The sequence below is a fragment of the Erythrolamprus reginae genome, chromosome 1, assembly GCF_031021105.1.
Source record: "Erythrolamprus reginae isolate rEryReg1 chromosome 1, rEryReg1.hap1, whole genome shotgun sequence".
Classification (NCBI taxonomy): domain Eukaryota; kingdom Metazoa; phylum Chordata; class Lepidosauria; order Squamata; family Dipsadidae; genus Erythrolamprus; species Erythrolamprus reginae.
Genome location: NC_091950.1, coordinates 375771346 through 376348061, shown reverse-complemented (window position 1 = coordinate 376348061; position 576716 = coordinate 375771346). Strand labels below are relative to the sequence as shown.

The following is a 576716-nucleotide window of genomic DNA, read 5'->3' as shown; positions in this document are numbered from 1 at the left end:
GGCCCCAGGGGAAGAGCCTTCTCTGTGGCGGCCCCGGCCCTCTGGAACCAACTCCCCCCGGAGATTAGAACTGCCCCTACTCTTCCTGCCTTCCGTAAACTCCTTAAAACCCACCTTTGCCGTCAGGCATGGGGGAACTGAAACATCTCCCCCTGGGCACGTTTAATTTATGCATGGTATGTCTGTGTGTGTGACTGTTAGCATATAGGGTTTTTTAAATATTTAAATATTTTAAATTTGTCTGATTGCTTATGATTTGTTTTTACATGTTGTGAGCCGCCCCGAGTCTTCGGAGAGGGGCGGCATACAAATCTAAGTAATAAATAAATAAATAAACAGTGTCCTAATATATAAAATGAAATGAAGCTCCCAAAAAATGCAATGTTACGTCATTGCAAAAAATAAAATAATATAAAAACAATAATACAATAAATACAATAAGTGATTCTGCATTGTTACATCAATGCAGAATCACTTATTGTATTTATTGTATTGTTTTTATAAGAAAGACTGAAAATTAATAAATTCTATTTAAAAAAAATTAGGTTCACCAATTTGTGCCGTTAACATTTTCCTTGGGGGGATGGGGACAATTTTCCTTAGTTTTGAAATATATGCTTTGAAAAATATGTTTAATCTTGTTCTCCTAAGCTATCTGGAAACTGCCTAATACCATGAACTGTAGTAATGTAAAATTGTTAATAGTTTCCTCAGCCTCTGTAACCCAATTTTTTAAAAAATGTATACAGTGTATAAGGAAACTGACCATTCTTGACTGGCCCAGCCAGAGCCCTGCCCTCAACCCAATTGAGCATATGACCTGAAAATGGCTGTCCACCTATGTTTATCATCCAACCTGATGGAACTGGAAAGGATCTGCAGGGAAGAATGGCAGAGGATCCCCAAATCCAGATGTGAGAGACTTGTGGCATTACTCCCAAGAAGACTCATGGCTGTACTGAGCAAAGGGTCTGAATACTTATGACCATGTGATATTTCAGTTTTTCTTTTTCAATAAACTTGCAAAAATATCTATATTTCTCGGGGGTTTTCTGTCAAGATGGGGTGCTGAGTTTACATTAATGAGAAATAAAATGAACTTTTTTGCTTTTACCAAATGGCTGCAATGAAACAGAGCGAAAAATTTTAAGGGGTCTGAATACTTTCCCGATCCACTGTAGGAAGGAAAGTCCTGGATGAGCCTCTAAAGCAGCGGTCCCCAAACTACGGCCCGCGGGCCACATGCGGCCCACTGAGGCCATTTATCCGGCCCGCCGGTGAGTGACAAGAGCACAGGGAAAAGAGAGAGAGAAAGAAAGAAAAGGGAAAGAGAGGGAGGGAAGGAGGAGAGGAAGGAAGGAGGGAAGGAAGGAAGGAAGGAAGGAGAAATGGAGGGAACAAGGAAGGAAGGAAGGAAGAATGAAATGGAGGGACAGGAAGGAAGGACTGTTTTGGGTAGGTAATTTTTTAAAATTTTTCTCTCAACATACATTCAAACAACACAGTGTACCATCTAATTTTCCATGAATAAAATGCAGTATTTTGTTAGTAACTAATATCAATCATCAAAAAAGTTGCAAAAGTTTTTTTTTCTAATTTTGTCATCCAGTTACATTCATTTTCTTTTAAATTTCCTCCTTAATGTTCCTTCAAAAAGTGTGCAACACCAATTATATTTCTAACTTATTAACCATTATGCCAAAGTGCTTCCTTCTTTCTTTATACATTTTTCATAAGCCAAGAAAACCTTGTATAGCCAATCAGATGTCAACAAAAGAAAATGTAAAACAAAACATAAACATATATGAATTTCAAACCTTCCCCCTCTAAATAGTACGTTCCCATTTTGTTTTTTACTTTAAAAAGTGTGCATAGGAGTTTGTTCATGGTATTTTTTATAGTCCGGCCCTCCAACAGTCCGAGGGACAGTGAACTGACCCCTGTGTAAAAAGTTTGGGGACCCCTGCTCTAAAGGATATCTCCTAAAACTCTGTCCATTCACCTGTTTGAAATTCCAGAAGAATGTCATAAACAAAAGGGTCAGGCTGCATTCCAGGACTTAGAATAGAATATAATTCTTTATTGGCCAAGTGTGATTGCACACACAAGGAATTTGTCTTTGGTGCATATGCTCTCAGTGTACATAAAAGAAAGATACATTTTTTAAAACTAACGGGAGACATCTTTATCCTGTCTTTGTTCCCATGCAAGAAATGTTTGGCGATAACGTTGAGTCTTCAAGGGTAGCAACCAGGGGTGAAATTCAGCAGATTCTAGAGAACTGGTAGTGGAAATTTTGAATAGTTCGGAGAACTGGCAAATACAAATGCAGCTACTTGAGCTGTTGCGGGTGCACTTAGGTACACCCACACTAACACAAATTCTCCTCGGACTGCACTGGCTCCCAATTGGTCTCTGGGTGCAATACAAGGTATTGGTCATTACCTTTAAGGCTCTGCATGGTCTAGGGCCAAACTATCTTTGCAACCACCTTCTACCACATAGCTCCCAACGACTGATAAGGGCCCACAGAGTTGATCTTTTCTAGGTCTCATCAGCTAAAAAATGCCAGCTGGCGAGCCCACGGGAGAGGCCTTCTCAGTGGCTGCTCCGACTCTTTGGAACAGCTACCTCCTGAGATCTGGACTACCCCCATCCTACTGGCCTTCCAAAAAGCTATAAAGACCTGGCTTTTCCGGCAGGCCTGTGGCCGTTGATCTGATGGTACGCCATTGGGATCCAGCCATTAATGACATGGATGGTTTTAACTGTTTTGTTTTTAATTGTTTTAGATCATTTTTAAGGGGGTTTAATGTTACATCTATGGTTTATTCTTTGGTTGTGAGCCACCCGGAGTTCTAGGGAGTTGGGCAGCACGCAAATCCAAATAAATAAATACCACCTCTGGCTGGGGATTTTTCAGTATCCTTCCCCTGACGCATCCACCTAGCCATGTCCACAGAACTGGTAGGGGAAATAGTTGAATTTCACCCCTGCTAGCAACCAATAGCAATAGCACCTATTGTTTCACAGCCCTTTCCAAGCAGTTTAGTGTCAGCCTCCAACAATCTGGGTCCTCATTTTACTGACTTCCTCCATAAATTTCTCATTCCAAGGTAGATATTCTTCAAAGTATCTCGTGGCTATTCCATGGTTTATGTGCTAAAGTTCTAATTAGTGTATTTGAATGCCTTCTAGTATTTTGAGGATGGGAAAAAAATTACAGAGAATGGCAGAATAGCTGTTTTGCAGATGACCTGAGATCAGGAATATTCAGCATTCGCCCAGTTTAGAGAGATCTTTGGGGAATTCATTTTCACTTTCTACCACCTTAATGTAGAGTAGGTGTAGACTTAGTAAGCTTAGTGTTTATTTCTAAATTGTGACAATTTGTAAGCAAATGTCAGGAAAAAGAAATCATATGACCTCTGGACAAAGCAACAGTCATAAATACGATCAGTTGCCAAGCATCTGAATTTTGGCCGCTTGACTTACGACCAAAATTGAGCCCAACATTTACATGAGAAATTTGAGTTTTGTCCCATTTTTTGACCTTTCCTGCCACACTTAAGTGAGTCACTGCAGTTGATAAGTTAGTAATATGGTTGGTCAAGAGGCCATTAAACAAATGATTGTAAGTCAATAGCTATCTGTAGTTATGTTGCTGTAGATTTTAACTGTAGTTGAAACCAGTTTGGTGTAGTAATTACAGCACCAGGCTAGAAAACTGGAAGACCATGAGTGCTAGTCTTGCCTTAGGCACAAAGGTAGTGGTGACCTTGGGTCAGTCACTCACTCTCAGTCCTAGGAAGGAGGAAGTGGCAAACTACTTTTGAAATCTTGACAAGAAAACTGCAGGGTTGTTCAGGTAATCAGCAGGCATCAACACTAACATGAAAGAACCAATAAAAATATAGTAATATGTATAATTTACTGAGCCATTCTGGCTGTTTTGCTATTCTGTAAGTGGATAACAGTCTGAGATTTGATAGGAAATAAAAGTTTTCTCATATAGTGCAGCTAGTCAATAATGACTACTTTGGCTTTTCAATGACTTCTCAACAGGTATGTCTGCAGCATGCTTTTAGAATGTTCATTATAACAATATCTCATACTATTACAACACATGTACAAAAAGTGGAGTTTGCACTGTAAAATTATGACACACATTATATAGAAACATAGAAGACTGACGGCAGAAAAAGACCTCATGGTCCATCTAGTCTGCCCTTATACTATTTCCTGTATTTTATCTTACAATGGATATATGTTTATCCCAGGCATGTTTAAATTCAGTTACTGTGGATTTACCAACCACGTCTGCTGGAAGTTTGTTCCAAGGATCTACAGTACTACTCTTTCAGTGAAATAATATTTTCTCATGTTGCTTTTGATCTTTCCCCCAACTAACTTCAGATTGTGTCCCCTTGTTCTTGTGTTCACTTTCCTATTAAAAACACTTCCCTCCTGAACCTTATTTAACCCTTTAACATATTTAAATGTTTTGATCATGTCCCCCCTTTTCCTTCTGTCCTCCAGATTGAGTTCATTAAGTCTTTCCTGATACGTTTTATGCTTAAGACCTTCCACCATTCTTGTAGCCTGTCTTTGGACCCGTTCAATTTTGTCAATATCTTTTTGTACATCATTTCTCCTTGTCACCTGGTGGATGTCCATGTATACAAGTATTGCTATATGTGTCTCTGAGCTGAAGAACTTTAAAAAGAATGTTCATTTAAAAAGAAAAGAAGAAAGTTTCAGTTCAAATAGAGGGGAATGTGCTCTGTGGCTCGAAAGCAAATAAGTACGAAAGGTTGGACTAGAAAAATAAAATACACTGTTAAACCAGTGGCCTGTGGGCTGGATATGGCCTGTGTAGGCCACAACCATCCAGGCTCCACAAATGCAAGAAATCTCACAATGTCATGACCCATCCCGTGACCGAATTTGACACCTGTGGACTAGATAATCTTTAGGTTCACTTCCGTCCCCACCATTCTTTGATCCTATGAATTGCAAGCACAGTGCAAGCCTTGGTGCTACTCCCACCACCATCACGGCAATGGAGCAAAATACAGGGGGGTGAAATCAAAAGCCAAAGGACTCTTTAAGAGTAAGAGGACTTCTTTAGATGCTAATAATATTATAAGACGTACTTATGCTGCAATAGTAACTTTGTATTATGCAGTGTAATTTAAAGGAAATCTATTTATTAGGCGGTCTGAAATTTTCTGTAATCAAAGCTGATTTTGGTAAAAATATTTTTCCTCAAATGGCAAGTGCTTAATTTCATTGGAAAATTACTGCAGATGCTAATCCATATGAACAACAAACATGTTAAAAACTTTATTTTACATTATATACACAAGGAAATATTCATAACCAACAACAATACAGACCATAAATCAGTTTTAATGTACTTTGTTCTTATTTATATCACAGTATAAAGAACATATACAAAAAAGTATGTATTTTCCCTAAAACATGGCATATCGCACTGAAATGAATCAGAATAGTTTTGCTCAAAACTAAAATTCCTGTGATGTGTTATAACCATTTAATTTTGTGAGGTAGTAACTAAATAATTCTGGCTAGGTGTTAAGACATTAAGAGAAAAAATGTGACAACAGTAGTAAGGCAAAATATTTTTTAAGCAAAAGCAAAATTCCTTAATACAGTTGCCCCGCCTATTATCACTTTTTCTCCAGAACAGGTAGTCAATAAATGGTATCCTTGATGGCAGTGGGTTGAAAGCATCCTTCTCTTCAAAATAACATATGTGCATGTTGCATGTTGCATGTTATATATTAGTGCCAAGAAGCTGTTATCCTCTACTAATATACTCAAGTTTCCCTCACAACTGGCCTTTAGAAGTTGTAGCTCAGCATCACAAGGAACGTCATAATTTCACTACTCCTGTTATGATGCATAAAGCTGCTGGCTTTCCTTCTTCCTAAACAGAGAAGCTAGTCTACATTTATTGTGAGGTTGGGAAAGCCAGCTGCAATAAGCATTTCCTTTTTTAAAGAAATACTTTCCTCTGTTACTGATTTTTTGTTTGAAAACTTTGTTGCTATGTCTGAGGAAGAGCAAAGATCCTTGAATGTAATTTTAAAACCAATGATTCATATTATTCGCTAAAAGAAAAACTGTCTACACATGGAATCCAGCAGGAGCCCTCTGGCTCTGTCATCCTATAAGAATCAGAGAGGTGCTCTACAGGTCCAATAGGGTACAATGGCAATTCATCAGTGATCAGTCAATCTCTTCTTAATGAAGGAAAATGTATATGTTGTTTTAATGCAAGTGCTAATGAATATTTGCAAAGTACTGCATACAGTACTAAGGCTTTTTGCACATGGCTATCTGGATCTAACTCCAAATAATTAGACACTTCCAGAGTGTGGAGTGCTGTAAATTTTTGCATGATATAGTAGCTAGTAAGACTCATCATAATAAAGCTTATATTATCATTGTACACATTTATAATTACACCAAGGTACCACTATTGGATTTATTCCCATTTCAAAATAGGTATTTCTTCCTCCAAGCATAGAAAATAATTAAGAGAATTTTCCTTAAATATAAAAATATAGGTGTTCAATTAGCTGGTCTCACAAAGAGATCTACCTAAATAAGCTAAAATTATAACGCCTAAATTATTTCCACAAACGTACTTTTGTGACTGAATACATTATATATTAACACTTTGTGCAACCAAAACACCAGTGTACTTGCATAGAACTAAAAACAAGATTGTAATAGGATTACCGCCTTGATTACAATGTCTAAAAGATAAGATTTATTTATATTAGTAAATTACATAATAAAATACAATAGTGTTATTTAAATGCACTGTGTTTATCAATAGCATCCCATTAGTCCTTAAAATAGTACCCAAACACAGTTTTCTATCCTCAGCAAACTTTACATATCTGTACAAGTAAAACATTTTCTTCATTATCTACAGAAAAATCAAGAGAGGCCCTCCAGTAATACACTTCAACAAAAAATACTGCATATATGTACAAACATTACATAATAGTGAATCAAGAGTTCTGTAGAATGTGCTAATCATATGCATATCATCCGGGCAAGCATTCTTGTTCTCACTCATACGCATACACTAAAATAAATTACAAAATAACTGCAGTTGGGATCCTTTTGCTTTTGTGCAATTGTTGTCAGATGGATTGAAGCAGTAGTGTTTCCTTAACTTGTTGCTTCTCAGTAACTGTTCTCATGACCTGCTAAGATGTACAAGTTGCTATTGGCAGTAGGGTTATCTGTTGGTCTACTCTCCAGTACCACAACTCTGGGGGGAAAAAGAATGTCCAAAAACCAATAATTTTAGCAAATATATAAAACCTTTATAAAAGCCCTTAATTGGGTCTTGCTTTCAGATCTGGGCAGGATGGGGCATGTGACACAACATAAGCCAACTCAGAGGGTTTTTTTTCTTGAACTAATCAAGTATGCTTGTTCACCTTTATCCAATCACATCTTAAATGAGAGAGCAGCTGCCAAGGATCAGTCATTTGTCCAGTGAGGTGACTGAATGGCAATAATGCACTGGCCATGTTCCTTCCCTATAAATGATGGTAGGATTTGAGTCCAATACTTAAAGCTGTCCAGAAGAGAAAGACAAGCAAGAGAATTGTACATAGTAGGTCTAGTGATTCCTGCTTCTCCTTAGCAAAAAAAAAAAGAGTTTGGCAGCTACTAATGTAATGAGTCCCAAGCCTAATAATAGATAATTTATTTCAAAACTAGTCCTTCCTTATATATTGTGATTGATCATACCTGTCGGATCCAAGGAGTCTAAATATTCTTGTACTGTCAGAAATTTCCTGGGTGATCTATTTGAAAAATCAAATATTCAACAGAGTGATGAAAGCGCATATAACAAGTGCTCAATGAATCAAACATTATTATTATTATTTATTAGACTTGTATGCCGCCCCTCTCCAGAGACCCGGGGCGGCTCACAAAATACAGTACAAAACAATATGTATACAAATCTAATAGTTAAAACTGTAAGCTAAAATCCCATAATCTTAAAAAGCAGTCAATTTACTCAATCACATCCACATATAACTTTTCATGGTCAGAGAAGGAGGGAGCATGATCTAGCTGCCCCATGCCTGGCGACATAGATGGGTCTTAAGGCTCTTGCGAAAGGCGAGGAGGGGGCAGTGCGAATTTCTGGAGGGAGCTGATTGCAGAGGGCCGGGGCCACCATAGAGAAAGCTGTTTCCCTAGGCCCCGCCAGACGACATTGTCTGGTCGACGGGACTTGGAGAAGGCCAACTCTGTGGGACCTTATCGACCGCTGGCATTTGTGCGGCAGGGGAACTGAAATTAATTCTATAATACACAAAGTGCAAAGTGACTCAAACTGTACAGTTAAATTTATGATATATGTTATCATTATTCACCTCTTTTTTATATAGGGTGACTAAGACTAAGGGAGTATTTTAGGGTATTGAGCTCACAGAAAAGCCAATACTTCTACTGAGATGTTTTGCTTAATATCTTAGATTGCTATGATTCTCAGCCATTTCTATGAGGGGAAATGTATTTACAGCTACCATAGTTTGCAAAATAATCTGACGTTTCGGCTAATAAGAATACTAAAAACTCTCATTTTGTTTTCAGATTATTTTTTAAGAATTATTTTTTTTCACCTCTCAATATTTACCTCATTTGAACGAAAGCTCCTCCCTTGCATTCCATGCTTCCAAAAAGCCAAAACACTATCTTGTAAGCAAACTGGCATGAAAAAGAACCACAAATTAGATTTTTTTGTGACTGGGTCCTAAAAAAAAAACCTTTCCTACTTAAACTGTATTGATTCCATACATTATTTAATGAATTAAGGACTGAAGTTTAGGGTGCAAGAAGTTTTCATCTTTTTCTTATATGTGCAAATGCTGTTTTGGGATTACAGTATATTATCAGAAACACTGAATAATATCCACGGACAGTAATTATCTCACTACATTCTACCTTGATCAAGGCCTCACTTGAAATACTGTGTCCCCGAAGCCAGCACAGAGGAGAACTACCAAAATGGTCTGGGGACATTAAACCAAGTTCTCTGAGGAATACAGTGATCCCCCGATTATCGCGAGGGTTCCGTTCCAAGACCCCTCGCGATAATCGTAAACTTGCGATGTAGCGGCACGGAAGTAAAAACACCATCTGCGCATGCGCGTCCTGTTTTCCATGGCCGCACATGCGCAGATGGTGGAGTTTGCGTGTGGGTGGCGGGGAAGACCCCCTTCGGCCGCCCAACAGCTGATCTGCTCCGCAGCGCGGCAGCAGCGAGGAGCCGAAGATGGGGTTTCCCCGTTGCCCAGGCAACGGGGAAACCCCAAGATCGCTTGCCGCTTGCCCGTTCGCCCGCCCGCCCGGCTCCTCGCTGCTGCGGCGCTGCAAGCGAGCAGCCGGGCAGGCGGGTGAACGGGCAAGCGGCAAGCGATCTTGGGGTTTCCCCGTTGCCCAGGCAAAGGGGAAACCCCAAGATCGCTTGCCACTTGCCCGTTCGCCCGCCCGCCCGGCTGCTCGCTTGCAGCGCCGCAGCAGCGAGAAGCCGAAGATGGGGTTTCCCCATCGCTGGAGAGCAAGAGGGGGAGAGATAGAGAAAGAGAGAGAAGGAAAGAAAGAGATGAGAGAGGGAGGAAGAGAGTGTGAGAGAGGAAGAAGCAAGATAGAGAAAGAGAGAGAGAAAGAAAGATGAGAAAGGAAGGGAGTGACGTCATCGGGTGGAAAAATCGCGATATAGCGATTCGCAATGATCGGGATCGCGAAACTCGGGGGATCACTGTAGTTAAAGGAACTAATTAATTTTAAGTGGCAAAAGAGAAGAGTGAGAGGAAATGCAATAGTAGTTTTCAGATATCATATGGTGGAGAGAGTGAATTTATTTTCTGTCACCCAGGAGGGCAGGACCAAAACCAATGAATGAATTTGAAATTCATTCAAATTATATGGAAATAAGATATTAACAATAGCAATTAGACTTCTTTACTGTTTCATAGTGCTTTGCAGCACTCTCTGAACAATGTTAGCATATTGCCTCAACATTGTGGATCCTCATTTTACCAATCTTGGAAAGATGGAAGGCTGAGTTAACCTTGATCCCATTGGAATTAAACTCTGTGGACAAAGTCAGCCTGCAATACTACACTCTAACCACTGTAAGGCATGTGGAATGCCTTAAGGCGCATGGAAGGCCTTATCTATCTTTTACCCTGTTTCCCCGAAAATAAGTCACCCCCAAAAGTAAGACACAGGAGAGATTTTGTAGAATTGCCTAATATAAGGCATTCCCCCAAAAGTAAGACGTAGGAGTCGTTTCATTTCATAGCATTCCCAAACCGAACATATATAACATATATTTGAAAAAAGTATAATTGGAATGGAAATAATGGTAGGGTAGTAGTAAGAAATTCTTGATAGGATTCAGTTTGTCTGGTTATGTTGGTTTGTGATGACAACTACTGCACAGTGTATAATAAATGTTCATTTTTTTTGTTTAGCAATAAATCTGAATTCTTCTTCATTGAAAAAAATTAAGACATCCCCTGAAAATAAGACGTAGCACATCTTTGGCAGCAAAAACTAATATAAGACGCTGTCTTATTTTCGGGATTTCTAGGGATATTAAAACTTTAACGCTTCATAAAGAATAATCCAAGTTTATAGTCAACCATTTTTGGTTTTTCCCTTAACTATGATTTGGAAGCATATGATTGTCCTAATTTTGTATCTATTTTTAACAGTATATGAAATGACTTAGCTTGCTGTTAGAAACATTAAAATTGTGCATACTGAGCATCTTTCTACCTTCATATTTTCATCTATATAATGCAAATTTTCATTAAATAATATAGTGAAGTATTAAAATACTTAGTTGACTAAATTCTAGGTTCATTTTTACTCACCTATTGATTCAATTTGAAAATCAAAGGTGAGTTCAGATGACAGTTTTCGACTAGATTTTAATCTGCCTTGTAAATTTACAATTTTTATACAGCCTGAAAAAGTAAAAACATTTTTTTACTCAGCAACATTTCACAGTGCATCTTATCCAAACATTTATATATGATCCATATCACTTACAATCCAAACAGACTAAAATGGTATCTCTCTCCAGTTGTGTTACATGTACAACAGTTGTCTGTGTAGTATCTATAACAAAAAATTTGAGTTAACATTTTTAATATAAATATAAAGAAAAGTATGAACTTAAGCTGTATCAACATCCTAATTTTGGGTGCGTGTGTGTGTATATATACCCTCCCCACACATCAGCGTTGGGTTGGTTCCGATTCGGACCAGTCCTTAGAACCAGTAGCGCCAGCAGTGGGAGGCCCTCCCCAGGACGCAAAATATTTTATAACCCACCACTGATACACACACATATACATACATGTATGTATGTATGTATGTATGTATGTATGTATGTTAAAGGATAATTTTTCTTCTTAAATAACATACTCAAGCTACCTTATTAGTTTGTAAATAAGATAGTACAGTATTTTTTTTTAAAGGTGATGAGATGCAATCTATCTTGCTGGAGGAAAGTATGATTCTTGAGCAGAAGAACAGAAAATAGTTCAAGAATCATACTTTCCTCCAGCAAGCCTACATAACAGAAGGACATGGGGTTCCAATTAGAAAGCCCATGCTTTGCCTAAAATGGCTGAAATGGAGCTTTTTCTATTCCCTATTTTCTTTTGCTGATGGAACAAGATGGTTCATCCCTCCCACCAATTATGAAGGAGAAAGCAAGAAGCGATATCCTTGATACGAAGATAATGCTAAACAACAAAGAAGACAGAATTAAAGACAATGAGAGGGGAAGCCTGATAAATTCCCTTCGACCCTTGGATTAGAAATTCTCCATATCTCTTCTAAACACCCAATGTCTTCTACAAAGGCAAAGAACAGATAAGAACAAAGTTTAAATTCCCTCTCAGGGTACAACTCTGATCAGATCCATTCTTTCACAATATTCAATGGCTGGAGAAAAAGAACAGCCAAATAATATTTATCCAGTGATAAGACATTGAGTGAGCCAGACAGAGGGTCAAGCCAAAGAGCAATAATGATTCAAAAATATATGTTGTTTCACTATTAAACCATCTTGGAATGGAAGTATTATAAACTTGGAATCTGAATGTACAGAAATCAAAAAATCAAAGCAGAGAAATCCAGAAAACAGTATAGAATCCATTACCATGCAAGTTATGGAATCATCATAGGAAATAACAAACCTGTTTCTGTAAACCACGAAGAGGTAGAATTTGGATTGATAGTTTCAAATTTCACTACTTGGTTGAAATCTCTCCCTTTAGTTACACCAACGCAAACCAAAGGGAATTCCTGTTCAGGCACTACAAGCATTTCAAACAACCTCAGTGGACATGGTACAGGAAAGTCTATGTGCTAAATCAAGAAATATGTTATTCACAAATCAATTATTGAAGTAGATTATCATTAATTTATTTCAACAATATATTACAATAAAATCTTAAAGGAGATTGTGGTTTTGATGTTAAAACAAAATGTCAATTATGATCCTGTGAGGTATCTGAGGAGTAACTTTGAATTTTTTACTATACCTAAAGTCTATGGACAGTGTAAATGTGGAAGCAGGGTTGAATCCATGCTAAAAAATCCATGCTTCCTAAATGTAATAGATTCCTTCCAACCAGGGAAAGGGTGGAAGAGCAACAGTCTTCTCTACATGCCACTTTGGGGACTGTCATGTGCCAGTGACAATACGGAAGAATATTTTTTTCTTTTGGACAACATATTGGAAAAAAATTAGATTTATTTATTCAACTTCTTTGCCGCCCAATCCCGAAGGACGAAAGGTATCTGTTGTGGTTGGCTCTGGCCCAGCTCCTGCCCCAAGGAATGTGGAGGTGGATGTGGGGGAAACATCCACATGCCACAGGCCTGTTTTGCTCCCGATAGAATCTCCCGACGAAGTCTCCTCTGGCCAAGGAAGCGTGAGTAGCAGGGAAGAGAGGAGTTTGGCGGACAGCCCAGGAGATCAATTATCCTTTTCATCCCTGGATTCTGAACAAGAACGTATGACAGAACCACGCATGCGTAGAGTGATAGGAGAGAACAACTGAAGGATTATTACAGGAGATAGGTAAGGCCACCTATGGTTGGGTGGGGCTGCTGTAATTAGTGTTACAGATAAAAAGAGTAGCGTGCTGATTTAGCCTCGTGGAAGTTTATCTGATTCATAGTTTCGTCAAGATCGTGGTTTTGCTGTTTCCCTGTTCAAGATTGTGTGTGGACTTTCTGGACTTTGGAAGTGGACTCAATTTCCCAGTTACTGGGTGAGAAATTGGATTGCATTTAACCTGTGCCTTGTGTGTACCAGAAAATCCCTTTGACATTTAAAAAGAGAGTTTTTTCTGCTTTTCTGTTGATAAAGACTTTTGGTTTTTCTTCTATTGTGTGGTGTGTGTCTTTGTGGACCAATTACCCTGTAATTACGGGCGGTTGGGACACACCAGCAAAACAGTATCCAAGGTAATTTTGAACATTCCCCAGAAAATTATCTCTCCACTTTACTAGCCATCAACCCCCTCACTCTTCAACACTGATATAGATCTTTAATGAGACTGAATTACTGTGAAAATGTTTTAATCTCATCTTTGTTAATAACATTGCAATAACTGCTGTAGCTGCTGCTACTAATTTATTCCTCACCCACCTCTCTCTCTTATTCTTAAAATTAAGTTGCTTTTAAAGGAACCTACCTTGATTAACATGAATTTCTGCATTGGTTCAACCCATTCTAGTAGAATAATGCTAGACTGTAGTGCCCCAGAAAGATATTTGTGTCCTGTATAAGGATTCCTCACTGGAAAAAAAAAAGAGCAGTCTCCTAAGAACAGGCCTTCTTAAATCTTTTGCTATCCCTTTACTCTAATCTTAATCTACACAACTCTAAAAATCCAAACACCAAAATGAACAGAAATGATCAATGAAAAGGTATAATTAATGTTTGAGGAAGGTGGATTCATAGTAACAGTGTACAACTAAAGAGATCTTCACATCTTCCTTGAACTCTGTCTTCAGCTCCCCAAGGGATGTAAACTTCAGTTTAGGAAATCCCGATTTAAGAGTATAAATTATATATTATGCAAAACTAGAAAACTGCGTATTTGCATAAAAAGCTAACATGAAAATGTTGTTATTCTCTAGCTGTAGTCTTATTGGAAATGAAAGTATCATAAAAGGGTCATAAAACTATCACAATTTATTTTCTATTTCTACTATGCAAATCATATTTCCAGGGGAAAAATAATTAATTTAATAATAATAATAATAATTTATTAGATTTGTATGCCGCCCCTCTCCGATAACTGAGAAAATCCTAGGATAGGAATGAATATTTTCCTTGCTTGTCTGCTAAGATAATTACCTGTATGGAACCGTTATCTGAAGCTTATGTATGCTTATTGTAAGATATTCTATATGAAATATATAGAAAAATATACAGAAAGATCCACACATGTGTCATAAAAGTGTATGTTAAGAATAGGGGGTAAAGCCCTTTTGCACAATTCTAAATTTCCCAGGGAAACTCAGAACCAAAAGATCCCATTCCTACAAATTGTTACAGCTTCAGAAAATATTTTATTTTGCACCCTGTCCTGCAAAATGTTTCTTCTCAGCATGGTGCAGGTATATCTGCAAATTGCAGATTGAGTCATTAAAATGGTTATAAAATGTAAAATCCAAGCCAATCATTACAGGTGTATATTATAAAAAAACACACACACACACACTGAAATGAAAAGGTATCCTTACTTACCCACACAACATTTTTGACACCATTTGGTATCTGGGATTTTTGTAGACACTGCAAACTTCCTACAATGCATAAAGAACAATGGAAATTAATATTGTATATTCTTCTAGATATGATCCTACTACCTGAGCCTTGATTTTGCTCCAAATCAATTGCTGGAAATAGAGTGGTAGGATGGTATAGTTAAATTGATCGGCCTCTTTCCTGTGTAATTCTTAATACAGGGGTGTCAAACTTGTGTTATCATGGTGGCTTCATATGATATACAGTGGTCCCTTGACTTTCGCAGGAGATACGTTCCAAGACTGCCCGCGAAAGTCAAATTTCCACGAAGTAGAGACGCTCACTTCCTTCCTCTCCCTCCTTCCTCCATTCCTGGTTTTACTTACCCCCAGAACCCAATGGGGTGGCAAGCTGGGGGCTTTGCTGCGCTCACTGCCGGTGTCTCCCATGGCAGCGGTGGCAGCACCGGTGCTCAGGGTCAGGGCAGGGGAAGCGCAAGGCAAGAGGGATCCAGGCCAGGACTCGAAGCCCAGATTCCAGGCCGCTCTGCTGGGAGGTCAGATGCTACCACCAAAGGAGATGGCTTAGGTGAGTGGGGGAAGAAGACGTGGTGGCAGTGGGCGGCAGTAAGGCTCGGCTTCAAGTGGAGCGTACCAATGCTCCAAGAATTAAAGGGGAGGGATCGGGAGGCTGGGGCGGAAGCGGAGCTTTTATTTAAAGAAGCAGGACAGCTGGGGTGGGGGAGGAGGAGAGTTAAAACACACAGTATTGTACATTGGGCAGCTGCAGGAAAAGGTTCAAATGTTAAAAAAAACCCATGGTGTATTTTTTAATTAATATTTTTTGAAAACCTGTGGTATAGCCTTTCTGTGAAAGTTGGACCCATGAAAGTCAAGGGACCACTGTATTGTGATTCTCCCCCCCCCCCTTTGCTAAACCAGGTGCAGGCATGGGCAGGGACTGACGCATCCAGCCCACAGACCGCAAGTTTAACAGCCCTGCCTTAATAGTTGTGATTTCCAAATTATATTAGATTAGATTAGATTTATTGGATTTATATGCCGCCCCTCTCCGAAAACTAGTAGCTGGGGAACTCTGGGTGTTGAAGTTTACATATCTGAAACTTGATGAGGAAACAGGCCTTAAGAAAACAATATTCCCTCAACTTTTAAAAAAAATTAAAGCCTTTTAACACATTCCTTTTCAAACTCAGAGTTCCATGTCAATGGAAGATAAATTCTGCTATTTTTCCTGTTAGAGCATTGGTGGCACAGTGGTTAGAATGCAGTACTGCAGTCTTACCCACTGCTTACTCCATTCTGAATGGCTCAAGTTTGACTCAGCTTTCCTCCTCCCAAGGTTGGTAAAATGAAGATACAGATTGTTGGGGGCAATATGCTGACTCTGTAAACCTCTTAGAGAGCTGTAAAGCACTGGGAAGCAGTATATAAGTCTAAGTGCTCTTGCTATTATTCCTTAAAACACTCTGCTGCTTAAGTCACAGTCCAATCCATTCAGGAAATTATCTTAAACTTTGGAATACTTTTAGAAGATAAGGAAGAGGAAATTCCAACTTTTTTTGGTCTGCTTTCACTGACTGCTCAAGTGAAGTTTAAAAAATAAATACAATAAATTGTTCTCATCTACAGTGAGACATTTTAAGGATTCCATTAAAACTCCCCCAACAAGATACAATCCCAATACAAACAATATATTTACCTGGGAAGTATTCTGTCAGGAAGTTTATGTGCTGGTATAGCCATTGGTAACTTCTGCATTTGCCGTGCATAGTCAAATAATCCTGGCAAATTATGAGAATAAAGCTGAGAAGCTTTACCTATAAATAAAAGGGTAAACAATTTACTTTACAGACCGATGTACTAATATTTACAAGGTAACTTTTTTTTTAATGAAATAACTTACCAGATATTGACAGCAAGCACTTGTTCATTACATATAGCCATGTGCATCGTCGGGGAAATAGCTAATAAAAAGACAAATAATTTTGAATAAGATAGATAATATACTTGGTATAATAAATTGTTATTAAATAACCCATCTTAGTGCAGATATTTTCCACTTTTTAATATATGGTTCCAATAAAAAATAAATGTAAAAAGTGTAAAGTTAAATAGTTGTGGTTGATTGGTTGCTAGATAGCCTATAAGACCTGAAGAAAACTATTTGCATAAGGCATAAATTATGTTTAAAATTAAGCACTGCTTGATGTAATTGTACCCTATTTATTTTAACAAAGCTGAGAGTAGTCCAGACCAAGGACGTATTTTCTTCATCACAGTTCATGCCAAGGAGAGTCCCATCAATTTGCACAAGATAAGAACCTCTGGAAGGAATGGTCAGCTGGCATTCAACTGTTATTCAGCAATCATACTCTCAGTATGATGTAGCTCTTAATTTTGCTGCTATTGGTGGGTCACTCAGTGTCTTTACTTCAAGTCATCCATTTGGGTTTTGCATTATGTTTTACCTTCAATCATACTTGCTGTATCATTGTCCCATAACCAGGGGATATAGAGTCTCTGATGAAACCACAAATTCTGAGTAGGGAGATGGGTGGCATTTTAGCACTTTCTCTTTAAAACAATTCCCTTAACCATTATGCGAAACTGTACTCTACTTTCTGGATACCTGTATTCATTTTTCCACATTGTTTTATATTTTCTATTAATTTGAAGCGGATACACAGTAATTAATATATGAAAGTAAATTTAACAATTAATATATACTCAAGTATATTAATTGGTTTGGAATTAATCATATTTTGATATAGATATACTGTTAAGTTATTTGAAATTTCATTATCTATTATTAGGTAGCATCTTATATGATCATATGTAAAAATACAGGCATTTAATAAGATATAGCTAATCTATCAAGTGGGGGGGGGGTTATATCTGAAAAGTCTGAGTAATTAAATTCTTTAAAAATGTTTTGGAGGTCAGTGTACTTCATTTAATGATAAATTGTAGCTGTCAAATATCTACCCTCAAACTTGACAATTTTCAGCCTTAAAAATGAAGATCTGATCTCCTGGTAATTAACAGAAAAAAGTTTTAGGCTGTATTGAGAAAATTATTCATTACAAATTTGAAAACAAAAATCTGAATACAAACCTGCTCCATTGATGTTTCATGAAGCTCATTAAGATTTAAAGTATAAATACCTTCCTCAGCACCAAATATTAGGTACTGATCTATAAAGAAATGCAGAAAACTTTAACAAAAGTTCTCATTTTATCATACAAAAATCTCAAAGCAATGCCCATATATTTAAAACAACATAGATTAAAATATAATACTTAAACATAGGGTAATTATATGGATGAATCCCTTTTACACAAACAATTCAAAATATCTTGAGTTACATAGTAAGGAGTTAGAGATTACACCATGCATGGTTGGAAAATCTATGCTGAAGCAAGAAGATTTGGTTAGTGCCTGAAAGCCATTTTCTTTCATTGATTTGCATTACTTAATGGAACTGTTATATATAAATCATCTTTATTAATTTTTGGATGTACATTAAGAGCCAACTATTTGGAAGTCTGAAGCAACACACACACACACACACACACACACACACAGATGTAAGGGAAATGGATGATTTAAAAATGTGATAAATAAATAAAAATAAAATATTTCTAATTTTTAAATATTAATTGGCAAAAGTTTATATTTTGTCTATTCAGTTAGTTGCAAGTTTATGCAGAGGTTACATTTTTTTTCCGGGTCAATGCTAAGTTGGTATTTCTAAGACTTTATCAGTGGCAAATTTAAGATCTTTGTAAACTTTCATCTCAATGCCATTCAGCATTTAAAGAGAATATGTATAAGTTTGTAAGGAGAAGCTTTCCTTTCTTTTTGATGGCTCCATTATCAAGTTCTCTCTGCATAAAAAAAGAAAGTTCAAGTTTTTCTAATTCGTAAAATTGGTCCATGCTTCATTCTTTATCATATGATAGCTCCATGGTTGATTTTCAACATCTAAACCAAAATAATTCTCTATTGAGAACTGATATATAAAAAACAGTGAGAACAGAACATTGGATACTCAAATTTAGCTACGTATTTTGTTGCATTATCTGTGTAAGATTAGGTCTTATCTGTATAATCAAGATTAAGTAGAAAGGTGAAAGGTTCACAGAGGATCATTAGTGTAGACAATAAAATCTCAAATCATATGAAAAGCCTCAAATAAATATCTAGTGTGCTATTAGGTTTAAAGAAAAACATATAACTTGGTGGACGACTTTCATTCTGTAAAAATATTTAACAGGATTATAATTATCCCAGGTATCCATACTAGTTCAATAAATCAAATTCATGTTCCATTGGGATTATTTAATAAATTTGCAGATAATTGAAAGAGACCAAAGTCCATTGGGTGAGATGAGGGTATAAAAATGTGATGAATGAATGAATAAAATATTGACTAATAAAAACCTTAGAAGAGAATCTTGCTAAAGCTTCAAAAGAGATTAGAGAACTATCCATCTCTTAGGGGAAACTGCCTGCCTCAGTGTATGAGTATTAGCCAGAACTCAATTCCATAATAAATTGCTTTTTATTAAATATTATTTTTAAAATATTATTCACACCTGGTTCAGAGCAAATACATAATTTTAGGAGTTTGATAAGACTAGTACCTCTTGTTTCAGGATTTATCCACGAAGTTGCACAGTGAATTTTCAAGGGGCATCCATTGAAAACCTTTGAAAAACAAGCACCCATCTGTGTAAAATAAAATCACGCATAATTTAGAACAATGAATTTACAAGCGCCTCAATTTTAATCTCCAACTAAAAGTGAGCACTTTCAGTGAAGTGAGCTGTACTCACAAACATAATTCCCTCTAAGCTGAGCAGTGAGCAATCGCTCACTTAAAAATCATCATCAACTCAGAGTTTTCCAAACCTGCCCAGAAGCCGAGAGGGAAAGAGTGAGAGGGAAGGAGAGAGAGAGGAAGAGAGAGAAACAGATATAAAAAAGAGAGGAAGGAAAAGAGAAAGAAAAAGAATGGGAGTAAGGAAGAGAGAAAGAAAATAAAAATTTAGTTTGAAACTAGCTCAACTATTTAAGTGGCATTTTGATATTGATAGAGTTGCCCTATTATGAGCTCACTGTTATATACACACAGTACAGTATTTTATTTTGAAATTTTCTAAGGCAAAACAGGGTGGGTTTTTTATTTGTTTGTTTGTTTATTTATTTATTATTTCTGTGCCGCCCAGTCCCGAAGGGCCTGCCGCTCAGACACTACACTTTTCCGCCCCCTCCCCCCCAAAAAAAAATTAGAGGGAACACTGCTCACAAAAGCTTACATCATTTAATAAAATATTTTTCTCGGAAAAGGTGCTCCTACACTCCTCCTGGTTTGTGAAATGTAACTGCAGCAGCTTAATAAGAAAAAAGTTTATTCTGGACCAATAACAGTAATTATGCTCTATTATAGCTATGATTTAGTTATTATTTCAAAACCAAAAGTATCCTTTTATTTCTTTGGCTATAGTTAAAGGTTGTATAGTTTTCATGCCCTTCTTTCTTTCTGATTTAATTTCCTACTTGATTAGCTACGGAAGCCAACACTATTTTGTTGAAAAACAATGACTGCACCTTTCTTATTTCCAATTTTATTTCAAACATAATTCATCTGGATCCTCAGAATTACAGGTACTCTGTAATTATTTGTTGTTGTAATTATTTGTTGTAACAGGCATATTGTTAATGCAGTAAAATGTAATTTCTAAATAAAAATTGTATTGGACAATGCTGTTGGAGGGTATTTCAATTTTATTAAAAGGAGTTTGTCAGGTTCAGAATGGAATACTTACATGTACTTTTGGTGTAGGAGGAAGACCGTTACTAATTGGCTTCTGGGAAAGAAAAGAAACATACATTTAAATACTGGCCTTGAATCTGAGCTAAAATAGCTGGGGAAAATCATTGAAGTGGAAAGGTATGTGCTCATGGCATCAAAAGGGTACTTGTATGATGTATGATGGGGAGACCAGCTTTCATTTCAAGATTTGCAAAAGGGGACTATTAATTAGATTTCTATACTTCCGCAAAACAATGAAGGCAATGTTCTTTGCTAGGTTCAAGTTGGAGAAGAACCAGAAACTTAAGACAGTCCAGAAGGATAGGTTGTTTTACGAATGAAGGCAGATATAACTATCCCAAGATAATGCTGCAGGATTCAATCTGGCTAAGTCACTGGGACCAGAAATTTACTCTTCTGAGCTTTTTGGACTTGTGCTGTGTCCATCCTCAGGGAACTTCTCTCTACAGAGTGCGTACTTTGGGCTATTATCTGTGTGCTATTTGAACAGGTTGTTCCCTTGTAATTATGATTCACAAAGAGGAGAGGCGCTGTCAGAATCCCAAAGAGTGACTCTGCCATTCAGTCGAGATAAGAGGTGTCTTGATTTATTAGCATTGCCTGTACCAATGGATGTTTTACAACATATATCCTGGCACCAAGCATCTTGATATCTCTTCACCTTGGGGGAATGATTTATGGGTGGGGGGCAAGGTAGGATGTGTCACTTGAATGGAGAATGGAGGATACTTAGGGAAACGTATGTTCTTCTGGTTCCCAGGGTTGTGGATTAAAGGGAATGTTTCACACTTGTGTATTGCCAGCCTCTGCATTCTGGGTAGAGGGGAGGGGTCTCTACTCCTTTAAATCTACTTGTTTTGTTTCTGTAATATACTTGTTTCAAAGACATTCTGTAATTTACTTTTGTAATCTACTTGTTTCAAAGACATCGCTTTGAATGGAATGCTTTCACATCTGCTTAATAAAAGATTCTTTTAAACTACCTGGCTCAGAAGTTCTCGCTTTCTTAAGTTAGATGGAGAAGCAATCCTTTCAGGCACATAAGTTTGAAGTAGCTAAAAGATAGGAGGTTATTTAGGTGAGGTATGTATTTTTGACTATCTAGTCTAGTACTACCAACACTGATTTAAAAGCTTAGGTTTTCTTTCTGGTATATTTTAATAAAAATATCCATTGTACTGGGTTTACACAATAAATGAAAGTAATTAGAGGGTGTTTTGCATCTGTAGCCTTTAATATGAATCATCATTGCATATCTGCAGCTAAACCATGATTAGAAGCATTGCCATTGGATTTGGAGGACAAATAATTTCTTTATCTTCCTATTGCAGTCTAAAGTGATCTTGAATGTGCAATAGCAAGAGATCAATTATATTCTTGTGTAAACAGAACACTTTATCACTGGTAATTGAGTATGATAATCATGATCAAATACCTTTTGTTTAGAAAAATATGTTCAAGTAAGAGATATTGGTCCCAGCACATAAATATCTCCCCCACACGTCATTGTCTTATTTTGCAGCTTTTGGAATATGATCTGACTGGTAGAAATTTTGCTTTCATATTTGAGTGCCTTCTTTTTACATTCTTACAAAAGGCACTCACAATATCTGTTAAGACTGCCAACCTTACAATTCCCTCCAACCTGATAGCTCCTAAAAAGCTTATTTCTGGTACATGGAAAGTTCATTTCAGACATTCAGTGTGATCTACATTCCAAGTCTGTACAATAACATTAACAATGTATTTGTTATTTTGCTTTTCTTTGAAATACAAATGCTTCAATTCATTAGCATAAAAATAGTTCAAAATACAAGCAAATCATATGATCCAATAACCTAAAGGAATTTGCATAGAGCTTTTCCAGCAATCTGAAAGAACAAAGCAGAAACATTACCTACCAGTATTTCCTTTTTTTCTTTTCTTGGATTAGTGTGCCGATTCTCACTTGGTTCTTGATGAGGAGAACTTTCCTTGTCACCATTTAATTGCACAGAATTAAATCCATTACCTTCAGAGAAAATATTAAAGGCAATTAAAGAATGTATCACAAAAACACTTCAATTCATGTGCATCATTGAACTCTCCAAGGTCTACTGAAAGCATGTTCAGATTTCCAAAAAGCTACAAAGAATTGTTGACATGAACTCTCTACAGAATTTAATTCCATTCTCCAAGCTGCAGAATATTTCAGATTCATAAGGGATGGTTGTCTATGCTGGCCTATGAGCTAAAGTTTGAAAATAGTGAGACATCCCAACAAAGTGATAAAAATACTTGTTCCTATTGAAAGCTGTTTTGGTTACCTGCCCTGAACTTTCAAAATAGACTAGGCTTGCAAAATAAATTTGCAAATTTTCTGAAACAAAACTCCTTAAATGGCATACATATCAACTTGGCATATTTGAAATATGAACCCAGTCTTGACAACTGGAATTTATTTGTACTTTGAGCTACAAAAAAGTCATGATAAAAAACATCAAATTGAGACCATATACTAATTATTTTCGTTCCATTTGTTCAATCTAGAATATGCTGGAACCTCCAAGACTGAAGTATAATACAGCATTACAAATAAGAAGGATTAAAAAAACCCAAAGACAACAGGATAATATATTACAATTAGTGGTGAGTAGCAATGGGCAGCCAAAAACTCCCTAATTTTGCAGACACTATTCGGTACAAAATTTAGTACATTCAGTGCACTGAACCAATAATAACAATTGCGCATAAAAAAGATTGATGTTTCCTGGTTATTTTATCAGGTGTTGTGTTATAAGATGTGTCCGTTAGTCCTTGGAGAAGGAACAATATAGCAGGATATAAGCTGTAGTTTAGCTAGCCCTTGTCCACAGAGGCACTGTCTCAGCTCATATGGAAGCAATTTTTCTCAATATGACCCATTACCTAAAATGTTTGATTTCTGTGAGGGTAACCGAGGGGGTGGTGGTCTAGGAGGGACTTGAGTGTTTGATTTTGCAGGACTCTCTGTAATAGGACATCTTTTAATAGTTCCTTGATTATCATCCTCAGAAGTATGATTTTCCTGTGGAATGTAGATGGATTTAGGCTAAAAAAAGAACAAACCATTATTCTAAGATAGCTATGCAGTTATTTATCTAGAAAATCTATCATAATACTTTCATCTTAAGCTCTTACACCCTTACACTTTAAACCTAAATCTGTAAAGACCAGCTGCACTTACTGGTAATGAAAGAAAGAAACTCAGTACTTTAAAGCACATTTTCTTTATATCTGTAATGAGAACAGTACCTTTTGTTCTTTTACTTGTTAATGATATAATTTAGTACAATTACTGAGTTGATAGAGAGTAAAAATATTTTGTTTTATCCTTATATCTAATTCTATGTTGAATTCAAATATGACAAATCCTTATTATAGGAATTTACATCTCTCCTGCCCTCAATGAAGCTATCTTAGTTCCTTAAATCAATCAAACTCCCACTCTGGAAATCAATCAAAACTTATAAATAATGTGGGTGGAAAGAAAAGAAAGCAAGTAATTTCTTACTGGTCCAGCAATCCACAGCTTTAAAAAAAATCAGCGTTATTACAATTGGCTTAGCCAATATATTCAGCTGGTAGAGTCCAGGATATAAGCCTTTTCTGCTGTAGCTCTCAACCTCTGAAATATTGTGTTCCCCAAGATAACATCTGCCCCCACCCCTCATGCCTTCCAAAAAGGCCTGAAAACCTGGCTTGTTGATTGGCTTGAAACCCCAATAGGGGCATCCCACTCCTGAGGTGGTTAGTATATTAAGAAGAAACCATCTCCACCTCATTTATGATATAGTTCCTTTCTTATCTAGTTTCTTTTCTAACTTTTAATGTTTTTTTAAAATATTTCAACATTCTAATTATTATTTTTGTATAATTATAATTTTATTTATATATATTTATATTTATAATTTTATTTATATATATATTTATAATTATAATTTTATGTTGGTGTTTTATAAAGTCAGCCAGAGTCACTCCACAATGAAATGAGTGTTATATAAATTTAATAAATAAGAATAATATTCCCTTCTAATAGGAAGTGAGAATTCTTCTTACCTTTGGTGGCAAAGGAGGTGGCACCTTTGCTTTCATGGTTGAACTGTGAGAAGAAAACTAAGTATTAATTATAAAAAGCAAGAATTCAGTATTTTAAAATAACCTAAATAGTGCCATGTATTCCAAAAGTGTGGTTCACTTTATTATAGCTTGCAAATCTCCTAAGATTTGAGAATAATTTAAGCATCCATTTGTTTGTGTAGAATTCTAAAAACTCATGTATGCTACATATAAATAAAAATAATAATCTCCATCATCCCCATCCACAATTGAAAACACAATGGCAATGATAAATAAGGTTCAGAAGCAAGGAGAAATTATTTGAATGGCACAACTCATATGCTACATGCTTCCAAATCTTTAAAATCAAAGGGACAAATAGTTATATATTATTTATTTATTTATTATTTATTTATTATTTAGATTTGTATGCCGCCCCTCTCCACGGACTCGGGGCGGCTCACAACAAGGCATAAACAAATCGTAACAAATCCAAATAAATTTAGATATTTAAAAAAGTTTAAAAAGAACCCCAATATACTAACAAGCACACACACAAACAAACATACCATACATAAATTGTACATGCCCGGGGGAGATGTTTCAGTTCCCCCATGCCTGACGACAGAGGTGGGTTTTAAGAACTTTACGGAAGGCAGGGAGAGTAGGGGCAGTTCTAATCTCCGGGGGGGAGTTGGTTCCAGAGAGTCGGGGCCGCCACAGAGAAGGCTCTTCCCCTGGGGCCCGCCAACCGACATTGTTTAGTTGACGGGACCCGGAGAAGGCCCACTCTGTGGGACCTAATCGGTCGCTGGGATTCGTACGGCAGGAGGCGGTCTCGGAGGTATTCTGGTCCAATGCCATGAAGGGCTTTAACTAAAATCGACTGTTTCAAAATAGTAATAATAGCAATAGCACTTAGATTTATATCCCTCTTCATAGTGCTTTTACAGCCCTCTCTAAGCAGTTTACAGAGTCAGCATATTGCCCCCAACAATCTGGGTCCTCATTTCTACCCACTTTGGAAGAATGGAAGGCTGAGTCAACCTTGACCTGGTAAGAATTGAACTACCGAACTGCAACTAGAAATCAACTGAAGTAGCCTACAGTACTACACTGTAACCACTGCACCACCTCAGCTCTTACGTGCTAAATAATTTTGAACATATTATTTAAAAGATTCCTAGTTTCTGATTTCATCTTCTAAAATATATAACATTTATCTGCCTTAGGTGTATACATACAAGCATATACCTAGAGGGATACTTCGAAACAGGCTCATGTCTTTATTCAAAAAAAACCCTGGAATTAGAGCATCAGAAAATAAAAAAACCCCACCTTTATTTATTAAAGATTTGGATTTAAAGTAAAAATTCACTCTCTACATATAGTCAAGGAATCATATTTTGCCGACTTGACTTTTTATTCTAATTTGCCCTTAAAACGTGGTTAGAACATTTGGGAACAAAACAAAATCTGACACTATGGTAGTGTCAGATATATAAAACTGAGATTTGTTTTATTGATATCACACTGCTCAAGGCAACATAGTTCACAACAGCGTCTGATTCAGTATTGAACATGAGATCAACTAATAAATAGCTGTGAGATCTTCAAGGTTTTTTAATGAGAATACTTATGCTGATTTTTGACCATAAAACAATGAGAATTTAAGTTGTTTATTGAATTGGCCCTTCACATTCTGGCAAAACTGTGATCAGGAACATACAAACTTTGTACAGTGAGAACAGAAGTCATTACCATTCAGTAATTCAACTGATTCTATTTTAACGAGGTGGCAAGCGTTCTATATTGGTATCAGAGTGGCCTTTGGTGTGAAATATTATTATTTTTCTTCACCGTCGCCCCAGGGAATATGCAATCATAACAATTTTGGGGAGATTTATCTACATGTTCTAAATAAAAGCTTGTGAAAGCCTTTCACAGCTTGAGCTCTTGAAGAATGGCAGGAACTGTAGCTCAAAATACATTTTGAAGATGCTAATTTAATCTTTAGCATCAATTTCTAAATCCTGGGAAATGAGCAAAAGGACACGAGGCAGTACACTTCTTGATTAGCTTTGCCTGCTTTCTAGAATCTTCTAGAAGAAGAAAGACACTGACATAATTTACTGTTGTGAGCCGCCCCGAGTCTTTTGAGGAGTAAGGAACAATAAGGAGAGTAGTATTTTTCCAAATACTGAATATTTGAAATTAGTGTAACTTACTGTTTGGAATCATCACTGTCCTCTTCATCTTCTAGATGTGCTACATGTCCCCTAAAGAATTAAACAGAGAGTATAGCTAAACAGAGTAGTCAATTATCAATGCGTTCTCTGTAACCCTGCTGCAGGATTGTAGTAATATAGCTGCAACTCAGACAAGCAAAGGACTTCTACAAGCATTTGGCAAGAATATAGCTCATTAAGCACTTGACAAAGATAGGAGACGCATGCATACCTTTTTGCATAAGAGAAAGGGCTTTGCAATCAAGAAGAAAAGAAATTTACTTTCCGAATTTTACGAGTTTTTGGAGAGGGGCGGCATACAAATCTAATAAATTATTATTATTATTAAATTTAACAATTACCGCTGATGTAGTTCTTCTTCAACTGATTTTAGAAGGCTCCTTTAAAAATAGAAGTAAAATTCAAGGACAAGACACATTTAGCGAAGCACATAAAATCAGACATATTTGTAAATGATTTCACATATTAAAGCCATGCAATAAGTTATATCAAGTATTAGAGATAATTCATGAAAACTGAATTGCAATCTGAGGCAAATGATTTTTCAGCTCATTACAGATTTATATTCAAGTGTATGTTTATGAGTTAATTATTGCACCTGATAATCAACGCTATGTCGGACAGGAGGAGTACAGCTTATTTTTATATGTAGTTAAAATAATAATAATAATTTTTAAAGCAGAGGAAAAGCCATCCTCAAAAAATATAATGCAATGCCATAAGAAAAATGTTTGACGATATCTTGGATGATCAAGAAAGGATAATCAAGAAAGAAATTTAGGTGCATTAAAGTACATGTGTAGAAAATAATATGTTACAATGGCTCCTTTTTTATTCTGGAAGCAATAAATATTCAATTAAAATAGTTTTACAAGTTGATTAACATATAGTATTGCACATATATAACAGACAGATACATTTTATGACACATTTGCATACAAGGAAGCTACATTTCTTTATGGAACAGGAAAAAAATTCCTTAGCTACATATATAAGCACAACAAATAGTGTCCTCTAGATGTATTAGACAATAAGACCCATTGGACATGCAAACTGTAGATTATAGTGGTTGTAGTTCCAATCATGCTGGAAGACCAAGTTTGGAAGAAAAGCTAATAGTTTTAAAATATCTACTGAATTCACTTAAATTTCACTGGTGTCATTACATAAATGTTACGTTCTTAAAGAAGTAAAAGAATTAATATTAGCATTATTTTTTAATGACTTTTTAATTTTATTTTATCTTTATTCAATTTATTTTGTTTTGGCATTTTTGTTTTTATAACCACCTTCAGTGTTGGAATACATAAATAGTACTAAATAAAAATAAAGCACTATATTAACATCATTTCTAAAGTGTACTCACTTATTTGCACCCAAGAAGTAACTGCCTTGAGGACCATGACCATATTCTAGCTGCAAATCCTATCGAGAGAAAGCAATAATTACAAAAAAGAACAATAGAGTCATATTATTTTGCGGCCTTCCCTTTTTCTGAATTACAACATGGGCTTTGCTACTGTTGTTCTTATATTCAAAAATTCAAACAATTACAACAGGAAAGGGTTGCATTATCATGTGAAATGTTTGCAACAACAAGTTATGTAATTCCAGGATAGCCTGGTGCCCTATTTTGGTTTGATGATTTCTTCTTTCTTTTGTAATCTTTACACCATATTCCATTATTACTTAGACCAAGGTTTCTCAACTTCAGATTGAGAAACACCAGTTTGGAGGGATTTCCAATTACTAGAAACAAACATTATAGAAGCGCAGAAGTTAAAGCAAGGATTATATGTCATCAAGTTGACTTATAGCAACTACATAGATATTCCCCATGAAGTAATTTTTGAAAAATATGAGGATACTATGATCAGCAAACATTGCTTATATCTTTTCTGTTTTGAATAATTCCATAGAAACACTCAAGACTTTTTTATAGGAACCATGAACAACTTTGTCATAGAAAGCAATAGCTTTATCATATGCCTGCATATTTCTGAAATGAAATAGTATGTACTTTGGGAAGCATTCCCAAGCAAATGAAGACAATTAGCCGTAAGAGAAATAGGATATATAAAATTGTAATATTTGAATACTACATAATTATGTACATTACTGAGTATGGGATTTTTTTTCTTTCCTTTTTCCTTCCACTTATATTTAAACGCATGCCTTGGGTAGTGCAAAATATAATGATTTTGATTTTTTCTTTTTTTGCAATTTTTGAATGTTAGTCGTCATAGACCATAATATACATTGATTGATTGAATGATTATTAGTATGCTCAGCCCAAATATAATTTGTGACATATTCTGTTCCATTTTTTATTTTACCAGCTAACAAAAATAAGAAATGGCCAGTCTCCACCAAATGATAGATATGTAGGCTATATTAGAAAAATTTGAAGATCAGGAGAGAAAACCTCTTATGTACCTGCCCTTTCTTATGTACCAGCAGTCTCCAAGCTTTCTGTCTTGGCAGACCGGCAGAAGAAGTGACGGAAAGGGGTAATAAAGGGATGGTTTTGTGTGCATCATAGCTTTAAGAAATGCAGCTGTGTGTGCACTTAAACACCACTTTTTTCAGGCCAGTTTTAAATGGGCTGTGGACTGGGGGTTGAGGACCCGTTATATTACTGTATGTCCAATCCAGATTCATACCCCAAAGACTATATCAAAATATTCAGACACAGTTTCTCTGTTCAGAAAACACCTGCTGAGTAAATCTCACTAAATCAGATTTAATTGATGAATTTTTTGGTCTGTTCCAGCTTTATGAGTCTTAACTACTCTGCAATTTAAAGGAAAGCATTTGAACTTCTGACTTATAAAATGAGGAGTTGGAATAGGCCCATTCAACCATTGGGTTCATTTGCTACCAAGCAACAATTGCTCTTATGCCAAGCCAGAATGAATAAGTTATTGATGTTCTCAAATAATTTTAAGCAATAATTAAGCACTTCATATCTAGGTGAATACAATATTATGTTCTGATAGTTCTGAAAAAATATGTTGCAAATCTTTATATTAAGATATTTACAATAAAAGCTTGCACACACTAAGGAATTTAGGTGTTTTATATTTTTATCATAGAATGTAAGGGTTGGAAAAGATCTTAAAATTAATCCAACTGTTTACTCTTAAATTAAAGATGATGAAGAAAGACACAATATAGTTTTAAGGATATTCTAGCATATCACGAATTACTGGTACTTTGAAGTACTGAATATCATTGATAGAGAATCAAAATGAATTGTGGAAAGCTGGAATCGTTGGGTAACTCAACTTCTAGCACTAGAAATGAATGAATGACTTAATTAATTAATTAGATTTGTATGCTGCCCTTCTCCAAAACCTCGGGGAGGTTAGATCAGCCTTCTAATCATTACTAGGTTGTAAAACTTCAGGAACTGATGAAATATTCAGAGAAATATAGCAAGCATCAGTAAAGGATCTACCTAAATTATGCCAGAAAATGTGAAACACAGCACAGGGGCCAACAGACTAAAAGAGATCAATCTATGTTCCAATAGCAAAAGAACCAAACTTTAAAATGTGTGCAAATATTCTTAATTTTACATGCTAGCAAAATAATGCTTAACACCATCCAATGCAGCTCTCTCTATAAAAAAACAGAATGGCAGATATTAAATCTTAGAAAAAGATGAGGAACAAAAGACATTATTGCTGATGCATGCTGGATAATTTAGAAAACCGAAGAATACCAAGAGGAAGTCACTATGTGGTTCATTGAGGAAAGAAAGGCTTTTGACTCTGTTGATCATGTCAAACTGTGGAATTTGCTCAGAAAAATGGCAATCTCAGAATATCTCATTGTGTTTATGATAAAGTTATAGAAAACCACATTATAGGCAGAACATGGCAAAACAGATTGGCAAGGAGTATGACAAAGCTTTGTACTCTCCCCTTACTTATTCAATTTATATGCTGAATTAAGGAAAGCCAGATTGGAAGATGAGAGCGGTTTTAAAATTGAAGGAAGAAACACCAAGAACCTGTTCTACGCTGGTGACAACTACAATATCTGAAATAGCATTGACAAGCTCTAGTAATAAAAGCTAAGGAGGATAATTAAAAAATGAGTCAAAGATTACATATAAAAAAGACCTCATTGATGACAATAGGTGGAAAACTGCCCTTAGATCAATGAATATATCAAAGTGGTGGATACTTATTTATTTAATGTATAGTTTATCAAACATGGATTAGCAATATAAATATTGCCTTTTAAGATCAACTATCATCAGTAAAGGAAAAACTGAAAAAATTTAACACTTGATAAAACAACCATGAAGACCCAGAAAAAAAATGTCATGAGGTCTCTACATTGACATTATCAAAATAATGTAAGCAATGTTATTTCCTTGTGATGCTCAATGGAAGCAAAAGTTGGAATTGGAAGGAGCAGGATAGAAAGAGTATTGAGGCATTTGAATTTTGATGTTGGAAAAATGAGAGAAGTTATATAATTTCTCATACTAATTTTTTTTAAACTTGAATTTTCTGCACATGTAATGAAGCTGAAATGATATATACATATGTTTTTATATTCTAGAATTCCTTCTTTTTATCTATTTAATTTGTAATTTATTTATTGACCATCTTGTGTCTTACAATATAAAAATATTAAAACCATCAATTATAAAATAACACAGATGATAAATTCATTAACACAAAATGGCAAAGAAGGAAACCGGACACATGGGGAGGGGAAATTAGATTTTAATTAGTCAACCACCTCCAATGTGAAGCTCCCTATTGAGTCCCCAATCCATCCGTCAGAGCCAAGTTTTAAGGCTCTTATGAAACATCAGGAGGTTGGGAGTCAATTTTACCTCATGGATCCCTCCAACTAAAATTCTTTGACTGGCTGGATCTTTTCAAACCATTTATCGCTTAGTTATTTAAATGTTTGTTTTCTTCTGTTCAATCATATCTGATTCTCAGACTGGCTCCTTCCTAGGGCTGATAGAAAGGGACTATTCCAAAGTAACGCATCAGGCTTTGTGCCTAAGGCAGAATTAGAAGTCATGTTCTCCAGGTTTCTAGTCTGATGTCTTAATAACTACACCAAACTGACTCTCATTTATATAATATATAGTAATTTCTGATTATTTCAAATTGCTTTATCTTAATATGTGAGATGATGTAGCCCATTATAGAAAAATCAATATTATTACACATCAAATGTATAATTTTATGGTTGAACTGCTCAATGAATTTGACTACAAATAGTGAAAGCAACACAAGAGCTGGACAAAGTACTTCATTTTTAAAAACAACACACACATACACTGACAAAGACAAAGCAATAGATGAAAATACCAGATAAGATCTTGCAGTGTAGTATATTTCTTCTGAACTGTCCAAAAAATCGTTACTGTCAGGCTGTTTATCAAATAAAACCAGAAACTCAAGTTAATTACTTCTAGACTAAAAGAAATCCAAGTATAAAGGGATATTTTGCATAGTAGTGGACTTACTATTTAGTAGAATTTTTAGAAGTCTACACAAGTAACAGTTGGGTAAGTGTAATATCAAAACTGTAGTTATGGCTTAAGACAAATGTAACAGCAGATGAAAAGGGTGTCATTTCATTTTTATCTCTTCCTTCCCTCTGTTCCTCCTTTCTTTACCTCCCTTCCCTAAATTTAAACATAGAAGTTCACTGAATAAAGCAGATATGATTCTCACACTTAATTATCCAAATATGTATGACTTCAAAAAGTTATAGAATGAAAATAAGAAAACTCTCTAAGACTAACCCTGAAGCTAGAGTTTACTTGTTTTAGGGTTTAAAATAAGTAAAATAAAAAATATTAAATTGGCAAAAGGTCAATTATTGAATTATTAATCTAGTTGAATTCCATAACTGTAAAATGTGTCCTTTATTGGAAGCTGATGTCATACACTCTACTTGAAGTTAAGTCCTTCCCCAAATAACTTCCATTTAAATTGAAGGGGTATCATAAGTTTGTTAATAACTTGGTAGATTGTTAACATCTAATCTTCCTTTTAAAAGGAGAATGAATTATGTGAAAATCATATCTATGAAGTGTTCTCTTTTTTAAAAAAAACCCTATGCCTTTAATTACAGGAACAGAAAAGAGTGACTTGTTTTTCCTTAAACCTTGTTTCCCCCTAATACACAGAAAAACTATCAAAAACTATAAATAGTTATAGAAAGTGAAATAGTTTCCATGTAGGTTCAATATTACTTCTGACTATCTTAGGCTATCTTCAGACCCCAAAATTGTTTAACGCATCCAATTTTATTTATAAATTTATTGTCATAACTGGGCTGTATACTAAAAAGATGAACAGAAGAACTATTTTATGAGAGTTTTAACTTAAACATTGATGAAAGTTGAGATTGTAGATAACTCAGAATATCTTCATGCCACTCTCAGAATAACTGCAAAATCTATGCAGAGTTCAGTGTTTGCTGTTTTTGGATAGCTCCAAAAGATATTGTAGCTTTCCACATTCCTCAAGAAAACAAAAATTACTAGAGATTTCAAATCAGAAAAAACTATTTGAAATTAATTGCTTGCAAAATAATAACAAAATTCTGAAATGTAAAAGTGATGCCGATTTATGCAAATCAAATGAAGGTTGCAGAAAGGAAAGGAAATTAATTGATAAACTGAGCTAAGAATTGCTAATACAATTAAGGCTATTGTTTGTATAATATGAAATGTATTCTGTATATAGTGATTGCCCTGTAAATTCTTTCAAAATTAGGTATATTTTGGCTTCTTGCTGGATACGAGTATATACCAAGTGTACAATCTAGTTTAAAAACCATCTGTATATTTATACTCATAGTAACAATTATCTGTACAGGATCACTGCATTATAAAATAGGACTCTTGACTGATATTGCTTATCAGAGACTGCAACAAAATATCAGCAGAAGCAATGTGAGAGATGAAGAGGTATATCTAAGGTAGATTAGAATTATTTCTCAATAAATTTTAATTTAAAATCAGTAAAGCTGCATGAAATAAGATATCTAGGATGAATATAAACAGTTCCAGTATTGGCAGATGAATTTCAACTGTTTACTTCAGTCCTCACCTCCTTTGTCCTGAAGGGATGAAGAAGTCGAGAATGAGATAAAGCTCTGAACTATGACGAGTTGCACAGCAAGAACAGAAAGAACCTTGCATGAATTAAAATTCACTGATATGACAACATGGAATAAATTGCTTAACTTAACATGCCAACCTGCTATTACTACTTAAAATTTGTCACTTATTTTAGGATATCCTATTCCCCTTTTTGTCACAGCTCTATGCCTGGGTGTTATCAAATAAGGAGCCTCATACAATAATTTTTCCACCATCTTTATTGTCCATTATCTATCCACTATTCATTGATTCTAAATTCTAAAAATCTCTGGGTGGGAGATGGGAAATATTTTTCACTGAAATTTTGAGCAGTCATGCTATTTAAAAGCCAAATGTAGTGCTCATGAATCTTTGGCTCTGGATACCCAGCTTTACCTCTCATTTCTCCCTAAAATTATCTTATCCTACCCATGTGCATCTAGCAGCGTTTTGCAATTTAAATGGGAAAGAATATGTGCTAAGATCTCTTTCCATATGCTAGTATTATTCTCCTTGCAATCATGTACCAGGAAGGTACATGATTTGAAAGGTTGCAGGAATGCTTGATCGCATATGATACATGTGGTACTAAATCATGTGGACCAACTGGCAGTTCAGGCAACATTCTATCACTATAAGACTAAGAACAAAAACACACACAAAAATTCAAATTAGATATAACTGTTAAAAGAATGAAGGCATTGCTATCTTTATCACCTCTCTCTGTTTGTATAACATTCAATTAGCAAATTTTTATTAAATTAAATATGATAGCAATTGACTAGCTTTTCTTTTAGTACATAATATTTAACAGTATCTATATAAAGATCCTGATAATTTGAGGGAAGATGAAAGACTTGTTGAATATAGTGCTTCAGAAAAAGCTGTTTTAGCAAGCAGGTTTTTCCTAAGCCTGAGTCAGTCTCATTTTAGCAATACATCAAGCTAAAATGTGCTCCAAAGGAAATAAAAAATAAATGGACCCAAGCAAAAATAAGAGATATATATCTTCTGATACAAGAAATCTTTTGTCCTGAGAGATAATTACAAAGAGTAATTTTCAAAGAGATAAATTGATGGATGGATGGATGGATGGATAGTAGATAGATAAAGAGAGATCCTGAATATGATGAAATGCTGATTTTAGTTATTGTAGCAACTCCTCATAGCTGATTCTTTCCTTCTTTCTTTCCTTCCTTCCTTCCTTCCACCCACCCGCCACAATGAAATGACTCTAGATAGTTTAGATTAGAAGATATACAGTAGTTTACAATACAAAAAGCTTGTATGCTTTTCCCAGATTTATTTCAATCTTTCTAGAAGTTTGCATTTTCCAATTGTTACAGGGCTGCAGCTGCCATACATCAAATCTCATCTTCCATCCACATTGATTTCCTACTTCCTGTATAAAATAAAGCTTCAACTTTACAGATGGCAAAGGAGAATAGGTGTTGTAACCTTACCTGAACACCTCTTCTCATCCAGTGGAAGCATCCTTCACATTGAGAGTTCCTCAACTAATCATCTTGACAATAGAATCAGTCAATTTGAATACTTGCTTGGATCCACCTTGAGACCCCAGATCTAACAAATCCGAAGACTTGGACTCAAACGTGGCTTATTAGTGAATGGTATTTGAACTGAACAAAGTCTCCTTCCTGTGGTTCCATGTTGGACTAAAAGTGAGAGATGAGATGCAGGAAGAAGAGAAAGGGTGGGAACTGAAGGCTGGCTCTATTGTGAGAAGAGGCATTCAGGTAAGGTTACAATGCCTATTCTCCATCTTGTCGTGGAAGCAGCCTTCACAATGGGACTTACCAAAGCAGAGGTCCCAAGGGATGGTGAAAGATTGCTCTGTCTGATTTAATGAGTGTCCACCACCTGTGGCAGGACTCTCCTTCCGAAGGAAGCATCCGTCAATGCATAATAGTCAATTTTGCGTGATGAATCAACTGGAAAAGTAGCCGCCCAGCAGACCTCTTTGAGTGACACCTGAGATCTTATTGCGCTCTCACATTGGTGGAGGGAATATGATCCTGTATCTGTTCTCGACACAGAAAAGCTGTGGGTGTGCGAAGAAGGAGAAGGTAGTGGAAGCCCTAATCGGATTGGTGAGTTTTGATCAAGGATTGTTTGATGTGTTTGTCCTCTGCTTTCAAGATCTCCTCTACTTCATCTGGAATTGTTGAGGAAGAATGTAGACCTCTAATTCAAATATCTACTGCTGGTACTGAAAGCAAATAAGAAAGATTAGATGCCACGCTAAAGAACCTTTTGTCCTGTGAAGTTGTGGAGGGACCCGATGATAGAAGTGAGCCTTGACCTTCCACTGCATCTACAAAGAGTTGGGGACTGGGTATAAACTCCATCTCTGGTCTTACCTCCAAAAAGAGTGGGTTGGTTTGTTCATTGGAAGATTTTGCTGAATAGGGATTTAAACAATAAGGGAGGAAATAAGCTGGTCATGAGTGGCTGATCTGTGGATAGGCCTTCGTCTTCTGATAGATTCCATCAGGAATAATTTTCATCCAGATTGTCCCCTTTTTGATAACTAAGAACGGACTCATCTGAAGAGTCCTTTGAGCTATCTCTGCTGGCTGTGTTTAGAAAGAACCCGTTTGCTCTTTAGAGGAGGTTTAAGAAGAAGCGGATGTCAGGGATTGCTCCCCCGAAAAGGACTGTAGGCTATAAGGGATCGAAGATTAGCTGGGTCCATAACTAGCTGGGGGTTTGTTTGAGAGGACATGTGGGTAAGCATTGGCAGTTCCTGCTGTGGGATATCCTGCAATGTTGGTCCCATCTGTGGCCCAGGAGCCCCCTTTGGATCTGATCCTCCCCACAGATTCCCTCAGGGTCTTGGGATACTGGTGGCGCCAGTGACAGGGGGTCTCCCTCTGTCTTTGCTGGCTCCAGTCTCAGGTCCTCCCTGGGTGCTTGTGTTGCTTTTGCAGCAGCTCTGGCCCTCTCACTAATTATTTGTAGTGTTCTGTGATGTCTCTCATCTGCCTTCTCAGTGGCTGTTGAGGTTTCCTTGTGGGATCCGTGTGTCTGGGAGGAGGACGGCTCTGAGCGGGTCAGGGGACTGATCAGTGGAGGAGTCCAATTTCCATTCTGAAGAATCCCTACTCTTCTTGCGCCTCTTCCCCCATACTTTAGTGTTGAGGCCTTCAGATGCCATTTCTCCCTTTAATAGTTGGCTGCGATGGGGTATGGTCTTTGCCCTCTGAGACGCCTCCCCCAATATGGCTGCGCCCCATGGGTCCACATGGTAGCTCTAAGATGGCCGCCTCCTGTGAATTCACATGTTCCAATCGTTGGGTGCTTTGACCCCATCTAGGCCCCTTTATGGTACTCAGTCTCTCCCTGCTCCCCGTATCGGCCTACTGATCGGCTCCGTGATCTGCAAAGAATCTGCCAGAGCTTATTTTGCCAGGGGGAACTGGTGTTGCTGGGGCTGGGCCAGATCCCAAACTCCTTCAATTGGTTAACACTAAAAGTTACTGGGCACCACTAGAAGCTCCAGCAGCACCCGCTGCTGAGGAGCAACCCCAGGAGAGGGGATTGTGAATTTGCCGGCTGGGATGTGAGTGGTTGCTGCAAACAGACCCCAGCAGTGACCGAGATTCCGCGGATGTGAATGCTGGGCTCTGGGGGCTATTAAAGGGAGGACCAGCTGCTCCGGCCAACCACACAGCCGCTGTGCAGGCTAGAGGGCTGGCAATTTCATCACATGACCTGGAAAATTGACTCATGTGGCACTCTATGGTTCTTTAAGTGGCCTGGTGAGCTGGTGAATTGGCTTAAATGGCGCCCATGGCTTGTTAATTGGCCTAGGTTGTACCGCGGTGCCTGTAAAGTCGGTTGAGTTCGCTGATTTCTCCCCCTCTGAAATCTTGATCTGATGGTTTAATCGGGGGCTACAAGACCCTAGCCCTAATGCGAGCTGGTGAAGTGACCCTTATAAGGGCTGTTGAAGCAGGAAATGTTGAACTAATTTAAATCTAATTTAGGATAGGATAGAATTAAACTGATTAGGAACTAAAGCAAAGCAAGGAAAGGTTAGGACAGATTAGAAGGTAATTCAGAAAGGGACAAAGGAAAAACAGAAATCTATAATCCCAGGAAGGAGTTCACCCTCATCTATCCTCTTGAAGGATCAAGTGAGATCTGGGGTCTAAGCAAGTATTCTAATTGACTGACTCCATCCTCAAGATAATTGCTGGAGGAACTCCCTTTGTGAAGACTGGTTCCACCACAGAATGGTGAAATTTTCAATAATGGAAAAACAAGACACAAGTTAACACCGCTTTACTAACTCAAAACTCTATAAAGTGAACAGAATATATTGTGTTCTAGCAATCTTGGTAGATGCTATTAAATAATTTAAGACACAATAATTATGATAATGACACCTCCTGTTTTTACTGTATTCTATGCTAAAGCAATTGAAAAAAGTGGAGACAAGAATGGGAAAGCTGAGAAATTTCCCTATACTTATAACCATTGCTGCAATACTTATAGCCATTGCAGATTAAAATTCATAATTCTCAGACTATACATAAATTCCTCAGATAATTCCTTTATAATTTTGAGGTCTTATACAAATATATCCTATAGTGAACAAAGTACATAGTTCAGAGATCTCTACAGATTTCACCATTCACATATTTCAGAGAAGAAATCTAATATGGTTGCATTACTTACGAACTCATGATGTGGCTCTGTCTCCTTTCTTAAAGGAGGATCGAATTTTACTTGACCAACTATGAAAAAGAATAAGTGATAAGAAATGGTTATATATTCTCCAATTGATTTGCCAAATTATTGCATTATTATTCCTGGGCACACTAAGAAACACAGGAAAAAAACAACACAAGAACAAACAAAAAAATAGAAGTCCAGATGAGCTATCTTGGCTATAAAAAACAACAAGAACAACTCAAAGCTATAAAGATGAAACCTGGTTGAAAAAAACCCTATGAGACTTCACATCCTTTCTTCCCCATCAGCATATAAACAAATAAAGTATTTGTTGCCTTTTCTCCTAAGAAGGTGATTGGTGAAAATAACCCATGCCCATAACTCACAAGAAGGAAGCAAGGTTTAATATACTTGCTTAGGGAATAAATCACACAAGTCAGCAATTCTTACTTCAGAATAATAAACATACATTTGATTGTGTTGTAAAGGTAGTTAGTCCAAATAGATCTCTGAAATAAAACTAAACTTATTTTTTGCCCCTCCCCTCCTTTCTTGTTCTGTGTAAATGTAAATGTGGAAATGACCTTGGAGACAAGTGGAAGAGCTTCAGACTAGGTAACATTCAGACAAGCAGCACCTGAGTCTACAAACGGAATGTAGGTGTGGCAAACCTCTCACAAGGCTTCTTAGACTATAAAGGTGAGTGGGGATATACTTTCAGACATGGACGATTCTGTTACTGTAGTATTAGAATAAAGTAATAACTTGTACTTCTGAGAGTGCTTCTTTTGTGGACTACCTTCAAAAGGCTGGCACTCACTGTTTGCATTTCAATATTAAACTAATATGCAATGATGCTAGGATGCCTAATCAAAAAGAGATGGAAAATATCCAATATGAACTTGGCATGCAGATACGAGTAGTTTATTCAGGTTAGTTTACAATGAGTGACTCTACTTACAGTTTATTTCAGAGCGTGTTTTTTCTTCTCTCACATTTCTACTTGTTGAGTGAATTCTATGAGGTACGAGAGGCTGGGAAAAATATTGCATTAAATATTCATTAAAAATGAATAAAATGTTCCCCACTTTAAAAATCACACTACAAGATATTTTTGTGATCCACTGAGACTCGAATTTAAAATCAGTTTCAAAGAATGACATTTCCTGGGATGGAAGAAATAATTTTGATTTTCATATTAAGACAACTGCTCCAAAATTTACATTAATTCCCAGCGGAAAGTCACATTTGATATAACAAATATTATCCACTGGGATTTATTTGACAAAGTCATAATTCTTATACCTCCATCCACTTCAAGGCAAGACTTTTCAAGAGGAAAGGGGGAAGGTGTTATATTTGGATTTTGAAAGAACCATCCTTTATTAGGAAAGCATCTCTTCCATTGTTGTTTCTAATCTGCCATCAGAACTCCCTGGACAAGTTAATTAAATTAATTTCATGAAAAAATGAAAACAAGCCGGTGGGCAGCAAGAGAGGAAGTTCTCTTTCTCTCTTCACAACCATTTGTTCATTCTTTTCTAGTTCCTATTTATTTATTTATTTATTCATTCATTCATTCATTCATTCATTCATTCATTCATTCATTCAATTTTTATGCCGCCCTTCTCCTTAGACTCAGGGTGGCTTACAACATGTTAGCAATAGCACTTTTTAACAGAGCCAGCATATTGCCCCCACAATTCGGGTCCTCATTAAATAGGTTCATTATAAATTAGTGAAAAATTACAAGCTATTTTGGATATTAAATTATAGAATCAAAGATAATAAAAGTAATAATTAGTATCGCCTTTAATTGATACTTCCCAAATTTGAAAATTGAAGATACCTAATAAAAGTTAATTCACTTTGGAAACTGCTCCCTGCATACATATTGCACAAGTTGTAGTGATTTTAATTATTCTAAGAGCGATTGATGCACACTTGCATTACCTCAATACATTCATAGCTATTTTAAGGGATTGAATTTTTGTGGTTATCCTGTGGAGCTTTGTCCTAGATTATTTTTTTTATTTTTTTAAAATCTATAAAGAACATAAATTTACACTGCAGATATATCAGGAATTTTAACCAGGATGTTTTAATTCAACACTTGCCAAAAACCTAGACAAGAATTAAAATTTAAAAATTATCTATACTTTGTCAAGCAAAACAAAAATTTTATATATACAGGACATGCATCCTGAAAAAAACTATATACACTGTGGTTGCTATACTGAATTAGAACACTTCTGGTATTCCCATGGCTACTGTACATCTGGGCACTTCCACAGAACCTACTGGATCTTTGTGTTAAGGACAAAAGAGACTATTCTAATTATTAGGTTTTTAAAAAAAGTTTTTATTCTTGAATTCAGTATTATAAAACGCAGATTAAGGAAGCATAGTCTTCTTTCAAACAAAATCTTAACATTCCTAACAGGAATTCAGTTTCATTATTAATTCTGCATTTATGAACAGATTCTCCAGAAAAGGAGGATGCATAGCATCAAACAGAAATATGCACATAGTTTTAAAATGGCCCTTTTGGCTGAGGGTGATGGGACTGTGGTCCAATCTACATAGACTGGGCTAACTTAAAACTTTTGTTTGTTCATTCATTCATTCATTCAGGCTTACAACATGTTAGCAATAGCACTTTTTAACAGAGCCAGCATATTGCCCCCACAATCCGGGTCCTCATTTTACCCACCTCGGAAGGATGGAAGGCTGAGTCAACCTTGAGCCGGTGATGAGATTTGAACCGCTGACCTTCAGATCTACCATCAGTTTCAGTGGCCTGCAGTACAGCGCTCTACCTGCTGCGCCACCCCGGCTCTAAGTTATACATCACATGGATGTAGGTATGAGGACAGGAAATCTGGTGCCCTTCAGACATGTTATTTTATAATTCCCATTACTGTCAATTCAAGTTGAGGCGCATGGGTTTATAGCCAAAAGCATTAGGAATAAAAATAACAAATTATGCTTTGTAATGGGGTGTGGTGGAGCGGGGGATTATTATTTTAAATTGTTATTTTTATTTCTTTTATATTGTGTTTTTATTTCCTGTAAACCGCCTTGAGTCGCCATGAATAGGCAGCAATATAAATTTTCCAAATTGAATGAAATATGCTAGGTAATTTAAATGTACCGAAGACTAGCCTATTTGTGTGCCTGCTGTAAAATAGTATGCTTTAAGTACTTATACCAGATTGGTTATGTAGCCAAATCTTTAACTATCGAAGCTGTGTTTAAATGATATTCTTACCTCAGGATCATCATCATCAAAATCATGATAGGTGGAATGATCAGGATTATTCATTTTATCCAATAGTTCAATAGCAAGAGTCCGGCTTAAAGGCTGGGTAATAAAAGGGTGCTTAAAATACAAAATGCAATAGGTAAGTATATGAAAGATACCTGCATGATAATTTGAATGTTGTAATTTTATTTTATTAAAATTATATGCTGCCCCTTGAGTTGCTCATCATAAAATCATTAAAAGCATTAAACAAAAATTAACTTTAAACCTTAATATGAGTTGACTTCTCAAAACATTATTGATGAATTCTAAATAGCCAACAGAGATATTTCAAAACTTTCCATGATTTACCAGAAAAACCAGCAATGCTATCTCACTTTTCCATGTTTTTAACTATGCGGAGGATAAGACTAAGGTACTTGACCATATGGTAGTACCAGGAAAACTATTAAAATTATTAATGGCAGGAGAGAGTTTATAACACTGTAAGAAAAGGGGCAGCAGGTTAATACCATCCAAGCTGAGGAGTGGTTGTAGTCAAAGTTCAAATAATAGCACATATGGCTCCCTAGCTTATAGATCCTGGGTTTTTTAATGCCTGGTTGACTGCTGGTTGACTGCTGGTTAAACACCTATCATCCAGCACCTGGAATGTATCACAGAGAGCTGATTATGGACAAAGGTATTCTGCTGGTATATCACCTATTGTACTGCCTAGCAGTATCTGCACTGACCTAAAACCGAACAAGGAAAATCCATCCAATTAACAAGGAAAATAAGCAGCCCCAAATCTAAATTAGATGGTGATTTTTTTCCAGCACTTCTATTGAAAGCTTTCTCCACACAACAAAAGTAGATATAAAGAATTTTAAAACAATTTGGAAAAAGAAAAGTCATTCATACCTGTAATAATTTTTCAGCTGTAGGCCTTTTTTTAGGATTCTTTGTAAGGGCCATTTTGACAAAATGATGAAAACTATTTGACCTGTAACACAACATTATAGTTTTTAGAAATACAGTGATCCCTCGATTAGCACGGTCTCGATTAGCGCGAAACGCTGCAACGCGGTTTTTCAAAAAATATTAATTAAAAAATAAGTCCGCGCTAGTTCTCTCTCTCTTTCTCTCCCTGTTGCCGGCGTGGTATATGAGAGAGAAAGAGAGAGGCAGAGGTCGGGCGCATTACCGGGAGGTGGAGGCGGCGTGGGGACGCTGGGTGCCGGGGACACCGAGGAGGGGGTGGACGTGGCCTCTCAGCTGCAGAGCCGAACAAGGACGGAGGCAACGGCGGAGTCCGCTGGGGCCATGCGGGGCCGCTCATCCAGGGGGGCGTGGACTGGCAAGTCGCCCTCCTTTCTCTTTCTTTCTCTCTCTTATACCACACCGGTAACAGGGAGAGAAAGAGAGAGAGCGGAGGGCACCTTGCCGGTCCACGCCCCCCTAGATGAGCGGCTCCGCATGGCCCCAGCGCCGCCCAGGCAAAGGGGAAACCCCAAGATCGCTTGCCGCTTGCCGTATTGCAGCGAAGGAGGCGAAGCAAGGCTCCAAGCTGCAATACGGCAAGCGGCAAGCGGCAAGCGATCTTGGGGTTTCCCCTTTGCCTGGGCGGCGGGAAGACCAAGGGAAGGTTCCTTCAGCCGCCCAACACCTGATCCGCTCCACAGCGCGGCAGCAGCGAGGAGCCGAAGATGGGGTTTCCCCTTTGCCTTTACCCCATCTTCGGCTCCTCGCTGCTTCCGCACTGCGGAGCAGATCAGCTGTTGGGCGGCTGAAGGAACCTTCCCTTGGTCTTCCCCGCCGCCCACATGCAAACTCCACCATCTGCGTATGTGCGGCCATGAAAAAAATGGTGCGCATGCGTAGATGGTGTTTTTTACTTCCGCACCACTATAACGCGGAAATCGATTAGCGCGGGAGGTCTTGGAACGTAACCCCCGCGCTAATCGAGAGATCACTGTATACCTAATGTTCACAGTAATTAATACAATGCAACTATATTGCTGTAATATTTACCATTTCATTTTGTCCTTTAATTTGGGAGGCTGAAAGTTGCTTTTTGACATTAAAAACAGTGCTCTAAAAAAGAAGAAAAGTGGTTACTTTTACAAAATTCCTGTCATAAGGAAGCATGAGGAGAAGCAACATCATGTTTACTCTTTAGCAAGAAAAAGATAATTCTCAATGGACTATTGTATCTTCGGGAGATTTACAGATGACTAGAGTTGGAAAGGACCTTGTAGGTTATCTAACCCCACGCAAGCAGGAGTCCCTACACCACTTCAGACAGATCCAGTCCAATTTCCTCTTGAAGGTCTTCAGTGATGAAGCTCCCACAACTTCTGAAGGTAAGCTGTTCCATTGGTTGATCGCTCTCACTGTCAGAAAGTTTCTCCTTATTTCCAGGTTGAATCTCTCCTTGGTCAGTTTCTATCCATTGTTCCTTGTCTGGCCTTCTGATGACTTGGAAAACAGCCTAACCCCTCCTCCTCTCTGTGATAGCCTCTCAAGTATTGGAGCACTGATATAATGTCTCCCCTGGTCCTTCTCTTCTCTAGACTGTCCATGCCCAGTTCTTGCAACTGCTTTTCGTATGTTATAGTTTCTAGTCCCCTAATCATCCTGGTTGCTCTCCTCTACACTTTCTCTAGAGTTTCAATGTCTTTTTTGTATTGTGGTGACCAAAACTGGATGCAGTACTGTAAGTGTGGTCTAACTAAGGCTTTATAGAGTGTTATTAGTACCTTCCTAGCCCCAGATTGTATCCCTCTATTAATGCAGATTAGGATTGCATAGGCTTTTTTGGTTGCTGCTGCACACGGTTGGCTGTTTAGCTGGTTGTCTACTAGGACTCCAAGATACCTCTTGCAGTCACTGCTATTGAGTGTGGTTTCATCCAGTTTATATGTATACAGTGGTCCCCCGATCATTGCGAGGGTTCCGTTCCAGGACCCCTCGCAATGATCGGTTTTTCGCGAAGTAGCGCTGCGGAAGTAAAAACACCATCTGCGCATGCGCAGATGGTGTTTTTACTTCCGCCGCAGCAGCGAGGAGCCGAAGATTGGGGTTTCCCCACCGCCCACGCAAACTCCTCGCTGCCGCTCGCCCGCCCTTCGCCCGCCCACGCCGTTCGCTCGCGCCGCTTCCCAGCTGAGTCCTGAAGCGAATTGGCTTCAGGACTCAGCTGGGAAGCGGCGCGAGCGAACGGCGTGGGCGGGCGAAGGGCGGGCGAGCGGCAGCGAGGAGTTTGCGTGGGCGGTGGGGAAACTCCTCGCTGATGCCCGCCGCTCGCCCTCCCGCCAACAAGAGGGGGAAGACCCAGGGAAGCCGCCCAGCAGCTGATCTGCCCGGCGCCATCTACGCATGCGTGGCCATAGAAAAAAAGGGCGCGCATGCGCAGATGGTGTTTTGACTTCCGGGTTGAAAAATCGCGATTTAGCCCGTTCGCAATGATCGGGATCACGATACCCGGGGGACCACTGTACTGTATTTTTTGTTTTTCTTACCTAAGTGTAGGACTTTACTTTTTACAGGCTTCAGGAAGCTTCCCTGAAGATTTCGGAGTGCGAAAAACAGCACAACAGGCAAACTGGAAGTCCGTTTTTCTGAACATCTGGTTTGTCCGTTTTTTCATTACCCCCATCCTCAGTGAGGCCTGTGCGCATGTATGGGGACGAGGGAGGGGTTGTGCACATGTGCAGGGGGAAGCTCGGGGGTGTGCACGCATGAGAGGGGAGGGAATGGGTGTTGGCATGTGCGCATGTGCTAACACACGCGCACACACCCGTTGGCATGTGAACCAAAAAAGGTTTGCCATCACTGTTATGCATTTTCAGCTTTATTGGACTCCCAAATACCTAATATCATACCATTAATTTTGATGCAAGAAACATACATACATACATACCTAGATGCATACATACATACAAACATACATAATCATTTCTCATTTTTATAAAATAAAAATAGCCAGAAATCGCACAACTTAAATTTGTGGATTTCATTTTAAATTTTAGCACTTAGGTTAAAAAGTTGTCCTTAATATATTCCACCTTCTAATATTACGCAGTCAAATACTTTATTACAACAAATACAGTCAAAGATAAATTATATTTTTAAATTGTCTCTTTTTCTTATAGTAAGTACAGTATCTGAATTTATATCCCTCTGCCTTTTCTGAAACCTATTTGATGTTTCTTTCTTATTTGTAAGATCTTGAGCAAAATCTGGCTGTATGAGAAATAAATATAATCCACAGTAGCACTATTTTCAACTTCTAGAACACACCCTCTAGCCACAGAGTTATTAGAGATTACTTACTCACCTCATGGGATGCAAATCAAACATTGGAGGCTGCAGTTCTGCTAATTCTATAGCAGTAATCCCAACAGCCCAAAGGTCACAAAGTTGATTATATCCACCTTTCCTTTCAACCGCAGCAACCTCAGGGGCCATCCTTAAACACAGAAAAATGGTTTGTAAAATGCATTTTTATTCCTAGATTTCAAGACATCATTCCATCTAAACATTTTTCAATCTATTTGTGTAGTAGTTAAAAAAGTAATGACTGACAAAGAGGCTAAGATATATTTCAACCGCTCTTCTATCTCCATGAATTCCAAATCTAGCTGTCAATGTTCCTCTCCATCTTATAAAAAAACTTTTCCTTCGTTGTATCATTCCTGTTAAAGGTGTAAGAATAGACCAGACTAATATTTGATATTGACGTTATGACTGCACTTTACAATTACTGTAAATGGTATAAATCCATTTTGATTCTGAACAACAGGCCTCCCCTAATATACTGTAGGCTTCCATATAACTATAGGCATCCATGCAAGGATATTATCACATAGAAGTCAATTAACAACATAGGAAAAAGACTTTCTGAATTCTACCACGCAAATGGAAAATGGACTTGAGTTTAGTATTAGATTCCAGGATATCCATGGAAACCTCTCTTTGTAACCTGAATGCTTCTAGTACTTAGACTTGAAAAATGTTTTAAATATTACTGTAACTATAAACAAAATTTTAAAGGAAGCTGGTCAGTTGCAAAGCAGTGGACTAGGTCTCAAGAATTACATTTCTTTCCAATAATGTTCTAGGGCCCTCCTTCATCTCTCTCTATGTATAACATGGGCAATTCTTAAAATAATAATAATAATATAGAATGAAAATGAAATGTAAAATAAAAACGAAGTACTTATATTTTGGCAAATCTGCTATCCACAACCCCCCCCCCCGACGATAACGAATAACCTGGGACGATACAGATATTGACGAGAAGTAACCCCCCAAGTTTGTTTCTAGAAAATTGGTGTTTTGCAACTGCCCAATTTTTAATAATGTAACATTTGTAATTGGCAATTATTTTACTAATTATAAGCCTTGCTTACTCCTCCTCGGAGAGGGGCGGCATACAAATCTAATAAATTATTTTCCTTAATAGGCTCTCAAAATATTAAATGTCTTTCATTCAAAAATGGCAGTGGATCCTTGGAATAAAAGTAAATTACCAGTATGGAGTTCCGATGAAAGATTTCCTTTTTGCAATTGTAGCTGTTATTTGTGCTGCTACTCCAAAATCGGCTATAAAAGAATACGGAAGATAATAAGTACACATATTTATAATAAATAGAATATTTAAAAACTGAAAGTCTTATACAGTTAAGATTTTTATTAAAACTTTTGAAAATTTTTGTAATGGTCTTTTCATGTTTCTGTTTCAGCATCATTATCTTCTACAAGGTACAAGTATTTATTAAAGGTCGGTTATCCTAGTCTCACATCATTGCATATTGTAATGATAGAAGTCCCTCTTTCATTAATCTTTGGTACAATAGTTATATTAGGTCATTTTTTTTGGTCATTTTTAGGTAAGTGCATAACTGAAGAATGTAATCCAATCTGAAATACACAGCTAGGACTCAAAATTGAAGTTCTTACAATATATCTTGGCAGGAGTCTTAAGGTATATTAAATGTTAGCCTGCATTAAACTGAACATATAGAAGTACTTACCCAACTTCACATGGCCATTATCGGTTAAAAGAATATTTGCTCCCTTAGGGAAAAATGGTAAAACACCTCTTTTTAGATTTTTTAAAAAAAAATTATATTAGTACAGGTATCAATAGAAACTTATACTACATGTTATAAACTCTGTAAATCTTCAAAATATCAATGTTAGAAATGGTTTTCATTAAAATGTTAACTTATGTAGACAATAGGCAAGACATCTCAAGATGATGCTGTACCAACTAATCTGCCTATCACTATAGCAGACAAACAAGAACAAATATTGAAAAATAACAATAATTTATTTTATTAACAGAGATTCAAGGCTCATTCAAGTCAAGGACATTGAACTATATATTAAAGGCAAATTCGAATGAAATCTAAATATTACCCGTGGAAACAATTCATGGAAAAAGTAAGCAGTTTCTGCATGAAAGTTATTAGATTGCCTTATTCAAAAGTAAACTGTGAAGGTAGACACCTAAAAGAGGTATCTTCTACTTTAGAAGATAAAATTGGAACAAATAGTATACCCATAAAATAGGCTTGAAGCTATGGTCAGGCCTATGCAATGCAGTGGCAGTAAATCCCCTTCATTCAGATTTCAGACCTGGACATGTGAAACAGCATTGGTCACTGTGGATGACCTTTAAGCCTTTGTCCAGTTTAAGCTGGTGTACTAACTGCAGATCTACTTAAATCGTGAAGCTCTGATGATACTGACTCACACAACCTCTTTATCATGTAGCTCAACTGCAATGTGTTCTATGTGGGGTATCTTTAAAGATAAAAAGTCCCTTCAGGCATATGAAACAACATTAGATATGTAAGCTTACGTAGTAACAAAGTCAAAAGCAAAACACTGTACTAGAAAACTCATTCAAGAACATTTATTAAATTCAACTGAAATCTAAATAATATCTTTGGAAACAATTCATGGGAAGGGGAAGCAATTTATGCATGAAAGTTATTAGATTGCCTTATTCAAAAGTAAACTGCGGAAAACTAAGGTAGACAATTAACAAAAACCCTGCAGAAGGGACAGAACAGAGATCAAAATATGGTAGTAGGGGATTGGACTAGAAGACCTCCAAGGTCCCTTCCAACTCTGTTGTTGTCATAGTTCCCTCTAAGCTGAGCAGTGAGCAATCGCTCACTTAAAAATCATCATCAACTCAGAGTTTTCCAAACCTGCCCAGAAGCCGAGAGGGAAAGAGTGAGAGGGAAGGAGAGAGAGAGGAAGAGAGAGAAACAGATAGAAAAAAGAGAGGAAGGAAAAGAGAAAGAAAAAGAATGGGAGTAAGGAAGAGAGAAAGAAAATTAAAATCTAGTTTGAAACTAGCTCAACTATTTAAGTGGCATTTTGATATTGATAGAGTTGCCCTATTATGAGCTCACTGTTATAGACACATAGTACAGTATTTTATTTTGAAATTCTCTGAGGCAAAACAGGGTGGGTTTTTTATTTGTTTGTTTGTTTATTTATTTATTATTTCTGTGCCGCCCAGTCCCAAAGGGACTGCCGCTCAGACACTATACTTTTCCGCCCCCCCCCCAAAAAAAAATTAGAGGGAACACTGGTTGTTGTTATTGTTATTATTATTGTTGTTGCTGCTGTTGTTATTATTATTATTATTATTGTTGTTGTTGTTGTTGTTGTTACTACTTCATACTATTGCAATAATAACCTCATGGTCGCAGTCTTATTTTATTTTATAAAGCTCAGAACTAGGAGTTTAATGCATTTTAAAAATGATTTCAACAATAATCCTACCTTTATATCTCTGTGCATTTTTCCTTTACTGTGCAGGTAATACAGTCCCTGTAATTAAAAGAAAAGGAATAAAATTCTTAGAGAAAGACAGGTTTTCTGTTCTATATGCATTCAAAAATCAACTATGGTAGATTTCTAAAAATTACAAAGATGTAGCTCTCTTATATTTGAAATAAATATCACTGCATGACCAATCCATGCTTGAAGAAATGACAGAAGGAAAGAGAATTGTTACAAAACAGCTGACTGTCATCTAAAAAATGTAATCCTTCGCAAATGGTTAATATATTTTTTATTATTGAAAGGCAAGCATAAGCAATAAGCACACAGCTTCACTGAAGCCTGTCATTTGAAATATATTGGTGTCAAAAAGAAGCACTACTGTAATCAATTACTGGTCCCTTCTTCTGATAGAAGAACTATACTTCTTCTGTTCAGGATCCGGGTGCCAAGCATTTCTTCTTATGAAACCTGCCATATGAGTGAGAAGTCAAACAGAAATCTTTGTAATCATCATAGCCACTCACTTTGTACCTAAATTTCAAAGGCAAATTCTCTGCACTATTTCAAAGGGCTTTCAAAGGGCTAAGCTCTCTGCAGTACTGTAAGCCAATGCATACATATACACAAACCCATACCTAAGGGCAAATGCAGAGGCAGCATTTTGTTTTGGTGGTTAAAGCTCAGCCAAGCAGCATTATTTTACAGAAATGCATATTTTAAAATTGTGGAATTCTACATTCCCCCTCTCCCATTATTCAACACAAACGTCTGGTATCATTTTTCTATCCTAAAAGCCTAAAAGTGTAAAAATTTGTTTACCTGCAGTGTCTCTCTGCTTACATAAGCAATCTGCTGTTCTGAAAGTGGTCCAGTCACTAAAAGAGAACCCATCCAAATTAAGTACAACATCTACTATATTTTCATTGCTAGCTTCGAAAAACTCAAAATATTCTTGCTTGCTTTTATGTACACATACTGTATCCACTGTTCATATACTGAACTTGAAATAGACATCACAGAAGAAAACTTTTATATTTGAGTTTTGACAGAAACCCAAGAAAAATAGAGAAATAAAAAATTTCAGCTGGAATTCATATTAATGTGACAAGGACTGAATCCCCTTCTATTGTGCTATTATAAATTAAACTAAGCCTGCTACAAAGTGTGATTAGCAGAGGTAGTTTAACTTTAAAAAATGATATTTGTAAGATAAATCATGTGCAATGTTTGAACTGCCATCAATTTTCTATGTTCTATGCCTGGACTACTGCAATGTACTTTCTATGGGGCTTTCCTTGAAGAGTATCTGGATTCTGGAAGGTTCAGCTGGTCAGAATGCAGCTGGGCAGGGCAGTTCTTAGGACTCCAAAGTTGGCTCATGTTGCAATGCTGTTCTGTGAGCTGCAATGGCTACCAGTCAGCTTCCAGGTCCATTCAAGATGTTAACACCCCACCTCCTCCCTGTACACACTTTTCTCCTTCCCACTCTATTCTAATCAATTTTCTTTTAACTGAATTTTAAATTTAAGATCCCTTGCATCCTTATGTAATTTTGCATTTGTCCTTGTTGAAATTTACCTTGTTATTTTTTTGTCTAATGTTTTTAAGATATTCATAAATTTAACTGTGTACAGTTTTTAACCCTTCATCCAAGTGTTTTATAAATATGCTGAACAGTATGGAGCCTAGCATAGATCTGTGTTACACATTCCACTCTTCCTCCACACTTCATACCTTCAATGAGGATGATTATTGTTGATTATCTTTTTTACTAGACTTCATAGCAGATTTTATTAAACACTCTGCGGAAGCCAAGCTATGCCAATCTCTTGCTCAACTAAATTGATTACTTTATCAAAATAATAACAACAAAACAACTGGTTGGTTTAGCATGATTTATCTTTGTTCCAGGTCAGCTTCTGATAAATGATGCACTCTTCTATAAATCCTACAAACGTAATCTGGCTCAGGTTTTTGATTAGTATTAACATCCAGCTGATTAGTTTGTAACTATCCAAATCTCGTCTGTTTGAAGAATGGATCACTATTTGCCCTCTTCCAGTTCTCTTTTCACTTCCCAGATTGCTGAAAGATTATAAAAAGGGGATCTGAAATGATGTGGTTCTGATTAAAGGGGGGGGGAGGGATACATAACACAGCTAATTGCTATCTGGAAATACCCCCATACTTACCTCTCTTACCTGCTAGCCTGTTTTATACAATTAGTTTCTAAATTCTCAATTAACAAGAGAATAACACGATAATATAGTTTTCAAAATAATAATTATGACAGAATGACTTGAATCTCCAGCAATTAAAGCTAATGAAATTTCACATTATTTTACATGTTTAGCTTATTATTTTGTGGTATACCCATGGACAATCATTATTGTATTGTTTTATGTATGTATTCAAGTTCAAATTAATGAAAGAACAGAACTATTATATTTGAACTATATATTTCCAAATTAACCCTACATTTGCTAACTTACCATGATAAATGTCCTGTAATGAACCACCTCCACAGAACTCCATGCAAATCCATAATTTATCACGTCTAAAAATCAAGATTTGATCAGTTTTGCATACATACAAACACTTATTGCAATCTTAACTGTGAAACATCATGATTTTACAATATATTTGGAAGAAAACTAAGCTTTGAATATTTTCATCTTTCCAAAACAAAAGGCTATTCCTCTTTCCTTTCACTTCATGAAATTCCAGTACCAACAAATCATAATCTGACTACTGGAAGCAGTACTTACATAAATTCTAAATTACTATTGAATTCTATATTTAGAAGACTTGTTGAAAAGTGTGATAATAATGAATTAAAATCTAATCTGTTTTGCTTTGTTTAATTTGATGTCTGTCTAAATGTTAGAGTTTGTCAATATTTATACTTTAAAATAATATAAATTAAATGGAAAATTATATGATTCAACATTCAGTCGTACCTCTACTTAAGAACGCCTCTACTTAAGAACTTTTCTAGATAAGAATCGGGTGTTCAAGATTTTTTTGCCTCTTCTTAAGAACCCGAGCCCGGAAAAATTTCCCAGGAAATTTGAGAGTGGCACAAAGGTCCAGCCAGTTTTCTGCCATTCCCGCTTTAATCCCAGACATCTCGGGCTTTTCTGGGCTGCCAGAGGAACCTTTCGGTGGTGTTTGAGGACGCTTTTGTAGTCCAGAGCGAACAAAGCATTTCCCTTTTTCTGGGCGCTTGGACAGGAAATAAACCTCTGCCAGCACCCAGAGAAATGCTCCCTTCGCTCTGGGCAGCTGAGGAGTCACCACAGTGAAGGAAAGGTGCCAGCTACAAAGCGAGCGAGAGGAGAGCCCTTCAGCATGGGAAGGAAGAAGCAGTAGGTAGCAGTAGGTAGCAGCAGCAGCAGCCAGTGTATGGGAGACAACCTCACACCGGGTATATTGGAGGCGCGTGCTCCTCCTCACTGCCTCAGAGTCCCTCTTTGTTTTTAAGCCTCAAAGTTTTGGATTCCTTTTAATTCACCTCCCCTCACCTTCTTCCTTCGGCAGCGACTCTCCTCCTCTTTTTCCTCCTCCTCCCCCCAACCAAATTCCGAGCTTTTATTTCTTTCCTAATGCATTTGCACGCATTATTTGCATTTACATTGATTCCTATGGGAAAAATTGCTTCTTCTTAAGTTACTGCTTAAGAACCTGGTCACAGAACGAATTAAGTTCTTAAGTAGAGGTACCACTGTACTTCAAAAATACAAAAGTTGCCATCATAGTAATTTTTTAAATAATGGGTATAAATAAAAAGATGCAAATCACTCTTCAAAAATGTCAATAATCTTTTAAAAAGTTTTGGGCTAACTATTCTAGTCTTTTTTCATTCAAAATGATAAAATAAGTACTCAAGATTTCTTTCATTTTAGGAAAATGCTTCTAAATCATATACAGAAAAGATTATATTTTCTACCTCATAATTAATCATATGATACAATAATCATATATTGTTCAAGATGATACAATAAACATCTTGTATCCAGTTGGTAATGTTAAGTATCAAGTATGAAATTAAAATCTTAGCACTATATAAATGCATTTTCAATTCTACATTTTCTGAGGTTGAGTGTGAGACAACATAGATAACATTTGTTTTCCAATTGAACATTTTCAATTAGAAATTTAATAACTGAAACTAAATGGAGCAACAATTTGAAATAAACCTAAACTAAGCTTGGTCTCACATATCATCAAATTCATCTTTTTTCTTCCCTGGGGGCAGGAGTTAAAAATGGCACACTATCTACCGGCAATAACATTTCATTTATTCAATTTAAAGAAAACATATATCTAGTTGTAAAATGCAACTGGGAAGCTATTACACTAAAAAGTTGTGACATCATTCATTATTTAGTAATAATAAAGTCACAATTTTAGGTGATAAAATCTACATTTTACATCAAGTAAGACATCTTCCATTTTCATACACATACAATATTCCCCTATGTCTCATAGCAGAGGACATTCAAACAGAAGAAATTATCCCATAACTGTAATAAGAAATCTGCCTGGTAACTTTCTGCTTTCCAGGCCAAGAGGCCTTACCAGGAAACACAAACAAACAAAAACCAAACCAGCAAACACCAACTATATTTATTTTATTTTTTAAATTTTGTATGCTTCCCATTTCATTGATACAACATCTACGGGCAGCTTACGATCAAATTTAAAAAAAACCCTACAGGTTTTTACAGGAATACTAAGTGAATATTGAGCAGGGCAATAATAAGATTTATTTAATTGAGGAATTTCCGTATTAACTGATTACAGGAAATTCTCGACCTACCACTATTTGATCAACAATGCTCCAGTTAGGATGCTGCTGAACAAATGCTTGTTATGATTAGCCCTTAAGAGTTCTGGCTGTCCCAGCATCCCTGCAGTCATGGGTGCTGGCAACCCATTCACACATACGATCAGTCACCAAAGGTCCCATGAAAACCAGCCGTAATCACTAAAAAGTCAATGGAGAAGCCAGCAGGAAAGATCCCAAGTAGCTGGGATAAGTCTTCCTTACATGCATACTTCCCCCAAGACCCCTCCCATAACCTGTCCACCCTTCCTAATCTGTGCAGTCTCAACTCCTCATGATAGGGAGGGGCGGCATACAAATCCAATAAATAAAATAAAAATAAATAAATAAATACCTCTCATGCACCCTCTTATTCACTCCCCTATTCAGCAGCAGCTAATAACCTGCTTGCAGGCCTGGAACTTGCTACTTCCTGCTAATGGTCTCCATAGACTTTGGCTGTGGAAAGCTGGAAGTTACCGATTTAACAGTTACAGGATTCAGTTAACAATGGCATCCATGATTGCAGGAATTGTTGTCGCTAAGCAATATGGTTGTTCTTTACAAGCGTAAATTCCAGTCCCAATTGCTATTCTAAGTCAAGGACCACAATACAATAAACAATTTAATCTGTGAGCAAAAATAGTATGAAGTTTTTGGAAAAGGAAAAGACAAGAGAGTTTGCAAAGTTGGGAATAAGAGCTTGCTCAGCCATTTTCTGGAACAAACATTAAAATGTCTCACACAGACCCAGGACAAGCAAGAAGTCTGAAGTGATGTGTTAACTAAAATTAGGCAGTAGGCAATATAAACTCCCTAGGGAATATAGAATGCCACAGATAATTAGAAATCCAGGGTCATACTAGGTTTTATTTTTGCAAGCAGTGAACAATTTTTACATTCTTATTTTATGTACATCATAAAAAATATACCTGAGATAGCTGCCAAAATAAGCAACTATGTTTGGATGTTTACAATCTTTCATCATAATGATTTCCTGCTGCACAACAGCAAAATCTTCACCTATGAAAAAATAGCATGTTTAGCTTAGGCTTATAGAAAGAATGCCCCATTGCCAACTTACATAAAAAGCACTTCAATTCCTTAAATTTAATAAATCATTATTTCCCCATTATATTTAATTACATATGTCACCATTTTTGAAATTCACAATATCACATAATAAAAAATTAACGTTACTAGAAAACAGTAAAGAAGTATGATATGCCAGTATTCGAGTTATCAATATTTTGCTAAGAAAACAGACTAATCAGGAACAAATAGATTAACTGTTGATATTATTTTTAAAAAAGAAAACAATATAATCTTACAAATAGGATTTGGTGATTTAAATTTATGTTGCCACAGTTGGAAATGGTTGATCTGTGTTAAATTCTCCCACCACCAAATTTAAAACATGGAATATAATCCTTCAGATCTCTAGATGTTACTGCTAAGGGAATACCATAGGAAACTATTGAATAAACTTCCAGTAATAGAAAGAACATTTTTTATTTTTATTTTTTGCAATGTTATACAGGAAAACCAGATATACCTATCATTAAGGATTAAGTACTATACATGTCTATTTTGCTATAGATTGGAAAGTGACACCAAAGCTATCCAAAACAGATTGTGATGACATTGTTCATCTTACATGTAAGGATATACAGTGAACCCTCGATCATCGCGAGGGTTCCGTTCCAGGACCACACGCGATGATCGATTTTTAGCGAAGTAGCGGTGCGGAAGTAAAAACACCATCTGCGCGTGCGCAGATGGTGTTTTTGCTTCCACTGCCGCCTGCCCTTCGCCCGCCCACCCCGTTGCTCGCGCCTGGGGTGCGCGCGCGCTTGGGGACTCCCTAGCTCCGCTTCCCAGCTGGGGAGCGGAGCTGGGATGTCCCCAAGCGCGCACGCTTTCCCCAGCAACGCGCGCGCGGTGGGGACTCCCTAGCTCCGCTTCCCAGCTGGGGAGCGGAGCTGGGATGTCCCCAAGCGCGCGCGCTTTCCCCAGCAATGCGCGCGCGGTGGGGACTCCCTAGATCCGCCTCCCAGCTGGGGAGCGGAGCTGGGATGTCCCCAAGCGCGCGCGCTTTCCCCAGCAACGCGCGCGCGGTGGGGACTCCCTAGATCCGCTTTCCAGCTGGGGAGCGGAGCTGGGATGTCCCCAAGCGCGCGCGCTTTCCCCAGCAACGCGCGCGCGGTGGGGACTCCCTAGATCCGCCTCCCAGCTGGGGAGCGGAGCTGGGATGTCCCCAAGCGCGCGCGCTTTCCCCAGCAACGCGCACGCGGTGGGGACTCCCTAGATCCGCCTCCCAGCTGGGGAGCGGAGCTGGGATGTCCCCAAGCGCGCGCGCTTTCCCCAGCAACGCGCGCGCGGTGGGGACTCCCTAGATCCGCCTCCCAGCTGGGGAGCGGAGCTGGGATGTCCCCAAGCGCGCGCGCTTTCCCCAGCAACGCGCGCGTGGTGGGGACTCCCTAGATCCGCTTCCCAGCTGGGGAGCGGAGCTGGGGTGTCCCAGGGAAGCCTCTGGGGGAAGGGGGAAGACCCAGGGAAGCCTCTGCCCGGCGGGGAAACTCCACCATCTACGCATGCATGGAAGGGCATGCATGCGCAGATGGTGGAGTTTACTTCCGGGTTGAAAACTCGCGAAATAGCCCTTTCGCGATACTTGAGGACGCGAAACTCGAGGGTTCACTGTATTATTAGTTATTCTAATAGGCAATAAAGCATTCCTGTTCACTTTCTTTACGTCACATAAATTCCACATCATTTTTCATTTCACCTTTCCCCAGCTGCCTTTTAAAAGGTAAATACTTTCAAACATTCTTCATGGGGCGTGTATCTAGATAAATAGAAAACTAAATTCCTCAAAGTGTTTCCATTTTTATTTAGATGTAATCCTGCTTTGCTACCAACAGCACTCAAAGTATCTGACAAAACATATTAAAAATAAAAGTAAAATATGTTTGAATCTCAGATTAAATACTGTGAATAACATATGCAAAGGAAAACTGTAGTAATAGGAATACACACACACACTAAAATTAATCTTTACAATAGCAACTTTTTACAATAAGCAAATTCAGGTGGAATTAACAACTTTAATTCTAGTTTTTAAGGGGGCCATTTATGCATCTACCTTATTTTGCTTTCCTAAGCATTACCCTTTCATGCTATGGAAGCTAGTTGTATATTAAATATTCTGATAGAAAGACAATTTTTGATTATTTAGGAAAATGTACATCTAAAATTACCTATATTCTACTGGATCATTGCATTATTTAAAAAGAAAGAAAACATAAGATGGTGATAAAAAAAATTACAGGAAATAGAAATCTTGATATTAAAAACTGCTTTACCTGGTTCTAATTTTATTACTTTAATTGCAGCCAGTTCACTTGTGTTAACATTCCGAGCCTATATAAAAAAAAGAAAGAAAAGAAATTGGGTAAATCAAACGGTGTTTTAGGAACATTCTAAAAGCGCAAATCCAGAGACCAATTTTCAAAACTCCAATAGGAAGACGTTAGAAATAAGTATATAAATTTCTTGGTCATATGCAATTCTATTTAAAAGATAAAAACATCTTCAAACTGAGCTCAACTTGTAGTGATGAGGACTTTGGAGAGAAAGAGAGAGATCCCCAAGCATATGCAATGGGGACTTCCAGAGACAGATGGAATATAAATTACCAAAACATCAATTAATTGTATCCTAATAGTGGTATAGCACTGTACAAATTATAAAATATAGGAGTCCTTCAGGTAAATCTCACTTCTTGATTTTCTTTGGCAACAAGAAAGAATTTACTATTTTATCTATATTTTTTAAATCTATAACTATAGTTTGATGAAATAACGTCCCATTTGCCACCAAACATTTCTGCCTTTGAATAAAACTGCCAACAGCAGAATTAAGGATTCATACAGTACAGTTTAAAAGCCAAAACACAGAAAAAGTACAATTCAATTTTGCTTCAAAAATAATTAATTCTATATTGCAGTAGTTTCGTGCAATGATATTTTTCTTAACGGCTTTAGGCAGACTGGTGGGAAATTAAGTTATAAACTTAACAAATATGGTAAAAGAGAACAAATCTTGTTAATTTCATCAATCTATTGCTGTGCTGTTCAATTGGATGGTATAGGCCAGAGGTGGCAAACCTTTTAGAGACTGCACCCACACATTTATCACAAAGTGCCAACATAGCAATTTAATCTGAATAATGAGCTTTAATGATAAACAGAGTTCAATTTTGTTCTAAGAAAAGTGTGTTCTAATTGTTCTAAGAAAAATGTGATAAACACACTTTTATGCCCCCTTTGAAATATTACATTTAGCAACAAAGACTTAATGAACTCAATCTGTATAGTCTGGAGGACAGAAGGAAAAGGGGGGACATGATCGAAACATTTAAATATATTAAAGGGTTAAATAAGGTCCAGGAGGGAAGTGTTTTTAATAGGAAAGTGAACACAAGAACAAGGGGACACAATCTGAAGTTAGTTGGGGGAAAGATCAAAAGCAACATGAGAAAATATTATTTTACTGAAAGAGTAGTAGATCCTTGGAACAAACTTTCAGCAGATGTGGTAGATAAATCCACAGTAACTGAATTTAAACATGCCTGGGATAAACATATATCCATCCTAAGATAAAATACAGAAAATAGTATAAGGGCAGACTAGATGGACCATGAGGTCTTTTTCTGCCGTCAGACTTGTATGTTTCTATGTTTCTATGTTTCTATGTAACAATAAAAATGAAAACTTTTGTAATATCATTTCTCGTTCCCTCCTCTCTCTTTCCCTCCCTCTCTCTTTCTTTTTCTTCCCACCTCCCTCTCAAACTCCAACAAAGCCAGTGAACTCTTCTTAGAAGGATCTATTCAGGCAATTGAGGGACAGATTGAACTTCTGAGAGCAACTGCAAACTTCTGAGAAGGGAAGGAAGCTGAGTCCCCCCCCCCCCCCACACACACAACAAGCACTTGTCACACTGCAACAGCTCCGCCATCCTCGTCCTCGCACCGGGTCAGCCAAGTCCTTCTGATAAGGGAAGGTCTCAGGATCTGCAGGGTGCCCATCGCCAGGGCAGATCTTTTCCAGGCAACCTACCAAAGTCCTAGGGCAGCCCACCTGCCTTTACCTGCTGCTGCCACCTTTTGTGGGGAATGGGGGGGGGGAGAAGGTTAAGAGGAGGCAGCAGAGCCCGGCTAGTCTTAGAAGGGAGATCAGGCGGGTTCCCGAAAGAAGACGGGGGAGCGGTCCTTGTGGGAATGCGCCAAGGAAATGTGGTGAGTGTGAAGGGTTGTCGTGGTACAGGAGGGTGGGAGGGAGCCGGGACGAAGAAGGATGAAGCTAAAGAGTCCTTCTCTCCTTTCTATTGCTTTGGTGAGGGCTGAAAATCTGCATGGATTAATTTGAAAGGCACTCTGCACATGGTCCAAGACAATCCTGTCACAGGAAAAGAACATACCAAAGGGACCAAGGACGGAGTGACGAGATGGGCAGCGAGGAATCCATTATTGCTGCAGACGCAGAAAGCGGTGTGCAAGATCTCTCTAGTCTAGTCTTATACACACACACTCATTCTTTGCAATTAGTCTCATCAATGTGCAGGTTATTTGCTAGTGTATCTGTGTAATTTTTGAAAGAAGGTAAACAACTGACAACTGATGAAAGCATTCCGCCCTCCCCCGGTGTGTCGCCCTCTAGGGAAGGCACAGCATGCCATAATTGTCACATCAGAATGAAATGACAGAGAGAATGCTTTCTCGATGGGAGGACGACCTTGAATGGATCCAGGTCTCTCCTATTTATTGTGTATTCACAGTTCTGACATGTGGTACAGAATAACCAATTCGCGAGCGCCACATACATTCAAACCATTCTCCAGCAATTCATTCCTATACCATATAAGGCTTCCCTTGATTGTGTGATTGCAAAGGAATGTCAGTAATGCATACCATATATTTCCTTATATGGAAGTTCTATAGGTTTTATACCAAGTCCATACATGGTCTGCAGCTTGCTTACTGAGCCTAGACTTTGTTGCCTTTCCATAGAGGAAGAATTAAGATTTTATTCAGCACATAATTTAGGCTTAAAACATCACTCTCCAGCAATATTTTATTTCCAAATTTCAGTGCTTAAAATCTATGATTACAACAAACTACCAGAGGGAATCGGGAGTGGAAAAAGAGAAAGACCGGGGAGGGTTTTTCGAAACAGAAGGAAAGGAGTGGGGACCATTCACAAACAGGCCCCTGTCTGTCAACTTAAATGGGAGGCATGAAACGGAACCACAGAGTTCCTGTTCTGCCCATCACTTGTTTCGGTGCGTGTCCAGCAGTGTTTCGTCTATGCTGGGGCAACGGCGCATGCGCCCACAAAGTATAGGCAATGTAATAACTACATAATTCCATATACACCTAGTCAGATATAGCAGTTTTACTCCCAGCATTTGCTCCCAGTAAATTTTCATCAATCAAACTTGGGAGAGCATTTGATAAAATAGGTAAGAACTACATATATATCAAAGAAAGCAAAATAATTCTTAATGAAGATTTAATAAAACCCATGACCATGATGCCGAACCTATGGCACGCGTGCCAAAGTGGCACTCAAAAGCCCTTCCTGCAGGCACCTGAGCTGTCGCCCCAGCTCAGTTCTGGTGTGCATGTGTGCACGCCTCCTGCTGGCTAGCATGTTTCTGGGTCTCTGCCACGAATGCGTGGGGGTGTGCGGCACATGTGGGAGATGCACACACATGCGTGGAACTGGGGTGCACACGCAGGAGTCACAAGCACATATACGGAAGGCATGAGTGTAGGGTCACATGCACATTGCATTATGGGTCTGTGTGCATACAAGCACATCCAGCACTTGGTGCTGAAAAGGTTAACCATCACTGCCCTATGTCATACAAAAAGGAATAAGACAGGGATGCCCACTGTTCCGTCTCTTGTTTATTTTAGTTCTGGAAATACTAAGACATAAGGCAAAATGAGAGGATTGTGCAAGTAAATATTTTAAAAATGTATAAATTAAGGGCTTTTGCGGGTGACTTGGTGTTGGTTCTTAAAGAACTTTTAAAGCAATTTGAAATATTATTATGTATTATTTACTTATTTAATAAGTAAATAAGGAATTTGGTGCCTTAGCAGGTTTTAAGGATAAAGAGAAAATGAAGATGTTAACAGAAATATGAAAATAGAAGATCAGGCTAGAACTTAGAATGATGTTTTTGTTTCAGATAATACCTGTTCTGACAACTGATACACCATTTAAAGAGTGGCAGCAGGATATATCTAAATTTGGCAGGGGAAAAAAATGTTAAATATATGGTGCTACAAGATGCAGAGGAAAGAGGACTGGGTTTACCTGATCTGTAACTATATTTGGCAGCTTGCTGTTTGGATCGGATGAAAGAATGGGAAAAAGAAGGCTTTTGAAGTTAGAAGGAAATGGCCTGAGATTGGATGGCATGGATATTTGTGATATGAGAAAGGTCAACAAGGATTTTAAAGACCATTATGTAAGACATGCCATGTTTTGAATACGGAATAGATACAAACTCAAATTGTGCTCAGAAATACCTGTCTGACTCTCAGCACAAGCAACATAATATAGACAAGAAATATTAAACAAACACAAAAACTTCTATGTAAAATAAAACCAGGATAGGAACTGAGGGCAAAAGGATACTAATCTTAATGGTTTGCTTAATTACAGTTATTAGAAATATTTAAAGTACACAAAACTATTTTTGAGCATTCTATGACTGAATATGAAACAAAATTGTGTACAAATGATGAACACGTAGTTGCTGAAATGTATAAACATTTATTGAATATGAAACAGAAGAACAAGTGAAAGATGGTATGATAAAGCAGCTAAATATTATAATACAGATGAAACAATAGGAAAATGTGTGGCTGAAAAGATTTAAATTCGCATTGTTATTATCTTGAAATATTTTTAAATAAGATGATATATCATTCATTCTGAATTTTGAATTAATCTGAATCGTCAAATTTATGGCTAACCAGACAAAAATCTAGTGTTTTAAATCTTTATGTTGAAAGACACTTTGGATCTGGCAGGTGGCTATGTGCAGATTTTCTAAAATAAATTAAGGATAGTATCATGCTTTTGTTTTGTTTTTAACATGAGATTATTTTTGACATTGATGTACACCTCCAAATCTTAATCTGCCACCCTTCTAATAAAGGAATCCTAAACTAAACTATCACCCAAAATTGTTGTGGTTTGTCACCTTGCCGCCATCATGAAAAATTGATTTATTTTAATTGTCATATTTCTGACAGTGTTTATATGCTGCGAGCTGCCATGAATCCCTGGAGAGGGGAAGCATTCCAAACAAACAAACAAACAAACATTTTTTTAAAAAACCACTGGAATAATATATCAACAAAAAACCTCTTCTATAATTTTCTCTAAGTTTAACATTCACAGTAAACTTGCTTAGTTGCAGCATCACATGCAATTATATAAATAGTAACCATAAATCAAATTGCAGGGGTAAGAATCTGATGCATTTGAATTTCATTATTTAAACTAATGCCCCTTGCTTTTAAATATTTAAGCTTTAGAACAGTGGTCCCCAACCTTTCCGGCTTTGTGGACCGGGTGAGTAGGTGGGGTGGAGAGGGGATGGTTCTGTGCCAAGGGCAGGGAAGCCAAGCGAGCTGTGGATGGAGGACCCCTGCTTTAGAACATGAAGTGAAAAACTGTTTTCTTCCAGATAATCCTGGACTACATATTTCATCAATTTTTGACTGTGTGCCATTCTAAGAAAGATTGATGGGGATTGGGATACAACAATTTTAAAAGGACCTCATATTTTTTCACATATTTTACACAAGAATAAAACCTAGCATTTTACTATTTTTTTCCAAAGGTTTATTTCTTTAAAGGTAACATCTTCAGGCTGGTGTTTCTGTCCTTGTCCTTGTTCGCCTTAGAACAAGGCTATCTGTCCTTTGCATAGACAAATATATGCACAGTTATAGTTAAGACGAACATGCTGAACAAAATAAAATTGAATGGGTCCAAAGACGGGGTACAAAAATGGTGGAAGGTCTTAAGCATAAAACTTATCAGGAAAGACTTAATGAACTCAATCTATATAATCTGGAGGACAGAAGGGAAACGGGGGACATGATCGAAACATTTAAATATGTTAAAGGGTTAAATAAGGTTCAGGAGGGAAGTGTTTTTAATAGGAAAGTGAACACAAGAACAAGGGGACACAATCTGAAGTTAGTTGGGGGAAAGATCAAAAGCAACGTGAGAAAATATTATTTTACTGAGAGTAGTAGATGCTTGGAACAAGCTTCCAGCAGACATGGTTGGCACAGTAACTGAATTTAAACATGCCTGGGATAAACATATATCTATCCTAAGCTAAAATACAGGAAATAGTATAAGGGCAGACCAAATGGACCATGAGGTCTTTTTCTGCTGTCAATCTTCTATGTTTCTAAAATGTAATTCTTAAAATTCTTCCACCTAAATGCCTGACTGAGATGTATCCCTGATGCTACCAATTTAAGTTCATTGTGAGACCGTTTATAGTTAATTATTATCAGCTTAATTTAGGGTACTACTATGTAGTCCTTGGGCTATGACCATTCATTCAGCACCTGTTCAAAATTGCAGTAGTGCTGAACGAAAGGTAATTACAATTGGTCTTCAAAGTTACAGCTCTTGCAACCCTCCTGAGGTCACGTAATCCAAATCTGATGCTTGGCAACTAGCCCGCACTTATGACTGGCCAGAGTTTCCCGTGGTTACATCCTCCTGCCCTGTGCAAACTGACTTCTGCTTGAACCCTCCCCAACTGCCCATCCCCCTCCATCATAGCCCTTTTCGGCTGCTCTGCACTCCACTGTCTATTCCTGACGTGGCCCCTTGCTGTTCTTTGCCATTTTCTTCCATTGCTGGTCCCCAATCCGAGCATGATCGTAGCCTAACAAGTGCTATTTGGACTCTGCCACCAAGTGACATGGTCGTATGCTGCTTTGCTTAATGACTGCTTTGCTTAGCGACAGAAATTCCAGTCCCAATTCTGGTCATAACCTCAGGAATACCTGTTTATATTGTGTACGTTTTGTTGTTACAAAATGTGCTAAGGGTGTTTTAGTGTTTATATTGCTGATCCTGGATGCTTTATTGTTTCAAGCTGTATTATACTGTAATAATTTTACAGAGTAGATTATTTTTAAAAAATTGTAAGCAACCATGAGGCAAAACAGTCTCAGCAATGCAGAAGCACAATAAATATGGAATGAAAAGAATGTCTATTCTCAGACAAAGACTTTAGAAAAAAACCAATAACAGTATATCTTAAGTATAAAACGTATCAGGAAAGACTTAATGAACTCAATCTGTATAGTCTGGAGGACAGAAGGAAAAGGGGGGACATGATCGAAACATTTAAATATATTAAAGGGTTAAATAAGGTCCAGGAGGGAAGTGTTTTTAATAGGAAAGTGAACACAAGAACAAGGGGACACAATCTGAGGTTAGTTGGGGGAAAGATCAAAAGCAACATGAGAAAATATTATTTTACTGAAAGAGTAGTAGATCCTTGGAACAAACTTCCAGCAGACGTGGTAGATAAATCCACAGTAACTGAATTTAAACATGCCTGGGATAAACATATATCCATCCTAAGATAAAATACAGAAAATAGTATAAGGGCAGACTAGATGGACCATGGGGTCTTTTTCTGCCGTCAGACTTCTATGTTTCTATGTTTCTATGTTTCTAACACATTTTTTAGAAACCTAGCGTTCAACCAGTCCTACTAATGCAACACTAATAATAGCAGTAACATCCAGGAATAAATTCTCATTCTGAAGTGACCCATCACACCACATATATTAAAATCATGCTAAAAATGAAAAAAATATTACCTCAAACGTACATGTTTTTTAAACAGCAACAATTGGTTAAATCCTAACTGGAAAGTATTTGGGCCATATAGCCCAAATAAACATTTTGATTGATTTGAAGCATTTATATCAGTTTATTGCCTAATTAACAAAATTGATTATATTTAATAACTAAACATTGATTACAGAAACCAGTAAAACTCTGCTTTCATAGCTCTTGCTTCATAGTATGTATGTATTTATGTGTATACACACACATGTGTGTGTGTTGTGACATATTTTTGCTGATAATGAAAAGGGAAAACTAGAAAATAACTAGTTTTCATTATCAGCAAAGATATGTTAAACATATGTTTATATGTTTGTCGGCTATAAAAATTTATCTGCCTTGTATATGGCCCCTGGAGGGGCCGATAGGCAAAAAGGAAGCTGGGTGGACTAGGGTGATTCGATGGAAGAATATATATATATTCTTCTGTCGAATCACCCTGGTATACCAAAATATGGGAGGGAACACACAGCTTCCTTTTTGCCTATTGGCCCCTGCAGGGACCATATGCAGTGGGGGGGGGGAGTATTTAGTCAGACACTAATTGTGCAAGTTCTCCCACTTAAAAAGATGAGAGAGGCCTGTAATTGACATCATAGGTAGACCTCAACCATGAGAGTCAACATGACAAAATACATCCAAAAAATCACATTGTCTGATTTTTAACAAATTTATTTGCAAATTATGGTGGAAAATAAGTATTTGGTCAATAACAAAAGTTCATCTCAATACTTTATTATATATCTTTGTTGGCAATGACAGAGGTCAAAACATTTTCTGTAAGTCCTCACAAGGTTGGCACACACTGTTGCTGATATGTTGGCCCATTCCTCCATGCAGATCTCCTCAAGAGCAGTGATGTTTTAGGACTGTCGCTGGGCAACACGGACTTTCAACTCCCTCCAAAGGTTTTTTATAAGGTTGAGATCTAGAGACTGGCTTGGTCACTCCAGGACCTTAAAATGCTTCTTACAAAGCCACTCCTTCATTGCCCTGGTGGTGTATTTGGGATCATTGTCATGCTGAAAGATCCAGCCACGTTTCATCTTCAGTGCCCTTGCTGATGGAAGATGGTTTGCACTCAAAATCTCACAATACACGGCCCCATTTATTCTTTCATGTACACGGATCAGTCGTCCTGGTCCCTTTGCAGAGAAACCACCCCAAAACATGATGTTGCCACCCCAATACTTCACAGTAAGTATAGTGTTCTTTGGATGCAACTCAGCATTCTTCCTCCTCCAAACCCGACGACTAGTGTTTCTACCAAACAGTTCAACTTTGGTTTCATCTGACCATATGACATTCTCCCAATACTCTTCTGGATCATCCAAATGCTCTCTAGCAAACTTCAGATGGGCCCGGACATGTACTGGCTTAAGCAGGGGGACACGTCTGGCACTGCAGAATCTTGAGTCCCTGGTGGCATAGTGTGTTACTGATGGTAGTCTTTGTTACGTTGGTCCCAGCTCTCTGCAGGTCATTCACTAGGTTCCCCCGTGTGGGTCTGGGATTTTTGCTCACCGTTCATGTGATCATTTTGGCCCCACAGGATGAAAGCTGCGAGAGCAATCATGGGCTTCCCTAGGTATGCCCATGTTACACCAACACTCCGCAGTTTTCATTGGTTGCCGATCAGTTTCCGGTCACAATTCAAAGTGTTGGTCATGATTCATGACCTATAAAGCCCTTCATGGCTTCGGACCAGAATATTTCCAGGACTGCCTTCTGAAGCACAAGTCCCAGTGACCAGTTAGGCCCCACAGAATTGGCCTTCTCCAGGTCCCGTCGACGAAACAATGTCGTCTGGCGGGACCCAGGGGAAGAGCCTTCTCTGTGGCGGCCCCGACCCTCTGGAATCAACTCCCCCCGGATATTAGGATTGCCCCCACCCTCCTTGCCTTTCGTAAACTCTTAAAACCCATCTCTGTCGTCAGGCATGGGGAAATTGATTCCCCTGGGCCGTTTCCGTTTTATGTATGGTTTGTATGAGACATATGATTGTTTTTACATTAAGGGGTTTTAAACTGTTTTAATTATTGGATTTGTACTGTTTTTTATTGTTGTGAGCCGCCCCAAGTCTTCGGAGAGGGGTGGCATACAAATCTAAATAATAATAATAATGATAATAATAATAATAATAATAATAATGAGATCTTGTACGTAGTCCCAGATCAAGGGAGATTATCAGTGGTCTTGTATGTCTTCCATTTTCTAATTATTGCTCCCAGAGTTGATTTCTTCACACCAACCTGCTTGTCTACTGCAGATTCAATCTTCCCAGCCTGGGGTGCAGGGCTACAATTTTGGTTCTTGTGTCCTTTTACAGCTCTTTGATCTTCACCATAGTGGAGTTTGGAGTGTGACCTTTGAGGTTCTGGACAGGTGTCTTTTATACTGATAGCAAATTCAAACAGGTGCCATTACTACAGGTAATGAGTGGAGGATAGAGGAACCTCTTAAAGAAGAAGTTACAGGTCTGTGAGAGCCAGAAATCTTGCTTGTTTGTAGGTGACCAAATACTTATTTTCCACCATAATTTGCAAAGAAATTCGTTAAAAATCAGTGTGAGTTTCTGAATGTGTTTTCTCATGTTGTCTCTCATGGTTGAGGTCTACCTATGATGTCAATTACAGGTCTCTCTCATCTTTTTAAGTGCAAGAACTTGCACAATTGGTGTTCTGACTAAATACTGCCCCCCACTGTATGGAGGTGGGGTTTCCCAGCGAGGGGAGCCTCAGTGGAATCCCCACGTTTCGTCTGAAAATGGAAGTCTGGAGGCGGGGCATCCCAGTGGCGACAGCTCGGGTTCGTAAGGTGAAAATAGTTTGGAAGAAGAGGCAAAAAAATCTTAAGCACCGGGTTCTTATCACGAAAAGTTCGTATGAAGAGTGGTTCGTAATACGAGGTATCACTGTATATATACAGTGGTACCTCTACTTAAGAACTGAATTCATTCCATGACCAGGTTCCTAAGTAGAAAAGTTTGTAAGTAGAAGCATTTTTCCCATAGGAATCAATGTAAAAGCAAATAATACGTGCAAACCCATTAGAAAAGAAATAAAAGCTCGGAATTTGGGTGGAAGGAGGCGGAAGAAGAAGAGGAGGAGGACAGTCGCTGCCAAAGGAAGAAGGTGAGGGGAGGAAAAATGAAAAAATCCAAAACTTTAAGGCTTAAAAAAAACAAGAGGGTCTCTGAGGCGGCGAGGAGGAGCACGTGCCTCCCATACATCCAACACGAGGCTGCCTCCCATTCACTGCGCCCGAGAGAGTAACCCAGGGGGAATGGCAGGAAACTTTCAACACCATAAACCTTTATGGTGTTTGTCAGTTTGCTTTGTCACAAGGACTAAAGCACCAGCCTGAAGATGACGAGTGGGACCTCATTGAAACGTCGGCAGAAATCTCTGAAACTTACACAGGAAGAAACCCAAATATGCCAAGACCTTCATACCCGTACCCGTGAAAATCTACGAAAACACATATATATATACAGTGATCCCCCGATCATTGCGAGGGTTCCGTTCCAGGACCCCCCGCAATAATCGGTTTTTCGCGAAGTAGCGCTGCGGAAGTAAAAACACCATCTGTGCATGCGCAGATGGTGTTTTTACTTCCGGAGCGCTAGCGAGGAGCCGAAGATTGGGGTTCCTGGGAAGGGGACTCAGCTGGGAAGCGGCGCTGGGGTTTCCCCACCGCCTACGCAAACTCCTCGCTGCCGCTCGCCCGCCCTTCGCCCGCCCACGCCGCTCGCTCGCGCCGCTTCCCAGCTGAGTCCTGAAGCCAATTCGCTTCAGGACTCAGCTGGGAAGCGGCGAGAATGAACGGCGTGGGCGGGCGAGCGGCAGCGAGGAGTTTGCGTGGGCGGTGGGGAAACTCCTCGCTGATGCCCGCCGCTCGCCCTCCCGCCAGCAAGAGGGGGAAGACCCAGGGAAGCCGCCCAGCAGCTGATCTGCCCGGCGCCATCTACGCATGCGTGCCCATAGAAAAAAGGGCGCGCATGCGCAGATGGTGTTTTTACTTCCGGGTTGAAAAATCGCCATATAGCCGTTTCGCAATGATCGGGATCGCAATACCCGGGGGATCACTGTACACACATACACACACACACAAACATACACACACAGACACTTGAAGCCTAGGCAAAGATTTTTCTTTTAATGCAGTAACAGTATTGAGTAAGTGTTTGTATGCAAATATGCATGCAAACAATTACTCATGTGGCTGCCCTTTCCTTGCATTTATGATATCTCAGTGTAGGATATAATATGGACATTTTTAAAGCAGCAGTCAGTATTTTCTACTATTTTCTTCCCTGTGTTGCTTTTAAAAGTGACTGTGATTTTAATATTGGAATTTATTGAACTGGTCTTTGCTAGTTGCCAAAATTATTTTTTTCTTAATCACTGGCAAGCATTTGGTGGCACCTGCTGAGCATTAATGTTTTATTAATTTACCATAGACTGTTGATTAAAGAAAGTCTAATCAACTATAGAAACTCTTTTGATTAACTCCAATTGCATAATCTTGTTTCCTTTCTGTTACAACATGTAAAAGAAAACAAATATTAAAATAATCTCAATGTGAATTACCTGAGCATGCAGTTCTGATTTATTGTTTTATCTATGTCAATATTTTATATGAGCATTTGTGTGACTTTCAACACTTCAAAAACAATTTATTTACAGAAGATGCAAATATTTTTTTCAATAAAGGTTGAACATCAAGGCCTTAATTGAAATAAAACAGAAATAAATTAATAAATCATAGCTAGCTGGAAATTAAGCTAGTAATACTTTACCCATTTTTAATAGCTTGAAATTGTTTTTTAGGATAATGGAAAGTTAGGTGCAGGAAAATTTAAACAATTGTTTCATATTTACTTTTCTTTCAGCTTTAAAATTATAGTTAAAATCTCTTTGTCAGTTTAACAAACCTGAGAACGCACAATCTTAAAAATCATGGACGTATTTAAAAGTTTAATTAAAAATGATGAGATACCTCCCAAGTGCTTTATGTTATGTTTTAAATTCAGCCTTAAAACCAGCTTAATAAGCTGTGATAATTCTGTAAGTTTATTACTGTTTTTATTCTCTTTAAAATGCCAAACAAAGACTGTAACTTTCCCTGGCTACTATTTCTGACTCATACTTTAAATTCATGTTTTAGTCTCTTATTTAATGTCACGGGCTCCATTCATGATTTTTTTTTAAAAAAAGTCTGAGCATCTGTCCTCCTCCTGCCACACTGTAAGCAAAGATTTAAACTATATCTGTACTTGGAAGCCTTAAAATATATTTAGTAATCTCTCTGTTACTATTCTTTCTCATAATAGTTTTTTTCATTACTTGGAAAGATCAGGTAAAAAAAATCAGGTAAAAAGAAAAGATCAGACTAAACAGATGCTCAAAAAGAATGATGCAGTACACACACTCTAGAGCAGGCATATCCAACCATGGCAACTTTATGGGAGTTGGTCCACAAGTCTTAAAGTTGCCACGGTTGGAGACCCGTGCAAAAATATTATCTCTACAATTTGGATAACAAGCATGCTTTAATATTGTTCTATCAAATTGAGACACTGAAGAGTGACAGGATTGTTTTCTCTTCCATCGTTTTACATTAAACAAAGAAAAAATATAGTTTACTTATTTACATGGTGATATAAATAACTCTTAAGTTGTCCTTTCCATTTCTCACTATGTTGCTGTTTTAAGAACTGTCCTACTTTGGTAGAAGACTGTTAACAGCATTTTTTAAATTGAGATTACCAGTAGGCCTCTTTGGGAATCCAAAACATCCGGATATTCCTTTCTGGAAATGGAAGTCAAAGTGAAGGGGAAAATACAAATAAATAACCAAGGACTGTGATGGCGAACCTATGGCACATGTGCCACAGGTGACACACAGAGCCATATCTGCTAGCACGAGAGCAGTTGCTCTAACTCAGTTCCAGTGTGCATGTGTGTGCTAGTCAGCTGATTTTTGGCTTCTGTAGAGGATCTGGGAGGGCGTTTTTGCCCTCCCCAGGCTCCTAGAAAGCCTTTGGAGCCTGGGGAGGGCAAACAACGGACCTACTGGGCCCACCAGAAGTTAGGAAGTGGGGGGGGGGGTTTACATAGCACGGAGGTCATCTAGTCCAACTTCTTGCTCATGCAGGAGAACTATACTAGGGATTCGAAAAGCGTATTATTCAAAATACGCTATTCGAATGATCAGGCAATACATTTCTTGTGGAAAAAAACCCAAACTTTGCGACGTTGATTATAGAAGAAGAGAGAATGAAAGAAAAATGACTAGGGAGAAAATTAATACTGTACCATCCTAGATCTCAGGAAGAATCTGAGGGGCCCTGATGTACAAGAGGAAGGCCTACAAGCTGGTTCAGCTGGGGAAGCAGATTAGGGGCCAAGACTCACACTGACTACTTGGTCCTTACTATCTGTGTGTTTACAAGCCCATCTCCCACTATCATCACCTTGCCTGACCTCACATGCCAGAGTTTAACTTAAAGATTTAACTTATTTTGCCCGGTAAATCATACGGAAAAGCTTTTTCAGGGCTTCTTCTGCTGGTAGTGTCATAATGGCAACTCAGATGGGAGAAATATGTATGGAAGGGAACACCATAGAGCAGGGGTCTCCAACCTTGGCAACTTTCAGCCCAGTGCACTTCAACTCCCAGAATTCCCCAGCCAGCAAAGCTTTTGGCCCATTGGACTTCAACACCCAGAATTTCCCAGCCATCAAATCTTTCAGCCGGGCGGACTTCAACTCCCAGAATTCCTCAGCCATCAAATCTTTCATCAGGGTAGACTTCAATTCTCAGAATTCCCCAAGCCAGCAAAGCTTTTGCCTGGTGGACTTCAACTCCCAGAATTCCAGCAAAGCTTTTAGCTGGCGGACTTCAACTCCAAGAATTCCTCAGCCAGTGAAGCTTTCGGCCCGGTGGACTTCAACTCCCAGAATTCTCCAGCCAGCAAATCTTTCAGCCGGGTGGACTTCAACTACCAGAATTCCCCAACAAGCAAAGCTTTCACCCTGGCGGACTTCAACTCCCAGAATTCCAGCAAAGCTTTCAGCCTGGTGGACTTCAACTCCCAGGATTCTGGGAGTTGAAGTCCCTCAGGCTGAAAATTGCCAAGGTTGGAAACCCCTAGAATAGAGAATGACAGCTCAGATGCATTCATAACAGATAAAGAGAGACCCATTTGAAGACCGGTGTCAAACCCCATCGCATAACAAGGCCGGGACAGAGAAAGAGGACACGCTGTTGAAATAAGTTACCCAGGCAGAGGGGAGGAAGGGTCACCCCAAAGCACCTTTCCAAAGAAGGAAGGGCGGCGGCGGGGGAGATGAGGAAGAGTCGGCGAGGTTGCCCGACGCCGGAGCGGAGGACCCGTGCAGGGAGGAAGGCAAGCAGCCCCTGCCCCGGCCCGCCATCCCCCACTTCCGCGCTCACCTTGTAGACATCGCCGTAGGTGCCGCTGCCGATGCGCTGGATGAGCTCGAAGTCTTCCTGGGGATTCCTGCGGGACAGGTCGCACACCCGCCCCCCGCCGACGCTCATGCTGCGCCGCCTCCCGGAGCACGCAGCTGCCCCCCACCCCTCTTCAGCCTTCCCCGGGAGGGCGAGGTGGGGGAAGGGAAGGAAGGAAAGAGGGCGAGCAGGTGGGTGAGGGGGGGAAAAGGGGGGAAGGAGGAGGGAGAAGACACCTCGGAGCGATCACCACAGACGCCACCTCCCCCCGTTCTGCTCAAACAACATGGCGGCCGCAGTCCCCCGCAGCGCGCATGCGCGCAGGATCTTCAGCAGCCCGGCGGCCGTCTCGCAAGATTTAGGAAGCAGCGGGCGGGCGGGGGACAGAGGTGGCGGAAGGGAAAGGTGAGGCTAGTAAGGCATCTGGGCATGCTCGAGGGAGGCCGGCCGGCCGGCCTGGAACCCCCTTGAGGCCAAATATTCGGACCCAAAGAGCGGGAGCAGCTGCGCTCAGCCGACCGTGAATCCGGGACCACGAGAAGCCTTCTCGGCTCTGAGGACGGGCAGGCCCTTCGCAGTTGTGACGGGGTGGTAGCAGGATGTGCAGAGAGCCTCAAATCCGATTGCTATGAAATCTTTTCATTTCATTTGTAACGCCGTGTACTGACTCTGTGTAGATTTTCAAGGCGGTAGTTGGATAAAGTTGTTTACAGTAAGGCACGTTGTGCTTTCTGTCGAATTTAGGCTCATCGGTCTGACTTTCACGTAAGTGTATATATCAAGTCATTTTTGCACCAGGCGCGTCCGGAGGAATTGGGGGTGCAATTCAGTAGCGATATTGATTGTTTCCTCATTGACCCCTATGACAATAATTAAATATTGGACCCCATGATTCTTGACAAATGTATGTTTTCTATTATGTACACTGAGAACATATGCACCAAGACAAATTCCTTGTGTGTCCAATCAATAAAGAATTCTCTTCTCTATTCTATGCTGACCCTTTGCTCTTAGGACGGATGTTCACTTGGTTAAGTGCCCTGAAGCGCTGCCTTTTAATTTAATTTATTTATTTCATGCATTTATTTTGTCAGGCATTATTTCGATAGCAGATATAAAAACATAATTATGAACTGTACATGAAATGGGTACGAATGAAAGGGAACATTAGGACAGAGATGGTAGGCACGCTGGTGCACTTAGGCACGCATAATGTAAGGTGGTGTGCTTGTTTAGAAGGCAGGTGTGTGGAGGAGGAAATGCTCCAATTCTGAAATTGGGCTGCACACACAACCCTTGTTGACACAGATGTGTCTTCTTAACCTGACCAAAAGCAGAAAGCGAATTCATCTTAGGAAGGCATCAAAATCCTATTGGCGCAAATGATAATGTTTGAGTAAAGAAGTCAAGACTGCCCTATTTTTGGCACATTGGTCCTAGGTAATCTGTTTTCCCCTTTTTAAATAGTTCGTGATATAATCTGGAGGAGAAATGTTTCTATTAATATTTGGATTCTGTTGTAAATCTGAGGCTTAGCTATAAAGAAGGCATAAAATAGTACATGTATTTATTATATGCGTATTTTATTTTTAAATAGGTAGGGATAGGAATAGGTAGGGAATCACAAAAGTTGGTGCCCTCCTTTTTAGAAAGGCAGGAAATCTGATTCTGGCAGTAAAATGTGGTGAGTCATTTCTGTGTATATAATAGCAATAGCACTTAAATTTATAGACTTTACATAGTGATTTACAGCCCTCTCTAAGCGGTTTACAGAGTCAGCATATTGCCTCCAACAATGAGTCCTCATTTTGATGTTCGTCCATTGTGTTCAAAGAGAACCTAGACATCTAATGGGTTGTGGGCTTTATGTGATGTGTCATCAGGAGGCTGGTCAGGCCTATAAGGGCACGAAATGTTCTGCCACATATTGGGCAGACAGACATCTGAGGCCAGAAGAACATTCATAGCAGAAGAGAATTGAGCTGCAAATGCTGTAAGAATGGTGCCTCATTTTACTGACCTCGGAAGGATGGAAGGCGGAGTTAACCTTGAACCTGGTGAGATTCGAACTGTCAAAAGGCAGGCAGCTGGCAGGCAGCAGAAGTAGCCTGCAGTACTGCATTCTAACCACTGTGCCCCCACGGCTCTTACAAGCTTGTGAAGAGGAATAAATCCTATTATGGATAAATAATATACATTGTAATTGGTGTTGCTTAATTAGTTTTGGAATACAGTGAACCCTCGATCATCGCGAGGGTTCCGTTCCAGGACCCCACGCGATGATCGATTTTTAGCGAAGTAGCGGTGCGGAAGTAAAAACACCATCTGCGCGTGCGCAGATGGTGTTTTTGCTTCCACTGCCGCCCGCCCTTCGCCCGCCCATCCCGTTGCTCGCGCCTGGGGTGCGCGCGCGCTTGGGGACTCCCTAGCTCCGCTTCCCAGCTGGGGAGCGGAGCTGGGATGTCCCCAAGCGCGCGCGCTTTCCCCAGCAACGCGCGCGCGGTGGGGACTCCCTAGATCCGCTTCCCAGCTGGGGAGCGGAGCTGGGATGTCCCCAAGCGCGCGCGCTTTCCCCAGCAACGCGCGCGCGGTGGGGACTCCCTAGATCCGCTTCCCAGCTGGGGAGCGGAGCTGGGATGTCCCCAAGCGCGCGGGCACCGCCCGCCCGCCCACGCTGTTGCTGGGGCCGCTTCCCAGCTGGGGAGCGGAGCTGGGGTGTCCCAGGGAAGCCTCTGGGGGAAGGGGGAAGACCCAGGGAAGCCTCTGCCCGGCGGGGAAACTCCACCATCTACGCATGCATGGAAGGGCACGCATGCGCAGATGGTGGAGTTTACTTCCGGGTTGAAAACTCGCGAAATAGCCCTTTCGCGATACTTGAGGACGCGAAACTCGAGGGTTCACTTGTATTCCATGTGGCCCATTTAATTCTGAAAAGAAGAGTACCAAGTTTTTTCAAAATGTATGTATACATAGGGAATGTATTAATATGTTCTATGGTAACTAGTTATCCCAACAATAAATCACAATATATATCTCAAAAGAATTGATAAAATACACACACACTTACGTACACACACACACACACACACACACACATAGACACACACAGTTCTTTGATATATATATATATAAACTATGTATTGCATAAACAGGCTTATTTAGATTTTATTCTTATTTACTCAGTAAAATAGTATATACTCAGAGTGTTTGCCACACATACTAGTTATTCCATGCATTACAATTGGAAATACACCGAATATTTTTGGCAAATAAAAGTTTCAATATTTATATTCACTGTCAACATCTTTGATTGCTTTTAGATGCTAGTTATGCCTGCAGTCAAATGTTGACACTCTGTTGCAAAATTGCAAATGGATGATCAGTCTTGTTTCTAGAAAAGGGTGCTCTGCCACTGAACAAAGGCTCTTCCAGAAGGAAAACATCTCAATATATGCTGTGTAACGGGTTTAGGCAAGTTAGAGCCTATGGACAGAGCTTTTCCAAAGCCAGCTAAGCTTAAAAATTGTGTAAAGCCAATTGAATTTATCCCAATTGTGCACAATGACATACATTTATCCTGTGTAAAGGGAGAGATGGCTCTTTAAATCAATATTTCAATAACAATGCAGGATGTTCTGCAACTGATTGAACCTGTTTCTTATTTAATCTTTTGTATGTGCTTTCTTTTTTTACAAAAAGTTTAAATATGTGCTTTATGTTTTTTGTTTTATATTTTTTTGCTATACTGTACACCAACAGTCTCCAACCTTTGCGTGCATGTGCATGTATGCACACTTCAACTTGCACAAGTTGAGCTATGCATGTGTCCACACGTTCTAGGCTGCTGCTTGCCCAAATCGAGCTGCACTCTTGCACAACAGCCTACTCTTCATGTGGCCCAGTTCCAAATAGGCTACGGCCCAGTAATGGGCTGCCACGTTTGGGTTGGGGACCTCTGCTATATGCCATTTGAGTCATTTCTGCTGAAATGTGGAACATATAAAGTTGATAAATTGTATAAACTGATTTGTAGATCTTTTTACTGTGAACCCAATATACTGCATTATGTATTTGTTTTATTTATTAGATTTTTTTTAATCCCACCTTTATTACTTTATAAATAACTCAAGGTGGTGAACATACCTAATACTTCCATTTTCCTCCTATTTTCCCCACAACTACCATACTGTGATGTGAGCTAGGCTGAGAAAGGGTTACTCCCCACTACCTAGCTGGCTTTCATGCCTAAGGTAGGACTAGAGCTCACCGTCTCCTGGTTTCTAGGCTAGCACCTAAATTAATTGGCTCTTTATCTTGTGTTGAAGGGAAATATTGTATTGTTTTGTTACTGTAAACCAGAAATTCTAGAATGATTCAGTGGCATACAATGGGGATGATGTAGGTGTCTATTGAAATTTGGCCAGATTCTAGCCTTAATGAAGGGTTTACACAGCATCCAGTATGCCAATCAGCCTTAAAAGGGCTACATTTTGCTATTTTTAAAATGTGTATCATAGATCAAACATCTCATGGCCCTATATGGTAACTTAATAGTTGGCAGAATATGCTTATTAATATTCTGATTCTGAAATAGCATTGTAAGACTATGGGGCCACAGAGAATGGTCCTTATATACACTGCTCAAAAAAATAAAGGGAACACTTAAACAACACAATATAACGCCAAGTAAATCAAACTTCTGTGAAATCAAACTGTCCACTTAGAAACACTGATTGACAATCAATTTCACATGCTATTGTGCAAATTCAACTTTGTATAGAATGAAGTATTCAATGAAAATATTTCATTCATTCAGATCTAGGATGTGTTCTTTGAGTGTTCCCTTTATTTTTTTGAGCAGTGTATTTATTTCAGATCAGCGACTGAAATGGTGATGGTGCTGAATGAGTGCTACTTATAACTGGTTCTTGAAACTCAGGCCATTTGCAACCTTCTCTGCTGGCTTCTCACAAGCAAAGCCAGAAGAGAATGTCACAAGTTGCTCTGGTAAGTGTTTCCCACATACCATGACCTTCTTCCTTGGGTCTCTCTGCATTTGTACGTATGAACCACACCTCCCAACTTATGTATATCTTGTGTTGAGCCTCCCAGGATCGCTCTGACCCCCTGCAATATCCCTGTAATTCCTTATTGGAGATTCCTGCTGAGTCACACTTAATAACTTATGTGCATTGTGGTTATAATGGTAACTGGTACTGCCTGAATTGCCATCATTTAGCAATAAAGCCATGTAATTTTGTAGTTGGTGATCACATTGCTTAGTGATGGCAATCCCAGGCCCAACTGTGCACCATAGTAAAACATTTCCACTGGCCAACCTAGGGAAATGGAAATCTAATCTATCCCAAAGAATTGATGAAAAACATTTTAAAAATAGGATAGCATTGGACCAGAATATCTCCGGGACTGCCTTCTGCCGCTCGAATCCCAGCGACTGGTTAGGTCCTACAGAGTTGGCCTTCTCTGGGTCCTGTTGACGAAACAATGTCGTCTGGCAGGACCCAGGGGAAGAGCCTTCTCTGTGGCAGCCCCACCCCATGTAATCAACTCCCCCCGGAGATTAGGATTGCCCCCACCCTCCTTGCCTTTCGTAAACTCCTTAAAACCCACCTCTGTCGTCAGGCATGGGGAAATTGATTTCCCTGGGCCGTTTCTGTTTTATGTATGGTTTATATGAGATGTATGATTGCTTTTTATATTAAGGGTTTTTAAATTATTTTAATCAATTGGATTTGTACTGTTTTATTGTTGTGAGCCGCTCCAAGTCTTCCGAGAGGGGCGGCATACAAATCTAATAAATAAGTAGTAAGTAAGTTGCTCTGGCAAGTCTTTCCCACATACCATGGCCAACCTAGGGCCACTAGCCAACCTATGTTACAACCTATGTAACATACATAAACAAACAAACAAACAAACGTTTCACTTTCTGTGCCCAGGGAATGGGAAACATCTTTTGCATTAAAATGTAGAGACACTTTCAGTAAATTCCACTTCTCTTCAGATGATATGCAATTTTTGCATTTGGATAAATGGACTTGTGAATAATCCCTCATTGGCAGTCATGTGATAGCCTCCAGCAAAAACCTCTCAATATTGAAAGGTCAGAACCCAAGTGGGTGCCTAACATCTACCATGCAAGATGTTTCAGTGGATATTTTTCACCTAGTGAGCTGAAATCTACCCTATAATTGAGGTTTTTAGAATTGATCCCTTTCTCCTGCCTACAAGACAACTAGACACAAGAATGCCCCCCCCCCCAACGCCATCACTCTACTAAACAAATAATTCTCTCAACACTGTCAAACGTTTTACTAAGTCTGCACTTCCATTTCTACTAGTTTTTTCTCATAATTCCTATCACCCATTTTCTCCCACTCAGGACTGTATGACTGTAACTTGTTGCTTGTATCCTAAGATTTTTATTAATATTGTTTCTTCATTGCTTATTTGACCCCTATGACAATCATTAAGTGTTGTACCAGGTTTCCTGATAAATCTATATTTTCTTTTATGTACACTAAGAGCATATGTACCAAGACAAATTTCTTGTGTATCCAATCACACTTGGTCAATAAAGAATTATATTCTATAAAGAATTCTGCAACAGCATGAGGCAATGCTAATTAAACAATGAAATCGTTTGGCATTTTCACATGCTGTAATAAGCTCTATTCTCCCACAAGAGATCCGGAGATGCATTCCATTTCAGGTTCTCCATTTTTAAATAATGAAAAGACTGCAATACAATATGCTCCAGTTGGACTAACTAAAATAAACGGGAACGCGCATAGCATTTATTCGATGAGACAAAGGATCCGCGCAGCCTTCCTCAGCCCTCTCCCGGTGGACCGAGTTGGCTTCGCGCGCTTTTTTGCCTCTTGGCCGTCGCGGCCGATCAGTTGGGAGCTAGGGCGGCCATCTTGCTCCCCCTGGCGTCTCCCCAGTGGTACTGCAAGACTCCTTGGGTTGCCTTTTGTGTGGCGCGACCCACCCGTGGAGAAGCGAACAATGAACGCGGGACGGGCGCCGCCGTCGTCTACCTCATGCGACCTGGTGGAAGCCGGAGGCTCCTTCTTCTGAACGCCCTCGTGGCACCATGCGCGGAAAGCCCTGAAAGCAGGACGGGCATCCGTTGAAAGGCGTTGCGTGCGCCAGGCGAAGGGGCGCCCGTGGGGGCGAGTCATGGGCGGCGCGCGAGCGCGGGCGCTCAGCTTGTGCCTCAGCCTCTGCTCCTTGTCGCTGCTCGTCACGGCCATTTTCACCGACCACTGGTACGAGACTGACCCCCGGCGCCACCGGGAGAGCTGCGAGGAGGACCGCGCCGGCGGCGCCCACTCCCCCGACCCACGCCGACGACTCCTGCCGCTGCCGCACCTGCCCCTGCGGGATGCCAAGCCACGTTTCCCCCGCGGAGACAGCGCGGAGGCAGTTCCCGTCACGGGGAACCTGCTACTGCAGCTAGAGACCTGGAAAAGGCTGCTTGGGCTCCGGTGGCTGCAGTCTCGGTGCGGCCGCCCCCTCTTCGCCACTTACGCCGGTCTCTGGAGGAAATGCTACTTCTTGGGGGTCGACCAAGACCTGGATAACCTGCTGCACAGAGGTGAGGGGGGACGGGACCTCGGGCGGGGTTTGCCGCTTGCATCCTCCTTTCCCTCCGTTACCACTCCGAAGTTCATCTGCTTCCCAGTTCCCACCCCCGACTGTCAAATAGAGCAGGCCCCACCGTTCATTTCTTCACTATATCATACATGGGGGGGGGGGGGGGTTTCACATGATATATGCATGTTTTTATTTTTATTTATTTTATTTTATTTTGTCAAGTACACAGTGAAGGACTGCAACAATTTTTTTACTACCACGCTGTGGGCGTGGCTTATTTTGTGGGTGTGGCTTGCCAGGCATGTGACCAGGTGGGAGTGGCTTGACAATCATGTGACCAGGGGGAGGCTTAAAGGTCATGTGACTGGCTTAAAGGTGGCCAACTTGATGTCACTCACATCAAGGGTTAGGGTTAGGGTGCCTGGCCTCTCCTCGCCTCAAAGAGATACAAGATATTTACTATTACTGAACATCTAAAATATACTATTTAATCCTATATGTATATATGTACATACTTATTATACACAGGCACTCAAAAATATACATTATCCACTATATGTAAGCTCCATTTTTGCTACCCCCACTGCGCTCCCCCCCCCCCCGTGGGCAGCAGCCCATGACTGTATGCCGCCCAATCCCATGGGACTCAGGGTGGCTTACAACAATAAAACAACGCAATAAAAAGTCAAATATTAAGCAACAAAACCCCATTTAAACTAGTCAATCACTTATAACAAGTATAAAAATCTTTAGACTAACAATGCAATCATCCACTCACACATACAATCAAACCATAATTCGGCCAGAACTAAAATGTTGACTCTCATGGCCCCCAAGCCTGCCAACAAAGCCAGGTCTTCAAGGCTTTTTGAAAGGCCAGTAGCGTGGGAGCAGTACGGACATCGGGGTGGGGTGGGGTGGGGGTGTAGTTGGTTCCCCCCATTTCTGTACAGAGAATGTACAGATGTGCAGAATGTGAGAGAATGAATCATCTCTCACATCTGTTACTATAATGCACTTGTCATCTCCAGGTCACAACTCCTGAGAATACACAGAAATACGCCTCTTGCCAGCAGATCTGGTGGCATCATCACATACAATCATTAATCATGGCATTTTCTTTTTGTTCTTTCACTTCTTTCCTTTATATTGTTACAATCACTATGCTAGTCATTGTCCTCATTGTCCTCTTCTGCCTTGCAATGCTGCCCATAACTTTCTTAAATTCTATTTGGGCTTTTCACCTTTCTATTTTTCTCCCAAGTTTTCTGGAAATATAATACTGTACTAGAAAAAAACCCACATCCTGATAACTATGTGGAAATAGAAGCTCATTCTCCTATGTAGCATTTATGCTGCATATCACTAATAAAGTACATTTTATTAGTGACCAAAGAGCAGGAGAATGCATACTAATTTCCTAAGCATTGTGTCCATCTGTTAATTTGCAACGATCACACAAAGTACACAATGGATCCATAGTCATCTTCAACCTCTCAGTGACTGAACCCCATTAGCCTGCTGCATTCTTTTGGTCTTGGTCGCCACGATGCAAAAAGGATATTGAGACTCTAGAAAAAGTGCATAGAAAAGCAACAAAGATAATTAGGGGGCTGGAGGCTAAAACATATGAAGAATGATTGCATGGCTAGTTTAATGAAAAGAAGGACCAGGGGGGACATGATAGCAGTGTTCCAATATCTCAGGGGTTGCCACAAAGAAGAAGGAGTCAGCCTATTCTCCAAAGCACCTGAGGGTAGGGCAAGAAGCAATGGGTGGAAACTAAACAAGGAGAGAAGTAACCTAGAACTAAGGAGAAATTAGTCAGAACAGTTAATCAGTGGAACAGCTTGCTTCCAGAAGTTGTGAATGCCCCAGCACTGGAAGTTTTTAAGCAGATGTTGGATAACCATCTGTCTGAAGTAGTGTAGGGTTTCTTGCCTAAGCAGGGGATTGGACTAGATGACCTCCAAGGTCTCTTCCAACTCTCTGTTGTTATATTATTATAATATTATTATTATAATATGTATCTCTTTCTTTCCCATGCATTATGTATCTTCATAATCTGTATATAAGTTAACTAAGCAATTATTCAGCATGCCACAGCATCTAGTTTGGGTAGCTACCAATCTGCTTCAAAACTCCCAATACAGAATGATATATAAGACAGCCGTTATAATAGTGAATATTTTCTTTTCCATATGCAAGGACCACCCCATTGGTTTCCATTTTTTAAATTTCATTGCACGTCTTTTAAACTATGCTTCAAGAGTATCCTTTGATCCTGAAAGTGGCTGTGGATCCATTACACCTAATAAAGCAAAGGCAAGATGACCTTCTCTTTTTGATGCATAATAGTCTGTCTTGCAGAGAAGACATTTTTTCCTTCAGCTATAAAAATTACTAATCATACAGTATTTTTGAAATAACGGAACACATGCCTTCTCCAGTCCAGAACTAACATTTTGATTTTTTGCTTTTCTGTTTATATTTCCAGGAGAAAAACTGTCATGTCTTCTATATTATATATAAACGTTTTACATGAGGCATCCTCCCAAGTCTTCATACTAGCTTCATATCAATGTCTCCAGATAGGGTAAATAGGAATTTCAAAATGGCAAAAGCAATTTACCATAATTTTTTTTACACTCTAAACTTTCAGTCATTTAATATGAAAAGGATGATTACTTTATAGCAGATAGCCTCAGCTAGGTGTTCACTCAGAATGCAATTGTTGTTGAATTTAAATATTCCAAATAATCCATAATCCCAAATGGATTATTGGGAAGGGAAACATGGTTAACTATGAAACAAAATATTTTTTTGAATGGGAGTGTCATGGCTCTATGGTTAAAGACACTGAGCATGTCAGCTGGAGGGCTGACAGCTCAGATTCAAGATCAGAGCTCCATGCAATGGGGTGCCCACCTAGCAGTTCAAAAGCATGCAAATGCAAGTAAATAAGTAGGTACCACTTTGGAGGGATTTAGCCATGCTGGCCACACAGAAATTGTCTTCAGACAATGTTGGTTCCCTCGGCTAAGAAACAGAAGTGAGCACTGTGCCCTACAGTCAGAGATAACTGACCAGGAAACCTTTACTGTTTTACTTATGTGGACCTCCTCTTTTTACAATTGGCGTTAGATAAGTAGCTAAGGTATTTTATTGTGGCAAGCCTTTTAGTACTCTTTAAAATTGGGTTTTGTCTTTATCTTTTATCATTTACTTGAAGATATCCTGCACTCAGGTTTTACATGTTCTGGATTGTAAATTAGCTTGAGAGTCAAATATAATATGCATATACATTTCCAATGTCATATTTGAGGATTAAAAAAACAGCATAAAAAAGATCTGGAAATCATCACACTAACCTACTGTATATATGAAGTTCCTCTTCAGTCATTATCCATTAAATATTCAACCAATATTGCTATGGTCCATTGAAAATAGGCCACAAGCAGATAAGGGGAAAAAAAAATCTATTATACAGCACTTATTACAGTGATGTTACAAAGTGGAGAATTACAGCTGCCCAAAGTTGTGATAGCGCAGTGGTTAGAATGCAGTGCTGCAGGCTACTTCTGCTGACTGCAATTTGCCAGTTCGAATGTCATCAGGCTCCAGGTTGACTCACCCTTCCATCCTTCTGAGGCCAGTAAAATGAGGACCCAGATTGTTGGGGGCAATATGCTGACTCTGTAAACAGCTTAGAGAGGCTATAAAGCAATGTGAAGCAGTGTATAAATCTAAGCGCTATTGTTATCTAGATGGAAACATTCAATTGACTGCATGATGGTCTATCACCTCCTCGCCAGTCAGATTTTGCTTCAGAGTAATAATAGATTATGTGTGTGGACAATACGCTGCCTCCCAGCTGCTATCCCAACAGATACATCCCTATTCACTGGGAGTTAGTGATTTAAGATCCCAGTCAAGTGGTCATCTTTGCTTCTCAAATACTGTTTTTTTAATCTATTTGAGGAAAAAGTAAATACCAAACCTGTGAAGTTTCTATCAACACCCCAGGCCAGTCTTTTCTGCCCCCCCTTTTTAAACATCTCTCCCTCTATAGTAGGTTGGAGGAAAAGTTAAAAAATAAAATGGAGATGGCATTCCTAGGATAGGCTGATTTATGACTAGACAACCTGGTTTAGCCTGGAAATTACAGGCTTGTATTTAGCACTTTCCAGCCCAATGCTGGCTTACTACTGTGTATGTCCCATTAAACTAGTTGCATAAGTTTTATGAATACAATCATAAATTATTATTTGTATTCTGGGAGTAAGTACTGGCTGGTTGATTTAATTTGCTTACGTACAGAATTTATAACTTGCCCCAGTAAAATTTGGGCAGTGTACAAGTTCTAATATGAAAAAATATAATAATAAATATCCAGTTGTGGGTTGCTACCAGTTCGCACCAGTTCGGCGAACCGGTAGCGGTGGGAGGTTCCGCCCACCCACCCTTCATCAAAGGGCTTTGCGCATGCGCAGAAGCATTGAGCATGTGCAAAGCGCTCCTGTGTGCTCTCGTTCCTGAACCGGTAGCAAGGGTATGTAGAACCCACTATTGAAAATACCTAAATTTCAAACAATAGCAAAATTAAAAATTAATAACGAAAAAGCAAAGATAATTGCAGGAGGACTATAATTAAAAAGATGATGGTAGTCCCTACCCCTTCATATAAGTTATTTGAAGAAGGCGATTACTTTATAAACATTTCAATTTCACAATAAAAGTCTCATTTGGAAGCATCTCATTTACTGGATTTCTCTATGTTAAAAAGTCATCACACAGATCCTCTTCAGAATTATTCATTAAATATTTGTTTTCTATAGGTATTGCTCAGAGATGTACAGGAATCAAGTATCACTTTGCTACACCAATACGACGCTTATGGAACATCCCTATCAATTTAACAAAGATTATCCAGCAGGATGAATGGCACTTATTACGTAAGTCCTTGTGCATTTAGGTTGAACGTGTGTGGTCTAATATAATATGCTCCATTGATATAGGGCAGGTTACAAATGTGAAAATAAATATTACTACACTGTTACTCATTGTAAGATTATTGCATTCGAACAAAAAGTATTTTGTTCGAATGCAACAAAATGTAAAACACCAGTTTTAGCAATGTTATACAGTGTTCCCTCGATTTTCGCGGGTTCGAACTTCGCGGAATGTCTATACCACGGTTTTTCAAAAATATTAATTAAAAAATACTTTACGGTTTCCCCCCCTATACCACGGTTTTTCCTGCCCGATGATGTCATATGTCATTGCCAAACTTTCATCTGCCTTTAAATTTTTTTAAAAAATAAACTTTAATAAATAAACATGGTGAGTAATAATCTAAGTGGTTGCTAAGGGAATGGGAAATTGTAAATTTAGGGGTTTACAGTGTTAAGGGAAGGCTTGGGATACTGTTCATAGCCAAAAATAATGTATTTACTTCCGCATCTCTACTTCGCGGAAATTCGACTTTCGCGGGTGGTCTCGGAACGCATCCCCCGCGAAAATCGAGGGAACACTGTATTTTATAAACAATCCACCATCCTGTCAGTTTATTAAATAAAATTTAACAACTATAGATGTAGAAAAATTTCCTTTAGAGCCTTGGTTCCCAGTGTGGGGCCCATGGCCCACAGGGGGGCAATTTCATTTTTAATGGGGGCAATTGGAACCTTGTTTAAACCTAGTTAATTGCCTTTTAGGCTTCCTCTGCGTGAGTTCACTTTTTGAATAATAATTATATGTCATGGGGGGGGGGGGTGTCAGGATTTTAGAGATGCTTAGGTGGGGCATGGCCAAAAAAGGTGGGAACCACTGCTTTAGAGTAAAGTGCAGTAACTTTTTGATGGAAGAAGGATACCTATTTAATAGTACATTTTTTAGTAATTGAGGTGCAAAAGTGAGTTAGAACTGGTCATAGAAATGGCCAGTGTTAATTTTTTTTAGAATGACGCTTTTAAAAACCTTTTAAAAACAAACTTTTATTAAAATTGGCAAGAAATACAGTAATAACTCCATGACCTGGCAATTATTTATTATATTAACTTTTAACATGTGGGTAGTCCTCAATTTTACTACTATTCATTTAACAACTGTTTGAACTTACGATGGTGCTGAAGAAAGTGACTTGTGACTAGTCCTCATACTGTATTGGTGACTTTCACAGCATTCTGATCACCATTTGTGACCTGGGGTCTCCCAGCAATCAGTCAATGGAGGGAACAATAACATTATTTGCTTAATGACTGTGATTTGCTTAATGATCAGGATAAAAAAGATTGCAGTTGGGCACAGCTCACTTAAATGACCCCATCATGTAACAATGGATGCTCTGTTCCCTATTGTCATTGAATAACCTACCTGTACTTTATTTCTATGAATGTGCATGCATAAGAATAGGTTTAATGTAATTTTAATCAATGCTGATAATTGATCATTTCCTTCACTTATGATAATAGATCTAAGAAGAATTACAGCAGGTTTTCTTGGGATGGCAGCAGCTGTTCTTCTCTGCGGGTGCATTGTAATTGCAGTTAGTTTCTTTTGGGAGAAAAGCCTCACACAGCATGTTGCTGGTCTTCTTTTTCTCATGTCAGGTACACCTTGTTTTTTGTCTGCTAGTTTTTTAAATGTAGTTACAGTATTCTATTTTACTGCTAGAACTGGGAAGAGTAATTTGGGGGGATTTTGACTTCAGATGCCAAAATAATTTGACTACCCACTTGAAAATGACAACGCAAGAGGTATATTTATGGATAGTCCATGAAAGACTATGAAAAGCCATTGCAATTGTATATTTATTCTATTTATTTTGTTATTGTCTCCTTTGTGAAGTAGATTCCTTCTCTTGCAGTCAATTCTGCAAAAGTTGGGAGAAGAATACTCTTATTTATTTTTTATAATTTGCACTGTATTTAAAAATCTTAAAAGGCTGATTTGAGATTGCCAGGTCACTTAAGGCTGTGTAATAGTTCAGAGCTGACATTAATTTCTGGAGACTAGTAGTACCAGAAAATAACTTCCAGGAATAAATGTCTACATTCTACACTAAGCAAAACCTTAGTCAAACACACTACTATTACTAGGCTAGATAAGACAGCAAATGTTGACGTATTGAAATGGTGCTTTAAATATTATCAGGAAAGTCTGAATTTGAACTATACCTCAGCAACTTAGAAATGAGACATAAATTATTTGTAGATATAAATTATATTAGGATATGCAGGATTGGAATAGTCACAGATCCTTGCCTGCCGAGAACACACAGGAAATCCTCAGGCAAGCAATTTCTACACATCTTTCTGAATCAAAATACATTATACGTACATACCAACAAATCTGTTTTTATATTCAATATCTATCTATCTGTATTCAATATTTATCTAAGATGACAGCAACAAAAGGACCTTAATTTAAAATATGAGAAACTAATATATAAAAATATTGATTAAAAATTGGGCACAAGAAGCACCAGTTCTTTTTGCAAACTGGGGAAGATCGTGGGATTGAATCCCAGTTCTTGGATTCCTGGGACTGAAACTTCTTTTTGGAGTCATTTAAAAGTTTAATTCTACTCATTTGACCAGAGTATTTTTTATAAAACTCAGAAATAAAAATTTGGATCACAACTGTTTTAAAGTAGTAAAAATGTTTATTATTACATACATCTTGTAATTCTGTTGTTTCGTTTTATAGGCATCTTTTGCACTATTTCTCTCTGTACTTATGCCACAAGTATATCCTTTGACCTAAACCGCCTTCCCAAAGTCATCTATGGTCTGCCTGATGATGTTGAACATGGATACAGCTGGTCTATATTCTGTGCTTGGTGCAGCTTAGGACTTATAGTAGCAACAGGATGCCTTTGTACCACTTACCCGTTTATTAGCAGGACAAAGACTAGCCACCTAAAATCTACCAGAGACTCTTCTGTATGACTTATTATAGGAATACTTTTTTGTTTATAAGGTGTAACAGGAAGCTAAAGAAGGAGGCTTAATTCAGAATCCAAGCACAAACAAAACCCAAATCCTTTAAATATTGAACATTGATTTAGTAGCCAGGAAACCCAAAGGACATTTGTTTCCATGGGGGTGAATATATCAAGTTTTGACAGCAAAACTATTATGGGACTGATGGTAATTTAGCACAATATATATGCACCTCACAGGTGAAATGGAACTATTTCTACTTGAACAAGAAAACTCTGTTGATGTTTCAATTGCTATATGCTGCCTAGTGCAACGAGATTCAGCTTAATGGCAATATAACTTGAAAATAAATAAAATGGCTTAAAAAATAGGTTAAAACAACAAAAGCACTGCCATATTATCCAGTTGGTAAGAATGTTTCCTTATTTTTTTAATATTATTTTTGTCTTGTTAGGTGGTACTTAGTCTTCTGTATTAATTATTTTTAGTAGCTACTAGAATGACATGGGAGGTTTCAAAAATTTCTTGTAAGAAATGAATGAATCATTTGTTTTTAGAAGAAACAGAAATGTGTTAAGAGTAGAATGACTTCCAGAAGGGGATGGGCCACTTTACGTAGGAAAAATTATGCCTATATTTCTTGGAAACATTTTTATGTTTCATATACAATCCAATGCCATATATAAAAAGATGAAATGTATAAAATGAATTACAGCATTTGCATTATTAGAAATAATGCATACTATGTATTTGGTTTTTTTTGTCTAAAAATAATGACATATTATCTTCTGTTAATAAAATTCCTGAATAAATGACTTGGATATGGCTCTTTTTATAAACAATACAGCCACAAATTACAAAGGATATTCTTTATCTGATTATACCCGTTTCAATTTAATAAATGCAAAACAATCTATGTGAAGTAGATCCTACCTTAGCCTTTGCCTACCTTTTCGCCAATTCCATGGTGCCAAAGCAAAAGAAAATAAGTATCTGTACATATCAGATTCATTCTCACCTATTTCCATTACTGCAAGGCTAAGAGACAAACTTAGGCATGCCAGCTATTTATTTTTTTGTAACTGTCAATGGCACTGGCCATCTTCAAAATGGACATACACTGCCAGCAAAATACTTTTCTTCGAAACTGATAGAATATTATTGCTCCAAATATACCTGATATTGCCACTACAACGATAGGTCATGACCATTACAGAAACAATAGAATTTATAGATGAACAGGATCGATAACACAATCAATTTTCTACATTACCATTCTTACACATGCTTTAAATTAGGAAATGCAAATGTTTAGATTTAAAAAGTTCCCTAATTTTGAACCAATTTACATAATCCAAATGGTTATACTTTTCATTGATAAATTAATATATAATATTGGAAGCATAACATATCTATTGCATCTGAATCAGAATTGCTAAAACAGCTGATAGGCACTTATGTAATTTCTAATCCACCAAGCAGTTAATTGCTTGAATTGGATGAAATACAGTATCTTGCTTTTATTAGGAATGTTTGCATATATTCTTTTTGATTCTATCTTCCTTCTGAATAAATGGATTTGTGTAAAAAGACCTGTTCCCCCCAAATGTTCTCTGTGTGCAAAAATACATGTTGCAAAATTAGTCTTCTTAGGTTCTGATAGTTTCTTTAAAGTTTTGTATTTTCAGAGACTTCCCATACAATTCTAGGAAAAATACTAAAAACACTGTTTGAATTTTCTTGCTACAAAGCATTGATTTGTGAAACAGGATTCATTATGATTTTCAGGCACAAATCTGCTTATAGTGCAATCTAATAATTATTGTGGTTAATATAAAAAGGACTTCTATTAATTGGGAATCTTCATCTCCCATATTCATAACCCCAAATTATGAAAAGCAGTTGCTAATGGACTGAATCATGCTCAGCAATGGACTAGCATCCAGGAAATTATTTCAGAAGTTTCTTCTGAATACCTTCCTAAAGACCAATTAGATCCTGCACAATGATTCTCATGAAAGCAGAATATAATACAATAAAGTACCATGCGCTATGACACATCAAGCATAATCCTTGCCTAATATTGAAAAATGATGATGTGTAAATGCCAAGAATTGATGCAAGACTGTTATCAACCACTTCAGAAAGTGCATCGCGTTGGTTATCTTGACTGCTTGAGAAATAACATCTCTTAAAGCTATCTCACTATTAATGCCTATTTCTATCAGGACTAGCAACCATGCCTCTTTCACCTGAAACGTCTAAATTTAGCCCAGTGTTTTCAGTTACAGGATCCTAATGTAATCCCTTAGGATCTTTTGCAGTGATTGCTATGCAGTTCTCATTGTCAAGTCCATCAATGTGTTTTGTACATATGTGCCGTTGTTACCTTCAAGTTATTTTCTTGTACTTGCATATGAATGCATTTGTTTTGCCAAGACTAACTTCAAAGGATTCTATGAACACCAGAGAACCAAGATCTGCCTTTTTGTAACTGAGGGGTTCTTCCTTTGTATCTTGAGATGAGGGGGAAACAGTACCACAACTAATACTTTCTTGTTTTATATCTTGTTCAACTGATATCAAATTACTTTGTCTGCAATCTGTAGAAGATTCCGAGCAGATGGATTTCTTAGTCCGAGAGCCAAGGGCAATATCATTAGAAATACATTTATAAAGTTCTTGATTAAGTAAAAGTACAACAGTCCCTCCAAAACAAAGCACCCTGAAAAACAATAGAGAGTAGTTAATATTCTTGCTTGGTTTCAATAACTTATTATTTTATAAGAAACTTCCAAAGTATCTAGTAGTTCACAATCTCTCTTTTATCTTTACCTTTCTATATGATACACCAAGAGAAAGCCTTTCAATGAACATCTTGGTAAATTAATTTTAACATTGGGCTCATATAAATTCTAGTTTTTTCCATATATGCCAGTATTTCATTATACTTAATTGCTGTATCCATTATTATCCAGCTGAAATAAATGGCAATGAGCAAGGTCTTGACCGTCAACTGTCAAGCAACCCAATTGAAGAATACAACATTTTTTGATGGATCTGGGCATGCAAAAACCTAAAGGGATATTTACATAAGTCTTTGCTTACTGACCACATATTCAGTAACTGATGTTAAATGATGATCTTAAAAATAATAACTTTATGGCCAATTTACAATAATTTACAACATATATCTGCCTGTACCAATTCTCCCCCTTGCCACACGCGCGTGGGTGAGAGCAATCGAGAGGTGGCTATGTGCACACTCCACAGGATTGGATTGGCTGCTCCTGCGCTCCTGCCTGCACAGAGGCAGGGATTGATGCTCTCCCCCTCTTCCTTGCGAGCAGAAGCATGTTTAAATTGCCATAGGAAGAGCCCAGAGGAGCTGAGCTAGTCCTGTGGGGTGTGCGCACCCACAGCTTGCTATCGCTCTCGCAGCTGTGAGCCACTCTTTCTGCAGGGGGCGAGTGAGCGAGAGAGGAAGGTGGCAGTGACAGGCACAGCCGAAGAGGCTTGCTCTCATGGCCGGGAGCCATTCTTTCTTTGGTGGGCAAGCGAGCGGCGGAGGTGACAGTAGTGGGAAGCAGAGCCGAAGGGGCAGCAGCAGAGCTGAAGGGGCGGTGGGAGGCGAGCGAGGGATGTGGCAGCAGTGGGAGGCTCTTTCTGTGGTGGGCGATTGAGTGACGAAGGTGGAAGTGGTGGGAAGCAGAGCTGAAGGTGCAGCAGCAGAGCTAAAGGGGTGGTGGGAGGTGAGCGAGTGAGGGAGTTGAAGGTGGCAGGAAGTAGAGCTGAAGGGGCTTTCTGTGTCAGGCACTCTTCCGGCCGGAAGAGAGAGAGAGAGAGGGAGGTGGCTATGCGCAGCCCCTGTGGGACTGGCTTGGCTCTTCTAAGCTGCCTCTGGTAGCATTTTGAAACTTGCTCTGGTTGGCGGGGATCGATGCTCGTCTCATGTGTTTCAAATTACTGTAGACAGAGCCCAGAGGAGCCAAACTTTTCCCATGGGAAAAGTTCCCATTTATGTACATACACCCACCTCTCTCTTGCTCTCTCTCTCTCTCGGCCAAAAGAGTGGCCACCCCAAAAAGAATGGCTCCCAGCATGTTCCCCCCTTCCCCGGAAAGTTATTGGGAAGGGCCTAATTTTTTTGGGTGGTGGGTGGGCTTATTTCAATGCATATCCCGAAAAGCTCTGTTGGGCTTATTATCAGGACATGTCTTATTATAGGGGAAACATGGTATTTATGATAGATCGTTGGTGGTCTCTGCACTTGGTTGTTTTCTTGCAAATGTTTAACTATAATGAAACAAACTAGGTAACATCACCAGTGCTGCAATCACTGATTAGGAATTAGTGAAATACTGTATCTGTAAGTAAATAATCAACCTCAGAGAGCACCCAGGACTCGTCATTGGATTCTCAGCTACAAATATTCTCTCTTACCAATATTATTACCCATATTAGAAGATAGGTAATTATCATCAAGCAAAATTGTTTCTAACTAGTGATTATCTGTATTTGTCTATATATCATATACTAAATATCATTCTAATATTAATTCTTGAATTCCAGATAATTTGACTCATGTACCTTTCAAGTTCTTGAAAAACTCTGGGAAGATACTTAATGTCTTCTGTTATTTTGTACTTTTTTCCAAATGGAATGTCTGTCAAAATGACATCAATACTTTCTGACAGAAAAGGTAATCCTGCAGAGATAAAGAACATAAAAAAGGACTAGAACTAAGACTATATTATAATTATAATTTAACAATCCCTTTGGAATGAAATGTTATTTTGTTCTGCATTCAGAAGGAACTAAAAAAAAAATCAAATCCACGTGGATTTTTATTATTCTAGAACTTCCATTTATACATGGGGCAGAGACAGTATCCTGAATGGGACTCAATTTTTTGCCAATTCTTTCTTGCATTGACTTTCATCGGGTCCCCCATATCTCTACAGGGCTGCAGTGGGAATCAACAAACATGGTATTTCTTCATTTTGCTACTGAAAGTATCATATAGGCAGCAATGTTCCCTCTAATTTCTTTTCGGTGTGGGCGGAAAAGTATAATGTCTGAGTGGCACATTTCCATGCCTGGGCGTGGATCAGTTAAAAACAAAAGGGGGTCATGTGACCTCAGAACACACAACAACGGTCATAAATATGAAATGGCAGCCAAGTTTTGATCCTGCGAACATTGGGCTGCTACGAAGGTCTTAAGTGTGAAAAAGGGGCGTAAGTCACTTTTTTCAGGGCCGTTGCAACTTTGAACGGTCAGTAAATGAACCGTTGTAAATTGAGGACAACCTGCCTTCCCCCCTAGATGCTTTCTGTGAAGCTTCAAAATGGACTCCTGGTCTGCTTCTAAAAAAGTGCACTGGTCAGACAGATAATCCTCGACTTCTGTTCTGACCCCAATGGAGGCCAACGTTTCTATCTCCTGAATAAGACGGTTATTAAGTGAGTTCTCACTTTACCACTTTTCTTGCCACAGTCGTTAAGTGAATCCCTGCACTTGCTTGTCAGAAGTAATCCCAAAAGATGTTCACATAACCCTGGGACATTGCTACCATCATAACTATATTGGCAAGTGTCCAAAGTTTGATCCAATAACCCCTTTATTTTTCTAACAAAGTCCTTCCTTTCTAGAAGGAAGAATAGAAAGAATAAAATGGAAAAGGGGATTAAAAGGGGATACAAAAAAATAAAAAAGAAAAGGGTTTGGTTCAAAGTTCTGCTCAGATTAAAGAAATTGGAGTTTGAGAAAGGTTGATTAAGCTTGGAGTATTGTTTTGCTTGCTCTTTTTAAAACTTTAATTTTTTTTTCTATTTAGATATATGAATTTAGGAATTGCTGATCTGTTTTAATAAAGTTAGAAGTATTGATTATAATAAGATATGTATAATAAGATATGATTATATTGATTATAATAAGATACTGATTTGGATTAATGCATAAATGGAATTGAATTTAGAATTGTTGGGGAGATTAATGATGTTAATGGTTTTTAATTGATTGAAAATAGAGAATATTTAGAATTTTTTCCTTTTTTCTTTTCTCAAATTGACTGAAATTGAAGATTAATAATTAAGTAAGAAATGTAGATAAGTATTAATTGGCTAAATGTTAGATGGGCTGAAATAATTTTTAAATTTTGGATTAGGTAAATGTATTACAGTATTTGGGGGGGAGAAAAAGTCTCAAATTCATATGTTTATGTTTTGTTTTTAATTTTCTTTTGTTAACATCTCATTGGCTATACAGGTTTTTTTGCATACTGGTTTTGCCTTCAGAAAGGCAAACAAATTCCACATATTTTCTCTTTTCAGTTGATTTGTAAGAAATAATCCTACATTGTTGTATGCAAATTGCTATTACAGTGTTCCCTCAATTTTCGCGGGGGGATGCGTTCCGAGACCGCCCGCGATAGTCGAATTTCCGCGAAGTAGAGATGCGGAAGTAAATACACTATTTTTGGCTATCAACAGTATCACAAGCCTTCCCTTAACACTTTAAACCCCTAAATTGCAATTTCCCATTCCCTTAGCAACCATTTAGATTATTACTCACCATGTTTATTTATTAAAGTTTATTAAAAAAATATTTATTAATGGCGGACAAAAGTTTGGTGATGACATATGACATCATTGGACGGGGAAAAAAACGTGATATAGGGTAAAAAACCATGAAGTATTTTTAATTAATATTTTTGAAAAACCGTGGTACAGTATAGACTTTTCGCGAAGTTCAAACCCGCGAAAATCAAGGGAACACTGTATACCTAAGATATCATAATGCAAAATTTTGCAGAGATCTATTAAATACATTTGGAATTCTTCCACTGCCTGGATGTTTTAGACCACAAATTCAATAGTTTTAATGTGGTTAATAGACAAAAATTCACACCTCCCCCAAAAGTCCTTCTTTCCTCTGTCCCTTCATTCATTTCATTCTTCCTCATTCCTTCCTTGTTCCCTCTATTTCTCCTCTCTCCCTCCCTTTCTTTTTCTTTTCCTTCCTCTATTTTTTCTTTCTCTCTCTTCCTCCCTCCCCCCTCCCCCCTCTCTTTCTCTCTCTCTATTTTCTCTCTCTCTTCCTTCCTTCCTCTCTCTTGCCCAGGTTCCCGCCCGGCTGTGCTCACTCTCGACGATGATCAGGACGGTGTGGCTTTGCGCCACTTCAAAAGTTAGTGTGCGGGGGGTTGCTGAGGGCTGTGCGGGCGCGCGCTTGCGCTACTTAGAGGAAACATTGATAGGCAGAACAATCAGGATTGTTAAAAGTTCCCCAGAACAGAACAACAGGAAACATTTCTGGAACCAAACTATCTTTTCAAATTAACATCTTCACAATTAGCACTACTAACTGCTAGGCAAAATGGAGACAGAAAACAATTCATATTAGTTTTCAATTCAAATCAACAATTCAATTGCCATGAATTTGGGCACACCTCGCTTTCCATGTACTGTATACTATTTCATTAATGCCCCTAGTTAAAGAGTTGTTAACATAAAAAATAACATTGCCTTTGATCTTGTTATCAGAGGCAAATATAGGACATGTTCAAATCTTGATCACCATTTGTACATCACAACTCTCTTTAATTATCCGAACAAACACCAGTATCAATTTCCAACCTGAATTCCAAAGACACATACTACATCATCATCATCATCATCATCATCATTATTAATTAGATTTGTATGCCGCCCCTCTCCGGAGACTCGGATATATTAAATCAAGTGCTTAAACTGCACAGAACAATTTTGGGATAAAGAGTTTGTTACTTACATTCTAGTCCTATGAAGAAGACATTTGCAAGCCAATAAAAATAAAGCAATAAATATATCAAATTTTATACACTGTATATTTTAATGTAATTTACACACATTACTCTTGTTAATATTTACCTGTCACAGATGATTTAAATAGTTCAATTTTATCCATCAGGCTTGCATCTCTAATATTTGAGAAAGCTCCTTGTAACTGTGAATCACTTATATCCGACCCAAAATAATGCACATTCTGTAAAGGAAACAAACAATTACATTAAGAACAAATTTTACACATTATTAATTTATTTACACTCATAAAATACAATGCTTCCTTAAAGGCAATATATCACTGATAGGTAGAAAATCTAAGCTGGAAAAGACCCAGCAATTTAGTATCTCTGCCTAATATTTCTTCTAGCTATGAAAGCTATATTTCTTGCTTTCTCATGGTCATTTAAAATATATTTTACTCACACCAAAGGCTAAAAAATGTATATAAATCTTGCCATCAGCTGTCCCAGAAACAAGCTTGGTATTGTTTTTAACCAAATAAAACAGAGACTTCTTCCCAAGCAGCTGCTTTTTGCATCTTTAGAGAAAGGAACACAAGGAGATTTTCACAACAAAATATCTCAAATTTCCAAATACAGTGGTACCTCGGTACTCGAACGCTTCCTTTCTTGTACATTTCGGATAACGAACAAAATTTTCGGCAAAAATTTGCTTCGGTATCTGAACAAAAATTCAGATACCGAACAGCCAGATAAAATTTTGTTCATTATCCGAAATGTAATCCCGGCAGCTTCAGGGGGCTGAGGAGCTCTCTAAGAGCTCCAAGCTGCAGGAAAGGTGGGGGCTGCTGCAATCTTGGCAGCTTCTGGGGGCTCCTTTCCTCATTGCTTCCTTTTATTACCTGTAAGCAGCTTCAAAAACTTTTTCCCTGTGGCTGCAACAGCGGCGGCTTCCCTTCCAGTAGCAACAGCGCCGGGAACGTCACGTGATGAAGGGAAGCCGGCGGAGCCATCTCAGCAGTTGCTGCTGCTCCAGCAGCTTCCCTTCATTACGTGACTTCCCAGCGCTCTTGCTACTGGAAAGGAAGCCGCCGCTGTTGCAGCCACAGGGAAAAAGTTTTTGAAGCTGCTTACAGGTAATAAAAGGAAGCAATGAGGAAAGGAGCCCCCAGAAGCTGCCAAGATTGCAGCAGCCCCCACCTTTCCTGCAGCTTGGAGTAGCGAATTTATTTATCCCATTGGAAATAAAGAAAATAGATTTAATTGGTTCCCAGCGAGTTAACAGGGGCTGGGAACCAATTAAATCCATTTCCATTATTTCCTATGGGATAAATAAATTCGGTACTCGACCAAATCGGTTCTCGACCACACTTCTGGAACGAATTATGGTCGAGTACCGAGGTACCACTGTAAATAAAATCCGATCACATGGACTACATGAAATAAAAGCTTTCTTCTAGCTTTTAATAAAAGCTTTTAACTTTTGTTTGCTTTTCATAGCATCAGTGAAATCAGCGATGAGGACCATAAATTGGAAAGGATCAGTTATGAATCCATTGTATATCTGCGATAGACCTCAAAAACTGAGAAAATGTTTAGTCTGGCTCAAATGATTATATACTGATAAAAAAATGACACAGATTATGTTATACTTCAGAAAATAATGTTAACTCAGTTATCCATTCATATTTATCTGTAGATAATAATATAAATATAACAGGGAATTGAAATATGAACTATTTTAATTATTTTGGAAGAAAAGCTGATTCTTTTTTGTCTGTTATTTCCAGTAAGCAATTTTTATAGCCCACACGCAGAAATCTGTTAATTTATGACTGTAATCTTTAGATATTATTTCAGCCTGTTTTAACTTGTAATATATTTGTTTTTGAACAACAAAAAAACTCCCAGAAAAAGACTCTGACTCAAGAAATAAAGATGTGTCTAAGATTTCAGAAGATGTAAGTTCAGATGAAATTTGAAACTCTTACTTCAAAAATTCTAAATTTGTCTACTGGTAACTAGTAAGCTAATAATTAAGATAAACTAGAAGTTTTAAAGGAAATGTATGAACAAACAGCAATAGTTGATAGAATATTTGTTTTCTTATAACATAGTTATACAGTAGTTATACAAATGAATATTAAGCTAAATCCCATAAAATTTCTAAGAACCATTTAGGAGATTGATTTTAATTGTGAGGACACTAGGACTTGCAACGCAAAGTAACAAAAAAAGGTATTTCTTAAAAGAATAAAACTTACAGGCCATTCAGTTGCAGCTTCCAGAAGTATTGTACCTAGACCACACATAGGATCCAATACAAATGCTCCAGCCTGAAAAGAGAGGGAAAAACAAATTTAATATACTGTAATGTGTAAGTTATAGGTACCGTAATTGCTCCTTAGTTTGAAAAAATGTACAGTATATACTATAAATAAAGCAAGCAAAAATTAGATTTCATAGTTAATACTTTTCTCCATCTTCACAGCACATTTGAATATTTGTCTTCCTTTTCATACATCTCAATAATCCTGATATTAATTTTATAGTAATTATCCCTGTAGACACCATGGAGATTAAAACCAAGAGAAATTAGACAACTTAATTTGACGTGAACTGCTTGCACATTTTTGCATATTTATTGAGAAATTAAGCCCAAATGAATTTAAGGAAATTGCAAACTATGCAGTTCTCACCTACTTCAAATGCTTCAAATGCTGCTAGAAAATTCGCATAATAGTTGCTAGTAATCAGAATGGTTATTTTGTTCATTACCTTGATTTCAGCAAGCGATGTCATAGCCCAAGCAATGGTAGATCGCAATCCAGCAGTTTTAATATATGCTCGACTTGCCAAAGGAAGTCTGCAAATAATAGACATACTTAGTTAAATACAAATAAGAACATTAATGCATATCTAGAATTCTAACATAATGTATCAATAATGACATGCTTCTATTCAGGATCTTTTCCTTTCATTCATATCACTTTCCCAATATATCACATTCTATATTTCTAATTTCCAACATTGTCACTTAACAGTATATGGAAACTGAGCACAATCTATATTTGCAGTGTTTTGAACACTTCTTTGCAGGGAAGGGTTTCTCCTTTAAAAAAAATTATTTCTGCAAATTTTTGATATTCTCCTAAGGCTCTTTTTATCCTCTATTTTAGCTTCACAAGTACTTTTGTCATAGCCTAAACTCTGGAATTATGTAGGAACTGTCTCACGGTCCAAATAATTAGAATTTGATCGACCAAAATAGATATTGTGCATACATGGGGGCGGAACGGACTTTATAAACAAATGGATAAAAGAGGCAAATAAAGAATAGCCACTGCTCACATATAAGCCAGCTGGCCTCATAATTTCATATTTTTCATGTTGACAATTGTCCTCATCTTTGCCAGTCTATATGTTTAAATGTCATGTACCCTAGGGGAATATAAATGTACAAATGTTTCCAGTACCATGTTCCAAGTTATTTGTGCTTTTATATGACGCAGAATGCTGTTGTTTTACCATTTTAAACAATTAATTATTGCGATAAAATATTTCTCATCAATTTATTGTTAGGACAATATAATAATAATAATAATAATAATAATAATAATAATAATTTATTAGATTTGTATGCTGTCCCTCTCCGAAGACTCGGGGCGGTTCACAACAATAATAATAAGTGTTACAATGTAAACAAATCTAATATTAAAAAAAACATCTAAAAAACTCCATCATTTAAAAACCATGCAACACACGCATACCATACATAAAACTATAAAAGCTTGGGGGAGATGTCTCAATTCCCCCATGCCTGGCCATACAGGTGGGTCTTAAGTAATTTTCGAAAGACAAGGAGGGTGGGGGCAGTTCTAATCTCTGGGGGGAGTTGATTCCAGAAGGCTGGGGCCGCCACAGAGAAGGCTCTTCCCCTGGGGCCCGCTAAACGACATTGTTTAGTTGACGGGACCTGGAGAAGGCCAACTCTGTGGGACCTTATTGGCCGCTGGGATTTGTGCGGCAGAAGATGGTTCCGGAGGTATTCTGGTCCGATGCCATGTAGGGCTTTAAAGGTCATCAGCAACACTTTGAATTGCGACTGGAAACTGATCGGCAGCCAGTGCAAGCCATGGAGTGTTGGAGAGATGTGGGCGAATCTGGGAAGCCCCACGATAGCTCTCGCGGCCGCATTCTGCACGATCTGAAGTTTCCGAACACTTTTCAAAGGTAGCCCCATGTAGAGAGCGTTGCAGTAGTCGAACCTCGAGGGGATGAGGGCATGGACTGTGAGAACAAAAACCATTTCAATCCATTTTTGGGGGAAGAGCATGTTTCCTATTAAAAAGTCAGTATTTATAGAGAAGTTCGGAATAATAATTTATAATGTCATTACCTGAAAAGAGGGATACCAATCACCGAATAAATATCATTTAGATGCACAAATATCTGTAAGGGAATGAAAATTTACAATAATTACTTGCAAATATGAAGTCACCTTTTCAAGGATGTATTTATTTATTCTAAAAAGCAATCTCATCCTTAAATGCATGCAGGTATTACAGCTGTATGAAATATAATATAGGAGTACTGTATAAGTTAGAGTATAAAACTGAGATCACTAATTCTTTTTCAACAGTGAAAACACAAAGATGGAGATATCCAAGAAGAGAAAAATCTACAAAACCCCAACTTAATATTGGCCAAATATTTTAATGTAAAGAATAGTTAACTGGAAGAAACTTTCTACTAGTGATAGCTACAAAACATTTGCAAATCTTGCTGTAGGATATCTTCCACCAGAATTCAGGAGAGTGAAAATAAGTTTTAAGTAAGAATTAAATGGTAGATCCTGCAGGAAATGTGGAAGGCACTGCCAAGATTTTATCTTTAAGGTTTGCCACTTTTCAAATTCTATCTATATCCTTTATTTTTAGAACACAGTTTGCTTTGTGTCTTTTATCTGATTTTAGATTTCTGTATTTTTTTCCAGATTTCAGTCATTATTAGATTCAAAGATTATGGCAGACAACTTGCTCCACTATTACTGTTGTCTTTTAATAAGTTCATAATAAAACAAGACAATAATACCCCAGTCTCTTAAGCCAGTTGGAACTCATCCCCACTACAGATAGGCTATTGATTATTTTCACAGGAACTTATAGATGTCAGAATATATGGAAGGTAAATTGTGCAAGAATACACATAAAAAATAACTCCCAGTCATATTTCAGAGACCATTTGCTATTTGTTTATTAATTAATTAATTAATTAATTAAATTTATATGTCACCCAACTCCCAAGGGACATTCTTCTATCTGAAAAAGGCAAAGCCCAAAGCTTCCAACATTTCAACTTAAGTCGGATTATTACCTCTAAATCAGGATTTCTAAGATTTGCTTTCCATCCAAAATTTTTCATCAGAGCTATTCCGATAATTTTCCCCAGTTCCTGAAAAAACAATCACAAATCAGACATGAGAATTATTTGGGGGATATATTATGTAGATTCTTAGAATAGAAAACAGCAAACAAAATACTGTACCTAGGCTAAATATTATAGAAGTCATAAGTCATATTTTATACGTTATGCAGTTTTACTGATATCAAGCCATCCAAGATCAATTTATTTCAGTGTGTCTTATTATGAAAAGACTTTAAAAAAAGAAACTCTAAGAACAGAGCAAAACATCTAGCAAGTTATTTATACATTTTATGTATGTATATGTACCACACACAGAGGATAAGGAAATGACAGTACAGAAATTAAATTTATCCTCCATTTCCTTTTGACAATTAAGAGGAATTCCAAAAGACGGCTTAGAAGAGTAAAGTTACAACTACTTAAACGCTTGAACAAAATGTCCACATTTGTTTCCATCTTCAGGCAGTGCTATTTTTTTCTATGTTGATGTCATTCACTAAATATAATTATGGAATTATGCATAAAGGGCAAATTAAATATCCTGAGAGTTCCAGACAGACAGTACAATTATAGCTAGGCAGACAGTACAATTATTAAGAAAATTTACTGTTTTGCTAGCCATTTTCAAATGGATCTACAGGCAGTCCTTGTTTACCGGTCTCTTGTTCAGCTACTTTTGAAGTTACCACAGCCATAAAAAGAAATTTAAACTAATCCTCAAAATTGTGGCCATTGCAGCATTCCCATGTCATATGTTCCTGATTCGGGTGTTTGACAACCGTCTTACATTTACAACTATTGTGGTATTCTATGATAATGATTATTATTTGCATACTTCACAGTTGGCTTCAAGACATGTAGTCAATGGGAAAGCCAGAAGGAAGTTACAATATGACTGTGCCACTTGGTGACAGAATTGCTGGTCCTAATTGTGGTGAATAAAGTGTTTGTTTGTTTTTAATGTTATTTTGAATGAAATAATGTATTTTTCCATGCAATAGAATATGAAGAAAAATCCCTGTAAAGTAAACTGTTTGTATTTTGAGTTGGCAGCCATTTCTATTGTGCAGTTGAATATTCTCCTAAACAGAACAGTAGCTGAAACATTTGCCACAGATATAATTGCAGAGAGAAAATTAACATGTTTAAAAAGAATGAAATCTGGAAAATACAGCATATCACGGATACTTTTTGGCCAAGAACTGTAATAGATTTATTTAGATTTTTAATACATCAACTTGTTCCCTGTATATTACCCTTCAGTTTTCATGAAGCTTGGTAGCTCCTGAGCTTTCAAATGAATAATATTTTACATACCTGTGCAGTAAATAATTTTGCAAGTATTCCACTACAGCGACATGATACTCTGAAACTAAAATAACTATTGCAAACAATAGTTTTGTCTTGAATAAGTTCAGGAGTGTTTTCTAGAAAAAGTCTGCCCTGAGGCGATAAAATATCTTTACAAACATCACAAGTATCACATTTTTGCTGATCTTCAATTGGATTTCTAATAGTATCTGTCTCTAATATTATTTCCATTTTTTGCTTTTCATTTCTAATATGGTTTTCTTCTAATTTCTGTTTTTTGGAATCTGGGTATTCTTGGCACAAGTTTAGTTGCTTTGCCGACTGATCATAAAGACTTCTCCAGACAGCAGTTGTATGCAGCCAACATCTGGGATTCTCATTTACAAGTTTTTGAACATCCTGGATTATTCTTCCTGAAATAATAGTGAATACATTTTATACTTATATAAAAACAAAATACAAGATTTCCTATTAGATTCCATATTTTTAATGCTTCAGTTATGTAAAAAGCCAACTTCTTCCTTTGTAGATTTAGTAAATTCACTGGCATGCGTGTATGCTTCCTAATTAAAATAATAATAACAACAAAAATAATCTTTTATGGAGCAAAGGTTTTCAAACCAGTTTAAACTAAAATCCAGAGCAAACTGACTGAGAATATGTCTCCCATGAATTAGAATGGTCACTTAATCTATTCTATTGGATACTACAGTTGAAGGAAATTGTTATTAATCGGTTCAAGATATAATGTCTTCATTCTGTTCTTCCAAAACTTCAGATAACTGCTTTTCAAAATCTTCAGAAAGCAACAGAGAGCAACAGAAACTGAGTCTACGGAGAGGGCCGGCATACAAATCTAATTAATAATAATAATAACAACAACAACAACAACAACAACAACAACTACTACTACTTTCTCAAGATGTGGATTTTGTACTGGAGCTCACAAATCCAAGAGAGTACTACTGTGTTTTCCTTCCAAGGAATCCCAAGCAACATTTTAATTTTATAACTATCTACATAGTAAATGAAGCCTAGCCATTGTTATTTTGCCTGCAAAGCACTGAACAAGCATTATATCTGAGTAGTAGTTGGAAATGAAGCACCTAACTGAAAATTAATGCATTCTTTTAACAAAGAGAGGAACAGAAGAATATAGAAGATGTTACCTTTATTCCCATGGAAGGAAAGTGGAGGACATTTCTTTAGTAGCAAAAATAATCTTTCAGCTGACTTTAGTGTCTTCAATATACTCAGCTCAAGATTGGTATTGAAGAAAACTTTTCCGGATACATATTCTACCTTGAAAGAGAATGCATACAAATAATAAAACTGAATATGTATTTGAAAGTTGATTTCTAAAAAATAATATCATCTTTATTAATGGATTAATTCAAGCAACTGATCTTGTTTGTAAACTGCACTGGATAGTATGAAAAAAGGCAAAGGGGGATGCCTGTGTTTGCCTGATTCCATGTATCAGTTGAGAAGGATATTGAAGTCCTAGTGGACAATTACCATACTACTTAAATGTGAGCCAGAAATGTGCAGCAGCTGCCAAAAAAGCCAACACAGTTCTAGGCTGCTTTAAAAGAGAAATATAATCAGGATCACACGAAGTGTTAATACCAGTTTATAATGCCTTGGTAAGACCACACTTGGAATATTGCATCCAGTTTTGGTCACCACAATGTAAAAAATATGTTGAGACTCTAGAAAGAGTGCAGAGAAAAGCAAAAAAAAATGATTAGGGGGCTGGAGGTTAAAATATATAAAGAACTGCTGCAAGAATTGTGAAAAAAAGTGAAAAAAAGGACTAGGGGGTGATATGAAAGCAATGTTCCAATATATGTAAGGAGATTCACAGTCATTTAGATCATGATTGTCCCAAAAGTGCTTTTTCAAGAGGCAACTGGACTTTCTAATTTTTAAAAGACATTTTGCTTCTCATTCAAGAAGCTTTTTCAGTTCTGTTGAATTATCCGACACTGAGTACTGGCACAATGCAAAACAACAGACTTGCTGTGAGATTAGGGCTCACATTATGGAATGTTCTGGATGAAGAAATCTCTACAGTTTTTGAAATTCTGTATAATATTCCCTATCCAGTAAAACTGTTGTTACACAGCAGAACTGAGTCCTCAATTTACTCTACGTGCACAGCAGAACTGAACATTCACAAAGCTCTAAGTCATGCCTTCAGCAAATCACTGAATTTAATAAAAACATTTTTTATAACCACTCACTACAGACTGACTTATTTTCTAAGCATTCTGTGATAAATCCCAAAATATGGGAAATTAAAAGGTAGATAGTTCTTCCTACCGACAATTATGCTAAAGTCAATGTAAGACTTAGACAAAATAACAAGGAATGCTGATCAGTAATGTAGATGAAATTATAATAAAAAATAATAATCAGCATTTAAAATTATCATATGCACAATTACATGGACAAGAGAAACACCTTCATCTCTGAAAGTAACAATACTTCTCACCAAACTGATCAAAAACTTGCACACAAACTTCACCCACACAAACACCACAGACCACTCTGTTTTATTGTCATTTATTCCAGCAAAACCTCTTGCCCTTTCAAAAACTGCAATAGATCCAGATAGTCCAGATTGCCTATTATAAAGGAATATCTAAATTCCTTTCCCTGACACCTGCCATTTACAGTAATTATTAAAAGCTCAAGAACTCATTATTTTAGAATCCAGATTTTGCACATGTGGATTGGTAATGCAAGTGATTACAAACACGATCAAAATGTCACAAACAGTTAAACATGGGCTTTCTAATAATAACAATAACAACAACAACAACAATAATAATAATAATAATAATAATTATTTCTTGGATTTGTATGCCGCCCCTCTCCGGAGACTCAGGGGCGGCTTTCTAACACCAGACTGAAGTGAGCTGTAGTAAGATGCAACAGAAACAGGTGCAGTGGGTTGCTGCTACCACCGCTACTGTTGCGATACCTGTGCAACTTCACTTCTCCTGCGTGTGCCTGCACGCATCCCAGCGAGATTTTGCTTCTGCACATGTGCCGAAAGCAAAATTTTGCGAGGGGACGTGCTCCTGGGTGAGATTTTGGTGATTGTTTTGCTTATGCGCAGAAGCAACAAATTGTTGAAATCTCATTCGTGCGCCTGTCTTCTTGCGATATTTTGGTTTTTGCAGATGTACAGAAGCAAAATCTTGCTGGAATGCATGCACACGCACACACGGGAGAAGTGAAGCTGCATGCGCAGCTCAACTTTCGCTACCGGTGTGGCGTCCTTATCTGTACTGGTAGCAACCCGCTACTGGACACAAAGTATGAGAGATACATACGAGTTTAAACATACATACAGGTAGTCCTTGACTTACAACAATTTTGCTTAGTGACCATTCAAAAGTTACAATGGCACTTAAAAAGTAACTTGAAACCATTTTTCAGAGTTATGACCATTGCAGCATCTTCATGATCACGTGACTTACATTCGGATACTTGACAATGGACTCACCTTTATTAAAGTTGCAGTGCCCGCAATGGTGGGCTACTAGCTGGAACGCTAAATTGTGCTCACCGCCGGGGCTCGTAAGTGCTAGCCGGAGCCAGTGCGATTTCGCTTCTGCACCTGTAGAGGTAGTAAGATTGCGCATGGAGCCGCAGGTGTGCCTGTGTTTCGGCATTTTTTTTTCTTCAGCGCATGATGAGACACAGGCGCACCTGTGGATCCGTGCATGATTTTGCTACCTCCACAGGTGCAGCACTGGCCCCGCAAGCACTTACGAGCCCCATCGGCGAGCGCAATTTGGCGTTATGGCTAGTAGCCACCGCTGAGTGTCCGTTGCAGTCACACGATCCCCTTTTGCGACCTTCTGACAAGCAAAGTCAGTGGGGGAAGCCAGATTCACTGAACAACCCTGTTACCAATGTAACCACTGCAACGATTCACTTAACAAACGTGGCAAGAAAAGTCGCAAAACAGGGCAAAACTCACCTATTTTTTTTACCTAGCAACAGAAACGTTGGGCTCCAGCGTGGTCGTAAGTTGAGGACTACCTGTAGTCATTCAAACCTCGTCGCGGCACTAGAAACGTATATAGAATGGCGGGGGGAGGCCAAAACCGCGCGGTGGGACTTTCGAAAAAACACATCTAACTGGAGGAACTGATTTCCCGAAGCAGCGCGAGTACAAACGAGTAATTGGCCCGGTCTTCACCTCAACCCAAGACCGCTATCGCCGCCTCTCTCCCCGTTTGCAGCCAGCAAAGCGAGCTTCTAAGCCGTTTTTTAAAATTGACCGACCGAGCCGGGCGCGGCCTAGGGTTTCCCGAGCCGCTCACCTGAGTGGCGCCCAAACGAGCCCGCACTTCTTCGATGAGGAAGGGCTCCATCCCGCGTCCCGCCGTGCAAAAATAGCGACTGCAGCGGCGAGTGTCGTCCGGCCTCTCCCGTTTTCCTCTCTCAGCCATTGCGAACGTGTAGCGGGAAACAGCCGGTGTCGAGCTCCCCCCACCCCCCGCCTCCCCGGACGTCGACGCTGCCTCCGCTTCCCTCTCTGCTCACAGAGGGCAGGGCCGCTGAGAAGTTTGCCTCCTGCAGGCCAGGGCGCTGCTTCCCAAGTTCCCCTTGGTGCTTTTGGCGCCGGCCCATCCTCCCTTTTCCGATGGAGGGCGGCAAACGGCATTTGAAGGTCCTGTTCTGCCTCTCGCACTTTTATCCTGCGAAACCCAATTCCCTTTTCAAAAATAAAGGGTAAGTCCTCCTCACTCCAATAGCATGGCAGCCCCACTTAAAGGGGAACTGCGACTTTTTTCCGTGAGGGAAAAATCAGAAGGAGGCTGGTGGAATAGAGTAGAGTAGAGTGGAGTGGAATGGAATAACACAGTTGGAAGGGACCTTGGAGGTCTTCTAGTCCACCCCCTGCTTAGGCAGGATACCCTACATCACTTCAGACAAATGGTTAATAATAATAACAGAGTTGGAAGGGACCTTGGAGGTCTTCTAGCCCACCCCTTGCTTAGGCAGGATACCCTACATCACTTCAGATAAATGGTTAATAATAATAACAGAGTTGGAAGCAGGGGTGGGCTGCTGCCCGGAGCGGGGGGGGGGGGGGATGCAGTGGGATAGCGAAAATGGAGTTCCACCCCAGAGCACCCAATTTGCACTGAAAGATGTTGAAAGAAAATGCCACACTCACAGTGTGGTAGTAAAATTTTTGGTAGCCCTTCTCTGGTTGGAAGGGACCTTGGAAGTCTTAGTCCAACCCCCTGCTTAGGCAGGAAGCGTATATAGAATGACGTTCATTACTACTTCAGAGAGATATTTATCCAACATCTGCTTAAAAACTTCCAGTGTTTGGGGCATTCACAACTTTTGGAGGCAAGGTGTTCCTTTGATTAACTGTTCTGACTGTCAGGAAATTTCTCCTTAGTTCTAAGTTACTTCTCTCCTTGTTTAGTTTAAGATGTTATCCAACATCTTCTTAAAAACTTCCAGCATTGGAGCATTTACAACTTCTCGAGGCAAGTTGTCCCACTAATTAATTGTTCCAACTGTCAGGAAATTTCTCCTTAGTTCTAAGTTGCTTCTCTTTTTGATTAGTTTCCACCCATTGCTTCTTGTCCTGCCCTCAGGTGCTTTGGAGAATAGATTGCCTCCCTCTTCTTTGTGGCAACTCCTGAGATATTGGAACACTGCTATAATGTTATTCTAGTCCTTCTTTTTGTCAGAGTAGACATACCCAATTCCAGCAACTGTTCTTTATATGTTTTAGCCTCCAGGCCCCTAATCATCTTTGTTGCTCTTCTCTGCAATCTTTCTAGTTTACATCTTTTTTACATCATGACAACCAAAACTGGATGCAGTATTGGATGCACACTTACCAAGTGTGAGTTTTAGACTGATCTTTTTTTGCACTAGGGAAAACGTTTTTGGAAAAAATCAGAACATTTTTGAAAAATCATTCTGCCTACAATTTATATCTGGTGAGAAGCATTTTGCAAACCATATAGTATCAAATACATCCCAAGGAAATAAAAATGCATGTCCACCATGTAGGGGTGCCTCAATGGTCTGTCTTAAGCCCAGTGCTCTTCAACATCTTCAAAAATGATTCAGATGAGGGGATAGAAGGGTAATCTATCAAAGTTGCTGATGACACTTAGCTGGGGGGAATTGTGAACGCTTTGGCAATAGATTGTCTAGAATGGAATAGGCAGTGATGGCAAATGTTCTTTTTCCTTGGATGGGCGTGGGCCACAGGATTTGAGTTTCAGAAGAAGTTTGTCATGTACACTGAATCAAAGGCTTTACAGAAGTCTATGTAAATTGTTTTACATAAAATCACATATTGATTTCCCCTGATTGAGATGTGCAGTCCTTATGTTTTTGCAGTACAGGAGTTGCAGGTTACAGGATAATTTTTTTCGAAATCAAATTGTTAATTAGAGAGTAAGTTGTAAGTTTCTCGATGGAAGGTAATGGATTGGTTTATGATTGATTCCATGACTTTGCAGGTGCTGCAATATAGAGAGATGGGTCTGTCATTTTCAACCTTACTTGGATCTCCTTTTTTAAAGATAGGGATGACTGTAGCTAGTGACCATAAGTTGGGTAAGAAGCTAGTCCTGAAGGATTTTTCAAAAATTATGCTTAGATGTTCAGTCTAATTAACAATTGGATAAGTTCCAAAAGATGATCACATGACCTCAGGACACTGCAGCTCTCATAAATATGAACCAGTTGTCAAGCATCTGAATGTAAATCATATGACCATGGGGATGATGTAATGGTCATAAATGTCAAAAATGATCATGTTACTGTAGTTTTCAGACTATAAGATGCTCCGTATTTTGGGGAGGAAAACAAGGAAAAAAATCTGCCTCTGCCTCCAAGCATCCTGGTCACTTTAATGTGGCCCGTTTGGCATGACCCATTCGATGCAGCCTGTTCAGCACCAGCGCCCATTCACAGTGGCTCATTTGGCGTGGTCCATTTGCCGTTGTCCATTTGCTGCTGTCTGTTTCCTGCCACATCCCATTCACCACCGTGCCCCATTTGCTGCCATGCCCCATTTGCCACTGTCTGTTTGCCACCTTCGCCACAGCCTGTTTGCTGCCACAGCCCATTTGCCACTGCCACAGCCCTTTCACCACACCACTGTAGCCCATTCTAGATGCTGCACCAACCCCTCCTCCCCAGCCACAATATTCACTGTTTAAGATGCACTGACATTTCCACCCACTACATCTTATTCTCCAAAAAATATGGTAATTTTTTTAATGCCATTGTAACTTTGAGTGGTCACTAAATGAACTGTTGTATGTCAAGAACTGCTTGTACTTGCTTTGTATTGATGGACTTGAGTCTCTATACACTCATCATGAATTTCTTTATTTATGTCCTATTTTATACAGACCTATTCATACAAGTCAAGGAATGAAGGCAACTATTGGCTATCCGTTTGAAACGAATGAGGAAGCCTTTCTAAGATGCAGCTGTGTAGACACACGACTAGCAGACTAAGATTTTAAAATGAAAAACTAGCAATAGCAATATACCATTTCAAAATGCTTTAAGCTCAAAGCATCTTACAGAGAGGTAAGCATATTGCCCCCAACAATCTGGGTCCTCAGCATATGTATTATAGTGCTAGCATATATGTTAAACCGCTAGAGGGCACTATTGCCATTTGAGTTTCATGTTCACTGTTGCTGATAATGAGCAAAAATGCTCAATATTTCTTTATCGGAATTTTGGCTTCTGTTTAGAATAATCTCACATTATTGGCTAGAAGGATTGTTTTGCAACTAATGTACAAAAATTATCAGATGGGATGAAATTTGTTAAAAAAAGGAACACTTCAGATCCAGACTAAATTATATAGGCTGACTGGATTTGTTTGCCTTTTTTGAATTTACTTCCTGACTAATTATGACTAATTATAAAAGTGCAGAGGGGAAATTTGAATCTGGCGCCTCTGCCTAGTACCTATGGATCAGAGTATTTAATAAACATGAACACATATATTAAAAAATAGTGATTGTTTTGGTTAGTTTACTCTGATGAAACTAGATATTGTTTTATCTAAGTTAATGTATATTTCTGAGTGTATATTTTCTGCAAATACCAGGCATGGACAAATATGGAAAAAAAACCCTGGGTAGTACTAAGGGAGTTGGGGGGGGGGGATGAAATTAAGAGTTTTTCACTTGAATGATCTTTTCTTTCATTTTTTTCAGTTTGAAAGATTGGGATAGTAGATTAAGTTGTCGAATGTGGTGTATGGGATGTAACATTTCTGGTGGAGGGGCCAGCGACACACTTTTCAGTACTATTTGTTCCCATTTGTTCCCCACTTAGCACTCATGTGCTCCAAGTAGATGTAATATGTGCAGCGACCACATTAATAGGCAAGACCAGGTGAGGATAGATGATGGTTCTTCAATTTTCTGTGAGATACTATATTTATGCATTCAATTGTGTGAATACTGACCCTAGCAAATTGAGCAGTGAAGATTTATCAATCGTTGGTCAAGCAGATAGACCAGTAGTAGGCTCTACTTACCTTTGCTTTTGGTTCAGGAGCATGCAGAGTGTTTTTGATGACGTCCAGGCGGGTGGATGGAGCCTCCCACCGCTACCGGTTCACCAAATGGGTACAAACTGGTAGCAACGCACCAGTGAGATAGACTCAGCAGGTGTTGTGGAGAACTAAGAGCCTAAAAAGATACTGACATCTTGGCCATCTACTGTAGCAGGAGAGGTCTCCAGCCATAATGTTTCTCCAGCCACTGGATCAAGATATCATTTGCAACGGCTGTTTCCTATAAAACTCCACCATGCTCAGGTTTCTGTTGTGCAATTCATCTACAAGTCATCTGCAAATTCTATCAGTTCTAATTTAATTCCTTTGAATCTTGCAGCTTGATGAATGACAAAACAACAGGTGGACATGGGCACTGGCAATTATAATCACAAACCTGCACATGGACGATTCTCAGACCACTGGTTGTTTGTATTCGAGGCATCAGAAATATTCAGCAGCATCTAGGATGATTGGGCAGACCTTCAAAAATAGCCCTGCCCACCCTTGTAGGAGGAAGGCAGTTAGAAAAAAATAGCCTGCTTCACAACAATTGGCTAATTAACCGCAACTAGCAGATCATCTCCCCTTAGTAGTTGAGAATCTGGAAAACATCAAAACTCATTTGGAATGCCTCATAAAGTTCTCCTTTCTACTTTCCTCTCAATTGTTATGCCTACACACCAACTCTCCCAAGTCCAGGCAAAAACAAGGAAGCTTTCTATGAGGACTCAGACCACACTACAGTATTTGAAACAACTGCTACCAGTGCAAACTAGTTATTCTGGATGGCTTCAGTGCTAGGATGGAAACAGATGGCAATATTAGGATGGAGTCCCTGGGAGACATGGGCCAGGAAAACAAAATTACAGTGGGCTGCTGCTTCTGGCAGACGTGCCAAGCATAATCTGTGCATCAATAACACTATGTTCAGAGTTGCAAATAAGTAGACATCAAGCTGGATACATCCCAGATCCACCACATTAACACCTATTTGACCATGTCATAGTTTTCAGTGTGATCTTAAAGATGTCACTATCACCTGTGTCATGCCAGGTGATAGTGGGCTGGACAGATACTCATAGCTGTGATACACGGCCAATACACAACTATATTTGAACTCTCCTCTGAGAAGGGCGGCATACAAATCTAATAAATTATTATGAATCATTATTAAAAACATATTCCTAACCCTTTTACACCATAAGCAACCAAGGAAAATCATTCAACAGCAGACTACAAGATCCAGACCATGTCTCCAGCAATTTACCACTCAGAAACCTGTTAAAAGAGACAATAGTGGCACAGTGGTTAGAATGCAGTATTGCAGTCTAATTCAGCTGACTATTCGAATGTCACCAGCTCAGCCTTCCATCTTTCCGATGGACCCAGATTGTTGGGGTCTGTAAACTGCTTAGAGTATATAGTATGAAGCAATATATAAGGACTATTCTGAAAAGCAGACACAGTTTAAAAAATGTGCAGACTACTACTACTATTATTATTATTATTATTATTATTATTATTATTATTATTATTATTTATTGGATTTATATGCCGCCCCTCTCCGCAGACTCAGGGCGGCTCACAACAGCAGTAAAACAGTACAACAAAATCCAATACTAAAAAAGCAGTTAAAAACCCATTATATAAAGACCAATCATACATACAAACATACCATACATAAAATTGTGAAGGCCTAGGGGGAAAGTGTATCTTAGTTCCCCCATGCCTCGCGGCAGAGGTGGGTTTTAAGCAGCTTACGAAAGGCAAGGAGGGTAGGGGCAATTCTAATCTCTGGGGGGATAACTTTATTTAGACTGAAAACCTGTATGCGTTAAGACTAGTTTGATGAACACCACAATCTCATTTCAGAAGCCCTCCAGGCAAAGAAAGACTGGCAGAATGATCCATCATTTGTCCCAAAGAAAGACAAGTTTAAACATCTCAATTCAAAGTACCGATGGAACTGTGAAAAATGTAGGATGGATGGTGGCAAGAGAAGGTGGAGCAAGTGGAATGCTATGTAGACAAGGATGCCACCAGAGAGTTTTAAAGCACCATAAAGTTTATGGTCTTTCTAAATTGGGATGTTCCCCCATGCTGTCATCAAATGTGGTGAGCCTAATCAAAGACCAGAAAAGACTGAAAAACTGCTGGGCTGAACACTTTTCCAACTTATTCAGTAGGCTGTCCACAGTTGATCATGATATCTTACAACAGATTCCTCAGCTGTCAGCCTTGGATGTCCTAAACCTGCCTCCCACTAATGATAAGATAAAGAAAGTGATTTCGCAGATAAACTCAAATAAAGAAAAGGGCAGGATGGCATTCCTGATGAGATCTAAAAGCACTAAACCCAAACATTTTCCAGGCAATCAAAGATAACTTAGAAGACATTTGGTCCACAGAGGAGATGGGCGATAACTTCCATTATGCCTTCATTTTGGCTTTCTATAAAAATAAAGGAAGCAAATTTAATTGCAGAAACAACAAAGGTATGTCATTGCTATCCATTGCAAGCAAGATATTTGCACACATTTTTCTGAACAGACTGATCACTGTTTTGGAAGGGAACCTCTCAGAGGTACAGTATGGCTCTTGGCCAGAACAGAGTACAATAAATGTAATATTTACCGTGAAGCGAGTCCAGAAGAAATGCACTGAGCCAAAGGAGCCTTTTTACTCTGTCTTCATTGATCTGACAAAAGCATTTAACATTGCAGATAGGGAGACTCTCTGGATCATTAGGGGAGGAAATTTGTGAAGTTGATTCAACTACTCCATGGAATGACAGGACAGGTTTTTTTATAATGGCAGTATTTTTTTTTTATTTTGTCCAATACACAATGAGGGTTTTAGTGGGTATATACAGTATCTATATACACATAGTAAAATACATGATGAAGGTTATAGAGGAGATACTCATAGTAAAATATATCTAAGAAATAATAGAAAAGAAGGTATAGTAATAGAACATATCAATGAAAGAATAGAAGAAGAGATATAGGAATAGAAGAAAGGTATAGTAGATATAGGAGAGCAATAGGACAGGGGATGGAAGGCACTCTAGTGCACTTGTACATCAGCTGCATTTGCCACCTTCAATAGGGTAAAAGAATCTGTATGCTAGCTCTAATCTATTTTTCGCTTGCATGTTATCACATGGTTTTCATCAATCTGTTTATCACAGATCAAGGCTAGTTTCATTGAACTAGTCTTGATCTGAAGGAAGAAGGGTACTGATGGGACAGCTCTATCTTTGACCTTTGGTGCTTAAATGCATGGACAAAGGCTCTCAACGCAATCATTCACGACCCCCCATTGCTGATGACAGTGTGTGCCACATAGTGATCTACAATTTATGCTGAACGAATTCTCAGAAACCGCTATGCTCTTTGGCCTGATTATCAGTCTGAACAAAATTTTATTCTGTTACTGTCTTGAATATAGTCCATTAAAGCAATGTTTCTCAACTTCAGCAATGTTAAGGTGTGTGGACTTCAACTTCCAGAATTTCCCAGCCAGACAGCAAGTTTTCACTTCTTTAGAGCGTGTTGAAGAAAAGTTCTAAACCATTTCAGGCTGACAAAGCTCCTGGATAGCTGCTTCCAAACTCCTTGCATTCCTTACTTGCTCTTGACAGGTTATTTTCCCTCAAGTCACTCTGCTTTCTGCAAAGTCAGCCTTGTGTGATTCTGTGAGATCTTTGACAATAGGTATGACAGTTTTATCTTTATACTGTAGAACAGAGAGTGTAAGACATTCACACCCCAGGAAGGACAAAATATAAACCAATTGTTCGAAAAATACTGAAACCTTTTAAAGCTTTGTCAGTCTCCTTTTATTTCTCTGTACACATATAACAGAATAACAGAGTTGGAAGGGGCCATGAAGGTCTTCTAGTCAATCCCCCTGTCCAAATAGAAAACCCTATAACATTTCAGATAAGCAACTGTCCAATCTCTTCTTAAAATCTCTGGTAATGGAGCACCCACAACAACATATGTATACACATATATTGTTGTGGGTGCTACACAACAACATGTGTATACTTATGTTTATACAATACGGGTTGTACAACATGGGTTTATACAACACGGGTTTATATAGTCCTCTTCCCACTCTGAATAAAAATCAATAAATATACCGGGCTCTTTAATATACCTATAGCCAAGTAGACTTGGACACCAACCAAATAAGGCTGGGGGTATTGCTATTATTTCCATACATTTATGCTTTGTTAACCTTGTGCCTTAAATGTCGATTCCCTTTTGTACGTAGTCTATTCTATTTAACCTTCCTGTCTTCAGCCCCTGACACCTTGACTAGATTTGGATTACTTTAAATTTAATCTTCTGCCCAGATTAATTCTTCTATATTTTTTAGTCATATGAGTAACTCTTTTTGAAATTAGACCTTTGACGGCATAACCATACTTTAGTTAGTCCAAAGGAATTCTTAAGAATAGTAGATACTGTTGGAGGGTCAACATAGTTATCATTGCATTTTATTTCCGTGTATGTCCCCACTTTCAATAAATGTCAATATTTTGCTGTCAATTTTCGGCAATAGTTTTTACAATGAGGCCTTCTAGAGCTAAAAAAGAAAGGATGGAGAGACTGCAATGCATGCCTACTTATGGTTTTATATTTATTTTTATGCACACTTTAACCTAAATCTTGGTTAAAAAGTTTAAAAGGCTCAAATCTAAACAGATTTTAATACAATAGCGGGAGTCTGGAGGTTTCTGCAAGCCTCACCCAATTTCTCTTGCAGAATGAGAGCATGAGGGAGCAGTATTTGCACAGAGGAAGGACATCTAACTCCACTAGCACAGAAGTCACAAAAGTTCTCAGCACTGCAATATGCTCTGTGATTATTATTTGGCCTTGCTCTGTTGTTGTCAGGACTCTGCCAGTGAATTCTGTTTCCTTGGTTTTTGGGGTGAGGGTGGTAGTATTATCTATCTTGAATTAGTTTTCTTGAAGGATTTATTATAAACAGGATTGGTTCAGAATGTTCCATTTTTGAGTGCAAAGTGAACTTTGTAGAAGATAGCTGATCAGGAGACAGTATCAATTAAAAGGTTGCTCCTGTCCACCACTATGAATAGGCTTGTTGTGTTACTGCACTATTGAATGGGATTGTCATAGCATGCATGAGGGCTTACTTTAGCATTATGTGCTATAGCTGGTTAGTCAATTAACTTATTATTGAGGTTCAGATAATAAGCAAACCAAATGGGTCCAAACTCGTGAGACCAAAACATTATCCCAGATTTGCTAAGCTTCACTTATGGCACACATGGCACACATTCCTAAGATTTTACTTGATTTGGTAAGCATGTTCAGACATGTAAGAGCAGTGAGTGTGTGTGTATCAGAGTTTGTTGCAAAAAAATCAATTCCAGAAGCACACACAGATGACTGATTCACCTGGATTCATTAACTTATTTATAAACATAGTAATATACTGTATATACAATGCCACAAGTAGATTATTTCTTCAAGTAAACACAGGCAGGAGAGTTAGTTTCACTTCAGCAGCAGAGCAGACAAGCACAGAGAGGGCTGCGAGTATAGAGAGGACAAGAATACAGTAGACTGAGCCAAGCCCAGCCTTAACTTAAATTTTCAGTTTCGATTCTCTGCACAGACTCAGAAGTGTTCAAGCTCCCATTGGCTGTCTTAGTTGCTATGCGTATTAATTGGCTGACCTTGTTACCATTGGCTCTACCAATCATGAATATTCTAAGTGTATGTGTGTGTGTGTGTGTGTGTATGAGAGAGAGAGAGGGGGGAGGGGAAAATATTTTTGTGTGAATACTTGCATGGGTGGAGTTTGCCAACTATATAACTGGAAGCCATACAGTGCTGATGAATGATCAATGATGTTTTTGATCTACAACAATGCTGAATGACTTTACTAATTTGGTCTAAATCATAATAAAGTTTTGATTTGAGAGTGTTTCTATAACTACCGTATCTCACTAAAATCCTTACACATAACCCTTTTTAAAATGAGAATTTCCTACATCCGGAATGGATCTATAAAGGGGGAGTTTCATTCAGTTAACTATACATATCATTGCTTGAGGAAGTTACTTTTCAGTGTAACAGTTTCCATGGTTACAATAAAATGTCACCGTTTTTATCCCACCGAGTCAGTAGAGTGGCAGTCATTAAAATAATAGGGGAAAACCGATGAAGGCATATATTTCGACATCTATGATAAGAGGGCTATTTTGTTGCGGAAACATTTATGCTGTGTGTATTGTAGCATGGGGATGAAGTTAATAACCCTCAGTTTGTATAATAGGACAGTAAATCTGTAATAATATGTGACCATCTGCAGATGAAATGCCCCTCATAATATTCCCCTTTGTTGTAGAGCCCTTCCAAACGATTGTATATCATGGCTTGCAATTGATTTGGTCAAGTGGTAGCCCCATAGGTTAATGGTTTTACTCTGATGACAGGGAAATAGTAGCCATGATTGCCAAAGCAGCTGGCAATCTTAGTGAGTATAAACCTAGTTCATGCTCACTTTTTCTTATGTGCTGTTTCCAAACATAGCAATATTTATGAACCAGCCTCTTCCAACCTTTGTGATTGGTACTTCCTATGCTTGGGAAATTCTGACTTTAGAAAGTCCCTAAGGTGAGCTTCCAGGAGGTTGGTAGGAGATTCTTCAGCTTTTAAGAAGATCTGAAGAAACCTTAAATACGTGATTAATTTTTGTGGTCTTGGCACACTTATACTCCAGACTGGGCTGATCTAAATTATGGTCCTCCCACTATTTTCAGTAGAAGGAAGAGAGAGAAAGAGAGGGCAAAAGAGATCATGACAGTGTTCTGACCTGGACATTTTCCAAATCATGAATCATATTTGTCGTCCTGATAAAACCTCTTTTATTTAATGTACAGTGAATGTCCTCTCCCACAATCTTTCAAGATAGTTCACAATTACTGAACTTTATCAGGCTTGGAGAGTGGCCAGGTTGATATCTTTCAGATGCCGCAATACTTGGCAAGAATGCAGAAATGAACTAATTGTCTCCTGCGAACTTCCCTCCCCCTTCACTCTTTTATTCCCCACCTGTGACCTTACTCCCAAGTCAACCCTTGCTCCTCAGTTGTTCCCTTTGTCTGGCAATTCTGTGCATGCGCGCACTGGGAACAAGCTCTAGCTGTTCATCTGTTTCAGTTATATCTGATTCGAAAGGCAACTGATAGCTGTCAGATTGCTCTGCTCCCACCTCTGCCTCTGATGTAGAGCATTCGTAAGAGCCTTCCCCAGACTCCAGGACTGGCCCATCTTCCTCCCCAACCATCTCACTATCTGAATCTGTTGCCAGCTTTGCTGGCTGCTGGTGGGCCACAACAGAAAGACACTAATATTTCTCTTTTTTAAATAGCAATTTTATTAAAAAGTACAATGGGAAAAAATTAAAAATAGAAGAAAAAGAAAAAAGAGTGCACAGGAAAGAAAAATAGAAGGAAGAAAAATAAGATTATAGTAAATAAACAGAGAAGAAAAATATAAAGAAATTACTTTCCCCTTCCTTCATCACAGGTGTGAGCAATTTTAGTGATTTATCACCTTTTCTTAAATTCCAAGAAATGATTTCTTTTTCCATATATTTATAAACAAATCCTTAAAGCCTTCTCATTTTGTCCTGATCAGCAAAGGTCTATCAAAGTTTACTAGAGATAATAACATACTGTACTTGTTTTAACCTTGATCTAATAAACCAATTGTATATTTCTTCCCTGAACTTTTAATGCTCTAGATCTTTAGTCTCTTCAATTAAAAAAAAATGAAGTTATGATGATATGGAAAAATAATTACCTACATCCTTTCACTTATGACCATTAGTTATGTGATCAAAATTCAGGTGCTTGGCAATTGACATGTATTTATGATGGTTTTAGTGTCCTAGAGTCACATGATCATGATTTGTGTTCTTCCCAGGGATCTTCCATCAATCAAAATCAATGGGCAAAGCTGGATTCTCTTAAGGCCACATAGCCTTAAATTTGATAATAAATTATAAGTAAAATTGGGCATGACTCACTTAACAATCTCATTGCTTGCCAATAGAAATTCCAGTTCCAATTGTCGTCATGCATTGAGGACTACCTATATTAAGACATCAGCCAGTTTCATTTGTATGTCCAGTGTAGCATCTTTTTCCATATCATTCTTTTACCCTGTCTTTTGAAAACCCACTTTTAGATCTGTCTTGGTCTTATTTTTAAAACACGTTCCTCTTCCATAGCATCTTTTAAACACTGTTTATCTATAAAGGCAGACACTATAGACACTGTAGTAGGAGACAGATTAAAATTAACCCCTGGGTCCATTATTCAAAAATATCCTTCAATATGTACCATTCTGTATTAGTAAGCCAAATTTAAGACTAATCCTATTATATTATTTTTTTTAAAAAAGAATTCAAAACAAAAGCATTTTCCCATGGGAATTATTCTTATAATTAATTCCAAACTCATATTTCATGTCCATTTGGACACTTAGTCTGTTTATAACTTTGCAGAATCTAAGTTCTGGAATGTTGGCTATTTATTTCAAAATAATTGGTTTTAAGCCCTTAAACTTGTATTTAAAATTTATTTCACTAAGGATCAAAGGAAACTCACCCGGTGCTGTAAACTTGTCAATCCAGAGGTTTCTAATAGCTGAAACGCTGTTAACAGACAATTTCCAAAATAATTTAAAAAAGGAGGCAGGTGAGCAAGTATCCTTTTTGAAAGTATTGACTACAGTTTTGGCAAGATGTTTGTTTCCTTGTCTCCAAAAACTCTAAATCTGCCAGAGACCACTGTTCTGGAGTAACTGTCTGGAGTATTTGTGAGCAATCTCAAATGTTCTCCTTGTCCAGAAATGAATTACTTACTTGCTATCTCTTCATTTCACCAGTCACCATGGTCATCGGCTTCACTTTCAGCTGAATCATCTTCAGTTCACCATTTCTTCCCTGGAAGCTAGTGACATACATTTCTCTGTCTTTATTTCCTCCCTATCAGGCCACCAGCTATCAAGGTCTTTGGCTTCAAAGTCACCATGATATTTCTAGGTTAATGTGTTCTTCTGTTACTTTTTAAACAGATGTCTGTTGAATTTACCACCTAGGAGACAAAGCAATGTGCCTTATCACAGGTATAATGCAGCAGCTTGCCAAGAAGAGGTTTGGTTTGCTTATTAGTGCTGTTATGTGGCAGATATAAACAAATGTCTTGGTCTTGCGTCATCAGCATATTCAATTAAGAATGCTGAATCTGCATCTGGGTTGGTAGCCATTAACATGTTTTCATGCACTGTAGTTATGATTTAAAACTCCATGGGAAACATAGAGGGGTCACATGGAAGCCAGCGTTTACCGAACTATCCTGCATATTATTCCCAGGTGAAACCTATGTTTTGCCTTTTCTGTCTGGAAGTAAAATAGATGGAGTTATAGTCTGGAAATATTGGCAAGCTTTTCTGATGAATGATGCCAGACTAGACAATTTTGTATTATCCTTTAATAATTGTTTAGTTCCTTAATAAGCTTATGGTGATAAATGAGAGAAGCTGGGAATGAGATGAGATATTGATATGAAACAGAAACAGGTTAACTCTAGCAGCATACCAAATATTTTTATAATTTTGAGCACGTTTTGTGAATGGGAATCAGGCTGATACATTGTGAAGACACAACGTTTCAGAATTTCATTGAATGCACTAGAAGTTTGTCCATTTCTCTTTTGTATAAATGTCTGTTTTTGAAACATATAAGAAGAGACAGAATGAATGAAGAATTTACAGATATCTGTATTTTGGTGTTGAGAAAGGTGTTAAGATTAAGAAACAAGTTGAAAACAATGAATTATACAGCTCTGTCTGTTTCAAGCAATGAGAGGTTTACACAATACAGATTAACAAGATAAAAGGTGCCGGACAACATACAGAAATGATAAACAAATAGTCTGAAACTTGACATAACACAGCATCAAATACACATGTAATGGGATGAAACAATGTCCAAGCATTTCTGGGGTATGGTAATATACAACTTTTTGTTTGTCTGTTTGTTTTGCAAAAGGCAATTCAGAATCACAACATACTTCAGGCAAGCATGCAGGAAAAAGTCATTTATTTTTGCACATTGGTATGACACACCTTGCAACATATTTCATTATAATGTATTAGACAAAGATGATATAAACCATCTAAATAATATACATATTGATTTGTTTCTGTTTAAATCAGCAATTGCATTTACACTAGAATAAAGATTATCAGTTTTGGTAAAAATAAAATTATTTGAATCCACTTGTTAACAAAATGCACAGTGATTATAAACCCATTTTGTCTTTTTCTTTAAGCCAACTTTCCTTTTTTTCACTGATCTGTCACACTTCAGTTGGGTTCTGGTGGACACATAGAGATGATTGTACATAGTACTAGGAATTCATCTTCATGTAGTTCCCATGGCTACAAAAATTGCTAACTATTTTAAAATCACATGATATAACAACAGTGCTATGCAAACATCAGATTCATTTAAATCCAGTTTCTTGACATATACAGTATTATTATGATAGATTTACCTTTTTTTTAAAGACTAACCAGATTGGGCATTTTTAGTCACAAAACACAAACATTAAAACTTAGAAAATACACTTTATATATTATAGTATTTAGTAGTCCCTTAATCCAGTTTAAAATAAAGCACAATATAATGCTTTGATGGATTAGGTACTCTAACACCATTACTACAATGAATTCTTATAAAGTTCCTTTGTTATATTTTAAATAAGAAATTATGGCTCTGCTCAGAAATAAAATACCTGAGCCCAAAATGTTGCACATTCCCATTTTGGACAGATTACATCAGAGTTTACTTTACTGAAGGAAAGAAGTCTTAAAAAATAAATTCCACAATGTATTAGAAAATAAAATTAATACTCTGAACAAATTCTCTATCTTTCCCTGACTATACAAAGCTAATAAGTTATAGTTCAAATCCAAACTGTGATTTTTCCTGCTTTGAAACCATTCCAAAGTTACTTTCCCCCCCAAAAGGCAACTGGAGTTTCTTGGGTTTTTCTTTGAAAATGTTTCTCTTACGAAAGAAGTGAAACTTTTCAAAGAAAAAAAAACAACAACCAAGAAAGTCCAGTTTCCTTTTGTAAATAACACCCGTGGGACATCCATAACCTGACTGAGAATCTCCATAAACATCTACTTTGAAGCTGTAATAAAGTAATATATGCATATCTTTGCTTAGTCTTTTACCTAGTAGTTCCACTCACTTTACTATCCTTGAGCATTAGCTTATCTTCATCATGTCTCCAATATAATGAAGGGCATTCCAATTTAGTATGAGAGAAACTACTGATATTCAGATGGAAAAAAGTGGTGCTGAAGGACTTCATGGCTGCCATAAAGATAAATTCCAACTATCTATGGAGGTTCTTAGTCCAAATAATTACTGCTGAAGTGGGGCATAATAATTCTTTGAAAGTGATTTCCTTTGCGTCGTTCTTTTAGTCCTGAGTTTCTCAACAGTGGCGACTTGAAGATGCATTGACTTCAACTCCCAGAATTCCCCAACCAAACAGCAAGCTCACACTTCTTAAAGTTGTTGATATTGAGAAACCCTGCTCTAGTTTAAATCCTCTTTAATCAGTATTCAACATTTTTATTTTCTAAACTGATGCTTTGCTTACAATTTCTTAAAATCTATTGAATGGCTATAAGTTGCTCACCTAGGACAGTCCTTAGAAGACAAGCAACTACCATATTCAGTACCCAGATTTTTATTGCTAGTGAATTCCCAGATTATACTATTGAAATTTCCTAGCACAAATAGATCTGGAGTGTGAGTTTTAGATGGATTGCTACAAAGAGGATCTTTTTTTTAAAAAAAAGCCCTTGCATGATGTCATGTACTGTACTTATTTTGAACTATTAAGCACCCTTCTATCCTTCAAAAATAAGGTATAATGTTTCAGGCTCTACACCAGAAGAGAAACCTAGTTTCTCCTCTGTCAAGCTAGAAAGCTATCTGAGTTACTTTGGGCAATCATTGTCTACCACTCCTTGGAACGGCCTATCCATGAAATTGCCAAGAGTCAAGATTGACTCAAAAGCATTCAAAATAAAATTGAAGCTGCCTGCTTGACCATTTAATATGTTAATAGATAAGCTTGTGGATTGAGTATTAAACTGAAAAATAAACTGGCTGAAGTGAAAGAAATCAGGTTAGCACATTTGAGAACCTTGCACATTGTTAGTCATTCCTATTTAGGTGTTTTAATAGTTAAAGGAAGTGCATATCATTTCTTAAATAGGGCAACTGCCTTATTCAGCCAAGGGAGCTGCAGCAGCAAAAATGTATAGTAAACTCCTGATTTGGATTACAGCCAAGGCCCCCAATACCTCAGTGTAAGACTGTAGTAGCATTTACAAATTTCCAGGTACCTCTGCATCACTTAAGAGGAAAGGTTATTTGGATTTTGTTTTTATTTCCTCCATGGGAAAAATCAGAACTAGGCTCAATTCCACATAGCATTGGGCATGGAATGAGCCTTTGTGCTTGTTGGTCACTTAATCAGGATTATAAAATGAAAACTGGGTTGCTGAATTGGATAAATTGGCTGAATTGGGTGGACCAACTTTACATTTGCTGCTTCAGAACTAGAGATCTAATTGTGCAACTTTAGCTTATTTCTTCCTCTTGATTGGTGCAGGGCAAGCCATCTATACACTGAATTGTTATGGTTTCCTTCATCCTTCTTGTCAGTAATGACGATGAAACTTACATTATCAATCCTTGTTAATCATAGGAAAGCCACTCAAGGGCATGAAACTAAATGCCTGATCTTTGACCCTCCCTCTCATATAGGAATGATCCTCCTTCTTCAAAATATCAAAATAATGCATTTCCAATAAGGTGGTAACTGATAGGAAAGCTGCCATTCTTCCACAATGCTGTTCGTAACTAAAAAGAGAACATGCATATTAGAAAAACCTAGATACTGATCTTTGGCAGACAATTTTCAATCGGACGTCAGGACTGTTGATATTAAAATGTATTGTTCCTAGCTTCACATGGACTATCAACACCATATTCTTCTGAGTCAGCTACATGGATAGATATTTACTTGTATATTATAAGTACACGTCACAAATATAAAAATATATGAGTTTACTTTTGAGAATAGAATTTGTGCAGTGTTTTTAATTTGCAGATTAACACTACATACACAGAAATCAATTGTTTTAAACAGCTGGAACACTTGTGACGATTGTAGGAATTGCTTTTAAAATAACCCTTCAGAATTTGCCTGCATTCAAACAGTGGGCATCTGCAAGGCAGTCGGACAATAAAGATGATAACTATGGCTGCCCCATTAAAGCCCATTCTCTTTATGCAGTTTTCATGTAAAAAGAGATGTGGCTTTGCCTGGTGTTGGCTGCCATGTTGACCTTTTATGACTTCCCCTGCAGACACTCCTGCTTCACCCCACTTACTCTTGAGTAGTAGTTTCAGCATAAAAATGCTTAAACTCAGTAAGTGTGACCACACAATTGGGAGCTGCCATTTGCTACCTACTGTGTTGGCAGTGTGGACAGCATTAAAGTAGTTTTACTACTGAAGAATTATCTCTCTTGAGTTCAGGAATGTCTGAATGTGCCCATAGTTTGGGATTAGCACTGAAAAAGGCAGCATGAGCAAGATAGTTACAATGGCTTATTGCGGTTGTAAATTCTATTTTGAGGCTACAATAAATAGCCTTTTTAAAAATTGATTCTCGTGTTTCCAAGATGGTGGCAGGTAATAGGGCTAAGAATTTTCATCAGGGATAAGGAAAAACTGAAAATTTTGGTTGTTTGCAACTTCTGTCTTTGCCAAGAGACCTCTTTTATGAATTGACACTAGAATATACAGCTGTTTTATACCATTTATGGCCACCCAGAAACAAACTCTTTCCTGAAGAGAAACAAACTCTTTCCTTTCATGAAGTTGGCCAAGCTCTATCGTGTTAAAAAATGACAAATTGTTGGGCAGTTAACAGTGATTGTTCCCAGATCCCAGGAAATGTTTTACTTTCAAAATAATTTTCCTTTTCAAGTAGTGAAGTACAAATCTATAGTTTGGGGAAACGTGAATGTATACATGTTGTGTATTTTATATATATTGTATCTATATTGTGTATATATCATGTTCAATATATATATATTGTTCACAGCAAAGTTACCTCCCATTATTTTCTATTCAGCATACACCAATGATTACATCGAACGTGGAGAACTTTATACATGATTGTACAGTTTATACAGCATGACATTGTTATTTACCAGTACATGAAATATGTGACCTTTTAATCAACATATACTTATAATAGATAGGTGGGAATATTCCCATTCATTCTCTGAATAATATTTCCCAACAAATAATATGGCTTTCTTAATAGTATAGTTGCATTATGACTTTGAATTTAAGATAATCACCACCAAAGACATTGGCAAAGTTGAATAACTGGAAAGTGAAAAGAACGGTAATCATAAAAAATACAGGTTTTTCCTATAAAAAAGAGTTGCCTTTTCCTCCTCTTGCTTTATTTTGCCTCATGGCAACCTATAAGAACACATTTAAAAGCAAACAGATGGGAAAATATGGTTCTTACAGCATTTCAGAATTCCATAAATCCTCCGATACTTGGCCCTTTCTTTTCTGTGGCTGCATCTTTTCTTTTAATTGGGGAAATCTATGAATTGAATGTCCCTTGTTTGTACCAATTGATTATAAGTTTACTGGAACAGTGTAACAGAACAGAGGAACTGTATATAAGATATCTCACAAAAACATATACACACATGCAAAAATGAAAATAGTAGCAAATGGGTGATGGTTGGTTGATATATTAAAGAACTCAGTATATGAAATCTTTGATTGTTTCATTTTTATTAGCCATCCAAAAATTGTTTTAACTATCAGTGCTTGTGATGACATTTTATAAGAACTATTTAAAATATGGATGGAATGAAAAGATATGGAAGAAACAGATAAAGGCATTTTTGTACTTTATGCAGAAATGGGAGTTCTTTTACAAATTATTACTTATATTAGATATTTTGTGAGATGTATGATATTCTGAGTTGGATAGCAAAAGGACATGAATTTCTCATTGAAGGGATTTTTAGACTAGATCTTGCAACAATGGAAGTGCCACAAATACTTTATGATGATTTGATGAGTACATTTAAGAATTAGTGATCCAAATGTGCTTACTCTACCCCAGGGCTGTGAAACTCAATGTCAGGGTGGCATCACATGATGTATTGGAACTTTCCCTCTCTTTGCTAAATCAGACATGAGCATGGCCAATACGTGACGCATCTGGGAGTTTGACAGCCTTGTTCTACTCCATTCCAAGAATTATGAGCAAAATAAATTTGGGTGTGCATATAGGATTGTGAAAGATACTTGTTACATGAGAATAGTGTAGGAGAACAGCCTCAACAGCTGGATTTGAAGGAACATTACTGATTCCATGTTTCCAGTTATTTTAGTCGTAATGGATAATACATTCTTGCAATTAGCAGCCTAAGCTATAGTCGAAAATTATTTTCTGCACAAGTCAAAAAAAGTGCAGTGAAAATATTTACTGACCCCTTGCATCCTGGATATAAACTGTTTCAACTTCTACCCTCAAAACATCGCTACAGAGCACTGCACACCAAGACAACTAGACACAAGAACAGTTTTTTCCTGAATGCCATCACTCTGCTAAACAAATAATTCCCTCAACACCGTCAAACTATTTACTAACTCTGCACTATTATTACTACTACTTTTTCCCATCATTCCTATCACCCATTTCCTCCCACTTATGACTGTATGACTGTAACTTGTTGCTTGTATCCTTAATTTTTTTTAATTAATATTGATTATTTCCTCATTGCTTATTTGACCCCTTCCTAAGACCCCTTTCTAAGAGGTCTGTAAGGGGCGTGCATAAGCGCACCATTGTGCCTACTGTCCTTATTTATTTATTTATTTATTTATTTATTGATTTGATTTGATTTGATTTGATTTGTATGCCGCCCCTCTCCATAGACTCCGTAGTCCTTGTCCTGTTGTCTTCCTTTGTTACTTTTTATCATTACTTATCTAATGTTTTATTTGTACAAATTACCACCTTATAGTTGTTTGACAAAATAAATAAATAAATAAAATAAATAAATCATTAAGTATTGTACTTCATGATTCTTGACAAATGTATCTTTTTCTTTTATGTACACTGAGAGTCTATGCACGAAGGACAAATTCCTTGTGTGTGCAATCATACTTGGCCAATAAAGAATTAGATTTCTATTTCCCTGCACCTGCAGGAACCATTAGAATGATGAAAAAGAGGCTGAGGCTAATAATTTGGAAAGGCTTCACAGAACAGGGGATTGTTAAGGGACAAGGGAGAGATAGACAGTTTTCATGCATCATCTGGTCAGAATCCTCCTTTTAGTAACAAAAATCATGCCAAGAATTTAGCAGCTAAGTGAAACATTTGGTTGCTTCTTAGATACATAAAAAGAGGAACAGAATTGTTATTGTGATCAGTTCTCTTACATGTGGGATTCCCAGAAGTATCCGGTTAATTTCTGTAGAGAACAAAATGCAGGCTCAAATCTGTTGTTTGATCCAGCAGATTTCTTTTTTACTCTTATGCTTTTATAGCAATTGATAGCATTGGGTCTAAACCACTGATTGGTACAACAGTATTGTATCCTGTTATAAGTTCCTTTGTTGTCTTTTTTTTTTTGCAAACCAAGGCTGCAAGTTAAGCGTCTTTTCTACAGAGTTAGAATTGCTTCTTTCAAGGTTCACCCAGTAGAATGTGCTGTTTTCCAAAACTTTTAAAATACTTCTTCTTGAAATTGTTTGATTCATATATAGTTTTGGCTCATTTTTAATGATTACATTATTTATTATTTATTTCATTTATTTGCCGCCCATCTCATTTCAAATGACGCTGGATGGTGTCTTACAGCACACCAACCTTAAAAAAATGCCAACCTTGCAAATAAAAGTTATAACTTTTATCTTGCATTGGGATATTGCAAAAGCATCAGGGAAGTGCATGGTGGGTGATTTTAAGAAGAATATAAATCTTATGCAGTAAAATTAAAAGACATTTCCCTTCCATAGATGATATTTCTTCTGGAAGTATAACAAGAAATATTGCAATACCCCCTTCCACCTTGCTGAATGCATGAAGTTGTCAGACACTTCTACAAATAACATGGTTCGGAATTATCCTCTGTTTTAGAGATACTATCAAAAGAGATTAGAAAGAAAACTTCATTTTAACTGGGTAGGAAAGTAGTAATTGAGAATAGGGTTTTTAAAAAGTTTTTAAAAATTATTATTTGTTACTTTAGAAATTTAGGTGCTCTCAACGACAACTGAGAGTGATTCTCAAAATGGCTGAGAACTATTTTTGATTCCTGAAAAACTCCAATTTTTCTCTGTAAAAATGTATATCTAAAACACACTGAAGTACATTCTGCAAGAACTTTGGGGTGACCTTGCTAGTTGCTTTGGACTTGTCGTTTTGTGTTGGTTTGTTGCAGAGAAAAAACTACCATTAATCTTGTCTCGATGTCTTATAATTAACCTCAGTTGTTTGCTAGTATTTCAGGTTTGGGAATGGAAACAAAGCCATTTTGGGATAAGCTCTGGGGAAGAACGTGCTGTTACTGTCTCCTTCTGAACTTACTATTTTTGCTCTGATAGCACCCACCTTCAGAAACAGCTCTGTTTTATTCTTCACATTTAAAATGGGGCTTTACAGAGGCAAATCTCTGCCACACGGAATTAAACTAGCTGTATATTAATTGATTCTAATTCTGGGTTTAATTGTTGGATTCTCACAAAAAAGAAGATCAGAGGTGGCTCATGTTAGAATTTCCTATTGCCTTTATGTATGACTTAGGATAGATAAGTCCCTATCTCATCTCTCCCTCATTTTAATCAAATTCATGCTAAGTCCTCTTCGAAAGTGATGGACAAACATCAATGTATGTCTAGAAGCAATAATGATGGGGCACTATCAGATGGCATTATTGGAAGCAGAGAAGTTGGTTGATTTAATGTGTCATTTCTCAGACAGCTCCCTCCCCTCTTGATATATTGTCACTGAACTTTCAATCAGATAATATGGTGGAGTGGGGCAGGAACAGTAGTGGATTCTAAATCCTGTTGTTACTGGTTTGTTCATGAGCATGCATGTGCATGCGTGTGATGCTTCTGTGCATGCAGAGAAACGTCCCAGATGGGTGGGTGGAGCCTCCCACCCCCACTGCTACCAGTTCACAGAACCAGGCTGAACTGGGTGTAACCCATCATTGAATTTATAATATTTGCAGATCTATAAAGCAAAGGAAAACCAAACTAAGATGATAAGCACAACCATGGTTTTTCTTAGTCAACAACTGAGTTGCTGGTCCCAATTGCGTTCATTAAACAAGGACTATCTGTAAAGTATTTGATAAAGTATCTCATGATTGGATGCAAAAGTTAGTTAAATATAGGTTAAATATAGACCGGATGGCTTGACAGTTAAATTGAAATGTATATGAGTCTAAAACTGAATTCAGAAATTGTTTATTAGTGATTATTCATTAAACTGGAGATAAATGTTAAATAGGCTTCTACAAGTTTCAGTGTTGGACTCACTATATTTTTATTAATAATTTGGATGAAGAGGTGTGAAATACAATCTTCAGGTAGCAGTGGCACAATATTGTTGGATAATTAATTGTCAAGAATGCACAAATAAAATTCAAAAAGATTTTGGTGGGTTAATTTAACAGTCTTAACAAACAACAAAGAAGAAATCTTATCTACAGTATATAGATTAAAAATTAAACCTACAGATACAGGATGGGGATAATTGTATTTATAAAAAAAAATGAAGAGAGGTTGAGAGTGCTTTGAAAAGAAAAGATTCAAGGGAGAAATGACAGAAATGTCACACTGAAGATACATTCTGTTCTCTGTCAACCAAAAGGTAAGGGCAGAGAATTTTAGATTTATATTGAATCCTTGTACTGTGAATAGTGCATCAAGGAAACCATTTATAGAGGTGGTGGGCTACCCTTTATTGGGTAAAATTCAAGCACAATTTGGACCACCAGCCATTATTATATATTTTAATTTGGTTGCACTGAACAAAGTGTTAGATTTGATTGCTCATTTGATTAAATAGCTTATCTCAATTCTTTGAATCTAATTTAGGAATTCATAGCAATTAAGTAAAAGGTAAACACACTGGAGAATCCTATGATTTCTGAATAGGTGAAATGATATAAAGAATCATTGAACAAGGACTGAGCATTCTTATATATAGGACTGCTTATGGCTACCAAAGCATTTCATTTTGTTGTAATGTTAAACTAATCAGACCTAAGTTTAAAAACTAAAAATAAAGCAAACATTTGCAGATTTAATGAGGAGTCTTTATATATAGTTATACTTACTAGGCTTTAAATAGTGGCATGTAATTTAATAAAAGACTGGCATTCCATGGTCATTAAACTCATACAAGGCAGGATAATTTTCCCTCTAAAGGGCTGCTCACTTCTGCATTTCATGATTTTAAATGAAATTGGAGTTACTTGATCAGAAATACAATGGGGTTCAGCTGCCTTGACCTGTTACATCCACAGTGCATAATTTACTTATTTCAATGCACCTCTATGCAAAAGCAAAACTGATAAAACCTTTTGGAAAAATTCCTACAAATGGGTCTGGATTATTTTTAACGCAATAATCCTTGCACTAGGCAGTATTGCTATTTTTAAATAAATCAGATGATTATTAACAAAGAAGCAATCTTATCTATACTACATAGATTTAAAAAAAATCTATACAGGTGGTACATCCTGAACATGAATCCTATCAGTTTGTGATTGGATGTTCTTAAAATTACTTCACTTCTTGAACCCTATAAAATGGCCTTTTCCAATTTAAGAGTTTTGCAGATATGTTAAACATCTGCCATGATGACTGGTTGTAGTGGTACAACACATTTGAAAGAGAACATTTTGGCTGTTTTCCTGGTGTCCATTTGCGGAGAGGGGTGGCATACAAATCTAAATAATAAATAAAATAAATAAATAAATAAATAAATAAATAAATAATGTTCTTCTGAATTTACTTCTGCTTTAGAAACCAGTTATGAAGTGATACGCTTCCTCTTTCATTGAACAATGAGAAATCCCTGGGACAATGAAACATGAGGTTTCCTTCCTTCCTTCCTTCCTTCCTTCCTTCCTTCCTTCCTTCCTTCCTTCCTTCCTTCCTTCCTTCCTTCCCTCCCTCCCTCCCTCCCTCCCTCCCTCCCTCCTTCTTTCCTTCCTCTCTCCCTGCTTTCTTTCTTACAAGTACATTAGAAGCAAATAAACATTTGTAAATGGCATATAGCATACTATTCTGTAAACTTGAGTTGTCCTAGTGAAGAGAATACAGTACTTATTTATTTATTTATTTATTTATTCGATTTTTATGCCGCCCTTCTCCTTAGACTCAGGGCGGCTCACAACATGTTAGCAATAGCACTTCGTAACAGAGCTAGGCTATTGCCCCCACTTGACTGTGGAACTTGGAGTCAGCTTTCTGAGAGAACACAGAGACAAAGCCTACCATATCAGCTACGGAAGGGGAACAGAATCTGCCATACCACAGTGGAAAAACACAAACACCACTCTGTGCTTCAAATCAACCAGCACTACTTAGTCTTATCTTTGTGAAGTTGTTTGTTAAGTGGCCAGTCTATTAAGAAATGACACGTGAAAGTTTTATAAGCCTAGAATAAAGCAAAGATAGCTTTTAAAAAGTATTTTCCATCTACGCTCAGACCGACAAATAGGATGATCTAAGAAGAATCCAGGAACAACTAGTTGGAACAGCCAACTAAATATGAGCCAGCAATGTGCAGCGGCGGCCCCAAAAGCCAATGCAATCCTAAGTTGCATTAACAGAAGGATACATTCTAGGACTAGGGAGGTACCAATACCACTTTATAAAGCTCTAGTTAGACCACGCCTAGAGTACGGCCTTCAGTTTTGGTCACCACACTAAAAAGAAGACATGAAATTCTAGAGAAAGTGCAGAAGAGAGCAAACAGGATGATAAGAGGACTGGAAACTAAAATATATGATCAGAGGTTGCAGGAACTGGGCATGGACAATCTAACAAAGAGAAGGACCTGGGGAGACATGATAGCAGTCTTCTAGAGAGGAGAGGGTCAGGCTGTTTTCCAAAGCATCAGAAAACCAGACAAGGAACAATGGATGGAATCTGACCAAAGAGATTTAACCTGGAAAGAAGAAGAAACTTTCTAATGGTGAGAGTGATCAACCAGTGGAATAGCTTGCCTGCAGAGGTTGTGAATGGTCCAATACTTGAGACTTTTAAGAGGAGATTAGGCTGCCATGTGTCCAGAAGAAAAAAAAATCAGAAAACAATATGGCGCCCTCCACGGACTGACTGTGGATGAACCGACCTCTGAACAGTTGTGAGGATGGGTCCAAAAGTCCTCTCTAAGTTTGCACTTAAACCTTATGTTGATAAAACTATAGATTCCCAAGAAAAGTCACCAATGAGAGGAAAAGCTCAGCATGCTTTTATTAAGATTTACTCCAAGATCAGCCCTAGATGCTGAATCTGTTGAGGCATAAAGGTATGCTATGAATATGAGAGATCAAATATTGAGACAAGATAAAGAAGAAAAAAATAGCTTCTTGATAGCAAAAAAAGGAATAAAGTGGTAATTACTCCTGAACTCATCCTGATATCAAGAACATCAAACAATATAGAAAAAAGAAAATCAACAGAAAAAACATCATATATTAGACATTATCCTTCTAGAGGGAATTTACTGAAAACTGAGTGCCATTCATACCTGCATCATTTCAGTAAGGGTCAGATTTAATGCAGTTTAATAGCCAAGAGCAGGGGAGGGGCTAGGGTAAAGAATGCCTGAAAATTGAACAGCTCAGAATAAATGGCGGTGTCCCTCCAAAAGGAAGGAATTTGGGAAGCCTTGGGGAGGTCATGTGTTGGAAGTTACTGAGAAATCTGGCTCGGCTCCAATATTAATTCCTTTTAACCAAAATTCCCTTTGATATTTGAATAATATTTAAATAACTCAGATGCCTATCTAATTAGCCAATGGTTTTTACTCAATTGTCTCTGAATGTATTGTAGAGCGTATCTATATTTCCAAAGGGAAAAAAGACTGTTAGGTCAGGTTTACATTTATGATATATTGTGGATCTGCTTTATATAGTTTTCTGCATTGTATAATGGAGTGCTTATAAACGAAATCTTCCTTTTCTTTTTAAATGGCAGGAGGTTAATAATACCAGATCTGTAGCGATTATATCTGGACAAGCAAAATGCGAAAGGGCAGTTTCTGTTAAAAAAAAAATCAATGTGTCTCTTTTGAAACCAAATACAATTTCTTGTGCTACTTTATATAACTGTGGCTATAATAACAAAACACTTTAAATCTTCAGTGGAAAGAGAACTTATCAAGTGTGAACAAGTAAACAGGAAAATATATCTCTTTATGTTACCTGAAATAGTCTTGACTAACAGACACATACCACACCACGCTAACCTCACAAATGTACTGCCTTGTTTAGCTAAAAACATCCCATGGAAAAAGCAATTCATTGTCAAAGGGAGAATAACATTTCTCGATAATGTTTTAAGGATATATAAGCATCAAATAATTTTACAACAGTTTTGCTTTCTTAACTGGGGAAAACAGAAAACAGAGAGCTCCAATACTCTACATTTTGATTTTTTTTTTCAAATTGTGAACGTCAGAAATTCCAAGGATAAGTTAGCTGTATGTTTCATGAAGCGAGATAAAAATGTTTTATTTGGAAATCTTCTCAATCTAGCATCTTTTTCTTTTCTCCAAAATTGAGCTTTGAAAGAAATTTTTTTTTTTAGGACAGTGGGGGAGACCAGTTGGAAGCAATCAACTGGCAAACTACAAATTATGTTTAAAATACAGTAATACTCTTGAACATTTTTCTGAGTTTATTTTAAAGAAAGCTGCACATCTAAATGCACACATTTCTTTTTTTACTTTTAGTCCTTTTAATGCTACATAGATTGCTTAAAGAAGTAAGTGTGGGGAGAAAGAATGATGACTCATCCAGTGTTTAATTTTCTAATAGTCCACTTATAACCTATCAAGAAAATTGTAAAGCTGGGGAAGGTTGCAGACTGACTTTTCTTAAAATATCCTGTTGTTTACTTTCTAAAAGAAACTATACTAAAGAGAAGTGTTTTGTACAAGCATTATGGAACTTTATCTAGGCTAGACAGTCGCTGGCAATAATTTAAATAGGAATTATATAGTTATCCTGGAAAGTAGAAAGAATATTCTATAGTACCATTTTGTTTTACATGACTGGGCAAATGTTTAAATTGTTAGTTAGTAGGTTTAGACTTCTTGCCTGAGTTTCAGAATTTGAACTAAATAAGGAAGAGAAGTCTGCTCGCTCCATGGGTATGAGAGGAGTGCAGAGATTTTCACATCCTCACTATAGTTCAGAGGTGTCAAATTTAAGGCTGCCCTGAAAACAGTGAAAGACCAGCCCACGATGCCTCTGACAACAAAAAACAGAGCTTTGGAGGACTGTGTGAACTGTGTGACTCTGTTTTCATTCCCAAAGGATTGCAGGAGGCCATCATAGCCGAAAACAGAGCTCGCGAGGCTCCTGACCTCCATTTTTGCTAGCAGAAATTTCTGAACAGCGTCGAGATTTTCTGTTGGTTGCTTGTATGAATGAAAAAGGTTGTGGGAATGGGCATTTCCTACCTTGAACGCCTAAGGAATTTGCTCAACTGTTTCAACTGTTTCAGATTCAGCACACTTGAATTACTTATCCATTAATCATTTTCTTTATGTTTCTGCTGATTGCAGTGCTATATATTGAATTTCCCAATAATGAAGCTGCAAGTAATGCATCATTACTCTGAAATCCTTTGAAAGAGTTTTTTTTCTGGGTCAGTTTTGAGTGAGAATGGATAGGAACCCAGTGAAAAAATTAGTCATCCCTAGTGTTTTATTTATATATTATAAATTACCATCTGATTCAGATCTTTGTGCTTCTCAAGTTTCCTTTTGTAAAACAGCAACAGCAGTGATTTCATGATGTTAAAATTAGTTGTATTAAGCAAGGGTGATGTGATTTCAGCATCAAGATTTTGAGAGTATTGTTATACTGCCAACTATTTATTAATTTTTTACTGATGAATGCTGCCTAACCTTTTCTTGGCTCTGGTTTTAGCTGTGTTGAGGCAGCCGTGTGCAATGAACATTGCAAAATTGAACAAATGAGGACTGCAAAGCGTTTTTCAAATTAAAGTGCTTCATGAATGATAAAATATGAGAAGCATATTGTTTCCAAATCATTGCTAGATTTTTTGCTGACACTGAATTAAAAGTTAGCTATTTTTCATGCTGGCACTGATTGAAAAAACCCCCATAGATTCTAAAGCAATAATTGCTTTTTTTTTCTTTTTGGCAACCGAATCATGACCTTAGAGAGAGCAAGACTAACATGGTTGACTGTCCCTTTATGTGATTTACTTCTAACTACCTAGCTCAGTGATAGTGAATCTTTGACAAAGGTGTCAAAGGTAATATGCCATGACATTTTGAGTGATACGCCAGTATTCACCAAAACCTGATGATGAATGCCATTGTTCAGGATAGCCTAGAGTGGGGGGGTGGGGTGATGACTGATTATTTCTCTTTTTTTGTTGGTAATGTGTGTTGAGATATAACAGCAGAATTAAGTTAGGCATTCCCCAAATTTTGCAGCAGCTCTAAAGGTTTACCATCAGTGACCTAGCTGAAGAAAAGATCATAGTGAACCATGGGAATTGCCTGAAACTCTGCATATCATGGAACTGGATCACTGAATATTCATTCACAGGTGAGGTCTTTTCTACTAGAACATCTGTGCTGAAGATTGCAATCTTCTGGACCCATAATTTTGGGTGATGATACTAAACCTCTCCTCATTTTAACAGGCAAAGATACCTCTAATTCTTCAAGCAGTGTTTCTCAACCTTGGCAACTTTAAGATGTGTGGCCTTCAATTCCCAGAATTGGAGCTCAAAACAGCCAGTTTGCAAGGTTGAGGGCACTGCCTTAGGAAATGTGACTGCTTCTAGTAAACCTTTCTTAGCAGAAGATGTACTAATGGAATAGTTGATAAGGTATGAATGTTCTTTCCATGGAAAATCTCTTTTACATGATTTGTAAGGCTATCATACAGATAAATTATAGTACTTTATTAACCTGAGAAATACAACTACTTTATGAGGACAAATATGTCTCTGTGTACTTGCATGAGGGAAAGAAGCAATTATCATAACACATATTTTTAAACATTAGCAACAATTCTAGAGTTCTAGAGCCACAATCTCCATAATTTTATATATGCTCTTATATTTTATGAGAGTTAACAAAAATAAGATTGCCATATTGAATAGTAAAAATTAGGAAGACCACTAAATAGTACGGTAGAAAAGAAACGATATAACTTTGGCTGCCACAGTGTTTGTCCAGATTTTTGGAGCCCAATGCTTAACAAAATAATAGTCAATTTTTGATTCCCTCTATTCCACAAACCTGTACTAGAAAACATGGTTCAAGGTAAGATTTTCAATGTATTACTTGTACGTACTAGAGCTCTATAGATTTCTAGCTGGGCATTACTAGTTTTGTATGTTAACCAGGGATCTCAAAATGAGATAATTTGAATGGGACTTAAGCTGGCATCATAAATGAAGATGGAATAAGACTGATGATGATCCATATAGGTCAGCGGCTCAGGGGCGGCATAAAAAAATTGAATAAACAAACAAACAAACAAATAAATAAATAAATAAATATACTAGCATGTAACTTCCTCAACTTACCTCTTCTGCATTTTTGTTCTTTGATACCTAGCAAATTCAACTGAGAACAATCTTAGTGGCAGCCATCTCTCAAGGGCCAATCTTGGTCTTCCATCTGTGTAAAACCTTATGTATCTTCAGGTCATGATCCTTAATCTCAACAAGTTGGTATAAGAATGTTACCCTAATATCTGTTCCTTTTTACTTGATGACTACTTTGGAGATTTAATCTTTCTGGCTTCTCCCTCTTTGGTACTCTACAATTGACACAAGACTTAATCTTTATTTACCAAAAAGCTTCTCATTTTCTAATTCAGAAAATGAAATGATGGGTAGCTATAGCTAATTCATTTGTTTGCAGTGTGCAGATCTACCTGGAGGAAAAGATAAAGGAAATTGTAGTAGCAGACAACACTTTGTTAGCTGTTATTCCCTATGGCAGTCTTTTGTGACAATTCCCACAACACTTTCAAAATTCAAGGTCTTGGTCCAAAATGGCTATCTTTTCTAGCTCTTGATATTGGTTACTAATTGAGCTACATACTGCCTCAAGTCTATTTGTTTAATTGAGATTTTGGTATTCAATTGTAGGTCAGTGACATTGAAGATGAGGGAATATATAAAATGGAAAATTTTAAAATAGCTTAATGTTCAATACTGTAAAAAAACAACAAATGTGAATATATAAAATGAGTGAGGTTGTTAATTTAAGAATTTGCTTATTGAAATATTATGACGTGTATAATTATGTGAATTTGGAGATAAATTCCTTGATATGATTATTTGTTAATGAAAAAGAAGTCAGACTTTCAAATTTTACAACCCAAGCTTTTATATGAAATCATATTTTAAAGGATGAAAGACTATTGTGTGATAATTTTAAATGTAAAATTATGTATGCTGAATTAATGTGATTTTGTAGTAGCACAGTCTTTTAAACAGAATAAATTGAGGACATGATGCATTGTGAGGAATTAATAAATAATATGTTGTTTATCTGACTGTATTTTCTAGAGGGAGTTAAACCATCAGATTGGTAAATACAATTCCCATATTTTGTAGAATCCATTATATTTCTCATCTGAGGAAATAATATATCATTTAATAATACAACAACAACAACAACAAAATGAACTGGATGAGATGAAATAATGGAGAAAAGAAATGAGACATATAGAGGGAAAATGCAGCAATGCTGATCTTTAAATCAAAACTAATTATACATTTTATTATCTGTGTCTCAGTGTACCGTTGATCACAATTAGTGTACACACTTTTTTTCTGTGCATTACACACATCAATAAAATGAAAGAAAACAGATGAAATGAAATTTTACACAAACACAATAATCGTATTATTAATAATAATCCCTGAACAACCCAAATGTTATCCCACCTCCCCCCCCCCGAGTCCATAACAGACAAATCAGATGAAATTAAACATAAAACAAAAAGCCTTCAAAAGTGAAAAATAATTTACAGGGGGGAAAAAAATAAAAGAAAAACTCAGAATTCAAGCATTCCACAGATTGTTCAAAATGATTGAAAGCCTAGTCTAACTTCCATCTTTTTAACCAGGTGACGTGAGAACAAATTATTTTTTTTAATTTTATAGCTAGATTAAAAGAGGCTACTAAGGATCTGAGATAGCTACAGTTAATGTGTACATTCACTGGTGATGTAGACTAGGACTTTTAAAGCTTTCTGTGTGTGCATGTTATGCAAAAATGAAACTGCATCGGAACAGGTAGCCTTTGCATTGAAATTAATGGAAAACTTGTAGCCATTGTATTGATTGGAATCCCTAAACACCCGAGGCATCCAATTAATTACTCTGGCCAAATTACCATTATTTTCAATGAGTCTGGGCTGCATATACAGATAGAAATTTAGTATGAAATTTTACGTGCATAATTCCCTCTCCCCCCTATCCCTTATTTTGCATTATTCACTCAGTCATTATAAGGTAATACAATTAGTTTCTCCATAGCATATGTTTTATCAAGTGATTTTTTTTTCTACAGCATTGGTATTGTGGCCCTTCCATTTAATTAATGCATTAAGCAGGTCATTTCCAAACCTGTGATTGTATGAGTTAAGTAGGATTTTAAGAATGTGAACTCATACAGCCACTTCGCTTACTGTAACATACCAGATGTGTATGTTACTGAGAAAATGGGTCATGGCGATAGAAGAATTGTCATTATTAGTCATGTACACTCCCCCCCTCCAACCTGGTGAATAAAGGAGGAATTACAAAATCCCAAAAGAATATCATTTTATATTTGGGAGAAATACTTGGAAATATGCCTACATTTTTTTCAACCAACATCCAGCAGCACTGCTAAAGTGACAATGAGAAATATATTTTACATATATATCTGTTCATTTTTCAATTGGAAGTGGATGAACCGGAGACTCTTCAAATATTATTGAATATTGCTCCCATGATTCTGAACTACTGGCCATACTGCTGGGAACTGGTGTCCAATAATATCCAAAGGGCCATAGATTCTCCATTGATACTTAGAGAACAGCTTCTTAATCATTGTAAGCATGGCTATATTTTTATGATATGGAAACATCAAAGGCTTTGGTCTTCCCCTAATTTCTTGTCAGTTTTCTTTTTCAGAAACAGGCCTATTGTGCGGTTAGGACTGCAATAACAGTGTTTATATGACCATTTTAAAGTATAAATCCTGTACTGCGCATGGCTACCCATCCTGCTTCCATGTGACCAGGGAAGCAGCAAAATCATGCACATTTTTGCTTCTCTGGCACGCATAAATAGAATCAAAGAAACAGAAAGAAAGAAACATGAATTGTTTCAATAAGTTTCATTCTCTCTAATAGATATTTTAGATGAAGTAGTGAGAGAATTCTGATATATATATAGATCTATCCTAGTCTCCCTTAATTTTCAAATTCAGCAAAAAACCCATGTGACATATATATACATCACATGTTTTTTGCTGAAACATATATATATGTTTTTTCTGTTGGATCACTCTGCTATATTGAAGGAATGTCACAGTTCCTTTTTGCCTATAGGCCCAACCCAGGGCCATTTCAAGGCTGTTAATTTGTTCATAGCCAACAAACTATGTTCTGTATATATCATTTACAAATTCAGCAAAAACATGTGATACATACAGAACACAGTTTGTTGGCTATGAACAAATTAACTGCCTTGAAATGGCCCTGGGTTGGGCCTATAGGCAAAAAGGAACTGTGACATTCCTTCAATATACCAGGGTGATCCAACATAAAAAACATATAGCCCCTCCCTGGTACATAGCTGAAGGGATCAGATCTGGTGGCCTAGAGGTTAATTCTCTGCCTTACAAGGCAGAGGCCCCAGGATCAAATCCCAGTAAGGGTATGGCTAGCTGATGAGGCCAGAATAAGGCCGAAATAGCGCTATCCTAGTCTCCCTTAATTTTAAAAATTCAGCAAAAACAGAGAGAGAGAGAAAGCGAGAGAAAGAAAGTCAGAGCATGGAGAAATCAATAGACAAACTAGCTACAAAATAAATATCACTGGACTGTTCAGTTGCACTGTCCCTGAATGATAGTTCCCAAGTTCCTTTTTGGTACATTAATCTACTCTGAACATTGATAAGTACATTGTTTACATGTACTCATCAATGTCTACAACAATACTGATACCTTTTAAGTCATGGAGATAAATGCCAATTCACTGCCAGACAATGCAGATAGTGCCACTTTTCTTGCTAGGACCCATTGTTGTATGGGTCAATGGGTGGTAGAACATTTTAATTCCAGCATGGAAGAATAAATTTGAATTAAAGTATTCTGACGGTGGGTTGCCCTTTACAAATAGCGATGTCCACAGAGCAAGAGCAGGATCAGAGAAAATAAGCAATGCAAGAGACCAAAGCATTGGCATCTGGAGCACATGCAGCATAAATACTCTGGGTAAAATGGGTGATTGAAAAAAAGGTCAAGGATGTTCTGGTGATTTAGGGTTCAACACAGCTATCCATACTTAAAATGAACAATGAAGTCCCAGTTAATTCCAACAGTTTGGTAATAAACAGGCTAAATTCATCCACAACTCAGTGGTAAAGCACATGCTAGCATGTCAACTATCAAGCAGTTCAATTCATGGAATCACCAGTTAAAATAGTTACAGGGCTGGATAAGCTTCTCCCTGAGATCTCAGAGAATCACTCTAAGTGAGAATCCTGGGCTAGATAGGTCACCTGCTTGACTCAGTAGAAATCGTTTTCTGAGTCCTGCACTTGACTGGTAAACAGATCCCTTTCTACGTGACGAAACTTGCACAGCTTTTTCCCTTTAAAACCTAAGACTTTCTCCAGCTCTTGGTTATTGCTTCTTAGGAACCTTATATAGAACAACAGAATGAATACCAGCCATTTCTGGACTCTCACTCTGTTCATTGAAAAGTAAAGATATGGAAACACGCTTGCATTTTCAATGGTCGGTCAGCTTCATTATCACTATTCAATGCTATATTACAGATTATGGTTTTGCTTCATTCATGCAAAGTATTACAACAAGTACAATGAAAGCATTCCCAATTTGGAGTATGAGAAGGAGCATAGCAGCAAATATTGGTAGATGGAAAGGGCAGAGGAGGGAACTGAAATTCATCTGACAAAATATGTCAGAAATACAAGGGAAAATGCTAGGGCTTTGGGCACGAGTCTATAATCCACAGTCTGGAGCAAACAGAGAATTGATTACATATTGTTTAGGTGGCTATTTTTTCTTTTAAGAGAGTGCTGGTCATAAATAGAGTTCTGAAAGAAATGGGAAAGGGTTATCATCTGTGGTTTAACAACATCTGAACAACCAGGCAGTTAAGTAGGGGGTCAAAACAAAAACATAAACAAACAAAACAAAACCTCAAACAAAATTATCCTCCCCATAAACAGCATAGGGTTGGAACCCCCTTGGATTGTGTTGGTCACTCTAGACTCACATGTGTCATTGAGGGTGGTGATTCAGCTTGTTCTTGAGTTAATGAAGAAGGCAACAAAGATATTGGTCAGAAAGTCAAGAACTCCCACTCCTTCACCCAAGATGATATAACGTAAGGTTGGTTGTTGGTCTTTCCAAACAACCCCCTTTCACATCCAACTGCTCCTTAGAATGGGAGGGGAGAGGGAAATACAAAGTAACTCCATCATGACCTTAGTAGGCTGAGTTGCAAAGACGGCCCTGCACCCACGGCTCCATTGCAATGCTGCTGCTCCCGGTGAAGATTCCTGCAGATTTCAAACTCCTACCACAAAGCTACATTCCATCAATAGGTAAGTGAAGATGGCAAATGTCTTTTCTTCTCTGTTCAATAATATTAGATCTATATCTATATATCTCTCTTTCTATATATAGATATATATATAGATGCTATCTTCAATTGTTTCTTTAGAAGCCCTTTATGTGGCAGTAGGCTTCCAGAGATGAGAACAATATGTACAAAAGCCAGAGCAGCACAAAGAGGCTTGAGGTCAGAAGCTTGGCAGTCCGTGGTCCACCGAGCTCACCTCCAATCTCTGGTTTTCGCCGGTAGAGGAGCACGCCAACACTGATAAAAGCAAATATAGTGAAGAGGGTGACAGAGAAAGCCAGGGTGCCTGGTTGCACTTTAAATGACTCCCCATTGGCTGCATGGTAGATTGCAGCAATGGACCAGGCTACGCCGATTCCCAGGAAAACATTCACAGCGTTGCTACCAGTGACGTTACCTATGGAAGCATCTGCATATTGATCTTGTGTTGCTGCTACTTTGCTGGCAAATGTATCTGCAAAATGGAAAAAAAAAATCCAGAGTTATTGAAACTTGTGCTGTTGTTCCTTACTCCTAAGGTGAGTTTTAGGCAAATGGTTTTTTAGCAATAGCAGGACGGTACATTGAGAAATAATTTTTTTGTTTATTTATTTATTTATTTTTATGTATTTTATTTTATTTTATTGGATTTGTATGCCGCCCCTCTCTGTAGACTCGGGGCGGCTAACAACAGTAGTAAAACAGCATATGACAATCCAATATTAAAACAGTTAAAAACCCTTATTGTAAAACCAAACATACATGTATGTATGTATGTATGTATGTATGTATGTAGCCAAAAGCAAAAAGTTGCACAGTTTTAGAACTGATGTTTTACGAATCTTGGCCAGTGGCTTTTTCCCCTGTGCTTCTGGCTCTACTAGTTAATTAGACTGTTTTAAATCCATGTTAAAAAGAGCTACTAGCAAACTGCAATCTTCAGGTCTCTTTTTACAAAGCCCCTTCCCTTTCCCATATTGATATATGCCAGTATGTTGTATTTTACATAGCTGAGATTTTAAAGTTAATCTAAGATTAGACTTTAATCTTGTGGTCTGTGGATCCCCCCCCCCCCCAATGGGTATGTGCTATCATCCAATCCTTTCTCCTTTTTGGCTCTGAACTGTTTCCAGATCTTCCCCTTTGTGGGTTGGGTGCACTCCTCCCTGCATTCTTTGGGGGGTATTTTAAGGATAGCCCTCTAGATCAGGACATATGCCAAATGGGGATGGCTCTAGAATCCCCAAGCCACATGCTCTTCTTTTGCTCTTTCTACAGGGAATCTCATATCCTATTCTGAAGAAATAGCTGGCAGAGAATATGAAGCTTATTTTGTGGCTTCTTCTGTTTGACCAGGATTTTGATGTATCCACATTGCTCGATTAAGTGCCTCTTTTTGTTCTCACTCATCTTACTCACTCAACCACAGAATAGGATTCATTTTAGTATCATCGCTATTGTGCTATCTTACTCTATTTTTGTATAGTCTTGATTTATGTCTATAATTTCTAGATACCTGTATTTTAGTGTTTGAAGTAAAGTGGTTTTTCTGCCTGTGAGGTAATAGTAAATATCAACTGAAACCAACTAAGCCCAGTGGTTCAGACATTAAAGGAATTGAAGTAGCAATAACTAAAAGGGTATCACAGCATATGCCTGCATTTCAAACCATTTTTTGCACCTGCAATCATTGGAGGAGAACTTGCAACTTCAGCTTGCATTTTTTATTTATTTTATTTATTTATTCATTAGATTTGTATGCCGCCCCTCTCCGAAGACTCGGGGCGTCTCACAACAGCAATAAAAAACAGTATAACAATGGAACAAATCTAATAATAAAATATATAAAAACTCCAACAATTAAAAACCATACAGCACATATACACCAAACGTGAAATATAATAAGCCTGGGGGAGATGTCTTAGTTCCCCCATGCCTGGCGATATAGGTGGGTCTTAAGTAAGTTGCAAAAGACAAGGAGGGTGGGGGCCGTTCTAATCTCCGGGGGGAGTTGATTCCAGAGGGCCGGGGCCACCACAGAGAAGGCTCTTCCCCTGGGGCCCGCCAAATGACATTGTTTCGTCGAAGGGACCCGGAGAAGGCCAACTCTGGGACCTTATCAGCCGCTGGTATTCGTGCGGTAGAAGGAGGTTCCGGAGGTATTTTTCTGCCCAGGATCTTCTGTATCCACTCTGATGGTTCAAAATAATCTGCTTTGCAAATATCTCTTTTCTCTCCTCATCCTCCCTTCTCTGGAATGAAACATCTATTCCCCAGTATGAACTGTTCAACTGTCCACTAACAAACACCATGATTAAGGCAATGTAGTTTTATTTACAACTATTTTTTGAAATATAAATTTGGATTGTGGTTCCTTGCTCTGGCTCATAATTACATTAATGACAATGTGATATTAATGTAATAATATTAAAACAATATGTAGTATGTACTATCTAGTTGTAATATCAACACGAACTCTGTAAAAGAAATTTAGGGGACTGAGATTTAGTCTGGCTTCACACATATTTTGTACTTAACTGCTTTTCTGATTTGAGAAACCATTTATTTTCCATAGTGGGTGGAGCTAACATCCAGGCATGGGTTGACCTCCTCCTTCAACCTATAGGACTGAGTCTTTCAAAGATTTGAAGCTTCACCTCAGTTGCCAGGACTCCCAGGTTTGACTCAGTCCTCAGATTGAAAGGACGTGTAGTTGCTAGCTCCCCTTCTTTTGGATTTGGAAAACCTGATCTAACTACATCTTCATTCAAAACATTCTAATTGTGAGTTATCCAGCAACTCCAACTCTATCAGGTCGAGTTGCTGGGTTTAAAATGGCACCGAGCTTCAGCTCTAGCCATCGTAGCCATTTGCCTCAAGCCTGATTGATTTGATGGTCTGAGGATGCCCCAATGGGTGCTCAGCACAATGGTAAGCCATTATTCACAGGATCACACTTCCTTAAGCCAAAGCACATTATGCCTTAGTAGAAAGTGTGAATCGGCTCAGAAAGTGGCTTGTGAAAAGCAGACGTCTATTCTAGTCAGTTTATGATAATGGTAACTTCTGAATCAGGTCTGAGGGCAGATAGTTTGAACAGGTTCACTACACATAGCCCTCGACTGACAACATTTTATTTAGTGACTGTTCAAAGCTACAACGACACTGAAGAAAGAGACTTATGACTTTCTCAAACTTATGACTGTTGCAGCATCCCCATGGCTATGTGATCAAAATGCAGATGCTTGACAATTGATTCATATTTATGATGGTTGCAATATCCTGGGGTCATTTGATCACCTTTTATAACCTCCTGACAAGCAAAGTCAATGGGGAAGCCTGGTTCATTTAATAACTGTTTTACTAAGTTAACAAAGGCAGTGATTCACTTAACAAATGTGTCAAGAAACTCACTTAATAAATGTATAACAGAAATTTTGGCTTCAGTTGTGGTCATAAGTCAAGGACTACCTATAATAACTTAAATGTAAGCTAAAGTACTAAATAAAGTACATTGCTATGAAATTATCAATTTGGCTCCAATTCTACAAAACCAGATTAGAAGGAAATCCAAGTTGCACATTAATTGCTTGTCTTTCTTTTTGCATTTCAAAGCATTGTTGGATATCTACCTCTTTCATCCATTAACTCCTCCCCTGCATTATTTAATTTTCCTGAAGCAGGTGCTAATCCTATAGTGCTCCAGTCACAAACATTTCACTAGTAAATGAAAATTTACTGTTATTTTAAACTCCATCCCAAGTATGCAACTAGCTATTTTAACGGAATGTTTCCCAGTATAGCAGCCTCAGGTCACCTTGAATAAAAAGAGAGAAAAGACAGCTCAGCCTACAAAGTGCTTCTTTAAAATGTCATTCTTGGCAGGAGTTTAGAAGCTGTTTTTTCCTACAGTATGTTGGATGCAAAATTATGAGATCTCAGCTGGTGGCTAACTCTTCACCCTCATACAAAGGCAAAGCCAAATAGGTAGGGCAAGAATGTTAATTTATATTAAAATTCAAAAGTTGCTTTAACTCATAAAAATAGCACCGCGGACATTTCTATAAGCGATGTTTTTTTAAAAAAAGGCAATTTCTCCCGAACTCTGCCTCTGCTGCTCCACAGCAACTTAATAATTAGACTGCAGAAGTGGTGTCAAAATAAGAAAGTTCACACTAGGTCCTTCTGCAACAGCCAGCAGAGTTCCTGGCAAGCTGTGGGTGGCAAGGTTGCTTGCAAAACACTCTTCATTCACAGGATAGTTTTTACAAAATATTGCTTATTTATTAATTAATAAGTTTAATTTACGGAGGAGCCCATGTCACGTTCTGGACTCTGGGTGGCTAACAATACTAAAAAACATAAAAACATCAGAAATAGAAATGCAACATACATTAAAAAAAAAAACCCAGATTCATCAACATAGTAACAAACCATCACAACCAATATATTTCCTATTGTCCAGACAACCTGCCTACTAGGCGATCATCGACTAACTGGGAGTTGAACACTAGTTCCTTTATTAGTAAAGGCATGAGGAAAGTAGTAAATTGCAGGTTAGACTTCGACTTACAATAGTTTGTTTAGTGACTGTTCAAAGTTACAACGGCACTGAAAAAAGTGACGTGGGACCATTTTTACCCTTATGATCATTGCAGCATCTCTATGGTCACGTGATTTACATTAGGACCCAGGGGCAAGTTCCTCGTGTTGCCGCTACTGGTGGGCTGCGCGTGCAGCTTTGGGTATCTTCCGTGCCACCTGCACATCCCAGCAATATTTGTTTTCTGTGCATGCGCAGGAAGCAAAAATCTTGTGAGGGGATGTGCACGTGCGTGGATTTTTTTTTTGTTTCCGCGCATTTGCAGAAGCAAAAAACCCCTGTCAAAATCACTCTCGCGCGCATCCCCTCATGAGAATTTTCTTCATGCACATGTCCTCGGAGAGGGGCGGCATACAAATCTAATAAATAAATAAATATTAATTAATTAATTAGATTTGTGTGCCGCCCCTCTCCGTAGACTCGGGGCGGCTCACAACAATAATAAAACAACACTCGGTTTCATTTCTGACTGACAAGTGACTTGTCTCGGTGCCTAAATGTAAGGGGCCAACCCCCTATTTATTTTTTTCTTCTTTTCTGCTTAAGATAATCCTTGTTTTATAGGTGGCACATCACCCCGATAAAATTAGCCAAATTAAATAACCAATTATCGCCCTACTGCTGGAAATGCCATCAGGTGGCAATGTAAAAAATCACAATTTACTGGAATATAATTAGATTCTGGATAGAGAAAATACTAAATTTGAAAATAGAAAATACTCCGGAATGCTTCCTTTTGGGTATTCTCGGACAACATCTTCCCAAAACTCAAATAGACCTAATTATTCATCTAACCACTGGAGCCAGACTAACATTCGCACAGAGGTGGAAAAATGAAGATATACCCCCAAAAGATGCAATAGTAAAGAAAACTGAGTCTTCATTCAACAATTGTTGGGATCCCTTCAACAGGTGGTTAAAAAAAAGAGAACAATCTGCTTAAACAATGGAATGATCTATATATATTAGATCAGACACAAATCTGGTATAAAATCTTTCCTTTTCTTTTCTAATAGTTGCAAGAGATATTAGATGTATAAATATGAAATTTTACTTCTAGTTTCAAAATCTCTATACTGTGATTAATTCAACGCTTGCTTCTACCTATCTATATGACTAATCTTGATCTAAGGTAATGAGCTAATAAATTTAAAATTAGTTCACATGTTTAACACAGCTCAACTGTACACTCACCCACCCTTCTCTCTTTTTCTTTTTCTTTTCTCTTCCTTGCTTCTCCTCTTTTTCTTTTTCTTCCCTCCTCTCTCTATACTCTCTCTCTATTCCTTTTTTGTAAGTCTATATGTTTATTAATTGTTATATTTTTACACCCAGACATATTGTAATGTATTAGGTTTCAATTGTCAACTGTTATGATTGTCTTTTATGTTCTGTATACTTGTAAATAAAAACTTTTATTTAAAAAAACAATAATAAAACAACATATAACAAACCTAATATTTAAAATAACTAACTAACTAAATAAATAAATAAAATCTCGCTGAAACACACATGCACACACGGAAGATACCCGAAGCTGCATGTGAAGCTGAATTTTACCATTCCAGTAGCTACCCAATTGATTTGGATGCTTGACAACTAGTTCATATTTATGACGGTTCATATTTATGACAACTACTTCAAATTTATGACACATATGTCTCGGGATTATACAGCCTTTTGACAAGCAAAGACAATAGGGAAGCCAAATTCACTTAACAACCACATTAGTAATTTAACAACTTCAGCGATTCACTTAACAAATGTGACAAGAAAAGTCGTAAAACAGGGCAGAACTCACTTAACAGTATAAATTTTTGGTTCAATTGTTGTCAGACGTTGAGGACTACCTAGGCTAGAGAATAGTGAGATCTGCTTATATTTGTAAAAGTTCATGTTATATCTACAACTGACTTCTATTTTCGCAGCCCTTAGGGCTAGAAACATTATCTATTCGCTCCCCTCCCTCCAACTTAGAAAAGTGTTTTGTGATGCAAATTATGTGAACTGTCAGTGCGAACATTAGCATCCTGCATAGAATTGTAAACCCCAGGGTTCTCTGTGAAGAGGGAATTTAATTTTAGTTTCAATTTATTTTATGGCATATGCAGTAGATATGATAATGAAGCTATGGTCCAAAAGGACATGCTGTCTTCAATCTGGATCCTTTAGCTGAGTAAATGTTGGCCATGCTTTTTGGAAATTTTAGGAATGACAGAGCCAGAGAGGTTGCCTTAGGGCTTAGGCAATCAAATTTTCATAAGCAGCTTTCAATTTTTGACTGATCATTGCATTGCATGATTTTAAACGTTAGTAGGGTTTTAAAGTTTTTAGTGAAATTAATTGGATTTTTTTAGATTTGTATATTGTATATTGCTTGTTATGTTGTGAGCCGCCCCAAGTCCTCAGAAAGGGGCAGCATACAAATCAATCAATCAATCAAATAAATAAATAAATAATAAATATTACAGATATTGTTCTGGCATCGTTGTGTGATCTATAGCTATGAGAGTTTTTTTGGGGTCTTTATGCCTTTTTTCCTCCTTTGATAATTGATAATTGGTTTTATTTATTTATTAATCAAATTTATATGTCCACTTATCTCAGGAAAAATAATTTCAGAGACCATATAATAGTTCACTGTTATTTTGATTAAACAATGAGTTTTTTAAACAAATAAATAATTTTGATTGACAATTTGACTTGCAGATGAATAGTTCAGTAGAACTATTGAATTGGGACACAGGTGAATTTAATTATAAACTCTACTATTTAGGTTAAATATTTAATCTCTTTATTTTAAAAATCTGTGTATTCTTAGGCCTTCCATAGTGACAATGCAAAAATTTGAATGATTAATATATGGTGGTATAGAAATAAAGAAATAAGGAACACTCTATTACTTTATTGGTTCGTTGAGGTTTTGCCATGCAAATATGGTACGTTTGCCCTTATTTAAAAAATTCCCTCTTTATTTAATTTTGATCTTTTTGATCATCTTTTGGAAGGGTTCTGCTTGCTATATCCAAGACTTGACTACTATAAGGATATTAGTGCCCAAACCAGGAACAAAGATAAACAGTAACATGATAAACATTATGTTAATAAACATAATTTAAGTATCACCACAGTGACACCAATGAGACTGAACTATGTGCATGAACATTCCTACATTCCAGGAAGGAATTTCATTTCTTTAAAAGGAAAGTTAGTAGCATCTAAGTTCCAAATAGATGTCTCATTTGGGTAATTTAGTTACCTCATCTAGCAATGATTTCATTCAAATAATCCTACCCCTAGGATTCATACTACTGACAAGATGATTCTAATTTATGTTGAAACTGCAACCCTATTACACATTTATTCTTTGCTTAAAACTGAACATGACTCACAATATAATTCTGTAAATATTACTCAGAAGTAAATTCTTGATGCTGGGAATTAGGCAATGAGGTTGGTAAGAAACTGTCTTGTTCAAAAGATGTTTAATGCAGAGTTAAGTCAATAGGCAGTTCCTCACTAGCTTACCACTAAATTTTCGAATATTGATTTTTGACTTGTGCCTCTAGCTTTTTTGTTTTTTATCTTGCTCTTTAATCTCAACTTTTCTTTCTTCTGGCTTATGAACTTGGGTTTGAGTCCTGCACTGCAGAATTCTCAGCTTTTTAAAGAAAAACAACTATTTTTCCTGATTTGTATCCTACAATTTCAGTTTGACATATAGACATTTGTAATGATCACTTTATTTCCAGATCATAAAAAGCTGCTGATTCCTGCATCCCAAATAACTGTTGCATAACTTAAAAGATGATTCTGCTCCGGTTTTTGGCAGCCTAAAGCAAACTGTTGCCAGTGATTTGGGGAATATGCACAATCTGATTGGGTTGACCATTGGATTCTTCTTTCACACTGACAATGTGACTGCTTGGGAATGTTCCCAGGATCACCTACATCCATCCATCCTGTATGGCTTTATCACTGAGTTGCAATCTATCATGGCGTGGAGTTATATGAGATTCAATGCTAGCAGAGAGTGACTGCTTGAAAAGTAACTTAGGGGGTGTTTGAAGGATTGCATGAAGCATAATTTTGTCTTCCAATTTGTTGCTGCTACCTCCCAGCATTGGTCATCTGAGATAATGGCTTCACAATGCTAAATAATAGAACTGTCCCTTTAGCTGTGACTACCCACTTGCTCGCTTCCTCTGCCTTGGTTGTCTTCTCTGCCACTGGACATGGACATTTCAAAATCCTAATCATTAATTGGTGCCATTGAGCTATATAGAAAGCATTTTATTATGCTTTCTGTTGATCATCTTGATATAGACTTGGGAACAAACGTGATTTCAAAACCCAATAAGTATAGTATTAATAGTACTACATTTATTTGGATCATTAAAATCATGAGTATTTTTTAAATTCACATCTTATTTAATTCTCCCTAAAAGTAAAACTAGTAAAAGGAAAAAAATGCCTAAATAAATCCAGGGATGGGAAAGAAAAAGTACTGATTACATGTGATTAAAGTGATATGTTCAGAAAGAAATGCTACTAATATAAAACAAGGGAGAATTGGACATAATCACTGCAATTATCTTGTGCCAGCCTTTTCACTGTAATCATTCTGGAGAAACTAGGGAAGTTACCGGTAATTGAAGTTATTTAATTCTCTTAATTTTAATTGCTTTGTATTATCTTTTAAAAATCTTTTTATCACATAGCAAACCACCCATAGTGAGATAGGCAACATATAAATTTAATAAATACATAAATAAATATTAAGACCTCTATTGTACTCAGAATCATTATTCTACTTTATCTCTTTAGGCCAAAACATTTGTGTAACCTTAGAGTTAATATACTAGAAGGAATCTGAAAAGCTTCTGCAAATGCCAATATGTTCTTAACAGATATGATGCAAATGTGTACGTGACATGTTTATATGGAAAAATATATAAACAGAGTGTCAGCAAGCAAACTTCCTTGACATTCCCATGGTGCAGAAGGCCATTGCTGAATGACAGTACAGCTGTATGGATCAGGAAATTCTATGATTAATATTTTCAGATATGTAGATAGTACAGTTTTCATTACATTTTAATCTGTGCAGTTTTAATATTTAATTATTTTTGCTTGTTTTATGACTTCTTAAGCAGCTAGAGTCACCTTTTAGGGGAATGGGTTGCAACAAAGGTCACAAGTAATAAATACTAATACAGTACTAATACTAATAAATAAAATAAATAAAGTATATATATTCCCTAGTTAATGTGCAGAGAAATATAATCTATAATTCCACTGCTGGGAGACAACTTAAAAATTAATCAGGTGTCCTGTTCTTAGAACCACTTTTATTGGTTTTGTCCCAATGAGTTTTCTTTTGCCTTTAAGTAAAATTAACTATGCCTTGTCTGAATTATTTCCCCCCTCCACTTCTCCATCTCTCTCTCTCTCTCTCTCTCTATTGGATTTGTATGCCGTCCCTCTCTGTAGACTTGGGGCGACTAACAACAGTAATAAAAACAGCATGTAACAATCCAATACTAAAACAACTAAAAAACCCTTATTGTAAAACCAAACATACATACAAACATACCATGCATAAATTGTAAGGGCCTAGGGGGAAAGAATATCTCAGTTCCTCCATGCCTGACGGCAGAGGTGGGTTTTAAGGAGCTTACGAAAGGCTAGGAGGGTGGGGGAAATTCTAATCTCCGGGGGGAGTTGGTTCCAGAGGGCCGGAGCCACGACCGAGAAGACTCTTCCCCTGGGCCCCGCCAAATGACACTGTTTAGTTGACGGGACCCGCAGAAAGCCCACTCTGTGGGACCTAACTGGTTGCTGGGATTCGTGCAGCAGAAGGCGGTCCCTGAGATAATCTGGTCCGGTGCCATGAAGGGCTTTATAGGTCATAACTAACACTTTGAATTGTGACCGGAAACTGATCGGCAACCAATGCAGACTGCGGAGTGTTGGTGTTACATGGGCATATTTGGGAAAGCCCGTGATTGCTCTCGCAGCTGCATTCTGCACGATCTGAAGTTTCCGAACACTTTTCAAAGGTAGCCCCATGTAGAGAGCATTACAGTAGTCGAGCCTCGAAGTGATGAGGGCATGAGTGAATGTGAGTAGTGAGTCCCGATCCAGATAGGGCCCCAACTGGTGCACCAGGTGAACAGATATACAGATAAAGCATACATGGCACTAAAAATTTATCTTCCACAGAGTTAGGGTTCATAGGAGACAAATTACTATTGTTCTATCAGTTTCCAAAGTAATCTTTAGAATGATAGAAAAGCAACTATTGCCTTGATGCATCATTGGGACCATGAAAAGAAAGAAAATTTAAACCCCCTTTCCGTACCTTGTATGGACTCTACTGTAAGTGGATTTCATAATCATGATTATTTGCTTTCTAAAGCAATACACAACTGATATTGTACCTCTCTGTATCACTTTTAGATAGGAAAACCTATTTAACATCTTGCTTATTTTGACTCTATAATTGTCTTTTTATGGTTACTTAAAATTTGGCAAGCTTTAAGTGAATGTATCACTTCCAAATAAGTAATGTAGTAAGAAATAGCATTTTAGTTCCCAGAGTCAAGATGTAATAATCTGTAATGTAGCGTAATAATCTTTTCAGACATAGATGGTTTAAAAAAACGTATAGGAAGTAACAAAAACAGATAGGGAAACATAATCAGTTATTTGTTCTGAAATAATCTGTGGGATTTGTTTGAAATAATTGTGGCCAAATTCTGGATTGTTCCAGGCTTATTGGAAATCCTCATTTTACGGCGAAGGGAGACAACATGAAAATTAACAGCAGGAACTTAAAATTTGGTGTCTTTTATTTATTTTTTCCTTACCTGGTACTGAAGTTCCCAATGCAACAAATACGACTGCAGTTACAGAATCCTTCAAGCCAATTGTGCAGCCAAAATGGGATGCCAAATCCCCAATGAAAGCTGTGAGAAGGCCAATCATGAGGATGGACACTACAAAACAAGCCCAACCATTCCAGTAGTCTGTCGGGGGCACAAAGGCAAAAAAAACTTTCCAGAAGACGGTCAGAAAGTGCATCACATAATCAAAGCAGGATGGTAGCTTCTCTTCGCCACATTCATCGTCATCGTCATCTTCTCCTGAAAGAGGAAAAAGAGAGGTGATGGGGTGGGGGGGAAGAGAATGGTGCAAGAAGGATGGTTCCCAACTATGAAACTGAGAAAAAGACCACTGAAACTAATGGGAGGCAAGTGTAATTGACTCTCATAGGCTACATAAGAAATGATTACTGTAAATCTGTAAATACAGTGATACCTTGTCTTAAAAACTTAATTGGTTCCGGGATGAGGGTCTTAAGGTGAAAAGTTTGTAAGACGAAACAATGTTTCCCATAGAATCAATGGAAAAGCGATTAATGTGTGCAAGCCCAAAATTCACCCCTTTTGCCAGCCGAAGCGCCCGTTTTTGCGCTGCTGGGATTCCCCTGAGGTTCCCCTCCATAGGAAACCCCACCTCCGGACTTCTGTGTTTTTGCGATGCTGCAGGGGAATCCCAGCAGGGGAATCCCAGCATCGCAAAAACAAGTATTATTTGAGAATTCTGGTAGGTGGAGCCCCCTCCTAAAGCCTGTTATTTCCTTTGGTAGTTTTCCTCTAGCTGAGCTTATTTTGGGACTAAAGCCTAGACAGTGTTATCTGTTTTGCTTTATCCTGAAAGCTTCTAGATATATGACTCATCAGAATAGGCCATATTTTCATCCATATATTACCATTTCTCAAATCACCGTGAATTTATCTACACATTTTCTGATTACTTCTCCATTAGCAATACAATTATGTAACTAGATGTTTGTTGCAGAACATTTTGATTCTTTTAGTTTGCACCACCTGATGTGCTACTTAATCTGGGTGTACACTGTATAATATTCTCACAAAAGGTGTGGAGTAGAAGAACCCAAACAGCTGCTGAAGACTGAAGCTTTTAGGCATTCTAGCTGTGAGATTGTTACATTTTCTCAACAAGAAAAAAGATCTTTTTACTGAGGAGCACAGAAGAATGGCAGGGAGTGCTATCTTAAATGCAAGAAAGTTTGCATTATGCAAATATTTTCATTTTGTTTCCTATTAACGAACATCAGCAAATGGCTTTCTTGACACCATCACAAGAATAAATAAATAAAAACATTATCACCAAGGTTGGAATACACAGAAATATTGTGGATGCCTCACTACACATTAGAGTATGGATGCAAGAGAAATTAATCAAAGGTTCATAGCGCTTTATCAAAATGGACACCACACATCAAGACATTCCTTTTGAAACTTAAGAAGCAGGTGGGAACTGCTGTGGGGCTGATCATGGCCTACATGGACACAGCTGGTCTGGATGCAAACTGTAGGTTTAATAAGAACCTATTGTCTTTTCTTGGTGGATGCATACACAAACCTCAAAATAATTTTGCTAATTCACTTTTGTTTTCTTCTTAACCCCCAATTTGCTTATTGCTAAAGTGACAAATTGGTACGAGATCTTCACTGTCTTTCCTTCCACTGAAGACAGGTACAAAGAGAAGCATCTAATGGTGGAAGCTAGCCAGTGTGGCAACATATGGTAATCAGTCTAAGACTTTGCCACTGAGAAACTGAAAATGCCATGGATTCTCACTACTCTTACAATCTTTCCTCTACCCAGTGGTCCTCAACCTTTCTAATGCCGCGGCCCCCTAATACGGTTCCTCATGTGGTGACCCCCAACCATAAGTCTAGCACCAATTCCCCAACAGAGCTTTAAGCTGATTGGCAGGCAGGTCAGAGGGACACCCCCACTGTAAATGCCTGATTGGTTGGATTGTAAAAATATGTTCTAAGGCGCCAGAATAGAAGCTTTAGTTCCTAAAACCATGGGAATTTTTTCTTTTCCCAGGGTCTTAGGCGACCCCTGTGAAATGGTCATTTGACCCCCAAAGGGTTCCCGACTCCCAGGTTGAGAACCACAACCACAATGGTTGCCAATCCCATTTTCAGAAGATAATTCTGACTTGCCTTGTTCTTATGTAGGAAAACCAAGATACAGTAAGTATTTAGTTCATTTGTTTGATTTAAATGTTTAAATGGAAGTGTAACTATTTTGTGATCCTAAGGTTTTCATCCTGTCTGACCGTTGGAATTGCCAATTGTGTACTCTAGCTGCAGTTTTAATGGAATGGGTTAGAGCCAATTTAAATTCTTGAGTTATTTTGTACTGTCAAATTGATTTAAATTGTCCTAATATCAGACAGCACTCTACAGGTATAACTAGAAAGGGATTACCATATTCAAAATGCTTTAAATAGTTTTAAATTACTGATCACGAAGATTTCATGTATTTTTTAAAAAGAACATTGCATGAACAAAGCTTTTTGATCTTTAATTCTCTCAGAGCACTTTATGGGAGGAGATGCAGAACAATAAAATGTCCATTAGGAGAATCAAACACTATGCTTTTATGAGTAATTTAGTGCATTGGTAAATATTAAAAGGCCTTAGTATGATGGCTCCCTGGATATTTAGAAACAAACGTTTGGAATAAATGATTTTGATCTATAATCTAGCTCAGTGTTCTTCAACCACATGAACAAGATCTGCCAATTTTATATGGCCAGCATGTCCTCTGCTCCTTGGAAAAATGCCAGGCATTGTAACAAAATGTTTATTGGAGGCCCATTGCTACTGCATTATTTGTCATGTTGTTATAAACAGTCTTTTTGGTTAGTGCTAAGCTTCTTATGTTAACTCTGATTAGTTATTTTATGACTTGGGGTGTTAAACTATGAGTTAAATAAGAATCTCACATCAAAAATGAATAGTTGATCAAACACAGCTGCTGAACTCACTAGCATAATATACTCTTAGGGAGTAAATATGTTAGCAAAATTGGTGTTATAAATATCTCCCTACTTCCTTTTGCTTAACTCTTTTACTTTTTAAAAACAATATTTTAATTTTTTTCAGTGCTTTTCTCCGTTTAACTGTTTGAGTAATAGCTGCTGCTGCAGGTTTTCACTGATGACTAAAGTGGAAAAACCAAAATGTGTTAATAAAAAACAGCTTTCTGGTCAGGTGGACAAATGGACACATGCCATTTCTGAACCTCTTTTAGAGGATTTAATGTGGATCTCATGGAATAAAACATCTATTCTCCTTTGGATAGAACAGTTTTATTCAATTTACCATCCTTCAGATGCTATTCCCAGAATCTCCAGCCAGTGTCTATCTTAAGTCACTGTTTTTCTTGGAGCAAAGTGGAAGATTTTATTTGAAAAACTGGGACTAAGGAATAGAAAGCCAGGTTTTTATAAGCATTATCCAAATCATTGCAAGTATGTTTAACAAAAGAACAGATAAACAGCAAACTAAATCATTGTCTTTCTGACACATACTGCTTGGGGGAAAAAGAAATACTGTTGGGACAAAAATTTCTACTATAATTCTGGTACAAAGAAAATGAAATATAGTCATTTCTCCAGGCTCAAGTCAGGGATGAGAAATGACCCAGTAGCTAACTTCTGCCTAAGATTAGAAAATCCCATTTCTTTTTCAAAAGATTCTTTTTCACTGAATCCTAGTGACACATGGCTTAATCTTTCACGAGCTATCTATGTGGCTTGGTGACATCTAGCAACAATGACTAATAAGCACTGTAGTAAGATAATGGGTTGAATTCTTCACTTTAGATTGATAAAGGTCAATATTAACATAGGCATCTACTTTAACCTGGCTTCAAATAATGTTTTAAAACATAAACTAGCTTTACATAAGCTAAAAACACGACACATTTTATTGGATCAGACCTAAAGTCTATCAGAGCCAGCATCCTGTTCCCTAGAATAGCCATCAAAATGCCCTTGGGAACTCAAGAAGCAAATTCTGAAGATATTTAATAGCACATTGCTGATATTGGGTAACCAAGAATCAATGACACGCTTCTTCTAAACCTGACTTTGTAATTAGTTTTATAAAAAAAATAAAATCTGATTACCAGATCATTGTGACTAAAAGGACCAATTATCTATATCTTAATCTAATTGCCAGAGTAAGTTTGAAATGGAGCATGACTGACATCAAAGATGTAGAGAACAAGAAACAGGAGGATGGTTTAAATTCACACCCTTCTCTGCCTGTTTTCATCCCACCTATGGGTGGAGAATAAAGGTAGATATGTAAAAACACAACCGAAATCATTAAAAAAAAAACCCCAAATTTCATCATGGTTTTAAAAATGTGTGTGGTTTTACTGGTCTAGCAGCCCTGGGCAAAATTAGGCACATATCAGGTGACAGGAGGGGAGGAATTGCTACAGCAATAGTAGTCAACTGAAATGGAAGAGGATGACACCCAAGGGGCAAAACAAACAGTGTCACTAGTGCCATTGCAAATTGGAAAACACTATTCTGACATATTGTAGCAAAAGTGGGGTAGAGGATGCATGAACCGTTGACCTGTGGATGAGTAGAGAAGAATATTGTGTGTTTCCTACGCTTAAAAATAGCTAGCAATTATTATTTGCATTGAAGCAACCGGTTAGTTACATCAGTCCTGTGTGTAGCTGCATTCCTGCCTTGCCAACTGCTCTGCTTGAGAGCTCAAAAGGCTGTGAACCAAATGCATCTTTTGAAGCTCATGCCATTGTTTCTTTTTTTTAAAAAAAAAAATACTGTTTATTGGTTATATACAAATATATACAAAGAAACAATACAAAACAGTGTTGACAAGACAAGGTGTTCATATCATAAGCATCTGATCATTGTTTCCAATAGGGTCGAACGAACCACATTTAACGATAACATTGAACATAAGACAACCCCTTCCCTCCCCCACCCCGCTGCCAGTCTGCAGCTATATTTATTTTTTATTTTCCCGGCTATTCAGTCAGCGGAATCATATTTCTTAAAGTTTGCTTAATCGTTGGTCTAAAGCTTCCTTTTCTAAATAATGTGTTTAGTATTATGATTGTTATAGTTCTAATTTATTTCTATCCTAAAAAGAAGAAGAAGAAAAAAAAAAGTAAAAGGGTGTCAGGGAGCAAGCAAATAGATCGTCATATTTTGTTCTTCTCCTTCTCTCCCCCGTTCTTGATTGTTTCTTTGCTTCCAGCTTCTGAATCTTGTTTCGCATTACAGACATTGTGGATTCTGACTCTTGGCTACCAATGCTGATTAGACCCTCTGACTGGCTGTTTTCTGACTTCAGGCCCCGATCCCTCTTTACACTGTGCTGATTTCATGCAAGTGGATGGTGTGCTATTTTATGCGTGCGTATACTCTGCTTCTTTTTTTACTATTGCAAATTTACTCTGCAAATTTTTACTTTTACCTTTTTAGAAAGGGATTTAGGGGAGGCAGAGTTAATGCTTCAGGGTGGAGTCTGCCTTAAAGACTGTCTACTGCTGCTCAATCAATAAGGTTACATGTAGCATAGATTTTAAGCATTATGGGTGGAAGGGTTATTGGGTAGCAATGGTTAGACAGGCGCATAGTAATATCCATGAAAAAAGTGAATGTTTTCTTTCAACTGCACTATAGTACAGGTAGTCCTCAACCTATGACCATAATTGAGTCTAAGGTTTCTGTGTTAAGTGAGACATTTTTAAAGTGAATTTTGCCCCATTTCCCCCCCACTGTCGTTAAGTGAATCACTTAACATAAGTTTGGAACACAGTTGTTAAGTGAATTTGGCTTCCCCACTGATTTTGTTTGTCAGAAGGTCACAAAAGGGGATCATATGACCCAGGTACAAAGCAACAGTCATAAGTATGAACCAGTTGCCAAGCATCTGAATTTTGATCACATGGCTGCTACAAAGGTCGTAGCCTAGGTGTAAAAAACGATCACAAGTCATATTTTTCAGTGCCATTGTAACTTTGAATGGTCACTAAATGAACTGTTATAAGTTGAGGACTAACTATAGTTGCCCTCTGAGATTTCTTCTTGATCAAAAAAGATATGAGGTCCTTGATGCTCTCTGAACCTGGTAGTTTTAAGCAGACATTTCATTCCCCAAGCCAGTAACATCATCAGTGCTTGTGCTTGCTCTGTTACCTAGTTAATAAATGTCTGTATTAAAAAAAAAAACCAAGCTCAGAGAGCACCAAGGACCCCTAATTTCAACCCTGAACTGCAAATATTGTCCTTTATTGGTGACCTGGTTCTTGTTGGATACATTTGCATCTTATAGTAAAGTATGAAATAAAGATCAGGCAGACTTATAAAAAAATATTCTACAAAGGAACAATGTTTACAGGTTGTTAAACTGTGTTTTCTCCACCATTAACAATTAGGTTCACTGAAAACATGTGTTTCTAAGGGTGCAATTCTACAGCTTAACAGAAGGAAGCCACCTGGGAATAAAGAGAAATTTGATACTAGCAGACAAAGCTTCTAGCTCTGCAGACTTGAATGCTGTGGACTGCCTGTTATGAATGCAAAAGTCTCCTGTGGATATGTGCAGACCACAATACCATGCAGTGCCTGAGAAATACCTAATACAGTAGTACCTCTACCTACAAACGCCTCTACTTACGAACTTTTATAGATAAGAACAGGGTGTTCAAGATTTTTCTGCCTCTTCTCAAGAACCATTTTCCACTTACAAAGCCGAGCCTCTGAAACTGTAACCGGAAAAGGCTGGGAGAAGCCTCAGTGGGGCCTCTCTAGGAATCTCCTGGGAGGAAACACCTGGAAAAGGCGGGGAGAAGCTTCCACAGGACCTCTCTAGGAATCTCCTGGGAGGAAACAGGGCCGGAAAAGGCAGAGAGAAGCCTCCGTGGGGCCTCTCTAGGAATCTCCTGGGAGGAAACAAGGCCTCCACCCTCCCTGTGGTTTCCCCAATTGCACGCATTATTTGCTTTTACATTGATTCCTATGGGAAAAATTGCTTCTTACAAATTTTTCTACTTAAGAACCTGGTCACGGAACGAATTAAGTTTGTAAGTAGAGGTACCATGTTAGGTCATTGATTTAGATATCTGAACAGAAATGAAATGACTATGGTGGGCAAAAAAGCAAAACCCCCACCCCCTCCCTCTTCTAATTCCTGCTGGCTTGCCCATTTACTTTACATTGCTTGTGGGAATCCTGCAGGGAGGAATAGAGAGAGAGGGAAGCCAGCAGGAAATTGCAAGTCCAAGGCCAGTAGACGGTTAAATGCTTGTTGCCAGGTGGGGAAGGGAGAAAGGGATTACAAGAATGACTGAGAAATGGTCATAGTATGTTCAAAATAGGCATGACATGACTGTGGCAGCTGCCTGGTAAGGCTGAAGCAAAGGAGTTTGGCAGCCCTGAAGCAACCACAAGTTCTCCAAATTTCATTCCTTTGGTGGTTCTGGATTTTGGATACATTCTGTAAGTTAGAATTTGAGGTACCTTGGTTCAAATATTGTTCCCCTATAATGTACTATGATGTACTGTTGTACCTAGTTAAAGATGATGGGAATGAGACTTTAAAGTACAGTGGTACCTCATCATACGAACTTAATTGGTTCCAGGAGGAGGTTCGTAAGGTGAAAAGTTCGTAAGATGAAACAATGTTTCCCATAGGAATCAATGTAAAAGCAAATAATGCGTGCAAATCCTTCAGGAAAATCCCAAACTTTAGAAGGGAGGCGAACAGAGGGCAGGGAGGAGCAGAAGAAGAAGCAAGGCTAGGCTAAAGGGTGAGTGGGAAGGAAGAAAGGCAAGGGGAGCGCCCCTCCCTCTTCTTTCTTCAAAAGACACCGTTTCAGTGCCTTTGCAAGCACATTGTTCCCTGCAAAAAAATTTCTCCCCCAAGCTGCCCCTCCCTCCTCCCTTTTCTTTCTTAAAAATACACCCTTTCAGTTCCTTTGCAAGCACGTTGTTCTCTGCAAAATTTTTCCTCCCCCAAGCTGCCCCTCCCTCCTCCCTTTTCTTTCTTAAAAAGACACCCTTTCAGTTCCTTTGCAAACATGTTGTTCTCTGCAAAATGTTTCCTACTCCAAGCAGCCCCTCCCTTTTCTTTCTTCAAAAAAGGGGGAAAAAAAGAAACCCCTTCATCCCAGCAGCAGCTGCTTGGGTTCCTAAGGTGAAAATAGTTCTGAAGAAGAGGCAAAAAAATCTTAAACACCGGGTTCATATCTTGAGAAGTTCGTTAGAAGAGGCGTTCATAAGATGAGGTACCACTGTAGTACGTACTTTTGTTCTTTACTTGACTCAGATCGTATAATACATTCTTTCAATTAAAATAAATGAACTTGTTTCACTTTCACTCATTTGCCAATTGCAATTTAGGCAAGGGAAAACTATCACAGCCTTAAACATACAAGGTAGATACTGCTAACAAAATGGGGATTGTTATCTTCCTTTAGATACTTGCCTAGGAAAGATTCTGGTACACACTTTGTCTTTGCGCTTGGCTGATTTAGGAATGAACACAGGGAAGTGTCAGAAGATAAAATCTGTCATATGGTTTATCACTTTCTTATCTTTTATGATTAAGTGAGTCATTCTTTTCTAGCCTGGCACTTCTGAAATGTCAGGAGCCCTGCCAGCAAGAGCAAGGCAAATTACACATAGCGAATTCTACAATAGAGCTTATGTAATCTGGGGGAAAAGACATTTTTCTGTCCGCAAAAGCTGATGGACACAGAATTTTGTATCTTTGGTACTCAACCTTAGGTACCTAAATGAGGCTGGACCAGTCACCCTTGACCACTGATCACACAAACAAAAGATCATGGAAAAATAGCTGGTAATGCAAGTTGGGAAATACTTCCTTAAAACAATTCATTTTGTAATTTTTTGTATAATTAAAAAAAATTAAAGGCATTGAATAAGAAAAATCAACTGATTTTTTTATTTCAAATTAAACATTTCTTGAGGGTCAGAAGTACCTATGGTGCTTGAATTATTATATGATTAATTACTCCAGTCTGACCTCCTTTTAATTATCTTTTCAATTAGTGGGATAGCAGATAATCATGCTGAGGTGCTAGTAATAAGATAGTTATTTCTGATGCATAGAAGCAACAGCACAATTATCTACCCTTGGAGAAGATATGATGTGTTGCAAACAGTAATTCATGTAGGTGAAGCAGTATCTCTCACACACACACCCTCTTTAAATATCATGATCAATTCTGCAATTTGCCTGAATTATAAATCTATAATTTGTCTTTATATAGTTGAAGTGAAAGAAATATAGTCAATGATTCATACTTCATATTAAGCCACAATTCTTTTAACTAAGGTTCATTATAATACCTAGCTGGATTTGCATCATATTCTAAGCCAGTGATGGCTAACCTTTTGTGGTTCGCATGCCACAAATATGAATCTAGTTCCTCTGTATTCATGCCAATGATGTCTGTCAGGAAGCTCAAAATCTGTGAGATGGTGGGACCATGAATGAAATGGTATGTGTGTATGCATTGGGTCATATCTACGTACGAAGGGTCTTTGATCTGATTCTGCAGTAACAATCTTAAAGATGTTGACCCTTCCCAGTGCCCATCTTTTTTTATATAAAATAAGATAGTCTTGTTCTTTCTTTTGTTTCAATTCTTCTATAATGAAGTAAGTCTTACCTACAAAAATAAGTCTTATGTTCTTAATTCAGTTTATTGAAGTTGGACTAATATAGTTACTGCAGTCAGATGCCTAGACAGCACTTGTTAAATACATATTGCATTTAACATATTTTCCATTGAATTTTTTTAACAAATAAGTTTCTAATATGCACAGACAGTCTAATTATTCTGGCAAGACTAGATGTAGTAGTACAAAAGGAAATTTATTTCAGTGGTATTAAGGGATCTTAAAATAGTTAAGAGAGAAAGCAAATAGGAAATCTATTTCTAAATTGGAAGATAACATCTTGCAATGAGTATGTATCTACAGTGAGATAATTTTTTTAAATTTGTGAAATTAGAAAATCAAATCAAGTTTGTATGCTTTAGATTATATAATACTCACAGATATTATTACTATTACTATTATTATTATTATTTATTCTATCTTCCTTCCTCCCTTTCTTTTTTTGAAGGAATGTAAGATGACCTGCATGAACTTCCCAAGAGCCAGTATCCAGATTAAATTCTACTCAATGTTAACACATTTACAATACTAACTTAGATCTAGAGTAAATTGAATTCAGAGGTACAGAGAACACATGGCTATGTTCTGTTATTGCTTTACTTCCAACAGCCTTATTGCACCCCATTAAAATAAATAGAAATAGACGGCTGAAGTTCTTAACTGCTACACCCCATGTCTCCCCATAAAAGGGGCAACAGGATTTACAAATACGTAGTAAAATTGCATTTACCCAGAACCCGTGAAGATCATAGAGAAGGTCTAGTTTAGGAGAGGAAAGCTAGAGCTATCATAGCAAGGAAATGATGTGGACTAGGCAGAGTTGTACTATAGTTGCCTGGGCTGGAAGTTGCCAAAGGGGTGGTCTGGGAGCTTGGGAATTTATTTTATTTTTTTCTATGCTTTTATAAACTGTTAAGCCTATTTCACAGCTCACAAAACACAAAGCACAAATTGCTTTGTGCTTAAAACAAAACGAAGCTGCAATACTGATATTTGGAAGCTAGATTGCCAAACTGCCATGGGCACCACAGAAAGAGGCTTTGGGGACACAAACTATCCATCCATGACCTAAAATAAAAGAATTCCTCCACCAGACAGATGTATGCAATGCAGATTTAAAGACTAATACAATGAAATTACAATGCTAAAGCTATCTAATTTTAAGAATAGCGAGAGTGCTTCTTCCTTTGTCATGGCTACTGAAAAAGTGCAAGTTACCAATGTTGGAGTCAAATTAACTTGATAATTTCAGGCTAGGAAAATGACTAATTGTAATTTAAGGTATTTATAGAAATAGAAACTTACCAGCACTAACAGTGATAGCCTCAATGAACTGCTCTCTCCAGCTGTTTGTTCCAACCACAAGAGCTAGATTTGTCTTCTTAATAAGTTTGTCCACAGTGTTCTGCAGATAGACAGACACATGGTAAATGTAAAGAATGCTGGTTAGCATAAGAACATGGATATAGCAAAAGGAATAGCACCTATATACTGCTTCACAGCCCTCTCTGAGCTGCTTACAGTGTCAACATATTGCCTCCAACAATTTGGGTCTTCATTTTACCGACTTTGGAGGGCTGGAAGGCTGAGTCAATGTTGAGCTGGTGAGACTCGAACTGTTGAACTGCTAGCAGTCTGCAGAATTAGCTTGCAAATACTACAATTTAACTCTGTGCCACAATGACTCTTCAACATCAAGTGAATGAAATGAAATGAAGATGCAAAAGAATCTTGCTTTAAAACGGCTTGTGCAAAGTATTTCTTAATGGTGCTTTGTAATTAGACCTTCAAAAAGATGACTTGCACATTTTCATAAAATATTAATCCATCCATATTTGATGCAGTAAAAAGGAAATCCTATTTTCTTTGTAATAGTTGTTACTACAATTGTAAGATTTTGGCAAACAAAGACTGCTGCTGGGGTCAAGGCAGAATGAACTATTCACCTTCTGCCAATCTTCTACATCTGCCGCACTGGTTCTTAGCAAAGACTGATTCGTGATGGCTACTATGCAAAGAAAAAGGTAGCAAAGAAAGGCAGTGATATGCCTTAGAAGACATACAAACTGAGGCAGACATGTTTGAAAAGCAAGCAAGTTTATTTAGCTCAAGGTAAATGCTAACAGTGAAAGCTCTAGCCTGTCTGCTTAGCTTGGCACGCTCAGGCTAACAGAGCAGCAACGTTAGTACCCTTGACAGCTCCTTATATAGCCGCAGCAGAATGGCTGTGACCAATCAGATTCCAGCGGCAGCCAGGCGTCAAATGAGGACTTGGGGGAAGCCTGGACACAGCCAGCTGAATGATCCATTTCTACATATCCCACAGATTTCCCTACACAAGATTCCATGAATCTACCATTATAGAGTCCCTGGATTTTTATGATAACTGGATTAGATACAAATTAATGCTACTACAGATAGTGCTTGGTTTATGACCATTGGGACCAGAATTTTTACTGCTAAGCAAGGCAGTTAAATGAGCTATGCTCAATTTTATGACACTTTTTGCCACAAATGTTAAGCAGATCACTGCAATTGTTAAGTGAATCACAAAGTACTCACTTCATTTAAGTGAATCCAGCTTTCCCCATTGACTTTGCTTGTTAAAAACTAGCTGGGAAGGTCGCAAAATGCAAATGGCAACCAGATTATCTCTGGAATTCTGCAACCATCATAACTATAGGCTGGTTGCCAAATGCCTGGGAACCATGGGAATGCCAGTATATAAGACCTTTCCTAGTTTATTTTATAAGCTTCTTTTGCATTGAAACACCTGAAACTCATTTTGACCAATCTACTATGCATGAGGAGGAAAGGTAATTTTACAGGAAGCCAGTACATTGGTTCACCTATTTATTCTCCGAATTGGTAAAGCCAGTGATTGAACTTGGGATTTAAAAAAAGGCAACTTATAAAAATAGTTAAAAAGATGACATGTAGAAACTTCTGACACATTGTATCTCTCAAAGTATATTAGTACTTCAGAAAACTGCATACAATGTAACTTTTTTGAAGCTTTCCCCCCAGCTCTAACGATCTTCCCGGCTTGCAGGATTTTTTCATTCTTACTCCCTTCGTAAAAGTTTTTTTCAGTGCTAAGTCTTTGCAGGCTTGTTTTCATTGCTAGTCCCTCTGAAAAAGGTTTTTTCAGACCTAACCAGAGGATAAAATAATGTTGTGAAGCTGACCAGACTCAGGATGCTAGCGAGATGAATACCTGGTTGGTAGATTTTTCTCCCTATTTTCCTCCGCCCAAACTAAGATGTGTCTTATACTCCGGAAAATATGGTAACTGATGTACAGTATTTGCTTCACTACGGCTAAACTGGACATCTTCAGTTTTTACTGATCCTCTGTACATTGAGATAGGCTCATAGAGCAGAGTTGTAAAAACTTTGCTTTCAACCTAATGCACTTCATATTATAAAATTGAATATGAAATATATAATCATGCATAGTTCATTTTCTTTACAAATGATTGTTTTGAGCTGCACCAGGATTTAAGTTCAGTGAGTTTGCCTGAAGCGATTCAAAATTACTTTCTAAGGGAATTGATGAGAGAATATTTTGGCTATGCTGCTTGAAAAAACAAGAACTAAAAAGTCTATGTCAGTGATTCCTGTGTAATGAAATTCTACTTATTTAATACAGAATGGTGTAAAATTTTAATATCCAATTAAAGGTCAAAGGACACAAATGAAAGAAAATCAAGGTTAAATTTAAATATATGATAATTGTTAATGATGTAAATAATATAGTGCTTATGTTTTAAATAGTGAATATGGCATTGTACTTAATGAACTAGATTAGATAGGCATTCATATTCTTAAGTTGAAAAGTTGATTGAGTGAGAAGTTAGGTATTATCTCAAACTTAACCACTTTATCCGTAGGATAAAAGGAAGGGACAAAGCACCTTTGCTTTATTGTTCAGGGTTTTTTAAACATTTAAAGTGTGTGTAATGTTCTTTGAAGAAGTAGGAAATAACCAGGTCGAGTCTGAGGGCACGATCAGACACATCATCAGTTTGGAGTCACTACAGCCCTGTAAGAGACCTAAGTCTGGGGCCACCCCAAGTCCATTTGCCCTGACCGCAAGTAGATCAGATTCTTATGTTGGAACAAATTTATAATACACATTCCGATTACTGATTTTTGCATCTATCAGAAGTCATTTAGTAATCTGAGAATTTTGTGTAATTTTCTTATTTGAACTCATTTCTACAATGAGTGGTAAGATGTTTTCACAATGTCCTTGAAATATCTAAGGAGATTTAATAATAAAAGAGAGAGAGAGAGAGAGAGAAAGAAAGAAAGAAAGAAAGAAAGAAAGAAAGAAAGAAAGAAAGAAAGAAAGAGTGTTTGTGTGTGAGAGAGAATGTAGCTGTAGCTGCAGTTTATCTTCCTAAGAATATTTGATGGCTTTCAAATAATAATAATTATTAAAACTATAATTTTAAAAAGTGAGCTGGCAAAGTTTAATGAAATAAAATTTCCTACAGGATAAATCTTTACCCTTTTTAAAAAACAGATGCTGCAATGTAAGAAATAAATACATAATAAATAAAAACATTAGAAAAATTAGCCAAATTATTTCAATCCTATAATTTGTATGAATTGCACAATTTCCCTTTTCTTAGAACAAAATTCTAATTGCATAGGCACATTTTGGGGGTGCACATTGAGAATGCTCTACCAAAATATAATCCTAGGTTACTCCAGGACTGATATGGAATAGACCTAGAGTAAGTTAATAGTTGTTTGTTGTCAGATGGTGCCTGAATTAAATACATTAAATCACTGGTAATAATGACATTAGATGTCTACATACTACACCTTGAACTCGTAGGACTCTTCAATAATCACTTCTAGCTTTGTATGTTCCCCCAGGATGGGGCGCCCCATTTCAGCAATGCGGCGTTCTTCCTCCTCTTTACTTGTCAGAGGCTGCTTCTCTTCATTCTCTTCTGGAGATGGAGAAGACAAAAACAAAACGAAACAATTGAGGAATGGTTGAGTCTGTTCCCTCTTCTATAGCCAGCTTCTCTTTATCCTCCAACATACTCCATTGGCAAAAGCAAGCAAACAACCATTACAAGAATACACCATCCGGGCAGCTTCCTGCATTGTAAGTATAGGAGTTTGCTCCTCCAGATAGTTTACCTGTGAACAGGCATTATGTTTCATTGAAAGCTAAAATAGCATAATACAATCTAAGTGAAAGGTAATGGGGACTCAGGCTCATTGTTGTTCTAACAAACACCTGGCCCGACTCCCAGGCAGCGCGAGAGGGTGAAGCAAACCTTGTCTGTGTTTAAACTGGGAAACAAGCTTGTAGTTTCTAGGGAAGCATTTTGAAAAGGAGCAGGCAAAAGTCTGGGTAGCTAAAAGCCATTTCAAAATATTTAATTATTTGGGAAAAGGCTTGAATGAAGATTGTAGTAGATGAGGTGATGCAACAGAACAGGACCAGGATTGTAATCTATGGAATTCAGTTGCCTATATGTTCTATATATTTGTCCAGCTGAACGTCAGCATCTTATTGACTTAATACAAAGTTAAATTGAAATTTGTGGCATTTTTAATCAGCAAGAGCTTGATAACTGATAACTGGCAGTCTGTTTTCACTATTTGGTTAATTGCACTGTTAATCACCTATTTACTATACAAAATACATAACACATGTTGAGGGCTCCTGTATTTCAGGAAAGTCTCTTATTGTCACATCTGAGTATCAACAGGAAGGAATTTTAATTACTTCTTTGGCTGGATAATAATACTACTTTAAGGCTCTAAGGGGCTTCTATTATATTTGTAGCTCTAGAATGATTTGATATAAATGTCTAATGAAGGAGCTCCTTCCTTTCAACTCTTGGAAAGGGACATCTGGCAATATATTTGAATGTAGAGTCCCTCTTGCTGGGAAGGGATTTAATTATTTGCTTAAAACCAAACTCTTGATTCTTATTTTTCTCTCCTTTTGTTTTGTGATAAAAGTGAATTTGGAAGATGCTAGTACTTCTTTATTGGTGCTTAAAAACAATGCGATTTGTTAATTTGAATGTATTCAGGACAATACCAATGGAGGGGAAGATAGGTAGGTGGAAAAAGTGCACCAGATGTTCTAGTGAGAGACAATAAGAGACAGGTTTCATGAGATTGAATGGTCAAGACTGATTTTTTGCACAGGACAAAGCTTGGCAGATTGATCCAGCATAGATGTAGCAAAGATTTTATCTCTATCATCAGCTATAATATGTTACTGAAGCATTCCCAACTCATCACAATCTTTAATTTTAAACATAGATAAGGAATAATTTAAAACTGGACAATAAACTCTGGTCCACGAGAAAGCTGATATGGAAGGATAATCCCTGACTTTATTGTTCTCTTATTGTTATGGAAGATTTGAATGACGGACATCTGTTCACTTGGCTAGATAGCTTCAAGCAATAGCATCTATGGGTGAGCAGAGGATGGAGAAAACTAACAAAGGTAGCAAAATCCTTTTGACAAGGCTGGTCCAAGGCCTGATGATAACTACTATAAGAAAAAGGTATTTTATGTTTCACATCTTCTATCCATGTTGAAAGATCACCTAGGATATAAAAATGTGCAAAGAAATTCTGAAAGAAAGAGACACTATTTTGTTCTCTGAAATAGGTTATAATTAATGGGGAAGATTGAGTATTTTTTTTGCCAAAGACATCATAAAATAAATCAAATCCCACCCATGAGCCAGGGTGGTGCAGTGGTTAGAGTGCAGCACTGCAGGCTACTTCCGCTGAGTGCTGGCTAACTGCAATCTGGCAGTTCATATCTCACCTTCTGAGATGGGTAAATGATGACCCAAATTGTTGGGCGTAATATGCTGACACTGTAAGTGGTATATAAGTGGTAAGTCTAAGTGCTATTTCCTTTCCCACATTAAATACATCTTCCCTGTACCCCACACCAATGCATGTGAGTCATTGATTTCACATTATCTGTTGGACGGGAGCCTACCACACTAGAATACCTTGCATGTTGATTACAGTAGAAGGAAGGGGATGGTCTCTAGCATGAACTTTCCTGAAGACAGGCTTGCCTGATAAAACGGCAAAAATAATGAATGTTAATGGGTTGAACTGGGTTTCAATAGTGGTTTTAATACTTTGTGGAGTTAGAATCTGTTTTAAGTGAGAAATCTACAAGATAGTGAACTGTAATTTCTACTTCACTCAGGGTTATGACAAGTATAAATGTTCACTACAGACCTTCTGGAAAATCTGTGAAATAACTCATGCTATGGAACTCAAGCTTCCATCTGAGACAACCAGCATGGCCACTCCCAGGATAGTGGGAATTGGAATCATTTACCATACAGAAGACTGCAAGTTACACATTTTTTGCCTTTTAAAATTTTCAGAAAAAAAGAATGAGGCACTGTTTTTTTTTCAATCCTTCAATGGTCACCTTCTAATTAATAATCTCCCAATGAGTTCACAACTATAATTGGTTATGAAATCTATGACATTTGAACATGGCATTTTGACATATTCTTTTTATATGAAGGAATCAAAAAACAGTCTTGATCTGATTTTACTTTACTAAATACTTTGTTCTTCAGATGGATAAAACCTGATTCCTGTTTTTACACAGGACTCTTTCATTATGCCCACTCATGAATGAATGCTGATGTTGTTAAATCAAAACTTTTAGTGCTTGGTGTGACATGGGAAGAAGACTTGCTATCTCTTAAGTGTTTCAGCAGTCCTTGTAAAAATGAGGAGGATGCAAAAAGTACATGTACTGCCCAACACAGCAGAAGTACAGTGATGGGAAAGAAAGCCTCCTTCAATAAGAATAAAGCTGATTTGTTAAGATTTATTGATAAGGATCAATAGAAAAAAAAAATCCACTTTTCAGTCTGCTGATTGCAAGAGAGTTGCGAGAGTTAAAATTCTGCAAGAGAGAGTGCTGAGAGTTAAAATTCTAGAAAAGATGGTGACGGAAACACAAGAAGTCAAACTGGTTTAAAGAGTTGCAGCAGAGTTGGACGGAATATATGTTCAACATACATTAGATTTGATATTTCCAAACCAACGTATGTGTGCCTTAATATTTCTGCACATATAACTTGTTTTCAATTATCATTTAATAAAAATATTTTTCATAACAGTATGTGTTTCATATCAATGATTATACCAATGATATATTTTGTACAAATAACAACTGTTACTGGCTATTGTAAACTTTCCCCCTCTTGGTCTCAAGAGAAGGATTTTCAAAGACAAAGCAGATATTTGATGATTTCTCCCTCCCCCTGCTATATTTGCATATTTTTTCCGCATCACAATTAGTTGCATCAGCAACATTTTTACAGAAAACTTATCATTAATTCAGAGCTCAGCCTAGCTGAGTGTGGAGTCCCTGAGCATCCATGCAAATGATTCCTTATAGAACTCAACAGCAATTTATCATTTATCCCAATTAGAATTAAGTGCTTTGTCAATGGTGTATAAGATATAAGATGAATGAAAATTTATTCCAGGCGCTAGCTGGACAGCTCATATTGCTATTTAAGTATCTATTCATATTTTCATCCCATCCTTTTAAAAGGTATATCCAGGTTTTTTTTCTCTGCTTCATCTCCATAACAACTTATAGGGAAGCAAAGCATTTATTTTTTCCCCCCTGCCTTTATTATTTTTGTAAATAACTCAAGGTGGTGAACATATCTAGTCCCCTCTTCCTTTTTCTCTACAACAGCAACAACCCTGTGAACTGGGTGGGGTTGACAGATAGCAATTAGCCCAAAGTCAAGCTAGGAGTCACTCAATTTGGGTCTGTATGTGTTTTCTGTCTACTGGAACACAGGAAGTTTCAGATGGTTTATTTCTGTGTCTTGCATTTAAATTTTCTTACAGCTGTGATGAGTACGTTTCAACAGAATACGTAGTGGGATTTTTATTTTATTTACTTAAAACATTAGCAAAAGCAATCTGGATGATTAAATGTTTTAACTTTGCATAGATTTTTTTGAAAAATAAAATGTAATGAAAAATACAGTTGAAGATAATTTTGTACCAAGCATTTTGAAGAAACCTTAGAAATTTCAGTCACCATATTTTGCTGATTGTAATATTTGAAGCCTTGTTGTCAACAGAGTGGGAGTATCTTAAAACACATTATCATCTAGTTTATTAAGTTAAGCCTTCAAGTAATTTTTAGAAAATAATTATGCTTTTAAAAAATATAAGCTTATTAGTATGAAACATGTGATGTTAGGTTTGTGAGAATGAACTCATAATCAAAAAGTGATAGCTACTTAGAATGTGGATATGAAAGAAATCAAGATGTCTTACCATTCAAAGATTTCCCTTAATTATAAAAGCAATGACAAGAACAAGCCAAGATGTTAACAAATATAATGTAGAATGACAACTTCCAATAAATCTGTTGGTTGAATTTACATTCACTACAGCTTTAATATGATGGCTGTACTGTATATTTCTGATCTATAAAAGCTTTTTTCTTCCAGAGTTTGAGAAAGGATCTTTGATGCTTCTAAAGCCAGGTAAGCAATATGCATTCTAACCCTACAATCAGTTATATACTCTTCCATTTGTCCAAAATAAAAGCTCATAATATTTTAAATCTAATTAGATTGAAATGCAGAGTATTATAGCATTTTGTCCAAAACACAAAAAAAGAATAAGGAAACTGTTTTATGCAACCTCCAAGGGAATGAAGACATTCTCATACATTTTAATAGGACTCTCACAACAGTAGTCCTTGGTGGGCTAGCTCAGCTTTCTTCCTGGGTTTGTCTGATGTTATCAAATACATCTTTTAATTTGTTGTGAAGGGTGATAGTCAGTGAAGGGCTAACAAAATTTTTACTACCACACTGTGGGCATGGCGTATGCAGATGCCCTGCATTTTCTTTCAACACTTTCAGTGCAAATTGGGTGCTCTGGGGTGGAGCTCCATTTTCGCTACCCCGCTGTGTATCCCCATCTCACTCCCGGTCTGGGCAGTAGCCTACCCCTGGTGATAGAGTAATAGTAGAGTTGATTAACTAATCTGAAATTTTGCACTTGGGCTCCCTAGGAGAAGGTCTGCAACAGTTTTGAAAATCTTGCTATATACATTATTAATCTTTGAAAGGTCAGAGATTAAACTGGTATTCTTAATACCAAAACAGAGTTCCAGCTGTTTCTGTTGCTCCCATCTGGCAGGAGATTTCAAAGTATTTCTAGCAGGACTACCAGATTCTGTAACAGCTTTGTTCCCTATGCCAGTGTTTCCCAACCTTGACAACTTGAAAATATCTGGACTTCAACTCTCAGAATTCCCCAGCCAGCATTCGCTGGCTGAGGAATTCTGGGAGTTGAAGTCCAAATGTCTTCCAGTTGCCAAGGTTGGGAAACACTGCCCTATGCCATCTCTCCAGTAAACTTGCAAGATTCATTTTTGTTGGCATGTACATGCATATATCCAGACTAGACTGTGTTGTTTCTCTGTGTCATATAATATATGTGGATATATGAATAATTTTGTATTTATTTTGTCATGTTTATGTAGTGTATATTGGAGAGGATGACCTTTTGAGAGCTTATGCAATGGAATTTCATTTTAATTTATGCTGATTAGTGTACATTCAAAGTAACAATAAAGTTATTCTATTCTGTTCTGTTCCCTTCCATTTTGTTTATTCTGTGTTTTATAAACAGTGGCCAACCAGAGGTCCATCCAAAGCCTACAGATAAGGCAATGGGGGCAACAATTCTCTTAACTCTAATTGCTAGCCACTTTTTGTATTTTATATTTGTTTGATGTATTCCACAAAGGGGACAAAGTAAAATACTGTACAGGTAGTCTTTGCTTTGTGAGATCAGCAACTTGTATGCTGAGCTGAAAAATAACTTGACAACAATGGTAGATCAATATAATAACAATAAATCAATAGATCAACAGATGATGCTGTTAACATGGCTCTGCACTACATCCTACAACATCTTGAATCTCCAAAGACCTACGCGAGGGTCCTCTTTGTAGACTTCAGTTCAGCATTCAATACCATCATACCAGACATTCTTCTAACAAAACTAAATCAGCTAGCGGTACCTGAACACACTTGTAAGTGGATCACAAGCTTCCTAACAGACAGGAAGCAGCAGCTGAAGCTAGGAAAAATCACATCAGATACCTGTAGAATTAGCACAAGGACCCCACGAGTCTGTGTACTCTCAACACTTTTTATTTTATTTTATTTTATTTATCAAAATGTGTATAAAATAATAGTAATGGTATAAACTTAAGCAAAAGCAAGTAGGTATAGGCAAGTTTGGACAATAGGACAGTAGGCAGGGACGGTAGGCACAATGGCGCACAATGGGGTGAGGTTGACTGTAGACTTAAGGTTTTGGGGGTTTGGGAAAGAAACCAGGTAGTGCATTAGTCTACAAGGTTGTGTCCTCCAAGTTTGTATTTTGTGTTCTGATTCTTTTTGCCAATGTGTTAGACAGAGCATGTATTGGTTGAGATTTGAAGTTGCCAGTTATCAGACCATTGTGATACATGGTCTAGGTCTTTTTGAAGGGTAGAAGTATTGTCGGTGGTATTGAAATAGTTTAACATCATTAGCAAAGAGAACGCGGTTACTTATAGCATGATCACTAAGGTCGTTTATGTAAGGAATGAATAGTGTTGGTCCTAGAATGCTGCCTTAAGGGACACCACTGTTGACAGGTGTAGGATTTGATAGGGCACTCTCTTCTCTTTTCTCTCTATACCATCTCAAACCATCCATCTGTTAAACTACTAAAGTTTGCAGATGAGGTTCCACTACTGTAATGCTCTCTACATGGGGCTACCTTTGAAAAGTGTACGGAAACTTCAGATTGTGCAAAATGCAGTTGCGAGAGCAATCACATGCTTCCCTAGGTATGCCCACACTCCGCAGTCTGCATTGGTTGCCGATAGTTTCCGGTCACAATTCAAAGTGTTGGTTATGACCTATAAAGCCCTTCATGTCATCGGACCAGAATATCTCCGAGACTGCCTTCTGCTGCACGAATCCCAGCGACCAGTTAGGTCCCACAGAGTTGGCCTTCTCCGGGTCCCGTCGACTAAACAATGTCGTCCGGCGGGATCCAGGGGAAGAGCCTTCTCTGTGGTGGCCCCGACCCTCTGGAACCAGATCCCCCCGGAGATTAGGATTGCCCCCACCCTCCTTGCCTTTTGTAAACTCCTTAAAACCCACCTCTGCCATCAGGCATGGGGGAATTGAGTCATCTCCCCCAGGCCTATATAGTTTATGCATGGTATGTTTGTGTGTATGTCTTGTTTTTTTTAAAAATAAGGGTTTTTTAGTTACTTTTAAATATTAGATTTGCTGTACATTGTTTTATTATTGCTGTGAGCCACCCGGAGTCTACGAAGAGGGGCGGCATACAAAAATAAATAAATAAATAAATAAATAAATAAATAAATAAATAAATAAATAAATAAATAAATAAATATAATAATGATACAACAGTGATTGATCTCATTTGAGACAAGGATAAATCCGCATACAGACAGGAGGTTAAAACCAGTAGAAATGGTGGTAGAATTCCCATTCTACCATCTCTTACAATACTAAACAATACAGTATAAACAGTAGAGACTTTCAAATTTCTAAGTTCTATCATATCTCAAGACCTAAAATGGTCACCTAACATCAAAAATGTCATCAAAAAAGCACAACAAAGAATGTTCTTTCTGCACCATTTTAGGAAGCTCAAACTGCCCAAGGAGCTGCTGATACAGTTCTACAGAGGAATTATGGAGACTGTCATCTGGTTCAGCAACTTGTCTGGTTCAGTTCTTCAAACCAACAAGACTGAGACAGACTTCATAGGATAATCAGAACTGCAGAAAAAACAATTACTGCCAACCTGCTTTCCATTGAGGACCTGTATACTGCACGAGTCAAAACAGGGTGGTGAAAATATTTACTGACCCCTCACATCCTGGACATAAATTGTTTAACCCCTACCCTCAAAGCGATGCTATAGAGCACTGTACACCAAGACAAGAACAGTTTTTTCCTGAACGCCATCACTCTGCTAAACAAATAATTCCCTCACCACTATCAAACTATTCACTAAGGCTGCATTACTATTACTATTAATATTCTCATCGTTCCTATCACCCATCTCCTCCCACTTGTGACTGTATGACTGTAACTTGTTGCTTGTATCTTACAATTTGTATTAATATTGATTGTTTCCTGATTGCTTATTTGTACCCTATGACAATCATTAAGTGTTCGACCTCATGATTCTTTACAAATGTATCTTTCTTATGTACACTGAGAGCATATGCACCAAAGACAAATTTCTTGTGTGTCCAATCACACTTGGCCAATTCTATTCTATTCTGTTCTATTCTATTCTATTTCTATTTATCCAAAGATACTTCACCAGAAGAGCCATTCACTTCTCCACTCGAAAGAGAATACCCTACGAAAGCAGACTATCAATCCTTGGTCTTGAAAGCTTAGAACTACGACGCCTAAAACACGATCTAAGTATTGCCCACAAGATCATATGCTGCAACGTTCTACCTGTCAATGACTACTTCAGCTTCAACCACAACAACACAAGAGCACGCAACAGATTCAAACTTAATATTAACTGCTCCAAACTTGACTGTAAAAAATATGACTTCAGCAACCGAGTTGTCAAAGCATGGAACTCATTACCTGACTCAGTTCTTTCCCTCCCAACATTTTTCCCTTAGACTATCCACGATTGACCTCTCCAGGTTCCTTAGAGGTCAGTAAGGGGCATGCATAAGTGCACCAGTGTGCCTTCCATCCCCTGTCCAATTGTCTCTCCTTATCTGATTTACCTTTTCTTCTTTTCAAATTTGTTGACCTATACTTTTATATCTTTTCTTCTATTCGTTTCTTTAGTTATATTACTACATATCTATTCTCTTCAATGTGTATTATGTATTGGACTAAATAAATAAATAAAAATAAATAAATAAATATTTCTATTTCTATTTCTATTATTTCTATTTCTATGGGGGTCACTACCTTACTTTTCCTTCAGTTGCTAAGAGAAGCAATGTGATTGCTAAGTGAAAAAAAAAACATGTGACTGGAAATTATGATTTTATTTTTGCCTTCTATATTAACTTTGCTTGTTACAAGCGGAAGTGCACACCAGTTGTGAAGCATGTGACTGGTGATCATATGATTATGGTATGCTGCAAATGTTACAAATACGAGGATAGGTCACAACATTTTTAAGCATTGTTATAACTTCAAATGTCTACTGCATGAGACAGTCAATAAGTGGGAACTAACTGTATTCCCTCAATTCTTTCCCTCCAACTAGCCCAAAGTCACTCATTGAGCTTTGATAGCTGAAAGTAGGCCTACATTTAAGTCTCTTTGGTTGAAGCCCAACATTTTGATCATCACACAACACTAGTTTGTGGGGGAAACTTTGCATTGCTAGCAAATAAAAGATAATTAGATAGATATAATAGTAAACAAAATCAGCTATATAACACTGGAATTATAACTTTAAGCAGGAAGATAATTGAAAATCCATACCTGTAATTGTGAAGTCACCTAAAGGAATGCCAAAACAGAGAGAAAAGAAAGGAAATTAATATATTGTTGAATCATGCGTTACTTAGATCATTGAAGTTTTGCTCTTAATATGAATTACATCTTTCCTAATAGGAATATGATCAGAGTGTATGTTTATCTGTATGTCTTGACAATTAAAAGATTATCTAATTTCTCAAATATGAACATCAAAAATGATGTTCAAATATGAACATCAAAAATAGGAAACCATACCTTGTCAATCATAATTGGTTGAAACATATAGTTAAAGGCAACATTAGATATTAAGAGAATAATCTTCTCTAACTTGTTATTCTTCAAATGTGTTGTGACTATAATCACCAATTTGAAACAAAAATATATTGCATTTGAAAAATATTTCCTTGGTTGTTTAAAATGTTCACGGAGAAGCATTTTATTAGCAGGAAATACATATTCTTTATGCAAAAGATCCCAGACCCAATTCCAAGATCCCTCTGATACCGTCCAAATGTGCTAGATATCAGTTCACACCCCCTGCAGCCAGCGTCCTAGTTGAAGGTGATGAGTCTAGTAGTACAACTATAGGATGTTGGGGGCAAAAGCCTGTTTTAAAATCTCAAAAATGATCTCAGACAGTGGGGATAAAATATGGAATACTGTATGTTTAAAAGCCTCCATCTGATCTGATGTTAACATTTAATAATATACAATCTGTTACATATTTCATTTGTCCTAAAGCATTATATACAAACTTTCTTGATTCCTTCACATTCAGTTGTCATAATGTCCACTCAACTGTATGAAGCAGCTCCTTCTGTGATGGCTATGCATGTCTGAGACCTACTTTTGTTGTGCTCTCTTAAGAGAATGCATACATGATCTGAATCCAGTACAGTAAAAGAACAGGCCGTGATACATAAACTCAGGAACATATCCTGTCCGTGCTAGGATTGTAAGATTGCCTTTCTGAACTGTACCTATCCATTTTGTGTTGGACTTAGCTCTTGTAATCGCCAGACATAATAGATTTATGGCTATTGATTTTATATATACAGTAACTGAAGGCTGGCAGTTTAAAGAAGGCTGGTATAAGCCATGGTTATACCAGCCATGGTTAAACAAGGAGATCTAGTTAAAAAGCATGGAAGTTGTAGTCTAAAATAGGACACTAAGCTGGTGAAAGCAATTTTAAAGGGAATGATTAAAAAAGAACCTATTATGTCATGTTGCAAACCATAAGACATTTGCTGTTCATTAATGCATTGTTTCCCAACCTTGGCAACTTGAAGATATCTGGACTTCAACTCCCAGAATTCCCCAGCCAGCATTCCAAATATCTTCAAGTTGCCAAGGTTGGGAAACACTGCACCAAATGTACCAAAAGAAAGACTGACTACAATGTGAATCTTGACCTGATTAATTTAAGGTCTGGTAACAAGCTTTGGGGTAAGAACTTATGGTCAAATATCATGTAGTATCTTCTATTTTTTTCTTAGTTCTTTCCTACCTTGATTCCGGTCAAAGGCACACTGAATCTGAAGGATTATTTTCAAACCATTATATGTGGAGAATGAATTTAAACACAAATTGACATGCAATAACTGACATAAATTGTTTTAAATAATCTTTACGGGGACAGCTTCCTTGAATCTTGAAAAAAATAAAGCATGAAATAAATTGAAAAAAATAATTTACACAAAAGACATTGATTGATTCCCCCATATGGAAAAGAAATGCAAGAAATGTAGTGCTTACCAAGCTCATTCAACAACAGGGCTGTGGAGAAGACACAGAAGGACAAATACAGAAGAAAAAAAATGAGCAATGAAAGTAAAGAAGACATCCACAGAGAAGCCTCAGACCCAGGAGGCCAGAAAGCGCAGATCTGCAAAGCTGCAGGATACAATTACTACAAAGAAAAATAGCATGAGAAATAATGGAAAAGACACGTTTCATGGGGATAAGTTGTGAAATTGTGGGAAAATATTAAATGCACTGTTATGATTTGTGTAACAGACAAATCTTGAATTCAATCAAGGTTCCCAACTTTTAGGTCATATTCTTGAATATATATAAAGATCTTAATTTTGCTTCATTGACAGCTCCACCAGAGATTGAGGAAATAATATGTCGCAATGGTTATGTGTGAGCATTTGCCTTTTTATTTTCTTTTTAAAAAGGGGAAATTAAGTCATTCCTATGCTTTATATGCTTTATATGTGCCTTGATACTTTCCTGGCACAAGGGTGCATTTTGCATTAACGAGGGGAAGACTTTGGTTGTAATGAACAGGGCTACTATATGTGGTTTGAAAAATCCAAATTAAGTAGAATTAGCTAGGCTCTTCCATAGTGATTTGCTTCCATTTAACGGTCTGGATTTTTGAAGCCTAGATCTGGTAGCTTTAGTACAGAATGTAGAGGCTTCTGCCTAAGGATACAGCTACAGTTGGAGGGTTGCACTAGGAATGTAATGAGAATATGAAATAATGTAAATATTTTGACTGATAAATGTTTGCTCTTGTCTTGTGCTTTGGTTAGAGAAAAAGGCTGAGAATATATTCTCTAATATGCTTGGAAACATCCCTGGATGACAAGCAAAAATTTCAAATTAAACTGCACTACTGTATAAGTGCACTAAGCACTTATAATCATTCCAGTTTTTTTCAAATATAGTCACTTGTGTATGAAAGTGTGGTGTACTTCTACACCTGCAGACAAATTGGAGGTTTAAGGCAATTTAAACTAAGTTAACAGAGAATTTATTTCCCATGGTTGCACCAGCTTCAGTGTACTGCCCTCCAGATATCATGTGCAGCTACCATCTGTAGCCATTACCTGGAAGGCTGGGTTTGGGAGTTTCACAGGCCAATATATCTGGAAAAGCTTGGAAAAGACCACAAGTAACCCTTTCTTTTATTTTAGTGTTGCCTCTGGTCAATCGATATGGCAAAGATTTGAACTAATATATATAACCTATTTGAGCAGAGACAAAAGTTCCTCTCTTAAAATGATTTCAGTTATTTGAAAGAAAATTAATTATCTGACCATGTTTGACATCAACGATTCAGTATTTGCAGTTGGAAGAAATGGATTTCTAGATGGAACATGTTTTTATGAATATCCTCACTTTATAAAAAATAGATATTTTCTTAATCAAGTGTGACTCTGTTTGGCATTGTAATGTAAAGAAGCCTTTCAAAAATAAGGATGGATTAAATCTTCTAGCCATCAAGCCTTTCAAATATCATACTGCCTTGTGAGTAAGACAAAGCTGACTCCTGCTCAAGAGAGCTTGCAGATTTCCTGGAAGCTTTTCAAACTATTTGAGGGAGATCTATTCCATAATTTAAGATGCATTTTGTACAGAGAGCCTATTGAATTTTCAGCATCAATGCTTCCATTTAATCTGGAAATTGCAAGCCCAATTCTTTAGGATATATTGTGAATAGTACATGTAGATAGCTATTTTACTTAGCCAAAACAAGATAACTTCTGTTTTTATTCTTTTAAAATATGATTTTTAAAAGAAGATATTGATTTCTTGCAAAGTATGAAATATGGGGAGCAGTTAGCACTTTTTTCTTTTGTTCTTAGCATTAAATGTTTGGTTGGCTACCAATCTCAACATTTTTTTAATCTGCATTTTGCTCACTGTATTTACCACTATAGCTTATTATGCTGCGGAATATTTTTATTTAAAAAAATTATGTGAATAGATCCAGTTACAGTTACATAGGTTTCTTTAAATGAACTTCACTTGATGAGAAATCTATATTGCACATTAATATATACACTGAGGCATACTAGTGACATATTCTTCCTTGTAATACTACAGATAGAATGGACATACCTATTTTACTATTTTTACCTACACACAAATTAAGGAATCGGGCAACTTAGTTGGCTTCTGTCCTTAGCTAAGTGAGCAAAGAGTGAAAATAAATTTATACATCTGCCTTATACACTCACATTAAATGTGAAGTGTTTTATCTGCATGAAATGTATAGTGAGTTGCAGTCCTCAAGGAATGGACAATGGAGAAAGAAAATATTTAAACCACAATATCCAATGATATAAGTTAAATACATCTGTTGGGATATCAGTCATTACTTTTCTTTCCATCATGGCCTGTTCTGAAAGGACCATCATGCAACTTCTGTTAAACTACACAATGTATCTAGGTTCCATATCAAAATTAGTTTTGAGCTGGGTTCTATATTTCATCTGTTAACATTGAGCTGCAATCAAAAATTGAGTAAGAATTCATTCACCTCAAGGACAAGGAGAAATTTTCTTTGGGGGGAGGAAGAGCCTTGGAATCAGTTAAATATATTCAATATGAAACCAGCTGGTTTGATTGATCTGTAAAGTCTTCTGGGAGACTTTGTAATTGAAATGTAGACTAGGAGTGCTTCAGATAAATAAATAAAACCAACACCTTAATAATATTAAATTGTTTATTTATTTATTTGTATTATTTTTAATTGCCTTATATTCTCTTTATTTCCAGAATATTGGGATAAATTTATATTTTTAGGAAAAAAAACCCTAAATATTTAATGAGGAAATATCCTTTAGAAGGGACTAGGACAGACTTACAGATCTATAGGTGTGCACATACCTGAAGAAAAGGTACACGTCTACTGACTATAGCATCCGTTACAACTATTTCATTATGCACGGATATTTTAGCCTATTGTTTGCAAGTGAGATATAATTTGGGGGAATAATTAAAAGGATGCTAAAGAATCTGTCCTTTGAGAAACAAAACTGCAGTGGTCACAATATTTGGATTTTATTGCATCCATATCACAGGATGTATAATATAAATAATTAACATGGTACATTGAAGTGGATTATAATAATTATCAAGAATTAATTTTTTTTAATAAAAGAGAAAGAGATAGATGCAAAATTAAAACTGCTAAGCTTGACAGAGGTCATGACACATTAAGTGGAAGCTGAGTAAGAAAGTTGTGAGAGGAGGGAGACACACATAGGGAGCGGTCCCAGTTTCTTGTAAGGTGCCTGGGCTTACTCTCACACCTTTCATTCGTCTTCGTATCCATATTGGTTCCTCAAGCACAAGGAAGAAACTGCACTCTTTTTCATATTCCTCACGGTCAAGTATTCTAAGGGTAATGTATTTCCTGTGGGAACACAAGACAAAGGCAAAACAAATGGTTGGTGTTACACACACGCACACACATGCTTTACGTTTGACCCAGCTGAGATGGTGACTGACGGTGATGATAATGGGGAGAACTCTGACCCACACATCCCTATTTTTATGTATGTAAGAGAGCAGAAAGCCTCTGTTCTGGAAACTTTCTTGGTGATGATTATAGTTCAGTACATCCTAAAGAATTTAATATCGGAACTGTATTGCTATGGGCGTGAAAAGCAACTTTGCATTGTTAAATTGCTTTGAAAGACAATGGATTTGCTTTTGACTATTCATGTTCTTCAGTGCTATTCACTGTATCTCAATAGCTAATGAACATATTTTATTACAATTATCTTATGAAATAACTTCACATGAGACGCACCCTTTTTCAGGCAGGCATTTTATGAACCACAAATACACGATCATTGTGTCCATCAAACTGAAAGGCAGACTTTGCCTGTAGTATATTTGAAGGCATTACAGCCCCTGAAAGCATGCCTATCTCCCCCATACTCAATGTATGTGTGGTCTCCTTTGAATGAAGACCAACAGAAGGATCTAACCTTACTTGCTAAAGATATTAGAAGAGCGATTTCAATGTCTCACATAGTTTTCTTTCCACTACATGGCACTGAGTTGAAAGCAAACAAGTTTTGTTCAAATTGTACTTGAAGCAATGTAAAAGGTAGATTAGATAATGATAGCCTTATATGACAGAGAGTATGACAATTTAATTAGATTCCTCTCTGGCTAAAACGATGCTTAAATTTGACAGCTAATGGAATTTAGGATACCCTAACAATGACACTTCTGGTCAGTGACTCAGCTCTCTGCCCCTTTACATAGATAATGGGAATGTGTGTCTTGACAATCTATGAACAGGGATGTGCCAGGCATCCATGAGTGATCAAGGTGCATACAGGTAGGGCTCAGCCCCTTATAGCCGATCCCCCACCTTTCTTTTCACTCATCTCCACCAGACGGGGCTCCCAAATTTCAACGTAGAAGGTCTTGTTTTTCTCATACTCCTCATCATCAATTACTTTGATAGATATCGTTTTGCTGCAACAGAGAAGAATAGAGATTCGAGAATAAGGGAGGAAGGAGAAAATGGGAAGACAGCAAATGTAGAGAAAGGATAAAGCTGTAAGAGGAAAGGAAAAGAAATTAAAGAATATTTTACAGTGCTGTGAAGAGAAAATGCTTTTTATGATAATATTTACAAAATTGCCTAAGATCATAACTGTCTTTATGAAGGCAACATTTACATGAAAAGTGTACCGTATTTTTCAGAGGATAAGGCATACCAGAGTATAAGACGCACCGAGATTTTAGAGATGAAAAAAAAGGAAAAAAGTATTCTGAAACAAATGGTGTAGTAATATATTATTTAATAAAATACCAGTGTAACAGAATACATTTTACAAACATGTAGACTATTTACAATCATGTACATTTTTTACAAACTTCAAACTTGACAGCTTTAAGATTTGCGGACTTCAACTCCCAGAATTCTTCCTCCAGTCATGCTAGCTCAGGAATGAGAGTTGAAGTCCACAAATTTTAAACTTGCTAAGTTTGAAGATTCTTGCAACTCTAATCCCTAACCCAGGGGTCTTCAAACTTGACAACTTTTAAGACTAGTGGACTTCAACTCCCAGAATTCCTCTTCCAGTCATGCTAGATGGGGTAATTAGAAGGCAAAAAGAGCCCCATCTTTGCAAAAAATGGACCATTTTTGTCTGTTTTTTGCACAAATTGGGTGGGGAAAGGGTCTGGGAAGCCTGGAAATTTAAGTCCACAAGTCTTAAAGTTGCCAAGGTTGGAGACCCCTGCCTTAGAGGATACCATCTTTACTAAAAGCCCTATCTGGCCAACATCCATTTTGTCCCATTCCTTTTCCAACAGCTTTTCTAATTAGAATTACTTCTTGCAGCTATGAAATATCTTTCGCGTTTATTTTCTCTGAATTATATACTGTATATATATTTATTTTTGGGTCCATATGCAAATTCGATATCAAATTTATTGACATCTGCTTTTATTTACTGATTGAAATGCTATTAGTCTTGGATTCTACATGTGAAAATGTGATTCTTTTAGTCTAAACCAATCAGTTCTGACACTTCACTTCAAAAATTGTACACAAGGATGCAGAGGACACGTTATCATGTGCCCCAAAACTAAGACTGCTACCGCTTACAGATTTAATATCTGTTCTTTATATTTAACATCCATTTGAAAAGTTTAGAGCAGGGTTTCCCAAACTTGGCAACTTTGTGGACTTCAACTCCCAGAATTCTCCAGCAAGCTATGCTGGCTGGAGAATTCTGGGTCTTGAAGTCCACAAGTCTTAAAGTTGCTAAGTTTGAAAGACCTCTGGTTCAGAGAAACAGAAAAGTTTGTATTGGTTTTAGCAATTACTACCTTGGATTATATGTAGATCTCTAAGAAAATTTATATATAATGAGTAGTGCTGAATAAAAATGATAGTGAATGGCTCTTTAATACATTAAAATACATTAAAATACAATTTTAATACATTTGCTAAGACTGGGAAAAGTAAAATCCGTAAACACGCCATAGCTGAAAAGTTATCTTACTGAAGAAAACTAGGCTTATTTGCTAGATTTGTACATCATGTTGAAATTGCAAAGGTTTAACACGTTAAGTCATTAAATTTATTTTACGGAAAAATAAGGAACCCAACCCCACCCCACCCCACCAAAAGGCATGTCATTAATAAGTTAGAAAACCAAATATGTTTTTAATAAAACAAAAATGGAAAACAAGACATTCATTTCAAAAACCACCCACCCACACGGTAAGTATTTCAATGCTCAAATCAATCAGTTTGTTCATTCATCAACTGCTCTGTCATTTACACAGGTCTTAGGATTCTATATATAGCAGAGTTTCCCCCCTCGCCCCGATCTCATTTGCCAGTTTATTGTTGCAAGTTACCTTGCAACATTCCAGAGTATGTATATTACTAATTTCTTTCAGAGCAACATTTCATCATTCGGATTTTAGCCTATGCTATTAATTTCTAAATTGCATAAATATGAATATGCTTACATATGTGGGTGAAGCCAGATGAAAGCTTACGAATACATTGTGAAAATGGGATTCGTATCTTTTGATATGAAACAATCCCAGGTAAATTTTGTGATTATGTCCAAAACAGTGTGCTAGAGGAGAAGAGGATTGCTGATATATGCAATCTGATTCCTGACCGATGGATGAATGTGTCGAATTTTGGGTTTTTACTGACTGTACATTGTTTTAAATGTTGTACTCTCTGAGTCCATTTTGGAGAAGGGTGGCGTAAAAATCTAATAAATTAAATTAAATTAATTATCTAATAAATTAAATTAAATTTATTAATTAAAAATTAATGGAGAAGGCCAACTATGTGGAACCTAACTGATCGCTGGGATTCATGCGGCAGAAGGCGGTCCCGGAGATAATCTGGTTTGGTGCCATGAAGGGCTTTATAGGTCATAACCAACACTTTGAATTGTGACCAGAAACTGATTGGCAACCAATGCAATGTTGGTGTGACATGGGCATATTTGGGGAAGCCCATGATTGCTCTAGCAGCTGCATTCTGCATGATCTGAAGTTTCCGAACACTTTTCAAAGGTAGCCCCATGTAGAGAGCATTACAGTAGTCGAGCCTCGAGGTGATGAGGGCATGAATGACTGTGAGCAGTGACTCCCTGTCCAGATAGGGCCGCAACTGGTGCACCAGGCGAACCTGGGCAAAGCCCCCCTTACCACAGCTTAAAGATGTTTCTCTAATGTCAGCTGTGGATCGAGGAGGATGCCCAAGTTGCGGACCCTCTCTGAGGGGGTTAGTGATTCCCCTCCCAGGGTAATGGATGGACAGATGGAATTGTCCTTGGGAGGCAAAACCCACAGCCACTCCGTCTTATGAGGGTTGAGTTTGAGTCTGTTGACAGCCTCCAGGCACTGGCACATCACTTCCACTGCTTCACTGACTGGACAAGGGGTGGAGATGTAAAGCTGGGTATCATCTGCATATTGATGATACCTCACCCCATGCCCTTGGATGATCGCACCCAGCAGTTTCATGTAGATATTAAATAGTAGAGGGGAGAGGACCGACCCCTCAGGTACCCCACAAGGGAGCAACCTAGAGGTCGACCTCTGACCCCCCACTAACACCGACTGCGACCGACCAGAGAGGTAGGAGGAGAACCACTGGAGAACAGTGCCTCCAACTCCCAACCCCTCCAGCCGGCGCAGAAGGATACCATGGTCGATGGTATCGAAAGCCGCTGAGAGGTCAAGAAGCACCAGGACAGAGAATAAACCCTTGTCCCGGGCCCGCCAGAGATCATCCATCAGAGCGACGAAAGCAGTTTCCGTGCTGTAGCCGGGCCTGAATCCTGACTGTTGAGGGCCTAGATAATCGGCTTCTTCGAAGGACCACTGGAGCTGGAGCACCACCACCTTCTCAACAACCTTCCCCATGAAGGGAAGGTTGGAGACCGGGCGATAGTTGTTAAGAATGGCTGGGTCCAGAGAAGGCTTCTTGAGGAGGGGGCGCACAAGTGCCTCTTTGTAGGGATCCGGGAAGGATCCCCTCCCCAGAGAAGCATTGACAATCTCCTGGACCCAGCTCCGTGTCACCTCCCTGCTGGCCGAAACCAGCCAGGAGGGACACGGATCTAGCAAACAGGTGGCGGAACTCACAGCTCCAATGGTCTTGTCCACTTCATCAGGTGATATATATAACGTCACCAGAAATCACTGAGTCCTACACGGGAAGAAACCCGAATATGCCAAGACCTTCATATACCCCTCCACCAAAATGAGGGTGTACCTTATTTATAGCACATTACAATATTTACAAATTATAGAGTGATTTAGAATCACTTTGGAATCGTTCGTGTTTGAAAATCCTTTGAACCAGGAATGCTAGTTTTCAGCTTTGTTGTGTTTTGTTTTCTTTTTTTATGAATACACTTTGCACTGATTTCTATTTTGTGGTAACAGACAGCAGTGGAACAGCTTAGCCCAGCCTGAGGGTCGTTGGAAATGATAGATGCTAGTGACCTTGTTTAATAAATTCATCAACTACAAAATACATCTGGAAGCTGAAGTAAATAAAGGCTGCTGTTTCTAAACTCCTGAAGTTAGGCTAGGATGTGTTTAACTAGGGGGAGCCACAATATTAAGTAAAACAGCACAAAAGAACAGATGGATAATATCACATTTATCTATGAAATTTGGGCATTAAGTATTCTCTATAAAAAGTATCCTCTATAAAAAGATAATGCTTTTCAACAAGCATCCATAGAATGCTGTGTATTCTCAGTCAGACGTTTCACACTTGGAAAGGCCATTTTTCTTTTCCTGGCAACAGGAAAATGGCAAAAAAGAAAATTTGCAGAAAAACATTTTTTTCTCTTTTGTAAACAATGATTAATTTGATCCCTTTTCATCCAGCGAAGATTTCAGTCATCATTAAATCATTAGAGATGCTTGATCTGATTTCTGAACTAGAGGCTGTTTATGGAATAAGAAGTAGAAATAGGGAAGTAGATTTTGAAGAGATGGCAGGGATATATGTGGATTATATATATATATGGTATGCTTGTGTGTGTGTATGTTAGTATAGGGGTTTTTCTTAATTTATAATATTTTAATTAATTGGATTATGTATTGGATTGTCTTTTCACTTGTTGTGAGCCGCCCCGAGTTTTCGGAGAGGGGCGGCATACAAATCCAAATAATAAATAATAAATAAATAAATTATTAAAGACTGATAAGAATCTGTAGACTGCCTCTCTTACTTGTCTCTCTTAATCAGATATGCAATATGATATTTGTGTCTCCAGTAGAATTCTTCAAAGAATTACTGACAGCTAGTCAGAACTGAATGATAAATATTGGTTACAACTAGACTTTCAATCCTGGGCCTAGAAAGTTTAGAACTAAGACGCCTTAAACAAGATCTAAGTATTGCCCACAAGATCATATGCTGCAACGTCCTGCCTGTCGGCGACTACTTCAGCTTCAACCACAACAACACAAGAGCACACAACAGATTTAAACTTAATATTAACCGCTCCGAACTTGACTGTAAAAAATATGACTTCAGTAACCGAGTTGTCGAAGCGTGGAACTCATTACCGGACTCCCTAGTATCATCCCCAAACCCCCAACACTTTACCCTTAGATTATCTACGGTTGACCTATCCAGATTCCTAAGAGGTCAGTAAGGGGCGAGTACAAGTGCACTTCCGTCCCCTGTCCTATTGCTCTCCTATATCTCCTATACCTTTCCTCTATTCCTATATCTCTTCTTCTATTCTTTCATTGATATATTCTATTCCTATATCTTCTTTTCTATTATTTCTTAGATATATTTTACTATGAGTATCTCCTCTATAACCTTCATGTATTTTACTATGTGTATATTGATATATACCCACTAAAACCCTCATTGTGTATTGGACAAAATAAATAAATAAAAATAAATAAATAAAATAAAATACAACACTATTTTGCCTAAATCACAAATACTATCCTTTTCTCCAAAGGGATTTTGGCAGAAACAAATTTACATGATGTTTGATGACAAATCTATAACTTATTTTTTCAGTGGTTCTTCTGGTATGTGCTTATGGAAAAGACTGTAGATCAGTGATAGATTAGATGCTAGAGAATTCACATTTCATGCATTGAAAGATGAATTCACAAAAACATGGAATAGCAAGAACCATGATGAAAGAATCTCCCTTTTTTGGGCTTTTTATCTATTTTTGACTTATGGATAGACAATATTTTATTATTTTCCAAACCAAATTGCAAAAATTGGCATGCTAAAAAATCAAATGGGTAAGTCAATGTAAATTTCCAAAACAACTACCGATATTAAAGGAATTATTTTACACTCTCTTCCCCCACCCTGCACCGCCAGGAGTGGAGTATCCCCTCAAGTAGAGGCAATCTGATCAATATATCCAGATGTGGAAGAGGTTGTCAGTATATTTATCCAGTGTCTAAGTTTAACAAGCTGTTAGGCATCTGTTAGATCTAATAATTGGAAGCTGAACCAGATGAGATGAAGTGGATGTGAAAGGAAGCAGTTAATGCTGGAGAGCTTATTTCACTTAGACTTTTTTTCAAAGCCAGAAAACAAGGTGTGCCCTTACTCTACTATTGAAGTTATCATTTCTACATATACAGAATTATGATGAGCCTCTATAGGACAAGTGAGCAGAAGCATAGCCAATCAGCCATACACAGATTATGCCATTAAATTATAATGTAATTAAGCTTTTAAGTAATGTGGCAATGGATTCATTATTTAACACTTGACCAGTACATCTCAATCTTAGAAACATAGAAGACTGACAGCAGAAAAAGATCTCATGATCCATCTAATCTTCCCTTATACTATTTTTTGTATTTTATCTTAGGATGGATCTATGTTTATCCCAGGCATGTTTAAATTCAGTTACTGTGGATTTACCAACCATGTCTGCTGGAAGTTTGTTCCAAAGATCTACTACTCTTTTAGTAAAATAATATTTTCTCATGTTGCTTTTGATCTTTCCCCCAACTAACTTCAGACTGTGTCCCCTTGTTCTTGTGTTCACTTTCCTATTAAAAACACTTCCCTCCTTAACCTTATTTAATCCTTTGACATATTTAAATGTTTCGATCATGTCCCCCCTTTTCCTTCTGTCCTCCAGACTATACAGATTGAGTTCATTAAGTCTTTCCTGATACGTTTTATGCTTAAGACCTTACACCATTCTTGTAGCCCGTCTTTGGACCCGTTCAATTTTGACAATATCTTTTTGTAGGTGAGGTCTCCAGAACTGAACGCAGTATTCCAAATGTGGTCGCACTCTATATAGCGGGATCACAATCTCCCTCTTCCCGCTTGTTATACCTCTAGCTATGCAGCCAAGCATCCTACTTGCTTTTCCTACCGCCCGACCACACTGCTCACCCATTTTGAGACTGTCAGAAATCACTACCCCTAATCTTTATTTCTGCACTTTGGTGACATGGTGATGACCTAGTGCTAGCATATGCAACTTACCCTTCCTGCCTCTATTTCAGAAATATTTGTGATATTGTAGCAGCCCAGTCATATATGTTTAAATGTTTCATCATTAGCTTTCACTGCATTGTTCACATTTTAGGAATAGTTCCTCTTCCCCCATCCTGCTTTTTAACAAGTGATAACATCTGATAGTCCTGAGGGCAGTAAAGGACTTTGGACTATTATAGGTAGGATAGTCCTGAGGGCAGTAAAGGACTTTGGACTATTATAGGTAGGAGATTATAGGTAGAAGAGACATTTGGTACCTGAATATAAATATGCAATGCCGTCTATGCTTTTGTTTCCACCAGGTTGTTCAGAAGATAACACATGGCATTAATCTATGTTTTACAAAAACAACACGGTATCAGGGGGTCTTTTTGACTGGCTTTTCAGAGATAACACAGATATAGAACTATATTTCCAATCAAAATGCTTCCACTTGAAATGGTAACTGGATGCCTATTTTAATTTTAGCTCTATAGATGTTCCCCCCAATGAAATGAACCAGATGGAAACGGGTTCTGGAAGAGCAACAAATTCAGCCTCTAAGGAAGATGTGGACAATTTTCGTTTATATATTTCCCTGAATAAATGGCATTTCACTTACAGCTCTAGTTTACATTCAATTTCACCTAATTTATAATAGCAGGAAAATCATTTGACAGAACTCTTATTGCAACATGTAGAGGAAATCCTTACAAAGGGATTTAAAAAGTACAGACTATTTATGATATGATAATACAGTGTTCCCTCAATTTTCGCGGGGGATGCGTTCCAAGACCGCCCACGAAAATCGAATTTCCGCGAAGTAGAGATGCAGAAGTAAATACACTATTTTTGGCTATGAACAGTATCACAAGCTTTCCCTTAACACTTTAAACCCCTAAATTACAATTTCCCATTCCCTTAGCAACCATTTATATTATTACTCACCATGTTTATTTATTAAAGTTTATTTAAAAAATATTTATTAAAGGTGGACGAAAGTTTGGCAATGACATATGACATCATTGGGCAGGAAAAACCGTGGTATAGGGGAAAAATCGCGAAGTATTTTTAAATTAATATTAGTATAGACTTTTCGCGAAGTTCGAACCCATGAAAATCGAGGGAACACTGTATACTGTCTGGAGATTAACAGAACACCGATATGGAAAAGGATGATTAAGCAAATATTTTGCAACCCATAAGTTGAATGTAAATATCACTATCACCCACTTTATTTCTATCAGTGCCTATTTTTCCATGCACCTATCCTGTACATGAGGAAAAAAACCCACCTTTCTCCTTTTAGCTCCTTTTCTACATTTAAGAAACTCAAATAACTAATGTAAATTTTATCTCAGCTTACATTTTAGTCAATAAATTTTACTTATGCCCAAAGGGCCCAAAAGCAAATTACAAATATAATCTAAACTTGCATTAGATAAAAGTTTAACAAATAAAATGTTTAATAAATATTACATAATATATTTAAGACTTATATCACTATACTATATATTCCACAAAAGGAACAGTCTCCTTTAAAACAGAAATGGAAAACAAAAGACCGAGAATAATTGATTATTCATGCATAATTCACAGAACATATTTGATGAATTGTTTTTGCTACCCAAAAAGGCATTCTATATTCACCAGGGAAGAGTCTTCCATCTGTTCAAATTGCATTGGAATCTCTCTCAGGCATGTTTAGCTCTCTTTAGTTATAAGAAATTATTTTAAATGTTACCAATTTGCATGAATGGAGTTTATAATTTGATTAGGTTAATTTAAACTAAAAATGGGAAGGCTACATGTCACATGGCTGCCATGTTCTAATAAATACTTTCATACCGCAGAGCAAATTTGAGGGAGAGGGAATGAGAAGGTAATAAAGATAATATAGTAAATCCCATTGCCCCATTTTCTCAAAGTCCCTTTCCTCTCATTCCTCCTCACCGTGAATTTGAGTTTCTATTTGCAATGGTCTTGAGCACTTCAAGGAGTTGAAATTGAGTTTTTAATAAGGAAATATTTTTTCCCCTCTCACATATTTCAGTCAGTCTGGAATTCTGAGTATTGCCCAAAGTATTAACCAGGGCAGACTATCAGTAACAGTAACACTACAACAGAGCTGGGAGAGACCTTGGAGGTTTTCTACTGAAACCCATTGCTCAAGTAGGAGATCCTACACCATTTCAGACCAATAGTTGGCCAATCTCATCTTAAAAAAACCTCCAGTGATGGAGTTCCCACAGGTTTTGGAGGCAAGCAGTTCCACTGGCTAATTATTATTATTTTATTATTTATTATTTATTTATTGGATTTGTATGCCACCCCTTTCCGTAGACTCGTGGCGGCTAACAATGATAAAAACAGCATGTGACAATCCAATAATACAACAGCTAAAAACCCTTATTTATAAAAACCAAACATACACACAAACATACCACTTGTAATGGCCTAGGGGGAAGGAATATCTCAACTCTCCCATGCCTGGCGGTATAAATGAGTCTTGAGTAGTTTACGAAAGACAGGGAGGGTGGGGGCAATTCTAATCTCCGGGGGGAGTTGGTTCCAGAGGGCCGGGGCCGCTACAGAGAAGGCTCTTCCCCTGGGGCCTGCCAAATGACATTGTTTAGTCGACGGGACCCGGAGAAGGCCAACTCTGTGGGACCTTATCGGTCGCTGGGATTCGTGTGGTAGCAGGCGGTTCTGGAGGTAATCTGGTCCAATGCCATGTAGGGCTTTAAAGGTCATGACCAACACTTTGAATTGTGACCGGAAACTGATCGGCAGCCAATGCAAGCCAATGCAATTGTTCTCACTTTCAAGAAAATTCTCCTTAGTTGTAGGTTGGATCTCTCTTTAATAAGTTTCCATTACTTCTTGTCTTGCCGTTCCTTAGCGTCAGGTAGTAGAGAGAATTTGCTAGCTTCCCTGAACTCAAGTATGTTAATGATATCTGTTTTATTTTTCAATTAATGCTAAAAAGAATCTGGAAGTCCTGAATTATTATTTGTTCACAGGAGATGATTGGTTGCATAGAAATTGTCTTAATCAGCCATAATAATTGCATTTTTTTCTTATTTATATAAGGCATTTTAAATGAATTCCACCATATTCTTTTTGTAATGCAGTGATTAGTACATAATACTGTATTTTTATAGTGTGACTGTGTAATCGTCAGGAACTACTTGGCTTAGCTTTGAAAATACGGTATAAGTATTCAAAGATACAGAGAGTAGCATGGAGAGAAAGAGAAGGGGAAAGGGTGGTATATGTTTGCTGGGAAGCTGATTGTTAAAATTTGTATAATACTTACAGCTATTGTTTAATAAAATTAGTAATAATAATAATAATAATAATAATAATAATAATAATTAGATTTGTATGCTGCCCTTCTCCGTAGACTCGGAGAGACACTTAATACTAGTGTTATGCTATGGTTATAAATATTGAATAAAATAAATTGAACAATAAATTGAAATACAGTTATATTGATCGATGGTGAGCAATCTGTTTTCATTGCTGAAATTGGTCTTATTAAAAGGTTACTTGCAATGGGATAATTTCAAGCTAAAACATGTACATTGCCCATTGCCAGTAAAGTGTTCCCTCAATTTTCGCGGGGGATGCGTTCCAAGACCGCCCGCGAAAGGTTCTTTCCCCAGGTCCCGCCAAGCAACATTATCTAGTTGACGGGACCTGGAGAAGGCTGACTCTGTGGAACCTAACTGGTTGCTGGGACTCATACAACAGAAGGCGGTCCCGCAAGTAATTAACACTAGACAAACCATCAAGCTGCAAACAATACCTAATCAAGAAAGATCAAGGAGTAAACCATACTCTCAGGGCTATTGAAAGCTATTGCATTTAAATAAAGAGCAAATCCACACTCCTTTGGACTAAAGTTGTCACCTAAGTGGGTAATGAAATATCTGTAGTCTGCATTCAAGTAACCAAGCTTAGAGGCCATCAAGGACTCCACATTAATTCATTCTCAGAAATACTTCTTCATAAATAAATTGCAATTTTGGACATATCAGAAAAAATCCAAAAGGACAGACCTTCCTTTCCTATTGCCATTGGTGGTAGACATTTTGGGTTAGGCTTTTCATTCTCTTCAATTGGGTTTCTGCAACCATGCAAAACCCACAGGTAATTTTGATCTGGTTATTGATCTCTGAATATTTTACAAAGCAGCTGCTTGGGGAAAAACTGGAGGAGGTAAATATATATTTCCAGAAATAGAAGAACTGACCAATGGAGGTTTACAGTCTTGGAAATATATTGGCCTGGGAAAAGTTTTGCTTTCAGCTGAAACAAAGTGCTGTGGTGTTGGAGAAACAACTCCCAACCAGACGTGGAAGTAACATCATTGTTGTAAATGAGGTTGCATAAGGCTGCTCATACAATGTGGGAACCACCACCCTTATTGGAGCAGCTAGCTGTGATTATAGCTAGAAGTCGCTTCAAAGCAAAGATCTGTGGAGGAGTTGACGCTTGAATGAGGATTTCTGCTGAGCCTTTGCAACTATATTTAAACATGTTCTGTAAAAAGGAGAAGGATAATTTTGTCATTAGGACTGTGTTTTTATTGTCTCAGTAAAAGTGGAGGAAATCAAAAATAATTTTGTTCTCCTGGGCCAGGGGAAAATAAGGGTGGAACATAGGGCAGACCACATGATTAGCCTGGGTAATTCTTGGAGAAATAGTGACAAACACTGCCTTATATTTGCAGGGACACCTTGTAAAGAGGGACCTTATTGTCAGGCTGGTGTGCTAGTACTTGATAGGTGGTAGTCTCAGGGGTTTAATGTTAGAATGCCCAAAGCCACTATAGGTTTGGCTGCAATTTGCTGCATTTCCAAGTACAGTGGTACCTCTACCTAAGAACGCCTCTGCTAAAGAACTTTTCTAGATAAGAACCGGGTGTTCAAGATTTTTTTGTCTCTACTTAAGAACCTTTTTCTACTTAAGAACCTGAGCATGGAAAAATTACCCAGGAAATTTGAGAGCAGCACAAAGGCCCAGACAGTTTCCTGCCATTCCCCCTTTAATCCCGGCCATCTCGGGCTTTCCTGGGCTTCCAGAGGAGACTTTCGGTGGTGCTTAAGGAGCCTTTGGCAGTCTAGAGCAAACAAAGCATTTTCCTTTATCTGGGCACTGCCTCAGAATCCCTCTATTTTTTTTTAAGCCTTAAAGTTTTGGATTTTTTAGATTCCCCTCATCTCACCTTCTTCCTTCAGCAGCGACTGTCCTCCTCATCTTCTTTCTCCACCTCCCACCCAAATTCTGAGCTTTTACTTCTTTCCTAATGGGTTTGCATGCATTATTTGCTTTTACATTGATTCCTATGGGAAAAATTGCTTCTACTTAAGAACCTGATCACGGAACAAATTAAGTTCTTAAGTAGAGGTACCACTGTAGTTCCATTTTCACTACCATGTTTGCAAGGAGCTATTATTTATGTATGCCAATTGAAGTATTAGGTAACAGCAGGTTCTTTTAATCTGAGATAAAGTGACTGGGAAGTTCTGATATCAAAAATGATTGACTAGGTAACCTAGTTACTAGGTAACAACATCAGTGCTAGTAAGGAAGGGGGTTTGCTGCTCTCGGTTTATATTCTAGTGCAGTGGTTCTCAACCTTTCTAATGCCGTAACCCCTTAATACAGTTCCTGAGTCCTTCGGCATTGGGCAGCATAGAAGTTGAAGTAAGTAAGTAAGTAAGTAAGTAAGTAAGTAAGTAAGTAAGTAAGTAAGTAAGTAAGTAAATGTTGTGGTGACCCCCAACCATAAGTCTAATGCCAGTTCTCCCAACAGAGCTTTAAGCTGATTGGCAGGAAGGTCAGAGGGACTCCCCCACTGTAAATGCCTGATAGGTTGGATTGTAAAATATGACCTGTCAGGCATGTATGTTCCAAGGCGCCAGAATAGAAGCTTTAGTTCCTAAGACCATGGGAAATTTGTCTTTTCCCGTGGTCCTAGGTGACCCCTGTGAAACAGACATTTGACCCCCAAAGGGGTCCTGATTCCCAGGTTGAGAGCCACTGTTCTAGTATCTTGCCCTCTCAGTGTTGGTGGGGGTCTTAGAAATTCTTTGATTGAGCTGTTTACTGTTAATCTTTTTGGGACTTTCTGGATTGGGATATTGTTTATTTGATTTTTGGTCTGATCTTAATCTTGGAACAAATCTATGCTGATTACAGGTAGATTGGTGGTTAGATCTTTTTTGTTCTCTTTTTAGGCTAATTGATCATCTTTTTGTATAGTCTAGATATTGTTAATGTCTATTTGTTTATTGATGACTAATTTGTTGGAGTGCCAGGCTTCTAGAAATATCGTAGTACTTTTGGGCTTAGTCTAGGATGGTCACATTTTTCCAATTGAAACTATGGTTAAGTCTGTCTATATGTTGTGAAATTTAAAAGGTTGTCATGTCTCATATACTGTACATTATGCTGATAGATAATAACAAGTACAGTTTGATTACGAAAAAGCCTGATATCAGGCAGTTTTGGAAGCAAAGTCATTTTTTCTACCCTAGCAAAGTTAATATTCTGGCATTTTTTTCCGGAAAAAGACTTCAAAACATTTGCTGAGATATGAAAATATCTTGTAAAGAAAATACAAATAAGCAAAGGCATTTTATTTTTGTTCCATTCTCTTTTAATCTTGAATTCTGTGCTTTTTGGGTTAAATCTTGACAGCCTTATTTATTGCTCAGGATATCTGTCAGCAGTTCATTTATACTGAGATCCAAATTACTCTGCACAAGCATTTTTGTGTTGAAATGGTGCTACTATTCAATTTTCCACTGACTTTCGACTGCAATGAGTCTTTGGCTCGCATCCAATAATTTCAAAAGTGGGAGGGCAGTGGGTGGCATCAGGAAACAATGTTTTTTGCATCAAGTTTTAAATATATTTTGTAAATAGGAATCTCCTCTTGTATGTAATTTTGAACAGCACCTTTTCTCCTTGCACAAATATTACCATACAGTTAAGCACAAATGTGTCCTCAGTGAGCCCAAATATAGAAAATTAAGTCCTTTGTCCAAATTGAAATCTTGCTTTCAGTTTTATAGTCAGATAAACAAAATATTCCATTAGTTGATAAAAGAGGAAACAATTCAGATCCAAAATAGTTGGTACAGTGTTCCCTCGATTTTCGCGCGTTTGAACTCCATGAATAGCCTATACCACAGTTTTTCAAAAAAAATTAATTAAAAAATACTTCACGGGTTTTTTTCTATACCACGGTTTTTCCCACCCGATGACATCATACGTCATCGCCAAACTAATAATTTTTGCAAATAAATAACAAAAAATAATTATTGTTAATAAATAATTATGTTTATAAATATCAGAATACCTAAATGCCTTATTCAATGATGAGTACCAGTAATAATGGCGAGTAAATGGTTATTAAGGGAATGGGAAATGGTAATTTAGGAGTTTAAAGTGTTAAGGGAAGGCTGGTGATACTGTTCATAGCCAAAAATGGTGTATTTACTTCCGCATCTCTACTTCGCGGAAATTCAACTTGTCTGTGGGGCCCCCAGCTTATTCCAGTAACTTCAGGAAGAAAGATAAATCTAATTTGCCTTGAATCATCTTTCACTTCTGCTAATTACCAGAACACAAGTTGGTGATTATACTGTGCCAACATGGACATTATTTGTTGATGCTGATGTTGACAATGATTTTACTAGCCTATAAACTTAAGATTTCATCTTACCTAACCTTTCCTCCAGTGGTGGGCTGTTCCCAGTTCAGACCAGTTCTTAGAACTGGTAGCAGCAGCAGGAGGCTCTGCCCACCCACCTGGGATGCTTCTGCGCATGCGTGAACTGGTAGCAAACTAATTCAGAACCCACTCATGTTTCCCCCCTCCAACTAAGTCATAAATAGGTGCAGCTGTAAACCGATAAATGTGTAACAGTCAACTCTGCTGACTCCATGTCCTGATGCTAGCCATCAAACAACTAATCCAGCTTGCTAGGCATTGCGGTTTAGCTCAGATTGCAATATTTCAGAAAATGTAACAATTGGCACTCAGAAGTTGAGCTCTTTGAAAAGAGCATGAGGTGAATCACACAAGTGGGTAAGAAATTGCAGGTTTAGAAAATAGGTTTTGGAAGCTGGTGTGCTGTCGTTTTTTTGTATATATCATTTTGCATAAACTGCCTAAAATCCAATATTTATTATCCCCCCACCTTCCTTACTGCACATTCCTGGATAATCTGGGATCACTCATACGGGTAATTTGAGAAAAATATTTATGAGATGTAGTAAGGAAAACAATGTAATCAAAACTTTAGAAAAAGCCTATGCACCTACAAGAGCAATTGGTATTTGTAGTTTGAAACTGGAAAATAGACAGTGTTCAATAATAATAATAATAATAATAATAATAATAATAATAATAATAACAACAACAACAACAACAATAATAATCTGCTGCAAAAAGATCGCACAGACTGACTACAAGCATAGACATGATGCTGTGGCACAGATGATCCACTGGAACTTGTGCCGGAACTACCATTTACCAGTGGCAAAGAACTGGTGGGATCATAAGCCAGAAAAAGTGGTCGAAAATGAGCAAGTAAAACTACTGTGGGACTTCCGACTTCAGACTGACCGAATTCTGAAGCACAACACACCAGACATTGTGATCGTGGAGAAAAAGAAAGTATGGACCATCGACATCGCAATCCCAGGAGACAGCAGAATTGAGGAGAAGCAGCTAGAGAAATTAGTGAAATACGAAGATCTGAAAATTGAGCTGCAACGACTCTGGCATAAACCAGTGAAAATGGTCCCAGTGGTACTTGGCACGCTCGGCACAGTACCAAAGGATCTCAGCGGACATTTGAAAACCATAGGAATTGAGAAAATCTCCATCTGTCAATTGCAAAAGGCCGCTTTACTGGGATCGGCAAACATAATTCGCCGCTACATCACGCAGTCCTAGGTGCTTGGGAAGCGCCCGACTGGTGATGAAATACGAAATCCAGCATAGTGATCTCGTTTGCTGTGTTTTACTGACATAATAATAATAATAATAATAATAATAATAATAATAATTTATTAGATTTGTATACCGCCCCTGTCCGAAGACTCCAAATGCATTCTCAATAGGCTCCCTTCCTATTTATTACAGATCTATGGCCAAGCTTGTTGGTCTTTGCAAACACAAGCCTCCAGTGATGATGGCTGATATGTTTTCCTGGCGTGCTTGACTTTCAAATCCTGTCATTTCTGAGTAATATAAGCAACTGTGACAATTTATCTTCCACAGCTCATTGGTTCAAAAAAGTCTTTCTAAGACATTTAGTTTATTGTACCGTCATAATTGAAAATTATTTGACATCTGCAAATTTGGGAAATGAAGGCATAAAAATACGACAACTGCAGTATTTAATTTGCCAATCAGACAGTTTTTATTCAGCACTAAACCTATATTTTACTACCTTGACTCAACATTAAGTTTAATCTTGAACAGCAACTAGTCCTTCTGAAAATGAATCGCTCTGCCGGATGATTACAGTAGCAAAATTCAGTCAAGAAAGAAGCAGATGGGCAGAAGAGAAGTCAGTAATTACTCTAAATTTTCCCTTTCTTGTATAACTCACTGAAAGAAAGGAGTAATGAAATTTTGAAGCTGTTTGTCATGTATAAAAATAAGATTGGACTATAAAATGATACAATTTCTGGGCCAAGGCTATTATGTTCAGAAATAAAATAACATGAAGGATAACATGAGGCTGTGGGCAGTTTAAAATAAATTTATTCTTGGAGGCAAAATGATGTAAACTCCACTTTTTTTGCAAGTGCATGCAAATATTCTATTGTTGTAGCCTATCTCAATAAAATATACTCCTAGTCTTCCCATGGAGTTTACTGGTTTGATCTATTGGGGCTGTTAGCTGTTTTGCATGCCTGATTAAGCTCTCCCCCCCCCTCTTTTACTCCAGTAAATTGGGGTGACTACCTGGATCATTTCCAAATATAATATATAATATTATATATAATATTATATTATCTTTTTGGATCACTTAATTTCTTTATTATATACATTTTTAACTATAAGCTACAAATGTTTTTAATGTTGATTGGATTTTCTACACTTCTAGCAGATTTTGAATTTCTATTTACAATAAAATCCACCATCTCTCTTCTACATAAAAAATCTCTCATAATGGTTCTGTGGGGTGGGAGTGGGAATAGAGCCGTCAGTTTTTAAATTGCCCAATAATGATACTGTTCTCAGGAGGACATCTAAGACCATTTTCTTTCTGGGGTATAATTAAAGGTGACGAAATTACATATTGAAAAGGTCAGTATTTCCATACATCAGAAAAAAAATGTTAATATAATTGAGAGAGCCTTATAAAAATAAATCATACATAGAAAATGAAAAGAAAATGAAATAGGGAGAAAATTTCCCAAAAGCAAAACGAAACAACCAACCAACAACTTTACAGGGGATTTCTGAATGAGACGTAGTTAAAACACAAAACAAGAGATCCCTTTGTGCATCCTGATGTGAACTGGGGGGGGAAGGTAAATAGAACCCACCTCAAATCAAGCCATGGTTTAACATGATACACAAAATTGGTCAACACCACCAAACAACCCAAATTAGAAAGAAAAGTAGAAGAAATATTGTGCTAGGATGAATTGGACAAGTCTTAGGTCTTCTGATAAGATAGTGAGAACAGATGTTGAAGAAATACCACAAGACAGTCCTGCAAAAGCTAGGTTAGCTGAACTCATTCCTAAATCAGGGAAAATACGTCTTCTGAGAAAATAACAAAAAGTGACACAAGAGAAACCCAACTTAATATGAGTGGTTGTACATATAATACTACAAAAATACAATACATTTATATCATTGGACTCTGAACACCCATTAATTAACTTGGCTAATTAAGAGTGACAGACTTGTAATGTCAACACTAATATTATTTGCTGGGGATTAAATTAGATCTCTGTGTTGAGGTACTTCAGGAGGTGTAGCTAATAGGATTAGCCATCAAATGTGTGTGTGTGTGTGTGAGTGAGTGAGAGAGAGAGAGAGAGAGAGAGAGAGAGGGAGGGAGGGATGGAGGGAGGGATGGAGGGAGAGCTTCTATTTTCAGTCTACAAAGTTACTCTTTAAACAGATACTATAAAGCTCACCTATTTTCTTCCCTCCAGGTTTAAAAATACTGCTTAAACACTTAATTAAAAAAGAGGAAAAGTAAACTCTTATCAGATGGAAGGCAAATCCAATCAAGGATACTATCATAAATTCCCTTTTACAAAACTCTCCAGGAAAACAACCAAATCATAGATGTGATAAACTGGTCAAATAAAACCCTAAAGGATTAGGTACTAGAAAACTGGGAAAGGATACGCTATGTGTTGCCTCATAATGGAACTTTTCTATATCTCAAATACAAACTAAGGACATTGAACATACATTTAAAAAAATTATTTTCAAAAATTCAGAACAATCTTCCTACCATGAGTTTATTATTGTTGTTTTATTTACATATAAATGAGAGCCTATAACTGAAAGCAACCCAGAGCCCAAATTGTACCTTACATCTAATTACTTTCTCTGTTGTAATTACCATTTTAATATTCTATTAATTGAATTGTGTGTCATGGGAAGTTTTGTGTCTCTTAAACGGTTTGAAACTATTCATTTGGCAATACATCCTCCTGTCGGAGGAAACAAATCTGCAATGCTTCATGGTTTGACACACTACCTCCATTTATCATCCACGTGAAACTGGTGGGCGAGGTTATCTGCCAGTTTGGAGTCAGGTATAATCAGTATGTGGATGATAATCAATTGTACATCATGACCCCTGGCTGAGTGATGGGATGGATGAGGATGTGTGGGCCTGGTTGGGGAGGAATAGGCTCAGGTTTAATCCTGGAGAGACTGAAATGACTTTGCCTGTTTGAGCCTCCTGAATCTGGAGGCAATTTGTTGGCTGCACTTCCTTATTCAAGGCTTGTGCACACTTTGGGCTCTCAGTTCCTGTAGATAGAAATATAGAAGATTGACAGCAGAAAAAGACCTCATGGTCCATCTAGTCTGCCCTTATACTATTTTCTGTATTTTATCTTAGGATGGATATATGTTTATGCCAGGCATGTTTAAATTCAGTTACTGTGGATTTATCTACCACGTCTGCTGGAAGTTTGTTCCAAGGATCTACTACTCTTTCAGTAAAATAACATTTTCTCATGTTGCTTTTGATCTTTCCCCCAACTAACTTCAGATTGTGTCCTCTTCTTCTTCTGTTCACTTTCCTATTAAAAACACTTCCCTCCTGGACCTTATTTAACCCTTTAACATATTTAAATGTTTCGATCATGTCCCCCCTTTTCCTTCTGTCCTCCAGACTGTGCAGATTGAGTTCATTAAGTCTTTCCTGATACGTTTTATGCTTAAGACCTTCCACCATTCTTGTAGCCCCTCTTTGGACCCGTTCAATTTTGTCAATATCTTTTTGTACGTGAGGTCTCCAGAACTGAACACAGTATTCCAAATGTGGTCTCACCAGCGCTCTAAATTGCGGGATCATAATCTCCCTCTTCCTGTATACCTCTAGCTATGCAGCCAAGCATCCTACTTGCTTTCCCTACCGCCTGACTGCACTGTTCACCCATTTTGGGACTGTCAGAAATCACTACCCCTAAATCCTTTTCTTCTGAAATTTTGCTAACAAAGAGCAGGTGGAAACCATGGCCAAGGAATTACCAGTTATGCCATTTCCTAGGCTTGGAAGTCCTTCTAAGAATCATCTATGAAATCTGAAAGTGGTGCTGGATCTTGAATGTTTTTGTGTGTGTGAAAGAACAGACTAGACAGGGTTTTAAGCTTAGGATGCCTACTGCAAATCATTTTGAAGAATATGGACTAGACATCAATTATGTAGACAATAATTATTTCCAAGTTAGATATTTGTAATGATTTTAAAAAGTAATTCAGGGACCTCACATAATGCAATATTCAGCAGCCAGAATGTTCGAGAGGCCTAGGGTTTATATCACATCAGATTTGATTAATTTTTAGGGTAACTATCTGTCTATATCTTGAATGAGTTGAGATTATGTCAAAGATTGCTTGGTTCTGAATCTGATACTGAACAGTTACTTTTTTGATTAGGAACATTTCTGCCATCATTTATTTTAAGGTTTTGTAAGATGGGTGGCTATATAAAAATGCTAAATAAATAATTGAAATTTAAAAATCTTGAACATATACAGGGTTGATTAGAGATGACAAAATCCACGCAACCACTAGATGTCAGCAAAGAAATACTGAAAAACTTTGCTGCCTATGGAGATTCCCAGTCATTCAGGTAGTGGTTGTCCCACAGTTGCTTTTTCAAGAGTCCCCTGGATTTTCTGGATTTTCTTTGAAGATGTTTAGCTTCTCATCTAAGAAGCTTCTTCAGCTTTGGCTGGAGTGCTGGTATTCTTCCATTCCCCACCATCCAGTCAAAGCTGAAGAAGTTTCTTGAATGAGAAGTGAAACGTCTTCAAAGAAAAACCAGAAATTTTGCTACCACATAATTGTTAGGAGCTAGCAGTGAGATTTGGTAACCAAAGGTTTGATTAAATAATAAAGAACACTACAGTATACATGGCCCCTATGTTTTATAGAGAAACTTTAAATTGTTTTTTCTAATTTTTGATATCAAAAGATACTGATTTACTAAACCATGTAGTTGCTTCTATCACACTTTATTGGTCCAGGAATCCATATTTAAACTGGGGCACTCTTGTTTATGAAATGTAGGGAATAAAACACTGTGCAATAACATTTTTATAAGGGATTTGAATAACACTTCTTAATAGCTGAAGTATTCTTTTTCTGATATTCCTTGAAAAAGGTCCAGGGGGCAAAGTAAATTGTGGTTATGCTATTATGATACTCAGTTATACATCTCCACCCCATGTCCAGTCAACGAAGCAGTGGAAGTGATGTGCCGGTGCCTGGAGGCTGTTGGAGCCTGGATGGGTGTCAACAAACTCAAACTCAACCCAGACAAGACGGAGTGGCTGTGGGTCCTGCCTCCCAAGGACAATTCCATCTGTCCGTCCATTACCCTGGGGGGAGAATCACTGACCCCCTCAGAGAGGGTTCGCAACTTGGGCGTCCTCCTCGATCCACAGCTCACATTAGAGAAACACCTTTCAGCTGTGGCGAGGGGGGCGTTCGCCCAGGTTCGCCTGGTGCACCAGTTACGGCCCTATTTGGACCGGGAGTCACTACTCACAGTCACTCATGCCCTCATCACCTCGAGGCTCGACTACTGTAACGCTCTCTACATGGGGCTACCTTTGAAAAGTGTTCGGAAACTTTAGATCCTGCAGAATGCAGCCGCGAGAGCAATCATGGGCTTTCCCAAATATATGTCCATGTTACACCAACACTCCACAGTCTGCATTGGTTGCTGATCAGTTTCCGGTCACAATTCAAAGTGTTGGTTATGACCTATAAAGCCCTTCATGGCACCGGACCAGATTACCTCAGGGACCGCATTCTGCTGCACGAATCCCAGTGACCAGTTAGGTCCCACAGAGTGGGTCTTCTCCGGGTCCTGTCAACCAAACAATGTCGGTTGGCGGGACCCAGAGGAAGAGCCTTCTCTGTGGCGGCCCCGACCCTCTGGAACCAACTCCCCCCAGAGATTAGAATTGCCCCCACCCTCCTTGCCTTTCGTAAGCTGCTTAAAACCCACCTCTGCTGCCAGGCATGGGGGAACTGAGATACACTTTCCCCCTAGGCCTTTACAATTTTATGCATGGTATGTTTGTATGTATGTTTGGTTTTTATATAATGGGTTTTTAACTGTTTTTAGTATTGGATTTTGTTATACAGTGATCCCCCGATCATTGCGAGGGTTCCGTTCCAGGACCCCTAGCAATGATCGGATTTTCGCGAAGTAGCGCTGCGGAAGTAAAAACACCATCTGCGCATGCGCAGATGGTGTTTTTACTTCCGCAGCGCTAGCGAGGAGCCGAAGATTGGGGTTCCTGGGAAGGGGACTCAGCTTGTCCGCCGCCCGCTCGCGCATCGCCCGCCCACGCCGTTCATTCTCGCTGCTTCCCAGCTGAGTCCTGAATCGAATTCGCTTCAGGACTCAGCTGGGAAGCGGCGAGAATGAATGGCGTGGGCGGGCGAAGGGCGGGCGGGCGGCAGCGAGGAGTTTGCGTGGACGGTGGGGAAACTCCTCGCTGATGCCCGCCGCTCGCCCTCCCGCCAGCAAGAGGGGGAAGACCTAGGGAAGCCGCCCAGCAGCTGATCTGCCCGGCGCCATCTACGCATGCGTGCCCATAGAAAAAAAGGGCACGCATGCGCAGATGGTGTTTTTACTTTCGGGTTGCAAAATCGCTATACAGTGATCCCCCGGTTATTGCGTCCCCAACCATTGCGAACAGGGTAATTTGCGATTTTTGAACCCGGAAGTCAAAACACCATCTACGCATGCGTGCCCTTTTTTTCTATGGGCACGCATGCGTAGATGGGGCCCGGCAGATCAGCTGCTGGGCGGCTTCCCTGGGTCTTGCTGGTGGGAGGGCGAGCAGCGGGCATCAGCAAGGAGTTTCCCCACCGCCCACGCAAACTCCTCGCTGCCGCCCGCCTTTCGCCCGCCCACGCCGTTCATTCTCGCCGCTTTCGAGCTGAGTCCTGAAGCGAATTCGCTTCAGGACTCAGCTCGAAAGCGCCGAGAGCCAGCGGGGACAAGCCGTTCGCTGGCGCTGGCTGTCGGCGCTTTTGAGCTGAGTCCTGAAGCGAATTCGCTCCAGGACTCAGCTCAAAAGCGCCGAGAGCCAGCGGGGACAAGCCGTTCGCTGGCGTTGGCTCTCGGCGCTTTTGAGCTGAGTCCTGAAGCGAATTCGCTCCAGGACTCAGCTCGAAAGCGCCGAGAGCCAGCGGGGACAAGCCGTTCGCTGGCGCTGGCTCTCGGCGCTTTTGAGCTGAGTCCTGAAGCGAATTCGCTCCAGGACTCAGCTCGAAAGCGCCGACAGCCAGCGCCAGCGAACGGCTTGTCCGCCGCCTGCCTGCCAGCGAGGAGCCAAAGATTGGGGGCGGCGCGGCTGTTTTAAAATGTCGCCGCCGGCATGGGGGGCTTGCCAGCACCCCCCGGACTCCCAACCCGGGTTTGGGGGGCTGCTAGGAAGCCCCCCATGCCGGCGGCGACGTTTTAAAACAGCCGCCCCGCCCCCAATCTTCGGCTCCTCGCTAGCGCTGCGGGAGTAAAAACACCATCTGCACATGCGCAGATGGTGTTTTTACTTCCGCAGCGCTACTTCGCGAAAACCCGCTCGTTGCGGGGGGTCCTGGAACGGAACCCTCGCAACGAGCGGGGGATCACTGTATAGCCATTTCGCAATGATCGGAGTCGCAATACCCGGGGGATCACTGTATACTGTTTTACTGCTGTTGTTAGCCGCCCCGAGTCTGCGGAGAGCGGCGGCATACAAATCCAATAAATAAATAAATTAATTAATTAATAAATTGCAGTAATGTATCAATGTTATGCATAATGGAAAAATATTTTGGAATTAATAATTCAGCATAAAAAATAAGATTTTAAAAGATAAATATACCTAAGGCATATGCAATTTATACATCACTCTGTAAAAATGTAAAAGAAAGCAAACTGCAGCAAATGTAACAATTTCACTCAAATAGCCTTGAAATGAGAGCAACCAGATGCAAAGAATGAAGTCTCATTACTTTCCTATGCCACAAGCTTGAAACTCTAAAATGAAAATAAAACCTGCAGGCTCTACAAGTGATTGAATGAGAGAATTAAACCAGTTTGCACCTCCCTGACAAGAACTTAGGGAACAATTTGAAACCAATATTTTGCTAATACCCTGTAACAATTTCACTTTATGATCTTCAACTAGCACACAACATGCAAATATAATATCTCTATTCTTCTGGCAGGAATCATCAGAGAAGGAATACTGTATGCAGCCATAGTATAGTAGCCCAGCAAAAGACTGGGTTTTTTCCCTAATTAACATATGTATAATGAATTTATTCTTCAATTTATGTTGACTACGGCAGTTTTCTAGAAGGAGAAAAGATGAATATCTAAGTTTGAAGAATATTAAGAGAAACCTAAGAGGAAATGTCTCTCTCATTCCAAACAGATAGAATAGAATTTTATTGGCCAAGTGTGATTGGACACACAAGGAATTTGTCTTGGTGCATATGCTCTCAGCGTACATAAAATAAAGTATACATTTGTCAAGAATCCTGTGGTACGATACTTAATGATTGTCATAGGGGTCAAATAAGCAATGAAGAAGCAATATTAATAAAAATCTTAGGATATAAGCAACAAGTTACAGTCATACAGTCAATATGGGAGGAAATGGGTGATAGGAATGATGAGAAGAACTAGTAGAATAGAAGTGCAGATTTAGTAGAAAGTCTGACAGTGTTGAGGGAATTATTTGTTTAGTAGAGTGATGGCGTTCGGGAAAAAACTGTTCTTGTGTCTAGTTGTCTTGGTGTGCAGTGCAGTGCAGATGAATGAATATTAGCATAAATTAGCTATTGCGAGGGGGGGCGGAAAGCAAGAAGGGATAGGAAACACAATAAGGTATCATGAAAGAGTGTAAATGGCTGGATAGGAATCCACTAGTTTGCACCATATTATGGCTGGTTTCATTTGACTGCCTTACCGCAACTTCCCAAATCAATATTAAAAAAAGACTTGAATGACCACAAATCTGCATACGTCTGGCAGCTTGAGGCAATAATAGACTTATTCACAAGAGGATCTATTTGTCTTGTTGTTTGTTATGTATATTATTTAAAGGAGTTCTTTTGAAGATCAATTTTATGTCTAAATCTTTGTCTGTAATTAGTCTTCTCATATAGTGTCTTGGGTTTAGGCTAATGTACTTGGGGTGAACCTGACTCCATATTTTTAGCTGCGGTTCTTTGGTGTTTACACATCAAGCCCTGGGAAATATTATACTTCTCTGCCAATTCTTTAGATAGAGGTCAAATCACCATTCCACAGCAATTCCATAAGGCTTTAACTTATAAACAGGAGATTGGTGATCGGGTGGGGGGGAACCCCAAGGGACATTTATATTCATATCACAAGTTCAAGAAACGTTCTTCTGATATATAATTCGAAAAGAACAATAAAAAACAGTGGAAGGCATTCATTTCCATGCTATGTGAACATAACCAAAGACAGCTCAGAAAATCTCTTGTGAAAGCTCTAAGGAATCAGATGAGAGAGACAAAAGTTGGGTATGTGGAAAGGCAAAATTGGGCTTCTTAAACAAAAAACGATTGCAATCTGCACAGTCAGAAAAGAGACTCTAACAGTGCCCTACAAAGCCAATAAATAAAGGATCATTAGTATACACCAGAAATTCAGCTTCAAGTCTTCCAGAATTGATTTCTGAGCTCATTCTTCAATTTATTTCATGGCTGCTACTGATGTTATTCATCCAGGAATGTAACAATAAACAATTGTATTTAGCTCTTGGGATTGTCTCTATCCCCTTATGGCAATTTCTTGTACATCATTTTTAATTTGTTTAGGATTGCCAGGTTACAAGCCAAAGATCTGTTTTAAACCTTTCCATTGATTATAAAGAGATGGCACATTTACTCACGGTAGTAATCATAGTTTCTTTAATTAGAAATTTCTAACAAAGGCATCTTTTAGAGAAGTTGCCTCACTCAGATCTCCTTTCTATTGTTTTAATAGTTGCAGAGATTCTTATAATTTGTGATACTGGATTTCAAAATGGACAGCGATGGCCTTTCCACCAACATTCCCAGTAAGCTGCGCTGTGCGCTATAGCGCAGGAGATTTGAGACCTCAGCACAAGAGTTTCCAATTCCAGCGCAGAGGTCCAACCTCTGCACTGGAATTGGCTGTTGCTGCTCTGCAATCATAGGACAGCAACAGTTCCTCTCCAGTAAAGACGGGAAAGAAAGAGGCCAATTGCAGGCCTGGTTTCCTCCCCACCCCTTTAACCCTGGGTTTTCTCCTTCTGCTGGCAGCCAAATGGTCTTGTTCAGCTGCCGGCTAAGATAAGTAAGCCCCTTACCGTGGTCCCCACCACCGGCCCGATAACCGTCCGTTGGGGGGGGGGCGAATCCTGGGAGTGCGTGCTGCTGCTGGCCTGCCACCGACCCAATAACCATCCATTTGGGGGGAGGTTTGCGGATCCTGGCGGTGCGTGCCGCCATCGGCCCAATAACCATCCATTGGGGGGTTGTGGATCGTGGTGGCACAAGCTGCTGCCAGTCTGATAATCATCTTTTGAGGGGGGGGGGTCACGGATCCCGGTGGTGCATGCTGCCGCTGACCGGCCACCAGCCTGATAACTGTCTGTTGTGGGGGAGGTCATTGATCCTTGTGGCACGTGATGCCATCGGCCCACCGCCGGTCCCTGGGGGGGGGCAGGCAGCTCCAGGAGAGAAAGAAAGGAAAGAAAAAGAGGGAAAGAGAGATAGAAAGGAAAGAGAGAGAAAGAAGGAGGGAGAGAAAGAGAGGAGAGAGAAATAGAGGATAGAAAGAGAGGGATAGAAAGAGAGGGAGAGAGAGAAAAAAGAGAGGGGGAGAGATAGAAAGGAAAGAAAGAGGGAGGGAGAGAAAGAGAAATGGAGAGAGAGAGAAAAAAGAGCGGGAGAGATAGAAAGTAAAGAAAGAGAAAGAGGGAGAGAGAGAAAGAGAGAGAAAGAAAGAGGGAGAGAGAGAAAGAGAGGGAGAGAGAAAAAGATAGGAGGAGAGGTAGAAAGGAAAGAGAAAGAGGGAGGGAGGGAGTTCTCAGTGTACATAAAAGAAAAGATACATTTTGTTAGTACTCTGTACAAGACAGTTGGGTTTGCAATATATATATATAAGCTAACAATGAATGCTTGTATGTACTGAAGTACTATAGCTTTAAGAGGTAGTGTTGCAAATTGCCATAAGAGAGAGTCAGAAAGCATGATTCTCACTGTGTGTGCTCTGTTTTTTCTGCTGACACTGTGACTGATGTAGTAAACTCTGTGTGTTCGATGGTAGTTTGATGTATTTGTAAGCTGTTAATGTATGTCTGATATGTAAGACAAAAACAGGCTTGTAATATTATTGTATTGAGAGATATTGACTGATTTGAATGTGAAAGATCCAGACTGTTTAACTTGACTGTGCTATTTCTAAAGCAAACACTATTTTATAAACTATAATATATCTGTTTTGTATGACTGAATATCTCCTGGACATCTGCTGGAATCCTACATTTTACTCTGTGCATGACCTTGATAACTCAAGCGTTCTTCACACGCCTTAACACATTTGTGAGCCGCTCCGAGTCTTCAGAGAGGGGCGGCATACAAATCTAATAAATTGAATTGAGTTGAATTGTCAAGAATCATGAAGTACAACACTTAATGATTGTCATAGGGTACAATGTGATACAATGTGGGCAATTGTGATACATAATTTTTTATTGAATTTGTCTAAGCAAATTCTGGTCTGCTATTTTGAGTATTTGTGCAGCTGCAATTAAGATGGCAATTATGAGTTCTATTTTACTTTAGAAGAGAAGCCAACTCAACAGGCTACAATTCTCCACAAAGTGACCACTGGGGGGGGGGGGGAGGATGCAGCCCATATGGTTCTGTGGAATCAGATGGACATAAACATAAAACTTGGATTTTGAACATATGAATTCATTGCTTTTTTTGGAGGAGAACGTGACATGCTAAACTTTTAACAATGGAGAGCACTTACAGGAACTATATCAGATCAAGGCTGTCTTTGTTATAAAAACAAATGTTCTAAAAAAAGCAGTCTTGAACTGAAATAACACGTAATAATCACACTAAATTACATTTTAGAACTTTACAATGTATTCATTTCCCTATCTCTTTCTAATCTGGAAATAATCACCTCTCCTTTTCTTTCATGCTTGCTTCTACTCCCAGAAGTTCATTATACAGTTAAAGTCAATCTTTTAATTAATAAATGCTGAATTGTTAATCTATGCGTCTGTGCGTGGGTAACTTCAAGGAATTGAGCTGGACATAGAATTACAAAGGAATTGATTTCAAGCATTCTGAAGCAGGAGGCACGACTGATAGCATCAGTGTGTGTGTAAGTGTGTATACACACATATACACATACATATACACAGATGGATGTGTTTAAAATGGAATTGTTATTGAGAAGAAGATACAAACGTGGATTCAGGAGTCAACGATGTGAGATTTAGTCCAGGTGTCTCCAACTTTGGCAACTTTAAGCCTGATGGATTTCAACTCCCAGAATTCCCCATCCAGCAACTGCCTGGGGAATTCTGGGATATGAAGTCCGCCAAGCTTAAAGTTGCCAAGTTTGAAACCCCGATAGTTTATACTAGCTTTGCAAACATTCTTGAAACTTCTTACATCTTAAGAAGGCAGATGGTTGATACCTTGGATGCTGGCAACAACCTATATCAACCATTAGAAAAAGTCAATGGCATTTGTGATGCATTTTTGAATGTTAAATTGACTGAGTTTCATGTTTAATGAATAAAGTATACGTATAATAATAATCCATAAAAATGAAAGTATTCACTTGCCAGCAACACATAGAAAATAACTGCTGCAGTTTTGGGACCTATCTACTTTACTAATAATGTTGGGTCTTTATGTTTTAGTGATGCACTGATATTTGGTTTCAGAATAATCAAAACAAGCCTGGCTTAAGTAGTTTCTCACATTGACATCATAAACCAGCCTTTTTCCAATTTGGTACCCTCTAGCGGTTTGGGTGCCATTTCCACACACCTTCTAATTTATTGTGGCTATACCTATAACTTGGAAGGCAGCTGCTTGATTCAGGCCCAGTGTGTTCATGTATGTCACTTTGGATATCTTGAAACACGAAAATTTCTGCATCACAGAAAATGCTTTTAATTCTTTCTTCGTCTCAGCATTCTTATTTGCAGGAATCTTATCAAATGGCCAATGGGTCAGCAGCGTATTTGGTTCTCCTCTAGGATGTGCTAATGTCTTCTTTCAGAATTCATCATGCAGTTTTACATGTAGCAAATGAATGATTATGGAACCATCATACTAGAGAGGAAGCACATAAGCACCTGGTTTTGATAGGGAAGGCAGGAACTGAGAGGTAGGGGGCAGATTTTGGAATCATTATTTAAGCTCATTTATTAAACACTGCAAGGCAGCTATTCCATTTGAGAAAGGATAAAAAGGGGCTTTGGATGCTCTTCAGGATGGCATTAATTTGCCTCTCTGTAGTTTTCATTAGTACAAACTGATTTGCCTCCTGGTTTAAGCAGGATTCTGTCTCATTTAAGGGGGCTTTAGATGGGAGTTGAGTCCACTCCACCAAGCAGATTAAAGCACTGGAACCCTTGGCAGATGACTGGAGATTTGGAGTCATCCTGCGGTGACAGATGTGAAGGGCAACTGTTCTGCTTAAGAGGATCTTAGAAGAGAGAAAAGGCACTGATATTCTGTGAAAATAAATCTTTTCTTCTTTAAAAAGTGACCTGCAGGGAAATTATGTGCTGAAAGTCTGAGTGATGGTAATACTGACAACGGGGCTGCTTTTGCGAAGTTGCTTTGAACTTCAGCAAGGCGGTTACCCAAGGTGATAGGAGGGATGATCACTCAGTGGGAAAGCTCATGCTTTGCATGCAAAAGGCCTAGAGATAGAACTACAAGTGACTCCTGCCTGAAACCCAGCAGGATTTCTTCTGGCGGGTATAAATAATGACCTAGGAAGGCTAGGAATGTGATATTAACATGAGGCGATTTTTAACCTTATCCGTTGCAGGAAATGGTGAGCTCCTCTCCCTCCATCCAACTAAACAAACTGTTGGGACAAAACATTTCCTTAAGCAGCAGGTAGAAAGGACGTTGAGATCTAGGCCTTGGTAGGCTTACAATCTGCTGACTGAAATGTGTAGAGCTCAATACAGGGAGGCAAATAAGGGACAATGTTCTTTGGTGTCAGTGTTGTCAAGGATTGCATAATGCACCCTGCATAGTCAATATATTAATTATTACAAGCACTGTACAGTGTTCCCTCAATTTTCGCGGGGGATGTGTTCCGAGACCATCCGTGAAAGTCGAATTTCTGCGAAGTAGAGATGCGGAAGTAAATACACTATTTTTGGCTATGAACAGTATCACAAGCCATCCCTTAACACTTTAAACCCTTAAGTTACAATTTCCCATTCCCTTAGCAACAATTTAGATTATTACTCACCATATTTATTTAGTAAAGTTTATTAAAAAAATATTTATTAAAGGTGGATGAAAGTGTGGCGATGACATATGACATCATTGGGTGGGAAAAACCATGGTGTTGGGGAAAAAAACTGTGAAGTATTTTTTAATTAATATTTTTGAAAAACCGTGGTATAGACTTTTCGCGAAGTTCAAACCCGCGAAAATCGAGGGAACACTGTACTTGCTAGTCTTGGCAATGTTCAGGGCACAAAGCTCCTTATATGTGTAATAGATAAGATTTTATAATGTATTTTTCAATTAGTTTTTTCAATTTTTTAACACTAGATTTCTATCTATATTGCTATTGTATTGTGAGCCGCCCTGAGTCTTTGGAGAAGGGTGGCATACAAATCTAATAAATCACTGGAAGTATTTTGTCCAAGGATTCCCCACTAATATTATAAATCAGTACTAATTGAATGCTCCTTTTTGCAATACATAAGCAATTCACTGCTGTGTTTAATGAATGTTACATAAACTTAACAGGAAGAACATATAAAGGTGCAATCACACAAAGACTCAATATTCTCTGCTAAGAAATATCCCCTTAACTTGGATGACTGTGTATCCTTTCCCACTCATCTTTACATGTCAAGTTATGCACAAGTATATATAAAAAACAATCCTGCCTAAAATAATACATAAAATCTGTACCACTTCCAGCTATTTGCTATTTTGGGGTTTTTATGCATTGTCTTTATTCAACCTTACATAATGTAGACTTGGAATTTAAGGAGGGCAACAATTTGGTCAGAAACTCAAGTGGCTGGAATAGCAGTTGAAAAATATCAAATGCTTTTTCTAAAACCTTGTTTCCTCTTTCTAAACAGCAACCATTCATTTGAAATTTTCTTGGTCCCCTCCAGATAATAATAATAATAATAATAATAATTTATTAGATTTGTATGCCGCCCCTCCCAGCTCTCATGGAACTACCGGTAGTTATAACCTAAAGTATGTCCTAATGTACTAATTTGGAACAGGTAAGCACAATGAAAAGTGTAATAGATCTTCTTGATGTCAATGATTTTAAGCACTATGAATGCAGCACTGTTATTAACAAACTATTCCAAAAAAGTTTAGATTTACCATTTAATTTAATAAAAATGTTAAATTTCACTTAATTCCATTCACACTAATTCAAATTTGACAAAAATATTTCTGGATTTTTGAAGCTGTGAATAAATAACATTAAAAATGAATATGCATCGTTACATAAAGAAATTTATTTTCATATGCATACTCTGCTTACGATAAAATGTAGTTCAGCACATAGTACATTTCCCTGGAAGAGGTACCCACATTTACTAAGAGGTATCTGCAATTTTTATAAAGCCAGACATGTGACTGCTGCATTGCGGAATAAGCCATCACCCTAGCATGCTGCAAACATTTTTGGAAATAGATGCATGCATACATAATTGAAACCAGTAAGTACTTCCTAGATAAGATCCACTGACCTAACATATCTAAATCTCTTTAAAAACACAGTGAAGTATACAAATATACTATACAAATGCCATGGCAATGGCACGTACAATGAGCCTATGTCTCATTTTTAAATCCATGTAATTACAGATCTCTCATGATATTAAGCATTTTATTATAGAGAATGCCAAAGCAGGGATAAGCTGCTAAGGTTATACTACAAGTTACCCTGGGCAAACATTTTTTTCCAGATGATGGTAACATAAGGCATTTCCTGTGTTAGTAACTGAGGCATGCTTAACCTTTCTCTGGGCAGGATTTCTGCAGAACCTTTTCTTCAAGTTGCATTTATTTCCAGTTTCAAATAGCTGAGCGGTGGGGGACAGTCTTGCTATTCATTTTACTGCCAGTTCTCCCCTGCAAATCTCAAGATTGTACTAGCATTAAAAAATAAATGTGAGGCTTAGGAATACTCTATATACTGCATAATCTGTGCCTTCAGAATGTCTATATATGGTCCTGCTATTCAATCTCATTGCAGAGAGGATACCATTAAAAAACATATGCTACCCTTGGGCTGAACGAAGGGAAGTACATACACTCATCCATTCAATTTGGGATTCTAAGGGAAATGATGTGCATAATTGTTGCATATAGTTGCACATTTCAGATGGTTTTATTGCACGGTGGTTTTTTTTATAATAAAAGAAATAAAATTACATGCTGAGAACAAACGTGTGAAATGTAAATGTTGCACCATCTGTCATTATCTACATAATTAAAGTTGTAAAAACTCATATAGCATTGCTGCTTGCCATGAATTTTCTTTCATGTTTTCTATTTCTCATCACCAAAATGTATGGACAAGGTCCAAATATTCTGAAAGAATGCATCTTTTGATTAAAAAAGACGTGGAAACATAACTTGATCCTCTTGGATCAGAACCAAGGATTTAATTTTTTTTTTTTTTGCAGAAGTTGTCTTGACAACCGCATTACAAGCCAGCTTATTTACAGATGATGCCACCTATTTAGTGTTTACCAAGCTTTTCTACTCAGTGAGTATTGAATGAAATAACCATCAATTTACCACCAGTTCTCTATGGGGCAGCCACTTCAGAAATCAATAAACAATTCTGAAATAGGTCTACTGAATTACATTAGGCAATCACCATCTTCTCAGTGTAAATATAGTCCAATCCATACACTACACAGCCTTACCGGCTTCTCTTTGTGATAGCTGGAATTCCACCAGAATATACTACCAAAGTTTATCATTAAAACATTGAAATTCAGCAGCACTCTCACTTTTATAATTAATTGTTTTTTCACCCCATCCTAATCCATAGATTCTGGTCGGTATACAGCAGAGTAATAATGAAGCTAAAAACAAAACGAACACAAACTGAAATCATCATTAGAAAAGAATCACCTTCCTTACAAAACAACAGACTGAAAACCAACTGGGGAAAAAAATTGTTTGGATTTTTTTCCCACAGTGCCGGAAGTAAAGGGAACATATCATTTGTGCATTAACATATGTTCGATTTAATTCAACTATTTTACTGTAACTCCCACAAAATCCCAAAATGGAAAAAGGATAAAATATTACAGCCTCGCCATCTTCACTGGGTCACTGTTACATCCCTTTAATAAAATTATTTGTCTGCATAATGGTAGACTACTTTTGCTCTGGGAATTTCAGGTAGTTTAGGAATTTAGAGTTTGGGAATTCTCACATGAATTGATATAACATCCATTTTATTCATGTATTCCTGGAATGAATTGGAACCTACAGTACACTTACTAACCAGATATTCTGAACCAAGTTCTCAGCTCTAAAATACTGTAAGTGAAATGCACATCCTGATGAATTTAGAAACCTGTTTAGAAATGCTTATTTAGATAGAATAAACATTAGCTCCACTAGTTCCAAATAAGTGTTTCACAATGCAAATGCTACAATCGCTGAAAAAACTTGACTTCATCCAAATAGCACAGGAGATAGTCGACAGACTAAAAAATAATATCCAACATACTAGTTATAGTATGTAATAATTACGTTCCACATCAATGCTAATACCATGGAGCAATAGATTTATGGATACAGGAAGGCTACTTTTTCGACATTACAGTATAATGCAATCCTAGAATATTGATTAGCTAAATTGATTTAGCCCTATACTTGTTAAAAATACAATAAACACTAGAAATAATATTTTATAGGAAGCACCATATAAGCACCTGCTCCTTGGAGTGGAGAGTTGGTTTCTGACAGAAAGCCACTTGAAAAATTAGAAGCCTTCGAAATGTGGATTTACAGGCGGCTGTTACATATAAGTTGTGTCAGAAATAAGTTCATTTCTGAAGGTAATATCACAATGCAAGTAAATGGTTTGTAGCCAAGAGAGAGGCTGATGTAAGCCATAATCAGCATGTAATCATGGGTTTGCTAATTGTGCTGCAACCTGGTTAGCTGTATACTGTTCTGTCTGGGTGCCCCCAGACTTCAACACCAACTGAAAAAAGCAGCCAGACACGCTGGTAAAAAGCAAAGTCACTTTATATCTTTGAAAACAAACACAGAGAACAAAAACTGTTCTTACAAACTGGAATGCTATGAGGCTTCACAGAAGAGTCACGACGGTCAGACAATACAACAGGCTTCTTGATGGCACACACACCACTGTAGATAATAAAACCCACGCCTCCCCCAAGTTTTCAGCCTTCGAGGCCACAAACCAGAATCAGAGACGCCAAGGATCGAAGCAAGGTCACAGCTCACAAAAGATAACTCTCCACAATACAGGAAGGGCGGGCCTGCCTTTTCAACCTTTCTGAGGAGAACCACACCCAAACCCAGCTGTTGCCTATTAGGGATGGAAATACCTGGCTAATTGTCCCCTTCGTTGGGAGGCCCTTCTCTGCCTCATATCGATGATGGCTTGTGCGTTCTCATCTAAGGATTCCAGGCTACTCGCTGGGGAGAGTTCCCCCCCCGGGGGTCTCAGGCTGTTCTCCCTCCTCTTTGTCCTGGCATTCCTCTTCCCCGTCTGCCTGGTCCTCCTCCTCCTCCTGTTCCTCGTCCTCCCCCTCTGAGCATGGAGCCGGCAGATTTCCAGCCATTCCCTGAGGAGCCTCAGACTGAATCACAACATATACTATATAAGGAGGAACATCCTTGCATGGGTGTGGTTTGTTTCAGAGTGTTTTTTTTACAGAGTGTGGTTTGGTACAGTGGGTGGTTCATTATAGAATAAAGTGGTTTGTAGTTTAGTGGCTAGTGCTTAGTGGTTGCAGTGGTGTATTTAATAAGAGTTATATAATAGTATTGTATCATACTATATTTAGAGAAGCAGTTTGATAAAAGAGAAGTAAATATATTTTTATAAGAAAGCCTGCTGCTGTGTTTCATTTCATGGGGAAGAAACTACAGAGTCAGGTAATGTGTTCCAGGCGTTGATCACTCTATTGCTGAAGTCGTATTTTATGCAATCTAGTTTGGAGCAGTTTATATTAAGTTTGAATCTATTACGTGCTCATGCGTTGTTGCGGTTGAAGGTGAAGTAGTCGCTAACAGGAAGGACATTTTGGTATATGATTTTATGAACTACTATTAGATCAGATCAGAGGCAACATAGTTGTAAATTGTCTAATCGCAGTATTTCAAGTCTGATGGAGTAAGGTGTTTTATTGCAAGAGGAGGAATAAAGGACTCTTCTTGTGAAATATTTCTGGACTCTCTCAATTGTATTTATGTCTAATATGCAATGCAGGTTCCATACAGATGAAATGTATTCTAGAACTGGTCTGACAAAAGTTTTGTAAGCTCTGGTTAGCAGTTCAATGTTTTTGGAGAAGAAACTATGTAACATTAGATTAACAACTCTTAATGCTTTTTTTGGCAATGTTGTTACAGTGTTGTTATAGCCCTTAGGTCATTGGATATGAATACTCCAAGGTCTTTGACATAGTGAGAGTTGTCTACAAGTTCATTTCCACCAAGTTTGCATTAAAGCTTGGAACAATCCAAAAATTATAGAAAAACTAATGCTCTAAGAGTGACACAGATAGCCAATTTCCACACGGTCATAGAGAATATTTAATAAGAAGAAAGGTTAATTACCTGGTAGATCACAAAGTATTTCAGTGGATGGGATTATTTAAAAACTGGCTTGGGAATTACAACGTACTACACAAAATGAAATGTGAAGAAAAAGGAAGAACATACAAGCAGAGGACTAGGACATGTGTCCAACACTAAAGATAGGCTACTACAATACAAAATACTGCAAAGGACTCTTCCAAAACACCCCTAAGGATTTGATTAAAATTTTAATGGTGTAAATTGCTTATAATAAAATTGTGAGCAGCTGCAGCAAATAGTGGACATATGATGGCATAAAAGTTTGGTTAAATTGGAGAATGATAACGAGGATGATGATAATGTATGAATGCTTTTATCTGCTCAATAAAGCAGACAATAAAACTGTCCGCTAATTATGACCACACCTATGTGGAATCAGAAAAGCAGGATAGGAACATAAAAAGCATCTTGCTAATTTATTAAAATTAGATTCCAAAACATGGAGATATGCACAGCTTGTTAAAGAAACAACACCAACATTGCTATAGCACAAAGCCACACTTTGCTATGTAAAATTGTTCAGTGAAAAATTTAAAAGTAAGCATTGCCAACTATAAAACTTTCCTTGATGTTCTGTACTGTACTTCAAATATACATGCTGAAAAAGCATTATTTTTTTCCATAGGTATTGCATGGAGTGTGGAATAAAAATACCCAAGTGCCAGATGTTCTTTCAGAGGGAATAGTTTGTGTAAGGAGAGCTTTTATTTTGGATTATATTTATGCAGATGGAAATGTATCTTCAGTTTATCTGCAAATATGTTTGATTCAGTGGTGCTCAGCTGGTTACAGATGAATTAAAAAATCAACATCTTTCAATTTTGTGCGGCTATTTTTACAATAAATATGTATTAGCAGTTCTTATTTAATTGTTCTAATGTAATATAATTTTTAAGTTAAATACAGTTTTCTGTATAATTATTACATTGTATTATTATTATTACTATCATTATTGATCATTGCATAGTCATCCAGATATTCAGACTGGGTTTGGCATATTTGGCATTTTGGCATTTTTGTCTACCTGTCCAAGACAAATTCCTTGTGTGTCCAATCACACTTGGCCAATAAAATTCTATTCTATTCTATTCTATTCTATTCTACTCTGTCCTTACCAGGGACTTGAGATAGGCAGATCTGGATGTTTGGTGGTGTTACAGATATACAGACTGGGTTTGGCATATTTGGCATTTTGGCATTTTTGTCTACTTGTCCAAGACAAATTCCTTGTGTGTCCTATTCTATTCTATTCTATTCTATTCTGTCCTTACCAAGGACTTGAGATAGGCAGATCTGAATGTTTGGTGGTGTTACAGCTGGATGGAGGCTGTTTTTAAAGTTATTATTATTATTTTATATTATTATTATTGTTTTATTTATTTATTTATTCAATTTTTTTTAATGCTGCCCTTCTTAGACTCAGGGCGGCTTACAACATGTTAGCAATAACACTTTTTAACAGAGCCAGCATATTGTCCCCACAATCTGGATCCTCATTTTACCCACCTCGGAAGGATGGAAGGCTGAGTCAACCTTGAGCTGGTGCTGAGATTTGAACCGCTGACCTGCAGATCTAGCAGTCAGCTTTAGTGGCCTGCAGGACTGCACTCTACCCACTGCGCCACCTCAGCTCCTTTTATTATTATTATTATGCCATTATACAAGCATCAGGTTTAAAGAAAGAACACTTTATAAGAAGCAACTTGAAATTTCAAGTAGTTTCAGCCATTTCCTCCCTCTCTGCAAATATTTCGCATAGCTTGTGTTGTCAGAACTGAATTTACTGGGCTTGTGGGATAAATTTGATATGAACACTTTCTTCAGGTGGCAGGTGTGTATTGATGGAGATGGAGGTAAACAAAGACTGCCCACTTAGAAAATCTCTAGGAAAATAAAATGGTTCTTTATTTCTTTATCAAAGCTAACTGATAGTTGCTTTGAACATTACCTAGAGCAAAGTACGCCTATGATGGAGAGCCTTTTTGCACGATCTAGCTGTCAAAAGCCCACTAAAATGCATTTGAAAAATGCTGCTTTGTTCTCGATCCTTTGAGAGCTATGTTTTCAAAAGTATACTTATTACGGTAGATTAGATTAGATTTATTGGATTTATATGCCGCCCATCTCCGCAGACTCGGGGTGCCTCACAACAATGGCAAAGAACAGTACATAGTAACAAATCTAATATTTAAAAATCTAGATTACAGTTTTAGATTAAAAAGTCCAAAAAAGAAACCCCAATATATAAAAAACAGCACACAATCGTATCATACACAAAAACTACATGGGCAAGGAGGAGATGTTTCAATTCCCCCATGCTTGACGGCAGAGGTGGGTTTTAAGAAATCTATGAAAGGCAAAGAGGGTGGGGGCAATCCTAATCTCTGGGGTGAGCTGGTTCCAGAAGGTCGGAGCCACCACAGAAAAGGCTCTTCCCCTGGGTACCGCCAGACGACATTGTTTAGTCGACGGGACCCGGAGAAGGTCAACTCTGTGGGACCTAACCGGACGCTGGGATTCGTGCGACAGAAGGCAGTCTCGCAGATATCCTGGTCCGATGCCATGAAGGGCTTTGTAGGTCATAACCAACACTTTATAGGTCATAACCAACACTTATCTTAGGTATATGCCTAAAATGATTAAAAATGTATCAGTTTTTATCTTAAAATGGTTTGTAATATAAAATAATCTCTCTGTTTTATTAGACTCCTATTCACATTTAATGTAAAAGTTTTAATTAATACGTCTGGGTAGGTGCCCAATTGAGAATTACTGTAATGTACAATATGTATGACCTTTGTACATTAGCACTGGAGATGAATGGTGATTTATGGATTCAACAAACTATTTGTACATTTTGGCTTTAGTCCTGAGGACCAAACTAATGTAGCTTTGATCATTTACAGATATACAGATGGAATTTGCCAGTGCTCGTTCTACTGAATCTTTCCACGGCATTAGCATCTCACAATGCTAATGCTCACAATGGTGGGTTGCTAATGATTTTGCTACTGGTTTGTGTGAACACTTGTGATACACAACACTTGTAATGTCCAACCACTTTAAAACATATAGTAAAAAATAAACCTTGGTTCATACCTAAACTTAAGCAGCTACGTCGTACCAAAGAGGAAGCCTACAGAAAAGGCGATTGAATACTGTACAATCAGGCCAGAAACATATTAACAAGAGAGATCAGAGCAGCAAAAAGAAGATATTCTGAAAATCTAAGGGATCAGTTCTTAACAAGTGAACCAGCAAACCTGTGGAAAACTCTTAAAAATATCACCGGTTACAGCAAACCTCCTTCCCATGCTGAAGGAAATCAACAACAGGAAGATGATGTGGATGTGTTTTACTGTAGGTTTGAGAGAAAAGTACTGCCATCTATCTCCACAATCGCCATCTCACCCCCCCCCAACAACAGCCAAGCTTCCTACAACTGACCCCAACCCATTTGGTTCACCAGAAAATGACAGAAAATGGGGTGCAAGGTCTATTTCACAGACAAAAGCCAGGAAAAGCTCCAGGCCCAGATAAGATAACTCCTTCTTGCTTAAAAACTTGTGCCGACCAACTGGTCCCCATCTTCACTGCATTTTTAATAAATCACTGGATATGTGCTATGCTCCTTCTTGCTTCAAATCCTCTGCTTTCATCCCAATGGTGAAGAAACCCTCCATCAAGGAACTGAATGACTTCAGACCGGTTGCTCTAACCTCTGTAGTTATGAAAATCCTTGAATGGTTAGTGCTGGCCCACCTTAAAACCATCACGGATCCACTGTTAGACCCTTTGCAATTTGTCTACCAAGCAAATAGATTGACAGATGATGCTGTTAATATGACTCTGCACTTCCTACAACATCTTGAATCTCTAAAGATCTATGCAAGGGTCCTCTTTGTAGACTTCAGCTCAGCATTCAACACCATCATTCCAGATATTCTTCTAACTAAACTAAATAAATTAGCTGTAGCTGACCAAACATGGGTCATAAGCTTCCTAATAGACAGGGAGCAGCAGGTGAACCTAGGCAAAATCACACCAGATACCTGTACAGTTAGCACAGGAGCCCCCCTCAGGGCTGTGTGCTCTCTCCACTTCAGTTCTCTCTAGGTACTAATGACTGCACCTCAAAATATCCCTCTGTTAAAGTACTGAAGTTTGCAGATGGTGCAACAGTGATTGGTCTCATTTGAGACAATGATAAATCTGCATATAGACGGAAGGTTGAACGACTAGCCTTGTGGTGCAACCAAAACAATCTTGAACTAAATGCATTCAAAACCATAGAAATGGGAGTAGATTTTAGGATAAACGCTCCTATACTACCACTTCTTACAATACTAGACAACATAGTATCAACAGTAGAGACCTTCAAGTTTCTAGGTTCTATCATATCTCAAGACCTAAAATGGACACTTGACATCAAAAACATCATCAAAAAAGCACAACAAAGAATGTATTGTGCCAACTTTCTGCACCAACTCAGGAAGCTCAAACTGCCCAAGGAGCTGCTGATACAATTCCACAGAGGAATTATTGAGTCTATCATCTGTATCGGTCTAACTGTGTGGTTTAGCTCCCAGGGTCACATGATCATTGTTTGCAAGTTTCTTATCTGGCTTCAAACAAGCAAAATCAATAGGGGAAAGCCAAATACACTGGTACCTCTACCTACAAACGCCTCTACTTACGCACTTTTCTAGATAAGAACCGGGTGTTCAAGATTTTTTGCCTCTTTTCAAGAACCATTTTCCACTTACAAAACCGACCCTCTGAAACTGTAACCAGAAAAGGCAGGGAGAAGCCTCTGTGGGGCCTCTCTAGGAATCTTCTTGGAGGAAACGGGGCCTCCACTCTCCCTGTGGTTTCCCCAATCGCATGCATTATTTGCTTTTACATTGATTCCTATGGGAAAAGAATGCTTCTTCTTACAAACTTTTCCACTTAAGAACCTGGTCATGGAACAAATTAAGTTCATAAGTAGAGGTACCACTGTATGCTTAAAAACTTTGCGGTTCAGTTAATAATTATGGCAATTCATTTATCTATCAGCAACATAGGTAATTACTCACAATTAAGCATATGGGCAGAACAAAAATAATAATCCTAAATGTTTCATTTCTTGATCTGCAGAAGACAGTGATTTAGACATTTGGATATTAAAAGGGAAATTCAAATTTAGCAATCTGCAGAAGCTACTCCAAAGAAGCAGGACGAGAAAGTATATATGGTGGCTATACATCAGGACAGGAGCCAGTTTAGTGTAATGGTTAAAGCATCAGGCTAGAAATTGGGACTCTGAGTATTAGTCCTATCTTAGGCACAAGGCCAGTTGGATGACCTTGGGCCAGTCTCCCTCTTTCAGGAAGCAGGCAATGGCAAACTACTTCTAAAATATTGCCAATAAAACTGCAAGCACAAGTCCCGGTAGTAGCCAGGAATCAACACTGACTTGAAGGCAACCCTCCATCCTGGCAATAATGAAAAGTTCAATTTCCTGCCAAATGTTCACTATGAGATTCTTATTATTTTTATTTGCATATTTATGTCACATAAAGATCCTGTGAAATCAAATGAACAAAATGCCAACAGAGAATAAGGCTTTAATTTTTTAAAGAAAATCCCAGTTACTGGACCTGTAGCAATCTCCAGATGTACCATTTCTGTGGGCAATTATATTCTCTCCAACTATTTCACTTCAATAACCACGAAGCCGTCTTTCATGAAGGCCAGATGCTACAGTCCATTGAGAACACCACCAAGGTGTGGACTTAATCCTTAGAAACAACAACTGGGTCCAAATCTGTACTTAGAATTCTACCACTTCAAAAAGCAGATGTCTCTTTGCTTTGGTATATAACACGCTCTGTATTTCTCTCTCTCTCTCTCTGAGTGTGTGTGTGTGAGAGCGGTGGGTTGCTTCTGGTTCAGCCCAGTTCAGCGAACAGGTAGTGGCGGTGGCAGGAAGCTTTGTCCACCTGCCAATGATACTTCTGCACATGTGCAGAAGTGCGTGCATGACCCAGTAGCAACAGGATTTAGAACCAACTACTGGTGTGTATGTGTGTGTGTTTGTGTTAAATTAATAAAAGCAATAACTTCCTAACAAGTTGGTTGGCTGCCGATCAGTTTCCGGTCACAATTCAAAGTGTTGGTCATGACCTTTAAAGCCCTACATGGCATTGGACCAGAGTACCTCCGGAACTGCCTGCTACCGCACGAATCCCAGCGGCCAATAAGGTCCCACAGAGTTGGCCTTCTTCGGGTCCCGTCGACTAAACAATGTCGTCTGGCGGGCCCCAGGGGAAGAGCCTTCTCTGTGGCGGCCCTGGCCCTCTGGAATCAATTCCCTCCGGAGATTAGAACTGCTCCCACCCTCCTTGTCTTCCGTAAACTACTTAAGACCCACCTATACCACCAGGCATGGGGGATTTGAGACACCTTTCCCCCAGGCGTATTATAATTTATGTTTGGTATGTATGTGCTGTTTGGTTTTTAATTATGATAGGGTTTTTAGTTTTTTAAAAATATTAGATTTGTGCCAGTATAATATTGTTTTTATCGTTGTTGTGAGCCGCCCCGAGTCTTTGGAGAGGGACGGCATACAAATCTAATAAATAATAATAATAATAATAATAATAATTATTATTATTATTATTATTTTCATTATTAATTATTAATTATTAATTATTAATTATTAATTATTAATTATTAATTATTAATTATTAATTATTAATTATTAATTATTAATTATTAATTATTAATTATTAATTATTAATTATTAATTATTAATTATTAATTAATTATTATTAATTAATTATTATTAATTAATTATTATTAATTAATTAATATTATTAATTAATTATTATTAATTAATTATTATTAATTAATTATTATTATTATTATTATTATAAAAAGCCATGAGCTATAAGTATACGTTTTCCCCTCAACAGTAGCAAATATTGATAAAGATTCTCAACAGTAACAGTAAAAGGTAAAGGTTCCCCTCTCACATATGTGCCAGTCATTCCCAGCTCTGGGGGGCTGTGCTTATTTCCATTTCTAAGCTGACGAGCCAACGCTATCGGATGACAGTTCCGTGGCATGACTAACTGCCCAAGGTGCATGGAACACTGTTACCTTCTTCCCACCAAGGTGGCCCCTATTTTTCTCCTTGCATTTTTACATGCTTTCAAACTGTTAGGTTGGCAGAAGCTGGGACAAGTAACTGGAGCTCCCTGCATCATTACGCAGTGCTAGGAATTCGAACTGCTGAACTGCCGACCTTTTTGATCGACAAGCTCAGTGTCTTAGCCACGGAGCCATTCTTACCAGTAAACATCCTTCTTATTTAAAGTAACTTGAATTCTCACAATTTTCTATAGCCACGTGAAAAATTGCCAATATTTATGCTCCTTATTGCAGACACCTATAGGCAGCCAGAGTTGTGGCATTGGGTAAAGTATAGGACAGATCACCGTGGTCCTTCTGTAATTTATTCTTTTGCCATTTTCCTATTTCTTTGCTAATGTTATTTTAGTCTTGCTAATTACAGCTTGCTGACTATACATATGATAGTTCCTCTTGTTCAGTATGGCATAGATTTTCAAGTGAAGTGCAAACATTTGAAAACAAATGTTTTATAATTCTAAAAATCCCTGAAAAGTGTGTGTGTGGGGGTGTTGGTTGGTCATAATCTCTAGTTTTATAAGTTTATTTTCTGATATGGATGATGCCATCTGTGTTTTTTATTTTGTTGTTGCTCCATTTTAAACTTTAATTTACATTATTAATTTCATGTTTATTACTGTTTACTGTGGAATTTTTAATTAACGTATGTATGTAATTATGTTATTATTGAAAAATGCCAACAGTTCTTGTTGATTATTCAGACAGAAGGAGGAAAATGGTTTTTTAAATTCCTTACTTTCAGGATCTTAACCATACTTATGCTTAATATATTTCAGGCAGACCAAATGGCATTTTGGTTCTCAAGCAAAATGGAAAAAGTGCTTTGGATTAGAAATTTGCTGTGTCAGAAATGTATTATCAATTCCTTCCCTTTTAACTTTTCAAGTTAGACAAGCGAACAGAAAGTGTGCAAATTAGGAACTTAGGAACCCGTCTTAAAAGTTTTTGTGAGACAGAACTCATGGGAAACTGAAAAGTTTTTTTTAAAAAAAATTCAAAATAAAAATACACATTTTTTCCTTCTCAGCATTTTTTTTAAAGTGCAGGGTTTGCTTTTTGAGATCAATCAAGTGTTGACCCATTGATTGCAACATCCCCTATCTTTCATGTCTAAGGCGGAACTGAAACTTACAAACTCCTGGTTTCTATACGGATGCCTTAACCCCTAGACCAAAATGGCTCTTTTTAGTATAATTAAAACAATGTCAATTTATATATTTTAAAATATAAAACTTCATTGTCTGAATCTGGATAACTTAATTATTAAATTAACAATCAAAAAGCCGGGAATGAATGTCAGAAGGACACACAAGTGATTTATATCTTCTATCTAATTCTAGGATATTATTTATTTATTTATTATTTATTAATCAGATTTGTATGCCGCCCCTCTCCGCAGACTCGGGGCGGCTCACAGCAATAATAGTACAATGTAAACAAATCTAATATTTAAGTTTAAGTTAATTTAAAACCCAAATTTAAAAACCAGTCATACATACTAGCATACCATGCATAAATTTTATAAGCCTAGGGGGAGGGAAAGTATCAATTCCCCCATGCCTGACGACAGAGGTGGGTTTTAAGGAGCTTACGAAAGGCTAGGAGGGTGGGGGCAACTCTGATATCCGGGGGGAGTTGGTTCCAAAGGGTCAGGGCCACCACAGAGAAGGCTCTTCCCCTGGGTCCCGCCAAACGACATTGTTTAGTTGACGGGACCCGGAGAAGGCCAACTCTGTGGGACCTAACTGGTCGCTGGGATTCGTGCGGCAGAAGGCGGTCCCGGAGATATTCTGGTCCGGTGCCATGAAGGGCTTTATAGGTCATAACCAACACTTTGAATTGTGACCGGAAACTGATTGGCAACCAATGCAGACTGTGGAGTGTTGGTGTGACATGGGCATATTTAGGAAAGCCCATGATAGCTCTCGCAGCTGCATTCTGCACGATCTGAAGTTTCAGAACACTTTTCAAAGGTAGCCCCATGTAGAGAGCGTTACAGTAGTCGAGCCTCGAGGTGATGAGGGCATGAGTGACTGTGAGCAGTGACTCCCGGTCCAAATAGGATAATAAGATGTAATGAGATTTCTGGAAAGGGGGAGAGGAATGCTTGTCCCTGATATCAAATACATATCAATATAGGTTATGAAAGAAAAGGGAGATCATCTAAAGTGCACATTTCTCCAACTTTTGCTACTAAAATTACAATTCTATAATTGGTAATTAATCAATGGATTCGTAGCACCTACTTATCCTAGTTCCAATCTAATGATTTGTGTAACAGCTACAACACTCAGCCCATACAATTATATGTACTGCTTTAGTTCCTCTGGTTGAAGCATATCTTGTGATTGACAGGTACAATCAATGTATACTATTGTCCCATTATTCTGATTCTAATCCTAACAATGGAATCTCTCAAGCAAATGTACAGTATAGCATGATGAAGAAGGAACGAAATGAGAATTGTTTACCTAGGTATATAATATATACTTTCCTATTTGGATATATTATATAGAAGTATTTTAAAGACTTGGACATTAATATAACAAACTGCATAACATTGAAAATAGCTCCTCCTGCAGGTGTAACTCCAAACAAAAATAACAGCTGTGAGAAGTGATTATTAGATATTCTGTTTCTCAGTGTACTTTCTATATTTAAAGATTGACCCAAGAAAAAACTCTTGTCTTTAAGAAAGAACTTCCCTTTTCCAAAGTGAAGCACTGTAATTACACCATCTTAATTTGTGTTGACTCAAAAATTCTACTTCTAAATATAGATTATGATGAGCTTCTCTTATCAAGGCCATTTTCTCTCTACCAGCAACTTTCTGAATCTTTCCCAACTTGAGTGGAAAATTTGTATAATGTACAAATTCTAGTCATCGTATAAGGACTAGAAATCCATGGGTATGCTAAAATCTAAAATTCATAACCAAAGTGATTCCCCCCCCCCTTCCATTCAATTGTGTGCAATTCTTGGAGACTGTCTGAACCTTCTTGGCTAAGTTTTGGAAGTGGTTTTCATTTCACCTGACTAATATATAAAAAAGCCTAGAATAGATCCATACAGTTTAATATTCTCTTTTCTATTGAACTACTGTATTGCCATTCATTTTACATGGGCTGCCCTTACAGAATAACTGGAAGCTTCAGGTGGTTCAAAATGCTGCATGAAAGAACAATATGTCCATGTTGCATTGCTAATTTGTTTATTTATTTATTTATTAGATTTGTATGCTGCCCCTCTCCGAAGACTCGGAGCGGCTCACAACAACAAAACAGTACAAATCCAATAGTTAAAAACAATTTAAAACCCTTAATGTGTTCAGTTGGGCTATCTGGTAGACTTCTCCCAAAAATTCACAGGTACAAATTTCACACACACACGTTTGAAAATTCAAAACAATGTTCTTTATAATGAAAATTCACTTAAACTAAGCCCTCTTTTGGTATAGCAAAGAGCACTTGTCTCCAAACAAACTGGTAATTTGTACAAGTCCCTTATCAGTTCTGTGATACTTAGCTTGCAGCTGTGAGGCAATTCACAGTCCTTCTTCTTTCACAAAGTGAAACACACTTTGCTCTGGTTTAGTTTCAAAGCGGGGAAAAATCAGCACACAAAAGGTCAAAGTCAGTAAAGCAGTCACGAAACACAACGATCAGATAATCCTCCACAATGGCCAAACCCACAGGCTGCTATTTATAGCAGCCTCACTAATTACCACAGCCCCACCCAACCACAGGTGGCCTCATTTTCTTTGATAATAATCTCTCAGTTGTTGTTGCCTATGCATCGCTCTCCGCATGCGTGGCTGTATCATTAACTCTTGTTCTGAATCCAAGGAGGAGCTAGATAATTGATCCCCTTCTGAGCTGTCTGCCGCACTCTCCTCTTCCCTGTCACTCATGTCTTCTTGGTCAAAGGAGCCTTCATCATCAGATTCCACCGGGGGGGGGGAAAACAGGCCTGCAGCATGTGGATGTCTCCCCCACTTCCACAGTCCTTGGGGCAGGAGCTGGGCCAGAGCTAACCACAACATAATGTAAAAAACAATCATACATCTCATACAAACCATACGTAAAGCGGAAACTGTCCGGGGGAATCAATTTCCCCATGCCTGATGGCAGAGGTGGGTTTTAAGGAGTTTACGAAGGCAAGGAGGGTGGGGGCAATCCTAATCTCTGGGGGGAGTCGTGGCTCCCAGAGAGTTTATAAGTATAAAGTATAAAGTATAAGCATAATTCAAAGAGCTGCTAGTCATCTACATGGGACCAGATTACTTGCCAGACCTTCGATCCCTAAAGGCTTCTGCAGGTCAGGTAGGTCAATGAATCAGTGCCACAGCCAGCTGCTGTGTCCTAGAGGTGGAGCTCCTGCCTTGCAATCAGGAGGTTGTGAGTTCGATCTTAGGTAGAAGCAGATGTAGGGTCTCCTGCCTGGGCGGTTGGACTAGATGACCTGCAAGGTCCCTTCCAACTCTGTTAATCTGTTTATCTGTTTACCTGGTAGGCCCCAAGAAGGAGGCCTTCTCTGCTATGACACCTGTCTCCTAGAACAACTTCCCCCAGAAATATGGACAGCCTGGTTCTTTTAGCCTTGAGAAGACTACAAAGGAATGGCCCCCTTTCCTCTCCTACTGCAGCCATAATGTTGATGGAGCCCTGAGGTATATGTGGTTTGTGATAACTGAAGACTGGACAGAACCTGGAGGAGCAATTCACCTAGAATCTACAGTCAGGCATAAGTGGATAATCTCTGCACAGAAATGTGTTTGCAATGGGAGTGCCCATTAATGGTTGCTCCTCTCTATTAGAGCCACCAGTTTACGCAAATCCTAATGGAATGAATATGTGCCAAGGAAGTAGTCTAGGAGTGCAGTTTAGGGGAGAAGAAGCAACCCAGCCTAGATGTGGGAGCCTTGGTAAGCAAGTCTTTCAAAGAGACTCAGACTGAATTAATTCACTATAGGTCTGGCTGAGAATTTACAGTCTTCAAGACTGTGTTTTTAGTTAATTCTGTTCATTAAATTTAGTTTAACTTTGCATTAAGAGAGACACATCTGGTGGTTCTTGCTCTTTTAGATGGGACTTTATGTTAGAGTGTGGCCACTTACATGGAAAAACCTACCAGTGCTGGGCTGCAAACCACCATATGTCAACGACTACTTCAGCTTCAACCACAACAACACACGAGCACACAACAGATACAAACTTAAAGTAAACTGCTCCAAACTCAACTGCAGGAAATATGACTTTAGTAACCGAGTAGTTAATGCATGGAACTCACTACCTCACTCTGTAGTATCACCACCTAACCCCCAAAACTTTACCCTTAGACTATCCACTGTTGACCTCTCCCGATTCCTAAGAGGTCAGTAAGGGGCATACAGAGTGCCTTCTGTCCCCTATCCTAATGTTTCTCTTTTACTAGTATCATGTATCTAAACATTGTTATATCTTTGTATACCACCAATACATACTTGACAAAATAAATAAATAAAAATAAATAAAATAAATGTGTCTATGTTTCCTGCCATGTAGTAATTGTCTGATTACTGCAGTCCAGATATTAGTTAGCCCTAGAAATTACGTCTTTTTTCCCCCAAGATGTAACCATTTATAGAATGGTTTATTGATTGTTTGAAAAAACGGAGAAGGCCCAGCTGTATGCATTTACTTTTGGGATTAAGAAAAAACAGGAGGATTTTTATTCACCTGATAGGATGATAAAAATTTATTCATCTGAAATGACAGGCAGGATGGTTCAAAGAAATTAATATAATTGTTGTCATTAATATAATTGTTGAGAATGACAGAAGACAAACTGTATGCCAGCTGCTTAAAGGCTGTGAAGAGAAACATCTTTTCCATGTTACCTCTCACTGTAAAGTTCAGAATCTCACAGCTTTTGTTTTTTTATTAGCATGAGTCACAATTACTGCAGTAAAGTATCACATTAACATTTCAAGTAGCAAAAGAGACAAACCAAGTTGCAAACCTTCTTCCAGATCTCATTGTGTTATCTTCATGCATAGGGCACTTTTGAGAAATAAAAACAAATAAGCTTACACACATCTTGATTTTAGCAAGACATGATTATGGACCCTGGTAACATTCTGTTTAGTGAGTTAATTAATTGTGGCTGGATGGCACAACTATTAAGTGAATATATAGCTGGCCTGAAAATCATAGTTCCACGGTGTTCATCTATGGTTTCTTTTAAAAATAAAGGGAACCGACGTGGTAAGAACCATGTGGTTCATTTCTCTATTCTTCAGTATTTGTATTAATTTATAAAAGTGGAAGCAATGGTTATGAAATTGCAGATGATTCAAAATTAGGTAGGGCAGCTAATAGTCTGGAAGACAGAAACAGAATTAGAAAATTATCTTGATAGATTGACTGGTTAGAAAATGGGTTTTCAAAACGTACTAAAACTAGATGAATGTTCTTCTTGTACACTGTTAATTCTGAAGCCAAAACAAGATGCCAAACCAAGTAATCAAATTTAGTAGTTATCCCGTGTCAAAAATAAATTGCCTACTAGATCAATTGAGTGGGGTTACATACTCATGTTGCCTTCTTTGTCTTTATGTTTAAACTTTAATCCAAATGGTGTCTCAGGCAAAAGATAATTTTTCACAGCTCTTACAAAAGAGGCCTGTATATGGTAACAAACAGCTTTAATTTTTCTATCTGGAAAAGAGAAGCTATCTTTTTACTTATTTTTACAGAAACATTTTGCTTCCAGAAATCACAATAATGTCTCAGGAGATAATCAGTGTTTTAAAAAGGTAATTAATCAACCAACCTAACCAACCCACAAGAAATTTTCTTAATTAAGAAAAGGCTGTTTCATTAGTAAAGGAAATGAATATTTATAAAATCTTTAGCATTATTATGGAAAAGGAAAATGTATCTTAATTCAGAAATATGGACATATAAGTTAAAATCAGCAATAGAATTAGAAACGCAAGGCATAAATTAGATGGGTTTATGAACATATAGCTACAAGCAAGATATGAAAAAGATATTAAAGCAGAAGGAATTAATTTTGAGAAAACAAAACTAGATGAAATTTTATTTGGGCCAGATGAAAAGTTGATAAAGAACATTTATAATTATTTATTGTCCACTCAGTTAGAATTTGAACAAGTGAAAGAGACTATGATAAAATGGATGAGGTATATAGGCCATACAATAGATATGAATGAGTGGCAGCAGTTATGGGAAAGGAACTATAAAACGACAATGTCAACAGCATTTACAGAGAATACGTATAAGATGTTTTATAGATGGCATATGTCACCAGAGAGATTAGCAAAAATGTTTAAGAATAAATAGATGAAATGCTAGAAATGTAATCATAACACCTGGTTCCTTTTATCGTATGTGGTGGACATGTATGGAAGCTAAAAAATATTGGATAAGAATTCAAATATGGATTGAGAAAATTTTGAAACAGAACATTGAGTTTAAACCTGAAATATTTTTGTTAGGTATTTTGCCAGATAAATTTAATAAAGAAGAAACAAATTTAATTGTTCATATAGTGACTGCTGCTAGGATTGTATATGCACAGAACTGGAAATTGAACAGAGTACTAACAGATAGAGAAGTTAAAAGGAAGATTATGGATTGTGCTGATTGTGCTATTTATTTGATTTTTATGCCGCCCTTCTCCTTAGACTCATGGCGGCTTGCAACATGTTAGCAATAGCACTTTTTAACAGAGCCAGCCTATTGCCCCCATAATCCGGGTCCTCATTTTACCCACCTCAGAAGGATGGAAGGCTGAGTCAACCTTGATTATTATTGTTAATTGTGTATTAAAGAATAGCCTACTTTCTTTGATAACGAATAATGTAGATGTCATTTCTCCCTGTATTAAGTGCAGCTTGAAATAAATAAATATTTCTTGTGATAGAGTTTAATAACTAGACGTACATATTTTGTGCTGTTTTCATGAAAACCATAGGTGTGTCCATTTAGTTACCATAAGCTGGGGCATAGTTAAGGGAGATGTTGTCACACAATATTTTGGGTTTCTGATCCCAAGAAGCTACCGATATGTAAAGTCAGATGTCAAATGGGAAACCACCATGATATCCCAAACTCCTAGACTGAGCTAGACTGGGAAGTTTATTTATTTATTAGGTTATTTGTTTGTCCATCTTGTATTCAATGACTCAGGGCAGCCAAACTTAAGTTTCAGAAAAATACCATATAATAAGGCAATGACAAACCATGATATTGTTAAGAAAATAACAAGGTGATCTAATCTCCAAACAGGAGCTGAATCTGATGCAAAGGAACTTTCAATAAAAGTCTAGAAAATCTGTCAATTTATTATTTGCATTTTCTTATGCTGTGCGGGATTTGTAATTAATTTACTGTAACTCTCTATGTACATAGATATTTTTGGAAGTCAATAACCTGTAGAGTAACAACATAGTAGAATAGGCATCTATATTTTATTCATTTTATTTTCTTTTAGAACCTCAACTGCTACTTTTTGTCCTATTTTAAAAGCCAGATGGCTTTCAGCTTTTAGCCTATTATCTCTTTTTAGAATTTGCCACAATATATTCTGATTTTGCTGATGTCCATGTTTTTCCTCTCAGTGCTGATGCCTCATCCTTATAAAACACTGCCTCTTGTCAACTATCCTGTGGTCATGAATTCAGCATAATTTTTCTTTTTCATTGCACTGACCTAGGTCCTGAGACATCTGATCAGATAATATGATGAACTAATTAAGGGGGTCTCTCTTTTTGATGGTATCTTTCTGTTGTGGTTAGCTCTGGCCCTGGTCCTGCCCCAAGGACTGTGGATGTGGTGGAGACATCCACATGCTGCAGGCCTGTTTTGCCCCCGGTGGAATCTGATGATGAAGGCTCCTCTGACCAAGAAGACATGAGTGACAGGGAGGAGGAGAGTGTGGCAGACAGCTCAGAAAGAGATCAATTATCTAGCTCCTCCTTGGATTCAGAACAAGAGTTAATGATATAGCCACGAATGAGGAGAGCGATGCATAGGCAACAACAACTGAGAGATTATTATCAAAGAAAATGAGGCCACCTGTGGTTGGGTGGGGCTGTGGTAATTAGTGAGGCTGCTATAAAGAGCAGCCTGTGGGTTTGGCCATTGTGGAGAATTTGTTGTGTTTCATGACTGCTTTACTGACTTTCACTTTTTGTGTGCTGATTTTTCCCTGCTTTGAAACTAAACCAGAGCAAAGTGTGTTTCACTTTGTGAAAGAAGGACTTTGAATTGCCTCACAGCTGCAAGCTAAGTATCACAGGACTGATAAGGGACTTGTATAAATTACCATTTTGTTTGGAGACAAGTGCTCTTTGCTATACCAAAAGAGGGCTTAGTTTAAGTGAATTTTCATTATAAAGAACATTGTTTTGAATTTTCAAACGTGTGTGTGTCTGAAATTTGTACCTGTGAATTTTTGGGAGGATTCTACCAGAAAGCCCGACAGAACACTTTCCAACTATGGATTCCCCCCTCCCCCAATACGCTGCTACTACTTTATGGCTTTTCGGTACATGGGAAGGACTTCTGAATCCCCAATCCAGTGATTATTTCTACCATGGAAAATAACTTGCTTTCAAGAAACTTGTTTGTTGTTTGTTTTAATCAATTTGTATATTTACCCAAGTGTCAACAACTCTGAGAAAAATGTAAGATTTATAAAATAATAAAAGCAAATTAATAAAATAATAAAAACCAATGGGGCAATAATAAATCAAGAAACATGTTGATTGGGTAGCTATATAAAGTGATTTAATAAAGTAAACACACACACACACAAATACCCAGTTCTTTGTTGGTTATTAGAAGACTTATATACCTTTTGATATACAGTAATCCCTCGCTACTTCACGGTTCACCTTTCGTGGATTCGCTACTTCATGGGTTTTTAAAGGGGGCTTAAATCCATTAAAATTTTTAAAACCATTAAAAATTCATAAAATTATTCTACAGTACTACTGTACTCTATTAAAGAAACTAGTAGGATATCACATGTAGTTCCAGTTGAGAAACATTATAGAATGACTGTTTAATGCAAAGGGTGAGTTTTAAAAGTCCAAATACTCGTTAAATACATTAAAAATATCTTTCCTCTACTTCACAGAAATTCGTTTTTCATGGGTGGTCTTGGAACGCATCCCCCGCAAAAAAGGAGGGGTCACTGTACGTGCATTTGGATAAACTGTAGAGATTCTCAATCATTCAGGTGATGATTGTTGCAAAGGTATTTTTTTTTCAGAAGGTAAGTTGGCTTTCTCTCCCCCCCCTTTTTTTCCTACAGGAACCAGGATCACAGGTGACTCTGAGGACACAAAAAACCCTCCAAGTGCTTTAACGACCCTCTAAAAGTAGATTCGTTGAAACATTCTAAATACAAATCCTTCCATTCCCCACTATCCTGTCAGAGCTAAAGAAGCTTCTTGGATGAGAAGTAAAATGTCTTCAAGGAATCTAAGTGCCAAAGCTTACTGCAACAATATCGCCAAAAAGGCTTCTAGAATTGTTAACCTGATCCTATGCAGCTTCTGCTCTGGCAATCTCGCACTACTCACCAGAGCCTACAAAACTTTTGCCAGACCCATCCTTGAATACAGCTCATCTGTCTGGAACCCATACCACATCTCGGACATCAACACCCTTGAAAATGTCCAAAGATACTTCACCAGAAGAGCCCTTCACTCCTCCACTCGAAACAGAATACCCTACGAAAGCAGACTTATCAATCCTAGGTCTTCAAAGCTTAGAACTACGACGCCTAAAACATGATCTAAGTATTGCCCACAAGATCACATGCTGCAATGTTCTACCTGTCAATGACTACTTCAGCTTCAATTGCAACAACACGAGAGCACGCAGCAGATTCAAACTTAATATTAACCGCCTCCTAACTTGACTGTAAAAAATATGACTTCAGCAACTGAGTTGTCGAAGCCACTCATTACCTGACTCAGTAGTGTCAACCCCTAACCCCCAACATTTTTCCCTTAGACTATCCACGATTGACCTCTCCAGGTTCCTTAGAGGTCAGTAAGGGGCGTGCATAAGTGCACCAGTGTGCCTTCCGTCCCCTGTCCAATTGCCTCTCCTTATCTCATTTATCTTTTCTTCCTTTTAAATATGTTCACCTATACTTTTATATCTTTTCTTCTATTCTTTTCTTTATTTATATTACTACATATCTATTCTCTTCAATGTGTATTATGTATTGGACTAAATAAATAAAATAAAATAAAGTAAAATAAAAAAGCAACAAAGTCCATCTGTCTCCTTAAAAAAAGCACCTTTGGAACAGACCTGCATTTGGATATTTTATAATGCTGTACTTTAACCATTCTTTTATTGATTGCTACATTTTCTTATGTTGCGTTCCTTATTTTATACTTCTTTGCCAACAAGCTCACATTTTAGTTGTAGGAGTACAGGGAAAGAAGAGTTAAAACTCATTAAATGACTAAGATTGTGGAAAGTGACTGGGATGTTGATACTGCTTACAAGAAAAAGTTGGATCCCTCAGATATCAGCCCCGAGTCTGCGGAGAGGGGCGGCATACAAATCTAAATAATAAATAAATAAAATAAATAAAATGGAAATTAGTGCATCATAATACTAGAGGGATGGTATCATTTATGAATGGAAATGCCTATAATAATCTCTGGCATTTTAACCTCTCCATCAAGGACAGCGCACTCCTCTATGTATCCTACACTCACAGCAGCTGACTAAAAGTAAACAAGTGAAATTTGTGGTTAATTGAGATTTTGAATTTTGAATTCAGGCTTCCCCAACCTGAATATGTGTAAGAGGCCCATAATTAGCATTGTGCAGAGAAGGCTATTGGTTCCTGATTACAGAAAAGGGAGGACTCAACCTTATGAACTTAATTCATTCTGTGACCAGGTTCTTAAGTAGAAAAGTTTGTAAGAAGAAGCATTTTTTCCCAAATTATGTGTGCGATTGGGGAAACCACAGGGAGGGTGGAGGCTCTGTTTCCTCCCGGGAAATTCCTAGAGGGGCCCCACAGATGCTTCTCCCTGTCTTTCCCGGCCCTGTTTCCTCCTAGAAGATTCCTAGAGGGGCCCCACGGAGGCTTCTCCCTGCCTTTTCTGGTTACAGTTTCAGAGGGTCAGGTTTGTAAGTGGAAAATGGTTCTTGAGAAGAGGCAAAAAAAAATCTTGAACACCCGGTTCTTATCTAGAAAAGTTTGTAAGTAGAGGCGTTTGTAGGTAGAGCTACCACTGCATTTCTTAGACATGTTATGTTGGCTCTCATGAAAATATACTTAGTCAAATATATTCAGTCAGTTCAAAATGGGTAAAAAAGAATAATAAACCATACATCCTTTGTCTGCCTCATTAGAAATTTATTATAGCAAGTACATTTACGCTTGCCCACATTTCCAGCATGATGTGAGCTCTCAGCCTTGTTGACTTAACAGGTTTAATTTGTGATGTTTCCCTGACTCCCTCCTTCAAAGGCATATCAGCGCAGAAAGGTAGGCTAGCAACAGATGCTGCAGTCCTGTTCCATGTGTGCATTAGTGTGTGTGTGTGTATGTGTGTGCGCTCACGCACAGCATAATAATATGCACTGATCTAATTGCCATGTAGACAATTTAGCAAGCTGCCTTTTATTAGGAATACTGTTTATTATTTCCCTGAAGGAGTAGATTTTAAATCTTGAATGAAAACAAAAGAAAGTTAGCTCACAGGTTAGCACGGATCCCAGCGACTGGTTAGGTCCCACAGAGTTGGCCTTCTCCGGGTCCCATTGACTAAGCAATGTCGTTTGGTGGGACCCAGGAGAAGAGCCTTCTCTGTGGTGGCCCTGGCCTTCTGGAACCAGCTTCCCCCAGATATCAGAGTTGCCCCCACCTTCCTTGCCTTTTGCAAACTCCTTAAAACCCACCTCTATCGTCAGGCATGGGGGAATTGAAATTTCACTTCCCCCTAGGCTTACAGAATGTATACATGGTATGCTTGTATGTATGAGTGGTTCTTTAAATTGGGGTTTTTAAGATTATTTTTAATATTAGATTTGTTTTTATTGTCTTTTCATTGTTGTTAGCCGCCCCGAGTCTTCGGAGAGGGGCGGCATACAAATCTAATAAATAAATGAATGAATGAATGAATGAATCAATCAATCAATCAGTAAATAAGTAAGTAAATAAGTAAATAAGTAAGTAAGTAGGTAAGTAAGTAAGTAGGTAAGTAAGTAGGTAAGTAAGTAGGTAAGTAAGTAAGTAAGTAAGTAAGTAAGTAAGTAAGTAAGTAAGTAAATAAGTAAATAAATAAATAAATAAATAAAAGTGTTTGAAAGTAAAAATGACTTCCAGCACACTTGGACTTTATCTGAAACACTAAACAGAACAATTCTCACTTGTGAGGCACAAATTTTCTTTTACTACATCTTACAGAAAGGAAGAGAAATGAGTCTTTCCATGAGCATGTCTTTCAATGTAGAAAGGTTTCTGATTAGCACAGAGAAAGGATGGTCTTCTTCCTTTATTTCCAGAGTCCTACTATTGTCACATCCAGTTGCACCCTAAAATCTTGTTCTGCCCAAGAACAGAAAGGCAGGAAACAATAAATACCACCACCACCACCATTTATAATTGCAGCCAAAGTCATTGATAGTCGAGTTCCAGATGGCTGCTGCTCAAGTCTGAAATTTAGTTTCCATGGACATTCGTCATATATCTGAGCATCTTACTGATGTAGGGGGAAAAAAGTCTCCTACACGTTCTGTCACAGTGTGAAGGTTAAATCATTGGGTTCATTTACCCAAATTATTTCTCAAGGCAGTAGTAATTAATACCTTGCTGAGACATTTTCCAGCGTTGCTTTGAATAGAGGAGGGTTACACCTGGATTCTGTGCAATTTCTGGCATGTGTTTATATTGCATCAAGAAATGGAAAAAAAATACTAGAAAGTTTCTTGAAACAAAAACATTTGTCTCTCAGATGTATCATGGAATAAACTCTGGGCAAGGAACCAAGATAAGTAATTACATTGGCTGTATTCCATGTTTAAGAAATTTGTTCTAGGTCAAGAATACTGGTCTTCTCTATTGGAAAGAAGGTCGCAGCCTCCTAAAATTTGTACCTAATTTAGAGATAAAACTGGAAATGCTCATCTTGTTCTGATTTATTTTAACAATTGTGAAATATTAGATGTATTCCTTTGTTCATGAACTTAGTGTCTTGGCTTCCATTTAATGATATTCATGATGGTTCTAAGACTGATGAGAAACATCCAGGCTAGGTTGTCAGAAGGTATGTGACATGTTTGGATCTGAGTCATATTATTCTGTTAGATTTGTCATTTTATATGTGTTCTGTCTGGGTCACTCCAGAAGCCAATACCAACCCAAAAAGAGAAGCCAGACACTCTGGTAAAAGGCAAAGGCAGTTTTATAAAATTCAAGAAAAAAACAGGTAACAGAAAATGTCCTTACAAACAGGAAAATGCTGTATCTTCAGATATATCCACGAAGGCAAAAGTCCATGCAGCAATACAGAATTCTTGCTGCCAAGCCGAGGCTGTAGATAGCAGACCTACACCTCCCACGGGTCTTCCAAAGCTGCTGGGCCACAAGCCAGGAACAGAGATGCCGAGAAACAAGACAGGATAACGCAACTCCAAACTGATAACACTCCACATGGCTTCAAGGGCTTGCCTGCCTTTTAAACCCTGCTAAGGAGGACCACACCCAAACCCAGCTGTTCCTAATTCAGTGCTGATAATACTTCTTTAATTGCTCCTTTCTTTGATCTGACCATCTCTGTCGCATGTCAACGACGGCTTGAGCTTCATCACCTAATGACTCCAAACTACTGGCTGGGGAGAGCCCCCCCCCCCCCCGGGGCTCTCATGCTGTTCTCCTTCATCCCATTCCTGATTTTCCTCTCCCCGTCCGACTGTTCAACCCCTTCCTCTTCGCTGTCATCCTCCTCCGGGCATGGAGCCAGCAGAGACACAGCCGGTCCCTGAGCAGCCTCAGGCTGAACCACAACATATATGAAATCTTATTCTTTAATCAAAAGTCCAGTATCAGCACCCAGATTTTAGAGGAGATGTTCTGGCCAGCTAGCTAGAATTCATTTCCTTGGGTTCTTAGTTTTATATTGTCCATTTTTCTCAAATTGAAAATAAATAATTAAATATTAAATAAACATTTAAATGTTAAATTTAAATAAAAATAATTCCTGATTGAAACCTGAAAGTCATTGTCCTGAAAAATCGATTTTTATGGTATCTTAAATGGGGAACTATTCCTTTCATTTTGAGGAAAAAGAAATAAAAGCAACAGGACTGTGTCCCTTCATTTGTGTTAAGGAATAAATCTAAATGTGCTTTTCTCTTTGACACTATAAGACACATGCTGAGTTAACCTGCTTCAAACCACCAATGTGTTTATCTTAACCCTGCTGTTCTGTTCGCATTTACTATACACTTGTACTGTTTCAGGTGTAATGAAATGTAACAATCAGCGTGTAGCAAAAAGAAAACAAAACGAAAAAAAACCCCACACTCATAGTAAGACCCCTTCAAATGAGGAAAAGCCAATTAATCACAAGTTTGGGATCTGCATGACAAATAATCTACAGGTCTCAAATTTCATTTCGGCTCATATTGACCTGAGCAGGACAGCAAGGTTAATCAACAATACTTATATGAGAGTTATAGAAGTAGTACAGTGATCCCCCGAGTTTCGCGATCCCGATCATTGCGAAACGCTATATCGCGATTTTTCCACCCGATGACGTCACTCCCTTCCTTTCTCATCTTTCTTTCTCTATCTCTTACACTATCTTGCTTCTTCCTCTCTCACACTCTCTTCCTCCCTCTCTCATCTCTTTCTTTCCTTCTCTCTCTTTCTCTATCTCTCCCCCTCTTGCTCTCGAGCGGCGGGCGGCACCCAGGGAAGGTTCCTTCGGCCGCCCACCAGCTGATCTGTTCGGCAGCGCGGCAGCAGCGAGGAGCCGAAGATGGGGTTTCCCCATTGCCTGGGCAACGGGGAAACCCCATCTTCGGCTCCTCGCTGCTGCCGCGCTACAAGCGAGCGGCAAGCGAGCGGCAAGCGAGCAGCCGGGCGGGCGGGCGAACGGGCAAGCGGCAAGCAATCTTGGGGTTTCCCCTTTGCCTGGGCAACGGGGAAACCCCATCTTCGGCTCCTCGCTGTTGCTGCGCTGCAAGCGAGCGGCAAGCGAGCAGCCGGGCGGGCGGGTGAACAGGCAAGCGGCAAGCGATCTTGGGGTTTCCCCTTTGCCTGGGCGGCGGGAAGACCCAGGGAAGGTTCCTTCGGCCGCCCAACAGCTGATCTGCTCCGCAGCGCGGCAGCAGCGAGGAGCCGAAGATGGGTCTTCCCCGGGTCTTCCCCGCTGCCCACACGCAAAGTCCACCATCTGCGCATGTGCGGCCATGGAAAAAGGGGCGCGCATGCGCAGATGGTGTTTTTACTTCCGCACCACTACATCCCGAAATATCGATTATCGCGAGGGGTCTTGGAACGGAACCCTCGCGATAATCGGGGGATCACTGTATTGTATTTGTGTGCATATGTGTGCGTATGCATATATTTAAAGATTATACTTCTTAGATATTTTAGATTTATACCGTGTTTCCCTGAAAATAAGACACTGTCTTATATTAATTGCTGCTCCAAAAGTTGTGCTACGTATTATTATTATTATTATTATTATTATTATTATTATTATTATTATTATTAATTAGATTTGTATGCCACCTCTCTCCATAGACACGGGGCAGCTCACAACAATAACAAAGACAATGTAAGAACAAATCTAATAATTTAAGAAACACTAAAACCCCCATTATTAAAAGCAAGCATACACACAAACATACCATGTATAAACTGTATAGGCCCGGGGGGGATGTCTCAGTTCCCCCATGCCTGACAGCAGAGATGGGTCTTAAGAACTTTACGAAAGGCAAGGAGGGTGGGGGCAGTTCTGATCTCCGGGGGGAGCTTATTTACAGGGGGTGCCTTATATTTCTCAAATAAGACAAATTCATAGGCAGAAAAGCTGACACCCCCAAAGAAAGTGTACCATATGGTACACTGATTACAGCACGGTACCTGTCAGTATGGCACCCACACAACAAACGACGGCATTTATATGGTACAACAGTATACTCCCGCTATTGCAGCTTCTGGCCACCAGAGAAACTACAGTCTATGCACTGTAGTGGAGACTGTAATGGCTGTGAGACAGCAGCAGACTGTCTGCTGTACTGGACAGTACAAAGTGATGGAAGGGGCCAGCAGGGGACGCCACATTATTACGGTACCGCTATGAACAGCTTTGAATGGTACCATATGTTTTTCCACCGTACCGTATGTAAACTTGAGTACGCCTTATTTTAGGGGGGTGCCTTATATTAGCAAATTCTGCAAAACCTCTGACATGCCTTAATTTCGGGGTACGTCTTATTTTCGGGGAAACAGGGTAGATAATAACTGGGCACAATTGATTGATTTCAGTCTATTTCTTTTCTCTCTAATGCTGCTGGTATGTTATATTGTCACAGAATTCAGGGGGTTTGAAACAAACATTGTATGACTTTAATGTTCTGCACTAATTAATCATTTTCTGAAGAGATGAAGATTTGAAAAATACTGATATTTGCCAAGTACTCTGAAGCCTGTATCTGGAAGATGAATGTGTGTGAACTAGATCAGGACAAAGTGTTCAAAGTGTTCAAAATTTCATGCTGTGGGTAGCTAGCTGGAAGGCACACTGTCTATAGTGTGCATTGTACAGCACTTAGAACACTGTGAACATTCATTTCTGGCTACGCAAGCTTTTTATTTCTCTAAAGACCCTCTATATGTACTGTGGCAGTTAAATTATTTATTGGCAAAACTCAAATGCTGCTGCTTATTGGAGCTCAGATAAATCCTCTTAAATAAGGCTGCAGTTTGGGGGTCTTTTAAAAATAGATATGATGACACATTTTATATACATGACTCCAAAGTCATGTTTGTGAGTTGGGTGGCTATATATTATGTCAGTACAACACAGCAAACGAGATCACTATGCTGGATTTCGTATTTCATCACCAGTTGGGCGCTTCCCAAGCACCTAGGACTGCGTGATGTAGCGGCGAATTATGTTTGCCGATCCCAGTACAGCGGCCTTTTGCAATTGACAGATGGAGATTTTGTCAATTCCGATGGTTTTCAAATGTCCGCTGAGATCCTTTGGTACTGCGCCCAGCGTGCCAAGTACCACTGGGACCACTTTCACTGGCTTATGCCAGAGTCGTTGCAGCTCGATTTTTAGATCTTCGTATTTTACTAATTTCTCTAGCTGCTTCTCCTCAATTCTGCTGTCCCCTGGGATTGCGATGTTGATGATCCATATTTTCTTTTTCTCCATGATCACAATGTCTAGTGTGTTATGCTTCAGAATTCGGTCAGTCTGAAGTTGGCTCATTTTCGACCATAATTATTATTATTATTATTATTATTATTATTATTATTATTATTATTATTATTATTAATTAGATTTGTATGCCGCCCTTCTCCGAAGACTCGTGGCGGCTCACAACAGTAATAAAAACAAGGAGGGTGGGGGCAGTTCTAATCTCCGGAGGGAGTTGGTTCCAGAGGGACGGGGCCGCCACAGAGAAGGCTCTTGCCCTGGGGCCCGCCAAACGACATTGTTTAGTCGACGGGACCCGGAGAAGGCCAACTCTGTGGGATCTTCTCGGTCCCTGGGATTCGTGCGGTAGCAGGCAGTTCTGGAGGTACTCTGGTCCAATGCCATGTAGGGCTTTAAAGGTCATGACCAACACTTTGAATTGTGACCGGAAACCGATCGGCAGCCAATGCAAGCCATGGAGTACTGAAAAAACGTGGGCGAATCTGGGAAGCCCCACGATGGCTCTCATGGCTGTGTTTGTAAGTGTAACAAACAAACAAACAAACGCATACTGCCGGGGTCCCTGCCTAGATGGGAAAGCCAGGTTTTTAACACATTGTGAAAAATAAGCAGTTTTAGGACAAGTCTTAATGGAAGGAGGGTTTTGTTTAGAGGGGAGTATCACTACCAAAAAGACCCCAGATTCCTAGATTTCACCACATGGATTTCACCCACTTGATGTCACCTGGTCATGCCTCTGATATTAAAGTTTTTGAAAAAGATATTTCAAGTATCTTGTAAGGTCTTAAATGTGGTTCTGTGTTGAGAATCAGCCATAATTAGAATATAAACTATGATGTGGATCAACATCTTACATTTCTGCTTAAAATTATGCTTTTTCCAAACAAGTTTCCTTTTAGTAATAATAATTCTATTTCTAGTTCTATGACTCCCCCCACTCCAACGTTTGTCCATCAGCCCCCTAAAGAAAGACCTCTGGTCTCAATCTTTACAACTGTCTAACTCAATGTATACATCAAATTTTATATGCAAAATTTGAATCTAAAAAAAACAACACATAGAAAATAAAGGACAAATGTTGCTTCAGAAATGAAACTTTAAAAAAGTTTTTTAAAGAGTTACCTAATATAAAACCAACAACCAACCAGCCAAACAACCAATCAACCAAACAAACATTAATCTGGTACAAAGATTAATTTAAAAGACTACACAAATCTGAAGTTAAACTAGATTTGCTTTTTCCCACAACAATAGAGAAAATGTTTTTCGGAAAAGGAAGATTTCAACAGTTTGGTGAAATGTATTTGGAATAATAGAGTAATATTGACTATACTAACTTTTCCCAATTTGCACTACGATTCTCCTCACCCAACACATCTGAGTAACACAATGAGGGAAAAGAGGTGCTCTGGAACTTCAAGGAATGCTAACACTTTAGGAATGCCTTTGTACATGAAAAACATTCCTAAAATTGTTGCAAAAGAGAAAATAAGGACAAAAAAAGAGACAACAATTAACTAGGATCAGTCAGTTGCCTCACATGTCAGTCATTTAATAAAGTACAGTGATCCAGCAAGCATGAATCTGAGTTGCTGATTAAGAAGAAGAAAAGTGTGTTGCATATAGCAAACAGAACCCACAATCAAGGAGCTAAAAATAACCCAATGTGCCAAGTCAGCTTGATGTATCAGAGGATTCATTATGGTTCACTAGAAAGGCATCTTCTCCCTCTTCAAAGGCACAAAAAGTCAATCAGCATCTTTCAATCAACTATTTACTGCTGATAGGAAGCAAGAACAAAAGATCAAAAGAATTTTTGTAGAATGTAAAGTTTTTACATCTCCTTGGCAAATCTTGATTCAAAGGATATGAACAAGGGATCTTTGCTGGCCTTGTAGTGCATGTGGATTTGTAAAGAAGAGATAAAGACATGAAGACATTCCACTCTGCTATTATCATTGGAATCTCAAAAAGAACCGTAAAAACGGTCTGGAGCAAATGTACTGAGGCTAAACAAACATAAATCTTAAGAACTGAACTGAAGAAGCTTCTTAAATGAGAAGCGAAACGTCTTTAAGGAAAAATGAAGTCCAGTTGCCTTTTGAAAAAGCACCTTTGGGACAAGGATAAATCTGGTGTGCTGTCTATACGGAAGTCCATAAGTGCATTTAAATAACATGCCATCTTGCAAAACACACAGATTGAGAGATGCTGTTGTCTATCTAGCTAGAGAAAAGACCAACAACATGTGAAAAGTAAGTGTTGTATTGCCTCTGTACAAATCGATGGTGAGTACACTTGGAGTACTGTGTACAGTTCTGGTCACCGCACCTCAAGAAGGATGTAATGGAACTGGAAAAGGTGCAAAAAAGGGCAACAAGTATGGTCAAGGAAATGGAGCACCACCCTTATAAAACCAGGTTGCAATGCCTTGATCTCTTGAATGACGGCGTTTAAGAGGTGACTTGATCAAAGTGTATAAAATCATGCATGGGTTAGAAAAATTATTTTCTCTATCACACAATACTAGGACGAGGGGGCACTCCCTAAAGCTCATAGGTAAGAAAGTGAGGACAAATCAAGGGAAATATTTCTTCTCCCAGTGGGTTGTTGGTTTATGGAATTCACTTCCAGAAGAGGTTGTGACAGCTGTCCGCCTTGATAGCTTCAAGGCAGGATTAGACAGATTCATGAATGCCAAGTGTATCGGTGGTTATTGAAACGGATGTCCATGTGCCACTTCTTTGCTGGTTGAGGTACCCAGGATTCCCTTGGGTACCATTTGTTGGGGGTCAAGGGAAAGGGAGGGTTTTCCCTTCTCTTTCTGCTCACGATCCCCATGGACAATTGGTGGACCACTGTGTGACACAGAACGCTGGACTTGATGGGCTTTGGCCTGATTCAGCATGGCTCTTCTTATGTTCTTATGAAATGAGAGTGGTGGAGCTACCTAAGAAGAAATGTTTTTTAAAAGATGACTAGATACTTTCTCAGATGAAAGTCAGAATACAGTGGTCCCCCGATTATTGCGAGGGTTCCGTTCCAGGACCCCTCGCAATGATCGGTTTTTCGCGAAGTAGCGGTGCGGAAGTAAAAACACCATCTGCGCATGCGCAGATGGTGTTTTTACTTCCGCCGCAGCAGCGAGGAGCCGAAGATTGGGGTTTCCCCGCTGCCCACGCAAACTCCTCGCTGCTGCCGCGCCCGCCGCTTGTCTTGTCTGCCCGCCGCTTGTCCGCCGCCTGCCTGCCTGCGCGCCCGCTGCTCGCCCGCCCTTCGCCCGCCCACGCCGTTTGCTCGCGCCGCTTCCCAGCTGAGTCCTGAAGCCAGAAGGCAAAGGCGAACTTCCGCGTTTGGCTTCGGGACTCAGCTGGGAAGCGGCGCTGGGGTCTCCCCACCGCCCACGCAAACTCCTCGCTGCCGCTCGCCCGCCCTTCGCCCGCCCACGCCGTTCGCTCGCGCCGCTTCCCAGCTGAGTCCTGAAGCCAAACGCGGAAGTTTGCTTCAGGACTCAGCTGGGAAGCGGCGCGAGCGAACGGCGTGGGCGGGCGAAGGGCAGGCGAGCGGCAGCGAGGAGTTTGCGTGGGCGGTGGGGAAACCCCAGCGCCGCTTCCCAGCTGAGTCCCGAAGCCAAACGCGGAAGTTTGCCTTTGCCTTCTGGCTTCAGGACTCAGCTGGGAAACAGCGCGAGCGAACGGCGTGGCCGGGCGAAGGGCGGGCGAGTGGCGGGCGCGCGGGCAGGCAGGCAGCGGACAAGCGGCGGGCGGACAAGACAAGCGGCGGGCCCAGCAGCAGCGAGGAGTTTGCGTGGGAGGTGGGGAAACTCCTCGCTGATGCCCGCCGCTCGCCCTCCCGCCAGCAAGAGGGGGAAGACCCAGGGAAGCCGCCCAGCAGCTGATCTGCCCGGTGCCATCTACGCATGCGTGGCCATAGAAAAAAGGGCGCGCATGCGCAGATGGTGTTTTTACTTCCGGGTTGAAAAATCGCAATATAGCCGTTCGCAATGATCGGGATCGCGATACCCGGGGGATCACTGTATCTACAATTGCAATCCTACAAAACCATACCAGGAGTCAATCCTTTTGAATTCAATGGAATATGTTTTTCAATGGAATATGCTTACAGTAAATTTGTATAGATAATCTTCTCCTAGTGTATTAATCTTCATTGGATGAGGAAGGGAAGCAGAACAAGGATTCAGAAATATATTTATATCATGGTGTGAGGGTTCTTCCGAGGACTGGATACACCACAGCATAGCAGATAACTGTACACAATAGGCCAGTGATGGGGAACCTTTTTTGGTTCATGTGCCAAAATTGTTTGTTGGGAGGGGTTTTTTTGCACTCTGTGGCTTCAGGGAAGACTCCGGAGGGCAAAACAGCCTTTCCCAAGTACAAAAATCAGCTGGCTGGAGCCGACATAGGGCAACGTCTTGCGTGCCCTCCGATATGGCTCCGCATGCCACCTGTGGCACGTGTGCCATAGGTTTGCCATTACGGCAATAGGCTGTTGCTTTGAATTATCTCTATCATTTTAGGCCTTGCAATTTGATGTAGATACATAATTACAGTACAGTAGTACCCCTACTTAAGAACACCTCTACTTAAGAGCCTTTCTAAATAAGAACTGGGTGCTCAAGACTTTTTGCCTCTACTTAAGAACCATTTTCTACTTAAGAACCTGATCCTGGAAAAATTTGAGAGCTGCACGAAGGCCCGGCCAGTTTCCTGGCTTTTCTGGGCTGCCAGAGGAGCCTTTTGGTGGCACTTAAGGAGGATTTGACAGCCCAGAGTGAACGGAGTGTTTTCCTTTCTCTGGGCACTTGGAGAGGGAATAAATCACTTCGCTGTGGTGACTCCCTCGCGCTGCCTCCTATAGACCCGGTGCAAGGTTGCCTCCTGGAGCATCTGGATATGGAAAGGAAAAAGGGGGCGCTTACCTCACCTTCTTCCTTTGGCAGAGACTGTCCTCCTCCTCTTCTTCCTCCTCCTCCCTCCCAAATTCCGAGCTTTTATTTCTTTCCTAATGGGTTTGCATGCATTATTTGCTTTTACATTGATTCCTATGGGAAAAATTGTTTCTACTTAAGAACTTGGTCACGGAACAAATTAAGTTCTTAAGTAGAGGTACCACTGTACATCTTAAATACCCAGTCTTTAAAATGAGAAATAGTCTCCAAGGCATTTGGAGTGGCATACAGCCTTTGCTAAAGGTTCTGCAACATGCTGAAATTAGGTGTTGCCTCGGTATAGTTGCTTCTTTCTTTTCTGCTTGCTGCCAAGCTTCAGGCCAAGTTCCAAGCATTTGAACACTCTACTCAGTCCAAGCCAAACCCCTGGCAGGAATTCCACCAGGATATGCTGCTTACCATAGTTTGTGGTCCTGGCAGCTGACTGACAGAGGTCTTGCCTGCCTTTAATAGTTGTAAATTTCCAGGTGTTGCCTCCCACTTCCAGTCTGCTTGTTGTTTTGTTATCTCTTTTCCTACACCTCCTACACACTCTGATTTAGCATTTGCTTTTGTAAGCAAAGGGTGGAGTTGATTTAGGCTGCTTGTCTATATTGTTCTGGAAATTGCCAGGGTTTAGCTCCATTAACCAGGCAACCAAGGGGCGTGCCTAAGTGCACCAGTGTGCCTTCCGTCCCCTGTCGAATTGTCTTTCCTTATCCCATTTATCTTTTCTTCCTTTCAAATATGTTCACCTATACTTTTATATCTTTTCTTCTATTCTTTTTTTATTTATATTATTACATATCTATTCTCTTCAATGTGTATTATGTATTGGACAAAATAAATAAATAAAAATAAAAATAAATAAAAAACTGGAAGGCCAGGGATGAATAATTATGAATGAGGAGTGAGTGAACTGATGAATGAGCCCCTCTCTCAAGTTTCTAGGGCTGTAAACTTTTAACGTCCATGAACTGAATTTTAGGAAAGTGCGGGGTAGGAAGTGTTTCTACCTGGCTGCAGCTGTTTCCCAAATGCAGATAGCAATCCCAAATTCACTTTCCCACACCTGAACTACTGTAGACTGATTCCTGATCTGAAATCCCAACCACACCACTGTGCCTACCGTCCCTGTCCTATTGTCTTCTTTTGTTACTTTTTATCATTACTTATCTAATGTTTTATTTGTACAAATTACCACTCTATAATTGTTTGGCAAAATAAAACAAGCAAACAAACAAACAAATAAATAAACAAACACACTATGAAACAACACACATTGGGTTCTTCTGTGTCTCCGCTCTAAGCCAGTGGTTCTCAATCTGAGGCTTGGGACCCCTTTGGGGGTCGAATAACCATTTCACAGGGGTCGCCTATAACTACGGGAAAAGACAAATTTCCCATGGTGTTAGGAACTAAAGCTTCTATTTGTTGCCTTGGAATATATTTTTACAATCTGATCAATCAGGCGTTTACACTGGGGGTGTCTCTCTGACCTTCCTATCAATCAGCTTAAAGCTCTGTTGGGATAATTGGCGCTAGACTTATGGTTGGGGGTCACCACAACATGAGGAACTGTATTAAGGGATCATGGCATTAGAAAGGCTGAGAACCACTGCTCTAAGCCATATTTGTTTTAACCCTTTTCTGAATCTGATATTTTATACTTTTTCACTGAAACTCAGAACTTTACTCATCTTGAACCTCAGATGGATTGGGACTAAGGCATTGTTCATTAGTTTAATTGAAAAGGTCACTATTATTACCTATGGCCACTACTATTGGTTTTGATCTCAAATAATTAATGACTTTGGTACATTATGTGGGGCCAGGAGAACAAAAGAATAGTTAAAAAAGGGGATGGTTTTACAGAAAGAAGTACAGTATACAGTAATAGGGTTTCAGGCAAATTAGGATTTTCAGACAAGTAGGTTTTTTTTAGAAAGATAATTCTCAGTATCCAATTCATGTGAAGCAGTAGTTTATGGAAACTTATATTTGCATTTACTAGAATTTGATTAATAATAGAATGATTCATTAAATAGATCCAAATACTGCATAGCCTGGCAAGGGACATTTGTACTTAAATTTTACTTCATTCATTTAAAAAAATAAAGAGGGGGGGGGAGGAGGAAAGTTAAGCATTCTGGAGCTTATTAAAATAATGCCTGGCAATCACATCCCACTTCTGGCTAACTTTCCTCCCAACTTAAAATTATAAAATTATGAAAAGTATGATTTTTTTTAACCTTGTGTTTTTAATTACATAATTAAAAACACAAGGTAAAAAAAAAATCATACTTTCTGTGAAATGACATTTCCAGTTCTCTTCCTCACTCACCCACATTAATATATAGTATTCAGTAACCAAAAAATTGCAAGTGTTAAATCTTAAATCTTGCAAGTGTTACAAATGGTCTCAGTTACAAAAATAAAAAAATGTACGGGGGGGGGGGGAGTGAGGAGAGAGCCAAATGTTACTTACATAACCATATAGGAACTAAAATAAAAGCTAAATGTCACTTCTACAACTTTATAGGAACTAAAAATAGTGTAATCCTGTCACTTCGCATAGGCTTTTTTTTTAAAAAAAATCACCACATTTTAGGAGAACATTTCTAAAATTTCCAACTGCTGAGACAAACAAATGCAAATAGAAGATAAACATCTTACATCCGAACATACAGTACTATATTTTAGATTATGTAATATTTATCTTCAAGAAGCCCAACTCATACAGATAGCTAGAACATCGTTTTTGCTTTAGTTAATTATGGTCATGTTGTCCTAGGACTAGGAGTAAGCCAACATAGGGCACTTTTTATTGGTGCAGGATCTCATTTGCTCTGTTGAATAGCAGGAAGATTGTAGGATACATTTTGAATATGTGGGGGATATCCCTGGAAGACTAGGGCCATTTCAGGGGGATTTGAAGTGAAGGAAAGACAATGGAATCCTTCGAGGAAGCATGTTACTATTTCCTGTCTTCTCACTGCTTGAAATCATGCTGCTGAAGTTGGGTCTAGTTCTCAATGTGTCATAAGAACAGAGCAGGTGCATAGCTGCAGAAATGTTCCCACAAAAGGATTCTCTAAGTGACACCAAGAAGCAAGTCATACATTGTATAAGAACATTTTTAAAACTCTCAAGTCATTGAAACTCAGAGGAAAATCCTTTTGCAACTGCAAATCCTGGAATTAATCAGATGCTGAGAAACAGCCAAATCTATTCCCCAAACTAATTCTTTCCAGAACTAACCTGTGCAGTTCTGTAATTCATATAATAATAGCTGACTAAAGAACAAAATTTCCATGTTTAGAAGTATGACCTGCAGGCAGTTTAGGAATGGGGCAAAAATCATTATGTACATAATGAGTGTTTGACAGATGCCTGGGTTTAGTTGTCATCGAGGAACTAAATATGTATCTAGCTGTAATCATCATAGATGAAAATAAAACTAGAATCCTTAAACATGAACATGAAAGGAATTTTAATCCTGCATTCTTCATAATATATTAAGCTCCATGTTATTTTGTACATAATAGCAATTAATCACATTTTTCTGATGCCCATCAGAAGGAAGAGTGTAGCTCAAACAGACGTGTATAGCTGCTCTAGGATAACTAAATAAATGAAAGAGGATGTCACAACTCCTGCTTCTTCCAGCGTTTCTGATTTCACTTAAATGCATTTACCTTTTGCTATAATTATATCTGAATAGTTATCCTAGAGAAGCCAGAACAGATATATGTTCCTTGACGGTAAATTTCGGTCCGCTGAGTCATGCAGTCAATTTTGATGAACTCAAAATTCCCTAAGAGTCAGTGCTTATCAGAAAACCTACGGAATACAACCAGGTTACACACCAATGTGGTGTTAAAAATCTGGGGTGAGTGGTTCACTTTCTGTTTGGGGCTGTGGCCAGCTGGTCATCGCTGTGGGGCCAGCAAGGGGGAAGGGAAATTCCTGCTACAGCTTCTTTAGAACCTGTCCAAACTGGCAGGAACCCACCTCCGGGAGAAATAATAAATTTCACAGCTATAAATTATGAGTCAATTGAAATGGGTGCCAGCTCTATAAGGAACACCCAAGAGAAATTTATCTATCTATTTATCTAAAATTTTTAATTGAGTTTAAATTTTAATGTTAGATTTGTATTGTATTGTATTACTGTCTTGTTGTGAGCCGCCTCGAGTCTTTGGAGAGGGGCGGCATACAAATCTAATAAATTCAATTCAATTCAATTCCATTCAAATCTATCCATCCATCCATCCATCCGTCCATCCATCCATCCATCCATCCATCCATCCATCCATCCATCCATCTATTTGGGGTGGCTCACACCATATATAAAGAGACAATAGTAAAATCAATCCAATTAATACATAAAAACAATCCATAAAAATCTACTTTAAAAACTTCATACTAAAAACATTCATTGGTCAGGGGGAAGATCTAGTAACCCCAGGCCTGGTGACAAAGATGAGTTTTTAGGCTTTTTCGGAAGGCAAGGAGGATGGGGGCAGTGTGAATCTCCAGGGGGAATTGATTCCAGAGGGCCGGGGGGCCCCACAGAGAAGGCTCTTCCCCTAGGTCCTGTCAGCCGGCATTGTTTGGTCGACAGGACTCTGAGGAGACCCACTCTTTGGGATCTCACCGGTCGCTTGGATTCGTGCAGCAGAAGGCGGTCTCGGAGATAGTCTGGTCCTATGCCATGTAGGGCTTTGTAGGTCATAACCAACACTTTGAATTGTGTCCAGAAACAGATCGGCAGCCAATGCAGTCCGCAGAGTGATGACGAGATAGAAATAGACTGTACTATTTTCATTCATGCCTTAGACAACATGTTCTTGTATCAAATCTGGCACTTGAACTTCCTCACACAGAGTTCTTACAACCAGTTCAACTAAATTCCTCCGTGTATTATTTCAAGAATTATCTTTATGATAGGGCTGATGATGCAGATTCAGAAGAAGGGCAGCTTTTCGGGGATTTTGATTTCTCAAAATCAACATTTTCTCTCTGTGTTTGTGAATTTGTGTGTGTTCATATATGAGTATTCCAGTTATGTCTGTGTATATATGTGTGTTCCACAAAACTCTGCATTCAGATTTGACTTCCCTGTTCTGCAGTGCTCCCTAGTTGAGGAAGGTAGGCATCAGGCCAGAATATCATGGCATTGGGCCAGAATATCATGGCATTGGGCCAGAATATCTCCGAGACTGCCTTCTGCTGTACAAATCCCAGCGACCGGTTAGGTCCCACAGAGTGGGCCTTCTCTGGGTCCCTTCGACTAAACAATGTCATCTGGCGGGACCCAGGGGAAGAATCTTCTCTGTGGCGGCCCTGACCCTCTGGAACCAGCTCCTCCTGGAGATTAGAATTGCCCCCACTCTCCTTGCCTTTCGTAAATTTCTTAAAACCCACCTCTGCCGTCAGGCATGGGGGAATTGAGACATCTCCCCCGGGCCTATACAATTTATGCATGGTATGTTTGTGTGTATGTTTTTGTTTTTTAATAAGGAGTTTTTAGTGATTTTAAATTATTAGATTTGTTGCATTTTGTTTCATTGTTATTGTGAGCTGCCCTGACCCTGAGTCTATGGAGACAGGCGGCATACAAATCAAATCAAATCAAATCAATCAATCAATCAATCAATCAATCAGGTAATCTTTTGGAGATGATATTGATCACTCATTCCCCTTAACTTAAGAAAGAGAATTAAGACACATTTCTTCAGTCACGCCTTCAAATTTGGCGGTGATTTGAATAGCGTTTAGCATGAACTTAAAATATGTGCAGATTTTAAATAGATTTATGTGGCTTCTGCTGTATTTTTGGTTTTTAATATTGTTAAAAGGATATCTTTTTAAAATATTTCCTTTTTTAATCCTGCCTTTATATAACTCAAGTTGATGAACATACATAATATTCATTCATAATCTGTTCAAAATAGATTTTAAAATCTATTAAAAATAAAAATAAAAACTATGTTGGAAATGTAGTGGAAGAACAGACTAGACATAATCTTTTTGCTACCCTTCTGCCACCTGGAAAGGAATCTATCATTTGACATTTTGCTGCTGATTTACATTATTACGTATGAAATTCCAGGGAACTTAATCTTCAATGTGCGCAATATAGATTAAACATGAGAAACATCAGCTTGTGATAGAATAAATTTTACAAATCAATATTGAGATGACTTTTTATGATATATTTTTTTGCTATGTCAGGACCTGCATGCTTAACCCCAAGGGATAATGTTAACTATGCAGAAAGCAGTGTTCTTTTTCCATAAGATTATCTTTGTCATCTACATATCATCATAATAATAAATTGCTGCAATGAATAAACCCAAACATTGGTAGAGCATCTTCTATACAATGAATACATGCAACTAATGATTAACCTGCAGGCATTAAATAATTGATAGATAAGATAGCATCTGTCAAAAAAAATATTTTCCTAAGCCAATCAAGCAGGGTAATAATTCAAGGATAAATGCTGATTGCACAAACTATTCTACAATCATAAATCATAATAAAATAATCAGCATTCCATATGCTCTATAAAGTCATATAAGATAAATGAGTTCAATTAAGGATAATCTATTTCAGCACACTGATTGGTAATATTGAGTGTTTTCCAGTTTATAAGGGGAAACAAAGCTATTGCGAATGCTTTATGATTCAACTTCACCTTTGCACTAACCCCTGAAGCCTCCAGACTTCCACAGCTGATTTGGAGGTCACATAGATTTCCTCTCCACTGTTACAACAGGCAGCCCTTGGAACAGCTTGGAATTCTTACTACGGTCATTACCTTCTGGCAAATTCTTTTTATATCAGTCCTCTGCATTGCCAAGTAATATGCAAAGCTTGCTTGTAGTAAGGTTATATTACTATATTATCACAGACAATCTATGCATGAAAATATATCCCTAAGGGTTTCTGCTATCTCTTGGCAGAAGATTTTATTCATCACATACCACACTGTCAACATTTCATTGTGCTGGCATCATGTTTCCCAACTTAACTGGGCTAAAATATCACTTTTGTAGAACCCTGTGCTATATTGATTTTTTTCCTTACCGCGATGAAACTAGCGTATTTAATCTAATTCACAGAATATCTTTTATCTATTAATTCCGCACTCCTGTCTAATTCACTAAGTCTTTCTAAATTAATAAAACATGGACTTAAAAATTGGGGATTTCAAATTCAACCAAGTTTTCCAGAGGTGGCTAAGCACCTTTGTACTTTGCATGGTCTTTCCCACTATTATTAAAAAGTGTACTTATAACAAGATAGCATTTTTCAAAAGAAAAATAACCTTGAATTTAATACAATTCTCTTCCAAAGGAAAATCAGACTTTCAAACTCACCTGCCTGTATTACTACATTCTAAGCAAATATAGGATAAATATAAGGTAAGAGTAGAATTGGGGTTTGTTGTTGCCACCTGTCTGATTTTAAAAAAGACAAAAACCATCCCAAACTAGTCTACAACTGTGAGAATCCCTGAAGGTATCCCAGATAATAACAAAATCCAACCGTACTTAATTTCCGAACCCAGACAAGTTTGGCCAAGTGCTATATGTCTATTTTAAAATGATTTGAAAAAAACAAAAAGAAAACCTCATGTTTTCTTTTTACATAAAGCATGTACTGAAACCTGGAAATATTACTTTCTTAATAAATGTTATAAATTGTCCTCAACTTACAAATATTTGTTTAGAAAGAGTTCAAAGTTATAAGGCACTGAATAAAGTGATTTACAATAGCTCTTCACAATTTCCAAAGCCGCAGCATCTCCATGTTCACAATATTAAAATATGGGCACTTGGTAACCAGAATGTATTTACAATAGTTGCAGCATCATAGTATCATGCGATTGGCATCTGCCACGTTCCCAGCTGGCTTCTAACAAACAAAGTCAATGGAAAAAGCCAGATTCACTTAATGATAATGTGATTCACTTAATTGCAATAATTCACTTAACAACACTGTCAAAAAAGTTAATAAAATCAGGCATGTCTCAGTTAACAACTGCCTTACTTTGCAATGGAAATTCTGTCCCAATTTTGAACTTTCTTTCCTTCTCTTGAACCAATCATAAAAAGAGTTCCAGATTTTATAGTACGACAATAACAATTCATTTGCTTATTTTTTATTGGTATAATAATACTGGTATGGTATAGATGTAATAGGTATATGGAAATAAAGATCTTTAGGAAATTAAATACTTAACAAAGAGTGTATAGAAGGCGGCTACAAAATAAACTATTATTAATAGAATATGGATAACCAAAATGATTAATATTGGATATATACATTTTTACCAGAATAGGAAATATTTAATTACATTTTCTCTCCTCACATGATGATGTAAAGTATACATTCATTGTTATTTGTTATGGTGATGTTGTTGTTGTTTTTGTTTCATTTTGTTTCATTTTTTTCTTTTTCTTTTCGTATTCTGTAAATGTATGTTTGTTTATTTTTTGTTAGATTTTTAAAGAATTTAAATAGAAACATAGAAACATAGAAGACTGACGGCAGAAAAAGACCCCATGGTCCATCTAGTCTGCCCTTTTACTATTTCCTGTATTTTATCTTACAATGGATATATGTTTATCCCAGGCATGTTTAAATTCGGTTACTGTGGATTTACCAACCACGTCTGCTGGAAGTTTGTTCCAAGGATCTACTACTCTTTCAGTAAAATAATACTTTCTCATGTTGCCTTTGATCTTTCCCCCAACTAACTTCAGATTGTGTCCCCTTGTTCTTGTGTTCACTTTCCTGTTAAAAACACTTCCCTCCTGAACCCTATTTAACCCTTTAACATATTTAAATGTTTCGATCATGTCCCCCCTTTTCCTTCTGTCTTCCAGACTATACAGATTGAGTTCATTAAGTCTTTCCTGATACGTTTTATACTTCAGACCTTCCACCATTCTTGTAGCCCGTCTTTGGACCCGTTCAATTTTGTCAATATCTTTTTGTAGGTGAGGTCTCCAGAACTGAACACAGTACTCCAAATGTGGTCTCACCAGCGCTCTATATAAGGGGATCACAATCTCCCTCTTCCTGCTTGTTATACCTCTAGCTATGCAGCCAAGCATCCTACTTGCCTTTCCTACTGCCCGACCACACTGCTCACCCATTTTGAGACTGTCAGAAATCACTACCCCTAAATCCTTCTCTTCTGAAGTTTTTGCTAACACAGAACTGCCAATGCAATACTCAGATTTAGGATTCCTTTTCCCCAAGTGCATTATTTTACATTTGGAAACATTAAACTGCAGTTTCCATTGCTTTGACCATTTATCTAGTAACGCTAAATCATTTACCATATTACAGACCCCTCCAGGAATATCAACCCTATTGCACACTTTAGAGTCATCGGCAAATAGGCAAACCTTCCCTACCAAACCTTCCCCTATGTCACTCACAAACATATTAAAAAGAATAGGACCCAGAACAGACCCTTGTGGCACACCGCTTGTAACCTGTCTCTGCTCAGAATACTCGCCATTAACAATAACTCTCTGATGTCTATGCTTCAGCCAGCTTGAAATCCACTGAACTATCCAGGGATTAAGTCCAATCTTCACTAATTTATCTATCAGCTCTTTATGTGGAACCGTATCAAAGGCTTTGCTGAAGTCCAGATAGGCAATATCCACGGCACCACCTTGATCCAACACCTTTGTGACATAGTCAAAGAACTCAATGAGATTAGTCTGACACGATTTGCCTTCAGTAAAGCCATGCTGATTTGGGTCCAATAAGTTATTGTTTTTTAGATGCTGATTTATCCTCTTTTTGAGTAGAGTCTCCATCATTTTAACTACAACTGATGTCAAGCTAACTGGCCTGTAGTTTCTAGCTTCTTCTCTACTGCCCTTCTTGTGGATAGGCACAACACTGGCCATTCTCCAATCCTCAGGAACATCTCCTGTTAACAGGGATTGGTTAAACAAATCAGTCAGGGGGGTAGCAATGACAGATCTGAGTTCTTTAAGAACTCTGGGATGGATGCCATCTGGACCCATTGCCTTATTTATCTTTAATCTTTCAAGTTCTTCTAAGACATCGGCTTCTAAGATCACTGGAGCTGAATCCGTACAGCTGGAAGCAATGCTATATCCCTCTATAGTATTATTTTGTAAGGTGTCCTTTGAGAAAACTGAACAGAAGTAGCTATTGAAATGGTCAGCGATCTCCTTATTCCCATTAATGCATGTATTATTCCCGGTACTAAGCTTTGTGATGCTGCAGTTTTTCTTCTTCCTATCACTAATATATCTGAAGAAGGTTTTATCCCCCTTCTTTACAGATTTTGCTATTTCTTCCTCTTTTGAGGCTTTAGCAGCATATATTATCTGTTTCGCCTCCTTCTGTCTCATTTTATACACCTCTCTATCAGCTATACTTCCAGACTCTTTATACCTCCTATAGGCAGCCTTTTTTTCATTGACTATAGCCCTTACATCATTGCTAAACCATAGCGGTTTCTTCTTCCTTTTACCTTTAGTTACTTGCTTTACATAAAGTCTTGTGGCTTTTAAGATGGCCTTTTTTAATACAGTCCACTGGGTGCTCGCTCCTGCCATTTTATCCCTCCCCTTTAATTCATTATTTAAATATTCCCCCATTGCATTAAAATTTGTTTTTCTGAAATCCAATACTTTGGTTGCAGTATAGGATTGCTCACAATCAGTTTTTACATCAAACCACAAACATAGATGGTCGCTGCAACCTAAATTTTCTCCCACCTTGACCTCTGAAACCCGATTCCCATTTGTAAAAACTAAATCTAGAATATTCTCCCCTCTAGTTGGTGTCTTAACTAGCTGTGCCATAGCTGCTCCTGTCCCAATTATGGTTGTCAATTGAGAACTACCTGTATAGCAATATTTTTCCTATTTTTGCAAATTCCCTAAACTTTAAATTCTGCAAAAAAAGGTTTACTTTTTACTATGTCGTACTTCAACTCAATTTAATTTTTAGCCTTATCATTTAAAATTATACCTGAGAATGCTTTTAAACAATATTTTTAGGTACCATCAACCTTTCTCAAGCATGAAATCCTTTAGCAGGCAGTGTAAAAAGCACCATTGCCCAACTGCAATTCTTCAATATTTTTTCATGGATTCTTCTATTATTTATTATACTTTAGAAAAATCTAATAACAATGGAAAGATGAAAGAGCTACACAGTATATTCTTACTGTCTTACGCTAACCTGTAAGTTTTAAAAGCAGGCACTCTTTCTGTCTACAAAACAAAACTAAGGTACATGTAGTGGTATATGGCAATTTCCCTATTCTTGAATATGATCTGAAAAAACCTCTTCAATGCTATATATTAAATACCTAAGACAATTCATTCCTTCAATATAGTTTAATGTCAATTGTATTAACCACTATTTGCCTGTCATTTATCTCTCAAAACTCTTTGTTCCTTATAATTGCTTATGTAAAGGAAAGGAAAGAAAAAAAGAAAATTTCCAGCAAGAAATTTATCTTTAATTACAGTACTGCACTTTTATATAGAAATTAGCTCAATGTTTAAAGTCTGGTTATATTTAAATAAAACATCCTTTCCCACACAAGCTATACACAAAGGAAATCCAACTAGGTTCTCTTCAATGTCCCAAAGGTATCAGATATATTTTCAGTTTGGAATATGGAAGCATCCTTTGTTATGTCCATGAAAAGTCTAAGGACATTCTCCCCCTCAAATGTCTGCCTGTTCATTTCTGTTTAGTCCTCTATGGCCCAATTCAGTATCTACTGAATTTGTCAGTATGTTCTTGTTGTGCTTGAATGCTGATTAATCGTCCCTCAAAATTAGTGTATTATCACTATATTTAACTGTAGAGTGGTGCAGTGATTTGAATTTAAAGGGGAAGAGTTAAGCTGGAGTGCATCTTGGCAGGAACATTGTCACTTTTGAAACTCTCTGAAGTCAAAACTCACTCTATGAGGGAGATGGGCAGATCCTACATAAAATGATAGCTAGCTAGACCACTCTCTAAGACAGTGATGGCAAACCTTTTTTGGTTTGCATGCCAAAAAGGTGTGTGTTCATGCGCTAGCGTGCATGCATGTGCCCACACCCTTTTATTTCCCCCATGCATGTGCATCCTCATACTGCCGCTGTGCATGTGCACACACACCCTGCCCCTGCACAGGCCTCACTGAAGCCTGGGACAGTGAAAAAAATGGCCAAATGGGAAAAACAGAAGTTTGGAAAAACGGACTTTCGGTTTGCCCATTGTGCTGTTTTTCACACTCTGGAGGCTTCAGATTAGCTTCCCTGGAGCTTCCAGAGGGTGAACAGCCTTCCCCAAGGCTAAAAACCAAGTGGCTAGAGCACACTTCCGTGCTGAAGCTGACATAGAGCAGCACTTCGCATGCCCAAGGGTGGACAGCAGGCATGATGGGGTGGAACACAGTTCCACCAGCGTAAATTTATTTATTTATTTATTGGATTTGTATGCCGCCCTTTTCTGAGGACTCGGGGCAGCTCACAACAGAAATTAAACTGTGTGCCCAGCTCCAGCTGACCATCCCCCCATCCTCTCCTCCTCGGAAAGTGGCAGGGAGACCAGCACCGGCAGGAGTTGCAGGTGGCCCATTTCCTCCCCCATCTTTTCTCAACAGCTGATTGGTACCCATTCGCCTACCTACCCAGCCTGAGGCAGGGAGTGACCCAGGAAGGAGAGCGCGGAAAACGCGAAGCAAATTGTCACCCCAGCGAGTGACAGTGGGGAGGTTGTAAGTAGAGGAATTATTATTATTATTATTATTATTATTATTATTATTATTATTATTATTATTTAGATTTGTATGCCGCCCCTCTCCGTAGACTCGGGGCGGCTCACAACAATAACAAAGACAATGTAAGAACAAATCTAATAATTTAAAAAAACACTAAAAACCCCATTATTAAAAGCAAGCATACACACAAACATAACAACTCACTTGAACGATAATGATCGTTCAAGCCACTCCCACCTGGTCACATGGCCAGCAAGCCACTCCTAGTCAGTCACATGGCTGACAAGCCACACCCATAAAATAAGCCACACCCACAGTATGGCAGTAAAACTTTTGGCTGCCCATTACTGCGCGTGCCCTACGATATGATTACACATGCCACCTGTGGCACGTGTGCCATAGGTTCGCCATCGCTGCTCTAAAATATTGCCTATAGAATGCAATAAGTCCACTCCCATGAGCTGAAAACCATCTTTTTCTGTTTGAATTTGCATCTCTACACAGTCTTACTGAGTTGTATATACATTATATTACTTTCTATTATGTCAAAAGCCTTTGAACGTTTTTAAAAGGAAGATATGAGTGAAAGGAGGTATTAAGTAACTTTATGGGTAAGCTTTTATCAGGGTTTTCCCTCTTCATAACTTTTTTTAATTGCTTCATAAGAATAACCCTAGCTTCTTTTGATGTATTCCTGAATTTATTTTTAAATTTCCAACTTAAAATGTTATAATAAAATTGTATAATAATTTCTCTCATTCCCTGAGTTATTGCTCAAACAATAACTCTTGGAAGCTGTTGGAATAGCAATAGCTCCCAATAGCTCTTGGAAGTTTTGGGTTTTTTTGGTATTGCCCTTTATTAAAATAGATCAGTTTAAGTTAATATGAACATCTCTGCTGTGCAAAAATTTCCCCCTGCCAAATAAAATCATCTGTGTCCTATCTCTTATTCATTTAAACTTTAAATCTGACCACAATATTTTCTTAAAAGTTTAAAATCTGCCCACATCCCCAAAACAGGAGACTACCATTGGCCTTATCATAAGAAATATAACATAATTTAAACCTCTGTTGTTGCTTTTATTGGCTTCCTTTTTGCAGTTATTTTTAAACACAGCTTAGTATCATGTTCAACCGAGGGATCCTAGCTTTTCCATGGCACACTTCGGCACTCTCTCCTAACTCTTCATCAAGAGACGAAGGCAGGAGATGAGAAGAAACAGACACCATTTCCAGAGAGAAATAGCCGTTCCTTGTGCTTTTCCTAAAGTAGGCTTCTCATTTTGTCTGTCCTCGGGTTCTTTTCTGTTGTCACAAACTCTTCATTGCTTGCTTAGCTTTGCTGCCACTTTGCAAAAGAAAAAAAATAAACAGGATTGCTGCCATTTACCAATACTGACTGCAGGATTTTGTGTACATCAAAGCAAAAAAGCTCACAAGCACAATTTAATGCTTAAACTGGCTATTATGCTAAGAGTAAAACAAATCCATCTTAAAGAGAATATTATTACATGATAAATCTTTCAAACTTAATAGTGTAGATTCTAGAACTAATTCTATTTCTTGCTAGAAATATTGATAATTGCAAGATAGTTATGATCTTACTGAACCAAACTAATCAACACCATTAAAACATTTCACTTGGGTTTAATTATGGGTGATTGTTGATCAAGGTAATAGGTATTACATACTATTTCAGAATTATCCATTATTGCAAGCTGCAATAGCTCTAGAGCAGTGTTTCCCAACCTTGGCAACTTGAAGATATCTTGACTTCAAGTCCCAGAATCCTGGGAGTTGAAGTCCAGATATCTTCAAGTTGCCAAGGTTGGGAAACACTGCTCTAGACTCTAGAACAGAACCTTTCTTCCCTCGGGTGCCAAAAGCACATGCATTTATGGGTATGAGTGCCCACACTCATAATTCAATACTTGGGGAGAGTGAAAATAGCCTCCCCTTCCCCCTGGAGGCTGGAAATGGCCCATTTTCCAACTTCTGGTTGACCTGATAGCGCCCCACCCCCCCGGCTCCAGAGGCTTCCTGGGAGCCTGGGGAGGGGGAAAATTCCTTCTGGGAGCTGAAAATGCTCAATGCAAGCCAAAAATCAGCTGGCCAGTATACACATGCTGAGCTGAACTAGGGCAATGGCTCATGTGCCAGCAGATGGCATGTTCGCCATCACTGCTCTAGAGAATCCCAGACTCTAAAATGCTGATTTTTTTAAAAAAAAGCTCTGGAAAAATGCTGGCAAACCACTTTCCTACGTCTGCAAAGAAAACTACTTGAATGTATCCCTGAGATTACAAATCTCCTAAAGGAGAATCAATAGATTTCTTGCAATGCCCACTGGGCTGCAAGAAAGCTTACACACAAAAAAAATATTTCCTTGGGTGAGTAGAAAAGAATCATCAGATGCAGTTCCTCTGGGATGGTACAAAATACTTTTATGGTAGCCAAAGAAAATAAACATTTGGCATATCAACCAAACTCTGGCATAGAATACAGGAGGATGAGACAAATCAGATTTTATAGTTCTTTTACTGCAAAAATTCATCCTAAACTTTCCAACATATCACATTTTAAATGAAGAATAATTTAATATTTTATTCTAATAAGATCAGAAGCTTTCTTATTATGAGTTAGGAGCCAGGTTACATGATAAACTACCTGTGTAACCATAGTTATACTGGTTGTGAATACTCCTAAATTCCAACCTGTAATTTACAAATCTAGCTGGAATTCTATTAAGACAAACCATTCAGCTTCAGCACAGTTGCTATTAGAGACTCATTTTATTCAAAAATTTGCATTCTCTCAAGCAGCATATACTAGCAATAGTAGATCTTATTGTCATGGCAATACCTGAATAAAGCACGCCATTTGAGAAAGCTAATAACAAAGTCTCTTTTTATAACGTATTAAGAATAAACTGGTCTTTTACTTATGTATTTTCTTAGGAATAGATGCATATACAGATTGCTAACAGCTGATTCCAGAGGGCAGGAAAAGTGAGTAGTAATGTCCACCTTAAGAAAGGACAAGTATAAAAAGTTGAAAGAATGGGAAATAACTAAGGCAGAATACCAGCAAATAGCTCCAGCCTGTAAAGATGAAGTAAGGAAAGCTAAGGTTCACAATGAATGAAGGCTTGTGACAAAAGTAAAAAGTAACAAAAAAAGCTTCTTCCAACATATCAAAAACAAGAAAAGGGTCAAGGAAACAACTGGTCTATTTCAGGGAGAAAGTGGCAAGAAGGGGACAAGCAACAAGAGCTATTTAACTCATTTTTTGCATCTGTCTTTACACAAAGGAAAAAAAAAACCAGTCCAACCTATCAAAAACAAAATCACAAAAAACATATTGAGAACACAAGTTAAAATAGGGAAGAAAATGGCAAGGGAACACCTGTCTACCCTAGACAAGTTCAATTCACCAGGACCAGATGGATTTCACCCCAAAGTTCTGAAGGAACTGGCAGACAAAATTTTGGAACCATTGAACTATATCTTTCAATGAACCTGGGGCACTGGGGACCTGCCTGAGGACTGGAAAAGAGCTGAAGTAGTTCCCATCTTCAAAAAAGGGAAAAAATACATCCAGAAAACTACAGATCTATAAGCTTGACCTCAATACCGGGGAAGATTCTGGTAAAGATAATCAAGCAATGAATCAGCGGACACCCAGAAGCAAACAAAATAATAACCAAAAGCCAACATGAGTTTGTCAAAAACAGATCAAGCTAGACTAATCTTATTGCAATCTTTGACAAAGTGATAAAATTAGTGGACCAGAGGAATGCTGTCAATTTAATTTACCTGGACTTCAGTAAGGCCAACTATAACCTACTACTAGATAAAGTAGAAAAATGTGGGTTAGACAGCAACATCACCGGATGGATTCAAAACTGGCTAAGCAACCGCACTCAACGCGTAATGGTCAATGGAACTGCATCTACATGGAGGAAGTATGCAGTGGAGTACCCCATGACTCTGTTTTAGGCCCAGTACTTTTCAACATCTTCATCAATGACTTGGACGAAGGGATATCAAATTTGCAGATGACACCAAACTGGCAGGAATAGCCAACTCTCCAGAAGATAGGCTCAAGATACAGAAGGATCTTGACAGACTTGAACACTGAACATTGGGCACTATCAAACAAAATGAAATTGAATAATGAAAAAGTAAGGTTCTACATTTAGGCAATAAAAACAAAATGCACAGGTACAGTATATGTGTAACTGTGACAGGGATATTGTAGTCCTAGTGGACAACCATTTAAATATCAGCCAGCAGTGTGCAGCAGCTGCCAAAAAAGCCAACACAGTTCTAGGCTGCATTAACAGAAGGATAGAATCAAGATTGTGTGAAGTGTTAATGCCACTATATATTGCCTTGGTAAGGCCACACTTGGAATACACTTTTGGTCACCACGATGTAAAAAGGATATTGAGACTCTAGAATGAGTGCAAAGAAGAGCAACAAAGATGATTAGGGGACTGGAGGCTAAAACATATGAAGAATGGTTGCAGGAACTGGGTATGTCTAGTTTAATGAAAACAAGGACTAGGGGAGACATTTATTATTTATTTATTTGTTTTATTAATTCGACTTCTACGCCGCCGAATCCCGAAAGACTCAGGTGACATGATAGCAGTGTTCCAGTATCTCAGGGGTTGCCACAAAGAAGAGAGATCAGGCTATTCTCCAAAGCACTGGAGGGTAGGACAAGAAGCAATGGAAACTAATCAAGGAGAGAAGCAACTAATAACTAAGGAGAAAATTCCTGACAGTTAGAACAAATGATCAGTGGAGCAGCTTGCCTCCAGAAGTTGTGAATGCTCTAACACTGGAAGTTTTAGAGAAGATGTTGGATAACCATTTGTCTGGAGTAATGTAGGGTCTCCTGCCCAAGCAGGGGGTTGGACCTCCAAGTTCCCTTCCAGCTCTATTATTATTATTATTATTATTATTATTATTATTATTATTATTAAAAAAGTACTGTACATACAAAAGTACACACACACAAAGTCTTATAATAGACAGTAGAGTTCCTTAAGAATTTGTCCAAGGCCTTTTCTTTATACTTAATGTGAAAGGATTTTGACATGTAATGTACAAAGTAGTCATTGCTAACAGTCTTGCTGATTTTTTATTTTTTTTATTTTTTTGCTATTTTGAACTAGCAACAGAGTCTTTACTTCAACACAACAGGGTTTTTGCTATTTTGGCTTTTTCTTTCTTTCTTTCCTTCTTTCCTTCTTTCTTTCTTTCTTTCCTTCTTTCCTTCCTTCCTTTCTCTCTCTCTGTCTCTCTCTGTCTCTCTTATCCAGCATTATAAATAGTCTTTAACTTATGACCATAATTGAGCCTGCTATTTTGGCTGTAAATTGTGACAGTTGTGCATCTGATTTTAAGGTATTTTTTACACTGATCATTAAGTAAACATCACAGTTGTAAGAGCAGTGGCTATAAAGTGAAGATGGATCCATTGTTTGCTGTGAGACATTTTTCACCAGAAACTGGAAGCAAATGTTGGTGTTGGGCAAAACCAAGTTAAAACATGGTCATCTGACTGCAGACCGAATGACAAGGCCTCAAATGGTGTGTCAGGGTGAGGGCTTCATTGGAATTTTGAATCAGGATTGTAAGTTGCTTGTTCAGGGTCCATTGTAACTTTGAATGGTTGGTAAGAAACTGGTTGTAAGTCAAGGATTACTTAATTATAATGCATTTTACCTGGGGAAAGTGAAGAATGTACCTAGAAGAACCCTGAAAATAGTAATAATGCCAAATCATAAGGTTCTAAGTCAATGTTGAGACTGAAAACAGAACCCCCAGACAACACAGAAACAAAAATTGAATTCAATTTTTAATATTATTTTTATCTTTGCCAGTGTTTTAGATTATGAAATGAAATGGGAGTTATCATTACACCTATGACATAGAAAGTATCCTTTGAATACATATGGTTGCTATACTTTCTGACTTAATCAAACCAATCCTAACAGACTTTTAAAAAATAAAATAAAAAAACCAAAAGAGAAATTGAGTTTAAAATTCTCTCCTAAAATATTTTAAACTTGTTTCTTTAGTAGTAAAAGTCACAAAGAACTGATACAAGATTAGCATTATATTCCCATAATGAATTTTTTAATGAAAGCATCTATTATAATCTCTCTCTCTCTCTCTCTTTTCTCTTCACTCCCTCTATGATGGGAGAGAAATCACCATGCAAATATCATCAAAGATTTATAAACAAATTTTCTCAAGAATGTAAATACTGAATTGCCCTATTGCATGTGCTGAAAATTATCCACAGCTGTAATTTGCAGACAAAGGCTTTTGTTTGAAAAGTTTAGAATAAATGCATATTTAATACTTACTGTGGCTATGAACTTCTGGTTTAGTTAAACTTCAACATTTGTTTGGGATTTAATTCACAAGACAAAGTGACAAAAAAGGAAAGAAAGAATTTTCCCTCATGAAGTTTATTACTAGAGTTACCCTAAAATGCACTAGAAAATCAACAACCAGGATGATACTCTGAACAAGACAGTCCTACAGAAAAAGAAAGCAATACAATGTTCCCTCGATTTTCGTGGGGGATGCATTCCTAGGCCGCCCGCGAAAGTCGAATTTCCGCGAAGTAGAGATGAGGAAGTAAATATACCATTTTTGGCTATGGACAGTATCACAAGCCTTCCCTTAACACTTTAAACCCCTAAATTACCATTTCCCATTCCCTTAACAGCCATTTACTCACCATTATTACTGGTACTCACCATTGAATAAGACACTTAGTGATCCTTATATTTATAAACATAATTATTTATTAACAATTTTTTTTTGTTATTTATTTGCAAAAATTATTACCGGTATGTATTTTTTTTATTTATTTATTAGATTTGTATGCCGCCCCTCTCCGTAGACTCAGGGCGGCTCACAACAGCAATAAAACAATTCATGACAAATATAATAATTGAAAAGCATTTATTAGTTTGGCGATGACATATGACATCATAGAAAAAAACCTGCAAAGTATTTTTTAATTAATATTTTTTGAAAAACCATGGTTTTTCAAAATTTAGAAATTTTGATGCGAAATTGAGGGAACACTGCGATAGATTTAAAGCTACATCGTACGTAAGTAAGTTAAGGTTGAAACAAACATTTATGACCTAGTTGTGCATTTATTTGCAAAACTGATTGGTCGTACGTAAGGACTTTGTGGTCAAGAAGATATGTGACTTTTAAAAGCTTGTTTTGTATTGGAAGCAGAACTACACTCCCTCTGATGGAATGATAATAAAAAAAGGTGTTTGATTGCATGGAAATGGACAAGTTAACTAAAAGACAGAAAAGAAATGAAATATTTTATTTAACAAATTATTTAAGAGCTATTTTAAAGGGAAAAGGTATTAGATGTATCTGAATAATATCTAGATAATATATAGAATAGTGATGTATATAAAATTGGAAAGAAAGAAAACTGAAAGGCTCATTATGTAATTAGGAATGATACCAATATTGGAATGCTGTGAAGAGTAGAAATGTGGAGTGAATGTTGAAATATGTTCAATAAATATATATATATTTTAAAAAGCTTGTTTTGTAAAAGCAAACAAAATACTAACAGATTCCAGTTACTTACAGTGGACTATAATCCATAAAACAAAATATATATATAGAGGCAATATTATTTCCAGAGTAGTTTCCAGCGTGAATTTTCATTGACGTATCTTTTGCTATATGTGTCTTAATATGGGGTTCCTTAGACCTTCCCCCCTGACTGATGAATGCTTAGTTTGACTGCTGAATGAATGATATTGATAGTTTTTAATTAGAATTTTAATTGTTTTTTAAGGTATAATTGGATTGTTATTATTGTTTTCTGTTTTTCTGTACATGCTGTGAGCCGCCCCGAGTCCTTGGAGAGGGGCGGCATATAAATCCAATTAATTAATTAAATAAATATAATAAATGTAAATAAATAAATAAAAGCCCCCTGTGATTGTGCTGGTTAGGGATTATGTCACATCATGACAGTGACTCCTAATGATTGCCTTACAGCCTATTTTTTCAAAGGAAGCAACTAACTAAAAGGAGCACATGTTCAGCAACATTGTCACACTCTAAAACTACAAGAGTTGAAATACCGTATTTTTCGGAGTATAAGACGCACCTTTTTCCTCCCTAAATGAGGCTGAAAATTTGGGTGCACCTTATATTCTGAATGTAGCTTTTTTTGAAGCTTTTTTTCAGCCCTAACTAGGTGCTAACAATTTTCCCAGCTCTTACCTTGCATGCGCTTTCATTGTTACTTTCTCCAATTTTTAAAGCCCATTTAAGCCCTAACCAGATGAATTTCTGGTAGGCAGATTTCCCCCCTATTTTTCTCCCCCAAAACTAAGGTGCATCTTATACAGTGCTCCCTTGACATTCGCGGGGGATACGTTCCAAGACCGCCCGCAAAAGTCAAATTTCCGTGAAGTGGAGATGCTCCCTTCCTTCCTTTCTCCCCCTCCCTCCTCCATTCCTGGTTTTACACAGGGGCAAGGGGGAGGCAAGCTGGGGGCTTTGCTGCCGGCGTCTACAATGATCGCAACATATCTGTTTTTATGCCCTAATTGTAGTGTTTCTGGACTCAGGTTGGGGTATCCCTTACATTCACTGGGATATGCTCTTATGATTGTGCTATGAATAAAATAAAGCAAAAAATCAGCAAAATTGTTTTTTTTTTCTTATTCACAAATGCTCCAATTCTGGATTCCAACCAGCTTTGAATGGAAGCCTTTGGAATGTAAATCCTTGGCTTTTTCGAGGAAATGTCCTTAAAGTAATAATACATTTAATAAGAGTGGCTTCAAAGAAAAATAGAGTTTGGAATTTATTACATCTTCTGCTGAGCTTTACAAGAGAGGGATGAAAATTATGAAATATCATTATATTTGAAAGGGAAATGGGTTTCTTCTTCATTTAGACTGTAATTCTATACTCAGATACTTGTCAATGAAGCGATTCCTTTAAAATTGTGTTCTTTAGTAGAGATATACCTCGGCGGTATTGCAGCTTTTGTTCCAGACCATTGCAATGAACCAAATATTGCAATAAAAGTCATCACACAAATTGTTGGGTTTTCCAGGAACATTAAAGTTATGTTTACACTATACTGTAGTTTACTAAGTAGGCAGTAGTAATATGTGAAAACAAAAACAAAGAAGGAAGCTGAATGAAAATACAGTGATACCTAGTCTTACAAACCCCTCGTCATAGAAACTTTTTGAGATACAAACCCGGGGTTTAAGATTTTTTTGCCTCTTCTTCCAAACTATTTTCACCTTACAAACCCAAGCCGCCGCCACTGGGATGCCCCACCTCCGGACTTCTGTTGCCAGTGAAGTGCCTGTTTTTGCACTGCTGGGATTCCCCTGAGGCTCCCCTCCATGGGAAACACCACCTCTGGACTTCCGTGTTTTTGCGATGCTGCAGGGGAATCCCAGAGTAGAGTATTCGGAAACTTCAGATTGGGCAGAATGCAGCTGCGAGAGCAATCATGGGCTTTCCCAGATATGCCCATGTCACACCAACACTCCGCAGTCTGCATTGGTTGCCGATCAGTTTCCGGTCACAATTAAAAGTTTTGGTTATAACCTACAAAGCCCTTCATGGCATCGGACCAGAATATCTCTGGGACTGCCTTCTGCTGCACGAATCCCAGCGACCGGTTAGGTCCCACAGAGTTGGACTTCTCCGGGTCCCGTTGATGAAACAATGTTGTCTGGCAGGACCCAGGGGAAGAGCCTTCCCTGTGGTGGCCCCGACTCTCTAGAATCAACACACCCGGAGATTAGGACTTCCCCCACCCTCCTTGCCTTTTGCAAACTCCTTAAAACCCACAACCCAACCCTGTCAGGCATGGGGAAATTGATTCCACTGGGCCATTCCCGCTTTACATATGGTTTGTATGAGATGTATGACTGTTTTTATATTAAGGGTTTTAAATGGTTTTTTAATCATTGGATTTGTACTGTGTTTTGTTGTTGTGAGCCACTCCGAGCCTTCGGAGAGAGAAGGCATACAAATCTAAATAATAATAATAATAATAATAATAATAATAATAATAATAATAATAATAATGTTGTAAGCCGCCCTGAGTCTAAGGAGAAGGGCGGCATAAAAATCAAATGAATGAATGAATGAATGAATGAATGGGCCAAAAAAAGCACCCCAAAACCAGCTGGCCAGCACAAGCATGCCCCGCGTGCCCTCAGATATGACTCCATGCCATAGCATGCCATAGGTTCACCACCACTGCATTAAAATCTTTATACTAATTTTAAAACTAATTCTAGTTTTAGACAGGCTATTCGTCATCTGGCTACATTTCCTTTCTATTAGGTAACATTCTTCTACACAAGCTTCACTCATGTGGATGATGAGAGCAATATCTTCTACTGCTTTGAATTGTACAACTGCAACATTATACCAGTTTCAATTTATAAACCAAACAATGGTGATGGATGCCTTTGCTTTCCTCGCCCAGGATACATTTCCTATTCAATCAGCCACTCCAAGAGTAGAGATCGAATCAGTGGGATAAGAAAAGGAGCTAACTGATTGTTCCAAGTGAAAATGGTTGAGGCTGATAGAGTGAACTGCAATAGCATGGTTGAACTCTTGTGAATATAAATCTCTTTCCACAGTCTATTCCTGGCCTGTAGCCAGCAGGTCTCTAGGAACTCTAGTTCGGCAACAGTAATAAATATCAATTTTCCTGATTTGCAAATATAGGTTAGCAAATCATATTGTAAATTGCAAGCCCAAATATAGCTTTACTTTTCCCTATCTGTTCTTTGAGCCTGGAACTTTAAGCTACAAACTGCGAGGGATATATCCTGGCCTCCTTTTAGCAGAGAAATCTTTCATACTCCAGTAAAAATGCAGCTAACAGGACCTAATCACAGCTGAGAAGAAGGTTGTATGCTTTGGAAAGCTGCTTAGTTGTAAGTTGGAGGTTGACTTCCAAGTGGTTTTAAAAAGATAAATATATAAATACATAAAAAAAACTACAAGGGAGCGGAGAAGAAACCTACAGATAGTATTCACTACAACACAAGAGCACACAACAGATTTAAACTTAATATTAACGCTCCAAACTTGACTGTAAAAAATATGACTTCAGTAACCGAGTTGTTGAAGCGTGGAACTCATTACCGGACTCCATAGTGTCATCCCCAAACCCTCAACACTTTACCCTTAGATTATCTACGGTTGACCTATCCAGATTCCTAAGAGGTCAGTAAGGGGCGAGTACAAGTGCACTAGAGTGCCTTCCGTCCCCTGTCCTATTGCTCTCCTATATCTCCTATACCTTTCTTCTATTCCTATATCTCTTCTTCTATTATTTCATTGATATGTTCTGTTCTATTATTTCTTAGATATATTTTACTATTTTACTATGAGTAAAATATAAAAACCTCTATAACCTTCATCATGCATTTAACTATGTGTATATAGATATATACCCACTTAAACCCTCATTGTGTATTGGACAAAATAAATGAATGAATAAATAAAAAAATAAATAAAAATCAGAATTTGATTCAGTCTGATAGTTCTTTGGTTCATTTGTCTCCCAGTTTAAACCATGGCAAGGATCACAAACATGGCAACCAAGCTAACATTACCGGCCCTGCACCCTTGAACATGTTGATACAGTTTCTCCATTGCTCCTTCATCAATTGGTATCAGAGATGTTTATTCCTTTTTCTGTCTCTCGTAAATTCCACCCTCCCCCCCCCAGGGTTACATGCTTGTATCATGTATCACTTTGTAACTAGGCTTATTTATTATTCCAACTTTGGCCCCTATTCTCATTAGGCTAATACTGCTCCACTAGCATCTTTCAACACTATTTTTCAAAACTAGTAAATGAGTAGATCTTATTAATTTTTCAGCAGTATAATAACAAAGTTAGGGTTGCACATGTATCATTCAGTAGCCAAGGTGAATAGCCTTTGACTGATGTTCCACATTAAACCCAGCAATTCTGCAGGTCAGCACCCATTTTGCCTTTCAATTGGCCTGTTGCACTTGGAAATATGAGGACAGATCACTTGGGTAGCACACTGTGGTGAGATAAAACAGCCAAAGCTTTTCAAACTAATCGTGACTCGTGGAATTTCAAGATTGTTTTAAATCTGCAAAGATATGGATGTTTTCTACTACTCAACAAGAAACAAGGGAAACCAGCATTTCCCTGAGGGCATATTGCACGCCCAGTCCTCTTAACATGTTATTCTTAGACTAAGCAATCAAAACATAAACTGATTAGAATGCTAATGCAATGAACAATACTAGACATGTTACAGCATACAAATCATAACATTGCAGCAAATATATGGATGAATTTATCTTCTTCAACTAGCAGGATGGCAAAAGAAATTTACACGCATACATTACAATGTTACTATAACATGCTGCATTGTAAATATTGGAGAACAAGATTAAATAACTTTTTGCTGGTGTCTTTAGCTTGAAGAAAGTGGCAGGGATCCTCAGCAATATTCTTTAACCCTTAAGGGTTTAACCCCCTTAAGAATTAAGGAGGCATCACTTGTCAAATATTTCCACTCTACGGGTTACAATGGGAGAAAAAAACCATTGAGATTATTTGTATCATTAAGTCTAATGACAATTGTGAGGAGAAAGAGTTCTGCTTCTCACTCTTATTTTGTTGTGTTCTGTGATAAAACTTATGTCTTGCTTAGAAGAACCTTCCTTTATGAAGAAGCCATATTAGTGTATTGCAGCAAAAGCAACAGAATCTTGTGGCATTTTAAAGGGTTAGGCATTCATTCTGAAATATGCTTTTGAGGAGTACCACCCACTTCCTAAGATATTTATTTATTTATTAGATTGGTATGCCGCCCCTCTCCGGAGACTCGGGGTGGCTCCCAACAATAGTCAAAAACAATATTAAGGCGGAACAAATCTAATATTAAAAAGAAGCATATAAAAACCCTATCATATTTAAAAAACCAAACAACACATACATACCAAACATAAATATAAAAAGCCTGGGGGAAGGTGTCTCAACTCCCCCATGCCTGGGGGTAAAGGTGGGTCTTGAGTAATTTACGAAAGACAAGGAGGGTGGGGGCCATAGTTCCCTCTAAGCTGAGCAGTGAGCAATCGCTCACTTAAAAATCATCATCAACTCAGAGTTTTCCAAACCTGCCCAGAAGCCGAGAGGGAAAGAGTGAGAGGGAAGGAGAGAGAGAGGAAGAGAGAGAAACAGATAGAAAAAGGAGAGGAAGGAAAAGAGAAAGAAAAAGAATGGGAGTAAGGAAGAGAGAAAGAAAATCAAAATCTAGTTTGAAACTAGCTCAACTATTTAAGTGGCATTTTGATATTGATAGAGTTGCCCTATTATGAGCTCACTGTTATAGACACACAGTACAGTATTTTATTTTGAAATTCTCTGAGGCAAAACAGGGTGGGTTTTTTATTTGTTTGTTTGTTTGTTTGTTTGTTTATTTATTTATTATTTCTGTGCCGCCCAGTCCTGAAGGGACTGCCGCTCAGACACTATACTTTTCCGCCCCCCCCCCAAAAAAAATTAGAGGAAACACTGGTGGGGGCAGTTCTAATCTCCAGTGGGAGTTGATTCCAGAGGGCCGGGGCCACCACAGAGAAGGCTCTTCCCCTGGGGCCCACCAAATGACATTGTTTAGTCGACGGGACCCGGAGAAGGCCAACTCTGTGGGACCTTATCAGTCGCTGGGGTTTGTGTGGTAGCAGGCGGTTCCGGAGGTACTCTGGTCCAATGCCATGAAGGGCTTTAAATGTCATAACCAACATATATTTATGTTTGGAAACTATCCACACATTTTTGTACTACAAGAAAACACTTAATCATTGCCCAATAGACATTATTTTTCTACTTTAATTTTTCAAAATTGTTATTTTCTTAATGTTTGAATTCTTTTATTTCCCTAGATCTTCTCCATTCTGCTGCTTAACCCTCACATTGGCCAGTTAATCCCTATGCCAATTGCAGGTAAAAAGCCTGTGACATTTGTCTCTGAAAACTCAGTCTGACATTATATCTGTCATCAAAAGAATGTAATCCTGTAAATAACACTGAGCAGTAAGAACTAAAATTCAGGACTGGTTCATTGAATTTAGGAAGCTTAGTTATAACCAAACTGAATGATTAATATTTTAAATTAGCATCTTTGACCTTCAGTTCTAACAGTAATAACAATGGGTATAATAAAACAGAGCCGATTGACTATAGATCTGAATCTAGTGGAAGATCTCTAAGTGATTTGACATTAGATCAGGAAGAATTTGTTGTAATTTTTTAACAACAGTAGTAACTAAATGAAACATTTTATAGATGAGAAAACACTGTATAGTATAGTATAGTATAGTATAGTATAGTATAGTATAGTATAGTATAGTATAGTATAGTATAGTATAGTATAGTATAGTATAGTATAGTATAGTATATAGTATAGTACCTAATAGATAATGCATGTAATCAGTGTGGTAGTAAACATTTTGGTAGCCCTTCACTGGACACCATCCACTAATAAAGGAATGGTTGGTAAAGATGATCAAACTTGCAGAGGTACCTGGAAATTTCTTATAGATTTTTTGCATGAAATAAAAAAAATGGCATACTATGGTTTTGATGATTAGGGGAAAAAAGATAAGGGAAAAAAATGAGCCTCTTTTATAACCATAGTAAGAGATAACTTTATAATCATTATTTGCTGCACAGGAAATTGAAAGCTTCTTTCTATTTCTTTTTATCTCTTCCTTCTGTACTTTTTTCTTTTCTCTATTTCTTTATTCTCTATTAATTTATTCTATATGAGAAATATTCAGATGTCAGTAGCTATAATAATACAAAGACAATCATCACAGAAAAAGAGGAAAGGCAGAGCATCGCAAGTAAAATACAAATATCTAATGGCTGAGATTTTGTTCTTCTGTGGAGCCCAGATTCTATTCCAATTTTGCTCAGAGCATTTCACTGGATGACTTTGGGTGATTCAATGCAAACCTCAGCATAATTTACTCTAATAAAAATTTTGTATATAAATTTAAAGTCTACGGAGAGGGGCGGCATATAAATCTAATAAATTATTATTATTATTATTATTATTATTATTATTATTATTATTATTATTATTAATTGAACAAGTGAATCATACCATCAAAATAAGATACATAAAAGTTAGGTAAATATATATATCATATATGTGCACATGTGTATAAACGGATTTTTAAAATCTTACTTTTTTAACCCAATCAGTGATTAGCAGGTTATACAATACATGTAATTCTCGATTTACAACCATTTGTTTAGTGACTGTTTAAAGTTACAATGGCCGTGAAAAAACTGACTTACAATTAGTCCTCATATTTATGACCATCATAGCATTCCCATGGTCATGGGATTAAAATTCATGTGGCTGAAAACCAGCATGTATTTATGGGAGTTGCATCATTCATTTGTGGCTTTCCCAGCCAGCTTGCGACAAGCAAAATAAATGGGTAAAACTTAACAATCATGTGATTCACTGAGCAACTGCAGTAATTCACTTAACAGCCATGACAAGAATCAATCAATCAGAATAGAGCTGGAGGGGACCTTTGAGGTCTTCTGGTCCAACCATCTGCTCAAGCATGAGACCCAGACAAATGACTGTCCAGTCTCCTCTTTAAAAACTCCAGTGATGAAGCACCCACAACTTCGGACAGGAATCTGTTGCACTGGTTAATTGTTCTCACTGTAAGGAAGTTTCTATTCAAACCCAAATCCTACAACAGTTCTTCATATGTTTTTGTTTCCAGATCTTTAATCATCTTAGTTGCTATTCTTTGCCGTATTTCCAAAACCTCAATGTATTTTTTGTAATGTGGTGACCAAAACTGAATGCAGTAACCCAGGTAAGGCATTATAAAGCGGTATTAATACTTCAAGTGATTTTGATTCTATGCCTCGGTTTATACAACCAAGGATTGTATTAGCTTTTTTGGGTGCTGCTGCACACTGCTGGCTCATATTTAAGTGATAGTCGAGGGCTCCAAAGTCCCTCTCACAATCAGTTTTTGAGCTCGGTTTTGCCTAATCTGTACTTGTAACCTTTGGTTTTTCTGCCTAAGTGTAAAACCTTGCTTTTCTCCACATTAAATTTCATTTTATTGGATAGGGCCCATTGTTCAAGCCTGTCAAGATCTTTTTGGATCTTGAGCTTGTCTTGTGGGCTGTTGACCATTCCTGCCAGCTTCATGACATCTGCAATTTTGTTGAGTTCTCCTTCTATTCTGTCATCTAAGTTATTTATGAAGATATTGAAGAGTATTGGGCCTAAGATGGAACCCTGTGGTACCCCACTGCTTATAGATGATTAATTAAGTACAGTTTGTCAGGCAGTTACAAATGTATCTGGTGGTGATGCTGTCTATCCTACATTTTTCTAGCTTACCAAGAAGTAATTTGTGATCTACATTTGCATTAAAAAAATTCAAATCCCTGAATTCAAAATTCAGTTCAAATTCCACCAGGCTCAAGATTCTGAGGTGGGTAAAATGAGTTCATTATGCTGATTGTTGAGGGTACTATGCTGACTCTGTAAACTGCTTAGAGAGGGGTCTAAAGCATTATAAAGTGTTTACGTCTAAGTGCTATTGCTACTTTGTCAAATGTCTTGAAAAATTGTAAAAGTCACAGAATTGGGCATGTCTCACTTAACAACCACACTGCATAGCAATACAAGTTCCAAACCCAATTGTGGCCATAACTTGGAGACTACTGGTACAAAGGCTTTACATTGATTGGAATTAATTTGGTCCTTCATCCTTTTGGGGGGAGGTGTTGGGGGGGGGGGGGAGAATAGCTTTGTTTTCCATATTAACCTTATTGCCAAATTATATTTCTATGTGCTGTGTATATTTTGTACAACCTTTGCAATATTTAGCTGTTTAGAAAGACTCTTAATAAACTAACATAATTATTTTTTATTATATCCATCTGTGTGCTAGGTATGGAACTCAAAAGATTTATATGGCATTCACCACCTTACTAGGATAAATTATTGACTCTACTTGTCATTCTATTTCAGCTCCAGTTTGACCCACTTACTATATAATTACATCACTGCACTAAAAAAGTATAAGTCACTGGATCATTTGGAAATGCAATTATTCTCAAACTGCACAAAGGGTAAGTTTGCAGTTTCTGAATAAATCCCAAAAGGTCATGTATATTCAGTTTCCTATGGGAAACCTGCTTAGAAATTTGTAGCAGTCTCTCAGGATGCAAACCCAGTAACATATTTTCTGGTCTGCTCTCCAATCAGGTCAGTAATCCTAGAAAAAGTATTTTAGAGGGAATGAGCTAAAAATGTATTTTTATACTTCCCCCTTTAACTTGGAAACATAGCTCAAAATCGAGGAGAAATACATTTGGGAACCGACGGTCTTTTAAAAAGCAGAACTGTTTTTTGATCTTTACTATTTTGACGTTTAGTATATTGAGAACAAATTAAGATCTTGCAATCCTTTTCCTTGACCACATGCTTTCTTTCTCTCTAGTATTAAAATTGCACAAATTTGTTTTTTGTGACCAAGTTTAAAATTTGTTAAAAAGGGAATGAAATATAGGACAAAGATCTGCCTTTAATAGGAGTGAAAAATGCACAGTCTGCAACAGAAAATAAAATTAGAGGAGCTACTCGAAGGCTTAAGACCCACCTATATCGCCAGTCATGGGGGAATTGAGACATCTCCCCCAGGCTTATAGAGTTTATGTATGGTATGCTTGTGTTGTATGTTTTTAAATGACGGGTTTTTAGATACTTTCTTTTAATATTAGATTTGTTACACTGTATATTGTTTTTATTACTGTTGTAAGCCGCCCCGAGTCTGCGGAGAGGGGCGGCATACAAATCTAATAAATTATTATTATTATTATTATTATTATTATTATTATTATTATTATTATTAATAGTCAATCCCTAGTTTAATCTAATTTTTCTTATGAAAAAAAATCCAATTCAAAGCAAATATTTGACATGTAGTTCTTGAAGGAAGCCATTAAGGCTGAATTCCATCACTTGTAACCCAGCAACTATTATATAGATGCCCCACTGCTACCTAAAGGCATAATGGACTCCAGTCAAAGGCTTCCAAAATTAAATGGATCTGAAACTATAACTATGAATCCACATGATTATTCTTCCCACTACCTCTTGGAGATATTATAAATTGGGGTCCAGTATCCTTTTCCAAGACCACTAAACCAGGGGTGAAATCCAGCAGGTTCTGACAGTTTCTGGAGAACTGGTAGCAGAAATTTTGAGTAGTTCAGAGAACTGGTAGCAGAAATTTTTAGTAGTTTGGAGAACTGGCAAATCCATCTCTGGCTGGCCCCAGTGTTGGGTGAGAATGGAGATTTTGCAATATCCTTCCCCCAGGACTGGAGAGGGGATGGGGAATTTGCAGTATTCTTCCCCTGCCATGCCTACGCAAAACCACATCCCGCCCACAGATCCGGTAGTAAAAAAAATTGGATTTTACCACTGTGCTAAACTTATTCTATGCCGCCCAATCCTTTGGGATTGGGCGGCATAGAAGTTGAATGAATGAATGGATGAATGAATGGATGGATGGATGAATGAATAAAGTGTTTCACTGCCCTGAAACACTGGGTCAAGCGTGTGATCCCCCTTATGAGTCAGACCCTTAACTACTTGGGTCAGGGTGTGTAATGGAAGCCATAAACTCCTGAGCTGCGTTCAGAGGATTAACCGAGCGATTGCAAATTAATGTCTCTCAGCTCCATGAGCCTGGGGAATTCCACCGCCGGTCCAGCTACCACCTCTAGCAGTGCAGGCAGGACTATTGTAACATAGCTGGGAGGCAGGTACATCAACAATTGACCCAACTGAACCCCTGAGTCCAACTTCAGGAGGAGAGATTCACACCCAAGAAACTCCAGGGCAGGGATCTTGCGAGGAAGAAGACTCTTTCATACTATAATTGCCACTCCTCCACCTCTTCCCTGGGGTCGCAGCTGATGCCATACTTGAAGCCCATCTGGGCACATCTCTGAGAGGGGGATAGCCCCATCCTGGCCCAGCCAGGTCTCAGTTATACATACCAAGTTGGCTCCCTCCTCCATGATTAAATCATGAATGAGGGGAGCTTTGTTGACAATAGACCTGGCATTAAACAGCAGCAGCTTGAGACCAAGGTCCTAACATCCCAAGTCACAGGTGTACGAGCTGAGTCAAAGGGGCCAGAAGATGTAATCGCTTTGAAACAGTGAGTCCTAGTTCCCCTTGGTTCCCGCTATATCTACCTCTCCCAGTTACGACTGTAATACTCTGGCTCCCCCCCCAGAGATGCCCTCCCACATCCCATCGGCCCACTTCTTCTCCAGCATGCTCATGCCAAGCCACCAATGTCCTATTTAAAAATAAAACTTTTTCTCAAACTACTATTCCCTATAAAGAAGCATGTCTGACACTCTAATAGGAAATTGGTGTATTGCAAGACAATATTTTTAATGCAGGAATGACAACTTTAGGAACAATAGGACAACTCTATTCCATTACATATGGCTGAAAAATATAACCTTGCTTTCATAAATCTGAAGGCAACAATTGATTTAATTCTAAGAAATAGACTTTGGATGAAATAGACTGGAATCTTCTCATTTTAATTAACTGGAGTGGATGGCTATATTAAAAATAACAACGACAACGACAACAACAACAACATTATTATGTTATAACAACAACAACAATAACAACAACCTGTATCAACCATTAGCACCAGTCATTGGTATTTGTGACACTTTTTAAAATGTTCAGTTGACTGCGTTTCATGTTTAATGAATGAAAGAGATAATACTACTCATCTTTCATGAGAACAATACATTGCAAGTCTGATGTGGCTGTCACTTTTCTATGTCTTTTCTGAAAATAGTGAAATAGGAATCACTAATTTCTATATAAACTTTCCAGTGCAAGTCTTGTCAAGATCAGAGTTCCTGTGCAGAATATATTGTATGTAAATGACATAGCTATCCTCTTTACATCTCTAGCCTTAGTTCTTCTCTGAAAACAGAATAGCCTTGTCATCAATCATGTTAACGTCAAAGCAATTCTTTCTCCAAAAACCCTGTCATATATTGTAATGCCTGGAAACTGACAGCATTAACATTAATCAAAAGATGTGTGAGAATTTATTTCTATGCTTTGACATTAGGAGTGAGAAAATAAGCAAAGTTTCTATATGGGGCTATAATGTTATAAGTATTATTTTTGGTTTGATTACCCAGTGTTGTGAGTACTCCTTGTCCACCTCTGGTAATGATAGATTTTGAGGAGGATGAGCCAAGCCCATCTTGATACCCTGGGCCAGTTAGTTTGCCAGCTGATGCAGAGTGAGAGTGGAGGAGAAATAGACCTGGATGAACCCGATGAACCACCAGAGGTGGCATTTATGCCAATGACAGTACAGTCTGACTTGGAGGAGGAGGAGGAAACTCTGGAACCTTTGCTAGATGCCTGCTTTAGAAGATTAAGAAAGAGACAATAATGGTTGTATGGAAGTAGTCTGTGGTTTGTTAACTCTAGAGAATTGTGACTACTTCCAATAGGTATCTAAGAGTGGAGTATGGGTAATTTGGAGTGGAGTTACAACATTTTACAATGTAGTCAAATGATGATTTGAGGTTTCGGCCAGGTTACACTAGCCACCTGTTAATTCCCTGCTAAAAATCCTTGAAAAAAAAGTGTCTGCTGAAATGCTGGGATGCTGTAATTTGTAAGTCTACGAAACCGGAGAATTCTTATCTCATGAAGGAATGCCAGCAACTTTGATCTTTGGCAGCAGCCTAGACACAGAACTGTTATATCTTAATTTACCTCCCTGAAAAACTGCCAGAATTTATCACATGCATGACTTTAGCTTGTAAATATGACACTTTATGTATAAAGAGTCTGATTTGAAATATCACTGTGTGGATTCCTCCTTCATTTTCAAGCTGCGTAGGCTGGGATAGAATACCCCCAAAGACAGTAAGCAGATATGGGCAGTCATTACAATCTTTAGTGTGAAGGACTTGAGCTCTTTTGGGTTTTTCTATGAGTACCCCTCTGTTTATCTAACTCCTTATTAAGCCTAGAATCTTGTCTGGTTTTAATGAAGATCCATATGTAATGCTCTGGCTTTTCTGACCCTAATTTCACACCTGCAATTATGAAGAAAACTCCTTTCCATTTGGTCTCTGAGTGTGACTGGATTTGAAAGAATATTGACAGAGCTGAAACAGTAGATTTTTGACCTAGATTTACAGAAGTATCTAAATGCTAGCCCAATATTTTACAGTCTCAGTTTATTTGGAAAAACTTTTCCAACAGCCTCCTACCTTGCCAATATGCTTTGTCCAACACACAGGAGAGTTTTCTCTTTTTAAAATATGCTGGCTTCAATATTTTTAGAAGGGACATTTAATGATATCCTTTTTGTAAAAATGCTTCTCCCCTTCTCCATTGGGAAAAGTGGAATGAATTGTTCTTGTTTTGCTTCATTGACCTAATTATGCTTTTATTAACCAATAATAAGAATTCAAAAGAAGATATTTTTTCTTTTAGCTACTAAATGTTAGATTAATAGGAAAACGAAATGTTTTCCCCAACCCCTGCTAGAGTTTGATATGTGAGTGTATTATTTTGTTGAATATGAATATTAATATATAGTTTAAATTTCATTATTTTAAGATTTAAAGCTGAAGAATGACTTGTGATCATAAATAAATAAATATCTTCCTGCAAAATATTAAGAACCCGAAATCTATATTTGATGGCATACTGTTGAGTCAATCCAATATATGTATGTGCAAAAGCAATCAAAGTATTTATTAAAATAAAACATATGTTGAAATATAACATTTTACAAATATGCACACACATTAATGATAGTGATTTTATTTATTTATTAGATTTGTATGCCGCTCCTCTCCGTAGACAATTATTATTATGCAATTATTATTATGCAATTATTAAAAAGATGCAGGGAATTAAAGTAATATACTAGAAGAAAATATATGACAAATATATGACAAATGCATTTTAACTACAGAGAGAAGGCAATATGGAAGGCAGTAAAATGGAGGAAAAACAGCAAAAACAAATGAATATATTTTGGGGACAGAATTGCTTGGATTCTCTGAAACAACTTTTTCGCTCCATAAGATGCAGTTTTTTTCCTCCCAAAGTAGGATGAAAAATCAGCCCCGTCTTATGGAGCGAAGATGCAGGCAGGGAGGCAAACTTCCGCGCTTCAGGAGTCAGCTGGGAAGCGGCGCGGCTGTTTTAAAAGATCGCAGCCGGCCTGGGGGGCTTCCCAGCACCCCCCCGAACCCCCAACCCGGGTTCGGGGGGTGCTGGGAAGCCCCCCAGGCCGGCTGCGATCTTTTAAAACAGCCGCGCCGCGTCCCAGCTGACTCCTGAAGCCAAAAGCCAAAGGCGAATCCCCATCGTACCCTAATTCCTATAGCAAACACGAAATAAATGAAAATCCATTTCGGTCTGTTCAAGTGACAGGATGACAGCCTGTTGTAATCCTCCAAAAGATTGAAAAGCTGGGTTCAGGCCATCTTTCTCTCTTGTAGCATGACTGAAAAAGCTAACACACCTTCAGATGTATATTGGCCTTTGCAATATTTTCTTGTGGGTTTCAGTTTATTAGAGAAAGAATAGTAGAAAGGAAAGGGTCAGTTCCAATACACTCATTGGCAGGGCAAGGTAAAGAAAACGCTTACTAGATATTTACATTTTCCTCCTCTAAAATCTAGGTGCGTCTTATCAGCAGGTGCGTCTTATAGAGCGAAAAATACGGTAAATCAGCTTAATGTTATTCAGAAAAAAACACACTGTATGGAACACAATGTCCACAGAATTCTAGTTTCACCAGAATGATGAATGAAGTATTATGAATGTGATATTAAAATGCATGTACAAAAGGCCCAGAGTTGTGTTTTAACGACATGAAGATTGTTTCATCATTACTCCCCACCCTTCAAGGTGTAAACATTTGTGATGATATTTTCTTTGAAATTCTAATCGGACAGTAAGTGTACAATATATGTAGTATGAGCTGCAAAATTAACAGAATATATTTATCAAGTTTGCAGTTTGACATAACTAATTTTGTTTTCAGTGATTGGTGAAAATGAATGTATAAGTACATGCAACCATGCTTAACTGGCTTCTTACACAACAAAGAATATTTCAGTTATAAATCATATTAACATCTCAAGAATTTAGGCAGGATACTTTTCAATGCTCTAGGCCTGTATGAATCATGGAAACATTCCTTCAGTGACATAACTAAATGTTGGAGAAAGTGAAAAGTATTAATAATGATAGCAATATTTCAGCCAAGGACACACATGCAGAGTAACAGTTCGAAAGCTAGACCAATTTCCCACCCAGCTATCAAAATTTTATTTCTTATTTTTCAAATAAGAGAAATAACATTAAGCAAATTTTAAAAAATGTTATGATTTTAAAAACTTAGTGCAAATCCTGCAGGCATTTGTCAATTATTACTTTTATACAGAATGACTTTAATCGATAAGTGAAACATTCCCTTGTTCTGAATTCAGAGGTCACTATCATTTTTTTAAAAAATACATATGGTCATGAAAAACTTTAAACTGCTATACCATCTCAATTGAAAGATTCTCCCTTTATCTTAAAGTTCTTTAAAATGTATATATTTCAGACTAAGGGAAATAACGTTCTTCAAAAACAGTCAGATCACCTATGAATTGACCCATCTTTACAAAAAGAAAACTGAGAAAGAAGGGCAACAATGTGATGGCTCGCTAGGTTCGTGTGAGCTCAACTATTCCGAGCTGCTTCCAGGATGCTTTTTATAGGCCGTGTTTAAAAGACAATTTAGGGAGTTGGAATGGGAGCTAGCCGGAAACTTGAATCTAATTCTGGATTGCAGCCAGTATTCAGCCATGGCCTCCAATGATCATCACACCATGCAACACAGATACTTTAGCTACTGAAATATTAAATGCAGCAATAATAAATAAATAATTTAATACTTTGTATTCGTTTGAGGAATTATTTGCAGAGACCTATATATTTCTTGTAGTTGCGGTAGTCCTTGCTCCTGAGCAAGGAGAGGTGTTATCCTGCACAAACAAAATGATCGAGAGAGCAATCTATGTACAAAATCACCTTAAAGTTGCCTTAAAGCAGCGTTTCTCAATTATTTTCTGTTACGTCGTCGTCCCCCAGGAAGAAGTAAACCTCCAACTTTCCAATCTGGGCCTCAATGGAATTTTAGTGTTAATATTTATTATTTTACTTATAAGCTGGTTGCTCTACCCAGTTACCTGGGAGTAAATCACACTGAACTCAGTGGAGCCTGTTTCCAGTTAGGCAGGCATAGGTTACCATGGTTAGGCCCCTCTTTTGACATGGGGCCAGGCCAGCTTAATCAAGCCAATGTTTTGGGTTTGCTGGCCTGACACATAAGCGCCACCTCTGCTGGGCACTCACAGCGAATGGTGTGGAAGGAGGCTTTAGGGCGCTGTTCCAAGCTTTTGCCCAGCTGCAAAGGATGCTTCTCCTTATTCAGCAGCAGGTTGGCCAAGCCGTTCATGGTTACTGTAGTGCCTGCTGAGAAAAAAAAGAATCCACACAGCCACCCCGCCCTGCCTGGCTGCCTTCTCGTCTAGGCTCGGAGTAGTGGGAAACTGGGAAAACACTTCCCGCCTGGGGGAATCTATCAAGAAGAACCATGCATGTTGCCCCGGGCCATATGTGCACCCTTGGTATCGCTCCATGCCCCCCCCCCCGGGGCCTGCCCCACTATTTGAGAAGCACTGGCTTAAAATACATTTTTCTTTTATACAGAAAGGAATCAGAATGAATCAAAATGGACTCTTTTTGTGCATAACTTGCTGCACGTCTGTGGTGCAATAATGCTTTTATTCCATGGTGCCTAAATAATATCTCATATGCTATGCATTATAATTTTTACGTATACAAATGTCTCATCAAATAAAAACAGATGCACTTTATATTTATAGTCTTTTTGAAGCATGGAAACTTAATGAGTTCATTTTCTTTTGTTTTCCATGAAAGCAAATAATAGTTCTATTGTGATCAGAAAAAAAGCTAGTATCACCATTTCAGCAGAGGTATCAGTGTACAAAAGCAGTTATTCTAAGTTTCCACTGCAGATCTGAAGAAATACCATCACATGCATTGTGGCCATATAATTAAATTCTTCTTTAAAGGTAAAATGCAAATGTTTAGAACCATGTGATAAATAAATTATAATTTGCCAATTAAGTGCAGGCCACTGTTCAATAGGAGGCCTGTTTTATGTACTGTTTGAGGTGATACAGCCACTATCAGACTAATTGCTCACAATTATGGGACAATTCAGGAAGGGTATTTGTGAAAAATGAAATGCATGCTACAGAATTGAAGAATACTTTGAAATAAATGCAAACACTATTTTTTTCCCCTTTGACGAAAGGGTCCCTCAACTGGGACCCAATAAGAGTAGGCAGAGTTGGAACCCCAAACAGTAGGAATCTTAAGACTGCAGTTCATTGTTTCGCTATGGTAACTCATACATTTTCTATTTCTTGAATATGGATACCCTCATAAACAAATGAAACAGAAGCTGCAATCCCGGGATGAAGAATACGATAACAGTACAGTTCCCTCGATGTTCGCGGGTTCGAACTTCACGAAAAGTCTATACCACGGTTTTTCAAAAATATTAATAAAAAAATACTTTGCGGGTTTTTTCCCTATACCACGGTTTTTCCCACCCAATGATGTCATATGTCATCGCCAAACTTTCATCTGCTTTTAATAAATATTTTTTTAATAAACTTTAATAAATAAACGTGGTGAGTAATAATCTAAATGGTTGCTAAGGGAATGGAAAATTGCAGTTTAGGGGTTTAAAGTGTTAAGGGAAGGTTTGTGATACTGATCACAAAAATAGTGTATTTACTTCTGCATCTCTACGCGGAAATTCGACTTTCGTGGACGGTCTCAGAACGCATCCCCTGCGAAAAGCGAGGGAACACTGTATCTTGTAAGGTAAATTATAACAAGCATTACATGAACTTTCCTGCTGATTTATAGGTTCCCAAAACCTACATTAAAAGTTTAATGTTAAGAAATGCACATAAAAAATCCACTGTGCTTGCTCAATTTCCAGCATTTTTCTCTACGTTGCTAGAATTATATACCTCCCCTCAAACGTCTCACAATAGTCACTGATGATAAATGCAACTATCAGCTAAAATATGAGTCAGCCTAGGAATTAGTAAAAAGAAAATTAAGCCACATAAGGATTAGCAATTTATTTACCAATTAAGGCAGGACATAATAATCTTGTTGAAAAGACAAACACTTGCTGTGTTGAGTATTGCTTGACCTTTCACTTATTTACCTGGAACTACTGAATAACAGGTTTATTAAGATTGTTTATTGAATCTAGTGATGGGGGAAAATATTACATCATCTTCACACATGAGTGCAGAATTGATTCCCCGTGGTTTTAAAAGCAAAGGTTATAAATTACTCCATTGTTGGGGTTTCCACCATTCCCTAGTGAGTTTAATCCATAGCTGAAAGAATTGTGTTGACTAGATATATAAAACATTTCAGTAAATACTGTGTTTTTCCCAAAATAAAACCCTATCTTATATTTTTTTTGAACCCTGAAATAAGTGCTGGGCCTTATTGCCATGTATTCAAAAGCTCAATTGAGCTTATTATCAGTAATGTCTTATTTTGGGGGAAATGAACATTGGCTTACCTGAATGTTTGTTCTATGTGCACTGTAGGAGAGTCCATGCATGGGATATACCTGGGCTAAATGTTGGGTGGGAAACAAATTGATCCAGAGTCCCCTCAGCTTGTAGAACCCATGGCAACGCTCATCTCCCAAACACTGCCTCCACCGAGGCAAACATGTGAAGCTTGTAATATTCTCAATGGCGAAGCCCATGTGGCTGCTCTGCAATCTCAAGGATAGAGGCCTACATGGTCTACGCCATCATGGTGGCAATACTCCTGGTTGAGTGCACTGTTATTGGTGAAGAACTGGTCTGTCCTGATGCTCACAGGCCAACGTGATGCAGGCCTTCAGCAAACGACTGATGGTAGATGGTGACACTTTCTTGGCCATTGTTCTAGGTTGAAATGACACAAAAAGTGCCTCCGAGAGCCCGAACTGCTCCCTCTGCTTAATATATTTGTGCAACTCACTGCAGGCATCCAAAGTATGCCAATGCCTCTCACTCAGATGTCTAGGATTTAGACAAAATCCAACAGGATAATTTTCTGAATTCTGTGGAACAAAGTATTGACCTTTGGCACAAACATAAAAGAAGGATCACTCTGTCGGCATGAAAAATATAGTACTGTACACAAGTCCTGACATATCGACAGGGCAGCAAGTTCTGAAATTCTGCAAGCTAAAGTGATTGCAACTAGAAATGCAACCTTGAAAGTCAACAATCTGATAGTAGTAGAGCGGAGTGCTTGCAGTACAACTGAACAGATCCCAGGTAGGTACCTGTGGACACTTGGAGGCAACAAATTGGATACACCTTTAAAAAAAACACCAGTTCTGACAACTGCTCTGAAAACAGGCTGGCAGAAAGATCTTGAGGAGCCATAGGCCGAACTCCTGTGGGGAATGAGCCACTTAAGTTAGCAATAATTTGGCCTTAAAAAGCAATGTGCTAAACTTGGCTGGATTAAACAGGACAGAATATGAGGGTTTACCTGGAGGTTCCATCATCCTCAGAAAAAGAAAATTTCTCCACATTTTTCTCCTTCTCCCCCTGAGAGGCTACACTACACCATGATGGAGTTAGGGACTGAGATTCTATCATATAATCTCTGTATTGAGAATAACTGAGGAGGAACTCTGGACACCTGGCCTAGTAACCCTCTTTGGGCCACAGCTGCATCAAAACCCATAGCAATGGCAGTGAAAACAGCATTATTTAGTTTTATAAGCGAAAGGAACTGACAGTCTGTAGCCCAGCCTATGACACAGAAGCTGAGAAATGGCTCAAGGATCAGGCAGTACATTAGAAGTCCATGCCAGTTGGTTTTCCACTTGCAGCTGAGAGGAAATTTTCATAGTCAAGGGAATGCAAGCTGCAGAAGCACCTTCCAAGCCCGTGCAAGCTGATCCAGCTTTTGCGCCTTTGCAAACTGCTTCTCCAAAGCCCTTTGTCTTTTAAAGGTATCCTTATCAAAAGCAGATGCTTTGGGCTTGGAATGGAAAGATTTGGACCTGGCAGAAGGGGCATCTAGATCTTTCAGGCTGGGAATTCTGTGAGAGGTAGAAGACTCAACAGAGCTGCTGCTGATAGAATCCCTTCGTTCAGCCACAATAGCTGCAGCAGCAAAAATGATGAATCACACTTGCATCTCCCAAGCACAAGCAGAGGATTTTATTCCTGGTAGGAATCAGTAGTACTCATTGCGTTTCACAACAATTAGAGATGGTGCCAGGTCTCTGACCTGGAATTTCAGAGATGGGCAAAGGCAATCATCATCATCATCATCAGCAGCAGCAGCAGAAGAAGAAGCAGGAGAAGCAGTTTTTGGCACAAAACTGGCAATACAGTTACTTACTCCTGCAAGTACTCACTGCCTCATGTCTGCAAGCTGTCAATATGGCTGTTGCATGGAATCAAGGCTGGAAGATCTCCGACAGAAACCTCTGCCTTTAGAAGGGCAGAGCCTTTAGAATCATAGATCCTTTACAATCATAGCGCAGTTTCTTTTCTTGATAGCGAACATGTTTCTTTTCTCATCATAGTGAACATGTGGCAATGGCGGTTAGCAGGTGATCGGAGCGCCACACTGGGGGCAGATTCTACAAGCCTTACACAAATGCACCAGTCACTTTCCCAGCCAAATTGTAATTTTTTCCAATTTAAACAGAATTTAATTAATTAATTAATTAATTACAAATTAAATCCTAATTAAATGCAATGGATCAATTATAATGATCAGGAGCAACTCAATATGCATCCCTTTAGGCCAACTGAGTTGAAAAACTGGAGCTCAGCCAGAGGAAGCAGCATGGCCAAAGAAATTGCAACTCAGTCCCTGGCCAATCAGATGAATAGATTTCTCATGCTTGGACTCTCCAAGCAGCGCACAGAACAGGATATTCTGAAGAGCCGAGGTGGCACAGTGGTTAGAGTGCAGCACTGCAGGCTACTAACTGCTAGCTGTAGTTCAGCAGTTCAAATCTCACCATCAGCTCAAGGTTGACTCAGCCTTCCATCCTTCCCAGGATGGCAAAATGAGGACCCAGATTATAGGGGGCAATATGCTGATTCTGTAAACTGCTTTACAGAAAGGGCTGTAAAAGCACTATGAAGTTGTATACAAGTCTAAATGCTATTGCTATATTGCTCACCAGATGAAAATATATCATCATCATGTGCATAAAATATAACTGGAAACATCACACCATTGGATCTTTTTCCCCATCTTCCCCTGTTTACAGCCTGGTTTAATGTCATCTAAAGAAGCTGCAATGCTTAATCTCTTCCTATGTGGAAAGACCATGTTTGTAAACTCCAGCTTTTGCTTTTACTGTATTTAGTTAGATATTAAAAAAACAAGCATAATTGTGTTTAACATTATCTAATTAATTTAACTCAAATTATCATAACATTCTAAACATTCTTTCCATTAACCATGTTTAAAATAAAAAGTTCTACAGTTGTACAGTTAAAATTTTATGAAGGCTAAACATTGCTCAAGCATCTTCATACTGAATTAATACATAACTTTGCTCAACCTTGTGCTCTCCAGATGTTTCCACTCAGCCTCCCATATGACAGAACTTTGCCAGTGAGACTGACCCTAGATTCCAGATGTTGTGGTCTGCTCTCAATTTGCAATTGCTCTATTGGGAAAGGCTGATATAAAACAGGTGCTCTCCAAGCCATCCTCAGAAAATCAATTTCCTTGATGTTTACATACAGTCACAAACATATTCATAAACATAAATAACAAGGGCATTCCACGCTTTACTTAACCAGTGATCATATTACTGCAACATGTTCTGGTTAATACTGTACGCAAGGCAAAAACTCATAATACAGTTAGGTTCCACCTTTCTGCTCCTATCATCTCTCATTATAAGTGACAAAGCCTGAAGAAGGGTGAAAAAGGAAACAGTAAGTAGTGGATATTGAAAGAATATTTCATATGAAGTACACTGAAGAAACAAAAGATGTCTTAGAAGAAGTCTCTTTAAATCATAAACATTTGGAAGAAGAGTCACATAAAAAGCAAGTGAAAGAATAAGAGCTCTGTTAAAATCTGGCAAATTAAATTATAGGTGTTTACACTTGGACTTTTTTTTCAGGCAAGGCACAAACCACCATTGAGTCAAACAAAAATCTAGTAGGTGAAGTTTGTTCTCAGCATGCAAAAGAAATAGTGGTTACATGGTGGTTCACTTTCTAGAATTTCTGGTCATTCTGCATAGAAGTCAAACTCAAATAAAAGCTCTCAATATGAATTAGAACTATAGATAGATCAGTAAGTGAAGTATGACAATCCGGGTAGTGAGATTTCAGGAAAACATGGTAATAGTGTAACTGAATGTTTAGGTGAACCACTACATGTAAAAATGCCACATAAGTTAAATGGGTTGATGGCAAAAGCATCAGAGAAGGGAGATGCCCTTCTCTACAACTAAGGCATTTGTATAAACAGAGGCCTTTTCTTGCCCTAACTGGAAATGCTGGGGATTGACTCAGGATCTGAGCAAGTGTTCTACTTCTCATATCTTTTACATGTCATCATTGTAAAATCAAGTTTCCACTCCCCTATATTCTTCATTTGATGCTGCTTCCATGGTAGCAAACTAGTAACACAATGTGATGATTTCATGTTCCACATTTGTTTTATTAAACATTATTAGGGAGGGAAAGGCAGGACACAACACAGAGCTTGTTCTTGGCAGAAGCTTTACTTTTGCCATTACATTTCACTCTGGAATGAAATGGGCTCACAGTATAAAACGCTACTTGGTTGGTCACCCGTGATGAGCAAGGATCACCTCCAAATAAACGAGAAGCTGTATAAACATGGTTTCTTTTAGATTTTAAATAATATATACAGATGTATCTGGACCAACAAAGCCAGATATTTCAGGCTACTGCCATCATCAGAAGTGTGTGTTTATGTGGAATAATTCTTGGAACTAACATTATATTTCTAGATTAAGATAAAATTCAGTTTAATTGAAAAAAGAAGTGATTGGAGTATATGGGAGCATCATGGTCATTTATGGAACTTTTTCTGAAATTTGGAACAAGCTCCAGTCCAAAGATAAGCACTTTTTGTCCTATTGACTTCAATGGGAAGAGTGAAGAGAATGTTATGCTGCCGGAAAATAACATAAATAAAGAGGCTTCAACTTCCACTTTCATACCTAAATCTCAAAGATAATCCCAAGGGGAAAATGGATCTTCCAGAATTTGTACAAAGATGCAGGACAAATATAAAAAAATATAAAAATGTCTCAAGAAAAAAAACAAACCCTGGTATAGTTAATTCCTAAAACAGAAGAATTCGGAGCTTCTAATCCTAATGGAATTAATCCTCCTAGTGATTTTATATCTTTTTGAAGATTATAATATTCTTGAAGACATTACTAACATATGTAAAATATTGTTATAATTTTCCCTTGGAATATTATTCTTTAAAGAAAAAAGTTTAAAAGCTATAAGATGTAAGAGTACTACAAAATAAAACAAGGTGAGAGGAATGAATGCTTGGAAGAAATTACATTTTATGCAGGTTACAAGCTGTAGACCTGCTTAACAGCTTCAGTTTTTTTTCAAAGCTCAAAAGACAATTTAGTATCTGATTGCCATTAAAATTATTTATTCATCCATTCATATACTATTGGCAAGTAAGAAATATTTATGCCGCAAAATCAAACTCTGGATGCTGGGAAACCAACAATCTGATCATTTGAAATACAGTATTTAGAAAATACATCCATAATTGCATTAATACATCAACACCTAATGTCAAAGTAGGTTTAGATACAGTTTGACATGATGCCATTCAAATCTGTTCTGAATTATATATCCAGAATACAGAATAACAGAGTTGGAAGTGATTTTAGAGGTCTAACTGTCCAATCTCTTCTTAAAAACATTCAGTGATGGAACATAAATAACTTCTAAAGGCAAGCTGTTCCACTAATTAATCATTCTCACTGCCAGCAAATTTGTCCATTAGTTCTACTTTGGATCTCTCTTTGATAAGTTTTCATCCATTACTTCTTTTGTTGCTTTTAGGTGTTAATTTGTTTTGACTGTTAGTAGATCAGATTCTTGTATATAGGTATAGAATAAACTTGTAGAACTCTATCCTGGCTCCGGATTTCTTGCACATTCCTAATAATTGATAACATTTGCAGGTCCTATTAAGTTTATACAGGTTTTGCCTGGTCAGTTTATGGAACCAATTTCAATTACTGCAGCCTCAGAAAATGGCAAAAAAAAATTATGGTGATTAAGCAAACTATTTGGGCTATCTGTGGCTGCTCAAATCTAATAGGAGGATTTAGGGAATACTCAATGCCGTTTCACATGAGAAAGTTATGCCAATTGCCTGGAGGGGCGGCAATTATGTACCTTTTTCTATTTTTTCGAAAAGTCTATCTTTGAAACTGAAGGTTTCCTGGTTTCAAATCCTTTTTCTAGATAAGATGCTGGAGAGATAGCTAACCTGCTACAGTAGAAGCATACTTAGAAGCCAATTATCTTGATCCATTTTATTTTGGCTTCAGGCTGGAATACAACCCCGAAACAATCTTGGTTGCTGTGCTTAGTGATTTCTACTGGAAGACAAGAGAATTCTGGATTTTTCAGTGGTTTTCAATAATATTAATAATGAGATATTGTGGGAATGGTTCAAAGGCTTAGAAAAGGGAGGCACTATTTTATGGCGATCTGATTTCTAACAGGACTGCTACCACACAATGGCAGTGATATATTACTACTTGGTTTGTGCTTGAGTTGCAATATCTATCATTCCTTATCTACTGTTTAATATCTACATATCGAGCTCTCATATAAGAGCTGGGGTGGCGCAGTGGTTAGAGTGCAGCACTGCAGGCTACTTCAGCTGACTGCTAGCTGTAGTTCAGCAGTTCAAATCTCACTACCGGCTCAAGGTAGACTCAGCCTTCCATCCTTCCAAGGTGGGTAAAATGAGGACCCATATTGTTGGAGGCAATATGCTGATTCTGTAACCCGCTTAGAGAGGGCTATAAAAGCACTAGGAAGCAGTATATAAAAGTCTAAATGCTATTGCTACATGAAGTTGTTAAGGTAGTTATTTAGAGGTTTACACAATAATATCAAATGATAACTCTCCTTTTGCACTTCAATCAAGATACAGTATGCAAATACTTGCCAGTTGCTTGGAAAATGAGGTCAACAAGCTGAAACAGAACTGTCATTACAAATTAAGAAGATGGCTTGTTGCAGATGAGATAAGAGTTCCTCCCGAATGAGCAAGTTCATAGTTGAAAAGTTCGGTCTGGCATAGGCATCATCAGTGCCAGGAGAACAAATTTAGTTGATCTGCCAGTTGCTATCTGAACCAGCTTAATTTCAATGATCTAAAACAGTGATGGTGAACCTATGGCAGGGGTGCCACAGGTGTCATGTGGAGCCATATCTGCTGGCACATGAGCCATTGCCCTAGCTCAGCTCCAATGTGTGTGCCAGCCATTTGATTTTTGACTCACACAGAGGCTCTGAGAGGGTGTTTTTAGCTTCCAGAGAGCCTCTGGAGGAATGGACAAGGGCGTTTTTACCCTCCCCTGGCTCCAGGGAAGCCTTTGGAGCCTGGGGAGGGCGAACCACAAACCTACTGGGTCCACCAGAGGTTGGGAAACAGGCCATTTCCAGCCTCCAGGGGGCCTTCGGGGGGCAGGGGAAGCTGTTTTCACCCTCCCTGTGCATTGAATTATGGCTGTGGGCACTCGTGCCAGCGCAATAGCGCACACACATGCTGTTTTGGCACTTGAGGCAAAAAGGTTCGCCATCACTGATCTAAAACATATGAAAAATGGTTGCAGGATTTGTGTTTTTCTAGTCTAGAGAAAAGAAGGACTTGGGGGGATGGAACATGATAGCAGTATTTCAGTATTTGAGAGGCTAACACAAACGCACCAGAGGACTTATTTATTTTCCAACGCACCAGAGGACATGGGAAGGAACAAGGAAAGAAGCAACCTGTGCCTGATAAACTTTCAACTGAATTACAACAATGCAATTGAAAGAGGTAGTCCTTGGCTTACCACCATTTGTTTAGTGACCAATGTTACAACAGCATTGAAAAATGTGAGTTCTGACCTTTTCACCACATTTACGAACACTGCAGCATTTCCATGGTCAAATGATCAAAACTGAGACACTTGGTGGATGTCCTGTATTTATGAGGGTTGCAATGTCTGTGGGTCATGTGATTACCCTTTATGACCTTCTGACAAGCAAAATGAGCCAAAATTGTGGTCATAATTTGCGAACTACCTCTATATGATTGTCCTTGAAGGTATTTCAAAAGTGGCGAAGAATTAGATCTGCTTAATTTTTAACTTATCAGTGAAATCGGATATACAGCATTAATGATGAATGCATTGCATATGTTTGCTTTTAAACTGTTAATTTAAGGAATTAGATTGATCTGTAAACTATATGGTTTAGGACAGTGACCCACAACTCCAAGGCTATTGGGAACCAGGCTACAAAAGCGTCAGGCAAGTTTGTGAAGTTGGATCTAGGATCTAACTGCTCAAAACTCGACTGCAGAAAATACAACTTCAGCAACAGAGTGGTCAATGCCTGGAATGCATTACCTGACTCTGTGGTTTCTACCCCAAACCCCCAAAACTTTAATCTTAGACTGTCCCTGGTTGACCTCAACCCATTTCTAAGAAGTCTGTAAGGGGCGTGCATGAAACCATTCGCTCTCTCTTCTCTTGCTGGCCAATGAAGTCAGAAAAGTTGGGGAGCACAGGTTTAATACTCAAATACTTAAAAGTTTGTTTCCTTTGCTATCACCCAATCCATACACTAATGTTAGTTAAGGAGGTCAGGCTTTTTTAGATGATGGGGGATGAGGAATTTGACGGAAGCAGGAAAATATAGAGCTGCCTTTCAGAAAAAAAAAAAAATCAGTGCACCCCCAGTACATACAGGAAACATATACAGGATTGAGATATTTTAAGCTGTCTCTCCCCCACTCCCTAAAAAACTAGTTAAGTATGCAAGTACTATAATGTATAGTTGGTGCAGCAAAAATACCACAGGGATAATGGTATAAGTCACCAGGGCCATAATCTCCAAAGCCTTGTAAGCAGAAAGAAATAGCAGAGGAAAAATATAGAAAATAAACCCCCAATTGAAGAAATGCAAGGGTGCATAATAATTCTTTGCCAAGAACAAATGAATACATATTCTGATTAAATTAATGGAAAATCCAGTTATCACCAAGACCTTGCCTTCATTAGCTGCTGACGATAATGAATAGACACAGGAATAGCATCTGGGTGAGCAAATGCTTACAATGCTCATTATGATAATATCCATCACTTCACCTACTTAATTGACTGGTTTTTGGCCACAACAACTCTTGCCACAATAAATATCCTAAGCCTTTACACTGCAATAAGGGCTACCATGGGATTTTACAAACAAAATCATTTTCCATTGCAACTTCCCGGGAGACAGGTCAGATTGTCAGGTTCAGATAAACTGAAATATTTTTAATGGTATTTTTAATACTGACCTAGGAATTAACCAGATCAAATCAGTGAATAAAAAAAATTAAAGCAGAAAACTTTAGGAAAGAATGTGCCCGAGACTGAAGAAAACTCTCATGCAGATTGCACAAAAACCCTGATTTCAGTCCATTTTCTCTGAAATGTACAATCTGAAACAAAATCTGAGATTGCTAATGTTAACACATTACTTATATCGAAACAAATACATAATGATACCATCCTAATGAGGCTGAAATGAATGACACTTGAAGAGACCATTCTTTCAGCTGCATCCTCTTGACAGTAGTATCCTTTCCTGATGCTCATTTCCTTTCCTTTTTTATAATTCTTTTAAAATATGTCAGAATCTAAGCCAGTGATTTTCAACCTTTTTTGAGCCACAGCACATTTTTTACATTTACAAAACCCTGGGGCACATTGAGAGAGGGGGGGGGGCGCTAAAAAAAGTTTGGACAAAATCTTTTTCTCTCTTCCTTCCTTTCACTCTATTTCTCTCTCCTTCCTTCTTTCTCTCCCTTTTTTTCTCTCTCTCCATCCCTCTTTCTTTCTCTCTTCCTTCCTTCCTCTTTTTTGCTCTTTCTCCCACCCTCCCTCTATGTCTTTCTCTCTCCCATCTTCCCTCCCTCTCTTTCTCTCTCTCTTTCTTTCTCTCTCTCTTGTTCTCTCTCTTGCTTGCTTTCTCTCTCTCTCTTGCTCTCTCCCTTGCTTTCTTTCTCTCTCTTGTTCTTTCTCTCTCTCTCTTTCTTTCTCTCTCTCTCTTTCTCTCTCTCTTTCTTTCTTTCTCTCTCTCTCTTGCTTTCTTTCTCTCTCTCTTGCTTTCTTTCTCTCTCTCTCTCTCATTTTCTTTCTCTCTCTGAGCTTTGCGGCACACCTGACCATGTCTCATGGCACACTAGTGTGCCGCGGCACACTGGTTGAAAAACACTGATCTAAGCAACTAAAACCATGTCCTTCTCAATCTCTTTTTAAGCATGGAAATTCTGAAGCACTCACTTATCTCCCTTCTACAGTAAGGCACTGCTTTTAGAGTAGCAGAGCCTTGACCTACATTACTGTATATATCAAAGTTGCTACCTTTTATTATTTTCATACCATGAAGAATACCTAGGGCCCCCTTTATCTCTTTTTCTTTAAGCAATTGTTTAAAACAATTCTTTCTATATTTGGAATCATGAATGTGTGTGGTGTGTGTGTGTGTGTATAAAGCTACCGTCTTACAGGCAAACTGCCCAGGTTCAAATCCCCATAGGGTTATGGCTAGCTGATGAGAGCAAAATAGCTAGAAATAGATCTAACTAGTCTCCCTTCCTTTTCATTATCAGCAAAAATATGTTACATACATAACATACATAAATATGCTCAATTTGTCTGTTTAACATCCTATATAAGATTTGTGTAAACTTGTGACTCTTTTATTTTCTTGCCTGGATCTAAGAGACCAATAGCTCACTGTAACTTGTTAGATTTGGTTTAATAAAATAAGCATGTGGATTTTTTTCCAGCTTTTGGCATTTCTTGGTAAATTATTTATCTGTGACAGTAGTATTTATAAATAAATAGGCATATTTGATACATATATACAAGTATTCAAGCACATTCAAGTGTGCATCACATTAAGTTCAATGAGCCTTACATACACATAAATGTATATTATACTTTTCAATTCCATTGCGCAGTATAACGTGACATTAATCTTTATCATCTCTCTCTCTCTCTCTCTCTCTGCATGCATTGTTATTGTTTCAGTAATTATTCTCTTGTACATTTTTTTTTACATCCAGACCTACTTTTATTCTAATATATCATCAAACATATTTTTCTACACTTCCTTTAGCAGAACTTCACATATTTTTATAGTATTTTGTAATGAAATCATCGTATAAAGTATAATTCTGTTTATTCCGCCTGAACATCTAGATTTCAAGAGAGGGGATCTGCTGAAGGTCTCATCCCAATGAAAAGTGGGTTGGTTATAGAAGTCTTTTTCATCCCATGCTGTCAGATATATCTCCTCTGGAGGTAAATTAGCCCCCTGCCCTTTTTTCATAATGAAAGGACCTCAAAACCATTCTTTTTCAATAGGCCTTTGGTGTGATAGAGAAAAGTTGTGGATAATTCTCTGATAGTTCTTCTTGCTTTATTGTACTAGTTAGGATGTTGTTGCTGTTGCACACCATTCTGTATCAAATGGGACAAAATATGAACACTAGTAGGTAATAATTTACTCCCAAGAGCTCCCATACTGTATTTTCTTTCGTTACATCTACTATCTACACATTGTTCAGGGATATTATTTTTTTCCATATAGATTCTGTACTTTTTGTTTCATTTTCCCTCAAGTTGTTTTCATTTCCCTCCATTCATTTTTTCTACAATTCAATATTAAAATACAAAAAAAAATTGGTTTATCCCACATTCAGAAGCCCTCATGGTTCATATATCTTCTTGGTTTTTGTTTTTGTTTTTATGGCTCTACTGTCCTTTAGTTAGTCTCATGGCAAATGGATGAACTTGATCACTTAGGATGCCCTTCCTATGTGATATTCACAGCACTTATTTTTTTCTTTGCCTCTAAAAAGAAACATCTGCTGCTATCTCAGATTGAATTTTCAACCTCCTGAGTGGAGGCAAGAGGTCACCACTAGATCACCACACAGCTCTTTCATGTACATGCCCAATCTTTAATCAAAATTAGGTGCATTTAGTTTTATTGCTTTGCCTTGTGTATGTATGAACCTATGTAAATAATATATTCAATACAGATTGTTTTTTCTACATATATTTTAACCAAATATTCACTATTCTTTTATTCCAGGTCATTCAAAAGGTCTATCACTTTTTTGCCTTCCCTTGTCTCATTCCCACAATCGTTCACATCATCTAACATAATTTCTCCCACACACCATATAAATTCATATTGGAGCCATAGTGGTGCAGTGGTTAGACTGTAGTACTGCAGCCTATTGCAGCCTATTGCTGGCTGCCTGCAAGTTGGTACATGGAATCACACCAGGCTCAAGGTTGACTTATCCTTCCATCCTTCTAAAGTCAGTAAAATGTGAACCCAGATTGTTGGGGGCAATATGCTGACACTGTAAAATCGCTTAGAGAGGACTGTGAAGCACTATGAGGCAGTATATAAGTTTAAGTGCTATTGCTATTTAGTGTTGCACAAATTGTCTCAATTCTTTCCTTTTTTTTCATTAGTATCATTCCCTGGAACATGGCATGCAATAATCACAGGTCTATGGATTTCTATTTTTATATGAACCATAGCAATTTCAATTACTCCAACTCAAGCATTCTGAAATACAGATTTATGACTTCAACTCAGTCTGGAATGTGATTGAACACAATTTTAAGACCATTTTTACAATAGTTGTTAAGCAAATTATGTGACAGTTACACAAATCTGGCTCCCACCCCCTATTGAATGTGTTTGTTAGAAGCTTCCTGGGAAGGTCAAAATGGCAATCACCTGACCCTAAGATGCCACAACTATCATCAATACATGCCAGTTGTCAAGTGCCTGAATTTTAACCAGGTGACTGTTGTGACACTGCAACAGTCATCGGTGTAAGAACTGACTGTAAGTCATTATTTTCAGCACCTTACAACTTTGAATGATCATTAAATAAATTGCTGTAAGTTGGAGACTGCCTGTTTTCCCTGCAAAGGGAAATCCATTCCACAAGATATCTATTTGTTGATGTACAGTATCTTCATTTCATTTATAAATTAACCTTTTACCACATTTTTTTTCCTAATTTCAGCCACAATTTTCCATAGTTGCCTTTTACCTTCATGGTATTTTTTTAAAATTAATATCAAGAAAAATTACAGTATATTACCAGTCTTAATTATCTCCTTGCCAGCAATTCCATTTTCTGCTACTTATAAGAATGGTAAACGCTTTGGTACAGTTTTATCAGGATACAACAAGCACATTTAAATAAGTGCTTGCTACACACATGCTTATACGAAAAACTACCCTACATACTAACTGTTCTTCATATTAAGTCATTGAAAAAAACCTATTACATTTTGAACTACTTGAAAAACTTCTGCATAATTGTAGAAAATTAAAGATATATCACAATGTTGATCTCAATGGGGAGGGAAGGATGTTAGCAACTGACATTTGTCCCTATTGGCAAAGTTACATGAATTTCTGAAAACATAAGACCTAAACATTTGCCTTTTCTGAATTTTATGCCCATTTTCCTGACAGAAATTTATGAAATAAATCATAAAAGGAAAAAAGCTCAACATTTTAAAAACTACAATAATATTTTAAGAAAAAAGTACAAGCTAAACAGACAAAAAGGTCTATGTCCAGTCAACGAAGCAGTGGAAGTGATGTGCCGGTGCCTGGAGGCTGTTGGGGTCTGGATGGCTGTGGGTTCTGCCTCCCAAGGACAATTCCATCTGCCCGTCCATAACCCGGGGGGGGATTATTGACCCCCTCAGAGAGGGTCCGCAACTTGGGCGTCCTCCTCGATCCACAGCTCACATTAGAGAAACATATTTCAGCTGTGGCGAGGGGGGTGTTTGCCCAGGTTCGCCTGGTGCACCAGTTGCGGCCCTATCTGGACCAGGACTCACTGCTCACAGTCACTCATGCCTTCATCACCTTGAGGTTCGACTACTGTAATGCTCTCTACATGGGGCTACCTTTGAAAAGTGTTCGGAAACTTCAGATCGTGCAGAATGCAGCTGCAAGAGCAATCATGGGCTTCATGTTACACCAACACTCCGCAGTCTGCATTGGTTGCCGATCAATTTCCGGTCACAATTCAAAGTGTTGGTTATGACCTATAAAGCCCTTCATGGCATCGGACCAGAATATCTCCGGGACCGCCTTCTGCCGCACGAATCCCAGCGACCAGTTAGGTCCCACAGAGACCCCAATGTTGTTTGGCAGGACCCAGGAGAAAAGTCTTCTCTGTGGCGGCCCCGACCCTCTGGAACCAGCTCCCCCCAGATATCAAATCTAATAATAAATCAATAAATAAATATTATATGACTTAAAAGCCATCACATTTTAAATTATAAATCTATTCAGGTGGCTTACTTAAAATTGGACAGATGTGTCTTACTCCCTATAGTGCAAAACAATTTTCAAGCTTAACTGCTAGCTGTGCTTAACTGTTACAAACTGGAAAATATCTGGTCAAAAGAATAGGAGTTGCCATATCTGTTACACAGAACTCCCAAAACTGTAAACATGGGGGGGGGGGGGGAGAGAAATAACAATATCATCTGTGCAATTACAGGTATACTAGTCTCTGCAGGGCACTGAAAATTTCCATCTGCATAATTTTTTTGGAGCTTTGATGATAATCCACATTATACTGAGATAACCAAAAGAAAGCAAAATTGTAAGACCACACATATTTGCCCTTCAGACATAATCTTGTCTTAGCTTTTCCAGGCAATGAAATACTAAATGTTAGCCATGCACACTTACCCTTTTACTCATAGAAATATGTCTGTATTGTTCACACACACAGTTCACCAAGGAATAATTGTGGGTAATTTGATCTGAGATAAAGTCAGGTGGAAATGTGACAGAGGATTTATAGAATTATAAAATTCTATAGGTTAACAGAGAAAAGTGGCATTTTCCAGATTTTACAATGTAATCATTCAGCAAAATTAATCACCATTAGAGAAGAGTAATCTATGGATATAAATCTTTCTCTACAGTATCAAAATTGAATTAAATATCTTTATAAGAATTGAGATATGAAATGAATATACTGAGGTAGAGCTTGAATATTTATTGTTGTTTAATAACATCTGTAAACCCACCTATCTCAAATAGTGATTCCGGGCAGCGTACATAACAAGACAATAAAAATACATTAAAACAATTGAAATAGAAAAGGACAAAAACAATTTTTAAAAATCCAAATTTTGTGCCAAAATATGCTAAGAATGCATTAATTGTCATATAAACCTCCATTAGTCTCTGCTCTGTGATGGGATCCCCAAGCTAGTTGATAGAACCATGTTTAAGAGCCTTTTAAAGAAGGCCAAAAGGGTTTGGGGCCAGATTCACCTTCAGGGGAATGAGGTTCCAAAGGGCAGGGGACATGGAGCCTTAGTGGTGCAGTGATTAGAGCGCAATACTGCAAGCTACTTCTGCTGATCACTGGCTGCCAGCAGTTTGGCAGATCGAATCTCACCAGGTTCAAGGTTGACTCAGCCTTCCACCCTTCCAAGGTCGGTAAAATGAGAACCCAGATTGTTGGCGGCAATATGCTTACTCTCTGTAAACCGCTTAGAAAGGGCTGTAAAGCACTGTGAAGCGGTACATAAGCCTAAATGCTTAGCCTAAATGCTATATGGCAGAAAAGGCTTTCCTCCTAGGTCCCACCTGAGGATTGAATGACAGGACCTGCAATATGCCTCTCTTGCCAGGTTTGATGGATGTAACTGGGGAGAGGAGATCCCTCAAATATCCCAGTGCCATGCGAAATGCAGCATCTTGAATTGGAACCAGTAGCAAACTGACAAACAATGCAGCTTCACATAGCAGAAGTAGAACATAAGTGCCCACACTACTTTATCTGTTTCTTTGCTCAGAGTAATCAGAGACAAGATGGGCGACAAATAAATTTCATAAATAAATAATATAAACAAAATTAAACGAATGCATAAATAAATATGCTACCCATCTTATTTCTCGACACTGTGCAAGGGCAGCCCAGTGTAAAATGCATTACAGTAGTCCATTTGAGAGGGGATTATGGCATGAATAACTGAGAATATAGCTACCCAATCTAGGAACAAGTGCAATGGAGCACAAAACAAAGCTATGTACAGGCCCTCCTGGCCACGCCAATCATCAGCTCTTTGAGCAGGAGTCTAAAGTCCAGAACAGTCTTTGGCTGTGCACTGTGTGTACTTGGGGCAGTACAATACACCCATGTCTACTTGGGGCAGTACGACACCAAAGATGATAAATACCTAGTTACAGAAGGTTCTAAAACCAAAGCCACTCAGTTTTGACAGAGTTTAGTGCATCAGGAACAAAAAATATGCATCTGGGTATCAGCACCTTGTTCCATGGCTCGGAGAAGCTGTATCTGGATTGATTCTAGGTAAGCATCTGCTGAGCCAAATTGGCAGTCTTCCTCGAACATTGTACTTGCTTAATTTCAGAGATTGCAGGGAAATAAATGTAAAGCTAGGCTCATTCTGGCAGGATGCTGTACTGGAGGAGAAAATAATCATTCTAATTCCAGGGAATTCTTCCCTGTTGTGATGATAATATCCTTGCTATCAGTGCACAATGAATCAAATAGCCCAGAGTATTAAGCAAACAATGAAATGGTTGTTTTCACTCTGATTGTTATTGGATGGTTAACAGAGGAATGGAGCAAATATTTTTAAAGGCTCATTCATATTAAAACAAAGAATAGATGAGAAGGCCAGGTGCAACAAGCATTTATGGTAGCGCTAGAGGTCAAGCATCTCGAGAGTGTCAAAAATGCATGCCAATCCTAGGACCTGATAAATATAGCAGACAAATAGCTCTGGAAAAAACTGCTCACCTTTTAAAAATTCAGAGTTTTTATATTTTGGAAATTAAAATGGACACACAGTGCTACCTCTACTTAAGAATTTAATTCGTTCCGTGACCAGGTTCTTAAGTAGAAAGGTTTGTAAGTAGAAGCAATTTTTCCCATAGGAATCAATGTAAAAGCAAATAATGTGTGCAAACCCATTAGGAAAGAAATAAAAGCTCGGAATTTTAGTGGGAGGAGGAGGAAGAAGAAGAAGAGGAAGACAGTCGCTGCCCAGAGCGAAGAGAACATTTCTTTTCTCTGGGTTTATTCCCTCTCCAAGTGCCCAGAGAAAGGAAAATGCTTCGTTCACTCTGGACTGCCAAAGCCTCCTTAAGCGCCACCGAAAGGGTCCTCTGGCAGCCCAGAAAAGCCTGAGCTGGCCGGGATTAAAGGGGGAATGGCAGGAAACTGGCCAGGCCTTCGTGCCCCTCTCAAATTTCCTGGGAAACTTTTCCGGGCTTGGTTCTTAACTAGAAAACAGTTCTTAAGAAGAGGCAAAAAATATTGAACACCTGGTTCTTATCTAGAAAAGTTCTTAAGTAGAACTTCCCACTGTAAATGGAAGCCAGGCGGAAGAGCAGGTTTCTTTTACTATCATATGAGTATTCATAAATAGTTTTCAATGTTCCAGCAATTAAATTATCTCAAGAAGCATCCTCTTCTGAGTCACATATACTTTTTTGAAAGCTTGGAAATCCTCCTATTTTATAGATGGAGGCTGTTAACATCTCATAGTAATGGCAAGCTGCCACTCTTACATATTCTGGCTTAGTCTCAAGATGCCACCACTCAACATTAAGTGCTTAGTCAGTAATCAAACGGTTTCTTATCTCACTTTCCTATTGATTAGTAAGGAAGTGTAGATGGCCATTTTATCAAAACTGGTTTAATCTCCCTAAATGTGCTTTGTTTCAGGAAAAAAAATATGCAATCACTTTCCTGGAATTTTTCAGTATCTTCAAAGAGTTCTCTTTCAAATGAGCAAAAAAGAGAACATACATATAAATAAAGAAGTATTCCAAAGGAGAACAGCATTCAATATTCAAATTACTGTACTTATTTTCAAACCTGATTAAAACCCCCACTATAATCACTATGATATATTCCCAACCAATTATGAGCAGTTTTAGAATTTGAAAAAATAAGGAAGTGTGAAGAAGTTCTTGCCATTTCTTGCTATTTAGCATTCAAATTCATTAAATTTATAAAAAGTTAAATATGCTGATTAGAATTAATGATATAATAAATATTAAATAAATAACCTGAGGTCCACTTGAAAACATAAAATGTGGCATCTAGTCCTGTGTTATCTTTTAATATGCCAAATTATGAAATTGGTTAGAAATAACTGTGTTAATTTGAAGCCTGGTGATGTAGTGGTTAGAATGTAGTACTGAAAGCTAACTTTGCCCACAGATAGAAGTTCAATCCTGATGGGGCTTGATGTTAACTCATCCTTCCATTCTTCTGAAGTCAGTAAAATGAGAACCCATTGGGGGCAATATGCTGATATTGTAAAAGGTCCAGGGAGTGCTATAAAGCACAATGGGCTGGTATATAAGTCTAAGTGCTATGGCTAATTTATTGGTAGCTCTTTTCACTGTGGCTTGCCCACTTTTCCTTGTTCTTCTTCAGAGTAGGCCATCTAAAGAATGGTGTAGCTTTAAAAAAATCATATCTTGGGCTTCCGGTTTGGTGGAGATCGCGGCAGGACGTGTCTGGCAGGGCTCTGCCAGGCGAATCCTTTCTACCCCCTCCGAAGGTCGCATTTGCGATCGGATCGGGCCCGGATGGCCCGATCCTTGAACAGGGGACTCTCCTCTGCCCGAGGACCCATCGCCAGGACTCCGGAGGCAGCGGTTCGTCCCGCAGCTTCGGAGACGGGAGAACCGCTCCTCTTTGATTAAGAGGACCGGCCAGCGCTTTCTCCCCTCACTCAGTGGGAAGAATAAATCAAAGAAGCGAAAGTACAAATACTTACATCTACATTGGAAAAGAATATAGCAGACAAAGGACCTAAGGTAAAAACCTCTATTCTGTTTCGTGTTTAAAGCCAGAAGATCGTAAAAGTTCCAAGTAAAAGTTTTTTTCTCTAGGGCGAAAGTGAAAGTTTTCTCTTGTTTAAACCCATCCGCAAATAACAGCCGGATCTAATTCTTTTTTTCACTTTTACTTTTCCATCTTGAACGCGAACTTTGGAACCTATAAAATAATTTTCTGACTTTATGGTTTAACAAAATAGTTTAAATTTGACATGACTATTTAGAAAACTTTAACTGCTAAAGGAAATTCCTAGTGATGATCAGAATTTGTTGTTGATAGATTTTTAAAATCATAATGTTCTGGACTTAATTTCTGAAGCGGAGGAATACAGTCTTGCTGCCTTTTTTTTTTCTTCTGCTGCTCCTTTTTACAATATGAAATAACTTAATAACTATGAACTAAATGGAATCTAGAAGAGATTGAAATCACTTCTTTTTTGGATTACTTATTGTTGGATTAACCTATTTGGAATACTTGCTGAGCCTTTTGGATTATTTGCTGACACCTTTTGGATTATCTGCTGAGAACTCTTTGGTTTAACATCTGCCTGCTGCACCGAAATTAACTTGACTCCATCTTGGGATCGTTTCTTTGTTCTTTGTTCCTGTCTTGAACTTGGAAAATAAACTGACTTCATTTTGAACACAAGCAAGCTTTGGATTTGTTTTACTCTTTGAATTTTGAATTGACATCAAATATAACTTTATCCTTTGAGATTTGGATTTTCATCTTCACTTCCTAGCAAAACTACAGGATTTATAAGAAGAATTTAAGTATACAATACTGTTATTGTGTCTTTGAATAATTATCTGTTTTTTTTTTCCCCCTGATTTCTCTTTGACTTTCTTCCCTATTCTTGGACATCTTTATTACTAGAAGAAGCTTGGTTTGAACTATATGCATTGTTAAAAAACCTTGGGTTCCTGCTCTATTCTAAATAGTTGAATTAAAATACTACCCCCCTTCCTTTTCTTTTTGAACAACTCTTTTTATTTCATTTTTTTTCCTTTCTTTTTTTTCTTCCCTCCTCCTAAAGTTTCCTCTCCAATTCTTTTTCTTTTGTTTTCTATATATAGTTGATATTCCTTCCCTTTTTTACTTTTTGTCTTCCTTTTACTTGAAAAGGCACCTGTTCTTCTGTTCTGTGGCACTAAATAACAATATCTCTTTTTCCTTCTCTTTCTTTTTCTTTCTTTTTTTTTTTGAATTCTGTTATTAATTGAACTGTTATTGAATTGGTATAGCCATATTATAAGGAAAACAAAATATATTGAACAGATTTGGAATTTATAGTAATTTCTTTTCCTTTTCACTACATATAAAATTGAAACCAACCTTAAAATTTGAAATAGTGGATTCTAACTTGATAATGTCCCACACCTCAACTCTTGTTAAAACAACAAAAAAACAAACTACACCAACTACTTTATCTCCACAAGTCTCACCGCATTCTTCTCCTTCGCATCAAGTGTTAACTATGTCTACCAAAGACAAAGACAAAGACAAAACAATGCAGTCCAATCTTGCAACTATACATGAGACTTTGAATACTTTGAAGGACTTCATGGTCAAATCACAAGAAGACGCTACTCAACAAAGAGAGGCCATAAAGGAGGAGGCAACACAACAAAGAGAAGCCATAAAGGAGGAGGCAACACAACAAAGAGAAGCCATAAAAGCTGACTTGGCAGAATTTAAAGTGGAGATGGCCCAAATGAAAGCTGATATGGGGGAGATGAAAGACCAGATAAAGCAGATCCAACAAACACTTCAAGAAAGTGATGACCGAGTTAAAAAAGTTGAAGAACAATCTGTTAAAATGAGAAAAGAATGGAGTATCTTGAAGGGAGAGCCGATGAGAGATATAGAAGATATGATGAATCTATTATCCAGCTGGAGATGCAACGAGCTTCGTACGGACTTCGATTTCAGAATATAAAAGAGGAAAAAGATGAAGACTTAAAAGTGACTATGGCGGAAATTATTGGAGGTATACTTCAAGAGGACCCCATAGCTTTACAGAGAGAAATCGATGAAGTTTACAGAATCTCGAATAGCTATATCCGTCGGCACAATCTTCCAAGAGAGATACATATTAAATTTACAAGAAAGGCGTTGCGAGATGAGATACTTCACTATTCAAGAAACTCCCCGCCCCAACGTCAGGGAGTAGAAATAAAGATACTAAAGCAAGTTCCAAGAAGTGTCAGAGAAAACAGAAGAGATTATCACTTTCTAACTAAAATTTTGATCAAAGAAAACATTACTTACCGTTGGCTTATTCCACAAGGACTTTCTCTGACATGGCGTTCTACAAGGTACAAACTGGAAAACGTAGAACAAGCCATGTACTTTCTTGAACAGAGCGGCTTGGGCCACTCCGACTACACAAGTAAGCAACAAGTGGTCCAACTACAACTAGTTCAACAGCAACCAGGGGAAAAATTACCAACCCAGCAAGAAGAAAACTTGGGGGCAACTGCCCAAGTAATAGAGCAGGACCAAGGTGCTAGAAGAGTTCAACCTCAGCGAGAAACCAAAAAACCCACTAAATGACAACGAATAAAGACTTAAAAATCTTTTCCGTAAACGTTAATGGACTTAACGAACCAAGAAAAAGGAAGCAAATTTTTTCTAAAATTAGAAACCAAAATGTTTAGATTGCAATATTACAAGAAGTTCATATTAAAAAAGATAACCAAAAATTATTGTTGAATCCCAAAATTGGAAAAATGTATGCTGCATTAGCAGACCCAAAAAAAAGAGGTGTAGTGATGTATGTCAAGAATTCTATAAATTCCAAACAAATATACAAGGATAAAGAGGGTAGGATATTGATTGTACAAGTAGATATTGAACCTAGACCTCTAGTGGTTGTTTCTATTTATGCTCCCAATGAAGACCAAATGACATTTTACAAAAATTTACACCAAACAATAATAGATTTAGCTATTGATAATTTATTGATAATAGGTGATTTTAATGCTATCGCGAATAGACAATTAGACCACTCAGGAGGGGGAGACAATAAAAAAAGGGGAAAAGGTAAAAAAACAAGAAGAAATTTGTTACCTAGTACTTTTCAAAAAATGAAAGCGGAATTATTACTAAGCGACATTTGGAGGGAAAGACACCCTCATAAAAGGCAATTTACCTTTTACTCCAATCCTCACAAAATTTGGACGAGAATTGACATGTTATGGGCACCAAAAATGGTGGCAGAACAAATAAGAGAGGTCGAGATAGACGTTAATACATGGGCTGATCATAACCCAATAGTGGTCTATATGACGATGAACAACAAACAGAACAACTGGCGGATGAATAGGTATATATTAAATGATAAGAAATATAAGGATTGGATTGAAAAGGAATTAAAAATATTTTTTGAAATTAATAAAACATCAGACACTACTCCACAGAACTTATGGGATACAGTTAAAGCGTATATAAGAGGTTTAACAATATCCTATACAGCAAAACACAATAAGGAAAAGAAATTAGAGTACCTACAATTAACAAATGAACTAAAACAATTAGAATCCTTATCGCAGCAACATATTAAGAACAGAGATCTAAAGACAGAAATAAATGTAATTAAACATAAAATTAGAGTTATAGAACAAAACCAATTAACTGAAAAGATCAAAAGAGCAAAGCAACATTATTTTGAACATGCAAATAAACCTGGCAGATGGCTAGCGTATAAACTTAGAAAACAGAGTCAATCAAAATTAATCCAAAAATTAGAAGATAAAGATGGTAAAATAAAATATGACACAGAAGGTAAGGCAGACATTGTGTATAATTTTTATAAAGAACTATATGCTAAAGATCATGTTATCGAAGATGAAGTTTTTAACTATTTAGAGGCTTCAAATTTACCACAAATAACAGAAGATCAACAGGCCACCATGGACGGACCAATAACAATGGAGGAACTCTTAATAACAATTAAAAAACAGAAAAGCAATAAGGCTACAGGCCCAGATGCCATACCTGCAGAATGGTACAAGATAGACAACGAAACAATAAGAAACCATATGTTAGAAACTTTTAATTTATGTAGACTCGAGGGAAAAATTCCCAAATCTTGGTCAGAATCACTGACAACCTTAATACATAAACAGGGTACAGAACCAGAAAAAATTAAAAATTATAGGCCTATATCACTATTAAATGTAGATTATAAGATCTTTATTGCCATTTATGCAGAGAGACTTAAAAGAGTTATAAATGGAATAATACACCAAGACCAAAATGGGTTTCTTCCAGGGAGACAAATTAAAAACAATATTAGAACTGTAATAAATATACTAGAGTACTATGAACAACACTCAGACAAGACGGCATCTTTAATGTTTTTGGACGCTCAAAAAGCCTTTGATAACGTTAATTGGATATTTATAAAAATGCAATTAAATAAAATGAGATTTGGCCCAAAATTTGTTAACCTAATAGATACCATATATTCAAAACAAACAACGAATATAATATTGAATAACAGTCAATTACCAATACTTGATATAAATAAGGGAGTTCGCCAAGGATGTCCTATATCACCATTGCTATTTATTATGACCCTTGAAACCTTATTAATTAAAATAAGAGCGGACCCCAAAATAAAAGGTTTAACCGTAGGAGATGAAACCTACAAACTTCAGGCCTTTGCAGATGATCTAATGTTTATAATTGAAGAGCCGATTACAACAGTTCCTACCCTACTACAAACCATTGAACAATATGGAAACGTAGCAGGTCTAAAGATAAACAAAAACAAAACACATTACTTGACTAAAAATATTAATAAAACACTAGAAACTAAATTAGAAAGTATTTCTGGAATAAAGATCGTAAAAAAGGTAAAATATTTAGGAATAAATTTAACAGCGAAAACAATAACATTAAAAAATGATAATTATATTAAATTACTAGCAGAAATTAAAAATGACTTAGCAATGTGGAATAATTTGAAAATATCTTTCTTAGGAAGAATTGCAACAATCAAGATGAACATTTTACCCAAGGTCTTATTTCTTTTTCAGACAATACCAATAAACCCAGGGGGTACTTTTTTAAAAACTTTAACAAACTTAGTTAAAAAATTTATTTGGCAAGGTAAAAAAGCAAGGATAAAAATGAATTGTTTAGAAGATATTAAAGAAAGAGGTGGATTTGGCCTTCCAAATTGGAAACTATATTATCAGGCCGCTGCATTAACATGGCTTAGAGATTGGATAATTTTAGATAACAAAAGAACACTTGACCTAGAAGGACATGATTTAATGCTTGGATGGCACGCATTTTTATGGTATGATAAGGACAAAAACCACTCATATTTTAAAAGGCATACGTTGAGGAAATACTTATTAGAAGTATGGAAAGACATAAAGAAAAATCATTTTTTAAGTATCCCAGACTGGCTAGCTCCTTTAGAAGCAATAATACATCCAAAGTCTATAAAGGATAAGAAAATAACCTATAGATATAAAGAACTATTAAATGATCAGATGAAGCTTAAATCTAGAATTGAATTACAAGAAGAAGGGATAATAATAGATTGGTGGCACTACGCCCAGATCCGATCTAGATATCAGAAGGATAAAACTCTTTACATTTTTAATAAAAGTAAGAATCCTTTAACTACTTTAATTACCACTAATTCAACAAAAATGATAGGGAAAATATATAAACTACTTATCGCTCATAAAAATATAGAGTTGACTTTAAAAGATACTATGATAAGATGGTGTAGAAATATTGGCAAGGAAATAGATATAGACACATGGGAGAAAGTATGGATTAATAATTGGAAAATGACTAAATCAGTTTCCCTAAAAGAAAATCAAATCAAAATGTTTTATAGATGGCATCTCCCACCAAATAGGATAGCCAAAATGTTTCCCAAAACATCCCCAATATGCTGGAAATGTAAGAAGGATATAGGAACTTATTATCATCAATGGTGGACATGTGGTAAAGCAAAAATATATTGGAAAATGATTGAAAAAATATTAAAAGAAATAATAAAGCAAGATATAGATAATACCCCGGAATTTTACTTACTAGGTGTTACAAATCAGACCTACAAGAAAGAAATCTTTTATTTAATTATACACATATTAACTGCGGCTAGAATAATATATGCGCAAAATTGGAAAGGGGAGGAAATCCCCAAGGAAGAAGAGGTCATAGCTAAAATATTAGATTGCGCGGAAATGGATATGATGACAAGAAGATTAAGCGATCAAGAGGATACTAAATTTTATGAAACATGGAACAATGTCTATAAATGGATAGATAAGAAAAAATAAGATATATCTTTAGTTGTTGTTTTTTTTTTTGTATTAGTTTTTACCTAGGTGACAATAATATTAATATTAGTTTGAAAGGACTTTTTGATGATTATGATATAGTAGTGTATGTATGTATAAGTATAAGCAACATACCAAGATGTATAATAGTTGAATTTAGCTCTATTGTTTGGATTGAAAGTTTGACACTATTTTACTATAGTAATTAAGATTATATTAAAGGTATTTTTTGGTAATTATGTTATACTAACCCTAGTTAACACTCACATCAGGATCTGTAAAACTTTAATTCAAATTTATTAACTTTTTTTACTATAATAGTTAACATATACTTAATTATGTATTCTTTTTCTATATTTGAATGTATACTTTCATAAGAAGCGGGGGAAATATACCCCCACTTTATGTTTATTGTTTGTATGTATTTGTCTGTTTTTATGAAAAAAATAATAAAAAAATTGAAAAAAAAAATAAAATAAAAAAATAAATAAAAAAATCATATCTTTATTAGGTTTCAATGTTGTACATTAAAAAAATGAAACAAATTCAAGTGAAAAAATACACTAAAATATGTATGATAAAAGTGACCTTCAACTTTCATTTAGTACAGAGATATTAACAAGACAACTGCTTTCTCTCCATTTAAAGTGATTAAAGAGATACTCTATAAAAATCTTAAAACACTCATGATCTACATAGGATAGGTACAGCTTTCAATGTGAAAAATGTATCAGTTTTGAGCTAGAGCAAGAGTTGTTACTTGGTGTTTATAAAATTCCCTAATTACAACCTTTCTAGAAATCCCAGAAAACTTCTATTTCTTACTATTCCTATATTATGGATATGGATTAGGGATTTTGCTTTTTTAATTTATTTTACTATACAGAACCTTTGGTCTTTAAATTCAGTTGACAAATAATAAAATTAAAATTAAGTCCACCATTCTGTTCTCAGTGGCAACTAAATGCTTAAGAATGAACACTCACATTATGCACAAATACAATAATAACCTCCTGTTTATGTTTTCTAGTATCCCATATCTATAGTGGAATACTACTGGCTACATTACTATTGGTAACACATAGAATTCACAGCCAATAACTATTAACAGCTTTATTCTCCATAAGATGACTCTGTCTGCTCTAGGGCGGTAAGGCTACAAAATTCAGGTCTGAAAAAGCAGCCACACTATCTAAGTATAAGTCAATTTACCAGCCAAGCAAGAATATAGCAGGCCTGACTATTTAAGATAAAATAACAGTATCAAAAATAATGTCTTTCCATAGATCTCAGACCAGTATCTTTCCTACCACTTCTTGAAATATGAGGCCTCTAACCAAATTATTTTCTGGTAGTCACATGTCATCAGCCAGATGACAATACTTATCTGAATTCTGTTTCACTTTTCTATCACCTTGTTTTGATAGAAACAAGATTCTACTTGGAATCTCTTGGTGTAACACTATACAAACCAGTCCAGTTTATGGAAGGTCTTGATCATGCAAATATTTCTGGATGACACCCAAATCATCTGATACACGAAGAGGTGTGAACCTCTCACCAATGGTAGGTGTCAGTTTTCTTCTTCTGCTATTTCCTGCATTATACTTCACTGGCAGTTAGTAGGCAGATTTACTATGAACTGGATACTGTAGTTGTAATACAAAATTATAACGAGAAGATATTTTTCTAGTTGCATAATAGAATAGAATAGAATTTTTATTGGCCAAGTGTGATTGGACACACAAGGAATTTGTCTTGGTGCATATGCTCTCAGCGTACATAACATAAAATATACATGTCAAATCATATCTGTAAGATAATTTACCTGTTTAAGGTGCATTGACAACTTCAAATGCATAAAACAATGCTTTTTTTTTTTTGCATTCTTTGGTTTAGCAACTTAAGAATTGAACACATTGAACAAATGAGAAGAATATTTCAATTTATAACCTTTCAACCTCCAGGTTGGTAACCAGAGGCAAAATATAGCAATACTTTAAAAAACATGCATACAAAATGAACATTGTTTAAATCTACTTTGGAATCCCTAGAGTAATCAACTGATGTGAAGCAACTTTAAGGAATGGAAAAATATCAGTCTGCTATTTCTCATGTGCCTTTTTTAGTCCATAAAATAGCATATGGGAAAACTCCAAACTGCTCATTCAGCAGAGATAAGCATTCGGAGGGTTACTCCTAAGTTAAAAGGCAAAAGAAAGCATGATTCATCTTTCACTACCATTAAAATGGAAATATTTTCCACTGTTTGCTTGACATAGTTAAAGTTCACAATTTAAGTATGATAAGATACACATTTTTACAAGAAACAAATCCACAATTTGTTCGCTCGCTTTTTTTTACAGCTACATAAAAACGACTATCTCAGATTGATACGGTAACTATTTTTTCTAGACCTCACACAAATAGAATCAGTGGCTTATTCCAAGATCTCCAAAACTTTATATGGCTGGATACTATTTTTGTCAGTATAATTTTGTTTGCCTTTTTTGTGTATGAATCTCTTTCTGTGCTACTTCATACATGCTCCAAATAAGGTTTTTTCCCAAAGTTTTGATTGCCCCAATTGCCTTTCCTCCTCTTTCCCCTCTAACAAAAGAGGTTACAAGACTCAGCACTCTGCTTGGAGGAGGGAAAAAAGCAATTATTTGCACATTTTCTAAGAACCATTATTTTTAATTTCACAAGGGCCATTACTAGATAACAGATTTTTTGGTGGGAACCACTGTACTCATGTACTTTGTTTCATACTTAGCTATCTCTACAACATGAGGGATGATTTCAGATAGTATTTAGTTTATTATAGTTCTGTCTCTATTGAAATTGGAAGATAAGGGAATGATTGGAAGAATAGGTTTAGAATGGCACAATTATTTCATTTCATTTTCAAGAGTTTATAGATGAATATTCTAACTAGCACATATTTTAGACTTCTAATTCCTCCAGGAAAAAAAAAAGACTAGAACTACTGGGTAAAAAAAATACATGGAAGGCATAAATGAAGTACTTTCCATTCTAAATATCACAATATCACCAAGTGATCATTATTTTTAGAAAGCTCATTTATTTTGTATACCAGCAGCTTCAGAATAACAATATCAGTATTATTATGTTTGACTGCATTAAGCTTGCTCAAAGTGAATATTCAGAATAAAAATTCCATACTTCATCCTTACATTCTGCTTGTTAGGGCATCATGCAGTTTGTAAGACATGTATGCTTGTTATATTGTTTCCATCTCATCCCCAATCCGGTGCTGAGGCCACCTAAAACACAAGTTTCCAATTTGGGGCACTTTAAGACTTCTGGAGTTCAACTTCCAGAAAAGGGTGTTGAAGTCTACAAGTCTTAAAAGTGACCAAGGTTGAAGACTCCTGACCAGTGGTGGATTGCTCCCAGTTTGGACTGGTTTGAACACCAGTCTGATATTTATGCAATTATAAAGTACAATGATGTGCTGCAACTTGTAAGATAATTTAAACTAGGTCAAAGGCAAACCTGAATTTTCTCCTGGAAAAAAGGTTATGTTGGGATATTTTTTTTGAAGGAGAAGAAATTTTGAATGAAATGAGATATACAGTACACTTTCATGTGCATAGCTTAAAGGTATGTCAATTATTATCTTGATAATCTCCCCAGTAGTCTGAAATTGTCTGAGTTTGCTTCATCTTCATTAAGTCCCAAGATGTATAATGAAACTGCTTCCTCCCAAGATTTAAGATAAATTGACAGACAGGGAATAATAGAGTGATGGAAAAGTGTGCAAAAAAAAAAAAATCAACATTGTCCTCTGCAAGCATTTTGTATTTTTACTCTAGAGCTATTAATCATAAGGCTCAGTTATCCCCTGGGCAATATTAGAAATGTTTAAAAACCTCCAATACTGGTTAACATATGAGAGAACAGGGCAAACTGGTTTTTCTATCCCTAATTATACTTGGCCCCACTCCAAAACAATGTGTTAATACACTCTCAGTCTTTTAAATATGTTGGTGAATAGTGCCTCAGGTATATGTACTTAGATACCACATGTATGCATCTAATTTTAGCAGAATTAACTGCACTGTTGTTTTTGGCTTTGAAATTTTAGAAACATAGAAACATAGAAGTCTGACGGCAGAAAAAGACCTCATGGTCCATCTAGTCTGCCCTTATACTATTTTCTGTATTTTATCTTAGGATGGATATATGTTTATCCCAGGCATGTTTAAATTCAGTTACTGTGGATTTATCTACCACGTCTGCTGGAAGTTTGTTCCAAGGATCTACCACTCTTTCAGTAAAATAATATTTTCTCATGTTGCTTTTGATCTTTCCCCCAACTAACTTCAGATTGTGTCCCCTTGTTCTTGTGTTCACTTTCCTATTAAAAACACTTCCCTCCTGAACCTTATTTAACCCTTTAACATATTTAAATGTTTCGATCATGTCCCCCCTTTTCCTTCTGTCCTCCAGACTATACAGATTGAGTTCATTAAGTCTTTCCTGATACGTTTTATGCTTAAGACCTTCCACCATTCTTGTAGCCCGTCTTTGGACCCGTTCAATTTTGTCAATATCTTTTTGTAAGTGAGGTCTCCAGAACTGAACACAGTATTCCAAATGTGGTCTCACCAGCATTCTATATAGCAGGATCATAATCTCCCTCTTCCTGCTTGTTATACCTCTAGCTATTTTAGGTGCTACATTGTGATTTGGCAGACAAATGGATGTTACATTTTCCTTTCTTATTAATAATATTAATATTAAAGGAAATGAACAAGAGAGGAAGCCCTTATCCTACCTTAGTGCTTCATGGGGACATAGCTATCTAATAGCAATCACGTATTCTCAATAATGCTGTTTGTAAGAAACATAAGAACTGTTATTCATAACTTCTAGTAACTTTGCTCAAAATCTAGGTTCAATTGAAGAAGTGCATTTTTCTAGAATACCTTGTTAGTCAACTGCATTAATATTCTGTCTATAAAAGATTGCAAAAATGTCATTAGCTCTTTATGAAGTCAATACTGTGGGCAGCATCTAATGTTTAGTCATGGCGGAAGACAAGTGAGGAAGATGGCGGGGTGGGGGTGGAATACCTGTAAGCATGCCAGAGAAAAGATCAGAATTTGTTTTCTCTCATTCCACAGTGGAAAGTAATAGATTTAAGTTACAGGAAGGCAGATTTCTGACTACCGTATTTTTTGGTGTATAAGACACACTTTTTTCCTCGCTAAAAGAGGCTGATAATTAGGGTGCATCTTATACTCTGAATGCACCTTCCAACCCCCAGCCCTAACTAGCTGCTAACGATCATCCCAGCTCTTACTTTGCAGGTTCTTTCCTTGTTTCTCTCTGTGAAGAATGTTTTCCAAGCCCTAAGTCTTTGCAGAGTTTTTCCCATTACTCTAACTTGCTCTAAAGAAGTTTCTTTCCAGCCCTAATCAGGTGCTAACAATGTTCCCAGCTTTTACCAGCTTGCAAGCTCTTTCATTGTTACTCTCTGAGAAGAAGAATGTTTTCTAAATCCTCTTTGTAGGGTTGTTTTTTCATTGCTTTACTTGCTCCAGATGTTTCTTTCTAGCCCTAACCAGGTGCTATTAATATTCCCAAGCTATTTCATTGTTTCTTTCTGTGAAGAATATTTTCCAAGTCCTAGGGTTTTTTTACCATTGGTCTAAGTTGCTCCAAATGTTTCTTTCCAGCCCTAACCAAGTACTAATGATATTCCCAGCTCTTACCCGCTTACAAGCTCTTTCTATCTTACTATCAGTGAGGAATGTTTTCCAAACCCTGTCTTGGTAGGGGTTTTTATCCCCATTGCTTTACCTGCTCCAGCCCAAACCAGGTGCTAACAATGTTCCCAGCTCTTACCGGCTTGCAAGCTCTTTCATTGTTACTCTCTGCAAAGAAGAATGTTTTCCAAGCCCTAAGTCTTTGCAGGGTTTTTCCCATTGCTCTTCTTGCTCCGACTGTTTCTTTCCAGGTGCAAATGATGATGTTCCCACCTCTTACTGGCTTAGAAGCTCTTTCATTGTTACTGTCTCAGAATAAAGTTTTTATTAAGCCATTAACCAGGGGAGAAAATAATGTGCTGAAACTGACCAGACTAAGGGCACTAGCCAGATAAATACCTGGTAAGCAGATTCTTTTCCCTATTTTCCTCCTCAAAAACTAAGGTGCGTCTTATACTCCGAAAGATGCGGTAATTAATAATTGTAAGAGCTGATCAATAATGGAGCCAATTTCCTAGAGAGGTAGATTTTTCCACACTGGACCTTCCTAGACAGGAGGTAAATTCCTCTATGTTCAAGCAAGGGTTATGCAGCCATTAATCTGAATGGTCCTTTCTAACTGAACTGAGTACAAATGGGAGTATCTGATTAGCACTCCTCAGCAATTTAATGGAAACAGAGCAATACAAGGCTTATGCTAAAGTGGAATGAATGCAAGTGTGAGCTAAATGGAAAAATTATATTTTAATTGTCTGGAAAAGTTCTGAATGGCCTTGTAGATGTTTTTATTACATAATATGTGACTGTGAGTTTATGTTTTATAGCTGTGCTGTTATATTTTCACATGATGGAAATATAATAAACCAATTAAGTTGAACTCTTTGGACATCAAAGATATGATACAATACCAAAACCAGACTGATTCTTTTTTCCCCACTGCGGATGAATGGTTAATGTTCTGCCGGTGTGTCCCAACTGCCCGTAATTACAGGGTAATTAGTCCAGAAAGGCACACACCACACGATAGAAGGAAAACCAAAAGTCTTTATCAACAGAAAAGCAGAAACAGCTCCCTTTTTAAATGTCAAAGGGATTTTCTGATACACACAAGGCACAGGTTAAATGCAATCCAATTTCTCACCCAATAACTGGGAAATTGAGTCCAATTCTAAAGTCCAGAAAGTCCACACACAAACTTGAACAGGGAAACAGCAAAAACCACGATCTTGACGAAACTATGAATCAGATAAACTGCCACGAGGCCAAACCAGCACGCTGCTCTTTTATCTGTAGCACTAATTACAGTAGCCCCACCCAACCAAAGGTGGCCTCACTTATCTCCTGTAATAATCCTTCAGTTGTTCTCTCCTATGCATCACTCTCCGCATGTGTGGATCTATCATAAGTTCTTGTTCAGAATCCAGGGATGATAAGGATGATTGATCTCCTCCTAGGCTGTCTGCCAAACTCCCCCCTTCCCTGCTACTCACACTTCCTTTGTCAGAGGAGCCATCGTCAGGAGATTCTATCGGAAGCAAAACAGACCTGTGGCCTGTGGATGTTTCCCCCACATCCACCTCCACATTCCTTGGGGCAGGAGCTGGGCCAGAGCCAACCACAACAGTTAATATATCTGTGAATGACTAGATTTAAAATGGATAAATTCAGCTATTCTTTCACTGTTGATTAACGTGTCTACATTTAAGAACAAAACCTCAGAAATTATTATAATTGCTACTCACAAAGATTTAAAATGTGGCAGTGGGAGTAAGTGTGGCAACAATGGGGAAAATCGAAAAAGACAGGGATCAGAGGTTTTTCCCCCATCCCAGAATCATGAAAATCTCAAGTGATAACATTGATACTAGATGATTTAGCACTCTAGCTTGGCTGAGGATGACAGTATGCATGGAGGGTAACTGTTTAGGAAAGCTATTAAAGAAGGATCCATGATAGAAGGCTGTGTTTGCCAGGCCATCTGCTCAGGAGGAAAGAACCATTTGAGGTTTTCTTCTGAAGGTATATGGGACATATGGAAGCAGACAAGAAGAGAGGATGGGACATGTATTGCACTGCCAACAGAAAGGCTCTCAGTAATGCAGAACAGGTGCTGCTTTCATAATTCACTTTTCCTGCAACAAATAACAGGACTAGAATAAGGGAAATAAAACCTTCACTCTTTTATAATAATTATTATAAATCCCTGTTATAAAGCAAACTGCTTATTATTTATTTGAGATCCTATCCTTCCTGAAATACTAATTCATTAGGAATGAGAGAAAGATGAAAATTATCTAGAATAGGACAGGACAGAATTAAATGCTTTATTGGCCAAGTATGATTGGACAGACAAGGAATATGTCTTTGTGCATATGTTCTCAATGTTTCCCCATTGACTCTTTCATGGCATTGGACCAGATTACCTCTGGGACCCCCTTCTTCTGCATGAGTCTCAGCAATCGGTTAGATCCTACAGAGTCGGCCTTCTCCAGGTCCCGTCAACTAGACAATGTCATTTGGCGGGACCTAGGAGAAGAGCATTCTCTGTGGAGGCCCTGGCTCTTTGGAATCAGCTCCCTTCAGAGATTCGCACTGCCCACATCCTCCTTGCCTTCCGTAAAAGTTTAAAGATCTATCTGTGCCACCAGGCATGGGGCCATTAGACCCTAGCCCCCAGGCTGATGAGGGTAGTATGTCTTGCTGTGTGAATGGGAATGAATGATTTTAAATGTTATTAGAATTTTTAAAGTTTTTTAGCTATATTAATTGAATTTTTTAGATATGTACATTGTAAAGTATATTGTTTTGGTATATTGTGAGCCGCTCCGAGTCCTCAGAGAGGGGCGGCATACAAATTCATTCATTTAATCAATCAATGATGCAAAAGGCGCTCACGTCACCCAGGACATTGTTACCATCATAAATATGAATCAGTTGCCAAACTTCCAAATTTTTATCAAGTGACCATGGGGAAGCTACAACGGTCATAAATATGAAAATTGGTCATAAGTCACTTTTTTCGTGCTCTTGTAACTTCAAATATTCAATAAATGTTAGGTTGTAAGTTAAGGACTACCTATATTGACATTTCATTTAGGCATAAAATAGTATTATACTGTAGCACTTTACAGCATTCTCTGGATGCTTTACAATGTAGAAACATTATTTGCATATTCCACCCAACAATCTGGGTTTGGAATTGGATTACGTTAGTACCAAATTGGCATTTTCAGTGAGAACATGGACATATGCTCCATCATATGTTCAACACAGATTTTTATGTTTGGCAATCAACAAACCATATCCTGTATTTTTCATTGTAAAATCAGAAAACCTCAATTAATTTAATAACTGGATGTATTCATCTTCCTGACACTACTTAACAGTGCGTGAAGTTGAAGAATCATGAACATTTATTTATTCATCGAATTAAGAAAATGTACCCTCTACCTTTTATTTGTTTTATTTATTATTTATTTATTACTTAGATTTCTATGCCCCCCTTGTCTGCAGACTCGGGACGGCTATTTATTGCATTTGTTCTGCTAGAATCCAGATTGGAATATTCATTCTTACAGGAAACAAAAGAATACGTAAGCAAAAGGAATTCACAGGAAATTAAATTAAAATTAAGACGGAATGTATCAAACTGTGATATAGTGTTACATAACATATGGATTAGATTATAGAAATTGTAGTTCAATTTCTGGAATCAACTCCCCCCAGAGATTAGGACTGCCCCCACCCTCCTTGCCTTTCGAAAGCTCCTAAAAACCCACCTATGTCGCCAGGCATGGGGATACTGATACACCCCTTAGCTACTATGGTTTTTTATGTATGGTTCGTTAGGTTGTGTCATTGTTTTTTATAAGAAAGGTTTTAAATTGCTTTTAACATTAGATTTGTACATTGTGTTTTGATGTTGTGAGCCACTCCGAGTCCTCGGAGAGGGGCGGCATACAAATCTAATAAATTATTATTATTATTATTATTATTATTATTATTATTATTATTATTATTTCCAAATGGGTTCAGGTTGCTTGTATTTTGTGCTTTGATAAGATTTCTTCCTTAGTAAACAATATACAGTATATTTAATGTTAAAATGATTCTTTTACACACACTTTGTCCCATTTTAATATATTTACAAATAGTACCAAGCACTAAAAAGGCCACTAATTTTGCAAGTCTCTTCAGGTTTAGGAATTAGTTTTCTTATGCTCAGTGGTAGCTCCTGCCTAAATGTAATTTATAACAAATATTTTCTGCTGCCTAAATAAAATCTGTAAAGAAAAAGATGTCTTAAGCAGATCTCTGAGTTATCAAGAGTTAGATTTTTGATTTCACCAACTGCAGTATTCATGAAAAAAAGGTCAAATAAGTGTGGGGTTTTTTGCAAATGTTTGGAGTTGAAAATGTAACCCCCAGCTCAGCATCAAAATACTGGCTCTGGTTTTAAATTCTTTCCTAGTAAAGCTTCTCATTGAACAGCTGAATGAAAGGAAAGATTCAGAATTCATGTACAAAACTCACCTTTGGTTCTTCAGTTAGCAACATTCACTGGAGCATAAGATGTAACTATCACCAGTCTGTGGGCTATTCCTTTCTATCCTAGACCAAGCCAAGTCCAAAACACTAGGGAATTTCTAAAAGCCTGGAACTCTGACAAATTAGCCATCAATAGACACACAGGCATAAATGCTATGTATAGACTAGCAAAAGAGACAATGAACAAACCAAAAAGAGGGAATCAAAAGATTTAAGCACCTCTCCATCAGCAACCAGCACCCTGATCAGCATAGATTAGAAACATAGAAGACTGATGGCAGAAAAAGACCAGATGGACCATCTAGTCTGCCCTTATACTATTTCCTGTATTTTATCTTAGGATGGATATATGTTTATCCCAGGCATGTTTAAATTCAGTTACTGTGGATTTACCAACCACGTCTGCTGGAAGTTTGTTCCAAGGATCTACTACTCTTTCAGTAAAATAATATTTTCTCTTGTTGCTTCTGATCTTTCCCCCAACTAACCTCAGATTGTGCCCCCTTGTTCTTGGGTTCACTTTCCTATTAAAAACACTTCCCTCCTGAACCTTATTTAACACTTTAATATATTTAAATGTTTCGATCATTCCCCCCCTTTCTACTTTACTACTCTTTCAGTAAAATAATATTTTCTCTTGTTGCTTCTGATCTTTCCCCCAACTAACCTCAGATTGTGCCCCCTTGTTCTTGGGTTCACTTTCCTATTAAAAACACTTCCCTCCTGAACCTTATTTAACACTTTAATATATTTAAATGTTTCGATCATTCCCCCCCTTTCCCTTCTGTCCTCCACACTATTAATTCCAAGGTTAGCATCATCAAGTAAACAATACCCCAATCAAAGAACTGCCAAAGAAGCCAACAGTAAAGAGCCCAACCAAAGAACCTCTAAGGCAGTGGTCCCCAACCTTTTTTCCACCAGGGACCAGTTTCAGCAAGACAATTTTTCTATGGCCCGGTGGGGGCGGAAAGGGGGTTTAGCTTATCGTTCCATTGTCTCTCCCCCCCTTTTTAATTTTGCGGGGGAGTTGAGGTGACAGAGGGAGGAAGGGTAGGAGGGGGCGGTTTCCTGTCTCTTTCCCCTCCTGTTCACTCGGGACCGCCGTTTGCCTTTCAGCAGTTCCAGAGGACACCCGCCCCCCGTTCCGGCTGGGATTGCAGCAAGAAATTCCAGAGCAGGGGGAGGTGCCTCCACGGACACAGTCACCTTCCTTTGCGATCGCTGCCTGCTTGGAGCGCCCACCAGTGCCAGGTCTGGTAATTTTCTTGCAGCAAGGAATCCTTCCAAAAGAAAATTACCAGAGCTGGTGGTGGGGATTTCATGGTCACACACACCCCCTGGCTTCGCTCCCACCCAGGACCCCGGGAATAGGGTGGGGGAGCCTAGCAAAAAAAGAGCTGCACAATGCCAAAGCCTTTTCATTTGAGCTGCAGGCAGAGCGAGGGCTTTGCAAGGGCTTCGCAAGGAGGAAATAGACCACTTTTGACGAGAGAAGAAAGACAGGAAAGGAAGAAAGCAAGCAAGCAAAGGTTTTCTCAGCCCGAGGCAAATGGCGGTCCCAAGTGAACCTGAGGGGAAAGAGACAGGAAACAGCTTGGCACTCGCCGGCTCCACAGCAGCTGCTGACTCCGCGGACCGGTGCAACATGCCTTGCGGCCCGGTACTGGTCCGCGGACCGGCGGTTGGGGACCCCTGCTCTAAGGTTACCCCAGTAACACTGACTGGGCAAGACATTAGAATATAAATTGAGAGTATAGCCCAGTCCTTAGTAGCACTGATGACGTTATCTAGCTTGGGTAATGAAAAGTCTTCAAGAAAACAACCAAGCTCAGAGAGGGAACTCACTCCTGACATTTTTCAAAGTGATCAATTTTGAGAAAACCCAAACCAAGCTTGTTTGCCTTTTAGGAAATGGAAAGGCACCCCAATCCTTAAACAGTTCATATGATTCAAGTACCTTTGATGTAGTGTGTTTAATGTAAACTTACATCTCTTTCTCTTCCATATGTCATTGATTTGTTTTTTGACTTTTTGAAATCCATTACTAATTACAATTGTGAATTATGACTTTGAAGTTTTTGTTCCTAGTCAGGCTATATCATTCAATTTTGGACACGATAGGTCCATTTGGAATATTCTCTGGGTAACCATTTTAAATTATTTTGATTCACATATACCACTTTTAATAGCTTGCTAGCATCTTGCTGAGGATTTTTTTTTTTAAATGGATCATTCCATAAACTTATTATCAATCAAATGAATGGTTAGAGCGCAGGGGTGAAATGGTCTCGGTTCATTTGTGCCTGTTGGTCATCGGAGAACAGGTCGCGAAGGCACTGTGAGGCTCCGTCCAACCACCTGGACGCCACAATTTTGGTTCTTTTACTACCTTCTGCACTTGCACAAAGTGTCCTGTGCATGTGCAGAGGGTAAAAGAACATAAATGGTGGCATCCAGCGGATGGGCGGAGCCTCATGTGGCCTTTGCAATCAGCTCTCTGATGACTGACAGGCATGAGCAAACTAGGAGCATTGCACCCCTGCTTAGAAGCCTTTAATATAATGAATCTAAATTTCTTATAGCTCAAAAATGCTTTAAATTATAGATTATGTTAGTCACAGTCTATATTTATTCCATTTTTATTTTATTCTACATCATTGGAAGTATTATTGTTTAATTTCATTTTTTTTATTCCATTCAATTGTTTCCGATTCCCAGAGATTGCAATCTTTGCAGTTTTCTTGATAAGGTTTTTTCCTGGGTTTTAGCCTCCTGCCTTAATCTCTACACCAACCTTTTTTTGGCCATGCCCCACCCAAGCATCTCTAAAATCATGATGCTCCCCCACCCGTGATATATAATTCTTACTATTCAAAAAGTGAACTCTACACACGCAGAGGAAGCCTAAAAGGCTATTAACTTGGTTTAAACAAAGCTCCAATTGCCCCCATTAAAAATCAAATTGTCCCCCTGTGGGGCGTAAGGCTCACATTGGGAACCAAGGCTCTACACCAAGCAGATTATCTTAATTTATTACTCTTTTACTTTCTTTGTAATTTTAAGAGACTTACTCTACATACAAATCTGCCTCTGACTTTACAGATTTATAGTTATACTGAGAGGATAGGGTAAATATGTGATCCTTTGTGCTTTTACAATGCATTTCTGATGCAACTTGAAGATACTTCTCGTGGATTATTAAGGTTCTTTAACTCTGACACTGCATGTTTATCTGTTGCCTTAGCAGCAGTCCCATAGCAAAGCAACAGAGGAGTACAAGATGGATTATGAAGGTTCTCAACGATTCATGCACCATTATATTGAAAGAAGATAAGAGAGGACTGTTTCAGATTCATCTTTGTTTAGTTACAATCTTATTTTCAAATCGTATATGCAATTCACGCCTTTTCAGGATAAAACCTGAGCAAATCCTTTCAAAAGAATTTAATTTGGTTACCAGATAAAATAAATATTAATATGAATGATTCTTTGTTCGAAACCTCCTATATACAAAACAAAAAACAGCTAGATATGGTTTTTCAGCATATTTGTGAATAAAGTTTTTCATGCTTTTACATAACTATTTTGTAAAATTGGAATTGTTTTTCAATTAAGTCACATAAACCCTCTATATCAGGGGTGTCAAACACAAGGCTGATATGGTTGGATCTGGCCCACAGGACCATCCTGGAACTATAAAGGGCTGCCCTGCATTGTTTCGGCCCAGTCTACCCAATGTGAAGAGGAAACACTGGGGCAGCGTGGCTTTGGCCCTTTCTACCCAATGCAAAGAGGAAACATGCCAGGAATGGCGTCAAGCTGCTCACGTCCACCCAGTTGGCCACATCTTGTGAATGGCATCAAGCTGGTCATGCCCACTGCATTGGCCACCACTGCCCCACGGCTCAGGTCAACCACAGCTGCTGGATGCAGCCCTCAATGAAATTAAGTTTGACAGCCCTGCTCTACATGTTTCAAAGGAAATGAATGAACAACAGGATATATTGGTAATGACCTATAAAGCCCTACATGGCATTGGACCATAATATCCGCGGGATTGCCTTCTGCCGCACGAATCCCAGCAGCCAATCAGGTCCCACAGAGTTGGCCTTCTCCGGGCCCCGTCGACTAAACAATGCCGTTTGGTGGGACCCAGGGGAAGAGCCTTCTCTGTGGCAGCCCCAGCCCTCTGGAATCAACTCCCCCCGGAGATTCGAATTGCCCACACTCTTCCCGCCTTCTGCAAGATGTTGAAGACCTATCTACGTCGCCAGGCATGGGAGGACTAACTATCCCCCCCCCCCACCTTTTTTTCAGACTGTAATACATGAGAATGGTGTGATTGTGCAGTAACAATTGTTTTTAATATTTATGGGTTTTAAATTTAGCTTTTTATCTAATATTGGATTTGTATTCTGTATATTGTATTATTGTTGTTGTGAGCCACCCCGAGTCTTCGGAGAGGGGTGGCATACAAATCTAATAAATAATAATAATAATAATAATAATAATAATAATAATAATAATATTCCACACAGTTTATATGGAGTTCTTGCATAATGCTTTTTCCATTATGACCTGGACTGTTCCACACAACTCCTCTTCATCTGAATCTTCTAGAGGTTATAAAGGTAAAAAAATTACCATTTGGATAAAGCTTTTTTGGCTTTCTTATTTATATGTCTTATTCCCCATCTCACTTCCCCCACCCCCAAATCTTAGAGGTCTGTAATCATTGGTCCATTCCTGTAATGATGATTTGTCAAAGAGCATAATATTGAGGTAGATTATATCTACAACCAGCCAGTCATCTTCAGCTCATACATAAAACTTCACTGGTATTAAAAGCCTGGAACCTTTGTAAACGATTCAAAATCAGATCTTTGCATAATGTTCATCAATATGGCTCTGCAATATTTAGATCTGAAAGCAATATTGTCCTTTGCAGTAGGTGGAAATGAAAATATACAACTCTCTGCAGCTTCTTAAAAAATGAAGATACATCACAGTCCTTTGAATTATATTTTATGTTATGATTTCACTGAGACAATATGATGCTTTCAAAACCAGCTCCACTGCAAATCTATGTTAAAGTTCCACAGCAACATTAACTGATTGCTAAATGATTCAAGAACTTTCAGTATAATTAAAACACATCTTAATTAGTAAAAAAGAGTGCAAGCTCATACACAGCTTATTTGCATTGCAGAAGAGGATTACCAGCAGGTCTGGCTTGCTAGGAGCCCTCATACTGTAAAGATCTTTCATAAAAATGAGAGTTATTTATATCAAAGATACCGATTTCTATTCATTTACAAGAACAATTGATTAGAATTGCAGAGTCCTACTGAATCAGTTTTTAGAGCTATTTCATCACTCAAAATAATGATTAGATCAATGACACACTATTAGTGCTTAGTAATCCATGTTAAATTTATTTCCTAACTGGGTTGTATCTGTACCTGTGCCTGTAAGACGTCGGAGAGCTGGTTGTGAAGGCAGCATGAGGCTCCGCCCACCCATCTGGAGGCCGCCATTTGGGTTCTTTTACCCTCTGCGGATGCGCAAAGTGTTCTGTGCATGTGCAGAAGATAAAAGAACCCAAATGGCGGCATCCGGGCATGTGAGTGGAGCCTAGTGCTACCTTTGTGACTGGCTCTCTGACAACTGACAGGCACGAGCGAACTGGGAGCATTTCACTCCTGCCTGGACCCATCATTACTTTCTGTCTTTGTTAAGAGGTCTATGATTTTTTTTCAGCAAGAAAGAACAATGGAAACACTGAAACATTATAAACAAGATGTTTACAAAGAATAATTGATGGACGCAATATTCTGTATATGTGTACTTGTACTTTTGAGGAAGGCCCACAGACTCAAATCCCTCCAGGTAGTCTTCAATGTCATCCTCTAGGTGGAGTTGAAGCATCAGTGTGTCTTTTAGTGGGAGGGACGAAGGTGTTACAATCTCAGGAACAGTATCCTCACTAGCCACAACCTCTTCAGATGAACTTACTGGCTCTGAGCTCTTGAAATGACTATCGGTTTTATTAGATTGCAGCTTTTCGCGGTTCACAGCTGACTGGCACACGTTGGGAAATTATTGGGAGATTTTCTGTATTCATATCTGCTAGATGATTATTTGTCTTCCCAGAATAAAAACCCTATGGATTGTATGTCTGTGGGTGGAGGTATCTTCTTATAGTCTCTAATATGAAGAAACTGTTGAAAATACAAGGACTTATCTTAAGGTGGGAAAAAAATGATTGTCTGCGAATACACCTGAAGTTTAGTCTGGAACAAGGAGCTGAAATGAAATTCTTTTTTGCAAGGCTTTTCTCTCTTTTTTATCCATCCTTGCCTAATTGCTTTTTCTTATTTCCTTAGCTCCAAACATTTTTTTCCCTCTTTCATTTGCCTTCCCTGTGTGGCTACCACTTCTCTCTTTCCTTACTTTCATTTTCTTGTGGAGAGAGGAGAAATCTTCAGGGTTGTTTTTAACTACAATTGACTTTCCTAGTTTGGAAAGATGGCCAAGCTGGACATTACATTGGATTTTTGGTTGCTGATTCTTCTTCTCCCTGCTCTTGCAATTATGGGATGCCATTTTAACTGAGGATTTATTATTTATTAATTAATTTATTAATTAGATTTTTATACCGCTCTTCTCGAGGTGACTCAGGACAGCATACAACATTAAATATAATAATATATAAGAAATTTAAATAACTTTAAAAATTATGAAAATTTACTAAAAACATTTTAAAAGACCCCATGTACACTCACACATATTCATCCAGTCCAATCATATCTAGTATCGGGTGGAGACAGTCTCATCACTCATGGCCCCCATGCTTGCCGACAGAGGTAGGTTTATAAGGCTTTATGAAAGACCAGGAGAAAGGGGGTGGTACATATCTCCAGACGGAGTTTGTTCCAAAGGGCCGGGTCACCACAGAGAAGGCCCTTCCCCTGGCCCTGCCAGTCGACATTGTCTGGCTGATGGGACCTGGAGAAGGCCGACTGTGGGACTTAACTGTCTGCTGAGATACATGAGGCAGAAGATGGTCCCGAAGATAAGGATGGTTCTTCTTTCAGATAACCATGGTATGTCAGACATCGAGTATTAAACAACAGTCTTCCAAGAAATATTTATCAGCCCTGGTTTACATATGCAGCAATGGATCTTGGGACATTTTTATATACAAGATATGAACTGCTAGTGAGTTAGAAGCTTGAAAGGGGAAGTGTGACTACGGTCATGACCCCAAATAAGTGAGCTATTCCAAAACAGCAGAAAGACTGCTAACTTTTGTAATACGTTGCCCAAATGTTTTGGCACATCTTTTAAAGTTAATAAGTCAAGCTTTGTCTGAATGGTAATCGCAAACTGAAAGGTTAAGTGATTAAGCTCAAAAGTACCGGAATACACCAACATTGTGTAAAACAGAAAGAAAAATGACTAAGCATTCTCTTATAGTCCAGGCTATATGTTATAATAAAGGATTATAGAAACATTCATAACTATAAGGCATTTATGCTGCAATCCTCTGTAAAATTAAACTGAACAAAATAAGGACATCTTAGTTTCCATGCCAAGTTTATTTTGGGAGCATATGTTTCCAGCTAAGCTAGCTGCAAGATGTTTTGCATCATGGGTAAATTCCACCTCAGTCAAATATATTTTTAATTTTCTTTACTTGTTGAGACTTTTCCAAAGACACATCAGCCATTTCTGTTTTACCTAAGAGGGGCTAGTTAAACTCTCCTTCAAACAACAACGGCAGTACCAGAAGTAATGGCTTTCCCTCTTGTTATATGACAAGGAACACAAGCTGAAAAATATCATATATAAACAAGAGTCTAGAAACAGACCCAAAGAGGCAGAATTAACAGCTGGGAAGTGTTAAAGCCTTGGTGCTTTATTCACATCTACAAGACTCTGGAAAATATTCTGAATAGCTATTCTAGAATCCAGCTTCTATAACATTTTAACAAAAAGCTACAAACCCCCCCCCCCTCTTATTCTCTGCAAGGGTTCATTATGCATACAACACATACCGTATTTTTCGAAGTATAAGACACACCTTTTTCCTCCGTAAAATAGGCTGATAATTTGGGCGCATCTTATTGATTGATTGATTTGATTTGATTTGCATGCCACCCTTCTCTACCAGTGAAAATGGGCTCTCAAGCTCCTGCAACCCTCTGCCAGTGAAAACAGAGATTGGGAAAACCGTATATGACCCTTGCGGGCTCCATTTTTACTGGCAGAGGCACCATGAGCCAGCTATTTGCTGTTTCCAGGACAACCCCGTGGACCATTTCTAAGCACCTTGTGGGCCAAATTCAGCCCCCGGGCCTTGAGTTTGACACCCCTGATCTAGAGCTAGGCAACACTTTAATTCATTCATTTTGTTTCAAAATTGATGTCTGTAACACTTTCCCTTTTTGTTTTGCTGTGAGGTAAGAATCACTACGTCCTGTGCTAAGCACATTGGGCTACAAGCATACTCCACAGTTCTCGGTCTGCAGCTACAGTTTCTGCATCCTTCCATTTAAGACTGATATTTTCCAGATCTTCCTGAAATTTATTTATTTATTTATTTATTAGGTTTGTATGCCGCCCCTCTCCGGAAATGTTTGGCGCCAGATTTTCTCTGGTCTTCCTCTTTTCTCTAACTATCTGGTGATATCTAATTAATTTCCGTCTTTGCTGGACATTGCTCACTCATGCTGAGCATGTGTCCAGCAAAGCACATTTTTCATTCTGTCAATATCTGAGACAGTCTTCAGGAATTATACTTCTTTGCAGAATTTCCTGAACTATCCTTGACTATAGCTTCCTCAACTTTTTATTCAACTATCTTAGCAGATGATGTAAGATGTAAGAATAGCCTAATTAAATATTAAAGCTGGGTATTTTATCATTTTTCATACTTTATTTCTAAGATGCAGACTTCTGAGATTGTTGAAAAAGGTACAATTAATAAACCATAAAACATACATTTAGAATGTAATGAATAAATTTCAAGCTCTAGACAAATTTTAATACCATTAACATATTTTAAATAAATATGCATTAATGTCAGTACTTCAATTAATTTCATTTTTACAATATTATCATAATGTGATGACATTTTTTTATTTTAAAATATTAATAGCAGTGTAAACAATAGCAATAGCACTTAGACATATACAGCTTCACAAGTGCTTACATCACCCTCTAAGCATTTTACAGAGTCAGCATATTGCCCCCAACAATCTGGGTCCTTGAAGCACCAACCTCGAAAGTTGAGTTAACAGAGTTAGGCTGCAATACTGTATTCTAACTAATGCGCCACCATGGCTGCTTATCTATCTCACATGGCTTGTTTCAAAGCAAAATCAAACACTGAGAACTATATGACTCTCTTCAACATGCTGCCTTTCTGGCCTGTTAGAATTTGACATCATACCAGTAGAGCACTGGCTAGAAATTAAAGGAATTCAACTATAGGTTGATGCATGAATGTCAATTCCCAGAATTCCTCAGCCAACATGCTGGCTGGGAAGTTCTGAAAGCTGAAGTCTACGGATCTTAAAATTGCAAAGTCTGAAAAACATTGTTATAAGCATTCCCATTTGGTAATTTTGCTACTTTGATAGCCACAAAAAATAAAGCAAAGCCATTGTCTTCTAGCTTCGCCAAGAAATTGATGGGGAATGGTTTCACAACTTTTGTGAGATGGCTATGGAAGAATTCTTTGTTAATATAAAATACATAAGTGGCATATTAAAATAATTTTCTTTTAGTACTAAGGGGGAAATTAGAAAAAAATTAATTCAGTTTCTCAAAGTCAGGAAGAATATTGTGATAATTACCATAGACAAAACATCTAAGAGCATCAGAACTGGTGCCATTAATGATGCATACATACATAATGTATATATCAATATTTTGTGGTTTTAGCGAAATCTTGCCATATTTTACTTACGGTAAATAAAAAGTAAATTTAAGCATGGCCTACATTTATCAGAACTTCCTTCAGCTAACTCAGAGATATCTCAACAGCAGGGAGGCAAAATGGTGGGCAAAATTGTGTATATATGTACAATTTTCGTATACTTCGAAAAAGGCAAGACCTTGAACTGTATATTTATGTCTGCCATTTTGATTTATTTGTCCCCAATGTGAACACCTCTGTCATTCGTAGCATTTCTCTGTGATTACTAGTGGTATGATTCTATACCGTATAGCACTATAGTGTAGAATATCTTCAATGGTGGGAGATAAAGAGTTCACAGCTCTCTGCCTGCCCAGAGTTAATCACTGGCCGCTTGAGATAGGAAGAACTAAAATTACATTTCTGTCTGGTTTGGAGCTTCTTGGATCTGAGGTGGTTACCTCTGTGACCAGTGGCCCCCCTCTTTGCTTCACTTCATTTCCAATATCTACAGCTCAGTTCTGAGTTGCTTCTCTTCAAAAAGTGCTCCCCAAAAGCAAAATTACAAACTGTTATTTTTTACTGTCATTCCATTTGCCCAACAGCAATGCCCTAAGGAAACACCTGATGATTCACAGGGATAATTTGAGAGGCAACAAATCCTCTTTTCCTATACACTACAGTACTTGCTACAATGCTGTTGATACATGAGAGCAAGAACCCTGTCAAAATTATCACAATATAATGTGTATGTATATTTAAGATGACTAAAATGTCATGCAACTGTTCCATCTTTTCCTCCTTTAGTCTTTTTTCCCTCCGGTAAATAAAAAGACTGAAGAAATAGAGAAGACTAGGACAAAACAACAAAAGGAACACACAATTAAGACATACAAAGGAATATCTGCTTTCATCCTAAATCATATAAGATCTCATTGAAGCACCTTTAGAAAGTGTGAAGCTAAAAGAAAAAAATAAAGCTAAAATAAAATTTAAAACTAGCCTTTATTTTTAAAATTCTCATTTTCAGCTTTCTACAGCTATGCAGTGATTTTCAGAGAGAAGATGAATAATCTGAATTTTAAAACTGGGAAACTGAAAATAATGAATGCAACAACCAATACAACCTGTGAGCTGTGCTTATCTATATTTAGTTTACATGGATTTACAAGATGCAATCAGGATCTTGCACAGCTTAAATCTACCATGTTTCCCCGAAAATAAGATCCTGTCTTATATTTTTTTAAACTCTGAAATAAGTGCTTGGCCTTATTGCCATGCACTCAAAAACATGATTGAATTAGAATTATCCACTTAGAGAAGGATTTAGAAGGCGTAGGATGAAGTAGGGAAGAGGGAGGGGAGGAAGAGAAGGAAGACAGAAGGAAGGAGGAAAGGGTAGTAGAAAAGGGGAGGGAAGATGTAAGAAAGTAGGTAGCAGAGGTGGAATACCACCTGAGATAGAAAGAGGGGAGTGGGGAAAATAAATATTGGGACAAACTAAATATAAATTAAAATTTGGAATATAATTTAGGTCACTGTATTATTGTTTTTAAGAGATAAATATACTGTACATAGATTGATATTGAAGGTATGTGATGTTATGCATATTTTTAATGTGGAGAATTTTTTTTTTTTTAAAAAAAAGCTCGATTGGGCTTATTATTATAATTATTATTATTTTGGGGGAAACAGTATCTCATCACAGAATTCCAAGACTTGACCCCTGTGCAACATTGCCAACAAATCAGGGTTAAACGAAACAGCTGTCTGGTTTTAGCAGAAATAATAATATTCTTTTGCATTTGCCACCTGCCCAACTCTCTAAAATGTTCCCAAACACATCACCAAAATGTTGGAAATGTCAAAAGAAAATTGGAACTTTTTACCATACATGGTGGACTTGCCCAAAGGCCAAAAAATATTGGACCAAAATTAAAAGTCTTTTAGAGCAAGTAACAAATTTACAAATTCCATTAAAACCAGAGCTATACAGTGATCCCTCTATTATCGCGAGGGTTCCGTTCCAAGACCCCTCGCGATAATCGATTTTTCACGATGTAGGGTTGCGGAAGTAAAAACACCATCTGCGCATGCGTGCCCTTTTTTCTATGGCCGCGCATGCATAGATGGTGGAGTTTGCGTTCTCCGCCGCCCACGCAAAGGGGAAACCCCGATTCGGCTCCTCGCTGCTGCTGCGCTACCGAGCAGATCAGCTGCTGGGCGGCCGAAGGAACCTTCCCTGGGTCTTCCCCCTCTTGCTGGCGGGCGGGCGAGCGGCGGGCATCAGCGAGGAGCCGGGTTTCCCCTTTGCGTGGGCGGCCGGGAAGACCCAGGTTGGGGGCTCGGGGGGGTGCTGGGAAGCCCCCCAGGCCGGCTGCGACCTTTTAAAACAGCCGCGCCGCTTCCCAGCTGACTCCCGAAGCCAAACCCGGAAGTGGTTTTTTAAAAATTAATATTTTTTTAAAAATCGCGATATAGCGTTTCGCGAAGGTCGAGATCGCGAAACTCGAGGGATCACTGTATATGCTTGGAGTCATCAGGCAAAAAATAGCAAAGGAAGACAGATACCTAATAATACGTATAATCACCGCCGTAAGAATCACATTTGCGCAAAACTGGAAATTAAGTGATATTCCACCAACCTTAAATATAATAAATAAAATCTATGAAATTGCTGAAGTGGACAAACTGACAATGGAAATTTGACAAAAAGACAATACAGAATTCTACCAGACGTGGAAAAGATGGTATAACCAAAAAAACTACTTAAAACTTTAAATAATGACATTACTGTCAAGTATGTTAACTACAAGCAATCTTGTTACTCTTTATTATTCCTTTACTACAAAATACTGGATATAAGTGTGAAACATACTCAGCCAAGATTCAATGTAAATATATGAATATAGAAAACAACAGTGAAAGCTGTAACAACAAGGCCAACTTGTAGGTTGGCAAATATATGTTAATTTGTTTGTTTTGCCTTGTTTTGATTTTCTCTTTGTTTCCCTTTTTCTTCTTTCTTTTTTCTATATTGTAATTGTCTTGGTTTTTTTTAGTGTAAATAAATAATAAAGTTTTTTTTTTAAAAAAAATATTCTTTCACATGATGCCGCAGTTATTAGATTAGATTAGATTTATTGGATTTATATGCCGCCCCTCTCCGCAAACTCGGGGTGGCTCACAACAATAATAAAAAACAGTACATAATAACAAATCCAATACTTCATGCTCCATGCTCTATGACTGCTATTAAGTCTGTGGGAATTGTTCTAACACTCTGAAATAACTGCACACTTAATGCCAAATGAATATATTAGAAGAGAAGACAACGTTTTTGAAAACAAAACTAAAGGGTCATAATAATTTTTTTCTTTTCTGATATCAGTTCTTTTGAACCTTTAAAAAAAAGGAAGCACAGCTTTTCCACCTTTTGTTTTTTTAAAAATTCCATTGCTGCTCTCAAATAAGTAAACCTCATCTCATTTTATTTACATTTAATTAAAATTAAATCAACAATTGATGATAATGTTTGAAGATCTCTTTTGGCCCCACCAAAGATTTGGGGGGGAGGCACAGATAATTCTGGAACCCTGACTGAGGCATCCCTACTTTACAAGGATGAAGAATGCCTTTTTTCAAGAGAATAAACAAGTTCACAAAAGATGAAAAATATTCCATGTATGCTTTCACATCAGGGGACTCTATTTTGAGTTAGAGATTCTTGAACCCCCAGGGAGTTAAGTACTGACAAACATTTTTCTTTCTAGAGAGCTGCCAGAAAAAAGGTCTTTCATATTATTTCAGCTTTGCAATCAATTCTTTCAAAAAAGACAATATTAGTAATAGGCACATAAGTAAGATCACACCTTCATACAATATGTATACAGTACTCTTATCATGGGTTTCCCTTCCAGGGTAAGCAATGATAGGCAAACCACAGAAATAAAGTAAAAATAAACTCACCAACAAAACCTACACAACCAAGCAGACATCAGATATGACTTGATGCCTTTAAGTATTATTGAAACATTATTGATTCTGTTGCATTTATCAGTTTTTTTGTGTGGGTTATAATACTGTGCTTTCAGAATTCAAATGAGCAGTTTTGAATGCCTTTAAGCCTATCACATCTCAGGTGTAAAAATCAGAATAACAGCAGCAAAAAATTATAGGAATCCTACTTTTTTGCTCCCATATCATGATTATTCAGATTTTTGGAGTCTAGATATAATAGGTCAATGGTTGAATGGTTACCCCAGAATCTTATCAACCTCCATGATGTTTAGAAATATAGCACATGATAATTTACTATCTAACATGAAATTAGCTAACTATGAAACTAAACTTCTTTAAGAAGATAGTTTGTTTACAGAAAAAGATAACAATAGTTAGAAAAAATGCTGGAGATATACTTGTGATATACAAGAAAGTTTAAATATTTTCCGGATGATTCAATTTTACAAAAAGATTACCGTATTTTTCAGACTATAAGACACGTCTTAGTTTTTCAGGGGGAAAATAAGAAAAAAACTGATTCGCAGGTAGATAGGCCTCCTGCAATACACCAAATCAATTTTAGGAAAAGGTTCATTGGTTGTGAGCTCTGTGCCTTGATTTTTTTTTTTCAGCCTCTGAACCTCCATTTGAAAGGCTTTTTTTTTTGAAGCTGCGTTTCAGATGCTTTTTTTCTGAAGCTCCATTTCAGAGATTGCTTTTCTAAAGCTTTTTTTCAGAGGTTTTTTTTTTCTGAATCTCCATTTCAGAGGCTGGGTGGGGCTACATTTGGAGTATAAGACAGACCCAGATTCTCAACCTCTTTTAGGGAAAAAGATACGTTTTATACTCCGAAAAATAATTTCTACCTCCTGCATACTATTTATATAAACTAATTTCTTCATCAAAGCTGACAGCTGTCAGTTTAGAATATGATTTTATTTCTTGACTTCTTCCAGTTTACAAATATTACAAATATTTCTCTTGCTACTTTTTCCTTGGCAAAAAACAATACCAACCATTCCCTTATAGGAACTACTGTGATAGATGATCTGCAATGGAAAAAGTTAGATGGGGAAGAACTTCTAAAACACACGTGAACAGTTACAACAACACATTTCTCCACATTCATCAGTTTTTTGATAGCAGTCCATTCGATACAACTATTCAAACCAATTTATGATTCTACAATTTAGACATTTCCCCCCCTTATCACTTTTGTGAACAATTGTAACTGCCCTGGTAAATAATTGTTAATAATTGCAGGCATTGGGTCTGAGTTTTCAGCTTCCTTCTTATCCCTCCATATTAAGATACAAAAGTAATTGATAAAATCTTGAAATGTTATACAGTGATCCCTCGAGTATCGCGAGGGTTACGTTCCAAGACCCCTCGCGATACTCGATTTTTCGCGATATAGTGGTGCGGAAGTAAAAACACCATCTGCGCATGCGTGCCCTCGCGCATGTGCAGATGGTGTTTTTTACTTCCGCACTTGGGAAGACCCCCGCCCAACAGCTGAGGACCCGCCTGCCCGCCGCTTGTCCGGCCGCCGCGCCGCTCGTGCCGCCGCTGCTGGCGCGAGCAACGCCGCTTCCCAGCTGAGTGGCGCGAGCAACGGCATGGGTGGGCGAAGGGCGGGCGCGCGGACAAGGGGCGCACGAGCGGCGTGGCGGCCGGACAAATGGCGGCCGCGCCTGGCGGCAGCACGAACAACACAAACAGCGTGGCGGCCGAACAAACGCACGAGCAACGCAAGCGGCGTGGCGGCCGGACAAATGGCGGCCGCGCCTGGCGGCAGCACGAACAACACAAACAGCATGGCGGCCGAACAAACGCACGAGCAACGCAAGCGGCGTGGCGGCCGGACGAATGGCGGCCGCGCCTGCCGGCAGCACGAGCAACACGAACGGCGTGGCGGCCGAACAAACTCACGAGCAACGCAAGCGGCGTGGCGGCCGGACGAATGGCGGCCGCGCCTGCCGGCAGCACGAGCAACACGAACGGCGTGGCGGCCGAACAAACTCACGAGCAACGCAAGCGGCGTGGCGGCCGGACAAACGGATTCTCCTCCGACCTGCCCTCACCTTAGCTTCCAGCTGATGCTTCGATCCTTGGAAGAGGCCAGAGCGCCTTTCTGCACCACACTCTGCGCTCGGGTTCCTTTCCGGAAGATGGAAGTTTCTCTCTTTCCATCCTTTCTAGCAATACAATACTCGATGGTTAAAACCATTTTAACCATCGAGTATTTTATTGCTAGAAAGGATGGAAAGAGAGAAACTTCCATCTTCCGGAAAGGAACCCGAGCGCAGAGTGTGGTGCAGAAAGGCGCTCTGGCCTCTTCCAAGGATCGAAGCATCAGCTGGAAGCTAAGGTGAGGGCAGGTCGGAGGAGAATCCGTTTGTCCGGCCGCCACGCCGCTTGCGTTGCTCGTGAGTTTGTTCGGCCGCCACGCCGTTCGTGTTGCTCGTGCTGCCGGCAGGCGCGGCCGCCATTCGTCCGGCCGCCACGCCGCTTGCGTTGCTCGTGAGTTTGTTCGGCCGCCACGCCGTTTGTGTTGCTCGTGCTGCCGGCAGGCGCGGCCGCCATTCGTCCGGCCGCCACGCCGCTTGCGTTGCTCGTGAGTTTGTTCGGCCGCCACGCCGTTCGTGTTGCTCGTGCTGCCGGCAGGCGCGGCCGCCATTTGTCCGGCCGCCACGCCGCTTGCGTTGCTCGTGAGTTTGTTCGGCCGCCACGCCGTTTGTGTTGATCGTGCTGCCGCCAGGCGCGGCCGCCATTCGTCCGGCCGCCACGCCGCTTGCGTTGCTCGTGCGTTTGTTCGGCCGCCATGCCGTTCGTGTTGCTCGTGCTGCCGCCAGGAGCGGCCGCCGTTTGTCCGGCCGCCACACCGCTCGTGTGCCAATGTCCGCGCGCCCGCCTTTCGCCCGCCCACGCCGTTGCTCGCGCCACTCAGCTGGGAAGCAACGCTGGGGTTTCCCCGCCGCCCACGCAAAGGGGAAACCCCGGCAAGAGGGGGAAGACCCAGGGAAGCCACCCAGCAGCTGATCTGGCCAGGGGGAAGCAAACTCCACCATCTACGCATGCGTGGCCATAGAAAAAAAAAATGGCGCACATGCGCAGATGGTGTTGTTTACTTCCGGGTTGAAAAATCGCGATATAGCGTTTCGCAATAATCGAGATCGCGAAACTCGAGGGATCACTGTAATGAATTGTGCCATTTTAGTCTCCAAGCATAGGAAGAAAGGAATAAAAATAGTATCTTGAAATGATACAATGAATGTTAACAGTCCAGACTGCAGCTGATGAAAAAGATTTTACATTTTATTATGTCAAAAATAAAAATATAAAATAAAACTATTCTAGAAAACAAAGATTGAACTGTTACCTTTATCCCCAAATCATCTTTTTTTCTTTTTAGATATTTCTTTGTAAAGTAAAAGTAAAATTGTACTGGTTTTTTTCTCTGTGTGGCCTAAAACAGTCCGATACAACTTAATTTCCTGTCCTGCTGCATATTTAGGTCAGATTGAGAGCCAAGATATTTGATTGCAGAAATATTTGTTTGCTATGCAACAATTCAAAATTTGGCGACCTGTGTTGAATACAAATCTCCCCCAAGCAACCAGACAGGGAACCTTTAGGAAAAAACATTTCATCTTAGACTAGCAATTTGTAACAAAAAAGAAAGAAAGAAAGAAAGAAAGAAAGAAAGAAAGAAAGAAAGAAAGAAAGAAAGAAAGAAAGAAAGAAAGTAACCTGATACCAAATATACTATTGGCTTATCTATCTTAGCTTTCCTGGTGCCTCAAGAAAGATCTTTTTTACAACTTCTATTTCTAACTTGAAACATCAGGGATTAAAACTGGGATTGCTTGCCTGTGTTGCACTACTAAAATGTAATTCATTTCTCCAAACTCCTTAACAGATGGCCTGTCCTACCTGAATGGCTAATTTTTGCAGCTTTACTTGCATTCTAATAACATTTCCCAAATTGGATCTTTTAGGATACATTACTAAAGGAATATTCATGATTTACTTTGACCTCTGTCAAGCAATGATTCATGTAAGCCATTCCCAGGCCATCTATCATTTGTCCATCACATGTAAAGAAGAGTACTTAAATATGACCATGTCTGTGTAAACCAGGGAAAAATCATTGATGCTTCTGGGAGAAAAAAACTATCATAAATGTGAAATACAAAAATGTAGTCAGGTAATCTGATTTCTTTCCAGCAAGGTTGTCAGCTAATTAAACATAGGGGTTTTATTATATGTTTACATCAATGAACATATAAGTAGCAGGGATACACCTTAAGAATGAAAGATGCTTTCTTGGGGGTTTAGATGATGTAAATGTGTGTCACAGCAGACACCATCTTGGAAGCGGCATCCTGAGTGAGACAGAAGGAGGAATTCCTCTTCTAAGATGGCCCCTGCCATCCACAGGGAAAGCTGACATAGAAGAAGGTTAAAGGGGAATTGCTTGGAAGAAGTCACATATGCAGGCCTTCAGGAAAGACCTAATAATCCTGTATGCAATTCTATTGAGAGGTAGCAACCAAATTGAGCTGAGAAATATTAAGTCTCCTATCTTGTGCTCTCTAATCTTCTTCAAGCTGAAGAATACTTAATAATACACAAGGTGTATCAAAAACTCATGACTAATTTCAACAGGTTTTACTTTTTTTTCAGAGAACGTGTGACTATACTTCAGAATTGTTAAACATCATGCATCAAATGAATCAAATGTGTTTAGAAGGCAACCAAGTTAAATACTTTTTCCCACTTAGTACAGTCAGTTTTCATGATCATTTTTAAAAGAAGTATGCACTATTTTTATACAAAAAATATGATGTTTATAATTTTAAACTAACGTTTTGTAAGGAAACCTAGCAAATTCAGGGCCAAGAAAAAAGTTGCAGGTCCAAGATTTTGTTTTTTTTAAATAAAGAATCCAGTAGCCTGTAAAACTACTGTCACAAAAATGGGGAATCTCTATCCACCCAAAGTAATAATTTTGTCAGCTGTAGATCTTTGCATATTCACACAAACCAATAGGGAATGCAAAATGCTTCATTTCAAACTATGTGAAATCTTGTAATACACATCCATTTTCAAGTATGAAATGGAGTGTTTCAAGCACACTGGAAACATTTTGAGATTGGAATAAACCTTTTCCCAGCTCAAGACACTTCTGAAATGTACAAAACAATCAGCTTCATAAATCAAGAAAATGGCTTTTGCAAAATATCTCAAGGCACATGCTGAAAATTTCAAATGGTTTAAAATGAAATATTTTGCTTTTGTGAATGCGGTAAATTTCATTTTCCTTATTTCATATCAACTTACTTTCCTAAAAAGTAAAATAGCATGTCAAGATAGTAACAACCAGAAAATAAAGAATAGCTATGCAGAAATTGAACAGGCAGGCAGTTAGCGAAAGGTAGTGGCTTCATTAAGTACCTCATCTGTTATTAATGGATCAAAGACAAAGTAGTTGATAGCAACAACAGAAGTTCATAAAAACTCCTGTTTAATTCATTTTTATGACAGTTTGACATGGCCCATCAGTATACTGCTTGTTCACATGGTACGCTGCAATCACTGCTAAATAACAAATCCTCTGTTTTGTTATGAAAAAAAAGTGCAACCAGAGCACTTGAGGTAAACTGTGAATGAAGGGCAGATACAAATTCACAAATAGAGAAATCTAGATTATAAGCAGAGTCTGTGTTCTGCAATATCTCAGTCTTTGGCTGCTTCATTTCTCTGGAGTACATAATGAATGGATCATTCAGGTACTCGTAACTCCAAAGTAAGTTCACACATTTGATTTAATGCAGTTAAGGCTTAGAAATCAGTTTTGTCCAGCCATAGGTCCTGAACAGAAAGATTATGGATACACCCAACCATCCCTCACCTACCTAATATATTTTAAATTGATATATTTAGATTCATTTTCCCCATGTTCTAGAATTAGGAGAGTTACTTTTTTAAATCAATCATGGTTTGTTTTTTAGTTCTTCAGTGGCAAATGCATTTTTATAAGGACTGGAAATATTCAATTTTTCCGAGTTACTTTAGAGATCAGCAAGATTTTTGATGCCCTTTTCTTTTTTATGCTAGATGTGAAAAGCAGAGGCAAACATTGATAAAATGTCAAGGGTTATTTATCTTACATTCTGAAAATCAGAAACTAAGGTTTGGGAATTTTAATAATTGTATTCTTTTCACTCTCACAGACCCACAATCTGAAATGTTGATATTTAAGGGCCAGAAAAATAAAATCTCTGAGACCGGTTGAGCCTTCTGTGGATTTTGTATGATAAATAAATGAATAGTTCAATTTATTCATGTAGGGAAACATGAGAATAGAATTCATCCTTAACTCCCAATCCTCATTATTTCAGTAATGCTTGGGGTAGTATTTTTTCCAGTCTTTATTTATTAACAAGTAATTTTCTTCTGGATTCTATTCTATATAAAGTCTGACAGCACATGTAGAAAACAGTCTTTAATCTGTTTAATTAATATAAAATATTTGCTCACCTGCTATTTCTACATTCATAGGCAGTAATTAGATTGTCAGCTCCTTATTTATGTAAACATTCATTGACAGAGTAAGAAACACCCACTATTGAATACTGTTATATATCCCTCCCCAATCACATAGCCTTAATATTAACTGAGCTTCCATAATTCCAACAACCTATCTACATCTGGTTGCTGAAGGCTGTTATGTAGGTAGACATAGAAGCAGATTACTTAGATTTACAAAATGTATAGTCTGTCCTAAAGCAGGAAGCAAAAAACATGGACCCTATTCCTGTTTAATGATAAACAAATTATACCAAAAATTTAATGATTTTTAAAAGAAAATTAAGCTTCCTTAAATCCCATTAATGTTCTACTTTTTCACAAACCCCCAGACATATAAGTGGATGATACCAGGGAAATTAAGCCAATGCTAGTCACTGGAGGCATGTTATCTCTGCAACATTATGCAATGTGTCAAAATAATTCAGACATATTAGATTTATATTAACAATTATGGTGAAATACAATGTATATAACTCTATTATTTGTGCATATAAAATGGATAGAGGTCATAAGTGCCCCCAAAGCTAGTTTTCAAAGTTATTATAAAGATGAGAAAAGATAAAACTGACCGCATGTAATAAGGTCTGTACAATGTGGCCTGGATTTGCCTTGATGAAATGTTTCACATCATAAAGTGGATGTAATTCACCTCGAGGAGGCAAGGTGATTGATTTGCTTTGAAGAGGTGCTTTGTATCTCCTTGAAACTTTGCCTTGGCATTTCTGGTAGCCAATAAGATGGTAAAAAGCTCCAGACTAAACTTTTGGCTATGTCTGCTTCAATATAAATTCGTGTGAACAATAAAAATAGACATTTTATATAAAAATGAGAGAAACAGAAGAAGAAAAAATAGGCCAAAGCAATATACATTCACATCCTTGAACATCCAACACAGTGATGGATTGTTACAGTTCTTGCTTATCTTCCTTGGCTTTTTTTTCAAACTTGAAAAGTCCAGTTTAAGCAGGATATCTCTGTGTTTCTGTAACTTGTCCACTGTTTGCTATTACCATTTCCTGATTCTCAAGTGCTCACTATTCTTCCTAACACATTCTTGCTAATGGAAATTCAAATGGGAGGGGGAGCAAAGAGCCAGCTACTTTTCCTTCTCTAGTTAGAATAACAGTACAGTCTCCTGCTGACCCATAATATTTAGCCATCCAAACTTTGATCCTGCTTTAAGTAAAAACTGTTGAGTATTAAGGAGAAATGCTGTCTAAAGACCATTTTGAGATTACAACTTCATTTTTGAGCATATTTTAATCAGGCATTTCCTTTGGCTCTGCTCAGCTCAGTCAGCAATTTAAACAGATTTCTGCTCATTAAAGAATGGGAAGAAAGATACCTTTTGCAAATTGCTGTTGCTGCATTATAAAGTTTTATGCAATTGCACAAACATCTCAAAGTCTGACTTTCTTGTGGTACTTGTGTCAATAACTGCAGATTCACAGACTGAATATAACCCAATATCCAGCCCTAATATATTTAAATGCAGATAGAATGGACATTGGCTCACCTGAATGTTCATTCTATGTGCACTGCAGAGTCCAAGCATGGGCAATCGATTCATTTGATTGGCCAGGGATTGAGTTGTAATTTCTTTGGCCATGTCTCTTCCTCTGGCTGAGCTCCAGGTTTTTCAATGAAGACCCGGATCTGGAGAAGATGCAGTCCATCTGATTTATCAATCACTCCTGGATCTCAGACCACACCAGAACCAGGGTGGGATTGGACTCTCCTGCAGCGCATATAGAACTAACACTCAGGTAAGCCAACATTCATTCTCCTGTGCACTGTTTGGAGAGCCCAAGCATGGGATATACCAAAGCTAAATCGAGGTTGGGCAGGAAACAGATTGGTCCAGTCTCCTCAGCCAGTAGAACCTGTTGCAACACTCGTTTCCCAAATGCTGTCTCCACCAAAGCAAACAGGACAGGCTTCTAATTTCTCACAAATGCCAATGATAATGCCAATGTGGCTGCTCTGCAAATCTCAAGAATAGACAACCCAAAGGTAAGTGCCCTGTACTACAGGTGTTGTCCTGCATAGCAGAATCTAAGGTATCTGCGGTATCCATGTTACTCCAACACTCCGCAGTCTGCACTGGTTGCCGATCAGTTTCCAGTCACAATTCAAAGTGTTGGTTATGACCTATAAAGCCCTACATGGCATTGGATCAGAATATCTCCGGGACCGCCTTCTGCCGCACGAATCCCAGTGACCGGTTAGGTCCCACAGAGTGAGCCTTCTCCAGGTCCCGTCGACTAAACAATGTCATCTGGCAGGAGCCAGGAGAAGAGCCTTCTCTGTGGTGGCTCCGACCCTCTGAAACCAGCTCCCCCCAGAGATTAGGATTGCCCCCACCCTCCTTGCCTTTCGCAAACTCCTTAAAACCCACCTCTGCCATCAGGCATGGGGGAATTGAAACATCTCCCCCTTGCCCATGTAGTTTTTGTGTATGATTCAATTGTGTGCCTGTTTTTTATATACTGTATTGGGGTTTCTTTTGGATTTTTTAACCTAAAACTGTAATTTAGATTGCTAAATATTAGATTTGTTACTATGTATTGTTTTTTACCATTGTTGTGAGCCGCACCGAGTCTGCGGAGAGGGGCAGCATATAAATCCAATAAATCTAATCTAATCTAATCTAATCCAATGTTAATGGGGAGGTGAAGGTAAGTCTTGGTTAAATCAATGGAGCCTATTGCCTGGCCTGATCTCCTCCAAGACACTGTAGAAAGGTCATCTTGAACCTCTTGATTTGGAGCTATGTGATTTAGAAGCCTTCTCCTCAGACTGTCTATGTTTAAACTTGCCATTGCTAGCACCACCAGGCACTTCAGGCATAGTGACTGAGACTCTCTTCTGAGAGGAATTTTGATGTGCCACCATTTTAAGGGTTGAATTCGAGTCGTTCTCTGAGGTAAATCAGGTGATGACAATTTACAGAGGAAAACAGAGGTGATAGCTACAATTAGCATCTGAGTGGACAGTCAAGGGCAAACAAATTGCTCATTGGGTCAATTGGGAATTAGCCTAGAAAATGGGCAGAGGCTTGGAAGGCCCCAGGGTAGCCGGCTCCTGATCGCAAAGCCAGATAAGTCTCAAGTGGCTGGGAGTAATGTCAAATTAGGGGCAGCTGCGAAAGAAATTGAGCAGCGGCTGATATGAACAAATGGTTAGCCAGCTTTTGATTGGAGATTCAGATAAGCCTCAAACAGCTAGTAGTGAAAGCTAAAATAAGGGCAGCCGCAAGCAATATTGAGTGGCGGCTGGGATGGAGTCAGGGGAGCCAGTTCCTGAGCTTCAGGCTGAGTGAAGCCTCAATGGCTAGGCAGTGCGATAATAAATCAGCGGTAAGGCTGCGGCTGGATGCACCCAGGGAAACCAACTCCATTTCGCTACTAAGTGTGTCTAGTCAGGCAAACAATAGTGTCAGGAATGACAAGGAAATGGTGTCCATGGCTTTTCTAAGCAACAGAGAGGCCACCTGACAGAGCCCAAGGGCCAAACAGGGGTAAGGCATGAAATTCAAACCTGCAGCAAGTGAAGCTCAAGTTTGAGTCCTGAGAAGGCAAAAGGATGGAATGACCCGTTCTTCTGACTGGAAAGTTCAGCCACTAAACAAAGCTTCTCTCTCTCTAGTAAGGACTGGGTCAAGAATTGGGACAGAAAGGGAGGCAACGCCAGAGAGAGAGAGGGGGGCAATGGGACGTAGCTGGAAAATTGACTCAAGTCTCCAGGCAGAAGGAATAAGTCACCACCCATTCCTGGACTATCCTGCAACCTCACTGGAGAATGGACCAGACACATCTACATGTTTTTGGGGAACATCAACCCCATATATTATCTTCCCTAGTATCTTCAGTCAACTCTGTGGTTGAATGCTCCCCCAAACCAAAGCTTCTTGTTTTAAAATGTAAAAAACAATTTAAAAAAATGAAATTTTCACTTTTTAGCTAACTAGTAAAGAAATCCTTTACCAGAAATCCTACAAAAATCCTTCACCCCCAAACAGTCATTTTATGTGTCTCCCCAGTAATTCCTTGAAAGATCAACTACCACAACACACACTGGTTTCTTTATTTTTCACACTACCACATGAAAATAAGAGGCATCTTTTGGCGATGACAAAACCGTTTGAAAAATATCATTTCCAAGACTCAACCTTCTAAAATAATAGTTCTCAGTTAACATCTTAAATATTTTGGCTCAGCTGAAGTGACAAAGTTTAGTAGATGTTACAAACAGTGCTTTATTACACAATTTTTGCAATCCCCTCTTCTGTACCTGATGGATCGTGTACAGCACACAATGCTTCAGAAATCCTTTATCTGCTCTATCCTGTCAATGCATAAAATATTATAATATTGCAGTTTGATAGCAAAGCAGATATTCATCATCTTTTGATTACATTTTTACCCTCATTTCTCATCTATTGGATTTTGTGACATAAACAGGAACATTAATGCTGAGAAATGTCCAGAATTGCTTTTCATAGATTTTTCCTCTAAGAGATACTTTGTTTATCAGGCTTTTTTTGCTAATCTCTAAAAGTGTTAAAACAAAAACCATTTGCAATTCATGGGGATCCTGCACTTAAAAAAAAGGGAGGAGGCCGTTGTTGATGGGTTTATTGTAATTCCTCACGTCTCTATGGCAGGCTCCCACAATCTTCTGTCTGCAGATATGTTAGGATTTTAATGCCCAAATTTCTAAACGGAAACTCTATGATATATTTGTAATTTATTTCAAAATTCCTTCCATTTCCCAAAGAACTATGCAATTCCTATTAGCGTTTTAAGCTTAAATTAAGAGATCGCCAGCCAAGCATACAGCTTTTATAGATCTAACATAGAGGTAATCCTTCACTTATGATCACAATTGGCACTAGAATTTCTGTTGATAAACAAGGTGGTTGTTAAGTGAGTCATGCCTGATTTTATAATCTTCTTTTGCCATTGTTGTTAGGTGAATAACTGCTTTCCCCATTGACTTTGCTTGTTAAAAGCAGCTGGAAAAGTTGCAAATGGTGATTCCATAACTCCGGGATGCTGCAACCTCATACATACATAATGGCTGCCAAGTGCCCTCATTCGGATCATGTGACTATAAAGATACTACAATAATCATAAGTGAGATTACCAATTGTAAGTTGCTTTTTCAGTGTTGTTGTAACTTCAAACAGTCACTAAACAAATGATTGTAAAATACCTGAATGGCATCAATCGGGTCACAGAGGTCCTAATGCTTATCAACACATTGAGTGCCTTACTAAAACTCTTGGTCAGCCCTTAGAAAATCTGCACATTGATGAAGATTTTCATCTGCCAATTGCAAATGGCCACACTACATATAACATGCAGATATTTAATGAAATCCTAGGTCAGTGATGGTGAACCTTTTTTTCCTTGGGTGCCGAAAGAGCATGCATGTGCTCGCATGCATGAGTGCCAACACCCATAATTCAATGCCTAGGGAGGGTGAAAACAGCTTCCCCTGAGCCCCCGGAGGCCCCCTGGAGGCCAGAAATGGCCTGCTTCCCAACTTCTGGTAGGCTCAGTAGGCTCAGTAGGCTCGTGTTTCAGCCTCCCCAGGCTCCAAAGGCTTCCCTGGAGCCTTAGGAAGATAAAAACACCCTCCCCCATCCCCCCCAGAGGCTCTCTGGAAGCAAAAAACACCCTTCCAGAGCTCTGTGTGAACCCAAAATAAGCTGGATGGCACACACATGCACGTTGGAGCTGAGTTAGGGCAATGGCTTGCGTGCCACCTATGGGATCCGTGCCATAGGTTCGCCATCACTGTCCTAGGTTATTGGGAAGAACTCAATGTGTATGAAAGCCAACACCAGCTAAAGAACTAGCTGCGGTGATCTCATACTGTTGTGCTTAGAATAATAAAATAACCTCAAGTTTTGCCCATGGTGACTTCATGGAATTATGGAATTATCCATGCAAATTTGTTAACAATATGGAAGATCTGTAATGGTTTTTCAGCTTCCCAAGTTATTCTGCAGCTAGGATAAAATAATAACGATCAAAATAAATCTAAACCCAGAGCCCGTTTAAATATAACAATCAGTAATGGAAGTTAAGACCTTATGGTCCCACAAGCCTGACAAAATAGATGAAATAACAGGCAGGAAATAAATAAAGAATGAAGCAGGACAAAAGAGAATATTCCCTATTATAGGGAATGCAGCTGAATGAATTATTGGCAGCTATCTGGCAAGTGGTGATTCCATTAAAAATAAGATCTACATTAGCAATGTCATGCATTTTACTTCTACTAAAGATAAAACATATCTATGATGGTGGCATATTTATTCTGATACCTCCCCCCCGATAAAAATTGTGTTCATGCTAGCTGTATTTGTATATACTGTATGTACATATATATATGCATGTATGCTCACAGTCCTTGTTAGCTAAAACAGTATAAAACCAAATTATTTTTGGTGTTCTTCTTCCATGCATCAATTACACTTTAGCTTTGCGAAATAAAAAAGAATAATCTGGTGTGTGGATGCCAAGTTAGTGATAAAAGGAATGGGAATATTGCATTTGTTACATTTACCTTTACTGTTAAACTAACATTCTTTCATGCACAAAAATGCTATCTTCTTCACTGTCAGTCAGATAAAATTAAAGCTAAAATGTCAAACTCATTTTCAAGAAGTTGAAATGACATTTCCAATTATGTTTAAATAAACAGTGTTATTTTCATGTTACAACCATCAATTGGTTGATGTTTTGTGTTTGCAAGCTAGATTATCTCATTACATACAGTACATTAATATAAATATTACCTAGCACATTATGCTTAGCAAAAAATGTTACAACCCACCTTCTGGAAAGTTTTTCTTTTTTTAAAAGAACTATTTTAAACATCTTAAAAGACTCCCCCCCCCTCAAATTTAGATTGTATTTTATGACGCTGTAATAAAAATTTAGGGAATTTTCTTTGCTCTCCTTCCACTTATTGAAGTAATTAGATTTGTCTTCCTGATCAATTGTAATAATTTCTCTACATAGTTTTGATATCTTTTGAGTCTCCAGAGTTCATTAGCACCTTTTCAATCACAGTTTCAATCACAGTTCAAGGGTTTGAAATATGTTTTAATTGTATATAATTAAATACAGATTGCCTTTCTATAGGCTATAACCTCTTTGTAATGTTTCCAGCTCCAAGTGCTCCCCCACTTTAATTAACGGCCCTAAGTCTTTCTGCTGTTTTCGCCCTAGGGATCATGACTTCCTGGAGGAAAAATTGGACTACTGTATATCGAATTATTGCTGAAGAAGAGCTATACTAGCCTACCCGTTTGCTTTGTACCAAATATAAGTTAACAGAAAAGATCCAGGGACCACTTATACAAAGCTAAAAGTTGAAGCTATGACATGTATTGATGAAAAGGTATATTCAAATGATACTTGCTGAAATACTGTATACATATAGCCCAGCAAAGAGAAGCAGGTATTTTTGCAATTGAATCTAATGTACAGTAATGTTCTAGTTAGTTATATAAGGCAGCAAATAATAGCAAGAGTAGAAACATCTGGCCTAAGATTACTTCTCATCACTGGAGACCAAGGTGAACATACACTTTGATTAATTCCATTTGTATACATTTGTACTTAAATAGATCTTATACTGCATCTGAATAATCTGAATAAAAATATGTGAGTTCAACAACCAACTGGAAAACTAGCTGATGGCATTTACAAATTGTTCCTAAATTATACATTCGCTATAAAGGATTCCTTTCCTCCTTTTTATATTGTACATTTTATAAATGGCTGAACTGGCAGGCAGAGTTGTTGCTCTCCCATATATCATTAGAAAGAAAATGGGATAGTATCTAATTATAGATAAAGGAGAAAAGTGATTTGCTCTCGAGACTGAAAAAAAAGAATTTAAAAAAACGAAAGGGAGGATTGCAGGACTTGAGTGGGTCGTGCATGATATCTAACATGAGCTATAAGTAGAGGTAGTATTCACTTACTGTCCCTACTGGTTCACAAATGTGAGTGTGCACGCTCCTTTCGCTCCCACGTGACCCATCCACATATGCACACATCCTTTGGCGCTTTGCTTCAAAAAATGCCTAAATAGGACAGCATAGTGCCGGGGTAGGCCCGGGGCGGCTCCACTCACAGGCCAGCCCTACTGGTTCACCCTAATCGGTCCAAAGTGGCTGAATACCAAATCTGGCTGTAAGTCTGGGAAAGCATGAAGAATAGCATTCTAGGATTCTTTCCAGTTAAACAGCTGTTTAATATTTTCTTCTAAGAAGAAAGCAATATGCTGTATCTATCTATGCATGTGTGTTTCTGCTCTTCCCTCATATTGCACCTGTATGATGTTTTCTTTATGTGCCTTGGGAAACAAATAAATTTTAGTATGAAATTCAATCAATTTTCAAAGCCACGGCCCAATTATGCCTCCCAAAAGGGTTCATTGGGGATTTTGGATTTATTTTTCTTCATAGTTCTCAGCAGATCTGGCTTGTTTCTCATACTGATCTTTTTTCTGTCAATTTTTCCTGCCATATTATTTGATTGTAACAATTGTATTTTCTTTTTTAAAAAATCCTACTGATGGGGAGATAGAGAGTTGCAGGCTCCTTCACACATTTCTTTCCAACTTTTTGTTGGATGGGAAGCAATAAAATGAAAATGCATGTAGAACTTGGCTTCTAGAATTATTTCCAACCCATCAATAGTAGCTCATATCTGTATATCAAATGATCAGGAGGGGAGAAGCTTGGGAATAGAATATTTGCCACTCATTCTGAGCATTTGCTATTCTTTTCCCTTGGAGAATTTTTTTTCTTGACTTTTTTCCCCTCCACAATTCTGGCCAAATGTAGTTGATTTTTGGCTTGATCTTTTTTGTTTGTTGCCTCCTTCCCCAAAGATCAAATTTGGTGCTACCCAGCTTGCTGAGAATTATCTTGCTGACAGAAAGAATTCAGATTCTGTTTACATAATTTCTTTCCAACTTTATATTGCATTGGAAAGAATAAAAAGGTTTCCTCTGTGTGTTTGTGTTTATATGCAGGCATACACCAATTAAATTTCTATGTTCATTTTTATATAATAATTTAACCTTCTTACCTGCTCTTAACTTCTAAGACAAAAAAGTGAAATTCACAGTTTTCAATACATTTTTTAATTTCATGTTTTTTTGGGGGGGAGACTAAAAACTGTTGATTCTGTAAAGAAACCTATTCAAACCACTGGACATAATTATCCAATAATAGCTGAATAAACAATAAGACAGTGTTTACAACTGTCACCTGAGAGTAAAATAGGATTATGGCAACATAAACTGGCAGTTCTCTTGCAGACCAAAAAAATAAAAATAAAAAATTTCCCAGTCAACAGTTTACAACAGCTTGCTTGCCTTTTATAAATTCTTCATGCCTTTCTAATTTTTTCCTTAATATCCTCAATGATGGAATTTCCACTGCTTCTCTAGGGGAGTTATTTCTCTTTCAGATTCTTCATTGCCAATAACATTCCCTAACAACGTAACATTCACTGAAGCACTCCAAATCATTCCTATTCATCATCTAGAAGCATATGTTGTACTTTATGCTGATCTTATTGTTGTGAGCCACCCAGAGTTCTCGCAGAGGGGCAGCATACAAATCTAATAAATTAAATTAAAATTAAATTAAATCTTTCAGTATCAAAAAGCAGATTTCAGCATTAAAAGAACTCTATTGAGTGCAATTTTACTATTGTCTTCATTTATACTAATTTCTCTATTCAACAGTAAGAGTTAACGAAGAAGGAAAAGTAGAAGTAAGCAATATTGACTAAAATTTAAATTTCTGAAAAATTCCAAAAAGTGAAGATACTTGACATTAGGGAAAATGCAAAACTCATTGGACAGTCATTAATTTATGTTTACGCTTGGAATCAGAACTTTGGTTGCTAAGTTATCCAACATCTTCTTAAAAACTTCCAGTGTTGGAGCATTCACAACTTCTGGAGGCAAGCCGTTCCACTGATCAATTGTTCTAACTAAATTGTTCTAATAAATAGAGATGAGAAACAGATAAGAAATACAGTAGTGATCTTTCTTGCACTGTTGTCACATTACTAACAACTCTCTCAATCCTCCAGAAATGTGGGAGTCAGAATCTTGTCCCACAGTGCTTCAACAACTCTCTAACCCATTTTGTAAGATTAACACTATTGGACAAAAGAAGCTGTGCCTGCCAAGGTTCTTCTGTGGTACAATGATCAGAGAATATAGTTTTACACTTGATTTAAAAAAAAATTATCCTTAACTGCTCAATGTGTCCCACAGAGCTTGGCAAATGACGGACCCTAGCTAGAGTAAGACCGCCAAAGTTGCTACATTGCAATAACATCTGTCAGTTTTCCTGCCCTTAACGTACTATATTTCCCTGAAAGGAAAACACAGAATGTGGATTGCTGCGAGGTATGAAAGCTTGTTGAAAGAAGTAAAAAGGTACTATGTAAGAGAATAAGAGCATGACTCTGCCCACTTTATTATATGAAGAGAGAGTTATTATGTATGTCAAGAGAAACATAAAAGTGAGTTGAATGCAGTCAGGATGGAGTACTTAAAACAAAAAAATAAGGCAAAGAATGAACAGGAAAAATGAATGGACCTATTGACAGAAATATACACATACTGATACAGAGAAAGACTGCTCAGAAATGTTGCTGAGCGGCACTATATACTGAGCGGCACTATACTCTGTGGTGAGTCTTACTGAAGACAGTGGCTCCTATACTCAGCAGGTTAAATACACTTAGACATATTAAACTAGACCTATTCAGCCAGCTATATGGATAGCTTCATGACGTTGAAACTCTGGAGAAGGTGCAGAAAAGAGCAACCAAAATGATCAGGGGTCTAGAAACCAAGACTTACGAAGAGAGACTGCGGGAACTGGGCATGGATAGCCTAGAGAAAAGGAGGGCCAGAGCGGACATGATAGCAGTCTACAAGTATACGAGGGGTTGCCACAGAGAGGAGGGGATCACTTTATTCTCCAGGGTACTGGAGGGCCGGATGAGGAACAACGGCTGGAAGCTGACCAAGGAGAGATTCAACCTGGAAATAAGGAAGAACTTCCTGACGGTCAGAACGATCAACCAGTGGAACAACCTACCAGCGGACGTTGTGAACTCCAATACTCTGGACATTTTAAAGAGGAAATTGGACTGCCATTTGGCTAGGATGCTATAGGGTTCCTGCTTAGGTAGGGTGTTGGACTTGATGACCCGCATGGTCCCTTCCAACTCTAACAATAAATAAATAAATAAATCAGTTTGTTTTCTTTTTCTTTTATCCTTCCATGGATAGACTGGAATGTAGATCTTTTTATTGTTTCAGTTATTTATTTTCATCACTTGTACATCTTTGTCATTAGCTCACTTTCATCAACATCTTTATTAGAGTGACCACAGCAACAAAAGATTACAACTGGGTGCAAACCAGCCTTCTACTTTTGCTTATCCCAAAACAACATGGAACATATCTGCTGCTATGCAACAGTTTCGTGTACAGGTAGACTCTGATTAATGATTGCCTGTTTAGCTAACATTCAAAGCTATGTTGACACTGAAAAAGTAACTTTATGATCAGTCCTTATATTTACAGCATCCCCACCATTATGTGATTGAAATATGAGTAATTATAACCAGTGAGCATTTACAACTATCACAGCATCCTGTGGCCACATGATTACCATTTTTGAGCTTGACAGCCGGCTTCCAAAAAACAGATTCAACCAAGATGCAAGCAGTAAAATTGCAAACCATGGTCTTGTGACACACCTAATGGCTCAGTGTTGCTTAGTGACAGATTCACCAGGTCTCGTTGTAGTCATTAAGCAAGAACTACATGTATGTACATTTTATTCCATGTATATGGCTATCCAATTCAAAATGGCGTTGGAATTCAATTCAAATTTGGAACTAGATGAAAACTTTTTTTTAAAAACCCTGATAACCTGGGAAGTGGGAACCAAGTATAATTACATCCCAAATTAATTAAAATATTTCTCAGGACTCATTTAGTGTCTTGGTCCACTGTCTATGAGAAAAACTAGGGAAGGCAGGCTAGCTAGATGCCTTTCAAAGGAGTCAAGAGTATCCAGATTTGGAGTTTGTCTGTGCCCGCTGCAACAGGGCAGGGGCCACAACACAGAAGGCATGCAATAACCACAAAGTCCCTGCCTTATGTTCTAAAGGGCTTAAAAGATGACAACCAGCACCCCGTATTGCGTATAGATGCCTGCTGGAAACAACTGCAGCTTGTGCAGCAGCTGTATAATATGCCTACACAAAGCACAATTATAATTACCATATTCTGGACTTGTTGCAGCTCCCAAGTGATCAACTACCCCATGCAGAATGCATTGAAGCAATCCAAATGGGAGGAGACATGAGCAGAGCCTCCTGTTCCAAGAAATAGTTTAACTGGTTACACTTGTCTCAAATTGCATAGCAGTTCTGCCTGGGCAAATGCCAGAATTAAAGATAGAAGAACTATGGTACTGGGAGATCCCTAAAGCCACAGTCAGTGTGGATTCAGCTGTTCCTTCTCACCCAGACCCTAACAGCCTCTGGAAACTGAGAAAGAACTTTGGCAGCATCATTTGGTCAGCCGTAAGCGTGTTCAAAGTTATCTCAGGACTATACAGGAACCCACATCCCATATGAACTTACTTGGTAAATGTAATGTTAAGGATGTCTCAAATGTGCCTTGCCAAAAGGCAATTAACTTGTATGATGATGACTGTTTTTTTAATCTTTAATGGGTTTTGTTTTACAATGCTTTAGTTTTGAAATGTTCGACTTCTTTTATCTTTGTATCTATTTTATGGGATTGGGCGGCATAGAAGTCAAATAAATAGATAGATAGATAGATAGATAGATAGATAGATAGATAGATAGATAGATAGATAGATAGATAAATAAATTTCCTTTTTTTCTTTTTTCCTTGAAAACATTTTACTCTTCATCCAAGAAGCTTCTTCAGTTCTGAAAAGATGTTTCTTGGGTAAGAAGTGAAATATTTTCAAGGGAAAAACCCCCAAAGAAAGTCCAGTTGCCTTTTGGAAAAGCATCTTTGGGACAACCATGACCTGGATGATTGAGAATCTCCATAGACATAACACTAAGGAGAAAGAGTGATTCAGTTCAGACATTAAACCAATGGCACAGAGTAAGTCACTTCTACATGCTATGTCAGCACTGTCAACAGAGCAAGTATAATTAATGTAGTCAGACAGCCATCAGCACTGATTTTGCTACCTAATCAGCACCTGGAGCAGATTTCAACAAAGCAGAAGATATGTGATTAGTGCTACTTCTATAGTAGTGTTATGAAATGGGTGATAAACTGACAGTTGAAACAATAGTTTAGAGGGGCAGAAGAACAATATGGAGATGACAAATTTTGTGTTTAAATTTTAGGGGCACGGTAGGAGCTTAGATCATGATTATCCCCTTTGCTTCTGGGTTTTGGCTACAAAATCCATTGCTTACAGCCAAGCCCTGCAGTATCCATGAGAGCCACATACAGTTTCAATTTGACCCTTCCTACAGAATTGCTTCCTGTATATAAAACCAAAATTAGAAATAAATTCCATTTGATTCAAAGCCCTCCAGGCTTTCTGTAATGACTCTCTTATCAGTTCCAGATTGAATAAAATACTGTAGAGCTGCAGCTGTCAAAACCAGTATTTTTATTTTAAAAAGTGAATCTTAATTTATTTTAGGACAGCATGAGATTCTCTAAGTAGAAGTCACAACCAAGTTTATCTCAAGCCACCTGATTTTAGCTCTGAGTGGCACTTCCTTGTGAAAATTAAGTCTTTCTTTTAAAAAGTTTACAAAGAAAAATCCTGTCTTGTGCAAGGAAAGTAGAAATCCTGAAAAGTGCTTTGAAGATTTTATTACAATACTGTACTATTTTTTAAATGGTACATATTACTATAGATTTAGAAGATTTAATGGTTTTAAAAAGAAGAATAATGAAATGAGTAATGGATAAAGACAAATTTCAATTAGCAAGTCTGAAACCTATTTTTAAGCTATTTTAGGTTCAGCGAGTTAATCTGAAGAGAGGAAAAGAAAAATATTCATGAAGAAGATTCATAAAAGGGGCCCCAGTTTGATGTGATAGTTAATGTGCTGGTTTAGAAACCAAAAGGCTATGAGTTTAACCCTTCTTTGGGTATGAAGAAGTCATTCTCTCTCAACCCAGCCCACTTCACCAGGTTGTTGTAGGGAAAATAGGAAAAAATAGTTCATTGCTTTGATTTGTATATGAAAAAAGGCAAGATTAAAAAAAACATTCCTTTGTATATGAAAAAAGGCAAGATAAAAAAAACATTCCTAATTCAGGTAATCTGAATGGGATAGAGAAAGACAGACAGACATAATAATACCAGTTTCCTGGTATTATTTTCAATTATTAATATTGTGATGATATATAAATCTATTTACATTAAAACAATGACAAATGTAAAAGGCAGATGATTTCCTGGAAGCAGGAGATCATCTTGAAGACTTTTCCTTTTAAGAATTAATGTGATTGTGCAATTTTTATTATGTTGTCTAAATCAGTGTTTCCCAACCTTGGCAACTTGAAGATATTTGGACTTCAACTTCCAGAATTCCCCAGCCAGCGCTGGCTGGGGAATTCTGGAAGTTGAAGTCCAAATATCTTCAAGTTGCCAAGGTTGGGAAACACTGGTCTAAATGTTGTCTCTCAGTTGAATATTCTAAATACTTGGCTGCTGACGTAGTCTTTATCATTGGCTGCTATCTTTTTGTTTAATGCTCACAAGGATATTTATAACTATAAAAAGATCACAATTATTACCCAGTAAAGACAGCATATGTTTTAAAATTAAATTTCTGCCCTCTGATTTAAAAAGTTTAGAAAAACAAGTGACAATGAAATCAAATATCAGCACAGCATTTTAAATACCAAATGTCAGCATACCATTTTAATTTTAATTATTACATTAAACTGAATTGCTATAGGTTGAAAAATTAAGACTAAATGCCTATACATAGCTCCTGAATCATCAAAGAACTAAGACCTAACACATTAGGACTTAGTTCTTTGATGACTCAGATAATCTTGCTCATGTTTAAACTGCACAGCAGTTTCCGAATCATTAAATAATAGATATCTGGGATGGGATTAGGTTGGTGGAAATAAGCATTTGGAAAACCATGGAATTTAATGAAAATAAGGTACTTTTTCTTTAGTTAATTGTAACACAGAAATCCTTATTTTACTTCCTACCAACAAAACATCATTACATGTAGTCCTTGACTTACAATCCTAATTGAACCTGGAATTTCAATCATAGGTCATGCCAGCCAATTAAACAGGTCATATATTACTTTTTTAATGGCAAATGTTAAACAAGTCACCATGGTCATTAAGCAAATGCTCTGGTTGTTATGTGATCACATTGTCTACAAATTGTAAATAAATTGTTTCTCTGGTTTCAGCAGAGAAACCATTATACCTATGGTTAATGCCTATTATACGAGGGTGGCCCAGAAAGCAATGCACCACATTTTTTTTCTCAGCCTACAATAATGGTGCAAATGCGAAACTTTAGATATACATTATTTGAATTGTCAGGAGTGCGTGTGTAAATTTTGCGTTTCTTCAGACAGATAGCATAGCTGCAGCAGTGTTTCGAAATGGCGTTCTTAAGTGATGTACATTACAAGCAGCGTGTCATCACTGAATTTTTCACTGCAGAAAAAGAAACTGTTGGGAACATTCACAAACTTTTGTGTACAGTTTATGGAGAATCTGCAGTCAACAAAAATACGGTTAGTTGCTGTTGTGGTTAGCTCTGGCCCAGTTCCTACCCCAAGCAATATGGATGTGGATGTGGGAGAGACATCCACATGCCACAGGCCTGTTTTTCCTCCAGTAGAATCTGGCTCCTCTGACCAAGGAAGCGTGAGTGACAGGGAAGAGGGGAGTTTGGCAGACAGTCCAGGAGGAGATCAATCATCTGTATCATCCCTGCATTCTGAACAAGAATTAATGACACATCCACGCATGCATAGAGTGATGCATAGGAGACAACAACTGAAGGATTATTACAAGAGAAAATGAGGCCACCTGTGGTTGGGTGGGGCTGCTGTAATTAGTGCTACAGATAAAAGTGCATCCTGATGTGTTAGCCTCATGGCAGTTTATCTGATTCATTGTTTCATCAAGATCGTGGGTTTTTTGACTTTAGAATTGGACTCAATTTCCCAGTTATTGGGTGAGCAATTGGATTGCATTTCACCTGTGCCCTGTGTGTACCAGAAAATCCCTTTGACATTTAAAAAGGGAGCTGTTTCTGTTTTTCTGTTTATAAAAACCTTTGGGTTTTCCTTTTATCGTGTGGTGTGTGTCTTCCTGAAACACGCCGGCAGAACAGTCACGGAATACATTTTGAGGATGACGAAGAGGTGATTTGCACAGTGCAGAAAAGGCTTCGTGACCAGAACAAGGAATGGTACCGACAGGGCATACACGCCCTTGTGTCTCACTTGTGGAAGACCATAGAATGGGGTGGAGATTACTTGGAAAAATAGGGAGTGCAGAAGAAACATCATTCTTTTTTGTGTTTAACTTTCATTGTGTTCAATAAATAATTGTTGAAGAAAAAAAAATGTGGTGCATTACTTTCTGGGCGACCCTCATAATGTGGTCAAAAAAGACAAAATAAAAAAACATATATTAAGCTAAAAAATTAAGTTAGGCCTACATGGCCTTATGTTTATACAGACATATACCCCTAGCCTGTTTAAATTGGTCGTTCTTTACAGGAAGAATCAATGTAGCTTAAATTAATAGCTTGAAATCTGATTTAATCTGACTAATTTTAAATCAAAACTAATGTGTGCAATTATACTATTCAAAACAGACTATACATGTGAAGAATTTCAGGAATTTTTACTCAGTTAAGATAAAATTTGCTCCAGTTTTTCAGCTGTTCATGTTCTCCCTTCTCACACACAATCTTTTGGATTATGACGATAAAATAAAATTTAAATAACCCTCACTGCTGCTGCAAAATCTCCACACAGAAAAAAAGAGTATTTAAATTTAAAAACTTGCTAGATCTAGTACTGTGTGTATGTTGTGTGGGTAGGTGGGTACAGTAGGTGTCTGAAAAGAGAGTGAGCTATATTTTTAATGAATGATAGAAAATGAATAGTAACAAACCACAAATTGATACAGGACAGATATTCCATATTATGCAGTGAAAATGTATGACTTCATTAATCTTGAAATCTTCGTAAATCTTGAAATCTGCACTTTAAATAAAGTAGCATTATTATTTAAAATTGCAATTGGCGTTCAGGTTCAGGAGGACGCTGAGAAGCCCCTCGGCTGTTTCAAAAGGGGACAGCCGGGCGGTGGGGCTTCTCAGCGGCCTCCCAAACCTGAAATTTTGCAGAACCTCTGGGTTCGGCGTTCGGGAGGCCGCCAAGAAGCCCCACCGCCCAGCTGTCACCTTTTGAAACAGCCGGGGGGCTTCTCGGCGGTCTCCCGAACGCTGAACCCGGAAGTTCAGGTTTGGCGTTCGGGTTCAGGAGGATGCTGAGAAGCCCCCCAGCTGTTTCAAAAAGCGACAGCCGGGCGGCGGGTCTTCTCAGCGGCCTCCTGAACTCGAACTTTTGCCGAACGTCCAGGTTCGGCGTTCGGGAGGCCGCCAAGAAGCCCCGCTGCCCGGCTGTCACCTTTTGAAACAGCCGGAGGGCTTCTCGGCGGCCTCCCGAATGCTGAAACCGGAAGTTCGGGTTTGGCGTTCGGGTTCAGGAAGACGCCGAGAAGCCCCCCGGCTGTTTCAAAAAGCGACAGCTGGGCAGCGGGGCTTCTTGGTGGCGGTGGCGGGTTCGTAAGATGTAAAACGTTCGTAAGAAGAGGCAAAAAATTTCTGAACCCCGGGTTCGTATCTCGGGTTGTTCGTATGGCAAGGGGTTCGTATCATGAGGTACCACTGTACTATACAATATTTTTGTTCTTTACAATACATTTTTTTTCTTTTTTCTTTCTTGCTTTTGGAATATATCTGTGGCTCCCTGATTCAATATTCTTTCTCTTAAATTATACTGAGGAATCCATTTAATTCAAATCTTCATTCCCAGAAAGCTTGGCTTGACAAAATAGGGGACTTGGCTGCAGTGGCCAAATTAATCGAGACAGATCTCTAACTGAGATTCTGCAGGCGGCCCTTAACAGCCTCTGATGTGGGGCCAGAGCTCATTCAAAGTTGATCCATTTTTTAATATACAGTACTAGAAAATAAAAGTCTGAGACAAAAGGGGATAAAGTCATTCCAATGTAACAAATTAATTTAATCAAACATAAATGGAATGAAATGAAATCTAAACATAATCATATTTAGTTTTCTCCTTGGTTTCATTTATTCCCCAGCCCCGACCCGTTTCGGTTAGGATACCTGACAGGTTACTGAAAAACCTAGTACAGTTCTTAGCCATATAAGGACAAAAAAAGAAAAGACAGGTTGAATAGCTAAAACCTTTTCACTGAACATTGTAAATAATAATTTAATATGTCCAAATGAGAAATGTTACTTTTCATTGTTTTGAATGAAGTTGTGAAGCTGACAGTATAATAACACAAGAATCTGTAAAGCATGACACATTGTATACTTGTCTGTGTTATATCAAGAACAGTACCTAAATTCTAGATCCTACATGCATATATACAATGCAGTTGTGGAGCCTGGCAAGGATATGGCAAAATTCTAAAAATAATTCTCCCCAGCATATCTCCTGCAAGTTTCTTCAGGATTTCAAACACAAGTTCAACTTTTTGCAAATAATTTTATTAAGTTTCAAAAGATATATAATATAAATATTATAACACAAATGGGAAAATAGCATAATTCAGTTGTGTGTGGTTGATCACTATTTTGCCATATAAAGAGAAAGGTAATTAATAGTTTTCTTCTTCAATAGCTTATTGAAACAGTTAAGAACCATTACAGCTGCAATTTTGATGCAGTAAGAGTGGCCTATAACATAAACTAGCACACAGTACTGTATATGCCTTTAGAGCACCAATGCTATTTTGAAAGATTCTCTTGCTTATGGAAGCAGACAGTGGATAGGATGTGGAATTGATGAAATCTGTTTTCCACCTTTTATTAATGTACCTATCCTTCCAAGAGATTAGATTTCCTACTTCCATTTGGAGCAGTATCAGCATTTAAGATTCAAACATATTACTCTTTTTCACATCAATTTCAGAAGTGTACAAACTGATTTATTGGAATCTTGAAACTTTCACATTCAGGTGAAAACTTTAAAAAATGAAAGAAGAAAACAGGCTACCACAATTACTGAACCCTGGTGAATAATTTTAAGTTTTATTATGTGTGTCCCTTAACCACAAAAAAGAAGCATATGTCCATATATGGAATTGGAAAAACAACAGATATTAGAAGACTGCTCCGTTCAAAAACTGTGATGTGTGGAAGATTATAAGTCCTTGGAGAGGGGCAGCATAGAAATCAAATCAAATCAAATCAAATCGTAAATAAATAAATAAGTAAATAAATAAGTAAATAAGCAAATAAGTAACTAACTAAGTAAGTAAGTAAGTAATGTAAATATTAATATTAATTAAGATTTAAATATAGGGTTCCTGAGACTAGTTAGATTTTTAACTATAACCCTATTAATTAGCAAGCACATGGCAGAGTTTCAACTCTCTGTTAATGGTTAGGCTTCAAGAAAAATTTGGTCAAACAGTTAAAACCAGCTGAAGGCTATTGTTTTGTGACTGACAGGTAAAGCATGGTATATATTTTTGTCTTTGTAACCAATCATTGTTTTTAGAGATTTGTAGCTCCTTGCCGCTTGATAGGTACACTCTGTTTCCTTACCCACAGTACATTACTAAATGCATCAGATAATAAATTACAGATATTTCTCCAACATAAACAGTTTACCCTGAAGTTGTTTGATATGCTGTGAAGAAAAAAATAAACAGAAAACATATAATAATGGATCAGAATAATCCAGAGACAGGATAAGGCAACCTTTTTATATAACCCCCAACACTTTACTCTTAGATTATCCACAGTTGACCTCTCCAGATTCCTAAGAGGTCAGTAGGGGCGAGTACAAGTGCACTAGAGTGCCTTCCGTCCCCTGTCCTATTGCTCTCCTATATCTCCCATACTATTCTTCTTTTCCTATATCTCTTCTTCTATTCTTTCATTGATATATTTTATTCCTATATCTTCTCTTCTATTCTTTCTCAGATATATTTTACTATAAGTATATCCTCTATAACCTCCATTATGTGTATACCCACTAAAACTATCATTGTGTAATGGACAAAAATAAATAAATAAAATAAATAAACTGGATTCTGGTGAAATGAATGTGAGAGACTAAGAGAAACCACATTCATAAGAATTGGACCTCATACATTCTATGGATTTTAACTAAGAATTTTAGACTTAACGCTCACCTAGCATGCAGCTCTAATTATTATTATTATTATTATTATTATTATTATTATTATTATTATTATTATTAATTAGATTTGTATGCCGCCCCTCTCCGAAGACTCGGGGCGGCTCACAACAGTAATGTGTCTGTCCTTTTTAATCCCACCTCCTTTTAAAAAGAGTTCTATTCACTGACATATCAGAGAAATCATTTGTTGTTCAGATGCTTATCATGTAGAATTGGTTTCTTATTACAAGCAAAATCATAACAACAATCAATAAGATTATTGCTATATTGTATAAAACAACTAGGTTAAAATGCGGAGTCAGACAAAATTGGATTTGCAGGTGGGAAAATTGGAATTAAGGAGGAACAATTAAGGAGGACAATTAACCAACTTGCCTTCAGAAATAATGGACACTCCATCACTGGAAATTTTTAAGTAGAGACCTGACAGTTACTTGTTTGAGATTGTATAGGTTTTCCTCCATTGAGCAGGGGACTGGATTAGAATATCTCCTAAACCCCACTCTAAGTTAGGCTAGGCTAATTTTCTTTCCCCCCCCCCAAGTAAAAGCTTTTAATTTTTTTCCTCCACATCAAAAACATAGATAACATACATCACATATACCTTCCACAGAAATCAATATACAGTACATTATATTGTAGCTTAAAAACAATAGTACACTAACCTAAATTACATTCCAATTTTAATTTTATTATTCAATCCCTCTCTCTACTCCACTCTTTTTATCTCAGATGGCTAATCCACCTGTAGTACTTATTTTCTTACACCTTCTCTCCTCTTTCCTACTACCATCTCCTCCTCCTTCCTTCTCTGCCTCTCTTTTTACTCTCTCTCCTTCCTCCTTTTCTACCTTCCCTTTTACTCTCTCTCCTTCTTTCCTACTTCCTTTTACAGCCTCTAGATCCTTCTCCGAGTGGATAGTTTTACTTACATTTTTTTCTTATTTTTCTCCCTACTAAATATATATATATATATATCATATAGGTCAACTTAGTAAATATATATAATCTACTAAATATAATTAATATCACTTAGTTTCATAGCTAATCTTGGTATATGTCATTAATCTCATCCTGCCTCCTTTGTCTAATTTCGTCACCCAGTTTACACAGATAGTTTCATTTTCCAATTAATTTTTAATGCTATTATTTACTTCCTCTTAGTTATTCTCCCTTGCTTAATAAATCAAAGCCATTGTGCTTCATTCATTTCCTTAATTACTTACCCCTTCTTTGTTTTTATAAATCCCTGTGTTTTCTCATAAATAAATGCCCCTAAAAAATCCACAATTACTTATTTTCAGAAATTAAATGTCCATTCATATTAAACATTTTATATCTTATATATAAAATGTTTAATACTTTTACAATAAAGGAGAAGGGAAGTATTTTTCCAGTTTCAAAGCTTAAACAGATTCATTGTTCATTATACTATGTCTTCCCCTGTAATGTTTCAACATTTTAACTTTATTTCTATAAGTTCAATTTGAACTTATGGAAATATCAATGTCAATATTAATTCTCATCAACTATTAGTCATTCAAAATTCCAAATTTCTCAAGATTAAATTATTTAATCCATTACTAACTGTGATTGTTTCCCTCTCAAAATGCCAATTTGTATTTAACCATTTTTAGATTGATCCATCAAATCAAAAATATTAATTATAACATTCAATATATCCATAGATATAATCCATTATATGTTAAAAATGTCATTATATAATAAACAAATAGTGATCAAATAATCAACAGCAATCAACCGCCTATCATTATTTAGTGCATTGGAATTTATACTCCGGAATAACCACTTGATTTCTAAAGTTTATAAAATACTATTTAGGATGAACTTGGAAGATGAATATGGAAGGACTGTATGATAAAACGGATGAAAAGTTTAGATTATATTATAACGTTAGATCAATAGGAAAATATGTAGATTAAGATTTAAAGTTTACTTTGAATTACAGTTTGAAAAGAAGTTTTATTAGAATATATATATATATATATATATATATATATATATATATATATATATATATATATGTTTTTCTTATGTCGGAAGCTTCCCAGATCGAATCCCAGTAAAGAAAGGGTGTGGCTAGCTGATGAGGCCTAATAAGGCCGAAATGGATCTATCCTAGTCTCCCTTAATTTTAAAAAATTCCAGCTAAAAACATTTAACACATATATATATATATGTTTTCGTAGATTTTCACGGGTACAGGTATGATGGTCTTGGTATATTCGGGTTTCTTCCCGTGTAGGATTTGGAAATTTCTGGCGACGTTTCGATGAGGTCCCACTCATCATCTTCAGGCTGGTGTTTCTCTCCTTGATCTCAAGTGAGCACATGAGCTCACTTGAGATCAAGGAGAGAAACACCAGCCTGAAGATGATGAGTGGGACCTCATCGAAACGTCGCCAGAAATTTCCAAATCCTACACGGGAAGAAACCCGAATATACCAAGACCATCATATATATATATATATATACACACACACACACACACATACATACATATACATTCTTTTATATATATATATATATATATATATATATATATATATATATATATATATATATATAATATATAAAATCAATGGCGCTTGACTTCAGACAGATTGGCAAGAATATATAATGGAATTTTCAATAAATACTGAAAATGTAATCAAGCTCCAAATATATTTTATCACATGTGTTAATCTTGTAAACATACTAAGTCATATTGGATAAATATAATTGCTATGCAGAAAATACTTAAAGTGCAAATATTAATGAAAGCTTTCTTTTAGATATTATTGATAAACTGACCAAAAATATTTTGGAACTTCATTTTTCTATATGGTGGCAGCTGCAAGAACTGTACATGCCAAATATTGGAAAGGAAAAGGAATACCAGTAGTGCAAAAATCTCTTAAAATGCCTCATTATTTTGGATATCATTTTCTTTCCTATTTTCCCATTCAACTGCTACAAGCACAGTGATACCTTTAATGAACATAATCCGCATTCTTTTATAGCCAGCAGCAAATATTTCATAAAGTTATGGAAAGTATTACTATTAGTCTCATTTCCTCTGTGTCTTTTTTCTTTTCAAAAAGACTGGAGGACATTTTTTAATTTAAATCTGATAAAAGGTCATGCATGTTTAATAAAAGATGAAGCACAGATTCACTAAGTCAGCTGACAAGTCCCAAGATTAAAGATTGGTGCATACAAAGATGTTCTGCCTTTCTAACACTCCTCAGTGATCATACACGGACTGCATTTTATATGCACTCTATTTAATTAGCAGAAACATCTATCTTAATTTGTTTAGAATATAAATACTTTTATATCCTGGTATTGTATTTCCTTTGTATTTTATAGAATACAAAGAATTGTTTTCCCTTTTTATTTCTTTCCACACAATTCAAGATTAAGAATACAGGAAGGGCAATGTTTTAAAATATTACATAATTTTCTATTGCAACTACCCTTATACATCGTATTTCATTGACATATTATGCATTTAGCAAGAAAAGGCTTAGTTTATTGCTGCGGTGTGTGTGTACGTATATATACATATATGTATACGTCAAATGTTTTTTTAGCTGGAATTTTAAAATTAAGGGAGATGTATACGTATACATATACTTTTTCATAGATTTTCATGGGTATAGGTATGTAAGTCTAGGCATATTTGGGTCTCTTCCTCTGTAAGATTGATGGACTCCTGGTGACATTTCAATGAGGTCCTACATCTTCAGGCTGTTGTCTTTGGCTTTGTGCTCGGGCAAAGCCTGAGCACAAAGCTGAAGACAACAGCCTGAAGATGACGAGTGGAACCTTGTTAAAATGTCGCCAGGAGTCTATCAACTTTACATGGGAAAAGACCCAAATATGCCTAGTCCTACATATGCATATACATAGAGGGAAATGGAGACAAAGAGGTTCTACGGACCCATGGCTTAATTTGGCTCAATTGCATATAATTATACAAAATGTCCTTGGGTTCAACACATATCAGTGGTGGGTGGTGATGGTGGGAGGCTTTGCGCCCATGCATTCCCATTCCCAAACACTCTGCGCCCATGCATTCCCATTCCCAAACACTCTGCGCCCATGCACTCCCATTCCCATACACTCTGCGCCCATGCACTCCCATTCCCATACACTCTGCGCCCATGCACTCCCATTCCCAAACTGATACCAAAGGTAAGTGAACCTCACTACTGGCACTTATGAAGAATTACCCACCTTTGTCGTCAGGCATGGGGGAACTGAAACACCTCCCCCGGGCATGTACAATTTATGCATGGTATGTTTGTGTGTGTGTTTGTTAGAAAAATGGGGTTCTTTTTTAAATATTTTAAAGTTATTTGGATTTGTTATGAATTGTTTTGTCTTGTTGTGAGCCGACCCAAGTCTGTGGAGAGGGGCGGCATACAAATCTAAATAATAATAATAATAATAATAATAATAATAATAATAATAATAATAATAATGTTTCATGTGTTAAGACTAGGTGTTAAGATTATGAGCTGCCCATGTTAGGCTTCAAGTAAGCAGAATCAATTTAAATAGTCCAGCAATTTTGTTGAAGTTATATGATGCGATGAGGTATATAGAGCCTTCCCTCTGCTCAAAGATATAGCTATAGGACTTTGGCCTTTTTTATTCTAACATAATCTGTTATCAGCAATACTGTAAGGTAGTTTGGACTGGCCCACAGTTACTTAGTAAGTTTCATGATCAAATGGAGGCTCGTGTTTAGCTGCCATTGCCCGAGGAAATACTTAAACTATACATTAACTTTTTTTTTCTTTATGGGAACACAGGCAAAGGTTACCAGCTGAAAAAAAGATGTGTATGTATGGTTTCCATACATACATGGGAAAAAAGAGAAGAAAAGTTTCCTAACAGTCAGGAAATGCTTATCAGCAATGCTTCCTTTTTAACTGCTTTCATATTTGTAAACTTGTCTGTCTTGCCTAATTGGACCTTCCCCCACATGGTAACATTCACTTCAAAGTGCAAACTATAAATGTTTCATAATGTCACAAAGACTAATGACAACTTTCTCTGAACGTGCAACCTAACTGTATTTATTTGTCATAGTTGGTATTTTATTTTTGTAAACAGCAGACCCATCCTAAGTTAGTTCTGAATACAAGGCCCTTCTTGACTATGAGATGAGTTCAGGATATGTCTGTGCTTACAAAAGGAAACTACAATTTTCCATTCTGCTTTTTATTACAGTAAGACCTCACCTGTCGCTGGTGTTACGTTCCAGACCCGGCCGCGATAGGTGAAATCCGTGATGGGGAATTTATCGACTGATAGTACTTATTTAAGTACTTATATTGTAATAGTTTGGTAAGTTTTCATTTTTTTAAGTGTTTATAAACCCTTCCCACACAGTATTTATTTTAGATACAGTATTTAAATACAGTATTTACAATTTTAGATATATTTTTTTTGAAAAACCTGTCGATCGAGTTCCGCGGGCTGTTTAAATCTGCCGATCGACTTCCTCAGAAACCCGCGAACCAGCGAAGATCCACGAATGATTTTTCTCATTAATATTTCTTGAAAACCCATGATGAAGTGAAGCCGCAGTAGGTGAAGCGCGATATAGCTAGGGACTACTGTATTCTAGTTAATAACAACTGGAATTTCTGAAAGGGTGATGGAGTAATTTCAATAAGACACACTTTCGTTTATATTTGCACATTCAGAATTCACTCTTTTTGATAGCACTCATTCTTTCACATACATACTATTTCATGACACACAAAGTCTTCAGAATAATCCAATAGCATTTTGGAGCTATGTTTTAAAGTAATGTCACTCTACAAGCGTCTTCAGCTTTTGATGCTGAAATGAAATGCTTTAAATAGAATATTTTAGCAGATAGGCGGGCAAACAAACACTTATAAGCCCCAAATGTTTAAGCACTACTTACATAATCTCATCATTCTGAAATTCAAGCTCTCCACAGGTGTCCTCGAAGTCCTCTCCGCCTCCCTTGGCTGTGCCTTCAATTGTTTTGTACGGCACAATAACGTTTCCTCGCGCTCCAGATGTCCGTAGCACTTTCACTTCCATGGTCCCCACGCTCTCACTTACATGAGTGACCGCTTCCTCAAAAGTAAATATGCCAGCATGATCGTCATCAAAGATTGTAACCGTGGCTGTAGCAGGTGAGCCCAGGCAAGCCACAGTTGCAAAGTGGTTGCCCTCCAGAACGCCTTCTTCCGATCGTTCTGACACTTTCACATTGTTCAGGTGAACAAGGAAATTCTCATCTTCCTCAAATATGTCGTCATCAATTATACCAACTCTTATTTCTTTTTGTGTCTCACCTGGCTTGAATACCACTGTCCCTTCAGTGAACTCGTAATCAGACCCTGCATTGGCTGTACCATCTTCTGTTCTGAAATCAACCAAGACTGTTTTGGTCAAATCACCACCTCGACGGGCAATTGTTAGAGCTACTGTGCCACAATTCTCGAGGCACTGGTAGGTGCTCTGTTCAAAATAGACTTTACTGATAGGGTCATTGTCCGCTACGTCACAGTTGACCTCATGCATGCTGACTGCTTTTCGTGCTTGATCAGCTGCATGTCGCTTCAATATGTTGCCAGCTCCAGTCATTAACCGAGTAGCCTGAATGCGATAAAAGGCACGACTCTTTTGTTGTTGACTCAGAACTTGATAATTAGCTAGTTCTATTAGCTGCTCAATCTCTTTGTCTGGATGCTTCTGTTTCAATTCCTTCAGGATTCTAGCCATCTCTCTCCTTGCTTCTTCATCGTCTTGATCCTTCTCATCCACCTCTAGGACCAGAGTGCCATCCAAGAAACTTTCAACATGGGAATTAACTATCTTTCCATCCATTTCAATATCAGCCTTACATTGTGGCCCTTCACCCTCATGCTCAATTATCATGCCTCTCTGCTTTCCAGCTCTGTACTTCTTGTAGACATACTTGTAGAATAAAAGCCTTCGGTCAGCAACCCATGCAAACACAACACAGATAGGAAAAAAGAACAAAGTGAGTAAACTTTCCCAGACTTCTACTATCCCAGGTGATATAACGGACAAAATTAAATACAGCCAAGTATAGGCAAAAATGCTCCAAGCTGCAGTGACAAAAAACACACGAAGATGCTTAATCTTTCTGATTTCTCCATCAGGGACAACATAAACGCAAAGGGCTATAATGACAAACATATTAAAGGCAGCACTTCCGACAATAGTGCTTGGCCCAAGGTCTCCTGCCTCGAAGCCATGGCCACACACTTCAATGACAGATAGGAGGATCTCAGGTGCAGAAGAGCCCAAAGCCATCAATGTTAAGTTTGATACAGTTTCATTCCAAACTCTTACTGTTGTTTTGGTGGTCTCACCGTTGGGTTTTTTGATGGTTATCTCTCTCTCTTGGGAAGTAATAACTTCTATGGATGACATGAAACGATCTGCTATAATAGACACTCCTAGAAACATGTAGACCATGGCCACGAAGTATACAGTAGCTCTTGCTATTTTATCACCAAATGAAGGGTCTTGAGGCTCCCAAATTGGCAAAATTACACCTTTATTACAGATATAGGAACCAGCACACTCTTGTGAACGATTGGTTTCTTCAGGTTGATATTCTGTATGTACTTTGTCCACATGGCATAGCAAAAGTGCAACAGTTAAAAGGAGAAGACCGCCAGGCAAGGCAGTTGAATTCCTTAATCCCGTCATGATTGTTCTGTCAGACTGTCAGCTTTTCTAACCTGCAGAATACAAAAATGTGAAATATATTATCAATAATCAACTGAAGAAAGCTATAGCTTTTATTCCTTCTATAAAGTTCAGCGTTTTACATAATTTCTAGGGGGGAAATGAATTTACAAAATTGAAGTCCATAAAGTCATAATCAATTGCTGAAATATATTTTTAAATCTATAGATCTACTTTCAAACAATAGTTTTCTATTCAGCTTGTATTCAGATTAAAGCCATTTAAACAATGGTATAGCTATTGAAGATATAACTATGTCATTGCTGAAATTGTATTTGCTGTTTTATAAATAATAATAATAATAATAATAATAATAATAATAATAATAATAATAATAATAAATTAGATTTGTATGCTGCCCTTCTCCTGAGACTCCGCAATATTCAATAATGTATATCATACAGAATAGTTACCTATAATATTTCTAAGACATGTGAATTCAACTCCCAGCGTGACTGGCTGGGGAATTTTGGGAGTTGAAGTCCATACTTTATAAAGTTGCTAAGGTTGAGAAACACTAGTCCAGCTAGATGTGACAACACTTGAACTGGTTTCCATACCATCTAGATACTTATGGAAATCCCCAGAGCAAGTCCAAAACCTTCTTTCTACCATCATTCTCAGAATTATTTATTTCCATTCTGTGCATAATATTTTTTATCTACTAACTGATCAATAACAAGCATTTATATCATGACCATTAGGAATATTTAGGAAAAAAATAATAAGAATGTTGAAAAGTAAACAGTATTTTATTTTTAATAAAATTTCCCCAGATCTCCTCAATCTGACACGTGAAATCATTCTTACATGAAACTTACAAATGCATAATCTTCCATGGTTAGAGCATTAACATTCAGTTCAGATAATTTACAGGATCGTCTTCTGCAGTGGTCTCCAAACTCATCCACTTTAAGACTTGTGGACTTCAACTCCCAGAATTCCCCAGTCAGCAAAGCTAGCTGAAGAATTCTTGGAGTTGAAGTCCCCAAGTCTTAAAGTGGGCGAGTTTGGAAACCCCTGGTCTTCTGCCTCACCTGTCCCAGTGACCGGTCAGATCCCACAAAATTGGCCTTCTCTAGGTTCTGTCAGCCAAGCAGTGCTGGCTCGCAGGATCGCAGGGATGGGCCTCCTCTGTGGCAGCTCCAGTCCTTTGGAACCAACTCCGTCCAGAGATTCACACTGCCCCCACCCTCCTGGCCTTTCAAAAGGCCTCAAAAACATGGCTTTGCTAGCAAGTCTGGGGTTGTTGAGCAATAACATCTTGCTCTGACCACTATGATGAGAGTCTTTTTAATCCTGGGTTTTAAACTTTGTATTTCCGTTTTAACCTTGTACGCCTCCCTGAGTCCGTCAGGAGAAGGGCAGCCTCCAAATCAAAATAATAAATAATAAATAAACTTAAAAAACAGGATCAAACCACTAGGCATTCTTGGGGTTCAAATCAGCAGCCAGTCCCACAGTCCTTTTATCAAAACAATTCATACATGAAAGGGAATTGACTGATTTATTTATTTAGGATATTTATATCCTGTCTTGAGCTTTCTCAGGATAAGTAGCAAAGAAATACAAAAGCTAAAAATAGAAGGTACAAAATCCTAGATAAAAATAAAATCCCATGGAAATGTAAAGACACATCTAAATGAAAAAATTAATTTTTTTTTTAAAAGTTCCGATGTGAAACCTTCAGGTAAGCTTCTTGGGGAATAGCAGGGGATCACATCAATTCTCAGCATTGTTGAGCCAAGGACTCACTAGACCTGACCTTTTTTAAAAAATGAAATAAAGTACTGTAAAATAAAATAAAGCAAGACTCTGGAGACATTGTCACATCTTCCTCTAGTCCCTACTCTTGGTAGTGATCTATACCAGATCCAACCCCAAAAGAAGCATTTTTCTCAAGGCAGGTATTTAATCGTCTTTCTATGGCAATTGTACTTCTACCTGATAGCCTGTGTAGATTGCTACCACAGAGACAGACTCTCATTAATAAAATATGGAAGCAGAAGTAAACCCATCTCCCTGGTTGCAACATCCACAGATTCTTTCCACTTTTTGTTGGAATGTCCAAAGCACTGTCACACTACTGATGCTTGTTTTTATCTAATTTGCAGTACTATTTTGTATTTTTAAATGGTTTATACAATATTTCATATATTTTATAAAATGTTTACAAACATTTATAAAAGTTTGCTTTTTATTGTAGGCTTTAATTGACTTTATACTGCAGAGGCCTTTTTGACGCATAGCAAAACATTAGAATAAATAAATAAGCAAGTATGACGTTACCATGTTTCTTAAGTTATAGACTGTAATCAATCCACTGAGGTAGTTATAAACAATGATCATGTCAGCAAGGTCTATTTTGAGCATCAATAATAATAATGAATACAGCATGAAATCATAGTGATAAAATAGCAATTATTGTAGAACGTTAACATTCTAAGTCATTAAAATGGCTTTTAAAATACCTGAAAATAAAAATAAAAAGGCCTTTGTTTAATATTCCAAAAACAGTAATACTGTTTGCAGATGAGACACCACAATCAAAAGACTTTCTCTTTGCTTGAAGTGAAGTTATAGGTATCCTAATTCATAAACATGGGAATAAATATTGTTTCACATACATTTATTAATTATTTTTTAGAGTAGATCTCTGTGCCTCTCATCTCATCTAGAGAAAACGAAGATTAATTTTGGGTAAGACATTTAAACTGTGGTTTCTAGAGAAAAATTGTAGAGAAATCTATTGCTGCTGCTGCCATTGCTATTGCTACTACTACTGCTAATTATAATTATAGTGGAATTTTTGAATTACTATAGACTGAGAAATTTAGATGGCAAGTGCAAAGGAGATGAGTATAGAATAATTTTAGTATGCAGTTTAACTGCCATGCTTTGAAGTAGCTGATTCTAGGTCATTTCCTAAAAAGACCATTACAATAGTCGATGTGGAAATTTAACAAAATATGAACAATTGTTATAAAACTGTTTAGTTAGAGGCGCAGTTGGTATACAGCTCACATTAGAGAAATATCTTTCGGCTGTGGCGAGGGGGGCATTTGCCCAGGTTCGCCTGGTGCACCAGTTGTCGCTCTATTTGGACCGGGAGTCACTGCTCACAGTCACTCATGCCCTCATCACCTTGAGGCTCGACTACTGTAATGCTCTCTGTATGGGGCTACCTTTGAAAAGTGTTCGGAAACTTCAGATCGTGCAGAATGCAGCTGCGAGAGCAATCATGGGCTTTCCCAAATATGCCCATGTAACACCAATACTCTGCAGTCTGCATTGGTTGCAGATCAGTTTCCGGTCACAATTCAAAGTGTTGGTTATGACCTATAAAGCCCTTCATGGCACCAGACCAGATTATCTCAGGGACCGCCTTATGCTGCACGAATCCCAGCGACCAGTTAGGTCCCACAGAGTGGGCCTTCTCTGGGTCCCGTCAACTAAACAATGTTGTTTGGCGGGGCCCAGGGGAAGAGCTTCTCTGTGGTGGCCCCGGCCCTCTGGAACCAACCCCCCGCCGGAGATTAGAATTGCCCCCACCTTCCTTGACTTTCGTAAGCTCCTTAAAACCCACCTCTGCCATCAGGCATGGGGGAACTGAGATATTCTTTCCCCCTAGGCCTTTACAATTTACGCATGGTATGTTTGTTTGTATGTATGTATGTTTGGTTTTACAATAAGGGTTTTTTAGTTGTTTTAGTATTGGATTTACATGCTGTTTTTTATTACTGTTGTTAGTCGCCCCAAGTCTATGGAGAGGGGTGGCATACAAATCCAATCAATCAATCAATCAATCAATAAATCAATAAATAAATAAACTCAAACTGATAAAAGGTGCCCCAATCTCCTGAGACAACAACCATTCTTTAAGTGAAGCACACTTACTTGGGCAGGCCAACCACTCACAAAAAGGATTCTTTCCATCTTCTTTGGATTGAATCTCAGTTGATCATCTCTCATTACCCTGCCCAGGCACTGATTCAGAACTTCTACTGTCTCATCTATATTAGATGAAATGAAAAACTAAAGCTGGGTGTCACCTGCATATTTGTTGACACTCCACCCCTGACCTTCATAACCTCCTACATAGATTTCATGTAGATGATAAAAATAATTCAGTCTTAAACATAATCACAGTCCTAATCATAGACTCAATGCAAACCTGTAATCCTACAGCATGTTATTCTCTAACTAGCCATTCAAGCAAAAGCAGAACTAGAATGGTTCTGTCCTAAATGGGTTTTCTGTCCCAAAAGATACCATGGTTAATAGTATTGAAGAGATGTCTAAGACACTGAATCAGGTTGTACCCCTCCTTCCCCTTTCCCAGGGTAGATCAACTTGAAAACCATGCAAGACACTTTCTGTTATAAATAAGCCTAAACACAGAGTAAACAGGATCTATGACTTCTGTTTCATTGAAATGTACCCAGTGCTGATCAGCAAGCGTCCAGGGACCTTGTTCAATCTAGAAAGCAGCTCTGGGAGTCACAAACCAAGTACAGTGAAACCTCGTCTTACAAACGTCTCATCATACAAAGTTTTCAAGATACAAACCCGGGGTTTAAGATTTTTTTGCCTCTTCTTACAAACTATTTTCACCTTACAAACCCACCGCCGCCGCTGGGATGCCCTGCCTCCGGACTTCCATTGCCAGTGAAGCACTCATTTTTGCACTGCTGGGATTCCCCTTAGGCTCCCCTCCATGGGAAACCTCACCTCTGGACTTCCGTGTTTTTGTGATGCTGCAGGGGAATCCCAGCAGCGCAAAAACGGGCGCTTCGCTGGCAACGGAGCTCTGGAGGTGGGGTTTCCCAGCGAGGGGAGCCTCAGTGAAATCGCAGCATCGCAAAAACACAGAGGTCCGGAGGTGGGGTTTCGAGGACTTTGGTGTTTTTGCGATGCTGCAATTTCACTGATGCTCTCTTCACTGGTAAACCCCACCTCCAGACTTCCGTTGCCAATGAAGCGCTCATTTTTGCGATGCTGGGATTCCCCTGCAGCATCGCAAAAACACAGAAGTCTGGAGGTGGGGTTTCCCATGGAGGGGAGCCTCAGGGGAATCCCAGCAGCGCAAAAACAGGCGCTTCGGCTGGCAAAAAGGGGTGAATTTTGGGCTTGCACGCATTAATCGATTTTCCATTGATTCCTATGGGAAACACTGTTTCGTCTTACAAACTTTTCACCTTAAGAACCTTGTCCCGGAACCAATTAAGTTTGTAAGACAAGGTATCACTGTAACTTTGAAGGAAGCCTTAGTCTTAATACAACATTTAAAATATTACTCTCAACTGAGTACACAGTTTCTTTGCAACGAAAGGAAGAACGGCGAGATAGTCTGAAAATATATTTAACCCAATAATACAATAGAGCGGTGGGTGCTTAAAAGTTTATGAATCGTTTTGAACTTTCAATGTTTCTGCATAAACAACGTAAACTGTGATCTCTCCCACATGAATGAATAAGTATGTTTTCAATTCATTTGCTTAATTGGGTTCTCTTTATCTAATGGGACTTGTGTGGAAAAATGATCATATTTAGATCATACTTGGGAGAAATATGATTAGTTCATATTTAAGTTTAAAATATTGAAAATTCAAAAGGACTCGCAAACTTTTAAGCACTACTGTATAATAAAAGAGTTGGTTTTACCTTTCTGGCAATTCTGTAAAAGTATCTACTTAATTCTGCACTTATTTTTAATGTGTTTGGTAGCTCCTCTTGTTCATACTGCAGGCAGCATTAGCAAAATTTGCTGACCAAAAAGAAGTCGCTTACTTATTTTGCTTGATGAGAGCAGGACGTGTTAATAGATGCCATCTGCGGCATCACTTAACTATTATTTATGCAAATTGTGGCATTAAAAGTGGCTTGGGAAAGGCACTTTCCTGACAGGCTCAAAATACACAGACGACTGCAGAAGCTAATTTTTGCTGACAAAAAGGGCTCTTCCCAACTGAAGTACAATGTTAACTTAGGCTCAGGGGACAATGCACAGATTCACATAACAGGGGCAAAGTAGGAGGTGCCCATGGATGCTATCTTTGGCACTCCACTAGTTACACAAATTGTAGTGGGAAATCTGATTTTTGAAAAGCTGGCTGCTGGAAACTTGAGATCACAACTAAGCTTTTGCTTTATACTTAATGAAGAGGTCATTCTAACATATAGCATTTAGTTAACACAGGCTCATGAGGCTGTGCATACCAGACAAATATACAAAAGTAAGACTGTAGCAAAGGGTGATACCCAAAGAGTTACTGTGGGTGGAACCACAGATGGGTTTTGTAAATTAATGGGACAAAAAGAGGAAAACTCCAACAACCCCTTTCTCAATCTAATTTGATTTGAAAGTTCTTCCGTTTTTGAAAGATGCTTCCTACTGTCTTGGACAGAATATTGCTAAAATGGATCTTGGCCAGGGAACAAAAATACAATTTATCAATGAATATGGTAGTAAGAGGAAAACATTTTTCCCAATAAATTACATGCCCTCATCACCTCGAGGTTCAACTACTGCAACTTCAGATCGTGCAGACTGCACCCACAAGAGCTATCGTGGGCTTTCCTAAATATGCCCATGTCTCATCAACACTCTGCCACCTGCATTGGCTGCTGATCAATTTCCGAGCACAATTCAAAGTGTTGGTTATGACCTATAAAGCCCTTCATGGCATTGGACCACAATAGCTTCAGGACTGCCTTCTGCCGCACAAATCCCAGTGACTGAATAGGTCCCACAGAGTGGGCCTTCTCCGGGTCCTGTCGACAAAACAATGTCGTCTGGCAGGACCCAGGGGAAGAGCCTTCTCTGTGGCAGCCCCGGCCCTCTGGAATCAACTTCCCCCAGAGATTAGGACTGCTCCCACCCTCCTTGCCTTTCGCAAACTTCTGAAAACCCACCTATGTCACCAGGCTTGGGGAAATTGACATACCCCTAGCTGTTCCATTTCATGTATGGTTTGTTTGGATTGTATGACTGTTTTATAATGGGTTTTTAATACAGTAATACCTCATCTTACGAACCTAATTGGTTCCCGGGAGAGGTTCGTAAGATGAAAAGTTCGTAAGACGAAACATTGTTTCCCATAGGAAACAATGTAAGATCAATTAATCCGTGCAACGGAAAAAACCCCGTAAAAAAATGCCGCCGCCCAGCTGTCACCTTTTGAAACAGCTGGGGGGCTTCTCAGCGTCCTCCTGAACCTGAACGCCAAACCCGAACTTCCGGGTTTGCCGTTCGGGAGGCCGCCGAGAAGCCCCACGGCTGTTTTAAAAGGTGACAGCCAGGCGGTGGGGCTTCTCAGCGGCCTCCTGAACCCAAACTTTTGCCGAACTTCCGGGTTCGGTGTTCGGGAGGCCGCCGAGAAGCCCCGCCGCCCAGCTGTCACCTTTTGAAACAGCCGGGGGACTTCTCGGTAGCCTCCTGAATGCCGAACCCGGAAGTTCGGGTTTGGCGTTCGGGTTCAGGAGGACGCTGAGAAGCCTTCTCGGCGGCGGTGGGTTCGTAAGAAGGAAAAAGTTCATAAGAAGAGGCAAAAAATTTCTGAACCCCGGGTTCGTATCTCAGGTTGTTCATAAGACGAGGGGTTCGTATCATGAGGTACCACTGTAATTGTTTTTAATATTAGATTTGTATTTCTGTATTATTTGTTGTGAGCCGCTCCAAGTCTTCGGAGAGGGGCGGCATACAAGTCTAATAAATTATTATTATAATAAATTATTACATGTAAATCTAGGAATAGAGTTCTACTTACATTCAATAATACAAATATAGATAGTCCTTGACTTACAACTGGTTGCTTTTAAAGCCCACATTTAAAAAGTTTGTAACGTCCCACAGTCACATGACCACAACCTATAACAATTTTTACTGGAAACTGCCATTAACTTCTGGTTTCTAGTTAAAAAAAAACATTGTGGACAATGGGCTTACAGGACTTGCTTAATGACCGCAACAAAAAAATACATAAAATTGGGTTGGTCCTGTGGGTGCCTCAACTTGTGACCATTCTGACATACAATGGAAATTCTGGGTTCCATTATGGATATAGGTTGAGGACTATCTGTAAAAGAAGTTGTTTAAAATTAAGAAATGTGCAAGAAGTGTAAATAGTTGTATACATGGTTGTACAAATTGGTGGGTGTCTTTGATGTGCCTTGTGAACAAATCTTTGTGAAACTTTTCTAATAGTACTACATGCTAAAGGATTTCCAATACAGAATTCTTTATTGACCAAGTGTGATTGGACACACAAGGAGTTTGTCTTTGGTACATACTAATTGAGAAATTAAATACAAACATATATGGTAGAAAATAAACCTTCAAAGTGACTGCAAATAGGAAACAGCTGAAAAGTGGGGGGATGGGTGGTTTAGAAATGCGAAATAAAAATAAATAAAAATAAATTAATTAATATAATTTATAAAGTTAACCTGCAACAGAATGTGACAGGAATAACTAGCAAAACAAATGTACAACAGATGGCAATAAGCCATTCAATTAAAGCCAGAGTTTAATATAAAATATCAATGTTTGTATAGGGGTTATAAATTATAGCATCGAGTCCCATCGTCAACAATTTCTACTTGGATGGAGCTCTGAAATCAAAACTATATCCTATATTTACTGGGGGGGGGGGCGCAACTGGGAAAACATAAGGAGCCTTCTTTTTGTTAATGATATATATCCAGCATTTTATTTTATATTAAATTAGCAAGACACAAATTAGGTTCTTCATACAGCAACTGTTACTATAAAGGCTTGATGTATCCAAATTCTTTGTTTGTTTGTTTGAATGCTGCCCATCTCACCAGAGGTGACTCTTAATTGTAGCACACTGTAATTGTTATGACATTTATTCAACACATCAAACCTTATCTAATCCTTTACTTCTGAATTCTCACATTCTCACATTTTCTGTGCCACAGAACAGCATAGCAGCTGCAGTTTATTGAAAAGACTAAATATGACTATGATTGAGTGATTGATTTAGTTAGTTAGATTTTTGAGCTTCCCAATTCCAAAAAGCATAATAACAATAAATAATAGTAAAACCCTATATTAAAACTATAATAACAATAAAACCCCATTCACTAAAAAAACATTGATCAGTTCTAGGCTGTAGCAGAGTACTGTGGTTCAACGGCCCCAGGCCTACCGGCAAAGTCATGTTTTTAAGAACTTTTGACAGGCCAGGAGGGTGAGGGCTGTGCGGATCTCTGGGGAAAGCTGATTCCAATAAGCCGGAGCCGCCACAGAGAAGGCCCTCCGCCACAGCCCCACTAGTCAGTATTGTCTGGCCAATGGGCCAAACCTATGGGTTGTGATCAGTTGCTGGGAAGTCTGTTCCATTGTTTAGCAGCTCTCACAATCAGGAAATTTCTCCTTAGTTCAGCCTTCATATAACTGTTGCTTTGCCAAACCAGAGTCACAGTACTCTATGTTCAGATTTTTAGTATCACAAATGCCACTTTCTTAGCGTACGCTGTTTCCAATACTTCTAAATACTTTAGGAAATAAAAACCCTTATGGAGCACATTGGATGGCAGTGAAACTCTGCCATTATAAACTACAAGGGAATATCGCTAGATTTTAAATGGAAGCCAGAGTCCAAATATAATTGAAATACTGATTTGAGATCTCTGTCTTAGAACAAAAAGATAATACTTTGATCGTATTGTCCCTTTAGTACAAATTGTAATAGAGTGATGTGTAAAAAAAACCCTAGCATTTAATCCATTTCATAATGTCTATTCAGTACCAGCTGAAAGATATACAACACCACTAGGTCACATTAACTAATTTTATGGATTTTTGATAAAGGTTTCAATAATAACCAGAATAAATTACTATAACTATCTTTCTCCTTAGCTTCTACATATAACTTGTAAGACCAAATATTCCATCTCTTTTCTAACATTACTGTCTTGCCCTTAATTGCCTGGTCTAGGTTTTTCTAGCAAACTGCTTTTACTGCCATTTTCTATGCTACAGCAATGTAGCATAAAAAAAAGAGAGCAAAAATTGTTATTTTGTGTAAGCCTTTTTTTTGTACTTTTTTCATACAAATTTTCCCAAAGGAAAATGAAACAACTAAAGTAAAATTGAAAGTATAAATTAACAGAGAGTTTTTGAAGTACATTAACCATATCGTGGTAAGGCTCACAGAAAGGCATACTCTAATTACACTAAGTATAAGGAAACTTCCTATGATGGGAATAAGAATTCAGAGTTATTATATCTAGCAGTCCAATTCTACAGTAGGGAAATTCATGCAACATCATCTGCACAAGCCAATTTTTCTAAAATTCATGCTACTGAAATTCAAATACCATGTCGGGGAAAATGGAAGGTGACCACTGTCTTGAAAGCTATCAAAAATCATGTCTGGAATAGCAACAATTTTCACATCTAGAGTGAGATTCCATGTTTTAATTTTGTAGTGGAAAAGAAATAATGGAAGGAATATTTTTTTCTCACAGTCTATCCTAGGAAGCTATTTTATATGCGAGTATAGATAGTTGCTTTTGGCTACATTTCATTTCAGTAACTAAATTAATAAGATAGCAGCAACATAATAACAGATCTCCAGTTATTTTTATAATCTTGGGTGTTCGGTTGCATCATATATGATGAATCAGCTCTAACTGGTAACGCTGCGTGTCTGTTTGTGATTGTGAGTGAGAGATAGAAAAAGAGAGGAAAAAAAAGAAAGAGAAAACAATTTAAACAAATTACCTTCAGTGATAATACATTTGGCTATCATGTACGATCGACTGATTATAACAATGTTAATTTTCTTTAAAATGATTAATCTGATAAACTTGCTCAGATACTCTTTGTAGGTTTGCAAATTACCATATGCAAAAATTCCGAAGAAGCAAAGCTGCTGTAAATGTGAAATCCCTGCAAGCAAGAATGGAAAGAAAAAGTTCCAAAAGGAATCATTGCACTGTGGGTCAGAGTGTAAGGTGATATAAATTGAGTCATAGTGCAATTTAGACCAACTCCAGGAGCTTTAAAAGACTTGGCCTATGGCCAAAATTGCTGCACCAGAATTGATGAATAAAATCACCCCAAAGTTTGCTTGAAGATTCATTGACACAAATCACTTTAATTCCATCACTTTCTGAATCAAATTTTAACTGACCAGAAATTATGAAGATTTGAACCTTCTTAGCTGCCTTTTTATTATACCATGTGACAGGTTGGAGGAAGAAGAGAAGAAAAAATGTCAAGGTAAATGAGGGGAAATGTAGTGTATGAACTCTGAATCCAAGTATGTTGTATCCCTGATATTTAATGCAAAAAAGGAAAAAAAAGCTTCTTGAATTTGTTAGATCAATCTAACAAATATGTTATATTTGAAATACTCCTTGTAACTGGGCCACAGGGTTGGGGAAAGCAGGAGGAAAAGTATGCAAGATACTAGTGGCCTCCTGTGAAATCCTATGCTGTGGAAAGAAGCATGGTTCAATGATTCAGCACATGCTTTGCATGCAGATGGTTCCTGATTCATATACCAGATGAAACAGTAACTTCAGATTGCTTCTGTATTAAAGCTGTCTTTGCAGTTACAATTTTTACATACTAGCATATGCAAAAATGTTAGCCAAGTATGAAACGAAAAGCCAAATACCTGAATCTTCCAGCATGCTAATTTTTACATCTAATCTCTAGTTTCTGGAATGCCTGGAAAGCCATATAACTGCAATTCACACTAAAGCTGTATTCAGACAGTGTAATAACCTATGATTTACCATGACAAGAATGAGTCAAGGCAATTCTCTGGCTCATGTGCACCCCTCTTCTCCTTTGGCATGGCTGCAAGGAGATCAGTAGCTATCTCTTCTAATTTAAATTAAGCTTTTTTTACCCTTTCTTTTTTTCTTTTTGCTGTCTGAGTCAGTGTAGATTCCTAACTGAAAAACCCCCCTGCAGTTTACCTAACAAGATTGCAGAAGTGATTTGCTATGGCCTGCTTCCTAGACCTGAAAGTAATTGGCTCAAGGTCACCCAGCTAGCTTTGTGCCTAAGGCAGGACTAGAATTCAAGAATTTCCTGGTTTCTGTCCTAATGCCTGCACCAATGGCTCTTGATATTAACTATGGTTAACCATTATATTTGATCCCTAAATCATGATTAAACTGAATTATGTTTTCCTGAAACATTTAGCTTTGTGGTCCATCATTTGAAATTGACTTACTTAAAGTATTCTACACTCAAGACTAACCACAATTTGTCATATTAAGGTGAAAAATAAGCTACAGTTCATGAAAAGTCTTTTTTTAATACACACAAATGTTGAAAATTAAACAACTCTGCAAAAGATAGACAATGCTAAACTAAAATACCTACCTTAAACAATGTATGTGTAACATTAAAATAGATAAAATATTAAAGACCATGGATGCAATTTACAGACTTCTGAAAGACATTAAGTGACTTCTGCTACCTGAAGAGTTTATAAGGATAAGTTCCATCATTTAGGATAGGCACTGTCTTGTTATTCTGATAAGGTAGAAAAGTTTAAATTGGTCTTACTAAATGTGAAACAATATAAATTGCAAACAGGGAAGGAGTTGATGTCTTAGACAATGCTAAAAAATTTTTAGCAGTTAAGTCAATAACTGTATACAAATTTAGCTCGAGTACCTAAGAATTTTGACCAACCTCCCCTTCCTATGCAGGACTAATGCACACTGATACTATTTTCAGCTTTTTCTTTATGTATATAGATTAATCGTGACAATCCAAGAAAAGTATGTGTATACATTGCCATGGGCAGGGGTGAAATATAGCAGGTTCTGGAGAATTGATAGTGGAAATTTTGAGTAGTTCAGAGACATGGCAAGTACCACCTCTGGCTGGCCCCAGAATGGGGTGGGATTGGAGATTTTGCAGTATCCTTCTCCTGCCATGCCCACCAAGTCCCGGCCCCAGAACCTGTAGTAAAAAAATCTGGATTTCATCACTGGCCATGGGAGATTGGAGATTTAGATTGGGCTAAGAGTAACTATATAGATTCTATGTCTGGTCCCCAATGCAATATGGTTTTTTATACATTATGGTTTTCTGCCATTTATTTGGGGTTTTTAATTCTTATTAGTTGCCCCAAGCCACCCAGCAAATGGGCAACAACACAAATTGAATAACTGAATGAATAAATAAATAAATAAATGTGGACCTAGCTTAAAACAAAATACAAATGTTCATTTTTAAATTAGAATGTTTGTTTTGAATTAGAAATTTAATATTCCTTCCATTTATTCAGGAATACTCAACCTCCTTAAGCAGTAGAAGACATAGTCATTTTTTCACTGGGTTGACAAAGTGTGGGAAATATTGAATGGCTAAATTCAAAAGCACGTTGGGAACAAAACAGTAAATCACTAGGCTGTATGCATTTGTTCAACAGGCCAGTAATAGTTCTTGGTCAGAAACTGAGTGCCAAAATGCAAGAATGTATGCTATGGTTCCTGGAAGATGTTCAAGCTGTTAGGTGAAGTTACAAGATAAATAAACTTCATAGATGGGAATCTGACATCTAAAACATTTATTTAAATGTAACAAGTGTCTGCTTTTAGAAAAAGTAAACAACACAGATTCTCACAAAAAAATCAATCCCATGCAAAAACAATTCTATTGTGTGGCTCATAAACAGCAATATCTTCAGGCCTTCCATTTTTTAAAACAAATATAATATAGCTCTTTATCTAACAATTACTAACATTATTTTTTATGCTAGAGAAAATGAGTGAATGAAAAAGGAAATACATATTCTATTTATCTTCATTATATATGCCATATTTTTCAATGGGTTAATGCTACTTTGGAAATGCCAAGATCAGAACAAAAAACAGAAATCAATCTAAGAACAGTACAACAGTGTATTAAATGATAAAAATCCTTATCAATAAAATTAAATTTAAATGTGTTTAAAAGTCTGACTTGTTTTTTTAAGCATGTGTCTGGTTCTGGAAGAATAACAAGGCAGGTAGCAGACAGGTTTCTCTCAGAAGGCCATTTCCCAGGTGACAATTCACAGGTGTATTTCAGTTGCAGTTGCAAGATTTGGGAAAAGAATATTTACTTAAAGATTATTTGCACTGATTCACATATAGAAATAGACAGAAATTATAATACAGACTTTTCAAACATGTCTATTTAAAACATGCTTGAACTAACTAAACTAGAGGTATCAAACTGTTGCCTCTTGTATAATGCCAGGGCTTTAATTCACATATTTATAGGAAATATGAAACTACTTAAAAGGGCTGTATTCAGAACACAGCAAGACTACCCATTCACTCATATTTTGGGTTCCATTAAGAAATCAGCTGCATGCGGTTTCCTTAGCAAAATGCTTCTATTATTCTAATAATATCACAGTTTCTCTAGCAGCATTATCACAGCATTAGGCCATACAATTATATTTATTTTTACACCTCTGTTATATTCCTTCCACACTGACATCTTCAAGGTAACATACTTTAATTGTAGAGAAAACACGTATTTCATGCATTCAAAGTAATTTTAAAAATTGTTCAATAGAAGAATTGTTTTCTATTTTAAATATGCCTCAAATATACTGGGAGTCACACTAAGTAAGTTGAAGATGCTCTACACTGGTCACTATCACTGAATCAAAAGCTAAAACTGGGCACATCCTCAATTTAGCTTTTTGCCGTGTAATAGTATTTGTAACAGCCCAGTGATGGTGAACCTTGCCAAAACAGGAACATGAGCAAACATTTTTGGCACTGAGCGCCAAAGTGGGCATGCACACCAAAAACCAGATAATTTTCTGTTTTTCAATACCTGCATGAGCACCGGTTTTTCAATACCTGCATGAGCACAAACGTATGTGAAGACTAGCTATCTGGTGCATCTACAAAGCCCTTCATGGCATCAGACCAGAATATCTCCAGGACCGCCTTCTGCCGCACGAATCCCAGCGACCAGTTAGGTCCCACAGAGTTGGTCTTCTCCGGGTCCCATCGACTAAACAATGTTGTCTGGCGGGACCCAGGGGAAGAGCCTTATCTGTGGCTGCCCCGACCCTCTGGAACCAGCTCTGCCCAGAGATTAGGATTGCACCCACCCTCCTTGCCTTTCGTAAACTCCTTAAAACCCACCTCTGCCACCAGGCATGGGGGAATTTAGATATCTCCCCCAGGCCTATATAATTTACATATGGTTCTTGAATAATCTTTTATAGCTTTATTGCTAGAAGCTTGCTTATGGTTTTGAACTGTGATTGAAAGGCAACTGAATTTTGTACCAAAAATTTGTACCATAGCTGTTTGTTAAAAATTAGAGGGTCCAATTTTTTCATTCCAAGATACATTATAAGAACCTCAAGCACCTTAGGACTGGTGGGACTACACTATATTTTTTCAGCATGACAGATGTAACTGCACTTGGAACTTCTGCTAGCCTTATTTCTCATTTTCCTTCATCCATATGACAGAGCAGCATAAGCATCATTTAACATACCTGTTCTAATTCTAAAGAATTATGTCAGTTATAAAGTAAGCCAAGTTACTTTACAAATTTATACTGCCAAGAAAAACAATACTGTACTACCATAACCTCTCCACTTCATAGCATCTATCTGTTCCACTAATATAATGGCACACAATTAAGCCATAATGTAGATTGTTTGATTTTGGCTGTATTAATCTTGCCATTATGGATTCTATCGCACAGTTTATGGATTAGTAGGTTATATGAATCCAGATGGTTATGATTTATTAACATAATGCGCTTAAATAAACTGTGGTTTGGCACAAGCTCAACAAATAATGGCTGCATTTTCAAAAGCATGCCAATAGTTCAATCAATATAAAATAGCCTTTGTCTATGGTTGTATCATATTAGTAAAGGCACTACCCCCGTGTTTTCCCCAAAATAAGATTTTTCTTTGAACCCTGCAATAAACGCTTGGCCTTATTGCCAGGCACTCAAAAGCCCAATTGGGCTTATTGTCATGGGGTGTCTTATTTTTTTGGGGGGGGGAACAGGGTACTTTCATGAAAGTCTTTCAAATGTAACCTGAACCTGAACCCAGAAAGAACAAATCTAGAAATGAAAATTCAAGTGAAGAATGCCACGAGCTATCCTTGTCAGATGGACCAACTAAGTTAGACAAAGCTAATTGAATCCCTTTGCACCGACGCAAGCCATATTCTATGCAAAGAACATTTTCTATACAGGCTTATGACCACAATCCCTTATGACTTATGACCACAATCCCTAAGTGTCATAAGTGTGGAAAACGGTCATAAGTCAGGAGTGCCATTGTAATGTTTGCATTTTATTAATGTTAATAGGCTTTTAATTGTCATCAGACAACTATATTTTCTCATTATATTGTTTTTATTGTACAACATTTTGTACCTATTTTTTTGTACATAATTTTATACACATTTTCCTGAGAAGAAAATGCCATATATAAAATAAATAAACTGCCCATCTTGGCAGGATATCTGCGAGACCGCCTTCTGCCGCACGAATCCCAGTGACCGGTTAGGTCCCACAGAGTTGGCCTTCTCCGGGTCCCGTCGACTAAACAATGTCGTCTGGCGGGACCCAGGGGAAGAGCCTTCTCTGTGGTGGCTCCAACCCTCTGGAACCAGCTCCCCCCAGAGATTAGGATTGCCCCCACCCTCCTTGCCTTTTGTAAACTCCTTAAAACCCACCTCTCCCCCTTGCCCCATGTAGTTTTTGTGTATGATTCGATTGTGTGTTTGTCTTTTATATATTGGGGTTTCTTTTTTGGACTTTTTAATCTAAAACTGTAATTTAGATTTCTAAATATTAGATTTGTTACTATGTACTGTTTTTTTTTTACCATTGTTGTGAGCCGCCCCGAGTCTGCAGAGAAGGGGGGCATATAAATCCAATAAATCTAATCTAATCTAATCTAAAGTGGAACAGCATAAAATAATAATAATTAATAATAATTTATTAGATTTGTATGCCGCACCTCTCTGTGGACTCGGAACAGCTAAACTTGTGATGTTCGTGTTAGTAACTTCTCAGTAGCAGCAGGACCCAGAAGCTACCATGGGTAGTGCTCTGTGATTGAGGTTACTACCCTGCCAAAAAAATGTTACATCATCATCTAATGAAACTTTCCAAATCTGAAGTGGAATCCTGGAGTTGCAGCCCCAAATTCCGGAAGTTACCACATTAGGGAAAACATATTCCAGGCCACTTTTTCTCAACCTCAGAAACTTTAAGCTGATTTAAGAATTCTGGGAATTGATGTCCACATGTTTTAAAGTTGCTGAGGTTGAGAAACACCATTTTAAAAAGCCAGCTGCTGGCCTGAGCAATGCCTATAAATTTTATATTTCAGCTCCACTGTGGTCATTCCATCCCTGAATATATTTGAAATAAAACATGTGAAACATTACGGATACACATAGAACAGCATATAATTGCTCAGTAGCAGCACTATTGCAGCTCAAGAAAGGAATTTTCTCCACTACCAGGGTTGCCTTCTCAAATTATTTTAAGGTAAATAGGAGTCCTGTCAAAGGCCACATAAAAGCAAAAGCTATAATATCCCCTTTTCCCCCCAAGGCAACATATATCTAATTACCAGCTATTGGGCAACAACAGCAGTGGGTGGATTATGTTTCCTGTTTATGATCTTCCCTAAATAGAATAAGCCAAAATATTCTTACAAACTGACAACAATAATAAAAACAGCATGTAAATCCAATACTACAACAACTAAAAAACCCTTATTTTAAAACCAATCATACCTACAAGCAAACATACCATGCATAAATTGTAAAGGCCTAGGGAGAAAGAGTATCTCAGTTCCCCCATGCCTGATGACAGAGGTGGGTTTTAAGGAGCTTACGAAAGGCGAGGAGGGTGGGGGCAATTCTAATCTCCAGGGGAGTTGGTTCCAGAGGGCCGGGGCCGCCACAGAGAAGGCTCTTCCCCTGGGCCCCGCCAAACGACATTGTTTAGTGGACGGGACCCGGAGAAGGCCCACTCTGTGGGACCTAACTGATCGCTGGGATTCATGCAGCAGAAGGCGGTCCCTGAGATAATCTGGTCCGGTGCCATGGAGGGCTTTATAGGTCATAACCAACACTTTGAATTGTGACCAGAAACTGATCGGCAACCAATGCAGACTGCGGAGTGTTGGTGTAACATGGGCATTTTTGGGAAAGCCCATGATTGCTCTCGCAGCTGCATTCTGCACGATCTGAAGTTTCAGAACACTTTTCAAAGGTAGCCCCATGTAGAGAGCATTACAGTAGTCAAGCCTCGAGGTGATGAGCTATAACAGAAATTCATACTTCTGTATCTTTCTAGCTTTTTACTTAAGGCAGCTGATTGGCCATAATCTGTGTTTCATGACACAGAAAGGCAAAATAAAGTAGTAGCAACCTGGGAACTTCTTTATAGGCTGCCAACATGACACTTTTTATCTTGCCCACAAATGAGGAGATCTATACAATCACACAGAAAAGTGTGGGAGGTCTGGCAACATCAATTGCTAGGTATTCACTTATGGTATAAAAAAACTCTTATTTTCAGAATATGCTTGACAAATGCAAAATTGGCATAGATTACAGATAGATCAAACAGATGGAAAGTGGGAGGAAAATATCAGCCATCTACCTAGTGATTAAAGAAGAAAAGACAGACATAAAGAGATTGATTGGGTATGCATGAATGTATTTCTATCTATGAAGTTGTAATGAAGAAAGTAGCAACTTTATTGCCTCTTTTTAATAGCTTGTTTCTTGTCCCTTATCAATTTTCATAAGTTAATCAGTCTTCTATCACCACCTACAGCAACTTCGGATGGTTGAAGTGTTTCACAGAGCCAAGTAAAAAAAAAAATCAGGCTTGCTGTTATTGCAGAATAAAACTAAAATTATTTATAAGATGCTGCCACCTATCCATCATTTTCCTTGACAATAATAGAACCCAAATAATACCAATCTCATATTGATTAGAAAGGGAACTCAACGCTCATGATTCTAATTATTTATTTTATATAATTTTAAAATAAATACCTTAAAGGGGGGAAAACACATGGAAAGACAGCTACTGTAGTGAGTTTATTAACAGGGGGAAATGTCCAGTGTGCTAATTGAAGCAAAATTAATAAGATTTAAACAGTAGCCTGCTTTTTCTTGTGAGGCTGAGTAGCTGTTATGGAAAAATGCAGAAAACTGAAGTTAATACTCGACTACAGCAAAAACGGACATTCTGTATTTTCTTTGAATTTTTGTACTTCTTTTCCTCATTTCCTACATTATATAGCTAATTATATAGCAAACATTTTTTTTTCAAAACTGGATTTATTCTACTTAAAACTCTGAGGTTTGGACACAATTAGTTTTCTTGACCCGATTCATGCATACATGCATACAACTGGCATGGATGGCAATTGCTAGTTATTTGCTTAAAGAGGTTCCAACACTTTGGATGATTTCATTTTAAGCATCTTACTACAAACAGACCTACACATTTATATGCTATAACAGATGGACACCTTTATATCAGAGAAAAATTCTATGCACATTGCATGAGCTTCAGTGTGATTGAGGCAGGGCGGAAAACCACCTCCAAGTGTCAGTCATGGATACTACAATTTGGTGAAAGCACAGTGATGCTAGAGTACTTGGCTCTGTTGCAGATTTGCATGTAGACGAGTCTACCTTTGTAGAGTCAGTGCCCATTTAATGCTTCACCACATTGAAGTCAGACCATGACTGCCAAAAGGCACCAGTGGGGATTCTTTCCCCGAGAGGTTGGAAGAATGTGAGATAACTTTCCCTCTATAACCTGGTCCTTCTCCTACAATCCTCCTGGAAGAAACGCTGCATTCACCTCACCCGGACGCCCACCCCCAGCCCCTCAGCAGTTCCACAATGCAGCAGTGCTATTCAGCCATTCTTTCGTTGGGAGATGTTGGATAAGGGAGGAGGAGCGCAGGAAGGGGGATTCCTTTTCAGTGGGTGTGTTCTGCAGACATCCTGGAAAGGGCAACCTAGATCCATGCTTGATCACTGTTTTTTCACAGCAGTGCTTTTTAGGGTTGATTTCCCCCCCCTTAAATCAATCCATCCTCCCCTTTGTCTTTTTCAGTGAGATAATATGTGAGGATTATCTTCTCCACACCCATAGCCTCCCTTTGCAGATCCCCATGCTTTCCCTCCCCCTTTCCTCTCCTTTCTGCAGACAATCATATCAAATCAGGTGTTAAGGGTAGGAAAAAGATGATTCTTTAGAGTCTGCATAAAGGCTGCATAAAAAAAAAATCCCTTTGAAATCTCATCTGCATAGGCAGACCCCTAAGCAAAACCTGTGCTACCATTTCTAATTTGTTGCAGTGTGTGTGTATATGTGTGTGTGTATGTGCGTGCATGCATGCATTTTCTCTGAGGAGTTTATTATCATCATGCCACTATCGTTATCCTTTAAAACACACACATGCAAACACACACACAAAAACACAAACACACACACTTGCTACTTTCCCTCCCTTCCACGATAGAGGGAAATACAAATCTCTGCTCCAAACCATTCATCAGCTTTGCTGCAGCCCTGTCACAGAGAAAACATGCCCAAAGAAGCTGCCCAAGGAATCCTAGACTGAAACACGGTCCCCTCTTCCAAATGACACCCATGGAATCACCACCACAGCCAGCTGGTTTATTTTACCTTTCTGCAGCAACAGGTCCCTAGGACGGCAAGGGAGAATCCCAGAAGCAGCATAAAATCCCCTGAAAGTTCCTACCCTGGACAGCTACACAGGTAGTAAAGGGAGAGGAGGGAAGGGGAGGGCAGATGGGAGGGGAAGTGGGTGTGTTTACAAAGAGATGTGTGCAAAGGAGGAAAAAAGGGGGGAAGACTTGAAAAGGAACCAGTGGACCTTCTTTTAGATGGGGCCAATCTGACACTCAGCATCTCCTCCTGATGCCCACCTAGCTTTGATTTTCCATCCTGGGTTGTTGGGTTATTTTGTCTTTCTCATACCCATCATCTCATCCTCCAAATATTATTACATATTATTACATCCTTTCGGATCTTTTTCGGTCGAGTGCTCCTATTACAATTTTTTTTCTCCCTACTAGAGGTCTTGACTACAATGCCCATCAGCCGCGGGCGAGCAAGCACAAAGCCTACCGGCTGAGGGCGATGGGCTTCGCAGTGCACACGCATACAAGCACACACACACACACACAGCTGCAATGGGTGGGCTCTCGGCAGCACAGCAAGGGGGGAGAGGGCTGCCGTGTGATGGCTGCCCAGCCAGCCAGGCTAAGCAACCGTTAGCCGCCCAGCGAAGGTTTCCATTCATTTGACGAGACGCGTCCGCATATTTCCCCCCCGCTCCAGACTGGCTGGGTTGCAACGTGTCCGGTTACTCCCCGAAGACAGACAGAAGGGAGTCCGAGCTGGCGGCTGTCCCCGCCGGGTTCCTGTCAAGCCGGCAAAGCAGCGCTGCGGGGCGGACACACACACGGACACACACACACAAAAGGTCTCTTCCCCTCACATCCTTCCGCCCTTCTACCTACCTACCTGGCTAGACCGAGGTGCCCGCAGCAACCCGGCTGACTGGATTCCGGGGCGGCCGAACCGAGCGCTCCTCCTGGCCCGCCTTCTACCTCCTCCTCCTCCTCCCGCCGGGCCAGACACCGGCGTTCACAGAGAGCTCTCCGCCGCCACCGAGACCATATCTGGAAAGCGCCGAGCGCCGGCGCTCCATGCAACGCGGCGACAAGAGCAAGAAGCGCCCCTCTTGGAAGAAAGGGAAGGAGTCGCGGGCGGGGGCAGAACGCACGCTTAAAGGAGGCGAGGCGGCAGCGTTCCCTTCAAAGCGCCGCAGGCCTCGTCCGCTCCCTTCCTCCTTCCTCAGCGCCTCCGGAGGCGACTCGTCCCTCGCCTCTCTCTCTCCCTCTCTCTCTCGCCCGGGCGTCCCCTTCCCCTCCTGTTGCCCTGGGCCCGCAGGACGGGACAGGCGCGGACGGAGGGGCGCGTCGCCCGCCTTTTCCACGTGTCTGCAAATTTGAGGCGAAGTCTAACGAGCGAGTTTTTTTTCGCGCTGAGGGGAAAAGATTGAAGGGGAGTTCGGCTTGCCGCCCTAACCGGTGGTGGTTTCTTTTATTTTCTTTCTTTCTTTTTCTTTTTTTACGGGGAGTGAGTGAGTGGCTGGGTGGGCGGGTCTCCCGTCGGCGCTGCGGAGAAGGGTTCCTGCCGCTACTACAGCGCAAGGAACGGGCGCTTGTTTGCCAGAAGCTTTGAAATACAAGGCGGCGGAAAAGCCGCCCACCGCCGTCAGCGTGCGAGGCCCTCCTACCCGCACTCCTCAGAACGGCCACAGCCGCTGCACGCGCACGCGTTCCTCTTTACTGCAGAGTTTTCGCAAGTGACTCCCTCCTAAAGGAGTGTTAATTGCGCCCTGTGAAGGGAGGCAGCTTCGGACCTAACGTCTCCCCCCCCCCGCCCCAATGGCTCATGGCTTCGTAAAGTGGCCCGGGCGTCTTTTATTCGCGTATAGTGTATCACCTGTATAGAGAGACCCTTTCTACCTGCAGTACGTTATTGATCCGTGGGAGCCGTAGATGGCCGTATAGTAGCCGATGTAGAATAGAATAGAATTATTTATTGGCCAAGTGTGATTGGCCACACAAGGAATTTGTCTTGGTGCATTTGTCTCAGTGTACGTAAAAGAAAAAGATACATTTGTCAAGAATCGTGAGGTACAACACTTAATGATTGTCATATGGGTCAAATAAGCAATGAAGAAACAATCAATGTTAATAAAAATCTTAGGATACAAGCAGCAAGTTACAGTCATATAGTCCTAAGTGGGAGAAAATGGGTGATAGGAATGATGAGAAAAAACTAGTAGAAATAGAAGTGCAGACTTAGTAAAATGTTTGACAGTGTTGAGGGAATTATTTGTTTAGTAGAGTGAGGGGATTTGGGGAAAAACTGTTTTTGTGTCTAGTTGTCTTGGTGTGCAGTGCTCTGTTGCGACGTTTTGAGGGTAGGAGTTGGAACAGTTTGTGTCCAGGATGTGAGGGATCAGTAAATATTTTCACCACCCTCTTTTTGACTGGTGCAATATACAAGTCCTCAATGGAAGGCAAGTTGACACCAATTGTTTTTTCTGCAGTTCTGTATTTAGACTATATCATTAATCATTTAAGTGTTGTACCTCATGATTTTTGCCAAATGTATATTTTCTTTTATGTACACCGAGAGCATGTGCACCAAAGACCAATTCCTTGTGTGTCCAACCACACTTGGCCAATAAAGAATACTATTATACAAGTCAGCGTTTTGGCTCGACTACACCGCACAAATGCGTGTTGCATAAGCATTGCTTGAAAGTGGTCAGCGGTGGGGGTGGGGGTGGGGAATCTCATGTGCAAAAATTATAGGAAGTGAGCCTGCTCACTAGAAGAAGAAAAAAGGGAAACTTGAAGGTTTGTCATTAATTTTTTTTAAAAGATCAAAGACTATCACTGTGTTTGGGAACAGCTTTGTAAGTACAAGTAACAGATTTTAGTTATACAGTATATTAAAAGAATTCAATAATAAGAATTTGCTGGTGAAAAAATTATCTTCAGGAAGAATAAGCTTCAGACCCAATATTGCACACCCTAAACATGCTTTTTAGTTTCATTCTCTGGTTTTAAACCACAATCTCAAAAAAGGAACAATGACCTCCTTCCTGATGATGTCACTACTTCTTAGCTTCTCTCCTGTAGCCCAGGGAAACTTTTTTTAATAAAAGCGAATGAATAGAAAGTGGTAGATTTCCATTCCCATACATTGCATTGATACACTTGGACCACAACAACAAAAGAAATAACACTAGAAGGTATTTGGATGAAAGTTCCTGGGGGGGGGGGGGAGAATGAGATTTTGAATGAAAAGATCTTGTGGTCTGTCTTTCAACAATTTATTTATTTATTTATTAATCAGATTTGTATGCCGCCCCTCTCCGCAGACTCGGGGCGGCTCACAGCAATAATAATACAATGTAAACAAATCTAATATTTAAGTTAATTTAAAACCCCAATTTAAGAACCAATCATACATAGTAACATACCATGCATAGATTTCATAAACCTAGGGGGAGGGAAAGTCTCAATTCCCCCATGCCTGACGACAGAGGTGGGTTTTCAGGTTTTTAAGGTTTTAACAATATTTATATTGTTATTTTCAGCACTGACTGCAGCTTAGAACAAATATCAATAGGCTAAACATAACAGCAAATCTAAGATTCTTTTTTGTCAAATCCCACTCTAGATAGTGACAAATATTCCATTACATTCAAGCAGGGGTTGCTGCTCCTGGTGTGCTGTGCGCAGAGGTTTGTATCTCTGGTGTGCACATACCATGTCTGAGCAAGATGTTGCTTCTGTGCAGGCACAGGAAGCAAAATCTCATGAGGGGATGCACATGTGTAAGAGATTTTGGCAATTTTTTTGCTTCCACACATGCGCAGAAGCAAAAAATTACTAAAATCTCTCTCAAACATGCGTCCCTTTGCAAGGCTTTGCTTTCTGTGCATGTGCAAAAGCAAAATCTTGCTTGGATGTGCCTACACGCACTCCGGGAACACGAAGCTGCGTGTGCAGCTGAATTTTTGCTACTGGTACAGCATCCTTATTTTCGCTACTGGTATAGTGTTACTGGTAGCAACCCGCTACTGATTACTTTCCATATAATACACAAGAAAATGAAGAATAATATATTCCCTTTACCTTTTTAAGAAATAGTCATTAAAATAGTTTACAATCTATGGCTTTGAGAAATTTAAAAAACACTAAGTTGGCTTGCAAAACATTTTCTTGTGCTGGAGTCTTCCAAGTTACATTTTATGAAAATAAATGAACACTCCAAATATACATGTTCCCAAATCACTTGTTCTGCCCATTATATCTTAAGAAGTGTCTTCATCTGTTTGGATTACCTTGGTATACGCTCCACTGGCAGAACATGTTTGCTTGAGCTACATTCTTATTTTATTCCTGCCCATGACATTTCTCTAATAGCTAACCCTATTGTCAGGAGGTGATGGGAATTGTAATCAAACATATCTAGAGAGCGCCAACCTAGGAATACTCTTCCAGAGGATACAGGTAATAAACCAAGATTGGACAAAAAAGTATCTCATCATGGAACATTTAAAATGCTTAAATGCTCTTCCTATTAAGAAACTGTTGGTTATTTTTTTTTCTTTTTAAATATAATATTAGTCAAGGAAAAGTTAGAAATGGTCTTATTTGATGTATTATAAATTTTTATATCCTGTCTTTCTAGTGCAATGTTCTTCAAACTTGGCAACTTTTAAAATGTGTGGACTTCTGAAGCCCACACGTCCTAAAGTTGCCAAGTCTGAAAAACACCGTTTTTGTGTGTGCACACTCAGGATTACTAACGTTAAGTTAAACTAAGTTCAACATTTCATTTAAAAGATAGAATCATTTAAAAGTAGCGATCCCTAAAATAATCTAGATTTTTATGGCTTTAAATGTTACCATCAATACTTTGAATTCTGCCTGGAAACAAATGCAACATTGTCCTATTTGGGACAAATGGCATTTGGCTGAGATTCTGCAAAGGTAGCCCATAGGTCAAATGTTGTGTAATTATAATAATCCAATTTATTTACAGCTAAGGCATATACAACCATTACAGACACATGGTGTTAGTAAATAGTTTAAGCTGAATGAGGACTCCTAGTTGCAACTACTAGCTAACCCTCTGAGAGCAAACCTGAATTCATAATTATTTCCAGACAAGAAATTCTATAGAATGAATACTACTTCTACCAGAACTGGATAAAATCCCATGTTCAAATCCTGACCTGGATACCTCTGTCTTATCTAAATTAAGATTCAGATTGTCAACCTCACCTGGCCATTACTACCATTAGACTTCAATTCAGAATATTAACAGCATCTAGATCAGTGATGGGCAACCTTTTGAGCTTGGTGTGTCAAAATTCGCCAAAATCCGAGCATAACTCGGGTGGTGTGTCACCTTGAGAAAAAAACACTCTCACTCTCTCTCACTCTCTTCCTTCCTCTCTCATCTCTCACTCTTTCTTTCTTGCTCTCTCTCTCACTCTCTCTCTTCCTTTCTTTCCTTCTCTCTTCCTTCCACTTTTTTCTCTTTCTCTCTTTTCCTTCATTCCCCATTTCCCCTCCCTCTCCCTCTCCCCCTTTATATTTATCTCTTCCTTCCTTCCTCTCTTCCTCCCTTTCTCTCGCTCTCGTTCACTTTTCTCTCCCTTCCCTCCCTCCCTCCCTCCTTCTTTCCTCTCCTCTTTCCCTCCCCCCTTCCCTCCTTTCCACTTCTCTCTTCCCTCTCCCTTTTTTCCCTTCTTTCTCATTTGTTTTGTTTCCCTCTCCCTCGTTCTTTCCCTCCATCATTTTCTCATTTTTCTCTCTCACATTCCCTCCCCCTCACTTCTGTTTTCTCTCCCTCTCTCTTGCTTTCTCTCTCTCTCTCTCTTCTCTCTTCCTTCCTCTCTTCTTTTTTTTTCTGCCCTGCAACACGCCGCGGGGCAATCGGCTGCAAGCAGGAGCTCCAAGACAGTGGCACCGATGTCGGGTGGCAGTACATTGCTGGCACTGGTCCGCTGGCTGGGCTGGGACAGAGGTGCCAGCCCCATGCCCAGCGCAGCAATGTACGGCGTCCTGCAACACATACAGCCACCGCCGGTACCTTGCAGCCAACCACCCCACCGCCGCCCCACGGCTACTACTCAGTGCCCTCCCGCTCGACCCACGTTTGGCTGCGCCACCTTCGTGGCTTGCCCTGCTGCCCCGCACACGCTAGAGCTGCCCAGTGCAGCCGAAGCGCGGGGCGGAGTAGGCAGCGGCTGCTTCAGGCCCGCCCCCGAGCTGAGCTTCCTTTGGCTTCCTTCGAGGCAAAGCTGCAAAGCTCACCTGCTGCCTCGAAGGAAGCCAAAGGAAGCTCAGCTCAATGAGGATCGGCTGTTGGTCTCTTCAAGCCGCTGTCGCCCACTGCGGAGATCCCTTCGCCTGGAGGCGGAGGCGGCAGCGGCCTCAGACACTGCAACAACGCAGCCCCGAAAAGGACCGGCTGTTGGTCCCTTGAACCCGCCGACACCGCCTCTGTTCGGGTGAAGGGATCTCCGCAGTGGGCGGCAGCAGCTTGAAGAGACCAACAGCCGATCCTCATTGAGCTGAGCTTCCTTTGGCTTCCTTCGAGGCAGCAGGTGAGCTTTGCAGCTTTGCCTCGAAGGAAGCCAAAGGAAGCTCAGCTTGGGGGCGGGCCTGAAGCAGCCGCCGCCTACTCCACCCCACGCTTCGGCCGTGCCGGGGCCAAGTAAGCTGAGGCTAGGCCCGTCGCCCCGGCTCCAAGTGCGGGGCCTGGGCAGGCAAGCATTGGGAGGGCCTCGCCGTCGCTTGGCGGGAGAAGAGCTCCCCTCCCCGCGATCCGGGACGGCATGGCCGTCAACAAGTTAGTGCGCGGGGGTCCTGATGGCTTGCTTACGGCCCCCTCCAGCTGCTCTTGCAGGGCTTCCAGGCTTCCCGCGGGGCAGCGAAGAAGCAAAAAAGCGGCACTGGAGGGACCAAGACGGTCTGCAGCTGAGCGTCTGGAGGAGGAGGAGGAGGAAAGCCAGGGGGCGGGGAGGAAAGCGGGCCTGCAATTGGCCAATTTCTTTCTCGCCTTCAGGGAGAGGAACTGCTGCTGCTCTGCCATAGGGTGCTTTCCTCCCCGCCCCCTGGCTTTCTTCCTTGCCGCCGCCAGACGCTCAGCAGCAGAGTGGAGGGGAGATTCGGGAGCTTATGGTAAAATCTCGTACGTTGCCGGGGGCCGGGTAAATGGCCTCAGCGGGCCGTAGTTTGGGGACTGCTGCCCTAAAGCTCCCCGTTTCTCCAGCCGCGTGTCACCGAAAATGGCTACGCGTGTCAGTGCTGACACGCGTGTCATAGGTTCGCCATCACTGATCTAGATAATAGCTGATAGTAGATGAAAATTAGAATAGTCGATGCATATTGCCCACATATTAATGGGGTTCAGTGATTTCCAAATCCTCTGTTAATTTTTTTCTGGATTTTCACATAGCTGTTAAATAATGTAGAGTCAAGACTGAACCCCAGGAAACATCATATGCCCATGTTTGGGGGGGCTGACCATGTCCCTCAACATTACTTTCTAAAATTAATTTCCAATGAAGAAATTGAATCCTTGTAAGATGGTACTTACTGTATTTACAGAAGACTATACATCAGGAGACTTGGGCCAATCTGAGAACTTAGCAGGAACATCAGGTCATTCTTATACAAAAACAAGTGCAATTATACGACTCTATTTAATTTCTCCTCTTGCCCTGGGGAATGGAAAAACCTGCTGGGTCACCAAGGACTTCCTGTCTCTGTGACAGCAACAGTCTTAAGCAATGAGAATCAAGGTGTGTGGCAAAGAATGCTAGATAGATGGTTTGTTGGCTTGACCGAGCAGTGCTCTTTTTAATACATTGAGGATTGCTGTTTATTTATTTTATTTTATTTTAAAAACCCTTGCTATTGTGATACTTTTCTCCAAGTACACAACTACAATTGAAACAATAACTTAGCAACATTTGAGGGAAGGGTAAGTGGTTACTTTAAATTATCCTAGCATAACTTAGTTTGTACAGTGTGAATGGATTTTTGTAGGATAAAACCAAGGATGAAATTCAAAATTTTTCCCTATTGGTTCTTTGGGTGTGGTTTGCTGGGCATGGTGGGGGAAAGATATTGCAAAATCTCCATTCGCACCCCACTCTGGGGCCAGCCAGGGGCGGTATTTGCTGGTTCTCTGAACTACTCAAAAGTTCTGCTACCGGTTCTCCAGTACCCGTCAGAACCTGATGAATTTCACCCCTGGGTAAAAACTTTTCTATGAGAAGAATGAATGGCTGGTCTGAGTATGTAATTAATGGGAATAGACAGTTCAGGCTAGCTGGGATGGAATGTAAAAAGGAAGTTGAATGTCCAATCTTGCATACTAAATAAGAATAGCAACTCTAAATGGCTAAAGACTTCCAATAAGAGAATTATGTATCCTTTTTATTTCTGAATGATGTAAAAATTTAGCTTTCACAAAAAAAAAGGGCTTTGTCCATGCAGTCACTTCATGTCAAACTTGTCTCTGTAGCATCCAATTAACTAATGAATTCTGATTCATCTGCTTAGCAAAGTTGTAAGAAGGCAGTGGAGAAGTGAAGAGATTAAACATGAAGTTGGTAGAGTGTATGGAGAATAAAAGGACAATAGCAAATAATAATAATAATAATAATAATAATAATAATAATAATAATAATAATAATAATTTATTGGATTTGTATGCCGCCCCTCTCCGTAGACTCGGGGCGGCTAACAACAATGATAAAAACAGCATGTGACAATCCAATAATAAAACAACTAAAAACCCTTATTATAAAACCAAACATACACACAGACATACCATGCATAACTTGTAATGGCCTAGGGGGAAGGAATATCTCAACTCCCCCATGCCTGGCAGTATAAATGAGTCTTGAGTAGTTTACGAAAGACAGGGAGGGTAGGGGCAATTCTAATCTCTGGGGGGAGTTGGTTCCAGAGGGCCGGGGCTGCCACAGAGAAGGCTCTTCCCCTGGGGCCCACCAAACGACATTGTTTAGTTGACGGGACCCAGAGAAGGCCAACTCTGTGGGAATGCTGGGTTTTGGAGAAGAAAGTACAGAAGGGAAAAGAAAAGGACAAAATCTCAGCAAAGCAAAATTTATTGTGCCCAAAAAAGAGTGGGAAAAAAACCTATTATTGACTGAAATGAAGTGTTCTGCCATGTTTTTATACTTCCATTATTTTTCTGCCCTTTCTGCAAACAGTTAGGGCTCCAGTTTGGCCAGTCCCGGAGGGTGTGAAAGTTCAGAACCATATGCCAGTATTTGCTTTTCCTGATTTTTAAATACCAGAAACCACAGAGAAGAGGAGGCAGTTCAAATTTCACTTGCTTCCCGACGTGGGTGCAAGTTTCTCCCAGCAAGGGAGGACCAGACTCAAACAGGGCAGATGAGAGAAGAAAGACAGAACATCATTATTATTGTTATTACAGTGAAAGGTTGCAGCGTAAGCTAGAGTTCATTGTGCTGGGTAGGGTACAAGCATGGAATCTGACGGAAAATAAGAACAGCTATAAGCTGCAAAACCAAACGTACTTACCTGAAAGAAAATAGCTGTGCAGTGGATGAGGTACAATTTGCAAGGAAATATTTTTGCACTGTGAATTTAAAAGGTTCTGGGATGGATTTATGCACCCTATAAAAATGCAAATTGCCTCCCTGTAACTGGCTAGCAATGTTTTTGGCATTTGTCCAGCTCTGGTCTTCTCTTATTTACTTATTGTAGCTCTGGTTCTTTGGTTCAGTGTTTTCCTCTTAGGGCAACATCAGGAATTCATGCACCATATTTTTGGAATACCATTCTCTCTCTTACTTTTAATCACCCATATCCTCAGGATGAGACAGCTGTTATCTCCTTAGTTTCTCAGTTATTACAAATGTATGAAGAAATTAATAACTGTTCTTAGAAGGGTTTTCTAAGTGGTTCAGATTTTCCTTTTTAGAATTGCTTTTTCTGGCACCTCTGTATTATTTTACTAATACATCTGTCAATTAGAGCATGAATCCAAAGTCTAACATCACTTTCCTCTGCAATATCTTCCAAATCTTGTACTGTTTCCTATAAAAGTGGGTTTCATGCTAGGTAGATCAGTGATGGTGAACCTTTTTTGCCTGGGGTGGCAAAAGGGTGTGGGCGCACAATAGCGTGTGCATACATGCCCACTCCCATAATGGAATGCCTTTTCCCCATGTATACCCACAACCTCTGTGCCACCCCCACGTATGTGCACAGTTCCCACTTGCTGCCCTCCGCACATGCGCACAGGCCTCATTGAAGCCTTCTGACTTCCGGTAAGCTTGTTGGGCAGTTTTTCACCACCATCAAGGATCAGGAAATCCTCTTTTTATTTTATTTATTTATTTTGTCCAATACACAATGAGGGATTTAGTGGGTATATAGGAATAGAAGAAAGGTATAGGAGATATAGGAGAGCAATAGGAGAGAGGACGGAAGGCACTCTAGTGCACTTGTAATCACCCCTTGCTGACCTCTTAGGAATTTGGATAGGTCAACCGTGGATAATCTAAGGGTAAAGTGTTAGGGGTTTGGGGATGACACTATGGAGTCCGGTAATGAGTTCCACACTTCGACAACTCGGTTACTGAAGTCATATTTTTTACAGTCAAGTTTGGAGTGGTTAATATTAAGTTTAAATCTGTTGTGTGCTCTTGTGTTGTTGTGGTTGAAGCTGAAGTAGTCACCGAGAGGCAGGACGTTGCAGCATATGATCTTGTGGGCAATACTTAGATCTTATTTAAGGCGTCTTAGTTCTAAGCTTTCTAGGCCCAGGAATGAAAGTCTAGTCTCGTAGAGTATTCTATTTCGAGTGGAGGAGTGAAGGGCTCTTCTGGGTCCAAAGACAAGAATGGTGGAAGGTCTTAAGAATAAAATGTAGCAGGAAAGACTTAATGAACTCAATCTGTATAGTCTGGAGGACAGAAGGAAAAGGGGGGGACATGATCAAAACATTTAAATATGTCAAAGGGTTAAATAAGGTTCAGGAGGGAAGTGTTTTTAATAGGAAAGTGAACACAAGAACAAGGGGACACAATCAGAAGTTAGTTGGGGGAAAGATCAAAAACAACATGAGAAAATATTATTTTACTGAAAGAGTAGTAGATCTTTGGAACAAACTTCCAGCAGACGTGGTTGGTAAATCCACAGTAACTGAATTTAAACATGCCTGGAATAAACATATATCCATCCTAAGATAAAATACAAAAAACAGTATAAGGGCAGACTAGATGGATCATGAGGTCTTTTTCTGCCATCAGTCTTCTATGTTTCTATGTTTCTATGGTGAAGTATCTTTGGACATTTTCAAGGGTGTTAATGTCTGAGATGCGATATGGGTTCCAAATAGATGAGCTGTATTCGAGGATGGGTCTGGCAAAAGTTTTGTAAGCTCTGGTAAGTAGTGTGGGATTTCCAGAGCAGAAGCTACATAGGATTAGGTTTACAATCCTAGCTCTTGAAGGTGGGGATGGTGAAAAACAGCCTAATAAGCCAACCAGAAGTTCATTGGGCTGTTTCTCACTGTCTCCAGGCTTCAGGAGGATTTCCTGAAACATCCCCTGAAGGGAGAGTGAAAATGGCCGAAGGGAAGGCCGAAAATCAGCTGGACAGCATGCATGTGTGTCAGAGCTAACATATTCAAGGACCTCGCGTGCCCTCAGATATGGTTTTGCTTTGCCATCACTGTGCCAGATTATATCTGCCATATATTCAGTTTTTCAAAATAATGCCCTTTAGACGTATTGGAGCAATTTCTTACATCCCTAAAAATAATATTGCTATCAAATATGAATAGATCTGGAAGGCATGAGCATGAAAAACAGTACACAGAGTGTTGTGATGAATATCTGTACAGTTATCAGTGAACTACTCCAGGAAGGCAAAACTTGCAATCTATGTCTGTGAGGTATGCCTACTGTCAAATCGTTCTCCACTTCACCATGCAACATCAGATAATATTATTTTAGAAGTTAAAATAATCTTGATGAAAGGAATGGTGACAGTGAAGAGGAAATTTCATGCTACATGACCAATAGTGAAAGTATTCTGAGTAAAAATAAAAATTGACACAGAGGATCCCACAATTCACAGCACTCCTGTTAAATACATTTAATCCAGTTTTCTTCACATATATTTTTCCCCTAAGGATACTATTCCAGGAATTTTTTTCACAGTAAACCCATGAAGAATGTTGTTACTTCTTTCTGAAGGAGAAAGAAGAGAGTGAGAAAGTGACCGATTAAAGGTCATCCAATGACTGAAACGCAGCTTAGCACACTGGATTTTTGCTTTATTCCTGACTTGTCATTCTCTAATTTGTGCTTGTTTTGTCTCTTTAAACTATTTTCTTCGAACAAAGCCTCCAGCTCCACTTCCTTGTTCACAGCAAATGATTTTCCACAAGCTTCAGGAATAGTAAACTATTACTGTACTCTGTTAATCTTACTCAGTAAGATTTAATAGGCCATCAACCAGGCTAGTCAAGCTTCCCCCCCCCATTGTATGTGCATGTGTGTGGGGGAAATCACTCTTCTGCTTTGTTTATAGTGTGGGTGGGTCCAGAACAACACTCGATGGGAAATTTGGCAGCTGCTTCATAATTTCCTAGCTGTAAGTTATTACCAGGTTGCCATGCCCACAAGAAGGAAAACTGCTTGAACAAGGGCACCCCTCTCTGTTCCTGGAAAACAACTGTGATGATTTCACATAAAAGTGCAATATTACAATTTATTTTTTTCTAAGAGTAGCTATCCTGGTTTTATAGCAAACTAGATAACTTACTTGTGTCCCATTTCGGGGAAAATTACTTACCTAAAGAGAGAAACAAAATGGCTAAGGACAGGTAAAAAAGGAATGGGAATAGGAATGACTTCCTGTGGTTTCCCCATTTTGTTTCCTTGGCGGAATCTGGTAGAGAACACTGGAAATTGCCCTACCCCTCCCCTCTCCTCCTGCTGAAGTGGGGAGGGGGAGCAAGAGATTGCAATATTGACTTGGAAACTAACAGCACATTTAAAAATGAAGATTGTGTGAATGCAGCAGCAGCCCAGCAAAAGCCATTAGTCTAGAGCAGTGTTTCCCAACCTTGGCCACTTGAAGATATTTGGACTTTAACTCCCAGAATTCCCCAGCCAGTGAATGCTGGCTGGGGAATTCTGGGAGTTGAAGTCCAGATATCTTCAAGTGGCCAAGGTTGGGAAACACTGGTCTAGAGCAGTCACAACTCCCCCAAATTTCTCACTTATAACTGTCCAGGTCATTAAATATGTTCCTTATGGCATTAAGAACAGAACAATTGTAATGCATGGGCACAGACTGAAAAAGGTTGTCCACCATCAGTTTAGAGTGAAATTTAACATAACAGTAAGCGTGGAACATGAGCTAGCCGCGTGCTGCACTGGCTACCAATTGGTCGCTGGTTACAATTCAAGGTGTTGGTTAGTACCTATAAAGCCCTACATGGCTTAGGACCGAACTATTTATGGGACAGTCTCCTGCGATGGATTAGAGCCCACAGGGTTGACCTTCTCTGGGTCTGTCAACTAAGCAATGTTGGTTGGCGGGCCCATGGGGGAGGGCCCAGTTCTTTGCTCAACTATCCCCCGAGGTCCGTACTGCCCCCACCCTACCGGCTTTCCGAAAGGCCTTGAAAACCTAGCTCTGCCGGCCGGCCTGGGGGCCATGAGAACTGACATCTTTTAATTCAACCCTCGGAATGGCTTAATTGAGATGTTTGACGGTATGATTGTTGTAATAATACAGTATTTAAAGCATTTTATATTATTATTAATTGTTGTATTTTAATCATTTTATACTGTGCTTATTCTTGTTGTAAACTCTCCCGAATCTTTCGAGAGTGGGCAGCATACAAATACTAACTAACTAACTAACTAACTAACTAACTAACTAACTAACTAACTAACTAACTAACTAAATTTACTTTTTTCTTCCTGTGTTACATTGTGCAGAAAAAACAACTTAAACAAAAGTGCTGCTTGGTGTGGGAGAGAAGCTCCCCTTGACATACTACCTTGATGTATACATTGATATACATTGTGTATAATGTATGCCTTGGTAAATTCATGATATTTTACTTTAATGTACTATACATTGGACTATCTTTGGAGATGGTACAAAAGCTGGAATTGGTTCAAAACCTAGCTGTTTGATTGATGAACAATGCACTGAAACCTGACAATGTACCTTGTCAGGGTGCCATAAGATAAAAAAACTGGAAATTTTCTGCCTTATTAGGTTATTATGCCTAATGTGAAGGGATTGATATTAGCATGGAAAACATTGAGCAGCATGAGACCCAATACATCACTTACCCAAAACTGCCCAACCCTTGTTCTAAGATCAATCAAGAGGACTTGTCAGGGGTCTCATTGGTAAATCTGGTTCACAGTCCAGTTAAATGGCAGATTTTTTTAAAAAAGGAAATTAATTGCTGTCCTTCAAATGTGTGGGTATAATTTCTTTTTAAAAACATGTTACTTTGAGTGTTTACTTTGAGTTGGTTTATTTGTTTGTCTAATTTGTTTGTTAGATAAAGGCAATATAGTAGAAGACCAAAGAGAAGACAAGTAAATATTCTAAATGACCTATTTAATAGAACAAGGAATTTTTGTAGAACTATAAAGAGAAATACAACATTTGCAATAGTGGCGAATATATGCAACATGAGCATAGGATGGGGGTGAAGGTTCATTCTCCAAGCTTGTGGGTTGGTTTCTGAAAATTTCATTACCAGGCTAGATAACATCTTCAGCACTGTGGGACAATAATCACATCAGTTAAAAACCAGGATCCATGAACAGTGACTGGCAGTGAAATGCCAGGATCCCAAATCCTTGATGTCTTCCCACAACGACGCCAAACAGCACGATTGAAGCATCACAGAAATCATCGGCTATGCTAACATCTGCCACACCCTTGTGTTCATCAAAGCCTGGCACTCGAAAAGCAATTCCATCAACAGACACATTGACTTACAACCAGCCTACGAACCCCTCAGGATCTAAATCAACTGCATAGCCAACTGGAGACAGCGCCGACCCTCAACTAACTCACCCAACTACCCCCCAGCAGTTCACCTCCCAATGACCCTGACCTGATGTAACCTCCCTATCACAAGACCAATCACAAGACCCTCACTGGAAACACCCACACCCAAAGTCCTTATAAATAGAAGAGCACTGACCTCCTCTAACCTCTGTTGAAGATGTTACCTAGCCTGGTAATGAAATGTTAGGAAACCAACCCACAAGCTCTGAGAATTGAACCTTCACCCTCACAAATGCAGCATTATTTGGTCCCAGATGGTAAGAGGAGAGAGAAGAGAGAAAAAGAAACATATGGTCCTTTATCCTTTTTTACTCATAAATTTATTTCCTTGCCAGCTGCCCCTGAGCTCAAGCACTGCAGAAGCTGAGACCTGGGTGTATACTTCTTACAAAGTGGAAACACATTGCAAACACAGGAATCTGGGGCTAGACACAATAATACTGAAATATGCATTGTGTCCCTGGGTATGTGTGCTGTTTTGGCATAAGAGATAAGAGTTTCCATCACAAGATTGCAATCCACAAACGCTTACCTCCCATTTATTCCCTCACCTCACTCCCAATCTATGACTGCAAGTGCAACTCCTGCTCAATTCTCAATGAGCCTCATAACTCATTTGCTACTTTGCATGAATCTCCTGTTTCCTGTCTACATAATTTGCTGGCAGCTAGAGTGAAAAAACTGAAGGTAATTGTCTATTATTCCTGAGTGGTGATCACTGCTGTAATTGTTAAACCATTAGTCTGGGGCGACTCAGGTTCAAGCATCTTTGTCACTTGTGAAATGATCGGCCAGTAACGTTCTACCCAATTTATACATGGGGTTGTTCGGAGCATAAAATGACACTTGTATCTAGCGACAAGATACTCTGAATGTTTTCCATATTTATCCAATCATTGTGTTGAGGACAAGCTAAATATTGCCCTTTGAAATTAAGAAATTACGACTGGTCATACATTTAGCTAGATGTTTAGATTGGGTTTGGAATTTCTTCCCAAAGAGCTGCTTGGAGTGAAAAGCTATTGCAATAGCCCAGGCTTGAAAATGCATGACTGGTGCCAAGGAGTGGTCCTCCCCCTTAACAAGCTCCAAAACTGCTCCAAGCATCGGTTCCTTGTGGATGCAAGCATGCCTTCTTCTCTGCCACCAGCCACCACAACTTAATTGTAGGCAGGAGGTGGCAGCTCAGTTGGGGTGCAGGGCAGGCACTACCTGGGAACTGGGAAGGCAGGTTAGGAAATAAGAAGTAAGTGGGTGGAGTGGTAGAAGAAGAAAAAATTCAAAAAAAGATGGTGGCACCCATGGACTGGCACAAAACTGATCCAATTCAGTTATATCATTGTGACATCACCAGTGGGTTGCTACCGGTTCCAGCAAACCAGTCTGAACTGGGAGGAACTCATTCCTGCTACCCAGGCAAGGGATATTATTATTATTATTATTATTATTATTATTATTATTATTATTATTATTATTATTATTATTTATTAGATTTCTATGCCGCCCCTCTCCGGATATACACAGTAATGGGCAGTCAAAATTTTTGGCTTATTTTGTGCGTGTGGCTTAATGGTCATGTGACTGGGTAGGAGTGGCTTACCAGTCATGTGACCAAGTGGGAGTGGCTTGAATGATCATCATCGTTCAAGTGAACTGTTAAGTCGTCAACTTACAATCTTACCAGTATCGTTCGCTGGGATGACAATTTGCTTTGCGTTTCCCGTGCTCTCCTTCCTGGGTCGCCCCCCCTGCCTCAGGCTGGGTAGCTAGGCTAACGGGTGCTGCCAGAAGCATAAATGCTGCCAGCGCTGCTTCCACCCATGCCTTCTGCTTGCACTTCAGGTGGGAGGGGGCCATGTGAGGCTGGAGGGAAGCCAGGCAGGAGAGAGGGAAGCTCGTCCGAGGCCAGGAAGGAGGAAAGAGGAAAAAAACAAGGAGCGCAGCAGCAGCAGCAGGGGGAAAAAGGAGAGTCAAGCCGAGACCAGTAATCCAGGAAGTGACAACTGCCAATCAGTTGGAGCTGCACACACATCTTCATTTCCACCGGTGGAACTGCATTCCACCCCATCCTGCCTGCTGCCCACCCATGGATATACAATATCTAATCACTGCATCTGCTTGAAGCATTCCAGTATCAGGACCGCAAGCATAGGTTTGAATGTGGATGCCCAAAGCAGTGTCCAGCCCAATTGCATGATATAATAAGCTGGGCCACTGCTATGGATCCTTATGGAATGAACTTGTGATCTGATAGTGACAAAATACATACATAACATTTTATTAAATAATCAGGTTGCAAGTTCTACAGACTCCACAAATTCATTTTGTAAAGTATCCAACAAATTCAGCAGTATTGAGACTGAAGCCTGGAGACAGAACTGATTGCCAAAGTTGAGCTTAATTAGAAAATAAGGATGTCTGAAAATTAGATACTTCTTTGTATAAATTTAAAAGATTATGTAAGGGAAGTTGCAATACTGTATTTTGAGTCAAGTGATTTTTCTAGTCTTGCCCCACCCCACAAGATCTGCAAAAAAATTTATTCTGTTACTAATCCATTACTTTCCTCTGGGTTGGGCTGTCATGCCTCTGATTAATAATAAAGTATTCATTAACTAATAAATGATATTCTTTGTATTATTTCATTAAAACACATCCTTGCTTGTTTTTCTATTTTCCCTTTAGCTTGATGAGTTGTAGTAAAAAAGAAGGATGATTCTACAATAACCAATAGCAATGCTTTGATTTTATTATTGCATTTAATTACCTTTCCCGTGATATTGTTGCTTTTAAACCACTCTTATGCTCTCTTCAGCCCAGCCTGAAAAGCTGGATCTTCTTCTCGCTTTCACCAAGAGGAAAGATGACTTGTGATCAGCTGGGCCAGACAACCTAATTTCAAAAGCTCTTTGTTCACATTCACAAATTCGGATTCACAAATTGCTCTAAGCAGCTAAGTACTATTACATGAGAATGCTCAACCGCTAAGCATTCCAGATAAACCATTTCCATCCTTCTCCAATATAATTTTACCATCCTGATTCTTGCAAGTACTATGCAGTCAGTCTACGTGTCTTCAGGAGAAAAGTCCAAATATTAGAACAGTATTCTAGAGACAGAATAATCGAATAGACACAACTGGAGAAGATAACAAAATACAAAGACCTGCAAATAGAAATAAAACAACTTGGCAAAAGAAGGCAAAGATAGTACCAATAGTTATAGGTCCCTTGGGTGCAATTATAAAACAATTGGAGCACCATTGTAACACAAACAAATTCACCATTAGTCTATTGCAAAAGGCAGCTTTATTTGGAAAAGCTTACATGCTGTGATGATACTTCTAACATTATCAAACATTTGCCTCAGCCTATCCCAGGTCCTTAGGAAGGACTTGATAAAATAGATAATATATTAAAAATGCCAAATTCAGTCTGAACAACTAGCTGATTGTGTGATGAACCATAATAATGTGATTGTGGCCACCACCTTGAATTTTTGATCTTCCTGTAGATCCTCAATATTCTATTCCTATATCTCTTCTTCTATTCTTTCATTGATATATTCTATTCCTATAACTTCTCTTCTATTCTTTCTTAGATATATTTTACTATGAGTATATCCTCTATAACCTTCATCATGTATTTTACTATGTGTATACCCACTAAAATCTTCATTGTATATTGGACAAAACCAACCAACCAACCAACCAACCAACCAATCAATCAATCAATAAATAAATAAATATTCATAGTCACTAAAGGTTAGTAGTTTTGACAATTTGTATGTTTCCAAAAATAACTTGACAAAAGGTTATTGAACAGTCTTTCTTTATTAAACCTTCCTTTCTCAGGTTAAATAACATTAGTGAGTCTGAAATATAAGTCATGTTTTTCAGAAGCATCCTAGCAAGAATAGTTACATTAAAAAACACATTTGGAAAACTCATTAGAAGATTGCATTAGGGAGATTTACACAACAAAGAATTACATAATGCAAATTTGCATTAAAAGGAAGTTTCCTGGGGAGTTGGTATTAACAGCTATATTCATTAGGAGAAATTGCACACCGAAGCGTCATATTAAGGAAATCTGTGAACATTTAAAAAGAAATATTTTAACATTCAATGTATTTTATTAAAATTATGCTATATTTGGCCTATGAAAGTTTTTGTACTGTGTTTAATATGTGCAGTTACTTTAATGAATTTATAAACATTGCTAATTTATTTTTTGTTTAATTTAGTACAGGATTCTCCTGATACATTACTTATGAGTATGCAAAGCCTTCAATTTCAGGAACAGAACATTCAAAGAACATCAGAATGTTCCATTTATTCTCCTCATCACATACACATTCAGGAATGACCTTCCAGTTTTCTAGACGTTAATCCTCAGAACTAGAGGATTCATCACATTCTGGACAAATGGGGATGGATCCTGTCTGGAATGCTACAAAACCCTCTTTACTTCAGAGGATTCACCCATGTTTCTGCAACACTCCGTGGCCTGCACTGGCTGCCGATCAGTTTCCGGTCACAATTCAAAGTGTTGGTAATGACCTTTAAAGCCCCACATGGCATTGGACCAGAATACCTCCGGGACCGCCTTCTACCGCACGAATCTCAGTGGCCAATAAGGTCCCACAGAGTTGGCCTTCTATGGGTCCCGTCGACCAAACAATGTCATTTGGTGGGCCTCAGGGAAGAGCCTTCTCTGTGGCGGCCCCGGCCCTCTGGAATCAACTCCCCCCAGAGATTAGAATGGCCCCCCACCCTCCTTGTCTTTTGCAAATTACTCAAGACCCACCTTTATCGCCAGGCATGGGGGAACTGAGACATCCTCCCCCAGGCTTTTATATTTTATGTTTGGTATGTATGTGTTGTATGGTTTAAATTGCTGGGGTTTTAGATATGTTTTATTTTAATATTAGATTTGTTTCACTGTTATATTGTTTCTATTGCTGTTGTGAGCCGCCCCGAATCTTCAGAGAGGGGCGGCATACAAATCTAAGAAATAATAATAATAATAATAATAATAATAATAATAATTATTATTATTATTATTATTATTATTATTATTATTATTATTATTCTACCAGGCATGGGGGAATTGAGATCCTCTTTCCCCCTAGGCCTTTACAATTCTATGCATGGTCTGTATGTATGTATGTTTGGTTTTTATATTAATGGATTTGTAATCATTTCTAATACCAAATTACTATTGTACACTGTTTTATTGTCACTGTTAGCCACCCCGAGTCTCCGGAGAGGGGCGGCATACAAATCCCATAAATAAATAAATAAGTAAGTAAGTAAGTAAGTAAGTAAGTAAGTAAGTAAGTAAGTAAGTAAGTAAGTAAGTAAGTAAGTAAATAAACAAACAAACAAACAAACAAACAATAAATAAACAAACAAACAAACAAACAAACAATAAAGTAAGTAAGTAAGTAAGTAAGTAAGTAAGTAAGTAAGTAAGTAAGTAAGTAAGTAAGTAAGTAAGTAAGTTCTGGAGAACTTTCTGGATCATTTTAGATCCAGATCAGCCTGGGCCAGAAGTGAAACATTTCATTATATTATCTAGAATATTCTGAAGAATCATAGTTTTGGCTCATTCCGGTACTAATATATATTATTCTATTACATCTTCCATTAATCTATTTTATGTGGAAAAAAATCTGTTCATTACTCATGTTTACAGAGTACATTGATTTTCAGTGTAGAAGAAATTGTTCTAATCAGATTGTGGATCAGGTTACATTTATCCTTTAGATTTCATAATGAATTTTAAAATGCAGTTCTTGGCTCCAAAAATAAAAAAGATTAAAATAAACATAGTAATTATTTTTTTACTAGATTCATCCCAAGTCTAGAGTAATATAGAAAATAACTACCATCCAAAATAATTTAATAAAAGCCTTCAACAAGAGACTCATGATGACTAAAATAGTAATAATACATTTGAAATAAATAAACAAATAGTTCTCCTATAAACGATAAAATAAATTAAATTAAAATAAAACAAGAAAACATTGGAGCCAATGATAGTTTTCTTGGGAACAATTCCATATTTATTAATTTCTCATAAGTGTTTTTTTTATATTTATGAATATGCCCAGTCCTACCAACCCCTAGAGCAATGATGGTGAACATTTTTTAGTTCATGTGGCAAATGGGTGGGTCGCAGTGAGGGTATAACGTGTGCGTGCCCACACCCATAATTCCATGCAGCAGCAGCCCACACATTGCATGTGATTCCTCCCTGCTGCGGTATGCAATGTTTTTTGCTCTCCCCTGGCTTCAGAGCTTTTCTAGAAGCCTATGGAGGGCAAAAAAAAAAAAGCCTTTCCCAGAGGCCTTCTGTAGGCTGAAAATGGCTGTTGACCAACCTCCAGTTGGACTGGAAGGCCCATATTTTCCAGAGCCTTTCTAGGAGTCCAGGGAGGGCAAAAATGGCCTTGTCCCCCCCCCCCAGATGACGTTCGTAGGCTGAAAATGGATCGTTTCTCAACTTCTAGTTGGACTGAAAGGCCCATTTTTTGCTTTCCCCAAGCTCTAGAAGCTCTCTGGGGCCAGAAATGGCCATTTCCCAACTTGAAATTGGCCATTTCTGGGCTCCAGAGGGCCTCCAGGGAGGTAGGATAGGCTATTGTCAACCACCCCAGGGTCCTAGAAAGGCTTTGAAGCCAGGGGAGAACAAAAAAAAAAAAGGAGGGGGGAGACTTCCAGTCCAACTGGGAGTCAGCAAATGGGCCATTTTCAGCCTCCAGAGGATGTCTGGAAGGGGGAGGCCATTTTCACCCTCTCCAAGCTTCTAGAAAAGCTCTGCAGCTTGAGTAGATCAAAAAATGGTTCTCTCCACCCCCTTTGGAGGCTGGAAACAGCCTCTTTCCCAACTCGCAGTGGGCTCAGAAGACCCGAAAATCAGTTGGCTGGTGCGCACTGGACCTGAACTCATGTGCCCATCAATATGGTTCCACGTGCCACTTGTAGTATGCATGCATTGGTTCACCATCACTGCTATAGAGTGAAAACTGAAGTAAACTAAGGGACCAAAGCAGCACCCCCGCCAATTGATCATAACACATGAATTATATAGTAATGAGGAAGGGTGTCTATCAAAAAGTAAACAGTTCCTGATTATATAGGTTAATATTAACAATCTGGTTAGATGTGATAGGTCATAGGTTGTTATTTATAGTATAATATAATCCTATTTGTATAATATAATACTATTTAGCTTCCTGAATTTGCAGTTTAGCGGCTGCATTTGGTGCTGCCCTCCCGAGCTCCATTTTCACTGGCAGAGGGTTTCAGGAGGCTGTCGCAGCCAAAAATGGAACTTGGGAGCCTGTTTTTGTTGGCAGAGTGCTCGGGCCACCACAGGCACCAACATGAGTGACATTGAGCTGACCACCTGGCCACACCCAACCCAGTCCCCCAATGTCAAACACGAACCTGATGCAGGCCTCAATGAAATCGAGTTCGACACCCTGCTCTAAAGTTAGAAATCCAGACAATATTCTCCTTCCCTTCATTCTAGAATGTAATTGATTAAAAAACCCACATAATAAATAATAAGGTATTCCCACTTACCAATCAAAATTGAGACTAGCAACTCAGTCACTAAGTGAAACATCACATGACCACGCTGATTTATGGCATCAATTTTGGCTGCAATTGTTAAGCAAATCACCTGCAGTCATTAAAACAATATCATATAACCAAAGGTGGGTTCTATGGAACTGGTAGTAGCTTGGTGGCCTGGGTCGCTAGAACTAGCAGTCACCCAGGCCTGCCACTACCCTGAGCCAGTTCTCTTGGCGGCGTCATAGGCGACACCATCTTGGTTTTTTTGCTTCTGCACATGTGCAGAACTGTTTTTTAAGTACTGCACATGCACAGAGGGTTATTTCTGGGAGGGGGTGCTTGCATGCAAAATGTGCACTTCCATCACAATATGAACTGGTGGGAAAGGTAAGTAAAAACCACCCCTGCACATGTCTGGGACTTACAACATCCTGCCAACTTCCCCAATAACTTTGCTCATTGGAAGCTGGCTGTGGTAATCATGTGCTAATCAGCTCCCAAATCCCAATCTTGTGACCGTGGGAACATTATGATGGTTACAACTTTGAGGACTGATCATAAATGGTATTTTGCAGCCCAGTCATAAACAAGTGATCTGCTTGTCCACAAAGACTACCTATTCTCAATAATATCTACCAAGCTATATATATATATACATGAATTTGAATGCATACATACATACATACATACATACATACATACATACACTGCTCAAAAAAATAAAGGGAACACTTGAACAACACAATATAATTCCAAGAAAATTAAATTTTCTGAAATCAAACTGACCACTTGAGAAGCAACACTGATTGATAATCAATTTCACATACTGTTGTGCACATTCAACTTTGTACAGAACGAAGTATTCAATACGAATATTTCATTCATTCAGATCTAGGATGCGTTATTTGAGTGTTCCTTTTATTTTTTTGCATGTATTGGAGAGCAGATTATTTAATGTATTGGAAATACAACTTAGAAAAATTGATGCACTATTAGATGAATAATGGGCTTACTGAATGATGGTTTTATATGTTCAGTTAGGAATAGAATTAAAAGAATTATGTGACAGATCCTGCTGGGAGTGGACTTGGCAATCAACAGATTCAAGGTAGGATGAATCAAATCCAGGCTTGTCTTTTGCCTTCTGGGGAAGTGAGTGGCACAGGATTGCATTTATTTGCTAATGTAGTTAGAATTCTGATTGCTGTTTCTTCTCTCTTTAATTTTCAATACTGCTGGACTTTTTGTGCACCTGCATCTTCCTTAATGAGTATATGACCACTGAACTTGATGATGAGTGATTTGTGTAAATTATTAGGCAAGCCGAATGCTACAGCTTTGGCAAGATGTCCAAATGTTACTAACAACGAGTAGCTTTCTTATAATGCTCAGCAGTACTATACATTACTAGATGGAAATCCTACCAGTAGGATACTTGCTTTGCATTGACCAAATCATCATTTTATGAAGAATTTTCTACTATAAGGTGGTTGCTGAGATGAAGAAGATCATCACTTATAAATGATGACTACAGAACATCTACAACAGCACAACAGAAAAGCTACAACAAAAAACAACAACAACATAAAAACAGCACTATATAAAAATAAAGGAAGAAGGAAACCATAAACAACCAGGATGGCATTAAATAGAAATGTAAGAGAATGCCTTCTGAAATAATTCAGTTTTCAACATTTTCTGTCAGCAAAATGTTGACATTTTGCTGAGAGAAAAGTCAGCGAAGGGATGAGGGTCATCAGCCTGATATCTGCCAGGAGTTTGTTCCAAAACATAAAAAGTGTGCCTTCTAACTTCACAATGCTAAACCTCTAAAAAATGTGGGGCTATAAGTACTGTAGTTTCTCCCTGGATGTTCTGAGAAGTTGAACCAATGATAATTGGTACAGAAAGCCCTGTATGATACGTAAAAACTGAGCTGTAAAATCAGCCTCTTAAATTGGAAACCCAGCAGTAACCAATTCAGGATTTATATCAGCAGTGGGTTGCTCCAGTTCAGACTGCTTCTTAGAACTGGTAGCAGCGGCGTCAGTGGGAGACTCCACCCACCCGGGACACGTCTGCGCATGCGATGCCGCATCTTAGAACCAGTAGCATTCATGCTGCATCTTAGAACTGATAGCATTCATGAACCGGTAGCAAACTATAGTGATACTTTGTCTTACAAACTTAATTGGTTCTGGAACGAGGTTCTTAAGGTGAAAAGTTTGTAAGACAAAACAATGTTTGTCATAGGAATCAATGGAAAAGCGATTAATGCATGCAAGCCCAAAATTCACCCCTTTTGCCATCCGAAGCACCCTTTTTTGTGCTGCTGGGATTCCCCTGAGGCTTCCCTCCATGGGAAACCCCACCTCTGGACTTCCGTTGCCAGTGAAGCGCCCATTTTTGCACTGCTGGGATTCTCCTGCTGGGATTCCCCTGCAGCATCACAAAAACAGGGAAGTCCAGAGGTGGGGTTTCCATGGAGGGGAGCCTCAGGGGAATCCCAGCAGTGCAAAAACATGTGCTTCGCTGGCAACGGAAGTCCGGAGGTGGGGCATCCCAGCTGCGGTGGTGGGTTTCTAAGGTGAAAATAGTTTGTAAGAAGAGGCAAAAAAATCTTAAACCCCTGGTTTGTATCTCGAAAAGTTTGTATGACGAGGCGTTTGTAAGATGAGGTATCACTGTAATTCAGAACCCACTACTGGTTTATATGTGCCTTTGTTTATTCTAATTTCTATAGTTACCTAACTCAACCAAATGAGCAGTTTATACTTCTAAAATGATAAAATAATTAAAACATTTAAAAACATTAAAATGATAATAAAAACATGCTCAAAATAAATAAGGATAAACAGCAACTATGATGATTAATCAACTAATAATACTATCAAATAATGGGGCTCTTAATACATTCTAAGCCCCAGGCCCAGATACCCAGTCAAGTTTTTAATACTTTCCAAAAGGCTAACACATTTGGGACCATTCTGATCTCCAAGGGGAGAATATTATATAAGGCAGGATCTACAGTAGAAAAAGCCTATCTTCTAATTCTTCCAGTTGCTTTTCTTTGGCTGATGGGATCTACAGATTATTATTAAAGGGAAAAAACATTTAAGCATACAGTAGAATGGAGCAAAGTATTTTAACATTGGATATACTGAAGGATATTTTTGGACAATGGACTCAGAATTTTGAGACAGGCTGTCTTTCTAAATAGACTATGTTTAAAAGATGTTGTAAAAGTGGAACAAGTTTACCTGGACAAATTAATCTACAAAAATGAAATGGAAAAAGATGCTACACTGCTCATACAAATGATACCAGTTGATCTCTTTAGAATTAAAAGGGATACTCAAATAACAAATCAAAAGAGTGACCAGGATAACCTCAAACTCTCATTAAAATTTCTGAGAAGGGACAAAGAAAGAAAATGAAAATATACAGAATAACAGAATTTTAAAATCAACTTTTAGGGCATTATTGAAAGGGACTAAAAATTAAGACAATTAAAAATACAGGAAAGGAATATAAAATTGATTTATCTGCTCATTTTTAAAATAGATATGTTGTTATTTCTGATAACTCTTACTGACTCAAACCTTTGCTGACCAGGACTGAATAATGAGACTTTGAGGATTTGTTTATAGATATGAGAAGAAGATGTCATTTGTTGTATTTCAAGACAAGGTGCTATGTTTATATTTGTGATGCAGGGGAAAGTTTATATATTTATATTTTCTTATTTTTACTTTTTCTATTTTTCTTTGAATTTTTAGGTTCTGCACTTTTTAAATTCTTTTTAAATTTGTATTAGTTTCTACCTTTTTAATTTTAATTTTTAATAAATAGCTATTAAAAATATCCCCTTTTTTTTCTCTTCAGAGCAAAAAGTGGGTTGCAGGTCACTCATTCAATCCTTTCTGGACTTCTTCAGAATCATTAGTAAAATTAGTTTGTACCAGCTTGTAATGAGTCGTATCCCATTATCCTTTTCCAAGGAAAAACACAGGACACAGGTTAAGAATGTATGAGATTGTATCTTCAGAATTTCTACTTTCGCATGTTGTATTTCCTCTAAATAAGGTACAGAGAATTAGGAAATGTAAATGAAGGCGGATGGGACTTGGAGAAGGCTGACTCTGTGGGCACTTACTGGCTGCAGCGTGGTATGAGGCAGGAGGCAGTCCCATAAATAGTCTGGCCCTAAGCCATTTAGGGCTTTAAACATGATAATCAATACCTGGAATTTCGATTGGAGACCGACTGATAACAAATGCAGCTCACGTAAAGTTGGAGCAATGCGGACATACCTTGATGCACCCGTTAATTCAATGTTCCCTCTAATTTTTTTTTGGTGTGGGCGGAAAAGTATAGTGTTTGAGCGACAGTCCCTTTGGGACTGGGCGGCATAGAAGTATAAATAAATAAATAAATAAATAAGAAAAAATTTCCCTTTTTTTATTAAAAGAAATTAATAATAAAACAAAACCAAAATCTATTACTATTATTACTATCTTCTCTTTTTCCATCCCTGTCTCCTCCCCCTTGTGTGTGTGTGTGTGTGCATGTGAACTCTTGAACCATTTCCAATAACAGGTGAGCTATTGGAAATGGTTCAAGAGTTCACACACACACACACACACACACACACACACACATGGCTGGGGGGGGGTTTCTCTTATTATTTGGGTGCTTTTTACCATATGCTTTAAATCAAGAGTCATTTATCTCTCTTTCTCTCTCTCTCTCTTTCTCACTTACTTTCTCTCTCTCCCTCTCTCTCTCTGTCAGCGAGGGGGCTGAGAGAGAAAGCCCTCTACTGCAGCCCCCTTGCTGGAAGTCTGGGATGAAAGCGCTCCCAGCCAGGGGTCTGCAAGAGGGGCGGGGCGGGCATTCCCGAAACGGACGGAGAAAGCCCTCTCTCACAGCAAAAGCGCTCCCAGCCGGGGGGCTGCAAGAGAGGGCTTTCTCTGTCCGTTTTGGGAAAGCCCGTCCCGCCCCTCTTGCAGCCCCCTGGCTGGGAGCGCTTTCATCCCGAGAAGCCGAAGCCGAAGCCGCCGGGAGAGAAGTCGCGCCCCAAGGCAGGAGGCGGTGGAGGAGGAGAGGGGGCGGATCAGGCGGGCAGGGGGCAGGTCTGAGAGGCCAGGAGCGCGAGGGGGCCGGAGGCACCATGGAGAGGCAGGGGCGGCCGCAGCTCCCTTCTACTGCCCGCGCCCCCCCCCACCCGCCTCCCGCGGGCTGGCAGGGGGATGGGGAGCATGCGCCCAAGGAAAAGGCTGCGCGGGGGTATTTTGGAGTGCACACGTGCGTGCGTGCGTGCACGCAGCTTACAGGGAACAGTGCCCGTTATTATATGCACTGCTGCATTTTGTACCAGTGAAGTCTCCGAATGCTCTTCAAGGGTAGCCCCATGTAGAGCACATTGCAATAGTCAAGACGAGAGGTGATGAGGGCATGAGTGACTGTGTGGAAGGCCTTCTTATCAAGGTAGGGAAACAACAACACCTCCCAGCCACAGCTGAGAGATATAATACCGCAGCTGAGAGATGAAATAAAAAATACATTTCTGGCACCATAAACAAAAAAAGAATGCATGACAAACTACAGTATTTCTGAAACTAAAATCTTATGGCATCTCTGGACCCCTACATAATTGGATAACTCTGTTCCTGTCAAACAAACAACAAGTGGTTAAAATAGAGCATTGAAAACATTCGCTACACCAATTCTTGAATACAACTCACCTGTCTGGAATCTGCGCTGCATATCATGCATTAATACAATTGAGAGAGTCCAAAAATATTTCACCAGAACAATTCTCCACTCCTCTGCTCGCAACAGAGTACCTTATTCTACCAGACTTGAAATCTTGGGCTTCGACAACTTAAAACTATGTTACCTTCAAACCGATCTAAATGTAGTTCATAAAATTGTCTGCCACAATTTATTTATTTTATTGGATTTGTATGCCGCCCCTCTCCGCAGACTCGGGGCGACTGACAACAGCAGTAAAACAGTACAACAAAATCCAATACTAAAAAACAGTTAAAAACCCATTATATAAAAACCAGTCATACATACAAACATACCATGCATAAAATTGTAAATGCCTAGGGGGAAAGTGTATCTTAGTTCCCCCATGCCTGGCGGCAGAGGTGGGTTTTAAGCAGCTTACGAAAGGTAAGGAGGGTGGGGGCAATTCTAATCTCTGGGGGGAGTTGGTTCCAGAGGGTCGGGGCCGCCACAGAGAAGGCTCTTCCTCTGGGTCCCGCCAAGCGACATTGTTTGGTTGATGGGACCCGGAGAAGGCCAACTCTGTGGGACCTAACTGGTCGCTGGGATTCGTGCAGCAGAAGGCGGTCCCTTAGGTAATCTGGTCCGGTGCCATGAAGGCCTATGTCCTACCTGTCAATGATTTCTTCAGTTTCAACCACAATAATAGACGAGCACACAATAAATACAATCTTAATGTAAACCATTCCAATCTCGACTGCAGAAAATACGACTTCAGCAATAGAGTAATTAATGCCTGGAATTCACTACCTGAGTCTGTGGTTTCTTTCCCAAACCCCTAAAACTTTAACCTTAGATTATCTACTGTCGACTTACCATTCCTAAGAGGTCTGTAAGCACACCAGCATGCCTGCGGTCCCCTATTGTCCTCATTTATCTGTATTTACTTTGTTTATGTTTATATTTATACCAATACCTGCTATCTTGTACATGTTAGACAAACAAACAAACAAAAATTACAAGGAAAATCCTCAAAAAAAAAAAAAGACTAGAAAAGCAGATCAATACAGGTTTATAAGGAAAAACAGTAGTTGGAAACTGAAAATCATAGAAATTTAGAATGCGGTGATAAACTCCAATAATATTCAGGGCCAGCCTTCCTAGAACTTCTGTAAAGCTAGGCATGTTGCTGCCTGTTCCCACTTATGTTCTTTCAATACTAGTAAGTAAGCCAAATATTCTAGAAGTGTCGCACTGCCTTTCAAAGGAAGCAAAATATTGGTTAGATTAGCCGATCTCAGCACTCAAGAATGTTGGAAGCATCTAACAACATATGCATACAGGAAATGACACATGTGCTCAGGCCATTTTCCATGGTGAGGAACCCCCAAACTCTTATCTTTGCAACAGCTATTATCTTACAATTCATAAAAACAGGGAGGATGTACATTGAGTTGGGAAGGAATTAAACATAGTTTTGTCAGAGCAGTTTAAATAACATTTATAAGGCTTCTTGCCTTACTACCCACTCACTCAGTGTTGGGTAATTGCTTGCTGTGATAAGAGAAAATGATTTGTGATAACTGCTCTGTGATGTTAGTTTCATCAAGCACCAACTGATGCTTGTTATTCTCTTAGTTACATACTGTTTGCTTTAGTGAGAAATACATGTAATGCGATGTGCTTTAACTATCGAGTGAGTTGAAAGCAGTTCAGGGTGTATTTACAGTAAAAGGGATTTTCACATTAAAAAGCAATTCTGAGTTTCTTTTCTTTCTTTTTTTTGGAGCCATGGGGATATCTTGTTAATGTCAAACTAGAAAATCAAGGAGAACCATTTTAAAATCGAATTAAACATGCATTTGATTTGAGCAAAACTTTTAAAAAATTCTAGGGTGGTTGTGGAAATCCATTCTATTTATTCATACCATTCCTGAGACACAGTGGTAAACTAAAGACTCATATACAGTGGTACCTCGACATATAAGTTTAATTCGTTCCAGACCCGAGCTTGTAAGTCGATCAACTCGCATCTCGAACGAATAACTGGAAGCAAGGAGATTCTTGCGCCACCTAGTGGAAGCTCGGCTCGTATCCCGAATTTGAGCTCGGGTGTCGAACAGAAATTTCGCTCGCGTCGCAGCTCGTAACTTGGAATACTCTCATGTGGAGCAGCTCGTATCTAGAGGTACCACTGTATATTTAAAGTAAATGAAGGTAGTGCACCAGTAGCGTAAATTCAAGAACCTCAAGTACAGTAAGAAGAAAAGACACAGAGCTGTGGGCGTCAGAGCTGCACCTTCGGAAGCTTACCAAACCCAGCCAACCACAGACCAGTAGATATGAAGCTGAAGTCTTCAATGAAACACAGCAGCAGGGTTTCTTGCAAAAATATATTTACTTCTTATTTACACTACTATCTGTATTCTACCGTACTATACATAAGTCACTACTATATATCTATATACTATACTATATATCACTACTACTATTACAACTATCTCAATTACATCAACTCACAGGAACCAACAGAGAGCAACAACAGCAACAGGTAAATCAACAGCAGGAAATCAACAGCAAGGAAGCAAGCACAAAAGCTCTTACACATTTATATATTTATCCCCCAATCAGGTTGCTGCATACTCAATTAACTCAGAATGACTCAGCAATCTCCTGGTAGTTCTTCCTTCTGCATTGGGATATTACCTCAGGATATTGCTAAATCCTGACAAGGGGGAGGGGGGATTTTGTTCAACATGAAGTCAGAAAAACACTTTTTCTTCAGTGAAGGGCTACCAAACTTTTTACTGCCACACTATGGACATGGCTTATGCAGGACTTCCTGCATTTCCTTTCAACATCTTGCAGTGCAAATTGGATGCTATGGGGTGGAGCTCCATTTTCGCTACCCCACAGTGTCCCCCCCCCATTTGGGCAGTAGCCCACCCCTGGTTTTCTTTCTCTTTGGCATTCTCACAGCTGTATTTTCTGCAATTAGTTATATACCCTTTTTTGAGGTGGGGGGGATTTAATAAAACAGTCACAGGTTTTTTTTAAGCTATACAAAAGTGGCTTGCCATTGCTTTTTTGAGGATCCATTTTGATTTTTCCATTTTATTAGTGTCTGTATGCTTTCGATACAGTATTCTTAGTGATTGCCTGGACTAATCCCTGCAGTTTCCTTGGCAAGGTTTCAGAAGTAGTTTGCCATTGCCTGCTTCCTAGGGTTGAGAGAAGGCTAACTGACCCAAGGTCATCCAGCTGGCCTTGGGCCTAATTAGATTAGAATTCAGAGTCTTCATGTTTTCAGCCTGATGCTTTAATCACTGTACCAAGATGGCTTCCTTAGTTAATGCAGTGTTTCGCAATCTTGGTACCTTTAAGATACGTGGTCCTCAACTCCCAGGATTGAAGTCCAGATGTCTTAAAAATCACTAAGGGTGAGAAACACTGATAGTTTATAGCTGTAAGAGGTACTCTGTGCTCATTTCCACTCCGTATAACTGTATAACAGAATAACAGAGTTGGAAGGGACCTTGTAGGTCATCTAGTCCAACCCTCAACCCCCCCCCCCGAAAAAGCAGGAATCCCTATACCTTTACTGACAAATGGCAGTCGAACTTCCTCTTGAAAATTTCAGTTCTTGGAGCTCTCACAACTTCTGAAGGCAAGCTGTTCCATGGGTTGATCGCATTCAGTGTCAGAAATTTTCTCCTTATTTCCAGGTTGAATCTCTTCTTAATAATAATTTATTAGATTTGTATGCCCCCCCCCTCTCTGTAGACTCGGATCTTGGTCAGTTTCCATCCAAATCTCTCCTTGCTTAACTTTCAATTCTTCCTTTCCAACAAACTCCGACAGAAGTTGTCAACAGCTGAGATTTAATCATTTCAGGCATACTTGTGAAGCCCATTATGTGTGAAATAACCATGGAGTGCAGTACTTATCCTAAGATTAAATAAGGTTCGCAGATGAATGTGTGTGGGTATTTAATCATACATGCGGACTGTCCAGGACAATTACAGGTTTGGCAAAGTCATCCCACCAGAAAAACCTGTTCCAGAAAATTCCCCGATATTTTTTCACAGAAACACCACACAGAGACAGGAGTAGCAGGGCTGCTTCTAAGTGCCAGTTTGTGGAAGATCAAGGGGAAAACTTTCTCCCAATCTTTTTTCTTCAGAAGAAGGAGATGTACCTTATACTCTCTCGTTGGAAGAGAAAACGCAGCAGAGTGTGAGGGTTCTTTGACACCCGATAGGGAAACTGATCAAAGTTCCTCTAGTGATGCCTTAGCTATAGTTTGGAAGCAATTTATACCAACAAGATCGCCCACAAGTTCATATGTTGTATTGCCCACAAGATCATATGTTGCATTGCCCACAAGATCATATGCTGCAATGTCCTGCCTGTCAAAGACTACTTCAGCTTCAACCACAACAACACAAGAGCACACAACAGATTCAAGCTTAACATTAACCACTCCAAACTAGACTGTAAAAAACATGACTTTAGTAATCGGCTTGTTGAAGCATGGAACTCATTACCGGACTCCGTAGTATCATCCCCTAACCCCCAACATTTTACCCTTAGACTATCCACGGTTGACCTCTCCAGATTCCTAAGAGGTCAGTAAGGGCCATACATAAGCGCACTAGAGTGCCTTCCGTCCCCTGTCCTATAGTCTCTCCTATATCTCGTATTTCTTCTCTACTGTATCCTCTATAACCTTCATTGTATATTATTGTGTATTGGAATAAATAAATAAATAAATAGATAGATAGATAGACAGACAGACAGACAGACAGACTGACTGACTGACTGACTGACTGACTGACTGACTGACTAACTAACTTTCTTTCTCCTGCTCTGCCTCTTTTATTGCCAGAGCCTGTGAACAAAACAGGAATAGCAACACTCTACTTCAGTCTTGCTTTGTTTGGGGATGGATTTCCATACCTGTTGAGGATGTGACTCATTTTCTTTCTTTAAAGACTGAGGAAATTTCAGGGATGAAATACAGTGTTTCTCAAGAGAACCCAAGTTTGAATCCTGATCTTCCAGATTGCATATGTAGGTACAGTTAAGCAGAGACATATACCAACTTCTTTCTTTCAAAAATATCCTCCCTCTTTTCTGACAAGAACTCACTGCTCTTTCTAGCTGGGAATTAAACTGATTGGGGTGTGCTTTGGATGTGAAGGTCATAATAAGTTCATTCTATATTTTAGAGAAGGAAGGATGTAAAAAGGAGTGACCATTTTTGTAAAATGTAAAGGTTTGCATAAACCTATAACAACTTTTAGCCCTCTGGGAATCAAACTGAAAACTATTAAGCATTTATAACTTTATATCTACAGTGGCTCATGGTTGCTTCTGAAAACCATCATGACCTAAAGAAGTTTGCAAACATAGCTGTACTAGCACCTGTTATTCAGAACACATTGTTTCTTTTAGCTTGAAAGTAATATTTAAGTGTAATCATGACTGATTAGTAGCAATAGCACAATTTTACTCCAAAGCACTGGAAAAAAAATCATTTGCTTCTCATGGTTTCTGTACATGCACATACATGTACTTGCTCAAAGATATACAAATACATATCAAAGATTTCTATCCATTTCAATATATTAAGAAACAGGTAACTAACCTTACTTTAAAAGCTGTTGCTGTATCTTAGGAAATTTCAATTTTAATTTCAATTTATTAGATTTGTATGCCGCCCCTCTCCGATGACTCGGGGCGGCTCACAACAATAATAAAAACAATATAACAGTAAACAAATCTAATATTAGATATATAAGAAAAGATATATAAAACCCCAACAATTAAAACCAAACAACACATACATACCAAACATAAAATATAAGAAAGCCTGGGAGAGGTGTCTCAGTTCCCCCATGCCTGGCGATATAGGTGGGTCTTGAATAATTTGCGAAAGCTAACAAAATGAAGATTTTGTTCTACCATGGACCTGTCTAAAAATATTACCCAGCAGAATGAAAGACAGAAAGCAGAACATCAGAGACAATGCTCGGTGGGCTACGAGACCGATTGCTAAATTGCATTCACCGCCATGGCTCATGTGCGCTTGCAGGGCCAGCACGATTTTGCTTCTTCACCCGTAGAGGTAGCAAAATCACACATGGAGCTGCAGGTGAGCCTGTGTTTCGGCATGCATAGAAGCAAAAAAATATTGCCGAAACACAGGCGCACCTGTGGATCCCTGCGCGATTTTGCTACCTCCACAGGTGGAGAAGCAAAATCGTGCTGGCCCTGCAAGCACTTACGAGCTGCAGCGGCGAGCACAATTTAGCGTTCTGGCTCGTAGCCCACCTCTGGCTATATAGAATGCATTTATTCTGGAAAGCCAAGTATATCCTTTAAATATGTACTCATATCCAACAACCTCATGTCTCATCAACACTCCGCAGGCTGCACTGGCTGCCGATCAGTTTCCGGTCACAATTCAAAGTATTGGTTATGACCTATAAAGCCCTATATGGCATCAGACCAGAATGCCTCCGGGACCGCCTTCTGCCGCAGGAATCCCAGCGACCGATTAGGTCCCACAGAGTTGGCCTTCTCCAGGTCCCGTCAACGAAACAATGTTGTCTGGCGGGACCTAGGGGAAGAGCCTTCTCTGTGGTAGCCCCGACCCTCTGGAATCAACTCCCCCAGGAGATTAGGACTGCCCCCACCCTCCTTGCTTTTCGTAAACTCCTAAAAACCCACCTATCTCGGCAGGCACGGGGAAATTGATATACCCCTCGGCTGTTCCGCTTTATGTATGATTTGTTTGGATTGCATGATTGTTTTTAATAAGGGTTTTAAATATTGTTTTTAATATTGGATTTGTATACTGTATTGTTTGTTGTGAGATGCTCCGAGTCCATACAAATCTAATAAATAATAATAATAATAATAATAATAATAATAATAATAATAATAATAATTATTATTATTATTATTATTAACCTAAGTGCTAGAACCCACTGTAACAACATTGCCAAAAAGGCACTAAGTGTTGTTAATCTAATCTTATGTAGCTTCTTCTCTAGCAATATTACACTGCTAACCAGAGCTTACAAAACATTTGTTAGACCAATTCTGGAATACAGCTCACTAATATGGAACCCACATCACATATCAGACATATCAGACTTCCTGGCTCCAATCCTTCTCCGCAGGGAGGCCGAACCAATTAAGCTGTTCCGCCCCAGACACCTGATGGATCCAGAGGGTTTTCAGAAGGCGCTTGGGGTTATTCCAGATACACTCATACACAGTTCGGCAGAGTCTCTGGCTGAGGCCTGGAACAAGGCTGCAGCGGAGGCTCTTGACCGAATTGCGCCGTTGCGACCTCTCCGCGGCACTAGACCCCGTAGAGCTCCATGGTTCAACGAGGAGCTCCGGGAGTTGAAACGCCAGAAGAGACATCTAGAGAAGTGATGGAGGAAGAGTAAGTCCGAATCCGATCGAACACTTGTAAGAGCACATGTTAAAACTTACAAAGTGGCGCTCAAGGCGGCAAGATGCGCGTATCATTCCGCCTTGATTGCATCAGCGGAATCCCGCCCGGCCGCTCTCTTTAGGGTGACCCGCTCCCTTCTTAATCAGGGGGGAGTTGGGGAGCCCTTGCAGAGTAGTGCCGAGGATTTTAACACGTTTTTCGCTGATAAAATCGCTCGGATCCGAGCGGACCTCGACTCTAATTGGAATACAGAGTCGACTGACAACGAGTCAGTTGAGGTGACTGGGGCACGTACTTGTCCACCTGTCTGGGAAGAGTTTGATCTGGTGACACCTGATGAAGTGGACAAGGCCATTGGAGCTGTGAGTTCCGCCACCTGTTTACTGGATCCGTGTCCCTCCTGGCTGGTTTCGGCCAGCAGGGAGGTGACACGGAGCTGGGTCCAGGAGATTGTCAACGCTTCTTTGGGGAGGGGGTCCTTCCCGGATTCCTACAAGGAGGCACTTGTGCGCCCCCTCCTCAAGAAGCCTTCCCTGGACCCAGCCATTCTCAATAACTATCGACCAGTCTCCAACCTTCCCTTTATGGGGAAGGTTGTTGAGAAGGTGGTGGAGCTCCAGCGGTCCTTGGAAGAAGCCGATTATCTAGGTCCTCAGCAGTCAGGATTCAGGCAGGCTACAGCACGGAAACTGCTTTGGTCGCGCTGATGGATGATCTCTGGCGGGCCTGGGACAGGGGTTTATCCTCTGTCCTGGTGCTTCTTGACCTCTCAGCGGCTTTCGATACCATCGACCATGGTACCCTTCTGCGCCGGCTGGAGGGGTTGGGAGTGGGAGGCACTGTCCTTCAGTGGTTCTCTTCCTACCTCTCTGGTCGGTCACAGTCGGTGTTAGTGGGGGGTCAGAGGTCGACCTCTAGGTTACTCCCTTGTGGGGTGCCTCAGGGGTCGGTCCTCTCCCCTCTACTATTTAATATCTACATGAAACCGCTGGGTGAGATCATCCAAGGGCATGGGGTGAGGTATCATCAGTATGCAGATGATACCCAGCTTTACATCTCCACCCCTTGTCCACTCAGCGAAGCAGTGGAAGTGATGTGCCGGTGCCTGGAGGCTGTTGGGGTCTGGATGGGTGTCAACAGACTCAAGCTCAACCCGGATAAGACGGAGTGGCTGTGGGTTTTGCCTCCCAAGGACAATTCCATCTGTCCGTCCATCACCCTGGGGGGGGGAGTCACTAACCCCCTCAGAGAGGGTTCGCAACTTGGGCGTCCTCCTCGATCCACAGCTCACATTAGAGAAACATCTTTCAGCTGTGGCGAGGGGGGCGTTTGCCCAGGTTCGCCTGGTGCACCAGTTGTGGCCCTATTTGGACCGGGAGTCACTGCTCACAGTCACTCATGCCCTCATCACCTCGAGGCTCAACTACTGTAATGCTCTCTACATGGGACTACCTTTGAAAAGTGTTCGGAAACTTCAGATCGTGCAGAATGCAGCTGCGAGAACTATCATGGGCTTCCCCAGGTATGCCCATGTCACACCAACACTCCGCAGTCTGCATTGGTTGCCGATCAGTTTCCGGTCACAATTCAAAGTGTTGGTTATGACCTATAAAGCCCTTCATGGCACTGGACCAGAATATCTCCGGGACCGCCTTCTGCCGCACGAATCCCAGCGACCATTTAGGTCCCACAGAGTTGGCCTTCTCCGGGTCCCATCAACTAAACAATGTTGTTTGGCGGGACCCAGGGGAAGAGCCTTCTCTGTGGCGGCCCCGACCCTTTGGAACCAACTCCCCCCAGATATCAGAGTTGCCCCCACCCTCCTAGCCTTTCGTAAGCTCCTTAAAACCCACCTCTGTCGTCAGGCATGGGGGAATTGACATGTTCCCTCCCCCTAGGCTTATAAAATTTATGCATTCTAGTATGTATGATTGGTTTTAATTTGTGGTGTTTTTTAAATTAACTTAAATATTAGATTTGTTTTACATTGTATTGTTATTGCTGTGAGCCGCCCCGAGTCTGCGGAGAGGGGCGGCATACAAATCTGATTAAACTTAAACTTAAACTTAATTAATATGATCGAGAGAGTCCAGAAATATTTCACAAGAAGGGTCCTTCACTCCTCCTCTTGCAACAAAATACCTTATTCCATCAGACTTGAATTACTGGGATTTGCCTGTGATCTGATCTAAATGTAGTTCATAGAATCATATACTAAAATGTCCTTCCTGTTAATGACTACTTTACCTTCAACCACAGCAATACACGAACATGTAATAGATGCAAACTAAATGTAAACTGCTCCAAATTCGACTACAGAAAATACGACTTCAGCAATGGAGTGATCAATGCCTGGAATCAGGGATGAGCTACTGCCTGGACTGGGGGGAACACAGTGGGGTAGCAAAAATGGAGCTCCACCCCAGAGCACTCAATTTGCATTGAAAGATATTGAAAGAAAATGCAGGGCATCCTGGATAAGCCACGCCCACAGTGTGGCAGTAAAATTTTTGGTAACCCTTCACTGCCTGGAATGCACTACCTGACTCTGTGGTTTGTTTGTTTGTTTGTTTGTTTGTTTGTTTGTTTGTTTGTTTGTTTGTTTCTTTCTTTCTTTCTTTCTTTATTTATTTATTTATTTATTTATTTATTTATTTATTTATTTATTTATTTATTTATTTATTTATTTATTTATTTATTTATTTATTTATTTATTTATTAGATTTGTATGGCGCCCCTCTCCGTAGACTCGGGACGGCTAACAACAATAATGAAACAACATATAACAAATCTAATATTTAAAATAATTAAAATATCTTCCCCAAACCCCCAAATATTTAACTTTAGAAAGGGTACAGTCAACCTCTCCCTGTTTCTAAGAGGTTTGTAAGGGGCATGCATAAGCACACCACCATGCCCACTATCCCTATCCTACTATCCTATTGTCCTCTTTTATCCTTACTTTTTACTTATTTTGTGCTTATACAAATTATTACTATCCTATACATGTTTGACAAATAAATAAAGAAAACAGGTGGACAACTTGTCAAATGTAGGAGGCAGCAGAGGGTGAGGAAGTAGGAAACACTATAGAACAATTTCTGGTTTCTATGGACAATCTTATCAAACATCAGAATTTTTTAAAATAACATTTGAAGAATGGTGTATATCTTAATGGTGCACTTCTATTTAATGTAAAATAATTTCATTCACATAATATTGATCTTTTAAACAACTGGCACTTTTTCTTGAAGGTCTCAACATAGTTTGGGAAGACAATATTCTGCAGCTCGGCTGTCTGGCTACCCCTCCCTCAAGTATGGCAAACCCCAGGCTGGGGTTGGACAAATACTATATGGATTCTGAATTTGATGGATCTCATTCTCATTAGAATTGTTTGCATATTCTTATTTCAACAAGTCATAATTAATTGATAACAAAGATTATGGAAAGCAACTATGAGATAATGGCTGTAGGTTTGGATTTAGAGATATTGAAATATATTCCTCATTATTAAATTAACTAGATGACTTTGGGGCAGTCATTCTCTCAGTCTTACACAGTTGTTGGCATAACAAACAAATAGATAAAAGGATGAATAATAATGCTTTTTCCCAATAGATTGTTCTTATTTATACGAGTACAGAGATTTTGGATATAAATATCTAATATGGATATTGTAAATGTTTTTATTTCTGCTGAAGATGACTCATTTATAATAGTTTTGAACTCTTTTAATATTAACCTTTAGTTTCTGTTCTTCCTGTTGCAAAAATAACAGTAGAAGAAAATGAAATAATGTTAACAAGCCGTCAAACAAACAGAATTTCCTCCTCCAAATACTATCATATATTATTTAGGAATGGGAAAATATAATTCTTAAACATATTATAAGATCCTTCCAAAGTTGTACATTCTTTAAAAGAAGGAAACACTTTACACTTTCTTTTCTGAATTTATAATGTAATTGATGTAATTAAGGGGAGAAAAGTATAACAGTTCTGAAAGAGCAGTGAGTTCTTGTCAGACCTACCTGTCAGCTGGAAAAAAATTATTGTCAGGGTTCCAAATTGTATCAAAAATCAAATCAGAGTCCAAGGCAAAGTATTCCTCAAATTTTCAATTTATATGCAGAGCCATGTTGGCACATCTGGGAGAAACCTGAATCTGAAGTCCCAGGGGTTTCTCCACCCAGTTTAAAGTTCAAACCCTTGTCCCCACACACCCAAGTCCATCATGTCCGACCAGAATCACAATTCAAAGTGTTGGTTATGACTTATAAAGCCCTTCATGGCACCGGGCCAGGTTATTTCCGGGACCGCCTTCTGCCGCACGAATCCCAGCGACCAATTAGGTCCCACAGAGTTGGCCTTCCCCGGGTCCCGTCGACTAAACAATGTCATTTGGTGGGACCCAGGAGAAGAGCCTTCTCTGTGGCGGCCCCGACCCTCTGGAACCAGCTCCCCCCAGATATCAGAGTTGCCCCCACCTTCCTTGCCTTTTGCAAGCTCCTTAAAACCCACCTCTGTCGTCAGGCATGGGGGAATTGAAATTTTCCCTTCTCCCTAGGCTTATAGAATTTATACATGGTATGCTTGTATGTATGATTGGTTCTTTAAATTGGGGTTTTTAAGATTATTTTTAATATTAGATTTGTTCACATTGCCTTTTTTATTGTTGTTAGCCGCCCCGAGTTTTCGGAGAGGGGCGGCATACAAATCTAATAAATGAATGAATGAATGAATGAATGAATGAATGAATGAATGAATGAATAAATAAATAAATAAATAAATAAATAAATAAATGTTGATCAATCTTCACCTGCCAACTTCCCATCTCCTTCCATGCAGGTTCAGAAGTGCAAAGACAAAGGATAACCTTGACCATCTAGAAGGAATTTGTTATGGCTACATGCAGATATCCCTCATGCAACTGCCCTTTCCAAATTCCCACAGCTAAGAATACATTTTAAAATCGCATAAAGCTTCTGCCTGATAATTAACTTTAATGCGCCCGCAGCATAGCAAATTCATAAAGCGCAGGGTCCTCTTGTGATCTATGGCAGGTTGCCCTTGGCCCAAAACATACATTTTTAAAAGGGAGACCAAAATGCAGGTTGCATCATGTTGGCATGATCCCAGAAAGAAATACAATTGACTCAATACATCACAAAGAGCTAATGCTGGATTCTGGTATATAGCCACATCATAGATGAATCAGGAACTCATTGTCACATTCATCTTGCATTCTCACCTTGATTTAAGGTTTGTCATGAGCTTGCACTGGTTCCTTTGAATAGTGCTGTAAATTTTGAAAGCATCTGGCACGTGTTTAAAATTTTGTATGTTATTTGTCAGCATCTCATGAGGTTGCTTAGTCTTTTTTTGGTTGGTTTGTCTTCTTTTAGGAGTGGGAAGTAACAATCCAATGTCATAAGAGTGTGTGGCTAATGGTTACACCGTAAGATATGCAAAGACTTTTAATAAACAATGGCAGCTGTTGCTAAGCCTTATCAGAGTTGTTGGAAGAAATTGAGCAGGGCTTTTGAGCACATTCAAGATAAATGGTAAACTACGTCAGGTGTGTAATACCCAGAAATACAAAATTAAATATCCTAAGTACTTAGAGATATATAATAAATCCACTTTTCCTATTACTAAAAAACAGGAAATGTATATATATTTTGGAACAGGACAAGCACACTTAAACAACTGAGCCACAGTCTATACTTAAGGACTACTGTGGAACCTGAAATGTTCTGTTACAGGCATGGTTAACTATGGAAAGAAGATTACTGTAATCTAAAAAGATCTGGAATCTACAGACTCATTTAAAATTTCAATAGAGCGCTTGTAGGAAGGCAGGTTCCAGAAAATGCATACTGTATATTTATGATAAGACAATCATGTATGGAGAAAAATTATTTAAAAAATTATCCGAAAAAAAAGAAAAAAAGAAAAGACAATCATTTTATAAAGTCTCCTTTTCCTGAAAGCTAGAATATTCTTCCAAGATATCTAAGGGTGGGGAAATGGAAGTGTGGAAAATGAAGAAATATTTAACCTAACATTACGTGAAAGAGTGACTGTTAAATACAATAGTGTTTCATCCAGTTTTTGAAATCCTGCAAGGATATTATAAACCTTTCAGAATGCTCTATTTTCTTTGACAAACATACCAATTATATAATAAAATAATTAAAAGGTTTCACATTTTTGTGCTTCATTTATTATGGAAAGATCTTTAAATGTGTTGATCACATTAAACTAAGAAAAGAGGTCAGAAAAATGGGAATCCTGGATTAACTCATCATCTCCATGATAAACTTCTATATAGGTCAGCAGTCACAATACAGAGAGAACATGGTGAAATAGAGTGGTTCCATGTTGGCAAAGAAGGGAGGCAAAATGTATGTTTTCCCTTATTTATCCAGCACATTTGATGAATTTATTTATTTATTTATTTAATTTATTTATTGGATTTGTATGCCGCCCCTCTCCGCAGACTTGGGGTGGCTAACAACAATGGTAAAACAACATATAACAATCCAATTTGATAAAACAACTAAAAACCCTTATTATAAAAAACCCCAAACATACACACAAACATACCATGCATAACTTGTAATGGCCTAGGGGAAAGAATAACTTAACTCCCCCATGAATGTATGTTAAGGGAGCAGGATTGGAAGAAAATGAACATACAGTAGTCTGAGGATACTGCCCTGATAGCTGAAAGTACAAAGGACCAAGTAATAAAAGTCAAGTAGCACAATAAAAAAAAACAGGAGTACAATTAAATATAAGGATTACTAAACTAATAACAACAGGTCAAACAGATCAGCTTAGAATTTACAATGAAGATAACGAAGTGGGTGATAACTGCTGCCTTTTAGGATTAATCATCAACATAAAAGAACGATCAGTTGACAAATATATTTCAAGGCAGCCCTTGGTAGAACAACCATGAAGGCCTTGAAAAAGATATTCAGGTGTTGGGATGTGATTATACCTACAGAGACCAGAACAGTGCAAGCAATGGAAGTGAAAGTTGGACTTTGGAGAGGCAAGATAGGAAGAGTATTGGTGCTTTTGAACTTTGAAGCTGGAAAAGTCTTCTGATAATACCATGAAGAGCCAAGTAAGCAAAGTGGGGGTGTGGGGTGGGAAGGATCATCAACGAAATCCAGTATTCTCTCTTGAGACAAACGTAATCATGCTCAAATTATTCAGATCAGATTAACAGTATTGGAAGAGACCTTGCAGGTCATCTAGTCCACAACCTGCTGCCCAAGCAGGAGAGTCTTATATCTGCCTCTACCTAGGATCGAACTCACAACCTCCTGATTGTCAGGCAAGAGCTCCACCTCTAGGCCACAGCACCCTATTTCAAAAAAGATCTAGCTTCTTAAAAAAGGTTCTAATGCTGAGAAAGGTGGAAGGAAAAAGAAAAGGATGACCGCCAGCAAGGTGGCTAGACCAGGTACAGTGACCATGAATGCACCATTGAAATTGATGAAAGACCATGTTAAGGCTGGATCATCATGAAAAAAGTTTATGTGGCTGCTAAGACTTGCCAAAGACTTTGAGGGCACATAATCATTTTTTAAAAAAATCTAACAAAGTTGTTAATGAGACAATTTCATTGTTTGCAATGTTTAGAAATATTGCCACCTTTTGGACATTTTCATTAGAGTTTAATCTATTGGCCTCATAAATAAATCATCTTCTGTATAATTTTTTTTACTCATTAGTAGAATTCAGGCATGACTGAGTTTCTGCATGTTTTTCCTTACTTAATCTTTCAAAAAGTGCTACATTTTAAATTTAATAAAAGTTGCAAAATTTCCATAAGTCCTCTTGTCAACATTTTGCCTTTTTGCGCAGGGTACTGTAAAGACAGCCATTTTGTTATAGATAGATGGATAGGTAGGTAGGTAGGTAGGTAGATAGATAGAGATGGATATGGATGGATGGATGGATAGACAGACAGACAGAAATAGAAATAGAAATAGAAATAGAAATAGAAATAGAAATAGAAATAGAAATAGAAATAGAAATAGAAATAGAAATAGAAATAGAAATAGAAATAGAAATAGAAATAGAAATAGAAATAGAAATAGAAATAGAAATAGAAATAGAAATAGAAATAGAAATAGAAATAGAAATAGAAATAGAAATAGAAATAGAAATAGAAATAGAAATAGAAATAGAAATAGAAATAGAAATAGAAATAGAAATAGAAATAGAAATAGAAATAGAAATAGAAATAGAAATAGAAATAGAAATAGATATGCAAACTTTCCTAATTTTTTCTGCTATAAATTTGGAATGGCAGAGACACATTTCGATAAACTGAGATAGGTGAACCTCTGTGGAGATCCTCAGCCATCCAGGTCATAATTGTCTCAAGGGTGCTTTTTCAAAAGGCAAAAAGATTTTTCCTCAAGGAAAAAATAACCCAGTTGCCTTTTGAAAAAGCACCTTTGAGATAACTGGGTAGATTAGTTCTAATTAGGGGAAACAGCAAATAAATTCCACTGAGAGCTTGCAAGTGCCACCTAAAACAAGCGAGATGTTCTTCTCGCTGTTGCTTTCCATTGTGTTGGAGCCAAAGTTTTCAAAATGTTCAACTACCACATCTAATGACTACTCTGGCTGAGGAATCCCAGGGGTGTTGTAAAACCCCCCAAAACTGAATGGTGACAGAGTAGGGCCTATAAGTGCACAGACTATAAAGGGAATATAGGGGTCTTTCAGAAAAGAATAAAAAGAGAGGCTGTCCATATTACTTTTTATAATATATTATCTAATCATTGTTGAGCCAATTCATAGTCCCCTTGCATTCTAAAATATTATCCCGATAGCTGCAGAACAGTATAAGCTGCTAATATGGATACCGTAATTGAAAAACAAGACAATTCCTATAAGGCTCAATAGTTATTCTTAGGACATGTTCACTCTATATCCAAATTTTTTTATTAATGAAATTAATAATATCAATTCAAAATAATGGAATTGTTTTGGCTTAAGTTTATGTTTGTGAATTTCTTTGTATCTAAATGTACTAGATTCTTTCAAGATTATTTTATGAGGTCATTTAGAAGAAATATTTTAAATTTATCTACCAGAGCCTCAGAAATACTTCTTGACTCTAATCTGAATATGTTAAACATTAAGAAAAAATATATCATGCAAAGTCCTTCTAAGTAATTATAGGAAAATACATTTTAAAATATGCAAATAATATATATTTTAAAATTAAAGTTACTTTGTTCCACGAACTGATTCCAATGTACTGAATCAAGAGGCAAGGTAATTTTCTCTCAGGATTACACTGCTTCCTCATATGTGTAAGTACAGCATTAGCACAGCATTAACACAAGCACGCAATGAGACACATCCAGAATATGACATAATTCTCTCTAGGACACACAGATGTCTAAATTGTGGGCAGAACATTTGACCTCTAAATAAAATGCTGGAAATCTCCACCACCAGGGACAATATTGAGAAATTCCATAAATTAGAGAACGTTTTCCATTTGTCAAATAGGGCAACTCTATGGCTTAGGACCACCTTATCTGAGGGACTGTGTTTTGCCGGTCACATCTACCCAATCCATCAGAGCGGAGAGGCGGGGAATGTTGCGGGTCCTATATCTGAGGGAGATACACCTAGTGGGACCCAGAAGAAGGGCCTTCTCCATGGTGGCTCCCTCTCTCTGGAACAGAGATTAGAACAGCCCCACTAATTCTGCCAGCAGGCCTGTGGAACCAAGTGCGGGATGGACCCCATTAAATGGCTCATGTGATCTGCTGTTGCCGGGGTGGTAGGTGAGGGGTGAATTTATTATATACATTTATTGGATTCTTTTTACTAGTTTTATTGTTTTAAATGTGGTTTTATATTCTGTAAGCAGTTTTGAGTTGCCATGGGTGAATAGGCAGCAATATTAAACAAACAAACAAACAAACAAACAAACAAACAAGCAAACAAATAATACGACAAAATTTTCAGGGTTTCTGGAAAGCCTTTGGAGGCTAATGTGAATCTTGGTTTCGAGGCTGTACACCATGAGTGGAGTTTGTGTATCAACTAATGCAAATTTTTGATCTTTAATTTAGAGAAGTCATAATCTTATGCATTTAAATCTTAGTTAATCCAGATCTTCAGATTAGAAATGACCTATCTCCCAGGGAAACTAGTAAATTGATGGACAAAATGCATTCAAGGAGCTACAGCTACCTAGCAAGTTTAGGATGTAGACATTCTAAATATTAATTTCTCCGTTCTGAAATTGTACTTAAAAAAAAGAAATTATTGGTTTTTTTAAAAGGCAAAACCAAAACACAGTGACTACAGGAAACAAAAAAAAGTATGCAGCATAATCATTATACATGAAATCGTAATTTTTAAGAGACTTTCCTGGAAGTGAATGAAGTAAATAGACTATGCTGAAGAAATGTGGTCCAAATTCATTTATGTTGTAATATCTTACATTAATTTTCAATTTTCTTCTCGTCTATGCATTTCATAGACATAAAACCGCAATGAGATTTATTAGTGTTGATTTACCATATTATCTGAAATTAACTATTAAATTTTGTAAACCATGATTTATGGCTTATGTAGTTTGTAATCCTACATTTTGTTCAATAAATCCAGCCAATGTACACAATAGCATTTCTCAAGAAATATGTGCTCCTTATTAAGAAGAAAGATCCAGAAATATGTGCATCTCATTAAGAAGGAAGATCATAAGCTTTGTAAAAATATATTTTCCTTTGAATAATTATACTTTAAATATTGGCAGAGCAAAATAAGAATTTTATGACATAGAAAATGTAAATATTTGAGTTATTGGAGCTAGACAGGCATAATTTGATAATCTCTGTTGAAATCAGCGATGATTAATGTAAGACTAATTGTTATAAATACAGGGACTCACGCAATGATTAAACCTGAATTCAATGCCCTAAAATTTGCCCAACCAAGAATTTAAAAATGGAAACAGAACCTTGGGGAGAAAATCAGGGCCAATATCTAATTTTTGTAGAAATAATAAAGAGGAAACTTCCCGTTTATCACCGCTCTGACTGCCTCCTAGTACCTTAGAACTAATAATTAAATAAGAACAGCTTTTCTAATTTCCATCAGTGTTTCATGCGCCCACATCTAAAAGCATGAAGAGCCAGAACTGCCTAACTTAACATTTCTGAAAATTAAAAGATGACTTATTCTTCTTTCTCATTCTCTCTCTCTCCCCATTTTTTCTGTTTCTCTACCCCCCCATTTCCCCCCCCTCTCTCATACATAAGATCCTTAATACACATCAAGTTTTTTTTAAAAAAAAACCAGGTTTTTTTGTGTGAAATAATGATAATCTGATACTAGGAATGATATTCTTTCTTGGTATTAAGACATAGAAACTTTAACAAAATATTATATTGTTACACAGAATATAAAATATAGCACATCAGGGAGAAACATCCCTACAGAGGTATTGGCACTCCTGACATCTTCAAAACACTATAATGCTCCTGAGAGCAGTCTGACAGTGTTTTGAAACAGGATATAATGCTCTGATATGCATCAAAAAGGCCTCGTCTGCCAAAAGACACATGGTTGCTGATGATAATGAAAAGTGCACCTTACAAATCTTGTTCAACATACGCAGCCTTCGACTAGATAGATGTTTAAAATGAAAGCAAATACGCTTCTACAATATTCTTGCATTTGTGCTTACATATAAAAAGGTAGCACAAAAGGTAACACAACAGTAGGCTTTTGCCTTATTCCCAATTCAATGAATCAGAAATAGCCAATTCAGAAATGTGTTTCTCTCTTGGGCAGCTATCAGCTCCTGCTAATCCTTTAGCATCTCAGGCAAATTCTGTCTCGTATGAAGCATCTGAAAACCTCAAGTGTAAATGCTGCTTCTAGGGGTACAGTCTTACTAAAACCAAGATATTTACCGAAAGCAACATAAACGAGCTCCCCCCCCCCATCACTTACCACTGTCAAGACTCAGTACTTCTGCGTAGGTTCAATAGAACAAAAGTCTCATATGCTCACTTCTCTAAATTTACCAGAAAGAAAAGAGTTTGCATGCTTGTCCTTTAAGTGTCTTGAAACATGGTTTGCATAGCTGGATAGCGGCTTATCTCTGCTTTTCTGCTTTTGCTTCCATACATGGATCTGTTCCCAACCGTAACTCTAAGCTGTTGAAAAGAAGCTATCTGGCAGCTTTCAGCTTCATCCAACACGTAAATGATTTAAAAAAAGGAGAAAAGGCTCCACGCTTTCTCTGGCCACTTATACATCCTTTGGTCTATGCCACAAAGCATCTTCTTTCTCTTTTCTTTTCTTTTTTAAATAAGCTGGAATGCAATATATTTCTTTTCATGGCTTGCTGAAAACAAATCCTTTGAGATTAGTTTATGCAACTATGAAAAATTGATGCTTGGTCTTACAGGGAACTTAAAATGGTTTTGGCCTCTTGTGTATCTCTCGGTTGTTTGACTGCTTCTTTTCAAAATATTTGCCCAGCAATCATCAAGACCCACTAAATATATGTGGAAAAGACAGATATGTAACCACCACCACCCTTCTATAAAATTCCCAGCAGTCTCTTTCTAAGAATACTTTTCTACTCTCTTTAGAGGTCAAGGGTTTGTTTTCGAAGGCATCTGGAAGGGTTTCAAGACCATATTCATCTGGTTTGTGAATGATGAAAGGTTAAGAGTCACATTTTTATTGAGAGGGAAAGAAGTACAACAGAGAAGTGTGGCAGCTCCCACATTTCCCCAAGAAGACATCTCCCAAATTAGTAACAAAATGGCTTATTAAATACTGGCGCTATTATTACAGGGCTTGTATTACCATAGACAAAACATGCATTCAAAATTCTCTGCTTGGGATTCTGCTGCCAGCAGTTTGACAGATCAGTAAGTTCAAGGTTGACTCAGCCTTCCATCCTTCCAAAGTCAGTAAAGTGAGGATCTAGATTGTTGGAAGCAATATGCTTACTCTCTTTAAACCGCTTGAGAAAGCTGTAAAGCACTGTGAAGTGGCATATTTTATTTATTTATTTATTCATTCATTTGTCCAATACACAATACAGTGTTCCCTCGCTTTTCGCAGGGGATGCGTTCCGAGACCGCCCGCAAAAGTCGAATTTCCGCGAAGTAGAGATGCGGAAGTAAATACACTATTTTTGGCTATGAACAGTATCACAAGTCTTCCCTTAACACTTTAAACCCCTAAATTGCAATTTCCCATTCCCTTAGCAGCCATTCAGATTATTATTCACCATGTTTATTTATTAAAGTTTATTAAAAAAAATATTTATTAAAGGCAGAGGAAAGTTTGGCGATGACATATGACGTCATCGGGTGTGAAAAACAGTGGTATAGGGAAAAAACCCACAAAGTATTTTTTAATTAATATTTTTGAAAAACGGTGGTATAGACTTTCCGCGAAGTTCGAACCCACGAAAATCGAGGGAACACTGTATATATGGAAGAGAATAGTCATGAAGAAATACAGTGATACCTTGTCTTACAAACGCCTCGTCATACAAACTTTTCGAGATACAAACCCGGGGTTTATTTTTTTTTTTGCCTCTTCTTACAAACTATTTTCACCTTAGAAACCCACCACCGCCGCTGGGATGCCCTGCCTCCAGACCTCTGTTGCCAGCGAAGCACCCGCTTTTGTGCTGCTGGGATTCCCCTGAGGCTCCCCTCCATGGGAAATATCACCTCCGGACTTCCATGTTTTTGTGATGCTGCAGGGGAATCCCAGCAGGGGAATCCCAGCATTGCAAAAATGAGCACTTTGCTGGCAACGGAAGTCTGGAGGTGGGGTTTCCCATGGAGGGGAGCCTCAGGAGAATCCCAGCAGCGCAAAAACGGGTGCTTTGGCTAGCAAAAGGGGTGGATTTTGGGCTTGCACGCATTAATTGCTTTCCCATTGATTCCTATGGGAAACATTGTTTCGTCTTACAAACTTTTCACCTTAAGAACCTCGTCCTGGAACCAATTAAGTTTGTAAGACAAGGTATCACTGTATATATAAAGATCATATGTAAAAATAGAGGAGAAGATATATGAAAGGAAGAAAATATATATGATATATGAGATAAAGGAAAGACAATTGGACAGGGGATGAAAGGCACACTAGTGCACTTATGTACGCCCCTTACTGACCTCTTAGGAACCTGGAGAAGTCAATCATGGATAGTCTAAGGGAGAAATGTTGGGGGTTAGGGGTTGACACTATTGAGTCCGGTAATGAGTTCCACGCTTCGACATCTCGATTGTTAAAGTCATATTTTTTACAGTCAAGTTTGGAGCGGTTAATATTAAGCTTGAATCTGTTGCGTGCTCTTGTGTTGTTGCAGTTGAAGCTGAAGTAGTCATTGACCGGTAGGACGTTGCAGCATATGATCTTGTGGGCAATACTTAAATCGTGTTTTAGGTGCCGTATTTCTAAGTTTTCTAGACCAGCGTTTCCCAACCGGTGTGCCGCGGCACAGTGCTGTGCCGCGAGACATGGCCAGGTGTGCCGCGAGAAGCTCAAGCTGGGCGGGGCGCTGCCGGCGCCCCTGCCTGAGTGTCATCCTGTGGATGGTCTTGGGCTTCACAGTCGCTTCCTGGTTCCCTCTCCTCCCACCGCCTGTGTCTCCCGCCGTCGCCTCCCACCAAGCCATCGCCCGTTGCCGTGGGTTCCTCGATTGGGAGCTGCCGCTTCCCTCTGTCCAGCTCAGCCACGCTGCCGTAGAAAGCACAGAGGTTATTGCCACCGCTTCTGCCTCCACTCAGGGAGCCACCGTGGTCACCGTGCCTTTTCCTCTCCCTCAGCTCAACCACGGTGGCTCCCTGAGTGGAGGCAGAGGTGGCGGCAATAACCTCTGCACTTTCTACGGCAGCGTGGCTGGGCTGCCTGGAAGGAAGCGGCAGCTCCGAGGAATGAGGCGCTGGCGGTAGACACAGGCGGAGGGAGGAGAGGGAACCAGGAAGCCACCGTAAAGCCCAAGACCAGCCACAGGACGACCTTCAGCCAGGGGTACCGGAACCGCGCGCAGCCATGGTGGGAGCAGCATGAGGTAGCAACGAGGCGCGAGGACAAGCAGGCAGCTTGGCGGAGGGGAAGCGCTGAGGGGCTCTCCTCCTTCCCCACCCCCACGCTTCTCTCCCGCCCTGGCTTTCACTTCGCCCCATGATTTCCCCGCAATTTCATCCAGGCCACCTCTTGCCTCCTTTTGAACTGCGGGGAAATCTGCGGGCAAAGCAAAAGCCAGGGCGGGAGAGAAGCGCGGGGGTGGGGAAGGAGGAGAGCCCCTCAGCGCTTCCCCTCCGCCAAGCTGCCTGCTTGTCCTCGTGCCTTGTTGCTACCTCCTGCCTTTTTCCAGGGGCCTTTGGAAGGCACCCAGGGAAGGGGGGGGATTGGGGATGGCTGCAGCGGCTTCTCGTCCTCCTCATCCGGCTGCTAATGCCCGCCCGGCCCCTCTTGCAGTCCCTTCACGGAGCGCTTTTGTCCCAGGCTGTCAGCGAAAGGGCTGCAGGACAGGCGGGGCAGGCGTTCTTCTCACAGCTGAGGCAGAATTTGGAATGTCGGGGGTGTGTGCGTGCGGGCTCCGCATCCCCCTGCCACCCGGAACATTTAAAATAAGAAAAACCTTTGCCGGCCTCCGCAGAGAAGAAATGAAGAGAGAGAAAGAGAGACAGAGCAAGAGAGACATAGCAAGAGAGGCAGAGAGAGAGAGAGAAAGAGAAAGAGAGAGAAAGAGAGCTAGCAAGAGAGAGAGAAAGAGAGACAGAGAAAGAGAGACAGAGAGAGAGAGAAAGAGAGAAAGAAAGAAAGAAAGAAAGAAAGAAAGAGAGAGAATGAAAGAGAGATAGCAAGAGAGGCAGAGAGAGCAAGGGAGAGAGAAAGACATATAGGGAGGGAAGGAGGGAGAGAGAAAGAGAGCAAAAAAGAGAGGAAGAAAGAAAGAGGGATGGAGAGAGAGAAAGAAGGGAAGGAAGGAAGAGAGAGAAAGAGTGAGGGAGAAATAGAGCGAAATGGAGGAAGATTTTTTTTTGTCAAAACTTTTATTTAGCCACCCCCCCAACCCCCCGTTCAGTGTTCCCCAGGATTTTGAAAATATGAATAATGTGCCGCGGCTCAAAAAAGGTTGGGAAACACTGTTCTAGACCTAGGATTGATATAAATCTAAATGCTATTGCTAATAGTAGATCAGTTTCAGAAAAAGAAAAGAAATATTTGCTCACACAATTCAGGCCAAAACATGTTTGAAAAATTAAAAATTGGCAGGCAATAGAACCAGAAATGCACTTTTCCCCAATACTCTGATACAACACAGAAAAAGAAATGAGATACGAGATCCCTAGATATTCCTTTATTACCTACTGTTGGTTTGCATGATACTTCATAGCATTGCCAGTATATCCCTTTTTTCCACCAATGGAGCAATTTTTCTGAGTGACAAAATTCAGAACAAGTTCAGAAGCGTACATATCTATGTTTTCCTCTTGAGATAATGTGTTCAGGTCCATCTGGAGCCCAGAGGTTTTCTTGAAATGAAGATGGCTTGGTATATTAATGCTTCACTACCCTGCATACAGCTGGCTAATTTAGAAGAACTTAATTAAGCTTTAAAATGAAAAAGGAATGAGAAGAGAACACATACAATATGGGAGGTTTGAGAAGGCACATAAGGCTGATGAACAATGAACTGAGGATTATAGGCAAAATAATTTAAGAATTTGACTCAATATATGATAGCTTTATGAACATATATTTTTATACACTCTTATAACAGCTTATGTTTCCTCAACTTAGACATTATAGCAATAGCAATAGCACTTAGATTTATATACCACTCCACAGTGGTTTATTGCACTACCTAAACGGTTTGCAAAGGTCAGCATATTGCCAGCAATCTGGATCCTCATTTTACTGACCATGGAAGGATGGAAGGCTCAGTATCAACCCTAGAGCCATTTTCTCCTGGCATCTTCAGGGCTGTTCTTTCGGAGGCTGGTTGAGCTGTGGGAACGGGAGTGTGTGTGTGTGTGTGTGTGGGGAGGCAGAGATAGCAAAGGGATTGTAACCAAAATAAAATTCTTTCTTCTGAGGACCAAGGACGTTCCCACCAGATGCAAGAAGGCGGGATATGAGGGCAGATGAACTTTGCACTGTGACCTGATTGGACCAGGTGATGGATTGCATGGGCACAGGGAAGAAAAATATACTATTAACTAAGAGGGAACCCAAGGGGGCTTTTCCCCAAATATGCCAATATGACCAGCCTAATAAATATTAACTTTGAGGATCGTGCCAGTCTCGGAGTTTTGATTCTGTTGGGAGTGTTACCTGACACTGATCAACCGGTCAACCTTGGACCGCTCAGGATTGAACTTTTAGCAGTGGAATGCAGAATTAGCCTGCAATACAGCATTCTAACCACTGCACCACTACTTGGTTTATTCTTCTTTGAGAGGTTATTCCTCTTTCAAAGTCCTGAAACTGCCGTTCTTCCCTGTATATTTTGTTTCTTCCACCTGGCTTCTCAAAAAAGTGCAGTTGATATCAATCATAAGTTCTGCACCTAAACACTTCCCTTCTGCATGGTCCATACTGCTGGCCCAGTGGGAAGTAATCATTTATAAATCCTGCAGCAAAACAAGCAAACTTTAAGCAATCTGACAATTCTTTCTTGTGTCCTTCATGATAGAGAAATGGTGTGGAAAGCATTTTTTAAAAGAATCTTTGATATCCAAATATATGTGAGCCACCCTGAGGCTGTGGAGAAGGGTGACATAGAAATCTAATAAATAATAAAACAAAACAAAACAAAATAAAATATAATAAAACAAAATAATAATAAAACAAAACAAAACAAAATATAATAAAACAAAATAATAATAAAATAAAATAAGATAAAATAAAATAAATAATAAAATAAAATAAAATAAAATAAAATAAAATAATATAATATAATAAATAAACAGATTAACAGAGTTTGATGGGACCTTGTAGGTTATCTAGTCCAACCCCTGCCAAAGCAGACCCTACAACATTCTTGACAGATGGCAGTCCAATTTCATATTGAAAGCTTCCAATGATGAAGCTCACACAACTTCTGAAGGCAAGCTGTTCTATTGGATTATTTATTATTTCTTAATTTGACTGGTATGCCGCCCAATCTTGTAGGACACAGGGCAGCTCATAACAATAAAAACTATACAATAAAAAGTCAAATTTGAACAATTAATAATGGTAAAAACAATGGTGATTGTTCTCACTGTCAGGAAAATTTCTCCTTATTTCTCCAGGTTAAATCTCTCCTTGTTCAGATTCCATCCATTATTCCTTATATGGCCTTCAGGTGCTTTGGAAAATAGCTTAACCCCTTCCTCTCTGTGACAGCCCCTCAAATATTGAAACACTGCTATCATATCTCCCCTGATCCTTCTCTTCACAAAACTAGTCATACCCAGTTCCTGCAGCCTGTTCATTGTATATTTTGGGCCTCCAGTCCCCTAATTATCTTGTTACTCTTCTCTGCACTCTTTCTAGAGTCTCAACATTTTATTTATAGTAAGTTGACAAAAACTGGATGTAGTAAAATTGTGGTCCATTAGGTTCAACTACATGCATATGAGTGAGAAAAGCTGAACTACTTCACGCTTCCCATAATTTCTTTCATCTCTACTCTACTAGGTGTGGTCTTATTAAGGCTTTATAGAGTGGTATTTGTATCTCTCTTGGTCTTCATTGTATCCTTCTGTTAATGCAATTTAGAGTTGCATTGGCTTTTTTGGCTACCACTGAATACTGTTGGCTCATATTTAATTGGTTGTCTACTAAAGCTCCAAGATCACTCTCACAATTACTGCTCTTAAGCCTGGTTTCACCCAGTCTATATACACATTTTGGTTTTTCTTGCCTAAGGGTAAGACTTATTTTTTGTCTACAGTAAATTTCATTTTGTTAGATAGGGCCCAGTGTTCCAGTCTGCTAAGATCTATCTGGATCTTGAGCCTATCATCTAGGGCAGGGGTAGGGAAAGTTGTCTCTTCTATGACATATGGACTTCAACTCCCAGAAATCCTGAGCTAACATGATCGGCTCAGGAATTCTGGGAGTTGAAGTCCACAAATCATAGAAGAGCCAACTTGGCCTTCCCCTGATCTAGGGTATTGGCTATTCCTTCCGGTTTAGTGTCATCCACAAATTTGGTAAGTTCTCCTTCTATTCCCTCATCTAAATCATTTATAAAGATATCGAAGAGTACTGGGCCTAGGACAAAACTTATGGCACCCCACTGCTTCCCTCCCTCCATGTACTCTATAAAGAAAATCTATATTCGTCTCCAACTATGGGTTATCTCCGTGCATTTTCAATGCAACTCCACTTGAGATTTGGGTGTTTCATTGTAAAAAAACAAAAGCACAAAAACGTTCAAGAGGAGGGTAGAGATGAAAGAAATTATGGGAAGTGTGAAGTAGCTCAGCTTTTCTCACCCATATGCATGTAGTTGAACCTAATGGACCACAATTTTACAAGCTGTTATCAGGCTTACATTTATTACTATGTAAGCAAAGGTGTATCTTTATAGAGTGACGTACAAATGGAAAAACAGACTTGCATTTTATTTTATGGGGAGGGTGTGGTTATGGAATATTGGACACCAAACTACATTTTCCTCTCACATATTGATTTTATCTCTCTCTGTATCCTTAGCTTAACCAAAAAAAATATGATTTGCTCAGTTAAGAACTTGTGATAGAGTTTGTCAATTTGCCACTCTAATGAGTATGGCAAATCCTGGGGGCTTTTAAAGTCTTTTTTTAAAATACTTTTTTTTAAACAGGGAAAACAATTTTTGCCTTAGTGTAGAACCAAGAGGGTAGATTGTCACCAACTGATTTTTGGCTCTCGATTTGCTGGTCATTTTCTCTTGAGCAAATTGACCAAATCAAGGTGCTGAATCTGTTGGAATTCTGATAACCATAAATCAGAAGAGTCCTATTTTATTTTCATTATGAAATCAAGTAGATTGGGAAATAGGAAGACTGGGGATGGGGTTGGGGTGGGAAGAGGAAAGATTCCCTAAATTATTACATTTTTTGTGATAGCAATCCTTCCTTCCAAGATATGCATAGAGCAGAGGTGACTTCCTCCCGGTTCGGACTGGTTCTATGGAACTGGTAGTAACTTGGCGGCCATGGTCGTTGGAACTGGCAGTGACCCAGGCCTGCCACATCCACAAACCAGCTCTCTTGGCAGCGCCATAGGTGCTGCCATCTTGTTTTTTGCTTCTGTGCATTCGCAGAAGCTGTTTTTTGTTTCTACACATGTGCAGAAGCTGTTTTTTAGTACTGCATTTACACATGTAAGCCCATGAACCAGCAGTGAAGAAAACCAGAACCCACCTCTGGCTTAGAGCGAGGGAGAAATGCAGCTGTTGTTCCAAATAGGATGAATAGGGTGGACATGAAGTTGGTGCCGTAGAGGTCAGTCCTCCTTTTAAAGATATGTCCAAATTTGATTGGAAGCAAGTTAAATATGAGGATTTTCCCCACTATGAATCCTTACTATTTTGATAACACAAGACAAGTTGAGCATAGATTTCTCACTTTGTTGGAATTGTGTTGCGTGTTTACTTCAATTATTTTTCCTGCATATTCAAATATCTATTTTGGTACAAAAACTATCCACATAAGCAAAACTGTCTCCTCTTTTTAAAAATTATATTTTAAACGATAACCCTAAGGAGTTGTGACAAGGAAGAAAATGTTCAAAATGATCAAAGTATAAGATTTAATATTAATATTGTCATTCAGAGCAGTTTGTCAAAATTTATCCAAGGCAAATCTTAAAGCTGCAATAATTTATGTTGAGCACTGAATATGCTTATTTAGAGAGAACACAATGATGGCTGAACGCCACACTGCAATAATATGTAATAAACTAGATGAATACGAGTGATTCAAGACAGGATTTGGCAAAGATGAACATTCTGTAGATCATATTCTTTTAAAAATTGGCTAAAGTGTCATTCCCATCTTTAGAATAATTAACAGAGTTAACATTTCCTCATCACTCTTAAACATGCGATGGAAAATGGAAAATCTCTAGCTACATTACATGAGTCATAAGGATGTTCAAACAAGGGTGTTTTTAATGAAAAAAAACATACTTAAAGTGATCTGAATGTTTATCCATATCAGTAAAAAAATAACATTACAATGTCATATTTTAAAAATGAAATGAAATAAAAAAAGAGTCAAGGTGTGGCAATGCTTAGAATGCGGTATTACAGATTAATTTTGTGCTCCACTGCTAGGAGTTCAAATCTGATTGGTTCAGCCTGCCATCATTTTGAAGTCAATAAATGTGGACCCAGATGATTGCAATGGTTGCAATATGCTGACTCTGTAAACTGCCTAGAGAGTGTTGTAAAGCACTGTGAAGTGGTATACAAATCTCAGTGCTATTGCTATTGCTGAAAGGATCACAATAATTAGGATAAACTCTGGCTTTCCTACAACCAAGCACATACAAAGGACAGGGGGAACCACTTTTATTTATTTATTTATTTATTTGATTTTTATGCCGCCCTTCTCCTTAGACTCAGGGCGGCTTACAACATGTTAACAATAGCACTTTTTAACAGAGCCAGCCCCCACAATCCGGGTCCTCATTTTACCCACCTCGGAAGGCTGGAAGGCTGAGTCAACCTTGAGCCGGTGATGAGATTTGAACCGCTGACCTTCAGATCTACAGTCAGCTTCAGTGACTGCTGCGCCACCCTGGCTCTTTTCATAAGTATTTAGAATTAATTTGTGTACATTTGAGCAATTTTTAATATATAAAAGGAGCTCATGTTTTCAGAAATATCTGAAACCTTTTGGAATGGTAATGTGAGGAGTGAGGATCCATACTGATTTCAAATACTTGACTGGGATTAGGAAATGTTAAATGCTATTTATTTATTTCATAAAACTCTATGTTTCCCAATATGTCATTGTTTATAATTTGACAGAATTAGATTAGTAATGAATGTCTATTAATGAATGAGCCTCGATAATGCAGTGGTTAGAGTGCAGTACTACAGAGAGGGGCGGCAATCAAATCAAATCAAATCAAATCAAATCAAATCAAATCAAATCAAATCAAATCAAATCAAATCAAATCAAATCAAATCAAATCAAATCAAATCAAATCAAATCAAATCAAATCAAATCAAATCAAATCAAATCAAATCAAATCAAATCAAATCAAATCAAATCAAATCAAATCAAATCAAATCAAATCAAATCAAATCAAATCAAATCAAATCAAATCAAATCAAATCAAATCAAATCAAATCAAATCAAATCAAATCAAATCAAATCAAATCAAATCAAATCAAATCAAATCAAATCAATAAACAAGCAAGCAAGCAAGCAAGCAAGCAAACAAACAAACAAACAAACAAACAAACAAACAAACAAACAAACTACTTCTGTTGCTTACTGGCTGCCAGCAGTTTGGCAGATCGAATCTCAGTGGGCTCAAGGTTGACTCAGCCTTCCATCCTTCCAAGATAGGTAAAATGAAGTCCCAGATTGTTGGGGGCAATATGCTTACTCTCTGTAAACCACTTAGAGAGGGCTGTAAAGTACTGTGAAGTGACATATAAGTCTAAGTGCTATTTGCTATATTAATAGGTCCCATGCAAATATTCTACTGCCAAAAAATGTGAATAAATGGCATTATAAATTTATATTGTACGTGCTAAGATAGCAAGATCGAGACATCTGCAAAAATTCAGGTTGAACTGTACTTCCTAGGAGGCCCTCAATTTTATTTCCACTCAAAAGAATGTATGAAAATATTTTCTTTTTCCAGGCTAACACATGAAAAGAAAAGCAGCTGGATTTTGCATTTTCATCAAATGAAATGCAGACAAGCACCCAACCAGCCTTTCATTAGGTTGACACTAATGCTTGTTGATCTTTTCACTTTGAACTCAGCCAAGGTATTTTTTTAGATGAGGATTCATAGAGAGGAATCTGAAGTAGACAAACAAGGCAAGGCGTTCTTGAAATAAAATTGGGAACTTTGGGGTTGTGTGTGTGTGTGTGTGTGTGTGTGTTTCAAAAGCTCATAAATTGGTGGATTCATTGATGGCCTTCTGAATGAGAAAGGACAAAGTAGGCACGTGGAAAAAACAAACATAATTATTTATTATGTTTACTTCAATGTACATGAACGATTTAGAAAAGTATAGGTCTGTCAACACTATGTTCACATTTTCTGAGTATTCTCAGAATAATGGCGGTGTTCGCTTCATACATTACTCTCTTTTCATCTCAGCAAGTATCCAATTATGCTGACCGCAAACGTTGATTTGGTTTGGGTTTGAACATAATAAAACAGAGACACACCAAAGGATTGGAATGTCAATTCCTCTGATTTTCATTGAAACATAAAACTGTGTCAAACAGATTTCTCCCTGCAGGGAAACTCTACCATGTCCTAAATACTTTTGCTTTAAAAAAAGAAAAGAAAAGAAAAGAAAAAAGAGGCTTAATCTGTTTTTGGCCCTACTCATTGCCTAGATGTGACTGAACAAAATCCAAATCCCCTTTCTTTTGACAAATATTTGTCATTCAAAACCCATCTAGGTACATGTGTGACATTGAGTGACCCCCTCTTAGATCACTTTCTTATAATCTGAGGATAATCTAGGATGTGAAGCAATTTGAATGCTGCAGCTTTGTCCCATATATTTCAAGGTTGTGCGGACAACGTATATACAGTATTTTAAATTTAATTAATAATTAAAAATATAAAAATTAGCATCATTCTTGGTTACAGCCTAAGGATCACCCTTCTCTTCTCAAAGGGGAGACCAACAAATGACTCTGCTTATTTGTTGGGAAAAACAAATGGCTGTTTTAATGCTGATTTTCCTTTTCTAGTTCCATTCTTTCCTGTTAAATGTTTGTTGATGGTATTGCTCTTATTTAATTATTTTATTTATTTCGTTTATTTGCATATAAATATAAGATAATGGATAAAAGCATATATAAGATAATAGATAAACGTATAGACATGATTTTGAATACATGAAAAGGATACAGATGAAAAGGGACATTAGGGCAGGGATGGTAAGCAGGTTGGTGTGCTTATGCACACCCTTTACAGATATTTTAGGATTGAGGTGAGGTCAACAGTATTCAGTTTAAGGTTAAAGCTTTGGGGGTTAGGGGAAGAAACCACAGAGTCAGGTAGTGGATTCCGGGTATTGACCACTCTGAAGTCATATTTTCTGCAATTGAGTTTGGAGCAGTTTACCTTAAATAAAATTGTTTACCACTGATACTATTGATACTGCCAATAATACCGCATGGTTCTTGATGCTAATCTAGCAATGGAGTTTGAATGGGCAGTGATGCCTTGTTGTGATGATGATGAGCTCAGCTTTTATTTATTTTTATTTATTTATTTATTTTGTCCAATGCACAATAATACACAATGAAGGTTATAGAGGATATAGTAGAGAAGAAATACGAGATCTAGGAGAGACTATAGGACAGGGGATGGAAGGCACTCTAGTGCACTTATGTACGCCCCTTACTGACCTCTTGAATCTGGAGAGGTCAACCGTGGATAGTCTAAGGGTAAAATGTTGGGGGTTAGGGGATGATACTACGGAGTCCGGTAATGAGTTCCACGCTTCAACAACCCGATTACTAAAGTCATGTTTTTTACAGTCTAGTTTGGAGTGGTTAATGTTAAGCTTGAATCTGTTGTGTGCTCTTGTGTTGTTGTGGTTGAAGCTGAAGTAGTCTTTGACAGGCAGGACATTGCAACATATTATCTTGTGGGCAATACTTAGATCATGTTTAAGGCGTCGTAGTTCTAAGCTTTCAAGAACCAGGATTGTAAGTCTAGTTTCGTAGGTATTCTGTTTCGAGTGGAGGAATGAAGGGCTCTTCTTGTGAAGTATCTTTGAACATTTTCAAGGGTGTTAATGTCTGAGATGTGATATGGGTTCCAAACAGATGAGATGTATTCGAGGATGGGTCTGGTGAAAGTTTTGTAAGCTCTGGTAAGTAGTGTGAGATTTCCAGAGCAGAAGTTACGTAGGATTAGATTAACAACTCTTAACTGCAGCCACTATGAAAGGAGCTAATTCCATGCCAAAAATTACAAATGAAGGAATCACAGAGAAAAGAGCCATTATTGCAATGTCGTGGTAGAAGGCCACACAGATACACTTGTTTGTATTATCCTTATACCTTTCCATTGCCCGATAAAAATAATAATAGAATTTTAGAGTTACAGGGTCCCACAAACATCATCAGAGTCCTATGCTCTGCAATGTGCAGGAAAACTAATTACGGTAAGTCATCTTAGTGAGTTGGCTGTCAGGATTCTTCTTTTAAATCACCAAATGAGAGTCTATTCAAGTTATTGGTAGTCCCTTAGCTTGCTTATTTGCTTACCCATGTTTATATGCAGTATCTTTGTCTGACACTGCTGGTGGGGATGTGGTTGTCTTCTTGGTAGTTCCTTGATTAGGATATTGTTTTCTGCTTAGTTGTTTGTCTGGTGTTAATCCATACTTATCTGCTGGTAAGGAGGTGTTCTGGTCTTTTTCTATCTTTTTTCATTGTGTCTTTTGAATGGTATGGAAATGTTATTTATTTCTATGTGTCTGCTGATGGCTGATTTGTATGAGTGCCAAGCTTCTAAGAATTCCCAATCTTTGAAGATATTAACTACATGGAAGTCCATTTAATCATGCTTTATGGATGTGTAAAAAAACCTTTTAAAAATAGGATTCAAATACATAAATGTATGATTTAAAACAGTGATTTTCAACCTTTTTTGAGCCGCAGCACAAACCAAAATGACACAAAATGACACTCTAAGACACTCTTTTTCCATCCCTGTCTCCTCCCTCCTTGTGTGTGTGTGTGTGTGTGAATACACTCTTGAACCATTTCCAAAAACAGGTGAGGGCTGGGGGGTTTTCTCTCTTATTCTTTGGGTACTTTTTATCCTATGCTTTAAATCAAGAGTCACTTCTCTCTCTCTCTCTCTTTTGTTTCTCTCTCTTTCCTCTCATTCTCTGCCTCAATCATTTTCTCATTTCTCTTTTTCTCTCTCCTTTTTTCTCTCATTTCTCTCTCTCTGCCTTCCTCTCCTTTTCTCTCTCTCTCTTTCTCTCTTGCTTTCTTTCTCTTTCTCTCTCTTGCTTTCTCTCTCTTTCTCTCTCTCTCTCTTTCACTCTGTCTTGCTTTCTCTCTCTCTCGTTCTCTCTCTCTCTCTTTCTTTCTTTTTCTCTCCCCCCCTCTCTGTCTCTCTCTCTCTCTCTCTCTCTTTCTCTCTTGTACACCACACCGGTAACAGCAGGATCAGGCAGTAGCCATGGGGTGGCGGCAGGGCGGTCAGCTGGAAGCGGGAGCTCCAGGGTGGAGGCACCGATGGCGGCGGCTGGATGTGGTGCTGGATGCCATACATGCTGGCGCTGTGCAGTGTGGTGTATGCTGTTGCTGACCACCCACAGCTGCCGCCCCGCAACTACTGCCTGGTGCCGCTGCTGCCGGTGCCCTCCTGCTCCTGCTGCCGGCGTTCTCACACCAGGCCCCAAAGCTCACCTGCTGCCGCTGCCAGGGAAGCTCCACCCGGGCGGGGCACTGCAGCTGCCAGAAAACTTGGAAGATGCGAAGAAGGAAGCTCAGGTTCCGGTCTCGCAATTTTTTGCTCTTCGCGCCCTCAGCAAAAAGTTGCAAGACCGGAACCTGAGCTTCCTTCTTCGTGGCACACCTGCACACTGGTTGAAAAACACTTATTTAAAAGATTAATATTAATAAAAGAATTAATATTAACCTGAAAACATAACTTTTCTTTTTATGATTAATGGATAAACAGTTTAAAAAAGCCATGAGATATTTTTGATGTAAATTATAATGAAATTTTTGTATGCACAGAGATTGAAAAAATCAACATTACCCTTAATTTGCCATTTCATTATTTATTTACATTTGCACACAAAAATAATACATGAGCTTGTAAGTTATGACTTTAATGATTAGATAAGTTGGATTATAGAAGATGAAGTATTAACATCTTTCTGTATTTTCCATTAAATAATTATCATAATAATTACAATTTATTAGGGCCTCCAATAATCAAAACATTCTTGCCCAGGGCCGCCATCAGGAATTTTGGGGCCCCATACAGCCGAAGTGTCTGCCCTCCCCCACCATTTTAAAACGACTTTATTTTGCGACATACCAATTATGTATTAAATTTACCATTCAAAAATAATTTTTTAAACCCTGCCACTACAACAAGGTACACTTGTTTGACAGATTAATAATATGTTAATAATGCATAAAATATATTCAAGTGACATCAACATATTACATACATATAAATAAATAAATAACCAGAACAGTGCAAATACACCAAATTAACAAAATATTATTAATTTTGCCATCAACAATATTAAAAGCAGCAATAAGATGGCACAAAGGATAAAGACAAAATACTCCTGCATCACACTAGAAAAATATTTGTTTTCACAATAATACCAATAAATAACAGGTAACCAGAAGATAAATTATACGCAATAATGTTTAAAACTATACGTAAACTCCACCATAGGTGTAAAAACCACAGTGCAAGAAAAAAGAAGAGAAAGAAGAGGGAAGAGCAAAAAAACCTTCCCTCTTCTTCTCATTAACCTCTCCACCTATCTCCTTATAGCATTTTCCAAAGTTTGCAAAATTTTAAAATTGCTTTATAAAAAAGAACATACCCTCATGCATCATCAAATCCACATTATGAAGCAAATGTGCAAAAAATCCAAGATTTTTTTTCTCATACATGTACCTGCTACTGAGTTTCATAACTTAATATATTTAAGCTTTTAAATGTGTAATGTATAATGTCTCTTAACAAATAGCATGTCCGTGGCTCTAAGAGCAACACCTTTTTTCCTCTTTATTCTTTCTTCTTCTTTTCCTAGGATGTTATCATATCTATTAAACATACGGTGAGATATTACTGTGTATGCATTTAATATAATTTAGAAGGTAAAATGTAAAATAACCAACTCCCGCTTCAGATCTTGTCTGTACAAGTGTCAAAATATGATGTAGTTTTGTTTTTTTGAAAAGACCATAATAGCATTACCCAGCTTCTCCTTTGCATATTCAAATCATTCCACTTCCCACAATGCTTACTTCTCGAATCCAGGATGGTGTTTTTGATTCTCAAATCTAAAATGGCGAGACGGCTCCAAAAAACATGTCAACTCCAAAGCAACACATCTTACCCCCACACTTAGAAGGGAACAATTTCGAAAAAAATCTAACACCATAATCAAAATGTATACCAAATTAGGTCTGATCCAATCTTCACTTTCAACAGTTATGAAGCTCTTCAGGCAGAATAGAGAAAACTAGGGATTTTTGCTGATCTGTGCTATCCCGATTGTAACAATTTTACAACTGAATCCAATTAGTTTCCTTAGCATGCCACTGCAGAGGTTACCGGTCTTCTTCAATCACCAGGCCCCCCTAATTTTTCAATTTGGCCGGGCCCGTGACACCAGTACCGGTAATACTGCCCTATCGGCGGCCCTGTTCTTGCCATAGTGGTTAAGAAAACCATTGCAATTGTTAAGTTAGTAGGACAGTTGTTTGAGGACTACCTGTAATCTCCAGAAACTCTTGAATAAATCATCCAATGATGTACGAAGGTTAAGATAAAAATTTTATACTTAATTTACCAATTAAATTTCTTCCAACTGCTTTGCATCCCTTCCTTACATTAGTCAAAAGGAGGATGCCACCTAAACATGAAATAGAAAGTGTGGCAAAACCTGCTTCCTGAATTAGAATTGTCTTCAATTAACAGTTCTTAAAACAATATTTATATCTAGCTGCTAATGCCCCAAAGTTTGCCATGGAAAGATTAGAACTGTTAAAGTTGACAGGCAGCATCCACCAGAAAATGAAGGCAAAATTCATCAATCCACCTACAGCATGCCCTGAAAGATCACTCTTGCTGCTTGTCTGTTATAAAATACCATAAGGATGAGACAATTGATAATAGAAAAGTGATAAGTGTTCTTCACTGTGTCTCAGTATTGTAGCTGGGCTTTGAGATCAGTGACTGCAATAAAGTAAGACATCTGGAATCTTGGGAAGAACCTTTATAATTAAGGAGAATTACATTGAATGGGATGGTTTAAGAAATTGGAAGAAAGAGGCCTAGCTTCATGATACACTATTTGGTTTCCATGAAAAATATTTTGGACCCAATCTTGATATTTCCAGTGGAGCTGGAGGGAAAGCTCTAAATTGGTAGAAAGCCATTGTTTTTATTGGTGGGCAACCCTGAGACAATAGCAATAGCATTTAGCAATAGCATTTAGACTTATATGCCACTTCACAGTGCTTTACAGCCCTCTCTAAGAGGTTTACAGAGAGGAAACACTTTGCCTCTAACAATCTGGGTCCTCATTTTACCGACCTTGGAAGGATGGAAGGCTGAGTCAACCTTGAGCCTACTGAGATTTGATCTGCCAAACTGCTGGCAGCCTGTGATCAACAGAAGTAGCTTGCAGTACTGCACTCTAACCACCGCACCACCAAGACAAATTGAGCAATGTTCTATAGAAGGCAGTTTTGTCATTCCACTTCTTGGCTTCAGTTTTCTTTCTTCTGGTCTGCATTATAGATAGTCCTCACCTTACAACAGTTCCTTTAGTGACTGTTTGAAGTTACAACAGAACTGAAAAAAGTGATCTATGACTGTTTTTCATCCTTATGACCATTGCAACATTCCCATGGCCATGTGATTAAAAATTCAGATGTTTGGCGATTTATTCCTATTTATGTTCATTGCAATGTTCTGGAGTCATCTGACCACCTTTTGCGACCTCTGATAAGCATAGGCAATGGGAAAGCCAAGTTCACTTAACACCCATGTTACAAAGTTATCAACTGCTGTGATTCACTTAAAATGTGCGACAAAGAAAATGGGTCAAAACTCACTTAAAAACAGAAATTTGGGGCTCAGTTGTGGGGGTCATACATTGAGGATTATCTGGATATGAAAAAGAAGTCTTCGGAGAGGGGCGGCATACAAATCTAATAAATTATTATTATTATTATTATTATTATTATTATTATTAAGATGAAATAATAAATAGAAGAGGAAACCTGGCTACTTCTCACATATGCAATGAATATTAAATTCCTATTAAATTAATATTAATTATGAATATTAATATTAAATTAATATTCATAATTAAAACCACAGGAAGAGGAAGACCAGGCAGAAAGCGAACTTATGGTCCCAAAGTTTCAAATTCTATTTTACAATGGAAGAGATGTGTGGAGACATCTAGACTTCCATCGTTAACAGGTCTCAGAACTACAACTCCCAACATTCTTACTACTAGGCCTGTTGAGTGGGGCTGTTTAGAAGTACAGTGTTCCCTCGATTTTCACGGGTTCGAACTTCGCGGAAAGTCTATACCACGGTTTTTAAAAAAAATTAATTAAAAAATACTTTGCGGGTTTTTTCCCTATACCACGTGTTTTCCCACCTGATGATGTCATATGTCATCGCCAAACTTTTGTCTGCCTTTAATAAATATTTTTTTAAAATAAACTTTAATAAATAAACATGGTGAATAATAATCTGAATGGTTGCTAAGGGAATGGAAAATTGCAATTTAGGGGTTTAAAGTGTTACGGGAAGGTTTGTGATACTGTTCATAGCCAAAAATAGTGTATTTACTTTTGCATCTCTACTTCGCGGAAATTCAACTTTTGCGGGCAGTCTCGGAACGCATCCCCCGCGAAAAGCGAGGGAACACTGTATAGTTCAATGACAGTTAGTAGGTAATTGGGTGGTCATTGTAGCAGAATAGGCTTCACATTTTAAGAGAAATTCTACCAATTTATGGACAGGACAAATCTTACAAATAAGGCTTAGCTTCTGAGGATACAGTACTTGGCATGAAACCTTTTACATGCAAATTCTGAGTGGTTTTACTGAGCATCTATGTGGGCTACTACACTGGAAAGACTTCATTTAAGTTCATCATTACCTGGAGACAGTTGATTTTCTCCTTAAGTCATTGTTAGCAACTGTAAGATCAATAGAACCAAGTAACTGTGTTTGTTACTGTCACCTAAAAGATGTCACCTTTTGTGAGGATTTGAGAGCACTAAATCAATTTTCTGGGCTTAAAAAGATGCTGACAGTTTTCTCATTTTGCCACAATACTGGGGAAAGAAAGGGAAGTCGAATTATTTTGTGGAGTCACTGGTAGTGAAGGGTATCTGGCCATCTGCCAAAACGTACTTAGCCAGATTGATATGTAACCGCTCACTGTTGAAGTCATTATTAATGTCATCAAAAAATCTGTCATGCCACATATATAAATATTTTAAACTAGTCCTTGACATCTGTGTCAGCTGAGATGCAAGGCTCTCTGTCTCACAATTTGTTTTTTAGAGGCAGCATACATTGTAAAAAAGCAAATGTAAATACATAGTTGTATCAATGAAAGGAGAGTTCTCAAAATAATGCATTAGTAGGATGTGATTTTTGTTATGTTCTTGAAAACCTTAGCATTTCCTTCCTCCCTTCTTAAAAGGGTATATTTAACTTTGCCAAAGATAGCATTAGATTTTGGCAACTCTATGATCAAAGAATGAAGTTTCCTAAGCATAAATAATTATGAATTGACTTTGCCCAATCAGGTCTATGGAAATATTAAACATTTCTCTGAATCTATTGGCTAGTCTACTTGCAGAGAACTTGGCAGAATCTGGGCTATTTGTGATCGTCTTCACTTCTCCCTTTTATATCTATTTGTAATCAATAAAATGGAGGTAACACTACTATGGACAATTTGAATCTTCCTTAAAATGAAACAAATCAATGATGTGTTTTAAAATATATCAGTGATCATTTATTTATTGTCACTTTATTTACTCATAAAATATACATCCTGTTTTTATTTTTTTTAATAAAACAATTTAGTTGACAATACAGAAATATATCATCCTCACGAACACTACTGTTGTGGTTCAGCCTGAGGCAGATCAAAGGCCAGCTGCGTCTCTGCTGGCCCCATGCCCGGAGGAGGCTGACAGCGAAGAGGAGGGGGCTGAGCAGTCAGACAGGGGAGGGTCCAGTCAGGAATGTGACGAGGAAGAACATCATGGGAGCCCCGGGGAGGGGCTCTCCCCTGCCAGTAGCTTGGAGTCATTAGGTGATGAGGCACAAGCTGTCATTGACATGTGACAGAGACGTTTAGATCAAAGGAAGGAGAAATTAAGGAAATATTATCAGCATTGAATAAGGAACACCAGGGCTTGGGTGTGGTCCTCATTAGCAGGGAAGGGTTTATAAGGCAGGCAAGCTATTGAAGCCATGTGGAGTGTTATCAGTTTGGAGTTCCTGTAACCTGCATTGTTTCTCGGCGTCTCTGTTCCTGGCTTGTGGCCCATCAGTCTTGAAGAACCGTGGGAGGTGTAGGTCTGTTATCTACAGCCTCGTCTTGGCAGCAAGAATCCTATATTGATGCATGGACAATTACCTTTGTGTATATATTTGGAGTTCCAGTGTTTTCCTGCTTTGTAAGGACATTTTCTGTTAGCTTTGTTTTCCTTGAACATTATAAAACTGTATTTGAATTTTACGGTGTGTCTGGCTTATCTTTTTGGGTTGGTTATAGCTTCTGGAGTGACCAGAGACAGAACAACTACCAATCTTTTTTTTTAATGGACTGGTTACCATCAATGGAACAATGAATACTACTTGGTATACATTATATTGCCATGATAGATTAACATGCAAAACAAGCAAAATGCAACACAAATAAAACCCCACCTTGAAATAAGCCTTGTGATGGATTGAAAAAAAATCCAACCAAAATGTTCATCCCTGTTCCCAACTGACTTCCAACAGGACATAAATAGTTGCTTAATAATGCTGCATACCTTAAGGTATTATTAAAATGGTTCTAGGTGAGATGCTGTGAGATGCATATTTATTTATTTTATAGTATGAATTGATTAGTCTGAAACTATATTGCTGCAGACAGTAAAACTCATTGCAGTTATAAGTCACTACCAAATGCTAATGCAAATTAAAAAGGTTCATCTAAGCAAAGAAGCACAATAATAAGAGGTTGCATCAATTATCTTCTGAATGAATAGGAATAAATGCCATACCACAATATACTAATAAGATTAAAACTCTTCATATAATAATTATCTCTGTCTATTTTGGAGAGGGGCGGCATATAAATCCAATTAATAAATTTTACATTTACAAAGCACAGATATAATTCTTTTCCCAAGGATTTACATGTAATATTGAATGATGACATTTATTTCATCCACATGAATTTTAGAACAGGATACCAGTACTACATTTCAAAGAGGTTTACATTCAGTGTGGATGAGGAGTGGATTTAGTTGTCTTTTATCATTTTTCTTCTAGGTAAATCTTCTACTATGGAATGCCCTCAAGATATATTGGTCCTCATCTCCTATAAGTTTACAACCAGCATCAAATTTAACCCATCAGGAGAGGAATTCTGCCTGTGGATTGATGCATTGATTATATTTTGAACATTGAACAAAACAAATCCCCAAAACTATTGCATCCTTGACAAAACTGACAAATTATATTTAATATCTCAGAAGGGGAGAATTATGCATGACAAGCAAGAGTAATACCTATGTTTCATTTTAATTTTAAATATTTATTTCTAATTAAATATATCTGTAAATTAAAACTGAAAGTTTTTGCCATCTATTTCTAAGACTGAAAAAAACCCCCCAGATTGTATGTAAATAACACAAATCAATATTCTTAAATATGGGAAGGATTAGGCAGAAAGAAAGCATCTAATGCCATATCTTGTATTGTTTATTTAATGCTGCAAAAGCAAATATATTTGATTGTCCTATGGCTTTGTCCAAAATTGTACTTCCCCCCCCGTCAATCAGTCAATCAATCAATCAATCAATCAATCAATCAATCAATCAATCAGGTGTTAATTGGTTCAATGTCTCTCCATTGATGGATGGGTAGAAATGTTTTTAATTCAATTGATATTGGAGATTTAGCCTATAGTGTACAATTCAAACTTCTGTGGATCTTGGTTAAAGTTGTTTTTTTGCTATTTGATTATTTCTAGTGCTTCCTTAATTTTCTAGGAGATCAAATATGCTTTGGTCTTCTTCAGGTTTGTTTTTTCTCTTTTATCTGTTCTAGCTTGCTTCTGATCTTAACACGTTGATCTTATTTTCAAACTTGATTTCCATTTTGGTGATACATTGTTTGGTTTTTATTTTCTAGTTTATTGATTTTCCATAAAAGATCTTCATTTATAAATATAGCTGTTATATACCTTACTTGGTTAGTTTCTTGCAGTGAGCTGATGAATTTACAGTGGTATCTCTACCTAAGAACGCCTCTACTTAGGAACTTTTCTGGATAAGAACCGGGTGTTCAAGATTTTTTTGCCTCTTCTCAAGAACCATTTTCCACTTACAAACCTGACCCTTCAAAACTGTAACCGGAAAAGGCAGGGAGAAGCCTCTGTGGGCCTCTCTAGGAATCTCCTGGGAGGAAAGAGGGCCGGAAAAGGTGGGGAGAAGCCTCCGTGGGGCCTCTCTAGGAATCTCCTGGGAAGAAACAGGGCCTCCACCCTCCCTGTGGTTTCCTCAATCACACATATTATTTGCTTTTACATTGATTCCTATGGGAAAAATTGCTTCTTCTTACAAACATTTCTACTTAAGAACCTGGTCACAGAACAAATTAAGTTAGCAAGTAGAGGTACCACTGTATTTGATTGTATACTCTAGGCATATGTTAATACTGTACTTGTACTAGCTGTTTCTTTGGAACAGCTTCAACATAGGAAATCTTATTCTGTTGCTGTTCTAGATATTCAGTTCTTTGTTTCAAATCATCTTTTAATTAGAAGACTTTGTTCTTTCTGAGGAGAAAGCAGAGGGGAAAGTGTCTGATTTGGGAATGAAAATGATTCAATAGCTATGCTGGCTTCCTGTAGTGGTAATTTCTGCTTCTACAGTTTGAGCTACTTCCGGCAATGCTTTGCTTGCCATGGGTAGGCTTCTTATGGATTCTCATGAACTGGAGTCCTTATGAATTGGTATTGTGGATTCTGCATCCTATCCAATCATCCCATAACTTTAATAAATGGTCCCTAGTCTCCCTTGCTGATCATGAAGATGATGAAAAGCGTTCTGTGACCCACTCCTTTCTTTTCCAATATTCCAAGACAATATACCAATTCTCAAGATAATGGATGCAAAAATACTATCAAATTTCAATTGGTTGGAGTTTCTAGAAACATTTTAATGGATTGGATCAAAACTTCTTTACATCTTTATGGCTCTTATGTTGCTCTCCATGGTCCTGAAATCCATTCCAAAGTCTAAGGTTGATATCAGCAATCTTAGCCATGGCATTGAATCAGCTGTTTTCTGTGTCTGCTTCAGGTTGTTGCCTCGCTTTCTATGTATTGATTTGCATATATAACTTGTGCAAACATCTGCTAAAAGGAAAAAAACTGCATATAGCTATTGTTGAACAAATAAACCAGTATCCTTTATATATAAGTACAAAGCCAAAATGAGGATCAATAATCCTGTTTTTAAAAAGAGAGAGAATAAATGTTGATATTTGACTTTTAATTTCCAATTTCTTTTCTATGGAACTATTTCTAAGTCTTTCTGACCTAAAAATGCCCTCCCCCAAAGAAGCTACAACCTTTTTTGAAATAAATCCTCTTACACTTTTGGTTGCTGCTTGAAAAGCAGGTGGAAGCCGGGAACAAAAAGGCCTTTGGGCTGTGTGCCAGTTGCACTCATTCATGGACTGGGAAGTTTTGAACATTGAACAACATTGAGCTATGAACAAGAGTGGCTTCCCATTTGGACTATTCGAAGTTTCAGCTGGTACACAATGCAGCTATACAGATTGTAAATTTGTGTCAATTATTTGGCACATGTAACACAATTGCTTTGGGGGCTGTAGGGATCACCAGTGTGTTTCTGGATGTAATTCAAGGTGCTGATTGTCACCTTTAAAGCCCTTCGTGGCTTGGAACTGGTTTACCTGAGGAACTGTCTTCTTGCAATCATTTCTAACCATCCAATCTGGTCCACTAAGATAGGCATAAAGGAATGTAGGCTTTGGGGAACCAGGAAATATACCTTAGCTGCCATAATACTTGCCTTCTGGCACATTCTCCCTCCTGAGATTAGGATGGCCCCAATGCTGTTGGTCTTTCAAAAGGTGAACACTTGCCTATAGGCTTGAGCCTGGGGTCCCAAGTTTGTGAAGGGCCTCATTTCCTGGATTATCTCTTGAATAGAATAGAATAGAATAAAATAGAGTAGAGTAGACTAAAATAGAATAGAATAGAATTCTTTATTGACCAAGTGTGATTGGACACACAAGGAATTTGTCTTTGGTGAATATGCTTTCAGTGTACATAAAAGAAAAAGATACATTTGTCAAGAATCATGAGGTACAACATTTAATGATTGCCATAGGGGTCAGATAAGCATTGAGGAAACAATCAATATTAACAAAAAAAATCTTAAGAATACAAGCAACAAGTTACAGTCATACAGTCATAATTGGGAGGAAATGGGTGATAGAAAGGATGAGAAAAAATAGTAGTAATAGGAGTGCAGACTTAGTAATTAGTTTTACAGTGTTGATGGAATTATTTGTTTAGCAGAATGATGGCATTTGAGAAAAAACTGTTCTTGTGTCTATTTATCTTGGTGTGCAGTGCTCTGTAGCGACGTTTTGAGGGTAGGAGTTGAAACAGTTTATGTCGAGAAAGAAAAAGGTACATTTGTCAAGATATTTGTATTTATATTTGTATTTATTTTTGTTTTTCTATTATCATTTTGAGTACATTGATGATTGTTTGCTTCCCAAGCCTGAGATGGGAAGCTGTACGAAATGAATAATAGATAGACTAGACTAGACTAGATTACATTTAAAACAAAAGTCATGCAGATTGAAGAGTTTAATCAGTGCACCCAAACAAAATGAAATGCTGCCAAGCTAATAAATTTACTCAAAAAGTTTCCCCATTTGACTGTTACCACAGAGAAAACCCCAGTGACCTAGCTATTTTTGTTTTGTTTTTGAAAGACGTAAAAAGAGCTTTTGTGGCAGTTTTCAACTATAGATGGCTCTGGCCTGAGAAGTAATGTTTTGTACATCCTGGCTTCACACTATTTAGAACTTTTCAAATAAGAAAATGACATCTTGTTAAAAATAGATTTCACATTAAGATCAATGAAGTGCATTTTCATGGCTACATTAATCTTCAGCTGTGGGCTTTGAAAGACGTTAGGGCAAAATACGCTTGGCAAACTCCATCATCCAGAAAGTGGGCTGATTTCTTTCATGGGTGGTTCTATGAAAGACTGAATGTATTTGCTGAAATGTACAGTCAGAAGTAGAACTATCACACAGGAATTTTAGGGGCATTAGTAACAGCCTTGATAACAACACCTGTGCAATGGTTGTCTTGATATTCTTTCTTAGTGAGTTCATTTTTACTTCAGATGTGGATTGTGTGCTTGTTGCTACTCCTCTATTTTATGCTGCTTTAATTATTGTCAGCCAGCCAGAGTCATGAATTTGGGATGGGCAGCCATATCAATTGAGATCATTATAATAAAAAACAAACAGAATGAACCAAACAAACCAAACAACAGAATGAGATTCAGGACAGTCATCATGCAAAAGATGCCACAATGCAACATAATATTGGTCTATGATTTTTGAAACAGATAGGTTTGTTGGGTCATTGGCATCATGGCATACATTGTGTAATTTGGCCACTTTGATGCCTGTGGATGCCTGTGAGTAATGTCTAAATAGCCAGAGGTTCTCACAAGCTGAAGACATTCTAAAAATCCAGGTGCAAGAGAAACAATGAATACATAAAAAGAAGAAGAACAGAACTACAATGGCTGAATCCAACATCTGGCTAAGTTCAGTGAATTATAGTACAGTTCTATAAACCTCCTCATTTCCTCCTGAGCTAATTTCAACAACTTCAAATTGTTCAATTCATTTTCCCCCTTTTTCTCTGAATAGAATTTGTAGACTTGATCTCAAGGAATCAATTTGTACCTTTGCTCTTAGGTATAAAGGTTGTTTCAGCTCCTACCCACTGTGGTCAGCTGGAATGTTCTTCAGTTGTTCTCAGGTCAGAGAGCAATGCCTTTTCTGTTGAAGCTCCTACTCATATTTTTAAAAAAGGAAATCACCCGGATCTGTAACTTGACTCCATTATCTGTTTACATCTTTTTTTCCTTGTCACCAAATCTACTCTTAGAAAATGTTGGTGAACTGACACACTAGCAAGGAAGTAAAGGAAGAGGGTCAAAAGGTTCTGAAAATAATATGGGACTTATTTTAATAGCAATAGCACTTAGACTAAGACACCAGATGGATTCAAAACTGGCTATCCAACTGCACTCAACGTGTAATGGTCAATGGAACTGCATCTACATAGAGGGAAGTATGCAGTGGACTACTCCAAGGCTCTGTTTTAGGCCCAGTACTCGTCAACATCTTAATCAATGACTTGGACGAGGGGCTAGATGGCGAACTCATCAAATTTGCAGATGACACCAAACTGGCAGGAATAGCCAGCTCTCCAGAAGATAGGCTCTTGGAGGGTTCTTGGATTCCTAGTGGATAACCTTTTAAATATGTGCCAGCAGTTTGCAGCAGCTGCCAAAAAGCCAACACAGTTCTAGGCTGCATTAACAGAGGGCTAGAATCAAGATCACACGAAGTGTTAATACCACTCTATAATGCCACACTTGGAATACTGCATTCAGTTTTGATCGCCACGATGTAAAAAGGATGTTGAGACTCTAGAAAGAGTGCAGAGAAGAGCAACAGAGATAATTAGGGGACTTGAGGCTAAACCATATGAAGAACTGTTGAAAGAACTGGATATGTCTAGTTTAATGAAAAGAAGGACCAGGGGAGACAGGTTAGCAGTGTTCCAATATCTTAGGGGTTGCCACAAAGAAGAGGGAGTCAAACTATTCTCCAAAGCAGTGGGTGGAAACTAATCAAGGAGAGAAGTAACTTAGAACTAAGGAGAAATTTCCTGACAGTGAGAACAATTAACCAGTGGAACAGATTGCCTCCAGAAGTTGTGAATGCTCTAGCACTGGAAGTTTTTAAGGAAATGTTGGATAACCAACCAACCCATTGTTGTTCACTGTGAGGAGATGGGTGGCATATAAATGTAAATAAATAAATAAACAAACAAACAAACAAACAAACAAATAAATAAATTGTCTGAAGTAGTGTAGAAGACTTCCAAGATCCTTTCCAACCCTGTTGTTGTTGTTGTTGTTGTTGCTGCTGTTATTATTATTATTATTATAGACTTATATACATCATCATCATCATCATCATCATCATCATCATCATCATCATCATTTTGATTTCTATGCCGCTCTTCTCGAGGCGATCTCATAGTGTTTCACAGCCCTCTAGGCATATTGCCCTCAACAATCTGGTCCTTATTTTGCTGACCTTGGAAGGATGGGAGGCTGAGTCAACCTTGAGCCAGGGAGACTCGAATTGCCAAATTGCAGGCAGCTAGCAAAAGTAGCCTGCAGTGCTGCATTCTAACCACTACAGCACCTTGGCTCTTGCATGAATGCATGAACATTGGCTGATGCTCAGTGACACTGTATACTGTTTCATTTTGTTTCAGGTTTCTGTGATTGTATTTTCCTGGAAACTGCCAGGTTGTTATGCTTTAATTCTGAAATGGATGTGTTCAGCTTGGGGCCAGGATAGTTAAATGATTTCTTCATCATCATTCACTCTAGAATTATATCTCACCTTTTCTTCAAGAGCTCATGGTAGCTTACATAGTAATCCCCTCCTCAAGAAGCCTTCCCTGGACCTGGACGTATTTAATAATTAATAATAATAATTTATTAGATTTGTATCTCTCCCCTCTCCAAGGACTTGGAGCGGCTCACAACAATAGATACAATAAAATACAAATCCAATATAGACTATATTAAAAACCCCATTATGATAAAAAACTAACAATTCTAAAACAATCATACCAATCTCATATGTTGAGTCAGGAAGGGTAAGGGGAGAAATTAATTCCCCCATGCTTGGCGGTATAGATGGTCTTCAACATTTTATGGAAGGCAAGGAGGGTGGGGGCAATTCGAATCTCAGGGGGCCACCACAGAGAAGGCTTTCCCCCTAGGTCCTGCCAGACAACATTGTTTAGTCGACGGGACCTGGAGAAGGCTGAATATGTGGGACCTAATTGGCCACTAGGATTCCTGTGGCAGAAGGTAGTCCCGCAGGTTTTCTGGTCCGATGCCATGTAGGACTTTATAGGTCATTACCAACACTTTGAATTGTGACCGGAAACTGATCGGCAGCCAATGCTATGCTTTAACAACTGTCTTCAACCTTCCCTCTATGGGGAAGGTTGTTGAGAAGGTGGTGTTGCTCCAGTTCCAGTGGTCCTTGGAAGAAGCCAATTATCTAGACCCTCGGCAGTTGGGATTCAGATCCGGCTACAGTACAGAAACTGCTTTGGTCGCGCTGATGGATGCTTTCTGGTGGGCCTGGGACAGGGATTTATCCTATGTCCTGGTGCTTCTTGACCTCTCAGCAGCTTTTGATACCATTGATCATGGTATCCTTGTGCGTCGACTGGAGGGTCTGGCAGTGGGAGGCACCATTTTACGGTGGTTCTCCTCCTACCTCTCTGGTCGGTTGCATTAGGTGTTACCAGCAGTTCAGAGGCCGACTTCTGGGTCCCTAACTTGTGGGGTTCCTCAGGGGTTGGTCCTCTCCCCCCTGCTCTTTAATATCTACATGAAACTGCTGGGTGAGATCATCCAAGGGCATGGGGTGAGTACCATCAGTACGCTGACGATACTCAGCTGTACATCTCCATCCCGTGTCCACTCAGCAAAGCAGTGGAAGTGATGTGCCGGTGTCTGGAGGCTGTCAGGGTCCGGATGGGTGCCAACAGGCTCAAGCTCAATCCAGACAAGATGGAGTGGCTGTTGGTACTGCCTCCCAAGAACACATCCATCTCTCTTTAGTTATTTTAGTTATTTTTAATTTATTTTTCATTTTTAGGTAAGGCACAATAGACCTGCAACTTCTCTAGGTTTCTATGAATAAAATGTTTCTTATTAACAGTGCTACTCTTAGAAATTTTTTCAATACATGAAGAGAAATAGTTAAATTACAAAAGGAAAGTCTTTTGCAAAATATATTATTTTACTTCTGCTCACCAGCTAAAACTTTTGATGATAGGAGACCGGCAAATGTAATTGGAGAAAGAACAGCTCTTCTAACATTAATGAGTTTTCTTAGTTTATAAAAATATTCTTTTGTGGACTTGCTATGTGTAACTGAACAAAATAAGATTGGGGAATGAATGTATTTTTTTTACTATCAAAGAAGAAATATCCTTAGTAAATGTTTTGAAAAAATGTGGGGTGGAGAAGAAAAAATATAATTGCTAAGGATCAAATCAATGGTAAATATTGAATGTCCTGATTTCTGAAATGCATTCTGCTTCCTACAATAAAATACTTTTTATTGGCACTTGAAGTATTATTCCCTTGATGGCTTTTAAAAAAGTTTTTCAGTGTTTGCCCTCTTTTTTCTTTCTCTTATATGTCCCACAATTAAATAATATTTGGTTCTTGAGAATGCATTTCTAATTTTGGAGGCAAGTCTGTTATTTGTTCAGATTGTAATATTTTTAATATAATAGATTTAATAAAGTTTACATAGATATGATGAGAGATATATAAGATGGATTTGATGAAAATTAATCAAGTGAAACATGGTCAAGATAGAATGGAGATGCTGCTGGTAGTGAATACTTGAAGCTGATTGCTAATCAGCTAGTTAGCTGGTGGACAATAATTAAAGAACAAGTTTATTATTGTGGTTAAGATATCAGATTGAAACCAGGAGACCATGATTCTAAACCTGTCATAGTATGAAGCCACCTAGTTGACCTTGGTCTAATTGCTATACATATTGGTAAATAGGCAATAACAAACCACTTGTGAAATCTTTTCAAGAATACTGCAGAGATTTGTCCCAAGAATCAACACTGACTTGAAGGCACACACATACAAAAAACCCCCGCCCCCCTTTGACCAATTTTTAATATTTTAATTGTAATTCTAGTATTTTTAAAATACTAGAATACTACACACAATGTATTTGACACTGCATTAATATAGTACAGGAATAGTTAAGTCATACGAAGCTTCTTGGTTTATGGATATTAAACATATAATGGATGTTGCCATATGATTCTAACTGTAATCTACAGAAACACTCCTCAAGTCTGCAAGCAAATAGAGTATAAAATTGCAAAAAAGCCAGTATGAGTCAGTGTTCCAAATAACATCCCCTACAGAATCAAAACTCTAAGGCAGGCATATCCCTCAAAGTATACATTTATTAGGGATGTCATATTGGCATATCTGGGGAAAACCCGATTCTGAAAGCCCTATGTTTTCCCCACACAAATTAAAGAAACATAGAAACATAGAAGACTGACGGCAGAAAAAGACCTCATGGTCCATCTAGTCTGCCCTTATACCATTTCCTGTATTTTATCTTAGGATGGATATATGTTTATCCCAGACATGTTTAAATTCAGTTACTGTGGATTTACCAACCACATCTGCTGGAAGTTTGTTCCAAGGATCTACTACTCTTTCAGTAAAATAATATTTTCTCATATTGCTTTTGATCTTTCCCCCAACTAACCTCAGATTGTGTCCCCTTGTTCTTGTGTTCATTTTCCTATTAAAAACACTTCCCTCCTGAAACTTATTTAACATATTTAAATGTTTCTGTCATGTTCCCCCTTTTCCTTCTGTCCTCCAGACTATACAGATTGAGTTCATTAAGTCTTTCCTAATAAGTTTTATGCTTAAGACCTTCCACCATTCTTGTAGCCCGTCTTTGGACCAGTTCAATTTTATCAAAATCTTTTTGTAGGTGAGGTCTCCAGAACTGAACACAGTATTCCAAATGTGGTCTCACCAGCGCTCTATATAGCGGGATCATAATCTCCCTCAAAGTCAAAGTTCTTTCCCCCACCCAATCCACATGTCAGTCACATGGTCTCAATCCAGTCACTTATGAAGTTTTGGTCACATTCAGATTTTAATACTTACGAATGTCTAATGATGAAAAATATGTTTGGTGCAAGTCAATTAAATTTAATTTTATCAGATTTTATAGCCTATTAACATCTTCAACATCTTATTGTAGCTTCTAAAAATTCCAGCCAGTCATAATAAATGCTTGTGTAAACCTATTCTTCTAAAAAAAGAAAAGGGGGCTTAAAATACAAACCTTAGTTTGTTTGACATCCTTCTGTAAAAGATTAACTGGAATTTAGCATTTCAGTCCATTTATTTTTCCATAATTTTAAAAGTTAATATTATCTTTATTTCCAAAAGAGAAATGGTAAAAACTAAAGATTATTGTAGGTTATATTCAGAGGTGGGTTCCTACCGGTTCTAACCGGTTCTATAAAACTGGTAGTAAACTGGTGGTGATGCCACGGAGCGGGTTCTGTTGGTGCCAGTCTGTGGTTGCTGCCATCTATTGGGGGGATTTTTTTGAATTTTTTTTGCTTCTGTGCATGTGCAGAAGATGAGTTTTTGGCACTGTGCATGCATGCTTGCATCCATGTGGCATGGGAGGAAGCGAACCAGTGGTGAGGTGATTTAGAACTCACCATTGGTTATATTTGGTTACCCACTGTTCTTTCTCTTAGCCATGCTTTCTGTTTAAACCAGTGTTTCCCAACCTTGGGAACTTGAAGATATTTGGACTTCAACTCCCAGAGTTCCCCAGCCAGCAATGCTGGCTGGGGAATTCTGGGAGTTGAAGTCCAGATATCTTCAAGTTTCCAAGGTTGGGAAACACTGGTTTAAACAGTGGGACATGGTTGGATAAGGATTTCACTCATGATGTTTTTTAAATAAGTACAATTTTCACAAATTTATTTACAAGCAGGCAAAAAAGAATTGAAGACTAAAATATTTCAAATGTGGAAAAAAGCCGAACTGCCAAAAAAATAAATAAAAATAAATCAAATTTGACCTTCCTAATAAAATTGTTGTTATCATAGTGTGGTATTTCTGTATTGTTGATCTGTAAGCATAAATAAATAGATGGAATCTAGCAAGTTTGGATTAGTTGGTTCAAAAGTTGAGCAATCCGAATTACAGGGTCAAGGCAATGTAAACATCACTTCAGAGCTCCCTGCAGAACAAATTAGATTATGACAGTTACATTTTACTTTGGCTTTCTAGAGGCTGGGCTATCCAAATTCTCCACACTCCGCAATGGATATTTTATATGGTGGAGAGGTTTCCCCCATGGTGGGGATAAGTACACTTATTACATTGGCCTGTCAGAGTGGAAGTATAGAGGTCATCACTGATGGATAAGAAAGCCAGCTCGGATATTCTGAAGGCTGATGTTATTGCCACAAGGAATGCAGTCTTGCAAGTCAGGTGTTGGAGTGAAGTTGAGTATAAAGCCTCAAATTTAATGAGAGAGTCCAGGACTATGACCAGGTCCTAGGTCAGGTACCTATGTACTACAAGAGGACATAGGTTAACAGCCACCTTTAAGAACCAACGAATCAGGTGATGAGCTGAAATCGAATCCAGGGAGCCACAGGATAACATCACTGAGAGGGATGCTACCGGGTGACAGAGCATATTAGGGGAGAGTCCCTTGGCTAACCCCTGGTGTAAGAACTGGAGCACGTTAATACTAGACCAGTCAATTGGGGAGTACCCTACTTGAGTACACCAGTGACAGAAGGCTTTCCAAGTGGAGGAATACATCTGTTCTGTGGATGGTTTCCTAGAGGCTAGCATGACTTAGATTATTTCCTTGGAAACTCAGCAATGTCTCAGAGTGAGCCGCTCAAGTGCCAGGTGGTCAGTTGTAACCAGCATGGATTGGGATGCTGGACTGACCCCTGGGAAAGCAACCACTCTGTCGGCAGGGTCCTCCATGGGGGAGCCACAGACAGAACCAGGCTCTTCTGGGCCTGTGGGAGGTTAGGAAGACTGCCTGCTTCTCCAAAATCTTCCTGATTTCTTTGGGCAGGATTGGTAAGGGAGGGAAGGTGTACAATAGACCTGGAGGCAATGATGGGCTCCTACAGGTATGGTCAGGTATGCAGAACTGGTAGAATTTTTTTCTTTTTTTCCCTTTTGGGCTCTGGGTATGTTTTTCCTATCGCAGTAAATGAGGTTGAATGTGTGCACATATACATACAGTTTATATAGTAGATAATGTATATTTTTGTGCGCCTGTGTGTAATATGTATGTACACATATGGCATATATACATAGAATTAAATAATATATTTTGGATGTTCGGTAATAGTAAATAGGGAAATTGTATCTCTTTGAGGTGAGGAGAGGCCAGGCACCCTCACCCTAACCCAAAGTCTTGATGTGATCCTCCAACACCTGACTTGCAATAACATTGGCCTGCAGAATCTCCGAGCTGGCTTTGTTGTCCATCAGTGATGACCTCTGTACTTCCACTGACCTCTGTACTTCCATGTCAAGTTGGCCACCTTTAAGCCATCCCCCGGTCACATGATCATCAAGACACTCCCATCTGGTCACATGGCTGGCAAGCCACACCCACAAAATAGGCCATGTCCATAGTGTGGTGGTAAAGTTTTTTGCAACCCTTCACTGCCTGGAGGCCATGCGGAGTGGATAGCATCCATTCCCTCTATGCCCTGAGAATGAAACCTGGTCATGAACCCGGGCAATTAAGTATTCTCTGGGGTGGCAAATAGATCGTTTTGCAGACTTACTTGATAGAGAAATTTCATGGACTCAGTAGCCTGTGGACCCACCCAAACATTCTTTATTTGCTAGAGATGTGCCTTTTATTCTACCCTTGAAAATAGAACCAATAGCATAAATATAACCAGGACAGTGATTCTCGCTCCCTTGTGGCCCATTGGTACATTAGGTTGACAAAATCCCATGTCCTTCCCACTTTGGTGGGTTTACCACCAACGGGCAACATTAGTAATAATTTGTGTGATCGTTTGCAACATGCCTGGGAGGCAGCTTACCTGCTATTGTAATTTTCTCACTGAATAACAAATGATGCCATATTATGAAAAAAAAATAGGATGGTGGATAGCCTGCAAATGTTTAGCATCAGATAAAATCGAGAGGGCTGGTAGATTTCTACATGAGTACAATTTTGCACATCAATATAATCTGTTCATAATACTGGAATCAATTCAAGCAAATGGATGACTGAATTGATTATACTCTTTTGCTTTCTATGGAACCTGCTCTTTTAGGATCTGCTTAACGTTTAGTACTGCTTAATATCAACTAGTGAAGAGCATGGGAAAAATATGGTTTTTTTTCTTTGGTAAGCCTGATAATATTTATGCCTTGAGGCTGAATAAAAATCTAAGATGAATGCAAGACATGTCATCACAATTTATCATAGCAAGGGAATAAACTATAGCCCAGCTAATAAATATTTTTAAATAAATGGAATAATAAATTCAGTCACGTACAATCTCATCTCTTATTCCCTCTCTATATTCAGCTGCCTCTCTTATTTTTGCTATGGTCCATCAGGTAGCAAAGACATTCAAAATAGACTTCTTTAAAAATAGCTTTCTGATTTTTGATTTATATGCTAGATCTACCATGTGAGTTGGAGAATTAATAAGAAATATTTGAATGTTTTACATTTTACATTAAACTCAGGGGGAAATGTTTGCAATGAATTATAACCAAGGGTACGCAATGGCAGTTTGTAATTCCTGAAGGAATCCTTTTGAATTAACTTTATGCTGAGGCTGAAAATGAATAATCCAAAGCTATTTACCAAAGTCAGTTAGCTCAGTGGTATAAAATAAATGAGATACACTAAAGCCAGAATTCAAGCTTTTATGATTGTTGTGGTTAGCTCTGGCCCAGCTCCTGCCCCAAGGACTGTGGATGTGGGGGAGACATCCACATGCTGCAGGCCTGTTTTGCCCCCGGTGGAATCTGCTGATGAAGGCTTCTCTGACCAAGAAGACATGAGTGACAGGGAGTGTGGCAGACAGCTCAGAAGGAGATCAATTATATAGCTCCTCCTTGGATTCAGAACAAGAGTCCACATCCACGCATGCGGAGAGCGATGCATAGGCAACAACAACTAAGAGATTATTATCAAAGAAAATGAGGCCACCTGTGGTTGGGTGGGCTGTGGTGATTAGTGAGGCTGCTATAAATAGCAGCCTGTGAGTTTGGCCATTGTGGAGGATTATCTGATCGTTGTTTTACTGACTTTGACCTTTTGTGTACTGCTTTTCCCCCGCTTTGAAACTAAAGCAGAGCAAAGTGTGTTTCACTTTGTGAAAGAAGAAGGACTGAATTGCCTCACAGCTGCAAGCTAAGTATCACAGAACTGATAAGGGACTTGTACAAATTACCAGTTTGTTTGGAGACAAGTGCTCTTTGCTGTACCAAAAGAGGGCTTAGGTTAAGTGAATTTTCCTTATAAAGAACATTGTTTTGAATTTTCAAACGTGTGTGTCTGAAATTTGTACCTGTGAATTTTTGGGAGGAGTCTACCAGAGAGCCCGACAGAACATATGATTAAGCTTTAAAACCAGGGGTGGGTTCTTCCTGGTTCGGACCAGTTTGCCTGAACCGGTAGTGACCCACTGGTCATGTCCCAATGACATCACCGACCCGGTTTGGTTGATGCCAGTTTGTGGGTGCTGCCATCTTTTTTCTTTGAATGTTTTTATTGGGGGGGGGGTGATTCCCCCCCCCTCTTCTGAGCCTGTGCAGAAGCCAAGTTCTAGCACTGTGCATGCGGTTGCCATCTTTTTTCCCCTTTTTTTCTGCAGGTTACTTCTTCTGGCTGCCAGTTGCCTGAAATTTGGCAGTTCAAATCTCACCAGGCTCAAGGTTGATTTAGTCTTCCATACTTCTGAGGTCTGTAAAATGAGGACCCAGATAGTTGGGGGCAATATGGTGACTCTGTCAACTGCTTAGAGAGGGCTGTAAAGCACTGTGAAGTGGTAAATAAGTCTTAGTGCTATTGCTGTTAATCAAATAACATTCTACAACTTGGTTTCTTTTTCTTCTTAGGAAATCATTCAAAACTTCAACAGATTGCTTTAGAAAAGGTAGTAGAAAAGGTGTCTGGAAGTTAAGTCATGGCAATTGGAATTTTGTTCTTTTTGGTTTGAAATGTTTTGCTGCTTATCTGAATAAGTTACTTGGACAAGCAGTGAAATATGTCAAACCAAAAAGGAAAAGGAAAAAAAGTCTAGTTACCATGACTCAACTTCCAAACAACTCTACCAGGATCACTGAGAACCTTCATTGGCATCACTCTTCTGGTTTATTATTTGCAGAGGCAGGTCCAACCCAGTTCGGACTGTGTTGTGGTTGGCTCTGGCCCAGCTCCTGCCCCAAGGAATGTGGAGGTGGATGCAGGGGAAACATCAACATGTCATAGGCCTGTTTTATTGCCGACAGACGCAGGTAGTGCAGTTTCCTGGGACAAAGAAAAAGGTGGGAGTGATTTGGAAGAGGGGGGCTTGGCAAACAGCCCAGGAAGCCAATCTCCATTATCTTCAGTCAATTCGGATGTGGACCCACGCAGGCGCAGAGTTATGCGTAGAAGAGACCAATTGAGGACATATTACAGGAGATAAGAGAGGCCATCTGTGTTTGGGTGGGGCTCTAGTAATTAGAGCTGCAGATACAAATAGCAGCGTGTTGGTTTGGCCGTTGTGGAAGATTATCTGATCGCAGTTCTTCAGGACCATGCCTTACTGTTTTCTGGACTTTGTTGATTTTCCACGCCTTTGAAACCAAAGCGGAGCAAAGTGTGTGTGTCTCACTTCGTTGGAAGAAAGAGGGCTGTGATGTTACTTCACAGCTGCTAACTAAGTACTTAAGGACTGTTTAAGGGAATTGAACAGCCTACAAGGTTGTTTTGGGACGAGTGCTCTTTGCAATACAAAAAGGGTGCTTTGTTTCTTTTGAATTTTTTGATAAAGAACATTGTTTTGAATTTTCAAACGTGTGTGTGTCTGAAATTTGTATCCTTGAATTTTTGGGAGGCTCATACCAGAGAGTCCGGCAGAACAGATTGGTTCATCTGAACTGGTAGCGACCCACTGGTGACATCATGATGATGTCATAGAACTGGTTCGGTTGGTCCCACCATCTTTTTTTGCATTTTTATTCATTTTTTCTTCTGAGCATGTGCAGAAGCTGAGCTTCTGGTACTGTGCATGCAGTTGCTATCTTGTTTTCAGCTTTCCCCCCAGAATTTTTAGCACTGCACATGCGCATGCACGTACCTGTGAGGCGTGGCCACACAGTGTGAGAGAAAGTGAATCGGCACTGAAGTAAGGTAGAACCCATCCCTGATGATTTGTATGTCACTTTTAAATATTAAAATAATAATCAATTTCATTTATATATAGCAATAGGGTTTAGGCTTATATACCACTTCACAGTGCTTTACAAGCCCTCTCCAAGCAGTTTACAGAGAGTCAGCCTATTGCGAGAGCAATCATGGGCTTCTCTAAGTATACCCATATTACTCCAACACTCCGCATTGGTTGCCGATCAGTTTCCGGTCACAATTCAAAGTGTTGGTTATGACCTATAAAGCCCTTCATGGCACCGGACCAGAATATCTCCGGGACCGCCTTCTGCCACACGAATCCCAGCGACTGCTTAGGTCCCACAGAGTGGGCCTTCTCCGGGTCCCATGGACTAAACAATATCGTCTGGCGGGACCCAGGGGAAGAGCCTTCTCTGTGGTGGCTCCAACCCTCTGGAACCAGCTCCCCCCAGAGATTAGGATTGCCCCCACCCTCCTTGCCTTTCATAAACTTCTTAAAACCCACTCCTTAAAACCCACCTCTGAATTGAAACATCTCCCCCTTGCCCATGTTGTTTTGGTGTATGATTGATTGTGTGCTTGTTTTTTATATATATTGGGGTTGCTTTTATGAATTTTTTAACCTAAAACTGTAATTAGATTGGTAAATATTAGATTTGTCACTATGTACTGTTTTTGCCATTGTTGTGAGCCGCCCCGAGTCTGCGGAGAGGGGCGGCATATAAATCCAATAAATCTAATCTAATCTAATCTAATCTGGGTCCTCATTTTACCCACCTCGGAAGGATGGAAGGCTGAGTCAACCTTGAGCCTAGTGAGATTCGATCAGACAAATTGCAGTCAGTCAGCCAGCAGTATTGCATTCTAACCACTGTGCCATCACAGCTCTTATGTCTTCTTTTCCTGTATCATTCCTGTAGTTTATAATTTTAAAATCTACATTCAAATCAATTTTATTCTTGTCTGGTAGAGCTTGTTCCTCTTCTGTAATATCATTTTAACATCATCTATCCGTGATGAAATTATTAAAATTAAATTTTGTGCTGTGTAATGACTGCAATAAAGTTATCTAGTCTATCTAAAATTAACTTCTGAATCCATTGTTCACAAATATCCTTCAGAAATGTTTAAGTGTTTTGCTCCATTCTGTATTCATGAATTGATTTTAAATATTCTTCTCCTTTGATTATAGTCTTTAATTTTGTCTAGGTTTTTCTTCTTTTTTCCCTGAGGAATCCAAACAATAGAAATTTCCCATGGGAAGGATTTTTATATTTAATTTCAAAGTCTATTTATTTATTTATTTATTTATTTATTTATTTATTTATTTATTTGTTTGTTTGTTTGTTTGATTTGTATGCCGCCCCTCTCCGCAGACTCGGGGCGGCTAACAACAGCAATAAAACAGTATATAACAAAATCCAATACTAAAAACAGTTAAAAACTCATTATATAAAAACCAATCATACCATGCATAAAATTGTAAAGGCCTAGGGGGAAAGAGTATCTCAATTCCCCCATGCCTGGCGGCAGAGGTGGGTTTTAAGCAGCTTTTGAAAAGCAAGGAGGGTGGGGGCAATTCTAATCTCTGGGGGGAGTTGGTTCCAGAGTTAGTTCTATTTGGTTACTTGGTCTATTTTTAAATTTCCAAAATCAATACTTCAATCATCCCTTTCTGTTTATTCTAATTATATTTTTCCAAGTTCTTAAATTTGCACTTAAAACTTCCTGCACTAAAGAGAAGGAGACTCAGATAAAGATAAAAACTTACTGTTCCAAAGGTACTTAATATGTGAAAAGTAGCAAAAAAGTAATTCCAAAGTGATTAAGAAATGAGGCTAGGTTGAGCTTTAAGTCCATAAAAGTCATGTCATTGCTGCAAGCTTAGATGCACTCTCCCTTCCAGGCACTTGACTCATAATCTTATTGCAAAAACCTTTGAGTCCATAGTCTACTCATGAGGAGCATCTATACAGAATACATGGGAATTCTTGCAATCTCTCCTTTCTCTGCATTTTATTGGCCATCATCCAACTTCTGACCACCTATCTCTGCCATAAATGCAATTCCCACCCTTTTAGTGACATTAAGCTTGCCATGTCATCATCCAAAGCCCATGTTTTGCATTTCTGATAAGTTATATTTAGTAATATAACACTAAGGAAGTCTTTCTGTAGAATATAGCAGGACTAATTAATATGTAATGTGAAGCAAAAATGTGAATGATAAAACATCTTGGCCTAGAAACATATCTGACTAAGAAGAAGCTGGACCAGAAGAGGCAAAGCCAAATCTAAACATATAAATTTAATGGTTGGGCAGGAGCATGGCATTGAGTGAGAGCCGGGGTGGCGCAGCAGGTAGAGTGCTGTACTGCAGGCCACTGAAGCTGACTGTAGATCTGTAGGTCAGCGGTTCAAATCTCATCACTGGCTCAAGGTTGACTCAGCCTTCCATCCTTCCGAGGTGGGTAAAATGAGGACCTGAATTGTGGGGGCAATAGGCTGGCTCTGTTCAAAAGCGCTATTGCTAACATGTTGTAAGCTGCCCTGAGTCTTAGGAGGAGGGCGGCATAAAAATCAATCAATCAATCAATCAATCAATCAATCAAACAAACAAACAAACAAACAAACAAACAAACAAACAATCAATCAATCAATCAATCAATCAAACAAACAAACAAACAAACACATACATACATACCAAACAGCAAGGTGGGAGTATGTACTTAAAGTGACCAAATTCCTTGGAAACAAAGTGTAGTATTGGATATATGGGATTGATTAAAGTTAGCCCCTCCAGTGTACATTATTGATATTCAAAAGGCTCCAAGTTCATAACATAAGAGCATAATAAAATAGGTCCCGCTCTTCATGGATCCATTTAAAAAAATAGAAATACTATGTGGAACCTGCATGTTGGCTTCCTTAGGGTTGAAGGCTGCTCAATTGCCATTTTAAGGTTTCTACTCAATAGATGGACAAAAATGCAATTTAAAATTTGAACGTCTTTTGTAAATACCAGAACCTGAAATTACCACCATCAGAACAGCACATCTATTTGTGTTATGTACTAGAATGGAATTAATTGCAGAGATACAGCTATCAGAAAAATTAGCTCACATTGTCATACAGTAAAAATGCCTTTCCCAGACTATGTTGATTAGAACAGGTGTTTTTTTAGACGACGTCCAGATTTTGCAACACAAAATAAATCACTCAAAAACGGTATGCAAAAGTGAATTTATAAAAGATGTATGCATACAAAAAACAAACATGTAAGGAAAATAGCCATGCAAATAATAAATTTATTTATTTCTTTATTTTCTTTATTAGATTTGTGTGCCGCCCCTCTCTGCAGACTCAGAGCGGCTGGAGTGATCATGGAGTGATAAATGGAGTGATCATGCATTTACCTTTTAAATTTTAATGGTTTTGGCAGAATTGACATGGATTGGATCTTGCCTACTCTCTCTCTCTCTCTCTCTCTCTCTCTCTCTCTCTCTCTCTCTCTCTTTATTTATTTATTTATTTATTTTAGTATGCTGCCCCTCTCTGTAGACTCGGGGCGGCTCACAACATACAATAGAACAATTCACAACAAATCTAAAATTAAAAAAAAACATTTAAAACCCTCATTATTAAACCAGACATACACACAGACATACCATACATAAATTGTATAGGCCCAGGGGAGGGGGGGAATGCCTCAATTCCCCCATGTCTTACGGCAGAGATAAGTTTTAAGGAGTTTACGGAAGGCAAGGAGGATGGGGGCAGTTCAAATCTCCGGGGGGAGCTGGTTCCAGAGAGTCGGGGCCACCACAGAGAAGGTGTATATCAGCATTTTGATGTCATTAGTATAACCCTCTTAAATTATAGCAGAACATGTATGTGGCTAGATAGAACAATCTTGACCAAAGGAGAAGACAGATTTTTGTTTAACAGAAGATGTTATGGTATAGATCTGGGAGGGTGGGGCATCATTTGGTAAATCCTTAACAACTTGCTGCTGAAAGATGCTGCTTAAAGGGAAGTTACTTGACAGAAATGATGTACCAATGGAATAGCAAAAATTCCTATATAGTTCATCAAATAAGAGAAGCAGTCAGGAAAGAATACTATGAATTCCAGTCCTGTCTCCGGCATAAAGCCAGCTAGGTGACCTTGTATGAATTACTCTCTATTCTAGAAAGAAGGCAATGGCAAACCCCGTCTGAAATCTTGTCAAGAAAAGATTAGGAGCTCGTTCAGGTAAGTGCTAGGAGCCAAAATTGATTTGAAGCCACAAAATACAAAGAGAAATCATGAGTTAGATGAGATCTAGTGGGTCACTTTGAAATCTATGATTAATATTGTCAGTGTAATTTATAATATTAAATATGTTTGTTTTTAATAATATATTAAGAAATAAATTGTAGCTAACTGAAAGTAATAGTTGGAAGAACTGAGGAATGAAGGGGATTGGAAGGAAGTAGGGGAGAGGAGAAAGGCTGAAAAAAGAAGAGAGGATGAAGGAAGTAAAAGGTAAATGTATGTATGTATAAGCAATCTGACAACACGTTGTTTTAATTAAAAATGAAACTTTTGAATTATAAAATAAAATAAAAAATAATTAATTTTTTTAAAAAAGAATTAATTTTAAAAATTAATTAAAAAAAGAAATCTAAAGAAAAGCAAAGTAAAAGATAAGATTTGTGTGTCTCCTCCTCCCCCATCCCCCCTTTTCCCCAATTTCAATTCAAATTCAATTCTTCCTGTCCCTAGAGCTCTTAATATTAAACTGGATCTCCAGTTTTGGTTCTGTATGATCTTAATTATAGACATCACAAACTATCAGGAGTACTCGTACTCAAAATGGAGATATAATAATCATTGTTCCCTGCATTATTTACTAGATCATAACATTTAATTATCTGTAAGTTATACCACAACTTTAGAGATCAGCCTTGTGTAAAGAAATACATTCCTTGGCAAACTCGAGACCTATTTACAAAAGTCGATTCCATTCCATTTTTGTTAATGAAAACAATCCATTAATTTGCTAGTTTGTGGTTTTCAAAGTACAGACATTGTGCTAGCAAAAAAAGGGAAGTTCCACAAGTGAAACCATCAATATTTTGTACTCTAGAACAGTGTTTCCCAAGCCTTGACAACTTGAAGAGATCTGGACTTCAACTCCCAGAATTCCCCAGCCAGCATGGGAAACACTGCTCTAGAACATTTGTGAACACTGTTGATACTGCTTAGAAAGAAAACCACATTCTTTCTCTCAGCACATTGCCACCAGCCAAAGTCCCTTGAGTATCCTAATAATTGCTTGAAGGTGAGGTGAAAGAGAGGACAAATCAAAAGCTTTAAGCCGATGTTGGCGAATCAAGGCTGCCATTCAGCAGACATCCTATTCTGTAAAGGCTCAGATAAGTTGTCCTCCTATCACAGCAGCTTCAGTGCTCCATTCCTAGGGGCTTTCCTTTTGTCCTAGTTCTCATTGAAAATATATAGTTTTTTCTTTCTCAGCCTGCAGCCAGCTTCTACCATATGTAATGGAATCAGTATACAGTGTTCCCTCAATTTCCGCGGGGGATGCGTTCCGAGACCGCCCGTGAAAGTCGAATTTCCGCGAAGTAGAGATGCGGAGGTAAATGCACCATTTTTGGCTATGGACCGTATCACAAGCCTTCCCTTAACACTTTAAACTCCTAAATTACCATTTCCCATTCCCTTAACAACCATTTACTCATCATTATTACTGGTACTCACCATTGAATAGTGATCCTGATATTTATAAACATAATTATTTATTAACAATATTTTTGTTGTTGTTATTTATTTGCAAAAATTATTAGTTTGGCGATGACGTATGACATCATCGGATGAAAAAAAACGTGGTATAGGAAAAAATCCGCGAAGTATTTTTTAATTAATATTTTTGAAAAACCGTGGTATAGGCTATCCGCGAAGTTCGAAGCCACGAAAATCGAGGGAACACTGTATACAGAATAATCAGATATAAGGGTTGGATGGCATCTTGGATGTCATCTAGTTCAATTCCCTTGCCCAATGCAGCAATCCAATACTACAGTTTCCCCGACAGATGCTCACCCTGCCTATGGGTGGCCTTAGTGGCGCAGTGGCTAGAGTGCAGTACTGCAAGCTGCTTCTGCTGACTGCTGGCTGCAGTTCAGCAGTTCAAATCTCACTAGGCTCAAAGTTAACCCAGCCTTCCATTCTTCCACGGTGGGTAAAATGGGGACCCAGATTGTTGGGGGTGATATGCTGACTCTGTAAACTCTAAACCTTAGAGAGGGCTGTAAAGCACTGTGAAATGGTATATAAATCTAAGCACTATTGCTATTGCCTATTTAAACACTTTCAGCAAAGGAAACACCATCATATTTCAAGGCAGCCTGTTCCACTTTGTGAGCCGCCCTGAGTCTTCGGAGAGGGTCGGCATAGAAATCAATCAATCAAACCATCAAACCATCAAACCATCAAACCATCAAACAAACAACTCTTTACCATTACATTACCCTCCAGATAAGTTACCTTACCACTAAAAACTAGATGATGGGGATGAGGTCTCCAATTCATCTTTATTGATTTTCTAATTTTCATCTTTGTATGAGTGACCTTTTATTGAACTATAGTCTGAAGACACATATAAATGACTTCTGCATAACAACATAGGAGAACCTGCAAGATCAGACCAGAGGGCCTATCTTACCTGCCTTCATGGAGGACAAGCCAATGTCTAACCATCATCCCATTCAGATCCCACAGCACTGGGTTCTTGAAGGCAGATACAGTAGCTTCTAAACTGAAGATAGACTACCATTGTCATGATTAGTGGAAGAACTTTGTGGTAGAAAATAATGAACAAATTTAGTGGAAACCCTTCTCTTTTCTGATCAGTTCAGTTTGCATCACAAAGGAACCTTTTAAGGATCCAGCAAAATTAAAACAGTCGATTCCAATTTATTTGCTGTGATAGTCATACTATAAATCATTGGGTGAATACAACAAATGCTTGTGTATTTTTTATAAGTCCAGCTTGAAATGGATGAATTATAAATGGTATTACTTTCTGTAGCCTTCTGGCTAGAGTTGCTGTCAATATTTTAGCTTCCCCATTAAACAAAGATATTGGTCTATCTATAACTTTCACATCTTGTGGAATTTTTCACAGGCTTTAATATTACTGTCATATTGGTGCTGAGAAAGTCTTTTGATAATACCATAGATAGCTAAGAAGACAAACAAATGGACCAAAGAAGGAATCAACCTTGTATTTATATACTTGAAATAGGGATGAGTTGCCACAGTATATTGTCCCTCAAAACATTACTTGTTCTACTGATAACATCTGCCTTGCTCTTTTAGTCTACCGATAACTCTGGCATTCCCATTTTATTGATACATGAGAATCCAGCTTCTCCAACATCATTAAAATGTAGCTTTTCTTATCCATATAGGTATGTAAAAAAGCATATGGGCCACTGGCAGCGTTGCTAATCTTTGAGCAGCAACTGGAAGTCTAAAAACACTTTCTCAGGAAATCAAAGACTTTGATTTCTTGGCAATCGGATGTCAACACCTTTTCAGTAATGCAATTACAATGAGTATTAATGATTTTGAACTTCTGGCAACAGGCTGCCTGTTGAGAAGGATGCCAAAACTTCCTAAGTATAAATAGCAATAGCAGATTGCTATTTAGATTTATATACCGCTTTTACAGCCTTCTCTAAGTGGTTTACAGAATCAGCAATTTGCCCCCAACAACCTGGGTCCTCATTTTACCCAAGTTGGAAGGATGGAAGGCTGAGTGAACCTTGAGCCGGTGGTGAGATTTGAACTGCTAAACTACAGCTAGCGGTTAGCTGAAGTAGCCTGCAGTGCTGCACTCTAACCACTGTGCCACCCCAGCTCTTGAATAATTGTCATATTCCAAAACTTATTATCATGATGAAAGAAGGGTATTTGTTTTTCAGGTGGCTGGTCACAAACTTTGATTAGGATTGAGAAGACGTTATTGCATTAGCTTCCCTAACTAGCTTCCATGCATTGCCTGTGGAGGAGACAAGCCTGCCTTTTCCCATTCCTTAGCCTGGCACCTTAACCTCTATATCAAGCTGTGCCTCTTTTATGAGCTACATGTTATGGAATTTTGTAGATGGAATTTTATCTATTTTGTCTAACGGTAAACTTGGTAAAGATCATGCATTATGTACTAATTATTGACTTATTGCATTGATGTAGATATCAAAGAAGTTGAGTCACTCTCCTTTGTTATGAAACTTGTGCTTGTGCATTTTTTCTCTGTTTTTAAAAATGGAAATCGATGCAGATATTAAAAATGTAACTGCCTATAGATCTCAACACACAATCTCATCAATGGTTAGGAATGACCACGTGGGGTATATCAGAACTATATAGGGATCAAGTAGTATTCAGCAGGTAGCAGATTGTGACTGAATAAAGAAGACAAAGCTGCAATCCTATTACAGTGGAACCCCGACATAAGAGCTGCTCTACTTAAGAGCAACTCGAGATAAGAGCTGGGAGGGGAGAGATATTTTTGTTCTACTTACAAGCCCAAATTCGAGATACAAGCGCCAAGGAGCTGTCTCCTGAAGCCAAACGCTAACTTCCGCATTCGGCTTCAGGAGACAGCTGCGAAGCGGCGCGCGTGTTTTAAAAGGTTGCAGCCGGCCTGGGGGGCTCGGGGGGGTGCTTGCAGCTTTCTTTCTTGCTCTTTTTCTTTCTCTCTTTTACCTTCCCTTCCTCTATTTCTTCTTTTCTTTCTCCTTCCCACCTTCTTCCCTCCCTCCCTCCCTTCACTCATTCCTCTCTTACTCTCCCCTTTCATAAGTTTCCTTGCTTCCTTCCTCTGTTCCTGTCCCTTCCCCCTTTCTTTCTTTCTTTCTTCCTTGCTTTCTTCCTTGCTCTTTTTCTTTCTCTCTTTTACCTTCCCTTCCTCTATTTCTTCTTTTCTTTCTCCTTCCCACCTTCTTCCCTCCCTCCCTCCCTTCACTCATTCCTCTCTTACTCTCCCCTTTCATAAGTTTCCTTGCTTCCTTCCTCTGTTCCTGTCCCTTCCCTCTTTCCTTCCTTCCTTCCCACCCTCCGTCCATTCATTCACCCATTCCTCTCTTGATCGCTTAAAGCCGGTCCCTGGTGCAAAAAGGGTTGGGGACCTCTGTCCTACAGGATTGGGTGGCAGAGAAGTTGAACATATGTAAATTTAAAAGTTTAAGAAAGTTTACAAGTTAAGTGAAAGAAACTTCATTATTCATTTATATGTACATGTACATTTCTTCATTAAAAACATGTCTTTCTGCATAATTTAGACTAACTTTGTGAGTTTTTTGAGGGCTGGAACCAATTAAAATTATTTACATTAATTCCTATGGGGAAAAGTCGTTCGAGATAAGAGCTGCTCGACTTAAGAGCCCAGGTCCGGAACGAATTAAACTCGTATCTCGAGGTACCACTGTACTGGTTACTGTGTTTGATAACATTTACAGACGTACGTACGTATGTATGTATGTATGTATGTATGTATGTATGTATGTATGTAAGTCACCCTGAGTCCCACGGGATTGGGCAGCATAGAAGTCAAATTAATAAACAAATAATAAACAAATAAATAAATGTATATATGTTTCAGTTTTCTGTCAATCACTCTGGTATACCCAGATATGGGAGGAGGCATACTGGTTTTCTTTTTTGCCTCTCAGTCTAGAGGTTAAAGATGCTGTCATGCAAGGTTCAAATCCCGACGCCACAGGTTCAAATCCCGATAAGGGTATGGCTAGCTGAAGAGAGAAAAAGAGCTGGAAATAAATCTATACTAGTCTCCCTTCCTTTTCACTTACCAGCAAAAATATGTTACACATGTAGATTATAGTTTGCTGGCTATTAAAAAAAAAAATCTACCTTGTATATGGTCCCTGGTGGGACTGAGCGGCAGAAAGGAAAGCAGTGTGCTTCCAAACAAAAACATATGGCTCTTCCCTGGTACAAATTGAAACAGAAAGGAGCCTGTGGTCTAGACTAGAGGTTAAAGCTGCTGCCTTGGAAGGCAGACCCCACAGGTTCAAATCCCGGTGAAGGTATGGCTAGCTGAAGAGAGAAAACACACATACACACAGAGACAGACACACACACGCACACAAACATTATCTCAGCTAATATGGATTTTCTAAGTTATTTATAAAATAGATCCATCCATGAATAATATAAATGTTTAATTTAATTTATTAGATTTGTATGCTGCCCTCAGAGCGGCTCACAACAAGTAAAAACATCATATACAAATCCAATGTTAAAAGAGTTTTAAAACCCCTATTAAAACAGTCATACAACCCAAGCACACCGTACATAAAGTCAAGACAGCTAAGGATATATCAATTCCTCCATGCTTGGCGACATAGATGAGTTTTCAAAAGTTTACGGAAGGCAAGGAGGGTGGGGGCAGTCCTAATCTCCAGGGGGGAGCTGATTCCAGAGGGCCTTATTTGAGCGGTCAAATGGGGAAGAGGGAGAGAGAGGGGGAGGAGACAATTCCTGTCCTATATCAGGGGTGTTAAACCTGTGTCCTCATGGTGACGTATCAGGATGCTTTTTCACCTTTGCTAAACTGTGGCAGGCCTGAAGATCCAAGGCTCAAGGTGGCCTTGGATCTTCAGGCCTGCCAAAATGGGCCTGGGCCTGGCCATCATGCAGTGGTGGGCTACTAGCCACAACGCCTAATCGGGCTTGCCTTTGCGGCTCTGGAGGTCCCGTGAGTTTCAGCAGAGTTATGCTGCTGCGCCCGTGAAGATAGTGAAATCGTGCACGGAGGTGCATGCGCGGAAGCAAAAAAACTTGCCAGAACATGGGTGCACCTGCATCTCCATGCATGATTTCACTATCTGCACGGAAGCAGGAGCATAACTCTGCTGAAACGCACGGGACCTCCAGAGCATGGAGGTGAGCCCGATTAGGCGTTCCGGTTAGTAGCCCACCCCTGCCTCATTTGGCCTGGGAGCTGCAGGTTTGACAGCCCTGTCCTATATCATAACATCTTACTGAAGTTTCCATGGCTCCACCTCCCCAGGAGATATTTTTTTCACTCTCTCTTCCTGTGCTTTTACCGTTACTGACCATTTTTTCTTCCTACTTTTTCACTTTATAAAGATACTAGACAACACTATAAGTCCTCAATTTACAATAGCTCATTTATTGACCATTGTTACAATGGCACTGAAACAATGACATGTGACCACTCTAAACACCACTGTTGAAGCATCTTCATGGTCACTTGATCAAAATTCAGGCGCTTGGCAACGGATTCATATTTACCCCCGGAAGCCGAGTAATGACGCTGAGACATGTTGTGGATTAAATATGGGTCATTTATTGAATTAACATAAATTTAAATAAATTTGAATACGTCAATTTAAATATTTAAATTCAGAACAAACTAAGGACCTGCAGAGGCAAAAACTAACGGGGCGGAAATTCCTACCAGAAAAATTCCTTGGCAACTTTGGGCAAAACTCCTTGCTGAAGCAGGTGAAGGTACCACCTTCACCTGGATCCAAGCCACGCCCCTTTGTCATGTGGGAGGAGTTCACCCTCCAATCCCTGTGGGAAATTGGATCCGGTGATTCCCATGGACATCCTCTCTCCAATCCCCGATGTTGTTCCAACCTCTAGTTCCTAGAGAGAGGCGGTCCATCACCCTTTGAAGGATGCCCAAAAGGAGCATGCACAGTCACTTCTAATTACCCATTTCCGCCCCTAACCTGCCAAACCCCAATGACCAAAGGGAGGCCTATACCACTAAGTGCGCCGCACCCCCTAACCAATGCAGTCCACCCCCGTCAGTGTGGAATAGGCGAAAAAACGGCCACCTCTAAAGGGGAGGCCGCAAAAAATTCCTATTCGGCCCCGAGGCGACCTCCTTAGGACACACTGTTGATAGCGGAGGGTGGGCGGGTGTTCGCCTGCAGAGGGAGCCAGAGCAAGGGGGAGGTCCTGTCCTGCTCGCCCTTAAATAGGGCGATCCAGGACCTCCCCCAGGACCCAGCAGGCAGCGCGCCACCTTGACGCGCTGCCAAAAGCCAAACTTCCGGGTTCCAGAGGAACCCGGAAGTACTGTGTTCAAGGAGCTGCCGGCAGCGTCTCCCCTGGCTCTGAGGTAATTTCGGCCAGCGGTTTTAAGCCGCTGGCGGGGCATTTATGATGGTTGCAGTGTCCTGGGGTCACGCGATTCCCTTTTGCGGCATTCTGACAAGCAAAGTCAACGGGGACACCAGATTCATTTAACAACCGTGTTCCTGACTTTAATAACTGCAGGGATTCACTTAACAACTGTGGCAAGAAAAATTGTAAAATGGGGCAAAATTCCCTTAACATATGCTTCACATAGCAACAGAAATTTTAGGCTTAATTGCAGTTGTAAGTTGAGGACCACCTACTTTGATCTTTATTTAAAATTCTCCATCTATGCTCTTAGATAATGTATGTTACAATAAGATTATAACCTCTGGAAATTTTTGTATGTTAAATAAAGCATAAATTGCATCATATTTTCAACCTAGACTAGGAAGCACAGCAGTATGAGCCAATTCTTTTTTATTGTAAGGCTGTATTAATAAAATCTTACAAGTCCAAATCTGCATTTCTTTTCCTGTCCCATCTGCAGCCCAAGAAACTGGGGAGGGGTGTTGTTGTTTCTGAACCTCTTGTCTAACCCAGTCACCTCTTATGTGACCATGTGACCTTTTGAAAATAGAATAAATATTCTTGAATGCAATTCACAGGATTATCTGTATGGAATTCCTAGGTACATATCCAGGAACATATTTTTAAAAACTCAATTTCTATGGGGTTCCTCAGCTTCAAATATGTATTTGATAAAAATGCAATTGGCTAAAACAATTCTACTAGATAGATAGATAGATAGATAGATAGATAGATAGATAGATAGATAGATAGATAGATTTTTATTGGCCAAGTGTGATTGGACACACAAGGAATTTGTCTTGGTGCATATGCTCTCAGCGTACATAAAATAAAATATACATTTGTCAAGAATCATGTGGTACAGCACTTAATGATTGTCATAGGGGTCAAATAAGCAATGAAGAAGCAATATTAATAAAAATCTTAGGATATAAGCAACAAGTTACAGTCATACAGTCAACATGGGAGGAAATGGGTGATAGGAATCATGAGAAAAACTAGTAGAATAGAAGTGCAGATTTAGTAGAAAGTCTGAGAGTGTTGAGGGAATTATTTCTTTAGTAGAGTGATGGCGTTTGGAAAAAAACTGTTCTTGTGTCTAATTATCTTGGTGTGCAGTGCTCTGTAGCGACGTTTTGAGGGTAGGAGTTGAAACAATTTGCGTCCAGGATGTGAGGGGTCAGTAAATATTTTCTCCGCTCTCTTTTTGACTTGTGCAGTATACAGGTCCTCAATGGAAGGCAGGTTGGCAGCGATTGTTTTTTCTGCAGTTCTGATTATTTTATTTTATGTATTTATTTATTCGATTTTTATGCCGCCCTTCTCCTTAGACTCAGGGCGGCTTGCAACATGTTAGCAATAGCACTTTTTAACAGAGCAAGGCTATTGCCCCCATAATCCTCTGGAGTCTGTGTCGGTCTTGTTGGGTTGCAGCACCAAAGCAGACGGTTATAGAGGTGCAGATGACAGACTCAATTATTCTATGGAGAATTATTTTATTTTGTATGTAGTTATACAGAAAACCTGTAGAATGTGATCCAGAAAAATGTGTCATTAGTTAGACATGTTTTTTTAAGCTAAGCTTTTAGGCTGGGGCCATAAAATATGATCTATCTACTTTAGCATCAGAGCTAACCCATTTACATCATCCACATTTTTTCTTTCTTTCCAAGTACATTCTTTTGTTATCCTCATCAAGCATGTTCTTAATGTCCTTGGTTTCATTGGAAAATCATTTGAATTTATACTGCATCAAACAGAAATAATGGGCACCACAAATTTTCCTCTCACTGTGACTATTCTGAACAGGAATGGAGTGTTTTCTTTCTTGAGACATTTGTCTGTTATGCAGAGAATGTTAACAATGAAGACAGACATTTTTAAAATATATATATATATTTTTATTGTTTACATATAAATATATTGAATACAGTGTAATTGTCCTGGCATCCCCCTTACCATACAGCAAAAATAAAAACAGAATAATATATATACTATTTTAAATAGTGATAGTATTGTAAATAGTTTCTTCACCTTCATATTCTAATATCATTCTAATACTTACATTACTATATCGATATTTAAAATAATATATTTTTCCATGTCCACCTAACCTGATTTTTTTGCATTCCAACTTCTACCTCATGTTTCTAACCATTGGTATTCCATGTTGAATAGTATTCTGTATCTCCTTTATCTTTTATTTTTAGCATGAGTCTGTACATTTCTGCATAGTCTAGTATCTTCCTTATTGTCTCATCCTCTGGAGGGGGGTTTTCATTCTTCCACTGTTGCACATATACAACTCTTGGTGTGGTCAAATTGAGATATAATATTAGATATATTGTAATGAAGACAGATTCTTGATCAGATCAGCACATGCAACTTGGAAGTGAATTTAAGAGTCATCCCTGGATAGAGTTCACTATTTTTCTGTCATCCTTTTAAAACTTCCACATCAAAGTTCTACTATTATTTTGAAGCTCAAATTAATAGTAATAAAAAGGTCAGAAAATAAAACTCCTTGGTTTTAAAATGTTTTGATCCATGAAACAAGTAGGAGAAAGTATTACCACAACAGTTTGATGATTTGGTCAGCAATAGGTAATAATAATAATAATAATAATAATAATAATAATAATAATAATAATTATTTATTAGATTTGTATGCCGCCCCTCTCCAAAGACTCGGGGTGGCTCACAACAGTAATAAAAACAGTATAACAATGGGACAAATCTAATAATAAAAATATATAAAAAGTCCAATAATTAAAAAACATACAGCACATATACACCAAACATGAAATATAAAAAGCCTGGGGGAGATGTCTTAGTTCCCCCATGCCTTGCGATATAGGTGGGTCTTGAGTAACTTGCGAAAGGCAAGGAAGGTGGGGGCCGTTCTAATCTCTGGGGGGAGTTGATTCCAGAGGGCCGGGGCCGCCACAGAGAAGGCTCTTCCCCTGGGGCTCGCCAAACAACATTGTTTGGTTGACGGGACCCAGAGAAGGCCAACTCTGTGGGACCTTATTGGCTGCTGGAATTCGTGCGGTAGAAGGCGTTTAATGTTTAATGCAAGGAAGTAAAATGTCTTTTTTATTTGGTTTTCTTTTAAAATAGGTTTTATCTTGTGAAACAATACAGGGTTGTCTAATTTTCTCACAACAGTGAAGTTTGCTAAAGGTATGTCCTATAAATTTTGTAAACTGAGATATGGATTTCTATGTAGATAGATAGATAGATAGATAGATAGATAGATAGATAGATAGATAGATAGATAGATAGATAAAGAGAGAGAGAGAGTCTGGAGAACAGAAGGGAAAGGGGGGACATGATCAAAACAGTTAAATATATTAAAAGGTTCAATAAGGTTCAGGAGGGAAGTGTTTTTATTAGGAAAGTGAACACAAGAACAAGGGGGCACAATCTGAGGTTAGTTGGGGGAAAGATCAGAAGCAACATGAGAAAATATTATTTGACTGAAAGAGTAGTAGATACTTGGAACAAACTTCCAGCAGACATGGTTGGTAAATCCATAGTAACATAATTTAAACATGCCTGTGATAAACATATATCCATCCTAAGATAAAATACAGGAAATGGTATAAGGGCAGAGTACATGGACCATGAGGTCTTTTTCTGTTGTCAATCTTCTATGTTTCTATGTTTCTATTTCTTCTAAACTAAAACAAAGCCAATGTCCAATGGCCTTTACTTCTTCCCCACCATTTTAAATTGTAACTAAATTGTAACTTCCCCACAATTTTAAATTGTAACTAGATGGGTGGGCATTGGATTTGGTATTATGTACTGTACTGTTTTTTAATTATTGTTGTGAGCCGCCCCGAGTTTGCGGAGAGGGGTGGCATATAAATCCAATAAACCTAACCTAAACCTAACCTAACCATTCTCTCTTTTCTCTCATTTTCAAGACCCATTCGGAAGAGAGCAAAAGAGCTCTCTGTGTCCTTACTTCGCAGTCTCATAAAAGGCAGATATCGCAAGGAGGTCATGTAAATAGGCAACAGTGTCCATTCCTTAGACAGATTGATTGATTTTGTAGAATCCTTGGTGCTCATTGAGCTTGCATTTGCACTTTCTGCTCTCTGAGTAGCACTGATGATGTTACTTAGTTTGGTAATGAAATGTCTGCAAGAAAACAACCAGGTTCAAAGAGCCCCAAGGACTCCACAATTCAGTCTTGAGCTACAAATATTCTCTTCTTCTTCTATTTATTAAGTGGCTTTGATAATAAACAAAATTAGGTATATGATGGGATTAGTCAACTGGTAATGCATTTTGCTTGAATTCAACCTTGTGTCAGCGTCTTGCATCAACAAGAGTTAAGGCAAGTAATGCATGTTATATGAACATAATAATTATATTTAATTAACTGGATTTAGAGTTTAATATGCCGTACGAACCTAGACATTCTGTTCAAACCCAGTTCTTTATTTACTAGGCTGATACGTTGAATAATATTAATATATGTTTAACTCTTTTCCTGTCCTACCAACTTTGTTTTTCAAGTTGAGATCCTATGAAATGCCTTAAGCATTTCAGAATGGAAGTTATATATGCACAGATCTCCCTTCATATCCAATTATTTAGTTAATTTTATAATCTTTATGGTTCTGACTCATGGTTTTTCCACTCCAATGATTCCCTGGGGTGCTAGGCATTGGGCCAGAGCATGATTAGTCCTCTGGTGTGAGGCACTTTAGAGTTTATTGTTTGTTTGTTTGATAACATGTTTAATGTGTTAAACTAATGTTTGCCCAGAATTACATTTGTGAGTCAGGGAGCAACATAAATCAAATCAAATCAAATCAAATCAAATCAAATCAAATCAAATCAATCAATCAATCAATCAATCAATCAATCAACCAACCAATTCATCCATCCTCACCTTTTGCAGCCAGGAATATTAAATAACCCTTCATATGAACAGTGAACCATAGAAAGTTGTGGGGTCCTAATGTTCAAACCCAAACATTATTTAATTATGTTCTTCTGCTAGGGAGCAGTTAGTTTTCTTAAAATAGGTTGCAGCCAAGCAGAAACCCTGTTGGGTAATTAAAGAAATGCCATGGGTTGTAGCTTTTTTTCCACATGAAGGACACAAATTACAGAAAAAAAATTTCTGAACATGCTTGAAATGAATGTCCATTTTAAAAGTACAAGTGATCCTTCTGTACCTTGATCTGATAAAAAGAGGTTTTTCCTCATTCCTTGAAATATAATCTTTTACCCAATCGTGTTTATGCTGGAAAATTGCCTAGATAAGACAATGGTTAGGGGGAAATTGTTTCCAACCCTAAAGCCACAGGATTGTACCTTGTTACAATTAGCTTCCCTCTCAATAGCTTTAGTCAAGAAGACAAAAAAAAGAAAGTGACCAGGCCTACCATACCTGAATTTTGTAATATCTGCGTAATTGTAAGACATCTGAAATATTACACTCAGTAGATAGTAACCTGTGCTTCTTGAATCACAATAGGACATCTCAATAGGTAGCCTCAAACACTTTCTGTAAGTGGTGGATCTAAACATTCCCAGGCAATTTTAACATCCCAGAAAGACAAAACATTAGGTTTTGAAGGGGTCTTGGAAATCTTCTAGATAAAACCCCAGTGCATGAATCCTCAGACCAACTTAGCAAAAAGTTGTTCACGTTTTCTTTGAAAGTTTCCACTGATGATACCCCCAGGATTCCAGGAGGCAGACTGTTGCAATGATTAACAGCTCTCATACCAGGGGTGAAATGCTCCCAGTTCGGGTGTGCATGTTGGTCGTCATAGAGCGGGAGGCAATCACAGCCACCATTTATGTTCTTCTACCCTCTGAGCATCGATGCCTACCCTCGGTAGGCACTCCCAAACCAGGAGCATTTTGTTAGGCACTCCCAAACCGGGAGCATTTTGGTAGCACTCCCGAACCGGGAGCATTTCACCCCTGTCTCATACTCGGGAAATTGTTCATTATTTTGAGTTTGGATCTCTATCACCTTCTAGAAAATATATTTATAAAAATGTCATCCAACTCAAGGACTTAGAAAGGGATGAGAAAGAAACTCAAAAAAGTGCCCTGACTTGGGTATCTTAAGTATAAAGCAATGGTTCCCAATGTGGGGCCCACGCCCCACAGGGGGGCAATTGGGTTTTCAATGTGGGCAATTGAAACCTTGTTTAAACCAAGTTAATGGTCTTTCAGGTTTTCTCCGTGTGAGTAGGAGTTCACTTTTTGAATAGTAAGAATTATATGTCACAGGAGGGGGCATCAGGATTTTCGAGATGCTTAGGTGGAGCATGGCCAAAAAAAGGTTGGGAACCACTGGTATAAAGAGTAAGAATACTTGTATTGCGGTGATCAAATTGGATATGATATTTTAGGCACAGTGTGATCAGTGCATAACAGAATTAAAACATCTCTTTTGATGATTTCAACATTACAGCTTTGTTGATGCAATCCAAGATTGCATGGACATATTTATTTATAGAAACATAGAAACATAGAAGTCTGACGGCAGAAAAAGACCTCATGGTCCATCTAGTCTGCCCTTATACTATTTTCTGTATTTTATCTTAGGATGGATATATGTTTATCCCAGGCATGTTTAAATTCAGTTACTGTGGATTTATCAACCACGTCTGCTGGAAGTTTGTTCCAAGGATCTACTATTCTTTCAGTAAAATAATATTTTCTCACGTTACTTTTGATCTTTCCCCCAACTAACTTCAGATTGTGTCCCCTTGTTCTTGTGTTCACTTTCCTATTAAAAACACTTCCCTCCTGGACCTTATTTAACCCTTTAACATATTTAAATGTTTCGATCATGTCCCCACTTTTCCTTCTGTCCCCCAGACTATACAGATTGAGTTCATTAAGTCTTTCCTGATACATTTTATGCTTAAGACATTTATCACATTTATATAGCAAAAGCAATAGCATTTAGACTTATATACACTGAATGTTTAGTATATTTGGTTGAGTGAATGGTGATTAATGTTTTTTTTAAATTATATTAGAGTTTTAAAATCTTTTTAGCTATATTAATTGGATTTTTAGATGTATTGTTATGTTGTTCTGATATGTTGTGAGCCGCTCTGAGTCTTCGGAGAGGGGTGCCATACAAATCCAATAAATAAATAAATAATAAATGTACAAATAACAGTGCTTCACAGCCTTCTCTAAGCAGTTTACAGAGAGTCAGCCTATTGCCCCCAAAAATCTGAGGCCTCATTTTACCGAGCTTGGAAGGATGGAAGGCTGAGTCAACCTTAAGCCTACTGAGATTTGATCTGCCAAACTGCTGGCAGCCGGTGATCACCAGAAGTAGCATGCAGTACTGCACTCTAACCACTGCACCACCGAGGCTCTATATAGCCATCCATGTTGCACAAGTGACTCTGTACAGCAGTGATTTTCAACCTTTTTTGAGCCGTGGCACATTTTTTACATTTACAAAATTCTGGGGCACACCACCAACCAAAATGACACAAATCTAATAAATAAATAAATAAATAAATAAATAAATAAATAAATAAGTAAGTAAGTAAGTAAGTAAGTAAGTAAGTAAGTAAGTAAGTAAGTAAGTAAGTAAGTAAGTACGTACGTACGTACATACATAACCCCCTCATATATACAATCCCATGTAACATCCCCTTATAAATACCTGTACAGTCAATCATCAATCATCCCTCCTGAAATTTATACCACTGTCTCATTTCTGGGTACTTCTCCTGTCTTTCCCCCTTTTCTCTCTCATGTTTCTCATTTCTCTCTCTTCCTCCCTTTTCCCCTCATTCCTTCTCTCCCTCCCTTTCTCTCTCTTTCCTTTCTCTCATTCCCTTTCTCTCTATCCTTTCTATCTCTCACTTGTTCTTTCTCTCCCTCCCTTTCTGTCTCTTTCCTTTCTCTCATTCCCTCTTTGTCTCCTGGGGCTGACTGCGCCTGCCCTCCACCCCCCACCGCGGAGGGAAAGCATTTGGCATTGGCACCGCCAACCCCCCCTCTACGAGCAGCAAAAGCCTCAGCGACGGAGCCGAAAGGCAAACTTAGGCTTTTGCTGCTCCTGGAGGGGGGGGGAGGATTTTCTCCGCCCCACCCCCCCGGCAGCCAAACGTCGCTGAGGCTTTGGGCATCGGCGCCTTCCCCTCCACGAGCAGCAAAAGCCTCAGCGACGGAGCCGAAAGGCAAACGGCATGCCCCGTCACTGAGGCTCTTGCTGCTCGTAGAGGGGTGGCGCTGATGCTCCCTCTCGCCGCCCCCATCTCCTCGTGACCGCCTGGGGCCGCTGCAGCCGGCACGCTCCCGCTCCCACCACCAGTGCCCTCCCGCCGGGCCCAAAGGACACTTGCCGCCGACGCCAGGAAACTCCAGCTGGGCGGGGCGCTGCCGGTGCCTCCGAGCTCCCACTTGCAGCTGTCCCCCGGCTCCTGCCTGATGCCGTGGTTTCTGGCGCTCTCCTGCTGGGCCCCAAAGAAGGAAGGCAGGAAAAAGGAGGCGCGAAGAATCAAGCTCTCCTTTTTCCCGCCTTCCTTCTTTGGGGCCCAGCAGGAGAGCGCCAGAAATCGCGGCAACGGGCAGGAACCGGGGGACAGCTGTGAGTGGGAGCTCGGAGGCACCGGCAGCGCCCCGCCCAGCTGGAGCTTCCCTAGGAGCTTGGAGGCACACCTAACTGTGTCTCGCGGCACACTAGTGTGCCACGGCACACCGGTTGGGAAACGCTGCTGTACAGCATATAATACTTTTGGCAGCTGCAGCACACTGCTGGTTCATGTGGTCTACCAGAACAGTGAAATTCTTGGCACAAGTATAACTGTTGAGCCAAGTGCCTCTTATCTTTTATTGATTTTTCCAACTTAAGTGTACTAGTCCCCATTTCTTGTCAATAAATCTTTTTGAGCTTTAAACCTCTTTTCTGAAGTGTTAGCTTGTATCAGCCCTTTGAGCCCAGACAAGATGTAGTATCCATGAATACTAACATCAACTTTATTATAAGGTAACAGAATCTTGCAAATCTGAAAGCACCTCTTTCCTGCCTTTCCTTTACTCTCCTAAAAACTAAAAATTTCCTTCTGTTCCCCACTCCACTCCTTGTTCAAACTCAGATTTTGTTTATCAGAACATTGTCTAGTCTGCAGCTCCTCTTCCTGTCTCCCAAAATAACTTCCACACTACATCACCACAATCCCCTCGGCTTTCTGTTATCTGTATATTGCTTGAGCATCACTTTTATCCTGTCATCTAAGTCATTTATTAAAAGAAGAAGAAGGGGACTAGGCTCAGGACAGAACCCTGGGATAATCTGCACATGTCTCTCTTTGTAGACATAGATCCATGAAGGACTGCTTCCATGGGTCTGGTTTTTCAACCAACTGCAGATCCAGCTGCAGGTGCAAAGTTGTTGTGAGAATCTTGAGTTGAGAAGTTGATATGAAGCTGTTCTCAGGCACCATTCACTCCTTCCCTTGGAGCTGAGTCAAAACAGATGGCTCCAGGCTATTCCCTCCCACCTCCCATTTCCAGGAAGGTACACCAAACTAAAAGAAAGACCAGAGACAATAAAAAGTTGTAAATTAGCATCCAGGGCCTCCCTACAAGAATGGCAGCATTCCTATAGGAATCTATGGGAAAATGCAATCCTAACACCTTAGAAAACTTTGCCAGGTGTCTCAGCTCACTGATACTTATGGTGAACCTTTCAGCCTCTAGTTTGTTTATAATGGCACCACATTCCTTTTTCAGTTTTCCCCCCATCAAGTTTATTTTATAACTTATGAAAATAGTAACGTTCTTTAATTTTCTCCCATAATAATGCTTCCATGGGTCTGGTTTTTCAACCAACTGCAGATCCAGCTGGTTGTTAGATATCCATCTAACTTTGTTCCATTTTATCAAGGAAACTATGAATTATGAATATCTTACTGGACTCTTGGTCTAATATTTCCCCACGTTACATTGATCAGCCCTACTTGGAAGACCAGATTAGGAAATCATTTCCACAGGAAGATTAAAATTGGCTATAATAACCAAATCTTGCTAATGCAGTATCATTCCCTTTCTTTATACCCATGTGAACCACAGAGGCATCTGCCTGCTTCTGAATATAATCCTGTTTCTTGGGTTTTAGAAAGTGTTTCAGCTCCCTTTGTCTGGGTAATGATATTTCCATATTTCCATCAAGGTCATCTTCCTTGCTCTCTCTATCCACTAATATACTTATTTTCTTAAAATTAATAAGTAACAGGATTAGTCTCCAATGGCATATTTTTAACAGTCATGCTGCTTCTATTAATCACTTGTTTTTATTCTAAATGGAAACTAATCAAGGAGAGAAGAAACCTAGAACTAAGAAGAAATTTCCTGACAGTTAGAACAATTGATCAGTGGAACAACTTGCCTCCAGAAGTTGTAAATGCTCCAACACTGGAAGTTTTTAAGAAGAGATTGAACAACCATTTGTCTGAAATGGTGTAGGATTTCTTGCCTAAGCAGGGGTTGAACTTGAAGACCTCTAAGGTCCCTTCCAACTCTTCTCTTCTGTTCTCTTCTCTTCTGTTCTCTTCCCTTCCCTTCCCTTCCCATCCCCTCCATTCCATTCCATTCTTATTATTTTATAGACCCAAAGCTTAATTATCTTTTCTAAGATTTTTCTAGTGATTGATGTCAAGTTGGTTTGTAATTTCTTGAGTCCACTTCTTTCCCTTTTCAAAAAAAATTGGAACAATGTTGGCTCTTCTTCAATCTTCTGGTACTTAAGGAGTTTACAAAATTACAGTTAAGTGGTTATGAGGTCATATCTGCCACCCTGGGATACTTTTCATCTGGCTCTGGTAACTTGAATTAATACAAAGCATCTACATATATATAATTTTCTCATTGCTGCCTTGTATATTTTGACCTCTATTTCTCTTGTGTCCCATATGGTGCTCTTTTTGATAGGCTGGACTACTTTTTTCCTTTTGCAGAAGGAGAGATGCAAAACAGGAATTAAGTAGGCTAGACTTTTTACTCTTGTCTTTTTTCCATCTTGCTATTTTCTCCAATCAATTAGAGTGAGTGCTTCCTAGAGTTTCCCCTTATCCTCTATGTCATAGACATTAAAACAATAAAATGGCTGCTGATGTTTATCCTGTCACTCAGTGCTTTCTATATGCAGTTTCTAACCTAACCTAAGCCAACCCTAACAGCAGGGAGCATTCGAGTTGTCTACTCACTCTCCAGACATCGCCTGCCAAATCCCAATTTATTTTTGAATTTTGTGGTGGGACAAGTGAACATTCTACCAAGCAAAGCACTGGACTGCAGATATGTTTCATTGTTATGTTATAAGAACTGGTAGACTCTAATTTTCAGCACATCATTATAAATCAGAGGTGTAGAACAATGGCCCCTTAATGACTTGTGGACTTCAACTCCCAGAATTACTGAGCCAGCATTGGAAGCTTCTGGGAGTTGAAGTCCACAAGTCATTAAGGGGGCTGTTGTATCCTGAAATGGCTACCTTGTAACTCTGTAAATAGTTTGTTCCTCTTTCCAGCGCTGTCTGAGCTCAAGCAGGAAGTCGCTCCTGATTGGCTCAGACGCGGCCGGCTCTAGCTTTGGCGGGAACCGCAAAAGTATAAAAGAAGCGGTTTCTCCAGGCAGAGTCAGTCGGTACTCGCTGAATTGTCACTTTACCTTGCTGAGCTGTCACTTGTTCTCTGAGCTGAATAAAAGTACCGATTGCTCAAAACCCTGTCTCTGGGTCTACTTCACTGGCGACGAACGAACGGAAGAAACTTCGCGTGCAACATGGACAAAATCCAGATCGGCCAGGCTCCGGAACTCTTCGATCCCGAGAAACTGACATGGGACGAGTACATGGCCACCTTCGAGATCTTCCTCGAGGCGGCGGGAATGCAGGACGCCGGAGCCGATCGCAGACGGGCTATTTTTCTTAACTACTGTGGCGCAGAGATCCGTAGACTTGCCCAAACTCTCACCGAACCGGAACAAGCAAGAACCACAGCGTGGGACGTCCTTCAACAGAAACTAGCGAGCCATTTCAAACCAACCAGACCGGCCATGGTTTACCGGCATCAATTTCACATGATGGCTCAGAGAGAAACCGAGTCGATCAGCCAATTTACAACGCGGCTTCGAACGGTACTTGCTCAATGCAAGTTTAAAGACCCGGAAGCTCGCCTCACCGACGCCTTGGTTTTCGGCATGAAGAGCAACACAGTGAGAAATAAACTCCTCACCGAAGAAGAGCCGACTCTACAAACCGTGATTAAATTAGCGCAGACCGCGGAAGCAGCCGACGCAGCGGCAAGAGAATTAAAAGAGCACGGAAGGCGAGAAACCATTGCCAAAATCGACGCCGAGTCTCCCAGCGCCATGGGAACAGACGACCGCAGCCAGCCAACTAGCAACGGGGGCAACTGCCTCCTCCTGCAAGACCAGCCGAGACACCCTAGAGCTACTCACCAAGCCCCCTGCGCGGGCTGCCGGGGAAATCACCAGCGCCATCGATGCCCTTTCCGAGACGCTACTTGCCACCGTTGCAACCGGAGAGGCCACATCGCCATCGCATGCAGGGCAACGGCACCAGAAGAAACTTTTGCCACACAACAATACCAGCGACCTCAAAACCAGCCCCCCCAATCGCGAGAAAGGAGACCGTTCCGCAACTCGGGTCAAAGGAACTACTCAACCGCTAACCGCGACTACAATAGAGGTAACTCTCAATTTTCCGTGAATAACACGGCAACCAAAAAGGGGGCTAAAATTGTTATCTCATTGTTACTGAATAACCAGCCTTGCTCAATGGAGCTGGATACGGGCTCGAGATATACCATCATGCCCTGGGAAAAATTTAAGCTATATATGCCTAATGTGTCTAAGGCTGACCTAACTCAAACCTCTTTGGTGATCAGAGACTTCCAAGGGGGGGTAATCTCGGTCCTGGGAACAGCAAATGTACCTATCGCATTTAAGAATGTTAAATGTACCCTTCCCATGCTTATTGTGACGGGGGCCAAACACTCCCTGCTAGGTCTAGCGTGGATGGAACCGTTGGGAATCGAAATTTCGGGTGTGTGTAATGTAAACTGTGATAATATGCCTAACTTTGTGAAAGAGTTCCCTGAAGTGTTCAGCCCCACCTTGGGATTGTATAAGGGACCCCCCATATCTTTCTCTATTGACCCCAAGGTCCCACCGGTTAGACTGAAACCTCGCAGGGTCCCCCTTCCGCTTCTCCCCAAGCTAGACATACAGCTGGACAAACTCATTAGTCAAGGTATTTTGGTCCCTGTGGAACAGGGGCCATGGGAAACTCCCATAGTGACACCCCTGAAGCCAGATGGCTCTTTAAGAGTCTGCGCTGATTACAAATCAACCCTGAATAAGGCACTCCAACACCACCCCTACCCCATCCCGGTTGTGCAACAGCTCTTACACTCCCTGGGGGAGGGGAAAAGGTTCGCAAAGATCGACCTGGTGCAGGCTTACCAGCAACTTCCGGTCGATGAACAAACAGCAAACGCTCAAACGATTGTAACACACAGGGGGGCTTTCAAATGCACGAGGTTACAGTTTGGGGTAAGCATAGCCCCAGGAATATTCCAGAGCATCATGGAACGACTATTGTCAGGGGTAAATGGGGCAATTCCATATTTTGATGACATCTTAATTGCGGGGGAAAACCAGGAACAAGTGAACAAAAGAATAAGGGAAGTACTTAAGAGGCTACAGGACAAAGGGTTACGAATCAAGCCTGATAAATGTGTCTGGGGAACTGACAGTATTGAATTCCTGGGGTATAAAATAGATAAAGAAGGTATCCACCCCACAACAGAGAAGCTGAGAGCAATTAGAGAAGCCCCAGAGCCACGAGATAAGAATGAGTTGCAGGCATTTTTGGGCCTCCTTAATTTTTATTCCGTTTTTTTAAAGCAGAAGGCAACAGTAGCAGAGCCTCTCCATCGTTTACTCCAGAAGGAAGCCCGCTGGACATGGGGGAAAACTGAACGTGAAGCTTTTTCTCAAATAAAAAATTTATTAACTTCTAAAAGTGTAGTAGTCCAATATAGTGCTTCACTACCCATTAGGCTCACGTGCGACGCTTCGCCGTACGGCATAGGAGGAGTCTTAGCTCACGTTCTACCTAATAAGACAGAGGCCCCAATAGCATTTTTTTCAAGAACCATGACCAGCACAGAGAGGAATTATAGCCAGTTAGACAAGGAGGCTCTAGCATTAGTGGCAGGGGTAAAGAAGTTTCACAATTACATTTTTGGAAGAAGCTTTGAGCTAGTCACTGACCACAAACCCCTACTAGGCCTGCTAGCCCCCAACAAGCCCACTCCACCTTTTATGTCTCCAAGACTAATCAGATGGGCTCTTTTCCTCTCAGGATATCAGTATGAGCTCACCCACAAGGGGGGGAAGGAAATCAATCATGCAGACGGCCTCAGCAGATGCCCCATAGCAGACTTAGTAGAAGACCCTGTTCCTTCCACAGATGTGCTAATGATAGAACTCGAGGAAAACCCACTAACCACAGCAAAAGAGGTAGCTGCACACACGCAGCAAGATCAAATCCTTAAACAAGTGGTGAACTGTGTTCTAAAGGGATGGCAAAATGATATTGTTAAACCTGAATTGTGTGATTTTAAAAACAAAAGGCTTGAATTATCATATGTAAAAGGTTGTTTGCTGTGGGGGGATAGAGTGATCATCCCCAAACGCCTAAGGGAAAAGGTACTCAAAATGTTACACGTGGGCCATCCTGGGATTGTCAGGATGAAGAGCCTAGCAAGGGGGCATTTATGGTGGCCAGGGCTAGATGCTGATATTGAAAGTTGGGTTTCAAAGTGTGACCCGTGCCAAGAGTCAAGGCCCAGTCCCCCCAAAACAACTCCGGCTGAGTGGGAACAGCCTGCTGGTCCTTGGTCTAGGATCCACATTGATTTTGCTGGCCCAGTTGGATCTCGGTATTTTTTAATAGTGGTTGATGCCTTCTCCAAATGGTTGGAAATAATAGCAATGAACAACATAACCACAAGTGCCACTATCAAGGTATTGAGCAGACTGTTTGCATCCCATGGTTGCCCCGATCTCTTAGTGTCTGACAATGGGCCACAGCTAACAGCCAGGCAATTCGAATTATTCCTAGATGGCCTAGGGGTCAGGCATGCCCTCATCTCGCCTTACTCGCCCTGGGCTAACGGGTTGGCAGAACGTTACGTACGGGTGGCAAAGGAGGCATTGCACAGGTCAGGCCCTGGGGATGTGCAACAAAACTTGGACCAATTCTTACTAACCCAGCACATTACCCCGAACTCGCACACACATGTAAGCCCTGCAGAGTTATTGATGGGAAGGAAGTTGAGGTCACCATTAGACAGGTTAAATCCAAGATTCTGTGTTAATAATAACCAAATGTGTATGAAACCAGAAAGAGAAATGTATTTGGGACAAAATGTATATGTAAAATGTTTTGATGGAAATGTAAACTGGATGAAAGGAATTATTGTTAAGCAAAACGCACCCAAGACTTATGTTGTTAAACTAGAGGATGGTCGTTTGTGGAAACGACACATAGACCACATTCGGAAACGAACTGAAAATCAATTGCCACAAACCGCTGACATGGACTCTCCCCCTTCAACAGACTTTAGTACATTGCCCGAACTAAGAAACACGCAAAGAGACTTATCGGGCCAGGGGGAACCATCCAGCGACGCCGAGCCATCCTCGTCCTCCGAAGCCTTCGTTAGGCCCGCCAGGCCAAGCCCGCCGCACCGGGAGAACAGCGGCGAGCCATCCTCCACAGTCAGTGGCGAAGGAGAAATTGAACTGCGCAGGTCAGCGCGAGAGCCTCGGAGGCCTCACCGATTGGACGACTTCGTCACATGGCTTTCTTGATGGATGAGTCCAACTATGAGGGGAGGGGTGTTGTATCCTGAAATGGCTACCTTGTAACTCTGTAAATAGTTTGTTCCTCTTTCCAGCGCTGTCTGAGCCCAAGCAGGAAGTCGCTCCTGATTGGCTCAGACGCGGCCGGCTCTAGCTTTGGCGGGAACCGCAAAAGTATAAAAGAAGCGGTTTCTCCAGGCAGAGTCAGTCGGTACTCGCTGAATTGTCACTTTACCTTGCTGAGCTGTCACTTGTTCTCTGAGCTGAATAAAAGTACCGATTGCTCAAAACCCTGTCTCTGGGTCTACTTCAGGGGCATTGTTCTATATCTCTGATTTATAAATGCTGAGATATTTGCTGTGTGTTCCAGAATCCAAAATCTCATGAGATGCTGGCACCTGAACTAGCTGACAATATTTGATAGTGAGCCTGCTGACTATCCCAACTGGACAAATTCTGACAATTCATGTTATTTTGAGCTGCTGAGCACAAATACAAAGATGTAACAATGTTTATATACATGATACTAGTAAGAAACATTAGGACAGGGGATGGAAGGCACGCTGGTGCGCTTATGCACGCCCTTTACTAACCTCAGTGGATAGTTTAAGGGTAAAGTTTTGAGGGTTAGGCGATGATACTACAGAGTCAGGGAGTGAGTTCCATGCATTAACTACTCAGTTATTAAAGTCGAATTTCCTGCAGTCAAGTTTGGAACAGTTTACTTTAAGTTTATATCTGTTGTATGTTGTTGCAGTTGAAGCTGAAGTAGTCGTTGACAAGAAGGATGTTGTAACAGATGGTTTTATGGGCTATGCTTAGGTCGTGTTTAAGGCAATGTAGTTCTAAGCTTTCTAAACCTAGATTGGTAATCCTAGTTGCGTAGGCTATTCTGTTGCGAGTGGAGGAGTGGAGAGTTCTTCTAGTAAAGTACAGTATCTCTGGACATTTTCTAGAGCTTTTATGTCTGAAATGCTGTGTGGACTCCAGACATGATTTAATTCTTTAATTTCATTCAGCAAGAAGGGTTTGAATAGGAGCTGTGAATTCCTCTTCACTTCTCCTTGAGATATCCTTGCTCAGCATGCGATGAGCTGAAAATAATATACATACAGATAGGAAGAAAGACATAGCATGTGCAACCCTGACCTATACATATTCACCCTTGCATCTTGACGAAATGTATGTAGAGGCCTTTTGCTTCCCTGTTGAATTGGCTTGCTTGTGTAATTGTGCTGCACCTCGGACTCAGATTTAGTTAATCCATAAACAAGTTCTTGAGAATAAGTAGCCAGATTTCTGCTTTGGATAGTATCAACAGGAAAAAAACCCCAGACTATACTCATTTTGCTTTGGAAGAAGATGAAGTCATCACTTCCCACTTCTTTTGGAAGGCATAGGATAGTAAACCAGCTGTCTCCTTGGCAAGAACCGGGTGAAAAATAACAAGGGAAGAGACTGGTTCTTTTTCTCTTGATTGGAGACTCTTTGAAACTTTAATTTTTATGTGCACCAAATGACAGAAACATAAAGGGCAGATGAAGCATCAACCCCTTTAGTGTGTCCCATATGCCAAGTATAAAAGGTCTTGCTCTTTTATATCCAACTCTTCTCTCTCTCCTGCCTTCCATGCATAAAGGAACACAGCTAAAAGAAAATGAGCTCTCATCTTCTTTTTCTCATTCTTTCCTGGTAGTCTTTTTGGATGATTCACATGAAATCCTTGAATTGGGCCATGAGCACTTAATCATGTCCTAGAGGTGGCTAAGTGTTCATTTCACAATTGTCCTGCCAATTAAACATGGTTGAGATAGATTTAGCTCCAGATATATCTGGTTTAGGATTACATTAACTGCTCTTTGGTCAATTCAAGCAACTATATTCTTTTCGCCAATCATGAACTCTTCAACACCACGGACAACACAGCTATTCTCCAGAAAGACCTTGAGTTTGGTCTAACACTTGGCAACTTCAAATATTTATTTATTTATTTATTTATTTATTTATTTTATTATTTAGATTTGTATGCCGCCCCTCTCCGCAGACTCTCCACAGACTATCAACTAGCAAATGCTCTGTCCTCCACATAGGCAAAAAGAATCCAAACCTCATATACAAACTGAATAAACAAAATCTCACAGACAACCCCCACTCAGTAAAAGACCTTGGAATACTAATATCAAATGACTTAAGTGCCAAAGCCCACTGCAACAATATCGCCAAAAAGGCTTTTAGAATTGTTGACCTGATCCTACATAGCTTCTGCTCTGGCAATCTCACACTACTCACCAGAGCTTACAAAACTTTCCCCAGACCCATCCTCGAATACAGCTCATCTATCTGGAACCCATACCACATCATGGACATCAACACCCTCGAAAATATCCAAAGATACTTCACCAGAGAGCCCTTCACTCCTCCACTCGAAACAGAATGTCCTACGAAACTAGACTTACAATCCTGGGTCTAGAAAGCCTAGAACTACGACGCCTTAAACATGATCTAAGTATTGCCCACAAGATCATATGCTGCAACATCCTGCCTGTCAACAACTACTTCAGCTTCAACCGCAACAATACAAGGGCACACAACAGGTTCAAACTTAATGTTAACCGCTCCAAACTTGACTGTAAAAAATACAACTTTAGCAATCGTGTTGTTGAAGCATGGAACTCATTACCGGACTCTGTAGTGTCATCCCCTAACCCCCAACATTTTTCCCTTAGATTATCCACGATTGACCTCACCAGGTTCCTTAGAGGCCAGTAAGGGGCGAGCATAAGTGCACTAGTGTGCCTTCCATCCCCTGTCCAATTGTCCCTCCTATATTTTATATATCTTTTCTTCCATTCATACATCTTTTCCTCTATTCTTCATTAACGTATTTTATTCTCATATCTCTTTTTCTATCCTTTCCTTGATATTTCTTACTACATGTTTTTATTCTCTTTAACTTTCATTTTGTATTGGACAAAATTAATTAATATGATTGTTTTTTTATATTAAGGGTTCTAAATTGTTTTAATGTATTGGATTTGTACTGTTTCTTGTTGTGAGCCGCTCCGAGTCTTCTAATACAAATCTAATAAATAAATAAATAAATAAATAAATAAATAAATAAATAAATAAATAAATAAATACATAAATAAATAAATAAATAAATAAATAATAATAATAATAATAATAATAATATATTCCCCATCAAAAAAAGAGCAGGATAAGGATCAAATGGACAAATTAACAAATGCCGGTGAAGATTAATTGTTTGTAAAATAAATTATACTGCTCAAAAAAATAAAGGGAACACTCGAATAACACAATCTAGATCTGAATGAATGAAATATTCTCATTGAATACTTTGTTCTGTACAAAGTTGAATGTGCCCAACAGCATGTGAAATTGATTGCCAATCAGTGTTGCTTCCTAAGTGGACAATTTGATTTCACAGAAGTTTGATTTACTCGGAGTTATATTGTGCTGTTTAAATGTTCCCTTTATTTTTTTGAGCAATGGATATTTTCATTATAAAAATAATGAATACTACTCATCTGCAAATGCCGGCTATTTTCTCTCTCATATGCAAACCACTGTCTTACATAGAAGTAGCTGTGTTTCCCAGGGATGAAATTCAATTTTTTCCCCTACTGTAGGTTGGTGGGCATGGCAAAGGAAGGATATTGCAAAACCTCCATTCCCACCCACTCTGGGGCCAGCCAGAGGTAATGTTATTTATTTATTCATTTATTTATTCATTTGTCAAATACACAAATACATAGGAAGAAAATAGACATGTGGTAATATAAATGAGGGTGAAAGTGAACTTAGAGGAGAGGATATATGAAAGGAAGAGAATATATATGATAAGTGAGAGAAAGGAAAGACAATTGGACAGGGGACGAAAGGCACACCAGTGCACTTATGTACGCCCCTTACTGGCCTCTTAGGAACCTGGAGAGGTCAATCGTGGAGAGTCTAAGGGAGAAGTGTTGGGGGTTAGGAGTTGACACAATTGAGTCCGGTAATGAGTTCCACGCTTCGATAACTCAATTGTTGAAATCATATTTTTTACAGTCAAGTTTGGAGCAGTTCATATTAAGTTTGAATCTGTTGCATGCTCTTGTATTATTGCGGTTGAAGCTGAAGTAGTCATTGACCGGTAGGAAGTTGCAGCATATGATCTTATGGGCAATACTCAAATCATGTTTTAGGCGCCATAGTTCTAGGCTTTCTAGACCCAAGATTGCTAGTCTATTTTCGTAGGATATTCTGTTTCGAGTGGAGGAGTAAAGGGCTCTTCTGGTGAAATATCTTTGGACACTTTCAAGGGTGTTGATGTCTGAGATGTGGTATGGGTTCCAGACAGATGAGCAGTAGTCTAGGATGGGTCTGGCAAAAGTTTTGTAGGCTCTTGTGAGTAGTGTGAGATTGCATGAGCAGAAACTGTTTGCTGATTCTCTGAACTACTCAAAATGTCCGCTACCAGTTCTCCCGAACCTGTCAGAACCTGCTGAATTTTCACTCCTGGTGTTTCCCCATCCTGACTTCAAGCAGGAAGAGCAAAGGTTAATTAGGAAATAGGGCAGGAGCACTGGGAAGGAAAAGAAAAAGAATGAGAAGATAAATGGAGAGAAGGATCTGCACAGGAATGAAGGAAAGAGAACTTTTGCAGAGGTATTACAGAAAGTTTAAACTCCAGCAGGCGTGCAAACCCCTCCCAGGCCACAGCTCATCTTCAAAGGAAGCCATGCTTTTCTAACAGCAGGTTCGCCACTCTTTGCCTCTTACACCCTTTTGTTTGCTTTGAATAGAGTCTTCTATTCTTCTCAGTGTAAGCATGGGGAATGCTTTCCTCTAACCCACAGAAGGTTATTTCAGGGGGAACACTTTCTTGCAGAATGTGTAGAACCATAGAGTACTTCTGCAGGCTAGTTTTATACTGCTGGGAAGTTTATTACAGGGTCAACCAGGCATGAATTAACATTGCTGGACTATCTCAATCCCTAAGCTGAAATAAAATAGTAAAAGGAATTAGACATTTACAAACTGTATCTTGCCCAACTATGTCAACGAATATGTTTCCCCCCCCCTTTCTCATTTCCTTCCCCTATAGCTGAAGAATGGAGGGCTACTTCAGCTCTGACTGGAGGGTGAGGAATGGAAAGATTCCATTTATGAGCCAGGGAGGCGCAGGGGTTAGAGTGCAGCACTGCAGGCTCCTTCAGATAACTATTAGCTGTAGGTTCAGCAGTTCGAATGTCACCACCGGCTCCAGGTTGACTCAGCCTTCCGTCCTTCCGAGGGGGGTCAAATGAGGACCCAGATTGTTGGGGGTAAGAGGCTGACTCTGTAAACTGCTTAGAGGGGGCTGTGAAAGAATATGAAGCAGTATATAAGTCTAAATGCTATCATTTGATTTCTGACAGCCTCAAAATGGGTGAGCAGTGTGGTCGGGCGGTAGGAAAAGCAAGTAGGATGCTTGGCTGCATAGCTAGAGGTATAACAAGCAGGAAGAGGGAGATTGGGATCCCGCTATATAGAGCGCTGGTGAGACCCCATTTGGAATACTGTTCAGTTCTGGAGACCTCACAAACAAAGAGATATTGACAAAATTGAACGGGTCCAAAGATGGACTACAAGAATGGTGGAAGGTCTTAAGCATAAAACTATCAGGAAAGACTTAATGAACTCAATCTGTATAGTCTGGAGGACAGAAGGAAAAGGGGGGACATGATCGAAACATTTAAATATGTCAAATGGTTAAATAAGGTTCAGGAGGGAAGTGTTTTTAATAGGAAAGTGAACACAAGAACAAGGGGGCACAATCTGAAACTAGTTGCGGGAAAGATCAAAAGCAACATGAGAAAATATTATTTTACTGAAAGAGTCGTGGATGCTTGGAACAAACTTCCAGCAGAGGTGGTTGGCAAATCCACAGTAACTGAATTGAAACATGCCTGGGATAAACATAACTCCATCCTAAGATAAAATACATGAAATAGTATAAGGGCAGACTAGATGGATCATGAGGTCTTTTTCTGCCGTCAGTCTTCTATGTTTCTATCTACTAAAAATAAATGTAGGTTACAGTCAAGGGATACAACAACAGTAATTACAACCAAACTATTTTGAATGAACACTCACTATCAATTTTTGGGAGAAGGTGACAATTGCAATTTTAATATTACAGCTGTTCATTGATCTGGTTTGAAAACACAACCATAATTTGTAATGTAATGAGTTCACCAGTGGTATATATATATGGGAAATATAGGGGAAAAAACATGTAATTTTTCATACCATGTGGTTTACCCCAATCACGTTATTCTTTGAACCCAGGTTATGGGTAGCGTTTGCTTGGGCTTATAAGCTTAATCAGGGTTAGTGGGGTTAATACTTGTATAGAATTTGTATAAGGAATATTAAGGCCAGGAAGTTGAAAAACATTCTAGAAGACAATAATTTCCAACATATTGCTACAAGGAAAACTACTAGGACATCTACATCTAGTCATTTGGCATCAAACCTGACCCGAGGAAATATTTAACTTTTATATATTTTATATATGATGTTGCTTCAATATTCAAGTAAATTTCCTTATCTGTCTCAGAGGTTAAATTGAGTTCATTCCAGTAGGAAAAGCATTGCCATCCTTGGAGCTTTCATATTACTTCACACAGATTTTTATGACTACTTTTTTAGGCCTGTAAAAAGCTGTGCTGATGCAATTCATTTTCATGCCATGCATCCAGTGAAGTTGTTTCACAAATCAATGCAACTGCCTGGCTTCTAAAAGCTTAATCAGAGCAGTTACTGCATTGCTTCAGTGCATCTGGTTTATGAGGTCTCCTCTGCAGTCTTGACTGATCTCCAACAGCTGGAAGAGATTCCTGTACATGTGCTACACATGCACAGAAACCTCCCCTGCTTGTTTGACTGTTGGTGGGGGGGGCACAAAATAGTGAAGAGCCTTGAGATGGTGGCTGCCTTGCACAATCCTAATGTGCATCACCAACTAGGCTAAAATGTGGCTGGGGAATTTGTGATTTACTATATTTAGTGATGGGCCCCTGCGTGTATGATCAGGTATTCAGAACCGGCAGAAAAAAATTGATTTCCCCCCCCTTTTTCCCCCTTCTGGGCTCTGGGTAAATTTAAAACTCTTCATTTTCTCTTCAACAGTTCAAATACACACGGAATATACAGTATTCTGGTAGCTAGCAAGCAGCAGGACTGGAATTTCTCTATGGGCAGGGAGTTAATTGCTTTTTGATGCAATTAACATACCATTCTGCATAGCAGGGAGATAATGGGCTATAAATCTCTACTTAAGCAAAAAATCTTACCGGCACAAAACAGTGTATTTTACGAAACTGCTTCTGGCTCATTTGAACCATATCTCGTGGTTATCTATGGTTTTCTTTTCAAGGAGCTAACAAAACACATGCCATACTTTGTCAATCAGTTGCCAGAACACAGCCTTCTTTTCCAGTTTCTCCTTGAAGTGACATATCCAATGCACAGAACTACTAAACTACAGATTAAAATCTCTTACCTTAAACTTCCTCTCTTCTTTTGATTATTCTTCTATATTTTGGATCTAACCACTTTCTGTGTGATAACTCATCACTATCTGACAGGGAACCACTTTCCATAGTAACTTCAGCCCCATAAGGCCCTTCTAAATCACTGTCCATTTCACTCCCATCTCCCTACCATCTGATAACCTTCCTAAACCAGGATAAACGAGGGCACCTGGCTCTTCGTCTTCAAAATCAGACATTTTCTGAGACTGACAAGGATCATTCACAACAAGTAATAGTAAATAGATAAATTGTATCTCTTTAGGCCAGGTACCCTAACCCTAACTCAAACCCTTGATGTGAATAACATCAAGTTGGGCATCTTTAAGCCAGTCACATTACCTTTAAGCCACCCCCGGTCACATGATCATCAAGCCACGGCCACAAAATAAGCCACACCCACAGTCTGGTAGTAAAACTTTTTGCAGTCCTTCCCTGACTATATTGTATAGTCACAACCATTTTCTGCTTTCCGGGACATCAGCAATAGGAAACCCAGAGTAGACAGTCCCGGTTGGAACATGTATGTCACTATTTATTGGGAACAGTCCATCAGGACCCTCTACTTAGAAGATAAAAAATAATGAACAAAACTAGTGGAGGCATGCAAAAGTGAATAATGATTGAGGAATGAATATTAAGTACGCATGTTAAGTAATTAGTGATTAATTATTCTTTTCTTCTACTTCAAATATGACCTGGGCCAATCTCATTAATTATATTGTTTTATATCTTGATTTTTAACAAAATAGGAAAGGCAAATAGGTGATCAATGAACATCCTTTTATCCTTGTTCTCCAGCCAAAATAAACCTGGCTCCATTTTCTAAAAGCCTTTTCTCAGCCTCATAATCGTCTGCTTTTTATTTATTTATTTATTTTTCTTTTTCCCTTGTGGTCCTACCCAAACTTGGAAGCTTTCATTTTGGAATTCCAGGGCTATTGGCCAATAAATATATTATGCATCAAAATTAACCCAGTCACTAAACCACAGGGAAACCTTTTATCTCAGTAGTATACGGAACATGTCTGGCATTCAAAAACCTCAAACAACTCTATGGCAGGGCTGGGGAAGAAATTCTAAGATAAATCCTTGGGTTATTTCCAGGAAGGGCTGGCAATGTAGAATCTTGCTCAGCACTAATGATGGATCAGACAGACGTGTTTGTTTTAAGGCAGCATTTTCGGTTTGCAACTATGCATATTGTTAGATTTTATTCTATTCTTTCAATTATATTAGAACATGAAGAAAATAAACAAACAAACAACAGATTAGATTGCCTCTAAATTGTAGGTTTACTGTCACCATTATTTTCCGGATCCATTGAAATGTGATATGACCCTGGTTTAAAATCATTATCTTAAGAAGATACAATTTCTAAACCCACTATTTCTTTTTTTATTATTTTCATTTTTCATTTTTCCAATTTACATTTCAATAATTTTAATAGAACTGTTTATAGAGTATGTTTATTTATACTTATTCCTATACATTTTTATTTCTCTGTTCTACCCAATTACACTCTAAATCCATTATTCCTTTATTGGGCTCCCAGATCAGCTGCAAAGATTCAGAAAATCACCATGAGGCAGGAAAATATTTGCCGTCATGTAGCGGTTTTCTCGACTTTCGCATCACGGGTTTAGTAATTCTACTTTAAAGCAGATTTCTTCCTTTATTTTATTTATTTATTTATTGGATTTGCATGCCGCCCCTCTCCGTAGACTCGGGGCAGCTAACAACAGTAATAAAAACAGCATATAACAATCCAATATTAAAACAGTTAAAAACCCTTATTATAAAACCAAACATACATACAGACATACCATGCATAAAATTGTAAAGGCCTAGGGGGAAAGAGTATCTCAGTTCCCCCATGCCTGGCGGCAGAGGTGGGTTTTAAGAAGCTTACAAAAGGCAAGGAGGGTGAGGGCAATTCTAATCTCTGGGGGGAGTTGGTTCCAGAGGGCCGGGGCCACCACAGAGAAGGCTCTTCTCCTGGGTCCCGCCAAACGACATTGTTTAGTTGACGGGACTTGGAGAAGGCCCACTCTGTGGGACCTAACTGGTCGCTGGGATTCGTGCAGCAGAAGGCGGTCCCTGAGATAATGTGGTCCGGTGCCATGAAGGGCTTTATAGGTCATAACCAACACAAGATTTGACAAGCCTAAAGTTCCGTACAGATGCTGTGAATCTATAATTCAGTATGGGACATCGGTGATTCATGTTGATTTCTGAATCTTCCTCACGCCATATGAAGAATTCTGGCTTGTGACGGATTTTTAGTGCAACCTGTACTGAGCAGAAGGTTAGATTAGGTGACTTCGGTAGTCCTTTCCAACTTTATAATTTTATGTCATGTGAAACTTTTCTTTTAGTTTATGCCTATCCATTTTGCTGCCTTACTCTGAGAACTGGCACACTAAAATATGTAGTATGTGAAATTTTAATCAGAAAAGCCCCAGTTAAATTCTCGTTTCAGCTACAGATTCACGAAACACAGGTCAATTAAGGCTACAATCATGTTTTGCTCCAATCCCTTATACTCTATTGAGGCAGTTTTTGCTTTTAACAGTCAGCCCTACCATTAAATAGTGTGAGGTTGCTGCCTAAGGGAGTTGTTAGATGCATGTAAGAGCAGTGAATTGTTAGTTATTTAATGTATTATTATTTTATTTGTAGTCACGGGAAGGGATGAAGAAGATGCTCAGGGCATTTTCTGCTTCAGTTGCCAGAATTATTTCACTTGGGAGAAGGTAAAATTTGCTGCTCTATCTCATGCAGCAAATTGACTTGACACCAGAGCTTCAGTCAGTGATGTGATTGTGTTGTGTGGGTCACAGATATGTAGGGCGAGAAATTTCCTTTTTTTTTTTTTTAAGGTGCACTTGAACATTTTAATTCCAGGTTTGTATGTATGTGCACAGTCTGAAGGTTAAAATAGTTTATCATTTTTATTATAAACTTAAAGATCAATGTTTAGTAATCACGTCATCAGTATTTGTCAAATAAGTACCAATCCTCAATCTGAGTATTGTATTGGCAGTTCTGTGTTAGCAAAAACTTCAGAAGAGAAGGATTTAGGGGTAGTGATTTCTGACAGTCTCAAAATGGGTGAGCAGTGTGGTCGGTCAGTAGGAAAAGCAAGTAGGATGCTTGGCTGCATAGCTAGAGGTATAACAAGCAGGAAGAGGGAGATTGTGATCCCCTTATATAGAGCGCTGGTGAGACCACATTTGGAATATTGTGTTCAGTTCTGGAGACCTCACCTACAAAAAGATATTGACAAAATTGAACGGGTCCAAAGATGGGCTACAAGAATGGTGGAAGGTCTTAAGCATAAAACGTATCAGGAAAGAATTAATGAACTCAATCTGTATAGTCTGGAGGACAGAAGGAAAAGGGGGGACATGATCGAAACATTTAAGTATGTTAAAGGGTTAAATAAGGTTCAGGGGGGAAGTGTTTTTAATAGGAAAGTGAACAAAAGAACAAAGGGACACAATCTGAAGTTAGCTGGAGGAAAGATCAAAAGCAACGTGAGAAAATATTATTTTACTGAAAGAGTAGTAGATCCTTGGAGCAAACTTCCAACAGACATGGTTGGTAAATCCACAGTAACTGAATTCAAACATGCCTGGGATAAACATATATCCATTGTAAGATAAAATACAGGAAATAGTATAAGGGCAGATTAGATGGATCATGAGGTCTTTTTCTGCTGTCAGTCTTCTATGTTTCTTCTATGTTTCTATGTTTCAATAAAATACCAAGTGCCACAAATAAAATATTGAAGGCTATGTCCAGTTCTTGGCTGCATGCTACCCACTTAGTTTCTCCTTCACCATGGCACCAAGCAGACGATACTGATTGGAAGCTTCAGTACCAACACATCTCAAGACCATCAATTTGGAGAAACAAGTGGACTCACACTTCACAATCTCCCCTACCGAGTTCTATCGGAGGAAAATGGGCTTTAATCTGAAGAAGAGTCAAGGGAGGAACAGTTCTGCCTCTTCCTCATGGATGTTGAATTTTCAAAGGGAAAAGCTTCCTTGATTTGTATTTTAAAGGAAAGGCAAATTCTGCAAAAATTTATCTGCAGTTATTATTACTTTTCATCCTTAAGGAGTTAATTAAATCTTTATATTTTGGTGAGAAAGTAAGCAGCACGAGTCCTCTGAAAGAGGCCAGACTCCCCATGCTAGATGCAGTGGTTTTCAACCTGGGGGTCAGGACCCCTATGGGGGTCGAATGACCATTCCACAGGGGTTGCCTAAGTCCATGGGAAAAGATAAATTTTCCATGGTGTTAGGAACTAAAGCTTCTATTCTGGAGCCTTGGAACATATTTTTTCAATCTGATCAATCAGGAGTTTACAGTGGGGTGTCCCTCTGACCTTCCTGCCAATCAGCTTAAAGCTCTGTTGGGAGAATTGGTGCTAGACCTTTGGTTGGGAGTCACCACAACATGAGGAACTGTATTCAGGTGGAGAACCACTGGTTAGGGGATGGGGGGAGCTTTGCATTTTGATACAAGATGCGACCCTTCTCTTTTTCAGGTAAAATAATTTCTACTGCAAAATCTGGGGGTATATGAAGGGAGGGAAAGGAGCAAAAAAAGGCAACTCCTCTCTCAGGTTGAGACAATGAGTTTGTTCCTCCCCACTGAGAGAATTCACTCAGGTGGGTGGTCTCACTGAAGGCAGCATCAGATCAGCTTGTGGGAGTGATTGCTCTCCATTGTCCAAAAGGAATCAGATGCCAGCAGGCAGCAGATGGGGTTCTTTCATTACGGAAGGAGTTTTTCTATTCCTCCTACAGGCTTCTACATGGTCAGCATTTCAGGCTGGTGAAAAGGTACTTGTCCCTGCTTTCATTTGGCTTCCCATGGAGGCCTCTTTCAGCAAAGCTTTCCAGAGGCAAAGAGAACAAGCAGATATTGATTGCACAAATACACGAATTGGAAAGGAAGGGAGGATGCGGCATCTGATACAAGGATCTTTGTCAAAACAAGAGCCTTTCTCTCATTGTTCCAGGTTCTGCAAACTATATTTGTTTGTTTGTTTATTTGTTTATTTGTTTATTTGTTTGTTTATTTGTTTATTTGTTTATTTGTTTATTTGTTTATTTGTTTATTTGTTTATTTGTTTATTTGTTTATTTGTTTATTTGTTTATTTGTTTATTTGTTTATTTGTTTATTTGTTTATTTGTTTATTTGTTTATTTGTTTATTTGTTTATTTGTTTATTTGTTTATTTGTTTATTTGTTTATTTGTTTATTTGTTTATTTGTTTATTTGTTTATTTGTTTATTTGTTTATTTGTTTATTTGTTTATTTGTTTATTTGTTTATTTGTTTATTTGTTTATTTGTTTATTTGTTTATTTGTTTATTTATTTATTTATTCATTTATTCATTCATTCATTCATTCATTCATTTATTTATTTATTTATTTATTTAGTCCAGGTTACAGAGGATATAATCGTAGTAGAATATATCAATGAAAGAAGAGAAGAAATAGGAATAAAGTATATCAATGAAAGAACAGAAGAAGAGATATAGAAATAGAATAAAAGATATAGGAGATATAGGAGAGACAATAGGACAAGGGACAGGAGGTACGCTAGTGTACTTATCCACATCCCTTATGACTTCTTAGGAATCTGGAGAGGTCAACCATGGATAGTCTAAGGGTAAAATGTTGGGGGTTAGGGGATGACACTACAGAATCCAGTAATGAGTTCCACGCTTCAACAACACGATTGCTAAAGTCGTATTTTTTACAGTCAAGTTTGGAGCGGTTAATATTAAGTTTGAATCTGTTTTGTGCTCTTGTGTTGTTGTGGTTGAAGCTGAAGTAGTCGCTGACAGGCAGGTCATTGCAGCATATGATCTTGTGAGCAATACTTAGATGATGTTTAAGGCATCATAGTTCTAAGCTTTCTAGACCCAGGATTTTTAGTCTAGTTTCATAGGGTATTCTGTTTCGAGTAGAGGAGTGAAGGGCTCTTCTGGTGAAGTATCTTTGGACATTTTCAAGGGTGTTAATGTCCGAGATGTGATATGGGTTCCAAGCAGATGAGCTGTATTTGAGGATGGGTCTGATGAAAGTTTATCCCCATTTCCCAACTACTAGTCAATAATGTGAGATCAATAATCCTGGGACAAGTTAGAATACCATGCTCAAAATGGTGGACTTCCCAGCCTTATTCAAACTGCAACTCCAAGAACTTTCACCAGAAAGCGAGCCCATTCTCACTTTCAGTGCCTCAGTGTGGGGCTGCCTGAGGCTTCTATCTGTCCTCATATTTTTCCTTGGACATAACTGGAGCGGTTTATAGATGGTAATGGGGCCATCTGCCACTGATTAGAGGAGCAACCAAAGACCTCTTGGATAGCCAGACCTGAGTCTAAGGAGAAGGGCAGCATTAAAAAATCGATCGATCAATCAATCCATCAATCAAACAAACAATCAATCAATCAATCAATCAAAAAAAACAAACTAAATGGCTGAATCCCCAAAGCTGACTGAGTCCACAAAAGCCTTAGATGTAGCTACCCAAACTAAAATTTTTAATATGGCAGAGGATAATGTTAAACATATTTAATACATTTAACAGAATGCTGACGAAGTATATGTTTAATCAAGTACAGTTTTTGTCTTGGAGTTTAATCCCATTGCACTACTCAAAAGCCATGTGGGATCCTTGGCACAAAAATCATGGTTCATTCCTGTTATATAAATTGTACCTTATGAAAAGTCTCCAGAAGGCTCATATTCTGGACGTATGCTGCTATTCATAATAATTAATAATAACATGCTGAAATCTGTCTTGCAATTTCACAAAAATTTTATTCCCTTGAGAAAAAGTTTTCCGTAATAGCAGCTATTACATTTATTACTCTGAATACCTTTGGTTAGCCAGGTCACCAAGTCTGAAAAGATCCAGTGGAAGGAATTGCTATACAATGTCTTCCCATGGGAGATACAGAAGCATAGAAAGCTGGGTACTTGCCAATCTCTAGAGCAGTGTTTCCCAACCATGGCAACTTGAAAATATTTGGACTTCAACTCCCAGAATTCCCCAGCCAGCATTCGCTGGCTGAGGAATTCTGGGAGTTGAAGTCCAAATATCTTCAAGTTGCCAAGGTTGGGAAACACTGCTCTAGAGAGATGATGTAACTGAGGACAAGATCTCCACATTCAGCCTTTACTCATAGTGAGATGTCAAAGAATGTCTCGTCCTTCTCAGGAAAATATGTTCAAACTTCAGATTTCCTTTGAGAAGAGGAGAAAATAAGCTCTAATTTATTAGATTCAATGAAAACTGGTTAAAAAGAATACAAAAAATGTTTGAGGGCCTCAGTGGCAATAAAATATTAAAATTAATAATGGAGAAAAATTATGCAGATCACTGATTCTCTCTCTGAAGCAAAAGATATTACAGCTACCCAATTAAGCTCTCCACACAACTATAGTATATACCAGTGATGGTGAACCTTTTTTCCCTCGGGTGCCAAAATAATTAATAATAATAACAATTTATTAGATTTGTATGCCGCCCCTCTCCAAGGACTTGGAGAGGCTCACAACAACAATACACAATATACAAATCTAATGTTAGAAAACAATTTATAAATCCTTATTATAAAAAACAATCACACAACCTAAACAAACCATACATAAAAACCCCTAGTAGCTAAGGGGTATACCAGTTTCCCCATGCCTGGCGACATAGATGGGTTTTTAGGAGCTTTTAAAAGGCAAGGAGGGTGGGGGCAATCCTAATCTCCGGGGGGAGTTGATTCCAGAGGGCCAGGACCGCCCAGAGATGGCTCTTAGGTTTAGGTTTATTGGATTTATATGCCGCCCCTCTCCGCAAACTCGGGGCGGCTCACAACAATAATAAAAAACAGTACAGTACACAATACCAAATCCAATGCCCACCCATCCAGTTCCAATTGAAATTAATAATCTCATAAAAAACAGTATATATAAAAAACAGGCACACAGTCAATCAATCAACAAAACAACATGGGCAAGGGGGAGGTGTTTTAGTTCCCCCATGCCTGACGGCAAAGGTGGGTCTTAAGGAGTTTACGAAAGGCAGGGAGGGTGGGGGCAATCCTAATCTCAGGGGGGAGCTGGTTCCAGAGGGTCGGGGCCCCCACAGAGAAGGCTCTTCCCCTGGGTCCCGCCAGACGACATTGTTTAGTCGACAGGACCCAGAGAAGGCCCACTCTGTGGGACCTGATTGGTCGCTGGGATTCGTGTGGCAGAAGGCGGTCCCGAAGATATTCTAGTCCGATGCCATGTAGGGCTTTATAGGTCATAACCAACACTTTGAATTGTGACTGGAAACTGATCGGTAGCCAGTGCAAGCCGCGGAGTGTTGATGAGACGTGGGCATATCTAGGGGAAGCCCATGATTGGGTGTGTGCACACTATATCGCACATGCGCGAATGCCCATATCCACAATTCAATGCCTGGGGATTGCGAAAAAAGCTTCCACCGCACCCCAGAGGCCCTCTGGACACCAGAATCGGCCTGTTTCCCAATTTCTGGTGGGCCCAATAGGCTCATGCTTCACCCTCTCCAGGCTCCAAAGGCTTCCCCGGAGCGGGGGGAGGATAAAAATGCCCTCCACATCACCTCCCCCAGAGGCTCTCTGGAAGCCAAAAACGCCATCCCAGAGCCCCTGTGCGAGCCAAAAAAAAGCTGGCTGGTACACACATGCATGTTGGAGCTGAGCTAGGGCAACGGCTCATGTGCCAGAAGATATGGCTCCACGTGCCATCTGTGGCACCCATGCCATAGGTTCGCCCTCACTGGTATATACTTAATTACAAGTGGCTTCTTCTAACAATAAACTTCTAATGTAACAAAATGTAACGTTACAGAAACAAATAAAAGAACATCAAAGATGCCACTTCTCCAAGGTTTTTGTTGTGTTGGAAAAACATCAGTTTGTTATGATCTGCCCTAAAGGTAATGTTTCCATAATACTTTCCACAAATACACTGCTTGAGTATTTTCCACTTTCTGGTACTTATGACAAATGGAAACACTGAAAAATGCCAGTCTATACCTTTCAAGGTCATGTTACTTCCCCAAGAAAAACGTGTAATTAACAACTTTTATCTGAAATATAGATCTTTCATTCCACGACCTTAGTTCTATTTCTGTCACTCTTGTCCATTCCCTCTGTGACTTTGAGGTCACTGAAGATATCTAGAACTCAATGGCTCCATCTGAAATGAGTCATTCTTCACTTGATGGCAACATGTTGGTGGACTGTACAAGATCATGACGCTACACTACGCACCATTGTAAAATCCTTAGAGAAGAAATATAGCTTCTTAACCAGATGTCTGTGGTGCATAACTCTTTTTAGTAGGATCTTATATGCTGGATATTGTCCTTTATTGGGCCCAATTTAAGCTAATATACACAGCTCAAAAAATAAAGGGAACACTTAAACAACACAATATAACTCCAAGTAAATCAAACTTCTGTGAAATCAAACTGTCCACTTAGGAAGCAGTACTGATTGACAATCAATTTCACATGCTGTTGTGCACATTCAGCTTTGTACAGAACAAAGTTGTTGTGGTTGGCTCTGGCCCAGCTCCTGCCCCAAGGAATGTGGAGGTCAATGTGGGGAAAACATTCACATGCCACAGGTCTGTTTTGCTCCCCATAGAAGCTCCCAATGAAGGCTCCTCTGATGAAGGAAGCGTGAGTAGCAGGGAAGAGGAGAGTTTGGCAGACAGCCCAGGAGGAGATCAATCATCCTTATCATCCCTGGATTCTGAACAAGAACATATGATGGACCCACGCATAGGAGAGAACAACTGAAGGATTATTACAGGAGATAAATGAGGCCACCTGTGGTTGGGTGGGGCTGCTGTAATTAGTGCTACAGATAAAAAGAGCAGCGTGCTGGTTTAACCTTGTGGAAGTTTATCTGATTCATCGTTTCGTCAAGATCATGGTTTTGCTGTGTGGCCTTTCTGGACTTTGGAATTGGACTCAATTTCCCAGTTACTGGGTGAGAAATTGGATTGCATTTAACCTGTGCCTTCTGTGTATCAGAAAATCCCTTTGACATTTAAAAAGGGAGCTGTTTCTGCTTTTCTGTTGATAAAGACTTTTGGTTTTCCTTCTATCGTGTGGTGTGTGTCTTTCTGGACTAATTATCCTGTAATTATGGGCGGCTGGGACACGCCGGCAGAACACAAAGTATTCAATGAGAATATTTCATTCATTCAGATCTAGGCTGTGTTATTAGAGTATTCCCTTTATTTTTTTGAGCAGTATATTTATAATAGAGTTCTGTTATAGCAATAAGCAATTCAGTCAATTTTATTTTGGGAAGTCTATTTTTTTGCACACTGGAAACTCAGCCCCACTGTTTATAAATTCAGGGGGGAGGGGAAAGGATGTACAAAATATTTTCTTATCTACTTATTTTTATATGGAGTTTTTAATGAGTTTTTAAATTTATTTTTTCCATGGAAAAATGGCTCCCTTCCATATAACTTTGTCTAAAACATATATTTTTGTGCTTATGCATGCCTAGAGGACAAGATTGTGTGTACTTATTTAGTAAACAACACTATTATAAAAATTGCACATTTTGGTTGATGAAGGTGATAGAACTTGTAAATATGGCTAAACTGATTTCCCTGATTATACTTCTTTTTCTTTTTTAATCCTTTGTTTTTGTACATTTATTTTTCTTTTTTCTCTTCCTTTCTTCTCTTTCCTTACTTTATATTTTTGTTATTTTTTATCTTCTTTTAAAAACCTTTAATGAAATTTAGGAATGTATGTAAAAGAAAATTTAAAATGTCAGCATGCATCTATGGTTTTGATTTTTTAAAAAGTGTTTGTATATATATATATAATATATATATATGTATATAATCCCTTACTACTTCACGGTTCATCTTTCATGGATTCGCTACTTCACGGGTTTTCCAAGGGGGCTTAAATCCATTGAAAATTTAAAATCCATTAAAAATTCATAAAATTCTTCTACAGTACTACTGTACTCTATTAAAGAAACGGTTGGGATATCACATGTATTTCCAGCTGAGAAACATTATAGAATGACTGTTTAATGCAAAGGGTGGGTTTTGAAAGTCCAAATACTCATTAAATACATTAAAAAATATCTTTGCTCTACTTCACGGAAATTCGTTTTTCACGGGTGGTCTTGGAACGCATCCTCTGCGAAAAACGAGGGATCACTGTATTACCAGAATTGCAATTGCAATTTTGGAATTGCACACTTTCCAACATGTTCCTTAGACTCAAAGGTTCTAGGCAAAGGTTCTGGGACATAGTCCTTTTGTTAGATTGCCTTTTTGAAGGGGGGAAAAAGAGTTAATTGCCATGTTTCTCTTAACAGGAGGATTTAATTAATTCTACTTGCTTCATAAAATAAGGATATACGGTAATTTTTAGACTCAGAAAAACTTTTGTTACTAGTTCATTGTGAACTTGTGATTCATATTTTACTGGCCACCTTAATTTTGGGATATTTACTTAGATTTAATAATTGTTCTGAAATCTCTAATTAATACAAGAAACTTTAATGTGCAATACTGATCTAACATTAACTTGAAATTTCAATTTAATTTTACACAGCTTGTAAATCTTGACTCTGTTTTTTTGTTTTTCTTTTTTAGTAAATTTAGTAATTTAGTAAAATTATTTCCCCCCCTCTTTTCCCCCCCTCTTGGTAAAATTATTAAAGATCAAGTCAAACAAATTTAAAAATAGCATTTATCTGTAGTAAGTAATGGCTCCTTCTGTCCTAAATATGTGTTTGGCAACCTGCCACGTCACCATTTTACTGCTTTCCTCCTCCTCTATCTTCCTCCTCACTTCATATCTACTCTATATCATATCTGGCCTTCCCTCCTTCTTTCTTTTTTATATCACTTGTCTGTTTTATCAACCATGGATGATGCTGGACATCTGGTGGGAACTGGATTCATATATACTATTTTAAACTAGTTGACAGTATTTCTTAAATATAGCAATGAATTGAACCAATCAGTTGATGCTTCAAGGGTGCTTAGCCAATCAGGACACCAGTCTGCCTTCTCATTGTTCCAATGCAGTCATTGGATATGAATACTCAAAGCAGTGCTTAATTAATTCAGACTTCTGCAAGGCTACTGAAATATACCAGTATATACAGTGTTCCCTCGATTTTCGCGGGGGATGCGTTCCGAGACCGCCCGCGAAAGTCGAATTTCTGTGAAGTAGAGATGCAGAAGTAAATACACTATTTTTGGCTATGAACAGTGTCACAAGCCTTCCCTTAACACTTTAAACCCCTAAATTACAATTTCCCATTCCCTTAGCAACTATTTAGATTATTATTTACCATGTTTATTTATTAAAGTTTATTTTAAAAAAAAATTATTAAAGGCGGACGAAAGTTTGGTGATGACATATGATGTCATCGGGCAGGAAAAACCGTGGTAAAGGGGGGAAAAACACAAAATATTTTTTAATTAATATTTTTGAAAAACCGTGGTATAGGCTTTTCGCGAAATTTGAACCTGCGAAAATCGAGGGAACACTGTACTTCAAAATGAGATGGAATACGCATATTTCTATAGATTCAATCAACTGGATAGCAAAATATTTTCTTTTTATCTGGCCTGTTTGGGTATTCAGATCCTTCCTGGACCTAGTGGATTGGTCCCAGTGGAGCAATAGTACGCGCAAAAAGGATTTTCAAGGGTTTAGCAATTTTGTTAAGCATTTATTAAGAATGCTGCATTAAGGTGAAACTTAGTCTAATTGAATACAATAAGGGGCGAGTACAAGTGCACTAGAGTGCCTTCCGTCCCCTGTCCTATTGTTCTCCTATATCTCCTATACCTTTCTTCTATTCCTATATCTCTTCTTCTATTCTTTCATTGATATGTTTTATTACTATACCTTCTTTTCTATTATTTCTTAGATATATTTTACTATGAGTATCTCCTCTATAACCTTCATCATGTATTTTACTATGTGTATATAGATATATACCCACTAAAACCCTCATTATGTATTGGACAAAATAAAAAAATAAAAAAATAATAAATAACAATGTAACAGGACCCATTATAACATGACATAACATGACAAGGGAATTCTGGAATTTGAAACCCATACATCTTAGTTTCAAAAATTGAGAAACATTGATCTAGAGCCATGGTAGCACAGTGGTTAGAACACAGTACTGCAGGCTATTTCTTCTGCCTGCTGGCTGCCTGCAATTTAGCAGATCGAATCTCACCAGGCTCAAGGTCTGATTTGTTAAGTACTATTAACTGTTCACACATTGATAAATTAATTTGTTAGCTATACACTAATTATTAATAATAGTGTTGGCTATTTGATTCATTAAGCATCATTAACTATTCAAACATTGATTAATTAATTTGATAGCTATACATTAATTATTGTTTAATTAATATTATTAGATATTGACTGATTACTGATATTAATCAATTTGTCAGACCAAAACGATGAGCTACCCACCGCTGAATTGATCCCTTCATCAGTTGGAAGACTGCCTGCCCAGAATTTGCCAAAGAAAATTGTTTCTACATGGTTTGCCCACAATCCTAAATTCTATTTACTGACCTTGCTCTGATTGCATGTATGTTTTTGTATGTGAACATACAGCAAAATATTTGCTGATATAAAATATATGAGTATCTGAGGCTTTTTTCTTATATAGAGGAATTTTCCTTTGCAATACGAACATCGACCACTAGATGTCGCTGGGTTCTGTAAAGGGAAGGAAGCAGAGTATGATCCAGGGTCAAGAAAAGGGGAGACCTACCTGGAATCCAGTTATGGAACAGATCCTTATCCTTACAGCAGTTTTACTCAAACTATTCACATGCTTTGTGGTTACACTTGGTAATATATTGGAAGGCAATGATTCTCATTTCATTTTATGCAAATAGTTCATAGTCTGCAATGGAAAATAAAATATTTTTTAGTTCTAGAATTTGTTTTCATTACATTTTGTGCCCAGGTTTGGATTTCTTCTTCACAGGTGTGTGTTTTTTAAAATAAAAACACCCCACTGCAATTTACTGCAGCTGTGTATACATTGTAACCTGTTTTGGTATCTTGTTTGTTTGTTCCATAGCTATCTACCTCCTATAGGTCTGTTTTGCCCTTCTATCTTTTTTTAAAAAAATTGGCCTACCTGTTTTCTGTTAGCAATGGAACATGAAGTCTTCGGAGAGGGGCGGCATACAAATATAATAAATTATTATTATTAATTATTATTATTATGAAGGCCAGAAAAAAGGGGGGGGGATGCCTCTCAGAGTTTTTTATTCTGCTGAATGAGACAAAGTCCTATTTTGTGTTTCATTGTCAATATAAACAGGAAGATTTTAGTATGGTGCAAATTTTAAACAAACAAACTAGACTAGTGTATCTCAACTTTTCACGCTTCAAAGAGGCGTAGACTTCAAAACCCAGAATTCCCCAGCCAGCAGGAAGGGGGGGGGGGAAGGATTCTGGGAAATGAAGTCCACACATACCATTAATGTTGCCAAGGTTGAGAAACATTGAACTGGATATTTTTAAGCCACAACTGTGGGGATCATCCATGAATATGCTACTGAGTATGAGCATTTAAACTGGATTTACGATGCACCCCCTGACTTATTTTTTGGCTTCACTGGCTTTTTGTACATTATGCACTTATTCGCGGTTGGCTAAATCATATTAAATCAATCCAGGATGCTTAATTAGCATGACATTGTGAATCACTGACTAACCATGCAATGCTCTGGGTTGGCGCAATACTCCATGAATAGTTTGTGATTCATTGTGTTGGGTAAATGGAGCATCTCTCCATATTACTCCATGAGGCCTGAGCAGTAATAGGAAGCCAAAATTTTTACTGCCATGCTGTGGGTGTGGCTTATTTTGTGGGTGTGGCTTGATGGTCACGTGAATGGGTAGGAGTGGCTTTCCGGCCATTGACCAGGTGGGAGTGGCTTGAATGATCATTATCGTTCAAGTGAACTGTTAAGTCCTCGACTTACAACCTCACCAGCGTTGCTCTCTGTGGTGACAATTTGCCCCGCGTTTCCCGTGCTCTCCTTCCTGGGTCCCTCCTTGCCTCAGGCTGGGTAGTTAAGCGAACGGGTGCCAATCGTGTTGAGAAAAGATGGGGGAGGAAATGGGCCCCCTGCAAATCCTACCGATGCTGATCTCCCTACCGCTTTCTGAGGAGGAGGAGGAAGATGGGAGGGTGGGATGGTCAGCTGGAGCTGGGCACAAAGCTTCATTTATGTTGTGAGCCGCCCCGATTCCTTGGAGAGGGGTGGCACACAAATCCAATAAATAAATAAATTTCCACTGGTGGAACTGTGTTCCACCCTGTCCTGCCTGCTGCCCATCCCTGGGCCTGAGCCACTAATTGCAGCCCCATTTTGGGGACTTGCTTCAAATCCTAGTTGTCCTCTGGGTTTAGTATCTGAAATGTGTAACGGGTTGACAATATATATGGAACAGAATTAGGTTAAAACAGTGTGAGCAGTTATGGGTGCACCTCAGTAACGCCATGCAACTTCTTTGCTATATAAGGTATTAGTAAGCTGCTGAGGTTCTGTTCTCTTGCAGCGCTGGCCATCTGCAATAGTACCATTATTGGGAAGTGGAATCTATTGATTATATTAAACTTTCATCTAAAAATATTCACTGAATGAGCAGGGACCTTGTATAGGCAAGACCTTGAAGATTGAGGATGTTTTGTACTTCACAACAGGGGCATGAAAAAAAATCCATTCTCAGTATTGAGCAGGGAGTAATTAAAAAATCAGTAGGTATTGGATGTAGGTGGATCCTGCAAATTATCTATCCCACTTTCTTTTCATTACTTTGATCCCATGGCTTTCAAACATGGATAATATCCCCCTTCTTCATTCAGGAACTCACAATACTATGCAGCTGGATGAAGCTCATAAAATATACCTTACTCCAGGCTGATCTAACCCATAAAACCTATGATTGCCTGCACTGACTGACAATATCTTTAAAATCTCAGACATGATGATTTTCTAAACTTAGCCGCATTCATCCTTTGAAACTGGAGAAGCTAGGAGTTTTATCTATGCACCATCCTCCATTGGTTGCCTGCCTTGCAGGAATGATAATTCTAGTTTGTATGAGGCCAGAAGATGAAATGAAAGGGGGAGGTGGTAGATGGTACGAATTATAACACAAGAAAAGTATGTTTAACTTTGGAAAATGCCCATTCCATTAAATTGTCTCTTTCCACATTGCCTGTTTAATTCAAAGCATAATCTTTACAAGTGGTTGAATAATGACTTCCCTGCCACATACCTCTTGAAGAAACTCATAAAAATCAAATTTAAAATGGACAACTGTCTGGTCCCCTTCATCTCCTAAGCTTGTGCCAAACACAGAAAAACATTTTGGTGTGACATCTGAAGAAAAAAAAAGATCTCATTACATTTCATTCATTTTTCTGGCATGATTTCGTTCTTGTCAGAGTTCCCAAAAATCCATTTTCCTTTTCATTTTGCTGCTTTGTTCAACCACTTAGATTTATTTACAGCAAAAATCAATCCCTGCATTGCTGATCATTCATTTTGGCTCCTCTCACTTATTGGAACAAGAAATGGCTTGGAAAAGTCACGCAGTTGTATATTCAAAGGTCATTTGGTAATAACAAAACCTAATCAAATCTGGCTTTGTATTTGCAACATCAGGGGATTCTTTTCTTTTTTCTTAAAAAAATACTGTAGGTTTTTTTTTTGTTCTTTTGATGGATGCACAGTAATTGCTTGTTTGCCTTTACATTTTCTCCCTGGATCTCATAAGCTTGTATGTATTGTTGCAACCATTCAAAGGTCACTTCACCTGAGGGTAAACAGTGAAGATCAGTTCATTCTCTCTCTTTCACATTAGCAATAATGGCATAGGTATTATGACATTTTTATTTTAAATCAAAATAATCTGTCTAATTTTGACTGTCATTTTAATTGATATCTTAACCTCTTTTTTACTTAGGTTGAGTTGTTGCTGGCAGCTATTTCTCTTATTTTGGAAGCAATCTGTATAATTCCCTCTTATTACATTTTTGTAAAGCAAGTATTCTGAAACTGTGGTACCAAAGGTCCAATCAGATAGTTTGTGGAAAAGGTGATGAACAATCAGTAATAAATATTGTTATTACTTATTGTTGTGAGCTTCCCCGAGTCTTCGGAGAGGGGCGGCATACAAATCTAATATATTATTATTATTATTATTATTATTATTATTATTATTATTATTATGTCAGTACAACACAGCAGACGAGATCACTATGCTGGATTTCGTATTTCATCACCAGTCGGGCACTTCCCTAGGACTGCGTGATGTAGCGGCGAATTATGTTTGCCGATCCCAGTAAAGCGGCCTTTTGCAATTGACAGATGGAGATTTTGTCAATTCTGATGGTTTTCAAATGTCCGCTGAGATCCTTTGGCACTGCACCCAGCGTGCCAGGTACCACTGGTACCACTTTCACTGGCTTATGCCAGAGTTGTTGCAGCTCGATTTTTAGATCTTCGTATTTCACTAATTTCTCTAGCTGCTTCTCCTCAATTCTGCTGTCTCCTGGGATTGCAATGCCGATGATCCATACTTTCTTTTTCTCCATAATCACAATGTTTGATGTGTTATGCTTCAGAATTCGGTCAGTCTGAAGTCGGAAGTCCCACAGTAGTTTTGCTTGCTCATTTTCAACCACTTTTTTGGGCTTATGATCCCACCAGTTCTTTGCCACTGGTAAATGGTAGTTCCGGCCAGTGTTCCCTCTAATTTTTTGGGGGGGGGGGGCGGAAAAGTATAGTGTCTGAGCGGCAGTCCCTTCGGGACTGGGCGGCACTCTTTCCCTCTCACTCTTTCCCTCTCGGCTTCTGGGCAGGTTTGAAAAACTCTGAGTTGATGATGATTTTTAAGTGAGCCATTGCTCACTGCTCAGCTTAGAGGGAACTATGGTTCCGGCACAAGTTCCAGTGGATCATCTGTGCCACAGCATCATGTCTATGCTTGTAGTCAGTCTGTTTGATCTTTTTGCAGCAGCTGAGTATGTGATCAATTGTTTCATCTGTTTCTTTACAGAGTCTGCACTTTGGATTATCTGTTGATTTTAATAATAATTTATTATTAAATATATGGTACATGGTTTGTCAGCTTTAGAAGTCTTTATTGATAAAACAGGCAGATCTATTATTTTTAAAAGACAAAATAATAAATGTTAAATATGAGTTATTTATCACTTTGAAATAGGGAACAAACCAAGATGCCCTGTTAACAATAGCTCACATCCTGCTGGACTAATAATATTGTCCATGGGGCTACCTTTGAAGATGGCCCAGAAGCTGCAGCAGCACAAAAGAGGATGGGCCTCCATGCTATTGTAAGAAAATATCAATCACAGTTGCTATGGTGATTGCCAGGGGACCAAATGAATGTGCTATTTATTACATATAATATCCTATAAGGTGTGGCATGTTAGGCAATGTCAGTCATTCATGATCCTGTCCCTCTGGTTCAAACAATGAATAGAATAGAATTTTATTGGCCAAGTGTGATTGGACACAAGGAATTTGTCTTGGTGAAGGAGAATATGCTCCAGATTCTTTTCTTAAAGGGAGTTAAAAGGGTTTGGACCAAGAGGCTGGTCTTTATGGGGATGACCTCTGATTTACAGAATACATTCTCCCTTTATTGTTTGTGTATGCACTTGTGGGTGGAGCCTCCTGTTGCTGCTATTGGCTTGCCAAACTGGTCCGAATCAAGAGCAACTCCTTGCTCATATATATGAATGCACACACACACACACACACATATATATATACACACACATACATACATACATACATACATGCATATACATATATAATCGAGATACTATGAAGTATGGATTAAATTTTATAATTGAGTAGAAAAAAGGGAACAAAATAAAGCTGTATAAAGGGATATTATGTTAAATAGTTATATAAATATAATGGGGTTATGGTCGAAGTTATGAATATATATATCAATATACCAGGGTGATTCGATACTAATAACATGTAACCCTTCCCCGGTACAGAGCTGAAGGGATTGGATACTGTAGTAAATATATAGACGTTTGCAGAACAGTGATCCCTCGATTAGCGCGGGGGTTACGTTCCAAGACCTCCCGCGCTAATCGATTTCCGCGTTATAGTGGTGCGGAAGTAAAAACACCATCTGCGCATGCGCGCCATTTTTTTTCATGGCCGCACATGCGCAGATGGTGGAGTTTGCGTGTGGGCGGCGGGGAAGACCAAGGGAAGGTTCCTTCGGCCGCCCAACAGCTGATCTGCTCCGCAGCGCGGAAGCAGCGAGGAGCCGAAGATGGGGTTTCCCCATTGCCCAGGCAAAGGGGAAACCCCATCTTCGGCTCCTCGCTGCTGCCGCGCTGCGGAGCAGATCAGGTGTTGGGCGGCTGAAGGAACCTTCCCTGGGTCTTCCCGCCGCCCAGGCAAAGGGGAAACCCCAAGATCGCTTGCCGCTTGCCGTATTGCAGCTTGGAGCCTTGCTTCACCTCCTTCGCTGCAATACGGCAAGCGGCAAGCGGCAAGCGATCTTGGGGTTTCCCCTTTGCCTGGGCGGCGCTGGGGCCATGCGGACCCGCTCATCTAGGGGGGCGTGGACCGGCAAGGTGCCCTCCGCTCTCTCTCTTTCTCTCCCTGTTACCGGTGTGATATAAGAGAGAGAAAGAGAGAGAAAGGAGGGCGACTTGCCAGTCCACGCCCCCCTGGATGAATAGCCTCGCATGGCCCCAGCGCCGGGCTCCGCTGTTGCCTCCGCCCCCATTCGGCTCTGCAGCTGAGAGGCAGTAGCTACGTTCACTCCTTTGTCCTCCCCAGCACCTAGTGTCCGGCCCCACGCCACCTCCAGCTCCCGGTAACACACCCGACCTCTACTTGCAGGAGGGGGGGAGAGAGAAGGGAGGAAGAGAGTGTGAGAGAGGAAGAAAGAGAGAGAGAAATGATAGAAAAAAGGGGAGAAAAAAAGAGAAATGAGAAAATGATTGAAACAGAGAATGACAGGAAAGAAAGAGAAAGAGACAGAGAAGTCACTCTTGGTGATGACGTATGACGTCATCGGGTGGGAAAAACCGTGGTATAGCAAAAAAACCGTGGAGTATTTTTTAATTAATATTTTTTGAAAAACCGTGTTGTAGCGTTTCGCACTAATCGAGACCGTGCTAATCGAGGGATCACTGTATAATGTTACAGGAGTAATACTACTTTATACACACATATCCTATTGAATGCAATATGGATGGATGTTATCCATTAGGTTATTGAAATGCTGAATCAATCAGCTGCACCTATACAGTAATCCATAGTATCGTTATGAGATTTCCTGCCTTATCTAAGCAAAGATCCCAGCATTTATATCAATAAATAATGATTGATTGTAGTTCATTGTTCCAAAATATTTCCTTCTGGCTTTCCAAAAAAATAATTGTAAGCTAAGATGGAAAGAAGAGAATTGAGTCCTTGCAAGAATAATGGGAGTAATATTATAAGCTTACCATTTGGTTATTGAGTGATATAATTGGCAACAACTCCTATGGTAGCATCCATTTATCACCCTGCAACTTCCAACACCTAATGGCAATGTTTTAACAATGTCTTCAACATTTCAAAAATGTTTATGCATGCTAACGAAGGATTTTGGGTGCTTACCAAAATTTGCCAGTTTTTCTTTGGTTACCAGGGGAAAAAATTATTTTCATTTTTAAAAAGTTTTTTTCCCCTGTTGTTGTTGTTGAATGCTACAATTAGGATACAGTGTTTAAGACAAACTTTGAAAAATAATTGTGGAATACTTTAAGGCAGTGTTTCCCAACCTTGGCAACTTGAAGATTTTCCCCAACTGGGGAATTCTGGGAGTTGAAGACCAAATATCTTCAAGTTGCTAAGGTATAAGAATATTTTAAAAATAGGGCCCAGGAGAAAATGAAATTTGATTAAATTAAATACCTGTGATTATTTCATAAATACTAGTGGAAACTAATCAAGGAGAGAAGCAACTCAGAACTAAGGAGCAATTTCCTGAGAGAACAATTAATCAGTGGAACAAGTTACCCCCAGAAGTTGTGAATGCTCCAACACTGGAAGTTTTTAAGAAGATGTTGGATAACCCTTTGTCTGAAATGGTGTAGGGTTTCCTGCCCAAGCAGGGGGTTGGACTAGAGGATCTCCAAGGTCCCTTCCAACTGTTATTCTATTCTGTTCTATTCTATTCTAAATATACAATAATTTAATAATAATAAACAGCCATCCAATAATAAACTACCTAGATTTTCCACTGATCTTAGTAAAGGTAAAGGGTTGGATCTTATTAGCATTTGGATACTAGACCAACAGGAACAGAAGTGTACAGTAGGTTTAGAAATGGAAAGAACACCCCAGAAAAAGCAATGGAAAACCACTTCTACTGTTGGTAAAAATAGCACATGGATGCATCTAGGAGTGTACCAGATGCTGAGTTTTACCCACAGGAGATATTGCCTTTACCTTATTTAGTCACGAAGCATTTCATTTCCCCAAATATTAAACATTAAAATTTGGCAGCAGCATTTAAAGCCCTCAGAGGAACATTTCAGCGTTTTCTGGATCTCAGGTTCTGCAGTTTTGTTTACACTCTCAAGGGTGTGCAATGAAGCAGAAACAATAATGACTGGCAATTCCCACCCTCCCTATGCACCCCCCCTTGCAGACTGGGCCTTTGCAGGGTCTAATTATATCCACAAGCATACCAAATGCAGATTCAGCTTACAAATGGCCTTTGCTGGGTAGCCACTTGTAAGCTGAATTTGCATTTAGCCAAAGGCCTACTCTTGAGTAATTACATGTATTTATTGATTTGATTGATATCCCACTCTTTTTTGGCACAAAATATTTATTTATTTATTTATTTATTTATTTACTTACTTACTTACTTACTTACTTACTTACTTACTTACTTACTTACTTATTGTTAGAGTTGAAGGGGACCATGCAGGTCATCAAGTCCAACCCCCTGCCTGAGCAGGAATCCTAAAGCACCCCAGCCAAATGGCAGTCCAATCTCCTCTTGAAAGTGTCCAGAGTTGGGGAGTTCACAACCTCCGCAGGCAGGTTGTTCCATTGGTTGATCGCTCTGACCGTCAGGAAGTTCTTCCTTACTTCTAGGTTGAATATCTCCTTGGTCAGCTTCCACCCATTGTTCCTCGTCTGGCCCTCTGGTGCTCTGGAGAGTAGAGTGGCCCCCTCCTCTCTGTGGCAACCTCTCATATACCTGTATACAGCTATCATGTCCCCTCTGCCCCTCCTTTTCTCTAGGCTATCTATGCCCAGTTCCCGCAATCTCTCTTCGTAAGTCTTGGTTTCAAGTCCCCTAATCATTTTGGTTGCTCTTTTCTGCACCTTCTCCAGAGTTTCAATGTCTCTTTTGAAGTGTGGTGACCAGAACTAGATGCAATATCCAGATGTGGTCTGACCAGGGCATAGTAGAGTGGTATTAATACTTTCCTGGTCTTGGAGTGTATCCCGCTGTTGATGCAGGTTAGGATAGTATTGGCTTTTTTGGCCGCTGCTGCACATTGCTGGCTCATGCTTAGTTGATTATCCACCAAGACTCCAAGATCTCTTTCGCAGTCACTACTGCTAAGTGGGGTTTCTTCCAGGCTGTATGTGTGTCTAGGTTTTTTTTACCAAGGTAAAGGACTTTGCTCTTGTCCGCGTTGAACATCACCTCTTCTTATTTTTTCAATAACAGTCATGTGATCTGGGCTGGGCTGAGAAACAATGATAGTCTAAATTTTTGTATTTAAGGGAGAATAGAACTCAAACTCTCCCAATTTAGCAACTATAACTAAGTGACACTAAGTCATCAGGAATACCACTGTGTGAACCAGGCTTATAGGGAATAGAGATTCATTGTAGCTCCATCTCTTTCCAAGAAACAGTTTGATCTAGTGGTTAAAGCACCAGGTAGAATATATATGAATAAATGAATAAATGACTGAATGAATGAATTTATTTTAATTTATTTGTTTATTTGATTTTTATGCTGCCCTTCTCCTTAGACACAGGGTGGCTTACAACATGTTAGCAATAGCACTTTTTAACAGAGCCAGCATATTGCCCCCACAAGCCGGGTCCTCATTTTATCCACCTCGGAAGGATGGAAGGCTGAGTCAATCTTGAGCCGGTGATAAGATTTGAACTGCTGACCTGCAGATCTAGCAGTCAGCTTTAGTAGCCTGCAGTACTGCACTCTACCCACTGCACCACCTTGGCTGTTATTGATGATAAGAATGAATGAATGAATGAACGATAAAACCAAGTTGAACAACCTCTGTTTTTCCCAGTTTTACCTAGTAGCTAAGACACCAGGTGGGATATACTGTATGTGGATGGATGAATAGATGAACGAATGAATGAAAATCTAATAAAACCAGGTTGAATAACCACCGTTTTTCCCTCTTTAGGAATGCATGCAATTGCTTTGATTTTCAATAGATTAAAGTGTCATGAGTCTTGTAAATTGATTAAAACATATGGTTTGTTTTGCTTACTTGCTCTTATTCAAATAACTTCTTTTCTGCAATAGATAGAAACATTTCTGAATAGAAGAGAAACATTATATGCATGAGAACTAATCATAGCAAGAATGTATACATGAATTGTATATAATTGCAAATATTTTTAAATTTTGCAATTATAATTGAATTTCAAATTTAATACAATTATCAAATGTCCATACAACTAATATTTCAGCTTGGTAGCTCTATGACTAGACCAGTATTTTATTAGGAAACACATAGCTAAATGGTTCCTTTACTCTGGAGGTATATCCATCAACGAATAAAACTTTAAAGTTACATTTTCCTAAAATAAAAATCCTAGGCATGGAAGCTTTACTCAGAGAAATTAACTCCTACAACTTTACTACTGAGGTTAAATCGAACTAGGTGTCAAAAAGATGAGAAATTCTGTAAAGCAAAACTGACAAGTTGCTTATTCTGAGATGCAGTTTTGTCCTTGAGGATGTGATTGTATAAATGGTAGAATATGCATTTGCAAGGCAAAACATTGTATAATTCAAGCTGCTATAGGCTATATTCAGGTTTCTTAGCAGCATGATAGGCAATCATTTAAAGGTAGTCCTTGACTTGAGATATTTCATTAAGTGACTGTTCAAAGTTATGACGGTACTGAAGAAAGCAACATATGACCAGATGTCACATTTATGACCATTGCAGTGTTTCTATTTGCCACAAGATCATGATTTGGGTACTTGGCAATTGTTTATTTATTTTATTTTATTTTATTTTATTTTATTTTATTTTATTTTATTTTATTTTATTTTATTTTATTTTATTTTATTTTATTTTATTTTATTTTATTTTATTTTATTTTATTTTATTTTATTTTATTTTATTTTATTTTATTTTATTTTATTTTATTTTATTTTATTTTATTTTATTTTATTTTATTTTATTTTATTTTATTTTATTTTATTTTATTTTATTTTATTTTATTTTATTTTATTTTATTTTATTTTATTTTATTTTATTTATTTTATTTTATTTTATTTTATTTTATTTTATTTTAATTTTATTCTATTCTATTCTATTTTATTTTATTTTATTTTATTTATTTTATTTTATTTTTTATTTTTTATTTATTTTGTCCAATACACAATGAGGGTTTTAGTGGGTATATATCTATATACACATAGTAAAATACATGATGAAGGTTATAGATGAGATACTCATAGTAAAATATATCTAAGAAATAATAGAAAAGAAGATATAGTAATAGAACATATCAATGAAAGAATAGAAGAAGAGATATAGGAATAGAAGAAAGGAATAGGAGCTATAGGAGAGCAATAGGACAGGGGACGGAAGGCACTCTAGTGCACTTGTACTCGCCCCTTACTGACCTCTTAGGAATCTGGATAGATTCCTAAGAGGTGACAACTGTTGACAACTGTTGTGCATTTACAATGGTTACAATGTCCTGAGTCACACGATTGCATTTGCAAAGTCAATTGGGAAACTGATGCCTCATTTAATCACCATACCATTTAATGAGAAATTTTCTGATCCCTATTGTAGTTGTAAGGCAAGGATTATCTTAAGCAGAAAAGAAGAAAAAAAATAAATAGGGGGTTGGCCCCTTACATTTAGGCACCGAGACAAGTCACTTGTGGGGTACCTTTTCTCTACTTTCTTTGTAGATGGTGGGAATGGAGGGAGGATAGATGGTAAAGTCTCTAATGGGCTGAAGTAAAAGGCACATGAGATTCTCTGATTTTCCAAATCAGGGGCAAACCATTTCTGACTATATAATAGTTCCATTCCTCTTGCAGCCCAAAGCCTTTCTTTCAGGGGGGAAATTCAACAGGTTCTGACAGGTTCTGGAGAACCGGTAGTGGAAATTTTGAGTAGTTTGGAGAACCGGCAAATACCACCTCTGGCTGGCCCCAGAGTGGGGAGGGAATGGAGAATTTGCAGCATCCTTCCCCTGCCACACCCACCACAGAACCGGTAGGGAAAAATTTGCTGCTTTCTTTATAAACTTTTAAAAAATGCAGTACATGGAGAGAAGAGAAACATTATTATATGCGTGAGAACTAATCATATCAACTCTAATGAAATAATGAATTGTTTACATTTGCAAATATTTTTAAATTAAATATCACATTCTTTTTCTTCTGGCATTACCTGTTTCATTATTCTGGCTCAGACAACTGGCAAATTCAAATCTCAACCAATAAATGTTCTGTCTTACACATCGACAAAAAGAATCAGAACACATAATAGAAGCTTGGAGGACAAGACCTTGTAGATGATCCTCACTCTGTCAAGGACCTTGCAGTTCTCATATTTAATGACCTAAATGCCAGAGCCCACTGTAACAATTTTGCCAAAAAGGCACTAAGAGTTATTAATCTAATCTTGAGTAGCTTCTTCTTTGGCAACATTAATCTACTAACCAGAGTATACAAAACATTTGCTAGACCAATTCTTGAATACAACTCACCTGTCTGGAATCTGCACTCCATATCGAGAGAGTCCAAAAATATCTAACAAGTAGAGTTCTCCACTCATCTGCTTGCAACAGAATACCTTATTCCACCAGACTTGAAATTTTGGACTTAGATAGCCTAGACCTTTGTCACCTTCGATCTGACCTAAATATAGTTCATAAAATCATTTACCACAATGTTAGGTTAGGTTTAGGTTTATTGGATTTATATGCCGCCCCTCTCCGCAAACTCGGGGCGGCTCACAACAATAATAAAAAACAGTACAGTACACAATACCAAATCCAATGCCCACCCATCCAGATTCCAATTGAAATTAATAATCTCATAAAAAAACAGTATATATAAAAAACAGGCACACAGTCAATCAATCAACAAAACAACATGGGCAAGGGGGAGGTGTTTTAGTTCCCCCATGCCTGACGGCAAAGGTGGGTCTTAAGGAGTTTACGAAAGGCAGGGAGGGTGGGGGCAATCCTAATCTCAGGGGGGAGCTGGTTCCAGAGGGTCGGGGCCCCCACAGAGAAGGCTCTTCCCCTGGGTCCCGCCAGACGACATTGTTTAGTCGACGGGACCCGGAGAAGGCCAACTCTGTGGGACCTAACCGGTCGCTGGGATTCGTGCGGCAGGAGGCGGTCCCGAAGATATTCTGGTCCGGTGCCATGAAGGGCTTTATAGGTCATAACCAACACTTTGAATTGTGACCGGAAACTGATCGGCAGCCAATGCAGACTGCGGAGTGTTGGAGTGATATGGGCATACTTGGAGAAGCCCATAATTGCTCTCGCAGCTGCATTCTGCACGATCTGAAGTTTCCGAACACTTTTCAAAGGTAGCCCCATGTAGAGAGCGTTACAGTAGTCGAGCCTCGAGGTGATGAGGGCATGAGTGACTGTGAGCAATGACTCCCGGTCCAAATAGGGCCGCAACTGGCGCACCAGGCGAACCTGGGCAAACGCCCCCCTCGCCACAGCTGAAAGGTGTTTTTCTAATGTGAGATGTGGATCGAGGAGGACGCCCAAGTTGCGGACCCTCTCTGAGGGGGTCAATAATTCCCCCCCCAGGGTAATGGACGGACAGATAGAATTGTCCTTGGGAGGCAAGACCCACAGCCACTCCGTCTTGTCTGGGTTGAGTTTGAGTTTGTTGACACCCATCCAGGCCCCAACAGCCTCCAGGCACCGGCACATCACTTCCACTGCTTCGTTGACTGGACATGGGGTGGAGATGTACAACTGGGTATCATCGGCATATTGATGATACCTCACCCCATGCCCTTGGATGATCTCACCCAGCGGTTTCATGTAGATATTAAATAGCAGGGGGGAGAGGACCGACCCCTGAGGCACCCCACAAGGGAGAAACCTCGGGGTCGACCTCTGACCCCCCACTAACACCGACTGCGACCGACCGGAGAGGTAGGAGGAGAACCACTGAAGAACAGTGCCTCCCACTCCCAACCCCTCCAGCCGGCGCAGAAGGATACCATGGTCGATGGTATCGAAAGCCGCTGAGAGGTCAAGGAGCACCAGGACAGAGGACAAGCCCCTGTCCCGGGCCCGCCAGAGATCATCCATCAACGCGACCAAAGCAGTTTCCGTGCTGTAGCCGGGCCTGAATCCAGACTGCTGAGGACCTAGATAATCGGCTTCATCCAAGGACCGCTGGAGTTGAAGTGCCACCACCTTCTCGACAACCTTCCCCATGAAGGGAAGGTTGGAGACTGGACGGTAGTTATTAAGCACGGCTGGGTCCAGGGAAGGCTTCTTGAGGAGGGGGCGCACAACCGCCTCCTTATAAAGTGGCGGAAAGGACCCCCTCCCCAAGGAGGCGTTGACAATCTCCTGGACCCAGCTCCGTGTCACCCCTCGACTGGCCGAAACCAGCCAAGAGGGACACGGATCCAGTAAACAGGTGGCGGAACTCACAGCTCCAATGGCCTTGTCCACTTCATCAGGTGTCACCAAGTCAAACTCCTCCCAGACAGATGGACAAAGACGTTTAGCCCCAGTCACCTCGACTGACTCATTGTCAGTCGACTCTGTTTCACAATTGGAGTCGAGGTCTGCTCGGATCCGGGCGATTTTATCAGCGAAAAACGTGTTAAAATCCTCGGCACTACTCTGCAAGGGCTCCCCAACTCCCCTCTGATTAAGAAGGGAGCGGGTTACCCTAAACAGAGCGGCCGGGCGGGATTCCGCTGATGCAATCAATGTCCTACCTTCAATGATTTCTTCAGCTTCAACTGCAACAATACACAAGCACATAATCGATTCAAACTTAATATAAACCACTCCAAATTTGACTACAGAAAATACAACTTCAGCAACAGAGTGATCAATGCCTGGAATGCACTACCTGGCTCTCTGGTTTCTTCCCCAAACGCCAAAAACTTTAATCTTAGACAATCTACAGTCGATCTCATCCCATTCCTAAGAGGTCTGTAAGGAGTAGACAAAGTTCACAAAGAGGTAAATAAATGCACCACTGTGTCTACAGTGCCTGTCTTATTGTCTTATTGTCCGAATTTACCTGTACTTACTTTGTTAATGTTTATGTTTATACCAATACCTACTATCTTGTACATGCTTGACAATTAAATAAATAAAAAAATCAGTAAAATAAATAAAAATATCCAGTGATGAAGTGCCCATGATTTCTGGAGGCAAGTTGTTCCATTGGTTAATTGTCCTCACTTTAAAGCAGTTTCTCCTTAATTCCAGATTGCTATATAGATATTGATCCATGCAAGACTCAATTGCAGATGATACAACAGTGATCGGACTCATTAGAGACAATGATGAATCCGCATACAGACGGGAAGTTGAACAACTATCCTTGTGGTGTGAACAGAACAATCTAGAACTGAACACACTCAAAACCATAGAAATGGTGGTAGACTTTAGGAAAAACCCTTCCACCCTTCCACCCTCCCACCTCTCACAATACTAGACAACACAGTATCAACAGTAGAGACCTTCAAATTTCTAGGTTCTATCATATCTCAACACCTAAAATGGTCACCTAACATCAAAAATATCATCAAAAAAGCACAACAAAGAATGTTCTTTCTGCGCCAGCTCAGGAAGCTCAAACTGCCCAAGGAGCTGCTGATACAGTTCTACAGAGGAATCATTGAGTCTGTCATCTGAACCACTATAACTGTCTGGTTTGGTGCTGCAACCCAACAGGACCGACACAGACTTCAGAGGACAATCAGAACTGCAGAAAAAGCAATTGCTGCCAACCTGCCTTCCATTGAGGACCTGTATACTGCACAAGTCAAAAAGAGGGCGGGGAAAATATTTACTGACCCCTCACATCCTGGACACAAACTGTTTCAACTCCTACCCTCAAAACGTCGCTACAGAGCACTGCACACCATGACAACTAGACACAAGAACAGTTTTTTCCCGAACGCCATCACTCTACTAAACAAATAATTCCCTCAACACTGTCAGACTTTCTACTAAATCTGCACTTCTATTCTACTAGTTCTTCTCATCATTCCTATCACCCATTTCCTCCCATGTTGACTGTATGACTTTAACTTGTTGCTTATATCCTAAGATTTTTATTAATATTGCTTCCTCATTGCTTATTTGACCCCTATGACAATCATTAAGTGTCGTGCCACATGATTCTTGACAAATGTATCTTTATCTTTTATGTACGCTGAGAGCATATGCACCAAGACAAATTCCTTGTGTGTCCAATCACACTTGGCCAATAAAATTCTATTCTATTCTATTTCAGATTTGTCAAACATCTGGAAGGGTGCATCTCTTGCTGTCTCAGTCTCTCCCTCTCTCTCTCCCTCTCCCCCTGCCTCTTGAGCCATAGAATTTCTTTAAATATACATGACTGTGTGGAGTCTTGAGGTAGTCTCTTTATAACAGATGAAAGAATAAATTAAAGTCAGGAATCTGAGAGAAGCTGTGCTTTTTTGGCAGGCACAGAAAAACCCAGAGCCCTAGGGACGTCTTCCCACATACTGACAAATACGGCTATTTTTCATTAGTAGCAGAGGAGTATTTTTTTTTCTGAATATACTCTCTTTCATCTATAGAAATGATAACTAGTCTTTCATTTCTTCTTCTAGTGGGAGTCAAATAACAAATGGAGCTTCATCTGACAAATCTATTCCAATTGTCAAACCAGAGCTTGTTTCTCTTTCTCTCTCTGGCTTTCTCATTGACAGAGCAATTTAAAGGGATTGTTATTGATGATTTTTCAAGTGGGATTTATTGATTTCTGGACTACAGATCTGTATATAATTGAACAGAAGCTCAACCATCCATAACCTGTCAAGGTCAGGGATGGCGAGGAGGTTGCAGATTTGTAAATGAAAAGCTGCTTAACTGAACCAAGGTTAGCACGTAATATTTTAGAAAAAGGTATCAAAGGCTATAAATACTATTGAATGATTTCAAAACCTCTCTCATCCTTTCATGGTATGCATCTGATTGATGTAGCAAAAGAAAGATCAGTTAAACTTACATTAAGCAAATATTCCATGAAGGGGAGTTAAGAAAGAAACATCTCAAAGTTTATTCCTTTGGCAGTTTTGTATCCCATCCTAGGAATATCCTGGCAAAATAGAATTATTTTAGAAACACGTGTCCCATATACTTAGTTTTGAAAAATTCTGCAACAGAGTTGAATGTCAAGAGAAGAACTCAATATTTTCTTTATTTCAAAGCTTAGCTCTTGAAAGCCATCGCTGACACCCTCCTTGCCTTCTGCAATGACTTCCCCTTTCATCATCAGATTTTACTCTGAAGATTCCTTTTGGCTCTGTCTCAGAATGTTCCAGGTTACCATAGGAACAGGAATAAACACTTTTAAATGATTCAAACTTTACTGACCACTGTTCAATGGCTGCTCATCTAGTTAGAAAGCTAGCATCAGTTTGTCTCGTCATTTGAAATAGATCATCTTCAACTGGGTACAGTTATGGTCACTGCACCTCAAGATTGATATAATGGAACTGGAAAAGGTGAAAAAATGGGCAACAAGAATGATAAAGGAAATGGAGCACCTCCCTTATGATACCAGGTTGCAACACCTTGGTCTCTTCAACATTGAAAGACGGCGTTTAAGGGGTGACTTGATCGAAGTGTATAAAATCATGCATGGGGTAGGAAAGGTGGATAGAGAAAAAATATTTTCTCTATCACACAATACTAGGACAAGGGGGCACTCCCTAAAGCTCATAGGTAAGAAAGTAAGGACAAATAAATGGAAATATTTCTTCACCCAGAAGAGTGGGTGAAATATTTCTTCACTTCCAGAAGAGGTCATGACAGCTGTCAGCCTGGATAGCTTCAAGGCAGGATTAGACAGATTCATGGATGCCAAGTGTACCGGTGGTTATTGAAACGGATGTCCCTGTGCCACCTCTATGTTGGTTGAGGCAGGCAGGATTCCCTTGAGTAACATTTGTTTTGGGTCTGGGGAAAGGGAGGGTCTTGCCTTCTCTTTCTGCTCCAGATCCCCATGGACAATTGGTGGGCCACTGTGTGACACAGAATGCTGGACTCGATGGACTTTGGCCTGATTCAGCATGGCTCTTCTTATGTTCTTATGTTCTCTATCATGGCAAATAGGAAATAGGCCACCTTGTTCTTTAGAGTTTCTTCAGAAGACTTGTTCAGAGGAAAACAGTTGCATTATAGAGATATAGCTGGAGAAATAAGAACTTTTGGGGATGGGCTGTACAAGAGAAGGAAATGGAAACTATGATAAAAAGTTAAGTCAGAAAGAAACCAATGGGGTGAGTTAGCTCTAACCTCAATTTGGGAAAATTCTTGATTTCTTTTTGTTGAGTATCCTCTTATCTTTAATCCTTTATACAATGGTCCTTTGGTTCTTTATACAATGAAGTTTTATATATGCTGCCAATAGATGTTTCTCAAGGTATGTTTTCATAGAAATAAAAATGGAATAGAGGGGTGAAGAGGAATATGAGTCACAAGGCAAGAAAATAAATATCCCGCCGAGCCTTCTTGCTTTATTTTTCTGTGGCCAAGGGAATAGACTTTTGTGTCCCTTTAAATTTTTAGCAGAATATCAATGCCTTGGGGGAGGTCCCCTATTATTCAGTGCCCATCTATTTTACTTTGGAAGACGCCCCCACTCAGTGGGATGTAGGCAAAAGTGTGTGTCTCTCAAACTTCCTATGGGGTGACCAAGGGCCAAATAACATAAGCGAAGGAAATAGGCAGTTTTATAAATATATAAAATATAGATAAATAAATTAACATTCAACCCCTCCATCTACTATTAAGGATAGTTGAAAAGAAAACGCTCCTTTCTTGCTAACCAATTCCCCTCGCCCCCCCATTCGTTCTGGCGTCAGTATGCTGAGAAGAATGGCTTTGTGCTTGGGGCAGTAATAGGAATGCAGCCTCTCCCATGGATATTTCATGATGAGGAACCTACGTACGAGGGTTATCTGGAAAGTAAAGTTACAAGGCACGTAGCTTTCACGGGGAATGTTCGCAGAGGAAGTTGGCATTACTATTGTGTAGCAGGAAGCTAGCAGAAGAGCAGTACCAGTGGTTGGTAGATTATCGACTGGTGTTGTGGTGAAGGTTAGAGAGGTGTGCCCTCATTCCATTTCCCTTGAAGTGTGAAGTGCACACTGTAATACGTGAATGCTAAGGGCATAAATGCTGCTGTGATGGGTGCCCAAGATGCTTACAGAGACACACAAAATCGACAGAGTTAGTGCCGCCTGAAAATTTCTTGACCGTTTCGAGATTGAAGGCAACTGTATAGTGACAGGAGATGAAACTTGGGCTTATCACCACATCAATCAATGAAGTGGCGCCATATCCATTCTCCTTCAGCCAAAAAATTCAAAATTGGTGAGAAAAGTCTTGGGCACCCATCATGCACAAATCTTGGGTGCACATCTCAGCAACGTTCATGCCCTTAGCATTCAGGTATGTATTACAGTGTGCACTTCGCACTTGGAGGGAAATGCAATGAGGATGCTCATCTCTAACCTTCACCACAATGCCAGTCGATGATCTACTGACCGCTGGCACTGCTCATTCTATTCCACTGGCTTCCCTCTACACAATAGTAACACCAACATCCCCTGCGAACTTTCCCATGAGAGCTGATAATATCCTGTTGATAATATCAGGAAGGATGTTACCAATGTAAAATATCGTGGAGATAATTCCTTATCAAAGCATTCCAGGTTAAAAATCATACTGTAACTGTTGTGTTGCTATGTAAATGTTCAGGATGTAAATGAGTTATGTTACAATTGTATGCAAATCTACCTCATTTACATACCGACCGCGGATTGGCTAAACCATGGCCGGGAAATTCAAGTGGCTGTCAAAGCCACGCCTACAGGGAAAAATACTTTTAAAAAGGCAACCCAAGCCACACGCCTTGTCTTTTGCCGCGAACTTCAACTGTATACTTTGTTGTTTGTTTTGTTACACATGAGCCAATTCCTAATAATGAAGAATCAGGCAACCACGTGTTGTGCAAGTTTTTCCAGACTTAACAGTAACTATGTTGATTCTTTTGTCTCTTTGTTCTGATTAATCTAACTCACTGTATCTACAATATGGCCCTGCAGTTAGTTATCTTTCCCCAGCAAAGAGTAAGTCACAACCTCCCAGCCCCTGCTGGGACAAAGATGGGGCTACAATATTGAATGACCTAAGTGCTAAAGCCCACTGCAACAATATCGCCAAAAAGGCTTTTAGAGTTGTTAACCTGATACTACGCAGCTTCTGCTCTGGCAATCTCACACTACTCACAAGAGCCTACAAAACTTTTGCCAGACCATCCTAGACTACTGCTCATCTGTCTGGAACCCATACCACATCTCGGACATTAACATCCTTGAAAACGTCCAAAGATATTTCACCAGAAGAGCCCTTCACTCCTCCACTCAAAACAGAATACCCTACGAAAATAGACTAACAATCCTGGGCCTAGAAAGCCTAGAACTACGGCGCCTAAAACACGATTTAAGCATTGCCCACAGGATCATATGCTGCAATGTCCTACCGGACAATGTCCTACCGGACAATGACTAATGAATAGCTTCAACCGCAACAACACAAGAGCACACAACAGATTCAAACTTAATACGAACTGCTCCAAACTTGACTGTAAAAAATATGACTTTAACAATTGAGTTGTCGAAGCGTGGAACTCATTACCAGACTCAATAGTGTCAACCTCTAACCCCCAACATTTCTCCCTTAGACTATACACGATTGACCTCTCTAGGTTCCTAAGAGGTCAGTAAGGGGCATACATAAGCACACTGGTGTGCCTTTCGTCCCCTGTCCAATTGTCTTTCCTTTCTCTCATATATCATATATATTTTCTTCCTTTCATATATCTTCTCCTCTAAGTTCACTTTTCCCTTAAATATATTACTACATGTCTATTTTCTTCCTATGTATTTGTGTATTGGACAAATGAATAAATAAAATAAATAAATAAATAAAAATAAAACAATTGAATGGTTGTACCTGCCATCTTACTTTTTTTAAAAAAAACGTTCCTGCCAATGCCTTTGGATTTACTGAAAAGCAGATCGAGGCTCTTGAAATTCTGGCTTTTTTCCATATGATCAGACAGTCCTATCAAGGAAAGACAAAACCCAAAAACAAATTCACTGGAAATTCCAGAGTAACTTGCCTGACTATTTTTCTCTTTGTTCTGCCTTTATCTTACTTATTTACTGCTTCATATACTCAATGGATCTCATTCATTGATGCTTTTTGGATGTTTTATGAAACTCTTGTTGATGCAAGAGGATTTGTGCTAGCACCAAAATCATGGCAGACATAGGATCTGCACTAGTACCTAAACCATGGCCTAAACCTGACATTCTGCCGCATGAATCCCAGCGACTGGTCAGGTCCCACAGAGTTGGCCTTCTCCGGGTCCCGTCAACAAAACAATGTCATTTGGTGGGGCCCAGGGGAAAAGCCTTCTCTGTGGCAGCCCCGGCCCTCTGGAACCAACTCCCCCTGGAGATTAGAATTGCCCCCACCCTCCTTGCCTTTCGTAAGCTCCTTAAAACCCACCTCTGCTGTCAGGCATGGGGGAATTGAGATATTCTTTCCCCCTAGGCCTTTACAATTTATGCATGTCATGTTTGTTTGTAGGGATGTTTGGTTTTACAATAAGGTTTTTTTTTAGTTGTTTTAATATTGGATTTATATGATGTTTTTTATTACTGTTGTTAGCTGCCCCGAGTCTACGGAGAGGGGCGGCATACAAATAATAAAATAAAATAAAATAAAATAAAATAAAATAAAATAAAATAAAATGAAATGAAATGAAATGAAATGAAATGAAATGAAATAAAATAAAATAAAATAAAATAAAATAAAATAAAATAAAATAAAATAAAATAAAATAAAATAAATAAATAAATAAATCTCAACTTTTGCTTTGTTTCATGAGATTGCCTTTGTTTCATCCCTAGAGTAGAACATCAATGCAACAACTGAAATATATCCATAATGATAAAATTATAATTATTACAATGTCATCAAAGACTAGCCTCAAGGTGAATACATTCTGATAAACTTGTTTTCCATTACTGTGTGAGAAGGGTGATCAGATGACTGATAATGAAAAGCAGAGGCAATAAAGGCAGGATATAGACTGCCATGGGGACAGAACATTTTATCTGATATATTTTTATGCCAACATTAGAAAGGGGCTTATAGCAATTCAACTCAGCAATGGGGAACATTCCATAAAGACACTTTATTGGCAGCTGACAGGCTAGCTGAAGTTTTAGCAGCTTTATAATTGAAAAAGGCACACTTTTGGAAAAAAAATAGAATGAATTACACTGAAATGGAAACAACAAAGAGTTTTGTTCCACTTGTTATTTCCATAACATGTGATTGAAACCCCAAGAAATCTCACACTACTTACCAGAGCTTTCAAAACTTTTGCCAGACCCATCCTCGAATACAGCTCATCTGTTTGGAACCCATATCGCATCTCAGACATTAACACCCTTGAAAATGTCCAAAGATACTTCACCAGAAGAGCCCTTCACTCCTCCACTCGAAACAGAATACCCTATGAGACTAGACTTTCAATCCTGGGCCTAGAAAGTTTAGAACTAAGACGCCTTAAACAAGATCTAAGTATTGCCCACAAGATCATATGCTGCAACGTCCTGCCTGTCGGCGACTACTTCAGCTTCAACCACAACAACACAAGAGCACACAACAGATTTAAACTTAATATTAACCGCTCTAAACCTGACTGTAAAAAATATGACTTCAGTAACCGAGTTGTCGAAGCGTGGAACTCATTACCGGACTCCACAGTGTCATCCCCAAACCCCCAACACTTTACCCTTAGATTATCTATGGTTGACCTATCCAGATTCCTAAGAGGTCAGTAAGGGGCGAGTACAAGTGCACTAGAGTGCCTTCCATCCCCTGTCCTACTGCTCTCCTATATCTCCTATACCTTTCTTCTACTGTATTCCTATATCTCCTCTTCTATTCTTTCATTGATATGTTCTATTACTATATCTTCTTTTCTATTATTTCTTAGATATATTTTACTATGAGTATCTCCTCTATAACCTTCATCATGTATTTTACTATGTGTATATAGATATATACCCACTAAAACCCTCATTGTGTATTGGACAAAATAAATAAATAAATAAATAAATAAATTCTCAAACCATTTTTCAAACACGAGGGAAGTACAGTACTACTGAAAAAGCCCAGTGGGAGAACTTCCCTCGTAGCATCTTTCCTTGTGATTGAGTTGATGTTTGGGAAGTCAAAGAGACATTAGGAGAGATGTTTCTACAATGGAAGACTGAACTTTCACAGCGATTACTTGGTTACCGAGAATCTAAGGTAAGGCAAGAATATCCCACTCTATTTTTTTCTTGGAAAGTAATTTCTAAAGGAAATGCTCTTTCATCCAATTAAATGAGAATTGGTAGTTAAAATTCAAAAGAATATTTCTACTGCCACTTTTGACAATGCTGTTCTTTTTCCTTTCCTTATTCTAATCCGCGGTACTGGCTCAATGCGCAAATATTCACAGCTCAAGCCTATCTCAAATCCAAAGAAATGATTTATGGACTCTGTTCTGCGAAAACATCAGTACGTCTCCTTTATTACCGTTATATTCAAATGCGACACTTGTTACAATTCTTAAGTGCCATTCCAGTATTCATAGTAACAAAATTAAATTGCAAGACCGTGTGATATTTAACAATAGGCTGTGAAATAAAGCTATGCCTGTATGCGTGTCCATTCAGAGAGAAGCTTCAGGCTACAGTGCACCACTTGATCAGTTATTTAAAGGACAGTTTTCATATAGTAACAAGAACATTTATTTCAGTCACTATTTATAAAGTTGAGAGCCAGTGTGATGCAGTGGTTAAGGCATCAGGTGAGGAATTGGGAGACCAGGAATAATAGTTCTGCCTTAGACATCCATTCAGCTAGGTGAACTGGTATCGGTCACTTTCTTGCAGTTTTGAAAAGAAAACTGCAAGGCCTGGTCACTAGGTGTTCTGTCAGGCTCTCTGGTAGACTCCTCCCAAAAATTCACAGGTACAAATTTCAGACACACACGCGTTTGAAAATTCAAAACAATGTTCTTTATACTGAAAATTCACTCAAACTAAGCCCTCTTTTGGTATAGCAAAGAGCACTCGTCTCCAAACAAACTGGTAATTTATACAAGTCCCTTATCAGTTCTGTGATATTTAGCTTGCAGCTGTGAGGCAATTCACAGTCCTTCTTCTTTCACAAAATGAAACACACTTTGCTCTGGTTTAGTTTCAAAGCAGAAAAAAAATCAGCACACAAAAGGTCCAAGTCAGTAAAGCAGGCACGAAACACAACGATCAGACAATCCTCCACAATGGCCAAACCCACAGGCTGCTATTTATAGCAGCCTCACTAATTACCACAGCCCCACCCAACCACAGGTGGCCTCATTTTCTTTGATAATAATATCTCAGCTGTTGTTGCCTATACATCACTCTCTGCGTGCGTAGCTGTATCATTAACTCTTGTTCTGAATCCAAGGAGGAGCTAGATAATTGATCTCCTTCTGAGCTGTCTGCCACACTCTCCTCCTCCCTGTCACTCATGTCTTCTTGGTCAGAGGAGCCTTCATCAGCAGATTCCACCGGGGCCAAAACAGGCCTGCAGCATGTGGATGTCTCCCCCACATCCACAGTCCTTGGGGCAGGAGCTGGGCCAGAGCTAACCACAACACTAGGTCTCAAGACTGAGTTGAAAGTAATTAATTATTCCCCCCCCAATTTTTTTTATTTTTATTTTTCTCTGCAAATTCCATTTTTATAACAAAACACATATGCCTTAAATATATCAATAAAATACACATACATTTTCACTATTTCATAAACCAATATCTTATTTTGCACCTTTTTCGACTCCTATTCTTCAGTCTGACTCAACCCTCCCCTCTCTCAACCTTCATCCCCTCTTCCTACTTTCTCACTCCTTCTTTTCCCCTTCTCCTTCCCTCCATTCATCATCTCTCTATTAACTCTCTATATTTTCTATTTCTTTCCACTCCTCTACCTCCCACTTCTACTTTCTCTTCATCCCTCTGATACTCTTATTTATTATTGATTTGATTTGAATTGTATGCCGCCCCTCTCCGAAGACTCGGGGCGGCTAACAACAATAGAAAAGACAATGTAAACAAATCGAATATTAAAAATAATCTAAAAATCCCCAATTTAAAGAACCAATCATACATACATACATACCATGTATAAATTCTATAAGCCTAGGGGGAAGGGAAAATTTCAATTCCCCCATGCCTGATGACAGAGGTGGGTTTTAAGGAGCTTGCGAAAGGCAAGGAGGGTGGGGGCAACTCTGATATCTGGGGGGAGTTGGTTCCAGAGAGTCGGGGCCACCACAGAGAAGGCTCTTCTCCTGGGTCCCACCAGATGACATTGTTTAGTCGACGGGACCTGGAGAAGGCCAACTCTGTGGGACCTAACTGGTTGCTGGGATTCGTGTGGCAGAAGACGGTCCTGGAGATATTCTGGTCCGATGCCATGAAGGGCTTTATAGGTCATAACCAATACTTTGAATTGTGACCGGAAACTCTTCCCTGAGTGTCTCTCATCCTCACTCAACTTATATTTTGCAGACTGATATTATGTTCCTTATATTTATACTAATGGTGCCACTTCTCAAATAATTATTTTTGTTTCATTTCTATGTTTATAATCTCTGGCATATGTTACACCACTATAACGCCACCTAATCCCCTAGTTTTATCTCCTGGGTCAACCACCAATTAGTTCAATTTTTATTCTTGAAAGGTTGCTATGACTTAATTTTACTAGCTAATTATTATTTCTTGTGCCTCAGAAGGCTTTGTGCATGCACAGAAGGTAAAAGAACCCAAATGGCAGTGTCCAAGCAGGTGGGCAGAGATTTGATTAGATTAGATTTATTGGATTTATATGCCGCCCCTCTCTGCTGACTCGGAGAGCCTCACGCTGCCTTTGCAACTGGCTCTTTGACAACTGACAGGCATGAGCAAACCAGGAGCATTCCACCCCTTGATGGAAAAAAGAGGGTTCAAAATGCATAATACATAATAGAATACAATTCAAAGAGGCACTGCTTTTACTTGCTGAACTGCAACTTATAGAGCCGGAGTGGTGCAGCAGGTAGACTGCTGTACTGCAGGCCACTGAAACTGACGGTAGATCTGCAGGTCAGCAGTTCAAATCTCATCACCGGCTCAAGGTTGACTCAGCCTTCCATCTTTCCGAGGTGGGTAAAATGAGGACACAGATTGTGGGGGCAATATGCTGGCTCTGTTAAAAAGTGCTATTGCTAACATGTTGTAAACCGCCCTGAGTCTAAGGAGAAGGGCAGCATAAAAAAATAGATAGATAGATAGATAGATAGATAGATAGATGATAGATAGATAGATAGATAGATAGATAGATAGATAGATAAATAAATTTGTGCAGACAGACTTAATGCAACTTCCTCCCACTGGTCCTAATGAGAACACATTTAATAAAAATTTCTGGGATTAATATACTGCCATAATGTACATTTTTCCAATTCTTTGCTGTTTCTATGGGTTAGGCACACATTATTATTATTATTATTATTATTATTATTATTATTATTATTATTATTATTATTATTGTTATCATTATTATACTATCACCAAGAATAAGAATAAGAATAAGAATAAGAATAAGAATAAGAATAAGAATAAGAATAAGAATAAGAATAAGAATAAGAATAAGAATAAGAATAAGAATAAGAATAAGAATAAGAATAAGAATAAGAATAAGAATAAGAATAAGAATAAGAATAAGAATAAGAATAAGAATAAGAATAAGAATAAGAATAAGAATAAGAATAAGAATAAGAATAAGAATAAGAATAAGAATAATGTGTGCCAGATCCATAGAAAAAGCAAAGAATTGGAAAAATGTACATTATGGCAGTATATTAATCCCAGAAATTTTTATTAAATGTAATCACACTAACTACTCCCAATTATTTAAATAGATCTACTCCAAACATGACTAAGTCAGGATTTAACTCAGCTGCCTTATCTTAATACTAATACTTAATACTAAAACAGGGCATTTTAGATTACACTTTTAATAATTTGGATTTATATGCCACCCCTCTCCAAAGACAGTGCACTGTTTGTTGTTTGCTAAATTGCTGGAAGGCAGAGGCCTTTCCCCTCTTGTTTTCCTCCCCCAAAACGAAGGTGTGTCTTATACCCTAGTGCGTCTCATACTCCCAAAAATACAGTATTTTGAATTTCCTTCAAAAGACATAGTGAGAGGATGAGTCCCATGGAGGAGCCCTCCAGCACTTCAACAGCAGCAATGCTCGGGGATCTCACCGCACCAGCTGAGGTTGGCAACAGATCCTTTATTTGTGTCTCAGCTGTGATATCATCCAAATTTCAAAAGATGCAGACATTTGGGAAATTGGAAAACTCTGCACAGCTCCTGACCCATCTGCCTCCCCATGGCTGCCTGGTGCCTACACTGCAGCTGCCTTACCAGATTTTCTAAAGGAAATGCTGGCTTGACTCAGTGGGGATTAAATTGGCAATTCTACCTGTATTAGCCTTCCCCTTGTCACTCACTGGGGACCAATAGGGTTGACAGCACCAAAACTCAGAGTGATTGGGACCAATTGGGTTGACTGGGCTGTAAAAATTCAGGCAAGTACACAATGGCAGTAAAAAAAATATTTGAAACATTCAGATTTATCTTTTTCTTTTTACAACTGATCAAACACACCAGCAATTTATTTTCTTCCTACTTTTGCACGAAGAGGAGGTAAGAGACCTTTTAGCTTGTTGAAGAGTCAAAAGGATGATTAATTTGTTTGGCGTTGGAAGGATCCTATTTGTCATTTGGAGTGAGTACACTGATTGGCCCATAGTGTTCTCAGCGGGTTGTTAGCATTTCAAGGTTAACAGGTAGGGAGATGATTGTCAGATTCATTTCAAGCAGCTTTTGAGAGGTTAGGGAATGAAAATGATATTATGTGTCATTCAGTGTATTTAAAAAGAGCTAAGGCCCTGTGTTTCCAGTAGATTTTTAGTGATTCTAAACCTTTCTAATGCAATGACCCCTTAATACAGTTCCTCATGTTGTGGTGACCCCAGTGCAGGGCTACAAAATTTTTTACTACCACACTGTAGCCATGGCTTATTTTGTGGGTGTTGCTTGCCAGCCATGTGACCAGGTGGGAGTGGCTTGATGATCATGTGACCAGCGGAATGGCTTAAAGGTCATGTGACTGGCTTAACCAACGTCACTCACATCAAGGGTTTGGGTTGGGGTTAGGGTGCCTGGCCTCTCCTCGCCTCAAAGAGATACAATTTCCCTATAACAATTGGTTGTAATGTCATTACCTGTTTCTTCAGGGATGTCTAGCTTGCTATATCATCACTAGAAGTCCTTTCCTTGTTCAAATTCTGATAGGTGCAATGTGATTCTTCTTTAACCTATTACTGCTGAGGTCAGTTTAGCTTGAATCAAAGATTATATGAGAATTTTTGAATCAATGAATTATAGAGACAAGTTCAGATTTAGTAGTAGAGAGCTATTCCTGGTTCTAAACGTGCATTTACATTTCATTTGCAATCTACCATGCTGAAAATTGGCCTATTTGCCTAATATGAATAATTAACAAAATGGAACAATTTCTAATAATGTTAGAGTTAGTTATCTCTTTGTCTTGTCTGCTGTGCACTTACTTTGACTCAATTTTCTGACTCCTATGTTTAAGTCAGCCATTTTGTTCCAGCTAGTCGTTTAAAAAGAAAATAAGACAATCAGCCTGACATTTGTCAGTTTTACTCCAGCTCACTTGGCCTGAGCTGCTGGGCAAACAGAAAGAATTGCAAGAATCTGACTTGCCTGCCTTTTAAAGTTGGATTTGTGGAGCCAGCTTTCATTATTTAGAACTTATTTTTTCTTCTCTTTCACACCAACCAGTAATATTGCCGAAGGCATCTGTAAGGTAAGGTAATGGGGATAAATTACTTCATGTCCATGATAATGTCATTATACACTCCGAGACCACCTTCTGCTGCTCGAATCCCAGTGTCCGGTGAGGGTCCACAGAGTTGGTCTTCTCAGGGTCCCGTCGGCCAGATAATGTCGGCTGGCGGGGCCTAGGGGAAGAGCCTTCTCTGTGGGGGTCCCCGGCCCTCTGGAACCAGCTCCCCCCAGAGATTTGCACTGCCCCCACCCTCCTTGCTTTCCAAAAAATTATGAAAACTCATCTTTGCCACCAGGTCTGGGGCCATTAGATCTCTCCCTCGCTGACCAACGAATGTATTTAACTGTTATTAATTGGATCAAATTATTTTATTATAATAATAATAATAATTATTATTATTATTATCATCATCATCATCATTATTATTATTAATTAGATTTGTATGCCGCCCCTCTCTGCAGACTTGTCCACAGAGAGAGGTGGCATACAAATCCAATCAATCAATCAATCAATCAATAAAATAAATAAACACACATTAGAAATCTTGAGTAGAACACTTTCTTGAAAGACTGTTAATAATCATGTAATGAAACTGAAATTGAGCTATTACACATTCAGAACCTTTGTTTGATGGGCCCCAGGGGAAGAGCCTTCTCTGTGGTGGCCCCGGCCCTCTGGAACCAACTCCCCCCAACTAAAAAAGGAGACACCAAATATGAATAAAATCTCTTTCAGAGAGTTCTTTAGAATTTTTATATTTTGGTGATTTGGGGAACTGAATTAATTTTCGGGAATGTTTACCCAGAATGCCCCTGAATGAATCTATATTATGATGCATCATGACTGTAGGAAGAAAAGTACAGAAGTATTACTTTATTTATTTGCAATGTGCCACTAAGCTCTTTACTACTCTAGGCAGTTTTCAGTAATAAAATTAAAAACACAGAAATCAAACACATCCAAGTTTTCAACAACAAATGTAATAACAGATGCAATTCATTCATGGTAAGTTAAGAAAATCCAAAGTCATCCACAAACACCTGCTTACCTAAAATGGTTTTTGCTTTCTTGTGAAATCTCAGCATGGAGGCAGGGGGTTATAAGCACATGGAACATCATGGAGACACACTGTCTTGGGGCCCAGATCTCCCTGATCTAAAATTCTAAGATTCTATTGGGTAAAATCTGCCACTAAGCTCTAATGAATAATGTACTGTGAATTCAGTTTTGATAGTTTTATCTGGTTTGTTTTATGTTTTCATTATAACTATTCATATTATAAGGAGAAAAGCCTTATTCTGGTCTGAAATGGGGAAGTATTTCTGCCTTCTTAAATTCTGTCGTTTTAAAGAATTTAAATATACTCTAATGACGATGACAACTTTTATTTGTATAGTTCAAGAAATATAATATTGAGATGTACATTTTTATGTATTACTATGCAATAACTTTTCTATGCTCCCATATCCTCTTGATTTTGTGTATCTCCCCCTTCGTTCTCTTGTTACCTTTTATAACTTAATAAATAAATAATAAATATTTTTTTAAAAAAAATAATTTAAATAAACAAGAGTATATTTTTACATAGACTTTTGTAAAGCCTTTGATTCAGTAGTACATGACAAATTACTTCAAAAACTAAAATCTTATGGCATCTCTGGTCCCCTTCATGATTGGATAACTGCCTTCTTGTCAAACAGACAATAAATGGTTAAAATAGGGAGTGCCCTATCAAATCCTTCACTTGCCAACAGTGGTGTCCCTCAAGGCAGCCTTCTTGGACCAACACTATTCATTCTTTTCATAAACAACTTTTGTGATCATATTATAAGTAACTGCGTTCTCTTTGCTGACGATGTTAAACTATTCAACACCACCGACAACACTTCTACCTTCAGAAAGACCTAGATCATGTATCACAATGGTCTGATAACTTGCAACTTCAAATCTCAACTGATAAATCCTCTGTCTTACATATTGGCAAAAAGAATCAGAACACAAAATACAAACATGGAGGACACAACCTTGTAGACAACCCTCACTCTGTTAAGGACCTTGGAGTATTCATATCTAATGACCTAAGTGTCAGAGCCCATTGTAACAACATTGCCAAAAAGGCACTAAGAGTTGTTAACCTAATATTTCATAGCTGCTTCTCTGACAATATTAAACTGCTAACCAGAGTATACAAAATATTTGCCATACCAATCCTCAAATACAGCCCACCCATCTGGAACCTGCATTGCATATTGGTCATTAATACAATTGAGAAAGTCCAGAAATATTTCACAAGGAGAGTCTTTCACTCCTCTGCTCGCAACAGAATACCTTATTCCACCAGACTTGAAAACCTAGAGCTACATCACCTTTAACCTGATCTAAATATAATTCATAAAATCATCTACCACAATGTCCTATTGATCAATGAATACTTCAGCTTCAACCACAACAACACACATGCACAAAATAGATCCAAACTCAAAGTAGATCCAAACTACTGTCAATGAAAACCATTTGAAACTCGATTGCAGAAAATTTGACTTTAGCAACAGAGTGGCCAATGCCTGGAATGCACTACCTGCAGTGAAGGGCTACCCAAAATGTTTACTACCACACTGTGGGTGAGGCTTATGCAGGACGCCCACATTTTCTTTCAACATCTTTCAGTGGAAATTGGGTGCTCTGGGGTGGAGCTTCATTTTCGCTACCCCACTGCGTCCCCCCCCCCCCGCCCAGGCATTAGCCCACCCCTGACTACCTGACTCTGTGGTTTCTTCCCAAATCCCAAAAACGTTAACCTTAGACTGTTTACAGTCAACCTCAACACGTTTCTAAGAGGTTTGTAAGGGGTGTGCATAAGCACACCATCATGCCTACTGTCTCTGTCCTGTTGTCCAAATTTACCTATACTTACTTTGCTTTTGTTTATGTTTATACCATATCTATTATCTTGTACATGTTTTGATTGATAAATAAATAAATAAATAAATAATTTTTAGCTTTCAAATCTGTTACTTATTGAAGTTAACTCTAAACATATCTTCTTCCAATATGTGATCGTACCTCTCCCCTCACTTTTCTTTGATACTTTGGATATATTTGTTTATGTTTATTATTATTATTATTTATTATTATTATTATTTATTCGATTTGTATGCCGCCCCTCTCCGAAGACTCGGGGCGGCTCACAACATGTAACAACAAATCATAAATAATCCAACAGTTTTTAAAATGTTTAAAGATTTAAAAGACCCCATATACTAACAGACATACACACACGCATACCATATATAAATTAAACATGCCTAGGGGGAGATGTTTCAATTCCCCCATGCCTGACGACAAAGGTGGGTTTTAAGGAGTTTACGGAAGGCAGGAAGAGTAGGGGCAATCCTAATCTCCGGGGGGAGTTGGTTCCATAGGGCCGGTGCCGCCACAGAGAAGGCTCTTCCCCTGGGGCCCGCCAACCGACATTGTTTAGTTGACGGGACCCGGAGAAGGCCCACTCTGTGGGACCTAATCGGTCGCTGGGATTCTATTATCTTAAGTAATAGAGTAGTAGATCCTTGGAACAAACTTCCAGCAGATGAGATTGGTAAATCCACAGTAACTGAATTTAAACATGCCTGGGATAAACATATATCCATTGTAAGATAAAATACAGGAAATAGTATAAGGGCAGACTAGATGGACCATGAGGTCTTTTTCTGCCATCAGTCTTCTATGTTTCTATATTTCATGTTTAATTTCACTCAAATGACCTCTGGGTTTCCTTTGAGACTAGGACACATAGAAAAGAATTTTTATACATTTACCGTAGACATTCCAGGTGCCGATTCTCTGCAGATCTGCCACTTTTCATCAGTCTAGGAACAGAAAACAATAGAAGTTGCTCATCTCCCAAACTGTTCTCTTAAAGAATTGACTCACGTCACAATAATGTTACTAATTTGTTTGGCTGTCTTCTTTCAGTCCTCAATCAAACAGAAGCCCTTTCAGTTCAATTCAACTTGAGAGCGGTTGTACACATAACAAACTGCAGCCTTATGAATCTCATTGCAGTTGCAGGCTTATGCATTTTCCCCAAAGAAAGCTCGCTGAACCCAGAAGGTCTTCCTTCTGAGAAGACAGGAATAAGGTTGCAATAGGGTTCATGTAGCCATTCTCTGTTTTATTAAATTAAAATTATATCCAGTGATGAGCAGAAAAACAAATGAGAAGGAAGGGGGGAAAGAAATGAATAATGCAGTCTTTAAAATAATTACCCCCAAAATAACCCATAACTAAAAATAGCACTTAAGAAAATGATGGGCCATGAAAGAAAGAGCTAGATAAATGAACAGCAACAAAATCACAACTAAGAGATGATGTATTCTCTTGAGCCAAAGAAGTTTTATCTTCTGAGCTGACTCATGTTGTAACTGCTACTTATTGTATGCTTCCAAAGCCAACACAAGATGTTTTTTTGCCTTTTGAATGGGTGCAGCCATATAGCTTTCCCTTGACAGTAAAAGAAAAAAATGTTTGGCATATTCACCATGGAATCCATGATCTCTCTCTGCTTGTGATCTCTGGGTGGATCCTTTTAACAACAGTCAACAAAAAGCAACAGATATGTATTTATTATTTAATAAAAACATCAATAAACATGGATACATTTTTGAGGAGTGATTTGTTTTTCCTTTCTGGTGCATGGATATACACTCCATTCAAAACATTTCAGGCTAAGCACTCTGTCATACTTGTTGTACAATTTTTGGCACAGCAGTATATGAGGAAAGGAACTATTTACTTTGTGACATTCAAGCCTAGCTACTTATCATGGACTGATATTCTCTTTTATATGCTTTTAAAAACAGTTGAAAGGGATGTAAAAATGTTTACAAAATAGACCGTGGAGACATAATGTTTATTCAATTCTGCTTTGGACTATGAGGTGTTCATATAAAACTTTGTATATTTGAAACCAAGTGGGTCACTGGGAAATTACAAAAATTTACAAAATTACAAAAGACCTACAGATATAACAAAACATGTATCTCTAATGTTTTTGATGTACATGTATGTACATGCATAATTCTTCTCCCTCCCTCTCTCCCTCCCTCCCTCCTCCACCTTCTCTCTCTCTCCCCTCTCTCCCTGGGCTAATATTCACTTTTATTTTTTTCACCCGAAGCGTAGCTGATAGTTCCTCAGCTGTGTTTCAGGCTGTATCCTGCTACAGAGCATGCACGGAAGTGACAATTCTTGTGGTGATGCACACACAAAAAACATTGTGAATCGGTGGCAAAGGTAAGTGGAATCACCTGTGCTCTCTACCCCCCACCACCATAGACACACATTTGTCCCAGAGGTGGTATTCACTTATCTTCCCTACCAGTTTACAAATGTGAATCTGTGCTATTGTTAGTACTGATAGATTAAGCATATCTCTGATCTAGTAATTGATTGCCTTGTCCTTCCATCCTGCAATTTTTCCAGATATATGTGAGTTGTAAGTTTTGGTAAATTGGATAAATAAAATAATAAAATGATAAAATTTTATCTTTTTGATAAAATAGAAACATAGAAACATAGAAGTCTGACGGCAGAAAAAGACCTCCTGGTCCATCTAGTCTGCCCTTATACTATTTTCTGTATTTTATCTTAGGATGGATATATGTTTATCCCAGGCATGTTTAAATTCAGTTACTGTGTATTTATCTACCATGTCTGCTGGAAGTTTGTTCCAAGGATCTACTACTCTTTCAGTAAAATAATATTTTCTCATGTTGCTTTTGATCTTTCCCCCAACTAACTTCATATTGTGTCCCCTTGTTCTTGTGTTCACTTTCCTATTAAAAACACTTCCCTCCTGGACCTTATTTAACCCTTTAATATATTTAAATGTTTCGATCATGTCCCCCCTTTTCCTTCTGTCCTCCAGACTATACAGATTGAGTTCATTAAGTCTTTCCTGATACGTTTTATGCTTAAGACCTTCCACCATTCTTGTAGCCCGTCTTTGGACCCGTTCAATTTTGTCAATATCTTTATGTAGGTGAGGTCTCCAGAACTGAACACAGTATTCCAAATGTGGTCTCACCAGCATTCTATATAGCGGGATCATAATCTCCCTCTTCCTGCTTGTTATACCTCTAGCTATGCAGCCAAGCATCCTACTTGCTTTCCCTACCACCTGACTGCACTGTTCACCCATTTTGAGACTGTCAGAAATCACTACCCCTACATGATATCAAAGGTTTGTTGTTGCTGAAAGTTAAAATGGAGGAGGAAATAGTTAAAGAAGTAATGGTTATATGGGCTCAAAATTTTGATTACACAAATTTTGACCATAACAGCAACATACAAAGAAAATATTTATAAAATGTTCTATAGATGGCAAATACCTCCGGCAAGATTGGCAAAAATATCACCAAATATATCAAAAGTGCAAATATATCAGTTGGAAGTGCAAACATGATCAAGGGATGTTTTGCCACATGTGGCGGATGTGTCCAGAGGCGAAGAAGTATTAGAAAAAAATTAAAAGATGGTTGGAGGAAATTATAGAACAAAAATCAGAATTAAAACTAGAGTTCTTTTTGTTGGGAATTATAAGAGGTAAACAAACAAACAAACAAACAAACAAATAAAAACAATCAGTATATTTTACTTCATATAACAACAGCAGCAAGAATCATCTTTGCCCCAAATTGGAAATCAGGAACTGTTCTTACAAGCACAATGATAATAAAAAAAGTGTTAGAATGTGGAGAGATGGATAAGCTAACAATGGAGTTACACGACAGAGAGGATATGGATTATTATAAAGTATGGAACAAATGGTACAATTGGTTGGAACATTAAAGCAAAATTAATGTATATCAAATACAAGTATATCAAATCAAGTACATCAAATGTAAATCAGAAGATACATACATACATATATATGTATGTAATATGTATGTATGCATGCATGTATTTATATTGAAATGTTGATTTATGTCAATAGATTGAAGAGATGTTATAGCTACTTGTATATTAAGATGGATGTTAAGATGTAAATGTAAGTAGTAACTATGAAATGTATGAAAATTATAATTTAGAAGTAGAAACAAAATAAGGTTTGACATTGATAATAAACAGCTATAGAACATGAATTTGTGATTTTAAATGTATAAACTTCAATAAAAGTATCTTTAAAAAGTAAAAGTTTATTTGCCTCACAAAGTCCACAATTTATTCTTGTTGCAATTCATTTTTGCAGCATTGGTTAAAAACAATGCAAGGGCATTTGATGCCAAAACCCATTATTAATTTCAGATTTCATAAATTCCATAAGCCCCAAATCAAAACAGGGACAGTCCATTGCCATACATTTAGCTGACCTTAAAAGGCTATCTGAACACTCCAAATTTGGTGCAGACTAAATAATACATTTGAAGATTGGCTGCTTTGTGAAACTCTGAAAAGACATTAAATAAAAACCCAGAATGAAGGCAGATTTAGCATTTAAGACTTCATTTGAAATTGCTGTCTCCATGGAAACTGCTCCTAGAAATGGTTGAGAGTTGTAGTTATGAAAAAAGCATGATGTGAACAAACTTGGAAGAGCAGAGGGTCCCAGGTCAAAACAAATTGTCATGTATGACATTGCAATGTAGATTTAAAGCAGAAATCTGAGGAATATGCAATAAAGTGGGACATATTAGATTGTCAAATTTTTAAAAAAATGTAATTTATGTAAACAACCAAGCCATTATTTACATTGGAAACATCACAGATAAAGAATTTGATAGGAATAGGAAACACTAATCTTTTTATACATAGATTATCCCTTTCTATGGCATAAAGGGTAGAATGAGACTAGCAATATGACTCATACCAGAAACAAAATGGCACAATGTTATCAGTGTGATGGGATGCTGGTTCAGCTGTATTATTTATATTACAACATGAATTTGAAAATTTCAGATAAGCTAACATTTACGGAGCTTTATCACTCCTGTAATAAACTTACACTTGACAATGGTATATCAGATGGTGAATGAGAACTACCATATCAGTGAAGCTGAGAGCTTGATTGTTGAGAACCTACGTATTGGAATCTTATAGTAGTAAAAAATAAAGGCACTAGTTCACATATTCATTTAGTGGCCAGAATTACATTAAAAAACCTGAACAGGTTTCACCCACTGGAATAGGGTGGCATATAAATCTTACTAAATTAATTAATTAAATTTTACCAAACAAACAAACAAGCAAGCAAAGAAAGCAAAGACTTTCGATAAAGTCGACCACAATCTCCTAACCCACAAATTAGGAAAAAATGGAGTAGATTACTACACACATAGATGGATAAACAGTTGGCTGACCAACCGCACCCAACGAGTTGTCCTCAACGGCACCAAATCCACATGGAAAAAAGTAGACAGTGGAGTACCACAGGGCTCTGTCCTGGGTCCTGTACTCTTTAACATTTATTTATTTATTTATTTATTTATTATTTGGATTTGTATGCCGCCCCTCTCCGAAGACTCGGGGCGGCTCACAACAAGTGAAAAAACAATCCAATACATAATCCAATTAATTAAAATATTAAAAGTTTTAAAAAAACCCTATACTAACATACACACACACAAGCATACCATGCATAAATTCAGCGGGCCCAGGGGGAGATGTTCAGTTTCCCCATGCCTGACGGCAAAGGTGGGTTTTGAGAAGTTTACGGAAGGCAGGAAGAGTAGGGGCAGTTCTGATCACCGGGGGGAGTTGGTTCCAGAGAGTCAGTGCGGCCACAGAGAAGGCTCTCTCCCTGGGGCCCGCCAACCGACATTGTTTAGTTGACGGGACCCGGAGGAGGCCCACTCTGTGGGACCTAATCGGTCGCTGGGATTCGTGCGGCAGAAGGCGGTCTCGGAGATATTCTGGTCTGATGCCATGTAGGGCTTTAAAGGTCATAACCAACACTTTGAATTGTGACCGGAAACTGATCGGCAGCCAATGTCATCAACGACCTGGACGAGGGAATAAAATGGGAACTAATAAAATTTGCAGATGACACCAAGCTGGCGGGGGTAGCCAACACCCTTGAGGACAGGCTCAGAGTACAAGAAGACCTAGACAGACTATCACAGTGGGCCCATACCAACAAAATGAGGTTCAACACTGACAAATGCAGAGTCCTCCACCTCGGCAAAAAGAACCCTAGACATACATACAGCCTGGGAGATACCCCACTGAGCAGTAGTGACTGCGAAAGAGATCTTGCAGTCTTGGTGGACAATCAACTAAACATGAGTCAGCAATGTGCAGCAGCAGCCAAAAAAGCCAACTCAATCCTAAGCTGCATCAACAGAGGAATACGCTCCAAGACCAGGGAAGTACTAATACCACTCTACTATGCCCTGGTCAGACCCCACCTGGAGTACTGCATCCAATTTTGGTCACCTCACTACAAAAAAGACATCGAAACTCTGGAGAAGGTGCAAAAAAGAGCAACCAAAATGATTAGGGGACTCGAAACCAAGACTTACGAAGAGAGATTGAGAGAACTGGGCATGGAAAGCCTAGAAAAAAGAAGGTCTAAAGGGGACATTATAGCAGTTTACAGATACTTGAGGGGTTGCCACGGTGAGGAGGGGGTCTCTTTATTCCCCAGGGCACCAGAGGGCCGGACGAGGAACAACGGTTGGAAGCTGACCAAGGAGAGATTCAGCCTGGAAATAAGGAAGAACTTCCTGACGGTCAGAGCGATCAACCAATGGAACTGCCTGCCAGGGGAGGTGGTGAACTCCCCAACTCTGGACACCTTCAAGAGGAGATTGGACTTCCATTTGGCTGGGGTGCTGTAGGGTTTCCTGCTCAGGCAGGGGGTTGGACTCGATGACCTAACGGTCCCTTTCAACTCAAATAAATAAATAGATAGATAGATAGATAGATAGATAGATAGATAGATAGATAGATAGATAAATAAAGCAAAAGTCCATTAACTACCAGAAGCACACACCCATTTTCAATAAACCAATTTCATGTTTATTTCATTTCCTTTACATAATAACTTATCATATTATCTAAAAAATATAAAAAATAATTATTCCCCATGTCTTTTATCTATAAGCAAATCTTTAACGCCTCATCAAAGTTAATCAGAAAAGATTCCATTAAGAACTCTTAGAAACAATTATTTATTGAAATGTAATCCCATCAAATAATGTCCCCAGAATTAATTTATTATCATCTTCTCTTCATCTTGCCTCAGAAACTCAGTTTAACACTTTTCTTCAATTTTAATACCATAGCTTATCACTTTCTCAAAAAAAAAAGAAAAAAGCATAAAGCTCTCTTTTTTCCATATCTTATCTATAAATAAGTCACTGGTGCTTTGGAAAATAAATTGACCACCTCCTCTTTGTGGCAGCCACTCAAATACTGGAATACTGCTGTCATGCTCCCCTTAGGCCTTCTTTTCTCTAGACCAGTGTTTCCCAACCTTGGCAACTTGAAGATATTTGGACTTCAACTCCCAGAATTCCCCAGCCAGCATTTGCATTTGCTGGCTGGGGAATTCTGGGAGTTGAAGTCCAAATATCTTCAAGTTGCCAAAGTTGGGAAACACTGCTCTAGACTAGCCAAACCCAAACCCTACAATCCTTCTTCATATGTCGTAATCTCTGGGCCTTTAATCATCTTTGTGCTTCTTTGCACTTTTTCCAAAGTCTCAACATCTGTTTAGGAATGCGGTGGCCAAAACTGGGTGCAGTATTCCAAGTATGGTCTTACTAAGACTTTATAATACTAATACTTCACATGATTTTGATTCCATGCCTCTGTTTACACAACCAAGGATTGTATTAGCTTTTTTGGCTCCTGCTGCACACTGCTGACTTAAATTTAAGTGATCGTACACTAGGACTCCGAGGTCCTCCTCACAGTTACTGTTTTTGAGCCAGGTTTCACCTAATCTGTAGTTGGACCTTTGGTTCTTCCTTCCCAGGTGTAAAACCTTGCTTTCTCCACATTAAATTTTATTTTGTTGGATAGAGCCCATTGTTCAAGTCTATCAAGATCTTTTGGGATCCTGAGCCTGTCTTCTGGGGTGTTGCCTATTCTTGCCAACTTAGTGTTATCTTCAAATTTGATTTATGAAGATATTGAAGAGTACTGTTCGGGGCAATATTTTGACTCTATAAATTGCTTAGAGAGTGCTGCAAAGCACTATGAAGTGGTATATAAATCTAAGAGCGATTGCAATTGTTAAAAGTAGGATTCTGAGTATGCAAAACTATTATATATACTATTCAGTATAAACTATTAATTATTAATATTAATTATTAAAATCAATATTTAATCATCATTAACCAATAAATGCTCTGTCTTACACATTGGCAAAAAAAAATCAGAATACCAAATACAAGCTAGATGGATACAATCTTGTAGATGACCCTCACTCTGACAAGGACCTTGGAGAACTCATCTCAAATGATCTACGTGCCAGAGCTCACTGTGACAGCATTGTCAAAAAGGCATTAAGAATTGTTAAGCTAATCTTGCATAGCTTCTATTCCGGTCATATTGAACTACATACTAGGGCATACGAAACTTTTGCTAGACCAATTCTTGTATACAGCTCATCTGTCTGGAATTCGTACTGCCTATTAGACATTAATACAATTGAACGAGCCCAGAGATATTTCACGAGAAGAATCCTCCACCCTTTTGCTCGCAAAACAACACCTTATGTCACCAGACTTGAAATTTTGTGCTTAGATAACTTAAAACTTTGACGTCTTCGATCCAACCTAAGTGCTGTAATGGGCAGCCAAAATTTTTACTGCCACACTGTATTTTGTGGGTGTGGCTTAATGGTCACGTGATTGGGTAGCAGTGGCTTGAACGATCATCATCGTTCAAGTGAACTGTTAAGTCCTCGACTTACAACCTTACCAGTGTCGCTCGCTGGGGTGACAATTTGCTTCATGTTTCCTGCACTCTCCTTCCTGGGTCACTCCTATGCCTCAGGCTGGGTAGCTAGGCGAACGGGTGCTGCCAGAAGCATAAATGGTGCCAGCGCTGCTTCCACCCACGCCTTCTGCCATGTGAGGTGGCCGTGTGAGGCTGCAGGGGAGCCGGGCAGGAGAGAGGGAATCTCATCTGAGGCCAGGAAGGAGGAAAGAGGAAAAAAGCAAGGAGCACAGATACAGCAGCAGCAGGGGGAAAAAGGAGAGCTGAGCCGAGACTGGTAATCCAGGAAGTGACTGCCGCCAATCAGCTGGAGCTGTACAGGCAGCTTCATTTCTGCCGGTGGAACTGCGTTCCACCCCGTCCTGTCTGCTGCCCACCCCTGCCTAAGTGTAGTACATAAAATTATCTGCTACAATGCCGTATCTGTCAATGAATACTTCCACTTCAACCACAACAATACACAAGTACACAAAAGATACGAACTGCTCCAAACTCGATTGCAGAAAATAAAACTTCAGTAACAGAGTTGTCAATGTTCTGTGGTTTCCTCCCCAAACCCCCAAACTTAACCATAGACATGCATGTTTGATGAAATAAATAAAATAAAATAAAATATAAAATAAAATATCTCTTAAAGAATTGGCTTGTTTCTTTTTTTCTGTTTTTACACATGGAATTTTTCTAAAATAAATAGTTTTGTGGAATTATTTATAAAAGGGAGATATTTTCTAATGCTTATTGTGGATTTTCAGAATTGAGGTAACTTTTCCTTAATCGATTTCTGAGGCCCCTTTCCTCTCTCCCTTCCTCCCTCCCTACTGGTTTACTACTACTTTCATGTCAGGAACACCAAAGCATTTTTGAGTTGAAAAGATTGAACAATGACATCACTATTACCCAGTATATGCCCAGTTGGGGGCTTCCTTCACATCCTTGTTAAGTTGTCCACTAAAGTACCAACTCATGGTTTATCAACTCATGGCACTGGACCAGATTCCTTTTGGGACTGCCTTCTGCTGCATAAATCCCAGCGGTCGATTAGGTTCCATACAGTTGGCCTTCTCCAGGTCCTGTCAACCAGACAATGTCGTTTGGTGTGGCCTAGGGGAAGAGCCTTCTCTGTGGTGGCCACGGCCCTCTGCAATCAGCTCTCTACAGAGATTCGCACTGTCCCCACCCTCCTCACCTTTTGCAAGAGCCTTAAGACCCACCTATGTCACCAGGCATGGGGCAGCTAGACCATGCCTCCCTTCTCTGACCATTAAATGTTATGTGTGATGTGACTGAGTTAATTGATTGCTTTTTAATGTTATGGGATCTTACTTTATAGTTTTAACTAATTAGATTTGTATACATATTGTTTTTTGTACTGTATTCTGTGAGCCGCCCCGAGCCTTTGGAAAAGGGTGGCATACAAGTCCAATAATAATAATAATAATAATAATAATAATAATAATAATAATCGATCACATACTCAGCTGCTGCAAAAAGATCACACAGACTGACTACAAGAATAGACATGATGCTGTGGCACAGATGATCCATTGGAACTTGTGCTGGAGCTACCATTTACCAGTGGCAAAGAACTGGTGGGATCATAAGCCCGAAAAAGTGGTCGAAAATGAGCAAGCAAAACTACTGTGGGACTTCCGACTTCAGACTGACCGAATTCTGAAGCATAACACACCAGACATCCTGATTGTGGAGAAAAAGAAAGTATGGATCATCGACATTGCAATCCCAGGGGACAGCAGAATTGAGGAGAAGCAGCTAGAGAAATTAGTGAAATACGAAGATCTAAAAATCGAGCTGCAACGACTCTGGCATAAGCCAGTGAAAGTGGTCCCAGTGGTACTTGGCACGCTGGGTGCAGTACCAAAGGATCTCAGCGGACATTTGAAAACCATCGGAATTGACAAAATCTCCATCTGTCAATTGCAAAAGGCCGCTTTACTGGGATCGGCAAACAGAATTCGCCACTACATCACGCAGTCCTAGGTGCTTGGGAAGCGTCCAACTGGTGATGAAATACGAAATCCAGCATAGTGATCTCGTTTGCTGTGTTGTATTGACATAATAATAATAATAATAATAATAATAATAATAATAATAATAATAACAACCGCCCGACTGGTGATGAAATACAAAATCCAGCATAGTGATCTCATTTGCTGTGTTGTATTGACATAATAATAATAATAATAATAATAATAATAATAATAATCACTCGCTTTCAAACTGCTGGGTTGGCAGGAGCATGAGCATATGATGGGAACTCACCCAATCCTGCAGCAGCAACTGGCTTTCAAATGCAAGCCTGCAGTATCCGAACCTCATAATCAAAGGTGGATTGCTCCCAGTTCACACTCACAGAACCGGTTCTGTCAGTGCTGGTCTTTGGATGCCACCATCATTTTTTGGGAATTGGGGTTTTTTTTTTTTTAAAGGGTTTTGGATTTATTTATTTTTGCTGATTTTTTCTTCTGTGCATGTGCAGAAGCTGAGTTTCCAGCCTGTACATGTGCCATCATCTTGTTTCCAGCTTTTAAAAAAAAGATGTGATGTTTTTTGGAACTGTGTGTGCAGCACAGGAGGAAGTGAGCTGGCAGCAAGGTAAGTTAGCCCCCACCCCTGCTCATGCATGATCCACTTTGCTCTCCTCACTCAGGGTTAACAATGGTGTTCCAAACCTGAGTCAAATGTTTTATTAAGAGTGCACACATGGGTTGAACTTGCTTTCAGCTGCAGTACTTTGCAGTCGTTTGCGATAGATTGGACCATTAGCTTTAACTGCATAGGTTGATCGTGAGGTCTCACGCTAGCAAATCAGTATGCTGGAGATTGTAATGATTCCTACTCGTCTCAGTGCTCGGCATTACAATGATACGGCAGGACTTCTTCAAAATAGTTTGCTCTCTGGAACAAAAAATAAAGAGGTGCCCCATTCCATCCCCTAAAGATGACTCAATCAGAATCAGATCTAGAGATGGGAGACCATTCCCCATATCACACAAATCTCCCTCCCCCCCCCAGCACTTTGCAGTTATCTTGCCTTACTCTGTCTAATAGTAGGCCAGCTCAGTACTGCAGCAGCATGGAGTGTCTGATTTGGCCATCATCTTTAGGAATGGTAATTCATTTCAATTCAATTCAATTTATTAGATTTGTATGCCGCCCCTCTCCGAAGACTCGGGGCGGCTCACAACAGTAATAAAAACAGTATAACAATGGAACAAATCTAATAATAAAATTATATAACCCCCCCCAACAAGTTAAAAACCATACAGCACATACATACCAAACCTAAAATATAAGAAAGCCTGCGGGAGATGTCTTAATTCCCCCATGCCTGGCGATATAGGTGGGTCTTGAGTAACTTGCAAAAGACAAGGAGGGTAGGGGCCATTCTAATCTCCGGGAGGAGTTGATTCCAGAGGGCTGGGGCTGCCACAGAGAATGCTCTTCCCCTGGGGCCCCCCAAACGACATTGTTTGGTCGACGGGACCCAGAGAAGGCCGACTCTGTGGGACCTTATCAGCCGCTGGGATTCGTGCAGAAGAAGGCGGTTCCGGAGGTATTCTGGTCCAATGCCATGAAGGGCTTTAAAGGTCATTATCAACACTTTGAATTGTGACTGGAAACCGATCAGCAGCCAGTGCAGGCCACGGAGTGTTGTAGAAACGTGGGTGAATCTAGGAAGCCCCACGATAGCTCTCGCGGCCGCATTCTGCACGATCTGAAGTTTCCGAGCACTTTTCAAAGGTAGCCCCATGTAGAGAGCGTTGCAGTAGTCGAACCTCGAGGTGATAAGGGCATGAGCCTTTATCTTCATTATGTTTTATAATTCTCAGTAATTCTCCCAGATTCTCGTTGGTTTATTATTTCAAGTCCACAAAACAGAAGACATTTTATGTGCATCTTTGTTTGTACTTTTTAAAAACTGAAAGGGAGTGGCTGGAAGGTGGGGACTGAAGATAGAAACATAAGGCTGAAAATGCCATTTCAAAAGAGAGAGAAACTGCCCCAAGCACAAACAAAATTTGTTTGCTGTCAAACACTATCCTGAATTAGAAGTAATCAGGGAGTTGTCTGGGATTTTTTTGATGATACCACATTATTCAGTGTGCTAAAATCAAAACAAGCAACAGCTCCCTAAAGGGCAAATGAACAGCCATGAAAATTTAAATATGATTCAGCATCAGTAACCTAAAATGATGCATCTCAAGTTAAAAAAAAAAGGTCCTTCCTAACTTCATGTCCTAAGACAATCTGACTTGGTGATAAATGATCAGGAAATATTAGTGAGGGTTATGCTAGATTTCTCACTGACAATCATGGCCATAGTGTACATCACTCCCCTAAACAAATAATTCCCTCAACACTGTCAAACAATTTCCTAAGTCTGCACTACTATTGCTACTAGTTTTTTCTCATCATTTTTTCTCATCATTCCTATCATCCATTTCCTCCCACTTATGACTGTAAGACTAACTTGTTGCTTGTATACTGATTGTTTCCTCATTCCTTACTTGCCCCCTATGACAATAATTA

General features: G+C 38.6%; 4 protein-coding genes and 1 long non-coding RNA gene across 14 annotated transcripts; 2 read left to right on the top strand and 3 right to left on the bottom strand.

The window, feature by feature from the left end:
• Positions 1-5322: 5322 nt before the first annotated feature.
• On the bottom strand, positions 5323-73551 carry MAP4K3 (mitogen-activated protein kinase kinase kinase kinase 3). 7 transcript variants are annotated; one of them, XM_070734662.1, is made up of 34 exons: positions 73203-73499; positions 58128-58185; positions 55695-55785; positions 52427-52491; positions 50754-50809; positions 49932-49979; positions 48161-48203; positions 47657-47729; positions 46462-46593; positions 44154-44216; positions 43044-43125; positions 42147-42257; positions 39837-39909; positions 38879-38937; positions 32388-32450; positions 28406-28464; positions 27381-27419; positions 27019-27069; positions 24791-24833; positions 23621-23783; positions 22615-22724; positions 20706-20747; positions 19521-19605; positions 17989-18068; positions 16778-16838; positions 16574-16691; positions 14855-14913; positions 13794-13897; positions 12285-12456; positions 11128-11196; positions 10950-11042; positions 8702-8772; positions 7804-7859; positions 5323-7315 (listed from the first exon to the last, which is right to left on the bottom strand). In XM_070734662.1, exons 1-34 carry the CDS (start codon positions 73308-73310, stop codon positions 7228-7230), a joined length of 2688 nt encoding a protein of 895 aa, XP_070590763.1. In that variant the 5' UTR covers positions 73311-73499; the 3' UTR covers positions 5323-7227. The 7 variants fall into 7 exon arrangements, with proteins under 7 accessions (XP_070590763.1, XP_070590765.1, XP_070590764.1 ...); XM_070734664.1 differs by lacking the exon at positions 32388-32450 and having other exon boundaries at positions 73203-73551; XM_070734663.1 differs by lacking the exon at positions 27381-27419 and having other exon boundaries at positions 73203-73525.
• A 6593-nt stretch (positions 73552-80144) lies between these two features.
• TMEM178A (transmembrane protein 178A) lies at positions 80145-89598 on the top strand. Its single transcript, XM_070734661.1, has 4 exons — positions 80145-80841; positions 85679-85795; positions 87314-87451; positions 88551-89598. Exons 1-4 carry the CDS (start codon positions 80424-80426, stop codon positions 88790-88792), a joined length of 915 nt encoding a protein of 304 aa, XP_070590762.1. The 5' UTR covers positions 80145-80423; the 3' UTR covers positions 88793-89598.
• Positions 89599-89837: 239 nt separating this feature from the next.
• On the bottom strand, positions 89838-108040 carry THUMPD2 (THUMP domain containing 2). The gene is made up of 10 exons (XM_070734660.1): positions 107657-108040; positions 104483-104615; positions 103320-103726; positions 101952-102029; positions 100975-101027; positions 99354-99441; positions 98840-98911; positions 96700-96814; positions 93377-93494; positions 89838-91511 (listed from the first exon to the last, which is right to left on the bottom strand). The coding sequence occupies exons 1-10, from the start codon at positions 107783-107785 to the stop codon at positions 91178-91180; spliced, it is 1527 nt and encodes a 508-aa protein (XP_070590761.1). The 5' UTR covers positions 107786-108040; the 3' UTR covers positions 89838-91177.
• Positions 108041-139101: 31061 nt separating this feature from the next.
• On the bottom strand, positions 139102-444261 carry SLC8A1 (solute carrier family 8 member A1). 4 transcript variants are annotated; one of them, XM_070734659.1, is made up of 10 exons: positions 397170-397767; positions 373755-375576; positions 184075-184178; positions 179027-179044; positions 173775-173789; positions 171446-171514; positions 169264-169394; positions 165734-165833; positions 154707-154982; positions 139102-143706 (listed from the first exon to the last, which is right to left on the bottom strand). In XM_070734659.1, the coding sequence occupies exons 2-10, from the start codon at positions 375542-375544 to the stop codon at positions 143330-143332; spliced, it is 2880 nt and encodes a 959-aa protein (XP_070590760.1). In that variant the 5' UTR covers positions 375545-375576; positions 397170-397767; the 3' UTR covers positions 139102-143329. The 4 variants fall into 4 exon arrangements, with proteins under 4 accessions (XP_070590760.1, XP_070590759.1, XP_070590757.1 ...); XM_070734658.1 differs by lacking the exons at positions 171446-171514; positions 173775-173789; positions 397170-397767 and adding an exon at positions 444192-444261; XM_070734656.1 differs by lacking the exons at positions 171446-171514; positions 173775-173789.
• Positions 160007-165070, top strand: LOC139157661 (uncharacterized). Its single transcript, XR_011557527.1, has 2 exons — positions 160007-160131; positions 164877-165070. It is a non-coding gene; the product is annotated as an uncharacterized lncRNA (long non-coding RNA).
• Positions 444262-576716: the final 132455 nt, after the last annotated feature.

What these genes read in the sequence shown, in the direction of transcription:
- TMEM178A (XM_070734661.1), top strand. Translation starts at nt 80,424, where the DNA reads ATGGGCGGCGCGCGAGCGCGGGCGCTCAGCTTGTGCCTCAGCCTCTGC. An exon ending in GGATGAATGGCACTTATTAC is followed by an intron (nt 85,796 to 87,313) that starts GTAAGTCCTTGT and finishes TTATGATAATAG; the next exon opens with ATCTAAGAAGAATTACAGCA. An exon ending in TCTTCTTTTTCTCATGTCAG is followed by an intron (nt 87,452 to 88,550) that starts GTACACCTTGTT and finishes TTCGTTTTATAG; the next exon opens with GCATCTTTTGCACTATTTCT.
- THUMPD2 (XM_070734660.1), bottom strand. Translation starts at nt 107,785, where the DNA reads ATGGCTGAGAGAGGAAAACGGGAGAGGCCGGACGACACTCGCCGCTGC. An exon ending in CTCGTTTGGGCGCCACTCAG is followed by an intron (nt 104,616 to 107,656) that starts GTGAGCGGCTCG and finishes TTCTCTTTCAAG; the next exon opens with GTAGAATATGTATCCGGAAA. An exon ending in TTCCTTCCATGGGAATAAAG is followed by an intron (nt 103,727 to 104,482) that starts GTAACATCTTCT and finishes CTATTATTTCAG; the next exon opens with GAAGAATAATCCAGGATGTT.
- MAP4K3 (XM_070734662.1), bottom strand. Translation starts at nt 73,310, where the DNA reads ATGAGCGTCGGCGGGGGGCGGGTGTGCGACCTGTCCCGCAGGAATCCC. An exon ending in CCTACGGCGATGTCTACAAG is followed by an intron (nt 58,186 to 73,202) that starts GTGAGCGCGGAA and finishes TTTTTTATATAG; the next exon opens with GCTCGGAATGTTAACACAAG. An exon ending in CCTGACAGAATACTTCCCAG is followed by an intron (nt 14,914 to 16,573) that starts GTAAATATATTG and finishes TATGCATTGTAG; the next exon opens with GAAGTTTGCAGTGTCTACAA.
- SLC8A1 (XM_070734659.1), bottom strand. Translation starts at nt 375,544, where the DNA reads ATGACGGGATTAAGGAATTCAACTGCCTTGCCTGGCGGTCTTCTCCTT. An exon ending in TACTGTAATCAACATGCAAG is followed by an intron (nt 169,395 to 171,445) that starts GTATTCTAGTGT and finishes CTCCATCTCCAG; the next exon opens with AAGAGAATGAAGAGAAGCAG. An exon ending in GGCTATCACTGTTAGTGCTG is followed by an intron (nt 154,983 to 165,733) that starts GTAAGTTTCTAT and finishes TTCCTCTTTCAG; the next exon opens with GAGAAGATGACGATGACGAT.